The sequence below is a fragment of the Macaca thibetana genome, chromosome 8, assembly GCF_024542745.1.
Source record: "Macaca thibetana thibetana isolate TM-01 chromosome 8, ASM2454274v1, whole genome shotgun sequence".
In the NCBI taxonomy this organism is placed as follows: domain Eukaryota; kingdom Metazoa; phylum Chordata; class Mammalia; order Primates; family Cercopithecidae; genus Macaca; species Macaca thibetana.
Genome location: NC_065585.1, coordinates 117,117,940 through 117,694,655, shown reverse-complemented (window position 1 = coordinate 117,694,655; position 576,716 = coordinate 117,117,940). Strand labels below are relative to the sequence as shown.

Here is a 576,716-nt window from a genome sequence, read left to right as displayed (position 1 = left end):
AGCGGATTAGGTAAGCAGAAAGCACCACGTGGTATCCCATGGGGTGACTGGGCATTTTCTGAGAGGTAGCAGAATGGCCCTGTGGACAGCATAGGGCTGGGAAGTCCAGACACTCCTCAATTGTATGTATGGCTCTACCATGGTTAATTCCATTGCCTGCAGAGTTTGCTGATGTCTGTTTTCCCCGATCTTGCTTTTTAAAAAACTTTTATTATTTTTTGAGATGGAGTGAGTTTTGCTCTTGTTGCCCAGGCTGGAGTGCAATGGCGTGATCTCGGCTCACTGCAACCTCCACCTCCCCGGTTCAAGTGATTCTCCTGCCTCAGCCTCTCAAGTAGCTAGGATTACAGGCACCCACAACCACACCCAGCTAATTTTTGTATTTTAAGTAGACACAGGGTTTTACCATGTTGGCCAGGCTGGTCTCAAATTCCTGACCTCCAAGTGATCCGCCTGCTTTAGCCTCCCAAAGTGCTGGGATTACAGGCATGAGCCACCATGCTTGGCTCCATCTTGCTTTTAGATGGAGTGCTTGCCTGACTGTATAAGCCATTTATATCCCATGATGAGAACAGCAAAGCATCTCTTTGCAGGTAAACAGCTGAGCTATACAACGATGTCCTGTTTGCTCTTACTTTGCCAACCCTATGGTACATTGTGTCATGTATAACCCCAAAATAGAACCCTCGCTTACCTCTGAATCCATTTCCATTGCCGCTGGAGCAGGCAGGTGAAGGGGAGCCTTGGGGCCTGATGACAGGGGCAAAGGCACTCTTCTGTTTGACAGCAGGAAAAACTGAAGAGGAAAATGGGAGGATGGAGGATGTGCTGGAAGACCCGACGGTGGGACTCGATGACATGACTGGAAAGCAAATGCACAATCCTCGTTTAGAAATTAAGATCTTCCTTCAGTTCACATATTTGGCACACCTTTATTGAGAAATTGTTAGTTTCCTGGCATTGTTCCAGATTGCAGGGATTGAAAAAAAAAAAAAAAAGTTGAATGTGACAACATTGCCACCCTGTCCAGTGGGAGGAACAGACACATAAAACAACTAATATGGTAATGATGCTATTAGAGGAAGGTACCCAATGCTTGGGAGAGTCGGGAAGGCAGCTTCAGGAAGTGATGTTGGAACAGGTCTTCATTCACAAGCAGCAGCTTGGCAAGAGAGAAGACTGAGGCCAAACATGCCTGAAAAATCATCAAATCTACCCAGCAATGGAAATCACTTTTACACCCTACAAAAAAAGTCCTATTTGGGAGCTATGTGCTTCCCCGGTAACTCCTAAGGCTCCAGAGGTTTGGTCTGTAGAGTTAACATCTTCTCTGAGAGTGCCATCTCTATGGGCCACGTGCTCATTAAATGTAAAAGTTTATTAACATTCAGAAAATTGTCTCCCTCTCCCGTACTTTCAGTGCTCTTGGGAAATATAGCTGCAAGTTGGCCTCCCCTGACATAATGTTTAGGAAAAAACACCATTATTAGTGGTATTAACATTAAAATGACTTAAGGGAAGACTAAAGCCAAGTGTTGTAATTTCTAAGAAAAATAAAAGCAATTTACACGATGAAGTACCCCACCTCTTCATGTCAGATACTCCACCAAGTTACATCATGCAAGATGATAATTTTACCTTCTATGTTCAACTTAAGAAAGGGGTAAACTAGAGCACACAAGGGCAAAACTCTTAAATATAGCACCTGATAGTTTTAGGCACTTGTGTTAGTATAATTCCCAGATTCTGAACTGTCCGAGTCACATGACTTGATAAAAGTATTGTTGGAGCCTAATGACCAAGCCCAGCAGTGCTATTTCTTGCTTTGTGTTTTCAATGTACCAATTGTCCTTCAAAGTAAATTTGAAAGTGAGGACATGGGCGAGACTTATGACTGAACAACTAAGTACAAGGTGAATTGAAGGTCAAATGTTCTGATGTCCATGGACGACTCCACCCTCATTTCCCCTCCCTCCCTATAAAAATATATTTTGGGCCGAGTCCACCCAATTGCCTGTATAAACACTTAAATAGCACAAGTCCCATATGATGTCTTTTATCGCTGAACTGAAATCCAAAGACTTCAAAAGGAGAGCTTTCCCTAAAAACTTCTTATCCTTAAAGTAGTCTTGATTTAAGGAGCTATGCCTCTGAGTACATCTGTCTTTCCTCAAATATGAATTAAAAGAAAAAAAAATTGGAAAGGAAAACAAAGTTCTGGAAGAATCTCATGTAATACTTGAATATGTAAATGAATAAAAACACTGTTGGGTTAATTCACATAAGAAGATAGGACACAGGGTTAAGCATGAGGAGTGGGTCTTATTCGTGGTTCTGAGCAAAATCTCTTCTAGCCTTGGGTTTGGCATTAGTGAAATAGAAAAACAAAAGACAAAAAAGTCCACAAGCAAAAAATCCCCAACTTTTCATTTTCTCTAAGGTACAGAATTAGGGGCCAAAGAAAAGCTGGGACTTAGGGGGCCCGTATTCTACCACGGTCCCCCAAATGGTGTCTACAGCAGCAGAACCTCCTCTCAGACATCATCATTGAAGAGGTTTGTATAATGTGAATTAGGCATTCACACATACTCCATTCCATTTATATTCAGCAAGTGACTCACTAGTACAGATAATTATTTTCTAATAACAGATTTCAATGGAAAGTAGAGCCCATTAGATCAAAAATGGTTCCCTTGCAGTGGCAGCGGAAACACCTCAAGCTTTACTAAGTGACGTGGAGGAATTGTTGCAGAGTTGAGTAAGCACATGTCCGTTTTAAATAGTTCTTACAATTTTGTAAAAATGCCAAAATGCATTCAAATGAATTTAAAATTCAGTGCAACTATAATAAAAATACTGAAAGGAATTTTAATTTGTGCATTTCAGCAAACACAATTACTATGTTTATCTGTTTCAAAAAACAATAACGCTGTAAAAGACAGGAAGTTTTGTTTAAAAATTTTTTTTAAGTAGTAAGAGGCACTTATCTTCATCAGTGAAATCAGCATTGTACTAGCACAGAAATAGGCAGACAAATCTTTACAGCAAAACAGAGTTCAGAAACAGACCTGGGTATAGACGGGAATTAATAAAGGTGACATTTCATATTAGTAGGAAAATAAATGCATAGAAAAATACACTAACCATTTGAACACTAAGTTTAGAGTACTTTCTCCTGTTGAACACCAAAATAAATCTAAGTAGATTAAAGAGTTATTTTTAAAAGCAAAATTGTAACAGTGCTAGTGAAGCTATTAGGATGGTTAGAAGTTTACAAGATAGATTTGCCGCATAATGAAAAACTTCTGCAACAAACACAAGAAGGCAAATGACGGATTAGGAAAAATATTTGCAATACTTATTTAGATATGCTTATATCCTCAATAGCTCATAAGTTTTCCTAATTGGAAAAAGAAAAACGCCCCAAGAGAAAAATAAGCAAGGGACACAAAAAAAGAAAATCAGGAATAAAAATGACCAAGAGAGACTCATATAGAAACAATCAAACTGATTCGTAATAAAATGCTAATTAAAACGGTAACAAGATCTTATTTTCCACTTACTAAATAGAAAAAGAAAAAATTAACAGGGCGGGGAAACATATAATATTCTTTCTTTTCTGAGGGAAGAATTAACCTCTCTGGAGGGTCTTTGGCAATATATATCAAAGTATTTTAAAATGTGCACATCCTTTGACCCACTAATTTAATCTCTAGAAATTAATCCCAAGGAGATAGTCATGACTGTGCCAAAAATAATAGGTCCAAGGGCATTTTTATAATAATGAAAAATTGGAAAATAACTTAAGTGTCCTGCAGTAGGGTACATTGTATTTAGTATACAATAGAATGCTATGCCAATATTAAAACTAGTGCTGTAGAATATTTAATCCCATGGAAATATACACCCCTTCAGATGAAAAAAATTGCATAACACATATTAAGCCCCCTTTAATTTTTAGAAATGCAAATAGCAGCAACAGTCTAGAAGGACGTGATATACACCCAAAATTTTAGCAATGGTATCTCTGGCTGATGGGATTATGAATATCCTTAAATGTAGTGCTTTCACTTGTCCATATCGTCAAAATTTTCTACAACAAACTTGTGTTACTTTTAATACATGGTAGGAGAAACCAGTAAAGGTTATTACATTTTAAAAAGGGAAAATCTCGATTTCTTTGGGAAGAAATAAATAATACAATCCTTAGCAATAGACATATTAGCATTTACAAATAATTTTAACTTTTCTCTTTCATTTAAGGCTGTACTGCCTATAAACAAAGTTGTCTGTTACTCTAATAACAACCCCACCTATTAAAAAAAAAAAAAAAGCAAGAGATGAATAAATCCTCACATTCCTGGGAAACACCTGATGATTGTAGTCAACTTTTAAAAGCAAACACCACTCCTCATATCTCTGTTCCCTATTCTTACGATCTGGGTCTGCATCACTGAAGGATTTTATGGTGCCCAGCTTCATATCTGTGACTTTGGTAATTTTACTGCTTTCCTTCCACCCTCTCTTTCATTGATCTTATGGCAGAATCTCATTAGTTGTGCATCAGAGCAGACACTGCAATTTTCAAAATGTATCTATCCATGACTGGAAGACTATCCTTTAAAAATTAACAATGGTTCCCTCCGCGTAGACACAGAATGTGCCATTTTTCTTTCCTCCTTTTTACCTATACGTGCTTTTCAAGTTGTCTGTAATGAGAATACTATTATTTTAATAGGCTTTTGTTTTTCTTTTCTGAAGAAGTAGAAATATATCAGAATTCAAAGAGGTTGTTCTTATGGTGGGAGTATGCGTTCTTTTAAAAACTATTTTTATACGTTCTACATTTTCTGTAGTAATCATTTAATATTTTACAATAGAGAATGTCTTAATATTTGTTTTTGAAACTATAAAACAATTGAACCCCGGAGCATGGTCTAAGGCTCTGAACATAATGTAGGAATCTATGAGGACAGGTTGGATTCCTGCCTGTAGGGATTCTGTCCCAAACTCTGCATAGGCTTGGTGGCTATTCTGCTTTGGAAGAAGTGGTCCCTATGGGTGTTACAGGCTTGTTAAATAGACAATCTTTTGGGACTGCAGAGAGAACCATTTTAGGAAAGTTGATTGCATGTACTTCCAATTGAGAATTTCTCTGGACATCTATCTCTCTATGGATAGGGGCCAAAGTAAAGACAAGTACGTCTGGCCCAGAAATCTCTGTGAACATGGGGAGTTAAGGAAAAACCACTTTTCTTTGTTAAAGGATTGATTGGCTTGCATAGTCTCAGCTGGAACTCACCGGGCACATATCCTCCTTTGCATTGAGCCATTGCATTTTTTGGAGCTAAGGGGTCTGTCAGCATTTCATTATAACCCCCTATTGTCAGGGGTTTAGAATTCAGCCATAAAAACTTGCACTGAGCTGGAACTTGGCACACTGCTACTGCCAGGAAGTGAAGTTTGTATGTAAAATTGAAAAAACATCTGTTTGGCCATTTTTGAAGTAGTGTGAGAGCAAAAACAGTAAAGATGCAGGTTTCTGATACTCTGCATTGGCTGTCATGCAAGTTAAATGTGACCAAGAAGCTTGGCTCTATTTCTATCTTAGAGTCTCTGGCAAATATTTGCTCCATGGCATGGCCCAGCCACATCAGATGCATTTTTAAAAAATCATAGAATTGTGTTTTCAGACACAAGCAACTGAATTGACAAAATGTTTTCCCCGGGGCTTTTCTTTTTTTTGTATTTCCCAGAGAAGTAAAGACTTGGCTGGCTAGAAATACAGGTCAGGTGCTATTGTAATGAACTCCACTGGGTAGTCAGTCTTTGTGGAGTAGGGGAATTTGATTGTAATGAATGCACTGTTTGGAATTTCATTCCTAGCCTGCAACTCATTCAGACCCTCCCTCCAAAAGTGAAGGTGCAAACCATCACACCAGATTCAATAGGTACAGGGAGGAGGTCTTCTCCAGTCTCTCCTTCTCTCTCCCAGTTGGGCACGTTGCCTTCCTCTTTTCCCTGATCTGTGTCTACCATCTCATTTTAATGGGTACTTTGAAGATTTGGGGTGTTACTAGTTTTCTGGTGGCAGTGGGTTTGGGTGATCATGAAAGAACAGAAGGAAATCGTTCTGGTGGGAGTGGGAAGGGTTTCTCTCTACCAAATGAATTATTTAGGAAAAAATATTAAGCAATTAACACCTAACTGTGCATTTTCATTCCTCTTTTTTTTCTCTTTCTTCTCCATCCTCTTCACTACCACACTACATACTGTATTATAAAACTGATCATTTTTTATGTACAAAAACAAGTATGAGTCAACCTTATTCATACCTACATAAATTATGACTGAATGATGTGAAATTGCCACTTCTATAAATCAAAAATGGTCAAATAGAGGGAATTTCATATGATTTAACCTAATATTACACTATAAATACATTAAATAATTCTTACATTATTAATTTTAAAATGTGGTATTCTGAGTGTGATGATATATTCTAGTCCCCTTTTTACTACTTACTATGAACTTTCAAGTCATTTAATAATTCTTCATCTCTTACAAGGGATAATGATAAAAATTATAGTATCCATGTCACAAGGTTGTTGTAAGGCTCTGACTGGACTCTAGATGTCAACATGCTTTTTAAGCGGTAAAGCGGAATGTAATTGTTAATTCATCTTATTATTGTCACTGTTATAACATTGTTTACACAATGGATCGCTTGCCACTGCATTATTTGTAGGGGTTGTTAAAGATGTGATCTCTTTACCACACCAGACACCTTCTCCAGGAGAAAGCAAGGGAGAGACCTCTCCAACATCTCAGGAACAGAAATTGCCACCTTTCTTCTGAGCTACTTTAAAAAATAACGTGTGGACATAAAATCTTACAACAAATAGTGTTTCTCTCTTTGCTTTAGCCTCTTGTAAACTCAGAACGAAGTAAACAGACCAAATGGTATTCATGCTGGCCCTGGCATTTTCTAATTTGCTGAACCATATTTGTTTATTTTAGCTCGGTTTCTTGTTAGAGCCTGTTTTATACTTTCATACTACCTATTTGACTGCAATAATTCCCCCAAACACTTTTTGGACCAAGATAAGGTAGAAACAAATCAAGCAATCATTTATTTCTCCAGACTAACTGTTATCTAATGAACTTGGGCCACCTGACAAGACACAACATAGAACTCGTGTCTTTGCAGCAACAAGATTTTCATCATACTAGGAGAACTGACCTCTACTACCGTTAGCTGCTTGGTACTATGTCTTTGTCTTGCCGTGTAGTGTAGAGTGTATGCATCGAACTGATAATCCAGAAATAGCTCATAGGTGTGTCTCCCCAGGGAACCAAAAGTCCAAAGACTGTGAAAGGCAGTTTCTGTGACATGTCAATGTGACGTGGCTATGTGCTGCCCTTGACATGTCCTTGCTCTTGGCACAAGGGAACCACATGGGGTAAAAAGAGGGCAAGGTGCAGAGAATTGCAACAAGACCCAGCATTTCAAGAACACTCTACTCAATCACTTCAGCCTCTCCATGTCATCTTGTCCCCTGGCCTAAAGTATTCCCTAGGTAGGTTTGAAAAATGCACTCCCTCAGGCTCCTGGGACCATTGTGTAACTTCCCGGCATACCTCCCAAAGCAACCCAAATGGGGTTTTCACAACTTCCCAGAGCAGGGACTTTGCTGCTAGACCACAGATTAAGACGAAGAAGTTCTGTCTCAATATATCACATGATTGCACGCAGTCAACTTCCACCTCTCTGGAGGTACTGAAGGGAGGGGAAAACCAGGTTGCAAAGTCAAAAAGAAGCATGGTGCGATATACAAAATAACTCAAAGTCATCAGGACTATGCCTAAATTATTACCCTGCTCTATTCTAGCTATGTGATCTTGATTAAGTCAGAAAACTGCAGCAAAGCCAACTTCCTTGTCTATAACATGAAGATAAAAGTTCTTATCAGGAAGTTCTTATGGGGATTAAATATTACATCTGAAAGTGCCTAAGAGTACACATATTGTTAACAGAAATGGAATCTTAATTCCTTGCTCCCACTTAACACAGGCCACACATGCTCTTTCTCTATAAAAAGGGAATTGTTTCAATCCTTTTCTTTCCCCAAAAGGCCTTGAGTAACCACGTGAGCCAAAGTCCAGCTAAGGGAAAAGAACCAAAGACAGGAAGGACGCTTAATCAGGAAACTAGGCTGCTCCCCGACGACTTAGGAAGATTTACAAATGCAACTTTCTCCCAAAAGGCTGAATAGTAAAACCCAGAGACCAAAAAGCACGGAGAGCCGGAGGTATAGAGAGGTCACTTACTTCCATAAGGAGAGCCGGTGGGTGAGCCATTTAGAAATCCTGGTGATCCTGGAACACCCAGGTTGGCCATGGGGACGTTGCTGTAACCATTCATACTGTTGCTGGAGGTACTGTAATTAGACTGTTGAGGCGTGGAGCTGGAAGAGTATCCCCGTGGAGAGATGCTGCTTGTGTTGCGGATGTACCCTTGGCAACAAAGAAAAATTCCAGGTAAATCAACAGGCGTGCACGGTCAGGCCACATGTGGCTAGCACAGGTCTGCGTTGGCCCCAGGCTATAGAATGCCACCAGGTGCCCTGGGCAGTTGTGGGAAGTGTACAGTCCATCTTCAGTTTTTGTTTGTTTGGTTGGGGTTTTTTTTGTTTGTTTGTTTTTGAGATAGAGTCTTACTCTGTCACCCAGACTGGAGTACAGTAGCGCGATCTCAGCTCACTGCAACCTCTACTGCCCAGATTCAAGTGATTCTCCTGCCTCAGCCTCCTGAGTAGCTGGGATTACAGGCAACCTCCCATCGCGCCCAGCTAATTTTTGTATTTTTAGTAGAGACAGGGTTTCACCATGTTGGCCAAGCTGCTCTTGAACTCCTGACCTCATGATCCACCTGCCTTGGCCTCCCAAAGTGCTGGGATTACAGGTGTGAGCCAGTGTGCCCGGCCCATCTTCAGCCTTTTATACCTTCCTCTCTCTTCCCCATCTATGCAAGGCCATGCCCTTGCTACTCCCCTTCATTCAAACCTGCACTCAGCACCTCCAGCTCACACCAAGGAGCAAATGGCTAATGGCAGTGTGGAGTTCCCTCTCCCAAATCATACTTCGTATGACACTGGAGTCCAATGAGATATGATTGGTGTCACTGAGAAAAGCATTCTGTGGTCAAGTTAGGCTGGGTAGATGTTATGCACTGTAGCCATTTCTTGATGATTCATATACAGAAGGCCTAGAGAATAAACAAACTGGTTTAACTTTGCTAGCTTAAGTGTTTACCAAATTTAACATGCCATAGCATCTTTTGGTGAGGCCTGGAGGGGAAAGGTATCTTAACCTGTCTGGGGCCACTTGTATTGTATGGAACACAGTTTTAGAAATGTTAGTTCAAAGTTGTTGCCATGCCCTAGGTGCAAGTGGGGGTCAATTTCATTCAAAAAGTGTTGATGAGTTCCCCTAAAATGTGCTATTCTTTGACCTAGGACTTTGGGGCATCAGCAGTGAGTGTGGGGGACCCAGCCTATGCCTGGAACAGGGGAAGGAGTGAGAAACCACAGCTCAGAAACGTCTCATGTGTCCTGGAATAAACCACTTTGGATTACTGTCTCTCAAACTATTTAGGAAACAATCCAAATTTGTTACCAAATGAAAAACAATTTGACATTTGGTCTATGGGCCTCATGTCTACAAAAACAAAAGTAATAATATGCCCTGTCTTTTTTTTTTTTTTTTGAGACAGGCTCTCACTCTGTTGCCCTGGGTGGAGTGCAGTGGCAGTCATGGCTCACCACAGCTTCAACTTCCTGGACTCAATCTATCCTCCCACCTCAGCCTCCCAAATAGCAGGGACTACAGGTGAGCACTACCACACCTGCCTAATTTTTGTATTTTTTGTAGACACAGGGTTTCACCATGCTGCCCAGGCTAGTCTCAAACTCCTGAGCTCAAGCAATCTGCCCATCTCAGCCTCCTAAACTGCTGGGATTAGAAGTGTGAGCCACCACGCCCAGCTCACCTACTCTTTTGTAAGAACTCACCCTGGGCAAAAAAATGAGGAATTCTCTTCCAATAAATAAAATTAGAAAAAAAAACTCTCCCAATGTTAAGGACCTCATTAGGAATGTTTACTCCTTTTAAAAATGATTTGTGACAGATTCCGACTTAGCACTTTAATAATCAATCTCAATGCAAAGATCTTTGCATGGTCTGCTTTACATGTAAAAGCACAGTTGTCTTTATATTTGTTTGTTGTTATATATAGGAGATCATACAAAATAGAAGTTACCAAATAAAACCAAGCCATTCACTCTTGGCTACCAGGAAGAGAAATTTGGGTATCATAAATGATAATGGCAATAATCAGCTTCTTTCCAGTATTCAATCTGATCATCACAATAACAGAAGCATAAATTTCTTTTCAATTAATACCTGTAAACCTATTTTCTACAAGCCCAAACCTTTCCAAATTGGTAATACTCAATCCTTTTTTTTTTTTTTTTTTTTTTTTTTTTTTGAGACAGGGTCTCGCTCTGTTGCCCAGGCTGGAGTGCACTGTCACACTGCACATGTACTCACATGCAGCCTCGGCTCATGTGCAGTGTGCCAGCTCACCCCACTACTCACTGCAGCCTCAACTTCCCAGGCTCACGTGATCCTCCCACATAGCTGGGACTACATCTGCCCAGCACACCTGACTATTTTTTATAGAGATGGGTTTTCATTATGTTGCCCAGGCTGGTCTCAAACTCCAGGGCTCAAGCAATCTACCTGCCTCAGCCTCCCAAAGTGCAGGGATTACAGATGTGAGCCACTACACCCAGTAGTAATACTCAATCTTCTCCTTAAATATTTCCAGACATTCTACCTGGTACCTAAGAAGCTCAAACTCTAATAATGTACCATCTATAATCTTGAAATAACGCAATCTATGATTGTATTGCCTATCTGTGGACACACTCTGTTGGACCATTATGACTCAACCTCTACCTCCATCTACTCCAGTAGAACTTTTAAAATTAGACATATTTGGATTTTGACTCTAAGAAAGGTGGTACCTTGATTATTTCCTTGTGTCGACTCTGAGATGCTGACCCCAAGCTGGCTGCCATAGGAGTTGATTCCCATCATGCCACTGTGTGCTGGGGAGCTGGAGAGGGCTGGAAGCTGGCTGGGATTCCTGGGGACGCTGTAGAGGGCTTCAGCAATGTCTGCGGCTCGCTTCAAAATGATGTCCTACAAAACGGCAGGTTAATGTGAGCATTCTATCCAGCATAAAGTGCAAAACTCACGAAAAGGTAGGATGTGAGTATCTCACCTGGTTATTGTGTGGTGTGCCATAAAGAGCTTCCACTAGATCTGCAGCTCTTTTCAACAGCATTTCCTGGAAAACAAGTGAGGGTGGGGTATTGTCAAAGGCAAAATCCAAAATGGCAAACAAAAGAAAATTATAGGCAAAAATGAGAAATCCACACATCCCTCCCAAAATGTAAGTAATTAGTCAAGAGGTCCTATATTTGGTTTGACAAGTAAAATACAATTATACATATAAATCTCTCTATAAATACCTATCTATCTGAAATTTGCCTCTATAAAATGGCTCTATAAATGATTGTGTTACCAAAACAAAAACCAACCCAATTGAGAGTGAAGTTGATTAAAATTAATAACGTCGTGGAAGTTCTACTAAAGGCTACTTTCAGCCCATTCTGTTTTAAAAATCTGGGTCTCCAATTAACCAAATATTCTTAAAATGAATGATGGATTTGAGTTTAGCTCGTTGCCAAGGAGTTGTCCAGAGTACTGAAATGATCTTGGCAATGCCTTCTGCAAAATTTTATTCTAATAAAGATGAATTCTTTCAATAATATTTCCCCCTGTACATTTTAACCAGAGAGAATTGGTAATCACAAATCCCTTTCCTCTCATTTTGCCTTTTCCACCTCCTGTTTTTTACAGCCTTTTAAATTGCTATTAACCTACTTTCCAGATATCATCTAATTTAATGGTGGGGCTAGGGATTTTTCCAGGAGGAAAATAAAGGTGTGATGTAGAAGCAACTGTGGTGCTTAAATTTTATTCACAGTATGGAAAAGAGAACACGGCATTTTATAATTTGTATGTTTAAAGTGCAAATATAAATGTGAAAATTTAATAGTTTCTCATCAGCTAAATGACAATAAATTGATGTACTTTTTAAATAAAGCCAACAACATGGGCCAAATTCATAAAGTAATTTTCATAAGGAAGTTCACTTGAAGGTGATGTATTTCATAGTAATTTTATACAGAAGCAATTTTCTCCTTATTAGATACCTACGTACATAGTAGGCCCTCAATGATTAATACTGATTGGGGATTAATGGGTCCCTGAAATTATGGGTAAATAGAAACATTTAAATACAAAGGAGTGGAAGCTAATACTTTTTTTTTTTTTTTTTTTAATGAGGCGGAGTCTCACTCTGTCGCCCAGGCTGGAGTGCAGTGGCTCCATCTCGGCTCAGTGCAAGCTCCGCCTCCCGGGTTCACGCCATTCTCCTGCCTCAGCCTCCCGAGTAGCTGGAACTACAGGCGCCCACCACCAAGCCCGGCTAGTTTTTTTGTATTTTTAGTAGAGATGGGGTTTCACCGTGTTAGCCAGGATGGTCTCGATATCCTGACCTCGTGATCCGCCCGCCTCAGCCTCCCAAAGTGCTGGGATTACAGGCGTGAGCCACCGCGCCCGGCCGCCAAAGCTTATATTTTTAACCAATTATGCAGATATTTATTTTCAGAAAGTTGGCAATGTTTTTAAAACTGAATACTCCTGTTGTGTATCTATTTTATCGGCCCAAATGTTCAGATTCATATTTCCTCAGAGATAAATACGACCGTAATATATTTCAGAGTTAGCAGATATTTTATGTGCATCTTGTATCTAAAGCTTAGCTAAATTTCAAGGCCTAATTAATTTTAATGGGATGTAAATGCCTGCATTTGTCTAAGTTTGCTGAAATTCTACACAAATGGCTTCACATGTCCATTTCCAAAGCACATTACCTTAGCTAATCTCTCAGGATCTCCAGGGTGCCTAGGGATGACCTTCTGCAGTCTCTGGAAGCCATAGTCTATGGTGGGTTCATTTAATGCTGAAAGAGAAAAAATCCTCTCTCTGAGTTTGTATCCTGGCCATGAAGCAAACCTTCTAATTAATTCTTCCACAGGTAATAAGAAGGTTCTGGATGCATAATGGATGTAATCAGGGTTTTTGCTATCAACATTGGTTAATTCACATGTAAATTTGGAATTTATAGTACTTTTATATTTTTCTATTAGAATAACATTTCAAAATTTCAGATTACAATGATCATTTCTGCTTTAAGTGTACGTAAACTTCTCTGCTCCCTATAAAATTAAAAATGGCACAAGCAACCATATCTCAATTTCTTATGAAGATAATAAACTACTTTTATATTATTTTCCTTTCTTTCCTTTGTCTCTTTCCTAAGTAGGACTGTATTGACTATTCTTCCAAATATCTTCTAAATATTCTTCTAAATATTTTTCTTAACCAGTCTCTTATTTACATTTATACATATATAAACCTTCTATGAGCTTATTCTCATAAAACCTGTTTTATGCATAATATGCTTCCACAGTTTTCAATTCTATTTAATTACACCCACATCTGGTAAATGTCAGCCACTCCACGCCACCCCACCCCACCCCATGAATACTGCAAATTTTATTTCACCACTATGTTCCCATTAAGACAGGGCCTGGCACACAGTAGGCACTTAGTGTCAGTAATTATAAAACGAGTGAATGAATTAATGAATGGCATACTTTAGCATTTCCACTACTCTAGAGTTTTCACGTGCTGCTTTTATTCTTTCTCCTTCTTCTTCCCTTTCATTTATTTTTAAAAAGTTTCTTGTTTAAATGTCATGGTTTTAAAATTAATGCATGATTAAAGAAAAAGATACAAAGAATAACATAATAATCACCTGCATTGCTGTTATCATCAATAAACACAGTAATGTGTATTTCCTCTTTAATCTTGTTTTTTCATATATATTTTATATATATGTTGCTATTATTCTATGAAAACAATGCCTTTTTTAAAAAAAAACTATTAAAACATTAAATATAGAAGTAAAAAATTACCGTAAACCCACTTAAGAGATGAGCTGGATTAACATTTTTTGCTTACATAACCTACTTTTCATCCACTTAACAATATATCGTAAACTTTCCCCGGGACGATTAACTATTCTTTTATAACATTATTTTAAATTCCTGCATATTTTTCTATGACATGCTCTATAATTTATTTAAATGGCTTCCTAATATTGGGCAATTAATGTGATCCTAATTTCTCACTATTATAAATATCAGAGCAATAATTATCCTTTGTGCATAACTTTCATTATTTCAATTGGAAAATTTCCAAGAATTAGAATTACTGGACCAAAAATTATGATTTATATTTCAGGCCTTTCAGACATTCAGTCAAATCACTCCTCACAAGAGTGCATGAGTTTATTCTCCCTCCAGCAATGCGTGTGCTCATTTTAACTTACATTTTTTTACTCACCAGTGAGGCTGAAGAATTTTTTCATATATTTGCTGATGTTAATTTCTTCTTTTATAAACTGCATGTTAATACTTTCTGCACTCTTCTTTCACTTGTAAAAATACTTTATATGTTGAGATTTTTCATACTGTGGCATCATGTTGCAATATCACATCCCAATTTGTCCTTAAGTATTTTATGTATAGAAAGACCACCTCTACTCCAAGAACTGGTAGGTACACACAAACGCGCACACACACACACAAATGTATATGTACACACATATGTATACATATATGAATGCTTAAATTGTTTAACTTATCTGGATTTTACTTTGTCATGTAATGTTAAGAATTTACCTTTGCCACAACTTAACTATTTCACAATTTATTGAACGGTTTCTATACATATATTCTGTTTTATTGATCTATTCTGGGTAAAAAAATCACACTATTGTGGTTGTAATACATATTTAATATTTGATAGTGTAAGTGTCCTTCCACAAATACACAGTCTTTAAAAACTACATTTTCTCAACTATTCTGTTTTGTTTGTTTGTTTGTTTGTTTTGAGACAGAGTCTCACTCTGTCACCCAGGCTGGAGTGCAATGGTGCAATCTCGGCTCACAGCAACCTCTGCCTGCTGAGTTCAAGCGATTCTCCTGCCTCAGCCTCTTGAAGAGCTGGGATTACAGGCATGTGCCACCATGCCCAGCTAATTTTTTTTTTTTTTTTTTTTTTTTTTGCATTTTTAGTAGAGGCAGGGTTTCACCATGTTGATCAGGCTGGTCCTGAACTCCTGACCTCGTGATGCGCCTGCCTCAGCCTCACAAAATGCTGGGATTGCAGATGTGAGCCACCACACCTGGCCTTCTCAATTATTCTTATCCATTTATTCTTTCCAGATTAACCTTAGGGAAATTTCCAAAACAATTTCAGTTGCATTAAACCTACAGCTAGAGAGAAAACAGATGGCTTTGCAATAGCAACACTCCACCTTCTTTAGATCCCTCAGTAAACTGTGTACTGCTCATCGTGTAGGTGCTAAGTTTTTTCTTTACCATTTTAATTTTTTTGCTATGTATTCCATTTTGTTTTTACTGTGAATATGGCTGTTCATTAATCATACTGTCCAAGAGTTTTATTAGAGTCTAGAAACACTTTTATGTTTTATACATTTGTGCAGGAAGTCCATGGCATAGAGATGAAGACAATCAGCTTTAGAGTTGAGTAGATCTAGCATCTGAATTCCAGCTCCACAATGTATGTGAGCAGGTTAAAATCCATATTATGGGTTGGCTGTCAAAATCAAAACCATTTCTATAATGTCCCCAGCGTGGTGCTTGGCATATAAAATATCTTTTTTTTTTTCTTTTGAGACAGGTTTTCACCCTGTTGCCCAGGCTGGTCTCGAACTCCTGGGCTCAAGCAATAGTCAGCCTTGGCCTCCCAAAGTGCTGGGATTACAGACGTGAGCCACTGCGCCTGGCCTATAAAAGATCTTAACCAAAGATAACTGTTGTTTTGTAGCCCAAACCTCTGACAGATATCACTTTTTTTTCTATTGCTTCTCTTAGGCCTGTACATTCATATCATCTACTTACAGTGATCATTTTGTCTCCTTTTGATAGATGTATTAATCCCATTTAGTTCTCTTAATCCTGTTCTTGTGTTGGCTAAAACTTCCCAAACAATGCCCCAAAATGAGGATAAAGTTGGATATTCTTGTTTTTCTCTGAATGGGAGTGACATATTTTACTAGCAAATGCGGTGTTGGCTATTTGAGATAGATATTATTTATCATGGTTCAATAAGGGTTATCAGGACTTCTTGGAGTTTTAGAAAATCACAATCACATGAATTTTCTCCTTTGGCCAAATTTATATATATATAAGAGATATATATATAAAATATATAAGACATATATAATATATGACACATATATATGACATATATAATATATATATAAGACATACAGATATAGAATTTTTTTTTTCTGAGATGAAATCTTGCTCTGTTGCCCAGGCTGGAGTGCAATGGCATGATCTCAGCTCACTGCAACCTCCGCCTCCCAGGTTCAAGCTATTCTTCTGTCTCAGCCTTTCTAGTAGCTAGGATTACAGGCACGCAGCACCATGCCTGGCTAATTTTTGTATTTTTAGTAGAGATGGGGTTTCACCATATTGGCCAGGCTTGTCACGAACCCCTGACCTCAAGTGATCCACCCATCATGGCCTCCCAAAGTGCTAGGATTACAGACATGAGCTACCATGCCTGGCCTATATTTTATATTTTCTAATATTTCAAAATTAAACATTAATTCATGGATGTAATGTATCATTTTCTTGGTATATATCTAAATTCAGATATAACCATTAATACCAGATTCAGCCATTAATACCAGATTAATATTTCCTTAACACAACTGGCACAAGGATTAAATCAATTAAGTTAATAAGAACAGTGCCTGGCACTTGGTGAGCAAGCAGGTGTCAGTTATTGTCCATATTAATAACTAGGATTGTGTGTATGGCTCTGTCCAACTTATGATTTTTATTTTATACCGGTCTTGAAAACTATATTGAGAAGTTTTCTATATTTTATCCTATGTTCTATAAATCTTACATAGCATGGATAGCAGCTCTTTGCTAAACACTTGAAAGAACCATAGTAACATTGCTCATTACTAAGGTCACCAATAGCATTTTAGCCAAACCAACAGGAACTTTTCCATTCTTATCTTAACCTCGAGTTAACATTTGACATCACTCATATTCTCTACTTCTAGAAACCCTCCCACCCACTGGCTTCCTGAACTCACACTGCCCAGCTTCCTTCCTACCTCTTTGGCCATGTCAGACTACTTTGCGGACTGTTCTTTCTCTGCCTGTCTTGTAAATGATGCTCCTCAAGATGGTTGCCAGGCAGCCTTCAGCTTAGCTGCACGTTCTCCTGGGCAACTTCATCAGTTCCCCATGATTTCCACATGCAGTTACATGCTAATCGTCATAAATCTTGATCTCTAGACTAGATACCTGGCCTGAGATGCAGCTTTAAATATCCTGCTGTTGGCTAGAAAATTCCACTCAGATGTTCCATAGATTCCTTTCACCCAAGATACCCAAGCTCATGAGATTCTCTGAATTGCACCATCATCCAAATGACTGACTGCCAATCAGAAACCTCGAATTCATTGTTTCTCAATATCATTGTATTTTTTCTGGAAAAAAATCATCCATTTCATCAAGATTGTAAATGTTTTAGCATAGAATCTATATTGTATTTGTTTAAAATTTCTAACCTATCTAGAGTTCCCCTCCCCCTCCGCCCACTGAAATGTATACAAATATATGTAGACGTTTAAATTATTTAACCTATCTGGATTTTATTTCATTGTGTAACATTAGGTACTTACCTTTGCCACAACTTACTGTATTTCACAATTTTGTTGTAATTTTCTGATTAGTCCCATTTATAATTTTGACTTCGTTTAGTTCCAGGAAGAGTATCTTAAAATTTCTAGGTAATTGAGTACTAAACTGTTAAATGCTTATTGTAGTCAACTGCCCTGGATTAAAAAAGGTATCCTGCACAGTATCTGCCTTTTGGAATTTATTGAGTTTTGAATTAATACATATTAGTTTTGTCTGCATTTCATGGGCAATGCTTTAATGTCTTATTTCATCTATCTTTTTGATCACATTATTTAACATGTCCATTTTTGCTACTATAAATTTGTCTTCCCACATTCTCATTTCTAATAGTTATATATATACACACACACATATACACACATACACTTTTCTAGTGATTTGAGAGATAGACACACTTTGTTGTTGTTGTTGTTGTTTTTGAGACAGGGACACAAAGTCCAGCCACTCAGGCTGGAGTGCAGTGGCATGATCATGGCTCACAGCAACCTCCACCTCCTGGGCTCTAGCAATCCTCCTGCCTCAGCCTCCTGACTAACTAGGGCTACAGACATGCACCACATGCTTAATTTTTGTATTTTTGGTAGAGATGGGTTTTCACCATGTTGCCCAGGCTGATCCTGAACTCCTGAGCTCAAGCAATCTGCCCACCTTAGCCTCCCAAATTGCTGAGACTATAGGCGTGAGCCACTGCTCCTGGTCTGTACATGCTATTTTAATTTACAGAAGTATCTTTAGACTTCTCTGAAAATATTTTATTTTTCCTAATTATTTGAGGTGTTGAGTCGCTCCATATATAAGGAGTTTTGCTTGCCTTCAATCTTCCCACCTCTTTCTATCCACTTATACATTTTTGTTGGCAGTTTATCATTTCAAGCTGATTTACTATTCTTAGATTTTCTATGATCTATATTTTTAGAAACTAATTTTCATGTTTCCACTAAGTCTCATCACCATATTAACAATAATTTTTTAGACACTCTATATTTAACTGCTTTCTCGGCCAACCACCAATACTGCCATAGCACAACTTTTCCCATCTTGATTCTTCATTGATTCAATTCTCCTGCAGTCAGGTGCTATCAATAAGAATAAGAGTTAAATGCTGTCTGGGCCATTGAAATAAGGGAGTATCTTTTTTTTTTTTCACACATAAATGGCAGCTGCTCTGGATATAGAATAGTTAAGTATACTCTCCCATTCAAGATCAACTTTCTGCTTATGCCACTGGTTCTCGCTCCTCAAGGTGGAGACAGGAGAGCCTCAGGGTGATTGTTGGAGTCTTCCATCACTTCCTTGCCCTGCTGCCCTTTCCCAAGGGGGAATGAGGAGGCCAGCTGGAGTTCACATGTCCACCAGTACGATCCTGTGTGCACATACCAGCACAACAGTGCAAAATTTCTGGCATATTAATGACTTTAGCCTAGCTTCATGCATTATTACCAGATTTCCTTTATTTTTATGTTTTCCTGAAAGTATCTCTGATATATTCTGGGAGTGGGGACCGATTAAACACTTGCACTCACAAGGTCATCTTACCTAGAAACACATGTAAGAATAGCCGTATGTTTAAGTAGAATCATTCCATAAATGTTTTGCTTCCACTTAGCATTATGTCAGCAATTTGGGCAGACTTTTTCTTTAATGTGATTTTTAGTGGTGGTAATATGCAATAGTGAAAATCATTATTACCACCATTGGGATGTACTGAAGCCTTTCTATGTTAAGGGTACTCTGCTAAGCCTTTTAGGCACATCAGCTCATTCGATTCTGATTGCAATCCTATGATGTGGGTTTTATCCCCATTTTCAATGCAGTACCAAGTGGTAAAGGTGGGATCTGTATCTTGCTTCTCTAACTCCAAAGCCTGTGCTCTTAACTTTTCCTGCTGCAGAACCAGAGACGATGATCCTTGCATCCCGCTCTGGGCATCCTCCTCAGCTTCAAGAGCTACAGATTCAAGAGCATGAATGAAGCCCAGCCTGTGTTGCCTGACTTCGTCACTGAGACCAGAAGGAGACCCCATGCGGTATCGACCAGCAAACACAAACAGCTGCCCGGTGCTGCAGGACAAACAGACTTGATGATGAAATTCTCAAAATTCATTGTTGCCTAATTTTTTTTTTTTTTTAGAAATATGCACCATTTTGCTAGCCAAAGTGCAGATTTTCTTAGAGAAAATAGGAAAAGTATTGATATGGGTACACTCACAACGTGCTGAATGCAAACTAAACAGATATCCCATAAGGCAGAAAATCTAACCCCTCCCTGTCTCCATTTCTGTCTTTGTCCCTTTCCATCTGCGTGGCTGTCCCCCGCCCTGGCAAGTGCCCTGCCTCTCCCAAGAGCACTGTGGGGGTCCAGCCAGGGACCCCCAACACCACTGTCCTTATCCCTTGGTCCTCCCTACTGCTCGCAGATGAATTTTCTGGAGCTGGGCTCTAATCAGTGCACAGAGGTGGGACAGAGATGAATTTTTTTAAAAATATAATTTATCACACATTTGCACCCATTGTTCTCCCAACCAGATTGCAGACCACCAGGATACAGGGTCATGTCTGATTTCTTTTGCCTGCCCTCCCTTCCCCAGCTCCCAAATTAGACACGGCAGAGTATCTTGACCACACTGGGTTGGCAATTCATGTTTTACACTGAATAAGTAGATAAGGCATGATTGTCTATTTTTATGTTGTTTTTTGGCAGGTCCCTGCCAGACTTCATAGGCACAAGCTATGGGATACATCTCGTGTGCATCAAAATGAGAGAGAGGACAGTAAAGCACAGTTGTCTACACAGACAGGGAAAATCACACTCACACATACACACACACAGAATTTCATTTAACCAAGTGCACATTGGAAGTAGAAAGCATGAAGCTGAAAGTACTCCAGCTCTGTTTAGCCAACAGTAAACCATAAGAGGGATCTCAGCCTTTAACACATGGCCGGGTTTGACAACTCTTTGGTTCCAGACTGACTTTCCCAACTGACCAGTTGCTTTTGCGTCTTTTAGGTTCAGCTTCACCTTGAATCCCAACTTCCTCCCTCCCCCTTGCTACTTCCCTGGGCGTTCTCTGGCTTTTCAGCCCTGGTGTGAGCCAAGCAAAGCTCAATTAACTAATGAGGTGCCCAAGACCAGCACCAAGACAGTCTCCAAGGGCCAACCAGGCCATTAACTGCCATCATCAGTGTAAATTTACAACCTCGCCTACCACATGGAGTGCGGGGATGCTGTGAAGTTCTGCCAACCCTTTGGCTGACAGGGATACAGAGAAGTGCTGGCAAGGCAAAAACAGAGTAAATTAAAAATATGCTTCAATCTATAGGCTCTATTTATCTATGTCTTTCTTTGGTAATATAACATTAAGGTAAAAGGTCATAGCCCCACTGAAATATAATTTATATTTACCTTTTATTAAATAATTATGGCATGGCATGAAGTTAAATATTACAGAAGCTAATCAAGAGGGAATTCAAGAGAGAAAACTCAGACATGAGAATTTCGTCTTTGCTATACATAGAATGTCTTAATCCTCCACTGGGAGTCATTCGGGTTTGCTTAAGGAGTTTAATAATACACATTTCAACTGCCACAGAATCTAAATCCCATTTGGATCAGCCTTAAAAAACTTTCATCAATACCTTGAGATTTCATAATATTTCTCTTGAGAGCCTGGATCTCATGTGCCATTTCTCATTTTGATTGCAGGTATAATATATCAGATTACTTACATATATCTTGGACCCAATAAATAGATATAAACTATAAGCAATGTGTGAATGGTTTCTTTTTTTTAAGTAAATAGTATTTAACTAAAAATATCTACTGGGAACCACTCTTTTTAAAAAAAAAAAAAAAAAAAAAAAAGCTGGCTGGTGCTCAATATTAATTTTCCCAAAGGATTAGTGAGATATAAAATTCTACATGGTTTTAATTTTCTTTCCTTAAGAGGAGGCACAGGGAGCAGATAATGCTTACCCCATCTTATACTTCTACTTCTGTTTCACAAAAATGAAGGGGACCCTTGGTTAGAACCCTGTTCAGCCCTTAACAATTATGGCCTTGACACTGCAGGCTGGAGGTCATTTATGCTCTTGACCAGCAAGGGTACTGATCGCAAAGATGGCAACATCAAGGCCTGGTCGCTTTTCTTTGCAAAAATGTGAGACAGGATGACGATGGGTGAGGGAAGATCTGAGTTCTCAACTGGGCTGCCACTCTAGGGATGTTGGCGGATCACACCGCTGGCCTCAGTTGCAGCTTTACTCACCAGTGAGTCTTCCCTTGGATCCTAGCATTACCATGGAGTCTGCAGATGGTCATCAGGAGGCCAATAAAAGTAGAAATTCTAAGCCTAGCCATGTGTTTCTGCATCTGTGCATTATCTGCAGAAAGGGAGCTTCATTTCATCAGATGTTCACAGAGCCCATGGTCTCCTAACGGTGACAGCCCACAGAACTGGAGAATCCCTACAGTCCTAACTCTAAATTCCAACTTTCTTCAAGAATAAGGAAAACCACTGAAAGGTTTTCTTTGCACGGTAAGAAACAAAGCAAAAAATCCCAAAAATCAAAAAACCTTAAATCTATATAATGTGACTGCCATATAAACACAAGACCAAAAGACAGACATTGACTGGCAATGGAAGAGAAAACATGCTTTAACAATACCTGCCATGTGGCTTTGGCCAAGGAGAATTACTCTCTGTTGACAGCATAGGAAGGCATGAAATGATCTGGCTTTGGGAGGAATTTAGATAAACACAGACGAGCTCCTGCCCTCATGCCACTTTAGGACGTCTCTGTCCTCTTTCCTTACATAGTACTTTGTTCCCACATGTTCATTCCCATAAAGTCTGTCTTCCATGTGCTAGGATTTGGGTTCCCTTCTCTCTCCCTCATCCTTCTTCCAATTTCCTTGTCCAATCATCTCCCTTCTGCCCTATTCCTCATGCAAAGGCTACATTAAACTTGCACTTAAATGCTCCTAAGTTTTTCATTGCATATGATGATGTGATGGGATAAAGCTCATCCTAGCTTGGGAGCTGCCTTAGTTCCTGACACTAACAAATGACGCCACCTTTATTGGGTCACTTGGCCAGGTGAGGCTTTGGTTTATTTATCTGTGAAGACAAACGATTGGGGTAAATGGCATCTAAGACCCCTTTCAAGCTCTTACATTTTATGATTCTAAGGCTATCACTGATTTGGAGCAGCAGTTTTCTTCTCTGAGGAGTGCAGGGTAGAGCTGAAGTCAAGAGTTGTTGAATTAAGTTGTCTTTAACCTTGGCTACATTGAACTCTCTTCCCACATCCATTTGTTTCAATGTAGCAAAAGTTCAGTGTCACCAATTTAAAAACAAAAAGGAACAGAGATAATATAGGAACACATTATTAAGAGGTGGTACCTGCCTTTGTGGACACAGGAACAAGAATACGAGGAGAGAACCAACAGTGCACAAGCGAAAGATTAGACTGAAGCCTCTGATATTTAATTTTAAATGAAATATTAATTTAATATTTAATTACACTTTGGTTTCCAGAAAAACTGCAGCAGCAAGACAGATTATTTGAAGAAGGGAATAATATACATGGTTAAGGAGACAACTGTAAAAATTAAAGATAAATTTCAAGGGTAAATCTAAATGCCACAACGGAGCAGTTATAAATACGTTCTTGCTCTCTGTAATGTGTATTTAGAATATTACAGCCGAGTGCACCAGTCCATTAAGGGGCTGGGATGTCTCTAGTGAAACAACAGCCCCCTATTCTGGGGCTAACAACAGAGACACCATTCCTCAGACTCAGCTGAATGATGTATCTGAATTTCACAAGAGGTGGGAGTGGAGACAACTTCAGTAAAAGTGTAGGCTACCAGGGGGGCTATTGACTCAACCTGTCTCCAGCTTGAACAGGGAATAGTTGTACTCGGGCCAGTTTCTGATGTCTGAATTGGGTATTTTTAACTAAAAATCAGATTCATTTCTTCAATGGGATTTTTTTTTCCAGGATAATGCTATACGGGGAAAAAAAATGCGAAGTGGATGAGCTATTAACATTTGAAATCCAGTTTGCACATCTGTGCAGCACAGCTTTATGAAGGCAGGCGCCACAATTCGCACAGAGCCTCCGGGAGGAGGCTGTTTGGGGTATGATTTGGGGGTGTGTGGAAAAACCTCGGTCTCTCATTTTTCCTCCCAGCTGCTGCCTGTTCTTGCCTTAATCCTGTTGAACACTTTCCCCCAAATAACGAACAGGAAAAAAAAATTGTTTTTTGCTAAAGTAGAAGATAAGTAGTATTCTGGGAGAGGGGGTTAGTTAGCATGAATTCTCTGGTTTCTTGGTGCATTTCAATTAGCAGGTCGTCTATGTAGACCTCTAAGTTCTCCTGCACACCTCTTATCAAGCACCTACTCTGCATGTACCTGGGCCAGCTGGGGCATGGTCAATCTCTTCTGCTCCTTTTGTCCACCTTTTACTATTTATTTATTTATTTATTTATTTATTTATTTCTTACAAGAACTCCTGGGTTCTTTTTAAAAAATTATTTATTTATTTATTTAAGAAACAAGATTTCCCTCTGTTGCCCAGGCTGGAGTACAGTGATGCAGTCATAGCTCACTGCAGCCTCGATCTCCTGGCCTCACGCATTTCTCCCACCTTAGGCTCCCAAGAGCTGGGACTATAGGCCCCACACCCCACCAGCCTGGCTATTTTTTTTTTTTTTTTTTTTTTTTTTTTTTTTTTCTAGAGATGGGATCTTCCCTGGGTTTGTCTCAAACTCCTGGCCTCAAGTGATCCTCTGGCCTCAGCCTCCCAAAGTACTGGAATTTCAGGTATTGAAAGGCTTCCACCCTTTAATACCTGCTTCCTTGTGACCCCCTGCCTCTCACCTGCAAAATCCATGTTCTTGGGCTGCCTTGGCCTTCTCTGTCTCCTGCAAAAACCTGATTTCTAATCTAGATCAAGATATTCAAGGCACGATGTGGTAGGTCTTTCAAGAAGAATCCACATTTTCTGAAAGACACACAAAGAAGCCCAGCACTGGTGCAACAACAATGAGGGAGGACGCTGCCCAGAGCTTCCCAGAGCTGCATGTATCCTCCCACCAGATGCTTACAACAGTGAATTGTGCTTGTGCTTCTACATTTATATACATAGATACCTTTACATATGTATATAATTTTATCTTTCTAATGGGGTAAGTATATCCCCATTTTTAGGTTAGAAAAATGGCACAAAGAATAGTTGTTTTTCCTGAAAGTTGGAATGCAAATTCCTGCCTCTTCACTCTGTCATCGGCTCTCTTCTATACAACAGCCTGCCCCGGCGCCAAGTTCTCTCAAGCTTAATAAAAATGTGGAGTTCATATTTCTTGGCCTCCTGCAACTTCAGTTATTTGTAGAGAGAATAATTTCTATGACTTCTAAAGAATTCAAGGCACTTCACAGTCTCTGAGTCTAGCACATCATACTGACTGGAGCCTCCCCTTCATGACTCCTGCTTTTTGAGTTTTCTAGAAAGTTCCACCTAAGAGCAGGCATTACTATTGTGTTTACGGTGAAAGGACCCAGTCTCATAAGAACGTTCCCATGGGCAGAGTGCTTATAAGCCAAAACGTCTCTGCAACAGCCTCATAAGCAGAACTTAGGTCTCACAAACTCATTTCTTTAAAATACACATTCCCTAAATTAGTTCAACCACCATGGAAGACAGGTCCTCAATCCTCAAGGATCGAGAACCAGAACTGCCATTTGACTTGGCAATCCCATTACTAGGTATATACCCAAAGGAATATAAATCATTCTATTATAAAGAAACATGCACACATATGTTTGTTGAAGCACTATTCACAAAAGCAAAGACTTGGAACCAACCCAAATACCCATCAATGATAGACTGGATAACGAAAATGTGGTATATATACACTGTGGAATACTATACAGCCATAAAAAGGAATGAGAGCATGTCATTTGCAGGGACATGGATGAAGCTGGAAGCCATCATCCTCAGCAAACTAACACAGGAACAGAAAACCAAACACTGCATGTTCTCACTCATAAGTGGGAGCTGAACAATGAGAACACATGGACACAGGGAGGGGAACAGCATGCACTGTTGGCAGGTGGGGTTGGGCAGGGAGAGGAACAGCATCAGGACAAGTAGCTAATGCATGCAGGGTGCATTATAATAGCTAATAGCTAGGTGATGGATCGATCTGTGCAGAAAACCACCATGGCACATGTATACCTATGTAACAAATCCTGCACATGTATCCCAGAACTTAAAGTAAAATAAAACTTAAAATATAACAATAAAAAATAAAATAAAATACAGATTCTCAGACACTCTCAGGAGAGTAGCAAAAATATTCCCATATTGCAATCTGAAAACCAGGGCCCAGGTAAGGCGTCTTCTGAGACCCCCTTCGTGCTCAACAGCCACAGCCTATTTCCTGTGCACCTCTCCAGAGTCACAGCCCGAGAGCCAAGGCATCATCTGCCAAGTAAAACAAGACAAGACCAAACAGATGGCCTTGGTATCATTTTTTCTAACAAACTGTACCGTATTGAGAAGTAGTACAGGTTAGGTGTTAAGAGCAGAACTTTGGAATAAGACATCTAGGTTTCATCATAGCTTGGTGACATTAGGCAAGTGACTTAATTTCTCTAAGTAGCAGGATCTCAACTATGAAGTTGAGATACTCATTGAACTGTCATCACAGACAAAGGTGGTGATACTCGAGCCTGTAGGACAGAGCCTTGCCTTACGTACTTAATAGATGACAGATGTGATTATTGAACCACTGTCATTTTTGCTTATTATTCTGTCTTATGATAGAACTTACAAAAGACTTCTTAACCAGCTGTCTAATGTGTAGCCCAGGTTCTGCAAAGAACCACAGGAACAATAGTGAAAAGCTATGCTTGTTTACCCCCATGTCCTCACACATTGTGTTTTGCCCTGGATTCTGTGGTTGGTGCAGATTTGACAGTTAGAGACAATGACCTTTCCACCCCCAAATACCATGCTCTGATATCCTCTCCCTGCATACTCGCTGCCACCTGAAGTCAAGACAGCCAAGAGGTCTCTGCACAACCAGTCACTGTGGTTCTATTGGGTGCCCCTACTAGGATTATTTTTCTGCATTGCCAGTTCTCTATGGAAAAGTCTGCGAGGAAAACAGAGGATCTCTTCTCCTCTTCTCTCTGCCTAGCCTGGCATACTTCCTCCAGGTCTCAAACCAGTTAAGAGGCAACTGGACTTTCCCTAATGAGCCCTGTTCTCATGTGGCTCTCTCAATTGTGCAGCAGCAAGTTGCACATTAGCAAACCGTGGTTAGTGGAAAATAGACCTGCAAAGTCACATGTGCAAAGAAAATGTGTTGTTTTTCAGAGCCCTGAGGTTGTTTGTGCTGTGGTTGGCAGTGGCAACCATGGGGGTGTGGCTAATTAACCAGGTACACCTAATAATGGGCTTGGCTCTGTCATGGTGGTGTATCCTTGGATACAGAAAATGTCAACCGTTGGACTATAGACCACAGAGTGTGTGCAGTGGGGCACGGGTGGAAGGAGGAAGGGTTTTCTGGAGTCTCCTGCAGGACTCTCCCTCTAGAAAGTTCTACATAAGAGTAAACACTAACATTGTGTTCCTGGTGAACGGGCCCAGTCTCATAAGAACCCTCCCATGGGTGGAGCGCTTTATAGGCCAGAAAGCCTCTCCAACAGCCTCAGGAGCAGAACTCAGGTTTCTCAAACTCATTTCTTTGTTTAAAATACAGATTCCCAGACTCTGTCAGAAGAGTATGATTTGGTATTGTCTGGAATGGTGCCAAGCATAATTCTTATGATCGGCCAAATTAGGGAAACACCTTTGGGTAACAGCATAATTGGCACCAGAGCTTTACAGATAATGGAAATGAGGCTCAGAGAGGTCAGTGATCGGGTGAAAGTAGACACAAGCAGTGGACCACAAGGCCAGCCCCTGAAGGCAGCGCTTCCGGCTGGTCCAATGCATCTCCTCTCAGATCCTGTCCTGCTCACAGCACTCACTCTGCACATTTTAAAACCCTCTAGGTTTCAAGTTTTGCCTTTTCCTCCAGAACCTGAATGACTTTTTGTCCACCTTGCCATTGGAGCTGAGTGGTTCGTCTAGGCCTAAGGCAGCCTAGGAGCACCGTCCTGCAGTGAAGCGGCCCAGGCGCCCAGGGTGCGTGGGTCAGTGCTTCAGGGTGGCTGGAAAGACGGGAGGGCCTTGTCCTTCTCCTCCTAGGGAAGAGGCCATGGCTCTCCAGGTGACCAGAGTGAAGACTCAGCTCTGAGGTGGAACAGCCCATCAGCAGGTTCCTGTGGAAGCACTGATGGTGGATTAAGACGCAATTGGCTTTTCATGTCAGTAGCTGCCAGTTCACTGGGAAAGACGGGAGGCCACCAAAGCATTTCCTGTGGGGTCTAGAACCCTCCATGGATGATATCAGCTTCCTGTTTCCGCCAACCCAGGCGGTACTTCGCTCAGTAGCCTCGGGGTGGAAGTTTTCCGAGAGAGTGGCCAGACTCCTGAGCCATCCCTGATAGCATCTGTAGTTTTGATTTCTTCTTTATTCGTGAACGAACAAACTCCTGAGTCCCTCCCCGCCTCACCCCAACTGCCCCTGAAGGCCCTTCCTTCTCAAAGGCTGTTTCTGGAAGAAGTACCACCAGCTATCAGGCTAGAAATACTTTGTACCTGAAAAATCAAGTTTACTAATGTTCATTGTTTCAGTATTTAAACGTGTGACACTATATTGTGCCATACTTTATTCTTCTAATTTTTTATTTTATTTTATTTTATTTTTTTTGAGACGGAGTCTCGCTCTGTCGCCCAGGCTGGAGTGCAGAGGCCGGATCTCAGCTCACTGCAAACTCCGCCTCCCGGGTTTACGCCATTCTCCCGCCTCAGCCTCGCCCGCCACCACGCCCGGCTGGTTCTAATTTTTAAATTATTTAATTTTTCTAGAAAATAGATACAAGTAAGCAACATGAAAAAAATTTGAATAACAACAACACTGAGAAACCACCATTGTTAACACCTCGGCATGCAGAATTCTGTACCCTACTAGGGTTGCTTGTAAAACTACTCATTTTTCATATATCTAAACATTGGGTCATATCATGCAGACTATTTTAAAGCTCCTTTAAAACCCGTATCACAGATGCCTTTCATGTAAATAAATATCCATCCATGGCATTATTTTTAATGTCTCTAAAAAGGTGTAGAAGATGTTCTCTTATTTGTTTAATGAATCCCCTAATGTACAATGAGGATATTTTCTTTTTTTCTTTTTTAATGTAGTATGAAAGGACAAGCCTTGAGTATTTATTACCTTTGTTTTTAACATAATGTTCAATTTGCTTACATAATTTAACAGCAAAATTGCTGAAACTTTGCCAGTTCTTGTGAGCCTGTGTGAGCTGACTCCAGCATGTCAAGGCCTCTGTTCCTCCTAGTCGCCAGAACTGTACACTTCCCCGTATTAGTCTAGATGTGTTTCCTCGGTTGCAGGATTATTGCAGAAATTCCCTACTACAACTTGTTTGGTTTTAAGATTCACACTGAGGATACTTTCAATTTTTCATTACAATAAACTCCCATGAACAGTCTTCCAGCAAACTCAATTATTTCCTAGGTAGACATTTCTAGAAGTAGAATTGCTGAGTCAAAGGGCACATACATCTTCAGGTGTTCTCTTATCAAATTTACACTCCTGCAGTAGTATCTTAGATAGTTATGATGCCTACCCATCTCCTTAGAGCTCTATCACCCACGTCAAGGTGTGTCTTTGAAACACTAGAGATACCAGAGCTCTACATGCAGAAAGTGTCCTGGAACAAGACCCACTCTCCAGCTGACTTCAGAGACAGCCCTGGTTTCCTCCTACCCTGACCACGTCTTTTCAGGCTCCTTCCCAGGTTCCTTCTATCATCTTTAATCCTGTATGTTGGTGTTCCCAAGGTGCCATATTTGGACTTCTCTACTCTTCCATGGTGATCTCATCTGGTCCTATGGCTTTAAATCCTGTCTAGAGTATCCTTCAGTAGTATCTTGCAGTAGTATCTTAGAAAGTCCCCATTGTCTTTGAATTTTGTCAACCTGAGTATTTTCATTTGTTTAAAAGAAAATCTTTGCCAACTTGATAGGGAAAAAAAGGTGGTCTTGTTGCCTTAATTTGCATTTATTTATTAATGTGGTTGGGATTTTTTATTATAAAAGGTTTATTTGTTTACTTGTCTTCCTTCCTGAATTTAACTCTTGATGTTCATTGCTAGCTTTCTAGTTGGGTATTTGTCTTTTCCTCTTTAATTTCTAAGATACCTAACGTTCTCCTCTTTTTCCACAATGTATAACATAGCAGTTAACAAACTATAGGCACAAAATAAATTTTTTTCTGAATAAAGGAAAAAATCTTTTTATAATTAAGATAATAGGCCACATAGAGCAAATATGTTCTTAGGTTGTCCTTTTCCCTTTAATGCCTGGCATATTGACACAAACATTTTCCTTTTATGTAATCATATCTTTTGCTTGATGGTGCCTGTCTTTAGCCTCAATGTACACAAGTCTGAAAATGATAATTACTCTTTAAATCTGTAATATTCTGAAATGTCTACATTTTTAATAAAAATATTTAATTTGAATACATTTTAGTTTATATGCTATGAAATTTAAAATCTAACTTTCTCTTTTAATGCTTAACTAGTTGGCCCAGCACATTTGTTAAGCATTCCATCTTTTCTGCGTTGACCTGACCTGGCTTCCCTTACCTACTAATACCTAAGTATTTATACCCTTAATGTGTGCAAAGTGTTTATTTTTTAAATGTTCTCTTCTGTTGCATGACATTTCTGTATGTTCCTACAAAGCCCCATATTCTTTTAATTATTGAAACTTAAAATAGGTTTTAATGTCTGGCAGGGCAAGGGCCTCTCATTTTTCAAAATCCTCTTTTAGCACCTTTCCTTCCCAGGTGAAATTTTGTAAAGTTTCCCCAAACATTTTGTTGGTATTTTGATTGGCACTGTGTTAAATGTATTCATTAATCGACATCTTTACAATATTAAATCTTCCCACCTCTCCACCAGCTGGAAGTATTTTGTCCTTCCTCTGAACTCCCTTAGCACATTATACCTTTAAAAAAAATCACTTTCTAAACTATACCCACCCAATTTTTCAACTCTGAAACCTGAGCGTCGTCCCCTCCCTCCCCTCCCCAACCTTCACCCCATCCAATCAATCAAGTTGTGTCAATGCTACCTCCTAAATTGTATCCACTTCTGCCTGTCCCCACCGCCAGCACTCTGCTCCAAGCTACCATCATTTCTGGCCTGGGCCACCCCCCTGGCCTCCAAGTGACCTCCCTGCGTCCAACCTGGCTTCCAAGCTATCCTCTGCACTGTAGCCAAAATGATCTTTTAAAAGGCAAATCTGATGGTGGCAATATTCCCAAAGCTTCCCACCACGCTTGAAGAAGAGCTGAAAAAAACAAGCCTTGATGTGACCTGGCCCCTGCCCTCCCTTGCAGCTTGAATGCAGCCTCTCTTAAACTTATTCTTTCTGCTCTGTTCACAAAATATATCCAATGTTCTTGCCTACCCCAGGGCCTTTGCACATACTGTTTCCTCTCGTCTATTCTAAATCCCCCCCATCAACTCAGTTTAAGGAGGTTCAATTCCCCTGGCATATGTTCCCAGCATCCTACACAACTCCTTTTAGTCCTCATCAGGTTTGCAATTCCTTGTTTAAGTCAGTCTCCATACTGATAAGGCTAATGGTAATGATACAGAAGTGCTGGCAAAGGAAGGGTGTGGTACCTTTAAATGATACGGAAGTGGGGAACGGAAGTGCTGGGGAGGGGAAGGCATGGTCCCTGGCTAGGTCTCCACCCCTGGGCCTGTGCCCATGGACCTAAGTGAGGACAGGCATTTTTGCTTTCCTGCCCAAATGTTGCATTTCCCAAGACCATCCTGGCCTGCCATGCCCCCATCCTGTGCCTATAAATACCCCAAGACCCTAGAAGGCAGACATACATCAGCGGAGGAACACCTGGCCAGCTGGACATCCAGAGGAACGCACCGACAGGCACCGGCAGGCCACCGACCGGCAGAACAACACAGAATGTGGCTGGGGCAGTCAGAGGAGAACCTGGGCTGCCAAGAGGCCAGGCGAAAACCATCTATCTCCCTTGTGGCTCCCCCATCTGCTGAGAGCTACCTTCCCTCGATAAAACCTTGCACTCATTCTCCAAGCCCAGGTGTGATCCCATTCTTCCGCTACACCAAAGCAAGAACCCTGGAATATGAAAGCCCTCTGTCCTTGTGATAAGACAGGGGTCTAATTGAGCTGAGTAACACAAGCCGCCTATGGAAAGCTAAATTAAAAGAACACCTGTAACACACCTCCACTGGGGCTTCAGCTGTAAACATTCACCCCAGACACTGCCATGGGGTCAGAGCCCCACAGCCTGCCCGTGTGCATGCTCCCCTAGAGGTTTGAGCAGTGGGGCACTGAAGAAGCGAGCCACAGCCCCATCACACACCCTGCAAGGGGGACAAGGGGACTTTTCCCATTTCAGTAATAATAAGAATAATATAAATAGTAAACCACTTTTTGACTAATAAGATATGGGCCATTCTATCCACTCTCTATCCCAGGTACTTTCCATGAAGAGACCTGGCTGCACCAGCTTGTGAAGGCAGGTGGTAAAGTTTTCAGGAACGTTGTGAGTTATTTGAGTGGTAGCTTGCAATCTGCCATGGTGAGAGTATTTGACCATGGAAATCAGTAAATGGTATAAACCCATGCTTTAAAAAAGAAAATCACCTTCTTCCTGAAGAGCCCGTTGTTAAACCTTTGCCAGCCCACCACAGTTGCCATGCCCTGTATCCTTTAGTCCTCAGCTCTGTAGGTAGCCCATTTTACAGACGGGGGAAAAAGAGGTTAAGTCACTTCCCCAAGATTCAAGAACAATTCAGGAGGCAAGCCACGCTATGAGTCCAGGTATCGAATTCCAGAGCATGAGCAGTTCACCTTTACGTCAGCGCGTAAGGAAGGTGGGAGACACTGGTTTGACTTCTCTCCGATAGCCCCAGCATAGAGCTCAATGTTGAGCACAGCGAGCATTGCTCAATAAATATACACTTCACGCAAAAGTTGTTCATGTCTCAGCACATGAAAAAAACAGAGATATTTTCTGATACGACTTGCTAAAGTAGCATCAGAAAGATACCAGGCACGATGGCCAGAGGCCTGAATCTTGGTTCTAACGCCATCTTTAATTCAACAGGCAATTGCTAGCAAATCACTTCTGCTTAGGTTTCAGTTTTCTCGTCTGCAAAAGAAGGACTTTGACTAGATGATCTTCATAGTCCCTTAATCTCTCAAATTATTTGAATTTACATGTAACATAACATCTGTTATTTTCACAGGTGTATGGGTTCCTCTTTTGCTAGGTACTGTGTTTCCAAGATCTGTCGACCACAGCCTCCTCATTCTGTCTGGCAAATTCCTACTTTGCTTCAAAAATGTCATCTATTATTACCTCCTCTGGGAAGCCTTCCCTGATTGCCCAAAGCTAGTCACTCCCTGCATAGTGCCCCTATAACCCTGTTTTTATTTTAGGGGCTGAATCTAATTATTATAATGTAACAGTAGCCATCTCCCTTTTTTTTTTTTTTTTTTTTTTACCTTTTGTCATCTCCCATTCTAGAACTGTAAGCTGATAGAGGTGTACTGATATTATTGATTTTGTGTGTTCAGAGCATGTTTGTTGAGTAAATAAATGGGTGACACTTCTACCTGGGTCCTACCTTCAGAAATTCATATCTAATTGGTCTGGGGTTTGACCTAGGCACTGATCATTTAAAGTGTGGCCAAGGGTGAGGATCTCTTCTACACACGCACACACACACGTACACAACACCTGGTTCCAAACATCTACATCAATGGCCCTACTTATTATTGAGATTGTTCTTTACTTCAATAGAGAGTTGAGGATTGGCTGCAATGTGCCTGTTATGATACCTACCCATCTCCTTATAGGCCAGCTCCATCACCCACATCTACGAGTGTCTTTGAAACACTAGAGATACCAGAAGCTCTACATGCAAAAAGTGTCCTGGAACAAGACCCACTCTCCAACTGACTTCAGGGACAGCCTACGCTCCTGGTTTCCTCCTACTCTGACCACTCTTTCTCAGGCTCCTTCCCAAGTTCCTCCTGTCATCTTTAATCCTGCATGCTGGTGTTCCCAAGCACCATATTTGGACTTCTCCACCCTATCATGGTAATCTCATCCGGTCCTGTGGCTTTAAATCCTGTCTAGATGCTGGTTGCTCGTCTACTCAACACCTTCCATGTCTTCTCATCCAAAGTCCTTGCCCTGCCTGACTTTCCAACCTCATCTCCCATCACTCTCTTCCCCACTGACTCCACTCCAGCCACACGGGCATTCTTGCTCTTCCCCATCAACACCAGGCTCCCTCCCACTTGTAATCTTGCTGTACCCTCTACCTGTGACAACCCCCTCCCCCAGATTCATGGACTTCCAGGCACTTCTCCAGTGAATACCAGTGGACCAAATGGAAAACCCAGCCCCAGGGAGCTCCTGCAATGGAGGAGGGAATGTGGATGGAGAGGAGGACGGAGGAAAGAGAGAAGGGGGGATGGATTTCCACAGCTGGCCCCATCCTGGGATTCAGGTCTCTGCTCCATGTCCCCTCCTCAGAGAGGCCTCCTTAACCAGCCTGCACAACCCTCCCTCACTCTCCTTCCCTTACTTCTCACTATCTGAAATTATGTCACTTATTTTCTTTCTTGTCTGTCTTCCCCTCTATAATATAAGCTTTATGAAGATGGGGGCTTTACCTTCCTCCCTTCTATACCCCAGGGCTTAGAGCTGTGCCAGCCCATGGCAGGCAGGTCATAAATACTAGTTTGAATGAATGAACTACATCCCTTTGGAGCTGGACCAGTAATTTTTTTTATTGTGACTGCAATAGAATCTCCCATAGATCCACAGAAAATAACACCTGAGATGTGCTTATCTCAGGACAGAAAATTCAAAGGCTGAATTTTAAATAAATAGACCTAAACATTACCTCTTTCCATCTACTCCTAATTGGTAGCTAGCCAGACATTGACATTTTAACAAGAGTAGGAATCAGAGCGCAAATGAGAGACTATACTATCTATAAAATAATATTATTAAAAATTTATAATATGCCTGCTATAATTTTTGGTTTATGTATTTCTTTCTCTATACTCTTTATTTTCTCTGTCAAAGTATAATACCTCATTGATCTTCCTGCCTCTGGTTGTTCCCCAATTAACTCAGTCTTTATATCAACACCATTTCTTTTTTTGAAGACAATATCTTTGAGTTACTCTTCCTTGCACAGAAACCCTCAATGCCTTCTTATTTCCTGGCAAGTCAAGTCTAAATTCCCTTACAAGGCTTCTTTTGTTTTTAACTTTTAAAAAATGTGGTAAAATACACATAACATAGAATTTACCATCTTAATCATTTTTAAGTGTACAGCTCAATTGGGCTAAGTAGTTCACATTGCTGTACAACCATCATCACCATCCATATCCAGAACTCTTTTTGTCTTGCAAAACTGAATCTCTGGACCCATTAAACAAATCCCCAATTTCCCCTCCCTTAACCCTTGGTACCCACCATTTGACTTTCCATCTCTAGGAATTTGACTACACTAGGTACTACATAAGGTTTTTAAGCTGTTTTATGCTTTGTTTCCCTCCCATGCTGATATGGTTTGACTCCCCCGAAATCTCACCTTGAATTTTAGCTCCCATAATTCCCATGTGTTGGGTGAGGTACCCGGTGGGAGAGAGTTGAATCATGGGGGCAGTTTCCCCCATACTGTTCTTATGGTAGTGAATAAGTCTCACGAGATCTGATGATTTTACAGGGGGGTTCCCCTTTCACTTGGTTCTCATTCTCTCATCTGTCACCATGTAAGATGTGCCTTTCGCCTTCTGCCATGATTGTGAGGCCTCCCCAGCCATGTGGAACTATGAGTCCATTGAACCTCTTTTTCTTTACAAATCACCCAGTCTCAGGTATGTCTTTATCAGCAGCATGAAAACGGACTCCACATGCCCAGCACATGTAGGATAAGTTCCAGTGTAAGTACAAAATGCATTGCCACAGCTGTCAGACGAGCTTTTGGTCCTGTAGGAATGTGCTCACCTCACCCTGTGGCCTTTGCCTATGTGATTACCATAGTGAGAACATTCTCCCTTTCTCTCTTTGCCCATCCAAATTCTCCCTGTCCTTAAATATGGTCTTCAATTTTCATATCTTCCTTGGCACCTCACCCCATTACTCTTGCCCATACTAGACTCTCTCTTTCTGAAACTCATATTCCATTCATTGGAAATACCAAACATTTCAAATTTATGAATTCACCAGCTGTTCTTCGCAATATACCGTTGTCTCCTTCAAAAGTTTCTAAACTTCCAAATGGGGAAGGGATCATGTCTTACATGTCATCCATACCCTTCTCTTAGAAAAAGCAATTGATACAGAGTAGAAATTCAACAAATATTGACTAATATATGATTTTTACCTTCTTGAAGTTTTAAAATACTTCAAATTGCTCTCCAACATCACTGGGCAACTCTCTTGAATCTTTTCAAGAAAATGTAGTTACAGCCAATAACTGTCCATTGTTTAATCTGACCACGTGGATAAAAGATGGTTCTAGCATGGTTCCAACAGAGTTAAATTTGTAGAGGTGTGTTCCTGAAATGAGCTGCTGTGATCTCCCAGATCATGCAGAAGTTGCTTAAGTAAAATACTAATTGAGAAGTGAACCTTCACATCACCATTCAACATCTATCACTCAGCTCACTCTTTCCACACCAGTAAAAAGACCTAGAAACATCAGGATGATTATAAAGTGCAGATACTGGGAATTAGCACAAAGGCAAACCAGAAGCCGGCCTCTCTTGGCATCATTTTCTCACCTACCTGTGTAAATGAACCTTCCTGGGGCTCCTTTGCAGAACTGTTTAGATTTATAAGATAATGTCACCTCCACCACGCCTGGGATGTGCCGGGGAGGAGTCTGTACTCTGATGGCATGAGGGGTTATTAGCTGAGGAATGAATAGGCAGGGAAATAAAATACCCATTAGACAAGCCATCACCAAGGACATAAGGTGTACAGCATCTCCCACTATTGCTCCCCAGGGGCTTCTTTCTCTCTGCTCTACTCTAACTGTAGTACTTCTAGCTCCAAATGCACTCTGCACATCCCTGTCCTGTCTCTGTCTGTGTGTGTGTGTCTCTGTCTGTCCCTCTGTGTGTGTGTGTCTCTCTCTCTCCACGCCCCACCCCCTGCCCCACAACCTTGGAATTTCCTCTCAACTCAACCAATCTAGGTCCTTTATTTCTACAAGCCCAGCCCCAGTCCCTCTCACCTCCTGCTACCAACCCCACCCTCATCCCTGGAATCCTTTCCTCTGCTGAACTCCTATCCTGCTTATGACTTCAAATATTGATCTGGAAAGTTCCAACTCCAACTTAGCACTGTCACTGATCTTTTTGTAATGTTTTATATTATGATGAAAGTCAAACACATCCAATTTAGAACATTTGGAAATTATAGAAAAATATTTTTAAAAAATTAACATCATAGAGATGATCAATATCAACATTTGTTTTGTTTCCAGTACCCTTCTATAAATGTGTGCTATATAACTAGATTTTACATCCATAGGCACTGTTATCCTTATTTTTTTTTCCTGCTTAGTATTACAGTGTGAGCATATCCTTTCTCCTGTATCATTCGAAGTTTTTCAAAACATTTTTTAACGGTGGAGTGACATTCCATCACTTTACAATTCTAGATTTCTAAGTTTTCACCATTTTAAATAATACTTCAGTGGATACTTATCTTCTTAAGAAACTCATGCCCGATTTGCTATGACTTCTATGCTTTTTTACCCTTGGTGTTTGTGCTGCTGATGCTCTAGGAATGACTAGTTTCCCAGATCAAAACAATCTTTGGGCGAAAGGAAATCAGAGTAAGCCTGATGCCTCTGCCTACCTCGCTCCATACAAGCATGGTCCCAAACACCACTTGGAGACCATCAAAGAAGTTGTCCCCAATGATGATGACCATGGCTCCTCCTGTGGTCCAGCCTTCACTCGGGCTAATGGCTTTGATGCAGGGGGTAGCTAAGAAGACAGGAAAGAAAAAGTCAGGTTTGTTCTTTCATGGGTGTCCAACTTTTTGGCTTCCCAGGCCCACGTTGGAAGAAGAATAATTGTCTTGGGCCACATATAAAATACACTAATGCTAACGATAACTGATGAGCTAAAAGCAAACAAACAAAAAAGGTTCATGTATAATTTTTATGATATCCCCCACCACAGATAAGAAAAAGAATCCTTGCCTTCAAAGGATTGGACAACCACAAATAAACAAAAAAGTCCTTGCATTCAAAGGGCTGGACACCATATATGGTTGAAGCTTAGAGTGTTGGGGATGGGCTGCTTTTGAAAGCTGTTGGTCATTCCAAGAAGTTCAAGCTGAGATTTGTTGACTTGCCATCATTCCCTAATTGGCTGTTGGTTTTCACCGAGTCATTAAAGCCTAATGAGTTGACCATTATGTATGAAAAAGTAAAACACTTAGGTAATTGTGCAAAGGGTGTTTGAAAAACCCTGTTGTTTTTGCCCATATTTTTATAAGTTGATCACACTGGAAATGTGTAAATCCCCTTTCTCTCCCCACCTCCTCTGCCCTAAGATGTTAAGATTTACAAGGCCTGTTAATGGGCCAGAGAGAGAAGGAGAAAGCAAAATCTATCATAGTTGAAGGCTTTTTTCAGCTCTATCAAGAGACAATTTCTAATCACTCTACTAACTTTGTAGGAAGGATTTTCCCCACTTCTTCCATATGCTCCAGGCCTCTGGACTTTATATCCCAACAGGAACCCAATATGGTTTTCAGGCCATAACTAAAGTCAATCCATCACTCCATTTCCAAAGTTGACAGGGTCAAAGGTAGAGGAGAACTTTGGCAGGACTCCAAAAACATGAGCCCCCTTTGAACAGCCAGTCAATCACATCCAATCAGTCAAAAGAAACTGGATGGGTTCCTAGTCCTGAACTCTGGGATTTTCTTCTCCCCTTTCAGTGCTCACTGTGGGAGAATTAACACCACTCCAAATTCTTTACTGATTCAATCATTTTCTTTCAGTTCATTAATTCCTGTTTACAATGATACAAGATACATTTTCAGGCTGAGTTAGCGTGGGAGGTGGGGGTTGGGTGGTAATATATAACAAAACATCACACTAGAATAGTAGCCTAATTTGACCATACATTCTGTCTTATAAGGTCTTTCTATACCACTGAGTTGGGGCGTGCAGAAGGAAGGGGAATAACTAAAATGGAATTTACTTAGATTTGTCAGTTATCTTCATCGATATACTTTAATTTTTTGGACAACTTGAAGTTTAACAGTTACCAGTATTTCTAATTACTTTAATGCACTTGGAAAACTACCCAGAACAGACCGTGAATTCTTCTTGTCCAAGCAAACAAAAATCAATTAGCGTCAGTTTCTTTCCAAACATTGTTTTGTTTTGCCTACAATCTGTTTAAGGGCACATCTGACACTTATTCATACATGTCTGGCACTGCAGTGTTCCTGTTTAACTAAGATGTCATAGGTCTACGTTTGCCTGAAATGCCCGTCTCGCAAAAAGGAAAACACAGAACAGAATGGAAAAGAGTGGGAGGCATGAGGACTTGGCACGGGCTGGTAGACGTGTGGGGCTTACAGTGGAGCAGGCTGGAGTCCGTGTTTACAACTTCGTTAAGAAAAAAACCCACATGGTCCTGTGTACTTTCTCTTCTCTGACTGCGAGACATAAATTTGAAGTTCGAACAAGGAAATTCGTGGAGAATTTCATGTGTCTACTATGCTGAGCGCAGGCAGCCCTACCTTCTGATGGGTCAAGTCTTCTTGCTCTCCGTCCATGTTTGGAGTTGTTATGAACAAACATGTTGTCAGAAACAGCTAGGACGTGTCCATCCACGTTCACTGTTGTTGACAACACAACCTGCATATTGAAAGTAAAAAGGAAAAAGCGGGTGCAGTGGAATTAGTTTCACATAAAGTAGCAAATGCACCAAAATTCTTTTTTGCCACAATTCCATATAGCAAAGGGGAGATGGGACAGAACTTGGGACTCAACAGAGTTTTCTCCTTCTGTAATTATGTCAGAACTTTACAGAAAAAGTGGCTGCCCTTCATCCATGCATTGTCAAGAATCTTTGCTCAAAGCACACCCATGTAATGAAGTGGAGAAAATGGCTATCTGCCTGCTGCTTCCAGAAACCTGGTTCTCTATCAAAAGACCTGGACCACCACTGCCAGTAGAGCCTCCACCACAGAAAACTGGTTGTGTGCCACGTGGAAGCTGAGATCTACACACCAGCTGGAAAGTCACTTCTCCAAGCTCCGGAATGGGTTCTTGCACTTCAGACGGGTCCTGACATCATGCCCAGCACTGAGATGCTGGCTGGTGGATTGTCTGTGGTGTTGCTGCACAGTAGAGAGTGGTGGCAGTGATGCCTCGACTTTTGCTGAGAAGATAAGGTTGCCATAATTCAGTGTTGAAAACACAGGAAGTGTAGCATCTAATGAGGGTGAGGGGAGAGGTGGTGTGGAGCAGTGGGAGAACATGGGTTTGGAGTCAGGAAGAACTGAATTCAAATCCCAGGCCTGCTGTCGCCTAACTTGCAACCATGAAAAACTTACTTAATCTTGTCTAATCTCAGTTTTTCTTATCTGTAAGATATAAATACCAATGTGTATCTCACAGTGCTCAAATGAGGTATAATGAGATACAGGCACACATCCCTAGTCCAAGAATCTGAAATCCAAGATTCTCCAAAATCTAAACCTTTTTGAGCACTGACGTGATGCTCAAAGGAAATGTTCATTGGAGCATTTTGGATTTTGGATTTTCCAGAGTAGGGATGCTCAACCAGTAAATACAGGATGCAAATATTTGAAAACCCCAAATCAGAAGCACTTCTAGTTCCAAGCATTTTGGATAAGGAATACTCGACCTGCAATACATATAAAGGCTTCAGCACAGTGCTTTGTGTGTGCCACACTGGGATGCATTCGTGTCCTAACTGCCTTGCCCATGCTGGGCTTGACCAGACCATAAGACAGATGACATTACTCACACACAGAGGTTATCCCATGGCCTAACCTCTGGGGGAAGTCCTAGAAAGAGGCAGATAGGAAATAGGTACCAACAGTTACAAGGCATGGTCCCTAACCTCAAAGAGTTCATTTTCTGGCTGGAGAATCATAGTTAACACAGGAAACAAGTAGCACAAAGATTGATATCGAATCAAGTTCCAGCTTGTGTACTGCAGATCCGGGTCGGGTAGAAGCTCAAAGAAGTGGCTATCAGCAAAGGCTGACCAAGCATAGCAGAAGGGAGAAGACCTGGGTGGTGTTCCCACTGAATCACTTGACCCAGAACACGAGCCACCCTAGACATGGGTCTACTTCTCAGTTCACATCAGTTATGCTTGGCCATTATTATTATTATTTTTGAGAAAAGAACAATAACTTGTTATATACATACTCACACACGTATGGACCTTTTGAGAAAGGGCACTAAATAGGTACAAAATGAAGAGTTGTGTTTAAAAATGACTCTTCCTGTCTACTCCCAAATTAAAACGGTTGATATTCTACATGTATTTGTCCTTTCTTATTTATTAAATGGAGGGCAGGGGGCTTGATCCTGCCATATCTTTTTTTTTTTTTTTTGAGATAGAGTCTAACTTTGTTGCCCAGGCTGGAGTGCAGTGGCACCATCTTAGCTCACTGCAACCTCTGCCTCCTGGATTCAAGCAATTCTCCTGTCTCAGTTTCCCAAGTAGCTGGGATTACAGATGACTGCAACCATGCCCAGCTACTTTTTGTATTTTTAGTAGAGACAGGGTTTCACCGTATTGGCCAGGCTGGTCTTGAACTCCTGACCTCAAGTGATCCACCGGCCTCGGCCGCCCAAAGTGCTGGGATTACAGAAGTGAGTCACAGTGCCCAGCCCTACTTTACCTCTGAATATGAAGGAATGAGGCAGCATTTCAAAAACCTTTTATTATGAATAATTTCAAGCAAACAAAAGAAACAGGATAGCATAATGAATCCCCAGTACTTATCATTCAGCTTCAAGAATTGTCAAAATATTGCCATTCTCATCTCAGCTACAGTAGACCCCTTATCCAAGAGGTCTATGCTCTAAGACCCCAGTGGATGTCTGAAACCTCAGAGAATATCAAACCCTATAATATGCTTTTTCCTATACATACCTATGATAAAGTATAATTTATAAATTAGGCGCAGTAAGACATTAATGACAATAACTAATATTTGAAATATAACAATTGTAAAAAGATATTGAAATAAAAGTATGTAAAGGTGGTTTCTCTCTTTTTCTCTCCAAATGTCTTATTGTACTGTACCTTGGGTAACTGAAACCACAGAAAGTGAAACCTCAAAAGTGGGCGGGGGGACTACTGTTTACCACCACCCACTCCCAACCCTCTACTCAACAATGATAATAATCACAGGTTTGGGTTTTTTTGTAGGTAAAATTTACATGCATTGAAATGCACAAATCTTAGCTGTCCAATTTACACTGAAATCAGGAAGTAAGACTATTTCCATCTCCCCAAAAAGTTATCCTGTGTTCCCTCCCAGTCCATCCTACCTCCATCACCAGCAAAGCAATACTTTCCTGATTTTTTTCTTTGCCCTAAAGAGTTTTTCAATGACATCTTTTTAAGTTATTACATATTTTTAGCGTAATAGGTTTGGGAAAATCCCTAAAACCCATGAGTCCACAAATCATCTCATATAGTCTCACACCTTGAACATGGTGGTAACTTATGCAAAATTTTACATGAATAAGTGAGTGTCAGTCATCCAACCCAACAGATAATTGACTGAGCTTCTACTATGTGACAGGCCCCAGAGATTCAAAGAATAAACTTAAAGGAACTTCAGTTGTCATTCAGAAAATTATCAGTATAATTGCTCACAATTCAGGAGTACATCCTGTCTAGTGCTGGGTCTGTTTTCAATTGTGTCCATGTTAACATGTTACAATCTGGGGAAATTCCTTCCAGAAAGTTCCTATCACACAGTGGCAAACATTAAGATGGCGGCATCCATCATTCCCCGCAAGTTCTCATGTTCTTATCAAAGTGATCTCAGCAAAACACAAGGTCATGTCACAGCCGAAGGGAGAGGTAGAGCCTCATGGCCACGAGGTTAAGATGAACATGAAGATAGTATTGCCTACCATCCGAAAATAATAGGAGAAGAGAGAGAAGAAAGAAGAATCAAACCACTCTTACAAATTGTGTGTGTGAATGCATTTACAAAGATATAACTGTCATCTCTGGAAAAAAAAAAAAAAAAAAAAGAGAGAGAAAACAAGGAGAGGGTGCTTTGGGCTTTAATTCTTCCTTTTTTTCTTTTCCCTTTTTTTTTTTTTTTTTTTTTTTTTTTTTTTTTTGAGACAGAGTCTTGCTCTATCACCCAGGCTGAAGTGCAGTGCAATGGCCTGATCTCAGCTCACCACAACCTCTGCCTCCCATGTTCAAGCGATTCTCCTGCCTCAGCCTCCTGAGTGGCTGAGATTACAGGCACCCACCACCACACTAGGCTAATTTTTGTATTTTGTGGGTTTCGCCATGTTGGGCAGGCTGGTCTAGAACTCCTGACCTCAAGTGATCCTCCCGCCTCAGCCTCCCAAAGTGCTGGGATTACAGGCATGAGCCACCGTGCCCAGCCGTGGGCATTAAGTCTTAATGAGCTTTCCTAGGCACACTAAGGGGAACCTGGGCCCTCTCTGAGGATTGCGTGGAGGTAAACAGCCTTCTCTCTGAGGTTGCTTTAATTCACTCCACAAGCTCCTTGTCATACCATCCATTAATACTCCCTATGCGTTCCTGCCACAAATTTGGGGCTTTCACGAGCCAGCTGATTTCATCATTGTCCATTTGGGTGGAGTGAGACTTAGTTCCAAAGTGAACATTTCCCGAATGACATACCCTGATGGTTCAGATGCACTTCATTATTTTCTATTAACAATAGAAATAAATTTTAATCTCTTGCTGGCTCACGCTGGCCTCTCATGACAGCTAGGGAATTAACCTGAATTATGTCAGTGTCTGCAAAATTTATTACAAGATTTTAAATTATGTCCAAATGTATGTGCGTGTGCATCTGTACATATAGATGTGAGGCAAGTTCCAGGTTTTAATATTCCAAATATCTTAGATGGTGAGGTAGCTGGAAGAGCCTGCCAATTCAACTGAATTTGCAAAATGCGATGGATTTAATTCATAAACTCCGCAACAGGAAACCAGACCTGTTTGGTGGTTGTTTCTATACATAGAGACATGCACTTAAATACTGACTTTTACATACATTTGCTTTACTTCTGGAAGAATGAACTACATTATACAGGTGAAGATATATTTGGTACAGTCAAAACTTCAAATTTAAATTCCTTCACTGTTTACTGATGAACAATGACAACGCTGATATTCGTCTATTTGGAGAAGTTAAGATTTCTGAATGTTTTAGGACCAAAGGAAGTGGAATGCGCATTCCAACATCATCTTACTCCCAGGCCTTCCCCTTCCACAAGCCAACTTCTTTCCCCTAGTGAGTATTTCCTGGGTCACGAAGGCTGACCCTTCCCATCTGGAATCAATCAGTCAACCCCTGACAACTTCCTGAAACACCTCACTCCATTTCCTGTTCTCTCCCCCTTCTCGTTTTCCCCCTGGTTTGCTTCACTCTTCAAAACTGCAGGCCACAGCAGCTTAATGTTAGAGGGTCAGGCACAGTTAGACTCCAAAACACTACACAAGGACACCTTTGACCTTCAAAAATCTTTACATCTTAGCTAAACAAATCAAGGTCAACATTTCTTACCATTACCTTGTTAACTATTTGTATGCATCTCTGCCAAGGGTCTTCTGATCATATAACCATCAATACCACTTATTCACCTAAGATCAACTGATCTGATTTAAAAGAAGCAAATGTGTATGGATAAAAGGTGCCATTTGGAGGTGCCTGAAACTGAAAATCACCAGCATTATATTAGCAAACATACGGAGAGTATTCCATACAAAGGAACTTCTATGCCTCATCGTCTCCTGTCACCTAGACCTGATAACGCGTCTTTTCTAAGGCTGTCAGACTCTATTGGCACTGCCATTCTGCTGGCATGGCCCTAAAGAATGCCAATTAGGAATACAGATGTCCATAATTTGCGTGGGATGGACCCCCAGTTTCTGCTGCTGACACTGGTGACAGTTTTCATTTATTTCTTAGAGTTGATATATCTGTATTACAGCTCAAAGCCTGCAGATCTGAAAACTAAGTCACGGTAAATGATAGCTCTCCTCAACTGATACATTTCAATGCAAAAGCAACAACCAATTTATTTAGGACGAAGTACCTTCAACCCAAGGTTCCAAGAGAGAGAAATCAGGATCAATTGAAATTGCTTGCATTTTTTTCTAAATAAAAGTGGTTTTCGCTTTCTGCCATTCCCTATTTTGTTTTGATGTGATCTCTCATTTTTAGTAACACCAACTCAATAAACAGACCAATTGGAGAGTGACGGTGGTAGGTTCCATTTTAAATCATTTAATTATATGGCAGTGTTAGTTGGTTATACAGAAATAGAAACATGAATAAAAAGTCTGTATCTTCCCTTGAAAAATACAAGAAAGTTTTAAGAATGGAATCTACAAATACGTTAGCAGTCTTCTACCAGTACTCAAGAAAACTGATCGGCTTTCTCAAATTCTATTTTTCTTCTCATTACCCAAAAGTTCTCCCATGTCCCTCACTCCAATAATTTATACAAAGCAGGAGGTGAGTTGTAAAGGAGCCCTTTCCTGCTCATAAAAGGCCACAGTGGGAGTCACCCTTCAGGTGGACACATCCGTTAATCTGCCTGAACAGCTAATTTTCCAATAGAGGAGTTATTTCTTTAGTTATCAGAATGATAGCATGTGCCATGGAGACTTTTACCAAACTGACTTATTCCCACCCTTGGGTTATTTTTATGCCTTTCTCTAAAATGTCCTTGGCTTTTTGCAACACCAAGCGCGCGCGTGCGCGCGCGCGCTTGTGTGTGTGTGTGTGTTTTAAGTACTTATCCTTCTCAAAGCTCTAACTTTATGATTTAGTTGAATTACATAAGTCTGAGGAATGGCCAGTTGGGCCCTACTCCCAGCTAGGCTTTTTCAGCTCCTACCCAGGTGTTTCTACAAAGACCCTAAGTCTCATACAAAGAGGCTAAAAGAAAAAGAGAAGTCAAAATGAAAAATGTGTGGAATGACCAAATGATCTGCTCTTTGAAACAGACGACAATTCCAATGTCTGCAGTCACTAGAGAATAATTACACTGGTTAGAAACCTCCCCATATGGGCCAGAGTCCTTGCTTTGAAAACACACCAAGTTCTACCATTAGTCAGACACAGTTCCCCACCCTTTCAATGAGGGTCATGCACCTCCTAGCTGAATGTGGGGCCTTTGGTAGTTTAATCTCAGTAAAGCTATAACACATCGCATTTATAGCACACTCCACGTTGAAGACTCTGATACCCTACTTATGAATGTGCATACACTCAGCTAAATAAAATGGTCTCGAAAATTCCTGTTATTTTGCCAAGAATGGAAAAAAAATTCTTTATGACATTTTACATCTGGAAATGGAATTAAATTCATGATGTGCTTTTCCCTTATAACTGTTCAGTTGCCATATATGTTATTTCAGCTTTCCCAAAGCATAACTGTTATGTGGGATTTTATTTTCCACCTGTGGAAGGAGGAAAGGGACACAGAAACCATTAAAGGGACAGAGAAAATCAAGACAGACTTCTGGCTATGGCGGGCAACCAAGCTGCAAGTCCATATTGCAAGGAGAAATACACATCGGGTTTTTACACAATCCCAAATTCTCATCGTGGACAAGGTGAATCTAATGACACAGTTTTGTCTAAGCCTCCATTAATTCAATCCAGGCTAACAACAAACAAATGGGCTACTGCAGTTTGTTCCGCCCTACCACTTTATTCTTGGCACACATATTTTCAAGCCAGATTTAAGGCCCAGATTCTTCTTTGTTACAGGACTCCAGAGTCTCCAAAATTACCTTTAAACACCTACCCCACAAGCATGGATTTTGTCATTTTCTTTAAAAGGAATTCCCAGAATTCTCAGCAATGGTTGTTGTTTCATATTCCCAAAGGCTAAATTTTCTGTTCAGTGAAGGATCAAGTCCCAGACAGGAGAACACAGAGTTGACTGCCATAGAGACAGATGTGAGAGGTTCTGGACTACTCCAGCAGAGAGGGGACTGGGCATCAATGGTATTACTCCTGAGAAGATGTGTTCTTTTCCTTTTTTAAAAAACATACATATTTTTAATTCTGTCAAGTTTAAACTGATACACTTGATGGCAAGAATATAAACACTGGTCAATGTACTCAGTTTTTAAAATAATTTAACTATTTTACTTTGTGTGTGTGTGTGTGTGTGTATTTTCAACTTTTATTTTAGATTCAGGGAGTACCTGTGCAGGTTTATTACATGAATATGTTGTGTGACACTGTGGTTTGAGATACAAATGATCCTGTCATCCAGTTAGTGAGAATAATCCCTAATAGGCAGTTTTTCAGTCCTCTCCATCCCTTTCTCTCCCTGCTGGTAATCCCTAGTGTCTATTACTCCCATCTTTATGTCCATTGGTACCCAAGGGACATCCTCTTACAAGTGAGAACACACAGTATTTGGTTTTCTGTTCCTATGTTAAGTTGTTCAGGATCACGGCCTCCAGCTGTGTCCATGTTGCTGCAAAGGACATGATTTCATTCTTTTTTGTGGCTGTGTAGTATTCCATGGTGTCTACATACCACATTTTCTTTATCTGATCCACCATTGATGAGCATCTAGGTTGATTCCATGTCTTTGTTGTTGTGAATAATGTAGCAATGAACATACAAATGTGTGTGTCTTTTGGGTAAAACAATTTCCTTTCCTTTGAGTATACATCCAGCAATGGGATTGCTGGGTTGAATGATAGTTCGATTTTATTTTTTTCATTTTAACTAGAGAAGATACTTTCTGAAGGAACCAACCAGCACTGTGTTTCTGTCAGTCATTGGGTACTTTTTGGGACCCCTAGGTGCTCTGCTACATGCAATGGAAGCTTATAGAAAATATTGTCACAGCCTCAAGGAGCTCACCCTGCAGTGGACAAAGCATAGCAAACACTAGACATAATCAGAAAATATTATTGCATGGTAATCTGTCATTGAGGATTGAGCTGTGTTGCCACTGTGTACTGTAGGGGCCCAATGGTGGGAAGAATCAGCGTGAATTGAAGGCGATCACAGCCATTTTCATCAAGAAAGTGAGATTTAAGAACAGGCCTTGAAGAATTGGGGGAGTTACACAACTCGAGGTTACTAAGATGATTATTCTGGCACCTAAAAAAATTCTAATTGGCATAAAGGAAGTAGTATGCCCAAGAGCTCTCTGCTGGTGTATTTTGGCCAATTTGGCTTTAGAGTAAACACCTTTTAGAGCTTGCTTTTTAAAACCCAGTTGAGAATTCCAGTGGCAATTAAAAAAAAAATCACCTTTTCATGTCAGTGAGGAGTGTGAAGATCATTCATTTGCTTTGCAATACTGAATGTCCCTTCATTTTAATGGTCACAGATACTTGCTACTCCCTCCCTACCTCATTTTATTCCATTTAACCCATTGCTTTTCCCATCTAAAATTTGTGCCAAGTGGGATGGTTATGGTCAAGGGCAATATTTTACTAGCGAAAGTTTTGAGAGCCACAGGGGAGCCATAACATAGTTGATGCAGTTCTTTGTTTGGCTTGGGCATTCTTGCCTACGAAGCTCTAGCCCCAGGGACAGCCTGAATCACCTGTGGCCTATCAAAAATCAGGAGCACACAGGCCCTGGAAGCAGCTGAGGAACTATGCACTCTTATTGCAGGACTAAGAACACTTTGCTTTCCAGGAAGCTCTGCATTCGATAGCCCTGGAATGGGTTCAGGGGCAGGTTGTGTCCAAATTAGAGTCCCTTAAAATATTTGAGCATTTAGACTGTGTTTCCAGCTCACTGAAGTCTGACATATCCTCTCCCAAAAGTTCTCCAGGCAACTACTGCTTTTCATTTCTCACCTTGCCCTTTTACAAAGAACTCAAAACTCATTTCCTGGGTGAGTCAGTCAAGATTTCTGTCACCCTGATTCTTGTTCCCATTCAAGGCATCAAAATTTAGGGGTGGAGGCGGCAGAAGGTTCTAACATCAGAGAAAAGCTTGAAGTCACTCCAGAGAGCCTTCCCCAAGCTTACAGCATTGGACTGAGAGAAAGATCCTCCGACCCTCCAAGGTTTTGTTTTGTTTTGTTTTGTTTTGTTTTGTTTTTTTCTGACTCCAAATAGATAATTATGATTTCTTAACTCAGACTATCTGGTTTGTTTTATCATCAGATAATAGACTCACCTGCTGATCAGAGAGGCCATAAGTCAAGTGATTTCCATTATGTGCTTTAAAACTGCTGCTCAGTAGCACTGCAGATTTCAAATGGTAGATGAGATCACAGAGCAGCTGGAGCAGCTCTCACACTGAAAGATGTGAACTGAAGAAACCTGCAGGCAGCTGGAGCTGTATTAAATTTTTACTATTTGGAGTTAATTTAAACTCTCGTTTCCCTCTCCAACGGGTGTGAGAGAAACATTCAACATTTTTTATTTAAGGAAAATAGATGGTGGTGCCATTAAAAAGTTTTATATAAGAGCTGGGGGTTTAAAAATCATAAGGGGTTGCTGGATGGAGCTTGGCTCTTTTCCAAGACATGAGTAGCCGTGCCCTTTGCTCTCGCGTCGTTTAGTAAACCCGACTAATGGCTCGTGCCCAGCTGTGTGTACGAGGTGTCTTTGTCAGAGCCATTCATTTCCCCCATCGTTCTTCTGCAGTCGTTGCATCCAGCATGTTGCAGCAACAGGCATGAGGCCTCTCACATGATCCAACCACCCTGTGGATGCCAGTCAATCCCAACGGGACCTCACTTCCTTTCTCCATTCCCATCCGGCAGATCTTTCTGCCCTTGGTTCCCTTCTCTGCCCCACCGTGCGCTTCTTCTTGCTTTCCCACAGGCCCAGAAGATGTGCCAGGTGTGTTTTCACAGAGCTCCAACCCCTTCCCTCGAACCCTTCAAATCCCCATCAAGATGCCCTTCCAGCAGGCCCATCCTGGGATTGTGTGCAACCCAGAACCAACTCAGCACTGAAGCCTTCCCCAGCCTGACTCCTGGAATGATTTTTCTTTCATTAGAAATGTGTCTGTCTGGTCAGGTGTGGTGGCTCACACCTGTAATCCCAACAATTTGGGAAGCCAAGGTGGGTGAATCACTTGAGCACAGGGGTTCGAGGCCAGCCTGGGCAACATAGCAAAACCCTGTCTCAACAAAAAACACAAAAATTCGCTGGGTATGGTTGCATGCACCTGTAGTCCCAGCTACTTGGGAGATTGAAGCAGGAGGAGCACTTGTGCCCAAAAGACCAAGGCTGCAGTGAGCCAATATTGTACCACCGCACTCCAGCCTCAGTGACAGAGTGAGACCCTGTCTGTAAGAAAAGAAAGAAAAAGAAATATGTCTGTCCTTCGATATCTACTGACATATCTCTTGAGGCCAAGGATGGCACGACCTGCACATATATCTCAGTCCTCTCCCTAGCATGACTCTGTAAATTAAAAACAATTATTCTGGTGGACCAATCTAAAAAGGGAGTAATTTAGGGGGTAAATTTGAGACACCCAAGGGTCTCTCAGGGAAGTTCAGCAAATGGAAGCAAGCACCTTTATCTTAACTACAAGTAAGCTCTCAGTTAGAGTGAAGTTCATTAAAAATGATTTGGCAGGATGGAGAGAGGTTGGTTAATGGGTACAAACGGTTAGAAGATGTAAGTTCTAATATTTGATAGAGTGGGGTAACTACAGTTAACAACAATGTATTGTACATATCAAACTAGCTAAAAGAGAGAACTTGCAATATTCCCAACACAGAGAAATGATCAATTCTCATGATGATGGATAATGACTATGGACACCCTAACTACCCTGACTTGATTATTACACATTCAATGCATGTAACAAAATATCACATGTACCCCATAAAGATTACAAACAGTATGTATCAATAAAACAATTTAGGCTGGGTGTGGTGGCTCACATTTGTAATCTCAGCATTTTGAGAGGCCAAGATGGGTGAATGACTTGATCGCAGGAGTTCAAGACCAGCCTGGGCAATGTGGCAAAACCCTGTCTCCATAAAAAAATACAAAAATTAGCCAGGCCTGATGGCACACACCTGTAGTCCTAGCTACTTAAGGGGCTGAGGTGGGGAGATGGCTTGAGCTGGAGAGGCAGAGGTTGCAGTGAGCCAAGATTGCACCACTGTACTCCAGCTTGAGCAAAAAAGTGACATCTGCTCTCAAAAAAAAAAAAAAATTAATGATTTTAAGGTTGGATATGTGTCAAGGTTATCAATTCCAGAATGCTACTAAGCTGGTGCCGCCCTTAGGATGGAGAACAATCCAGTGATCATGTCTTTTTAAAATGAAGTCCTTCTGAAGCAGAGGGTAGAAACTGGGCATTCAGGCCTCTAAGCCTCCCAATCTCAAGTAGATCTGATGACATTTGTGTCCTATAATAGGTGATGCGGTGGAAGGCTCAGAAAACTGTTCAGAAGAGCCTCAGCACCTGCTGTCACTATAATGGTGGGTATCATTTAGCTCCACAAACATCTACACTTGACCAAGCCGCTGAGTTCCAACAAGCACCAAGAACACAGCTGGCACTGTGCAGAAGCCCGCTGCTTCCAGGAAAGTCACCTGAACATCACAGAGAAGCAGACTTGAGCTATGCAAACCACTCATTTATTTTTTATATCCTTCCACTAGGATGCAAGCCCTTCGAGGGCAGGAATTTTATGATTTGTTCTCTGCTGTATCTCCAGCACCTAGGATAGTGCCTGGCACACAGAATTTCATTGGTAATATTGGCTGCGTCCATGAATAAATGAATGCGTACCTCTATGTTTTCACTATGACTTGGAACAGACCCAGCCAGTCCATCTATGACAGTGAATTAGCAACAAAAAGCTCTAAATTATTGTCAAATCCTAGTGATTTTTAGGATTTGAATGTGGGAAATGACCGTGTGCCTGACTTTCTCTTCCTAGCTTGATTTTCTTTTGGATTTTAAGACTGCCTGCTCTCCGCCCACACAAGCAGAAAGAAATAAAGAATGGGATTCATTATGTCGTAACAGGCCTGTCAGCTTAAACTAGACATACATTTCTTTTCCTTTCCTTCATTGAGCTGTTAATCTGGGTGTTTCACCTAATTGTTCCATTTCAAGGAGGGCAGAAGTGATTTTCCGCATGCATGACCCATGGATTTAGATACTTGGAGAGCCCTGGAAATCTTGTTTCTTTTCTCTTTTTTCCTTTTCTCTTTTGTGCTCTTAAAAATGTATTTAATAGTAATCTATTGAGCCCTACAGAATGCCTGCCATTGTGCTAGACATTGGCGATACCTACAAAAATAAATAAAACATACCGATTGCCCTCAAGCAGCACACAGTCTATTGGAGAGACAAACAACAACTGCAAGATGATGTGATAACTGGCAGGGTAGGGGCCTGAAGGGAAGGGTGCGTCGGCACGAACCCAGGAACCAACAACTCCACTTGGAAGAGTCAGAAAATGCACCACTAAGGCGGTGACATTCAGCTGTAGCCTTAAAGCATGAAAAGGAGTCACAAGTTGGAGAGGGGTGAAGGGTTCCCAGGCAGAGGGGTGAACATATGGAAAGCTTCCCAGATGGAACAGAAATCAGAGATGGGTATGTGGTGAGCAGTGGGCAGATGAGAACTTCTGGGACAGGCATGGCAGGTTTTCCAGGTAGGCAGAGGCTGAGCAGCCTTCTCAGCCATGCCTTTTTAAATCCAAGCTTTGTGTCCATGGACAGTCAATATCCATGACGCATTTTAATAGGTGTATATATTTAATTTTTATGGATACTTAGCAGGTGTATATATTTATGGGGTTCATGAGATATTCTGATCCAGGCATACAATGTATAGTAATCACATCAGGGTAAATGGGGCATCCTCATGACATTTTGTCTGTTTTTTTGTTTTGTTTTGTTTTGTTTTGTTTTGTTTTGTGAAGAACAGGGTCTCACTACATTCCTCAAGCAGGTCTCAAACTCCTGGGCTCAAGCTATCTTCCTGCCTCTCCATTCCTAACAGCTGGGATTACAAGCATGAGCCACTTTCCCCAGCATCATGACATATTTTAAGAGGTAACTCTGGCATTCATGCTGAGGACAGGTTAGACAGGGGAGGAATAAAGACGGGCTATGGCAGCTTTTCAGGAAAGAGGTGGATTTAGTAGATACTTAGGAGGAGGAAGCGGCACTTTGACAATGAAAGAGGACGGAATGAATCAGGGAACAAGCACTGAGTTCTGTTTTGAACACGTGCTCGCTAGTCATCCAGGGAAGATGCCCAGGAGGCAGCTAGCGTTATATGCCTGCAGCTCTGGTGAAGTCTGAGAATATGGATACAGAAATCATCCAGGAACAGAGGGCATTTGAAGTCAAGAGAGTGGATGAGAGATCACCAGGAAAAGTCCTAAGTGGACAGATCCCCACTGTTAAAGGTTACCTCATATGAAGGATGCCTATTGGATTTTAAATGAATGACATCTCTTTAGATTAGAGGTCCATGGAAGCTTGAGATGTTTCAAGTGGTCTGGAGACCCCTGAAATTTTAATTAAAACTTTAAATGTAATATTTTGATGAGATACAGACTATAGCTTTTACCAGATTCTTAAAGGGGTCTGGCCCTCCCCCCCATAAAAAGGTAAAAAAGGGTTAAAAGGGTCAAAACTCTTTGTGTTTCACTAAGTATTTTTTATGTCCTATAATACTTAGGACTTGAATGGAATTAAAGAGAGGATTGGTTCAAGCTTGAAAATAATCTTGATGTAACAATTTTGGGCTGATTGGATGATTTTTGTAAAAAGAACGCAGGTTCCACCAGTGTTTGGGGGATAAGGGAAGGAGGAGGGAGTTTTATTGAGTTTAGGATGTGATTAGAAATGTTTCATATTTCTATTCCATTCAGATCAAATCCTCAAGAAAGAATCCTTCATATTAAATTTATGTTTGACCATATCATAAAAGTAGAGAATTGAAGGAATGTGTATATGGCTTTAAATGACCATCTTTGTCCTTCTGAGTGAGATACATATTCTAGGAATTTCTGAAAGTCATCATCCATTCAGATGACTGTTCCACCACCATGAGTATGCACTCTCTCTGGTTTTGTTTCATATTTGGAACCTGAACTAAGTTTCTTACTTGACTATGATAGCATATTGCTAATCCTTTCTTAATAATAACCTTCTCTATATTAGAGAGCTTTCATTGAAGGTTATATTCTTAGTAGAATCTAAGTACATTATAAAAATTGCCAATTCTTTTGTGCACCAAAGTACACCACTATCAAGAAAGTGAATGACAACTCATGGGACAGGAGAAAATATTTTCAAATACATGTCTGAGAAGGAGCCAGTACCCTGAATATATAAAGAACTCTGACAGCTCAACAATAAAATGACAAATAATACAACTAAAAAATGGGTAAAAGATTTAAATAGATATTTCTCCAAAGAATACATACAAATGAGCAATAAGCACATGAAAAGGTGCTCAAAATCACTAACCATTAAGGAAATGCAAATCAAAACCACAATGAGATACCTCTTCACACCCATAGGATGACTAGAATTTTTTTAAAACAGAAAATCACAAGTGTTGGCGAGGAATTGATACCTTCACACATTACTAGTGGAAGTGTAAAATGGTGCAACCACTATGGAAAACAGTTTGGCAGTTCCTTGAAAACTTAAAGAAACAGTTACCATATGACCCAGAAATTCTGTTCTTAGTTGTGTACCCAAGAGAATTAAAAACATATGTTCACACAGCAAAACTGTACACAAATATTAACAGTGTCATTGTCTGTAATAGCCAAAAAATAGAGACAATCCAAATGTCCACTAACTGACTAATGAATTTTAAAATGTGATATATCCATACAATGGAATATTCAGCTGTGAAAAGGAATGAAATATTGATACATGCTATCACATAGATGAACTTTGAAAACATTATGCTAAGAGAAAAAAAAACAGACACAAAAAGCCACATATTGTATGATTCTATTTATATTAAATTTCCAGAATAGACAAACCCATAGAGACAGAAGGTGGATTGGTGGTTGTCAGCAAATGGGGAGAAACAGGAACTGGGAGACATGAGTTTTCTTCTTGCGGTGATAGAAATATTCTGGAATTAGACAGCGGTGCTGGTTGCACAACACTGTGAATGTACTAAAAACCACTGGACTCTACACTTTTAAATGGTTAAAATGGCGAATTGTATGTTATATTAATTTTATCTCAATAAAAAATGAAAACAAATTACCAGTTGACTTTAGCTCTATCCTAGAAATAAGAGAATCACAGAATCCATAAAGTCTAAACAATTCTTTTTGCCCTTGTTTTTGCAAAAGTCAAACACTTTCACATAGGATGACAATTCTATATCTTTTGGAGATCAACAATATTTATTCTATGCCAGTGAAAAACTCAGGCACCATGAAAACCCCACTTAAATAAACAACTAAGGAAGCAGAGGAAATATTAGCATGCATTTGCTTTCTGAATATATTTCTAAACTTTGGGAGAAAGAAAATGAGCAGACATTCTCCTACAATAGAAGCCTCTTCACATTTATATGAGTATCCTCACATTCTCAAATTTAAAACTCTTTGAAAGTGCTGGTAGAAAATAGGATGGAACAAATATCCAAACTGTCAAACTCTTTTCTCTGCCTCTGTATCTTCCAGAAATGAAGCTAAGCTTTGGTCAGGGAGGCACTTTGGAATTCTTTTAAATTTCACTCTTCTTTGGACTGCAATTATTTACATTTTTATTTGGAATACTGAGCATAGTGAACTTCCACCATGCACGAGGCTCCTGTTTGATCCCCCAAGAAGGCTGATTTTATTTCTGTTTGTCTTCATACAAGAAAGTAGGGCCAGGAGCGATGACTCACACATATAATCCCAGCACTTTAGAAGGCTGAGGTGGGTGGATCACTTGAGGTCTGGAGTTTGAGACCAGCCTGACCAATGCGGCAAAACCTTGTCTCTACTAAACATACAAAAATTAGCTGGGCAAGGTGTCATGTGCCTGTAGTCCCAGCTACTCAGGAGGGTGAGGCAGGAGAATTGCTTGAACCCAGCAGGCGGAGGTTGCAGGGAGCCAAGATCACACCACTGCACTCCAGGCTGGGTGACAGAGTGAGACTCCATCTCAAAAAAAAAAAAAAAAAAAAAAAGGCAGGGAAAGAGCCTACCCAAGAGAGAAGAAGTCTCCAACTTTTTAAAGGGAGACTGTTAGTAGTGTTAAGTGTTGTAACGAAAAATGCTCCTGTCACAGCAAGATTGAGAGCCATGATGGGGTTAAAAAATAATAATACTAGAATGTTTTTCAAAGTAACTCTCAGTAGCCTTGTGTTTGGCCATCTTCCCTGTTAACTCTTGAATGGCTCTGCTCCTAAACATCTGTCTGATTGTGGCCTAACCACAGAAACTCTCCAGCAGGACCAGCTACATCATATGTAGGGTTCAATAAAAAATGAATGTCACATTCCTTGTTCAAAATTTATTCAGGATCGGATGCGGTAGCTCACACCTGTAACCCCAGCACTTTGAGAGGTCAGGAGTTCAAGACCAACCTGGGCAACATGGCAAAACCCCGTCTCTACCAAAAAGTACAAAAATTAGCAGGGCATGATGGTGCACACCTGTAGTCCTAGCTACTCAGGAGCGTGAGGCATGAGAATCCCTTGAGCCCAGGAGGCGGAGTTTGCAGTGAGCCAAGACCACACCACTGCTCTCCAGCCTGGGTGACAGAGTGAGACCCTGTCTCAAAATATATATATTATATATGTATATATTATATATAAATATATATAATGTATATATTATATGTTATATAATATATATTTATATATAAAATATATACACATATTTTGAGTATATATAATATATACATATATAATATGTATATATTTTGTATATTTTATATATATATATAAAATTCAGAATTTCAAGAAGACAACAGCAAAGCATAAACCTAGCAGCTGCAACGTGTCGCACGCCCATAGTGTGCTGGAAAGAGTTTGATCAAACAAACCCCCGCCAGCTCCTGGCTCCGGGCTTTCCCACCTACTTACTGTGATTAGGGGCAAGTTATTCAACCTTCCGGAAACTCACGTGCCTCACCCGAAACGTGAGGCTAAGGTTCCCCATCTCTCTCATTGCTGCGAGGATTTCTTTTTTGAAGTCTCAAGCTTGTATACTATCGTTTAACCTGTTTTTAATTTTTCTATGGAGGAGGAGGTGCCACATATCTAGCACGGGGTGTGAGTGGCAGGAAAGCCATTTGGTGAATTAAATACGGGTCCTTCAAGGCTCAAGGAAGGGGGCCGAGAGGAGCTGCTCTTGCTTTCGTCTCCAGCCTGATACACTTTGCCTCGCTCTGTTTTTATTAGCTCGTCTCTTCAGTACATCAGTGGCAAGGGTGATGAAACCGGTGGCAGATTTAACTGCTAGGCAGCTGGGTCACCGTCCCGTGGGTCTTGTTGTCACGCTGCGATCTTAAAGTGACCACGCTGCTTGGGCTGCTGCCTTCCAGAAGGCTCAGAGAGAGACCACTGAATAGTTAATCGGTGGAAAAGGGAAGACAGGGGCTGTTGCTTGCAGAAAATACAGAGAAGCTGCTTTGAAAAATCCCAAGGTGGCTGAATATCAAGAACACGGTTCCTGCTGTGGGCAGCTGTGTGTGCAGTGGGCAGCCCGAGGGCTGAAAATCAAGTCTCCAGCACGGGTTGGTGCCTCTCCCCGTAGGGCTTTGGCAATGGGGGCAGAAAGCTTAAACACTACAAGATGAAGAAACTCTTGGCGCTAGTGGCTGAGGGTCATCGTTTACCATTATCTTTTGTATTGTTAGCAGTAGCAGTGAATAATAATTTTTAAAGAAAAAGAAAATAAAAAGAGTGAGAAGGAGAGAGAAAACAGGATGACTTATTTAACAGGAAAGATCTGCAGGGCCCCTTACCTGAAACCGTCTCATGTCCCTTGGGTTTCCTGCTGTTTTCAAACAATTCTGATTGCACTTGAGGAAAAATTTTAAAAAGAATCTGTGAAGAGAAAGCAATGTGTTACATTTTTCAGTAAACATTTTTTAAGGGAGAATATAGCTGCATTCCATTAGATTTGATTTGAAAGCGATTATATTTCAGATCTGGGGAATTTCAACCTGCCCTGCCTGTGAAGGAACATTGCTGACCCTCTGCAATTTGCAAATTTGGATGTTTTCAATCTGAAGCCCAGCACCCGCTTCCCCATCACTGTGGGGGATTGTTAAGCAGCTCACAAAGTGGGCTTTGGTTTGTACACTGGCCCCCGGAGTTTCTAGAGCACTCATTTTGGAAAAAAATTTTTTAAAGGCTTCAAATGCAGCAGTGACCCCTGCTGTACAGAAAGTCTTGCTCCAGAGTTAAAAATGGCAGGACCTGACCCCAGAATCCCAGGGCGAGAGTCTCGTCTGTGTGGCTCTCCACTGGCCCCAGACACCTTCGTGCTCATACGTGAAGATGGCCTGATATATTCAACCAATGTTTACAAAATCAGAAAATGGTATGTTATCCTCCAAAGAGAAAGTCCATCGGTGCAGGTATCTGCCAGAGTTTTTATGATTAATAAGAAGTGTGAATGTCCCTCTCAGATCATGTATAGATTATTCAGAGAAACACGAAAGCACAGAATCATGGTCTGAGGTTAGCATTTGTCAGACATATTTCTTGAAGCCAATATTCTCTCTTAAATGGCCTATCTGTACAATTTGAAAATTGGGCATCTTTCATCCGGCAACTACGTTAACCAAGAAAAGTGGCAGAAGTGGCCTTTCCAGCAATTCACCTAGTTAATGTTTGAAAATTTGTTTCAAAATACAGTAAGTTTTTCATTTATTTCACTTGCAGAGTCCTTTTCCTTAAAAAAAAAAAAAAAAAAAAATCCAGCTTTTGCAGTGTTCAAGTCCCAGGTGAGCTAGGCCTATTTCCCTTTCTGTTACTATGACAACGAAATTTTACCGCAGTCCCAAAGTCCCTTCAGAACTCTCACATCCATGCCTTGAATTAGAACTTTAAAGGAAAAGATATACATTTTCCTCAGGATTTACAAACAAAAATAAGTAGAAATCAACACTGCTTCCAAAAATTCTATTCTAAAGCAATGGTTGGTGAAGTGTTCTCATTGCAACGTTCTGATTTTTATTTTTTGTTTAACAATCACACAAAAGAATTAGATAACTCTCCAATTAAATGTATTTATCACTTTAAAAAACTGATGAGGAGATAAACAGTAAACGACAAAGGAGGGGAGAAGGGGAATTGGCTTTTCAGAGTATTTTCTGTATTTGAGGCTCTTTTACTCTGTTTGCTAGAAATATTTGGCCACATGCTCCCATGAATAAGGTTGAGTGTGAATTTGGAAGCAACAGCTAAATATTTTTTTCCTGATTTTATAACATCTGCTTTTCACTTCTCTCTTTCAATCTTTTATAGGGTGGGTGGGAGGTTGGGCTTTGCTTCCTGTGCCCCGGAGGTGTTGGGGTCTTTATGGAAGAGATCTGTGGAAGGATAAGGCAGAGAAAATGTTGTGCATGGCTGTCTGACCACAGTGCTCAAATTCACAACCTGCCGCTGCTTTCTGAAAGGCAGTGGCATCTCTGCCCGGGTCACCAGAGTGCGTTAGAAAGGAGAGCTGCTTTTATCTCAGTAAAGATTGATCAGAATTCAAACATTTTATTTCTTGAAGGGTAAAGATCCCCTCCATTTGTACACTCGTTCAGAGCCAGGCACGGACACTCACAATGCACGCAAATATTGCCTTTTCCCACTCGTGTGTGTTTCTGAACAATAGCCCCCACTGCACCCCACACTGGCCCTCAACCACTCCCAGAGGCAATTTACAATTTACATTTTTCCCCTACTAAACCCAAATGGAGTGCTTTTTCTCATTTAGCCCTTCTGGAAAGTTTTGCCACAACTGGGCTCCTTGTAATGCGTTCTGTGTGTGTTAGACTACCCCCACTCCCCGCTCCAAAATGTATCTGGTGAAAACATTAATGTTCATGAAGGCATTATTATATGAATGGTGTGGTAGGTGGAAAAGTGCAAAAGAGATAAATGTTTACATAAAATCAAATTGATTTAGGGAACCGTGGAGCCTGCTGAAAGGCTTTATTCATTTTAAATTAGGACCCTTAACAGTGATTTGGATGGAAAACACCTAGTTTGACTTTTTGCTTGTCTGGGGGGTTGAGTTTGTAACCTACACAGCCCCGTGCACTCTAAGGACTTAGCACTGGGTTCACGAAGGAGAAGGGGAGGTTAAGTGGAAGGAGGACGAGGGAGGTGAGTGAGAGAAGACAGAAGAGGCAGAAAGTTCTCTTGCATTATATAATATCTTCTAAAAGAAGGTATTGCTACTTCTAAATGGCTTGCACCAGAAATTAGGGCCTGGATGTTTAAATATATGGATCTAGATATTAATTAAAAGAAATTCTGGGGCTTACTGGCATCTCCATTTTTTTTTTCTCTTCCTTTAACTGGTGTCTTCTGGTTCTCTGCCCTCCACCCTCTCCATCCACCATGCTCAGCGTCTTGATACAAAACCTTCACTAATCATACCATCCATTTAGCCACGGGGTAACTTACAGGGAACAAATTCTCTCCAAATCCCCTGGGTCTAGATCCCTCCGAAGCCAGAGCTGCCTGGAAAATGTCAGTGCTCTCCACTAAGAAACGGGAAACCCAAATAAATTATGAGATTCAGACCAAATGTGCAAATTCTCATCAGGATGAAGTCTATTTCCACTTTCTCCAAACAATGTTGACGACGTAAATATCATAACTACGGAGCATGCTGCACACGACAAAGCTTCTGATCCATTCCTTAAGAGCGAACACTAACAACCACAGGTTTATCCTTGTGTTAGGGACGAAGAGGATCGAAAGAGGAGTCAACACATCAACTCAAAACTTCAGATAGCAATCTGGTCCCTAGGTCAGTGGGGCAGGAGAATGGACCAGAGCATTCCTTTACTCCACAGATCGTTGGAAATACCCCAAGGGTTAGCCTTGGCCTGTGGCTACGAACTGATCCCGGGACCAAGTTACCTCACATTCGTTCTCTCTTAACAAAGGAGTTGAACGGGATCTCTAGGGTTCTTTCTAACCGTAATATTTTATGACTGCAAAGAAAAATGTACAGAGTTGAGAACCTTCCAAAAAGGGTTAGAGTGGGGAAAGAAACCACTGAAAACAAGAGACCACGACTTATTGAAATCTGAGTGGGTGTGGCAGAGGTGGGAGTGAGGGTTTCTGAGAGGTAGATCAAACCCACCGAGATAAAACTGTGAAAAATAAGTAAGTGGGGACAGCTGACAGGTTGCAAATAGACATCCAGGGTGACGCCAGAGTGGGCGGTGCCCTGAGGCTGATGGGCAGATTGTTGGGTGAGTTGCACTGTCCCTTTAGGACTCTTTCTGCTTCTGAGGCAGGGAGGGTGCTTCAGGAATATCACAGATCAGAGCCACCTACGTCCCCTCTAGCCATCCTGCACGGTCCAGCAGCTGAAGGATACAGGGGTCGCAGAGTGGAGGGAAACACAGTCTGCTGAGTAGCCACTCTCTGCCCAATACACAATACCGTATTTCATTCTCACAACAACCCCATGAGTGACGGATCATCCTACAGCTGGGAAAAATGAAGGCCTCAAGAATTTAAGAAACCTGCCAAAGATCACAAGCTTGTAAGTGGTGAACACAAGGACTGAAGCCTGGATCTTTGTGGCAACAAGCTCCATGTGGTGTTGCATGTTTCCTGCACCAATGACACTGTGAAGATGGCTGCACAGCTCGGTGAATGCACTAGAAAACATCGCGTTACACCCTTTGAATGGGTGCCCTTTGTAATGTGTAAGTTATATCTCAATAAACCTGTTAAAAACAAATACTTCAAAATGGTCTAAAAATGGCACACACACACACACACACACGTAACAGGAAGAATAAATCAGGAGAAAACAAAAAAGTGAAATATCCTGGCTTCTTGAAGAGACTGCGGTGTCCCAAGTCAAAATCGGTAGGTCAAAGATAGACATATGGAAACATGGAACTAAATGCTTAATGTTGAAAATTTCTGCTGCATTTATTTACTTACTCATTTGATCAATATGTATTGTGCTCTGTATGCCAGAAAGTTCAGGCACAGTGGCAAACAAAGTCCTTGGCCCCAAGGATCCCCCAACCAAACTATTCAAATATGTTTCCCCAGATTCTGAAATGAGTCTGAAGACCCCTGAATCTATTACTGAATACCCTCCTCTCCAATCTCTAAAATACTGGAATATCCTGTACTATTCAGGAATACAGTAAAAGTGTGTAGGTGGCTTCCACACGTCTTCCGTCATCCCACCCATCTCAAAGTAGATGCACAAATACTGTGCAGAGTTAAGGTTCCGTGGTGGGGACAGGAGGCTCGAAATCACAGGAAAGGTAACTACTTAATATTCTTGACAGACTTGGAATTCTTACCAATGGTCTATCACAAAACCCAGCACAATATTTCTCTGGGATTTATGGAAGAAGTCATTCAATTTACCTCCAAATTGGAATACAAGATCTAGTCCCTCCTTAAAAATTTTAATATTAAAAAAGTCCATAAGGCCAGGCGCGGTGGCTCACTCCTGTAATTCCAGCACTTTGGGAGGCTGAGGTGGGGGTATCACGAGGTCAAGAGATCCAGACCATCCTGACCAACGTGGTGAAGCCCCGTCTCTACTAAAAATACAAAAATCAGCTGGGCGTGGTGGCGGGCACGTGTAGTCCCAGCTACTCAGGAAGCTGAGGCAGGAGAATCGCTTGAACCCAGGAGGTGGAGGGTGCAGTGAGCCAAGATCATGCCACTGCACTCCAGCCTGGTGACAAAGTGAGACCCTATCAGGAAAAAAAAAAAAAAAAAGGTAATTCACATCGAAGGAATGTGAACTTAGTAGTCAACAGCTACCATTATACAGAGTTTCACTGTATACAAAATAATATGCAAAATGCCTTTCACTTTGAAAACTTAGTTCATTACTCCCTTAAAAAAGAATCTAATTCTGCCTACCCTGGAAACAACTTCTGCTATGATATGGCCACATTTTATACACCACAGAGATGAGAACACCCCAGACTCTCCAAAGACCAAGAGAGGGGATGCTGTATCTAGTTCTCTTTCTCTGCCATGATGGTCACATAAGCAGGCTAGGTCACTAAAGACTGAGTCAAACACACAGTTGATATGGCCTCACAAACCACATAGGGACTTAACCACGTGTGTTCATTTATTTTGCAGAAGACACTTTCTGTCTGGATTAGCTGTTAAACCTCCTTGTTTTCAACCCAATAAGTTAAAATACAATTGAGTTTCACTGTTTGTGCATGTTTCTGAAAAGGAGACAGCCCATTTCCCTTAAAACACTCTCATACCATTTCTGAGAACTATGCAATATAGGGATAGCTGGGTCATAGAATCACATTTGAAAGGAATGGGCAGTTGCCTCTCTTCTTCTAGGATCCTCTCCACAAGTTTACGTCCTTTGGGGGATTAGGCAATCCAAGCTCTCACACCAGACTGAGAAGCCTACTGGGTATCCACACCCATGAGTTCATTTTCTCACTCTAAGAACAGCCCTCATAGTAGCTCACTCAGCTTTGTATGGTAGGAAAACTCGCAAGTGATTGCTTTCCATCTGAGACTAGAGAAAATCTCAACAATGATGTTCTAGTTGTAATCTAGATCTTCACTGTAATATCTTCTTTGATCCTTCCAACAACAGAGAACATCCTTTCCTCCTTCAAGATCCCCCAGCAGAGTCTACACCCAGGCAGCCCTAGGGAAGGTGAAGGTTAGCAGTGGGACCCAGCCTTGGCCTGGAGATAAGTACGTTGGATACATCTATTGGTTGTTGAGGTGTCAGCCCAGGCTACAAAGGGCCCTGAAGCTTTAAAGATCTTGTGAAGACTCTGACTAAAGTCCACAAGAATGAAAAGACTCCAGGAGGTCAAGCTCCCAGTGGGCTCTTGTTACACCCTACAGTAACTTGGTGATGACGCATCTGAGAACACTTGGCTTAGTATTTGAGATCTGCTTGGCAAGATGGCCGGTGGCTGGCACAAAAGCCCAAGAAGATTCATGGAAAGGAAAGATGACTTAATAGTTTTGACTTACTGGCTTCTTTAGGCTTAAACGAAATGAAGTTTAAACTCATTTTTGTAAGCTGATGTTCTATCGAATCCATTTAGTTAAACAACCCCAAAACTGTAAAAATAAACACATGAACAGAAGAGGTATAGAATCTTTAATCTCCACAGACATTCCTAAGGCAGGGACTTATTACCATTAATGCTTGTTCACCCAGATTATTTCAATAAAAGGCCATTTCAGATCTGAAAAATTTAACTTTACAGAAACGTTTTAAGCAATAAATTTTCTTATTTCCAACTACACTCAACTTCTCAAATTCCTCTTGCCTAAAAGACTATGATGAAATAATAATTATAATTAATAATAGCCTATATTCATTGAACTTATATTATTTACCAGGCATGATTTCATGTAATCTTCTCAACTTTGGGAGTAGGAAAATTCATCCCCACCTTACAGTGGAGATAAACAAGATTCAGAAAGGTTAAATGACTTACCCAAGGCAAAACAGTTAGTAAGCAGAAAAAATAAGAGTGGAAGTCAGTCTGTCTGACTCTTAGCAAAATGCTGGTCTGGTGAAAGCTTGGCCAAGCTTTGGGGGGGAAAAAAAAGGCTGAACATGTTGCCACATGACACTGTTTCACGGGACAACTGCCTTACTGATCCACACGGGGGAATCCTGTCATTTTCTTCCCTTTCCGCTGGAATGAGAGTGCAGCCCTTCATGTTGCTAAACAAAATAAGCAAACGAACAAAAATATCTACCATTCCTATTGGGGAGTGCACTCTCTAGAAGTTCTGTGACTATTTTGGAAGACACAAAGGAAAAGATAAGTAAATCTATCAGATATTCAGAAAACAAAACTTCTCAAGAACCCAAATTGTCCAAAGATGGCATAACCCAAATAGCTTTAGCCTTTTCAGGAAAAAAAAAAAAAAAAAAAAAAAAAAAAAGATTATTCAAGCGCATGAGGAAGATTCAGGCCATTTGTCTATCAAGACAATGGGAGAGAAAAAGCTGAAAATCGAACGTGGAACAAAAGAAGTTGAATTAAAACTTGGAAAACATTTTTTGGAAATCAAGTCACCAAGGCTAAATTTTGGAAGCACTTACCCAAGGGACAGAGCAGGATCTCCATGATGGAGATTTTTAAATAGACCAACATGCCTTTGGTAGCAGATAATTTCAGTCTTATATGCGGCAACTAATTGGGGTGTCCATACCAAGCCCATGTGATTTCATGGCTTCTACAATGGTGATGATGATGATTTAATTTTTACTGTAAAAATTAGGGACTTTCAGTAACAATTAAAGACCTTATGGCCAGAGGCAGTGGCTCACATCTGTAATCCTAGCACTTTGGGGGCCAAGGCAGGCTGATCACCTGAGATCAGGAGCTTGAGACCAGCCTAGCCAACATGGTAAAACCCAGTCTCTACTAAATATACAAAAATGAGCCAGGTGTGGTAGTGCACACCACTTGTAATGCTAGTGATTTGGGAGGCTGAGACATGAGAATCACTTGAACCTGGGAGGCGGAGCTTGTAGTAAGCCAAAATGGTGCCACTGCACTCCAGCCTACAGAGTGAGACTCTTATCTCAAAACAAAACAAAACAAAACAAAAAACACCTTTCAAGGCCAATAGGGAGGACTAGTTATTCATGCAAAGTGTTTGGGTAAATGCCTGGTACAAAGTAAGTCTGCTTCTTCATCTTTTTCTACACATCCTTATGATCCCTTCCCATGTATTGCCCCTTTCTCTCCCACCACATTTTAAAACAGACAATTTTCCAAACAAAATTATTCCAGAAGGAGTTGCCACAAATTTAAATCTGGTCCTCTCTACCCTGCTTATCTCTCCAATATTAATATGTACTCCACTGGAAGAACTTCCCTTAATTTTTAAGAAACAGATAGTAAAAGAAAAAAAAAAAAACACACATGAAATTAATCCGCTCTCACAGATAGTAGGGGAAAAAAGAACCACAAAAACACAAAAAGTGGTGGATGGGAGTCCTCATTCCTGCTTTCAGTAAACTCTGGCCAGCAAAAGAATTCAGAGCTACCCACACAATATGCTGGCTTCTGACTGGCAACAGGCCCCATCGAGTCACTTTCTATTCCGTGCTCAAGTCCCTGGAAGTAGCGTTTCAGTTTGGCAAGAGCTCCTTCATTACTGAACACACTGCCTCCCGAGTAGAATCTGCTGCATTCATTTAGATATCAGGAAGGAGCTACTTCCCCCACTATGTAAATCTGACTCCCTGACTCCATACCCATAGACTTCATTTCAAAGGAATTTCACGATTTCCTCTGAAGGGAACGTCTCCCATATCCCAAATGGCAAGCAGTTGACTGTAAAAGGCTGCTGAAGTGCAAAAACAAGGGGCCACTTTGATTCTCCACTTATTTCTGATTGGTAACACACTACAGTTTCTGAGAACCTGGGGTTAGATGTTGGGAGGTTTTTGTGTGTTTGTGGTTTTGGTTTTTCCCCCCCCACTTCTATATTCAGACGCATCTTCATTCTCCTGATTTCTATTCCTCGACACCATGAGGCTCACAGGGAAAAAAATCTCTAAGGAAAAGTCCTTGTTTTTGTACTCAGATAAAAATCTGACACCATTAATGAAAATAATAATCGAACTCTTTGGGCTTGAATTGGAATGAAACACACACTAAGAGCATGTTTGTAATTCTAATTGTTCTCATAAAATGTCTTTGGAGGGCTCTTTGCAATGCACAAGGTTCCATCTTTTCCTTTTTTAAAAAAGAAACAACCCATGTCCTCTTCTTTGCCCTTATCCTTTCCTCTGTCTTCTCATCCAGAGAAGAAAAAAGAACTCAGCAAAACTGAATCATACTACGGACTGAGAAAAAAAATCTTTCCGTGAGACTTCAGAATCAGAATACAAATCTATTTCCCTTTCCAGTACCATGACTCTCGGGTGAAGGAGAGAAATGAAGTTATTAGTCAGCCATCAGCTTAATGGGTCCTCACCGTCCCATTTTCTCAGCACCCCTTCCCCATCCTGCCTTCCCCATCCTTCCCCTCCCCCTCCCATTCTCTGCCCTCCCGGCAGAGCTCATCTATGCTAGGCTGAGCAGTGAACACCAATTACACCCAGAGCCCTTTGCTGCTGCCTGGTCCGCTGGTTTTACTGTTTTGCCAGATGGTTGAGGCCAATGTGTAAAACTCTCTACCCTACCATTAATTCATAACTCGGTAATAACTTTCCCACGACTCCAGGAAATTGAAATGGAGTGCAAATGTGGAGATTTGGAAAGGGAATCAAGGTTGGACAACTATTTCACACCTGCCAGAACAGATACCAGCGAGACAAAAAGATACCCCTATTTACTCAGGCTGGAGCATTACTTTCCCTGAACTAAGGCGGAATGACGCAACATGCAATGTTGGAGAAAGTGGCGGACAAAGTTCAGAGTGTGGGCTTCTCCTGGCATCATTTTCTCTCTGCAGTTTTCACCTTTATACCTATTGCACCTATGGGTTCACTCTCCAATGACCTTGAGATTGTGCCTCTATGTAACGTTATATTCTTATGACAGATTCATAGATTAGCAGATATGAGTGCATTCTCTTGCTAAGACAGGACACCATCCAATGTTTGTTAGCATCATTAAACTAAAACTGACTTTTCACCTGCTCCCATACCATATGCAGCTGCAAATTTTTAAATTAAACTATGAAGCCATGCATAAATTTACATATATTACAGACTAGCCTCTCCATTTAACATGCAAATGTACTCCAATGTTTCAGAACACCTTCTGTCGCTAATTAATTTGCTGAATTATAATTAGACTAATCCTGCATAATTAATAAGCACAGATTTTTTTTTAATTTGTAAGCAGCTTGAGGAGATCATTCACTTCCTTCTATAAACTGCTAAGTAAGTGTTAAAAAAAATCTGGAAAGAACATGTGTGAAAAGGTATGTTTGATGTCACATACAAACTCAAACTAGCGTGGAAGATACAGAAGTCAGTACTGATAAAGGTACACATTTGAAGCCAACATTCAAACAATCAAAAAAAAAGTCATATCCAGAGGATGGGGACTAATTCTCCCTTTGTCTCCTTGTATATAATGTTTTATTCTTTGCCTTCTATCCGTTGGATCTTCCAAGATCACAGAGGCGGGAAAGGATTAAAGTAACCGTATGTTGTATTAGGAGAGATAATGATATTAACACTACACTGTATATCAAAACACTCTGTGCATGCTGGGTGCTTATAAGCTCCTTTGATGGTATTTGGAATCATTTTCATTTTGGCTGCCAAAAACACCCGAGATCCATCTAGTGGAAACAATTAAGTTCCATTAGGACTGTATCCATTCGGTAATTATTACAATGAAGGGTCTCTCTTTAATGCTGGAGAGTGGAGTCTCAAAGAAAAGTATGCATCTGTGCACTGTGAAAACTATAGAGTTTTCCAACCAAGCATCAAGCTTCATTTTGACTCCCAAAAATAAACCAGGATCAGGAGAGCCCAAGGCTTGGGTAGGTGACTCGTTAGAAAATTCAGAGCAGGATGGAAATCTGGAAGGGCAAGGGAAGCTTAGTGGTCATGCAAGTTGAGGAAGACTCCAGGAAGAAAGTGGGAAATGCATGTTCTGGCAAGGAGAAGTCAGTCAACCTTCAAAGAGAGGAGAAATATAATTTTAGGGCAAAGAGAGAGCTCCCTAGCCCTTCCACTCAGCTAAATCACTGTGCTATCAGTGGCCAAAAGATTGTTAAGTCAAAAAGATGAAGCCACTTGAAATGTGCCTAGCCTTCTATTAATTCAGTTTTTTATAGTGAGTCTATAAATAGAAACTTCTGGAGAATGGAAACCATTTTCCCAGGCTCATTACCATACTAAACACACCTTCTCAATACCAGGCAGCCAAAAAAAAAAGAATTTTTTAAAAATAAACAAAGCTACAAGATAAGCTAGCTTGGGAGTTAAGAAAGCTGAAAAGTACACCAGCACCTCGGAGGCTGTTGGCCAAAGCTGGGAGCAGATGCCAAGGGCACTGTTTCTGCTTCTTCCCCGAAAGACGTTTGTGTGAGCTGCCTTCTCTTCTCCTTATCTGGAAGGAGAACCCAGGACAGCTACCTCCTGGGGCTATCTATTGCAACAACTAACTCAAGTGCAAAAAATATTTTGAAAGCACCTGGAAAAGGCTGTCACAGGTTTTCAGAGTTAAGCAATGTTATTACTTGGGTAGTTTGGAAACGTAACACTTTCAGAGAGTTTTTGTAAGCCAAACCATAGCTTTTGCATCAGTACCCATCTAAAGAGATTAAATGGTTCAGGAATTTTTTTAAAGCCTCAACGAAAAAGAGCTTTCTGTGTTTCTAGTAGTTTCTCGGAAGGAACATGACAACAGCTGGAATAATAAGACTAATAAGAGGCCAAAATTATTTTCTCTCAAAAGAATACACAAAGGGTCATGGAAATCTTTAATAATGCCCTCACCTTTCAAGAAAGTCATTTGAAACTATTGTGCTTTTCTTTCAGATTCCTCATATCCCGTTTTGAGTGGTTATAATAGGAGGCCTGGTTTCCCTGTAGTCAGGAACACGTGCGCGTCTGTTTTTATAAAGCAAGAAAGTGCTTAATGGTTAAACTCACAGGGCGAAATGGTGACTTTCGCCACTTCCTCCATAAAGCACTGGCCTGAGACTGGAGCAGAATTGAGTCAGAAAGAGCTAGGCAGGTCCTTCAAGCAAGTCCCACCTACTGACAGACAAGAGGTTTTGTGTTTGGGGTTGTGTTTCGTTTGGCTATTTTCTTCAGCTTTGCCTACCCAATTTCAAACTATGTACCAGGGAGAGCAGGTGGAGAGAAAGCGATTGTGACCCATGCAGAGTTAGTCAGCTTTTGAGTAATTCCTAATCAGCTGTGAGGGAGAAAGAGAAATTTGGTGGCATTTAAGCAATAAGGTATAAAGCAGTTAGTTAACAAAGCTGCACTTTAGCTAATGGATTTTTTTTTTCACCTAATATACACATTCTGGAAAATTTCCCTAATTTTTATTTTGTCAGGAGGATTTTCCTCCATTCACCTCACTTCTAGTTTATTCTTGTGATTCAGTCTCTCTGCCTCCTTCTTTCTCGCCTATCTTTGCTCTCTCCCCAGTTTGCAAATTCTGAGTGATGTATTGTGCTTTTTATGTGCTACCTAAAAGTTGGTCGGCAGGGCGGGGGGGCAGTAAGTTGGGAAAAAGGGATGACTGAAATAGAGAAACTAAGACAGTAATTACAGCTAGGCTCAATTTTATCTGAAAACTATGGCGGCTTGCTGCCACTTCAGCCATGAAGATCCACATTCACAGTGCATACACCTTTGTGCCAAAAAAAGGAAAAAAGAAAGCACCTGTAGGCTAACAGGTAGCAGTTGGTACATATGGAATTATCATTGGCTACTAACACTGGGTCAGGTATCATATTAGCCACTTTCAGACCACATTTGCCAAACCCACATAAAAATATAAAACCAGGTATTTCAATATTCTGTCGTTCCCTAAGCAAAACAGATTTTCTTATATTACTCATAGTAGAGTCAGCCGGCTTTCATTAGAACTTTTTTAACTTTTTTTTTTCCTTAAAGAAGAACTAAACCTAGATGATATAAAAGAGAAACTGGGACAAAAATCAGGTCAAGAATTTGATACAAAAGGCATTCAGATAAGGCTAATAATATTCCAGAGTATAGTCAATAGAGTAGACAATGATCACATCGGTCTAAGCTCTATCCAACCCCTATATCTATACAACGTTCCAGGAATCAGTAATCAGTTATTTGTTCTCTTTGTGATTCGAACTTTATTGATCCTAAAGCCTCTATTAACTCTATGGGAATTATCAACTTTTTGGAGGTTTCCACATCTTAGTACCAAAAATGTAATCTTTTTTTTTTTAAATATACCACAAGAGAATGCTATCTGTTTCACATTTCTTTATTCTCTGTAATACCATTGCATTTTGTGCTGATTCTGGTCATCTTGCAGAGGACATTACCTAATTAGTTTTCACTTTGCTCCTAAGTAGATGTCCAGAATCTCTTCTTTCATTTTCTCTTTAAAAAATTGCTGCTCAAACGAAAAGTCTCATGGGAGAACCAGAACCTACGCCAGACCCCAGGATGCGCCCAGTGAGAACAGGCGCAGCCCCTGGGCACTGCTTCTGTGTACCTGGAATTTCTCATCTTTCCTTCCATGCCATATTACACTGTTGCTCAGAAATATGCTGGATTCTTAGAACAAGGTGAAACTGAGCCATCTTATTTCAAAAATGGAGGCTAGGCATGAAATCTCCCATCCCATTTGGAGTCACGAGGATTTCTCACTCAGGTTCAAAGAAAGGCTCAATGTAAATGGGGCAGATTCATGGGACTCCCAAATATCAGCCCCACTTCGCTGAAAACCAGAACCTGAATTTATATTGAAGTTTCAAAAGTGCTTGACTGAGCCCAGCCCAAACTTTAGCTTCCAAATAACTTCCAAATTGATGAGGCTGTTTTTTGCTTTTTTTCTTTAAAAACAAAACACAAAAACCTGGTTTTATGTTACACCATGTTTTATAAATCTGGATAATTTCTAAAAATTAGCATTTATTTTAGGTACTTATTCCTACCCTTCATCAAATGAGATTGGTTCTCAAAGCCTGGTGTGGTAGAAATGTGTTTCTACACAGTACGTTCACTTAAGATCACATAATAAGGATGAGTCAAATAAGAAAACCTTTCTTGAGGAAAAGAATGTGGGGCTTTTAGATATCTACATAGATCCTAAACTTTAAAATAGTTCAGCCACCCATTTCCTCTGCCAGAACAGATATCATTATTAAGTCAACACACTCACATCCATGTATATCATAAAAGGCAGGGTAACACAAAAAATATAAAAGTTGCATCTAGTCCCCAAAAGTTGGAACTTTCAGTGTCATTGGCTCTCTCATCTTCTACTGCCTTTGAAAGGAGTGCTGATAAACCAAATGAACTTTCTCAAGCTCTTTTTGGAATGAGGCAGAGAATTAAATAAATGACAAATGTTTTCACATCAGTGGTGGGGAAAGGCCTAATTGACATGCTCAGTATCCAATAATCTGCAAAAGCCAGAGACCATTTTACTGACATGATTCTTCCTGACGCTGGAGTTTAGAGTTGGGTTTGTGGTTTCTCCCTACACAGTGAATAATGGAATACAACTACTAAAGGGAAAAAAAAAAAATGCATCCCTTGGAGAATCAGCAGCTGACCTGGAAGTAAAACATCTCAGCCCTTTACTCAGAGGCCACAGAGCCTGTTCTGCTTTCTCAGGGAGTTGCCAGGACTCAAGTGAGCAGCAGGACGCGGTCCGGAAGCATGGGAAAGAGACAGCCACAGGTCCCTCGGGAAGGCGCACAGTGGAGTCGCTCCAGCGGCGCTGGGAGAAAGGCCAGTCTGTGCAGGGATCTGACATCAGGCTCTCCCTGGCAAGCCTATAGGCAGGATAAGCACTCCCAGAAATGGCCCAGAGAGGCCTGTGGCCCAACACCATGACAGGGAAATCATCTAGTTTCATACATGAGTCAGAATTTATGAGCTTCTCATTCAACCCAAATTGAAGCTACAATTCCACCATTCCTCCTGATAGACCGTGCCTTGAATTAAGACAGAACCTGAAAAATCAGGTTGTTTTGTTTTCTTTACCATCTCTCAGCTTGCCAGGATGATCACATCAAAATCATGCTGAACACACAACCAGGCAACGATTCTATTTGTAAACATACACACACATATATATCTACGTAAAAAGCAGATTTCATCACTCCTAGTGATAAGCCTGCTTCAAGTTTTATTTTGTGTTCTTCGTTTTGCAATACAAGTTCTAAACTGATCAAAAGCTGTTCCCATCTCCCTGCTTTGTTAACCAAAGTCGTGGGCACAGGAGCACTTTTTTATTCAAGTTTGATATAATTCAACCAACAGGCCTAGTGAAGGCCAGCTCATGGTTTTTCACAATTTGTCCTCATTTGGAAGCTTATTATTCTGTTAGGAAAATTTTCTAACCCAATACAATAATAACAAAGCCTTTTTTGGTAGATAAAGGCTGACTGACTTTGATTTTTTTTTAATAATAAAGCAGTTAGCGGATTAATTTTGTTCTTAACTCTTTTAACCTGGGCTGAATGTTTATGCTTCTCCTAATGAGATGATGCATTGAAAAGTGAAGATAAATGTCATCTGCTTTTCATGTGATCTATAAAATTAATCTCCCATGGTTATGTTAATACCGATTATGTAATGTAGGAGGCAGTGTGACCTAGAGGATAAAACTTAAGAGGCAGGCACACATGTTCAATTACAGTTTATATTACTGACAATATTTTCACCTCTCTGTGTCTCACTTGCCTACTGTCATCCCTCGTACAAGTTCCCTCACATATCTTCCCTGTAAAATTGGGTAATGCCTCTGAGAGATGATGGGAGAATTACCTAGGTGCTTTGGGAAACAACTTAGAACACCTTTTAGAACTTCCTTGCGAAATAGCAGATATCGTTAATGTTCCTACCGTAGATTCAGCCTCTGGTAAGTAACCACGACACACTTAGCAATTGTCTTCCTACTCAGTAAAAGTGATCCTCCCCAGAGCTTAGGCAAGTGACCCTCCACCCACAGGGTTCTGTTTATTTCCAGAAAATAAATTACACGGAAGGAGGGCGCGATGGTTGGTAATTAAGCCACCAAGTTAAGGAGGGATCAATGCTTACACTTTAGGGGTTAAACGAAAAGCTGATTACATCAGGAAGGAATTCATGTTCTGTATTCAGCTGTAAAATAAACTGGGAGTTTTGTGTTGGGTGTCTAAAACATCTTTGGAAACACTAAATCAATTTAATATCAATAATTGCCAGATATAAGCTAGATTAAATGAACCAACACAGATAGCTTTGTTCGCAGAGAAAACAGGGCCAAATGGCTTTCATTAGCATGACTAATCCTTAAGTTCTGTGGTTTGGAAATCAGACGTCTAAACCTGAATTTTGATTCTTGCAAATACATGATTTGGCACAAGACATTGCAAGTCCAGCTATTTCTGCACCTTTAACACCCATGCTGGATATCAGAGCAGCAAGTTGCCCCTGGAAGTGCCTATATAGCTACAATTGTACCCACTGGTGCCCGAAAACACACCAGATGCACAGAAAATAAGGAATTCACTCTTCAACAGAGGACTGAGCCTTTTCCCAGACCTGTTTTTGGGTGCTTTGGAAACACCTACTTTGGCCCTGGGGAGACAATCTTAACAGGGGTTTCAAAAGCCAGTCCTGTTCTCACAGCCCCCAGCAGCTCTGTGACCCTAGTCATTTTCCTATTGTTGGGATTACACAACTGAGCGGGGCACTACACTCAGGGGCCTGGTGGTATTTTCACCTCAGTCCTGAGAATATTCTTCTCCTTTTTTTGGAAATTCTGACATATCTTTTCCCTTGTAACTCCTGCAATTTTGAAGAGTTATATTTGTGATGTATTTTATCCCTAAATAGTCCTGAGAACTTCAGAAAACCTGGGGTGCACAGAAGGAGCTGAGAGGAGTCATCAGTGTGACTTGTGAGGACAAAAATGGGGCGATGGTCAAGAATCTTGGGTTCCACCAAGAACCTGAGATGCCTTACAGTGAGTGTATCATGCAGACATACGGCAAAATGTCAACAGAGCACCTGAAACCTTGCAGAGGGGGCTCCGAGGAAGTTATCATTTGTCAGCCTTCGTTTCTCTAATTCCTGAGTGTATACTGTCACCCCCCAACCCACCATCACATCACTTCAGCCAAGCCTCGTGAATGCACTTCACCTGCTTTTGTGCAGTGCTTGCATGCATGTGTGCCTGCGCATGTGTGTGTGCCTGCGCATGTGTGTGCATCAATTGCCAGGAACACAGAATCACTCTTTGGGGCCTAATCACTGGGCAGCCGAGCCTCTGGACGGTCTTCTTTGGAGGTCTGTGCAAACTTCAGGTCAGAGCAGCTGCCTGTGAGTCACGATGGGCTGTGGGGCCTCAAATCCCTTCACAGTCGATCTGGGGCAAAGGAGAAAGCGTGCAGCTTTTCGTTTTCATGATAGAAAGGAAGATTTTTTTGCAGAACCCTTATAGCCCCTGTGGGGAATGCTTTTTAAAGGTCAAATGTGACTATCACTATATTTGGGTTTGGAAATTCACAGATTCTGGTTATAAATCTTGCTGAAGTGCAACTGATATGTGCAGGTACCAGCCAATTCCTTGATATGTTCCCTTTGTCTATTTCTTTGCTATCCCTCAGTCCCCCAATCCCAATAGGTGTTCTAAACAGTCTTGCCTCAAACACGTGGTCAGCTCAAAGGGCTTAAGAGAACTAGAGAACTATAAGTCCTTCTACCATGAAGCAAGACCACCACGTGAGGGCTCTGTGTCCCCAGGTACCGGTGGACCACAATACAACATGGGAGGGGGATCTCATTGCTCTCGCCATATGGTGGCCTGGATGAGAAGTCGAGGGTTTCTGTGTATTCTCTGGCCCTGAATCCAAGGCAGGCTGGCTCCCTGACTTTCACTGGGAAAAGAGGGTATTTTGGAGACATTGTGTCGGGCCTGGGATGTGTCTCCCCTCACCCCCACCTTTCTAATAATCTTCCCAAGCTGGCTAAGAAATAATAAACTATTGCTTAGATGAGATGATGATCCAGTCTCTTAGGAAATGGCTCAGAAAGGTGAAGACTCTTGCCTCTGTGAGCTGGACATGGGTTTTACACTTTCACAATGTGGATGTATCTTTGTCTCTATGCTTCACCTTCTCTGACTCAGAGTGTGCCGTATTGAGGGTGTCCATTTAGTCAGAAAGTCTGCATATTGATCCCATCTCTATGACACTCATTGATTCCTCCATATGTTCCACTTTGTCAAAGTCCAGGCATAAAAACTCCCAGAAGCATGAGTCCTCTCCACATTCCCGGGCTCTTTCCTAAGAGATTTTACTACCATTCAACACAAACAGGAGTTGATTTATTTCTCAGCAAGACTTTGAAAGTACATTCGAGAGTTCTATTCATCACCTTTGAGGCAATTTAAATGACCAAACTGCCCTGAAGGTCTCAGCAAAGGACCTCCAACAGATCAGATTATCCCCCTGGAATGAAGGAGGAAGTCCACATGATCTTTTCTGGGCCAGCAAGAAGATTCAGAAGTCCAAGGATTCCGTAGATGAAAGAGAGTTTCAGGATTGTGATCGTTAGTTCTTGTCAACATGGCTGGGTTCTAGCACCCAGTTACTTAGTCCAACACTAATCTAGGTGTTACACTGAAGGTACATCTACAAATTGGTTGACTCTAAGTAGAGGGATTACCCTTGATAATGTGGGTGGGTCTCATCCAATCAGTTGAAGGCCTCAAGAGCAAAAACTGAGGTTTCCTGGGGAAAAAAAAAAAATTCTGCCTCAAAACTGGAGCATTGACTTCTGCCAGGGTTTCTAGCCTGCTGGCCTGTCTTATGAATTTCAGACTTGCCAGCTCCCACCCCACCCCACCTCACAATAAGCCAATTCCTTATCTCATATATATCTAGATATTGTGTATTATATATATCTAGATATCATATATATTTATATATGTATAAATATATACCTATCATATGTATATTATATATTATATACCTATCATATGTATATTATATATTATATATACATCATGTATACTATATATCATATATATGATGTATATACATTTCCTATTGGTCCTTTCTCTCTGGAGAATCCTGGCTCATACAAGGACCAACAGGAAATGTCCTCTCTAGAGAGAACTTCTGTCACTATAGAAACTTGAAAACACAAAAGAAGCTAAAACCACCAAATAATGTGGTCCTTTCTGGTAGGGTAGGCAACTCCTGCTGGAGTTCCTGGTGCACATTAAACCTCATAGGACTTTTTCTCTGAGTGTTAGAAGGCGGCGGGGAACAAGGGAGAGGATAGCAGAAGAGTCCTGTGATTGGCTTGGCTATGGCCTCTTATTTGTACATATCAGGCTAAAATGTACTCAACTGGAACTGAAGTCCTAAACAGTGTGTGTTTATATGATATTGTTATTATAGTGCAGAAATAATTAGAGTGTGTCAAGTATTGCATTTTTTAAAAAATCTTCTCTGAGAAATCCTCTACTCTTCTACAAGGATTACATAACTCTACTAAGAAAGCCCTGTCATGAATAAAAGCTGGCCTACATTGCCTCAGGAAAAGCCCAGAATGTATTTACTCCACTTGATGAAAATAGAAATACATATATTAAAAAAAAAAAAGTCCATCAAATAAGGAACAAGGCTTGTCTCCTATCCTATCCTCCACACAAAGGTAGCCAAAAGTTCCAGAATCTGTTAGAAATGGGTTTCCCCTAATTAAAAGAGAAAAGGAATAAATTAAAATCTTGCAAGAGTAAAAGTTTTTCTTTAGGTTTTTCTTAGTTTTCTTCAGGAACAGGGCATCCTGGCTCTGCATTTTGCTGTTTAAAACATACTGTCCTAATCCAACTCCTGTTAGAGAGAGAAGGAATCAGCGCAATTTTTTTCCTTCCGAAATTCATACTGAAAAAATTAAAAGTACAGCTAGTGTGGATTCCTGAGACATGCACCCACTCTCTTTAGACCGTTAGCATCTAAGGTGCACATGCTAGATTTCCACATACTGCAGGAAGAGCAGAACCTCTTAGAAACCTGGTCTTCATAAACTTAAGACTTATCTGGGTTAGCTACAAGAGACAGCAAGAGAACCCATGCAGATCTTTCGTCTGAGCCCATCTGACTCATTCCCTGTCCTCTTCTCCCCACCACCATTCCTGCCCCACCTTGGCCCAGAAACCAAACGTGAATTTTCTGCTTCCCACCTCAGCACTAGCTCATGCCAGGACACCGGCTGACACTTTCTTGGTTTTATTGTCAAGAGCTGTACCATGTGATCAATTACTGACCTTAGAACAAAGCCTGAGCCCAAGAATATTTATATTTTACCAATACGTGCCTGTTACAAGAGAAGGAAATATGAGTTATTAAGTTCAGCTTTTTATGTGAATTCAGAGTTTATTTAACAATGGAAATGTGCACAAAGAAGCTTCAAATGGAGTATTTACCGACATTCCTTATACATGACAGGCACTAGGCTACATGGGATAATGATATTAATAATAAAATGATTTTTAAATGGAAAAAAAAAAAAAAAAAAACAGGGAGACGGAGAGGAGAAAGGAACTAGAGGACATCCCTTTCCACCAGGAAGTGGACCAGGTTTGGCCAAACTACAAACAGACTAGGAAAGAGTCCCTCCTTGCTATGCAGGAGGGCCCTACCATGCAGAATGCTTTCAAGGATTAAACAAAATCTCATGTATTAACTGCTGACATAGTGAGGTGCCTCTATCTCCACACTCAATAGCCAGGAGTTGTATTATATTATTATAATCAGTTCAAAAAGAACTACGCAGACAGATTTCAATGGAAAGTAATATTACAACTAATAATAGTGAAGAATACAACTAATGCTTCTTGAGTGTTGAGCAGCCATCTGCTCATGTTGATTCATTTAAATATTCGCGACTGTCCTGTGAGATATTATCACATCAATGTCCCTATTTTACACAGACGAGGAAACCCAAATTAAGGAACTTGCACAAGGTCACGCAGCTACCAGTTGGTGGAGATGGGATGTGAACAGGGCATCCTGGCTCTGCATTTTGCTGTTTAAAACACACTCTCCTGGCCGGGCGTGGTGGCTCAAGCCTGTAATCCCAGCACTTTGGGAGGCCGAGACGGGTGGATCACAAGGTCAGGAGATCGAGACCATCCTGGCTAACACGGTGAAACCCCGTCTCTACTAAAAAAAATACAAAAAACTAGCCGGGCGAGGTGGCGGGCGCCTGTAGTCCCAGCTACTCGGGAGACTGAGGCAGGAGAATGGCGTGAACCTGGGAGGCGGAGCTTGCAGTGAGCTGAGATCCGGACACTGCACTCTAGCCTGGGCGACAGAGTGAGACTCCGTCTCAAAAAAAAAAACACAAAAACAAAAAAACAAAAAAACACACTGTCCTAATCCAACTCCTGTTAGAGAGAGAAGTAATCAGCGCAAATTTTTCCCTTCCGAAAATATTTTATCAGGGTCTATGGTGACTTACAGCACTTAGTACGATGTTTATTGAGAGCAGACACTCGACGAGGCTTTTTATTGTGGGCTTTTTCTGTTTTTAAGGCAAGGAGCTTCTCTATTTCAAGATTTTTTCACTATGTGCCTTCATTTCTTCCTATTGGGTAGTTTTTTTTTTTTTTCTTCTCCACTTTTGAAATCTTCCTTAATAAGCATGTGTGCTTTAAAAAGTCTTCTAAGTTCTATTCCTCTTTCAGAGCACACACAAATGCCATCTGCCTTGTAAGTCAGGATCCTTTGGTCCACAATGACTCCCTCCTTGGGACGTCTAAACACACACGAGGAAGGCAATGTTGATCCTGATTGAGTCTTCACAGTCTTATTCTCCACACACCCACTTCCCCACCACTGAGCTCGCAGGCCTGGCTCAGATCAGGATATCAGTGGGAAAATGGTGGAATTGTGGTAGAAAGGGCTAAGGTTTACACACGAGAGACGGGAAAAAACAGAAGCGAAAAAGTAAGGGTGAGAACTGGGGAAGAACAATGGAGAACGAGGGTTATAGACTTTACGGTGGCTAATGCTAGAGCCGAATGGAGAACAAAATAATGAGGCAATATCCTATGAAGTGAATTTTCTATAATTACTTCAATGTTCTATGAACAATACAGAGAAAAACTAGAACCGCTTTCAATTACTTTCAGCTGCTGAAATGTTTGGGCGTGACATCATGTTGTGGCAGGGACACATGGACTTCCGGTTTTATTCAGGTTACATCTCCAAGGCTCATCCAGGATCAGGTATACTTCTTGACCGTACTACTCATTTGGAACTTAGCTATCTCCTTCACAACTAAATGAGGACACTTTTAAAGAAGCTGGCTGGTCATCTTATGGTCACCTGCACTGTCTCAAGTAGTGTACAAAAAACAGTTCTGGAAGATCTGAAGTAGACCTCGTTACTTCATAGTTGTGTGACTTTAGGGAAGTCACTGAACCTCTTTAAGCCTCACTCGTATCTACCTATAAGAATATCTATCTATAAGACCATACGTGGGAAAGTGCGTTGGCAACCATAAAGTGCTACATAAATGTCACCACTGCTTAGTGCCTTGCAGGGACTCATTAAAATCTTGTTGATTGATCGACTGATTAATTAACTCCAGCCAGCTTCCTTAAAAGTGTCCTCATTTAGTTGAGAAAGAGATAGCTATGGAAGTCAATGACATCCAAGAAAATCCACTCAGCCTGACAGCAGCCTCATCCAAGGGATTTTTAGGTTTATAAATGTTCTTGCAAACAAACTTCTTTCTGATGCTCAATGACTGACTTTGGTTGGGATGACGAGATCTGTCAGAAGTAAAGAGACTGTCATTTTGGCTACCTGCACATTTGAGGATGAAAGAGGCTTGATTCCAGAAATCCAAATGAAGAAGTTAGGGATGCCAACCTCCCGGCCAGCTCTGGACACACAGTAGGCATATAGAACAACACTGAGGACTGGATTGAGTCTTAAATCCAGCAGTCCCCCTCTATCACTGAGTACGATGGACTGCCTGGTAAGATTTTCATGAAACATCTCAGAGATTATATGGCCTCACAAAAACAAAAATGACTTGAAGTCGAACAGAGTTGAAGCGAACGAAACTTCAAACTAAATTTTTATTGAAATTCTCCCCATTGTCAGCCGACATTTTCAATTTTCATTTCCCTGCCTCAGCCCATTTTGCCATAGAAACTTGGATGTTTTCATTGAATAGCAGCCAGTGAACACTGGACTGAAGGGGCACACTATAAATTTGGAAAAATAAATAAATGCTTCAGAACTTCCACTTGAAAACCACAGCTAAAAATGAAATCAAATCTGACCCACCCCTTTTCTTTTAAATTGTGGGAACAGACTCAGTCTGCCTCAATCTTTAAGCACATATAAAATTTAATAATAATATAAGCACCTTGAAGATCAATGCGTGGCCTGGTCTAAAGCAATTGTGGAGCCTTTGACTCATGCAGCAAGGCTTGGACGACTTAAACCAGAAGATAGCATCCTTCCTATGCCATGTTCCTTAATAAACATGTGTGCTTAAAAAAATAAAAAGGGAAGAAAAATTGGTTTATGGGCATGGAGAGAATAATTCACTCCAAATTGCTCCTTTGATGAATGTGGACAAAAGAATAAAATTTGTCACCTAGCTAATATTACCATCAATATTTTGTCCAGCTACATTCCTTCCAATTTAAAAACAGTTCAATATCCCTTTTACCTTCAAGTAGCAGCACTTAATAAACAGTGATGGATGGTTTTTATTTTTGTTCGCATTTCAGCCTTCCCTGCTTTGGTACAAGGGGACTATTTTGCTTGGGGGAAATGTAGATCTTCCGTCTTTCGTGCATTGACATGAACCCCTCAAGGAAAGACGGCCATATTTAATTCATAACGCCCATCGGCTACACAAACATACAACTTCCCATCAATTAGGCAACACAGATATGTTGTTAAAAATCAATGAGCTTATTATTAAATATATTTTTTTCATGTAGCAATAATAGTTATTGCTGCACTATTGTTATTACTGCAATGTCAGCTGTTTAGGCGGCTTTCAGAGAGTTTCATTGGCTTTGATCTTGCTAGCAAGGCATTCTATGAAACAAGGGATCTGGGTGAGGCTTCCCTGTTCTGTCTTCTGCCATATTTAGAAGCCACCAGGAGAAGGGGGAATATGTATGCTTTAGTGGAACAAACCTTGGACTGGAGGCAGAAGACCTGGGTTCTAGTCCCAGATCTGCACGTAAGTAGCTGTGTGACCTTAGGTAAGTCCTTCCTCCATTCTAAGCCTTAGTTTCCTCATTTATAAAAATGAGAGGTTTATGATAAATGATCGTTAGGACCCCTCCATTCTAAATTGTCAGACTCTGTAATTTTTTTTTTAACTAGGAAAGGAAATGGGTTGAAATTGATACAATTCAGCAATTCTCAATTGTTCCTTATCAAAAGTCTCTTGATTAAAAAAAAAAAAAAAGGGGGCAGAGTGGGGGATGCTACTGAATCTGGAGCAGACATTAAATTGATCCAAAACCCAAATATGCTCCTATTTGTGTTTTCATAGTCGTTGTGTGTTTATTAAAAATAATTTTGATATTTTGACACATGCCACTACGGCAGAAGCCTCCTGCCTATAAACAGAGATGTTAAAACTGTGCCAGCACATGCAAAGGTTAAAAACAACATTGCACAGATTTTGGCAACTACATCATATGCTGTCTGGCCACAGCTGATCTGAACTGAGTCCTCAGTAATTACAGGAGAAGGTGGAACAGGTTTGCTGCTAATTGGAAAATTCTGCAAATGGCGGCACTGAAGTAAATTGACAGTCGTTAGAATATTAGCAAAATGAGAGTACTGATTAGTAAAAAGCTCAGAAGCAGACTTTTTTTTTCACTGCCGGAATCTACTGGCAAAATTGATAATAAAAGCTGAACTTAATAATAACAGCTGTTATTTGACCTGGTAATATTTTTTTTAATCTGTTGCTGTTCCCAGACCAATAACACATAAAGAAGGTCTGTATCCACTGTTGCAAAATTATTTTGAATCCCAAAAGGTATATTCAAACTCAGTGAAGGCAAACTGTGCTTAAAGGGGCAGCCCATCAATAGCACGTTCTGATGGAAGTGCATTCACTGGAAACGTTGTGAGTTGCTTTGTTTTCTCCCCCTTCCAACAGGTCTTGTAGGCACGCTGGAGCGTTCGCGTGTCCTTTTTAGAACTGGGCCTGCATTCTATTTCCAGTTTGTTTTAAATCTGCGACTGCTAAAAATGTCAAAGTTAACTTATTTTTCACTCTAAAGTGGACAGGAAGGAAAGTAGGACATTGCTGGACTCTGAACCATCTATCAGCACTTAGCTGTTGATGGTATTTTTCAATCACTGCATGCAGAGAAATACAGATGGGAAAGCATTAAGAATGGACACATTAATTAGAGATGCTGCCATGCATCTATGGGAAAGGGACTGTAGCTTCACCACACAGACTTCCACCTTATGGGGACACACAGGAATATGCCCTGAAGACTTCCATTTGAGGAACTCTGATCCACTGCTGGTGGGAGTATAAATTAGTACAATCTTTCTGGCTATATGGTGATATAGATCAAAAGTCTTAAAAATTCATACAGCCTTTGACCTTGGAATTCTATTTTAAGAATTTGTCAAAAAAAAAAAAAAAAAAAAAAAAAGAGCCATGGATATACCCAAAGCTTTATCTACAAAAGATGTTCCTTGCAGCATTGTTTATAACAAATACAATGGTGGAAAACAAATTTGTCCCAAAATGGATAATTGACTATGATATACTAAGAAATACTACATAATTATTTAAATTATGTTGTAGAATAACATCTAATAATACCAAGAGATAGTCTAGTAAAAAAAAAAAAGTGCGAAACAGTAAACATAAGATAATCACGTTTTTGTTTAAATACAGACAGAGAGAGAAGAGACAAACCTGGAATAATTACCAATTATTTCTGAGCGGTAAGTTAATGGGCCATTTTCATTTTATTTTATTTGTCCATATTTTTAAAAATGACCATACATCGTTTGGGTCAGAAGAAAATACATAAATTCATTTTAAAGATAAAATCTCTCTAGAGGGTTTTGGTTGTTTTAAGTAAAAATTCAATCTGTGGCAATGGGAAGGAAAGGCTGCATTCCTGAGCGATGTGCTGGCTTCTTAAAGCTTCACTGCCTTATACAATGGAAGTGCACCTCCCTTTGAGGGGAAAAGAATGGCCAGCTAAAAGCAAATCTTAGGACTCCAGGTAAAGGAGCAGGCTGCTGCTTATTGTTGACTTTAATCTGCATGCACGCGCGCGCACACACACACACCCCAATCTTGCTTTTGATATCTGTTCTCTGAAAACATAGGTCAGCAATACTTCAGGCCTTTAGAAAGACGGATTTCCCTTTATGACTTTTGACTTCATCCTCCGATAATTCTATTTTATTTTGCCCTTATGATGGTAACCCACAACCTCATTTATTCTGAAACAGTGCGGGAGGACATCATTGCCGCTTTCAAATTTTGTCTCTCCACCAGTCATTTGGAAGGGAAGAGAGTTGGAACCACACGAATCCAAATTCAGCCCACGGCCTCACAAAATAGACCCGGTCCATGTCGTATCACAAGTCAAGTGCACTGCTAATAGAGGTGGTCCTGCTGCACAGGGCCCTATTCACCGATCTCTGCATGCTCAACCGAAGTGACACAATGTGCGTGGCTGGAGCTCGCACGACACTCCCTGTACTTGAACATTGGCCAGGAAGTAGAGTGAGAGTGTGACACTTCAGAGGTGCCTTAGAGCACATGTATGTTTGCCGGGGCAATGACGGATGCATCGCGTATCCCATCAGGTCTGCTTTAAAAAAAAAAAAAATCCTTCTTAATATCCTTCGGCATCACTGCCAAAAACACAAAATCCCAAAGGCAAATCCCCTACGTTCTAGCACTGCCAGAACTAGTACCACCAGACTTTGCTCAGGGACTGCAAACTGCCACAGTTGCTTCTAGCAAGGAGCACAAAGCCCACCCCATTAGCTTCAGCCACAGGACCAAGCGACTTGCAAGCTGTTTCTCTCCAGGAGTGTGGGTGGGCAGCGGGCAGGATCCCAACGCAACAACTAGACTCAATTGACTGTAACCCAGAAATTTTTTTTAAGTGGCTTTTTTGGACGGTGGTACCCAAGGCCCCCCATCCTTCATTCTTCCTAACAGTTATGCATCAGGAAAACAAAGCGATGGAGGGGGCTGTGGGGGTGTTGCTGCAGCCAGTTGGTGCCAAATACAGTTAAGGGTGGAGAGGGAGGTGGGATTGGAAAGGGGGGAAAAAGCAAGTCACTTTCAATCAAGTGTCACACCTTTAAATAGTGGTTAAATCTTTGCATTATGCAGCTCATCCCTTTACAACATGGGGTTCCCTTAGAGAATTCCCTGTTTACACTGGGAATTCCTCCAGGGCCGCATCAATAAAGCTGAACAGATGTCAGGGTGGAATGCCAGCGGCAGTGGCTGTTGTCAGGGGTACTGGGGAGGGAGGCACAGAACAATGAGAAACGGCATCTGCTACACAAAGCCCTTACGCGTGGGTCAGGTTCTGCCAGTGTGTAGAGATTCCACCCTACCCTTTGTCTGGGCACATTGCCTTTCTTGTTTCTCAATGACAAGGGTTGACACATGTCACCCGGCCCTATCAGGAGTGTTATTTGTTTGCCACTTGCATATGCACCAGTGTTCCTGACCTGCCCCGCATCTCTGCTGAATGCACCCAGCAAAGCTGAAACTCTCCAGCCCTGCCCCAATCTACGATTTCATTATGCACTTTGAGTCGAAAGTGGGATGTAGATGTCCTTCTTTTTAATTAAAAACATGATTGATGAGATTTAACTGACAGTAGGAAATGCAATTTAAATATTCCTTAAAGAGGCACTAACCCTGTTTGTGTGGCGAGGCTTGCGTGGCTTTCCAAAGTTGTGACCGGCGGGAGAAAGGAAATTAAAATAAAAGCCTGTTCAAGTCCGCTCGGCTGTGGAAGGGTGGTAACGTTAGACAGTAACTGCAGCCGTGTAACCAGAAACTTCTCCGCATTAGGAGCCGATGTGAAGTGTTGCTCAGGAATGGCAGTGTTCAGTGTGGTTAAAGGCAGCAGAGGAGTAGAGAAGAGTATGCTGTGAAATCATGTGGAAGCAAAACTGGCTCATTCACCACATTTTTAAAGCAACAATCTGATCCCAAAAGACCTTATACCAAAACTCTCCCTGCTCTGCAAAAGTGGTTTTGCTCCTCACTGCTGTGTTGCTGAATTTCTCCATCTTTGGCTCCTCTACTGAGCTTTCCTTAAACTGTCCTTTTAAATTTCCCATTATAAGAAAAGTCTTTAGCACCCCCAATGCTCCAGGACGTGGGCTGCAGTTCTAAGGCAAACAGGAACGCGGGTACCGCTTTTTATAAAGGCCTTCTCAGATTTGTTCCCTTAGTGACTGCTAAGTTATTAAGGGAAATTATGTGAGCCACAGGATATAGCAATATCCAAACCACGGGAACCCCAAATTGTAATAATCAGAGGCAGGAGTTAAGTTTTCCTAATGACCAGGACTTTGCACTGGTATTTTCAATCTAGAAATATTGGATGAAGTTGAATATTAGTCTGTACCAAAACAGTATAACTTAAATGTCAACAACAATAGCTGTTTGAATTTTGTTTTAAAACTAGATCTCTGTTCTCTCTCTCAGTATCATTTACAAGAGGGTTTTGTTGCTGTTGTTGTTTTGTTTTGGGATGTTTTGTCTTCCATGGAAGTAATTATTTTCTGAGAAATGGTAACTTTGAATTTTAAAAAGGTTAATACCTTCCTAAACGTATATATAAGAATACCCTTGTCTACACTCTGGAGGCTCACTAAAAGTATCATCTTCATCTGTGTTTCATGCCTAAAGATTTTATTTTAGAATTTCAAAATCCCTTAAAAAGCAACAGATACCACACACAGTATAGTTCTTCTCCACTTAATTCCTACTGAAGACCGATAGAAAGAAAAGCTTTTACTGAAATGCTTGGGTTAGAGGAAACGGGATGACAATTGGAGCTGATTTTTGGCAAGTATTTAACCAGCAAAGGTTAATTAGAATTGTAACAATGAGATGTAAGAGAACAGATTCTGATCAATTGATTAATGAGATGTCAGAAGATATAAGCATCCGCCTTTGGGGGAAATATTAAAAATGAAATGCATTTGCAAAGCCATGATATCTTTTCTCTTAGTTTATTAACACAAGCAGCAGCCATGGCTGTTTGTCCATGGGTAACAAAGTACAGAAAGTTACAATCTCCAAGATGGCCAAAAGCAGCACCAACATGTTCCCCAAGTCTCTGCCATCCGAAAATGTCCCCTCTACCCATACAAGGGAACAAAGTTTCTAGAAGAGGCCAAACTCTCGGCAGCCCTCCCTCTAGTGACTTTCTACCTCCCTTCTATTCCCTCTGCGTTATATATTCAGATTAATTTAATGAATGACTCATTTCAAAATCCTGGACTTAAAAGTATTACAGTAGGACATTATAAAATGCCCATTCTGGATGTATTGTTTCATCAATCCAGTATCAATTTCACTATTGACATGGGTGAGGGGCAGGGGAGAGGGTACTGTACATGTTTTTCCTTCCTCATTTGGACTACACTGGTAAGCAAACAGATCTTCCTATTTGTGGCATAGATGTTCTTTGTCACAATAAACCACAGTATATTATGTTTATATACGTCCTTCAGGCATGTCACAACAGTTTGGCATTCTGAGTGGCTCTACCACTGTGTACATTAAATAGTCATGTAGTTACATTAAACAGTGGGGAGTTCACACTTCACAAGCACTCAGTGTTTTAAAACAGATGTGGGCTGTCTGTTGTCAGACTCCAGTGAAAAAGCTTAGAAGAGACTTGGGAACATAATCTTCAATAGCTGAGGGTTCCCCAAATTTTCCAACCCAAGTTCCCTTTACCCCCATACTAGAGAGTGTGGGGGTGAAAGAGATGTTGGGAAAAGGAAGAGAAAAAGGGAAGAAAAAAAGCAGCAACTTTTATGTCTTATAGTACAGAAATCTGAAAAAAAAGGATTCAGAATTCGGAATAGTTTGTGGCATGGAATATTTTGAGCGGGGTGGGCTTGCTGGGGTATCGTGGGATTTACTGACAGGAGAATTTTTGACAGTTGATGGACAGATGAATTCCGTCATGGAAGCGTTAGTGGAAAGCAGCAAGGCCAGATGGAAACTCACAGCTTGTCTTTAATATTAATTTTCTTTTTTTTTTCAAGAGATCAGAATTCCCTAATTCCCTAAAATGTTTCAATGCATCTTGAGGTATTATTTTTCAGATGCCTTTCTCCACCTACTCTTAGTAAGAATGTTCCTTTGTGTTAATGTTATTTTTCCTCTCTTACTTTGAAAAAAAAGCCTAGTTTTTTTTTTTTTTTTTTTTTTTCTTGCTCTAGTTGGACAGCTGTTAAAATTCTTCCTTCATTTACAGCAAATATAGAAGACAAATACCTTAACCATGTAAGATACTAAGTCTAAATATGAGAAATAGATCTGAAACCATTGTGACTTTGAGCTATGATCATTGACAGAAATCATGATATGATTTTCTTTGTGCCTGAATGAAAGGCATAATTCTTCATGCTTTCAGAAGAATGGAAGGGACCACTGTTTTTAGGGTTTCCGTCTTCCGGGCAGTAAGAAGGAAGTCAAATACTCTGCTCACGGATGCAGTAAAAAGAGCCCTGGACTAAGACTCCAGGGCTGAATTCTAGTCTTGGCGCTGCTGAATGGTGGGTCACAAGTCCCTGTGATTTTGGGGGCCTCAATTTCATTACTTGGACAATATGGTTGGTATTGGGAGAAGGACAGGGGTTCCTAAGTCACCCACATAGCTCTCTCTCTAGGATGCCACAGAATCTTCCAAAGCGCAAAGCTCACCCTTCACATCAAGGAGTCAAGGACTGTTGTTCTTCTTCCTCTTACAGCTGAGCTTCCCAGAGACCTGGGAACCCCTCCATGGACAGTTAGGAAATGGGACAGCCTCTCTCTTTTCCCCGTTGTCCTACACAAACTTCACTACTGTGCATTTTTCTATGTGGTGACCTCATGCTCAAGACAAAAATCAAAAACTAAAAAATCAGCAACCAAGGATGATATTCCATGTCTTATCCAAACAAATCTCAAATTCTACAAACTTTTCCGCTCTGTGATCTTCTTTTCTTAGTTCCTTTCTTTTACATCACTGGATTTACTTGAGTTGAGAACATTGTTTTAAAACTTAGAGATATTTCTTCTATGTTTACATATAATGTATTTTCCTGATATTGTTTGAAGCTTAATGGAAAAAACTTAACATATGACAGCTTTTCCTAGAGTTTCCTGACACAGCACTCTGGTTACATGTCGGGGGGGTGTGTGTGTGTGTTTTGCATGTGTGTGTGTGCACTTGTGTGATAGTGAGTCAGTCTGGGTCAGCCCGAAAAACCTTTTACAATTAATGTAATGAAAACATTTGGCTAAACAGAAGACTCCAAAACAAAGCAACGAATTGTGGTTTATTGGCAAAATGGAACAGGGGCTTCTCTGCAGAAGTTCAAAAACTGTTTCTGTGTGGCTGAGGAGGGTTAAGAAACAACCTCAAACCCCTAGAGCTCCAAGTTCCCGTCATACTCTAATGTGTCCCTCTCTATGACCAGAAACCAATCACTTAACTTTGGTTCTTTCTCCATATCTGTGAATCAGGGAAAGAATAATTAACAAATAGAGGAGTTTGAGATAAAACTGACTACTGATTGCTTAGAGTGTTCACAGTTCCAGAGAACAGAAATGAGGGGCAGTAGGTAGGATTTACCAGGGAGCAGATCTGGCTCAATTTGAGAAAAACCTGTGAAAGTATGATGCTGCTCAAAATCAAAATAGATTGCCTTGTTAGGCATGATTTCTCCATCATGATAAAGAACCCATTGTCAAGGATGCCATAAAGATAATTTTTGCATAACTTAGTAGGCTGGAGCAAATGATATCTAAGCCCCTTCCAATATATTATACACTTCTTGATTATAAACGTATAGCAAGCCAATAGGGTATTTCACAAAAACACTTGGAAATATCATGATGAAAGAATAGACTATTAGAACTGGAAGAGACCTTAGGGGAGAAAAGATCTGGGCAGCCCCTACATTCTACTAAAGCTAGTGGCAGAACCAGGGTTGCCATGACTTATGTTTGAAGAATATTTTACACAGAAGTTTTTCATGTACCTTTTCTGAGCCTCACAGTAGTCTTCTGAGGTAGGAATTACTAGCTGCACATTTTACTGATGCAAAAACCAAGGACAGGGAGTTTATATGACTTGCCTACATCCCCCCAGTTAGCAAGTGGAAGAGTCAAGGCTGTAACTCAGGGCAGACCCCATGCAGGAGACTTGTTCCTTTGACGCTTTTCTTTCAGGATCTCTGAATCGTTCGCACTTAGTCTTAGTTATTTCCTGCCACATCCCAGAGATATGTAACATTATTAGCCATAGAGGTTCATCAATTACCAGAGATAGAAAGGAACCTCTGTGATTATTTCTTTCCATCCTCATTTTACAAAAAGAAAAAAAAGAAGGGAAACCAAGGCTTGGAGCAGTCATCTTTTTAGTGGGCCATCTGAAATGAAAACTTTGATTTCTGCTTGATTCCTCAAAGATCTTAAAATAGGCAACCCGCCCACTTGAACTGGCAAGTAATGATTTAAACCAGGTGAATGCAAGAATGATTTCATTCATTACATTTTCCATGTGCCTCTTGAGGGAAGGCATGTGGAATATGTATATACGGAGAGAGACCCCCAGCCACCAGTGCCTCCCTCTCCCCGCAAAACACGGTAGACTAGTAAATGTTTGCTAGCTATTTGCAAGGCTGACGGCAGGGATTATTTTTCCCATGTGCCAAACAACTTCATCCTAGAGGAAATATTTCACTCTGGCAAGATTTAATAACAATTATAAGGATCCTTTTTATTGATAGGGCACTCTATGTCTAAAACATATTTTCGTGCATTATTTCCAAGGTTCGTTGATGGAGTATGACATCACACCTCATGGGTGTGGAGAGTGGAAGGCAACTAATGGCAGCAGTAGTAGCCGTTCCTCTGCAGTCCCTGGGGCCTCCCCACCCCCAAACCCCAAAGCAATTGCTGCTCCCCAACCTTTTTTTTCTTTTTTTTTTTTTGAGACAGGGTCTCGCTCTGTTGCCCAGGCTGTAGTGCAGTGGAGCAATGTTGGACTCACTCCAACCTCTGCCTCCCGGGTTCAAGTGATTCTCCTGCCTCAGCCTCCTGAGAAGCTGGGATTACAGGCGCCTGCCACCACACCCGGCTAATTTTTGTATTTTTAGTAGAGACAGGGTTTTGCCATGTTGCCCAGGCTGGTCTCAAACTCCTGGCCTCAAGTCATCCTCCCGCCTCAGCCTCCCAAAGTGCTGGGATTACAGGCGTGAGCCACTGTGCCCAGCTGTGCTTCCCCTCCTTTCTGCTCATCTTTCCCATCCGACTCTTTTTGGGGAATGGAATGATAGTACCACAGAGTAGCAAAGGAGTCCAGAAAAGAAGGGGCAATGGGAACCATGACTCCTCCTCCATCTGAGCCCCTAGTCTGTGTCTTAAGCCACTGAGGAGTGTGAAAGACACGCAGACTGACTAGAAGGGTTCCTCAGCGGTCCTGGACCACTGGCTGCGTCAGAGAGCCCGGCCCAGACCCACACCTGCCCCTACAGGTGCTTCTCCTCCTCCTCCCCTGCTTTATAAAACCTCCTGCTCTCACCAAATCATTATTTATGACACCCTGATAAACACGTGGAAATGCAGTGTGGATATTCAAAAGGAACCATTCCCATTCCTAAGATGGCCCAGGGTTCTCATCCATTTTAGTCCATGCTGTGGATCACTTCTTCAGTCAACAAACATTTACTTGAGTATCTATTACCTGAAGCACTGTGCTAGAGGCTGGAAATAGAAAGCCTGGTTCCTGTCCTCAGGGAACTCCCTGTCCAGTGAAGATAAACACTGGAGGAAAATTGTAAGAGGATGATGTACTGAGTCCCTAGACAGAGGTGAGCATAGAGGGCACCAGAAACACGCAGGGGGAACCACAAGCCCCATCTGGGAACACGTAATGGTTCTCGCATGCCTTCCCGTTGGAAAACTAGACATTTTAAATCTACCTCCAGCAACCTGTATTCTTTAAGTTTTTTTTTTTATTGGTACAAATGTATGGAGTACATGTGCAATTCTGTCAGATGTATATAATGCACAGTGATCAAGTCAGTGTATTTAGGGTACTTCGAGTGTCCACATTGCTCCTCCCAGCAAAGAGAAAGTCTTCAGGCTGCAATGTCCTGGAACTACATTGTTTTCCTTCTCCCTTTGCTGTGAGCAGCATTCCTCCAGTACTTGGGATTTTCACAGCCTTTTACAGTCATTAGTAAATGGACGCAACGTCCCCGTGGGGCCTATCCCCCTTATGGAGAGGCTCCGTGGAGATTAACTGCTATCTTAGGTCACCGGGGCAGAGTCTAACTCCAGCCCCCTCCTCAGGCGGCTTTAGAGTGACATATATGGCAAAGTCATTCTGGCAACGAAAACTGAAAGGCTTGTCTAACTAGACTTCAGCCTAAATTGGAGATCCTGCACGTATCTCCTTTTCTTGACAGTAAAGTGAGGAGTTTGGGGTGGCCAAGGTGCAGAGCAGCTGTGAAAACCGGAACACCCTTCGCTCCTGTGGGCTCGCCCACCTCCCCACCTAGGGCCTGCTCCCTCCTGGGCACCATAGAGCTTAATGAGCATTTTCCACGCTCTTCTGCTGTTCGCGGGCCTCTTTGCAGATTTTTGCATGGAATGAACTATAGGACCTGTCACTGATGAGTACGTGGTGCATGGTCTACCTCAGTGCAGTGGTAACCTCCTGGAGCTCAGGATTTCTCTCCGTGAAAACTAGAGCTTTCCCTAATGAGGAAGTTCCCAGGGCTCTTCTCCCTTCAAGGCTGAGCACATTGTCGCAACTCTGCAGGGTCTGAATTGAGTGAATAAATACTTGTTTCTCCTATGGAACAAAATTGTTAAACTAGAAGAAACTTCACAGGTCACCTAGTTGAAACATCTTATTTAAAACAAGGCCAGGCGGGATGGCTCATGCTTATAATCTCAGTGTTTTGGGAGGCCAAGGTGGGAGGATCACTTGAGGCCAAGAGTTCAAGACCAGCCTGGGCAACATAGCAAGATCCTTGTCTCTACAAAAAAAAAAAAAATACAAGAAATTTAGCCCGGCATGCTGATGCATACCTGTAGTTCCAGCTACTTCAGAGGCTGAGATAGGAGAATCCCTTGAGCCCAGGAGTTTGAGGCTGCAGTGCGTTATGATCATGCCACTGCACCTCAGCCTGGACAACAGAGCTAGACCCTGTCTCTCCAAAAAAATTTTTTTAAAATAAATGTTTAAAACCTGAGGGTTCCTGCCTCCTAGTTCTATGTCCTTTTCTCTATATCACCCTGCTAGCACAGAATCTTGTACCTGGTTCACCCTCAGAAAACATGGTGACTGCTTCAGTTACAGGGACCTTCCTCATGGGTGAGGTAAAACTCCTCATCCCTTAAAACAGCAACTGTGGAGGTTAGCTGGGGAGCCTTTACAACCCCAGAAAAATATAGTTCTTTCCAGTATAATTCTCAGCTGAAACACCAAAACACTATCAGACGGGCTTATTTTGATTTGGAACATCCTTTTCCTCCCTCCCATTTTTTGCTGGAAATACATAGAGCCGAATAAGATACCCGATAATCCCCAAGACTGCCCTGATAGCTTGAGGCCTCACAAATGTCTGTCAGCTTTCAGCCAGAGGGAGAAAACCTAGGTGAGAACAGGGTCCCAGTTGTGTCCCAGACTCTTGGTCTCCAACCATCCCCGGAAATGGGCTCTTATCTGAACAGATGAGCTTTATGAAAGAGGAAATCTCTATTTTAAAAAGTCAACTCCTTATAGTTTTCTATTTAAGTTATGCTAAGCACTTGTGTATGGCTCATATTTGGTACTCTATGGAGATAAGAGAAAAAGCAAAGGGCAGGGTTCCAGCTCTGGAAGGAGCTACGAGCTAACGGAAGGAAAAGACGTAGATGATAGCAAGCTAGAATGAACTCATATCCTAAAGTTTATAAACATCTCTTTATAACCTAGCATTCCACCAAAGTGATCTCCCTCATCTCTGCACTCGTAAGAGCATTTCTTACCTACATCTCCCTTTAGACGGCCATTGTCTTGCCTGGTGGAGGCAGCTCATCCCTCGTGGGCCTCAGTCTTCACTCCCCTGATAAGACTAGAAGTTTTTGCAGGCAGAGGTCAATGTATATGGTTTGAAATCCCTATGGCATCTAGCACAGGGCTTTCTACATGGTAGGCGTTCAAATAAATACATATTTGAAAATTATATAGTATATAATATTATAGAATATATACGATTTATATATTGAATATTATATTACAATATTAGTCTATAAATTATATTATGTATAATTATATATACATATGATTATATGTATGTAATAACAATTATATTGTGTATATTATATTGTATATATAAGTATATATGTATATATGGTGTTTAAATTATTTTTATTTATTTTTATTATTTATTATTTATTTATTATTATAATTATTAATTATTATTTAGTCACACATATGGTGATTTAATTATTACATGCAGTTGTATACCCAGGTATGGAGTCAGTGGTATCTGATAAGTGGCCTCTGGTAGGACAGGACACCAGTGTTCAGGCCTGCTCTTGACAAAGTTGTTTAACCCTCTAGGCTTTAGATTTCTCCAAAGTAAAACAAAGCAATGGAGTAGATTTTAAAGCCGAAGGGTTTGATGCCTGCTCTTATTCCATGGGACAATTATTCAAGCGTGAAAAGATTGTTCTGTTGCCCCCCTCCTCCCCCCGCTTCCCACCCCAGACTCCTATGTTCCAAGCTTCTTCAGGCCTTGTGAGCAGAGCTACGGTTCCTGTCACCTGACTTCATGATTCCAGCTGCTCCCCCAGTTTTTCAGTATTCTTCTGCTATATCTCCCAAGCTGAACTCAATACCTGTATTTTATTTCACATGAGTTTCTATTAAGCTATATCTCCCCCATTCTATATTTATGTAGTACTATAGTTCAGACCAGAACATTTCTAACATTTCTTCCCTCTGCAACTCTGTGGGTAGCTGGGCTAAGGGAACCCAGGAAAAGATGCCTCCTTCGTCTGCATTTTTTCTATTTTTTTTCTCTGGCTCTTGGCCTGAATGAAGCATCTTGTATCAACTGGTTAGGGAAGTAAAAAGAGCCTCCCTAGGTTCACTCAATACTGAGGGTGTCTCTTGTCCCAAGTACCAATACATGGGAGGAATGGCATCATTCACATAGAACCAACTATTTCTTTCTTCCTCTCTATCTGTAGGTCTCTTCTGCTTGGTCTGTTTGGTTTCGGGGTTACAATGAGAACCTGTGGAATTTGTTTCTGATGATGCAATCCTTTGAAGGCGCCTGAATAATAGGTCTGTCACTGAAATTATGAAAAGAAAATGCAGAGTTGGAGGGAAGGTGGTTCTGATTCCAGCTCTGTTAAATTTTTACTGCTGCTGGAGGGTGGCTAAATTGATCAGGGGAGAGAGAGTTTATATTTGGGGAGGTTTAGAAGCACTCAGGACTCCTAAACCTACTGAAATGGTCTTTCTTTCATTCTAAAGGTGGGAGAGCCTTTTACTATTAATAGAGAATGCTGAAGTCTGGTTTCAGAATGAGCAAGGGGTTGGAACTGGAAGGACTCTCCAAGGTGGCAGAGTAGCTACCACCTAGGCAGTCTGCCTGTCAGAGCAACAGGAAGTTATCCCAGACTACAGCCACTTCTCTCACTGCCTGGTGTGATGGGGAAATGCCACTGTCAGAAGTAATCATTTCTGATAATGAGTTCTTCAACTTCTAGAATCTCCTGTTAAAGCTCTAAACTCACTTAGAACAGCCAAATCTTCTATGCCTTTCTCATCAATCACTGTATGTGGAATGAGGCAATAACTAAGAAGAAAATCACTTTGGGAGTGGGGCATGGGACTGTGCACACAGATGAGCAGGCCAAGGAGTGTGCACGGGAAAGAGACCACCATGCAAACACCATGGGGGCAAGACCTGTACCTTCTTCATAACTGTATCTCTAATGCCTAGCATGGTGTCTTACCCCAGACCTAGATACGCTTGCTGAGAGTGAAGTGACTGAAAAGAAAATGGAAAAGTACCACAGACCTCCCAGTTTTCCCAGCAGTCATCTGGGATGGCAGGTGAGAGGCAATTGTCACTAATGGTAAAGATGTATTCTTTTGGACTCTGCAGAGATGGCATCACGTTTATCCTTCTCTTCCCTCCATGCACCTTATCTCCATTACCCAAACCAGCTCCTGCTCCTAAACTATCCTCACTGAATGACAACACCCTCTTTGACCACCTGTGCATCACAGGAGAAACCTAGACAGCAGCCCAGACAAGTCCCTCTGCCTCCTTTTCATATCCAGTCAAATCCTACTGATTCAACTTCAAAATCTCTTTTGAACTCCTTCCCTAGTCTCAACCCCTGCTGCTACTGTCTTTGTTCAGGTCTCCATCATTTCTTTTTGTTTTTCAATAAATGTTATTCCATCCATTTGAGGCTTACAACATACTATGGGACACACAGAGATGGTAAAATTTTTACTGTAGTAGAGAGGATTAGCTAGTCTATCATCTCACAGGGTTACTTTTTTTGTGACTAGCACAGCTAAATTCTACTTATTTAACAAACATCCCTAATACAATAATGTGATCGGATTCACTTTAGTCCTCACACAGCTTTTCTTGCCTGGATTACTGACGATGGTCCCCTACTTGTTTGTCCTGCCTCCAGGCTGTCTCCTCCATGCTAAATCCATGACCCACTGATATGGTTTAGCTGTGTCTCCACCCAAATCTCATCTTGAATTGTAGCTCCCATAATCCTCATGTGTCATGGAAGGGACCTGGTAGGAGATAATCCAGTCATGGGGGTGGGTTCTTCCCATGCTGTTCTTATGATAGTGAATATCTGATGGTTTTGTAAAGTTGAGTTCCCACACACATGCTCTCTTGCCTGCTGCCATGTAAGATGTGACTTTGCTCCTCCTTCATCTTCCACCATGATTGTGAGGCCTCCCTAGCCATGTGCAATGGTGAGTCAATTAAACCTTTTTCCTTTACAAATTACTCAGTCTTGGGCATATCTTTATTAGCAGTGTGAGAACAGACTAATACACCCATGCTGTAGCCCTAGTCATAGGGAAGTTCAATCAGATCACATCTCCATGTACAGACTTTCAGTTCTTGACCACTCACATCCAACACAACTGCATTCAGACCAGCATCCATACACCTTTGCTTGGCCTAGGAGTCCCTTGATGGTCTGGTCCCTGCCACCCTCTGCAGCCTCAGTGTTCTGCATACCCCTGAGTGCACCCTATTGGAAGTGTTGCAACATGACACACTCCCCTTCTTTCTTGCACATGCACAAGGAGAATATGTTCCTTTCCCTGGGCTGCTGTTCTCTTCTTCCCTGCCCAGGTAACCCTTTTTCATCTTCATCCAGTCTGGCATCAACCACTCTGGAAAATTACCCAGGATTCTACTTTTTACCCAGGCAGAAATAGAAGCCCTTCTTACAAATTCAGTGCAGACCTTGATAAACACTGACCTTCTCTTTTGTCATTTTCGGTTCCTTGTCTGTTTCCCCAGCTGCAGAGCAGAAGACAATGACACACAACTTTATCCCTGGATCAGGGTTTGATACATGGAAGATGCATAATAAATGTGTCCTAAGGCCATGCACATTGCCAGAAGATTCCTCCAAAAGGCTTGGGTGGCCAAGCATTCATTCATTCATTCCTTCATAGAGTTATCCTATAGGCCTCCTGTACATTGGACATAGGATCTCATCAGGGGCTAATCCTAAGGAACAAGTTTCTAAATGACTTGGTTGTTCCTTGGCCTGTCTTGAAGAAACCAAAAATGACAAGGTGCACTGTCTTTCCTGCCGCATACCTCCACCCCAGCGCAAGGGCTCTGTGGATGAATGAAAACTGTAACTTGTTATTTCTCTGGAGAGCAGGCCTCATTGCTCTGGGGAAGCAAACCAGCTCTATGGCTTTGAGCTTAGATGATGCCTCTCCTTTTCCAGATGCCCCTCGGATCCAAAGGAAGCAGAATCGCTCCTTGCTTCCTCTTCCCCAGTTACAGTGCCTGGTGAGGGATGGGCCCAGAGTCCCACTCTAATTATACCCTATTTGACTAGGAAATGGAATTCCTGATCGGATTTCTAAATCTCCAAGTGACGCGACATTTATAACTACATTAAAAAGGAAATGCACTTTGCTGTGTGCCTTCACTCAAGATAATTGCACAGTGGTGACACTGTTGAGGGGCCTGAGGCCCTTCCCAAAATGACAGAACAGAACCATGACTCATAAAGTAAAGGAAACAGTGGTTCCCTCCTTGAGCCCCTGAACACAAGGGAAATAAATGGAGCCTTAACTGAGAGATGAATATATCTCTCAGAACTCCCAGGTTGGGGAACTCTGGGAGCTCCAAAGTCTAATCCTACACTGATGCTGGCTGCCTCAGCTTTTCCTTATCTCTGCAAAATGAGGCCAGCAAGGGTGTGGCTTTAATCCAAACTCTAACTATGGTTGCAGACCCCTAGGCGGCTGTGTGTTACTGTGTGTGAGTCATCCAGGAATCCAAATACATGCCAAAAATCATGGGCTGAAAAAATAACAGGTCTTGCACAGATATACTCTTCTACTGTTCAAATGTTTGCAGTCAGCATCATCACCACCATCATCATCAATACCGTTTATTAAATGCCTACCATATGCCAAGCACTTCTCAAATACTATCTACACATTAACTTGTTTAATCCTCATAACCACCCCATGAGGTTCATAACCATTATTGTTTCTATTTTACAGATGAGAAAACTGAGGTGCAGAGAGGTCAGGTAACTTGCCCAAGGTTACACAGCTAGAAAGAAGTGGAGCTACAATTTGAGCCAGGCAATCTGACTCCAGCACGTTCTGTAACTACTACATCCTGCTGTCTTCCCCTTTTCAGCGAATGGTTGCTAAGAGGACCCCCATAATCACATTGGAAGTTTGATCATTTTTTTTAAATTTTGTTATATTTAACATAGGTCCTCTTTTGGTTTGCAAAAAACCAAACCACTCAAAGATTAACAATTCATTAACTACTACTTGGGCTAGATAAAAAGTTTACAAGAGGTGCGCCCTGACAAAACATCCTTTCTACCAATGCTCAAAAGTTGCCCACCAAAAATCCCTTCCATGGGTTTGAACGTGGTCCTCTCCATGAGGTCCTTTTAAAATGCAAGTATCCCTAAGAAGGGCAATATAAGAAGACACTAGTACCTTAGTATGAATGAGGTTTCCAAATAATTCCTTCGTTATCAGGAAAAAACACAAAGTAAGGACGTGAGAAAAATAGTATTGAAAGTTGAGGGAGGGAACTCATGGGAGTGAGGGAAAAGAAGGAGAGACAGGTGGCCTGAAAAGAATGGAAGGTGACCACTTGGGGAGGCAGTCAGGAAAGTCGAAAATAAACTTGGCCTACTTCACAGTTTTGCCTCGAGCTGACCTGCGGGCATTCATCAGTACCACACAGGATGACAGTTTTGGTGAAATGTTTTAAATCAGGTAAGGGCTAAATCATTATTTCTAGCAATATTAACCTCATCACCTTTAGAAATGAAAACCGTACCAGCAAGCACGAGGCCAAGATCTGGGATTCTACTTGAGGAAGACAACACTGGCAGAGATTGTCAGTCTCAGTCTAGAACCATATTAATGATCATCATCCAAAGACCAGCTTCGATAAACCATGGCCCCCTTAATCAGAGCATCTGAAACGAGGTGCCCCACTGAGCTGTTTCCTCCCTTGATCACTCACTGATAAATAACAGAATGTTTGCTAGATTACATTACTTTTGCCAAGACCTCTCTTCTTTTAAGCTCTTGCAGCAGGCTCTCAAATTCCGTATTTTCCTAAAACAAGATGGCTGCCATTCCTGATGCCTACTTCATATTAGATTTACACACTTTTTAAAAAAGTAATGGAAATGTACAATGAAATTGGACTTGTCTCTCAATTCCGGTAAAAGGCTGGAAAGCACAAGTGGAATCTTTGCTTAAAGAATGCATCTGCAATGCAGAGATCCTCAGAATCTAAATGCTTCCAGGCTCCTGAAAGTTCCTGGCTGCTGAGGCAGATACCCAGGCCGCCATTGGCTACTGCCTTGAGAATCTCATCTAGTTGCATCAAAGAGGTGACAAAGGCAACCACTGATGCACCTAAGTGTAGTTGCACAGGGGTAAGATTTACTGGAGCCTGACTAAAAACAAAAGGATTGGGTCTCCTTCAAGGAGGAATGGGTTAAAGTCTGTTAAACCACTGACCGAGGGTCCAAGGTTTCTCCCAGTTGTTCTGCCTCAGTCATGGAACCATGATCTTGGGGTTTGGGCAAACTTTGGACCATCTTTTCATCCCTTGGTACTTCAAATTGTACCATAAATGCATAATTCACAGGCCAGTAAAGCTGTTAACCAATGAGGCAAATCCTCTACAGTTTTAACACAAATTGATTTAAAAAAAAAAAAAAGGAAGCAGAATTTTAAAAATAAGTACAGTTCAAAATAAAATGAAGATAAAAGGTTTTCTTCTCCTCCTTTTTCATGAGCTGATACCCCGGCCCAGGACAAAGTAATGTTTATAGATTTTAAAGGATAAAAAGTAAAATCTCTGTATAGCTTTCTCCCCAAATGAAAATCAAAAATAGATGCTGCTTCCCTAATCCTTCTGATTTGAAAATTATTTGGCATTTTTAGAAATTAATTTTTTCTAGGCAATTAAATTAGCCAGTAATTTGATATCACCATCTTATTTCATTATATAGAACACATGCTGAAATGACACACAACCTCATTTTCATATATTATTTTTGCAAATTTAGTACTCATAAATAGGTGTTGGATCGACAGTGCCAGCAACTAGAATCTTCCCTGCTGGCTGGACAGGAGCCTGAGGAGTGATTACATGAGCTGGAGCCCAGGCCTGTCCCAGCTGAGATTACCAGCTGGGAGAGCAAAACCAAGTCCCACAACGTGCAGTCCTTTATTCTCTGCTCCAGAATGCTAGTTGGCCCACCCAATTGAACATGATAAATGGTGGCACCACTGGATAGAATCCACCCCCTCACTTCCCAATGGCCACCTGGTATTTTCATGATGGCTCTGTCCAAATAATTTTTAAATACTTTCCAAGTCATCCAACTCAGTGCTCCAACCATTTTAGACAAAGAGGACTCTCTGAGAACCTGGAAATTCACTTGGGAAGGGAGAGAATACACACACTTAGCTAGGGCAAAGATCAGAGAGTTTTTAGTTCTCTGTAGCTAAGGGTAGATTGTTAAATTTAGCAAGGAAAGAATGAGGTTGAAGATGTCTTTTGGCTCCATATGTTCCCAGGAAGAAGGGAAAGCACCAAGCATTCCCCCCATTTTACAGACAGGTAAGGAAAAGCACAGAAAGGAAAAGCAGTGACTTCAAGAATGTACTCTAAGAGAAACAGGCAAGGTCAAGATGAACATTCAGAATTCGTCAGAAATCATTTTTCATTAATCATGTATTGATTCATATTTCATTAATCATTTTCAATCATATTAATCATTTTTAAATATGAACATGTTGAAAAGTGTTCAAAGGGGACTCTGTTAAAAATTACAAAAAGGACCAGGTATACTGGCTCACGCCTCTAATCCCAACCCTATGGGAGGCCAAGGCAGGAGGATTGCTTGAGGCCAGGAGTTCCAGGCCAGCCTGGGCGACATAGTGAGGCCCTGTGTCTACAAAAAAAAAAATTATTTAATTAGCCGTGCATGGTGGCTTGTGACTGCAGCCCCAACTACTCAGGAGACTGAGGCAAGAGGATCGCTTAAGCTCACAAGTTGGAGGCTAGAGTGATCCATAATTGGCCACTGCACTCCACTCTGGGTAACAGAGCAAGACTCTGGTATGTTCACATGCCTGTTGGCCTACTGTAATTATTTATTTATACATTTTTATTTATTTTTTGTTGGCCTAATGTAATTATTTTATTATTTTATCTATTTATAAATTATTTATTCATTTATAAATTATTTATTTTAAATAAATTTTAAATTATAATAAATAGTTTATAAAGAAAATAATTACAGTAGGCCAACAGAAATGTGAACCAGGACTGTCCAGGGTGAACAGGAACACGTACTCACCCTGTCTACATGGGGATTTTGCAAAGTGGCCGGGTAGTCATTAGGTTAGGAGCTATTACAAATCATTTCACCTTCTGGCTCATGCCCAACCTGCCCTGCTCACTCCTTTTCGCAGGCTTTGCTAATCTCCTCTGCTCACTCTTCATGTCTAGATATCCTCCCCCATCAGCCCTTCATCTATGCAAGTTTTATGTTCTATTTCAAACCCAAGTGAATGTCCATCTCTCCCACATGGCTCTTTCTGCCAACTCCAACTCATTCTACTTTCCCCACTTTCTGAATTTTCTTAGTATCTATTGTACATATCAAATAACATAGCTTTGAACTACAGAATGAGGCTTTGGGTTTTTTTTTTTTCCTACTTATTCTATAAGTATTGGGTTCTTTTCCTAATTAGGCTTTAAACTTATGGAAGCCTGAGATATTTCCTGTACTTCTTTCCCATCCTCTTCTTTCCCATCACACCTTATTCAAGATGTTAGAACAGAAAAACAAACAAACTTCACAGAGACCATTTGGTCCAGTTTGGAGATCAAGAAGCTTATCTCCAAAAGAAAGGGGCTTTCCCTAAGACCCATAGCTCTAACACAGCCTGGAGTAGGGGCCCCTGTTCTGTGCCTCCACAAGACCATGTGTGCTTCACAGCTCTGCACACACCGCTGTGGCATTTCTTGACCATGGTGAGTGGACCATAACGCCTTGTTTACTTAGCTATTCATTCACCATATTGGAAAGCCCTGGAGGACAGGAGCTCTCTTGGATTGATCACCATGTCCTCAATGTCTGGCACACAACAGACACTCAGTCAATATTAGTTGAATGAATGATTAAAGGAATGAATGGAAACATGGTTTTCCTTAAGGTGGTAATATAGGCTTTTATTGGATTTCATTTCATTTCTAAACATCAATCAGGAAAGAAAAGAGATAAACTCCTCCCCAGAGAAGTCACAGGAAATGGATGGAGTGGTTGATTCCTGGCTTCTGCTTGCCTCCCAGACTGGGTGGTGGAAACCATTTCCATGGATCTTCCAGTCCCACACCGCAGAGGGAAAAGACACTGAATGCAGTCAAGGAGCTGATTCGGGATCTGACCCTTCACTGAGTCTCTGTGTCACCATCGGCAAGACACTGTGCTTGGGGCTTCAGATTCTCCATCAGCAATAAGAGAAGGCTGCCCCAAGGGCTGTGGAGGCTCCTCCTGGCTCCAGTCCTATTGGATCCAAAGCCCACTCACTGAGCACTCCTCCAGGTGAATGACAGTGCCTAGTTAGGGCAACATCCCACAGAGCTGGACACTCAAAGGCTCTCCACCGTCAGAGATCAGCGGCTTAGTAGACAGAGCCTCTGGTTCTCCCTTCGGCTGCCAGGAAACTGAGCCTCGCAGCAGCACATTAGGTTGCATATTAAACAGATGGGATGCAGATTTGAGACCTGTTAAAGGTTGGGGCTTTCCTTTTTTTTTTATAGGCTGCTGTCAAGGTGTGTTAGTATCTCTTTATTTAAATAAGCTCCTTAGTCTTGGTTACACAGTACAGGGACTCAGGAAAAAAAAAAAAAGTGAGTAGAATAAATAATCTATCATGCTAGCAACATAATTATAAGAACATATGCTAGCTCGAACTAGCTATATTCTAGTCATATTAAGGGTATGTGTGGGAGAGAGAAGGATGGCAGGAATGTCTCAAAATAGTTCAGGCGGAGGAAGAGTGATATCGGGCTACGTGGGAACCCAAACTGCTTTCCTGGAGCTTCCATTCTGGCATCCACAGCATCCCAGAGGGCTGCCCGTTGGTGGCTTCCTGCTGCTAAATGCACCACCTGAGTCTGGAGAGCCACAGGGCACCTTGCCGCTCCGCTCAGCGCCCCCAGCTTCGCGTGCAGGCAGATAAGCCCATTCCTACTTCTTTGGGTACATCTCTGCCAGGTGCAGAGAACACAGGTCCAAAGAGAAAGACAGAAGCCAAGGGCAATGGGTCTTGGCTTTCAGAAATGCCTTAAGCTCTGAGGCACTAAGAAAAAAAATTTACATATTTTGAGGGCCTTCAGTGAAGGGAATCAATGCGGAGGAAACGTCGTGTTTCACCACCATTTCCCACATGCTTATCTGGATCGTACTGACAGTTCAAGGTTCTTCTCAAGGAAAGTGCCCCCACTCACCTCCAGCACCGCCCCCGCCCCTTCCCCCAGGGAGCCTTCAGGACGCTCATCCACATCCCTCCCTTGGCACAGAAAGCCCTCATGGCTCCGCAAGCCTGTCTGGGTCCCCTGGTTATTTGCTGCCATGGCACCCCGCAGTGCTGGAGGACATGGATACTCATTGCACTTTTAATTATACCACGGCTGCCTTCCCCGAATGGATTGCTGCCTCTGCGAAGGTAGGAGCCGTGCCTAATTTGTTCACCACAGTGACTGCGGCTGGCTAGGGACCCGGGGTCTGTGCTGCAAGGACTCAAACGCAGCGCGCCAGGTTGTGCAGCTGCTGTAAACAAGGCGCCCCGGGGCCGTCGGCGCTGGGAGGATCAGAGAGGGTTGGAGGAGGGCACAGAGCGCATCCCCAGAACAGCGTGGACTACAGCAGACACAAGAAGCCAGGGCTGATCACAGCGACAAGAGCATACCACGCTAGCACCACACTTCCCGGAGCCTGGCTGGGCCCACAGACCAGGACCCGTGGGGACAGGGCTTCCCTCCAAAGGTGCTGAGAGCTGCTGCCAGGCATTAAGCAGAGGGTCAAGTTTGTGCTCTAGGAAGTTAATTCTGCGGGTGTAAGAAGGGCCTAGAGGCAAGAAACCAGCTTGGAAGTCATTCTATTCACCAAGGTGAGAGGAAGGCCCTAAATTCAGGCGGGGGCCTTGAGAATTAGAGGAGAGGGAGAAGCTCCAGAGGTATTTTGTGGGTAGCATTATGTATTTTGTGAGACTCTAAGCATTTTAGAGGGGCCTAAAAATGAATAACCTAATAGAGATTTTACCAGTATATAAATGTAAATATTCCTGTGTCCAGGCACATATATAAAAAAAAAAGAAGATGGATTTTTCTAAAGATAGTCTTAAAAGATTGTTATTTTAACACATTTTCTATACTTTTATATAGCTTATTGATATTTTTAAAAGGAGAAAAAATAAAGGATTTGAAAGAAGGAAAAAGGAGAGAGCTTGGGGAGTCACCTGTTTATGCTCCCAACAGCTTGAGCCACAAGACATGTTTAGGGGCACTTCTCCCTAACTACAGTTGTGCCTAGATTTGCCCCTTGAAACTCTCATTCTTGCTTACGTTTAAGTGCTACCTTCTGTGTTTGGTGAATATAAGTTAATATTTTGGATGAGACTACCTTCTGTGTTTGGGAATATAGCTTGTCCCCAAGGAAATGCTGCTCTCCCAAGAATTGAGGTATTAGCCAGGTGCAGTGGCTCACACCTGTAAGCCCAGCTTGAGGACAAGAGTTCAAAACCAGCGTGGGCAATGGAGCAAGACCCCATCTTAATTTTTTTAAAAAAGGAATTGGAGTATGAATGTACATTTTGTCCCCCCTAATAGGTGTGGTACCAAATGGGCAGGTGTGTAGGTCTGCACAGGGATGGGGAGGGAGAGCATTATCCCTTTAAAAAAAAAATGCTGGCCGGGTGCAGTGGCTTATGCCTGTAATCCCAGCACCTTGGGAGGCTAAGGTGGGCAGATCACCTGAGGTTGGGAGTTCGAGACCAGCCTGACCAACATGGAGAAACCTTGTCTCTACTAAAAATACAGTATTAGCTGGGTGTGGTGGCACATGCCTCTAATCCCAGCTACTCTAGAGAATCTCTTGAACCTGGGAGGCAGAGGTTGCAGTGAGCTGAGATCGCACCATTGCACTCCAACCTGGGCAACAAGAGCAAAACTCCTTCTCAAAATAATAAAAATAATAATTATAATAATAATAAAGTATAAATTTAAGGTGTACAAGTACTCTTGTTACATGGATATATTGCAGAGTGGGAAGTCTGGGCTTTTAGTGCAGCCATCATCTCAATAGTGTACATTGTATCATTGTATGCATTAGGTAATTTCTCATCCCTCACCCTCTCCTGCCCTCCCAAATCTCCAACGACTATTATTATATACTCTATGTCCATGTGTACAAGTTATTTAGCTCCCATTTATAAGGGAGAACATGCTGTATTTCTGACCCAGAATCAGCAGAGAAAGTAGACGGACAGGGACAGGGCCTTACAGGGCAGGTGGGGCCACTGTGATGGCGACATTTTAATATTCACCCTCCACTCCTCACCTAATTTTCATTATTCAACACTAACATTTAAACAGTATCCTCTCCCAAGATGACACACAATCAGAACTGAAGGTAATCCAGACTATTATATCAACAGCATTGATATAGAAAACATGACATTTGTGCTTGTCCCCAAGGAAATACCGCTCATCTAGGGAAGGAAGCCAGATTGACGCATTACCCACCATTGTGCATCTACCAATATCCACACTGACAGATTGAGAATATTTGGCAAGGGCCACATGTATTGCTGTGCCTTACATTGCTTTTAAAACCCCGGGACAGAGGGGTCAGAAGCGTACATCCAAAAGCACCCTCTTTTACGGTTTGAAAGAAGGAAGGCTCTGAAAATTGTATATCCAGACTGCCTTCCAGTCTCAAGACACCTCACCTCTTTGCTAAAACTGCCATTTCTCCTCCAAGAGCAAATCTTGCTTTCCCACAGATAACGAAGATGATGATGCTTTGCATAAGATAATACAGAGTATTCTACGAAGTACTTTCATACACATGTCTTCACAAGAGTTTCACCAAACAAAGGCTCTAAAATACATTGGGTAGGCATTAGTCTTATTGGGAAAATGAGAAATTGACATCTAAGGATGGTAGAGTGACTTGGACCAGCATCCCATCTGCTAGTTCAGGGTTAGAGACCTTTCCCCCTCCGCCACAGGCCACCTCTTCACCACTTCCACTGCCTCCCATCCCCACTGCCTATGGAACAACTCGTGCTTGGAATGGGTCCCTTGAGTTATTTAACTACATCCAAGGCTGCACAAGAAATAGAGGGGACCAGCTAGGTACAGTGCTCGTGCCTGTAATCACAGCAAGCTGGGAGCCCAAGGTAAGAGGATTGCTTGAGCCCAGGAGTTCAAGACCAGCCTAAGCAACATAACACGACCCTATCTCTACAAAAATAAAAATAAAAATTAGCCGGGTGTGGTGGCACGCGCCTGTAGTCCCAGCTACTCGGGAGGTGAGATGAAAGGATCACTTGAGTCCAGGAGTTCAAGATTGTAGTGAGCCATGATTTCATGACCAAAGTACAACTGGAGAGGCCAATTTCAGCCTGTTAGTTACCAAATAAGATGATGTTTAAACACAGGATTGCCCTGTGATGCACAGACTATCTTTAGCCAAAGAGAAGTGTAACTGAGCCCTGCCAGATGGGAGTGAGGAAGGCAGGCAGGACACAAAAGACCAGACTTCCTTGCACAGCCAAGGGAAAGGGCGCATGTGTGCAAGGGGTCAGATCTCTTTGCTGCATGTCTTCTCATGAGCCTCCCAGACAGGTAACAAACCCGCACAATGATTCAAGCTCTCCAGAGACATCCCAGTTATTTCTATCTAAAGAGGAACTGATGGCCGCAGTTCCTGAGCAGACTCCAAACAGAGACTCACACCTGGATTCTGCCTGCCCAGAGCCTCCCAGCACAAACAGCCCAGTCTGCCCAGAGCAGGAAAAGGTAAAAGTAAATAAACGTGGCCTTAATCTCTCCAGTAGATTGGAACAATCTGAACCAACCTGTAATTTCATCCAGACATGCAGGGAGAATAATTTTTAAAGTTTTGCTAAACAGAATTGCACCTCCACTCATTATGATTTCCCCGGCATTTTTTTTTCTTCCTGCCTCTTTCTCCATCTGCACTTTATTCAATGAACACATCTGCATTCCTTCTCTCTCTTTTTTTGGCCAGAAACTTTATACAACCTTATCACTGACACCTCTCTGCAGTTTCAAATTCCAGCTTTGTGCCAAATCCCCATTTCCTGCTGCTTAATTTCCATTCATTTACTCTTGTTTTTGCTTCTTCTGCCATTCCCAGCATGGACCAACTCCAGCCCAGCTTCTTCTAATTTTTTAAGGAAGGCTCCCTGTTGAGTGCTATTGGAATCTGAGCCTCCACTCCATGCCAGTGACGGGCCATTGTTTATACTACCTAACGACAGTTGCCAGTAGAACGGCGGCTTTCCCTTTCTTTATTTCCCTCCCCGAGTGTGTACACTAAGGCCCAGGAGAACTTTTCCCCACATATGGTGACCCAGTGGGTCTAGTTTTATTATGACTTCAGTAGAATCTGAAGTAGCCTCTTTCCATTTCTTTTTGACAGGAAAAATAAAATCGAGTCTGGAAGCTTTGTTTACCTGGCTCTAAGTGCCACCATCAGCCTCAGTCAAAGCTGAACGGCTGCTGTCAGGACTAGGGCTTTGGGAACCTCATCAGGTTAGGCTGAGCCAAAGGACAATGACACAGACCCTGAAGGGAGGATGAGCTGAGGCTGGACTTTTTGTAAAGGTGGAGGAATGGCTATTCCATTTTTCTGGTGCTCAGGAATTTCTTCAATATGTTGGGTTGTTCTACAAAGCCAGGAGCAATATAAGCTTGCTTTTCTGGCTTCTAAGGAGAGACAATGCTTGCTTAAAGTTTTTTTGACATGGACTCTCTCTGTGTTGCCCAGGCTGGCGTGCAGTGGCGTGATCTCGGCTCACTGTAACTTCTGCCTCCCAGGATCAAGCGATTCTCCTGCCTCAGCCTCCCAAGTAGCTGGGATTACAGGTGCCTGCCACCATGCCTGGCTAATTTTTGTATTTTTAGTAGAGACAGGATTTCACCATGTTGGTCAGGTTGGTCTTGAACTCCTGACCTCAGGCGATCCACCCGCCTCAGCCTCCCAAAGTGCTGGGATTACAGGCATGAGCCACAAGGCCCAGCCTAAGGTATCTTTTTATAGGCAAATGAATTGTGGTGTGAAACGGTAACCGCCATTTTTCTTCCCATAGTAGGACTGATTCTCATTGTTATTTGGGGGAGGGTTTGATCTGGGTTTTCTTTTTCCTAAATCCATAGCTCAGCAGCTAGCTGTGTCAGCACTATAGCCATTTTGCCACAAATATCTTTGCCCCAGGTCCTGATGTGTCTGCCCCCAAGTTCTGTTCCTTACCCTTTCCGTCTGGGTTTCCTTGCCTAGAATTACATCTCCAGAGTCTCGTCCAAAACATGGCATCCGAAATGGAAGGGCATACAGTCAGGAATGGGGAGGTCTCAGAAGCAAATGTCATCCAGGGGCAAGAAAAGAAAATCATCCCAAGTGTTTAAAGGATTAGGTAGTACGGTCCCATTCTATGGATGAGACACCAACAGCTCAGGGGCATATCCAAGGGTAAATCTAGAGCAGAATAAACACAAATAATCCAATTCCCAGCCTATTCACCTTTCCTGGGTTCTGGTGGGGCTACCTTTGAATGCGTCTATTTCCCTAAAGCAGTGATCTTCATGTATCTAAGGAGGGGAGGAGCAGGGAGAACTTCACTGGCCACACAGAGAAAATGAACACCCACTCTTTGTTACTCCAGCTTTGGGGGTCTCTGAGTCAGGATAGGCAGACTCCACCCTTGCTCAAAGATGCAAGAGTCCTCAACATCATGACCTTACTTGAGTGCCTGAGTGAAGGAAAGTCTATTGTCAGATGGGCAGTCTATTTCTAAAGAAATGGGATTCCTACTGAAGTACCAATTATGCCCTAAGGGCCAGCTGTCTTCACAGAACTGGAGAGCCCCTAAAAGCAAGTTTGTAAAACATGTACTGCCCATCATCCCAACCATGGGAGGCAGAGCAAAACCACTGCTTTGGAAAACAATCTTTATGTACACATGAACAAATAGCCAGAATAAATATCTATCAGATCTCCTCAAGATATTGAATGAGGGATTAAAGTTGTAGAGGTGCCACTGGTTACATCAACAATCAATATGGGCCCCAGTGAAAACGTTCAAGTTACTGTACATTTCCTGCTTTGCTGGGGGCACCTGTAGATGCACCTCACACTAGATGAATTAATGAAAGATGAAATGGCCCACCGACACTGTTTTGCATATTCAAGAGCCCTTGGTCTTTGATGCTGTTTCATCTCTAGAGCATTATCAAAAAGTCTCAAGAGATGGAGCTGTTGGGGTGGTCAGAATTATTTCTCACCGTGACAAATCACTGCTAAATTCTTTAGAAAACCAGATTATAATATGTAATTAAATAAGTCCACTTAAAGGTATCTTCCTCATCTCTTTCAATTCCCCTGTGTTAGACTGTTAAACCTGTGGGTGAGAATAATGCTACTGATATAAATGCACACACATAAATATAAAAATGTGTTTATCCATATGTGTATAAAAGTGTTAAGTATGTGTGTATTCATAAGTACCTATACTGATCAACATAAAAACACACCCCAAGGCTCTGCTTTCATTATATGTATGGCACATGGTGGGGAAGAGCTGTGTCTTGTACCTTATATTGCATTGCACATATGCATGAAGAAGAAAAATAGCAGAAAATAACAAGTAAAAACCAAAAAGTGTGTGAAACGAGCTAGAATTATATGGTACATATCATTTATATTATTCTCCCTACTTTCATGTGTCTTAAAATTTTCTATAACAGAAGGCTTAAATTTTAAATGTAAAAGATAGGAATTCCATTTCCCTGGTGTAATTAAAATAAATTTTATAATTTGCTATTTATGGGATATTTCAAACAATCTCACTTCAAATATGAGGTTTTTTGTTTTTTGTTTTGAGACGGAGTCCTACTCTGTCACCCAGGCTGGAGTGCAGTGGCACGATCTTGGCTCACTGCAACCTCCCAAGTTCAAGCAATTCTCTGCCTCCGCCTCCTGAGTAGCTGGGACTACAGGCACCTACCACCATGCCTGGCTAATTTTTGTATTTTTAGTAGAGACAGGGTTTCACCATCTTGGCCAGGCTGGTCTTGACCTCTTGACTTCATGATCCACCTGCCTTGGCCTCCCAAAATGCTAGGATTACAGGTGTGAACCATGGCGCCCAGCCCTAATATGAGGTTTTAAGAAAAAAATCAAATAATCACCAACTTGGAGATGACTCCTCATAATGCTGGTTTTCCTAAACTGTGAATTTTTCTTTAACAGAAATGAATGATGAGAACTTTTGGAAGGGGCTCATACACCAGGGGCACCCACAGTTGGAAATGAACCAAATGGAGGTATCTAATTCCCCTTCAGGTGGAAAATTCATTTGCCATTATTCTTATCAAGTTAGAAGCTCAATGTTAATAAAATTCTCTTTCTGGAGATTACAGCTTCTCCAAACTGTCCTTTAAAAATATATAAGCCAAGCCATATTTTCCACAGTTGTAGAACGCCCTTCTACCCATTGCCCAACTGACCTGGGCATAACGAATATAAATTTATTAGAGTAGCCTAATTTAAACACAAATAACAAGGAGGGGGCTGGGAAGAAACATGCATTCTGAATGCCACGTACAAGTCTTGCTTGTTTTCTTCTCCATTCAAACACGTATTTTGAGGTCATGTGTTTCTGTGCATGAAGAGTAAAATAAAAAAGCAAAAAAGGAGTCGAAATTTTGATTCCAAATCCTATCCAAGATCCATTTCCTTGAAGATTGTAAGCAATATGAGTGCAGGGTGTTGGTAGTGGTGGCTCTCTGACACACCTGGTTTTTTGTGGACCTCAGTTGCAAAAAGGGCTATCTCGGATAACAAGTTCATCCCAGAATAACAAGCCCCTCCAGAAGCAAGAAGTATCAGCCCTAATGTAAATATGCCAGGTCCCAAGAGATGGCTTCCAACTTCCAACTATTATCCAGGGATATCTGAATCTAGCCTCTGAACCTAAAGCCATCCATCTATTACAGGTAACACCACACACTTTCTTGGATCCACACAGCCTGACCAAAATTTAAAAAAAAAAAAAAAAAAAAAAAATCCTGCAAGTGTGTGACATCAACATGTTTTCCTCAGCTAACAAGCTTCTCTATTCACCAGCAGCCAAAAATTTTAAGTGGCTGTTAAACAAAGACAGTCCAAGCGAAGAATAATGATGTCGAACCCAAGCAGTACGTGTGGTGTGAACACAAAATCTACAGGACCCAAGTTAAAAGTGATTTACAGACAGTTTGATCAGAGTCAGATGTAACATGGTGTCTTACTGGAGACAAGCCAGTGGCTATCAATCCAAATCCCCTACAACAAGTTATGTCATTAGTCAGAATCAATACATTATGGAGACAATTTTCTCTTTTGTCTCTTGGCCCAGGGAATTTTCCAAGTTGAGTTTCATCACCAGATTGCAAGGTACTCGCATTACAAAGTGGCTGACAGGAATCACAACCACTAACTCCCTCGTGTGCTCTTCTGGAGGGGCAGGGGAAAAGTTTGAGGAATAAATCCAATTAGACATAGGAGTCTCCGAATAACAAGTCCAAGGCCTTTGTTGGCAGGTTTATATTGAACTTGTGCATCCCATTCCTGTTGATATCAGTTTCAAGGGCATCAGTTTGGACTCTCAGGTATGAAAGCAACACAGTGAGGAGGTCCTTAGTGCCAGGTCCACCCCAGGAATTACTTGGTTACCTTGGCTTAGCCAAGGCATAGGGAAAATGACTCATGATAATGGCCAACTTCTTTCTAGCCTTTGGCCTCTGCATTTCATTTTTCTCCTCCCTGACACCAGACAGCCCTATTTAGCTGTAAGATCTTCATGTACCTGCCACCCTCTTCTTTAATCCCTAAAGAATGGCCATGGTGTTTTTAATATGAGGGCAGTTCTGTAAAATTCTCCCCAAGTGCCAGCAGGTGCACAGTACTTTTTTCCATCATTAATGCTCTCAAGGATATTTTTGCAACAAAGCCCCAATGCTGTCCTTGCAGGACCTTCCAAAGCCCTCTTACAGGGTGTGATAGAGAACAGGAATGAGAACATTCAAAAATTAAACAAAATGAGGGTCTCATTTTCTTACTGCCATCAAGCCCTTCCAAAAGAAAAATTCTCTATTCACTCCCATGTGCGACTACAACACAGGATATTTTTCCAGCTCACTGGTATTTCATAAACACCATTTGTTGTCATGTGGTTAAATTAAAACTGAGGATATCAAACATCAAACAGTATGTTAATGTCAAGTATGCTTGAATAAATAGTAAGAGTTCAATTGAATGGAATATGTGGATTGCTAGCTAATTAAGCAAGAAGCAGGTGTGAAAAAAATCTAATTTAGGCAATTTTTTATAATTAATAATGTTTACTTGTAGTACCCTTCTAATGGGGCTCTAGTTTAGCCTCTTGTGAATTGCTAGGAGTTTACTCCAGTATTTTAAAATTATAATTGAATGGAGAATTTTATGGGATATCAGGTTTCCTTGCTTCTGATGAAGTGCTGTCTATATAGAAGGTTTTGTACTTTGTATCAATAGGATCAATTAGCAAATGATCCCAGCAATTACAACTTAAAACACACACAGGCATACCTCGCACCTAAAGGTTCTCTTGCATACCCCAGTACAAGGGGAGGGAGAAGTGAATTTGGATGAACCAATTTGAATAAGAATATCATACTCAAACAATCATTGGACAGGAATGACGAGAGCTTTGGTGAGTGTCTGAAAGAGCAGCAACAGAGAACATTCTGTTGGGATTAGAAACAAAAAATTAAGATCATATCTAAACTGTCCTGGCAAATTGCACACAACCAATCAATTAATCCAAGTATACATTAGGGTTGGTTTTCTTTCCAAAAAGCCAAATGGAAGGAGAGGAGGAGAAAATGACCACAGATGTGAAAACAGACCTGGAGTATTTCATGGACGTGACATGTCCACTGCATTTAATTAAAAAAAGAATGTATGAGAACAATGTATCCTTCTCAATCTGGGTCGAGGGAACAAAACAGGACTGGATTAGATAGGACAACTGTAATCTCTAGAGACAGTTCCATGTTTAATGGGAGCGCCACATGTTTGATATGTAGGGAAGTAAGTGGGTGTCCTGGACACGGTCCACTATTCATAATACCACAGCCCTGTTCATTCCCAGAGAGGAGAGTTAAAACCATGAAACCATATGTAGAATATTAAAAACCATTTAACGTTAAAATGCACATTATGAAGGCATGCACTTTGGACAAGGCTACAGTTCGAGAGCTCTGAGAAATCTGCAGTTCAGTAGATAATTGTTGTAAAGGTAAACTGAGTTATCTATATGTACATACACATGCAGATGTTTGCACACAGGCGCATGCGTGCACACACAGAGGGACTGTCATAGAAACTTAGTCTTCATCTCTTCAATGCTGCCTTTCATCACTCTGTTTTCCTTACTGATTTCTGTAGTGAGGTCAACATCAATAATTGATGGAGCTATGATATCTAGAGCATCAGCACATTAATTTATAATTAAAGATGAGAAATACCAGTTCTTCTCCCACCACCCATCATTTGGTATTAAAACATATATACACACATATATATTTAATACATAGCAGATATTAAATTGTTTCTCAAGCAGAGCTAGTAACCTTACTATATTTTCATGGACTTTTCATTGCCACTGAATTAATCACAGCCCTGCCCCTAACCACATAGAACTTTATTTCCCATAAGAGCAATGTTTACTTTGCTTTACTTTGTTGGAACTCAAAGTACCTATTCAGTCTATAAAGATTTTGTGTAACATATTTTGTTAAGCAACATTAAAAGCACTCGCTGACAGATCTTGGTTAGACTGCTTTGCTTATATGCAGATTTGGGGTGCTTTTGATCTCCTCTAGCTCACCAACGAGGGCAAGGCTGAGTCTAAATCCAGTGTGCATGGAAATGCTAACGACTTTGGAGATTGAAAGTCCTCTATATTTTCTCACTTGCCAAAAATAATATATGAAGTGAAAAGTGAATGTAACAAACGTAAGCATGCACTCAGGGAGAAATCCTATCTGTCAGCTTTCAGCAGGAGATGACAGACACCAGAGATGGTACAAACTCAAACTGACTGTGGGTAGTCTGATCCCTGCCATTCCAACTAAAGACACAAGGGCGGACCATTGCTATGAGGGCCACCAGAGGACATTAGGGTCCCTTGCTGAAGGAGACATGCCTCACCCATGAACTCATTGTAGGGCCCCTAGAGTCACCTCTTGAGGCAGTCACCATAGCCCTCCCAGAGTGAAAGATGGGGAGGGCATTTACTAGAATGGCAAACAGCAGATCAAGTAGAGCAGAGTGAACCCCAACAATCCGTACCTGGCCAAGGGCAGCAAAGCTGCAATTTCCTCTGCTAGAGCATCAGCAAAGCGCGTCCTGCCCTCAGTTATCCTGATTGCAGTTGGCCCCTGCACTCTATGAACAAGGAGCCTGTCACCCAGGAATGACTAAATGTGGAGGACTGTCACCTCCCCAACTGATCATTTGGGGCATAGGTTGCAACAGTGCAAGGTGGGAGAAGTTGAAGGAAAAAAAGGACAGGTAACGTTCAGTCATCCAACCAGAGGTACCCATTCAACCCAACTCCGGGCCAGGCTGGCTCCTTCTCAAAGGGCAAGAGGGCTTTTGCTCAAGGCCTGAGGCTTTAGAGACAAAGCATTTAAAGGCTTAGAGACAATCCATGGTTTTCCAAGTCAGGGATGAGGCTGCCTAGGCTTTTGGAGATTTTGATTCATCACCTGGCAATTTAAGAACAGGTGTACATGGTATAAGTCACTCAACCCTGCTCCGGAAGGAAGGAGGGGTGTGGTTGCAACGTATTGCAGGGCACTGCTTTTCTTCCCTACTCTTCCCACACCATCCCAAGCCTTTTCCTAGAAGCTCCTGGGACTCAGAGGAAATCACTTCCTGGACTCTACCTTCATCCACACCCTTGCAAACAATAGCATACCTACTTAGGCAGAAAGAAAGGGAACCATAGATGCAAGAAGGTAAATGCAACCTGAGAGATTTGCTGTTAACTCTGAGGGAGCTTTATTCTATTACATAAAGCATAGGACAGAGGTTTCTGAACAGTCTTTATGAACAAGCCCAAGTTCTTTCTCAAAATCCTAATGAGACAGCGCCTTGGCCCCTCTCCTCTCTGAGTTCCTCAGAAAAGACTGAGCCTGATCTTCCTGCCTTCTCCTGTTGCAAACCTTCTTGCCATTTGGGTAGTAAGAGAGTCAGTAAAGCCAGGCAGCCCACATACCTTTCTCTCCAAATCCAGATAGCTAGCATGCTGGGGTGTATGAGAAGGCAAGGAGAAATTCTCCAGACCAAGGCAACAAAGCTACAGCCACAACAAGCTGTGGTGCCCTTCCCGTCACATGGTTGGCCAGAGATCCTCTTCTATAGACTGTCACTAGAGGGTCTGCCCAGACACCATCCCTGAACATATATAAATCCTAGAGCCAATGTCAACAATGCATAGAAGTAACCATAGAAAAGCTGCCATGCATGCCGCTACAATAAATGGAGAGAAGGAGGCTAATGAACAAATTCATCATCAGAGATGATGCAATGAAATGCAGATGGGTCTATGTATTTGGGAAATCAAACCTCCAACTAATGGTGCACACGGCATGTTGCTAGAGAGGAACTGACATTGGGAGAGGCAGGAAAGGAAAAGATGAATGTTTATTAAACCATTGCTAAGAACAGAGGCTAAGGCAAGAGCTTCAAAATCTGTAGCTAAGTTTTAGAAGATACAAAGAAAAACGGAGCTCTTTTTTGGGTAGAGAATTGGATTCATGTACAGATGCTCAACATACAATGGAGTTATATCCCAATAAGTTCAATATAAATTGAAAATATCACAAATCAAAAATGCATTTAATACATCCAACCTACTAAGCATCATAGCTTATTACTCTAAACTACCTTGAATGTGTACAGAACATTTACATTAGCCTATAGTTGGGCTAAATCATCTAACACAAAGCCTATGTTATAATAAAATTTGACTAGCTCACGTCATTTATTGAATACTGTACTGAAAGTGAAAAACAGCATGGTTGTATGGGAATTTGTACAGCTTCTACTGAATGCATATCACTTTCACACCATTGTAAAATCAAAAAATCATAAATCTATATGTGTTGGGGGCAAGAGTGAGGATGCATTGAAGGACTAGTTTCCTTACTCTGTCTCCATGAATGCAGCAAAGAGTAGCAACTCAGACTGCAGCTCTGAAGTCAGAATGCCTAGGTTTGAGTTTATGTTCCTCCAGTTAAAACTGGGGCAAATTTCTTAATCTCTCAGCCTCAGGAAACTCACATGTAAAACAAGGGTAAGGATAGAACCTGCCAAATAGGAGTGTCATTCAGAAGATGAAATGAGGTTTCCAGTAGCCAGATAAAGCACTTACTACAGTGCCTGGTGCACACAGCATATATACACACAGTATATACTCAAGAGTTTGTACATGCATACAATATGCACTTACAGTATGCAGCTTAACTGAAAGAATCAGCATAAAAACTTTTTAAATGTCCCCGAAGTATAGGCTGTAGTCAGTATATTTTTCTGCACACGGGTAGGCTATATAATGAAGGACAGGACACTTCACAGCTACTTAATCTCGGTGAATCATGATCTAGCAATTCCATTTGTGGGTCTCTATCTCCCCAGAACTGGAAGCAGGGTTTGAAGAGTCATTTGTATAATGTTCAAAGCAGTGTGATTCACCATTGCCAAGTGGGGGAAGCAACCCAAAGTGTCCATCAACAGATGAAAGGATAGAAAAATACGGTATAACCATATAGTGGAATAGTCTTCAGCCTTAAAAATGAAGGAAATTCTGACATACGCGACAACATGGATAAGCCTCGAGGACATTACGCTAAGTGAAACAAACTAGTTATAAACAAATATTGTATAATCCCACGTACATGAGGTTCATAGAACAGTCAAATTCATAGACACAGAAAGCAGAATGGTGGTTACCAGTGGCTGGGGGGAGGGGAAAATGGGAGTTGCTGTTTAATGGGTAGATTGTGAGGTGATTTTGTTTGTTTGTTGTTTGCTTGTTTGAGACGGATTCTCACTCTGTCGCCCAGGCTGGAGTGCTGTGGCATGATCTCAGCTCACCGCAACCTCCACCCCTCTGGGTTCAAGTGATTCTCTTGCCTCAGCCTCCCCAGTAGCTGGGATTACAGGCATGCACCACCACACCTAATTTTTGTATTTTTTTTGTAGAGACGGAGTTTCACTGTGTTGGCCAGGCTGGTCTTGAACTCCTGACCTCAAGTGATAGGCCTCCCTGAGTGCTGGGATGACAGGCACAAGCCACCACGCCCAGCAGAGTGTCAGTTTTATAAGATGAAATTTCTGAGGCTGGATGATGGTGATGGCTGCACAATAATGTACTTAGCACTACTGAACTGCACATTTAAAGATGGTTAAGGCGGTAAGTATATTTTACCACAAATAATTTTTTAAAAAACTTAAAATGATCAAAAGGTTTTGATTTTTTAAAAAAAGAATCTCAGTGAATCACACAACCAAAAAGTCCCCTTCAAATGGAGATTAATGGTCATTGATCTCTGGATTCTCTCCCCCAGATTGGAGACACCTTTTCCTTTCGGCCGGAACCGCCATCTTCCAGTAATTTGCCAAAATGACGAACACAAAGGGAAAGAGGAGAGGCACCCGATATATGTTCTCTAGGCCTTTTAGAAAACATGGAGTTGTTCCTTTGGCCACGTATATGCGAATCTATAAGAAAGGTGATATCGTAGACATCAAGGGAATGGGTACCGTTCAAAAAGGAATGCCCCACAAGTGTTACCATGGCAAAACTGGGAGAGTCTACAACGTTACCCAGCATGCTGTTGGCATTGTTGTAAACAAAGAAGGGCAAGATTCTTGCCAAGAGAATTAATGTACATATTGAGCACATTAAGCACTCTAAGAGCTGAGATAGCTTCCTGAAACGCGTGAAGGAAAATGATCAGAAAAAGAAAGAAGCCAAAGAGAAAGGTACCTGGGTTCAACTGAAGCGCCAGCCTGCTCCACCCAGAGAAGCACACTTTGTGAGAACCAATGGGAAGGAGCCTGAGCTGCTGGAACCTATTCCCTATGAATTCATGGCATAATGAGTGTTAAAAAAAAATAAAATAAAAGACCTCTGGGCTGAAAAAAAAAAAAAAAAAAAAAGACATCTCAAAGTGAAACCCCGAAGGAGGAATTGTCTAAAAAGATTTAGGTTCAGGTCTGTGTAATGACAAACTCCATCAATGAGAGCTAGCAAATTCCTCTCTGTCCCATTCGTGAATTCCTTCCTTGGTGTCTAAAACTGGCTCCATTTCTTGTGAAAAGCCTAGGAATCCGGAATAAAAGAATTCATCAAGCCCTGAGAGCTAGAAAGCGAGGCTCTGAGATCAATCACCTGTTTCAGAAAATAGAAGATAATGGAGACTCTTGTCTCCAGAGTTCCCCTGTGCTTTTGAGAGCAGGGGTGAAGGCCCGCTGACCCTTCCGAATTCTTCCAGGTCTGGACTCCCTTCCGGGAGACAGAAAGTGCAGTACCCACATCCATTGGGCATCCATCCTGGGAGGACACTTTCTAAACTGAGATGGCAACAGGGCAAAGAGCATATTCAATGAGAGCATGTTTGCTTCACTAGAGCCCATCTTAGGGCAAGTAACTTTATCGTTGTATTATTTGGAATTTCTTTCTCACTCATGAGTCTCCTTTGAGGCAGGGTGGCTCAAAGGTCAGGTTTGGGGTCAGATGGATCCAGGCAAAATCTCTCCTCGCACCAGTTTCCTTATCACCCAGGCTGGAGGGCAGTGGCACGATCACAGCTCACTGCAGCTTTGAACTCCTGGGATCAAGTGACCCTCCCACTTCAGCCTCCTGAGTAACTGAGACTACAGGCACATGCCACCATGCCTGACAGCAATACCTGTTTCTTGGGGTTGCAGTGAAAAGTCAACGGGATGATGTGTAAGGCAGGCTTAGCACAGTGTGTGATGCATGGTGAATGTTAGCCATTATTAGTTTTTATCCTCACCACGAAGCTCTGGAACAGATTTTATGACCTTCCTAGTATCAAGAGGAAAGGGCCACCCAGAGATGCAAGTGACTTGGTTAAGGTAATACAGTCTCTTTATGTCGTTCCCTCTGCTGGATCTATTCTTTCCGGTCTGCTTAGAAAGAGAAGCATCCTCCTGACCCAGAGAGGCAGTTGCAGAGGACTGCAGCCAGGCAGGGCTGACCACAGGCTCTGGTTTCCAGATGAACCAGGACGCTGCCTCCCGGTTGCTTGCTGGCATCCCCATCCTAGGCTGGTACCAAAGCATGAGTGAAAGTCTGTCCCCTGCTCTTCCATTTGCCTCGACAGGAGCCTTCATCTGCTCCACCTTCTGGGAGCATGTGTCGGTCTCAGAGCCTGACGCTGAAGCAGGTGCGGGCATATTTTAAGCTCCAGCAAATAACTTTAATTGAGCTCTCCTTAGACATATGAACCCACAGAGCGATTTTTTTTTCTCTTCTAATAAAAAAAGACCCACAACAAACCAGATGGGTCTCAGTCCCTCCCCGACACCCCCTCCCCACTCTTCAGGCTCCCCTAATAAATCTCTTAACTCTAAAGAAATTACCTTCCTTGAAGTGGGTATGTTATTTGGTTGCATGACTGTACCCAAGTTGCCTCTGCGAGCCAGAATGTGGGTCAGAAGGATGCAGCCTGCAGAAATGAGGCCTGCTGGTTCTGGCCAGGTTGGTGCTTGCATTACGCCTTGTCCAGAACTTTCCATCACCTCTTACTTCCCTGTGCCTGCTTCCCTCATGCTGGGTCACTCACTGCTGCTGTTCTTCTCCGTCTCTTCTTGTTCTTGTATCTGCAACCTCCACTTAATTTACTTATTTTTTTATTTAGAGACAGCATCTTGCTCTGTCACCCAGGCCAGAGTACAGTGACATGATCACAGCTCACTGCAGCTTTGAACCCCTGGGCTCAAGCAACCCTCCCATTTCAGCCTCCTGAGTAACTGAGACTACAGGCACATGCCACCATGCCTGGCTAATATTTTTTATGTTTTCTGTAGGAAAGAGTCTAACTATGTTGCCCAGGCTGGTCTTGAACTCCTGGGCTCAAGCAATCCTCCTGCCTCAGCCTCCTAAAGTGCTGGGATTACAGGCATGAGCCACCGCACCCGGCAACCTCCACTCTTAGCAGTTTCACCTCAACAAAAATTCCCATCTTGGAGTGGACCTTCCAACACACCTGGCTAATGTGGAAAAATCTAGATGGAATTCCCTCCAACAAAAGCCAGCTTAGCTCCTTGGCAGTGTGTCCAGAAAGAGTGATGAAAAAAGAAGCCAGTACCTCCTGTCACCAGAATAAAGTTCGGAGGCATCCTGGGCAACAGAGTTCAGTCTCATTTCGCAGACCCATGTTCTCTTCAATGCCCTGTTTGAAGGTGGCAGCAGAGACAAGAGGGAAACACTACAATGTGAATGGATTCCAGACCCCACCCCCCAAAAAAAGACCTCGAGAATCGCCCAGGGCAAGAGCCAAGCACCGCGTTCTGGGTTCTGATTTATGAGCGCTGAATTACTGGTAGGAGGGCCCAGAAGGAGTCGTTTACAACAGAAATTATTGCAGGCAAATGTTGGTTGGTATTTTAAATCACTCACTAATATTGATAGGTTAATGCCTGTCACACTTGCTTAAGGGTCATGGGGAAGAAAAAAAAAAAACCACAAAACTTTACCTTTGGCTTGTTACTGGCTAAGTATAATGATAGATACACCTTTGTGTGTGTGTGTGTGTGTGTGTGTGTGTGTGTGGTTTTTTTTTTTTTCCTTGAGCTAAGGCTGCTGTATTATTTATGGTTTTCTGAGTCACTGGCTATAGCCTGCATCTGGATTTTAAAAGGTTGATTTGCAAAAAAACAAAAATAGGGCACCCGTCTAGGGAGGCTGGTGGGAATCTCTACAGCTCACAGCGGCCCCTCCAAGAACCCTGGGCTGCAAGGCTGGGTGCCTCGGGCGGCCAAGGCCAGATGGCCAGGGTGCATTGTTCCCCTTTCGGTGATAGTCCTGCTGTGGCAAATAAGTTAAATCAAAAGGTTAGTGCTCTGCAAGAGGGTGGCAGAGCTGGCTCCAGCTGACAGACAAGGATCCTGAACAGAGAGTGGGGACTGCGTGGCTGTTCCCCGGAATGCAAAGCGGAGAGCTAGGCTGCAGAAATCAAGAGAGAGGAGCATGCTGACCAGGAGAGAGGCTTTCCAGGCCTCACGTCAGACAGGCTCTCCCTGATGACAGCAATCACGGATCACAAGGTCCCCTCCTTTGCAGAACCCGAGGGAGCCGAAAATTACAAACTTGGTTCACCTATGACCAGGGATTGAGGGAGGCACCGTCCCTCGCCTTGGGTCTGAGATGGGAAGAGCTGCCTCTGACTTCCGCCAGCAAACAGCACTTTCCTCTGGGGGTGGCTTTGGGGTGGTATATTTTGGATGGGGATGGTGTGGTTTGGGAGGATTGAATGAACCGCCTCTGTCATCAGTGGAAGTAAAGTTTAGAATCTGGGTGGGCAGCGTGAGATTACCTCTAATGGACACATAACGACTTTTAAGCCTGACGCAAAATCCCTGGATTATTTCATAGACTGTTGGAGCAAAAAAAGGATTTAAGAGACTATGGAAACCCCTGCCTCATTTTGCAGACCAACAAAAAGGAGGCCAGAGAGGAAACGTGGTTTGCTGAGGGTCACACAGGAAGATGAGGAAGCCGGGACCCAGGCCCAATGTTCCCAGGCACTGTGCCTCATGCTCAAAGTATACGTGGGGACGATGGGGGCCGAGTGGGCCACAATGTGTAAAATCACAGGCAATACAAGCTGTATTTCAAAGACTAGGGGAGATGATATTTCATATGAAAACAAGCAGGTACAATATGCAATACAATGTAGTTTGGCTTTTTTTATTTTTTGAAAATAACCTTTTTCATAAATCATGTTTGAGCTTGCCTTACATTTCAAAGTAAGTCCCTCTCTCCCCAACTCCCACCCAACCTTGTCCCACTCCAAGAGTGGGAGCTTTGGTTTCCTCTGCAGGCTCTGTCCTGGGCTCTAGTTGGATGCACATTTGTGTGTTCCTTTTTCATTGAGTTTCCAAAGCACAGCATTTACCCGGGAGGCCTGCAGTCTCCAGGGTATGGAACACAATTAGGCGGCCTGCAAAGTGTTTGTTATTTACCTGAGAGAACCAGGCTGTCCTTAGGTGCCAACTGGTCTCTCAGGTAAATATGAACTTGGGCAGATTTCAAAAAATAAAAATAAAAAGTTAACATTAAGATATGTATTTGGGGATTTTTAAATGCTGATTCCATCCTTTTAGCTAATTACCTTTCTTTCCCCTGCCCGGCCTCCGTCCCCTAAACAGAATATTACTGAAGCCGTTTCAGTGCCTTTGATCCTGTTCTACTCCGGATCATATTTACAGGGCAGATCTTCTGTTTCCTACCACACTGGACTGGCTTCAATGCACAGTTAAGCAATATTTTGGACTTCCCTTTGAAAATTTAGGAGGAGGTGGAATTTCCAAAGGTGGGCAAAGTCAGCGAAGGAACAAATTTAACTTTTTAAAAATGCAAACTACATGCTAATAAAAGTTAACTTAAAAGAAAATAACAACTCTCAAATCATATTTCCATCCTCAAATCTGTCTGCTTTGTTAGACTGTTTTTCCCCCTTGAAGCTAGTCTGTTTTTCTTTTTATTTTTTTGAGACACGGTCACGCTCTGTAGCCCAGGTGGAATGCAGTGATGTGATCACGGCCCACGGCAGCCTCCACCTCCTGGGCTCAAGCGATCTTCCCACCTCAGCCTCCCTAGTAGCTGGGACAACAGGTATGCGCCACCACAAATGGCTAATTTTTGTACTTTTTATAAAGACAGGGTCTCACTATGTTGCCCAGGCTGGTCTCAAGCTCCTGGGAGCAAGCAATTCACCCACCTCAGCCTCTCGAAGTGCTGGGATTACAGGTGTGAGCCACTACATCCAGCCTAAGCTTTTCATTTCTATTAGAAAACTTATAGGGCTCTCTGCTCATTTCCAGAAAATGTGAGATCTGAGTACCACATCTCTGTCTATGAGAATTCCAAATGGAAACAATGCAAAAGATTTTACAGTTCTTACCAAACACACAAATTTTAGAGTAGGAAGAGGCAGGTGAGATCATGTTGTCTGACTCTGATTTTACGAATGAGCTCACTAAGCACCAAGGGGAAGTGGCACAGGTCACAGATGGAGTGGACAAAACCAGACCAGGCTCCAGGACCCAAGACTCCTCACCTAGTGCTCTTGCCAGCATCTCCCACTGACTTCCGGTCATCCCACTGCTGATGTGAGCAACCAGTGGCTTCATCCTGCAGGCCTGACCATCCCCAGAAAGTAAGAGTAAATGAAAGATTTCATCCAAGTACACTGTATCTCCTTACACTGACTATAGCTGAAACAATTGCTGGAGACGTATCCCAGTGATCAAAGTGAAAACTTCTATCCTTTTACCTGACTGGGAAAAGCTGATTTAGATATCAATTAGTGCCTAGAGCCAGAAAACTTGGTAAAATCTTAGTTTGAACTTTTAATGTGGTGTGGACTAAACAAACAACTGAGTTAGAATTTGACTCTTCAATTAAGTGATTTAGAACATATTTTAGTTAGTATTTTAAAAAATATTTCTGATGATATACAAATATAGTAACAATAAAGACACTGGAACTTGGACAGCAAAATAATTATGAGTCCCTGCTTTCCTTCCTGCCAAACTCCCCCTGCCCCCCATCCTACTCTAGCCAAAAAAATACAGTTTTCCAAGAACTGCATTTTTCTGACATCCTGTACATTTTGAGATCCGAGGAGACTTCCCATTTTCCACACTCAGCACTTTGAGGGCCATCAGGGTCAAAACACCAGTATTCCCAGCAGATCCCTGATAGCTCATCCAGAACAATCAAGCTACCGGCTGCCCCGCCCCTCTTGTTACTAAGCTGACATCAATTTCTCAAATAAGCGTTACCTTCGGTGGTGGTGGTGTTTCTACCAGAAACACAAAGCAAAGAGATTAATCAGAGACCACAAAGTTAAAGCCGTTGCAGCCTCGGCTCGAAATCCCACTCCTAAAACACCATACACCCAAGTCAGAAAAAATAAAATGAAACTTCACATCCTGGCCTCAGAAGCTCCTGTTAACACAGGAACTACTGCGCTGAAAATCACATCCTCTGCTCAGCCCGGGGAGCAGGGACTACAGGGGAAAATAAAAGAAACGATACATGTTTCAAATTTTACAGCAGTTTACATCATGCAAAGCTGAAAGGCCTTGGAGGTTTCATTCTCGATGAAGTTTAGTTTGTACAGAATCAACGGGCTCAGTAAAACACACCACAGGCACATAATGTAATGTAGACAGACACTGAAAGCAGTATCAGATTCCTTTCTTATCACTTCTCTAGGATAAAATTCAGATGCACATTTTTCCAGGTTAAATAGTGCGATAGGGTTAAGTACACATCTAAGCCTTTATAAGTTGAATAATATGCTTTGCAGGTTCTTAATATGCGATCATATGCACTGGCTTTATTAAATGAAATATTTGAAATGTACAGAGCCTGATTTCATTTTCAGTTTTAAAAACTGTGCTATAGGAAATATTTTTGTATAAACAAGATTCTAAGAGTCTTTCATCTTTTGCTTGCCTAACCCAGACCTGCAGGATTATGTTAAATGAGTATTTATGTTCCCAAGCAACATTCTAAAAAGTTTTATTTTCATTTCTACAGTAACTCTACAGTATCCCGAGTGGTAAAAATTGACCCAGTGCACACGATTACCAAGGAGGGTTAATATGCAGAAAATTATCCCAGAATCTGAAAATTCTGTTTCAGCAAAGTTGATAACTGGTGATTTCAGATTTGAACTTGAGCAGCTGCCAAAGAAAAGTTAAAAACTACATCTAAAGGATGAACAGCTGTGGTCAAAACTATGCTGCAATCTTAATCTTCATGAACTTCTTCGATAGGATTCAAACCAATGCCAGAAATGTCCACAGAGATCCCTTCTGTAGAGTCACATTTACCCAAGTTCTTAGTTTGGGGTCTTCTTTAAAATGAAATAATAATAAATTCAATTACTATGAAAACCCTCCTCCAATGAAAATTAAAAATTCGGCCGGGCACGGTGGCTCAAGCCTGTAATCCCAGCACTTTGGGAGGCCGAGACGGGCGGATCACGACGTCAGGAGTTCGAGACCATCCTGGCTAACACGGTGAAACCCCGTCTCTACTAAAAAATACAAAAAACTAGCCGGGCGAGGTGGTGGGCGCCTGTAGTCCCAGCTACTTGGGAGGCTGAGGCAGGAGAATGGCGTAAAAACCCGGGAGGCGGAGCTTGCAATGAGCTGAGATCCGGCCACTGCACTCCAGCCTGGGCGACACAGCAAGACTCCGTCTCAAAAAAAAAAAAAAAAGAAAAGAAAATTAAAAATTCAACTCTCTTGCATCATCCTTTTTATGAAGATAAATTAAAACGTCTTCATTGCTTTTCATGATGTGGTTAAAATTATGAAATTATTATTGAATCTAGGTCTTGAAACCACTTGCAGTCTTTTTCCATGTTCTTCCACATGCTGTAATGCAGATCTATATAATTTTGCCGATTTGGAAACAGGTCCAAGAGATGGTTATTAAGCACTGTTCGACTGTTAAGCTTTCTAACTTCCATAATATTTTGTAGTCCCCAATAGAACCCAAACTACCATTCACCATCTTTAGAGTCACTCATAACATTCTGGGCAAATCCTTAGGAAAATGACACAGAGTTGCGGTGAGCTGCCAAGATACAATCTATTTCGACTGAGGACTAATAATATTTGGAAACCATTTCCTGTATTTCTTCTTTACTTATTTGTTAATCTGATATAGTTTCCAGAGTTTGCAGTGCTCATGCCTTTTGTGTTCTAAAGAGATGAGGGGCTTTCTTAAAAATAAATAAATAAATAAAAATAACTTTTTTCTTTAGCCTGATTCTCACTTAATGCTGAAGGTCTTTTAAACCTTCTAAGTAAACATAAATGTGTACACATTAGGGTTGCTTGTGTTGGAAGAAGACAAAAATAAAGATTGGCCTTTTCCCGGTAAACACGGACTCTTAAGCCTCTAAATGATTTGCCAAACAGAATCGGATAATAAAGGGTTTAAACTTTGCCACTTTGGGGTTAATGTGAAAGGCTTGTCAACATCAGACTGTTTAGACATTAAAAGGAACGCGCTGTGCACCTCCTTTTAAACTCCATGTTCTCTTGAGTTGCAGCTCCCAGTGAATTTACCCAGCTGTAAGTGATTCCAGATGTGCAGCAGTGACAAGCTTCAGTCTCAGGGTACTTATTCATTTCACATTAAAATCTCATGTTCCCAGGTCTGAGCTGTTATCTGACTGAGATCTGATTAGGGAATACAGCAGAGGCATTTCCAAACCCAGAGCCTGCCCTCATTCCCTGGCATGAATCTCTGACTATCAGGCACCTCTGTGCAAGGGAGAGGTGGCTCGGGGGTGCAGCGAAGGGCAGGGCGGGGTCTCAGAGCTATCCCCTTAATACGTGCACATCGCATGCCCCCAGTGGATCAGGTACTTCCCCATAGTTTATCTCATTTAATCCTGGACAGAGCAGTAGACACTTCAGCCCGGCTGAACCCAATTCCTCTATCAAACACAAGCTTCCTTCCCCCAGTTAAAGCGGGTAAGGCCTGTGATTTTGCACATTTTCTACACAGCACCCCACATGAAGAGGGGTGCTTGATAAATGCATGAGGAGTGATCATTGATTTGCCAAGCCACAAAACCCTGAATTTTCTCTCTTGCCCCCAGCTGTGTTCTGACCACGACAGAAGAAGGTAAGTAGAAGAGCAAGAGGAGGAGGAAGAAGAGAAAGAAAGGAGGTCAGGAGCACGAAGAAAGCACCTTCTTCAAACAAGCTAGTTATGCCTTTGTTCCCGGGCGAGGAAGCGGTGGTCCTCTCTGATCTGACCCCTGGCATGAACAGGGTTCATTCCAAGTCAGCTTTGACTTCCTTGCCTGAAGTGCAGATGTACAAATACTATTGGCTGACAGTTTCTTCTGTGACACGTGTCAAAGACACATTTTCCTAGCTACAGAAATATAAGGTGAGTTGGGGACTGTAGACAGAGACTAAGACAACATGAGTACCTGAGGGAAGAAAGCAACCTCTGTGATGCCCATAGAAGGGGAAAAAGTTAGGGATCATTATTATTTCATTATGTTCCCCTCTAGCCTGACTTTTGGTTTGATTTGAGCTTTACTGTAATTTTTTTTTCTTGGCCCTATCCTGTTGTCACTTTGAAGAGGGAGAGAGCACCATAAACCCCCAGCTGATCAACTGTGGTCACAGGCTGCTGGGCAGCCCCAGAGGCCGTCAGAAGCTCCTGTCACCGAACCCTCGTCACACTGGAAGCCCCAGAAAGCATGCATTGAATACTGCAGCCCCCTCCCCATGTGCTTGGTCTACCCCCAAAGGAACAAGAAAGAATCAAGGCAAACCCCAGATTCAAAATGGAGAGGATTAAAAAGCCAGGGAAGCCCCAGGCCCCCCTCCAGGGGCCTCCGGTGGGGAGTAAGGTGGCCACCACATGGAAGGAGAGCAGCGGCATTTGGTTTGGTGGTGGGCAGATTTTCTTTTACGACTGCTAAATGCCTGCCTTTCTCCCCAAGCAATTATAGTGCTGTTTCCCATCAAGATGGCTGTTAGCAGGGATCTCCAAGTTGCTCCAAATAAACCAGGAATGCTATTGGCAGCTGGCTAGAAGAGCGGCCGAGATGGTCATCCTGGTTATCCCATGATGGCGATGAGGGGCATCGCAGCAATGGTCGAAACCAAGCTGTCTCTGGGAACTAAAGAAAACAAGGTGCAGCCCTCCTGAGCCCCACATGAATGAAAGAGGAAAGGTGCGCTTAGCCCTGTGGCTGCAGGTTCAGAGTCTGAGCGCACCCAGGAAATGGGACCCCCACACTCAACCCCGCCATGGCATGTGCTTTGCCCAAGGAAACATAACCAAGGCGCCTTCCTCCGTGTGCCGTATCAAATGCAGTGGTATCAAATGCTGTCGTTGCAGTTAATCGGAAGCAACACAAAGGGGCGCTTCAGTGCACAGTGGACACAATCCATGCAGTAATGAAAGGTTGTAAAAGACGATGCCAAAGATGCGCATTAAGACGTGGAAGGTAAATAACGGGTCTGACATTGGCGAGCCGGGGAGGAGGGGTAGGGTTCATTCTGAAGCTTGCAGTGGCTTCAGGCTGGAAAACGGGCTGCTCAAACCACGCAGCACCCTTCCTTATATTGTGACACGGAGGGTTCGCCGAATACCGTAGCTCATCTGAAAACACACCCGTGTGAAGGATCCACATAGAAAACGATGGTGAGATTCCCGTGTGACTGCACGAATCTTTTTGCTGACTCTGTCACTGTCACACCCAAAGCGCACAAGACCATCACAAGTTGCTGTGTGTCCCGCAGATGCAAAAAGCATTTCCTCCACGACAGTGTTTGGGTTTGAAAGGAGAGAAAGTGATTTGGGCAGGCTGCCAGGGTATGTGGAGGCCAGGTGGGCCGTGGCCTCCGAGGGAACTGCACGCTGGGCTAAGAAATGGTCCCTGCACCGGACGGGCTCCGCGTGGCAGCTGCAAACCCTCGCCCTGCCCCCGGCCCTCGAGTCACATTGTGTCATGCCACACGGCATTTGGATCAGGAGATGGCTGTGGCGTGCTGCGTAATATTTTTAAAAGCCCATTTCCCTGTTTAAGGGGGAAGCAGGTGGAACACAGGACCCCTGAAGGGCAGATACTCTGAAAGGCCCCACAGGCAATTCTCCAATAAAAGAGCGAGCAGGGCTGGCATATCTCCCAAACTTACAAATTGACCTTCTCCCTTGATCTGGGACTTAATGCCTCCAAACCAAACTAATTCCAAAAGTCACCTTCTCAACTTCTGTGCACATTTTTTTTTTAAACAAATGAAAGCTCAGGTACAGCCTCCCCTTGCAGCCCTTCTGACGTCCTTAGCCGCTCAAATTAAATCTGAATGGTTCGTCTCTTTTTATTATACGATGGGCCATATGTCACCAAAATAAAAACCCAGCTGAAATCCCGGTACAGAAAAAGGGCATGAAAGGCTGTTCCGGCCACAAAATAGAGACCCTGTTTAAATCGTATTAAACAATAACACCCACCCAACTATCCCCTCCCCCCTTTTAGAAAAAAAATTCAGGAAGGAAATTGTGGTTAAATCATCTCATAGTTTGGCAAAAACTTCTACCTCTGAAAAATGAAAAAAAAAAAAAAAAGCTTCATTCTGTGCTGGACTCACACAGGCTAATAAAAAGCAGGACTGTATTGCTTTGCACTGTAGCTGTCAAATTCTCAGCAATGAAATACAGATCCTGACTCTCTCAGTCCCTTGAGTGCTACCCCCTCAGACCACCAAAAAACGGAACAGCGGGGGTGGGAGGGGCATCCTCTATCCTCTCCCATTCCAGAGTGGACCTTATTTGTTGCTCTGTTTTATTTTGAATTTTTGTTTCTTGACCTGAACATCTCTCTTCCTGAATAAAGTTTCCACTGTTGTTGTAAACACAGTTAAATGTGTAAGGAGGTGTTGAGGCTGCTGCTTTAAAGAACTATGATACTTCCTTCTTTTAAAGAGAGTACACACTGACATTCAGAGAAGTCCAGACAGTGCAACAACGGTAAGCGTGCTGGAAAGAAGGAAGGAAACAAAAGAAAGATCAAAAAGAAAAAACATTTCCATTTCACAAGGTTCCCCAGTGGCCTCCAATGCTCCTCCTCCACCATCAAAAATTCATAAAGGGGATCAGCATTCTTTACCGAATGGATCCCAGTGGCATCATAGACCTTGTTGGGGAGAGAGGCAATAAATATCGAATTATACACCTCATGGGAAGAAAGCACTGAAGACTCGGCTTCAAGCCCTTCACATGGTCCCAGGGGGAGCTGCTCCAGACTCCAGGTCCAGCGCAGAAAGGAAATGGGTCAAGTGTGTCAATTTCTAGACCGATGACCTTTGACTTGCCTAATGACACTGGGAGGCCACCACCACAAAAAAAAAAAAAAAAAAAAAAAGATGCTAAATGCCTTAGAGGAAAGCAGTTGGGGAGGGGTGTCATTGGGAACCCATGAGAAAACTGCAACCCCAGCACTGTGGTGGGGGGTGGCCCCCTCACCCCTGGAGTAACTGCGACCTGTCCTGGGGAAGGTGTAACCAGCTCAGTGGTAGAAAGTCCATGAGCAGAGAACTTCAACTACCACACAGTTTTGGTTCCCAGCTCCTGAAACTTGAAGAACATCTCTTGTTTGTTCTTCTCTAAGCCTTGCTCCTCCCTGCTGTGCCCCAGAAGCCTCCTTTCTCACCCTCCCTGATGATCCCTGCTTTGGCTGCCACCACTTTGTGCCAACCACGCAGTGAGGTCTCAATGCTCTGCTGTCTTGCATCACTCTCTTTGCACGTGCATTTTTTTCATCTCCTTGCTTCTAACTTCTAGCCAGCAGGAGTGGCCTAGACCTTGGCCAGATTCCTGCCCCCATCCCATCTTCCCTCACCTAGCACTGTATCAAGAGTATGAAGTTGATGCTCTGTGATTCGTGTCAATTGTTGCAAGGCAAAATGGAGCATCTGGGTTCCAAAATGAAATGGATAGGGCAATAGAAGTGGGAGGGAAATGCGTGAACCAATGCAGTCAGACAACATGCATCTGCATTTTCCAGTGTAAAAACCTGTGCAAGGCCCAATGTGGTGGTTCATGCCTATAATCCCAGCACTTTGGGAAACCGAGGTGGATCACCTGAGGTCAGGAGTTTGAGATCAGCCTGGTCCAAAGTGGCAAAACCCCGTCTCTACCAAAAATACAAAAATTGGCCAGAAGTGGTAGCAGGTGCCTGTAATCCCAGCTACTAGGGAGGCTGAGGCAGGAGAATCACTTGAACCTGGGAGGCAGAGGTTGCAGTGAGCTGAGATGGCACCACTACACTCCAGCCTGGGTGACAGAGTGAGACTCCATCTTAAAAAAAAAAAAAAATCTGTGCAGTTATTCATCCAGCAAAACAGTATATGGAATAGACGCCCAGTTCTCCTTTCCTTAAATGGAAAGATCTAGATGTAAATTTTCCAAATAATCTGACAGTTAAATGCAAATTAAGTTTTTCATGACTGGATAATAGGATAAAATTTTCTGTGAACCAAAGGCTGTCTGGTAGAGTCTAACATAGCTCATGAACTAAACTTTACAAAAGGTACCTCGCTGCATTTGTCACGGAGAGAGGTTTCCTGTGATTTAAGCCCCTCATAATATATATAAAGTTGACCCAAATAGAGTTTGGATTAGGATGGGCATTTTTAGTTCTCTGCTCTCAGACACCTGGGCTTCAGTTCCCATTTACGCTTCAAAAACAGTTGAAGTTCTTCTTTCCCATACTCCAATGTTCTGAACTCCACTGCCAATTCTGTGAGCTATTCCTTCAGACATTTGCTAAATGGGAAGTGGTGAGAAAACTGCCTAGAACACCCACACTGAACTGCTGATTCTCCCAGTTCCCAGAACGCTGGCTGGGTGGGACTGAGCCTGAACACTATGTCAGCTGGAGTCCACAGCACAGGCCCCAGCCAGAGAACTGTGGCCCCGCCCCCTCATCCCTTCACCCTCCTCCTCACTCCTTGCCCCTTGAACCTCCACCAAAAAGTGGTCATGGGGAGTGAAAGGTGAAAATCAGATCATTCCCAGGGGAAGAGTTTTAATGTAAGACTCCATGGGCAGGACACTGAAGGAAATTTCTATCTAAAAGGAGGTTGGAGAACTGTATGCCGATTTCATTGATCTGCGTTTATACCACCTTCCAAGACCATTGAAGCTACTCTGTGGCCCCTAAGCTTTTAAGAATGGTAACACAGCAGTGCTGCCCGATTTTCCCAGCACCTTCTCTCTGCTCTACCTCTGGGAGGTGGTGGGGGAAAGTGTTATATTCTTTTTTTAAAGTTCAGGGTGATTTAAATTATTTTGGTTTTCAGATTATAGAACCCACCATGTAATTAAACAGAAACATACAAGAGTGGCCTATGCAAAAATCTGTGCGCTGTTATTTTATAACATATGTAAACATAGTATATACAAATGTATAATTATATATCAACATATTTTTATAAATTATGTTAAATTTATAAATTTCTATGGATAAGGCTTATATTTGTTGATAAAATAGGTATAATAATCTCAATTATCTGGTAAAAAATAAGATTCAAAGTGGTCCAATGGCTTTCTACAAATCACTTAGCCAACCTCCAGTGGAACCAGGAATCACAAACGCATCCTCTCCGCATGCACGAGCACATTCAAATCACAGCATTTTTACAAGCCAAAGACGGAACTCCCATATATCAAAAACAGTGTAGAAATGGTCATGTACATTATGTCATATCTACCCACCCAATGGAATAGTATTTCCCATTTTAAAAAGATGAAGAGTCTATGAGAGCATGGAAAATGTGCATCATTCAGTGTGAAAGTTAAAATAACACCACAAAATCGTGCGGACTCAAACATGTTAAAATGCGCCTGTGAAAAAGACAGAAGGGGACACACAAAAGCGAAAATAATGATGCTAAAGGGCTGAAAGTTACAGCGACTTTTTCTTCTTCTATGCTTCAGACTTTTTTGTTTTGTTATTTCATTTTATAATTTAAAAGAAAACCTTAAACACAAGTTCTCTGACTCCAGGCTCAGCACTGCCTCCAATGAGAAAGTGTCATTCACTCTCCTGCCCTCATCCCCAGCCGTCTACCGGGAACTAATTTGGTACTAGGTTGTGGGTTCCTAACACTACCGGGGAAGATGGAATGACAGGGAAAGCCAGGACTCCCTAGTTCCAATCCCCAGCATTTACCCCAGCCGGCCCCAGCTTCCTCCGCACAACCCCGGGCTCTAGCTGTGTATAGCCGCTGCTCATCAGGGGCCTCTCTGCTTATGAATTATGAAAACTCGCTGGGTGTGCCCACCGGTGCATATGGATCAGCTGACACCCGAGTGCTGAAGACATAACAAAGGACTTCCCTGCTTGGTATCAATGTCGATTTAAAAATCAAAAGCTTTGCTTTGCGAACTTTATCCTTCCATGTCAGTGGGGTGCTATTTAAAAGATACCCCAAAATAACTGTTCAATTTCTGCTTCCCAAAAAATTACAACTAAGCATTTCTTTAGTAGTGGATAGCGGCATTCCCTCAACACTGGCCACCCTGCCACATGCGGGGCTTTCTCCTGTAACAGCACATGGTTGTGGGTACCAAGGTCAAAGAGAGGAAAGAGTAAACCAAAATGTGTGTACCTTTGTGTGATTCCATGTGTACTTGTGTGTAAACTAGAATCTAAATAAATTATTTCTGGAATGTGAAACCGAGAAGGGCCTGGGTCTCCCAAATTTAGGAAGATTGTAACAACTCAGGCATTTCACAGAGCGCTGTGAACCACTGTTTTACTGAAACAATATTGGCTGACTTAATGAGAATGTCAGATTAGCACACAGTTACATTAACTATATAATTAAAAGCATATGTAAACATACCGCAAAATCCAGGTTTTCCAACATTTACAAGGCACAGAGCTTGAAAAAAATCCATAAGACCCATTTGCCTGATTGCACCCCAGAAACCCCCAGCTTCCAGGTAATGAAATTTGCCCAGTGTTCTTTGATATCTACATTTTGGGAACAGCCTAAGGTTTTTCCTTCCAATGGAGGCCTTGAGATTTTTATAGAGTGAGATCTGCACAGCTCAGATCCGCAGCTACCCTTCCTGGGTGTTCTCAAAGATTTTTATCCACCCACCTCCTGAAACTGAGAAACTTCTTTAAAAACTTAGCTTCTGAAAAAAAAAAAAAAAATCATGGCTCTACAATAAGCAAAGGAAAAGGTATCTTTCTTCTGTCTCCAGACGATCTTAGGGACCGTAAACTCTGCTCTTAAGGGAGATGGGATTACTGTATATTTGAAAAGTGGTAAAACAGAACTGAGCAAGGCATGGGCTGCAACCAGGAAGAACCTTACCAAATTGGAAATTAACCAGGATAACTCAAGCCTCCAACAAGGTCTCAAAGCCCTCCAGGGTTCCATGCATGTAAGCCTCCCCTCACTTCTCTGCCAACACCAAGTGTAAGAGTGCCCTTTAGAATTGGCTGGGAATTTAGCTGCAGCCGTCTCTGAAATACCCAGTAGCTATATATAAAATATACAGTGCCACAGGTTTACTTGCATATGATATCCACATAAAATTTCCCCATCAGTAAACCCAGGTGGGAGGCCTCCAGACAGCAATGTAGAACCAACGTTCTGGGGAAGTAGAGAGGTTTCCAGAGTCAACCTGGCCCTAATGACAATGCCAGGCACATACTTGAGAAGTCAGACTTCTGAACAGAAAAAAAAAAAAAACCACTATAGTGCTGCCACTAAATGGCTGTGTGGCCTTGGGTAAGTCACTTAACCTCTCTGGGTTTCAGTTTCCTCCTCCGCAAAACAAAGTGTTGGACCAGATATATAGTAAAGGTCATTCTCATATCCCTGACATTCACTGAAAGATTATTCATGGCTCAGCCAGGAGAGGAGAAATTGAGGCAGACAAGAAGTGTGAGAATCTTGCTATTTAAACAAGTAAGTGAGGCCAGACACGGTCGCTTATGCCTGTAATCACAGCACTTTTGGAGGCTGAGGCAGGCCGATCACTTGAGCCCAGGAGTTTGAGACCAGCCTTGACAACACAGGGAGACACCCATCTCTACAAAAAATACAAAAATTAGCTGGGCATGGTAGCATGCACCTGTAGTCCCAGCTACTGGGGAGGCTGATGTGAGAGGATCACCTGATCCTAGAAAGCTGAGGCTGCAGTAAGCCATGATCACACCACTGCACTCCAGCCTGGGTGACAGAGTGAAACCCTGTCTCAAAAAAAAAAAAAAAAAAGACAAAAAAAAGTACACGAGGTGTTGGGAAGGTTTCATGAGCTTAATGATTACATGTGACATAGCCTTAGATATGCATTCATTTCTACAACTCATATTTGTTGAGCAACTACTATATGCTGGGCATATGCCATGGTTCTTGCCTTCTTGAAGCTTATGTTTCAGATAACAGTTGTCTCTGACTCTATCAAGTCTCTTGTTGGATGCTTATATTTATCAGGCTGGGTCTACCTTCCTTGCCTTTGTTCATGCAATAGCCCTCACCTAAAATGCCCCTCACCTACTTTAATTCTACCCATATTCAACTCCCAGCTCCTTCATGAAGCTTTCTTCTACTACTAACGCGGTCTACTCTAACTTCTCTCTCACTGGGCTGTAGTATTTACAGAAGCATTGTTGAAGGTGAAATCACATGTCTTTTGAATTGCTGTTAAGTGCCCCCAAACTGTCACCCTCCCTAGATTATAAACTCGCAAAGACAGGGGCAGTTCTGTCATGTCCACCATGGCACCAAACTCACCAGTTTCTCAATATATACACCTTACTTGATGTTTGGCTGTGTGAAAATCTTGGTTAAATTCAGTGGGCTGCTTACTGTTCATTTGAGAGTTCATTTTTATGTCAACCTTTATTTTATAAATCTTTTTCAATTGGATTATTCTACTTTCCTCATATGATACACCAATAATAACAACTTTTTTAAAAACTGACTTTTTAGGGGGATGGCACAATACTCTGTGGTTCAACAATATCACTAACAATACTCTGTCAGTTGTAATAGACTTGGGTGGAGACGGTTCCTAAGATAAAAGCTGAATTGATAAGAATAGAGTTGATCGTAAGCCAGCAGATTCCAAGTTTTTTAAGCAACTGAACTCTCTTGTTAAATAAAATCATGTAAAGAAGCCCAATGTGGACAAAGGCTCTGCCAAAGGCAAAATGGGGAGCCCAGGCCTCTACCTGGCCATCACACCACCCCCACCAGCTCTGTGACACTTTTCTGTAACCCATGAGGCTCTGCTGAGCACAATCCCAAAACCACTGGTCTATATTTTACCCTGGAATTAAAAAAACAAAAATGATAATTTGCATTTTTCTCATAAAAGTAGAAGAGGAAGATAAGGCTAAAGAAGCAGAGGTGAGGGTAAGGACAGAGAAAGCAACGATGTTAGAATCTGACTTACCAAAGAGTCATATTTATTGGATAATAATCTTAGTTATATATGATATGGATAATATGATACGTATATGAACATCACAGATATAGAAATGTTTTTATATTAAATAAAATTAAACATTTTATGTTGTTTTATATCATATGATACACCAATAATAACATTTATAATATGTTTTATTTGAAAGTCAGTTTTTTTAAGTTGTTATTATTGGTGTATCATATGATATAAATATTATATATTGAGACCTTAACTGTGTGCTCAAACACTGGTTGGTACTATTATTTCCCCCCATTTTGCAGATGAGGAAACTGAAGCACAGAGAGAGGCTCAGTAGTTTGCTCAAGGTCACACAGTTGTAAGTAGTATGGGAGATGACCCCAAGCAGTCTCAAGAGTCCTTCTCTTCCTCACTCTATGGCTGGCTCTCCAAGTCATTTACGCCTTCAAAACACAACCATCATATCACCTTGTATATGCTCAACACTTTACAGATTTCTAAGCACGTCTGTGAATGGTATCATATCCATGCCTTTCAACAGTCATGAGTGAAGATTACTGCCTTGGCTTTTCAGCTGAGGAAACCGAGGCACGCAAAGGTTAAGTTTTAACAAGAATAATACAATCAAACCAGAACCCAGGTCTCCTAACTTCCAGGTTGAATGCTTCTGTATCGTGCTACTCTGCTCTAACACAAACTGTGTAAGAACCCACCCCCATTCCAATGCCCTCCAAAAGGCTTTCAATGTGTTCCCTAGAAGCCCCTGCCCTCAGGGGCTTCAAGAATTCATGTGGGATCCAGGTAGTAGCTGTATGTCTGCAGACACACAACCACACAGGTATATACTACAGTAATATACAAAACTCATAATCATCTTCATTGTCATGTCTTGAGGAGATCTACTAATTTGCTAGGTTTTTTATAGAGACTCTCATAATTCACTGAATTTTTTCATAACATAGGTACATTCCAAGGACAGCTTAGTGGTGTCCAGCGGTTTTTCAAAAGACCTAATCCCTCAGGATTGCTGGTCCCTCCCAGCCTAGCACTTCTTGTCCATGGATCCATTTGGCCACTCACTGGATAGCAGGTTGGGGAGTGTAGATAGAAGGGAAATAAAGAGGGGAGAGCACACACTCCCACCCTGGGGCTCTTAACACAGTTCTGAGAGCCCTGGGCTCATCAAAGAGCTGCCCACAGAGCCACGATGACCAGAGACTAGCAGACAAGCTTTGATCTTCCCAAGGCTCCATTATTCCCTATGGTCCAGCCATTAGTGGGCCCCTACTAATGGAGAATTCCCCATGAACATGCAGAAATATTCTAGGTGGTCACACATGCACATGTTTAAATTAGTTTTATAAGTCCATGTACACAAATATGAATGTTGATACATGTATTAAGGAACATATTTTAATCTGCCAAAACTTATCTCTGGGGTGTTACCACGTTATGCGCTGGGGATGAGAAACAAGGCAACTAGGAGGCATGATCTCAGCTTCGATCAATGAATAAATCATCTGCTCATATTTATTGAATAATTTCCATGTAGCTGCCATTATGCTAAGTATAGAAATAGAAAAGCAGTGTGATCTAATTCAGCCAGGAATCTAGAATCTAGTTGGAGAGATAATTATAAGAGCAACATTTTACATTTTGCATAATATTTTCTATTTTACGAATGCTTTATCAGATACCATCCTGCAGCATTCACAAGACATTTGCTACTAGCCCCATTTTGCAGATGAGGAAAACCGAGGCTCAGAATTGATTTGCCCCAAGTCGCATAACTAAATAGTGGAAGAGCAAGAACTCCTACTCAGTTCTTTAGACTCCAAATCCACAGCTCTTTCCAAAAAACCACGTTGGTTCTGCAAAACAAGACTAATACATGAAAACGAAACTAGTAACATTGTATCATCCTATTATACTAAATTAATTATATGATATCCAAATACAAGGGATGGTTGTGGTGTAGAGGAAAGCACATTGGACTTAGAGTCAGGCAACCTAGGCTCTGTCACTTGCTGACAAAATATTTGGCTTCGCACAAACGTCTTAGCCTCTTTGGGCCTCAGTGTTCCATAAAATAAGGCTAATGGTAGCTTCCCTAGAAGGTTATTACAGGCATAAATGCATGTGAGAATGCTTTAGAAACGGAAAAGGATGAATTAAATGTGACTCATTAGGAATGGGTGGTGAAGTAGTAGGAAGAGGCCCTTCTCTGCTGGGTGTTGACAGATAACAAACTCATAGGATGGGCCAATGCCACATCACAGCAGCTTTCACCATCTCCCATGTGACATCAAGGCAAGCTTTTGGCTTACAATACATTCAAATCTGGGTTATAAAGATCTGTGTTGTAGCAAACTTGTAAAAGGGCAAGACCTCATCTAATCCACTCTAAAGATGAAAAAAGACATGATTTATAAAGCATGTTATTTGGCATAGGAAGCTCTGATTCTTTAAATAAATATCCACTTAAACAGGCGGTTTCAGCGACTATAGACATTTTACCATTTGGCCTCATATGCCGGAGGCACTTGGGAATCAACATGATTCAGATACATGACAATGCAAATGGCTTGCAGACAACTCTCCCACATTTACAAGTAGTTTAAATTTCTGAGCCTGTCTCTTTCCAGTATGCCTGCAATAGAAAGACATTGTGTATTCCATGTAAATAACGGGAAGATGGGCACACGAGGTTCCCGTTCCGTAAGCTAAGTGGATTTGGCTTTCTGGCTAAGAGAGCCATGGGTGGCCTTGCTCCTAAACTCACCAGTGAGTAAACATCAGAAGCAACAGCAGCAGCAAGGCAGCCTCACCAGGAAGCCTTCCACTGAGAGCTAATGGCTTTCCTCTCTACCAGTTCACTTGGCCTAGGGGTCAACTTCTAGAGCCTAAAGCTGCATTAGGATTGGCTTGGGGATTCCGTCCCTAGTGGCTCTCTCCTGTCATCTCCTCTTCCCAGCCTTGAAGGTTGTGGTAGAAAAGGAAACCTGAGATCAGGAAGCAAGATCTAATTTACCTGCACGCAGTAGGTGTACAATGACATCTTACTGAAACTCCAGCTTTACACAGCCAATCATGTTACATAAATAAATGTCCTTATATACCTGCATGTATATAATACAGAGCTATGGGTTATACACACACACACACACACACACACAATCAATAGACCCATTTCTATATCAGCACATCCTTCCTCTGAGTTGAAAATACCCTTTTATATGTGGATTGTTATATAATAATAAGAAAGGTCTGTTAAGTCAAAACTTTACAAGATCATATGTAATGTTGTTTTAAACAGAAAGCTTAAAATGAGCAATGTTCAGTATACTCTAAGAACCCTCTTCAATGTCAATCTGGGAAGAAAAATTAAAAGCCAGATTTAGCCAGCTTGGGGCCAAGCACTCATGTTCAGATTCTAAGACTGTGCTGTAAGAAAACAGCCTGCCTCTCTTATCCCAACAAAATCTACTAGCTATAGCACAGAATCCAAGTCCTCTGAGCTTTCAAGCCAAGAAAAGGGGCCGTCCTTACCACCACAACGGACCAGCCTGGAAATATTAAATTGACTCAGCCCATGTCTTCTTAGATACAACTTAACAACTCTGAGTTTACAAAACTCAGCCAAACAGCATCAGGCTTCAGCATAAACTTTTGCTAACTAGCCCACATAGTTCCCATATGCTATGCGATGTTGTTTGAGCCAACACGGTACCTTATAATTATAAACACACGTCTTTCAGCTCTTCTGTGTATTCTTCCCAGGCAGAACGGAAATATGTCACTTAAATTAGCACTTGGAGTACAGAGTGGATGCCAAATTTGGGTTAGCACAAACAGGGTAAATAAAGCAGCACCAAATTAAAATGGTAAAATAAACTTCTTTATGCTCCAGTGGAAACTGCTAAGTCCTAGCTGAATGGCAGCTAATGGGTCTGGGAAAAGGATATCCCTCAAAATGTAGCTCTTGGCTTTTGAATACAGTTTTCTCATCCAAGGATCTCGAAGCAATTTCTTGCAAAACTCAAGTAGTGTGAATATAAAAAAAAAAAAAAAAAAAAAAAAAAAAAAAAAAAGGAGATGCTATTTCTTTTGCAAACTCTTCTGCCATTATTTTTCCTCAGCATTCTCTTCCAATAATACTGGGAAAGTTTATATTTTTATCCTTATTTAATTCATGAGGAAAGGGTGAGATTTTAGGGGAATAAATGAAAGCACATAGGTGGGGGTTCACTTGGCAAAAGCCAGGGAGCAAGAATATATCGCAGAAATCCAATCACAATAAGCCTCGCAGAGAGAAGCCTTTGTGTCTATTCTGTCTAATCAGAACCACCACCTATTGAAGGCCCATTGTGTGCCAGGAACTGAACTGGAAGACTTTTATAGATGGTCTCACTTTCTTCCCACTGCAATCCTGTGAGTTGGAAATTATCACCTCCATTTTACTCGTGCATTCTGAAGGTATTCTGGAAACAAAGAGGGGAGGGGTCTGGAAACAGGGGCAGAAAATAGAGGACTGCCGGGTGCAGTGGCTCATGCCTGTAACCTCAGCACTTCGGGAGGCCGAGGCGGGCAGATCACTTGAGGTCAGGAGTTCCAGACCAGCCTGGCAACATGGTGAAACCCCATCTCTACTAAAAATAGAAAAATTAGCCATGCATGGTTGGTGGGCGCCTGTAATCTCAGCTACTTGGGAAGCTGAGGAAGGAGAATCGCTTGAACCCAGGAGGCCGAGGTTGCAGTGAGCCGAGATCGCACAACTGCACTCCAATCTGAGCAACAAAGTGAGACTCTGTCTCAAAAAAAATAAATAAGGGGCAGCAAAAACAAAAGGGAGAGTTCACAGCCACTTAATTCATGATGACAGACACTGAGCAGCAATAGACTAGCTAAGCAAACTGTGGCAGAGTCATTCAACAGAATACCACTTGGCAATGAAAAAGGAACAACTGCGGATGCAGGTATCAATATGATGAATCTTTTTTTTTTTTTTGACAGAGTCATACTCTGTCACTCAGGCTAGAGTGCAATGGTGCAATTTAGGCTCACTGCGACCTCCACCTTCTGATTTCAAGCGATTCTCCTACCTCGGCCTGACAGGTGAAACCCTGTCTCTACTAAAAATACAGAAAATTAGCTGGGCATGGTGGCTGGTGCCTGTAATCCCAGCTGAAACTGAGGCAGGAAAATTGCTTGAATCCGGGAGGCAGAGGTTACAATGAGCCAAGATCGCGCCATTGCACTCCAACCTGGGCAACAGAGTGAGACTCTGTCTCAAAAAAAAAAGCAAAAGGCAGTGTATAGGCCAAGGACAGATGCAAGCCAGGAGTGGAGAAAGTCTTTTCCAAACACCAGCTCAGTGGAGCTGAACTAGGAACTGCACAACGCGTCTCATGGTTGTCATGCCACTTCCATTTGGTGGTGTGCTTGGTCAGAATCTAGATTAAGAGAGTGGAGAGCATTCAAGTGCTTTTTGTATTAAAGCCATAGACCCATCAAACCCAAAGGCAACAGAATTTCTTTAAATCAAAAATTTCATACTTAAGGCCAGGCACGGCTGCTCATGCCAGTAATCCTAGCACTTTCGGAGGCCAAGGGAGGCAAATTGCTTGAGTTCAGGAGTTCAAGACCAGCCTGGGCAACATGGTGAGACCTCATCGCTACAAAAAAATACAGAAATTAGCAGGGCTTGGTGGCACATGCCTGTGTTCCCAGCTACTCAGGAGGCTGAGGTGGGAGGATGGCTTGAGCCCATGGGGCAGAGGTTGCAGTGAGCTATCGCCCCACTGCACTCCAGCCTAGGCAACAAGAATGAGACCTTGTCTCAAAAAAAAATCATATTTGGAAATTTAAAAAACATCACAGGCAAAAGCAGAGCTGTGCTGGTCAATGTGTGGGGAAAAGGGGCCCAGCTTTGTGTGCTGAGTTGATCCACCACCTTTCTCTGCCTCCACCTCCTTCAATGACATAATAATTCCAAAGTCCCTGTGGACACCAAAGGCTCTCAATACACTGGGAAAGTGGAAAATCTACTCCCCTGAAGAACAGAAGATGAGGTCATTATTTTTCTACTAACTAGTGGCCTCAAGCAAGTCAATGAACTGCCCAGAACCTTAGTTTTCTTAGCTCTGTCTGCACTGTCAACCACCTTTGAATAAGAGGTGCAAATGAGACATCACTGTATAAATTTTTAAGCACTTTGCAAATGCTCAGCTATTAGGATTCCTCTTCCCTATAAATTTGTCACATCAGTTAGCAGACTTCCAGTTAAAAATGACCTTCTGCTAACAGCCCCTATGCAGTCTCCCCTGCCTCTTACTACAAGACCTAGAGAGGCAACATAAAGGAAACATGTTTATAGCAACACTGAAAATTACTTCTAAAATGCATCTCAATTTCATTCACTTCTTTCCATCTATACTGCCACCCTCCTGGTCTGAGCCATGCTCATTTCCTTTTTATGTCTGTGTAAGAGCCACCGTAACTGCTCTCCCAGTTGCATTTCTGCTACACTCTGTCTCAAGCTACTTTCCAGTCCATTCTTCACGCAGCAACCGGGGGGAAACTGCAACCACTGTGTGGAGTGCAAGCTTGAGATTCTCCCTAGAACACAGAGGTGAGAGACAAAGGAATATAATAGAAGAAGCATTAAAAAATGTAATACAGGAACATTTTTCTGAGCTGAAGAAATGTATGCAAATTTTATATGTCCATTATGTATTTTGGGGGGGTCGGGGAAGCTTATGATGTTCCAGGAATAATCGATGAAAATATAGGTGTGCCCAAACTTTTCTATCTCAACATTAAATGCTAGAATATACTGAGCAATGTCTAAATAGTTAGAAAATGGTATGGCCTAAGAGTTTGATAGCCACTATTTTGTAAAGGAAGACCTCAGAGAAAGACTCTAAGGTATTCAAAGTGTCAGAAAACATAGGACGTATATACCCTTCTTGACAAGATTATTAAAAATGCAATCCAACACCAGAAAAATAAAGCAAAATTAAAAACTTAAAATGCAGATATCATAATATAAAGGGGACTAGTGAGGAACACTAAAACCAATCAAAATAGAGGTAAGCCTGATAATCAATATGACTATAAAACTTAAATATTAAAAATAATGATCAAAATGGAAGATATATGAAAAATTGATACAATTATATTAGTCTGGATATAGTAGCTAAATTTATTATTTAAAAAGACTAAGAAATGGCAACAGAACAAAGAAAAGTAAAGGAATGATGTAAGGCAAAATTTTATAAAACTATTGTGTCAAACAGAAATAGGGCTTCCACTTATGACTGATGCTAATAGAAATATAGGCTAAAAAAACTTTTTGAAGAAAATTTAATAATAATATTAAAGAAGATATACATTCTATTCTACCATAAAGACACATGGACATGTATGTTCATCGCAACACTATTCACAATAGTAAAGACATCAAACCAACTATTTAGATGCCCCAAAATGGTGAACTGGATAAGGAAAATGTGGTACCTACACACCATGGAATACTATGCAGCCATGAAAAAAGAACAAAATCATGTCTTTTGCAACAATGTGGATACAGCTGGAGGCCATTATTCTAAGTGAATTAGCACAGGAGCAGAAAACCAAATACTGCATGTTCTCACTTATAAGTGGGAGCTAAACATTGAGTACACATGGACACAAAGAAGGGAACAACAGACACTGGAACTACTTGAGGGTGGAGGGTAGGGAAAAAAAACTACCTATGCGTACTATGTTCACTACCTAGATGACAGAATAATTTATACACCAAACCCCAGGAATATGCAATTTACCCATCTAATGAATGTGCACATGTACCCTCTGAACTTAAAAGTTAGAAGGAAAAAAAAGTTAAGTAAATAAATACCTGGAATAAAATTTCAATTCCTTGAAAAAAAAATTTTTTTAAAGAAGATATATACACCGGGCGTGGTGGCTCATGCCTGTAATCCCAGCACTTTGGGAGGTTGAGGTGGGCGGATTACCTGAGGTCAGGAGTTCAAGACCAGCCTGATCAACATGGAGAAACCCCATCTCTACTAAAAATACAAAAATTAGCCGGGCATGGTGGTGCATGCCTGTAATCCCAGCTACTCGGGAGGCTGAGCCAGGAGAATCACTTGAATCTGGGAGGCGGAGGTTGCAGTGAGCTGAGATCGTGCCACTGCACTTGAGCCTGGGCAACAAGAGCGAAACTCTGCCTCGAAAAAAAAAAAAAAGAAGAAGATACATACATTCCAACGTATTTTGAAAGATTTAAAGCAAACATCTTTATACAAAAATACAACAGATAAAAGAAATTAAAAACAATAAAAAAATGGAACAAGATGACAGATCCATGACCAAAAATATCTGCTATAACAATAAATGTAAATAAGTTAAGCTCTCCCATTAAAAGGGAATTGGATAAAATATTCATGTTAGATTGAAAATATGTATGTTAGTTAAAAGAACACTCAGATGTCCATAACTCCATGAATTTATGAAAAATCACTGAAGTGCACACCGAAAATGGATGGATTTTATGGTATGTAAACTACACCTCAATAAACAGTTTTTAAAAAAACACCCAAATAAAAAATTATAAGCAAAAAGATGTATAAGGGATTATGAGAAAAACACCAAAATTAGGCAGAGGTCACAAAACTAATAGTAGGCAAAGTAAAGTTAAAAGTAAAAAAATGCATGAACTGGGTAAAAAAGCTAATTTTATAATAATAAAAAGAGCTAACATTTATATTAATAATACATAGTAATCATAAATATAAATACATCAAAAATATAAATTTTAAAGTATTAGAATTCCAAAGAAAAATTGGCAGAAAAATAATTATAGCTAGAGATTTTAACGTATCGTTCTTGCTCTTTGGCAAATAAAATAGACTAAAAAATAAACAAGGTAGGGCCAGGTACAATGGATCATGCCTGTGATCCCAATACTTTGGGAAGCCAAAGCCTGAGGCTGGCAGATCATTTGAGCTGAGGAGTTTGAGACCAGCCTGGGCAACATGGCAAAACACCATCTCTACAAAAAAGTAAAAAAAATTGGTCTGGCGTGGTGCCACACCTATCATCCCAGCTACTGGGAAGGCTGCACTGGGAGGATGGCTTGAGCCCAGGAGGTAAAGGTTGCAGTGAGCCAAGATCGTGCCACTGCACTCTAAGCCTGAGCAACAGAGTGAGACCCTGTCTCAAAAAAAAAAAAAAACAAAAAAAAAAAAAACAAAAAAAAAATGAGAAAGTTTGAAGAAGATGTGAAAAACATTAATGAAATTCTTTTCCAGCATCCCAAAAGGCAAAAATTGTTCAAATCACTTTTTCTAACCAAACTCAATAATTTAAGGTAATCTCTTAAATTTTAACAAATTAACAAATCAATCACTTAAAAATCAGAACTGCAAATTGAGTACTTACAAAAAAATGACAACCAGAAAAATAATTACTGAAACTCATGAAAAATCATGGCCAAAACTGCACACAGAGGAAAATGCATAGCCCAAAGTATTTTGTTTTTTTTTTTTTGTTTGTTTTGTTTTGTTTTGTTTTGTTTTGTTTTGTTTTGAGACGGAGTCTCGCTCTGTCACCCAGGCTGGAGTGCAGTGGCCGGATCTCAGCTCACTGCAAGCTCCGCCTCCCGGGTTCACGCCATTCTCCTGCCTCAGCCTCCCTAGTAGCTGGGACTACAGGCGCCTGCCACCTCGCCCGGCTAAGTTTTTGTATTTTTAGTAGAGACGGGGTTTCACTGTGTTACCCAGGATTGTCTCGATCTCCTGACCTCGTGATCCACCCGTCTCGGCCTCCCAAAGTGCTGGGATTACAGGCTTGAGCCACCGCGCCCGGCCTGTTTTTTAAAAAAAGAAAAGAAAAGAAAAACTAAAAAATAAACTAAGAATTCAATCAAAGAAACTTAAAAATGAAATAAACCCACAGAAAGCAGAATAATGAAATTAACAAAGATGAAAGTAGACCATAATTAAGCAGAATTGACAATAAAATTAAATAATTTAAATATAAACTGGAAAAACTTCTGCCAAGGATAAGAGGAAGGAGGGTAAGAGAGTGAGATAAAAAGAGAACACAAAGGCAAGTACCTCATTAGGAATAAAAAACATTCAGAATTTATAGTTAAAGGGGGAGATGTTTTTAAATTGTGAAGAATGCTACATATAATCATGTGCTAATAAGTATAAAAATGTTGACTAAATCCACTATTTTTAGGAAAATACTAAATTTCAGAATAAAACTTTCAAGATGTTGCAATAACTTTCATAAAACTGCAAGTTTTATTAGGCAGCCTTTGAGCAAAGATTTTGTGTTGCAAGCAAACAGAAAAAAACAAAAAGCATAGGAGGTCATGGAGATGGGTCACCACGAAATCCTGGAGACCGCACAGCTGGAGCCGAACTCACAGGTGGTATGGTATGGTGCGACCCACTCCCTCCCAACCACTCTGTGCTAAAATCCACTCTATTTCATGCTATGGTTTCATTCCACTGAGGTTGGTAAGTCCTAAAGACACGTTCTCTCAGATTATCACCATTGTTCATGCAATATTTAAGAAAAAAAATGAGGCCAGGCACTGTGGCTCACACTTGTAATCCTAGCACTTTGAAAGGCTAAGGCAGGCAGATGGTTTGAGCTCAAGAATTTGAGACAAGCCTGGGCAACACAGCAAGACCCCATCTCTATAAAAAATACAAAAATTAACCAAGCATGATGGTGTGCACCTGTAGTCCCAGATACTCAGGAGGCTGAAGTGAGAGGATCACTTGAGCCCAGGTGGTTGAGACTGCAGTGAGCCAATATTGTACCACTGCACTCCGGCTCTGAGCAACAGAGCCAGATCCTCTCTCAAAAAAAAAATAATAATAATAATTAATCAAACAGACCCATTCTAACCATCTCCATTTGACATGGAGTATAACAGAAAGAACATTCAAATTGGGGACTGGAAGCTAGAGTTCTAGACCTGTTCTACTGTTAACTATAGTTTCAATGCTATCTTGAGAAGGCAGTTTCTCTCTCTGGCCATTAGTGGATATACAAGGCTCAGTTAGACTATGCTGCAATCCCATAGAACCAGTTTTCAAACAAATCTGAGAAAAAGAACAGCAATATTGGTTCAAATAGCAGTTTCCTCTGCATGAAACTGGGTAAAAACACTCATTTTATAATAAAAAGAGCTAACATTAATAATAATACACAGTAATCATAAATAAAAATATACATCAAAATACATAGAATTCCAAGGATAAATTGGCAGAAAAATAATTATAACTAGAGACTTTTATCCCTCTTGCTCTTTGGCAAACAAAATAGACTAAAAAATAAAGTTGGAGAAGATGTGAATAACATTAATGAAATTGTGTTTTTAGGTCTTCTTAGACCTTCTTCCCCATCCCTCCTAGCTGCTATCACCATCCCTGGGTCGTGGCACACTTACTCTACAAAACAAGAGCAAGACATAATTCTACTCGCAAGCTCACAGTGTCGTGAAGGAGAGATGACTTACAATGTCAGGCAGTGGGAGGGAAAACAAGAGAAGTGACCAGATGGGTGGTTCAAGCAATAGGTGTGAAGGAAACAGACAAGGATATCAGTGTCAGGAGAAGAGAGAAACTGATGGCACAGGAGAAGCAAACTCAATCTTTCTCGTGCTATTTCAAGCCATAGAAGAAGAAGGAATGTCCGACTCTGAAAGGGACACCAGCCGTAGGAAGAAAGATGAAGAAAGTGCATTTTGGGCGGTTTTGTTAGGGCGAAACTGCTGTCATTTGAATTACCTCCACATGGTGATTCAGATGGATCCTTCCATGTAAACTCCGGTGGTGACGTTCTACTTTCTTCCCATTTATTTGTAGTACTTTCTGGGTTGTGTTTCAGAGTGTCATTTAATGTCATTTTATGACTCCCCGGTTGTAAGTGTCTGAGTATTACCAGGGCTTAGAGATTTACAGCCTATTTTAAACTCAGATAATGATGTTTAATTTGTTATTGGCTGTGTAAAGGTTAACAAAGAAATAACTCAAATTATCATCTCAGGGATAACACATTACAAGAGGGCAATTAAGCACACTACCTGGCATTACACAAAAGATTGATATCTTGTTACAAGAGCACAGATGAGTTCAGATTTCACAATACAGGAAATACACTCGTCACCACCGTCTCTCTTTGAATAAACAAATACCGGGTCCCACTTGCCAGCGCCACTGAGTAACTAGTAGGGAAAGAAAAAACTTTTCAAGAAAAGGAAAAGACTGACATGTGGCCAATTTCTTGTAGAAGGGCTGGAGAAGAAAGAGAGAAACTCAGGATCCTAGAGAAAATTAGGTTGATGTTACTGAAGTAAAAGATTAGGTTCCCTCTTAGTTATAAACAAGCTTAGAGAAAAACAGACATGTACCCAATAGGCCCTTGAGAAGAGAAAGCAAAATAAATAAAACCATCAGAGCCAAATTGTTATTAAATTGTCTCTGAAATGGAAAATGAAAAACAATCTATTGCCACCATCATTTTTGTCTATTTTCTTCTCCTCAAGACACACATTCATGATGATTTGGTTCGCATTCTGTGGAGTTGGGGGCCAATGAAAATATAAATAAATATTATTTTTAAAAACTCATCAGATAAAGATGTATTTGAATTTTCCAGCCTTCTCTTTCTGGAGTCATTTGTTAATGCAGCATGTCTCATGAAAACTCTCATCTGATGAATGCCCTATTTACCTCCCTCAAAGAGAACTTGCGATTTTTTTTTTTCCTGTACTCATTTTCCATTCCTTTTCTTTTCTTCCCTCTGCAGTCTTGGTCTCTCTACATCTGGGTTTTTAATTTCCTCCTGCATTTCCCTATTTCCCTACATGTCTTCTGCTTTCTTTCACATTTTTACTCTGGATCTTGTCTTTCGGTCTTTTTTTTTTTTTTTTTGCCTTTGCCTCCCATCTTCCCAAACCTTCCGCCATATCCACACACACCCTCTCCTGTGAAAGTTCCTCCCCTCCATTCTCTCTTTCTATCATCGTGTTCGGTCTGTCCACTCAGCTCTTCTCTGTTAGTTTTTCTACCATCACATTTCAGCAGTTCTCTATTTCCTCATCGTTTTCTTTGCTGCTCACCTCCCACTAAATTTCTCTAGTACCAGCTGTGTGGCTCAAAACCCTTCTCCACTTGGACCAAGACATCAAAAGTCTCTGAAATGGATCTTGCCACAGTCCACGGGACCTCAGAACTCAAGGCAGTAGCACCAGCAACTCAAAAACAAGGGACCTGACTACCCCGGCAGAAAACTCCTGAGCAGCTAGAAACTCGTAACAGTGGGCCATGAAAATTGTAGAAATCACAATTTTATTGTCCCAGGGTATTTCCGGAGTCCTAGAACTTCCTAAGTCACAGTCAAATGAGAATCTGGCATTTGAGTCCTTACTCCCAAATCCTCCTCACACAGGGGAATTGGGAGAGGCCCAACCTTCTGTTTGGCTTTGTGTTGTCAAGGGGAGATACAGAGTGATGTGTATATTTGTTACTGGGCACCACAGTTTGGCTTGCTCAATTACAAAGCGATGCAAATGCTAGCTACACCATCATCATCAATATCACTAAGTGGCCTTTATGAAGCTCAAACATATTTTGGGTCCAGTGGTGAGTCTTGGGGAAGATGGGGAAGACATGGTCCCTGTTGTCTCTGCACTTACAGCCCTGAAACCACCAGCAACAGCCATGATCACCAGTACTGAGGCCATATTGTATGAGAAAAATAAGACAAATTCAGTAACTAGCCCCTGTTGACGCATAAATAAACTCACTATTCATTTGTTGCTTTAATCAGCTGGCTATATGTTGGTTCTGTAACCCCTAAGAAATGGAATTGTTAGTATTTCATAAGGATGTGTGCATCCTCGCAAGTCCTGAATGTCACACAAGGGAGCCAAGCCTAGACAACACTGTCATATGGAAACACCTGGGATCAAGGGATAACGCATTAGTTAAGCAAACTAACCTTGAGCCTTTGGAACTGAAATATCAACAAAAGGATAAAATAAATTTGCAAATTGTTCTTCCCTGTGGACATTAGCCAGGCGTTTGTTCTTTAGCCAACAACAATCAACAGGCACAACATAACTGTAAAAATGCCAGCCGAGGAGCTAACCCAATAAATAAAGGAAAATCCTTGTATTATGGATAGACTGCCAATGGTCATACTGCAGGAAGCGAGCAAGGAACTGAAATTAGAAAGTAGAGGTCGGCGCAAAAATCAAACCTACCTCAACAAGGGGCCATAACTGTTAACAAAAGCTTGAGATATAATGCAGTCTTTAGCAAATGACTCCTAGCATGGGAAGCAATCTTATGGCCTTTGGGGTACCTAAAAAGATGTGCTAAAATGTAACCCAATGAGCACCAAGTGCATGCTAAGTGCCAGGCACTGTGCTTGGCAACAGCTCACTGGGCCCTCAAAGGGCATCATCCTGCCAAGACATTTATCCAGCACTGGAATGGGAAAGGAAAGGACATATAGTCTGTGTCTTATAAGACCAGCTCCCACCTTTGAAAAAAGTTAAGAGAGGTGAAGGAGGAGGAAGGATGAGACAGAGGAAGAAAAAGAGGTTGATGGAAAGAGATTTAACTAAATGGATACTTGGAAGACACCTATGAAGACATCTATCAATATCTAGCTGAACAGATATCTACATATTTGCCAAATATTATTCAGTTAGTCTTAGCAGATGTGCTTTCTTTTCTTTTACAATATCTATAATTCTAAATAATCTCTCCATTAAACATGGCATACATATAAAGGAAAATAAGTTTATTTGCTTTTTTTTTTTTTTTTTGAGATGGAGTTCTGCTCTTGTCCCATAGGCTAGAGTGCAGTGGTGTGATCTTGGCTCACTGCAACCTCCACCTCCAGGTTCAAGCGATTCTCCTGCCTCAGCCTCCCGAGTATCTGGGATTACAGGGACATGCCATCACGCCCAGCTAATTTTTGTATTTTTAGTAGAGACAGGGTTTCACCGTGTTGGCCAGGCTGGTCTGGAACTCCTGACCTCAAGTGATCTGCCCACCTCGGCCTCCCAAACTACTAGGATTACAAGTGTGAGCCACCACACCCAGTCCTGCATTTTTAAAAAGAACTGCTCTACCTAAGTTTCCTCCCCCATGCCCACTCCCACACAGCCTCTGGATCCTAACAATCCCGCTCACATAGGAACCCCAAAATGGGGATGACACATAAAAATGAACTGAAATGCACTAAACTCACTAGGATCGTGATGAAAACTAAGAGAGCTTCCTTTTCTGAGGCACAATAGCCAGAAAGGCCTCCGTACCACCTGACTTTAGCACAGACAAAGGCAACAGAGAGTTCAGGCAAAGGAACATGAGGATCCCAGGCCCCTTGCTTGCCTGAAAGTGGAATCAAAGGTGCCAGCCCAGGGCCAGGATCCCACTTCTGGGACTGAGCTTGTGGCCATGTTGCCTAAGGCAACATGAAATCTGCTGGTGGGGTGAGGGATGGGTAGGACCACGCAGAGGGGAGGGCTGGATGGGAGACGAATTTTATTTTGTTGCTCCATTCTTAGATAAGGGTGTAAGGCAAAAAAATTATTGATGAACTACTTTGTCATCGTTAAGAGTATTGCTGACACATTCCCAGCAGGCTCACTGCGAGGCAGCCAGCGCTGAGCCTACCCAACGCCTTTTGTAGCCCAGACATGTGCTGTGCATTAGACAAGGTGTGTAAATTATGACAGCGCCAATTCTTCGGCGAGGGCCCGGGGCTGAGCACTTCTCTGCCTCCTTTTCCCTTTGTGTTCTATTTCCCTACGGCCCTTCCCTCAAAGCAAGTAGAGTTCCTCAGAGAGAACATTAACAGGCAGAGGCTCAGGCTTGGAGTAAATATTGCAGGATGGAAATGCGGAGGGAATTAGCCTTCTTTTCCTTGCAGGCTTTGGAGTGCTGGGTGAGAAATAAATAATGAGGGTAGTAATGGCCCGATTCTTCCCGGCTGCGTCTCTCCCCCTGGGTGTGGAACCTCTTCTAAAGTCTGAATGTGGCTGCTTGTGGTTGCAGATTTGATCTTGAAGCCAACGGGATAGGCAGGCAGGCAGGCAGGCACGTGGCCTGGACAGCTCCCAGACAGCTTTCATCTTGGGAAGGTCTCATCCCTGTCCTCAGCCTCATTTTGCAGACAAGGATCCCAAGGAACACAGGAAGTTCCTGACTGGTCATGTGGACAGCAGAATGGGTCACTTGTCCTCCGAGAGGCAATCCAGAGTTGCTCCTCCGCTTCCACCCTGGGAGTCTCTGGGAGCTTTGGGTAACATCGGACTGGGAGGGTTCCATGGATACCTAAGTATGTATTGGGCCCTGGGCCTCTGGGAAAACTTGCAAAAAAAGTGGCCAAAACTTCTAGGCCCTTTTAGAAAGGAGCTGAATGCCCCCTGAGAGCTGCTGTGTCTTCCCCATCCGTGTTCCATCACTGCTACTAGATTATTTTCTGTGAGAAACAGTTTGCAAAATGTTTCTTACAGCTTCAACTTTTCTTGTTACTCCCAACCATGTCCCCAAAAGAAGGAGATGAAAGTTGTTTACAATGACTTTTACGTGGGTAAGGCAGCAGGGAAGTAGATTCCTGCACTGGAACTTCTGGAATCAGATCCCGCTTCAGGAGAATGGAGCTTGCACTGTGGTTCCTATGGGAGCACTGGTGGGGTGGCGGGCTCCTCTCCCTGGCCTGAGGCAAGCTCAGGTTGAAATCTGATGCCCTAAGAGGTAATCTCCACCTGGAAGGTGTTCAGGAAAACTGACTGAGGAGCTGCGAGGTCATTATGCTTAGAACATTGGGCCATCATTCATCCACGGGGAAGAGGCGATGGCTAGGATTGCTGAGAACCCAGAGGGCAATCGTTACTGACCCCACCCACCCCACCAAATTCATACATTCTCTGAGCTGAACCGTTATAGCCTTCTGAAAAATCACCTCTCTGGCAAAGCACCAGGAGGACAATTAGGGATTAACCAAAGTGCTCTCTCCTGCCAGCAAGAGTTTGGGCTCCTGGGGGACCAGGGGTAGTTTGTAGCAAAGCTCTTTGTCTCTGAAACTCTCTCATCTTTGTTTTCTGTCTCATTAGGAGAGGCGTTTTCCTTCCACTCTGTGGAGGACTTTAACTTCTAGGTGTCGTTTGATTATTGAATTTGTATATTCCCCATGTCCAAAGACCTTAGGACAAGACTGACATGAAAAAAAAAAAAAAAAAAAAAAAGGATTAAAACTACTCAAAATAAGATCTATATGTGGAGTTTGTTACCATTGGTTCCAATATTATAAATCTTTTAAACAATGGCCTTTCTTTTTTTTTCTTCATTTATTTATTTATTTATTTATTTATTATTATTATACTTTAGGTTCTAGGGTACATGTGCACAATGTGCAGGTTTGTTACATATGTATACTTGTGCCATGTTGATGTGCTGCACCCATCAACTCGTCAGCACCCATCAACTCGTCATTTACATCAGGTATAACTCCCAATGCAATCCCTCCCCCCTCCCCCCTCCCCATGATAGGCCCCGGTATGTGATGTTCCCCTTCCCGAGTCCAAGTGATCTCATTGTTCAGTTCCCACCTATGAGTGAGAACATGCGGTGTTTGGTTTTCTGTTCTTGTGATAGTTTGCTAAGAATGATGGTTTCCAGCTGCATCCATGTCCCTACAAAGGACACAAACTCATCCTTTTTTATGGCTGCATAGTATTCCATGGTGTATATGTGCCACATTTTCTTAATCCAGTCTGTCACTGATGGACATTTGGGTTGATTCCAAGTCTTTGCTATTGTGAATAGTGCCGCAATAAACATACGTGTGCATGTGTCTTTATAGCAGCATGATTTATAACCCTTTGGGTATATACCCAGTAATGGGATGGCCGGGTCATATGGTACATCTAGTTCTAGATCCTTCAGGAATCGCCGTACTGTTTTCCATAATGGTTGAACTAGTTTACAGTCCCACCAACAGTGTAAAAGTGTTCCTATTTCTCCACATCCTCTCCAGCACCTGTTGTTTCCTGACTTTTTTGTACCATAATTCCAAGCCCAGTGAATGATCTGTCTCTAAACCGGCTACATTTGGTAAAATTGTTGCAAGAAAGATGAGCAGAGTACAATGTATCATGGTTTACATTGATGCCCAACTTCCAACTTGTACTGGAAGTATAATTTACTTTGACTATTAAGATAGGGCTAAAATAAGTCTGGCGCAGCAGTTCATGCCTGTAATTCCAACATTTTGGGAGGCCAAGGCAGGTGGATTACATGAGGTCAGGAGTTCAAGACCAGCCTGGCCAATATGGTAAAACCCCGTCTCTACTAAAAATACAAAAATTAGCTGGGCGTGGTGGCGTACGCCTGTAGTCCCCGTTTCTTGAGAGGCTGAAGCACGTGAATTGCTGGAACCAGGCAGGCAGAGGTTGCAGTGAGCTAAGATCGCCCCACTGCACTCCAGCCTGGGTGACACAGCAAGACTGTCTCAAAAAAAAAAAAAAAAAAACACAAGGCTAAAATCAAAGTGGTCCCTTTTATAATGCTGTCTATAAAATCAATTCCATGACCAAAATTAATCACATCATTTAAAAAAATATAACAGTCCCCTAAAAGGCACCTAAACCCTTCAACTTCCAAGTAGTAACTTCGTAACCAGGGCTGACAGATGGGTGCCATAGCTCAAACTGAGCCCCAACTCATTCCATAAAATAGAGTCTATTCCTAAAGAATACAACAGAATTATCTTTAATTTCATTTATCTAGAACAATGGGATCCATATACAACAGTCCCATGGTGGCTAGTCTTCCTTTGAGGTGGACAAGAAATAGAAAGAGGATCATTGAGGCACAAAGGGAAGAACCACTTGCCCAGAAACACAAGTTCAATGGCAAAAAAATCCAATTAAAGTACAGGATTTTCTCTTGTCTATTGTGCTTCCTACCAGTCATGGGAAAACCTACGGAACACTGCTAAGAAGTTACTTAGATATTAAAGAAGAGCTGGGATATATCTATATCTACATCTATATCCAGGATATAGCTATATGTGAGAGCTATATATATATGATATAGCTGTATATGAGATATAGATCAGATATATATATATATATATATAGAGAGAGAGAGAGAGAGAGAGGTATTTTCTATCTTGATGTCCACAGGTCGGGGACCTTGACTCACATCTGTAATTCCAGCATTTTGGGAGCTAAGGCAGGAGGCTCACTTGAGCCCTGGAGTTCAAGACCAGCCTGGGCAACACAGTGAGACTCCATCTCTACAAAATGTTAAAAATAAGCTGGGCATGGTGGTGTGTGCATGTACTCCCAGCTGTATGGGAAGCTGAGGTAGGAGGATCACTTGAGCCTGGGAGGTAGGGGGCTGCAGTGAGCCAAGATTGCACCACTGCACTCCAGCGTGAGCAACAGAGCAAGACCGAGTCTCAAAAAAAAAAAAAAAAAAAAAAAAAATTAAGATGATAGAAAGAAAGACTCATGCTTTGAAGCATCCATGTAGCATGTCTCCATTGGCACTCTGCTCCCTCCCCGCAGAACAAACATTCATTTTCACAAGGAGCCAAACATCCTTGGACAGAGACAAATGCAGAGTGGGAATAAAAAGTTAAAACATACTCTAAGGCAGGTCCTCAAAAAGCTGATCCAGGTGATCTTTCTTTGAAATATTGCTTATAATTACATTAGGGATAGAAAATAAAAACAGAAAGTAACAAACAGATCCAGGGCCATCATCAAACCACCCTCACCACTGACTCTGATTTTCTTTGCTTCCTGCAGGCACGTATGTAGGCACATTGCACAGAGTCGTATCTACAATAGAGATCAACATGTGTTCTAGTTTTTCACCAAACATTTATTTTTCCACATTGCTAGACAGCCTCTATAATTCTTTTCAATGACTCTGTAAAACAGTGCATCAAATCTCTGTGCCATCATTTGCTTAGTCATTCTTCTCTTATGAAGCAGTTAGGTTGCTCAGGTCTTTGCTATTCTAGATAATAAGCAATGGAATGAACATCTTCATGGATGTGGGGTTGCAATTTTCTGTTGTATTATTCCTTATGAGTCTATATTTAAATAAACAACCTTCTATAGTCTTCCTGATAAGAAAACTACGTTGTTCAGTTAATTCCATTTCCATCACACTGTCTCCTTGCCAGTGCCCAGCAGGGATTTTTTCAAAGCAAAAATCAGAAGCCCACTAGCTAGGCTGATGCTGGCTATAGTGAGACAAGACACACTGCCAAGTCCCCATCCCTCCTTTTTAAGAGACTGGAAATAGGATTTTAACTTCTGTGTTGTGAATCTTCAGAACCACAGTAATTTCTTTTCCCTTTAAAGTCCGTGGGACTGAGTAATCTGAACACAGCAGGACCCACTTGGTTCATACTTTTTGATCAATAATCCAATATAGCTACTATCAAAAACACTCCTCTGGCCATATTTACATTTTCAACTTTTGTCAGATGACAGCATAGTCTACCTCAACAGAAGGGATAAATAAGTTGTTCGGTTACTGAAGGAGCAGACCCTTCTAGACAGCCACAGAAGCAAATAAATTGATGGAGGTAATACACACAATCCTTAAGAAATATTCTCACTGAGAGATGAAGTGTGACTTAAAGAGAACTGTTGCTTCTCCTGGCTCTTTGGAGCCACGTTGCTTCCGTGAAGTTTTTTTCTGCGATCTGATCATTTCCAACCCTGATGTTTTAAATTATTGGATTAACAGGGAGAGAGCCTGGCCTCTTGGTGAGTGGACAGGACGCCAGGCCGTGTGTCCTGCCTTGGGCACTGACTCACTCCACAGCCTTGAGGGAGCCCCTGAACACCCCCTGTGGCCTCTGACATTCTTCATTCACGAAACGTGAATCACTTTGGTATCGAGTCCCATTGGGAAACTAGAGATGCAATTTGCTTCATCATGTTTTCCTGCCAATACTGTCATTTACTGCTTGTTCTCCTCTATTTCATTTGAGTTTTTTTTTTTTTTAAATCATCTAATCCACGGTCCATTTGTAAAACAAACAAACAGCTAAAGAAATGGATGGAAACTAAAACAGTCTCATTTAGAAAACAAAAGCACGAGTCAAGGCTGCTGGGGAAGGGTTTCACTGAGAATATGGAGAAGTCTAAAAGACAATAACACTCATTACCCCTGCAAGAAGCTCCTAGGCTCACACCAAGCCTTCAAACCACAGAGTGGGAGCCAGGCTGCAATATTGCAATCATCCTGGATTCCCGGATCAGACACAGATTTTGACCCCTAAAGAACCATCGCTTTCCCATACACTTGCACTTTTTGCACATGTGTGCACACACACATACACACACACACACTACAGAGAAAGCAGCTCCCAATTACAGATATAAACTAGCCTAATATAACTTGAAAAGTACAGCAGGTTTCCCTAAAAAAAATAATAATAATTTTATCTCAGCATTTTTCCCGGAAAAAAAGAAGACATCACTGCATAGTTTCCAAGTGAAATAGTTTTAAATGTCCTACATTTGGGCTGTTCACAGAGGCTAATATTTGAATCCACTTGGGAGACACTGTCCCCAATTCCAATGCAATCATCATGACCGGCAGGGCCTGGGAGATCTTCCAGGTCAATATTAGTTTTCACCAATTGCATACAAGATGGACTTCAGTGATACACGGGTATGGGTCTATTTTTCCCAAGCAGTATTTACAGCACACAACCTCTCCTCGGCTGTAAGTACAAGGCCAGTCTTCAAGAAGTCTATGGAAAAATCATAATCTGCATCATACCTGCATTCCCATATTTTCTCCTTCTTTTCCTGCGGTTCCCTTCACATTTGTTCTATTCTGCATTTGACCAACAATACTGCAAAACACGTCCTGCCTTGATCACCGTGAGAAGCCTCAGCTGGGAAGGACCTGGGAAGGTCATGTTCCGCGCCCATTAAATAAATGTTTAAGTGACTGTTTAAAAGCAAAACGTCAGCCTGGTGGTGCCACAGAGACACACAGTGTTGGAACCCAAGGACTCCAAGACAGGTATTCAGCCCATCAACCTACTACATTAACCAACAAAGTACTCACTGAGATCACTGTAATTAACAGAGAAAAATTCTCTATTGCAAAGTGCTAAGTGCAGTTAGGAGAATTAAGGCTTCCCATTTGATTTTTTCCTTTTGCCTGAAATTTAACTGCCAATATTAAATTAGCAGCATTTTATCATGTTTGCTTTTTTATATCCCAGGCCTTTGTTTCCTTAGAAACTAAACAGAAAGGAGGAAAAAAGTTACTCTGCATAGAAATACATAGTTAACTGTCCATGCCTAGAATAACCCAACTACTCTTACCCCTGTTTATCAACCTCTCAAAAAAAACAAAAATAAAGCAGAAATAAAAACAACAACACACACTATGTGTGTGTAAAATTGTAGGAAAAGTTGTTAAGCCAAAAAGTTTCTGATGTTTTATACAGCGTGCTCACAAACTGAAAACAAAATTTTGATTGCTTATATATTCTGAAGTGTTTCCTGCCTACATATCCTCAGAAGTCCCAGGAGCTTTCGTGGACACATGGAAAATCTCAAGTTGAGCCATTTTTAAGTTATCCATGAGTAAAAGCAAAAAAAAAAAAAAAAAAAAAAGAAAGAAAAAAAGAAAATAACCACCACGGAGTGGGTGTTTGAGTTTGTCATAAAAGAGGAAAAAAGTTATTTTGCTCTTTCTTTCCTTTTCCTTGAATTACTTCACAATGGCTGAACATACTTTGCCTGAGTTTTCCTTTTTTTTTTTTCCCAGAAAGAAGAGAATCACCTTTGTGCTAAAGCCAAGTATAAACATATTCAGCATGTTCTATCCAAGTGAGCACCAGGGAATTCTTAAGGCAGATCTATGTGTAACCGTAAAACTAGCATTACCAGACACAAATCAGATCACACATCATAATGACAAATAACTGCAAGAATAAGAAAGCAAGCATGTGCTTAGTACTCATCAGCCAAAAAGAATTTGATTTTTAAAATTATTTTGAATAATTATGCAAAAGGTAGATAGCCTTTACTGAAATGCAAACACTGCAAAACATGGGCAACTTGGGTAGTGACTCTATTTTGCTTCTTCCAGCTATGATTCTCTAAGAAATACTGCCCGCAAATTAAAAGTATCCGAGATTCTTGGCATATGGCATCTGTGTGGTATCTACTACATTATAGTAATCGCATGCCAATAACAGCTGGGCAGAGAAATTCTGGAATGTTTAAAGTAGAAGAGCTGAACAAGTTAAATAGAGGGTAGAAGGCAAAACTGTTTTGCAGGGAAACACCCCAGTTAGAAATTCAGTGACTGGCTTCATTTCATGAATCTCACATAAATATCTGAAGAGACTGCTGACATCCTAAGCCAAGAGGAAAAACATGCATTTAAAGAACAAGGAGAGAAGCCAGGACATGGAATAATCATTTCACTGGACGCCCTCCACTTCAGATACCATTGGCTCGAACTCCTATTAAGAAGGAATGGAGAAAATGGATGAGAGATACTGCCTACCCAGGAAGGGAAGAAACTTTGCTTTTATAAATAAACTTGTCACGGAGATAGGCCACACATCAGAACGGAAAGTCGGGGGGAACAGAAAGAAAAGGAGCCTGAGGTCATGGAGTCCTCCTGTCTCCTCTCTGGGCTGGTACAAAAGGGAAGGGGAAACCCAATATTAGCATTGTCTGGCCTTGGCATTTTTTCCCCCTTCTCATAATATAACTTTGTGAATATGTTTAAGAGAGTGTCTGCTGTTATTGGTCTAATGAGCTAACTCTGAAATCTGAGCTAAAGACAGCTCCCTAGTGGCTGCTCACTGCTCCACAGACCGAAAGGAAACTCCTTTCAGGGGCCCATCAGGGCGAACCACTGCTGACAGCTTGGAACGGCACAACACACAGATTTATTTCACAGACAGCCACAGACAGGAATTTAGCACCCTGTGCTGGCCTCCTGCTTAGTGGAGAAGGTGTTAAAATGCAACCATGCAGAGCTCTCCGTTGAACAAAACCCAGTAGCGGCTAATCAAGCGGTCACCCGTTCCCGGCAGAAAATACCCAGCGACGCGCAGCTGAGCACCGAGAGGAGCACAATCGTGACAGCTGCTGCTGGGCCGCCGTGCTGCAGCTTGAGAGCTGCCTCGGAAAGCTCTAAATATTTTGCATGACCTTTCAACTTACAAATTAATTGATTTATAAACAACGGCAAATGTTATTTATTTATTTATGACATCTTGGAATGCCTTCCCTCGATACGAGGGCACCGTGCTGAGGGGAACATTCCCTGATGCCTGCAGATACATCAGACCCAAAGAGCGGCTCTTTCTGTCCTTCATCACGGAGCGTTCCATGAATGGATATTTAAAAGATATTGACAAACATGGGCACCGATGTGTAGCTATTTACCTGCCTGCCCTAAAAATGTCCATAAACATTATTATTTAAAGTAAGTGCTTAAACTTTTGTTTTATATGCGTGCGTATGTGTGCCTATACGTGCACCAGCACACACACACACACACACACATACACCCATATCTCTAAGGTAGTCTTACCTTCATATTTGCAGCAAAAGTTAATAACTCCACTGCTTTGGACTCTAAGCAACAGCTCAGCAGTTGATCAGCTTAGCATTTTATGGATAAAGGCAAACCACATTTATCAAAGCAATTGAAATTGCATCCCGGTAACTTGGGGTTGTTCCCAAGGAAATTGCATACAGTTGGAAATATTGTTTATATTGATTATGTTGCTAATCTTGCTCTCACTCATACACGATACGATTTCTTATTTTTAGGTTGTGTTTATGAAACAACTAACTTGTTCTAGTAAAAGAAAGCGATAGCAGCGACCAAGGAAGAGAAGGAGAAGGAGGAGGAAGACAAGAATCATTTTCCTTTCATATTTTCTGCGTGGGGAACATGCCTCTAGTTCCCTGGTTTTAAATTTCATTTTAAATAGCTTTAAATGCTCTCCTCACCTATTGGATTCTCAATAAACATTTCTCTTCAGGTGGCTTTCTTTTTTTTTTTCTCCCTGCCTCAACTTTTCAAGTTTGCCAATAATAAATACTAATGACCAGGTATTCCTTCGGTCTGATGCTGTAACCAGGACCATGCCACAATCTCAAAGCCAGAGACATCAGCTAACATGCGGATCTGCTTCCCAGGAGGTCTTTAGTAAACTGACACATAAGTAAACATGGGATGGTACCATTGACTAAAAGGACCCTGAGCAAGACCTGGAAATGTGTCTTTGCAGAATCAAGTCCTCATTCACTGCTACTGCTCTGTGGTACCCCTCCCTGGTATGATTCTCCAACTGTCAGCAGTCTTAAGGGAGAATAGCATCTATTTGGACTTTTTTTTTTTTTTTTAAAGCATCACATTATCATATTTCTGGGACACATGCACAGCCAGGAGCATGGTGACATCAATCATAAATGGATGCCCGGGCAAGCGTCCCCTCCTGGAATGCCTCCTCCTGAGTGGGTTAACCTTTTCCCACCTCACTGCAGTAACTTAACAAAGAGAGCCTTGAAAGACCCCGAAGTCTGAGAAAACTGAAGCGGGGAGAGGAACTTCATCACCTTAGGAAGCCAATCCATTCGTTCCTATTCTAAGACAGCAAAGAAAAATTCATGCCCTGTTGATTTTTTCACTTCTTTGCAAGCATATCATTTCCCTAGAGTTCTTGTGTCACAGATTTTGGTTAAAGGAATGAGATTTTATTTTTGTCCTTAAAGTCCAAAGGTGGGTTGGGGGAGAGAAAGCCACAGGTAAAACATATGAGAGAGATTTTCTGTGGAAGGTTGCCTTTGCTTAGTGCATATAAATATGCATATTAAGGTTCATATTATACTTACTAGTATAGGGAACATCGAAATAAGTGTACTTTATATGAAAACAGGGATTTATAGGAATATTACACAAGGAAAAATGCAATCAAAAATAACTAACTTGAAATAGCTGGAGAAATATGCCTTAACCCTAAATTAAAAATCATTTCAGTAATTCCTGACGCATACTAAGTTTATTTCTCTCATTCTTATTCTTGCCTTCTTCTTACAGTGAGTATCTCCTATATAAAACAGGCCCTTGCATTTATAACAAGAGCATTAAGCATTTGCATTCCAAGACGAAATCTATGAAGACAAAGATGAAGTGTGAGCAGAGATGGGCAGATAAGGTTCTTAGCTTTTCCGCTAATGGACAGAGTTACCATTTTATGCATGTATGCATGCTCTGCCTCTGAGACATTTTCCGTATTTGCGGTGTTTGCCAGATTTCAAACAGGTGATCCTAGCGAGGCACACAGATGAAGAAAATGCTGTCCCTGTCTCCTCGCTCACAGCATGTGCCATGTACACTCAGCGGCCCCGTACCGCTGACCTTTTCTGTGAAGCATCAAACAAAGTCTTCCACGGTGCAGGCCGTCTGTTATCCATTCATTAAACAAATATTCATCGATACCTACTCGGTGTTAGGCATTATTCTAGATGCCAAGGATAAACAAAGACAAAAATCCCTGCCCGCCTGTAGCAGAGTAGTGGGAGTTGGTGGGGGGAGTTGGAAATATAGACAATCAACAAGTAAATGAGTCAAATATATGGCATTCTAGTCGACGAAGAGTGTTAGGAGGAAAATTAAGTCAGGAAGGGGGTTAAGAAGTGCTGGTTTTGGGAGGAGTGTCTCACTAAAGGGACATTAAGATACAAAGGACATCTGACCCCAAACTTCACACTGAAATATATAGTCCCAGTTAATAGATGTGAATTAACTGATGACAATGACTTCCCCATTAGTTTTTGTCACTTCCATCACAGCCAGGGGCAAAACAGCTCTATTTCTTCCCATATTTCTTCAAGAGACCAGATCACACCTTGCCACACTGTTTCCTGCTGCTTCTCCCACTGACCCTGCCCTCACGAGTTCCTGTGGTCTTCCCAGTGGCTCTCTCATTCCTTTAAATAGTATTTGCTGGGTGCCTGCTCTAAGTGGAGTGCATTGAAGAAGGAATATCAAGGCAGTGTGGAAGCGCTTCTGCTATATCAGGCGGTTCTAATCTGTCTTTTCCCTCCATCCTGCACCTCTCTCTCCTCTCCTTAATTAAGGCAGAAACATTCAGAGCATCCCAATTCTGTACTTGGAATTTTTCATTTCAGGCACCCTCAAATAGCAAATCGAGGTACTCCAGTTATAAAAATGTGGATTCCCTGGTTTTCTGATTCACACTACCCTAAAATCACATTTTCACCCACTATTAAAAAAAAAAAAAATCAAGGCAAGACACAACAAGATGACTCCATGCAATCTTGTATCACAGGTAAAAGAAAACCTTGTCGATATGAAATCAGACAGTGTAAAATTCTCTCCCCGAGGAATCTGGCATTATTACATCCCCCATCAATCATGGCATTGTTTCTCCAACAACTGTATCAGAGGCAGCATCCGGATATTGCTATAACACCTTCCCAAACCATCAAGCGCTTTCCTTCAAACCATGGAAAGTCAGACACCACTACAGACAATACTGGGCCCACCAAAACCTAAGCTCTTCCAAAAGAGTTCAAAGCCCTCGTCTGCTTCCAACAATTATCAACTCTCAAAATTCCAGGACTTTCGTATTAGGTGAAATGAAATTTGACTTCTACTTTTATGAATAACCTATACCTACATGAGAAAACTCTATAAATTTGATAAGGCATATGTGGAGAAATAATAGATACACATTATAATATATAATATTCATGAATGGCATATATTTTAAATCTTAACTTATCAAAGATTCACTTCTGGACACTCCATTTAATAACAGGTAACAATTCCCTCCTGCTTATATTATAAATATAGGCATTGTTCCAAGTTCCGAGATATGATAAGGAGATATACCAATGGATCTCGCAAAGCTTCTGCCCTCTGACTTTATACTTATTAGTATTATTTTTGTGGAGACTTTTTGGTTTTGTTTCTTCAGGTACTCCCTAGGTGGGTAAAAATTACAAAATCAAAGTTAAGTTTAAATACAAATACTGGCTGAATGTGAATTTGCCTTTCCTTTATTCCTTTGCACTATTAGAAAGAAAGCATTTCTTTCTCTCAGAAACACAAGAATACTGAAAAGTTGACTTTGAGGGTTTCGATTTCCCTTAACATTTTCTCTTTGTCCTTGCCACTGATCGCCCAAAGCAAGCAATGAGAGGACCTTGTCATGGCCCCAGCATAGAAAACGCCTGCAGTACATTCACCTTGTACACCTTATTTATAATCCTCTGTAAATTCGCCCAAAAGTCATGAACTACATAATACTAATTCTTATAGGTTGACATATTTCCCTGATCTTTCATGAGCCACATGGGGAAACAGTTTTCTCCTCATCTGAATGAAGAAGAAAAACAGTGATCCTAATCAACCATTTGCCCTTAGTGGCTTCCCTAAACAAATCTGGGAAAGCGCTTAAAGGCTTGGGAATAACCATGACCCTGCTTGATGCACTGTAATAACCCTACCTAATTATACTGATATAAAAACTAATTGGAAAGATAGCAAATGTCAGGGTAAGATGCAAATCGTAGGGTGTTAATTGCTGAACAGGTGCTGGAATAGAATTAAATGAGCATTCTGATTAAAAGAGTGGAGAAAACAAATGTGGACCCCCGATACAAACTTGGCCATGTGACTTCTAAAGCAGTCCATTCCACCAGGAAAAGGTCATGGTGCTGTGACCTCTGTTTTGTGATGGGTAAGCCAAGAAAATAATAGTGACCACAGAAGAAAAAACAATCCAGCAACATTATCAACATGACTTCCAGAACTGACTGCTAAGTTTGAGCCCCAGAGACATGCAATGTGTCTTAAGAGTTCATAGGCACACAAATAAACCTGGATAGAATCAAGAATGCATAAATCCTCACCTCTTCCCTGCCACAAGGGCATGCCCTTTCATCTTTAACCGGCAGTTTTCACATCCTCTCACCACCCCCACATTACTACCACAGTGCTGAGTGCAACTAGGTGCTCGCTATGCATTTGTGGGTTGACCAAGTAGTTGATTGATTAACTGAATCAACAGCCTTGTTTGCCTTCAATATCTTGGGAGGATATGAGAGTAAGAACATTGGGATAGGGCGACATGGAGATTAAAGCTGAGGCTCCAAGCTATAAGCCAGTCACTCTTGTTGCAAATGGTATAAATGGTATTTATTAATGCTCTAGCAATCCAGACTTTAATCTACATATGTGAAGGAGATTTCTTTTTTAGCCTGGTCTATAATGAAGGCTGCTTCTGCACAAACTCCTGGTGACTTGGTCAATCCTTTGTCCAACCATCACTGCATTTCCTGACACGTGGCAAAGCCTAGGCCAATGAAGCCTACATTCCCAAGAGAGAAGAGACCCTGAGGGCAGCAGCTTTAAGCAGATAGCTGCAGCAGCTCCTTAGCCCTGACCTGATGTGGTCCCTCCCCAACATCACAATGCCCTCACCCCCGCTGCCACCTAAAGAAGCCCCACTCAAAAAAAAAAAAAAAAAAAAATGCTCCAGATCAAGACCCTAATGTTTTTCCCAACACATCACCTCAAATAACCTAGAAAGGTTAAAATTATTTCATTCCCAGGTAGGATGTTAAAGCTTAAGTGTTCTTGTCTCCCAATAGTTCACAGGTCTTTGAGATTTATGATGCCAGAAACCTAAACCAGCTCTTTAGTACAGGGAGAAGGGGGTAACACAGTCTTACTCTATTCTACTGATTTTTCTCACTCCACCCCATCTGAGCATAGAACAGCGATTCATTCATTGTGCTCATTCCACTTGGGGCCTCTTTACCCAGAGTCTACCAATTGCACACCACTGTGCCTCATCATATTTGCTTTTAGTGATATAGACCAGCAGGAGGCAGATATCAGCAAAGTTAATTCCTCTAACTCACACCTATGTCTACTAAAATTGGATTGCAGAACTACTCAACCCAGTTGCATTCATTCATTTGCACATTCATTCGTTTTTCAAAATCTAACTAATCTGGCCTCTACTTATTGGGCCAAAGAAAATAATACAATGGTTACATTAGACAATACTCCAACTCAGCAATCCAATTTCAAAGTGCAGAGGAGGGCCTGAATGCTTTAAGAGGGAAATGTGGCTACAGGAGGCATGGGTGAGATTTCACCTTGTTTATTTATGCTTTTATAAGGACACTGAGAATAATAATAAAACAGGATGGGAAAGAGAAAAATGTTGCTCCAGTAGAGAGATGGGTGGGTAGAACCTCCTCACTCTTTCCCTCCTTTTGATCTCAAGAAAAGCTCACTTTCTCTTGCTCACTCTCTCTTTAAGGAACAAAAATAAACTGTCTCCTGAGTAATAAAGTCAAGACACTTGCCAGTAAAAATTGGTTAAGGTCATCACTTTTGAAGGTCAAATGAGTTTTAGACAAGATGTCACGTGGAATCACTATTCAGCACATTTAGTTAAATGGTTAAAAATAATAAAAAATAATGACAATAGTGGAGTTATATTTTTTAAAAGGCAGAAGTCAGAAAATGAGAGAACCAGATGTCTAGAAGGAATGCTGGGAAATGCTGAAGAGAAGGATTTCTCCCGCCACCCCAAACATAACCTTCCCCTAGGATCTTTCCAGACTCATTGTCAGTATCTAATGCCTATACAACATTGTACATCTTTTACACGTGTGTTTTGCCATGCAGTTCGCTTATTTATTTTAATAAAAGAGACCCAATAGGGAAAACTTTTTTTTAAGGATCACAATTCATGTTGACCTGAAAGTGAAGATGTTCCAGGTCCCTCGTGTGGCCACCCTGTCTAAACACCCAAAAGACCCCAGGAGTTGTGTTGCTCTGTGACTAGATGGCAAGAGAAAGAAAGCAGCCTGACAGTCGGTTTGCCTGAAAATGATACCATTGATTTAAGTGAGATACCACAATCTAACGTTTCCAGAGGAACATCCCTGTTTTTGATAAAATAGACTATGAACAAGTCAGAGCAAAGGGGCTGTTCCTAGATGCAAATGAGCTCTCATAGGACATCTCTGGGATCCCAAAACAAATGCAGAACCGTGCTGACAGTTGGGTCTGAGTTCCAGGGCATGTTCTGTCCTCTCACACGGCCACGTGGGCAGCGAGGCCTCATCCTTTTTATAATCTGCTTGCTTTTACCAGACACAGCATACCCTTACAACCAAAAAATCTCCTGTGCCAAAGGATGCTTGGAAACTCCAGCAAGGCCACTGCAAGACTCAAGTTCCAAGTATTGCTCACTGCCAGTGACAATTAGAACAATCCGAAAATGTTCCTCCCAGAAAAATACACTCTTTTTTGTTGTAATAGTGGTGTAAACGCCAGCCAATCTCTTTTGGCACCTAGAGCTATAAGTGGTTTCACTGTGCCACCTCTCTACAAAAACGCCCTCAATGAGCATCCTCCAAGGACTGGCTTTGAAAGGGGGTTTCGCGTATCACGTTAATGCATGCACTTGGCACAGCCCAACTTTCGCACCAAGGCTCTGGGGTATGGGGTGATAAGAGCCAGGTTCTGTTTGTTAACGATAAGGCAATTATTTCTTTGGTACTTCGTAGAAGGAAAAAAGAAAATCTTACAGCAAAGATTCAAACAAGGATCCCTAGGGAGACAACAGACCTCATAGGTTGGAAAAGTTTTTTGTTTTTTTTTTTTAATCCCCCCTTCGCGGGAGCAAACAAATGGCCCATTGAGAGCCACAGAACAGCCAAGGCTAAGTTACTGACAAACACGCTGTCAGTTGGCTCCCCTAGAAGCTCTGGATAACTTAGGGAGGGGAAGATGGGAGCCAGAGGGAGGAGAGACAGAAAAAAAGACAGACATAAAATGAGAGGAAAGGAAGGAGAGAAAAGCCTGTAAGTGGAAGGGAGTAGAGAGACTGTAAAGAAGTGAGAGAGAAACGAAGGGCTGGGAATGGAATAGGAAGGAAAAGAGCACCGTGTGCTGATGTATGGTTGGTAGCACTTCCCAGGCATTTGGAGTGTGAAGAGGTCCATGTACTTGGTTAAACATTACATCTTATCTTCACTGACCCCCAACCAACATTTACCGTTTCCTTCCATTTTAAATGTAGACAAGCCACATTAGTATTATGGGTCCATAGGAGTCACTGGACCATCAATGGGATCCATGGCAATTAAAAAAAAAAAAAGGCAAAGAACCTCCAAACACTGGGAAGGTATTAGGCATCCTCTCACTTTGCAGACAACATACTTCAGAGGATAAGTATGCATGATTTTCAGTTTGGAAAGGAGAGGCTTTCATTTACTCCCTGGGTCAGGCTTTCTGCCTTCAGGCCAAGGTTTCTTAACTTTCCCTGGAATTCTCTAATGTGCAACAAGTTTAGGCATCAAATGCCAAGAAGCTTTTAGGAAGTATTTCTCAGGGTCATCCCATTTGATTAACAGCTAAGAGTTAGTTCCACAGCTTTAAGGGCCAGATCCAGCATGATAATTTTGCTCAGCTGGTTCCCACTGAGCCTGTAAAACTCAAAAAAAAAAAAAAAAAAAAGGTTGGCTGTGGCGTCCCAAAGAAGCAGGTCTCTGAAGCCTCAATGTTAGTTTTCTACTAGGGAAAACGCTCTGAAGAGACCAAGATATTCTACAGACAGAATAGATCTCAATCCAAGCAACTGGGCTTCTGCTTCTTCCTCCTTGTCCTTGGAATTACATCATAGAATCTTGGTTCCAATGGCACTACAAATCCCACAGTCAGGGTAGGCCAGCAGCCAGAATCCAATAGATCATTGGCCCTAGGACCTATAGGGTCATCTGCTGGTTATGGCCCTGTACAGATGTGGGTAGACAGCAGCTGAGCCCATGCCTTCAGAAATTCCCACCTCTTGTTCTGGCATCAGGGTCAGCCTGGTCAACTGATGGTGACCATGCAAACTCACCAACAGCTCTTTCTGTCCTCGTCTCTGGGTGCTTGGTTTCTGAGAGCAACTGATCTGTCTCTGTTTCAGAAGTTTCTAAGCCAAAGCCATCTCCCACCCCAAGAGGCAGGGAGACCTTACACTGCAACTTGGAGCTACCTTTAAGCTGGATTAAGTTGAAAATCTTCAGAATGGACATCACGTTCAAAACTGCCTACTTTCCCAGGGGTTAAGAAGTGGGGAGGCACAGCTCCACCTTCTCTGCAGAGAAGGAATGTTTCTACCTGACAGGAAGAGTTCAGGGGGCTCGAAAGATAAGGTGGGCCCATGTGTAGGCAGGTGCCGGCCATCGGGGTGGAGCAGGTCAGGCACAGGATGGAGAAAGATAAGAAAGATGTGCCCCAACCCAAACCACCGTCACTCAGGCTTTCCTCACTGTCTAATTTGCTTCTCGTCTCAGTGATGGGAATTAGACAATTGCTTTAAAAACTCAGAAGCTACCATAAAAATAGAAAATTACTGCTTCCTGTCATGACCAAATATTAAACACAGTGCACACCTAATGACTCTATCCCTCCCCAGGGAAGAAGCTTTATGAACAATAAAATCCCAGCAGACTTTCAGTGTTTGGGTTTGGAGGTCTCATTATGGGTTCACTGATCCAGTACAATTTACAAGCTCAATGGACGCCACTTGAAGTGAAAACCGCCAGCCCAGAGTTATAAACGGGACACCTACAGTGAAACTAGCATTTTATTCTTCATCAGGGAGTGGAAAGAAGAAAGGGAGGTCTTTAGGAGAAAGGCATTGGGGTGCAAGTCACTAAGGTAAATGTTTCTGATTGCCTGAGTAGGAATCAAGGTCAGACACCACTAGAAATGCAAGGCAATGGATAGAAAGCAAGGGAGGCCCAAAAACTGAAGGCAGGAAGAGGAAAGGTAAACAAAAGAAAAAAAAGGGGATGGAGACAAGGGTGGTGGATTAAAGGCAAGTAAAGGAAGCAGAGGTAGGGTTAACTGTGCCATCCTTTTCTACATAGGTTGAATCTACATGACATCATATTTTCAAAGTCAGATTTTTTTTTTCTTCAGTTCACTACATTATCCAGAAACAGGTCTAAAGGGTGGTTACTCTTCATCCTGTGCCTTGCCAGCTGGAGGATAAAATGCATTAGCCACTCTCTATTTGCTTGGGCAAGCATCAAGCAGACTGTTAGCGTTAAATCGAAGTAAAGTCTGGCTCTTGTTCAAGCGTCAGCCACAACCAAGAAGGGAGAGTGGAGCTTCTCCTTCACCTTTAACTCTGTGCAATTTATCACTCGAGCCTAAACAATCCCACATGTTTAAAGCGCTGGAGAAGGAGACTTGGGGAATGCTAAACAAAGGCTTTTAGGGAAGTCAGAATTAAAGTGCACAGGGGCTGGACAGTGGACACTAAGCAAAAGCAATCCAGGGGAGGTGACAAGTCCATAAAGCAGGGTCTAGACAGGCCATGAGACCAAGGCATTGAGAGGTGACAAAAAAGGAGGGAAGAGACTGAACATGAGGAGTGAGTCTGTGAGGAGAAACTGACAAAGAGAGGGAAATGCTGATGGATCCCAATAATGCTTTCTGCTCACCTGTCTGCCTTTTAAATGAATCTCCTATGTGTGAATCAGCTTCTGCATAGATCAGAAGGCAAAGGTTATGAGCCCCAGATAAAGATTTAAAAATCACTAAAATAAAGGAACCATAGCATATGCTGATTGGCCGAGGTCAGTTATGGCCACACAACACCTCTCCCCTTCCACACATTGAGAAAGGACCATTACTTTCCAACTCCTCACATAAGAAACTAGGATTCAGATAGGTCTGCCAGATAAAATACAAGATGCTCAGTTCATTTTAAATTTCAAATAAACAACGAATTATTTTTTGTATTAGTATATCACAAATATTACATGGGACAGACTTATACTGAAAAATGATTCATTGTTTATCTGAAATGCAAATTTAACTTGGATATACATACCAAAAAAATCATTCATGTTTATCTGATATTTATATTTAAATATCATCCTAGTTTTTACTTGCTAAATATGGCAACTCTAGATTCAATGAAAGGGAAGAAATGAATGAATGAATGAATGAATGACAGAGGAGTAAGCAAACCAGTGCTGATGTCAAATTTTACTGTGGTTATTATCTACTATGAGAACAACAGCCACTTTGAGTCCTCAGCTCACATGTAAGAAATCTATTTCCTGTGTGTATCTTCTGAAGTGAGAAAATACTTTTTGCATGTAAGAAATGGGATCCACACAAAATCACTGATTGTAGTAAAGTGAAATGCCATCAGTTTGCCCCAAGCCATGTGCTTGAAAGGTAATGAATCCTCAAACCTTCAGTAAATCCTCCAAGCCTTCAGTCCAGTTAGAAGCCTTGTAATTCAGCCACAATCTATTCTATGTGAAACCCGCTGTTTCTCTTGTCCCTTTCCTTGCAGAGACCACCCCAGTTTTGTTCTGGGAGCTGGAGACCTTGTCTCTTATCCTAGCTGAGTCTTTGACCAGCTACACAGCTCCTGAAATTGTTGATCTTCAATTGGTTTTTCTACTATGTAATGTGGGATAGCATTTCCAGTCTCTAGCTAAAATGAATTGTGCACATCGCTTTCAATTAATTAGAAGAACGTCCTGTACAATTGTGCATAAAGCACCAAAACAGCTCACCATTTATCTCCATAGAGACCCACTGTGGGGCTTTTTTGGAGGGGCTACATAGAAGTAGCAGCATTCAGAGACAAATAGCCCCAGCCCTCATCTCATTGCCATCTTGAGAGTTCTCTGTTTTAAAAGTCCTGGCTACTTAGCGGCTTTTTAAGATACTAGTCCCAAAGTGTTGGTTCCATCTCTGCAAATTCCTCCATTTCTGTCATCACATCAGTGGAGTTAGGAATTTCTCCCCTTATTTCCCTCTCAAAGGCTCTTGTTAAAAGGGGGCAGCGGCTGCATTTCTCACCAGGTCCTGCTCCTTGGTGGTCTCGAGAGGACCAGGAAAGTTTGCCGTCAGTGGAAATTTTGAGTTTAGAACAAAACTTCTTGGAGGACAACGATTTCATCAGTGACCCAGTCCAGAATGATGAAATGCTGACTCCTTATAAGCTTTGGTCTAGGTTGGCTGACAAGCTTGGAGCCTCTCATCACTCAGCTACTTCTCTTTCTGATCAAATGTCCCCTCCGATTGCAACTCTAGGTCAATGTGTAGAAGACAGCAACAAAGAACAATTCTGACAAGATTCTAATTTGCAAACAAATCATCTAGTCAATCCCTAGTGGGTAGAATCCTAAATCTGTGAATCATCTGTGGATAACTTCCTTCTCTCCTTGGTATACAGGTCTCATTTCCCAACCATTTGACATGCCAGTCTCTTAGCTGGGTCAAAAATAGACCCAAAGAACTTATCCAGCCCTGTTCACTCCAATAGAAGAAGAAAGATAATAACCAGCAGTTTGGGGAAGTCCTCTTTGGGTAAATATATAGTCTTATCTTAATCTTTCCCAGGCTCCAGGACCTTTGTTCCTCCTAAAGCCAACTGGATAAGTTTGCAAAGAGATGCCTTTTCTAAAAAGAAATACCTACTTCTTATTTCCAGCATAGCACAATTTTAGAGTACTGTTCTTCTGCTCCTTGACTCATCCACTTCCTAGCAAATCTGCTATTTAATCACAACACACAATTTTATAAGGAAGAAGCTGGAAGTTGAAGCATGGCATCATCTGTTCTAATAATGATGTACATCCAATTGGTCCTCGGATTTTCACTGGGAATTGATCCAGAGGTCTTGGGCAAGCGCTTTGAATGAGAGAATGCCAGTCATGGTGAGTTGGTTTTCATCTTTCTGCCTCTTTTCTAAAGAATTACTTATAAATGGTTTGGATTCTGGCCTGAGTTTCTGCTTTCTCACAAACATCCAGGCTACTAAAAAATTCACAGATTGCCAGATGGTATAACAGCAGTTCCCTGCAACGAATCTGAGCTTCCCAGTGAACAAAGAAGACGCGTACTCATGGGGACAAGTGGCAACATCAGCAAAAGCTTTGGAGTGGTGAGTGTACGCGGGGGGGTGGGAAGCAGGGTGTAAAGAGGTGAGAAAAAGGACCTTTTCCCTCCAGTGACTGATACCAGAGTATCTGGCAGGGAAAAAACTTTCTAGCAGGTTCCCCTACTTCATTCTCCATTTTCCAATCCATCTTCAGAGTTCTCTCTCTCCAAAATACCAGCCTGATCATGAAATGGCACAACTCAAAATCCTTCTGCATCTTCCATCACCAACAAAGTAATGTAAAAATACTTTTGTATGGGCATATAAAGTCCTCCAAAATCTGGGCCCAAATACTCTCTCCAAAATCTCTTACTATCTCCCTTCACATGTACCCATGTACCTCTAAAACTATGTGCAGGTTTAGGAAATTCTTTCCTTTCCAGGTGTCTTTTCCAACACACTTTCTTCCTAGAAGGCCATTCTGCCCCAATTTGTAAATATTTAAGGTATAGCCATCACCCCACCTATCTCTGCCACGATGGAAATTATCTCCGCACTTCAGATCTTCCAGAGTGCTTATCCTTTTATCTCTTTTATGGTACTTTTTGCATTTTGCATAGCATCATATTCATATCTGCACCTCCTTTGTTTTTCCATATAAACCCCAAGCTCTTAATGGGAAAGGTTTCTGTTTACTCAATCTTATTATCCCTAAGACCTCCTGCAAGGTCCATGACACAATAGGCCTTTAATAAATATTTACTAAATATAAGTAAGAATTTCACTCTGCTTCACAACCCTAGATACCTGTTCTTGGGCCTGTTCTATACCTATCTGCCACTGGACATAAGACCACTAAGAGGTTGTAGAATGCAGGAAGTCACAGGAATGGTCCTATATGAACTGGCAGTAGACTCAATCACCCAAACTCTTCAATGCTTGGCAGTCAGAGATTAATCTGTGAATTAATATCTATGGAGTGTCTGTAGCATCCAAGCCACTGCAAAGATGCCACGTGAGATACAGGATAATTGCACTGACTTTTTTTTAAAGCATCTGTTGTATCATGCACTATGTGGGCACCTTACATTAATGTATGTAGCACAACTCCTCAAGGAGAGAGGTATTATTAACACCATCACAAAGCTAATAAATATTGGCGTCAAGATTTAAATGGCATGTGATGTCTGATATCTAAGACTTATAATACAATTGGAAATGTAAAGCAAGCACAAAATAGGTAAAATAAATAAATAATGCCCATAGCCCTGAACAAGAGTAAGTATTTGTGATAAAGGTCAAGGAAAAAGATTTTCACTACAAGAATTAATATCTTTGAAGAAGTAGAATCTGAACTAGGTCTTGAAAAAGGGATAGGATTTATATTGGCAGAGTGCTTGGGGTGGGTATTCCAGGTGGAGATAGTGTATACAATGGGAGAAAAGAGGAAAAATTCAAGATCTGTGTTCTGGACAGGGGGATTCACAGAGAAAGAATGTTGGGACCCAACTACCTTCCATTGACCTGGTCTTCGGAGCACTTTTTGTATTTTGTGAATGTGTATTTATTGGGTGCTTATTTACGCTGTATGCTCCATGTATTTATTTGGGTGCTTATTATGCTGTATGCTCCGTAAGAGCGGGAACCATGCCTCTTGTATTCCCTGATCTCTCACTGCCATTCACAAATATTTTTTGCCTGATGACTGAACAACACAAGGACTTAGCAAGTGAATAAATGAGGCAACGAGCCCATTTATACACGACTAAGCTAGTTTGCATCAAATCCTAAAGCTCCAGTATCAGGATGCTGGCCAGGCAAGCAGAATAAGTGTAATTCTTAAACACTAACCCAATTACTTGAGTGAACTTTGCAGCACCACCTCTGCAATCATGAGGAGGAGAGTCATTTTCTCGAACAAAATTTTGTTTCTTTTTTACCACTTGGCTGCAGTGTCCTCCAGTGAAGAGCTTCAATCCATAGGGACACTCTTTCCCAGCTACAGAGTCCTTTACCTTACCTGTAATTCCCTGAAATGGCCAAGAAACTAACGATGGTTTTGCTAGGAAACAACGGAATGAGATCATGGAAGAATGATGCATTCATATTGGATAAATAATCTGTGGTTTTTATTGAGAAAATCTAAACCCTCCCTGAGAGAATGAAATTTTCACTTAAAAAAAAAAAAATACATTGCGTGCAGTGGCCCACACCAGTAATCCCAACACTTTGGAAGGCTGAGGTAGTAGGATCATTTGAGGCCAGGAATTCCTGAGACCAGATTGGGCACAGAGTAAAACCCTATCTCCATAAAAAAAAATAAAATTTAAAAGATAGCCAGGCATCGTGGCACATCTGTAGTCCCAGCTACTTTGGAGGATGAGGCGGGAGGATTACATAAGCCCAGGAGTTTGAGATTGAAGTGAGCTATGATTGCACCACTGCATTCCAGCCTGGGCAACAGAGCAAAACCCTGTCTCAAAAAAAAAAAATTTTAATAGCCTGGGGCCAGGTTTCTGTGGGCTCTTCACAGTACTGGGTTCTCCCATACTGGAGATGAAGAGTCTGGACAGAGAAGACATATACATTAATAACTCCAGTAAATTACTGAGGAGCAGGGATGAATTAGCGCACCTGACCCCCAAACTTGAGGCTTCAGCAAGAATCAGAGAAAGTAGAACTGGAAGGTAATGTATTAGTCGCCCATGAACCCAAGGCACTTCATTTTACAAATAGGGAAACTGAGGCACAGAGTGGCAACTCTTGACCTCTGTAACATTAGACAGCTAACTAGTGAATGTTCTGGGGCCCAACACAGGTCTCCAGGTCCTAATCCAAGGCCCTTTTTGCTGCACTGCACTACCCACTCCTCAGTCACGCCGAGAACTGACATTCTGTCAAATCTGTCACATCATTGAATGTGACTCACACAATCTCAAGTTAAATGCTACTTCAGGGGCCAACAGGGCCCACTCCTTCTACAATAACAGATTCTCCCTCCAGTGTTCCTATCAGTTCTTCCAGATCACACCCACCAGGCCCTACCATCTTCATTGCTCTTAACTCTGCAGTTTTTCTTCCTATTATACCAAAATCTTTCTCTCTGTAATTTCTACCTATTGAATAAATTCCACTTTCACAGGCAAACTGACTATGTGACCTTGGCTGAGTGACATAACTCCTTAAGGCTGATCTTTCCTTCAAAGTTGAGACTTTCATCAACCTTGAGAATTCAGATTATTTTACTAGCACAAATGTCATAGCACAATGCCCAACATAAAATAAGTGCCAATTAACTGTTAGATCAATGTTATTATTGGTTTTATCTATCCTTCTCAGAGCCAGAAGTCTTCACTCAGGAGATAACACTACTGATATATCTGGTTTGCCCATTTCGGAGGAAAGGGAGGTAATGGTCACCTTGCAGACGTAGGTCACCTTGTAGATATAAATCTCACCTGCAGCTCACCTCCAACTACTACCAAAATTCCATCTCTGCAGTGATTCTCTAAAAGTTTCCATCCCACAAATCGCACTTCATTTGAGAGAGAGGAAGAACAAGTACGCCCCAGGGGAAAGTAGATCCAAGCGTATGCTTCAGTAGAACAAGGTACTCCGTGAAGCAGAGAGAGGCAGGAAGAGACTGTGTTAGACAGCAGGAGAAGGGCCAGTGACAAGCCTGGAGCAAAGATGAGACCAGCAGATGACAATGCCCACACCAAGATGGTGGAAGAGGAAAACATCATTAAAAACAAGAGTCATACCCGTCAGGATGACTACTCTCAAAAAAATTTTTTTTAAATTTTTTAAAAAGCAAGTATTGGTAAGGATGTGGAGAATTTGGAAGCCTTGCTTGTGCTTATGCACAATATGGAAGAACAATAAGGAACTTCCATATTGTTTTCTACAGCAACTGTACTATTTTACATTGGCAGCAATGTAAAATAGCAGTGGTATTTTACACCGGTGGCAACGTAAAATAGTACAGCTGCTGTAGAAAACAATATGGAAGTTCTTTTTGAAAATGAAAATGTAATTACCATAGTCCAGCAATTCCACTTCTGCATATATTCTCCAAAGAATTGAAAGCAGAGACTCAAACAGATACTCATGTCCACAGCAACATTATTTCCAGTAGCCAAAAGGTCAAAGCAACCCATTGCCAGATGAATAGACAAAATGTGGTTCATCCATACAATGGACTATCATTCAGCCTTTAAAAGGAAGGATATTCTGACACATGCTACAACATGGAGAGCCCTTGAGGTGATGCTAAGTGAAATAAGCCAGAAACCAAAAGATAAATACTACCTGGTTCCATTTACGTGAGGTGTCTAGAGTAGTCATCTTCACAGAGACATTAAATACAATGGTGGTTTCCATGTGCTTTTGGGGGGATTAGCAGAGGGGTAGTGGGGAATTGCTCAGTGGGTACAGAGTTTCAGTTTTGCAAGATGAAAAGAATTATATAAATGAATGGTGGTGATAGTTGCACAACAATGTGAATGTATTTAATGCCACTGAACTATACACTTAAAATGACTGATGGTAAATTTTATATGTATTTTACCATAATTAATTCAAAAGAAAAAGAAAATGGTGTCAGGAAATCCCTTCATGGGCAGCTAACCCTCAGTTTATTCAGATCTTTTTGAATAAACCTTTTGAATGAAGGTCATTCTGTTGTTTGGTTGATTTCTCAAGAAAGAAAATAAACAAAAACACATCAACGCTTAAAATGGTCCTCCTGGGAACAGAGCTCAGAAATATATGAGACCAATGTCCAGGGACAAAAGACTGGGATATTTAGTGTGTGAGAAATAGGTTGGACCTCCTTTTTATTTATTTACTAGAAAATATCCTACCAGTACACACATGGGTAGCCTACAAAGATTCAAAATAAATTCTTGCCCTCTCTATCCATCTGACTTTTTATGGGGTTGACAAGGACAGGAACAATAGGGACTCATCTTCCTTCTCCCACATTAGTCAGAGTATCCCTAAAGCCCTCTTCTCACAGATCACCAGATTATCCTGAGCCCCCCAGAGGCTCACCGGATCATCAGAGAACCTTCCAGATAGAGAAGAGAGTCTGAAGAGAACACAGTCCATAACAACCAAGTTTGAATTAGAGCTTCCCTCCAAAACACAAATGCAAATCCATTTAAGCCTTTTATTTTTATTTACCACACAGGCCTTTACAGACAAGAGCTCAGCTGAAGGCCACAGTAAGGATGATGTTTCATTATTGTTTCTGTTTTGTTCTGTTCTGTTTTGGGGATTTATTTCTACACTAAAAATTAATCAGGAGACCCTTGATTCAGCAGCAAGTCCTGCTGCACTGTGTTTTGGCCCAGCCTTTTGGAGAGGGGCATAGTTGCCCAAGAATTCACACAAGCATACTGAAAAAAAAAAAACTGAAAATAGAAAATAAATTGATGTTTCTAGAGAGAGATTAAGGCAGGAAATAAATTTAGTATTGGGGAAAAAACTCCAAGTCTGGGGCTAAGTCTTGAGAAATGGAGAACTAAGTCCTTAATGGGGGATCTCCTATTGTAAACTCCAATGGTTTTCAATTAAAGGGCCACAAAGTAGTCAAAGTGATTTTTCATATTTCAAACAGCCTATTGGAAACAGAAGATCTGCCGGGATACGGTCACATGGCCTCACCAGAAAGTCAAGTTGTTTTGTGTTTGAGCTGGAAGCCTCCCAAGTCAGTGTGGTTACACTGGTTATCTCACCCCAATCAAAAACCCTTAATTGGCCACTGACGGTATCAAGGGCATTTCTGAGAGGAGATGTTTTTCCTTCCCATTTTGTTATATGTTTTTGACTAATAAAAATGGAATTATAGCTGCATTATTACTTGTCCATAGTAGTTTGGAAGGCAAAGTCCTGCAAAACCCTGTGTTCACCAAGGAGGAAGCTTAAGGGGTCCTTGGTGGTGAAAAGTTGGGGAACCATCCTCTCCCTCTCCCCAGAACATGCACATTTCAAGGGAATAAACAGACTTCTTCTGAGCCAGAGTAGAGCGTGCCTGTTGTGTGAGAAAATGCAAAGACAAACAGTGTAAATTAACTGCATCTGGTGAGGTTAGGTGAGAAGGGGGAGGAGATAATTAGTTGGCATTATAGGAACAAGGGCAAAGAACAGAATTCTATATTTATGCAGAGGAAATCCAAAATAGACTACTTTGCACCCATTTGGGGCTTGTGAGGGAACTCACTGAGTTGGCAGATGGACGCAGAGACCAGATGCAAGGCTGATCCAAACCAGTGGATACTATGAGCACGATTCCCACCTTCAACAAATGGAAACCTGACTTCATGCCATTTACCTCTTTTTTAAAATTTATTTATTTATTTATTTATTTATTTATTGAGACAGGTCTCGCTCTGTCATCCAGGCTGGAGTGCAGTGGCATGATCACAGTTCTCTGCAGCCTCCACCTCCTGGGCCTCAGTGATCCTCCTACCTCAGCCTCCCGAGTAGCTAGGGCCACAGGTGTGCACTACCACACCTAGCTAACCTTTTTAGTTTCTGTAAAGATGGGATCCCACTATGGTGCTCAGGTTGCTTCATGCCATTTTACTTCTGAAAATGAAGGCAAGAAGGCTAAGGTAAACCCAAAAGACATTCAGGAGCGATAAGACAAGGTTTCAGTGAGAGAACAGTTATCTTCAAACAAAAGCCCTACCATAAGCAAGCTAAACAAATGCATCTGTTTGTAGTAAAGTGGGCTTCCTTAAAACCTGATACTGGACAATTTATAGTACCCTTTGGTATGTATGTTTCCATGTGTAGACATGCAACATTTAGGAAGTAACGCATATATCGAGTGATGCAGAGACATCACTGGGCTATTTTGTTGTGCATAGGATAGTAAAAATAAAGGCCACAGTCACATAAAACTCGTAATCTGCAGCCAAGATACAATTTCTACTTTCTCAGAAGAATTTAAAGCACGCTAGCACAAACTATGAAGGCGCCTAATACGAAAATCTTTTCTTTCTATTGATGCAAAGATACTTTCTTTTGTTCATGTGGTGTGTGTGTTACATAGGAAGAAAACATGAGCATATTCAACTTTATCGGTGAATGCAGTTAGATGTAGTTCTTTAAAGTAGGAGCTCCTGCTTAGTGCAGAGCCATTAAGGTGTGTACTTACGAGAAGCAAGGTTCAGATGAGTATTTACAGGTTTGCAAACATTTCTAAAGCTGGTTTATAGGGTGTTTATTGCGAAAAAGGATGTAACAGTCATGAGATTAGAGTACTTTCTTAAAAGAGAAGCTAAAGATAGCAGAAAAGACTAGATGAAGATTAGTGAGCTCAGTCGACAGGCCGGAAAGGACAGGGTCTAGGCTGCTCTCATATGCCTCCAGTCTCCCAGAGAATCCCTGGGAAACAGAAATGAACAGATCCAACTCATCAGGACAGAAAAACTGCTGGGAGAACAAGGTTGTGGCCATGGAGAGAGCACAGTCTGGAAGTAAGGACAGCTTAGCTGTGTTCTTTTTTTTTTTTTTTTTTTTTTTTTTTGAGACAGAGTCTCACTGTCTCTCTCTGTCACCCAGGCTGGAGTGCAGTGGTATGATCTTGGCTCACTGCAATCTCTGCCTCCTGGGTCCAAGCGATTCTCCTGCCTCAGCCTCCCAAATAACTGGGATTACAGGCATGTGCCACCATGCCTGGCTAAGTTTTGTATTTTTAGTAAAGACAGGGTTCCATTGTGTTGACCAGGCTTGTCGCAAGCCTCCAACCTCAAGTGATCTGCCCACCTCGGTCTCCCAAAGTGCTGGGATTACAGGCATGAGCCATGGCACCCAGCCTGGAAGTAAGGACAGCTGTGTTCTAATGCCAGTTCTGCCCAACCAGCTGCGCAACCACGGGCAAGTCATGCCACCACTCAGGGTTCAGACTTTTCATCTATAAGATGAGGAAGATGACTGACTCCAAATAGTCCTTGCGACTCTCTATATTTAAGCCTCTCTGTACTTTCAAAAAGACCAGAGCGACCCCAATAGCTCCCTAAAATGCAGCTCATTGGAAACTTCTAAAATGGCAAAGACACTATACATATCCAACAAACATTTTATATCTGCCTATCATCCTCTTCAAGCATGTCAGAGAACACTGGAAAGCTGCCATTGATATTTCAGTAGCCTCTTGAAGCCTACAGCAGTGACAGCACTCCCTAACCCATCATTACATTATTGAAGAACAGAGATGCTGAGTGCTTTGTCCAAGGTCAGAAGCTAGGACAAGATCAGAGTTCCAGCCTCCTCAGTTCCTAGGCTATGCTATACTTTCCACTAAGAAAGCAAGCAGGCTTTCTGGGAAGAATGCCAGAGGTTCCATTCTCCCAACTGAGAATTCGTTGGAATATTGGAATAACAACTTTGGAGACTGTGGTCTCTCCAATCCATTTCAGGACCTGGCTAGAAATGTGAAAACCCAAAGAAAGAAGCAATAGGGAATTATTCCGTTTTTTAACGAAAGAGAAAAAAATTAGGGGTGGGAATATGAGGTTTCTTAAAAATTACATGATTGCTGGAAGTTAATTTGGTATTTCTTCGTTGGTTTGTAAGTTCTGTTTCCAATCACAAAAACAGACAGCTGAGGATGCCTAAATCACATTTCAGTGAATTAGTGTCTTGTCCCAAAGAATCTTTCCCATTCTGAATATAACATAGAACCCAGAATGCAATCCTCCGTAGTAGAAAGGAATCTCCCTCAACGCAACAGAGAGCTTATCATATCCCCTAAACCATAATCTAAATTGATAATCTTCCAGCCAAACAGCAATCATGGAGAATAATGAAGCGGGTGCCACTTAACTTGGGGCACACTGCCTCTTCTAGAAAACTGATTGAGACCATACCCTGCCCGAGAGGAGAGGCGCCATTGCTTATATCCTGCACCACACATACTACTTCTGAGGCTGAAGCTGGTGCACCTGGAAAAGACTCCGCCACAGATTTACAGAAACGTGTTCCAAAGGAAGATTCTAGCTTCTTGCAAGAAAGGCCAGCATGAGGAGGCCCTTGTTGGACGAGTTTAGTGTCTTGAAATAACATGAAACCAACCTGACAGCAAAGCTCCGTGGATCAGTACTCAAAAGGTTCATGAAAAAAAGGAACCGCAAATGATTGAAAAATCACTTTTTCCCCCTACCTGTCAATTATGACCGGGTCCGATGGAGTCTCATTTCGGTTTCCACAGCTTTTCTTTTCGCAGCATCGACTGTAGATTGGGAAGGAACCAAAAGAATGAAAGAAATTTATTAAATCAAGAAAATGCAATGAGCACATGACAAGAACATTCTGGATTTTTGTTGTTGTTGTTGTTGTTGTTTTCCAGACAGTGTCTGGCTCTGTCACCAGGCTGGAGTGCAGTGGCTTGATGGCTCTGTCTTGACTCCCTGCAACCTCCGCCTCCTGGGTTCAAGTGATTCTCCTGCCTCAGCCTCCTGACTAACTGGGACTACAGGTGTGCACCACCGCGCCTGGCTAACTTTTTTTATTTTTAGTAGAGATGGGTTTTTAGCATGTTGGCCAGGCTGGTCTCGAACTCCTGTCCTCAGGTGATCTGCCCACCTCGGCCTCCCAAAGTGCAGGGATTACTGGCATAAGCTGTAGCACCTGGCCACAAGCACATTCACAAAGATAAATCTGTCTTGGGGGGAAGCAACACACACTGGGGCCTGTCAGAGGGGTGGTGCCAGGAGGGAGAGCCTCAGGAAGAATAGCTAATGGATGCTGGGCTTAATACCTGGGTGATGGGTTGATCTGTGCAGCAAACCACCATGGCACACGTTTACCTATGTAACAAACCTGTACATCCTGCACATGGGCCCCTGAACTTAAAGTAAAAGTTGAAGGAAAAACAAAATGAATCTAAGGTAGCTTCCCAACTATAAGCTGCTTGAGGGCAGGATTTGTGACCATGTTTTATAAGATAAAAAATTAAAAACACTGAACCCGAAGCCAAAATATACTCAAATTCTCACTCTATGACTTAGAAGCTAATTCTCAACTTTCCTATGACCCATATTTGTAATCAGAACCACAGAAGGTTGGATTTAAAGGTCAATAAGGTCACTTCCAGATTGCTATTCAATGATTTTATGATTATTTTAGGTCTTTGTGGCTCAATAAATATTTGAAGAAAGGAGAAGAAGGAAAATATATAAAATAGACTGTAAATAGCTGCCTGGATTACTGTAAACCTTATTTACATAACTTCTTTCTCCAGAGATCTTGGTATACTTTATAAACATTTATTCATTCACTTATTTCCATCATTTTTCAAAGATTAAAGAGGAAGACCAGAACTATGGTATACATTTTAAAATAGGAGGAAAATGAGGCAAGGAGCTGTAGGATGATAGCTCCAATAATTTTCACCAAGTCGGAAACAGAAATGGTATCCCACTGTTTGTAAGTCCCAGTTCTGAAAACTCCACTTCCCAAGATGTCCCCCTTTGTGCTGAGTACCTGGTAGAAAGACCTCAATAAATGCTGATAGGATTAGCTGAGAGGAAGATAAAGAAGATCCCCTGGGGCAATGACAACAAACAGAAAGTACCTCCTAGGACCTGAGAGGGGAGCAAACCACTGCAATCCAAAGGTATCTATCTATTCGAAAATACCTAGACCAATGTGAGAAGGGCAAAGAAAGCTTGCTGGTAAGAAGCACTGGGAATTCACTTCCTTACAACCAGGTAGCCCATCTGCTGCTTATCAGAGGTACAGACTTCTGAATACCTCTCAGCTCATCTCAGGCACATGGTCCACTATCAACTATAGTTGGCTAAGGATGTAGCCTTGACATGGCTTTTTAAAAAAATCCTTATCATCCATACTGGTTGGAGCATAGGCCTAAGAAGTAAGCACGCTAACAATAACCAAACTATATGTGAGCATTGCCCTTTCCATGGTAGTTTTTCTGTAGCCTAAGTTTGACACGATACCTTAGGAAGACTGCTGAACTCAGAATCAGCGTTCTGATATCCAAGCTGTCACCAACCAGCTTCACAAATTTAGTCATATGTCTTTAACCCCTCTGGGCTTTTTCTTTCTTATGAATAAAGTGAAAGTGTTGGATTTGATTCTCTCTCGAGTCTCTTCTAGGTTTAAGTTCATGACGCTAGGGGATTCCATGAGCACCCTTTGAAAGTGGTGATAACATAAGGAAAAAAGGGAAGTCATGTGACAGCAGGAACCCAAAGGCCTAACACCAACCCAGTCTTAGATTTTTTTTTTTTTTTTTTTTAACAGGGTTTCCCTTTGTTACTCTGGCTGGAATGCAGTGACATAATCATGACTCACTGCAGTCTCAACCTCCCAGGCTTAAATGATCCTCCTTTCTCAGACTCCCATATGTAGCTGAGACCACAGGTGCACACCACCACACTCGGCTAATTTTTGATTTTTTATTTTGGTAGGGACAGGGTCTTGCTGTGTTGCCCAGGCTGGTCTTGAGCTCCTGGGATCAAGCTATCTGCTCACCTCGGCCCCCTAAAGTGCTAGGATTATAGGCGTATGCCACCATGCCCAGCCCCAGTCCTAGCTCTGTGGCTCTCTGCAGCTCATTTGCCCTCTCTGGTTCTCCAAGAATTAAACATAAATATCTTAAAACGTTTTAAACCCATCTCTTTCATGGGTGTGGATTCGCCAGTGAATAAGTCTACCATCCTCAGAAAGTGAAATATACTTGAGAGATGCTTAAACATTTGCAGCAAATGGGCACAATGAGGTTTTAAGAAATTTAATCAAATTAGTAGGAAGGAAAAGAAAAATGGTCTCAACTTTCTTAAATACTAGAGTTTGCCACTGGGACTTTCTGAAATAATATTTGGCCTTTGAAATTATATTAGGTCTTAACTTTTAAAATTTCAATCCATCCCAAGATTAACACCAATAAAAATGCAGGCCAGCTGCTCTCCCACCTCCTAAAGCCCTTGTCTCTCTTTCCAAATCCCTACGCCCCCACCCATTTCTCCCACCTTTCCTGTTTCTAGAATATTGCTTATGTCAACATAATACCTTTGCAGTTAAGGCAAACCATTTTTCTTAGCAACACAGTTTCAAAAGACCCATACATGCTAGCTACCTACAGACCTTCAAGCAAGACTCTCCCCTTTGACATCACCAGCATGTCAACCTAACCCCAAATATGTGTGCAATGCCGGGTACAATTTAATTACAAGAGCACACACTGTCAGAATGTGCCAATCTGTTTAGTTTGGGTAGGAATGATTCTGAGGGGGCTGAGTAAGTTTGCAAAATTGTTCAGCTCAATTCAGCTGCCTTCCGTGGGGATTTCCTCTGGAGGAAAAGAAAAACAGATAAAAATGTAAGCCTGGTGCCAGTGTAGTATAACGTAGAGAATGAACTTGGGAGGAAATGATATTCAAAGAAAAATGCAGATAAACTTTAGGATCCAATCCTCCATTTTCCAACAGCAACATATTTAAATATCATCTCTAATGTTGATATTCAGCACAAAACATACATAGAAGACACTCACTTGGCCATTGAACTATAATAGTAAAGTTCAATTAATAATAGAACTTGGTTGAGTTAGCCCCATTTGAGCGCATCTTAACATTTTTCTAGGTCTGTGAGTTGGCCAAAGCAAATTATTATATTTTTTTTTAGAGAAAAGTTCTCATTAATATGTTCTAGTCATTCTTTGTTTTTAACGGCATTCAGTCCTCCCGCCAGCAATATTAGCACAAGCAATGGGAAGTGGAGAACCTGAGATGTTTGTGAACCTACACTCCCCAAACAGTGTGGAACAGCTAACAAACCAAGTCCCTGAATTACTCAGATAAATTTAATTCTGCCTTCCCTTTGCTGTGTAGACAAAGCCTGAGTGACCAACTTTAGGTTCATCTACTTTAGTTAAAAGGCTAGGATTATTCTCCAACAAGCAAGTCTGACGTTCTCAATAAGTGTTTTCTAAAACTGACTCTAAGATAAAAAATAATAAAACAAAGAGAAGAGGAAACTGAGCTTGGCAATAGGTTAAGATTGTGTTCATAACAACCCCAGAGAGACTCAGAGGTGCTCTTTTTTCTTAATGAATGAAAATGGAAGCTGTTCCACTGTTTCTCTCTGGCGTGGTTTGGTTTATTTTATTCTAGTACTTATTTGGAAAACGTTCTACTTGAAACACTCAATTTATTCTCCCCATCTCCACCCGGAGTCTTTGAAGGAGAGAGAAAAAAATAAAACAAGTTATAAGTGGGAGGTGGGGAAACATGAGAACTCTTATCACAATCCTGAATCATACCTGCATTTTTCAGAAAGGGAAAGAGAAAAGATGGCTGAGGAAGGGGAAAAAGCCCCAGCGTTGGACGGAGGGTGTCCACTCAGCCAAACTCCAGCTCACGGCAAGTGAGTGTGTCTCTTATCCCCTCCAAAATAGTTTTTAAAATTCAACCTTCAACTTTCAAAAATCTGTCTCTAATTTCAAACTCAAATAAGCGCACAGCATGGTGGCTTTTGTTTTGTTTTCTTCTCCCCAACTCCTCCCTGCGATTGCATAACAAAAGTGTCTAAATTCACACCATCTGGCCAATAAAGACACTGGCCCCACTGCCCGGCTGGCCCATCTGATTAGGGCCCTGTCTAGCCTGCGCCTTGTGGCGAAAAGTCACAGCTGTGGGGTTTGCTCGAGCTCAATACAACTCTGTTATTAGCCAGCTGTAGGCCTTGAGACGACTTCTGTTCAAATTATAATATCTTTTAACCCTCTGAGCATTGAGGGCTCGGGGGTGGCAGGCAGCGCCATAACAACTAGATTTCTCCTTGCTAATAATTGGTAAAATGAACCAAAGCAGGAAAGAGAGGAGCAGAGACCATTGGGGAAGGGAGAAAAAGTTATTCCTAAAGAGATTTATTTTGTCTCTGCTTTGTTCCCCATTCAAAGCTAAACAAATTTATGAGCCTTTTACTAAAGATTACGGAACATAAAACCATCCGGTGAAGTGCCCAGGTATGCCAAATAACACTATGCAAATGAAACTAAGTATATGCAGTAACCCTCAAGAAACAGGGCACCTGATTCATCTCTCAATCATTGACTGCTACAACTGGCTCTTAAAATGTAAGAGAAGGAACTTTTCACCCTTCCTGAAGTATCAACCAGCTCTAACTGACAGATGGAATGAGAACTTCCCTTTTGGATGCATCTAATATTTGCCATCACCCATCTCGTCTGCACACGTGTACACACACACGCATATGCTGCAGACAGTATCCATTCAATGGATCATTTATTTACACATAATTAATATTTATTTTAAATTCTAGTTTGGGAAGAAAACAGCAGAGCATCTTCCCAGGTCTCCAACACAGAGAAGTTACAGTACATTAAATTTTTATATTGTGTTACTAATGCAGACTAAACTAGAGGCTTTAAAAATTGATGCTGCTACTTAAACAGCATGAAATGAGGAGGATTTGATTGGGCTTAAAAATAAAAATGTCAGTCTTAACTACAGCTGGATGGGGCATGCAAGTGTTATTTAAAATGATAGGTATAATTCATTAGACAATGGATCAGTTTTTGGTTTTGTTTTCTTTCCTTTTCAGAAAGTAATCTCTCCAAAGGCATAAAAAGAAAAACCTCCCTTCAACTAACCAACCTAATCAAAGCGTTCTATTTAAATCTAGGTATTATATAAAGTACATCTCAGAATTCTGTTTTCTTTCTGAACAAATCTATCAAAGGTCCCTGAGATAGTAGAGTATCTATCTTCTTACTCCTCCCAATGTCTTCCCCCAGCTACTTCAGCAAGGAAGCCTCCATTGCTTTCAGCTGAAGCCACTGGCATTTGGAAAGCTTGTTTTTTTAATACTTGGTCAAAACCAAAACAAACATGTCTGATTGTTATGGTTTCTTCCTGACTAGGTTGGGGAGGGAGACAGGGCTTCAGGGAGCTGCCCATAAAACAGTACACACTAAATCAGATAACCTGCAATTACCCAAAACTATTAAGTCTGGAGTTGGGAGACATTCACTAAAGCAATAGCCAAGTAAGGAAGAATTGAGGCTTTCCCTCCAAGCAGAGATTTTTGGAGGAAGAAAAGCATGTATGGAATAGACATTTAAATTTTCAGAATAAAATAGCCACACTCTTTCCAGAGTTTCCTATTTATATCTTGTTTGCGGTGGGATCCCCAGCACCCAGCCGATACCGGGTACATACTAGGCACTCAATAAACATTTGTTGAAATAATAAGGGTGGATGCAATTCTTCTGATTTTTTAAATTTTCTTCCAGGCAGTCAGAAAAAAAAAAGGGAGTAATGCACAGGACTCAAGGTGGAATGGATTGGTCTCTGAAAGGAAGATGGGAAAGGTGCAGGAAGGCCAGTAGACTGAATCTTTCACGACGTGAACATCAGAATCCAGCTGTTGCTCCACACTCCAGATCTCTCAGCGGGTCCTCTCCCTGCACCTCCTAAGGCACTGGTGGGAACTGGACAGATTTTTCTTCCCGGTAGTTCCTTCTGACCTGAGAAACTCCCCTAACACGTGAACTCCGAAGAGAGCAACCTCCCCGGAGGAAGAAACGCCCCCGCATCACCGCAGGTGCCAGGGTGCCAGGAAGCACCCCAGAAATGAGCCGCTGGACCCTCTGGTGGTCCCTCGCCCAGACGAGGAGTCGTTCCAGGGCTTTGACTCATTAACTCCACAAGTGACCCTCCTGGAAATCTACCACTAGAGGCCGGGCGGGAACTCCAGCTGATCCCAAACCGGGCCCGGGGTTGCCCAGCCCGCTTCCACCACTACCACTGACCAGGGCACAGTGGAGACCTTCCACGTGGCCGAAGGAAACTCCTGCGACATCAGAGAGGTGGAGTCCCGAGTCGTTCTGAGTCCTAACGGCTATGCTTCAAGACACTTGCATGAAAGGGTTTCCGTGGATCTACGCTCTGCGCCTGTCTGCCCGCGAGGCCTCTCAGCTGGGAGCCCTCACTCCTGAAAGTTGGTCCCGGGAACGGGGCGCACCAAGGCCGGGCTGGAGCACCTGCGGGCTCTCCAGGAAGGCCTGGGAAAAGGCGGCTCTTACCTACACATCACTTCGTGAGTCAGGAGAACTCGGCACATTTCCGGATTCTTATTCTGTCCCTCGTACGCGATGGGCTGTGAAGGAGGTAGTAGCAGGAAAGGAAGATGTGGAAAGGGGTTGGGGGCAAGGAAAGAAGGGACTTCAGAACAAGCACAACATCGCTTTCCCTCCCACTGCCTCCCACTGCATTAGGAATTCCCGCCCGCGGCACAACCTGAGCGGTTGCCGAGTTTGGACTCGACTGAAAGCATACAGAAGTTTGCCCCAGTGAGAACATCATTCTTAGCAAAATGGAATGTTTGGGGGAACTGAATCTCCCAATAATTGTTTCCTTTCCATCCTTTTTCTTCGCCTCTTACTGCCCCCAGGGTTTCCCTGAGTCAGACAGAACAGGTCACTTGGTGAGACAGAAAAAAAAAAAAATTTCCCGAGTGGACAAGGTGCTGGGAGGGGGACGTGGAGGGGGGCTGTGGAGTCTGACCCAGGAAATAGTGGAGGAGGGGCAGGTCAGAAACAAACTGGGGGGATTGGGGGGACGGGTAAGAGACAGGTGAAGAGAAGCCAAGAGGCCTTGGGCTCACCTGCTTGGTGACCGAGTCGATGAGCCTGACATAGAGGTCCTGTTCCGTGCGGACACCTGCGAGGACCGGACAGGCACCAGTCAAGGGTCGTGGAGCCCCTTCCGGACACCCCAAACCCGTCTCTGCTATGAGTCTGAGGCCCAAGCAGCCTCTCCAGGCTGAGCCGCCCTGGAGACGGTGACCTCCCAATCCCCTGTCCCAGGCAAGCCTCCCGCCGCCCTGGGCTCCATGCGATTCCTGAGAGTGATCATGGCAAGATCAACGCGTGCGGCCCAGAAGCCGGCTGCTAGGCGCCGGCTCACCGTTGCTGTAGAGGAGCTCACCGTTGCTGTAGAGGAGCTGTAACTTGTAGTGAGTGCCATTGTTGGTCTTCTCGTTGCCTTGTTCCTGAAAAGACAGGCAGCGTTCGATTCCCTTGCCTTCCAGTCCCCCAAAATAAGGGAAAGAGGAGACAGTGAATCCCCACCCCACATCCCTTCTCCCCATCAAAAGGCAGCTTCGAACAACCCCTATTCAGCCCTAGGTCAAAGGGCACGAGCATCTGCCTGTCTTTGGCCGCCCTTGGAAACTTGCCAAGACTCGAAGCCACTTGACCCTTTCCAGCCCTGTTTCCCTTAAAGATGTCCTCAGAAGTGTGACCCTTGAGCCTGCGACAACAGGACAACTCGCCAAAGCTGCCTGTAAACAGGCACCACCCAACCCTTCGGGCTCTGTCTGTCCTTAGGAAGCCCCAGGGCTTCCTTTGGCAGAAAAGGGAAGGGACCTGTCATTTGGAAAGGCAGCATTCGGGCCTATCCCGCAAGGACTGCGCCCGCAGGGCCACGAGCTCAGGGACTGAGTTCCAGGTTCAGGAGGGACTTTGGGAAGGCCTGCTCTAAAGCTCACATTGTACAGCTGGGGACACGGAGACCCGGAAAGGGCAAGGGATTTTCCTTTGGTCACACATGAGTTTCAGCGAACTGTCCTTCATTTGAGATCGAATCCAGACCCAGTTCCAGGCTTGAGTTTGGAGGAGGCGCTGCCTTGGAGAACAGAAACGGAGAGAAGGCACAGCCCGAATGCGGGCCAAGGCTGGGCTCCCGGTTTCCGCTTAGTACTGCAACTCAGCCCACCTGGCTCTCGCAGGTGCAAAATAATTCAAATTAACCCAGAGAAGGGGAGCGGCGCCCTTGGGTGTACTTTTTAACTAGTTCGAAGGGCGTTTGCTCCTCCGTCAGTCCACAGCCAGGCGCTACTAAGGGCGCCGGGCTCGGTGCGCAGAGCCGGGAGCGCTCCTCCAGCACCGGGTGGGGGGAGTGGGGGTGGGAGGAGGTTCGGGAAATCGACTGATTTAGAGGCTGGGGGTGAGAAGCCTCGATTTATCATCCCTGATGATGCGAGTGAAAAAGTGTCGCGAGAGTGACAGATGGAATCTTTAGTGCTTCGCAAAGAGGGAGTTATTAGACCGCGGGGTTTGGGGGGTACGTTCCGCTTACTTTGTCATTCTCCACAAAGTCCACGAAAGCAGTCCGCTCGATCTCCACCGGCTGGCCCTGCCTGTCATAGAGCGCCAGGACGAAGTGAAAGAAGTTGGATTTCCTCAAGTTGGAGGGAGGCTGCTTCTCAAAGTGGGCCCGGGACAGGGCGACCCCGCTGCACAGGGAGACAAACGGGGGACACAAGACACGGGGAAGGACAAAAAGGCAATGTTACTAACCGCCCACAACATGCAGAGGGGTAAGGCGTCCACTTACCAGGTCCAGAGTTCTGAACCCTTCGGGCCTTTTTTCCAATTCGGATAAGGAAGAGGAGACTCCTTAAAGGAGTCACCGTGGCCACGGGGGTTGGGTGGCAGGGTTGGTGCCTGGGGTCTCTGACACCACCCAGTGGTCCGGCATCCCACCGCTGGGCCACTCACCATCCCGTCTTTAGTGGAAACTGAAAGACCCGGGCTGCCGACAGAAGCCCAGAGTGGTCCCCTAAGGAGGTGGCTCGCGTCCTATACCGTGGGGCTGTCTCCATCCATTCCCTCAGGTGGTACTGCTGGGTATATAAGGATGCAGAGCTGGGGCCCAGGGTTAGGGGAATAAGTGCTTCCTTTGCTTTGGAAGAAGCGACCCTTTTATTTCGTATTAATTCGAGTTACCCGTCCTGGACCCACTGCCCACAACGCCCAAATGCTAACTGGGAAAAGTAGTGGGTAAGAACCCCAAGGGGCAGGAGGGAGAGCAACACAGAGTCCAAGTCTGGGTCCTTGGGCTGCTTGCCTCGCTCTTCCGAAAAGTTGTGCCTGGGACAGAGACAGGGCGGAATCCTCCGTGACCAGCCCCGGGGATCGCTGGCCACCGCAAATGAGATGACCAACATAGGGGACCCTCGCTCCCAGAGGTGCTAGGTGGGGAAAAACCAAACCGTTAAAGGGCGAGAACCTCCTTTCCTGGGGCCAACGCGATCCCCACTCAAGCTGCGTTTTCCGGCGGCGCCAGTCGAACCCAGTGACTGTGAAACCCAAGTTGGGGGGCCCGGAAGGCGCCCTCGAGTGTGTCAAGTGTGTGCACACACTTTCCAGCCAACCGGTCGCAGTCACAGCCGACTTGGCCTTCAGATCCCATTTCACCGAAGACTTGGGGCTCAGGCGAGCACACAGATTGCGGGAGCTGCCCTGCGGCGCTGGGGTCTCCCAGCGTTGAACGCCGGTGCGCAAGCGCCTTCATTCACTCTTTTGAAAGGGGTGATGTTTTAGCTAAGATCTCCCCCACTCTGCCTGTTTCAGCTTCAGCAAACTTTTCGATGCCGGGAAGGAAGGAAAGCGAGGGAGGCTTCTTTAAGGAGTCAGCCCAAGGAAATGCGCGGCGCAGCGGACTCTGCGGTGCTGCCTTATTTCCCTCAGCTCGCGGGCGGGCCAGTCCCGGAGCGCTGCGGAAAGCTGCGGCCACCGCCGCGCTAAGCTGCGGCCACCGCCGCGCTGTGCGGTCTGCCAGAGGGAAATCCGCGCGCCCCGGGCCACGGGAGGGAGGGAGCGGCCGCCGGCCCAAGTCCCGGAGCGATGAGACTTCTGCTTCCTCTCCTCCAAGGATGGAGGCCGGTTCGCTCTACCCGGGACACCTGGCCAGTTTGGGAAAGGGCTCATTTCTCCGTGTGATGTTGGCACTTAAAGGTGGGTGGCCAGGAGGGCAGCCGGGGAAGCGAGGGTCCTGGAAGAAGTTCATGGGCTCTTTGGGGTAGAAGGGCTGCCTTCTCGCAGACAAGGACCTGGAGGCCACAAATTCCAACTCAGTAGTGGTAATGAGAGAATGGGACCGTAATGTCTTCGTAGGGTGGCACCCCGGACATGGTATTTACTATCCCAGCACGCAGACGCCTAGACACAAAGTCACCTTCAGGGATCCGCAAAACCAGAGGCTGGCGATCCCTGAGCCTGTCTGGCTGCCGGTCGCCTTTTCTCGCCTCTTTCTTCTTCCGCAACTCTTTCTACTGTGACTCCGTCTTTTCTCTTCTTTTAAATCTCTTCTTTTCTCCAGCTCCCCAGCTCCGTTCGTCTGGCTCACTGTTTCATCTTTGAGCCGGGACCCTCCAGCCTGTCCCCCCTCCCAGAGCTCCCGGCCGCCTCGCCTTCCCCGGCAGCCGCTCCGGCTTCTCCCGCTCCTCTCCCCGCCGCCACCCTCTGGCCGCCGGCCTCCAGGAATCGCCCAGCAAGATGCGGGAGGCAGGCGCTTGCAGGCGGCGTGGCGAAGCCGGGAGCAGCCAGGAAGCCAGCTTTTCTCCCGCGCCGCCACTGCCAGCTCCGGTATTCACGCTCTGCTCGGGGCCAGGCCGGCTCCGCTTGCAAGACTAGCGGTTGAACTGGGAGATGTTGGGTACTACTTTGTTATTTTTCCTTGCAAAGAGTGGACTGCGGTAAAGGAGTAGGAGAGAAACGCCTACGACCCAGGCAGTTCAGAAACTCGAGTGCTGGCTGCCGGGTGAGCGTTCCCCTGACTGCAGCGATCTGCTTGCCCGAGGGCGAGCCCCAGAGCGCAGGGCCTGGGCGACAGATGGGGAGACAGGGAGAGAGAAAGGCACGGGGAGCAGGGGTGGGGGTGCACAGGGAGAGACAGACCGTAAGAGCGAGAGACTGAGAGCATAATAATTGCGCGGCCGTGTCGTTACCTCTGCGCTGCGACATTAGCGTCCACCACTCCGACATTCCGGACCCAGGACCTGACCGAATCCATCTCGGCGCCCAGCGATTTCTCTTTCAGAGCTGGTCCTCTTCCTAAAGTATCTTGAATCCCAAACATTTAAAAAGTCTGATCCTCTACTGTCGCTTTAAAAGTAAGAGTTACAGCAACACAGTCCTGACTGTTCCCAACGTTGCCAGCAAATCGTCTCCTCCAAAGCAATCCAAGAAAAGGGATCAAGTGCCCAAGTTTGAGTCTTAGGGGAAAAAAAAAAAAAAAAAGATAACCCGTCCTTTGCTTCACTGGAGAGGTGCGGACTGATGTAGCCAAAGTTCGGGTTCTTATCCTCCGTAAGTTCAGATCTGCCGCCTCAGCCCCTCCACCCTAGGTCGCTCGCATCCTTCCAGCTGCAGCGCTGCCTCCTGAAAGTGATCACAATTTAGAAGCATCACCTGTTCTGGGAGAAACTGGAAGAAATTGATGGCTGCCTAATCTCTGCCCTTCCTCCAGATCCCCCCTCCCTGCTCCTCCCCACCGTTCCAATTTGGAAAAAAAAAAAAAAAAAAAATCCCCAACAGGATCAGTTGTAAAAGGAAGGGGAAGACCCGGAGCCGAGAGGAGGCGGTGGCTGCGAGCGCCACGGAGCCCGGCTGCAGCCGCGCGCGGGCCCCATGAATGGGTTACTACGGCCCTGGCCGCTGGAGGCGGAGCCGCGGCCCGATAAGGAGCCTCATTTGCATGGACGAGCGGGATTGGCCGGCGCCGGGCAAGCCGGGCCGACGTCCTCAGGCGGCGCGCGCCACGCTCTGCGTTGCCGGGACTCCGGGAGGTGAAAGGGGACAGAAAGCTGCGGGCGTCGCGTCCTTGCACGAACCCCGTGTGCGTGCGCAGGATTGGGGGTCCCCCACACCCTGCACTGACTTAGGGTAGCGGGGCTGTGCGGGCTGGGGACGCAGGGGTTCGGCCTGGCTGAGGGAAGCCTCCCTGAATCTTGCCTCTATATGTAGGTTTTTGTAGCCTGCCAGGAGACACGTTCGTTCCCGGGGTTCGGATCTGTGTGCAAGCTTGTGAGCGTGGCCACATATGCTTATGTTTTGTGCAAACGTCCCCCAGAACACCCAGCTCCCTGAACGGCTCCCGCAGGTCTCCTGGAGTTCCATGGTGATATCAGATGTTGTGTGCGGCTTGCACGTTGCTGAGAGTGGAGAACATATGAATGAAGGCGGGAGGTGGAGTGGGGTGGACAAGCGAGGCGCAAGTGCTGCTCAAATACAATGCGGGGGAAAACGGTCCAGGAGCTAAGGAAAACACTCGCGGGCGATCGGGCGCGAGCAGCAGTCGCACCCGTGTGGAGGAGAGGTTGCTGACAGATCGAGGCGGGCTGAGTGCGCAAGCGGCCGGGCGTAGTCCTGAGGGTCCTCCAGTTCCCTCCCCACCTCTCCGTTCCCGAAGCTACCGGGAGTGGGTGAGGAGGGACGGGGGACTCGCGGAAACTTCGCCCACCGCGCTCGGTCGCTACGGTGCTGGCCGCGGGCTGGTGGCCGGGAGGCGGTGGCAGCAGCCTCACCGAACAGCTGAAACCCTAGACGGCTTTTTAGCTGCGCGGGGCTGCTCGAGGTGCCTATTAAACATCCTCCTGGCTGGGTGTCATTTTCTTGCTTCTCCTTTTGTATTCTGATCTGTGCATAGATCTGCTGCTGAAATCTAGAACACCAGCGCGAAAACAGATTTGAAGACAATGAATGCAAATCTGTGCTCAAAGACCATCTGCTGTGGAGGAGACAATCAGCTGTTCGTAGTTCGAGCGATTGCGCCCGAGTCTCCCGGCCTCATTACGGGGAGGGCATTTGCGAGCGCCTGGGCTACGTTCAGGGCACTTTCTCCCCTCTTAGGTCTCAGATTTGAGAGACCAGATCCCTTAGGTGTAGGTGAGCGCTCGCAAATGAACTGCTAGAGTTTGCCGCTAGAGGACACAGCACCATGCAACTGGTTTGCCTGGGCTGACAGGAAGCTTGCACTTCAAGAAAACTCGGCTCTCTTGAGAAAGGGACTGGTGCGCGCCTCCACCTCCGGGTTTGAGACTAGGAAGCGCTGGTCCGAACTGCGGAGATTTGCTTGAAACCCGATAGGGGGTTAGGGAGTTTGGGGGGCGGATGCACGGACCGTCTCCGCATAGGCCCCGGGATCCAGGGGCTGGGGTCATTGATTTGGGGGAAGGTAGAGAAGATAAAACCCCCGCCTCTGGGTTGTGTTGACTATGGTACCTGGACCCCAGAGCTCTGGCTCTGTCCTCCCTGTTGGACTAGAAGGGGCGGGAGAGCCATACAGGGCGATTGGGAAATGGATCGGGTGGCTCGTAAAAAGCCAAGTAAGACAGGAGTGTCCAAAGGAAGAAAGGGGCGGGGAGGAAAATTTGTAGGGATGAGATTCACTGCCCTGTTTCAACTCGGCAATTCTCTGTTACATGCAGGTTTTAAGGAGAATTTCGGTCCCAGCAAAAACTGACCACCCGGAGTCTTCCACCGTCTCTCTTTATAAATCTCTTCGAACCTCAAGCAACTCCCCGCCTCCTTCGTCTGGGGTCTGCGCCCAGCGGGGTCAAAGCCTTGAGTTCCTTGGCAGAGAGTGTGGAACAGCCGTGAGCCCTTCAAGACACGCCAGTGAGCCCGGTGATTTTTTTTTTTCAAGGGGCCTTGGATGGTCTGCACCTTCACGTTGCCCCGGAAAGGTGCGCAGGGCACCCAGAGAGGCCTCTGGTCAGCAGTGGGACTGGGTCGAGCCCCAACAGTTTACCCCTCAGGCTCAGGTTGGCTGGGGTTAAAGGGCAAAGTCAGGGTCGAGGGCGCCAGCTTTTCTCGGCGGTAACAGCTGCCACCCAAATTATGCCCCCTCAGGAAGCGAATGAATTGTTCCTTTCTCCCAGCTCCCTGCTGCCCGCCCCAAAACAGACGGGCCGCGCTTGGCGGTCGCCCCTCCTCCCAGCCAACCGCTCCTCCCAGACATTCAGGGGCCACGGTGCTCCTCCCCTGGGAGGCAATCTGGGGGAGCCGTGGTCCCGAACTTTGACAGAGTGGGACCTCCCCACTACTCGCCGGCTGCGCTCAGGGCGCCCCCCGCGACAATGTTGATGGGAGCTCCAGGGATGGCTCCCTGTGTGGCTCTCTGAAGGAGTTGAAGTTCATTGTTGGCCAGGCTGGAGTTCCTGCGCCAGCGTGAGGGGACAAGAATTGCCTTGGGCCCAGCGTGGTAGCATTTTGGCCAGTCCAGTTGGGCTTAATTGTGTCTGTGTAGGTTTTGGGGAGGAATGGGCGCAGAGCCCGTCACTCGCGCGAAACATGCGTTGGTTCGGGAAGTGAGCAGCGGCGGCTGCGCCTGGAGGGTCGCTCCCATCTCTCTCGCCCCCAGCTACACGCAAACAAACCTCCTTTTCGATCGTGCAACACAAAACCCGCCCCGAGCCGCGCGGGGGCCCGGCAGGCGCAGCTGCGGCCCCGGGAAGCGCAGTCCCGCGGGGCTGTGGAGCCCACGCGCTTCTCAGGCTCCGACCAAAGAGCTCGGTTCTGCCTCTAGCCCTGGTCAAGAAAAATCCAAAAAGAACACTATGATTAAAATTATTCACAATCTATTTATACAAAACTGGGGGTGTCTTTTACCCTGTCCTCTTCTTCATTTACCCTTCCCAAATGACCCCCACCCCCGTTTTTTCTTTTCATGTTCCTGTTTCAACCTGTCTGTAACCCAGTGTGATATGTTCGATTTCCTCGTAATTGGTTTTAAACCCCTTTGCCCAGTCTCATCCTGTCCAGTCATCTGGGCGCCAAGTCTCTCCTCCCGATCAGAGGTTCGGAAATTTTACTTAGCAACTGCTCTCCTGGCTGTGTTCCTGTCTGGCGGGACGCAGGGGTGAATTCAGAGATGTCAGAACACACCCCTAAATACGACCTTCACCCCCACTTCCAGACACACACCCCCTGCGCCGAAGCACAGAGCCAGACCTGTAGCCGGGGAATTCGATTCACAGGGAGAGCCAGTCTGGGTTTTATAAATGGAAAAAGTGGCTGTCCCCGTGGCCTCTCTTCGAACGTGAATTTTACAATTTTGGGTTTTTTATTTTTTAAACTGGAACCTTTACTCTTTGTCCGACTACAAAGAAATAGCTTTACTTGACATATCAGAGACCTGCCGAATATTTAACTCACAATTCTTTATGAAATGATTTTTTAAAAAATATCTAACTTCATTAACTCTCACACCAAATTGCAACTTTGGCATTTTCTTCCGGTAACTAGATTTGTATGTTCTATAAATGTGAATTCCCTAGAGAGGGTGGGAGAAAAGAAACTATTCATAAATGCACGACAAATATCTCAGGGGGACTCCGCCGTCAATACCGAACAGCTCCCTTATAGGACAATTTGCGTAAGAAGTGGATTCGCTTCTTTTGTTTTCACATAGTGAAGGAGATTCGGGCGGGAACAGCTGCAGAAATGCTGAGTCGTACTGAGTCGTACTGAGTCGTGGAGGAACGTTTTAGAGACACTTGATGTCGGTTGTATCGTATCGAGGCCAGCCGGGGCACTGCAGTGAGTTTACCCAAAATAGACTGGAGGAACCAGATTCAACTCTACCCTAACACTTGGCAACTCCAGAAAGTCTTCCTCCTCCTCTTCCTCTCCTCTGCTCCTCCTCCCCCTAGTATTCTCCTTCGGAAATATCCCTTTCCCATCCCCTTATTCCGCGTGCAGAAGGAGCGAGGAAGCAAAGCGGAAAGGTCAAGAGAACAAATTCTCGCAGCGGCAGCTTGGGGAGCGCGGGTGTCCACGCGTAAATAGAGGCCTGGGAGGTGTGTGTGCTGCGGTGCAGGCTGTCTGGAGAGAGAAGTGATTGATAGCTTCCATGGGAATCTGGGGACCCGATTTCCCAGGTGGGAGGGGTGATTTTCACGTGAAACCCCTGCTGGGGGCCGTGCTGGGGTAAATCGGCCGGTTGCAGCCCCTTTCAAGGAACTGTGCACGAAGGCGGTGGCATCTGTCATCACTACTTAAGGTGCAGTGATGGGGGCAAGTTGACCCGCATTAAAAGGCCTGATCACGCTGGTCTCCGTGAACGGGAAGACCGAGAGGAAGGTACTAACGATCAGAGGCAGGACTTGCCCAAGCCCTTTCTGAACGACCTTAAACTTCACAGCAACACTTCAAGTGGAAGTTATTGATTTGTTTGCCCCTAACATGTTACAGATGAGCAAAATGAGGGTGGGAGATGACAAGTGGCATCCCAACTGCTGAATGGGGAACAAGGATCCTCCCCATCTTCCATTTCTAATAACAATAGGGTGCAACAGAAGGCCTTCAGAAAGAAAAAGTTAAATGTGACTGGTTTTCTTCCCCCCCCCCCCCCCCGCCGGTTTCTTAGCTCAGTGATAACCGAAGAGCTACTCTGAAATGCACCCCTTTTCCTGGCGGTGCCCGCCAGCCGGCAGGGGAAAGCCCGAGGGACCTCCCAGCTCCTTCCCGGCTCGACTCGCCGCGGAGGTGTGAGCGATGTGTTGATTATTCATATTTTTACCAAGCGCACACTCTGCTGCGGCCGGCGCCGCCACATTTCACACGTACACTGACGTACCCACATGCACAAGCGCTCACCCGGCCCGCACACACGCAGCGCCCCACGCGCCAGGGGCCCTCCTCAGATAAGGGAGGGGTGACAAAAGGCTCCCACTCACTGCCGTCCCCGCCAACGCGGCTGCCTTTTCCTCCAAGCCCCCACAAACACATCCTTGGCTTTCAGATCCAACTTTCTTTTCCATAATATACTAGTCTCCGCGACTCCCGCCTCCTGAATCTGAGGAGGGGGGAGACTTTGGGGGCGGGAGCCAGCTGCAAATACGGCACCATCTAGAATTTCATTCCATTTAGCACTAGGCAACCTCCTCCTCCAACACACACGTACTCGCACACCACCACGATCACCTCCACCCACACTGGCACACCTCACTCAGGTGGCAAGAGAGAAAATCCAGGAAAGTCATTTGCATAGAGTGCACGGGTTTCAAGACGTCTTTGAGGGTGCAAACTGGACTTCTAATCATGGGATCTCCCCAAACACAGCCCAAGGCCTAGAAATTCCATTTCTGACTCACGGAACCCTCCATCCCCACCCCCTCACCTGCCGGGAGCCGGGCAATCATCTCTGGGCGAGTGGGTCCAGGGCGCACGAGACATGGCACCCGCGGAAACCCTCAGAGCCAGCTGGGAAAAACAGAGATCACTCTCCTGGCCAGGCAGCTCCGTACCGCCCTCGAAGGGGCAACACAACTTGCACTTACTCTTTTCTCCGAAAGGAGAGCAGACGGGTCACCGCGTTCAGACAGTCCCTCCGCGCGGGAAGTGCTTAGAGCAACGCTTATAGGGCAATGCTGGCCTCGCTGCGTAGGGGTCGCTGGACTAAACGCCCAGAAACCCTCACAACCCGTGAGGTCCACTTTTCCGCAGACCCAGGTTAGAGGCTGGTATTTACTGATAAGGTCTCTGGCATTTGATCTTACTCCTCTGAACCTCAGTTTCCTAGCCAGTTAAATGGGAATGTTATTCCTCTGAATTTCAGCTCCCTTACTGGTAAAATGGGGATATTTATTCCCCAGAGCTTTGCTTGCCTTACGGATAAGACAGCTTAGGCGAAAGTATCTGGCACGCAGTAAGTGTTCAATAAACGCTTGCTTTCCTTCAGCATCTACAGGTGTAAGATGAGGATGATCACATCTGCTTATGGAATTCACTGGGTCCTGAGTCTCCTATGGGGATGAGTTTCCTCTCCCACGACCTATGCGCTTCTGAGGCAGGGATTCTGACTCGCTTGTCTTTGCAGCTCCTTTGCCTGCCACAGGGACTGGATCGCACAGTGGGTGCTCAGCTTTTTTTTTTTTTTTTTTTTTTTTTTTTTTTTTTTGCTTTGGAAGCTGTTTGGTGCACACAGGCGTCAGAAGGCACCGTAGGTCACCGAGCAGGGTCTTATCCAGGGAGGGAATGCGACTTCATTCGTAGGAGGCTGCCCTGGGGGCTCCGCGCTGTGCGTGGCACTGGGTAGGGTGCACCCCGAACACAAGTGCGGTTCGCTGCGCGGCCGCATGCTGGGATGGATCGCGGAACTCACTAGATAATTGAAGAAGATGGCGAGGAGCTCTGGAATGGGTCTTCTGTTTCTACGACAAACCCCCATCGATGAGTAGTTCACAGAGAGCTCGGGGAGCCCCTCCCCGCCCTGCGCCCTCCTTAGGAAGAGACACGGCTCGCCTGACACTACCGGTCTCTGTCTCCCGAGAGCCGAGCTCCCTGAGCGGCGCTTTCCTGAGCCCGCATTAAACGAAGCTGGGAGGTAGGAAAGCTGACGGGTGGAAGAACCGAGACACTGTCAGCGAGGAGGTGGCTGACTGGAGGCTGCGGCGCGCGGCAGAGGGGGGATGGTGTTAAGGGGTGGGTTCCAAACTTTTATATTCCGCAGAACTAGAACCCCCTTTAAAACTTGCACCATCTTTTATGCAAAGGCAATGCATGTTTATTGCAGAAAAATATATACAAATAAAAACAAAAGAAATTCATAACCGACTCCAATGGCATCAACATAAACAACTATTGCTAATATTTGGATGGGTTTTCTCCCAGCCTTTCTTTTAAACAGATTTCTATATACAGTTCTCTAAACGGGAGCATAGACTATATGGTGATTTGTAACCTGTTGGCTCACTTAATATAGCATATTTCCCTATGCCATTAAATATTTTTCTACAGTAACATTTAATATTTGCATAGTATTTCACTATCCATACCACAAATTGTTTGACCAGTCTATTGGATTCGACATTTAAGTTGCTCCTAATTCTTCACTGTTATAAACAACACTATGATGAACATCCTTGTAGCTTAGTTTTTCAATAACTATGATTCTTTCCTTCAGATAAAGTCCTAGAAGTAAAATTGCAAAATCAAACACTTTGCATGTTTTTACACCTTGATACAGATTGACAATTTGGCCTCTTGAAAGACTAAATGTACACTTTTGCCAGCGATACCTGAGGTTACCCCTTCTGCCTTCACCCCTCAACCTTCCTGAATCTTTGAAGTTATAGTCTTATTTTAAAAATTTCCCAGTTTGATAGATTGGAAATGTCCTTTGGTATTTGTATTTTGTTTATATTTAGTGAATTTCCAGTAAGGGGAAATTGTTTTTCGTACACTTTTTGGCCAGTGTACATCTTTGGGGAGTTAAACATTATTTTATTAAGGACGTTGAATTTTAATTTATCATGTATGTTGAAAATATTTTTTTCCATCTTTGCTTGTTGGTAATTTTATTTATAATTTTTTGGTGGCAGAAATATAGATGTACTTTAGTTACAATGTTTTCGTCTGCAAGTACCAAAATAAGTGACTAACAGCAATTTAAGCAATAAAATCATTTAATTGTCTCACATACCAAGAAGCCTGGAGGTAGATGGCCCCAAGTTAGGTTGCCACAAACAAACCTGGTTCATTTGCTTTGCATGTTGAATTTCAATCTCACCGTCACTGCCTCCTAGCGGAGGATACAGCAGCAATAGTGGCGCACATTCAAGGCAGGAAGCAAGAGGAACAGAGCCACCAGCAAGTTTGTCCCAGTGGATTGCAAAGTAGAAGCTTTTCCAGAAGCAGTCCTTATGCCTCCTTTGCCATAACTGAGTCATGTGGCCATCCATAGTCAGACGTTTATCTGGGAAAGCAAGTGCCTCCTTTGTGAGGCACTTCAGGGTGGATTGAGAATGGCAGTTGGATTAGGCAAATAGACAAGCTCCCCACCCCCCAATTTTTTTTTTTTTTTTTTTTTTTTTTTTTTTGACAGAATCTTGCTCTGTCACCCAGACTGGAGTGCAGTGGTGCCATCTCAGCTCACTGCAACCTCCACCTCCGGGGTTCAAGCGATTCTCCTGCCTCAGCCTCCTGAGTAGCTGGGATTATAGTCGTGTGCCACCATGCCTGGCTAATTTTTGCATTTTTTTTTAGTAGAGATGAGGTTTCACCATGTTGGCCAGGCTGGTCTCGAACTCCTGACCTCAAGTGATCCGCTCGCCTCAGCCTCCCAAAGTACTGGAATTACAGGCATGAGTCACCGTGCCTGCCTTAGACAAGCCCATTTTATGTCCTGCAGTAGGTCTTTAACTTGTATGTAGTCAACTCCACCCATGTTTTTCTTTATAATATCTTTTGTGTGTAAAAATAAAAAATTTAGCACCTGTTATGTACCCATAATTAAAAATAAAAAATTTTAAAGCATAATGTGTTCCTTTTGTGTTGTTCACAGGTAATCCTTCCCCATTCCAAGATAAATTAAATATTGATGTATATTTTCTTATTTCTCTATTTTCATTAAAATTTTTGCCCTAAGTAAATAGATTTGTTCATTACGGTCTTGGTTGGTTCCCTTTTCAACAATAAAGACTAAGTTTTAGAAGGCTAATTTAAATAGATTAGCTGTAGATACTGAAAAATCAAAATCTTTTATTTTATTTTATTTTATTTTTTTGAGACAGATTCTTGTTCTGTTGCCAAGGCTCACTGCGGCCTCCACCTCCTAGGTTTAAGTGATTCTCATGCTTCAGCCTCCTGAATGGCTGGGATTACAGGCATGCGCCACCACCCAGTTAAATTTTTTATTTTTAGTAGAAACACTGGGTTTCACCATGTTGGCCAGGCTGGTCTTGAACTCCTGGCCTCAAGTGATCCGCTTGCCTCCCAAAGTGCTGGGATTACAGGCATGAGCCACCACCCCCGGCCCCTTTTTATTCAAAATATTTTATGTTTGTTTATCAACTATAGTTCATCTGAAATTTATTTCCATTTACATTAAGAGGTGGAAATCAAACTTCTGTCACTAAACTCTTAGTTGTACCAATAGCATTTATTAAATAATCCTTAATTTCTCTCTCTATATGTATATATATATGTGTGTGTATATATATACACACACACATACACACACACGTGTGTGTGTGTATATATATATAGAGAGAGAGAGAGAGATTTTTAAATTAGAACAGGAAATTTATGACTCAGTTAGAAACTGGAAAAACCACATGCTTTTTAGTTTATACATTTTATTTTATGTCCTGCAGTAAAACTTGAAGTATTGGCTAGTCTTGGTGGCTGATGTCTGTAATCCTAGCACTTTGGGAGGCCAAATGCAAGAGGATTGCTTGAGCCCAGGAGTTCAAAACCAGCCAGGACAACATCGTGAAAGCGTGTCTCACATAAAAAATAAAAATAATAAAAATAATAAATAAACCCTGTAGTTTATTCATATAGGTCCACCACAAATTTTGTTTGAGTTATTCTTAGGTAGTTTGTGAGTATTTTTTTCTATTATAGTTCCTGATTATTGCTGAAATATGGAGAATTTGTTCATTTATTACACACACAGACATTTTTCTTAGCTCTTATTAGTTGTCCTAGTTTCTTAATTGATTCAGTTAGACTTTCCAAGTAGACAATTATATCACCTACTTAATGATAGTTTGGTCTTTTTGTTTCTAGTAAAGTAAACCTGATTTATTTTACCTGTTTAGTTTCATTGGCTAGGATCTCTAATACAATGGCGAAGAGTAGAAGTATCAGAGATACACTTTATTTTGTGTCTGCATATTGTGGATATTTTTATAATGTGTTGTTAAGTTGATGATTGGTGTCTGATATTATAAAGTACAGATTTATCTCAGGTTACTGAGAACTTTGATTACAAATAGATGTTGAATTGTATCAAATATATTCTTAGCACTTATTAGGGTGATTATAGACTTTTCCTCATCTTTCTTTTATTGTTATTAACGATATTAATATACTTAATATTGACATATTTTTGAATTTCTATAATAAGCCCAACATGGTCATTTAACCATTTATGCATTCATTACAAATTTATCAGACACTCACCTTACCAGGGACACCGTGGTAAACAACACCAAGTCCACACCCCTGAGAAATTTATATTCCAGGGAAAAATGATGATTGATCTGCAGTTTTCTCATGTTAATTCTGTCTTTGCAGGTGTGTTGTGTATTTACTCACCTGACATCCGTCATTTATTCTTATCTCCTCTTCTGTGCCTTTCTGTCCTGGAGATTTACTTCTTTGGTGTTCTGTGGATCATTTTCGAAGGCCCTGCTTGAAGCTTGCCTCTCCAACTCTTCCAACAATTTTACAAACTCCAGACCCCCTTTTTAAAATCTCTTCTTCTACGATGTTTGGAAGAGTTTCTACTTCTTATGCCAAACTCGAACTAGCGCATCAGATTTAGGTATCGGGGTTATACAAGCTCTGTAAAAATAATTTCTATGATTTTTTTAATATACAAGTTTAGTTTAAATAGCATAGGATCTATATTTTCTTTAAATTAACAGAACTTGGCCAGGCACAGTGGCTCACACCTGTAATCCTAGCACTTTGGGAAGCCGAGATGGGAGGATAGCTTGAGACCAAGAGTTCAAGACCAGCCTGGTCAACATAGAAAGATCACCCCCAGTCTCTATTAAAAAAAAAAAAATTAACAGAACTTTCCCATAGAGCCTTTGATAAATTATCTAATTTATTTGATGGTTAATGATTTATTCAGGCTTTCTATCGCTTACTGAGTATATTTAGATAATTTTTTTTTTTTTTTTTTTTTTTTTTTGAGACGGAGTCTCATGCTGTTGCCCAGGCTGGAGTGCAGTGGCGCGATCTCGGCTCACTGCAAGCTCCGCCTCCCGGGTTCCCGCCATTCTCCTGCCTCAGCCTCCTGAGTAGCTGGGACTACAGGCGCCCGCCACCGCGCCCGGCTAATTTTTTGTATTTTTAGTAGAGACGGGGTTTCACTGTGGTCTCGATCTCCTGACCTTGTGATCCGCCCGCCTCGGCCTCCCAAAGTGCTGGGATTACAGGCTTGAGCCACCGCGCCCGGCCGTATATTTAGATAATTTTTATTCTTATATAAAACAATCTATATCATTAATATTTTTAAATGCATTACCTAGAGCTGTACCTTGTATTCTGCTGTAATTTTAATTTTCTGTATCTGAAACAATTTCTCCCATTGCCAGAGTTGAATATTTTCATTTTGCATCCTGTTTTATTTATTTATTTTTAATACTTTAAGTTCTGGGTTATATGTGCAGAATGCGCAGTTTTGTTACATAGGTATACATGTGCCATGGTGGTTTGCTGCACCCATCAACCTGTCACCTACATTAGGTATTTCTCCTAATGTTATCCCTCCCCTAGCCCTCCACCCCCCAATGGACTTGGAACCAACTTAAATGTCCTGTTTTATTTTTATTCCTCCAGACTTATCTAATTTATACTCCTATCAACAGTGCACCAGAAACTTTGGTATTATCTGACTTTCTAATTTTGGCAAATCTGATGGGAATAAAGATATATCTTGCTGTTCTTTTAATATGCACTTCTTTGATTGCTGGTGAAGTTGAGCATCTCTTCAGACACTTTTTAACCATTTTGCACTCCCTCCAATTAACCACTTATTGATAGCATTTTTCCACTGGATTTTCAGCCTTGGAGATGGTTGTTGCTGCTGCTTCTGCTGCTGTTGATGTTGATGATTGGCAGAAGGATTTTATATGTTTAGATGTTAATTGTCAGTTTTAGATGTTACAGATATTATCTCTCAATCTGTTATTTGTCTGTAACTTGGTCAGTGTTGTTCTCTGCTGATTAGCAATGCTTTATTTTTATCTGGTCAATTCCGTCCACTGTTGTGCTTTGGAATCTTAAGAAGTTTTTCTACACCTCAAAATTACACAAAAAAATCCTACACTTTTAATTTCATCTTTTACATCCACATGTTTAATTTCATGCACATGAGATTAACTTGCAACAGTGTCTAAAATAGTGGTCCAGATTCTGTTTTTTCCATTAAATGAGCTATAATTGAACTATTATACCACCAAATGCTTTATAGCATGGCAGGAAAGAAAATTGTCTCAAATATGGTCTGGGACAGAATTTTCTTTATGTATGGGATATAATTTATAATTCCTTCTGGGAAATAATTAGCATTCTTGTGTGATTTTTTGGTAGACTATTGAACTCAAGAGCATATTCTGCGAAACTGTCAGTCTTGAGAAGGGTCTGATAATATTAACTGGCACTGCCTTGTATTTTTCTACAAACTCCTCTTCCAAGAAAAAAATCTGCAATGGATGGCTCAGGACCTTCTTTCCCCAGGGCAAATCTGAAATAAAGCTTTGACATGAGCTTGTGATAATTTTTTCAGAAAGGGTGCTTTAACAACAGCCTACATAGTCTTCAGCTCTTCTTCTAGATAGAACTGAAGACTATATGGATGAACCCTCCCCTCCATCCACTCATGTCTGTAATACGTCTTAGAGAAATTCCTTGAAGTTTATTATATGAGAATAGCACCTCTGTCTAGTTTCCAGCAATAATGCGCTTTTAAAAATTATATTTCTCAGTATTTGAGAAGTTTCTTGGAAATGACATGTGGATATTATCATTTTTTACAACAGTATCACTGCCTCCATTATAGTTCTGTTTGGTAAAAATTCCCAAGAATTGTCTAGAATCTTTAAGTGTTAATTACCAGTATTTTTGCTCTCATTGAAAAGACAATTTAAGTTGTTTCAAGTGTTATTTTCCAGTAGTTCTACAATGGTTCGTAAAATTGATCTCTTTCTTTAAACTGCCAATTCTCTTTCTACATCTAAGGACTTTGCATATTCAGTGCTCTTCCTACAGAGGGGAGTGAATTTGAATATTAGGGGTGAGCTACTTAACATCTGCATGCTTCACTGTTTTCATCTATAAAACATGATGATGATATATTTTAGCAATTTTTTTATTGTTTTTCAGGTAACGGGAGTTGAGATTGAGTCCCGGATGGATTTTTATTCAGATCTTCCAGGCTTTAATGAAAAAAGAAAAGGAAGCTTTAGGTTATTATGCATTTTACTTTTCTAGATTTAAGCTCCAATGGCCTATGGAGACCTGGAAGGCAGCTACAACTACAAGCAGCCGTACCAAGGAGCTTCATCTTCATGTCTGAGGGTTTTGGGGTTTTTTTTGTTGTTGTTGTTTGTTTGTTTGTTTTGAGATGGAGTCTCACTCTGTCACCCAGAGTGAAGTGCAGTGGCTCAATCTCTACTCACTGCAACCTCCGCCTCCCAGGTTCAAGTGATTCTCATGCCTTAGCCTCCCAAGTAACTGGGACTACAGGTGTGCACCACCATGCCAGACTAATTTTTGTATTTTTAGTAGAGACGGGGTTTCACCATGTTAGCCAGGCTGGTCTAGGACTCTAGACTTCAGGTGATCCACCTGCCTCAGCGTCCCAAAATGCTGGGATTACAGGCATGAGCCACCATGCCCAGCCCATGTCTGAGAGTTTTATCTTTATGTTTCTTAGGGCAACCTAATGTTAACTGGAACAGTGATGTTTTATTTAGGGTTCCTCTGCCCTCCTTAGGGCCAATCTCTGTAACGCCCATACCGTGTTTAGGATACATCCCCAAACAGATGAATATTATGCATGTCAGGGTAAGCCCTCACCCTGAGCTTCTCCCTGTGCCCAGTGCACAGCTGGGAGGCACAGGTAGAACTCAGCTCCCCATGCCATCTCCAGGTCCGTCTGCTCTGAGTTAGGGCATGCTGGTGGAGTGACTCCCACTGGTCCCTGGGTAGCTTCTCATCTGTAGAAAATGCGTGAAATGAAGCAAAGGAAACACCTGTCTAGGCAGACCCTCTCCTTCATTCATTCATGCCTATAATATGTCTTGGAGAAATTGCTTGAAGTTTATGATTTGAGAATGGCACCTTTCTCTAGTTTCCAGCAATAATAGCTTTTAAAAATTACATTCTTTTGGCAATTTCAACAGGAATTTCGAGCATGGGCTCAGAGGATTGGAATCTCATATTCAACTCTGTATTCCCAGCACCTAATAAAATGTAGTAAGTATAAAGAAAACATCTGTGATGAAGAGATGAATTAGTAGGATGGTCACATAATTTATAGTCAAAATCAGGACCCTTTTGAGAATGAAAGGGGCTACTGGCCAGGTGGGTCAACAGATTAACAGGAGTAAAACAGGACAGTCCAGAAAACCGGGATATATGATCACCCTATGCATAGGGAAACGGAGAAGAAAGAGAAGTGATAGGGCGAAAGAATGATAGAGAAAAAATATGCCTCAGCCAGGTGCAGTGGCTCACGTCTGTAACCCCAGCATTTTGGGAGGCCGAGGTGGGTGGATAACTTGAGGTCAGGAGTTCGAGACCATCCTGGCCCATATAGTGAAACCCTGTCTCTACTAAAAATACAAAAATTAGCTGGGTGTGGTGGCGTGCACCTGTAATCCCAGCTACTTGGGAGGCTGAGGCAGGAGAATTGCATGACCCTGGGAGGCGGAGGTTGCAGTGATCCAAGATCATGCTACTGCACCCCAGCCTGGACAACAGAGCAAGACTCTGTCTCAAAATAATAATAACAATAATACTATGCCTGGATTCCCTGGGAAACCAACTCAGAGCCAGAGACTGACATGCAGGAAGTTTACTGTGGACTGCTCTTGTCAACAGTAAATAAGAGAGAGTGAGAGAAGTCAGGTTGGGCACAGGGAGAAGTTAACTGTGATGGGCCAAAGAAAACTGAAATGGGGATGGCTCTGCAATGAAATTCCAAATCAAGGCAAAAAGCCTAGACCTTTGTACTCCTGCATCAACCGGTCACAGGATGTGAGCTGACCAGGAGAAGGCAGCTTAACCCTGGGTGAGGCAGCCTCCCTCCACGGAGGTCAGTTCCCTCATAGGGAGGCAGCTGCAGACCTTCAACAGCCAACACACCCAGCACCTGGAACAATGAGTGCTCGGGTCCCAAAGGAGCATTGGGAGGGCCTACTAAAGTGTCCACTACAGTCCACTCCTTGTGCCGTTCGATTACCTCTCTCATGGAGCAAGATCCCCCCCATTCTGGGATTTGGAATGGTCTCCTTTTCAAGGGAAACACAGAAAGAAGAGGAATGAGTCAAACGATAGGTCTGCTGCTACGGCTGGTCTCAAGGCAACAACTGACACACATCATCTCCCTCCATTCTATGCTCCCTCCACCCTCAAATAACATTTCTAATCCCAGTACTTTGGGAGGCCAAGGTGGGTGTATCACTTGAGGTCAGGAGTTCGAGACTAGCCTGACCATGGTGAATGAAATCCCATTTCTACTAAAAATACAAAATTAGCCAGACATGGTGGCACATGCCTGTAATCCCAGCTTCTTGGGAGACTGAGGCAGGAGAATCACTTGGATCTGGGAGGCGGAGATTGCAATGAGCTGAGATCGCACCATTGCATTCTAGCCTGGGCAACAAGAACAAAACTCCATCTCAAAAAAAAAAAAAGAGATAAAAACATTTCTGCCGGTCAGGGGGATGGCAGGGACACCTGTAATCATATATCACACCTATAATCCTATAATAGCAGCACTTTGGGAGGCCCAGGCAGGAAGATTGCTTGAGGTCAGGCGTTCAAGATGAGCCTGGGCAACATAGCCGGACCACATCTCTACAAAAATACTTTAAAATTAGCCAAGGTACGGTGGTGCATGCCTGTAGTCCCAGCTACTAGAGAGGTGAAGGCTAGAGCAAGCTTGTGTAACCAGTGGCCCATAGGCCACATGCAGCCCAGGATGGGTTTGAATGCAGCCCAACACAAATTCGTAAACTTTCTTAAAACATTATGATTTTTTTCTTTTTTGCAATTTTTTTTTAGCTTATTAGCTATCATTGGTGTTAGTGTATGTTATGTGTGGCCCAAGACAATTCTTCCAATGTGGCCCAGGGAAGCTAAAAGATTGCACACCCCTGGGCTAGAGGATCTCTTGAGCCCAGGGGTTCTAGACTGCAGTGAGCTATGAGCCACTGGACTTTAGCCTGGGTGACAGGGCAAGGCCCTATCTGGGGAAAAAAAAAAAAAGAGCCCTAACCCTGCCCTTGGGTAGTTATCCTGTTTGTATCTCTTTCTTCCAATTTCCTTTGGCTATACCACTTCTCTTCCACATATTCCTCAGCCTTATTCCTCATCTCTTCCCTTTTTTTTTTTTTAACCCTCTCACACCCTTGCTCCTAATAAACATTATTTGGTTAAAGACAAGTGTTATGGGTTGCATTTGACTCCCCTGCCCCACTCCACAACATGGTGAATGTCTAAATCCCTAGTATCTCAGAATGTGGCCTTATTTCAAAATAAGGCCTTTGCAGATGTAATTAAAGTAAGATCACTGGGGTAGGCCCCAATCCAATATGGCTGATGTCCTTACAAATAAAGAAATGTAGACACCGAGATGCACACAAACACAGGGAGAACGCCATGTGAAGATGAGGGCAAGAGCAGAGTGGTGCTTCTGCAAGCCAAGAAACACCAAGGACTGCCAGCAACTGCCAGAAGCCAGGCGGGAGGCACTGAACAGATTCTCCCCAGACCTCAGAAGGAACCAGCCCTGCCGATTCCTCGATCTTAGACTTCCAGCCAATACATTCTAGACAGTACATTTCTGCTGTATGAGCCAGCAACGTGGTACTTTTTTTACGGCACCCACAGGAAATGAGTACAGCAAGATTGCAGCAAGGAAATAAAGTTAATGTAGAGAGTGAGGTGGGGAACAGATTGGGATGTTCCCCCAGTGAGTGGCTCTATCAAAACCAGAGGAAGAAGCACAACGTCCTCAATTGTATTTGTCTGGTTTGAAATGCAGAGTAATAGGTAACTGTGCCCAGGGTGTGTTTGATAGAGTAGGCTCCCGAGTGAGCCTGTGGGGCATCACTCTGGGATATTCTCATGCTCCTTAGTGCTGTGTGAGCTGTGGGACCCTCAAGAATGCAAAGATTTATGCAAAAGAGAGAGAAGGAAGGGCAGGGCAGGGCCTTCACACTCATCCAACTCTCTCTCTCTCTCTCTCTTATTTTTTTGAGGAGGAGTCTTGCACTGTTGCCCAGGCTAGAGTGCAGTGATGCAATCTCGGCTCACTGCAACCTCCACCTCCCAGGTTCAAGCAAGTCTCCTGCCTCAGCCTCCTGAGTAGCTGGGATTACAGGTCCATGCCACCACACCCGGCTAATTTTTGTATTTTTAGTAGAGATGAGGTTTCACTACATTGGCCAGGCTGGTCTTGAACTCCTGACCTCAAGTGATCCACCCACCCTAGCCTCCCAAAGTGCTGGGATTACAGGCACGAGCCACCTCACCCAGCCATTTTTTTTTTTTTTTTTTTTTTTAAGTAAAGACAAGATCTCACTATGTGGCCCAGGCTGGTCTTGAATTCCTGGGCTCAAGTGATCCTCCTGCCTCAGCCTCCCAAAGTGCTTGGATTACAGGCATGGGCCATTGCACACAACTCCCTCTTATCAAGACATCTGTTGCCAGCATGTTACTACCTTGGAGAACTGAGTCCTCAGACAGCAATAAGTGCGGAGTTTGTCTGCCCACCAAGTTCCTCAACTCTCTCCACCATTAAGTGGGTGGCATTGGGGGCAGGGGTTCTATGAAGTCGAGAACCAGCACGAGCTCTTCACTGTGGGAATGAGAGGGCACTGGCATCACCTCAGCTACTGTCCTTTCCACCCTCTCCAGCTTCTCAAAGTAAAACACAAAGCCACATTCCAGTGACAGAAAGAACCACTTCTTAGATCCCTATTTATTAAGTAACCAAGAAGAATGGGTGATATTGCAAAGCACAGAAAATTGAGAACAAACTTCAGCTGTATGTGGGTTGCGGGTTGTAATGTTGGCAGAGCACTTCACTTTTTCATCTATTATCCCATCTTGACTTCACAATAGCCACAAAGCTTACAGAAGGAAGAATGATTTCCATTTAGCAAATGAAACACTGGATCGTAAAGAAATTAAAAGGGTATGTCAAACCTAAACAACTAGCAGAAGTACGCTGAAAGAGTTGAACTGTCTTTTAGACCAGCAATTCTACACCCCAACAATGGGTCACAACACATTGTATTATGAAATAATGGCATCCGGGATTCATGTTAAAATGTTTGTGCTTTCTGGGCCGGGCGTGGTGGCTCACGCCTGTAATCCCAGCAGCTTGGGAGGCCGAGGCAGACGGATCATGAGCTCAGGAGATCAAGACCATCCTGGCTAACACAGTGAAATTCTGTCTCTACTAAAAATACAAAAAATTAGCTCGGCGTGGTGGTGCGCACCTGTAGTCCCAGCTACCCAGAAGGTTGAGACCAGGAGAATCGCTTGAACCTAGGAGGCAGAGGTTTCAGTGAGCCGAGATCACACCACTGCACTCCAGCCTGGGCAACAGAGCAATACTCCGTCTCAAAAACAAAACAAACAAACAAACAAACAAAAAGTTTGTGCTTTCTGTCAACGTAATAGATGTCAGTTAGAAAGGTAAGAAGAGAATTGCTAATTTTCCTAAATCTATGATTTCCTAAAACATATATCCAAGCCAGTTTTTATTTCTAAAAGTTACTGAGCTTTTTTTTTTTTTTTTTTGAGACAGAGTTTCACTCTTGCCACCCAGGCTGGAGTGCAGTGGCAAGATCTCCGCTCACTGCAACCTCGGCCTCCTGGGTTCAAGCGATTCTCCTGCCTCAGCCTCCCAAGTAGGTGGAATTATAGGCATGCACCACCATGCCCAGGTAATTTTGTATTTTCAGTAGAGGTGGGGTTTCACCATACTGACCAGGCTTTTTTTTTTTTTTTTTTTTTTTGAGACGGAGTCTTGCTCTGTCGCCCAGGCTGGAGTGCAGTGACCAGATCTCAGCTCACTGCAAGCTCCGCCTCTCGGGTTCACGCCATTCTCCTGCCTCAGCCTCCCGAGTAGCTGGGACTACAGGCGCCCGCCACCTCGCCCGGCTAGTTTTTTGTATTTTTTAGTAGAGACGGGGTTTCACCGTGTTAGCCAGGATGGTCTCGATCTCCTGACCTCGTGATCCGCCCGTCTCGGCCTCCCAAAGTGCTGGGATTACAGGCTTGAGCCACCGCGCCCGGCCTGACCAGGCTTTTAAAAGGCTTATGTGTCAAATTTTTGTCTGTGGCAAAAGGTATACCAAAAGGTATGTTTGATGTTTAAACAATACTATCCAAGTCAGCTTTTATTTCTAAACATTACTAAACTTTAAAAAAGCTTATGTGTCAAATTTTTGTCTGTAGCAAATATTGCTAACCCATGATTTTTAAAAAGCAGCAAGAGAACTTTCAGTTATGTAGTTACCTGCAGTGTGTCACTTCTGTCTTTGCAACTGCTGTCTGTATGTAAAAGAAAATGTGGTCATTGGGAGTTCATGGAGTCTATGATTCTATTTTGAGGCTTTTCCAAAGGTAATGAGGAAAGTCAGCATTTCTTCAAACTGCCCCAGCAGATTTGACTGACTAATAACTGACAGCCAAAAGAAACACAATTTTCTTCCAGAATGGATCAGGGAAAAGATTCCCCTCAAGACAGTCATGCAAATACACCCTGGCCCACAATGATATGTCCTAGAGGAAATAGGGAAGTGACACAAATATATTTTACCCACAGTTGAAGGCACTACACAGTGTTTGTCCCATATTTCTTCTCCACTGGGTCCTTGTAGCAACAGTCATGACTCTAGCAGACTCCAAAAATCGATGGGTTAGCCACATTATGTTCCAAAACTTCAGCAAAGTAGTTCTCACACATAGTTTGGGTAACAGATGCCCAATTCTAGGTGTGGGTAGGGGGATGAATGGTAATCATTTTGAACTACCATCATTTGGTATGTATTTAACCAGTGTGAAAAAATCAGAGTCCTTGAGAGTTATTTAAATAAAAAGTTTGACGGTGACATTTAGTCATGGGAAAGATCAGATGGCAGTCAGGATGGTTAAAACATCACAAGCAAGGAGGCCACAGTCCTGGATTTAACCCTTGCTGTACCTTTGTCTTTTCCACAAATATTGCTGATAACTGTCCAGCCCTTCTGCCACCTGAAAATGCCAAGTATCTGCGTAAGAGGTGCCAGGGAATTCAAAACAAACCCATCAAGGTGCACATCCTGCTAGCAATGGCATCTTCCCATACCACAGGAAGCAGAGATTAGAATTTTTTAACTTTTAGGTACATGTGCTGATTTGTTACACAGGTAAATGTGTGTGTCTTGAGAGTTTGCTGTACAGATTACTCCATCACCCAGGTAATAAGCATAGTTATTTTTGTTTTCGGTTTTGTTGTTGTTGTTGTTTTTCTTTTCTTTTCTTTTTTTTTTTTTTTTTTTTTGAGACAGGGTCTGACTCTGTCACCCAGGCTGGAGTACAGTGGCGTGATCTAGGCTCACTGCAACCTCCACCTCCTAGGCTCAAGAGATCCTCCCACTGCAGCCTCCCAAGGAGCTGGGACTACAGGTGCATGCCATCATACCTAGCTAATTTTTGTATGTTTTTGTAGAGATGGGTTTTCACCATGTTGGCCAGGTGGGTCTTGAACTCCTGAGCTCAAGCGATCTGCCCACCTCGACCTCCCAAAGTGCTGGGATTACAAGTGTAAGCCACCATGTCCAGCCTATAGTTAGTTTTTCAGTCCTCCCCCTCCTCCTAATCCTCCACTCTCAAGTAGACCCCAGTGTCTGTTGTTCTCTTCTTTGTGTTCATGAGTTCTCATCACGTAACTCCCACTTATAAGTGAGAACATGCAGTGTTTGGGTTTCTGTTCCTCCATTAATTTGCTTAGGATAATGGCCTCCAGCTCCACCCATGTTCCTGCAAAAGATAGGATCTCATCCTTTTTTATGGCTGTTTAGTATTCCATGGTGTATATGTACCACATTTCCTTTATGCAGTCTACAGTTGATAGGCATTTAGGTTGATTCCATGTCTATGCAATTGTGAATAGACGATTGCATGACTGTGCATGACATGTGCTGTGACAGAGGTCAGGATCTTTAATACTTTATACCTATTGTAGGTTGAGACTATATAAGAACTTAAATCTTTCCTATCTGATTCACAAGATGGGCAGGAAGTAGAAACATAGGGGTGACCACTGTGCATTAAGGGGCAATGAGTAGTTAAGCCACATTGTCCAACATAGTAGCCATCAGCTACATGTGGCTTTGAGCATTTGGCATGTGGCTCACACAACTGAGAAACTGAATTTCAGTCTTATTTCATTTTCATCAATTTAAATTTAAATAGACATCTGTGATGGGATAGCACTGAGTTTGAAAAAGAGAAATAACAGAACCAGCAAAACAGTTCATATTTCTCAGAGATTTTTGATGTAGAGTTTCTCATTTGAGTCTCATAACATCACAAGTTGGGCAGGATGAGCAGGCAATATTATCTGCATTTTAAGCAGACATAAAGAAGATAAACGGACTCATTTATAGTCATTAGGTAGTTTATGAGAAAAGCATGCCTCCAACTCACAATTTCTGACAACCCGCTCAGAGCTTTATCCATGCTATCTGTATAATAATGATGACAATAATGCATTAACGGCATAATTAATATTATGGACTGCTTGCTATACAGGAGGAAGCTCGTTACATCTGTGGTTCTGTGCTTCCCAGCCGTTTCCACATTGTGGCACTCAAAGAAAATGAAACCAGAGATACAGCACACCAGGGTAAGCTGGGGTAAACTATTCCCCTCCAGTGTGCCATCTGAAACAATCCATTACACTCAATTTACATTTTATAATTAAGACAAAAATAAAATGCAGAGTAACAGGTAGATATTCAATGTTGACGTTGTATAAAACTTCCAAATGTTTCAAACTGGAGCTTGCTTCTTTGACCGTATCTTTTTAATTTTACATTTTACGCTGGAAATGGCTATGCATGGCCAGGCACGGTGGCTCACGCCTGTAATCCCAGCAGTTTGGGAGGCCAAGGTAGGTGGATCACTTGAGGTCAGAAGTTTGAGACCAGCCTGGCCAACATGTTGAAACCTCATCTCTACTAAAAATACAAAAATTGGCCAGGCCTGGTGCCAGGTGCCTGTAATCCCAGCTACACAGGAGGGTGAGGCATAAGAATCACTCGAACCTGGGAGGCGGAGGTTGCAGTAAGCTGAGATCGTGCCACTGCACTCCAGTCTAGGTGACAGACAGAGGCTCTGTCTCAAAAAAAAGAAAAAGAAAAAGAAAGAAAAAAGAATTGGCTATGCACAATCCCTGACCCAATTGTTCTTTAAGGATGATCACTTGAATTCTTGATGTTCACCTTTGGGGAGAAATTTTGTTCACTCAAATAGGTAACAAGTTTTATGCCATTTTTACAACCATTCAGAAATGTACACGTTGAAATAATAATCTAAATAAAGTATAGCTAAAGAATCCATAAAGTCTTTAACTGACAAATATAACACTGGATTTTTTTTTTTTTTTTTTTTTTTTTTTTTTTTTTTTTTTTTTTTTTGAGACGGCATCTTACTCTGTTGCCCAGGCTGGAGTGCAGTGATGTGATCTCGCCTCACTGCAAGCTCCACCTCCCAGGTTCATGCCATTCTCCTGTCTCAGCCTCCCGAGTAGCGGGGACTTTTTGTATTTTTTAGTAGAGACGGGGTTTCACCGTGTTAACCAGGATGATCTCGATCTTCTGACCTTGTGATCCACCCACCTCGGCCTCCCAAAGTGCTGGGATTACAGGCGTGAGCCACCGCGCCTGGCCTTAACACTGGAATTTTTGTAATAATGTTGGCTGTGTTCGTTTGCGTTGCTATAAAGGAATACCCAAGGCTGGGTGATTTACAGAGAAAAGAGTTTTATTTGGCTCACAGTTCTGCAAGCTGTACAAGAAGCACAGTGCCTGCATCTGCTCCTAGTGAGGACCTCAGGCTGCTTCCACTCATGGCAGAAAGTGAAGGGAGGTAGTGTGTGCAGACCACATGGCAAGAGAGGAGGCAAAGAGTCAGGGGGAGATGCCAGGCTCCTTTCAACAATGAAGAGTGAGAACTCACTCATTCCCTGACCTATGCCATAGCACTATTCACAATAGCAAAGACATGGAATCAACATAAATGCCTATCAATGGTAGATTGGATAAACGAAATATGTACGTATACACCATGGAATACTAAACAGTCATAAAAAAGAATGAGATCATGTCCTTGCAGGAACATGAATGGAGCTGGGGGCCATTATCCTAAGCAAATTAATGCAGGAACAGAAAACCAAATACCACATGTTCTCACTTATAAGTGGGAGCTAAATGATGAGAACTTATGAGAATGGCATTGAGCAGTTCATGAGGGATCTGCCCTCATGACCCAAACACCTCCCCGTTGACTCCACTTCCAACACTGGGGATCAAATTTCCACATGAGACTTGGTGAGGCCGAACAAACCATATACAAATGACAGGTCTATACACGCAACATATTTATCAGCTGGAAATGTAAGAAAAGATTCAACGAGCTACTCTGAAATACATATTTTGAAAAACCTATCTTGGTAAGATGAAACTCAAAAGACTTTCCTAGTTTTCATAAATATAAGGTACCAACTAAAACATGTTCTGGCACATTTGTGGCATCTATAAAATATAAAGCATGAAAAGGCGACCAGCATTGGTGATTTTTGGCTTATGAGCAGCAGAACTCCATCAAACTTTTCTCAAAGAAAAACTTCATGATGAAACTCTAATTTGTAGAATGTATGTGCATTTGCGGGGTGGTTACCCTGCAGCTTGCTTAGATGACATTTTAAAAGGGCACAAAGACCACAGACAGACAAGCATCTGATTTGCAAAGGCAGAGGTTTTGTTTGTTTGTTTTGTTTTGTTTTTGCAGTCAAGGTCTCGCTGTGTCACCCAGGCTGGAGTACAGTGGAGCAATCATAGCTCGCTACAGCGTCCAGCTCCTGGGCTCAAGCAAACTGCCTGCCTCAGCCTTCTGAGAAGCTGGGACTACAAATGTATGTCATCATTGCCCAGCCAAGGCAGAAATTTATGACTCTCACCTAGAACTGGGCATACCAGGGATACCTGTGTCCCCTGCCAGGCTACCTGCAGGACACCTGCGTCCCCTACCTGTACCTTGGGCACCTAGAGCACAAACACCATGTGGCCCCTGGGCCCCTTGGCTAGGAGGGGCAGAGGAGCATTCAGCACCAGCTGTTGTCATTGATTTCAGGACTTCAGCCTGCAGGACTACCCTCAGCACATTGCAGCGAAGCCAGTGCCTGCGTCACTCGTCACGCTCAGTACCTGCAGGCGGGGCTGGCTTCGTGGGCTTGCAACCGATGTGACCGCAGAGGGCCATGTGCTCAGAAGGGCCTTGCAGTTATTTAATGCTCTGTTGTCACTGACTTGAAATTCCTAACGATTTTTTAACAAGAGACCCTGCATTTACTTTTCACACTTGGCCCCATAGGTTATGTAGCCAGCCCTCCCAGCACTGCTCACCACCTAAAACTGGTAGCTGGGGCCTTGTAGCAGACCCTGTCCCCTTGGAGGGGGTGCATATTTCACAGTAAACTGCACATCAGCACATAGGCTGGGAAGCTCTGCAACAACTCATTTAATCCTCATGACAATCCTATGAGGCACCCCCATTCTACAGATGAGAAAATGAAGACTTAGAACGGCCAAGTAACCTCCCCACGGCCAAACAGAGTCAGCAACGTTTGCTGGGCACGCGTCGTGGGAGCTTTTACTGACTTGGACACAACCCTGCGAAGGGCTGAGATAAGGCATGCAGATACGCACGCACCCTGTTAGATTCAAACACAGCTGTCTGGCTCAGGGACCGCATTCCGAAGCCCGCCAACTTTTAGTCCTGGGCTTCATCCACTGAATTTCAATTAATAATACTAGAAAAAGTAGCAAGGAAGACAACATGTCTATTAGCTGGAAATGTGAGAAAAGATTCAAAAGGCTACTCTGAAATATGTATTTTGAAAAACTATCTTGATAAGATGCAACTCAAAAGATTTTCCTAGTTTTCATAAATATAAAACACTAAGATGTGTTCTGGAACATTTGTGGCATGTCTAAAATCTTAAGCATCAAAAGGTGACCAGCATGGGCAACTTTTGGCTTATGAGCATGGAATGGCTTGTCCTTCCCCCTCCAGGGAAGGGACCGCAGGGCTCTGACTCACGAGTGACAACCTCTCTCCACACCATCCCAACACACACACCCCTGTACCCACTGCCCGCATCTCAGAGTCAGCAATGTTTGCTGGGGAAGAGTCGTGGGAGCTTTTACTGACTTCGACACAACCCTGAGAAGGCCTGAGATAAGGTATACAGACATTTATGCTCCCTCTAGCCATCCCCGTGCACACACAAACACACATGTAGATATACATGCATACACATGCACACACACAGACATGCACACACATACATACACACATACATACAAACCACATGCAGACATGTACACAAAACACCTACACACATACATGCACATGCATACGTATGTACACACTCGCACACATGCACACACACACAATTCTGATGCAGGTCAGCCTTCTGTAGGGAGCTGTGGTCAGCTCAGTCGCTCACCGCAGAGCTCAGCATTCTCTGACCATTGTTCTCTGTACAAAAACAAACGCCCGGCCAAGTTTGGCCTTTCTTTCATGCACGTAACTTCCAGCTGAATGTTGTTGGACAGACTCTTGGACTTGACAGACAGCAAGTGTGAGAAGCTCATATCACCTCCCCTGTGAGTGCTACAGAGGTACCAAGTGTGGGTCATTGGCACCGGCCACTGTCAGAGGCCAGAGCCACCCTGTCCCTCTCTGTGCAGCCCTAAGGGAGGAGCGCTTGGTGCAGGCTGTGTGGCGGTGGAGGACTTGATTCCCTGCTCTGTGGCTCACAGAGTGAACCTCTGCTCTCCAAGCAGCCCCCTCTCCCCTGGGCTGCCGTTCAAGCCTCCAGGCTCCTTCTCAAACTGCTGAGCCTTGGGGGAACAAAGGCTTTTATGACAAGTTTTATTAGTGATGCCTCCTGTGCTAACTCTCTGAGATGGGTCAATGCTATTAACCCCATTTTACAGAGAGAGGAAGAGCCCCAGAGAGGTCAAATGCTTCCCTCAAGGTCATGCAGCATGTGTGGGGCAGAGGTAATTAGCCCCAGCCTGTCTGTTGAGCCAAGGGACAAGCAGGGTGTGTGATGCAGGGGTCTAGGGAGGCCACTCTTAACAGTCCTGGAACTTGGACTTCAGGAAACCAGAGATGGGCATGGGGGCGGCATCCAGCACCTTTGCTGCTGTGTGACACGCTGCCCCCTGCTCTGCGACAGCCCCCACTATCCTCACTGCTGTGTGACACCCTGCCCCCTGCTCTGTCCCGCCTCCTGCCACCAGCCCCCATTTTCCTTTTGCTCTGGAGAATGTCTCAATGCAACAATGCAAAACTACAAAAGACAAATAGAGCTACTTTGGAGTGAGGGTAGTAGATCAACTGTTCAAAAGTAGCTAGGTTGTGGCTTAACAAAAACTTCAGTAGTTTGGCCAGGACTGGTGGCTCGTGCATGTACTTTCAGCACTTTGGGAGGCCTGGGTAGGAGGATCACTTGAGGCCAGGAGTTTGAGACCAGCCTAGGCAACATAGTGAGAGCCTGTCTCTACAAAAAAATTTAAAAATTAGCCAGGTGTAATGGCCCACACCTGTAGTCCCAGCTACTCAGGAGGCTGAAACAGGAGGATTGCTGGAGCTCAAGTTTGAGGCTGCAGTGAATCATGATGATGCCACTACACTCCAGCCTGGGCAACAGAGCAAGAACATAACTCCAAAAATAAAATTTAAATTAAAAAAAAAAAACTGGTTCAGTCGCTATAAGAGCTTCTGGAACCATCAGCCAGAGTCCAAAGACAGTACAGTAAGAAACTGGATTATTTGTATCTTGATTTTCTTCCAGCCGACACCAGAACAGACAAGTCTCCCCAGCGGAATCGCTTGCCCGGAGAGGGAGGGGTGAGGGATGCTGCACTGCCCACTCTAGGCTCCTCTCTGCCAGTTCCCAGCACTTTGCATGTGGCTGGACACGCAGGAGAGGCTTGTACTTACTTGTGGAAAGGAAATGAAAGAAGAAGGCCAGGCTAAGACTACAGACATGCAAACTGGGAAAACACAAAAACCAAAGGCCACAAACCTCAGCTCAGAAAGCAGGTCCCCTCAGCCAAAGCCTGTGTTTATGCCTGGTTCTCCTGGGGAGACTGACAACTGGCAAGGCTGCGAGCGTGTGCCGGTAACGGGGCATCCTGGGAGGAAGCCCGGCCCTGGGTCAGCGCCACTGAGCTTGTGATTTTCTGCTGCCAGAGGCACGCGCCTTTGCCAAATGCAGCTGGCCCCTGCCAGTTCTGGAGGTTCCCAGGAATAGACAGGCCCTAGATTCATAGGCTTATGGATGTTCACATAAAGGATTCAATGGGAGAGCCATCTATGGGGGTGGCGTTGGTGTCTTCCTTCCGCCCTTCCTCATCCTCCTGGTTTTTCTGCCCGAGGATCCCACTCTTCAGCAAGTCTTTGCCCTGCAAGCCGGAATAAAGCTTTATTTTCCAACTGACTTGAGTGAGGTTTCTGTTACTTGCAACCAAAGAACCCCAGTGATTCATGTCCCAGGATTGCCGGGAGGTACAATTGCACACGCAGAGCGCTTAGCACAGTATCTGATACGTGGGAAGCACTGGGTACCTGCCCATCATCATTGTCTTCAGTATTATTATGATTATTGCTGTTAAATACACATTGATGCATCAAAACAAACTGCATGTTGACCAGTTCCAATCCTCTGGCTGTGCACACACACCATCATTTGCTTTAGCTAAGTTCCACCTTCCTCTTACAGGGCCCACCTCAGATCAAACCACCCCAGAAGCCCTTGAGAATTACTGTGCCCTCGCCAACCTCTCTCTGCTGAACTCTCGTCCTCCCCTGTGTCCTAGTGTTACCTGGTGTGGCATATAACTGTGATATAACCACGCTGACTGGGGCTGTTGCTCACGGATGTAGAGCTGGACACAGCAAAGCCTTCTCTGCCTCGTGGGATCGTCCTGCGTGTTCCACATGGGCTTTCTCTTCACAGCTAGAATGTGAGCATCTGATGAAAGCAGAGCCCACTTGTTCCTTTATTTTTAAAAACCAATTGATTACTTTTTTTTAGAGACAGAGTTTCACTCTGTTGGCTGGCTGCAGTGGTGCCATCATAGCTCACTGCAGCCTCAAACTCCTGGGCTCAAGTGATCCTCCCACCTCAGCCTCCCAAGCAGCTAAGACCACAGATGTGCACTAGTAGGCCCAGCTGTTTTCAAAATGTTTTGTAGAGACCAAGTCTTGCTATCTTGCCCAAGCTGGTCTCCAACCCCGCCTCAAGCAATCCTCCTGCCTTGGCTTCCCAAAGTGCTGGGACTACAGGTGTGAGCCACTGCACCAGCTGTATTCTTTCTTTTGTTTCTCTATGAGATCTATTGTGATGCTGACCACATGGTAGAAAGAAAACTGATATCTACAGAGCATCCACCATGAGTCCGACACCGGGTGAATGCTTTACCCATGTTCTCATATTAACTGTCATGGCAGTTCCTCGGCAAGGTCATTGTTTTCTATATCCTCCAGGCCACACCAGTGAGGCAATAAAAATAGTCACAATTAAACTCTTAGAAGATTGTCATCCCTGACTTCAGCCTCACTGTGAATCCCAGATACCACCTTCCCCAAATAGTTCAGAGATCCCCTCAAAATGTGCCTTACCTGTACCCTGCAGACCATCCTCTTGGCATCTACCATCTTCCCTGTCACCACCCAAGTCCTAGTGTCCATCCACTGCTGAGCGTGCTGGGGAGTCCCCAGGCTGGGATGGAGAGCGCTGGCCTGTGTGGCTGCATCGCCCCAGACTCGGTGCTGCAGGTGCCACTCCACGGCCATGCCCTTTCCTGCTTTCCACCCTGTGAGTGTACTGTCTTCCTCCTTGCAGATTCCAATCCCTCCTGAACTCACTTGTCTCCTGAACTCACTCATGTCTCTACCTCACCCTTCCTTTTTGATGACTCCCAACCCAGGGAAAGCCTCCGGAGACTTATTTCATCTCCTTCCCTGGCTGCCTCTCACTGTCAAGGAAATGCCACAAAACCCTGCTGCCGCGTCCACTCCCAGGCCATGCTCACTTCAGCCAAGCTCTCAGTGATGCTCGGTAGTTCTTTCATTCATTTCTTGCTGACTATTAAACTCTTCCAGACCCTGTCCCCTCCTCCAGAGGCAACTGGCCTCACCCTTAGGAATAATTTCCTCTTCTATTTCATTGAGATAGATGAGTCTTGCCTTCCTCCCTCTTCCCTCCAGTCCCCGAATCTTTACCCTCCAATTCCTGCATCCTCTTCTAGCCTTGCAGAGGTGGCCAAGATGCCAGCATCCCCTTTGCCAAAACCAACCCTCATCCAGCACTTCCCCTCCTCTGGGACGTCGCGAGCTGTTAACTCTCTGCCCTGCCTCCTGTGCCTCCCCTCGCCTGATTCCACCTGCTTCACTGCGTATCTACACAGGAGCAGACTTCCTCTTTCCTTTCCTGTGCTTCTTCCAGCTTCTGCTCTTTCCCATTCGGCTTCTAGAAATGAATCACCCTCCCTGCCCCCTCCCTTCCTTATTGCCTTCAATCTGGTCTCTCACCTATAGCTCTCCTGAGACTGCTTTCAGAAAGGTACGTCGTCTCATTGCAACCCACCTGCCTGTTCCCCAGGACCTGACCCCTAGGAATGACATCCCTTGGTGAGCAGCTCTCCCTGCTGCCCGTGTGGCCACGGTTCTCTGCGCCCCCCCGAACATGCCTCCGTTCTCCCAGCCTGCTCCTCTCTTTCCTCCGCAGGTGTCTTCAGGGAAGCACCTCCTCTTCCCACCCTCAACCCTCTTCCCCTCTCCATGGAATCCACAGGTTCCACTCTCTTCTCCCTAGGAAGATGGTGCCCTGCTCATACCTCCGGTCTGACCTCCATCCCCGGCCCCAAATATGGAGCCTAGCACCTTCCTTCCCAAAGCCACCGCACTGGTGCCTCCCTGCAGCTGAGTTTCATCACATTCCCCTCGTGCTCAGTGACCTGCAGCTCCTCCTGTCGACCCACAGAACAGAATGGGATTGCGGAGTCTGGGAACCTGAAGTTGGAAGGAGACTTTAGGATTCTTATCTTGTTGAAACTCTGATCCAATGTAGCAATGCCCATCACAATATTTTTGGACAGCTTGTCATCAAGTCTTTGCTTACATGTCTGTGCTGATGGGAAGCTCACTGTTTCATGAGGTGTTGTGTTCCATTTTAAAATAGCTATTAATTGGGCCGAGTCTGGTGGCTCACGCCTGTAATTCCAGCACCTTGGGAGGCTGAGGTGGGAGGATCACTTGAGCTCAGGAGCTTGAGACCACCCTGGGCAACATAGTGAGACCTCATCTCTATTAAAAAATTTTAAATTATTTTTTAAATTAACATAGTTATTAACTGGTTATTATGTTCATCTCCCATCGGTCCTGTAAACCAGGCTCCCTTGGCGTAATGTGGTCTGGTTTTCCTCTTCTCCTTCACATCTTTCCTGGACTTCAGCCTCAATGGTTCCTCACTGTTGCCTGAAACCGTCCCTCCCCCCCTGCTTCCGCACTCACACTCGTGCTGATTCTCATCAGCAGTATCTTGGATCCTCAACTCAGCCTTTTCTTCCCTCCAGACAGTGCAGACACCAGCTCCACCTGGGATTTTCCCATTCTCTCCAACTAAATGCCCTTCCTTCTCTTTTGAAACCTCCAAGAACCACTTCGTTTATACTCCTTATCCACATATCCCTCAGTCTATTTACCCATTCATTCACTCACTCATTCATTCGGTCAGTCAGTCCACAATATTTCTTGAAGGCACACACTGGCCCAGGGTCCCCGCTGGGCACCAGAGACACCACAGAGAACAAGGCATGGAGCCCCTGCCAGGAGGAGGGAGCTTGGAGACACCCAGGGAGTGTAGGCACTCAATGCCGGGCACCATAAAAATGGGTTGAGAGTTAGCAAAGGAGAACTCCAGGAAGCTCTGAGAGGATGTGCAGGAGGGGTCTAACCTGGCCCAGGTCCAGGAGCAGCTCCCTGAAGAAGCGTCACTACCCTGAGACCCAGATGACACGTGATAAGGTGGGTCGTCGTTCAAGGGTCTGAAGAAGGTTCTCCACGGCTGGTACACAATAGATGAGAGGGACCAGGCTGGACTCAGTGGCTAATACCTATAATCCTAGCACTTTGGGAGGCCGAAGTGGGTGGATCACCTGAGGTCAGGAGTTCGAGACCAGCCTGGCCAACACGGTGAAACCCCGTCTCTACTAAAAATACAAAAAAATATCCAGTCGTGGTGGCGCACACCTGTAATCCCAGCTACTCGGGAGGCTGAGGCAGGAGAATTGCTTGAACTCAGAGGAGGCAGAGGTTGCAGTGAGCTGAGATCATGCCACTGCACTCCAGCCTGGGTGACAGAGTGAGACTCTGCCTCCAAAAAGAAGAAGAAGAAAGAAGAAAGAAGAAAGAAGAAGAAGAAGAAGAAGAAGAGAGGGACCACAATAAGAAAACTCAGAGCTTGAAGGACTTTGGAAAGCATGCTAAGGACGTTATTTTAATCTTGACAGTAATTGGAAGTCACTAAAGGACTTTACTGAAAAGTGGCAGGGTCAGTTTATCATTCTTGAAACATCCCTCCTATTTGGTTTTAACTTGCTTGTACATGGGTCTATGCCTTTTTTTAAGCCCCTATAATGTTTGACCTAATGTGGCAGGTACAGCAGATGCAGTAATTAATAAATGTTAGTAGTACTGAATTTGGGAAATAAAATATTTTTAATCACTGTATTCTGAAAAATGAAAGCTAATAACTGTATGATTATAGACTATAAAGCCAAAAAGGGCAACAACAACTTAAAGGAACATATTTGTGGCCATGTGCAGTGGCTCACAACTGTAATCCCAGACTTTAGGAGGCCAAGGCAGGTGGATCACAAGGTCAGGAGATCCAGACCATCCTGGCCAACACGGCAAAACCTCATCTCTACTAAAAATACAAAAAATTAGCTGGGCGTGGTGGTAAGTGCCTGTAGTCCCAGTTACTCAGGAGGTTGAGGCAGAAGAATGGCATGAACCCGGGAATCGGAGCTTGCAGTGAGCTGAGATCGCGCCACTGCACTCCAGCCTGGGTGACACAGTGAGACTCCATCCAAAATATATGTGTGTGTGTGTGTGTGTGTGTGTGTGTGTGTGTGTGTATATAATATATTCATTAAAATATTAAAAATTAGAAAAGGAAGCAGTGTCAGGATCTTAGAGAATGGAAATCTGTCCTGGATTAAAGATAAATGTTATCCAAGAATGCAGATATCTATTAAGAGGGTCGATGTTTTGAAGCATCTAAATTCTTAAAATCAATTTTTCCTCATTGAAAAAAGTATTACAGTAGGAAGCACTTCCTTAAACCTAAAGAGTATCTGGGGCACAATCATTAGCCCCGTGTGATGGGTGTCTCTTGGGACCAGCTCCTGTCTGAACATGAAACTTGTTGGGGTACTCACGTAGGGCCCATCCTTTGGGCGTCTGTATCTCTTGCTTCTTAGTTTTCACAAATATGCAGAATAATGTAAGATGACAGCAATGGGAGACACTGGCATCATGGGAGGAATACAATGGAACTCACTACTTTCTTTGCAACTTTTCCATAAATCTAAAATTAACCCCCTACAAAATTTAACTTAAGAGAATCAGAAAGGAGGGCAGATTGGGGACCCCCAGTGAGGGCAGGGTAGCATTAAATCACATCACAGGATATAAGATCAGCTGGGCCAGGATGTGTAGCAAAGGGGGCCACTGAGAGCTCAGCCCCAAGACCCCAGGAGCAGAGTGCAGAGGACCGCCCTGCTGAGGCCTAGAACCCACTGGGACAGCCAGACTGGTCCTGCTCTCACCTTAAGAAGCATTTCAGCTAATGCTTAGTTCTTAACCACTTAGTAAATCGGCATCTGTTTACATATGGATAGGATCGTGCCAATGGTTTAAAATAGTTCTTTTTTACATAAGCTTGTACTGATATAAATAAATGATTCAATAAAGAAGTACATGAGAAAGAAAAAATTCTCCTTACAGAAGAATTCCAAATAACACACGTGGATGCCACCACCTCTAGGAAGTAGAGCTTAACTCTCCATGATTTTGAGGATGGGCTGGAATTAGTGACTAACTTCTGAAGAAAAGGAGGAAAGAGTAACATGATGGGAGAGAAACTTGCAAATGTGACTTTAATCAAATGGTCCTATTAGCATCACCTGTGATGTCGTGTGGCCATCACACACCCCCGATATACTCTGAGAACGGTGCTTCACCTCAGCAGTATCCTTTCCAAAATCTCATAACCCCAGCTGAATAATGACAAAAGCCTCCAACAACGCAGATACGGGAACATTCTACAAAACGCCTGACCAGTACGCCTCAAGAACATCAAGGTCAAGAAAAACAAGGAAAGATTGAGAAGCTGTCACATCCCAACGGAGACCAAGGAGACGTAATGAATAAATGCAAGATGGTCTCCTGGACTGGATCATGGAACAGAAAGAGGACACAAATGGAAAAACTGGTGAAGTCCAAAGTCTGAAGTTCAGTTAATGGTGATGCATCAATGTTGGTTTCTTAGTTTTGGCAAAGGTATCATGGCCACGTAAGATGATAACATTAGTGAAAATGGGCAAAGGGTACGTGGGAACTCTCTGCTGTCATTGTAGCTTTTCTGTAAATCTTGGGTTAATCCAACACAAAAACTTTATTTAAAAAAAAAAAACAAGATAACTGGACATGGTGGTTCACTCTTGTAATCCCAGCTACTCAGGAGGCTGAGGCGGGAGGATGGCTTGAGATCAGGAGTTCAAGACTAGCCTGGGAAACACAGTGAGATCCTATTTTCAAAAAAATAAAAATAGACCAGGCATGATGCCTCATGTCTGTAATCCCAGCACTTTGGGAGGCCAAGGTGGGCGGATCACCTGAATTCAGCCTGGCCAACATGTTGAAACCCCATCTCTACAAAAAGAAAATTCGCTGGGCGCAGTGCTGTGCACCTGTAGTCCCAGCTACTCGGGAGGCTGAGGCAGGAGAATTGCTTGAGCCTGGGAGGCAGAGGTTGCAGTGAGCTGAGATCATGTCATTGCACTCCAGCCTAGGCGATGGAGCAAAATCTTATCTCAAAAAATACATAAAATAGGCCAGGCGCAGTGACTCACACCTGTAATCCCAGCAATTTGGGAAGCCAAGGCAGGTGGATCACCTGAGGTCAGGAGTTCGAGATCAACCTAGCCAACATGGCAAAACCCCCGAAATAAAAATAAAAACCAAGATGTAGAAGAAAACATAAACAAAATGTGATGGTAAGCAGTTTCGTTTTGGTTTTTAATTCTGAAAATGGCAACTGTAATTAATGTTTTTGTTTTGTTTTGTTTTGTTTCCAGAGGACGCCATTCTGGGGTCCTAGGGAACTCTCCTCTAACACCCTGACAGCACTGTGAACAGTATTGTCCTGGTTTTGAATGGTTTCACTTTTAGCTTCAGATAATGTAAATTCTTGATGAAAGTATCTAGTAGGTTATAACAAACAGGACAGAGCTCAGCCTTGCTAGAGTGTGTATTTGCAGCCTGGCATCGTCCCCTGAGAAGAATATCCTGGTTTTTTTTTTTTTTTTTTTTTTGAGACGGAGTCTCGCTCTGTCGCCCAGGCTGGAGTGCAGTGGCCGGATCTCGGCTCACTGCAAGCTCCGCCTCCCGGGTTTACGCCGTTCTCCCACCTCAGCCTCCCGAGTAGCTGGGACTACAGGTGCCCGCCACCTCGCCCGGCTAGTTTTTTGTACTTCTTTTTAGTAGAGACGGGGTTTCACCGTGTTAGCCAGGATGGTCTCGATCTCCTGACCTCGTGATCCGCCCGTCTCGGCCTCCCAAAGTGCTGGGATTACAGGCGTGAGCCACCGCGCCCGGCCTATCCTGGTTTCTAAAGCAGAGCTGAGCTGTTTAAATGACTCAAGGTGCCTCTCGTGAGGAGAGGCCGATAAGTAGGATGGTTGGGGACTGTCTGTAGTGGCACTGTCCCCTCCCGCATATATGCCTTCTGACCTAAGACTCTCTACTTAGCATTTATAAAATTCACTGTTCAAGGAGGATCATTCGAACTGGCAAAAGGACTTTTCTTTGCAAAATAAATACGTGTAGAATGAGTGCTTGTAATGCATTCGAAAGGTCATTCATGTATGCATTTAGCATATGTGCATTGGCACTCTACCATGTGCCAGGCATTGACACACAGCCTCTACATTCTGGTTGGGGAGATGGATTTAAAAGAAATAAACAAGGAAGATAATTTCTGGTTATATTAGTCTGCTAGGGCCACCAGAACAACATACCACAGACTACGCAGCTTCAACCACACAAATTTATTTTCTCACAGTCTGGAGGCTGAAGTCCAAGACCAAGATGTCAGCAGGGTTGGCTTCTTTCAAGGCATCTTTCCTTCGCTAGCAGATGGTCACCTTCTTGCTGTGTCCTCCCATGGTCCTCCCTCTGTGTGTGTATCCCTGGTATTTCTCCCTCTTTTTAGAACGGTGCTGGTCTTACAAGATTAGGGCCATACCATTACAATCTCATGTACCCTTAATTACTTCCTTAAAGACGCTATTTCTGGACAGGCATGGTAGCTCATGCCTGTAATCCCAGCACTTTGGGAGGCTGAGGCAGGCAGATCACTTGAGGTCAGGAGTTCCCAGCCTGGCCAATGCAATGAAACCCCATCTCTACTAAAAATACAAAAAGTAGCCAGGCATGGTGGTGCACACCTGTAATCACAGCTACTCTGGAGGCTGAGGCAGGAGAATTGCTTGAACCTGGGAGGCAGAGGTTGCAGTGAGCTGAGATGGCGCCACTGTACTCCACCAGCCCAGACGGCAGAGCAAGACTCCACCTAAAAAAAAAAAAAAAAAAAAAAAAAAAAAAAAAAAAAACCCTACTTCCAATGCAAGTCACATTGAGGGTTAGGGCTTCAACAGATGACGTGAGGTTGGAGGGGGAAAGTGCATGACACAGTTCGGTCCATAACGCTGATAGTGATAAACATTATGATAAAATAAATACAAGATCAACAGTGAGGTCATGGGACAAGGGTTTAGACAGGGTGGTCAAACGAGCCCTCTCCAAGAACAGCTGAGGCCTGACCCGGAGGATCTGTATTGGCTGGTGCATCCCTTACAAGACAGGCTGAGAGTAGAAATTCACAGGAATTACACGGCCAAAGGGTAGTACAGTTCACTTAGTCCAAACCCCTCATTTTGCAGACTACTGAAGTCAGAGAAGATGAACAGTAACTTATACTTGTTTAATACTTAAAACAACAAGCTTACAGTAGAAGTATTTAACTTTTTATTACAGACTCTTTTAAACATACACAAAAGTAGTCTCCATAAGATAATAAACCTTTACTCATCTTCAAAACTTTGCTAATTTTTCTTCCATCTCCTTTTTTTCCTGGAATTTTAAATCATAAATTCCACATCTTGTTTCACTAGTCATTATTTCAGCCTATGTCACTAGCTAATGACAGTTCTTTGTTTGCATGATTTTTTTTTAAAGCTATTGAGGTACTGTTACTATTAACTTCAGTGAAGAAACCGAGACCACCTTCCCTGAACCTTCCCAAGACCTGGCTAATGTCAGAGTATGGGAAGAACCAAGTCCCCAAACAGCTTTTCTGAACCCTAACTCAGGGCTGTTTCTACTCCACAGCTAACATGCTAGGAATCACTGCCAATAATTTTTAAAATAATGTAAAAATAATTTCCCTAAATGTGCTGTAATTAATTTAAATGACTTTATACACATCTTTTTAGGAACACAGTTAAACGTGAAATAAATGAGGGAATGTAGGTGTTTCTTTTTCGCTGCCCGTTTGAAGGGGGGAAAAAGCTAAGTAGAGGGTGTCAGAGAGACGGGAATTATTCTAGTAGAAACTGAAATATCTAGGTGAAGAATCAATAGGCCTTGTGTTAATTTGCCTCCGGGATATTGGCATTAATACCAAAATCTGTCCCTTTGCCAAGATTGGAGATAATTTGCCTGGATTGGGGCGCCATCTAGTGGCCATTTCCACATCCTCGGTCGCGCCGCAGAGCCCAGCCCGACCCTGAACGCAAGATGGCCTGCTCAGTCTCTGTTTTTCCAGGAGGTGCTTTTGCGGTAAAAACTGATTTTCATAGGAAAGCCCATTCTAGTATTTCTTTTCATAACTTTGAAGATGTAGCTGCATAACCTAGACCGTTTGGACTTGCTGTCCTTAAAACTTCAGTTATGAGCTCTAACTCCTGAGTTTTTATGTGTTTTTTTGCAAGAAGTGCCCATTGTTCCTAGTACAGCAGTTGCCAAGCAGCTCCGGGCGTGCATGTGCACAGATGGCAGCGTGACCAGGAGGCTACGGCGCCCAGAGCAGCTCGTGCAAACCGGACCACCCTAAGACAGCCCACCCAGGATGGCGGCTGTCCCACCCGAGCGTGGGGGCTGGGATGCTGGGATGTGTTTCATTTTCTCAAGCCAGTGCTGACATGGTCCTAGTTGGATCTTTCCAGAGGCTCATGTATCCCCTGCAGTGGTTGTGGCACTGCCAGGGACTGTTTTCACAGAGGTATGTCACCTCAGAGAGAAGTTTCCAGACATTTCTAGACTACGATGGCAGCGAATACAGTGTACTGTGAATTACAGTGTGAACATTCAGAACACTGGGGAATAGGCGATACTTCTGGCTGGTTAATCAATGTGGTGAATTTTATTAGCACAGATTCTCCATCTGGGGTACTTTTCATACCAATAACCTCTGAAGCACTTGGGAAGGGAGTAAGCACTTTTGTGAACTTCTGAAAAGAACCAGGTGATATTTCTCTGAAAAATATACCCTCTTGGCTTCCTGAATCTATGTCTTCAGGAGTAATTCAGTGAATAAAATGCGGGGTTGTTTTTTGCAAAATCCTATTCACAGGAGTACATTTGAGTAAAGGCAGTGTTTCTTCATTAGGAAGAGTGCAGGTTTGAGAATCTTCTGAGAGTCTAATACAAAATATGGATCTTCTCTCTAGAAAAATATGCTCAAATATACAACATTTTGGTTCACTGTCTCCCCCAAAAAGCTTAAAAACTCTATCACTGGAGAAAGGGTGTAGGTAATGCTGAGGGTCATAGCCTTTTCATCATGCAGAATTTCTTTTCAATTCAATTTTATTCCTTAAATCACTGGAATGCTTGCCAGGTGCCAGGCACTGAGTTAGGTGCTGAGTGCACAAAAATAAATAGACATAATGAGAGAGAAGAAAGTAAGAAACCAGTCAGGCAGGCAACTAAGGTGGGTCCTTGACAAAATTCCTTCAACAAAGAAGAGCCTGACAATCAAACTGCAGGCCCCAGATAAGAAAGGGCCCACTGGCCAGGTACAGTGGCTCACACCTGCAATCCCAGCACTTTGGGAGGCTGAGGCGGGTGGATCACCTGAGGTCAGGAGTTCAAGACCAGCCTGACCAACATGGTGGAACCCCATCTTTACTAAAAATACAAAAATTAGCTAGGTGTGGTAGTAGGTGCCTGTAATCCCAGCTACTCAGGGGGCTGAGGCAGGAGAATGGCTTAAACCTGGGAGGTGGAAGTTACAGTGAGTCAACATCGTGCCATTGCACTCTAGCCTGGGCAACAAGAGCAAAACTCCATCTCAAAAAAAAAAGAAAGAAAGAGCCCACATCCATCCTTGAATGGAAATGCTTACTCTGTGAACCCAGATGAACAAATTCCATCCCTTTTTGGACACATTTCTCTCTCCTCGGCACATCTTAGTCTCTTACTTTTCACCTACTGTTCTCTTACTTTTCACCTATTTTACATATGCCTACCTTTTTGTAACTGTCTGGGGCTAAGTTTTCATTTACATAGGGTGAATCATCACTTCAGCCCGATTGGTCCTGGGCCAAGGTCCTGGGCCAAGACTTCACCTCTGCCTCCAGTTGGTTCTTCACACTATCATACCTCTTTCTGAGTGGTGCTTTCTCCAAGATGGCCTGCAGACCAGTCAGCACACTCCTTCCCTTCCAGTCCATAAAAATCCCAGACTCAGCCTCATAGCTGACAACCCTCTCAGGCCCCCTGTCCACTGCAGAGATCTTTCCTTTTTTGTTTATTAAAATTTCACTCCAACCTCACTCTTGGTGTCCATGCTCCTTAATTTTCTTGGTCATGAGACAAAGAGCTCAGTTAACACCTCAGACAAGGAGACTGCTTCATTGACCCTACACTGCTTCAATAGTCCATGATTTCAAGAAACCTCATAATATTCTCTCATTTTATTACTTTTCCTCCATAGAGCTTGTGTCTTGAAAGAAGTTACTCATAAAACTTCAATTGTTGCTTATTCTCTATTTTTCAAGAGCTAACCAATGTTACTGCCATGAAGAATCCAGGATTTTGCATAGAACATGTTACATAGCAGGTGTTCAATAAATATTTGATTACATGGAATTGCGTTGATCGAATTCTAATCAAAAGCAAAAAAAGGTAGTTATTCCTTTGAGTTTTATCATGAATAAACTTTTTTAATGGATGCACTGTTTTCTGATAGGTCTTTTGAAAAATTGAAACTAATCTTTGAACACTCTGTTTAACCTGAGAATACCAGTTGTCAAGAGCCATGAACCAGAAACTCAGAATCTGCTCTTTGAAAAAAGTTCATCTTTTAAGGATTTTAGTTATTCAATAAAAGTTGCTAAGATATTGTTTGGTTAACAAAAATAAAAACTCATATAACCCTTTCTCTTATAGCATAAACCAGAATCAATTCTGGAAAGATTAAAGAGTTAAATGTTTTGGAAGGAAAGAGAAAGAAAGAGAGAAAGAAAGTGAGCTGAAGACTCCGTCTCAATAAATAAATAAATAAATCCAGATATTCCATGTATATGAATAGGAAGACTCGATATTGTCAAGGTATCAGTTCTTCCCAACTTGATCTATAGATTCAATGTATTCCCAATCTAAAACCAAGTAAGTTATTTTGTGGCTATCAACAAACTGATTGTAAGGTTTATATGGAGAGGCAAAAATCCCAGAACAGCCAACACAATATTGAAGGAGAAAACAAAGTCAGACAACTGACAAACACTACCCAACTTCAAGACTTAGTATAAAGCTATGGTAACCAAGATAGTGTGGTATTGGTGAGAAAACAGACAAACAGGTCTAAGGAACAGAAGAGAAAGCTCAGAAATAGACCCACATAAATAGTAGTCAACTGATTTTTGACAAAGCAGCAAAGGCAACGTAACGGAGCAAAGATAGTGTCTTCAACAAACAGGGCTAGAATGACTAGACATCAATAGACACACATACACACACACATGCAAAAAGTTAATCTAGACACAGACCTTACACCCCTCACAAAAAATAACTCAAAGTGGATCGTAGACCTAAATGTAAAATGCAAAACTATAAGACTCCTAGAAAATAACATAGGAGAAAACTTAGATGACCTTCCCCCAACCTCAACTCCAAAAAGTATGGCAATGACTTTTTAGATACAATACTAAAGGCATCATTTATGAAAGAAAAAAATTGAGAAGCTGGACTTCATTAAAATTAAAAACATCTGCTCTATGAAAAACAATGTGTAGAGAATGAGAAGACAAGCCACAGACTGAGAGAAATATTTACAAAAGACACATCTGATCAAGGACTTACCCAAAATGTACAAAGAACTCTCAAGACCCAAAAATAAGAAAATAAATAACCTGATTTAAAAATGAGCAAATGACTTGAACAGACACCTCATCAAAGAAGATCTACAGAGGCAAGTAAGCATATACAAAGATGTGCAACACTATGTGTGTGAACCCCAAATATCTGAGACAGGTCTCAGTTAACTTTGAAGGTCTATTTTGCCAAGGTTGAGGATGCATACCCGTGACACAACATCAGGAGGTCCTGACGACTTGTGCCCAAGGTGGTCAGCGCACAGTTTGATTTTTTTTTTTTTTTTTTTTTTTTTTTTTTTAGAAAAAAACACAGAGCTTTATTATTCTCAACACCAAAGGCAACGGTCTTCATAGGACAGGAGAGTGAGTTCTGTTGATCGATAGGCAGCCCCTACTTGCCGGCGATGAGCGGGTTCCGCAGGACCACGATGACCGAGTCCCCGCGCAGGAACATCTTGGAGATGTAGTGGTCTTTGTTGACTGGCTTGGATTTCTTCTTGCCCTTGCCGCTCTTAGGGACCTCAGTCCACATCTCCTTCACGTTCTCCAGCACCATGTTGCAGTGCCTATCGAAGGCCTTCAGGCGGCCCAGGAGTTTCTTATTGTTGCGACAGTTGATGAGCACTTGAGTGTTGTTCTTGACTGACTGCGTGAGCACAGAGAGTGGACTCGTGTTAAATTCCTCCTCCTCTGGCTTCTGCAGCTCCTCTGGGATCATCTCACCCTTGGGCTTGTTGAGGAGGCTCATGATGGTCACTAAGCTCTCTGTTCACTCCCGTTTCCTCCGCGTTGCTGCTGCTCCACAGTTTGATTTTATACATTTCAGGGAGACATGACACATCAGTCAACACTTGTAAGATGAACATTGGTTTGGTCCAGAAAAGCAAGACAACTCAGAGTAAAGATGGGACAACTTGAAGCAGGGAGAGGGCTTCCAGGTCATAGATAAATAAGAGATAAACAGTTGCATTCTTTTGAGTTTCTGATTAGCCTCTCCAAAGGAGGCAATCAGAAATGCATTTATCTCAGTGAGCAGAGGGATGACTGAATAGAATGGGAGGCAGGTTTGCTCTAAGCAGTTCCCAGCTTGACTTTTCCCTTGAACTAAGCGATTTGGGGGCCCCAAGATTTATTTTCCTTTTACATGTGTCATTAGAAAATGCAAATTAAAACAATAGTGAGTCACCACTACACACCTACACCTACACCACTACAATGACCAAAATCCCAAACACTGACACCACCAAATGCTGACAAGGATGTAGAGCAACCAGAACTCTCATCTATTGCTAGTGAGAATGCAAAATGCTACAGCCACTTTGGAAAACAGTTTGGCAGTTTCTTAAAAAACTAGACATACTCTTACCATATGATCCAGCAATTGCGCACCTTGACTTTTACCAAAATTACTTGAAACCATATGTTCACATAAAACCTCACACATGTATGTTTATTTGTAATTGCAGATCCTATAAGCAACCAAGATGTCCTTCAGTAGGTAAATGGAAAAACATGGAGGAAACTTAAATGCATATCACTAAGCAGCAGAAGCCAATGTGAAAAGGCTACACGCTGTATGATCCCAACTATATGACGTTCTGAAAAAGGCAAAATTAAGGAGACAGTAAAAAGATTAGCAGTTGCCAGGAGTTACAGGGAAGGGAGGGATGAACAGGTAGAGCACAGAGGAATTTAAGGGCACTGAAATTACTCTGTATGCTGCTATAATGGTGAATGTAAGTCATTATACATTTTCCTCAATCTATAGAATGTACAACACCAAGAGTGAACCCTAATGTAAGCTATGGACTTTGGGTAACAATGATGTGTCAATTAATTGTTCATTCATTATAACAAATGTATTACTCTGGTGGGAGATATTGACAGTAGGGGAGGCTGTACCCATGTGGGGGTAGAGGAGTATATGAAAAAGTCTGTACCCTCCACTTAATTTTGCTATGAACCTAAAAATCCTCTAAAAACTAAAGAGAGACAGAGAGAGATAGACATATATATATATGGAAAGAGACAGAGAGAGAATATCTTATTTCTGAATGAGGAAGAACTTTCTAAGCATAAAAGCAAGTAAAAAGAAATCCCAATTTCATTTTGTCAAATGGCGAAAAAAAAATTCATCATTTGACTTTTCAAAACTCTAAAAGGCGAGTTGCAAACTGGGAAATATATTTACAACAATTACGACAAAGGTAGAATGACCATAATCAAAGGATCAAAGCCTTCCATGCCTAGAACAGATAATCAGGCAAAGGAGATGTACAGGGGTGGAAACACTGAGGTTTAACTGCCCAGCATGGTCTCCCACCTCCCACTGTGCCTCCTGTAGACCAGAGATTAGAATGTTGGAAACTACATTTTCCTGACTCCCTTGGCAGAGGGTGTTCATCTAAGCAATATATATAAATCCAAAATAAGCAAACAAAAGCAAACTACTTAAATGCTCATTATTAATGGATGAATTAAGTAAATTCTAGTGCATCTATAGATATTCTATATGGTCACTTCAAATAATGTTTAAGAAAGGATTTTGATAACCTGGAATTGGGGAGGCCCTCAGGAAAATTACCTCCACGTAGAGTATGATCTTCCCCCAACCTCAACTCCAAAACAGAAGCATCTTTTCTTCTCATGAGAATCAAACAAAATTGATATAAGACTTTGAATGTTGTCTTTTGTTCACCATATCTCTATTTATTGTTTCACATTCTTTATTTAAAGGAGCATAATTGTTTTCAAGAAACCAACTCACTTTGTTAACAGTGATGCAGAAGTATATTTATGGTGATGTGATGCGAAGTGGGAAATAATAAGAAAGCCAGGTCCATGTTCTCCGGGGCATTTGGACTGAGATCTTGAAACCCAAATTCTTGGGGGAGAAGGAAGGAAGATAAGGCAATCAGTCACTAAGTTATTACGCTCATTCTTAAACCAGAAAGCCAAGATGGCCTTGGGCCCTTTCCAGATAGATAGATAGATAGATAGATAGATAGATAGATAGATAGAAGGAAAGAAAGAGAGAGAGAGAGAAAAAGAGAAAGAAAAGAAAGAGAAAGAGAGAGAAAGAAAGAGACAGAAGGAAGGAAGGAAGGCAAGAAAGCAGAAAGAGAGAAAGAGAAAGGAAAGAAAGAGAAAGAGAGAAAGGAAAAGAAGGAAGGAAGGAGAGAAGGAAAGAAGGAGGGAAAGAAGGAGGGAACGAAGGAAGGAAGGAGAGAGGGAGGGAAGGAAGGAAGGAAACAGAAAAGAAAAGAGAAAAAAGAAAGAAGGAAAAGAAGGAAGAAAGGAAGGAAGGAAGGAAAGAAGGAAGGAAGTGTGATAGAATGAATAAAACATTACTGGGTATATACATATAGTTATATATGAGAGATTGGAAGAAAAGTTTTTATCAGCATTTCAAATAAGATTAAAGGAGATCATAATTAGGTTAATAAATAGGCCCTTAATTTTTGCCATAAGTGAAATGAAAAAAAATTTCAAGCTCTCTCCTGATCTCAGAACAGTCACCTGTCATACATATAAAGGTCAAGATTTGGGATAAAACCCTTCACCCGCTTTCCCAATCACAAAATCAATGTTTCCTACCTGTTGTAGGGCTCAGAAACTATTTGAATGAGGGTAGACTACTACTCACAAACAAAGAACCAGAAGAAATGTAGCTCGTATCTGGCACAGTATACAACAGGAATAAAAGGCAAATCTCCAGTGTCTAGTACCTTCTGTTTCATTGCCATCAAAAGGATTTTTAAATGGTCTTCTCCAAAAAAGAAGATCCTAATTTAGATCCCCAAACACCTAGTAAGAGTCTGATTTTTTTTTCAAATTGTTTGCTGTTGACACACAGAAATGCTACTGATTTTTATATGTTGATGTTGTATTCTTTACTGCATTTGTTTATCAGTTCCAATAGTATTTTGTTGGAGTCTTTAGGTTTTTCCAAATATAAGGTTATATCATCTGCAAACAAGGATAATTTGACTTCTTCCTTTCCAATTTGGATGCTCTTTATTTCTTCCTCTTGTCTGGTTGCTCTAGCTAGACTTCTGATAATTGACTCTTTAAAGCAAAAATAATAGCATAGTACTGTGTGAGGTTTATAATATATGTAGATGTAAAATACTCAACAACAATAGCAAAAAGGATAGGTATAACAGATTGTACTTCCTTCAAAAGTTGGAGTCTAATTATGATGAAATCCTTGTGATTTGCCCTTTATGATTTCCTCAATGAGTAAAATGTGGCAAAAAGACTTGCTGCAAACCAGTCAAAGCTAGATCATAAAGTGCAATAGAAATTTCACCTGGTTCTCTCTTGCTGTCTCTTCAGGATGCTTATTCTTAAGCCCTTGAAACCATGCTGTAAAGAAAGCCAGGCCACTTGGAGAGCACACATGTAAAGACTCCAGCTAACAGCCTCAGTTAACATTTTAGCCAAAAGCCAGCATGTACTGCAAGACATTTGAATGAACAATCTTTTGGATGTTTCCAGGCCCCAGGTTTGAAGTCTTTCAGCTGAGTCCCTAATACCAAAAGCAAGAACAAGCTATCTCTACTGTGTTCTGTCCAAGTTCCTGACCCACAGAATTTAGGAGCATAATGAATGGTTGCTTAGGCTACTACATGTTGGGTTAATTTGTTATGTATGCAACCATACAGGCTGGAACAGAGAGTGGGGTTCTTTGTGACAACAAAAGCAAAAACAACAACAACAACAAAAAAAACCTAAAACATGTGGGAATGACTTTGGAACCAGGAAGTGGGTAGAGAAGTTGGAATAACCTTTTAAAGAGTGTTAATCCCACTACTTTGGGAGGCCAAGTTGGGAAGATCGCTTGAGGCCAAGAGTTTGAAACCAGCCCAGGCAAAACAGTGAGACACCATGTCTATAAAAAATTAAAACAAAAAAATTAACTGGGTGTGGTGGTGCATGCTTGTAGTCCTAGGTGCTTGGGAGGTTAAGGTTGGAAGATTGCTTGAGCCCAGGGGTTGGAGGTTGCAGTGAGCTATGGACATGCCACTGCACTCTAGACTGGGCAACACAGTGAGACCCTGTCTCAAAAAAAGTGTTAACAATGAAGGTGTGAAAGGCTTTAAAACAACTGTTAGCACAAGCCAAATTACTTGAGGAATTGTCAGTATGAGCTTAAGGAAAAGTGAAGGAAATATTATTGAAAATTGAAGAAAGGAAGCTTTGTTACATATTGGTAGAATATTTTGCAAAATGTTGTCTGTGATAATGTGTAAAATTATAAATTGTACCTAGTGATCTGGCTGATTTATCTAAGAATTCCAGATAAGAGTTTTGAAGGTACTGCCTGGATTCTCTAGCTCCCGATAGCAAAGTGGAAAAGAAGAAACATGAGCCAAAAAATAAATTATTCCATTTAAAAGTTTATAGAAAATATCAAGTAGCTGGAAATTCTTGGGTTAAAAATATCTGTTTCTTATTCCCAATCTTTCCAAATTTCTCAAATCTAAAAATGCCCTCAGAGCAAAGACCAAATCTACTGTGGGATTATACGGCCATTTCTGAGGTCTGTTTAGAACTGTTCAGTTGGACCAAAAGCTCTTTAAGGATTTTAGCATGTCACAGACAGCCTCTTCTCTGACAACAGAGGTTCTAAGAATTGTAAGGGTTTTGACCCTCAATGGCCTTCCAAAAATCTCATGATAGAGAAGGGCTTATCTTGGCTCAGCACAGCGGCTCACAACTATAATCCCAGCACCTTGCGGGGCCAAGGTAAGAAGATCACTCGAAGCCAGGAGTTTGAAACTAGCCTGGGAAATATAGCAAGATCCCTCTCTACGAAAGAGAGGAGGGGGATCTTATCTTGAGGAAATTTGGGATTATCACTTTCGTATAACAATGTGATCCCTAGTAAATTCATAGCAAGCCCACAGAGTTTTAAAGAGAATTATAGTAGCTCTAAGTAGACTGCAATAAATAATGATGCATGGTTTAATCCTCAGAGTAAACACTAAAAAAAATACAAAGAAATACAACAAAACCTATTCAAGTAAGTAAAATGGAATGCTAAACAAAATTTGATTCACCTAAAGCAGACAGAAAGGGAAGAATAAAAGAAGCAATAATAGATTGAAAAAAAAAAAAAAAGAAATAGCAAGTTGGTAAACTTCAATCCAACCATATCAATAATTCTATTAACTGTAAACAAACAATGTAATTAAAAGGCAGAGATTGCCAGACAAAATTTTTTTAAATCAAAACTCAACTATAAACTCTTTACAAGAGACAAGTTTTAAATATAACGCTTAGATCCTGCAATAAACTGTCTTTACTCCGTGTGTGTGTGTGTGTTTGGAGACATGGTCTCACTCTCTCACCCAGGCTAGAGTGCAGTGGCATGGTCACATACGTCTCACTGCAGCCTCGACCTCCTGGGCTCAATCAATCCTCCCACCTCAGCCTCCTGAGTAGCTGGGACTACAGGCGCACACCACCATGCCTGGCTAATTTTTGTATTTTTTTCTAGAGATGGAGTTTCGCCATGTTGCCCAGACTGGTCTCAAAATCCTTGGCTCAACTTATCTGCCAATCTCAGCCTCTCAAAGTGCTGGGGTTACAGGTGTGAGCCACCACACTCAGCCTTGACTGCATTCTTGATGTTTAACTGCCCGACAGCTTACAAGCCCCACCCTTGCCCCTTTTGTCCCACATACAGGCAAACCAGTAAGAAAGCCCACAGGCTCTCCTCTGTCCCCTTGATACTGAAAGTTCAAACCACACAAGTCTTCTACACTGGCCCATCCCCAGCCACAACATAAACCAAATTCGCTTGTCCCATTCACCCTCTTGGCTCAAGCCATTCTTGACCCCCTTGTACCTACCCTGCTCTCCTGAAAAAGTCCCATTATGCGAGTAATAAATTTTTTCATGCCCTCTTGTTATGAATGGCAGCATCAGTCTTGACATCCAAACCTATTTTGAGGGGCGAAGTTAATCCTGCCCTCCATGAGGTCACTATACAGCAAATTAAAAGTAAAAAGATAGAGAAAAAGGAACATGTACCCAGAAAGCAAAAGATGATGAGGCTATATTGTTACAAAATAAAGTAGGCTTTAAGACAAGGAATATTGTCAGGGATAGGGAGGTCATTTCGTAATGATGAAAGGTTCTGTTCATCAAGACCACAAACAATCCTAAATATGTATGTATCTATATCAGATCTTAAAATTAAAATAAGCTACATCTAACAGAACCAAAGGAAGAAACAGACAAATCTATAATCATAGTTGGAGTTTTGTTTTTTGCTGTTTTTTTTTTTTTTTTTTTTTTTTTTTTTTTTTGAGATGGAGTCTTGCTCTGTCACCTGGGCTGGAGTGCAGTGGCCGGATCTCAGCTCACTGCAAGCTCCGCCTCCGGGGTTTACGCCATTCTCCTGCCTCAGCCTCCGGAGTAGCTGGGAATACAGGCGCCGCCACCACGCCCGGCTAGTTTTTTGTATTTTTTAGTAGAGACGGGGTTTCACCGTGTTAGCCAGGATGGTCTCGATTTCCTAACCTCGTCATCCGCCCGTCTCGGCCTCCCAAAGTGCTGGGATTACAGGCTTGAGCCACCGCACCCGGCCCATAGTTGGAGATTTTAATACCAATCTCTTAGTAACAGACAGAAGCAGCAGACAAAAGTTTAGTAAGGATTTAGATTTGAACAGCACTATCAACCAATTGGACTTAACTGACATTTATAGAAGCGTATACCTTATAACCACTTGATGTATATATATATTTGTCAAGTGCATGTGGAATGTTAAGGTACAACACTTACTGGGCCATAAAATAAGTGTCAATAGTTTCAAAAGATTGAAATACAGAACATGTTCTATGACCACAATGAAATTAAAATTAGGAATAAATAACAATGAGATATCTAGAAAATTCCTAAGTGTTGGAAATTAAACAGCATAGTCTCAATGACCAAATAAGATAATGAAATAAGTTTTAAAAACTTTTAACTAAATGATAATGAAAATACAACATATAAAAACTTGTGAGATATAGCTAAAGCACTGATTCCTAGGAAATTTAAATACTTACATTAGAAAACAAGAAAAGTTAAAATTAATGAGCTATGTTTCCATCCTCAGAAGCTAGAAGAGCAAATTAAATGCAAAACAAGTGATATGGTTGGGCTGTGTTCCCATCCAAATCTCATCTTGAATTGTAGCTCCCATAATCCCGATGTGTGGTAGGGACCTGATGGGAGGTAACTGAATCATCAGGGTGGGTCTTTCCTATGCTGTTCTCAAACTAAATAAGTCTCATGAGATTTAATGGTTTTATAAAGTTCAGTTTGCTTGCACACACTCATTTGCCTGCCACCATGTGAGACGTGACTTTGCTCCTCCTTTGCCTTCCACCATGATTGTGAGGCCTCCCTAAACATGTGGAACTGTGAATCTATTGAACCTCTTTTTCTTTATAAATCAGTCAGTCTCAGGTATGTCTTTATTAGCAGCATGAGAACAGACGAATACAACAAGTATAAATCCGGAAATAATAAAGAGCAGAAATTAATGAAATGAAAAAAAGGAAGCCAAAATTTGGCTATTTGAAACATCAATAAGATTAATAAATCTCTATCAAGATTGATTAAGAAAATCAGAAAAAAAACACAAGTTACTACCAGCAATGAAAAAAGAGAGGACACTATAAGATTTCAGAGATAATAAAGTGATAATAAGAAAATATTATTAATGGCTAAATGACAACAAATTTGACAAGTTATATAAAATGGCCAAATTCCTTGAAAAATATGACTCGCCAAAACAGACACAAGAAGATATAGAAAGAATGGCCTGGTATCACTGAAATTGAAATTGTGATGAAAATTATTTCTACAAAGAAAACTCTAGGCCCAGATAATTTGGTAAACTCAAGCAATTAATACTAGTTTTAATACCTTTTCCAGCCAGAGGGAACACTTCACAATACATTTGGTGAAACCAGCATAGCACTGATACTAAAACCTAAAAAAAAGTCATTGAAAGCAAAGAAAACCATAGGCTAATATCCAACATACATTCCAAGAAAATAAAATTACAGACCAGGATTTTTTAGACACTAGCAAATAGAAGACAGAAATATAAGAAAAGGATAATACCTCATGACCAAGTAGGGTTTATCCCAGGAACATAAAGAAGTTTAACATTTGAAAATTAATATACTCCTCCACATAAGGATAAAGGAGATATCATACAAACATGAAACAAAAGAAACTTGGAATGGCTACAGTAAAATAATGGTAGATTTCAGAACAAGGACTATTACTAGAAGGAAAAAGAGAAAATTCATATTAAATAAAGAGAACTATTTATCAATCAGTTGTAAAAAAAAAAAAACTTAAATGTGTTTGCACTAAAGAGATATTTCAAAATAAATGAAGCAAAAAAAAAAAAAAAAGATTGAAAGAAGAAATCCACAATTAGAGAAAAAGAGTTGATTATTTCTTCTTCAGTCATTAATAGAGCAACTTCATGGAAAAATTAGTGAGGAAATAAAAGACTTGAACAACACTATGAAGCAATTTCATCAATCTACCTTTATACAACATTTCACCCAACCACAAAAGAACATACATTTTTGTTTAAGTGCACCTGAAGCATTCACCAAGATAGAACATATGTGGGCTATAATATAAGTCTCGACAAATTTTAAAGATTAAAACCATACTGAATACATTTTCTAACCATGACAGAAAAGAAAATGAAAATTAGTAACAGGAAGATACCTTCTAAATTTCAAATGCACAGTAAATAAACTAAATGAAAATGAAATCACAAGACACAAAACTTGTGGGATGCATCTAAAGCAGTGCTCCAAGGGAGTTTTGAAACTTTAAATGCTAATTTAGAAGGCAAAAAAAGTAGTATGATCAATGGTCTAAGCTTCCATCTTAAAAAGCTAGAAAAAGAAGAACAAATTCAACCCAAAATAAGTATAAGGAATAGAATATAAAAAAGCAGAAATCAATGAAATAGAAACAGAAGAATAATACAGAAAAAAAATCAATAAAAGCAAAACTGATTCTCTTTTATAAGCTCAATAAAGTTGATAAATCACATACAAAAATTAAAAGTATAGAAAGGATAATAACAATAAATTCAACTTAGAAAAATGGAACAAATTTCTTAAAAGACAAAAATTATCAAAACTCTTTCAAATGGAAATAGAGTATCTGTATAGCACTATATATAAAAGAAATTGAATTCAAAATTTTAAAATTACAAAGAAAACCTCAGGCTTGCATAGCTTCCTTGGTGAATTATGTTAAACATTTACAGAAGAAATAATGCCAATCTTTCATAGGCTTTTCTAGGCAATAGAAGAGAAGCAGATATATCCTAATCATTCAATAAGGATAGTATCACCATATACCAAAATCTGACAAAGATTTCATAACACTAGGAAACTACAGCTTATCCCTCATTAACTTAGATGCAAAATCATCAATAAAATATGCAAAAAAAAATCCAAGAAAACAAGGCCAGCAATATATTACAAGAATATGTTATGAGTAAATAACATTTATTTCATGAATGCAAGGTTGGTTTAATGATTTAAAAGAGTCAATTTACAAGAAGTCTCAAATAGCCAAAACAATCCTAAAAAAGGATAGAGTTGGAAAGCTCACACATTCTGTTCAAAAATTATTACAAAGCTACAGTAATTAAAACTACATAACAGTGGCATAAGGACAGACATATGGACCAACAGAACAAAACAGCCCAGAAATAAGCCCTCACATATATGTTCATTGATGTTCAACAAGGACATCCAAACCATTTAATGGGGTAGGACAGTCTTTTGAACAAGGGGTGTTGGGAAAACTAGATATCCATATGCAAAATAAGGAAATTGGATTCTTACTTGACACCACACATAAAAAACAATCCAGAATGAATCACAGACCTAAAATTAAGAGTTAAAACTATAAGACTCTTAGAAGAAAACACAGAGTAAATCATCATGACCTTGAATTTCGCAGTAGATTCTTAGATATGACACCAAAAGCACAGGCAACAAAAGAAAAAATAGATAAACTGGACTTCACTTAAGTTAAAAAGTTTTGTGCATCAAAAGATACTATCAAGAAAGCAAAAAAGACAATCTACTGAATGGGAGGAAATGTTTTATCAGATATAGTATTAATTTCCAGACTATATAAACAACTCAACAAAAATCACAATAACCCAATTCAAAAATGGGCAAAAGACTCATATAGACATTTCTCCAAAGAAGATATGCAAATGACCAATAAGCACATGAACTGATACTCAACATCATTGGGCATTAGAGAAATGCAAATCAAAACCTCAATGAGATAACATTTCACAGCTACTAGAGTGGCTATAATTTTTAAATTTTAAGAAAAAAACAGAAAATAGTAAGTGTTGGTGAAGGTGTAGATAATATTGGAAACCTCACATGTTTCTGGTAGGACTGAAAAATGGTGCAGCCACTGTGGAAAACAGCTGGGCAGTTTCTCAAAAGGTTAAACATGAAACTATCATATGACCCAGGAATTCTACTCCTAGGTATATATCCAAAGAATTGAAAGCAGAGACCTGAACAGATATATAGATATAGATATATAGATAGATGAGATACAGATAGAGATAGAAATGATATACATATAGGATTCTTTTTGAGATGAAGTCTTGTTCTGTTGCCCAGGCTGGAGTGCAGTGGTGCAATCTTGGCTCACTACAACCTCCATCTCCCTGCTTCAAGTGATTCTCCCACATCAGCTTCCTGAGTAACTGGGATTACAGGTGCCTGCAATCATGCCCGGCTACTTTTTGTATTTTTAGTAGAGATGGGGTTTCACTGTGTAGGCCAGGCTGGTCTCGAACTCCTAACCTCAAGTGATCCTCTTGCCTTAGCCTCCCAAAGTGCTGGGATTACAGGCATTAGCCACTGCATCTGGCCTGAACAGATATTTACACAGCAATGTTCACAGCAGCATTAATCACAATAGACAAAAGGTGGAAACAGTGTTAAGTATCCATCAACAGATGAATGGATAAACAAAATACAGTATTCATTACAGTATGTTTTATACAGTGGCATATATTTAACTATAAAAAGACAAAATTTTAATATTTTAATATATGCTATAACATGGACGGATTGGACCTCAAAAACTATGCTTACTGAATTAAGCCAAACATAAAAGGACAAATACTGTATTACTCCACTTGGAATAGGAATCTAGAATAGCAAATTCATAGATAAAAGTTTGAGGTATAGATAGTGGTGATGGTTACACAACATTGTGAATATATTTAATGCCACTAAATTGTACACTTCAAAAACCATGAAATACTTGAAGATAAATAGTACAAAATATGTATAAAACCTACAAAATGAAAATCTTAAAACATTGCTGAGATAAATTAAGGACCTAATAATTGGAGGGTTATGTCATATCATAAACTTTAAAACTAAATATTGCTACGATGTAAATTATCCCCAAGATAATCTACATGATGTAATGCAAATCCAATAAAAATGTCAGCAGACTTTTTTGTAAAAATTGACAAGTTGATTCCAAAGTTTATGTGGAAATGGAAAAGACTAGACTAGCCAAAACTATTTTGAAAAACAAGAATAAAATTTGAAGGTTTACAATACCTGACTTTATATATTGCCATAAGCTTCGGTAATCAAGACAATGTGCTATGAGCATAAGGATAGACACAGAGGCTGGGCACGGTGGCTCACGCCTGTAATCCCAGCACTTTGGGAGGCCAAGGAGGGTGGATCACTTGAGGTCAGGAGTTCGAGACCAACCTGGCCAACATGGCAAAACCCTGTCTCTAATAAAAATACAAAAATTAGCCAGGCATGGTGGCACATGCCTGTTGTCCCAGCTACTCAGGTAGCTGAGGCACAAGAATTGCTTGAACCCAGGAGGCAGAGGTTGCAGTGAGCTGAGATCGTACCACTGTACTCCAGCCTGGGCAACAGAGCAAGACCCTGACTTAAAAAAAAACAAAACAAAGAATAGACATAAAGACCAATGGACAGACTAAGAGAACAGAAATAGACCTACACACATATAGTCAATTGATTTTCTACAGGTGTCTCAAGATAATTCAATGCAGGAGAAATAGTCTTTGAAACCAATTGTGCTGGAACATCTAAACAGCCGTATGAGAAAAATAAAAGAATCTTGACCGATGCTTTACCTCATGTACAAAACCTGAGCTGGAACATAGCGCTAAACACAAAAAGTAAAACTATAAATCTTTTAGAAGAAAACATGATCTGGTAGTTGGCAAAGATTTTACACAGGACACAAGAAATCCACACAGCAAGTCCTCAGATAATGTTGTTTCATTCAACATCACTTTGTTATAACATTGATGAGAAAAAAAAAAAAAAAACTCATTCCTGGCCAAGGCCACTGCCTATGTGGAGTTTGCACATTCTTCCCCTGTCTGTGTGGGTTTTCTCTGGAAACGCTGGTTTTCTCCCACATCCCAGAGAAGTGCACTCGGGTTCACTGCTGTGCCTAGATTGTCCCAGTCCAAGTGAGTGACAGTGAGTGTAGGAGGGTGGGTGGGAGTGTGTGAGTGCACCCTGCGATGGAATGCTATCCTGTCTGTCCACCCTGAGCTGCCGGGATAGACTCCAGCCACCTACGACCCTGAGCTGGAATAAGTGGGTTGGAAAATAAATAAAGGAATGAATACAAATTATTGTGAAACAAAAATTCAGGCCGCGCGCAGTGGTTCACGCCTGTAATTCCGGCACTTTGGGAGACCGACGCAGGCGGATCAGTTGAGGTCAGGAGTTTGTGACCAGCCTGACCAACACGGGGAAACCCCTTCTCATAAGAACTTACATACTTTAAAAGGAAAAAACTGATTGAATCAGATTTTTTCAAATTGAATGTCTTATTCTTTGAAGGGAACTATTAAGAAAGTGTAAAGACAAGCCACAAACTGAGAGATATTTATAATTTTTTTTAAATTTTATGTTCAGAATATACTCTAACAGCTCAATAAAAAAACTCATTTTTTTAAAGGACAAAAGATTTTAACAGGCACTTAACAAAAGACAAAGTATAAAGATGAATATGCACATGAAAGATGCTCAACATCATTAAATCATAGTGAGCTCCCGTTACACAAAATTAGAATGATTAAAACCAAAAGTCTGACAATTCCAAGTGTTTGCAAGGATGTGATACAAGTGGAATTGCTATGTATCAGTGGTAGAAATGTAAAAGGGTCAAATACTGTGGAAAACAGCTTGGTAGTTTCTTTTTTTGTTGTTTTGGGGTTTTTTTGTTTTGTTTGTTTGGTATTTTGCTTTTTTTTTTTTTTTTTTTTTTTTTGGACAGAGCTTCACTCCTGTGGCCCAAGCTGGAGTGCAATGGTGCCATCTCAGCTCACTGCAAGCTCTGCCTCCTGGGTTCAAACAACTCTCGTGCCTCAGCCTCCCAAGTAGCTGGGATTACAGATGCCCGCCACCAAACCCAGCTAATTTTTGTATTTTTAGTAGAGATGGGGTTTTGCCATGTTGACCAGGCTGGTCTCGAACTCCTGACCTCAGATGATCCACCCATCTCGGCCTCCCAAAATGCTGGGATTACAGGCATGAGCCCAGCCTGGTAGTTTCTTGTAAAAGTAAATGCACAATTTACACACAAGCCAGCAATTCTACTCTTAGGTATTTTCCCAAGAGAAATGAAAACATATGTACACACAGAGTTGTACACAAATGTTCACAGCAGATTCATTCATAATAGGCAAAAAAAGGGGGGGGAGCGATCCAAATTTGCATCAACTGGTGAACGAATAAAAAATGTAATATATCTCTACAATGTAGTACTATTTACCAGTGAAAAGGAATGAATGATACACACAACAATATTTATGAGTTAAAGAAGCCAGACACAAGACAATACGTGCTATATGATGCTATTAATATGAAACTCTAAAAAGGCAAATCTGTGATGTAATGATATAAATCAGATTAGCCTTTTCCTGGAAACAGGACTGGGGGATCGACTGGAAAGAGCATAAGGGGAGTTTTTGGGTGATGAAAATTTTCTAGATCTTGATTGTGGTAGTGGCTCTATAGGTGTTTAAATTTGTCAAAACTCATTAAAATATAAATAGGTAAATTTTATTTCTGTTAACTATACCTTAATAAAGTTGATTTTTAAAAATTATAATGATATACATGTTATACCCACTATAATGACTCTAACTGGAAAAACTGACAGCACCAACTGGCAGTGATACGATGCATCTTGAACTCCCGTACAATTTTGGTGGGAGTAGAAAATGGAAAACCACTTTGAAAAAGTCTGGCAGTTTCTTTTTCTTTTTCTCTCTCTTTTTTTTTTTTTTTTTTTTTTTTGAAATGGAGTCTCACTCTGTCGCCCAGGCTGGAGTGCAATGGCGCCATCTTGCTCATTGCAACCTCTGCCTCCCAGGTTTAAGCGATTCTCCTGCCTCAGCCTCCTGAGTAACTGAGACTACAGGCACCCACCACCATGCCCGGCTAATTTTTGTATTTTTCAGTAGAGACGGGATTTCACCATGTTGGCCAGGCTGCTCTTGAACTCCTGACCTCAGGTGATTCGCCCTCCTCAGCCTCCCACAGTGCTGGCAGACGTGAGCCACCACGCCCCACTGGCAGTTTCTTATAAAATGAAACACATTTACTCTATGATAGAACAATTCCACTACTAGGTATTTACTCAAGAGAAATGAAAACATATGTCCATTTAAAGATTTATAAAAGAATATAGCAGCTTTAATCATAGTATCCTCCAAATGTAGACTATCCAAGTATCTATCAATAAAGAAAAGGATAAAAAATTGTGGCATATTAATACAGTGAATTACTATTCAGGAAAAAATATATATAAGTGATATACTTGATGATATAGATACATCTCAAATACATTACACTGAGTGAAAAAAAGCCAGCTATAGGGCCGGGCGTGGTGGCTCATGCCTATTAGCTGGGCATGTTGGCGTGCACCTGTAGCCCCAGCTACTCGGGAGGCTGAGGCAGAACTGCTTGAACCCAGGAGGCAGAGGTTGCAGTGAGTTGAGATTGTGCCACTGCACTCCAGCCTGATGACAGAGCGAGACTCTATATCAAAAAAGAAAAAGAAAAAAAATTTTCAGATATGTAAGATATATATCCAAGAGAGTATATATAGCCAAGAGTATATCCTATGTAGAGAGAAGGTAGAAGATGGGGAAGGGAAGAGACTAGTAGCCATCAGCCTGAGGTTGAAAGACCTGTTTGTTTTAATTACAGTAATTTTTGTGATACTCAGAGTTCACCAGTTCTTTGACCTAAGCAGACAGAACACCTGCTGAAGATTAATTTTGTGTTGTTTAGTTTCTGTTCTAGAAAGAAGCTGATGGGAATGCCCGTGGTACAGTGGGAGAATGAAATGTGGTCTTTTGTGATTAAGGGCCCACAGGGAGAAGCAGGCTGGTAAGCAGGGCTGACCCTTGGTGCATTGAAGGTGCAGACCCCATCTCTTGAGACAGTCATGCTCTACCTTCTGAGATAAAGGGAGGTCAGCCTCATGTTTGAGAGGACCTCAGAAGACAAGCAGCAATGTCCTGGGTCCCAACCAGGAGAAGGGGTGTGGAGAAACAGAGCTCTGGCCCTTAAGCCCCATCCTGAAACCCCCAACTCTGATCTCTTTCTGCTTCCCAGGAGGTGCCAGAGCTTTTGAACAGTGTAATGGACAGTTAGAAAGAGGCATCACCAGGTGATTGAGGCTCAGGATCTCCACGGACATTTGCAGGTTGTGCACTGCTCACCTTTAGAAGATGAGATTCCCACTGAAGTCTGTAGAGACACTGCTCCCTGGAGGTGTACAGTGCTAGAACTGCATGGTCATTTGCAACTACCTAGCCAAGGCAATGGCAAGGGCAAGTGCCAGATTAGAAGGTTCCCTTTCTGAGAGATGACTTGCCCAAACAGATGGCCATTCTGCAGTAGGACATTGGCCTGCCTCTTTCTGACATCTAGAAACCCTATTTGCTAACCTGTTACTCATTGAAATATTATACACCCCAGCATCAGCTCTTTTTACTTATAAAATATTGGGACCACTATAAACACCAGCAACATAGAAAGGCACAACTGGATAGCTGGGGCATTTTACCTGGACTGAGTTAAATTACATATATGGAAGCAGAAATGAAACATGACCAGATAATGTGGCAGGAAGGTCCAAAGAAACCATGGCAAGCTCAGCTGTGATTAAGAAAAACATTAATATTAGGAGGGTGGGACGTGGGCACAAGAGCCTTGGGGAATACTGGAGACACAGGCAGAGCAGTGTGGCCATTCTTGGGATTAGTCAAGAAGCTCCAGGTGACTAGCAAGTGACCAGGACTCTAAGAAGAGCAGCGGATCCAGCCTTTTTTTTATCCCACCTACCTTAGAGCAAGAAACTCGCAAGAACTACACAGGACAATTACGAAGTATCTTTTGCTTCTAGAATAAACTAGCATCTTCAGGGAGCTTGAAGCAGTAGATAGAGAAATTGAAAAAACCATGAAAAATGAACGAATACAGGATCCCAACAGTGTGAATTGGGTCAACACTAGAAGAAAGGAGTTCTGTGAAATGCAGCACGGGTAACACCCTGGGCTTGTTCCCCATAGAGTGAATTGGATGTTAGGAATGAAGTTGTGAATATAATTCTTGAGTTAGGCCCAGACCTAAGAGGGGAAACCATCAGTCAATCTAATAGCCAGGTGCTGGGAAAGAGAGAGACTAGGGAAATGAGGAAGAAAAAAATGACACCACTCATCATTTGGGTAAACACACAAATAATGGACTCAAGGATAATCCTCAAGAGAAGGAAAATGTCATTCCAGAAGGAGGCACAAGAGTAAAAGGGAAGTAGGCCAGGTGAGGTGGTTCACACCAGTAATCCCAGCACTTTGAGAGGCCAAGATGGGAAGATCACTTGAGGAGGAGTTCAAGACCAGCCTGGTCAACCTAGCAAGACCCTGTCCCTACTAAAAATAAAAATTTTTAAAAATTAGCTGGGTGTGGGGTGTAAAGCTGTAGTTTCAGCTATTCAGAAGTCTTAGGTGGGAGGATTGCTTGAGCCGAGGAGTTTGAGGCTGCAGTGAACTATGATCATACTATGGCACTCCAGCCTCGGGGACAGAGTGAGACCCTGTGATATGGTTTGGCTGTGCGTCCACCAAATCTCGTCTTGAATTGTAGCTCCTGCAATTCCCATGTCTCGTGGGAGGGACCCAGTGGGGAATAATTGAATCTGATGGTTTTTTGGGATGGAGTCTTGCTCTGTCACCAGGCTGGAATGCAGTGGTGCGATCTCAGCTCACTGCAACCTCCACCTCCGGGTTCAAGCAATTCTCCTGCCTCAGCCTCCCAACTAGCTGGGACTACAGGTGCCTGCCACCACACCCAGCTAATTTTTGTATTTTAGTTGAGACAGGGTTTCATCATGTTGGCCAGGATGGTCTTGCTCTCTTGACATTGTGATCAACCCACCTCAGCCTCCCAAAGTGCTGGGATTACAGGCATGAGCCACTGTGCCCGGCCAGTCTGATGGTTTTATAAGGGGAAACCCCTTTCACTAGGCTCTCATTCTCTCTTGTCTGCTGCCATGTAAGACACACCTTTCACCGTGATTGTGAGGCCTCCCCAGCTACGTGGAACCGTGAGTCCATTAAACCTCTTTTTCATTATAAATTACCCACTCTCAGATATGTCTTTATCAGCAGCATGAAAACGGACTAATACACCCTGTCTCAAAAACAAACAAACAAACAAAAAGAGAAGTAGGAATATCCATGAGAAGAAAACGCTCCCTGTGAGTGTTCATTGTCCTAGAGGGGTGAGTAATGAGGGGAATCACAGCATCCTAAAAGAGGAATCTGACTAGAGAGTTATCCCAGCAATTTTAACTGAAAAAGAGGAGAGGACACAGAGGAGAAGGGAAAGAGAAAGGTGAGAAGGAAAAGGAAAGAAAAGAGGAGGAGATGATGGAGAAGAAGAAAAGATGGAGGAAGAGGAAGAGGAAAGGAAGAGAGAAATGATGGGAGAAGAGAAAGAAATGGAGAATACACATCAAAAGAGACCAAGGTGCTCTCTTACACATTAAAAATCTCCCTCTCTTGAAGCCACAGTTGGTTCAGGCACAATTCAGTGTGGTGCTTTGAAATACTGTGTATCCCATATTTTTTTAGAATTAAAAAAGAAGAAAAAAAAAAGAAATATCGTGAAGCCTTGATTGGTTGATACTCTTTTCTTTTCAAATCTCTGAAGCATGGATGAATACTACTTACAAGAAGTCTACCCATCCATTGAATGCAATGAATCTCCAGGGTTTTTGGTAGGAGTTCCAGTCCAGCAAAGTATGACAGTAGATGCTATGACTTACCACAGTCCCGGAACATGATGTCTGCTTGGCCCATTTGCTTGGGCTTTGGACTTAATTCCCATTTCCTGTGACTTTCACCCCATTCACCCTCAAGGTCTGTGTCCTGCGCTGAACATCGCCTGCTTGGCCATGTTCCCAATGCCTTTGTCAGCCCCCATCATTCCCCCAGGTGCCAAAGCTCACTGCCTATTTCCTGCCATCACCAGCCTTGGATGGGATACAGTCATGAATGTATGTGTATTCCAGAATCATGGCACAGCTCTAGCCAATGGCATGGTGTTGCCTGCTGTCTGAAACCTCCAGCTGCCATACACCACCCTCTGGATTAGATATCTGAGTTTTTGGTTCTTAGCAGAATCAAGCCAGAGCATGCCAAGCATCTGGAACCCGGCATCTTAACCTCCATGTCTATGTTTGGTGGAATGGCCTCTACAGCTGGGCAGGTGCTCCTGCTGACCTATAAGCTATACCTGAGGAAATGGGGCACCTTCCGCTCTAGCTCACCCTCTCCTCTGTGGTCTTGCCACACTGTTCCAGTTTTGTTCTAGATCTCCCTCAAATTATGATAGCACAAGGGTTACATCTAAATTAAATGGTTTTGGCCAGGTGCAGTGGCCCACATCTATAATCCCAGCACTTTGGGAGGCAGAGGTGGGCGGATCACCTGAAGCCAGGAGTTTGAGACCATCCTGGCCAACATGACAAAACCCTGTCTCTACTAAAAATACAAAAATTAGCCAAGCATGGTGGTGGGCACTTGTAATCCCAGCTACTCAGGAGGCTGGGGCAGGAGAATTGCTTGAACCTGGGAGGTGGAGGTTGCAGTGAGCTGAGATTGTGCCACTGCACTCCAGCCTGGGCGACAGAGCGAGACTCTGTCTCGAAAAAAATAAATAAATAAATATAAATAAATTTTAAAAATAAATGACTTTTTAAAAACAATCTGAAAAGTCCAGTTTATTTCCAACTTAGTAGTCATTTCTGAGGATTAAAAAAAAATCCTCAGAAAAATAAACAAGTGCAACTGATAGTGCTATATTTTTTTTCTGATGGGTAACACTTAATTTCAATTTGGCCAAGTGCATTGGCAAGAGAGCACCAGCTGGCAGAAAATGAGTTGCCCACCATGGAGGTGCAGAAAAATAAAATGCAGAGAGGATGGAATGACATCCATTACTGTTATTAGAGATGTTTGAGATTTCACAAGAACAAATTACTCTCAAAAAAAAAAAAAAAAAAAAAAAAAAAAAAAAAAAAACCAGGAAACAAGGTGAAGATACAAAATCATTTGGGAAAAACAATGTTAGTACCTTTTTGGAACAAATATATGAATACATTTTCAGGTGGACACCAATGCACTTGTTAGGACAGTATATAATTGAACTTTATACCCCCTATTTTACAGGCAAATGTGCAAATTGTAAGTTAAAAGCTCATAATAGTTCTTCTATAATTGTTCACAGGGATGAATCATAGTGGTTCTCAACTAGTGCACTTAAGGCCACATTTTAAAATATGGGAGTTTGTTTTAAAATCCAAATTCCTTGTCTCTGATGCAGGAATCTGAATTCAATCATCTGGAGTAGGGCCCCAAAATATACATTTTTAACAAGCACACTAAGTGATCCCAATGAGTGTGGTTTCTTTACAGGCTGAGAGAGATGCTTTAAGGCACTGTAAGGTGCCACAGTTCCTTCTGAATCATTAAGGAAGAATGAAATTATCTTCAGATGACTTTTAAAGTTTGCAAAGCTAGTAAACCCTTTACGAGTCACATATAAGAGTTCTTAGCAATCAGTGTACTTTATGAGAAAACAATTCAATCCCCAAGCATGTAGGGTGATTCTGCTGCACTACCAGAGTCACCTGTTACTAGACACAGGTGTGGGGAGACCTGCTGTTGCCTAATGTCTACCTGCTGACTATCCAGAGCAAGTCTCAGAACATGTGTGTTGTGGTTTCTCCTCCCACACGGAAACCACTAACCTCATCTGCTGGTTCCCTCCCCAACCAGACTCCAGACACCCTCAAAGGAGTCCCCCAGCTCTAGCTGTCAGAGGAATGAGCCCTCCTGATAACTTTAAATGTCTCCTTAAGGCTTTCAGGAGCAAACTTGATTCTCTCCAAAGGAAACTGGTAACTCAGAGAGCACCAACTCTTGCCTTTCAGCCCAATTCCATCACGCCTTCTTCAGATAGGTATCTATAGCTAACCTCCAGCCCCTCCTTCTCAGCCATTTGCAGCAGTGATTCTCAACCTTGGCTTCCGTTAGAATCATTACAGAAGATCTACCTGGCTTGCTGCTACCGAAGGCCGTGCTTCCGTAAATCCCCCAATAAATATCTCTCTACCAACAACCATAACAACAACAAAAAGAATCATTGCAGACGCTTTTAAAAATCCCAGTGCCTAACTCCCGACATAAACAAAAATTAACTCGAAATATCAAAGACCTAAATGTAAGAGTGAAAATTTCTTCTCTTAGAAGAAAACAAGGGTGTATGTTGAACTTAGCAATGGATTCTTAGATAGGAGACCAAAAGCACAGTCGACAAAATTAAAAATACATAAATCAGACTTCATCAAAATTAAGAACTTTTGTGTATCAAAGAATACTAGCAAGAAAGCAAAAAGATAATCTACAGAATGCAAGAAAATATTTGCAACTTATACATCTGGGTGTACAAAGGCATTGTATCCAGAATATATAAAAGAACTCTTACAACTCCCTAAAAATGACAAGCAACTCATTTTTAAAATGGGCAAAGGACTTGAATAGACAGTTCCCCCAAAGATATAGGAATAGCCAAGAAGCAGATGAAAAGATGTTCAGCACTAGGCATTAAGAAAAATGCAAATCGCCATGCATGGTGGCTCACATCTGTAATCCCAGTACTTTGGGAGGCCAAGGTGGGCAGATCACCTGAGGTCAAGAGTTCGAGACCAGCCTGGCCAACATGGTGAAACTCTGTCTCTACTAAAAACACAAAAACTAGCTAGGCATGGTGGCACACACCTGTAGTCCCAGCTGTAGGCACGAGAATCACTTGAACCTGGGAGGCAGAGGTTGCAGTGAGCCAAGATCGAGCCACTGCACTCCAGCCTAGGTGACAAAGAAAGACCCTGTTTCAAAAAAAAAAAAAAAAAAAAAAGCAAATCAAAATCACAATGAAATACCAATTTAAATCCACTAGAATGCCATATAAAAAACAAAAGGAAAATAACAACTGTTGGCAAGGAGGTGGAGAAATAGGAACATTGCTGGTAGGATTGTAAAATGGTGCAGCCACTATAGAAAATAGCTTGGCTGTGCCACAAAAAGTTAAAAATAGAGTTACCATATGACCCAGCAACTGTACTCCTATGTATACAATCAAAGTAATTGAAACCAGGCATTAAAACAAAAATTTGTACATGAGGCCGGGCACGGTGGCTCACATCTGTAATTCTAGCACTGTGGTAGGTGGAAGCAGGCAGATCACCTGAGGTCAGGAGTTCAAGACCAGCCTGGCCAACAAGATGAAAACCCGTCTCTACTACAAAATACAAATACTAGGCTAGGAGCAGTGGCTCACACCTGTAATCCCAGCACTTTGGGAGGGCGAGGCGGTTGAATCGCTTGAGGTCAGTAGTTTGAGACCAGCCTGGATAACATGGTGAAACTCCGTCTCTACTAAAAATGCAAAAAAAAATAAGCCAGGTGTGGTTGTGGGCACCTGTAATCCCAGCTACTCAGGAGGCTGAGGCAGGAGAATTGCTTGAACCTGGGAGGCAAAGGTTGCAGTGAGCCAAAATCGCACCACTGCACTCCAGCCTGGGCAACAAAGTGAGACTCTATCTCGATAAAATAAAGCAAAAATAACAATACAAATATTACCTAGGTGAGGTGGCACACACCTGTAATCCCAGCTACTTGGGAGGGTGAGGTCAGGGGATCACCTAAGCCCAGAAAAGTCGAGGCTGCAGTGAGCAGAGATCACGACACTGCACTCCAACCTGGGTCACAGAGTGAGACTCTGCCTCAAAAAAAAAAAAAAAAAGGTACATGAATGTTCATAGCAGCATTCTGCATAGTAGCCAAAAAGTGGATACAATCCAAATGTCCATCAGCTAATGAATGGATAAGCAAAATGTGGCATATCCGTACAGTGGAGTATTATTCAGCCAGGGAAAGGAATGAAGTACTGATAGATGTTACAACATGGATGAACCTTGAAAACATGCTATGAGAAAGACGGCAGACACCAAGTCACATTTTGTGTATGATTCCATTTATATGAAATATCCAGAAGAGGTGAATTCATAGAAACAGAAAGCAGAACTGTTGTTGCTAGAAGCTCTGGGGTAGAGATGGAGAGTGGCTGCTTAAGGGGTACAGAATACCAATCCCATAACTACAGAACTAGAAAGAGGTGATTGTTGCTCAACACTGTGACTGTATTAAATACTACTGAATTGTTCATTTTAAAATGGTTCATTTTGTTATGTGAATTTTACCATAATAATATTAATATAGTATATTAATATATTAATATATTACTTCAAAATGTACAAATATATACTTTAAAATGGTTCATTTTGTTACGTGAATTTTACCATAATAATAATAATAAAAAATCCCAGGCCAGACGTGGCAGCTCACGTCTGGAATCCCAGGACTTTGGGAGGCTGAGGAGGAAGGATTGCTTGAGCCCAGGAGTTTAAGACCAGCCTGAGCAGCATAGAGAGACCCTGTCCCTACAAAAAATGCAAAAATTAGCCTGGTGTGTTGACGTGTGCCTGTAGTCTTAGCTACTCAGAAGGCTGAGATGGGAGGATCGCTTGAGCCCGGGAAGTGGAGGTTGCAATGAGCAGTGATTGTGTTACTACACTCCAGTGTGGGTGACAGAGTGAGACCCTGTCTCAAAAAAAAAAATCCCAGTGCGGCACCCCAGACCCGTTAAATCTGAATTTCTGGAGTGGAGCCCAGGCATCAGTACATCTTAAAGCTGTCTGGGTGGTTTCAATATGCAGGCTAGGTTAAGAACCACAGATAGAGTCGCTGGCTAGTATACGTCCTGCCCTTCTGAGAGTCCAGTGGGATTTGAAATTGGTAACATTCTTTTTGTGTGTATACAACAGGCCTTTTGTCTTGGCTTCCTGGCTTCTCCAGGCCTTGCCAATCCTCCCTCAAGGAGTTGATGTCATTGCAGAAATGTGCCTACCCCTCCCCAGTCAGCTGCAGCCTGCTTTGTCCTATCAGATCACCTCTTCCACCAGTCCTGAAGCCAGCACACAGTTGAGTGACTATGGTCCTGATAGGCTTCTCTGTATTCTGCGCTGAAGGAATTCTAGTGACCAGGCTCTGCAGTCACTTCTCACATGGTCTCTGCCATTTGGCATGTATGTGGTTGCACAGAATCTAAGCCTTTTCCTTTCAGGAACTCCATTCTTGTGAATCCTGAAAACGTCAGGACTGAAATGCTGGTAGCTGAAAATGCCAGGCACTCCCTTGCTGCTAGGGTAAGATTGTATCATTTGACTTGGCCAGTAATAGGAGACCATTCCAGACTTTGAAAAGAGCTAGTGATGCAGAAGTGCAAGGACAGCGGAAGGCCTCCCTGGCGGAAGTTGCTGGGTCTCAAGGATTGGGGTTCAGTGCCAGCAAGGTCAATGGTCCAAGCTCTGGGATCCTGTGGTCAGTAAGATGGCATTGATGTCCGCCAGTTCAGTGTGTGATTGTAGGCTGAGATCTGACCACATAACCTCTGGTATTTTAATATATTCATTTGATTCTGAAATTAGTCAGTGATATGGTTTGGTTCTGTGTTCCCACCCAAATCTTATGTGGAATTATAATCCCCAGTGTTGGAGGAGGGGCCTGGTGGGAGGTGATTGAATCATGAGGGCAGACGTTCCCCTTGCTGTTCTCACGATAGTGAGGTCTCACAAGATCTGGTTGTTTAAAAGTGTGTAGCAGCCAGGCGTGGTGGCTCACACCTGTAATCCTAGCACTTTCAGAGGCTGAGGTGGGCGGATCACCTGAGGTCAGGAGCTTGAGACCAGCCTGGCCAGCATGCCAAAACCCTGTCTCTACTAAAAATACAAAAATTAGTCGGGCATGGTGGCATGCACCTATAATCCCCAGCTACTCAAAAGGCTGAGACAGGAGAATCACTTGAACCTAGGAGGTGGAGGTTGCAGTGAGCCAAGTTCGTACCACTGCACTCCAGCCTGGGCGACAGAGCAAGACTCCATCTCAAATGAATGAATGAATGAATGAATAAAAATGTGTAGCACCTCCCCCTTCTCACTATTCCTCCTGCTCTGGCCATGTTGGATGTGCCTGCTTCCCCGTCCCCTTCCCTGTGATTGTAAGTTTCCTGAGGCCTCCCCAGCCATGCTTCCTGTACAGCCTTTGGAACTGTGAGTTGATTAAACCTCATTTCTTCTTAAATTACCCAATCTCAGGTAGTTCCCTATAGCAATGTGAGAACGAACTAATACAGTAAGTGCTGTATGTATTCAGACCTTCCTCTGTTCGTCTCCCAGACGTCCCCCCACTTCTCCACCTAACTTTGGCCTAGACTGTTTGGACGAGACCTTGGTGGGACAGGACACAGAGAAATGCCCTAATACTCTCTTGTATCTCAGTTTCTGCCAGCTCTGAGTCTCATCAGATGTGACTTCCCCCTTGCTCTCAGCATGCCACCTGTTCCTCCCTAGCGGACACTTGGGGAACAAGAATAATAGCCTGAATGCCAGAGCCTTGGAGCTCTTTGTGAAAACAGTGCTACTGGCCAAACATCCTAATCCACCCAGCCCTCTGCTCAGTTCTGTAATCCTTTGTTCATTCAGTAGATGTTGTTGAGGACCTACTGCGTGTCACAGACTGTTCTAGGCCGTTGGGTGAAACAGTGAAGACAATGTCCCTGCTCATATGCCAGTTAGATTTTAGGCAGGAAAGACAAGTAGCCAAATTCATTCCAAATGTTGGTGAGAGCTCTGAAGATAATCAAAGAGGATAAACGGCGGCACATATGAGCAGGTAGAGGGGGCAGGCAGCACCCCGCCTACATACGATGGGCAGGGGTGCCATGTGAGCTGAGGCCTGGAGCATGAAGAAGCCAGGCAAGTGGAGACTGGGAGAAGAGCATTTCAGAAGACAGCTAACGGAAGGGGGCCACATGTTCTTTACTTTTTATTTTTTTACGTTTTGAGTCAGGGTCTCGCTCTGTCACTGAAGGACTAGGCTTCAGTGCAGTAGTGCGATCTCAGCTCACCACAGCCTCAGACTCCTGGGTTCAAGCGATCCTCCCACCTCAGCCCACTGAGTAGCTGAGACCACAGGTACACACCGCCACACCCAGGTCATTTTTTTTTCTTGTAGGCACAGGATCTCACTACGCTGTCCAGGCCGGTCTCAAACTCCTGGACTGAAGCAATCCTCCTACCAAATGTCAAGATTTCAGGATTACAGGCATAAGCCCCTGTGCCTGGACTGCCACACATGCTTTGTCTCTTCCCATAGGGAGGTGGGTCTATGGTCAACCTCTTGAATCTAGCTGGGCTCAACTGCCTTGACCAATAGAATACAGCAGGATTGACTCTGGGACAGTTTCTGGGCTGTAAGAGACCAGCAGCTGCCACCTCCTGTCTCTGGGGACCCTACATCTGGGAGCCCTGAGCCACCAGATGAGAAGTCTGACTCCCCTGCTGGAGAGAACACAGAGTCCCCCAGAGTGCCTGGAGAAGGCAAGAGGTCCAAACTTCCAGAACCTTCAGGACATCCCTGCCAAGAGACTGGGATGTGAGTGGAACTGTCTTAGAACCTGCAGACAAAACCCACCCCTTGCTCAGTACTAGTCGCGACTCACGTCCATGCCACATGGAATAGAAGCATTGCCTAGCTGATCCTTGCCCAAATTCCTGACCCTCAAAATCATCATGATAAATAATAAACTAGTTGTCGTTTTAAGCCACTATATTATGGGGTGATCTGTTCTGCATCGACAGAAAACTGGGACACAGTGCAGGGGAACCACTATGCAAAAGTCCCAAAGCAGAAATGAGTGTCACCTTATTCAAGGGATCAAAGTAAGACCAGTGTGGCTGAGACTAATAAAAGGATAGAGAGGAGCAGCAGGTGAACCGGGTGGGCTGAGCGGGACGGAGGTCCGCAGCCTGGCAGTCATGGATTGGAGGGATTTTAGGAAATGTGTGCTGTCGTCTATGGGGGTGCAAAAGTGAACAGGAGCAACCAATAAGGTTGTTGCAACTGGTGAATTTTCCGGGTTGGGAATTTGGCCCGGTATTGGGAAACTTACCTTACAACACTCATTGACTTCCTGACCTTTGTTGCAGCTCAAGAAGCGGGTCCTCTGCCTTGTCTCTGTAACTTTTCCTCTGCTTTGCATCTCAGTTCTGCCAGCGGTGCCTCTGTCTGGCTCCGTTCCCCAGCCTTCTTCTTTGGGGCCAGCCTGTCTGCAGACAGCACAAGCCCTGCTTCCCTTTCTTCCCTGTGATGAAATAGACCTGATGCCCATGGAGGAGGCCCAGCGTGGCCCACTGTTGCCGTAAATGGGGATAGGTTCACCTGATTTTGGGGTTCACTATTAGGAAGCTCCCTCACCTCCAGACACCAGCCAAATCCTTCAATAGGAGCATTATCAATAAGAAAGATGATGTTTTGGCCTCTGCTGCCTGATTCCTGTTTCTCAATTGAATTCAAACTTAGGCGGCAAAGAAGGGCACTGTTTATTAGGACCCTGAATCCCTAACACCTGAGATCCTGCAGTAATAATCAGCCTGGAAGCCACGGTGTTCCCAGAATTGCTTAAATCACTGATTATTACCTGCCCCATGCCTCTCTGATGGTGACCACCTGCTCACCAACAGCATCCCAACTGGATTGTCACATCTTCCCTGTGTCTAGGCTTTTCCTTTTCCATGTGACATCCACTTGTCCTGATGCCTGCCCCGTCACCTCTGGTTGGATTTCCTAACAGTGTTGCTGGCCTCACAGCCCAGCAGAGATCACTTAAGCCTAAAAGTGTGTACTAGACTTCCTTCAATTAACACCAACTGTGCCAGCTCCTTTAGCTCTGTCTCCAGGTGGACTGCAGTGATTGTGTCATTCACGTGCCTGAGCCCCTCCCATTGGCCAAACCCATAGCCTGTTGATCTATGAGCTCCCAACTTCGCAACACAGGCAGGAGAGCGCAGCACAGAGTTCTTGAGTTCTACCAGGTCCCGACTCTGTTCTTTGGCTGGTTTATTATCCTCTCTGTGCCTCAGTTTCCTTGTCTGTAAAATAGGAATAGTGACCATAGCATCTACCTCATGTTTCTGTGAGAACTGAAATAAGACCTCTAAAACACTCAGCATCGTGCCTGGCACACACTAGGAACACCATAGACATCAGCTGATACGAGGCAAGCTCTCTCTGCCTGCACTTTCAGGGTTGGCTTGGAATATGGATGGAAGGAGGAGATAGAACAAGGAGGTCAACAGCCACTCAGAAAGAACACAGATTTCACATTAGGAGCAGAGACAAGCTCATGGAGAGCAGAGGCTGTGACCTTTCATTTATTCTATCTCCAACACATAGCTTGATGCCTAGCACATAGTAGGTGCTCAATAAATGGTTGCTGAATCATCAGACAATTGGGCATGACTGCAGAGAGGCACCTCACAAAAACGCCAGGAATGGGACATTGACCTGAGATGAGGGCTTTAATCCCCGGTCTCTTCCCATTTCCCTTCTAAGGGCAGCTAGGGCAGAGCTTCCAGGTCAGTGGGGCCCTGTATTTCCACAAGTGGCTGGAGCCCCGCCAAGCTCTCCAGGATGTCAGCCCCAGGCTATGCACCCTCGAAGGCAGTAGGCAGTGCGGTTTTCCTGGAGGGTTGGGATGGGCATTGTAATGAGAAATAGAAACCTGCAAAAAAAAGAAAAAAAATGAAGGTATGCCAGGCCTCCTTGTTTGGGGAGCTGGTGCCATTTCCAATGAGCAGTGTGGCAATGGGAGATAAGGCAGAAATATGAATTGCTATTGTTCTTCACTCCACAAGCAACTAGAGGGTTTTTCTGCGGGGTGCTTTGTAATACCAGGTGGCAACAATTATCATGAACTCAGAATGGGTGAACAATTAAGTTCTTCCTTTCTTGCTGGTTCCTGTTTTACTTAAACTTTCCTTCCATCCAACAATGCCCACCACTTGCTATCAACAAATCAACAAAAGCCTGCATGTATGAATGGAGAACACTGAGGACAGAGTCTCGGGCTGTGGGTTCTTAGCTCTACTGCCAGTCACTACTCTGGGCTCTGACCAAGCCATTCTCCCTGCCTCTGCCTCAGTTTCTCTCTTGGTGACCTTGTGAGTGGTCTCCGAGGAAGGGAGAGGCAAGGAGGGGTCTGTCCTGGGATGTGGCAAGGATCAGTTAATGTTAATACTTTTTTTTTGAGATGGAGTTTCACTCTTGTTGGCCAGGCTGGAGTGCAGTGGTATGATCTCGGCTCACTGCAACCTCTGCCCCCCCGGGTTCAAGCGAGTCTCCTGCCTCAGCCTCCCGAGTAGCTGGGACTACAGGTGCCTGCCACCAAGCCCACTAATTTTTTTTATTTTTAGTAGAGATGGGGTTTTGCCATGTTGGCCAGGCTGGCCTCAAACTCCTGACAGATGATTCACCCACCTCAGCCTCCCAAAGTGCTGGGATTACAGGAGTGAGCCATTGTACCTGGCCTGATATTAATATGTTTTAAAACCCTGGATCTTCATGTCTCCTCCTGTTCCTGTATGCTCTAACACTCTGCCTTCACCTCCTTACATCTCGAGGTCCTGGTAGAATGTTCCACACACAGGATGTGCTAATTACACATTTGTGGCTCATTAAGATGATAAGATTGCTCTCCTCCAAGAAACTTGCACTCCCAGTTTCAGACCGGCTTCGCAGTCTCCAAGCTGTTCACCAGTGTCTTCTCCAGTTCCTGGTCTGAGCATGTTTCTTGTTGATTCTTCTCAAACACCCCCTACCTCCATGCCTCTTACTCTCACCTCAGGAAGTTCCACGAGTGACAGAGGCAGGAAAACAGCTCCTGTCCAAAGCTGGGGCAGTGCAGGAACTTCCCCTTCCAATGCTGTCAGCCAGGGGAGTAGGTGCAGAGTCACCCATAGCAAGTCGCATGTGGGAATTAGGGTGCAGTGTCAGGTGCTGGCCATGCACAGAATCTGGGGCTCTGCTTGTCCTGGAGTGGCTGATAGAAGCGCAGGAAGTTGTGGCTGCAATGAGAAAGTCAGCTTTTCTCCCACTGGTCAAGGACAGAAACCAAACCCACCAGTGAAAACTCTGCAGCCTCCATTCAAATGAACACAGATGTGGCAGCTTTTCTTCCCTGGAGTCCCACAGGCGACTTGACAGGCTTCCCTCGGGCTGTGTCTGCTGAAGTCAGCTTGGGTGATACTAGAACTGCTGATCCACCTCTGTAAAGACTGCTGCTTCTGTGGGTAACTAAGATCCCTCAAAAGTAAGCTCCTATCTAAAATGTTTAAATAACTTTTTTTTCATTATAAACGTTGAAAAAATACAAAAAGGCAGAAGGAAGAAAAAAGTATCCAGAATCTCATCACCTGGAAACAGCTTCCTAGTAGATTTCTGTCTTTTTCTTCTTTCTGGTGGGTGCATTTCAATGCCATTAAGATTGTGCAGAAGCTGGACATGGTGGCACATGCCTCTGTAGTCCCAGCCACTCAGGAGGCTGAGGTGGGATGATCGCGTGATCCTGGGAGTTTGAGGGCAGGGCAACATAGTGAGACCCCGTTTCTACAAAAAATAAAAAATAAAAAATTACCTGGGTGTGGTGGTGCGTACCTGTAGTCCCAGCTACTCAGGAGGCTGAGGCAGAAGGATCACTTGAGCCCAGGAGTTCAAGGCTGCAGTAAGCTATGATTGTGCCACTGCCCTCCAGCCCTGGCTACAGAAAAAGAAAAAAAAAATTAAAATTTAAAAAAGATTATGCAGTATATAAAATTATACATCTTACATTTTAAACACCATTTTTCTAAATGTAAAAGTAATATACATTTACTATTTTAAAAGTTTGAAAAGTTTTAAAACGCAAAGAAAACTCACGTGAGTTCTGCCCCTCTCCAGAGTTAATCACTGTTAACATTTTGGTTTATTGCCTTAAACTCTATTTTAATAATACAATGTTTACTTGTTTTTAAGTGAATGACATGGAAAGATTCACAAGTCCTAAGGGGACAATCATATAAATAGGGAGTTCGTTGTGCAGGAAAATACATATGTGAGTTGGTAAACTAAAATATGAACAGCAGCTGTCTCTCGGTGGTAGGATTATCTAGTGATTTTTACTTTCTTCTTTTGGCTTGTCAAAAGTTTCCAAATCTTTCACAATGAATATGAATTTAGTAGTAAGAAAAAAAAAACACCACAAAATTATTTAAGGGACAGATATCCAAATTCACAAGTGTGTTTCTGAGCTGGGTCTTCCTTGCCCCAAAATCTCATCTCTTCTCTTCTTACTCGTGTCTGGAAGCCAGCCTTAGGTGGAGAGTTTGGCAAGGCTGATGCTGTCAGGGAGAGGAGGGCGGGACAGGCAGGGCAAAATCCCTTGGCTTCAGGACACTTCACCCTACAGAATCTGAAGGGCTCCATGTCCCTCCAGCACACACAAGACCTGAGGGGCTGAAGCTGTCTCCACAGCCACCGTAGGATGCAGCGAGGATGCCAGAAAGACAGGCATAGGGGATGGGGTCACTGCGGAGACAATGGAGGGAAGGGCACGTAGGGAGAATGAGCATTTCGATGCCTGGGAGGAACGAACTCTGTAGGGACCTATGGCTGAGTAGATGAGGAAAGTAAATTCATATCTTATATCTCTGCACGCCAGCTATTTGTATAAAATAATAGCATGGTGGCTGGGTGCAGTGTCTCACACATGTAATCCAAGCACTTTGGGAGGCGAAGGCAGGCAGATCACCTGAGGTCAGGAGTTCGAGAGCAGCCTGGCTAACACAGTGAAATCCTGTCTCTACTAAAAATGCAAAAATTAGCCTGGCATGAAGCTCACACCTGTAGTCTCAGCTACTCAGGAGGTTACGGCAAGAGAATTGCTTGAACCTGGGAAGCGGAGGTTGCAGTGAGTCAAGATCATGCCACTGTACCCCAGCCTGGGCAACAGAGTGAGACTCCATCTCAAAAAATAAAATAAAATAAAATAATACTATGGTCACTAAATGTATTAACAATATTAAGAAAAAGAGGGACATGATGATTACTGGGAGGTATATTTGTCAATGGTTTATTCATTTACTTTCCATGTCATTCTCTTGGCCTTGTTCTTAGAAACTCCAATTTCAGGCATTAGGTTGATTGTCAACACTAGTTTACACTGATTGGCAAGCTTTTGTCTCGTTCTGTGTCTACATACATACAGGTGTCATTATCTATACTTGTGCTACTCAGAAAATATGCTGCTTTTTGCAAAAATATTCACCCAGAATTCACTGTTCGCATCTGAAATCTGTGATTAGCCATGTGCATGCCTGAACCCTGAGCATATTAAGTGGCTCTGAGCCCAGGTTGCAGGACGGAGCATGCTAGACTGATTCTACTCACTCCTAGAGATTAAGCCCTTCAGAGTTTCCATGTTACAGTCCCCTGGGCACCTGGGGACACTAATAATCTGGGTCCCAGGACAGACAGAATCTTGAATACTTGTAACCTATTATTTTAGTATTGACTCGTCGCTGTACATGTTCACTGCCTGCTATCAAGAGAAAATGTAATTTGTGACGGATATCTCTCAGTAATGTTGTGTACTTCCTACAAAGAGACCCACTGATGACTTCATTAACTGTTATGTAACTGATGTTTTTTACATTGCTTTATTTTATTGAGAAGTTCTTAGTGGGCTTTTATATGGGTGTTTTAAAGTATTTTAGTGGGTTTTTTTTTTAATTTTCAGAATAAAAATAGAAAGCACTATTATTTTTCCCACTTAAAAAGAAAAGGTTCCAGGCTCCAAAAGATTGTTATTCAGCACAATCTCAGGAAAGAATTGGATTGAGATATCAAGGGATGGCTGTATTTTAGTGAGAAATTGGAAACTGCATTAAGGCTTCCTGGTCAAATGGCATTTTCCCAACCCTTCTTGAGCTGTTTTTCTCTCTTCTCACTTCCTGGCTATTGCAGGAGGGTCCTCCCAGTTTTTATCTCTGTAATTTCTTGTGACTCTTGGGCTATATTACTGTCTACCTTGTTCCTTAATGGCTGATCCCTGCAAGTCCATTTGACTTCTACTGGAGGAGTCTACAGGCTAGACAGGAGTAATAAATGGTGGTGGTTTGTAGGTTGCACAATGAAGAACTGAGTGAGTGCCTGTGGGAAAGGAAAGACAGCCTGTCTACTCTCCCACAGCCACCTTCTCCTCTCATAAACACACGTGCATACGTGCACTCTTTTCTTTGTGCTACAAACAGCAGCATACGGAGTTAAATAGCATTAAAGAAACCAGTCGGCCAGGCGCGGTGGCTCGTGCCTGTAATCCCAGCGGTTTGGGAGGCCAAGGTGGTAGATCACCTGAGGTCAGGAGTTCGAGACCAGCCTGACCAATATGGTGAAAACCTGTCTCTACTAAATACAAAAAATTATCCAGGTGTGGTGGCACATGCCTGTAATCCCAGCTACTCGGGAGGCTGAGGCAGGAGAATCAGTTGAACCTGGGAGGTGGAGGCTGCAGTGAGCCGATATTGTGCCATTCATTGCACTCCAGCCTGGGCAACAGAGCGAAACTCCGTCTCAAGAAAAGAAAAGAAACCAGTCAATCCTCCTGGCCACTGGTAAAGGTTGTTATCACAGGCATCATGTGTCAGTGATAACTGCAATGATCTCACTATTTTCTCATCAAAATAGAATGTTCTAACAACAACATGGGCAGAAATAGCCTTTAAAAAAAACACACACTAATCCAACAACATCTGATTTAGTTTTTAATCAAATATTCATGTTTAGACCAAAACTGATAGGATTTTTATATCCCCTTTCCCCTGAAAAATCTCACCTTTCATTTTATTTTTGAAATATTATGTGTGTAATAAAGTGCATTCATTTCTATATAAAATGTTTGCCTGTTATATGTTACTCCAGGCAATGGCAAACTATAGCCTGTGGACCAAATTCGTTCCACTGACTGTTTTGGTACAGCCTTCAAGTTAAAAATAGTTTTTACATTTTTAAATGGCTGGGGGAAAAAATCAAAACAGGATTTTGTGACATATGCAAAATTATATAAAATTCAAATTTCAATGTCCATAAATAAAATTTGGTTGGAACACAGCTATGCCCATACATTTACATATTGTCTATGGCTGCTTTTGCACTACAATGCCACAATGGAATAGCTGCAACAAAGACTATGCGGCCCACAAACCTGAAATATATTTACTATCTGGTTCTTTCCAGGAAACGTTTGCTAACTCTTATGTTAGTCCATTGAAATAAGCAAAAACAAAAATCAAAATGTTGTTTGCATAATATTAATAGAATACATGTGATCGAGGTAACCATGCCCCAGAGCATAAACAATCTGAAATCAAGAATCTGAGTGGCTAGGCACAGTGGCTCATGCCCATAATCCCAGCACTTGGGGAGGCTGAGGCAGGTGGATTGCTTGAGCCCATGAGTTCAAGACCAGCCTGGGCAACATAGTAATACCCTGTCTCTAAAAAATATATATATTTTTAAATTAGCTGAGTGTGGTGGCACATGCCTGTGGTCCCAGCTACTCAGGAGGCTGGGGTGGGAAGATCCCTTGAGCCCAGAGGTCAAACCTGCAGTAAGCCATGTTCGGGTCACTGCACTCTAGCCTGGGAAGAAAAAAAATAATCTGAGAAATAATTACCCTCTCTCTTGATTTTGTTTACCTGCAAAGAAGCTTTCCTGTGGCAAAAGTTGGGGGCGAAGCCTTACAGAACTCAGAATTCACACACACGTCATCGTGTTTTGAAAACTATATCCAATGCATTGAGGTACCAGAAAAGGTTACTTCTTTGTTACCTATAACTTTTACTTTACTGTTGCTTGAAGGAGAAAAGGGAAGAGGTTGGAGAGGAAGAGCGTACAAGCTTGCCAGCTGAATATAATTCAGTCTCTTCCAGTTTACCACTGCCTTAATTGAGTTAGTTTGGTCTCTTTTTGGTAAAATCATCTTTCAAGATTTCTGTCTCCCTCCCATCCTCACCTGCCCTTCCATTCATGTAGGGGAAAGCTTCTTTTAGCCATAGGAGAGGAGGTCTCGGATGCACGGGCAGGTCTCTTACCCAGGAGTCAAAGTTCCTTGTCCCACCTGGTCTGGTTGTGCCCTCCTCCCAACTCTGCCATCTTGGCTCTGTCCGACTCCCACTGGTGTTGCAAATGCTCTGAATCTTGGCAATGTCCTTCCTCCTCCCCTGACCTGACCTCTAACCACAGCCTCTGCCACAGGGTCACAGGTGGTCTGAGTGGTGCCCCGGGTGGCCCCATAGCAAGTGTCCTGGCTCTCACTCAGCTCCTTTATGCATTCTCCACTAGGAGCCCAGCAATACCTACAGGACAGTGGCATCTCCATTCTCTCTGTCTTCGCCCTTCATTCCACCCTTTCTAGCCCACCACCTGGGTAGCACGTGCTGGATGCAGCAGTTCTCTAGGACTTGACATTTCCCCAGCCTATACCTGAAAAAGCAAGGAACAAAGCCGCTGCTCTGGGATTCCTCCAAACTGAAACAAAACAGAGACTAGATGAGTGCCTGTAGGAAACGAAAGACAGCCCCTCCAGTGTCCCAAAGCCGGCTTCTCCTCTCTCTCACACACACACATGTGCACACATGCACTCTTGTCTTTGTGCTACAAACAGCACAACAAGCACACCATGTACACTACAAACCAGGTACCCGGTTATTTTACCTTTTGCCTCCTCTTCCCATCCTGTCAGCTCCTCCCTTATGAAATAACCTGCATAGTCTCTACCAAAGGCTTATATGTCTAAACTCCAGCCCTAACTTTCCACCTATTAAGGGAGCTTTTAAAATTCAGAAAATAAACATTATCTCTCCCCATAAAGTCTGCATTTCAAAACGGTTATTTCTGTATGGAATCAACGAAGTCAGCTTTGCAAGCCAAAGCCATCAATGACCTTTTTATTCCAGGCACTGCCCATCCTCACCCACCCTGCAGTTATGGCTTAGCCCTAATGGTGGAAGACTGTGGGAGAACAGGATTTATGGGGGTATGAAAAACGCATCTATTCAATATTTCAAAATATTATTCCTGTTACCCTTGCTAAGTGAAAATCCTTTGTAACTTTTTCATTCTTTAAAAAAAATTATATTTTGCCTCAGCATAACTCTTTGGTCTCAGCTGTTATCTTAGTCATCTAGGGCTTCCGTAGCAAAATACCAGACAGGGCAGCTTAAACAACAGGAATGTGTTTTCTTGCAGTTCTGGAAGCTGGAAGTCCAAGATCAAGGTGCCTGCAGGGCTGGTTTCCTGTAAGGCCTCGCTCCCTGGTTTGCAGATGGCTGCCCTCTTTCTGTGTCCTCCCATGGTCCTTTCTCTGTGCCTGCATCCCTGGTGTTTCTCTGTGTTTCTAAATTTCCTCTTGTTGTAAGCACAGTCAGATTGGATTAGGGCGCATCCTGGTGGCTCAATTTACCTCCATCACATCTCTAAAGGCCCCATCTCCAAATACAATCACATGCTGAGGTAATGGGAGTTAGACTTTAGTACATGAATTTGGGATGAGGGGAGCAGGAGTGGGGCACAATTCAGACCAAAACACAGGTTACCTCTCATTTGGGTTGTTGCCCGTTTTCACATTTAAATAGTGCTCTCCCCGTGTGCCTGCCTGTGTCCAAACTTTCTTATAAAGACATATCAGACCACAGCCCCACCAAATTACCACATTTTAACTTGATTACCACTATAAAGACCCTACAAGGTTACATTCTGAGGAGGTTGGGACTCCACATACTTTTTTTTTTTTTTTTTTTTTGAGGAGGAAGGGACGCAATTTGGCCCAACAATGAGCCAAAAAGTACACAGTGTCTAATATTCCAGACAAAGTTGTTTGTGTTCTGGACATAAACTTCTATTTCCTCAGAATAAAAGCAAAAACAAATAAGCCCAAAACATTTTTCAACATACCCAGGCTTTTCTATGTTGCAGGGAAGGGGGTTTAGAGGCCTGGCAGCCAAAAGGGTCCTGCCCATGTCCACCCTCCACTGCCTGAAGGTGAGAGACGGTAAATAGAAACAAAGCAAAGCTCCCACAGAGTGGCCAAGAGCCACCAGGACACAGCTGTGGCCGGGAACCCAGGAGGCCAGATAATCTCAGAAAGAACAGAGATTATCATCAGGCCATGCACAGTGGTACACACCTGTAATCCCAGCTACACGGGAGGCTGAGGCACAAGAATCACTTGAACCCAGGAAACAGTGAGATGGTGCCACTGCACTCCAGCGTGGGTGACAGAGAGAGACTGTTTCAAAAGAAAGAAAGAAGAAAGCAAGAAAGCAAGAGAGAGAAAGAAAGAAAGAAAGAAAGAAAGAAAGAAAGAAAGAAAGAAAGAAAGAAAGAAAGAAAGAAAGAAAGAAAGAAAGAAAGAAAGAAAGAAAGAAAGAAAGAGAAGAGGAGGAGGAGGAGGAAAAGGAGGAGAAGGAGAAGGAGGAGGGAAGAAGAAGAATGAAAAAAGGAAGGAAGAAAGGAAGGAGGGAAGGAAGGAAGGAAGAAAGGAAGGAGGGAAGGAAGGAAGGAAGGAAGGAAGGAAGGAAGGAAGGAAGGAAGGAAGGAAGGAAGGAAGGAAGGAAAGAAGGGAGATTATCAGCCTAGGTGACAGAGAGAGACTATTTCAAAAAACAAAAAAAAAAGAAGAAGAAGAAGAAGAAGGGAGATTATCATCAGAGCTCAGACTGAAAGACAGTCTGGCCCCATTAGACCTGCAGAATCAAAATGTCTCAGGAATCCAAGAGTTTCAAACCCCCAAGGAGATGCCGATGCTGCATTTTAGGACTGCTCCATCACCTAAAGCGGAAAAAGGCATAGGTCACATCTGCTTCCTCTGTAATTGTTCCGCCCTAATCTCATTTAAATTGTTTCCCCATGTTACTTCCAAGATAGAGAACTTCCCAGAATACACTAACAATATAGTTGACCCCATTTTCAAAATGCAGAATTGTGGCTATCTCTCCAACTTTATGAATGAACTGTTTGGGGGAGGGGGGTGTCCCCTCTACACACTTTTTGACATCTATACCAGTTTTTTTCTGATTGGATGGTTTCTCGTAATCTAAAATTTTGCGAGATTTAAGTATGTTTTCAATACAACTCTCCCACAAGTGATCATTTTCGCAACATTTCCTGTGACCAAGAAATAACCGAGATGGGCCTCGCACTTGTGTTGCATTCACTGATTTTTATTTATTTATTTATTTTTATAACAAGGTAGTACTTGAAATAGACAAACCAATCTTTCTTTTTTTTTTTCTTGTCTGAGATGGAGTCTTGCTGTGTCACCTAGGCTGGAGTGTGGTGGCATGATCGCAGCTCATTGCTGCAACCACTGCCTCCCAGGTTCAAATGATTCTCCTGTCTCAGCCTCCCAAGTAGCTGGAATTGCAGGCACATGCCACCACGCCCAACTAATTTTTTGTACTTTTAGTAGAAACGAGGTTTCACCATGTTGGCCAGACTGGTCTCGAACTCCTGATCTCAAGTGATCTGCCTGCCTCAGCCTCCTAAAGTGCTGGGATTAGAGGTGAGAGCCACTGTGCCCAGCCCAAACAATCTTTCCATATATTCATCCCTGTAAACCTGCTCAAAGCCTACATTCACCAACATCTCACAGGCACGACTTTTTTTTTCAACAGATCCAATTGACAGATGAGTTTCAAAGGGTAACAGGACTCTGTCTTAACTTCTTCAGTGATTTTAAATGTGCATCTAAAGAAGAAGACACAGCCAGTTGGATGAGCTGTGTGCATGTCCATAGTCTAGCAAATGCAAATACAAACAGAGGTGCTTAGCCTCACTGATTATGTAAGTTTAGCACTATGAACCCCAGAAGTAGCATCAAAAACTTACTTTGCTCCCCAAGCCAGAGAATTGGCTTGATTACCATAATTACAGCATGAGATAAAAATCAGTATTGTCTACCATATGATTCCGTGTATATAATATTCTCAAAATGACAAAACTGTAGAACTAGAAAACAGATTACTGGTTGTCCAAGGGTAGGGATGGTGAGGGGAGTGTGAGCAGGACCTTGAGGGCAAGGCTTCCAGGGAGGCACCCTTGGGACCTCCACTGCCCTGCACCGCCTCAAGCATCTGCTCTTGCATTCCTGCATTCTAGCATGGTGCTCCTTGGAGATCCCAGCTATAGGTTAAGCAGGACCAGGCGCATCTTGGGCTGCCACTCCAGAGAGCACAGGGCATCCACATGGTGCTAATCCTGTAGGCTCACAGGTTTAGAACTATGGGGCTATGGCAGCCACTTTCTAGATTTCAAAGGGTGCTATACACAGCTGGGGGTTCCAGGCAGAAACTTGCTGCAGGAGAGTAGCAGCCATGTAGAGTCCCCACTAGGGCAACGCCTAGCAGAGCTATGGAGTGAGATGGCCACTGAGGCCCAGAATTGTAGAGCTCTCAGTGGACAATGCCAGCCTGAGAGAGCTATTGGGTGGACTGAATCCAGTAAAGCCATTGGGGTGGGGCTGCCTCAGGCCTCAGAGGCCCAACTACTCCCCAAAATGTGCCCAAAAGGTGGGTCATGGAGTCCAAAGAGATTATTCTGGCATTTCAAAATATAATGTTTTCCCTCTTGGGTCTTGGACAAACTGGGGAGTGGTTAGCCTTTTCTTCTTGTCTATTTCTCCCTTTTGGAATGGGAACATCTATCCTATGCCTGTCCCGCCATTGTATTTTGAGAGTAGATAACTCATTTGAAGTCACAGGCTCACAGCTGGAGGACAGTTTGCCTCAGGATGAGTTGTGCCTTGAGTCTCACCCACATGTGATTTAGATGAGACCGTGAACTTTGGACCTGAGTTGATGCTGGAGCACATTCACATGTTGGAAACTTAATCCCCAGTGCAACAGTGTTGAGAGGCGGGACCCTCAAGAGACGATGAAGTCATGAGGTCTCTGCCCTCATAAATGGACAATGTCCATGTGGCAAGAATGAGCTCATTATTTTAGGAGTGGCATCCTGTGAAGAATGAGTTAGGCCTTCCTCCTGAGCATGTTGTCTCTGCCTCTCTCTCTCTCTCTCTCTGTCTCTCTCTCTCTCTCTCTCTCTCTCTCACCATGTAATGCCTTCTACCATGTCATGACACAGCAAGAAGGCCCTCACCAGATGCAGACCCTCAATCTTGGACTTCCCAACCTCCAGAACTGTGAGCCAAATAAACTTTTCTTATCTGTAAATTACCCAGTCTGTGGTATTCTACTATAGCAGCACAAAATGGACTAAGAATGACATGACACTGAGCTTTCACAGGGGTTTCTACTGGTCCTTGTTCAAGAACTTGAGTAGATTGACAGGGATGTGTGTGTATGTGTATGTTGTGTATGTGTGTGTTGTGTATGTATGTGTGTAGTATATGTTTGTGTCGTGTGTGTGCATGGTGTGTGTTTGTGTGCTCCTTTCTTGAGTCAGTGTAATTATTCCTGCCCCGCTGTGGTCCACAGCTCTGAGAAAATATCCCTCACACAGCATCTCCATGTTTTGTTTTTGCTAGTCCTTCTCTCATACAAGACTTCAATCTTCTTGGGGCCAATTATTGTGTTCATCTATGTGGGTCAGCTCTAAGCACAGAGCTAGAAAGCATTTGAGTGAAGGAATATTGACAGAGGGAGGAAGTGAAAAAGACTGCATTATCCAAGCGTGACATTACATCCTTCGCACAGTGCAACAAACATACAAACTTCAGGGCTCCATGTTAAACACACACACACCCCACACACAATTGGTTTTAGCAACAAAATTTCAGCCCATTTAAAACCTTTGGTGTTATGTTCTCACTCATAAGTGGGAGTTGAACAATGAGAACACACGGACACAGGGAGGGGAATATCACACACTGGGGCCTGTTGGGAGGTGAGGGGCAAGGGGAAGGAGAGCATTAGGATGAATACCTAATGCATGTGGGGCTTAAAAACCTAGATGACAGGTTGATAGATGCAGCAAACCACCATGGCACACATATACCTATGTAACCAACCTGCATATTCAGCACATGTATCCCAGAACTTAAAGTTAAAAAAAAAAAAAAAAAAAAAAAAAATTCTTGTGGTGTTATATGTTCTCAAGAAAGACTTCAGTGCTGATCTAAGGAAGTGTGAATATTAAACAGGCAGTTGGTTAGGAAACAATATCTGTAATACTTCCTGCCTTTTTATCCAGAAGAAATCAATATGTGAGTGCTCCCAGCCAGATTCAGGTCAGTCTGAAGCAAGAATGTGAAGTAAATACAGTGTAGTCCCACATTCCCATTTATATGATGCTTAGGATTTGTGCTGGAATCAATCGTTTCCTTGAATGCTGAAAATATACCTTCAATTGTAAGTGATTGCCTAGAAACAATCTGATCTCAATTTGTTAGTTATGCCCGTGCCCATCATGGAAGCTAGAAAAAAAAATAGTATTAGAAAGAATTGCAGACAGGTGCAAACATCCCTGCACTGACCAGACTTAACAGGCAGGTGGTGGCCAAAGAGTCAATAGGTTCAGAGATTTGAGGATTCTTGTTTGAGGGAGGTGGGGATGGCCGTATAACATTACAAAGGCAAAGCAATATTCACAGTTAGTCAACAGCACCTCACTTCCAAGGATATTCCCTCATGGCTGGTTATTTGTCTGTGACTATAGCAGATAAATGGCTCTCGGCTCCACTAAGCCCAATGCCCCTTTTTAATAATAAATGTTTTACATTACTCCCTTTCCTAATCTGAAATAAAATTAATAGCTTATTTATGCTACCTGCATATAATTTTTTTTTAAGACAGAATCTCACTCTCACCCAGGCTGGAGTGCAGTGGCACGATCTCAGCTTACTGCAACCTCCGCCTCCTGGGTTCAAGCAATTCTCCTGCCTCAGCCTCCTGAGTAGCTGGGATTATAGGCACCCGCCACCATGCCCAGCTAATTTTTGTATTATTAGTAGAGACGGGGTTTCACCATATTGGCCAGGCTGGTCTCGAACTCCTGACCTCAGGATCTGCCTGCCTCTGCCTCCCAAAGTGCTGGGATTACAGGCGTGAGCCACGGCGCCCAGCCCCTGCATATAATTGTTTAATCATAATGTCTTAACTTGGGAATAAAAAGCAATGTAAAACATAAAAACACATAAACTCTTACAATATGTAAAGATTTGAACACTCGTTAGAAAACATTAAAGTGTCAAGTGCTTATGGTCATGCTGAATGTGGCAGTTGTAGGTGCAGACCCATACATGCAAATGTCATTGATGATTCGAACACCTCACATGTGGCCTTGTCACTGGTGATGGTAATTTTCAATATGATGAACAATTCTTGGTAAAGTTTTTGACGAAACAAAGGGCAAATACTCTGTGATTCCACTTATATGAGGTACCTGGAATAGGCAAGTCTGAAGAGACACAAGGTAGATTAGAAGTTAGTGGTGGCTGGGAGGGAGAGAATGCATGGTTATTGCTTAATGGGTACAGAATTTCTGCTTAGGGTAATGAAAAAGTTTTGGAATAGATAATGGTGATGAACATTGCAAATGTAATTAATGCCACTGAATTGAAGTGGTTGAAATAGTAAATTTTAGGTTATACAGATCTTACCATATTTTTGAAATACTTATAAAAACCTTGGGAAAATGTGTGTTAATACATAAGATGGAGTTAGTTCTAGCTCAGAGAATGAATAAGAAATGGTCTTTCACCTACTTGAATATCCAGCGGGACGTCTGAAAGCATGCAAGACAGTTCTTTGTGGTAGCGAGCTGCCCTGCACTTCACCAGATATCTAGCATCGCTGGCCAACCCCGCTAAATGTCAGTAGGGCTCCCGCTTATTTATTGAAAAAAGTGCCCTACCAACTTCCACCCGTCCCCAGGAGGGTAATATTGCCCATCTTGAGAACCACTGAGACACAGAAAGTGAGAGCCAGGTAGGTGTCTGGGTTCTGGCCAAGCGAATGCCTGCAGTCCTCATGGGAATTAGCGTGCTCTGCAAGGAACCAGCAGAAATCTAGTTCTTTGAGGGATCAACTTGGAGGATGAGGAAATGGGGAGAAAGGATACAGCACTGTTGCATGAAAGCGGCTTCCAGTTCCCATCCCTGGCCCCTGGTTTCTTGGGCAGCAAGACTCATTGCAGTCCCCTGCCAGAGGGTGAAGCTAGAGAGCCTCACACGTTTGCCACTCCTGTCAGTTGGCTCAGGATTGAGGCAGGACTGACTCAGCCCTTAGAGATGATACAGCAGTGCAGCTGACTATGACAATGACAATGACAGCTACCATTTATTAAATAATTGGCAAAGGCTTTACTTTTTTTTTTTCATTTAATTTTAGCAACCAATTATAGGTGTGAAAACAGGTTCACACAGTTGCAAGGAGCCTGGTCAATCAAAAATCACTGACACCTGGCAGGGCACCACTGTCACAGAGATTCCCAACCAAATTCCCAATGCAAATCTCCCGCTGGTGCAGAAGTCTCACTTGGCAGCTTTCCCAGTCGGGCGGACACAGAGCTCCTTCTCCCCTCTGTGTGGCTTGCGGGGATTTCAGCTGGGGAGCTGAGTGCAGTCACCAGGCAGTAGGTTTACCACTTCCCCATCAGCCACTGCCCTCCCTGCACCCTCTCCTCTTTCCTCCCACCACAAGGCTGAGATTGATAGAGACCCAACCCACCCCATGATACCACCTCAAGGGTTTAAAGCCTGACCTAAGAAGTAGGGACTTCTCACGAGATGCCTGGCAATCCCAGCTTCAGGGCCTGGGATCTCACACTGTGCCTGCCAGAATGAATGTGCTGACAGAGCTCCCCGTCCACTGCATATAGGGCTTACTTCTTTTTGTTTTTGTTTCTTGAGACGGGGTCTTACCCTGTCGCTGAGGCTGGAGTGCAACGGCACAAGTTCAGCTCACTGCAAACTCAGCTGCCTGAATTCAAGCGATTCTCCTGCCTCAGTCTCCTGAGTAGCTGGGATTGCAGGCACGTGCCACCATGCCTGGCTTATTTTTGTGTATATGTGTGTGTGTGTGTGTGTGTGTGTGTGTGTGTGTGTGTGTGTGTATTTTTTTTTTTTTTCAGTAGAGATGGGTTTTCACCATGTTGGTCAGGCTGGTCTTGGACTCCTGATCTCAGGTGATCTGCCTGCCTCAATCTCCCAAAGTGCTGGGATTACAGGCATAAGCCACTGAGCCCAGCCTGGCTTACTTCTTTTTGTATTCCTGAGACTTTTTGCTGATAGCTGGCTTGGGATCTCAGGCACAGAAGCAGGACTCAATGTCCCTACTGTTACTCTTTCTACCCCTTTACAGGGTCCCTAAGTGCCCACCTGATGCCAGTTTCTTCACCTCGCCACCACCCCAGAGGACCCTTTGATGTTGTCCCATACCTTTAACCCTTTTTCTGCCACACACTCAACTCCTAGCCCTTATAGAACTCTACTGCCAGTGGCACCAGCTGGTACCTCAGTTATTTTCTTTCTGTGCATGAAATCTTGGTGAGCAGAACCAAGTCTTCTGTGTTCTTTAAGCCCTTGCCCATTCTCCACTGTAATTAATGCAATGATGGGTACATGACACTAATAATTAGGGCAACTGCCTTTTGTTCACACTTTCACGGCATCTCCTTTGATCCTCACCACAACCTCGTCAGGCAGGTATTATTATTGTTCCCATTCCACAGGGGAGGAAATGTGAGACCTGAGTCACACACCCGGAATGCAGCAGAACCAGGTCTTGACTTTGGTCCTCTCACCCCAAGCTGCAGTGCCCTCAGCAAGGGACCGAAGCACCTGCTGGGGAAGCCTCTGAGTGAGTCTCCTAACAAATCAACATATTGAAAAGCACGGTGTCCAAAGTACTTTAGCAGTTCCTTTAAAAAGCAGCAAGATTTTTACTTTCTCTCAAAGTATTGAAATAACTTCACATCCATGAACAGTTGGAGGTACAGGATTTCAGTAAGACTCACAGAACAGGTGTTATGTTTCCTATTTCACCCAGGGAGCAACAGAGAAGATCATTGTTCTCCAAGGGTCCCATCTGGGTCTCTGGACAGGAGAGAATGAGAGAGGCCCTGCTAGGGGTGGCCCAGACCCCTGCATGACCCTGTATAGTAGTTGGAGCCAAGGAACAATTATAAAAGGTACAAGAGGCGGGGTGTGGTGGTGCACACCTGCAATCCCAGCACTTTGGGAGGCTGAGGTGGGAGGATCGCTTGAGCCCAGGAAATCGAGATCAGCCTGGGCAACATAAGGAGACCCCATCTCTACATGAAATTTAAAACTTAGCCAGCCATGGTGGCGCTAGCCTCTGGTCCTGGCTGCCAATCGCTTGAGCCCAGGAGATTGAGGCTGCACAACCTCCTGGGCTCAAGTGATCACACCACTGCATTCCAACCCTGGCAACAGAGTGAGGCCCTATCTCAAAACAAATAATAAAATAGAAAAAGATACAAGATACAGTGTTCTGAGGCAGATACACAGATCTAAATAAACAAAGTGGAATCAAAATAAAACAATGTACACAATTATAGCTACAGGAATTCCTGGATTCAGCAGCCAGGAGTTTGGGAGTCTGGTTCCTGGGGGATGAGATTCCGTGTTCTTCAGGTCCAGGCCAGCATGGCTGTCCACACTGCTACCAGGGGCTTTCTGTGCCAAAATGGAGAGGCTGAACCACCAGATCATCACAGAGAGCAATGCATAGAACCAAGTGGAAAGTCCAAAGCAAATCATGAGTCGAAACGGGCCCAGAGAACAGGAAAATCCGGATGTGGATTTGGCAAACCAGTGGAGCAAGCAGAGCCCTAGCAGGTGGAAGAGAAGCAGGGCTTGGAGTCATCACCAACGCCCAGCTCCTGGGCAACATTGCATCTCATTTCTCTTCCTGAACATAGGATAAGGCTTTGTTAGCCAGGATTCAGGGGCCAGCACTGTGGATGAGAAGTTTTAGTAGCTGACTCCAAGGAGAAAGACACCAAGTTCACACAACAAACAGGTGACGGCACCTGTAAAAGAGCACTAGCTTCAAACATCAGTCAGATTCCTTTCTCTTCTAGACCCCCTCAAGCTGCAGGAAATCAGCCAGTTTTGAAGAGGGCAATTATCAAATGTCAACATTCTAATTGGTCTCCAACACTCCTGCTATGGTCTGAATGTTGGTGTCCCAAAAAAATTCCTATATTGGGACCTAACCCCCAGTGTGAAGGTATAAATAGGTGGGGCTGTCTACAGCTATACCAACCTGAATGCATCTGATCTCATCTGGTCTTGGAAGCTAAGCAAGGTAAAGCCTGCTTAGTTCTTACATGGGAAACTGTCTGGGAATACCAGGTGCTGTAGGCTTAAAAAGAAAAAAAGAAGTGAGGCCTTTGGGGTTTTTAGGTCATAAGAGCTCTGCTCTAATAACTGGGATTAGTGACCTTATAAAAGGGGCTAAAGGGCGTGTTTTTGACCCTTTCACCATGTGAGGATGGAACACGAAGACACCATCTTGAAGTAGAGGCGCTGAGTCTGCTGGCACGTGGATCTTGGACTTCCCAGCCTCCAGAACCATGAGCAATAAATTTCTGTTATTAGGCTAGTCATGGTGGCCACACCTGTAATCCCAGCACTTTGAGAGGCCAAGAAAGGAGGATCACTTGAGGCCGGGAGTTTGAGACCAGCCTGGGCAACATGGTGAAACCCTAGCTCTACAAAAAATGCCAAAAAAATCAGCTAGGTGTTGTGATGCCTGTAGTCCCAGCTACTCAGGAGCCTGAGGTGGGAGGATTGTTTGAGCCCAGGAGGTGAAGGTTGCAATGAGCCAAGATCCTACCATTGCACTCCAGTCTGGGCAACAGAGTGAGACTCTGTCTCAAAAAAAATAATAATAAAATAAAAATACATTTTGGTTGTTTATAAATTATCTAGTCTAAGGGCTTTTTTGTTATAGCAGCCCAAATGGACTAAAGGCAACTCCACAGTGAGGCATGATTACTCTTCCTTCCTGAAGCCTTGGGATTACACGTTGCCACTGTAGAAAAGAAGCACCTTTATACAGCTTCTAGAAATTCAAGCTGAAAATGCTTCCAGAGAGAACACTATGGTCAACCTCATAACCCTGGTCAGGCTGACCCCCATCCCCCTCCCAGCTCAAATACAACCTGAGTTATGTTCAAAGGAGATCTCAAAGCAGGATCAAGCCTTGTATTACTTTCTTCCAATAATTTTTTATTCTTATTAAATACATGATATTATAAATAAACTAATAGGACTCCAAAGGAAAGGAAAAATTTGTCCCACACTATCAACACTCCAAGTTGAACTGCTTTTTGTTGGTTCAAGTTCATTTTCGTTTCATTTCATTGGCATGTATCATTTTTATGTAGCTGAAGTCATCACCATGTACAGTAAAATTTATTCTCTTTATCACTTACAATTAAATCCTAAGCACTTTTTTATGTTATATGGGGTCCTCGCAATTATTATTGGCTCTGTATATCTCACAAAAGGTTATACTGCATAATTCACCCAATCTCTTCTTGAACAGTGTCCTTCTAGATTACTTTCTGTTTTTCACTGTTGGACCTAATGTTACAATGAACAGTTTAGTGCATTACTCAGATCACCACTCTGGAACAGAGCCTTGGAGCCTAAGAGAATTTTTCAGGCACCTCTTTCCACAAGATGATATGCAATGAGGTGGGCTGGTTCCGGCCTAATGGGAAGAGAGATGGGGGCAGCAAGAAAAATGGAAGATGCTGGGTTTGTTCTACAGTTGACCTGAGACAGTGGTCCTCATCATTTTTAGAGAGAAGTGAATGGGCAGGAGTAGTTGTCGTTTTGAGGAAAGGTCCTACGAGGCCTGGGGGAAAAGATGGGTCACTTCCTGGTCCAGACGTGAAAACCACAGTGGCCAGGGGTCAGGGAAATACAAAAATGGCCCAGAAGCAGCATTTTCATGCAAGTGGGGCAGCAGAGGCAGAGTGAGGGGCAACTCTCCAATGGGTTATGGGCTGAGGACCCCACAAGCAGGCTGGAGCAGGGCAGAAGGAAACTTGGTCCTTCCCACATGCAAGACACTGGCAGAGACCTCCAAGAACTGATGGAGTGACTCTGAGGCAGGGACTTGAGTTCCTCCAGTTATGTAGTTGACCCAGTGAGTGTGTGGTCTACAGGCATCAATGTTAATGGGTTCTCATCTGTACCTGCAAACCAGACAGGCTGGAAAGAGTCAAGGCTTTAGATAGCTTTCCTTTTGAGCTATTTTCCTAGGATAGCTTCCCAGAAGCAGGATCACTGGGTTAAAGGGCACCAAAGCTTTTTTTTTCCTGTGGAATTCCCATAGTCAGTTCTCAGGCCCAGCTTCCATGTTCTTCTTGTCTTCTCTGCCCTAGTCCCAGGAACTCAACCACATTTTGGGTTTTATTTTGTTTTTGTTTATTTGTTTGTTTGCTTTTGAGATAGAGTCTCACTCTGTCGCCCAGGTTGGAGTGCAGTGGTGCTATCTTGGCTCAGTACAACCTCCACCTCCTGGGTTCGAACGATTCTCGTACCTCAGCCTCCCAAGTAGCTTGGATTACAAGCATGCACCACCACGCCCAGCTAATTTTTTTGAATTTTTAGCAGAGACGGTGTTTCACCATGTTGGCCAGGCTGGTCTCGAACTCCTGACCTCAGGTGATCATCCTGCTTCAGCTTCCCAAAGTGCTGGGATTACGGGCATGAGCCACCATGTCTGACCTCAAACACTTTTCTTTTCTCTTTAGTGTTGCCCCCTCCCTCTTCCCCATAGGGAGCCTCTCCATCCAAGACCATCTCTGCCCCTCATCCTTGAAATATCTGCAGCAACTCTGTGTTATGAAAGCATTAGTAACGGAGTTGCATGTACTGCTAATACTACCGTGATTTTCTTTATTTTTAGCCTATATGCATAAGGAAAGGAAATACTAGATCTCTGAGAGGTTCATAAAAAGGAAGATGTTGCTCTCCACCCCACTCCCCTTGTTGGTTATTAAGCCAGTTCCCCATTTTCTCACTTCTCCTAAAGGCAAACTCTGAGTCCATTTCATTTTAAGCATCACTGCAAGGGCACAATACAGTGGTAACTGAGATATTTAAAACAAGGGAAAAGGCACACAAACGTGAAAGTCTTAGTAAGTTTTGAGGGGCTCACTTCTGTCTTTGTTTTTGAGATGAGATCTTGCTTTGTCACCAAGGCTGGATTGCAGTGGTACAATCACAGCCCACTGTGGCCTCAAACCCCCCAGGCTCAAGTGAAGCTTCTACCTCAGCCTCCTGAGTAGTTGGGACTACAGGTGTTGTATTAGTCCGTTCTCATGCTGCTAATAAAAACCTATCTGAGACGGGGTAAGGAAAGAGGTTTAATTGACTCACAGTTTCACACAGCTGGGGAGGACTCACAATCACAGCAGGAGGCATGGAGCAAAATCATATCTTACATGGTGGCAGGCAAGAAAAGCACCAAGCAAAAGGGGAAAAAGCCCCTTATAAACCATCAGATCTCATGAGAACTCACTCACTATCAAAAGAACAGCAACATGGGGGTAACTACCCCCATGATTCAATTACCTCCCACCAGGTCCCTCCCACAACACGTGGGGATTAAGGGAACTAAAATTCAAGATGAGATTTGGGTGGGGAAATAGCCATACTATTTCAGGCACACACCACAACACCTGACTAATTTTTAAAATTTTTTGTAGAGACAAGATCCCACTATGCTGCCCAGGCCAATCTCGAACTCCTGGGCTCAAGCAATCCTTCCTCCCCAGCGTCCCAAAGTGCTAGGATTACAGGTGCAAGCCACTGTGCCTGGCAATCTTATTAAGTTTTGATAGTCACAAACCCTTGCTTATGATCCCTGATTCTTTCTCAAGATAGGTACTAGCTAACCATCTGAGACATCAGATGCTCTTAACCGAGGGTCCATGTTGAAGATTCAAAAAGTCTATGTTGGCCAGGACCTGGCTTGGAAAACTAAACACCACCAGTTATGTTAACAGAAAGAATAAAGGAATGGGTTAATTGGGAATTGGAGGACTGAAAGACCAATGAGAGATACCACATCTATCAGAAATCATAACTGCAGTTTGGGCGTGGTGGTTCACACCTGTGATCCCAGCACTTTGGGAAGCCTAAGTGGGTGGATCACCTGAGGTCAGGAGTTTGAGACCAGCTTGTCCAACATGGTGAAATCCTGTCTCTGCTTAAAAAAAAAAAAAAAATACAAAAATTAGCTAGGTGTGGTGGCACATGCCTCTAATCCCAGCTACTCGGGAGGCTGAGGCTTGAGAATCACTTGAATCTAGGAGGCAGAGGTTGCAGTGAGCTGAGATCACACCACTGCACTCCAGCCTGTGTGACAGACTGAGAATCTGTCTCCAAAAAAAAAAAAAAAAAAAAAAAAAAAAAAAAAAAAAAAAAAAGAGAGAGAGAGTTTGAAAACTGCAGCTCTTACATTTAGCATCTATATGCAGACACAGGAAGTGCACTCAGCAGGCATTCCTACCAGACTGACTATGCCCAGCTTTTGTATTAGTCAGAAGGAAACAGGTAATACCCACTCAGGTGAGTTTTTAGAGAAGAGTGTTATCAATGGGGCTATTGGTGTAGGAAGGGTTTAGGGAACCCAGGGAGAGATACTATGGCCCCTGGGGCCATTACCACCCATAGACTTGTATATAGTTTGGATATTTGTCCCCATAAATCTCACATTGAAATGTAATCCCCAGTGTAGGAGATGGGGCTTGGTGCGAGATATTTGTGTTATGGGGCAGATCCCTTATGGTTTGGTATTGTCCTCTCAATAGTGAGATTCATAATATCTGGTTGTTTAAAAGTGTGGCACCTCCAGCCACCCCTTGCTCCCGCTCTGGCCATGTGAGATGCCTACTTCCCTTTACCTTCAGTGATGATTGGAAGCTTCCTGAGGCCTCCCCAGAAGCTGAGAAGATGCCAGCACCATGCTTTCTGTAACAGCCTACAGAACTGTGAGCCTCTTCTTTATTAATTACTCAGCCTCAGGTGTTTCTTCATAGCAATGCAAGAATGGCCTAATACAGATGTCAAGAAGGAAAGGGAAGGAGTATCTAGAATCCAGAAAGGATGGGTTTATGGAGTGGGTGCTTGACCACAGCTGAAGCCTTTGGAGAGGGATTCAGCTTAATCTGAGAATGTGTCAGGGAGGCCAGGAGAGTGGATACTCTTACCATGCTCTCTTCAATTCCTTGCAAGTACCACCCAGTGACCAAACCCAAGCAGAAGCCAGAGGCAAGGAATATACTCATGTTGCCCCAGTGGTCGGCTGGTAAATAAATATTTAACAACAAGTTCTGAGACATGTATGTGTGCATGCAAGCTTACTTGTAGTATTTGCCAATGTCCATGGTGTAAATATTCCTACCACAGTCACCAAACACGGGGTTAGGAGGAGATGCATACAATCAGTTCTTGCAGGCTCTAGTGCTCCACTGAAGTAGACAGATGGGGTCAGCCTCCCACAGCACAGACAGAGTAGAGAAGGATGGAGAGTGGATCTGGAAGGGCAAACAAAACAACCAGTGCCACTGCAGCTGCCGACATCAGGCCAAGGGTTCTGGCATCTGGAGCAAGGACATCAGGGCCTCCATCTTCACTATCAACGTGTCTGTCATTTCCAAGGCTAATAAAGGATGGTTAAGGAAAATAAGGACTCAGCAGGTTAGTAATGTCAGAGAGAGAGGAGATGAGACAGGGAGAGAAAGAGAGACAGATGTCAATTCCATTCTAAGCTAAGGCTGGGAAATACCTGCGTTCTTCACAGATACCATGTTACCATTCTTCACAGATACCATGCTGTAAGCACAGAGAGGTTAAGGGTAAGGAGTTGTGTTTCTCCACCTTCAATTAACTGGTAGCTCAACAGTGTCTTTCAGACAGCTAGGGGTGGATCCCATGGTGAAAGGAAGAGTGGCATGTTAGAAATGGTGTTCCAGGCAGGGCCAGGACATAATATATCATTTGGCACTGAGCCCCACATCTCAGGAAGAGTGGCACACTAGAAATGGTGTCCCAGGGTGGGGCCAGGATATAATATGCCATCTGGTATTGAGCTCCAGGTCTCAGAGGTCATAATATCCTCCTGTTACCTGCTGGCCTACAAGTGGCCACAGAGCCATTAAACCAACAGTTCATGACCTTGTGGGGGCCCATGTTGGCTAAGCCATTGCTGAAGAGACTGGGATTCTGTGATGCTTAGGACCAGATCTATGGGTCCTAGTGCTCTTCCTCTGTATGCAGAAGCACACCCAAGTTTCTGGGTAAAAAGCAGTGTTACATAAGAGCCGCGCAGCCACCCCCTGCCCATCAGCACAATCACCACTGATCTGCCTGCCATCACCATGCTCCATGTCAAAGTCCCAAGTTCTCCTGGAAGGAGACTAGAAAAACTGGCTCTGTAAATTCTTCTTATCCTATGGCAGCCTCCTCATCCTAGGCTCAAGGCACAAGTTCATAGAGACTGGAGCACAGATAATCTAAGTGAGAAGCACTGAGCTATCCTCCAGATAACCTCTGCTTCCTAGGTCCCACCCCCAGCTTCCATGTGGTAATTAGGACAACAGGTACCTGGATGGGATGACAGGGGTTTGGGCTTGATGTCCCAGGCAGCAGCACCATGATCTTGCCAGGTAAAACAGAAGGTGTAGAAACTGGCCCAAACAGAGCCAGGTGCAAAAGACGACCCCTTAGCCATTAAAATTTTACTTTTAATGGACAAAAGTTAAATTTCCCTCCCTCTCTTCCACCTACCCTAGCTTTACCAGTCTCCATTTTCCTCTCAGAATTATGCACTGCTGAATTGGTAATGGGTATTTGTATTGACAACTTCACCTCCTTAAGATCTGAGGAGGTTTCTAAAGCATCTATCCCTACTGTTTATAGGAAACCAAGGACGCTGGGCTGACCTCCCATCAGAAGATTGTTAAAGAGAATACAAGTGTCATAGTACCTATGAAAATACTCTGGGCTGGGCGCGGTGGCTCATGTCCGTAATCCCAGCACTGTGGGAGGCCAAAATGGGTGGGTCATTTGAGGCCAGGAGTTCGAGATCAGCCTAGGCAACATGGCAAAACCCAATCTCTACTAAAAATACAAAAATTAGCTGGGCATGGTGGCGTGCACCTGTAATCCCAAAGTGCTGGAATTACAGGTGTGAGCCACCGCACCCAGCCTATGGTAGTTATGTTGTATAAAGCCACTACAAATATGACTCTGAAAATACTGAGCCATTGCTCCTCGATGGAAAAAAGCAAAACAAAACAACAACAACAACAACAACAAAAAACAGCATTACCTGCTTATAAGCCTCTCTCTGGTCATAGTGAGAGACAGGACTAGCTGGATTTCCTAGGCCAACTAAGAATCCCTAAGCCTAGCTGGGAAGGTGATCGCTTCCACCTTTAAACACAGGGCTTGCAACTTAGCTCACACCCGACCAATCAGTTAGTAAAGAGAGCTCACTAAAATGCTAATTAGGCAAAAACAGGAGGTAAGGAAATAGCCAATCATCTATTGCCTGAGAGCACAGCAGAAGAGACAGTGATCGAGGTATAATCCCAGGCATTCGAGCCAGCAATGGCTAACCTCTTTGGGTCCCCTCCCTTTGTGTGGGAGTTCTGTTTTCACTCTATTAAATCTTGCAACTGCAATCTCTTCTGGTCCGTGTTTGTTATAGCTGGAGCTGAGCTGAGTTCGCAGTCCACCACTGCTGTTTGCCACATTGCAGACCCGCCGCTGACTTCCATCCCTCCAGATCCAGCAGGGTGTCGGCTGTGCTCCTGATTCAGTGAGGCGCCCATTGAGGCTCCCGATCAGGCTAAAGGCCTGCCTTTGTTCCTGCATGGCTAAGTGCCTGGGTTCATCCTAATCAAGCTGAACACTAGTCATTGGGTTCCACAGTTCTCTTCCGTGACCCACGGCTTCTAATAGAGCTATAACACTCACTGCATGGCCCAAGATTCCATTCCTTGGAATCCATGAGGCCAATAACCCCAGGTCAGAGGACATGAGGCTTGCCCCCATCTTGGAAGCGGCCCGCCACCATCTTGGGAGCTCTGGGAACAAGGACCCCCCAGTAACAATACGTTCATCAACTGATCAGTACATAACCTTGCTTTATGTGTGTTTCTGTTTGGAGACACCTTATTTAATATATGTTGCTGATTCGTTAACCTTGAACTCCTGGCTAACAGCACTATAATTTATGCCTGAGTGAAGCTTATCTGACACATGTATTTTCTCAATAAGGTACAGCACAGCCTTCTTGTGCTTAGCACACTAGACATCTCTTCAGTGCTATGCTTGGGACCATCTGAAACAGTGAAATCACCAACAAAAGGCACAAAAATGCAAAAAAAAAAAATATATGGAACTAAATAGACTACAAAAAGCATCCTTGTTTACAGTGTGAGAGCTGAAACAAGAAGGCAGATTGTTGTCTTGGTCCACCACAGCTGGGAACATGAGCATCAGGTTACCCGAATGTTTCACCGCTCTGCACATATCTCCGTATGACCATGGAAGCACCATGAGTGTTGATTTATTTTGAAGTTACAAATACATGTTAGTAGGTGAATTTGCAAGTACAGAATCCACAAATAATGAGGACCAACTGAACATACAATAAAAGACACAAAGTAAATAAAGCATTTAAGCAGAAAAGAATAATAAAATACACATTTAAGGTATTCAGTGTTTTCAAAGGCAAATGCAAATTACTGTGATAGCATTAATCACCTATCATCAGAACAGATTAGAATGTTGGTAAGCATGCAAATATCCGCTAACTCTCTTGAGAGAAAAGTCATAGTGAATAATCAAAAGCCTTAAAAATGTTCAGATTCCTTGACCTACCATTGGAAATCTACGAATTCTAACCTAAATTAATAGGCAGAGATGTACCCCAATATTTAATTACAAGAATATTTATCTCAATACAATTTATAATAGCTAAAGAGAAATTATAAATAGCCTAAAAGTCCTGTAATAGAGAATTTGTTAACTAAATTATGATACCTCTAAAATGAAATATTATGCCATCTTTAGGCAGGGCACAGTGGCTCACGCCTATTATCCCAGCACTTTGGGTGGCTGAGGCAGGTGGATCACTTGAGGCCAGGAGTTCGAGACCAGCTTGGCCAACATGGTGAAATACTGACTCTACAAAAATTACAAAAATTAGCTAGATGTGGTGGCACGTGCCTGTAGTCCCAGCTACTTGGGAGACTAAGGCACAAGAATCACTTGAACCCAGGAGGCAGAGGTTGCAGTGAGCCAAGACTGCACCACTGCACTCCAGCCTGGACAACAGAGCGAGACTCTGTCCAAAACAGAAAGAAAAGAGAAAGAAATATTATGCAGTCTTCAATCATGATGTTGTAGAATGATATTAAACACTTGGCAAGTTGCTCACTCTAAAAGGCTAAGTTCACTTTTAAAAATTAGAACATAATTTATAGATTTGATTCTATTTTTATACGTAAAAAGGGGAAAAAGTAAGAATCATAATTATTTAAATAACTGTGAAAAAAGACGCATAACTACTTTGAAGGTAAACTTCTTAACAAAATCATAGCAAACTAGAATGGAATACAAGTCTATTTAAAGAATTAATACTATATTGCCAATATCTTCTTTTGATACTAAATCGACTATGTTAGTCAGCGAAAAGACAGATACCACTATTATTTAAGTTCTCACCCATGAAATTGGATAAAGAAAAAGGAACCAAGACATGATTATTCAAAGGAAATAAATATCATTACTTATATATTATTTATTTGTATACCTACAAAATCCAATTGAATCAATAAAAGTCTTGTAGAAATAATTAGAAAGTTAGATTTCTGACAAAACTAAATGCAATAAGCACACAGTATGAGAGCTGAAACAAGAAGGCAGATTGGAAATCTAGGAATTTTAGTCTAAATAGTCAACGATGTAACTCAAAGATTTAATTATACAAATATTTATCTCAACAAAATTTATAGTAGCCAAAGAGAAATCATAAGCAGCCTAAAAGTCCTATTCTAAAGAATCAGTTAACTAAATTGTGATACCTCTAAAATGAAACACTATGCAGTCTTCAATCATAATGTTGCAGAATGATATTAAATGCCAGAAGAATAAAAAGATGTGCAGCATCACTGGTCATTAAGGAAATGCAAATTAAATCTGCAATGGTATATGTGATGGTTAATACTGAGTGTCAACTTGATTGGATTGAAGCGTGCAAAGTATTGATCCTGGGTGTGTCTGTGAGGGTGTTGCCAAAGGAGAGAAACATTTGAGTCAGTGGTCTGGGAACGGCAGACCCACCTTTAATCTGGGTGGGCACCACCTAATCAGCTGCCAGAATGGCCAGAATATGAAGCAGGCAGAAAAAACGTGGAAAGCCTACACTGGCCTAGCCTCCCAGCCTACATGTTTCTCCCATGCTGGATGCTTCCTGCCCTCAAACATTGGACTCCAAGTTCTTCATTTTGGGCCTCAGACTGGCTTTCTTGCTCCTCAGTTTGCAGATGGCCTATTGAGAGACTTTGTAATCAAGTGAATTAATACTCTTTCAGAGGACTGTATGTGCACCAATCAGCACTCTGTGTCTAGCTCAAGGTTTGTAAATGCACCAATCAGCACTCTGTGTCTAGCTGAGGGTTTGTGAATACACCAATTGGTACTCTGTATCTAGCTAACCTAGTGGAGACTTGGAGGACTAGCACTCTGTGACTCTGTGTCTAGCTCAAGGATTGTAAATGCACCAATCAGCACTCTGTGTCTAGCTCAGGGTTTGTAAATACACCAATCAGTACTCTGTGTCTAGTTCAAGGTTTGTAAATACACCAATTCGTACTCTGTATCTAGCTAATTCTGTATCTAGCTAACTAGCACTCTCTGACTCTGTGTCTAGCTCAAGGTGTAAATGCACCAATCAGCACTCTGTCAAAACAGACCAATCAGCTCTCTGTAAAGTGGACCAATCAGCTCTCTGTAAAATGGACCAATCAGCAGGATGTGGGTGGGGCTAGATAAGGCAATAAAAGCAGGCTGCCCAAACCAGCAGTGGCAACCTGCTGGGGTTCCCTTCCACACGGTGGAAGCTTTATTCTTTCACTCTTTGCAATAAATCTTGCTGCTATTCACTCTTTGGGTTCACGCTGCCTTTATGAGCTGTAACACTCACCGCGAAGGTCTGCAGCTTCACTCCTGAAGCCAGCGAGACCACAAACCCACCGGGAAGAACCAACAACTCCAGAGGCGCTGCCTTTAAGAGCTGTAACACTCACCACGGAGGTCTACAGCTTCACTCCTGACAGCGAGACCACGAACCCACCAGAAGGAAGAAGCTCCAGACACATCTGAACATCCGAAGGAACAAACTCCAGACACATCATCTTTAAGAACTTTAATACTCACCGCGAGGGTCTGCGGCTTCATTCTTGAAGTCAGAGAGACCAAGAACCCACCAATTCCGGACAAACTATTAGTTCTGTCCCTCTAGAGAACCCTGACTAATACAGTAGGCTAAACTATGATGTTTGGAAGGTAGGTGTGTTAAATGTATTTTCAACTTATCATATTTTCAACTTACAGTGGGTTTGTTGGGGTGTAACCCGTTGTACCTTAAGGAGTATCTGTGTATACATTTTTTTCTACAGTTATCATAGAGCAATACAATTGTTTTATATTTAAGGTTAGCAGTGTATTAGATTCCTCTTATTTTTCTACATAACTTTTATAAAAATAGGTGTTATAGCCATAGAAAAATGCCTTTAAAGATGAGCCTTGGCCAGGTGCAGTGACTCACACCTGTAATCCCAGCACTTTGGGAAGCCAAGGCAGGCGGAACACTTGGGTCCAGGAGTTCAAGACCAACCTGGACAACCTGGCAAAATCTCATCTCTACAAAAAAAAAGAAAAGAAAAAATTATTCTGATATGGTGGCAAGTACCTGCACTTCTAGCTACTCAGGAGACCAAGGTGGGAGGATCACTTGAGTCCAGAGTCCAGGAAGTCAAGTCTACAGTGAGCCATGATTGCACCATTACACTCCAGCCTGGGTAACAGAATGAGACCCTGTCTCCAAAAAAAATAAATAAATAAATAAAAGATGAGTCTTAATTTACTCTTAGCTACTTCTGTTGTTTCCAACTATTCCCAAATAGATAATGCTGGCAGAAACCTTTTCATGACTATAGCTTTTCTGGTCTGCTAGATTGCTTTTTGGATGATGCCTAGGAGAAGGATTTTGAGGCTGTAGGATATGAATGCTCTTATGCCTCTTGGCTACATGCACAAACACTTACCAGAGGTTCTAGCACCTAGTAGGTGCTCAATAAATGCTTGTTGAATCCGAATAGGCATGCTGGTTTCCAAATGACCATGCTGACAGCAGTATTTGAGGTGTGTTTGTTTTTTTCTTCAACAATTGGATTGATCTGGGCAGGTGGTTTAACATTTTTAAGCCTCAGTTTCCTCAGCTGTAAAAATAGTAATCACAGTCTAGTTTTATTGTGAACTTCCCATCCCTTCTCTCTGGGACATTAGGGAAATTCCTTAGAAGACAGGAAGTTCCCTGTCTTCTTAGTCCCACTCAGACCCTGTCCGGTGCCCCTGGTTTTGCATTGCCCACACAGCGTCTCCTTTGTCCTTCACCTTCATTTCCTGGCATCATTGCTCTAAATCCTAATGGTAAAGTTCTCACAACACAGTCACTGCCTGCTTTGTCTCCATGCAGCCAGAGTTAACATGGACTCATCTCTCTGTTCTGCTCTGTGGTGGATGAGGAGGGCTGGATGTTGCTCGGGATGGGTGGGATGGAATGGAAGCATATTCCAGTTCAGGGAGAACCTAATTGGATTGAGGGACCAGGACCTTCAAAGGACATCTTCACCATGTAGAAGCCAGGACTCTATACCACTTGCTGTACTGCATTATCAAACATCTTCCTCTGCATTTACTAGCCTGAGAGTTTGTTCATGTGAATGATGCTCTTTTAATGGTTCCCATAAACCTTTTTTATTTTATTAGAAAAATATATTTTTTATTTTATTAATAAAAATATATATATGAGATAAAAAGTCATCTAGTACTACCAGGTTTTTTGTTTCTTTTTTGTTTTGTTTTGTTTCTTTGAGACAGAGTCTCACTCTGTTGCCCAGGCTGGAATGCATTGGTGTGACCTTGGCTCTCTACAACCTCCACCTCCCAGGTTCAACCAATTCTCCTACCTCAGCATCCCAAGTAGCTGGGATTACAGGCGCGTGCCACCATGCCTGGCTAAGTTTTGTAGTCTTTGTAGAGATGGGGTTTCGCCATGGTGGCTAAGCTGGTCTCGAACTCCTGACCTCAGGTGATCCACCTGTCTCAGCGTCTGAAAGTGCTGGAATTACAGGCATGAGCCACCGCACCCAGCCGTACTACCAGGTTTTTAACAAAAAATGTCAACTATGTCCATCCTTCCTTATTCTTGACTGCTGCTTCTCTGAAGCAGCCACTCTGAACTCTTTTAACCACTGTTTCCCTAACAGTTGCCTCTATATTTCTAAATAAGCTTTTAAGAAATATACAATATCTTGGCTTTGGTTCTCAGCAAGGCCAATGTTATTTGTTAGGAAGAAAACAAATTTATTAGAGGATTTTAGGTACCTTACAGTATTTTGGACATTCTTAAAATAAAGAAGATTTGAAGCTGAACTTCCAGAAATAATGCCCCAAGTCATGCCACATATTAGCCTGGTAGGGAAACTGCAGCTATTGATATCAAACCCACAACACCAGGTCCATCCTTAGACGGAGCCCAGAGGTATCTCAATCAACGTCTATGTGGGAGCCCTATCAAGGTATATGTCTATGTAATACACAGGTAAACTCAAAGTCATATGGCACACTGCCCTATAGCATCCCTTCAAATTACTTCTGCCTCCTCCTGTGCCAGCCTCCCACCCAGTGCATTTCCTTTTCTTTCTTTCTTTTTTCTTTTCTTAAGGCAGGGTTTTGCTTTGTCACCCAGGCTGGAGTGCATTGGCACACTCACAGTTCACTGCAGCCTTGACCTCCCAGGCTCATGTGATCCTCCCACCTCAGCTTCCCATGTAGCAGGGATTATAGGCATGTGCCACCATGCCCAGCTAATTAAATTTTTTTTTGTACAGACAGGGATCTCACTATTTTGCCCAGGCTGGACTCGAACTCCTGGGCTCAAGAAATCTTCCTGCCTCAGCCTCCCAAAGTGCTGGGATTATAGGCGTGAGCCACCACACCCAGCCACATTTTCTTTCCTTGCTTACTTTTCCCAAGTGTGTATGTATATTGGTATTACCTAGCTATAAGCTAAAATGTGACATGCAAAGCATTATTACCTTCTCACAAAGAGCTTTACATGCCAGGGTGTGGCTTACGTACTGTCTACTTTTAATATATTAATCATTATTATTTTAAATTGCTGGTCAGATAATGCCAACCTTGTTATACCTAAGTCTGGTTCTGATGCTTATTCTGTATACTCAAACTGTGGGGAGGGGTTTTTTGTTGGTTTTTTGTTTTGTTTTTGCCTTTTCATATGCCTTGCAATTTTTTGTTGAAAGTGGATGTGCTATACTGGGTTAAAAAAAAAAAAAAGCTGCTGTAAATCGACCTTTAGTGATATGGTGGTAAGATGTGGAGGGAGGGGAAGCGCTCTATAGTCCCATGAACAGGTCTCAGTCTTTTAGTAAGCTTGTGTCTCTGGACTGTGCACTTTAAGTGTGCTTCTCACTTTTCCCTCCTTAGGAGGAACAGGATGGCTAGAGGGAGCTAGAATTGGGTATTTCCCTTTCCGGGGTCATAGGCTCTGGTGCAAGAGGTTCTCCTGAGGTCAGACCTTGTGAAGAACAGAGTGCTCTGACATATTTCACCATGGTTTCTTTTCTCTTCCCCCTTCTGGAAGCACGAGGGGATTTTTTTTCCTTTGAGCTTCACTCTGAGAACCCCTTAGAGCCACTGGAGGTAAAACTCACAAAAGTGGGAGTGCTCCCTTCTAAGACTGGGCACCCCCCTGAAGCCTTTTACTCTCGACTTGTCCACTCTGAGTCTCCAGCAATTCGTTACTTACACTTCAGGTTTCTCTACTTGTTTCTGCAGAAGTTTCTGCTCATGGGTTTCCCCTGGAGTAAGCTGTGGTTCTCTGTACCTGCATGTCTGTTTCTCCAAGCAGTTTGAGCTGTGACCTTAATCCTCTGATGGACCCAAGAAGAGCTGTTGAGCTGTAGTTTGTTCAGCTTTTTACTTGTTAGGAGTGATGACTTCCAAGCTCCTTACACGCTGGAGTCTTCTCCTAATGGTTTTGAATGTTCTAAAATATTTATCTGCCAGATGATGATGAATAAAGCTAAATAAACCCTAGTCAACCTGGTGTATTCATTTTATATGTGTTTACTATGCTTTCTTTGAGACCACCTGAAAGACTAGAAATGACATGGGGTTTGGACTTGGACAGACCTGGTTTGGAACCTTGATGTGACTGATGTCTCCCTGTGTGACTTTGGATATGTTATTTAATAATCTCTCTGAGCCTCAGTTTTCTAGTATGTCAAATGGAAATTGGATTATACTCCCTATGGAATTGCTATAATTACTGATGAGTCTCTCCTACCCTTTTGTTTCCTTAAATTTCTTTTGTGCTTTACTATTCTAGGTCACTTCTAGTTACTGTCTTTCTTGCTTCTTCTTTCTTCCATGTTAAGCCTTTAGTGTCATTCTTGTCTGCATGTAAGGATATAATCTACAGGTTGATGCTTTAAATCATGTTCTTAGGCAAAATAAGCATCCAGGAAACTGGCATAAGCTTAGATCTGGTTGAAATTTACAAATTGGCGATTTCTCTGTATCCAACCCATTTTCTTTTCTGAATCACTGGAATAATGTGAAACTCCCTTTATGTTCCATTGGTACAAATTAAATGATGTTAAGTAGTGTCTGGATTTCAATGCCCACATCAGTGTTGAGTGTATTTTTGAGGATAGAGTTGGTTTTGGTTATAGAAATTCCACAGCTTCTTTCCCCCCAAGGCTTGCTAAGTGAAGTGCTTAGACTCTTGGAGGTTCTTCATTAGGGAGACTCTAGGACACACCCAGATGAGTACATTTAGTTTGTTTCTAGCAACCTTTCCTTGTTAGATGAGCTAAAAGGTCAACTATTTATTAAGGTGGAGCAACAATGAGGTGAGCCCTGGCTGAGTCACAGGCTGGGAGTTACAATACTTTGAAGCTGGTAATGGTTAGGCTCAAAGTCAGTTTTATTTCTTCCTGTTGCTGTTCCAAACACATGAGGAGAAGATGAGAACCAACAGGAAAAACAGCAAATGATGGGCAGGGGAAGAAGACAAGGTAAGGAGGAAAGAAAGACAAGAAGGAAACCTGAAAGTTACAGAGGACTCATTGTATATCAGGAACTATCTTATGCATTTCACATTGTTCTCTCGTTTTCTCCTTAAAGTCACCCTGTAGAATAGCTATTACTATGTCTATTTCCAGGTGGAAGTAAATATGTATCAGAAAGATTGGTCAGGTGGGGTGGTTCATGCCTGTTCATGGTTCCCCAGCACTTTGGAAGGCCAAGGCGGGTGGATCCCTTGAGGTCAGGAGTTTGAGATCAACCTGGCCAACATGGTGAAACCCTGTCTCTACTAAAAATGCAAAAAAAAATTAGCCAGGCATTGTGGCACATGCATGTAATCCGAGCTACTCAAGAGGCTGAGGCAGGAGAATCACTTGAACCCAGGAGTTGGAAGTTGCAGTGAGCTGAAATTGTACCACTGTCCTCCAGCCTGGGCAACAGAGTGAAACTCCATCTCAAAAAAAAAAAAAAAAGAAAGAAAGACAGATGAAGAAAATCACCACCTTCAGTCACTTAACAGGTAAGTAATGGAGCTAGGACTGGGATTCAGGTTGTTGGAATCCAAGCCCAAAGCCTTCTTCCTTGCATTCTTCCTCGGTTTCAGCCAAGCTGTTTGCCTAATATATGCCTTGTGTCACATACTGTGTGATAGGTGCAGTGATGTAATTTCGAAGATGCCACTCTTGACTCCCTGAACGTGACATGTTAACAGTCTGGTAGGCAACTCTAACACTGAAATAGTTTCCACACAGAGCGTCGAGTGCCTTAGATACGTATGAGCGACAATGGAGATTTTCAGGGAGGAGTAATCAGTGCTGGCTGGGGAAGCAGGTCTGCAAAGAGGTAAGATGAGTGTGGGGAGGTCTCCCAGGTGGAGGTGCAGGACATTGCAACTCATGAGGGGATAAACCATTATGCGTGTCATCGTGATGGGAACACAGGAGTGAGAAGAGGAGAAGTCAGAGGGGAAGTCTGGAGTCTGACCATGGCGAGCCTTGTGTGCCAGACCAGTGAGTTTAGGCTTCATGATGAGGGTGATAAGGAAATGCCTTAACAGATGAATAACTTGATGAAAACCATCATTTAGACAGGCTCCTCTGGCAGCATTGCAGAGCATGGACTGGAAGGAATTGAGAGTAGAGTCTATGAGTCGAGGCGATACCAGGGTAGGCCCCCAAACGCTGGTGGGACTTCAACCCCAGCCAGTGTCCAGGCTCTTGACACCATCATGAGAAGCAAGTCAAAGAAAAGTCAGAAAATAGTGGAAGTATGGAAATTTATTGCAAAGTGAAAAGTACATCCTCAAGAAAGAGGAGTACAGGCATACTCAAAAGAGAGTCACACATAATGGAGTTTGGGACTGCTACTTTTATGGGTTTCTTTAACCAAGGTATGGAATAGTCATGAAAATTCCTGGAAAAAGATGGAGATTTCTTGGAACTGTGGTGCCATGCATTTTTACACCAAATATGGGTGTTCCCAAAACTATCCTGGCACTGGTGGGTGTGTAATTGAGTATGTTAATGAGCATATAATGAGGATCCAAGTGAAACCTAGGTTGAATCCAGCACCATGTTGGGTCCAGTTGGTCTTAGCCTGCTTGGGCCACACGGGTGTTTCAGGGTCTTAAGCCCATAGCCTCTAGTCATGTGAAACTGCTATCTGGAGTCTTTATTCTCCTGTGACGATGCTGTGTCATTCCTGTCTGATAACGGGAGTTCTGAAGCTGGGATGAAACTTCATAGTTGTCCCAAATAGATAGGGATCAGGCCTTTGTAAACCACATGGGTTCAAGTTCAAAAGGAAAGAAAGAAACTTCAGGTAGGCTTGAGAGACCCCAATTAAATGCAAGGTTCAACACATGACAGATAACAGGCCCTGAAGGAATCAAAGTATTTTACCTCAAAATATATTTCTTTGACATATTCTGAAATGGCCCCACAAAGCTGTCTCTTGTGAGGGAAATTTGTATTCTGTAGAGAATCTCCTCTTAATAGGTCTTTTCCCAGAGAGTCTACATTTTTTAGGGTCTGATAATAAACATTCACCATTCATTCTCTCTGAAGCCTGCTACCTGGATGCTTCATGTACATGACAAGAACCTTGGCTTCCACAACCCCCTTATCTAAACTCAAGCATTTCTGGCCAGGCACAGTGGCTCAAGTCCGTTATCCCAGAAGTTTGGGATGTCGAAGTGGGTGATTCACTTGAGGCCAGGAGTTCGAGACTGGCCTGGCCAACATGGTGAAACTCCATCTTTACTAAAAATACAAAAATTAGCCAGGCGTGGTGGCACATGCCTATAATCCCAGCTACTTGGGAGGATGAGGCATGAGAATTGCTTGAACCCGGGAGGTGGAGGTTGCAGTGAGCCAAGATCGTGCCACTGCACTCCAGCCTGGGTGACACAGCAAGACTCCGTCTCAAAAAATAAATAAATAAACACAAGCATTTCTTGATGCTGAACTCAACTTTTCAGGCAGAGCTTAACTCTTTCATCCATTTGCCAATTAGGAAATCTTTGAATCTACCTATGACTTGGAAGCCCACATTCCCCTCCATTTTGAGATGTTCCAAACCAATGTATACCTTGCAAGTATTGATTTGTATCTTGCATTGGAATTTCTGTCTCATTTAAAAGTATAAAACCAAGCTGTAACCCAACAACCTTGGGCACATGTTCTTGGGACCTCCTCAAACTTGACAAAATAAACCTCTAAATTGATTGAGACCTGCTCAGATACTTTTTGGTATACACTTAAAAGAAGAAAAGTTGTGGAAAAAGAGGAAGGAAGGAGACTGTGGTCATGGATGTGTTGGAGTTTAAGGTTTTAGAAACAGAGCCATTCCTCATGATGAAGGGGCCACTATGACCATGGGCATAGGTTTCAGGGAGAAGAAAGTTGGAGTTCATTGCCATTGAGCTAAAGCATTAACAGGTTAGGGTATTTGTTGTGTTGTCTATGCAGATATTAAATTTACTTAAGATTGTAGCAGATGCTAAGGTGGGAAGAAAGACTCAACCAGGTGTTAAAGTGCTCAATGGATGTAAAAGTACAATGCTCACTTTGGTAGAATATTAATGAGAAACCTAAAAGGAGGAGTAATAAAATAGCTGGAACCTACAAAAAAAAAGTGATTTAGTATCAGGAGGTAAAAATAATGTCCTGATAAAATTATTAGGGAGTTGGGGGAATGCAAATACCACCACTGGTGTCCATATGAGGGAATGAGTAGCTTCCATTAAAAATAGTTCTAAGGAGGCCAGGTATGGTGACTCTGCCTGTAATTCTAGCACTTTGGGAGGCCAAGGTGGGAGGATTACTTGAGCCCAGGGGTTTGAGACCAGCCTGGTTAACACAGTGAAATCCTATCTCTACAAAAAATAGAAAAATCAGCCAGGTATGGTGGCGTAAGCCTGTAGTTCCAGCTACTTGGGAGGCTGAGGTGGGAAAAACATTTGAGCCTGGGAGACAGAGGTTGCAGTAAGCTGAGACTGCACCACTGCATTCCAGCCTGAATGTCAGAGTGAGACCCAGTCTCAAAAGAAAAATAAATAAATAAAAATAAAACAGTTCCAAGGAATCGATATCCTTAGGGAAGAGACAGGATTCAAAGAGTCATGGGAGTAGAGAGAAAATTCCAGAAAGATAATGTCCTCTTGGAGGTTATTTATAGTGAATATAGTGTTTTCTCTTCTGTTTCATTGACTGTTTTTCTATTATCGTACCATTAATGTGCTGTTTAAATTACCATAGCTTCATAACAAAATTCAATTTCTGGTCTTTGAAGTACAATTTTGTTTTTCTTATCCTGCCCCTACCCTCAATTTCTTAGCTATTTTCACTTAATAAAATTATTTCACTGTTTTTCTGATGAGAATTTGCATTAAATTGACTTGGGTATAATTGACACCCTTATCCTTTGTTGTAGCTCAAGTTCTCTGGGAAGCCTACTCAGAAGGAGATTTGTATAAGTAGATTTATTAGGAAGAACCGTTGGGAGTAAGGAGGTGGGATCAGGCAGAGGAAGCATTGAAGTGTAATGAAGTCACAACAAAGCAGTTGATCCCATGGAGATAGCGTTCTGGTGCTAAAATGGAACTTCACAGTAGTCCCAAACTGAGGCAAGGGGACCAGACCTTTGTAAAACTTCCTTCCCCCCATTGACCAGTCTCACTAGAGGTGAACTACCCAGCAAGAAGAGGCCTTAAGCTTAAAAGAGGTGGCTTTCATTGAGGGAGATTCCTGGAGAACAACTGAGCTATGAGCCATTGGCAGCCAACACTCTCAGCAGCAAAGGGAATGAGTGCCTTGGTCTCGTTCCAAGTGGGGAATCTCAGTGGCACATCACAGCATCCACTACACCCTCTTCATGAGTATAATCATGAGTATATTGTGTCTTCTTATTTATTCAAATCTGTTTTTTTTCTGAAGATTTTCAAAAATTCAAATTGTTACAAATGCAATCCCCTGATGGGTTCCTCTTTCCCACTGAACAGACAAAACCAATTCGCTAAGACTGTGGTATTGCAGTACAGAAGAAGTATAATTAAAGCAAGGCCAGCCAAGTGGAAGGACAGGAATTTTACGATTACTCAAATCAGCCTCCCAGAGAACTCAGAGGCTAGGATATTTATGGATAATTTGGTGGGCAGGGGGCTAGGGAATGAGTGCCACTAACTGGCTGGGGATGAAATCATAGGGGTGCTGAAAAGGGTCCTTGTGCACTGATTGTGCCTCTGTATGGAGGCCTTGGGACCGGTTGAGTCATGATTCACAGGTCCAGGTGGGACCAGTTGGTTACCAGAAACCAAAAGTCTGAAAAACATCTCAAAAGACCAATATTAGGTTCTACAATACTGATGTTATAAGAACTGACACTACAAGAACACTTTGGGAAGTCACAAATCTTGTGACCTCTAGCCACTTAACTCCTTAGCAGTAAGGGATTATAAAAACTATGCCTACATTTTAACAGAATTCATCTCCCCAGTAATCCTAATCTTGTGGTCTTTCATTAGTTTTATAAAGGCAGCTTCAGTCCCTGAGCAAGGAGGGGGTTAGTTTTAGGGAGAAACTATTATCATCGTTGCTTTCAAGTTAAACTGTAAACTAAATTCCTCCCACGGTTAACTTGGCTTATGCCCAGGAATGACCAGGGAGAGCCAGCCTGTGCAGCCAGAAGCAAGATGGAGTCAGTCATGCTAGGCTTCTCTCACTGCCATAGTTTTTGCAAAAGTGGTTTCACAAAGACTTGCATGGGCTTTTCCAGGCAATCTCTACCACACTGATTATTACATTTATTATAAATCGTTTTGCATTTTGTATAGGCATGGTGAATAAGACAGTTTTTCCTTTATGTTTTCTAACTGGTTATTCCTAGTGTGTAAAAACAGTATATAGTGTGTAAAAACAGTATATAGGTTACTATGTTCATTTATTTGTTTATTTACTTTGTTAGCTTTAGTGAGGTACAATTGATACACAATCAGCTGCACATATTTAAAGCATGTTCTTGGATGAGTTTTGACATATATATATATATATATATATATACACATACACACACACACACATTTATAAGAATATCACCACAATCAAAATAATCAACATATTCATCATCCCCAAAACTTTCTTATGTCTCTTTGTCATCCATCCCTCTCTGGCACCAGCCCCTGACCCAAGGTAACCATTAATTTGCCTTCTGACCAATTAGTTTGCATTTTCTAGGACTTTTTTAGTGATGGAATCATACAGTATGTATAATTTTTTTTGTCTGTCTTTTTACCTGTCTTCTCAGCATAATTATTTTGAGATTCATCCATGTTGCTTCATGTAGCAGTACTTCATTCCTTTTTATTGCTGTGTAGTATCATGTGTGTATCATAGCATATCCACTTACCTGCTGATGGACATTTGCTTGTTGTTTCCAGTTTTAGGCAATTACAAATAAAGATGACATTAATATTCATGTACAAGTCTTTGTGTGGACATATGATTTCTTTTTTTCTTGGGGAAATACCTACAAGTGGAATGTCTAGGTCATATGAGAGGAATGTGTTTAATGTTTCAAATGTTTTCAAAACAATTGCATCATTTTACATTCCTATCAGCAGTACAGAGTTCCAGTTCTTCCATATCCTTTGCCAACATTCAGTGTGGTCAAACTATTACATTTTAGCCATTCTAGTGAATATTGCATTAGTATACTGTATCAGTCCATTTTCACACTGCTGATAAAGACATACCCAAGACTGGAAAGAAAAAGAGTTTAACAGAGTTACAGTTCCACAAGGCTGGGGAGGCCTCATGATCATGGCAAAAGGCAAGAAGGAGCAAATCACATCTTACATGGATGGTGGCAGGCAAAGAGAGAGCTTGTGCAAGGCAACTCCTGTTTTAAAACCATCAGTTCTCATGAGACTCATTCACTATCATACGAGCAGCACAGGAAAGACCTGCCCCCATAATTCAATCACCTCCCACTGGGCTCCTCCCATGACATGTGGAAATTGTGGGAGTTACAATTCAGGATGATATTTGGGTGGGGACACAGCCAAACCATATCATTCTACCCATGGCCCCTCCCAAATCTCATGTCCTCACATTTCAAAACTAATCATGCCTTCCAAACAGTCCCCCAAAGTCACAACTCATTTTAGCATTAACTCAAAAGTCCACAATTCAACACCTCATCTGAGACAAAGTAAGTCCCTTCCACTTATGAGCCTGTGTACTAGTCCGTTTTCATGCTGCTGATAAAGACATACCTGAGACTGGGAAGAAAAAGAGGTTTAATTGGACTTACAGTTCCACATGGCTGGGGAGGCCTCAGAATCATGGAGGGTGGCAAAAGGCACTTCTTTTTTTTTTTTTTTTTTTTTTTTGAGACGGAGTCTCACTCTGTCGCCCAGAGTGCAGTGGCCGGATCTCAGCCCACTGCGAGCTTGGCCTCCTGGGTTTACGCCATTCTCCTGCCTCAGCCTCCTGAGTAGCTGGGACTACAGGCGCCTGCCACCTCGCCCGGCTAGTTTTTTGTATTTTTTAGTAGAGACGGGGTTTCACCATGTTTGCCAGGATGGTCTCGGTCTTCTGACCTCGTGATCCACCTGTCTCAGCCTCCCAAAGTGCTGGGATTACAGGCTTGAGCCATGGCACCCGGCAAAAGGCACTTCTTACATGGTGGCAACAAGAGAAAATGAGGAAGATGCAAAAGCAGAAACCCCTAATAAAACCATCAGATCTCATGAAAATTCTTCACTACCATGAGAACAGTATGGAGGAAACCACTCCCATGATTCAAATTATCTCCCACCACGTCCCTCCCACTACATGTGGAAATTACGGAAGTACAATTGAAGATGAGATTTGAGTGGGGACACAACCAAGCGATAATCAGCCTGTAAAAATCAAAAGCAAGTTAGTTACTTCCTAGATACAATGGGGTTACAGGCATGTTCCAGAGGGGAGAAATTGGTCAAAACAAAGGGACTACAGGCCCCAAGCAAGTCTGAAATCCAGCAGGGCAGTCAAATCTTAAAGCTCCAAAATTACTTCCTTTGACTCCAGGTCTTGCATCCAAGTCACATAGATGCAAGAGGTGGGTTCCCATGGTCTTGGGCAGCTTGGCCCCTGTAGCTTTGCAGAGTACAGCCTCCCTCTCATCTGCTTTCATGAGCTGGTGTTGAGTGTCTGCAGTTTTTCCTGCAGCTGCAGCTTTTCCTGGCACACAGTGCAAGCTGTCAGTGGATCTATCATTCTGGAGACTGGAGGACTATGGCCTTCTTCTCATAGCTCCACTAGGCAGTGCCCCATTAGGGACTCTGTGTGGGCGCTCCAACCCCACATTTCCCTTCAGCACAACCCTAGCAGAGGTTCTCCATAAGAGCCCCACCCCTGCAACAGACTTCTGCCTGGACATCCAGGCATTTCCATACATCCTCTGAAATCTAGGCAGAGGTTCCCAAACCTCAATTATTGACTTCTGTGAACCCACAGGCTCAACATAACGTGGAAGCTGCCAAGGCTTGAGGCTTGTACCCTCTGAAGCTGTGGCCTGAGCTGCACCTCGGCCATTTTTAGTAACAGCTGGAGTGACTGGGATGCAGAGCACCAAGTCCCTAGACTGCACATAGCACGGGGACCCTGAGCCTGACCCACAAAACCATATTTTCCTCCTAGGCCTCTGGGCCTGTGATGGGAGGGGCTGCCATGAAGACCTCTGACATTGGAGACATTTTCCCCATTGTCTTGGCTTAACATTCAGCTCCTCATTATTTATGCAAATTTATGCAGCCAGCTTGAATTTCTCCTCAGAAAATGGGATTTTCTTTTCTATCACATTGTAGAGCTGCAAATTTTCCAAACTTTTATGCTCTGTTTCTCTTTTAAAACTGAATGCTCTTAGCAGCACCCAAGTCACCTTTTGAATGCTTTGCTGCTTAGAAATTTCTTCTGCCAGATACCCTAAATCATCTTTCTCAAATTTAAAGTTTCACAAATCTCTAGGGCAGGGGCAAAATGCTGCCAGTCTCTTGGTTAAAACATAAGAGTCACCTTTGCTCCAGTTCTCAACAAGTTCCTCATCTCCACCTGAGACCACCTCAACCTGGACCTTATCATTCATATCATTATCAGTATTTTTGTCAAAGCCATTCAACAAGTCTCTTGGAAATTCCAAACTTTCCCACATTTTCCTGTCTTCTTCTGAGCCCTCTAAACCCTCTAAACTGTTCCAACCTCTGCCTGTTACCCAGTTCCAAAGTCACTTCCACATTTTTGGGTATCTTTCAGCAGCGCCCTACTCATCTGGTACCAATTTACTGTATTAGTCTGTTTTCATGCTGCTGATAAAGACATACTCTAGACTGGAAAGAAAAAGAGGTTTAACGGACTTACACTACACATGGCTGTGGAGGTCTCACAATAATGGCAGAAGGCAAGGAGAAGGAAGTCACATATTACATGGATGGTGGCAGGCAAAGAGAGAGCTTGAGCTTGTGCAGCGAAACTCCCATTTTTAAAACCATGAGATCTCGTGAGACTCGTTCACTATCATGAGAACAATGCAGGAAAGACCCGCTCCCATAATTAAATCACCTCCCACTGGGTTGCTCCCACAGCACATGGGAATTGTGGGAGTCACAATTCAAGATGAGATTTGCATGGTGACACAGTCAAGCCATATCACCTACCCTACTTAAACATGCTCAGAACACTTTAAGTACAGTATCCAATAAATTACATGAGATAGTCAACACTTTATTAAAAAATAGACTTTGTGTCAGATGATTTGGCTCAGCATCACAAGAGAGTATCATTCCGTATATCACTTGCCTGGGAAAAGACCAAAATTCAAAAAGTGCGGTTTCTACTGAATGTGCCTCATTTTTGCACCATTGTACAGTAAAAAAAAAAAAAAAAGTAAGTTGAACCATTGTAAGTTGGGGACTGTCTGTATATATGCTAGGTCAAGACTGGCAGTGAACTAAAATGAAAGTAGTTGCTTTAGGTGATTGAGTTTATAAGTGATTTTTTTCTCTTCTTCCTTTTTCCCTTTCTCTTCCTATCCTGAAACAATTTAGTCCTAAAGCCATTAGTGGGGGCAGAGTAAGGTAGGTGGGACAAAGTGGGTGTGGGGATGGGGGCACCAGAGCAGAATTCAGAGCCCAGCAGGCAAGAAGTGCATGCATGTTTAGCATAGGGTGCCTAAAAGGAAAGAAAAAGCAATTCCATTTTTCTCTATCCTCAACACTTCTGACAACAAATAGATAGGTCTTTTCCCACACCAAGCAATTCTCCAATTTTCAGCAGAGACACCAACTGGGTGTCCTTCAATTTGGACACTAATTTTCTGGGTTAATATTTGCTGTGGTTTATCCGTCCCCACCAAAACTCATGTTGAAATTTGATCCCAAATATGGTGGTGATTGGTATATTAGGAGATGTTCAGTTCGTCCTCATAAATAGATCACAGCCTTTCCTGGGGGTGGGGAGTGGGTGAGTTTTTACTCTGTTAGTTCTGTGAGAGCTGGTTGTTAAAGAGAGCCGGGCACCTTCTGCCTCTCTCCTGCTTCCTCTCTCACCATGTGATCTCTGCATACGCCGGCTCCCCTTCACCTTCTCTGTGAGTGGAAGCAGCCAAAGGCCCTCACCAGATGCAGATGCCCAACCTCGAAAAAAGACTGAGGCAAGTCTCAATCAATTTAGAGGTTTATTTTGCCAAAGTTGAGGATGTATCTGGGTTGTAGGGTGCAGGGGCAGTGACCACGAATCACAGGAGCGTCTGTGATCTGTGACTTTTCTGAGAGATTTGAGGACTTCAATATTTAAAGGGGAATGAGCAACAAGAGGTGAAGGAGGAAAGAAATAAAGGAGGGAAGGTAAGCAATGAGGCAGGTAGTTACATTCTGGGGAGGCATTGATTAGTGCTCACTGAATCTACATTTTACATGTGAAAAGAGGAGGTAGAGGAACCGTCAATTATGCATTCACCTCATGCTCAATAAATCTACATTTTACATAAGATAGAGTAGAGGAACAGTCAATTATGCATTCATCTCATGCTCAGTAAATCTACATTTTACATAAGATAAACATAAAGTAGAGGAAGCAGTCAATTATGCATTTGTCATGGGGTGGGTGGAGGGATGGCTCCAGTCTTGTCCTTGTCCTATACCTGTGAATATAAGCTATTAATTTATATTGTCAGGATGAGATTCAACAGAACTCTGTTTTAGGATTAGTTAACTGAAAGATTTGAGGGCCCACAAGGAATTTCCTTGTAAGTAATTTGTGAAAGCACTACCTGGGGAGCTATGTGGCCTTTCATCATCGCAGCTAGATAGATAGTTTAGGAACAAACAGAAAGGCAAGTTTTTTTGTTGTTTTCTGTTTGTTTGTTGTTTGTTTGTTGCATAATTCAGTTTTCAAGCTTAACTGACCCTTTGGCATAGTGAGCTGGGGTTCCAAGATCCTGTTTTTCTTTCACAATGGCAACACAAAATAGACTAAGACAGCATCAAACCCTGCAAGTTGCAGGGCTCAGTCCCACAAGACTGCTCCCACTTCAGATGCTAGTCACAAGTCCGAGGTTAACACCTGCACTTCTGGCAGAGTTGGTTACATAATGGGAGTTCCCATGATCCCCTCCTTTGGTTTGATAATTTGCTATAAAAGTGCACAGAATTCAAGGAAACATTTTGCTAACTATTACCAGTTTATTATAAAGGTTATGATTCAGGAACAGCCAAATAATTATTGAAGGCAATGTCCTTGTTTGTAGGAAATGTCCACTTAGATACAGTAGTCCCCCTTTACCTTGGTTTCACTTTCCATGGTTTCAGTTACCCATGGTCAACAGCGGTCAGAAAATATTAAATGGAAAATTCCAGAAATAAACAATTTATAAGTTTTAAATAGCACACCATCATGAGTAGCATGATGAAATCGTGCGCCATGCAGTTCCATCTTCCTCAGGATGTGAATCTCCCCTTTGTCCAGCAAATCCACGCTACAGATGAGCCCCATCCATGAGTCTCTTAGGAGCCACCTTGGTTATCAACTGTCACAGTATCCCATTGCTTGGGTTCAAGTCACCTTTGTACTTAATAATGTCCCCAAAGCACAAGAGTAGTGATGCAGGCAATTTGGATATGCGAAAGAGAAGCCACAAAACTGCTTCTTTTCCATGAAAGAGTAAAAGTTCTTGACTTATAAGGAAATAAAAAATAATATGCTGAAGTTGCTAAGATCTATGGTAAAAACATATCTTCTATCCATGAGATTGGGAAGAAGGAAAAAGAAATTCATGCATAGTATACATAGGGTTTAGTACTATCTGTGATTTCAGGCATCCACTGGGGGTCTTGGAACACCTCTCCTGCAGATAAAGAGGGAATACTGTACTGTACTCTATTGTATTAGTTAGCTTGGGCTGCTGTAACGAAATATCACAGACTGGGTCACTTAAACAACAGAAATGTATCTTCTTAAGTTATGAAGGCTAGAAATCCAAGATCAAGGTTCTGGCAGGGTTGGTTTCTCCTAAGGCCTTTCTTCTTGGCTTGCAGATGGCTGTCTTCTCCCTGTGTCTTCTCATCATCTTTCTTCTGTATGTGTCTATATTCTAATCTCCTCTTCTTACAAGGATACCAGCACATTGGATTAGGGCCCACCCAAATGGCCTCATTTTAACTTAATTGTCTTTTTAAAGACCCAATCTACAAATACAGTCATATTCTGAAATACTGAGGGTTAGGGCTTCAACATATGAATTTTGGAGGGACATAGTTGAGCCTACAAGTATCAAAAGGCTGATGAAGCATTATGTCAGCTATTCACTCTCAAATGGTTGAGGAAAAATAAATTATTTGTACTTTATTTTCAACTTTTCTGTAAGCTTGCTTTGGATTAAAACAAAGAAAAAAAAATGTGCTTAAAGGTTGTTCCTGTATTCTTTCCATAATACTCTAAGACAAAATGAAGGCAAGAGAGTAATCATGTTTTATAAAAATGCAAATGGAAAAGTGTTAATTCTATCTGAAACACGATAAAGCTCTGTTATTTTAAAAATGCTCTTCAGTAGCATACTTCATGCCTTGGAGATACCGGATGTATGACATATGGTGTAATAGATCTGCTTTAATGCCAAATAACACAATCACAATGGACTCATCTATTTCAGGTCTCTGCTGGATTTCCCTCACACAGTTGATTTGAGCTCAGGCATTTTGCAGGATCAATGTGTTTATTTCTAAAGTGGCATCTTCCATCATTTTACAGCTCCTTCAACAGGCTACCAGCTGTGTGAGCCTCCCACATAACCATGAAGTATATTAACTAGCAACAGAAGGAAGAGGATAGGAAAAGGAGGTAGAAGGGAGAGTTCAATTTCACGTCACTGGTTTTTGCCAAATTATAACATTATGCCATATGGTGTATGTATGATAGTGTTGGATCTGGAAAAAGCAGGTGGAGTTAAAAGCAGAGGAAGATGGGAGAGGATGGAAATCAAAGAGTAGCACATGCATAAAGGGACCACAGCAAAATGAAACTCACCGGTGAATAGCAAGATTAGATGCAAAACCTTCAACCCCTTTTCACGCCTTTTCAATAGCCTCCTTTCCTATGTCCCCAAATGTACCCCCTTCCCAGTCAGAGTCCCTGATGCTCACTTACCCACTGTGACCTCATGCGCTCCAGCAACATTCCCTGGTCAAAAGTATTTTCCTTAAAGACCTCTTGCTCAAAGTATAAAATTCCACTGTAAAAGAGATAATGACTGAGTAAATCACTGTGTTGGCCAGGCGTTGTGGCTCATGCCTGTAATCCCAGCACTTCAGGAGGCCAAGGCAGGAGGATTGCTTGAGGCCAGGAGTTAGAGACCAGCCTGGGCAACATGGCGAGACCCTGTCTCTACCAAAAAAATTGTTTTAAATTAACTGGGTTTGGTGGTGCATGCCTGCAGTCCCAGCTAATCAGGGGCTGAAGTGGAAGGATTGCTTAAGACTAGGAGGTCAAGGCTGCGGTGAGCCATAATTGCACTGCACTCCAGCCTAGGCATCACAATAAATAAATAATTTAAAATGATGTAAATATAATAAGAAAAAGTAGGGAATTAAAACTTCCATGGGTACAAAAATACAATTAGATGGAAGAAATAAGATCTAGTGTTCAGTAGCAAAATGGGGTTATTGCAGCTTAAAAAATTTATTATATTTTTCAAAATAACCAGAAAAGTGGAATTGGAATGTTTGTCACACACACACACACACACACACACACACACACACACACATACACAGAGTGATAAATGCTTGAGGTGATGGGCATCCCAATTACCCAAATTTGCTCATTACATATTGTATGCTTACATCGAAATCTCACATGCATTCCCATAAATATGTACAACTATTATTTACTCATAAATATTTTTAAAAAAATTTTACAGAGACTTCTGCTGCAAAGTCATCTTACTGTGAATAAGTTTATGAGCACAATCTCTGCAGGACAGCTGCCTGAAATCAGGTCTGAGAGAAGATCAAATCACATTTAGTAAGAGCCGAGACTAGTTCCAGCGTCCACTCTGGACAAATGCCTCTACTCTCCTGAAAATGGAGAAGAGTAATGCTTCTCCTCTCTTGCACCCACCAGTGATCAGGGAGGCTGCATCAGGCAACATTCTGCCAGCATCATCTGCCTTTTCCAAGTCTTCATTTATTCTCTTTTATGCTTCATCATGACCCATCCCACTCCAATTCCTAACTCAATTAAGAGTTCACCTGTCCTTTAAGATTCAACTAAAATGTCACTTGTTCTATGAATTCTTTTCCCATCCTCCCCCCTGCTTTCCTACCTTTTTTAAAAAAAAAAAAAAAAAGGTTTTAGCATCTGATTTCAGCATTTAGTTGCATACTTGTCAATTGTCTCATCAGACGGTAAACTGCTTTAGGGCATGAACGCTGTCCTACTCCTCATCCCATACCCAGTTCCCGCTGCACTGCCTGGAACATGCAAGCATTTAATAAATGTTTGCCGAATTAAATACAGTCAGAATTAATGAGACTTTTGATTTTCCAGGGCTTTATTTACACATTCTTTTCCCACTGCAGTGTAGGAAGGCATTGAACCAAACATGCATGGGAACAAGTCTCTTCATGCAGTTAAACAAGTTTCAAGAACATTAATTAAAAAACGTTTTCCCATTAACAGGAAAGAAGAGATCCAAAGGCAGTAACTCCATCCTCACATCCCTAGTTCGTTAAAATGCATATGCGTTTGTGCCATGGATTTGAACATAAACCTGAAAATCAGTTCCCTTTAGCTTTGTGAGCTTTGAATTACATTTCCTTTCCCATTTGCTTAACATCAATGACATTCAGAACAATGCCGGGAAAGGGCTCTGGATGTTATCAGCAGCTGCAGGGGAGCCAACCCAGGAGCCTGAACTGGGGGCCTGGCCAGAACAGAAAGTACATTTTAAAGGACTGAATCTATCACTCTTATTTGTTGTTTGAACCAGGCTCTGAAAGGTATGATTCTAGATTACGGAGATTTTTTTTCAAACCAATGCACTAGAATTTACAATAGAATGTTCTCCCTCTGAAGTCCACATGCTTATTCTATGTTGCTCACATGGTTTGAAATTTCTCTGTGGGTTTGCTTCCTATTTGTGTCACACAAAACTTTTCTTTTAAATCTGAAAGAGGACTGACATGGTGGCTCACCCCTGTAATCCCATCACTTTGAGAGTCAAAGGCAGGCAGATCGCTTGAGTCTAGGAGTTCAAGACCAGCCTGGGCAACATGGTGAAACCCTGTCTCTACAGAAAATACAAAAATTAGCCAGGCATGGTGGTGCGTGCCTGTAGCCCCAGCTACTTGGGAAGCTGAAGCAGGTGGAGTGTTTGTGCCTGGGATGCAGAGGTTGCAGTGAGCTGAGATCATGCCATTGTACTCCAGCCTGCCTAACAGAGTGAGACTCTGTCTGGAAAACAAAACAAAACAAAACAAAACAAAACAAAACAAAACTGAAATAGCATCTTCCATTTTTGGTTATTCACATCCTTTCATCAGCCTTCACTCCAAATGATGTGGAGCTGATTTCAAAAGTGAAATCTACTCTAAAATTACAGAGTATGACCACTGAGAATAGGTGAGAGAATGTACCTCTGACAATGCCATCTACAGCATGTTGTAAAGGGGGACAGTACTCATTTAGATATTCCAAATTATGGTATTTTATTTATCAGTCAGGCTCCTCCCCTTCATCTGTAAAATGATCTGCAAATGATGATCCCATCTCTGAAAGAAAAATAATGCTCTATAGGGATTCAATAAGAAGAAGATGTAAAAAGGTTTTGTCCCTGAAGAGCAGAGCATCATTTGTTCATCATTCATGTATTCACTCAACTCCCATTTACAAAGCATTGACTCTAAGCAAGGGTTGCTCTGGGAGCTGAAGATATGCAGAAGCATGAGGCTGAGTTCCTGCTCTCTCTAAATGTTCGTAGGCTGGGAAGACGAATTTCCACACTCTTTCACTGTTTGAGTGCTTTCAAGGACACATGCACACAGGAGCCTGGAAGCAGAAAGGTAGGGAGCTGAGCCTGAATGGGAGTCTGTTGAAGGTGGTGGGGAGAAGAGGGTGGACTTTTGGGAGTAGAGAAAACACTATGCAAATATCAGCTCTAATTGCCTTTAAGGCAGATCACACTCCAACGTCCTCATCTCAGGCTAAAATCTCCACTCCAGAATGGTTACATATAGGTTTTCCAAAGTCTAATAGAGTGAAACCTGATGATACATGCAAACAGCTACATAATTAACAAAATGTAAGTCATCATTCTATGTCCTCAGCAATAATGTAAGTCAACATTCTATTTTCTCTGCAACAATGTAAGACATCCTTGCAACGCGCCCGGAAAGAAAAACTAAAAACTAAAAATAAATAAAGAATAAAGACATCCCAAGTTTCCACCAACATAGAAGTCAAGATGAACAATGTTTGCCTCTCCCTGGGCCAGACTATCTGCTGAGTCAGACTCTCCTCTACTAGCCCAGGTGCTTTGCTTGTAATGTGGGGAAGAAGGGGGTGGAGGCAGGGCATTGTTTCTGCCTTCCAATCACACTTCCTAATGGGGAACTGCCAATTAGCCTGGTTCTCAGCCTTGGCCCACCTCCTTCTCCTTCTGAAGTAGCAGCACTCACTGCCCCAGGTCTTAGTCTAGAGTCAATCCCACAAGTAACCCAGGCCCACATCTATGAGATCTCAGTCATTTCACAGTTAGCCCAGCACCTACATTGTCCTTGTTCAACGGATGCCTGCACTTGCAAATGATTCTCTCAAGCTAACCACCAACTCGTAACGAACTTACCATATAACCACACCAAGACACAGGGATTATATTGCTCATTTTACAAATATGAAAATTGAGGTTCAGCAAAAAATAACTATCCAAGATCCCATAGTCAGAAAACCACGGAGTCAGGATTTGAATCCAGGTCTATCTCACTGCAAAGGCTCTGCTTCCTGTTCTACTTCTTTGTGGCCTCCCAGTAACTCACTCTGTGACTCCCAAATAAGTTACTTCACCTCCCTGAGCCCCATTTTCCTCGTCTGCAAAAGAAAATATCCACACCAACATCTGTAAAATTATTCATTCATTGTGTGCTTATGTCTACAAGTTCATAGGTATGGACCAAAAAAGTGGGGACGGGGAGACTTTACCGTCAAGTACATTCGAGGAAACTGATTTCAACAAAGGTCAGTATATTTGTTTCCTTCAAGACTTCTCAGAGCCTTTAACATAATGATATGTTTTATAAACTTTTGAGAAGGGATATATATATATATATATATATGAGACAGGGTCTCATTCTCTCACCCAGGCTGGAGTGCAGTGCACAATCATAGCTCACTGCAGCCTTGAACTCCCGGGCTCAGGCGATCCTCCCACCTCAGCCACCCAAGTAGCTGAGACCACAGGCGTGCACCACCACGCCTGGATAATTTTTTGGGGGTTTTTGTGTGTGTGTGTGTGTAGATATGAGGTCTTACTATGTTGCCCAGGCTGGTCTTGAACTCCTGAGCTCAAGTGATCCTCCTGTCTCAGCCTTCCAAAGTGCTGAGATTACAGGTGTGAGCCAGCACACCCAGTCTGGCTAATTTTTTATTTTATTTTTTGTAGAGACAAGATCCTACTATGTTGCCTAGGCTGGTCTCAAACTCCTGGGCTCAAGCAGCCCTCCCGCCTGAGCCTCCCAAAGTGCTGACCAAGAAGGGCTATATTCTTATTTCCCTTATTCACCGTGGAATACCGTTACCGGTGGAACACTTGTTTGGGAAACACTGCCCAGGATGATACATAAAGGGTTTCCAATTCCTGCATTCACTGACCAGACCGCAGAGCCTCTAATTCTTGCCCTAATCCTACATGGATTTAAAGACCTCTAGGGAAGCTAAATCTATGATGTTTCTTCATGGCCACCATTGAAGGTGCAGTATCTGTTAAGCCAATTAATAGTTAATAGCTAGCTAATTCTGTAGCTAGCACAAACAGGCTGCCTTTCCATTTCTTCAGTGGTGGACACAGTGAAATCCAAGGCAGAGCTGCTTGCACAGGCCCTTTTCCTACCTAGACAACTGTCGCTGGCTTCATGCCACTGTTTACACACGGTCATTTCTTTCTCTCTAAGCACTTAGACTTGGATTCGTTTTCATAAACTTAAAGCTGCTATTTGGGGATTTGTTTTTGTAACTCTAATTTGACTTAGTTCACTGTGGAATACTCTTCACTGCATCTTTCTAAATGGAGAACTGCCCATTTCTTTGGATTCAGCCCAAGTACAGTGCTGTCTAGATGGAGGGGGTTGGGATGAAACTTTTTAAAAGGGCTCTTCGAAGCCCAGGATTCTGTAATTCCCAGTTTTTCATCCCCCTCTTCATGTTTTTCCAGCTCCTTCAGAAACTTAGAAAATTTAAAAGGGAGAGTTAGAAAAAGAGGAAAATGAAAAGGAAAAGAAAGAAAGAAAGTTCTGGTGTTCCTTCCTTCCTATTGCTTGAAGCTTTCTAGCCCCTTTATTAAAAAGTAATAATAAGTGAAGCTGTGAAATCCAGGGTACCCCTAGCAACACGATGAGAACCACTGTTTTCATTGTTAGGAAGCTAGATTCTATTCAACTTGCCCTTAGCTTTTTAAAACATAATGGATAAGCCACAATAATTTTACCTGTTTCCCCAACTATAAAACGGGATAATAATCTCTCTAACCTTCTTCTTCCATCCTGGAATTGTCCCCAAGATGAAATCTGATCCTGTAAACTTGCTTCAGTGAAAGGCACTATACAAACAAAAGTGGTAATTACAGAGTTGCTTGGTAAAGCAGCTTTGCGTTGTAAGCCTGTGAACCCACCCTAAATATCATATTGGATTTTGCTCCTTTGTTTAACACCATATAATAGATGAAGTTCCCCCTTTCCCACTGAGAGGATGCAGGGCTCCTTGGAAAAAAGGCTGATATCAGGTCTGGAGCACCCTCTCATAAGAAATTGGCAAGGAAATTAACAAAGACTATGAGAGTTGTTTCAAAAAAATCAAGAGAGGGCCCGGCATGGTGGCTCACGCCTGTAATCCCAGCACTTTGGGAGGCCAAGATGGGCATATCACTTGAGGTCAAGTAGTCTGAGACCAGCCTGGGCAACATGGCAAAATCCCATCTCTACTAAAAATACAAAAAAAATAGCTGGGCCTGGTGGTGCACTCTTGTAATCCCAGTCACTCAGGATACTCGGGAGGCTGAGCTACACTCGTTTGAACCCAGCAGGTGGAGGTTGCAGGTTGCAGTGAGCCAAGATCACGCCACTGCACTCCAGCTTGGGTGACACCTCAAAAAAAAAAAAGACTAAAGGAGGTCAGGCACAGTGGCTTATGCCTGTAATCCCAGAATTTCGGGAAGCCAAGGCAGATGGATCCCTTGACTCCAGAAGTTTGAGGCCAGCCTGGGCAACATGGCAAAACCCCATCTCTGCAAAAAAAAATTGAAAATTAGCCAAGTGTCATGTCATGTGCCTGTAGTTCCAGCTACTCAGAAGGCTGAGGTGGGAGGATCACTTGAGCCCAGGAGGTTGAAGCTGCAGTAAGCCATAATTACGCCACTGCACTCCAGCCTGAGGTGATAGAACCAAGAGCCTGTCTCAAAAAGTTAAAATAAAAAATAAATAAAAATAAAGGGTAACTCCAATAAGCTCCCATTGTTCAAAATTGGAAAAATTCAAGCTTCAAAAAGAATAATAACTAAAATGGTGGAAAATATACACGTTTAAATTTGCCAGTTTGGCCGAGCGCAGTGGCTTATGCCTGTTATCCCAGCATTTTGGGAGGCCAAGGCGGTCAGATCACTTGAGGTCAGTTCAAGACTAGCCTGGCCAACATAGTGAAACCCCATCTCTACTAAAAATACAAAAAAAATTAGCTGGGCATGGTGGTGTGTGCCTGCAATCCCAGCTGCTCGGGAGGCTGAGGCAGGAGAATTGCTTGAACCCAGAAGGCAAGATGCAATGTGCCAGCCTGGGTGACAGAGCAAGACTCCGTCTAACAAAATAAAAATAAATCAATCAATAAATAAATCTACCAGTTTATAATAATACTTTCAAAACCTAATTTGTGAGTCATATATTCATTTTCATGATTGTAATGACGGTTTCACAGGCATATGGATTTGCCAAAACTCATCAGTTTACACACAGTTTATGTCAGTGAGACCTCAATAAAGCTATATTAAATAGTTTAATTGGTAACTGTTAGCTAACTAATTTATTACTGATACTACTAAATCAACTCATTATTTTGAAAATTAATAAATAAAGGAAGAGAACTAAGCATTTTTCTTTCCAATTCAAAATGTACTTCAGAACAACCAAATGCTAAAGAAAAGTTTCTCTTTATAGATATAATTCCATTAATAAGAAATGAAGTAACCTCTAATAAATTCATGTCTCTGAGTATAGATCATGAACAACTGCTAACAGCACCAAAAAAAAGGCAATCAGACATTATCTGCCCCCAGTTAGAAGAAAACACCACCACCTATAAAGGTGTCTTGCCAAAAAAAATCAAACTCCATTCTGATCAAGCCTCCAGATCTAGCTACCAATTTACATAAAATGCAGAGATGAGAGGAATCTGTTAAATTATACATGAGGATTCGATCAGAAAAACTCAGTGTGAGAGCTCCCCAGAACAAAAGACCCGACTCCACCAAATAACGTGCAAGAGAGAGAGAGAGAACCTATAAGTTTAAAGAGATGTAAAGGATGTATCAACCAAGCACAATATGTGAGCTATATTTAGATATTGATTCAGAAACACCAAAATTTTAAATCTATGATATGTATAGAACAATTGGAAATTTGAGAATGGATTCACTACTTGCCATTAGGAAATTATTGTTTATTGTTTATGGTGTGTTACTGCTATCATGTTTTTTTAAAAGATTCCTTATATTTTGGATATATTGAAATATTTATGGATGAAAATGTATGATATGCAATATTTGCATCAAAATCATATGGGAGGGTAGAAGTGGGTAAAACAAGGTAGGCAACAAGTTGACAGGTGGATGGTAGGTACACTGATGTTCCTCATGCTGTTCTCCCTACTTTTATGTGTTTAAAATATTCCATAATAAAAACTGTCTTTAAAAAATAATAATCCACCCTCTTGGCAAGTTAGCTAACTCTCTTATACTTTTATCCAGCAGAGAAATGGATCCAGTAGCAGCAAACCCCTGGGGCTCTTCATGTCTATTAGTCTATTAGTAGTTAGAAAATGCTTTGAGGTTTAAAGATGAAAGATATCACATAATTGTAAGGGATTATTTCTTTATTAAACTCAGTAAATTACACAGTAAATTTGGAAATCCAGATCTGATCACCACCTAACTCAAAATTTGGGTCATGTGAAGAATGAGCTTCCTGAGAAACGTCCACAAAGGGCCAGCGATCAAAGGGTGATTCAATGACATTCTTTCCTATATAAATATGACACCCCCTTAGACAGAGCAAATCAGAGGCAAAATTATAGAGAAAATTAAGTTCACCTTGGTGCCCCACTCCATCTTCATTTTCAAGACACTTATTCTGCCTCTCCTATTCCCTCCTCTAGGCTCCTGATAAACCCATGCTAGGCCTGAACAACCAAAATTGCTCTTCCACTCAAGACTTCATTCATTCATTCATTCATTCATTCATCCATGTTACTCAACAAACATTAATTGAGTGCCTACTCTGTGCTGGTGATATGGTTTGGATTTGTGTCCCCACCCAAATCTCATGTTGAATTGTAATCCCCAATGCTGGAGGAAGCACCTGGTGGGAGGTGACTGGATCATGGGCATGGTTTTTCCCCTCACTGTTCTCATGATAGTAAGTGAGTTCTCACAAGATCTGGTTGTTTAAAAGTGTGTAGCACCTCCCCACTCTCTTGCATCCTCCTGCTTCAGCCATGTGAGATGTGCCTGCTTCTCCTTCACCTTCCACCATGATTGTAAGTTTCCTGAGGCCTCCCCAGCCATACTTCCTGTGCAGCCTGTGGAACTGTGGGCCAATTAAACCTCTTTTCTTTATAAAGTACCCAGTCTCAGGTATTTCTTTATAGCAGTGATAGCCATGCAAAAATGGACTAGTATAGCTGGGAATAAGGCTACAAATAAAGTCCATCCCAGAAGAGCTTGTAAGCTGTCAGGGCATCAAGACATTTAAATGAATAATTACAGCACAACCACATGAGCTACAGAAAGCATGCAGTGGGACCAGAACAGAGTGGTTACTAACTCTTTCTGGGAGGATCTAGGAAGGTCTTACAAGGGCAGTGCCATTTAACCTGTCTGCAGAAAGGTGAATGGGTATAGTCAGAGGAAAAGGACAATCAGGGCAAGGAGGTAGCACAACCAAAGTCATGAGAGAGCCTGGACACAACTTACTCGTTGATGGAGAAGGTGAGTTTGCAGCAGGGGGAGCCAGATCTTAAAGAGCCCTGTACACTGCACAGTGACCTTGAACTTGATGCTGGGAACCCCAGGATGTTTTCTAAGGAGAGAAATGCCTCCTTCAGAGCTGTGCCCATGTACTTGTTTGTGGATCATGTTAGACTATAAACTCTTTGCATGGACCTGTTCTGTCTTGTAAACCCAGTTCCCAGAACAGATTTAGACCTTTTGCAAGGGTCAAACTTAAAGTCTGTAATTTCCTTTTTCTTTTTTTTAAGACGCAACTATAAACAATGCTTTGGAAAGAAGCCCAAGGAAGAAAAAAAAATAAAAGAGGACTCTTTCCTTTAAGATAAGTCTAGCTTGGCAACATGAGTTAGTCTAACCTTTATTCTCACTCAAAATTCTGGGATGCCCCCCTTCATAAGTATCCTTTGAGAAAACTGAAAAAGGAGTTACAGGTCAGGGGTCACATCCTGGAAACAGAAATTAAGATTCTTGTACAAAGGAGAGGAGGAAAATCTAAGCTCCAAGTCCTCCAAAAAGAGGGTAAATAGAGCTCACCTTAACAGCAGAAGGATCTGCATCCTCCTTACGGGATTCGATGAGGGGAGGAGAGTCACTGGTGCTGTGCAGACAGTACTTCCCCAAGAAGCCTCCTTTCCGACTCTTGGGAATTTGTTCTAAGTCGCTAACAAAGGTGGCTGTACATCTGAAAGATCAAGACTACCCCTGGGAGTTTGAAAAGAACCATGCACCCTCAGAGAGCTGAGGGGCTAGACTGCCCACAGCTGGCAGGAAGGAAGTCCCAGGTGGAGGGGAGCTTCCGTTGCTTGGGTAGAAAGAGTGCTGACCCTCAGGAAGTGGGTTTTCAGGGTCCAAAAAGCAGCCATGACTTGGGGTGTATCAGGCCTCAAGGGAAGGCCAGAGACATCCAGCCTTCTATGCGGACCTTTGTGGGTCTCCCCTGGACTTGGAGAGATATGGCTATGGAGTCTCCTGTGGAGAAGAGGCCATTTCTGGGGTCCAGGAGGTAGATGCAAAACTTGTGAAGTCCCAGCAAAATCAGCTGGGAATTCCACCCCAGGGACTGGATTTCCTGCCTCTGAATCACAGCTTCCCAGTAGAAGTTTTCTTAGATGTCTCTAATGCTAATTCTCAGCTGGAGTTTGGACACATTAATGCCAGCTCAGACCTGTTGGACTACTGATGTTTTTTAGCCCTCTGATAATACAGTCCTGTCTTGCCCACTCTTCCTCCAACAGACTGTTCTACCCCGGATTCATCGCCACTGTCCAGCCTTAGCATTTGAAGCTGCTTTAAACAGAGATAACATGATCTTGGGTACAAGCCATACATGTGACAATTTCTGTTTCTCTAAAATTACCTGCTTAGGTCCTTTGGCACAACTTGACTTCTATTTCCTGCCTTTATTATTCTCCTTCCTAATTCACAGACATTTTGGAAATGTGTGTGACTGTATTACTTTATTAGCAGTTACTGGCCATGGATAATTAATTGTTTTCTATTGTTCCATCATTGATAGCCATCATCTACTACCACTACAGCTTACTTACCAATTGCTGGGGTAGACACCAATGTGTGTGTGACCAACTTGTACATTTTTATTGGTTGAATCCACTTCTGGTCCAACTACTCTAAATACCGATCAGTGATGTATTGACAATTGGGCATGATAATAACTCATAAGCTTAAAGTTGCGATGCACAAAGTTTACATTTTACATTGCATCTAACAGCATCTTTAAAATTTTTTTATACTCTCTGATCTTCAACAAACTGACAAAAACAAGCAATGGGGAAAGAACACCCTATTCAATAAATGGTGCTAGGAAAACTCTCTAGCCATATGCAGAAGATTGAAGCTGGACTCCTTCTTTACACCATATACAAAAATTAATTCGAGATGGATTAAAGACTGAAATATAAAACCCCAAACTATAAAAACTCTGGGAGACAAGCTAGGTATAAAAACTCTGGGAGACAAGCTAGGCAATACCATTCTGGACATGGGAACAGGCAAGGATTTCATAACGAAAATGCCAAAAGCAATTGCACCAAAAGCAAAAATTGACAAACAGGATCTGATTAAACTAAAGAGCTTCTTCACAGCAAAAGAAACTATCTACAGAGTAAACAGACAACCTACAGAATGGGAGAAAAATTTTGCAAACTATGCATCTGACAAAGGTTTAATATCCAGCATCTACAAGGGACGTACACAAATTTACAAGAAAAAAAAACCTCATTAAAAAGTGGACAAAGGACATGAACAGGCACTTTTCAAAAGAAGACATGCATGCAGCCAAGAAGCATATGAAAAAAAAGCTCAATATCACTGATCATTAGAGAAATGCAAATCAAAACCCCAATGAGATACCATCTCATACCAGTTAGAATGGCTACTCTTAAAAGGTCAAAAAATAACAGGTGTTAGGTTGCAGAAAAAAAGGAACACTTATATATTGTTGGTGGGAGAGTAGTTTAGTTCAACCATTGTGGAAAAGTGTGACAATTCCTCAGAGATCTAAAAACAGAAACACCATTTGACCCAGCAATCCCACTACTGGGTATATACCCAAAGGAATATCAATAGTTCTATCATAAAGACATACACATGCGTACGTTCACTGCAGTGCAATAGCAAAGACATGGAATCAACCTAAATGACCATCAATAGTAGATTGGATAAAGAAAATGTGGTACATATACAACATGGAATATTATGCAGCCATAAAAAGCAAGATCATGTCTTTTGCAGGAACACGGATGGAGCTGGAGGCCATTATCCTTAGCAAACTAATGCAGGAGCAGAAAACCACATACCGCATGTTCTCACTTACAAGCAGGAGCTAAATGATGAGAACACATGGACACATAGAGGGGAACAACAGACAATGGGGCCTATGAGAGGGTGAAGGATGGGAGGAGGGAGAGGATTAGGAAAAATAACTAATAGGTACTAGGCTTAATACCTGAAAATCTGTACAGTAAACCCCCATGACACGAGTTTACCTGTATAACAAACCCACACGTGTACCCTGAACTTAAAATAAAAGTTAAAGAAGAAAATGTACAATAAATGATAGTTAACCATAAAAAAGCTGGCTCTCATTAAAGGTTTCATCAAGAAAAAATTTTTAAAATTCTTCAAAATAATATCTGTTGTAAACACATTGGAATGTCATATTTCTAAGATTTTTTAAAGTTGTGATAAAACAAACTCAAAAGTTTCTTTTTAATGGATGGGAACCGAACAAATATCTCATGTTTGCAAGCAAATGTTTTCATTTTTTTCTGTGATTGGTCTACATTAGAAATACATAGGACTCAGGGATCTGGAATGAAGTGTTTAGGTTGCTACAGTGCACAGCAACCTTTGAAAAGTGTTCTTGAAGGGCCGGGTGCAGTGGCTCACACTTTGGTAGGCTGAGGTGGGTGGATCATGAGGTCGGGAATTCGAGACCAACCTGGCCAACATAGGGAAACCCCATCTCTGCTAAAAATACAAAAGCTAGCTGGGCGTGGTGGCACACGCCTGTAGTCCCAGCTACTCAGTGGGTGTTGTAGCTTGGGTTTTCTTTTTTTTTTCTTTTTGAGACCGAATCTCGTTCTGTTGCCCAGGCTGGAGTACAATGGTGTGATCCTGGCTCACTGCAACCTCAACCTCCCAGGTTCAAACGATTCTCCTATCTCAGCCTCCCGAGCAGCTGGGATTACAGCCTCATGCCACCACGCCTGGCTGATTTTTTTGTATTTTAATAGAAACGGGGGTTCGCCATGTTGCCTAGGCTGGTCTCGAACTCCTGAGCCCAGGCGATCCACCTGCCTTGGCCTCCCAAAGTGTTAGGATTACAGGCGTGAGCCACTGTGCCCAGCCTGTAGTTTGGGTTTTCTACGAGTTAGATCCTGAGACAGAGTTTAATGACCAGGATGTCTGTTAAAGAGGGCCCTTGGGATCAAGGGTATAGGAGAAAAGAGGCTGAGCCTGGTTGCAGGCACCACAACCTCAGGAGACCCTATGGAGCCATCTAGGGCTGAAACGGCCTGTCAGAGTTGTCCCCACTTAGGCTGAAATGGCTGGGCCTTCATATGTCCTCCTTTATCAGTCACTCGACATGAGCCACCTCAGGTGATGACCTTGGGTGTGACGCTGGGTGAAGTGGTCCTGCAGCTGAGGCAGACCATGGAGGGGATGACAGCTGGAGGTTGTCTACTCAAAGCTTTCTCAGCAGCGGGGACAATAGGTCCTTTCTTTAAGGTGATCTGGGCTGTGCGTCATTGGGTCCAATGTGGGGCACTGGGGCTTTGAAACTAGAGACTGACTAGGAGGGTGCTTAGTCCATTCGGGCTGCCATAACAAAACACTTTAGACTGGGCAACTTGTGAACAGCAGAAATTTATTAGTCACAGTTCTGGGGCTTGGAAAGTCCAAAATCAAGGTGCCATCATATTCAGTGTCTGGTGAGGGCTTATTCCTCATCGGTGGTGCCTTCTTGCTGTGTCCTGACATGGTGGAAGGGCAAAAGGGACAAGGCAACTCTAATATCCAGGGATAAGGGCACCATCTCAATCACAAAGGCTCCACCCTCATGACCTACTCACTTCCCAAAGGCCCCACCTCCTAATACTGTCACCTTGTGCGTTAGGTTTCAATATGTGAATTTTGAGGTGGACAAACATTCAGACCATAGCAGAGGGTTGCACGGGACAGTTCCTCAGTAGTAGGAATGTCTAAGAAAGCATTAAGAACTGAAGAGATTAGTCCCAGCTACTTGGTGGGAGGGATCACTTGAGCTTAGGAGTTGCAGGCTGCAGTGAGCTACGATCAGACTCCTGCACTCCAGCTTGGGCAACAGAGAGAGACCCTGCCTCAAAACAATAGAAAAGAACTGAAGAGATTAATGTTCAATTTTAGACTATTTGTGGCGTCCCATAAAACATTGAGCCCACCATACTTCACGTTCCTCTGGCATGTCCTTCACACAACCATGAGTTGGTGGTACCTTGAGGACTGACGGCATGGAGGCAGTGATGAGTTGGATGAGATGGTGCAGAATAGGACAGCACAGAGAAGGCAAAATGCAAAGCAGAGCTCCTGCTTCTAAGCCCTGTAAGCCACAAGTGACTAGGAGAAACTTCAGGCCACTGCATCACCTCTCATTCCCACTCCAAGAATCCCTGCAGATGTTGGGATGGACACTTGGTTTTATAATATATGCCTTAGTCAGTCAGGCTATTATAACAAAATGCCATAAACTGGGCACCTTATAAACAACAGAAATTTATTTCTCACAGTTTTGGAGGCTGGAAGTCTAAGATCAAGGTGCCAGCAGGGCCTCCTTTCTGGTCTTCCTGTGTCCCCTTCTGTGTCCTCACCTGGTGGAAGGGCCAAGGCAGCTCTCTGGGGCCTCTTTTATAAGGCCACTAATCTCATTAATGAAGGCTCTGTCCTAATGACCTAGTCACCTCTCCAAGGCCTCCCCTCCTAACACCATCACATTGATGACTAGGTTTCAATATACGAATTTGGAGGGAACACAAACACCCAGACCATGATATTCTACCCTCAGCTCTCCAAAATGTGTGTCCTTTTTGCATACAAAATGCATTCATTCCACCGCAATAACTCCCAAAGTCTTAACTTGTTCGGCTTCAACTTTAAAGTCTAAGACCAAAGACTCATCTAAATATTATCTGAATCAGATATGGTGAGACTCAAGGTATGAGTCATTCTGAGGTAAATTGCCCTATAGTTGTGAACCTGTGAAATCAAGCAAGTTATGTGTTTCAAAATACAATGGTGGAACTGTCTCAAAAAAAAAAAAAAGTGGGGACTTTGGGACCACGCACAGTGGCTCACACCTGTAATCCAGGCACTTTGGGAGGCTGAGACAGGTGGATCACATAAGGTCGGGAGTTCAAGACCAGCCTGGCCAACATGGTGAAACCCCGTTGCTACTAAAAATACAAAAATTAGTTGGGCATGGTGGTGTGCACCTGTAGTCCCAGCTACTCGGGAGGCTGAGGCACGAGAATCACTTGAACCCAGGAGGTGGAGGTTCCAGTGAGCCGAGATCGCAACTTTGGGAGGTGACTGGATCATAAAGGCAGAGTCCTCATGCATGGGATCAGTACTTTTATAAGAGAGATCCCTCTTCCCCGTCCACCATGTGAGGGCACAACAAGAAGGTGCTGCCTATGAATCAGGACAAGATCCTCCCCAGACACTGATCTTGGACTTCCCAGCCTCCAGAACTGCAAGCAATAAATGTCCGTGTTTATAAGCTACCCAGTTTATGGCATTTTTGTTATAGCTGCCTGAACAGACTAAGACATCCTCTTTTCCCTTGAGCCCGTCCAGAGTTTTCTCACTCCCCAAACCCAAAACTTCTGTTCATTTCCTTGCAGAGCCAATTAAGGGAGTCTGACTCACACCTTGCCCTGGCCACACAGGCCCTCAGTTCTATTTTTTCAGATTCAAGCTGGTCCCTCGAGGTCTTTGTTAAGCAGATCATTCTGTACCCTAGGAACTCTAAGCTTGGATGTTAAAGCAGTGATATTTTGGCCCTCCTAACTTGAGGAGGAGGAAAGTGAAATAGGAGTGTCTCCATGTGACTTTCAGGCCTCCCACACCCTGTCTGAACATCAGCTTCTATTTCATCTCAGTTCCTGATTATACCCAGTCCTTGCCTTCTCAGTCAGCCAGCCCTCTCTTCTCACCCTACTCCCCACACACCTTGTTTACTCCCTGTTTGCATATGAACCTTGACACCTGCTCCTCTCCCTCAGCATCTGCCTTTCCCCGCCTCCCCACTCCAGAGCTGAGCTGACCACTCTGCCTTCTTTTAGCCTCAGCCTTGCCCAAGCTCCAGAGCACATCCCAACTGAGAAAAAAAGGGCAAAAAGGACTTTCATGGCTGCAGCCCCTTAGCATGAAGAATTCTTCCTATTGCATGGATGTGTGATGTTTCAGGGTGAAGTTAGCCCCAGCTCACAGCTTTTGGGGCTGGTTTTTATCATACGTCTGAGTCCTGCAGATGAAGCTTTGCTCCTGATCCCTGTTTCCAGTTCTGCCTCTGCCCCAGCCCTGCTAGACTGGGCCAAGCCTTGTTTTTCCAGTCCCTCAGCCAGGGTGTGGGCTCCTGCTCTGCTTCCTGTAGGTAGAACTGATAGATCCCCCTTCGCTGCCTGCCTGCTGAATTCTCAAGCAGGGGTTAGTTCCTGCATCCCCCATGGAAGCAGCCTTGGAGACAGCAAGCTCCCCTGGTAGCTTGCTTCAGACCTTTGTCACATCTAATCCACGTTGCATACAGCTGTCCCTAGGCTGATGTCTTCAGACTCCTTAGCTAACCCTGTGCCTCCCCTTCCAAAGTGGGCCTCCAAGAAAGAATCACAAGTGAAGGTGCTTCATCCCCTTGCACACTATTGGTGGGAATGAAAACGGATGCAGCCATTATGGGAAGCAATATGAAAGTTTCTCAAAAAATTAAAAACAGAACACCATACGATCCAGCAATCCCAATAATGAGTATCTACCCAAACGAAATGAAATCAGTATGTCAAAGAGATACATGCACTCTCATGTTGGCTGCAGCACTGTTCACAGTAGCCAAGATATGAAAGCTACCTAAGTGTCCATCAATGGATGGATGGGTAAAGAAAATGTGGTATATACACATAATGGAAAACCGTTCAGCTTTAAAAAAGGAAGAAATCCTGTTATTTGTGACAATGTGGATGAACCTAGAGGGACATTATGCTAAGTGAAATAAGCCAGGCACAGAAAGGCAAGTACTGCATGATCTCACTTAAATGGGGAGTGTAAAAAAAAATTAAATTCACAAAAGCAGAGAATAGAGGGATGGTTACCAGGGACTGGGGACAGGGAAAATGGGGAGATGGGGAGATTTGGTCAAGGGGTGCAAAGTTTCAGTTATACAGGAAGAACAGGTTCTGGAGAACTAGGGTACTGAGAGTAACTATAGTTGACAATATGGTAATGGATATTTGAAATTGGCTAGATCTTAAGTGTTCTCAAGACAAAAAAAGACAGAAAGTGGTAGCTATGTGTGATAGTAGATATATTAATTAGCTTGAATGTGGTGATTATTTCACAATGTGTACATATATCAAATCATCATGTTGTATACCTCAAATATACACAATTTTTAATTTGTCAATTATGCTTCAATAGTCCTAGGAGAGAAGAGGAAGGAAACTCTTGACTCTTCCTAAACTGCCTTCCTTCATTCTATTCAAAACCCACCCATTTTTCCTTGACTATTCCCATCCACAAAAATTTCTACTTCTCTGAATTCCTCTTATGCTTAAAAACTGAACCACAGTTTAGGGTTTAGTACATAATTATATCCTTCTCATATTTACTCACTGCCTTGTGTGGGTCACGTCTCACCGACTAATTTGTAAACTCATTAAGTGCAGAGGCGGCCTCTATACAATGCTGTGTTCATATTAGGCTGACTCATTCATTCATTCATTCATTAGGTATTTCAGGAACTACCATGTCTGAGGCATCACTCTAGATACTGAGATACAGGAGCTAAGGCTGCAAAAATAAACAGAGTCCCTGCACTCATGGTAGGAAGACAGACAATCAAATAATTACATAAATCAATGGACAATTACCTTACTCCAGAGGGCTGCCATGGGAAACACGATGGCAGTTCCTCAAAAAAATAAAAATAGAATTTCTATATGATCCAGCAATCCCACTTTACGGTAGACACCTAAAAGAATTGAGAACAGGGTCTCAAAGAGACATTTGCACACCCATGTTGACAGCAGCATTATTTCCAACAGCCGAAAGGTGAAAGCAATCCAAGTGTCCATTGATGGATGAATGGGTAAGCAAAGTCTGGTATATCATGGAATATTTAGCTTTAAAAAGAAGGAAAATTCTGACCCATGCTACAATGTGGATGGAACTTGAGGACATTATGTTTAGTAAAATAAGCCACTCACAAAACCCTAAATACTGCAAGATTCCACTTACATGAGGTCCCTAGAGGAGTCAAATTCATAGAGACAGAAAGTGGAATGGGGTTGCCAGAGGCTGGAGGAAAGGGGAAATGGGAGTTGGTGTTTAACGGGTGCAGAGTGCCAATTCTGCAGTAAGCAAGGAGGTCTGGAAATAGATGATGGTGATCGTTGTACAACAATGTGAATGTACTGAGGACTGCTGAATTGTATACTTAAAAAAATGGTTAAGATTGTAAATTCTATGCTAAGTATATTTTACCACAATGAAAAATAATTTCAGAATAATAAACAAAATTAAACCAGAGCAACAAAGGTCAAGAAAGCCTGTCCAGAGGAAGCAACAGCTGGGTTGAGTTCTGAGGACAGAGTGAGGGCTGATGAGGTTAGTAGGAGCTCTGCCCTTCCCCACCCCTGAGTGTATCAGCTTACACAAATCACTGAGCTGGCAACCCACCCTGAACCACCTGGCCCAGGCCAGTGCTTACAGGCAGATGTTCCTCCCCAGGGATGGAGCTCATTCTGTAGCCCTCTGCACTGGGGCTAAAGAACCATGTTTGGGAGTAGAAGCCTTCCACTACTATATCCTGTACTGAATGCCCTTGATACATGAATGACGCTTCAGGTTTCATGCTATTTTGTTTTCCAAGGGCTAAACCAGCCTATCTAAAACCCTAGTATTCATCCCAAGATTCATCGGAGGAGATTGTCATAGGCAGATTTCTAGGTCCTGAGCCTACATCCCATTCCGATCCAATAGGCTTGGCATGAGGCCTGGACATAGATACCGTAAGTAAGTTACCTCCTCCAAGTGATTTTAAAGCCAACCTTTCAGAGACTACACATTTGTGAGATTCTGAAATGGGTCTTCATTGATTTGGTAAGCTTTAAACTTCTGGCTTAGAGCACTGCTATTATTTTGATTAATTTGCCACTTGTTTGTAGGGTTGGGAACTGAAGAATTCATTTCAGAATGACCTCACCATCTGAAGAAAAAAAACAGTACAGGTAAAGACACCTATCTGCATGATGCCTATATCTCAAACTACTTTACAGACAAAATTACCTCTACAACTTTCTGGGAAACAAGGAAGCAGAGTTGCCTTTCAGTATCCACGTGGGACCATTCCAGGAATCCCTGCAGATACCAAAATTTGAGGATGCTCAAATCCCTGATATCAGGTGGCATAGTATTTGCATATAATCTACACACATCCTCCTGTATACTTTAAATCATCTCTAGATTTTTCATAATACATAATACAACATAAATGCCATGTGTATACTTGTTGTGCTATGTTGTTTAGGGAATAATAATTAATAACTCTGTACATGTTCAGTACAGACACAATTTTTTTTTCCAAAGAGTTTTGATCTGTGGTTGGTCAAGTCCAGAAATGCAGAATCCACAGAGGGCTGGCTCTAATGCCCCATTCTATAAATAGATGAGTGAAGGCAGGCACAGGCAGTAATACAAGTTATCTAAAAGACAGGACTGTGGCCAGGGGTGGTGGCTCACGCCTGTAATCCCAACACTTTGGGAGGCTGAGGCGGGCGGATCACTTGAAGCCAGGAGTTCAAGACCAGCCTGGCCATCATGATGAAACCCCATCTCTACTAAAAATACAAAAATTAACCAGGCAGGGTGGCACACATCTGTAATCCCAGCTATTTGGGAGGCTGAGGCAGAGAATCGCTTCAACCCGGGAGGCAGAGGCTTGCAGTGAGCCAAGAATGCAGTGCACCACTGCACTCCAGCCTAGGTGACAGAGTGAGACTCTGTCTCAAAAAAATAAAAAAATTAAAAATTAATAAATAAATAAAAGACAGGACTGTGACACGAACTCTGCCTCTCAACCTGCCTTTCTATGTATCAGAGTTGTTTCAGCCCACCAGCTCTGCGGGGCCTTAATTCTCTAGAAGCAAGGCTGTCAAAGCCACTTGGTTCAAGCGTGCACAGGATCTGTTTACTGGCTTGTTAGCCCGAGCTATTAAAATGTGTTCCTGGAAACCATTATTAAGTGAAAGAGGGTGTATTTCACACTCCATCACCCTGAAATCATTATATTCCATACCACCCTGCAATGACGATCACAGCTGGCCCGTGACCCCGCACGGTTCTAAGGGGGAAATCTTGCTGAGTCAGCTAAGGAAGATTACTCACTGTTCTGTGTGGTTGCACCGCGAGCTAAACTTAACAGAATCGTATCTCTTTGAAAACAGGTAACATGTATACAGTAATCATGTATTATTAAATAGCATGTTTGTTTTATAAACCCATGCACACCAATCATGGCAGGTAGCGGTCCAATTGCCCCTCTCTGCTACTGTATGACACTGTCCATTTCACTAGGGCTCTAGATGGGACTGGATATGGGTGTAACGAGCATCTGTGCAGACTTTGGAACAAAGAGCATTCTGTTCCTAAGCAGGGGCTATTGCTTCTTTTGTTCTTTGGGTTTTTTTCTAGATCTTTTACCTTTGCAGAAAACCGATTGTCCAGACTTGTTTAATTTCTACGATTTCTAACACTTTCTAAAACATTCACTGGCTTGACCGCTCAATCCTTACTGTTTCATTCATTGGTGTCTTATCTCTCCCACATGTAAAAATCACCCCACGCCTGAGGAACTTGTGGCTTTTTAATAATTTTATGATACAAGATAGGATGATGGTCTGGAAAACATGTCTAATCGCTCTTGAAGTCTGATTAACTTGTGTTGGAATCCCAGTTCTGTCAGCTGGGCTGCTTCCATCCACAAATAACAGAAACAGTAAATCAAATCCTTAAAAATAACAAGTATGTTTGCCTGTTCTCAGGACAAGAAATCCAGAGGTAGGCTGGCTCCAGGTAGTTCATTAGTGCAGCGCCTCAATGATATCATCAATAGTTCAAGTTCTTTCCATCTTTCTATCCAACCCGAGGCACGCATCCAGACTCAACATCCAACAGAAGAAAAGACTAGTAACATCTTGAGCCTAGTTTTCTTTATCTGCAAAATCGTTTTAACATGTGTGTGTACTTGACGCAGCTGTTGTAGGAATTCAGCAAGCCCTAAGCAGAGCACATGGCCTGGAGCAGATGCTCAGTATGTGAGGATTGAATGAGATCCGACAGAGCCTTGCAGAAGATGTTATCTGAGTAAGTGTCTGGGCCCTGGAATTCTCCCACTTGGATTTAAAACCTGACACCAGGCCAGCGGTGGCTCAAGCCAGTAATCCCAGCACTTTGAGAGGCCGAGGCGGGTGGATCCCTTCAGGTCAGGAGTTCGAGACCAGCCTGGCCAACATGATGAAACCCCGTCTCTACTAAAAATACAAAAATTAGCCGGGCATGGTGGCAGGCCCCTGTAATCCCAGCCATTTGGGAGGCTGAGGAAAGAGAATCGCTTGAATCCAGGAGGCGAAGGTTGCAGTGAGCCGAGATGGCACCACTGCACTTCGTCCTGGGTGACAGAGCAAAATTCCAGCTAAAAACATAAAAAATAAAAATCTGATATGGCCACTTACCAGCTGAGTGAGTTGGATAGATACATTTACATATATTTCTAGGCCTGTTTCTTCATCTACAGCATGAAGACAATAACAGCACCTAACTTAAAGGGTTTGGAGGAAGTTAAACACAGTGATGTCTGCAAAATGATCTGTGACACTGAGCCTGCTACCTGGGGGACTGCTCAGTAAAGAGGAGCAATTATTTTGATTATGACGATAAGCAGGAGAGCAAAGGGGGGCCATAGCTTGGTGATATAAGTCGAATTTACTGGGTCCTAAAGATGCACTTGGAGAGGGAGTCTCACTCGCCTACCAAAGTGAAGGTCTCTAAACCAGGCACCCGGGTTCATGCACCTGGCTCACCAATAGTCTGGCTTACCCAGCAACTCGGGAGGCTGAGATGGGAGGATGGTTTGAGCCCAGGAGCTCAAGGCCAGCCTAAGCAACATAGCAAGACGACAACAACAACAACAACTCTGCTGGTGGGATAAGCAGGTAAAGTGAGACCAGGGCTTTAGTAAAGCCTTCAGTTACCCAGGGGAAGATGAAGCCTGAGCTGCGGTAATGAATCCGGGAGGCCTCTGCTGGAATCTTGTCAGGGCGTTACAGCTGCCTTTGCTCCAAGGCAAGGCGCCGGCAGCAGGGCAGGCCAGGGCAGGCCAGGGCAGGCCAGGGCCGGGCCCCCGGAGCACCGTAGGTAGCAGTGTGCGAGCAGCAGCGACAGCGGGAGCCTGGCGTGGCGCCCCCACGTCCAGACCAGACCCTGGAGCAGTTCCACGCCAAAGGCTCCGGGCACTTGGGAAGCAGGTCCTGCGGCCAACCAGGAAGCCTCCCCTTCTCCCGCCGCTCTACCCGCCATGCAGGAAGCGAAGCGCGGGTTTCTACAGGCTCCTTTCCCATGAAAAGGCTGCGTGAAAAGCCTCAGCTGAGTCCAACGACCTCGTGACCTGAATGGTAACCCCGCTCAGAATGGATTCTAGAATTTGCTATTACTCTAACTGATTCCATGGTCAGCCTCCCATTCCACCAGTGAGGCGCTTAAAGGAAGGGTCAAATGGCTTCAGGGACTCACAGGCTGACTTTGTTATTCACAGAGAAGTAAATGTTTTGCTCACCCAGAAGACGATGATTCTAGGCTTGGGTGGGTCTGTGTTCCCACTCGAGGAGGGCACTCCACCGATTCTCTCCTCTGGCACCTCCGAAAAGCAGTTATTTTCAGAGGCAAAAGTGCGGGCTGCCTGGAACACACATTAACAAATAGTTTGAGGAAGGCATAGTGCTAAAGATGTCGGCACCACAAAACCAGGCCTGTGGCTACAGTTTTATAAGGGCACAATGGAGTCGAAAGTCCCAGGTTCAAATCCTGGGTCTCCACTTAGGCTAGAGTAACTTCCCCAGCTCGTTGGACGTGCAATCATTTTGTCTACAAAATGCCATTCCACATCCTACCCCAAGAGTATAATTTTAAAAAATGACCAGCCATTGAGGAGCTGAGGCAAAAGAAACAAAAAGTCATCAATAGTGATACCTCGTCTTTATTTAAAATTTTGAGGGGGCTGGATGTTGATAAATTACTTAACAGGTACAACGTACATTATTTGGGTGATGCATACCCTAAAAGCCCTGACTTGACCACTACACAATCTATTCATGTAACAAAATTGCACTTCTACCCCATAACTTTATACGAATAAAAATGAAATAAGATGTTGGTAATTTTCTCATCATTAACTTTTTGCATTTTTTATTATCTTAAATATTGGATTGAATATTATTCATCTTGATTACTGAGTAAGGGTGTTTTGGGGGAGGCACCCCCTTAAATTTTGCACAAGAGGCGAGTGCCTCCATCCATCTCACCCTAATCCAGGGCCCGAGGATTAGATAAAGTAATGTATGCAAACATGCCAGGAACTCTATAGACTTTCCACAATATTTGCCAAAGGAATGCATAGAGAATTGAGGGCTGAAGTTGGGTCGGGGGGCCACATGAACACACTCTCTAGGTTGTTCGTGTATTTGACCCTTTGACACAAGCTCGTTTCATACCCCGACGGCTTTAAGTGTTCATTTCTCCATCTTTTTCCAAGGCTACATAATGAAATGTAGAAAAATGATGTTCCCTGGTTCTCCGCAGGCTGCAGTTTGCAGGCGCAGTAGCAAGGATGCTTCTGCTCTGAGTTGTTTGAATTCTTTCTCCTGCTGCCCCTTTCCCACACACCTGCATGTGGGGCAGCAGGCAGACTTGATGAAACAGCTGTAGGCAGAGGGGCACAGCATGTTTTCCTGGGTGAGCACCTTGGGGCAGCTGGGGAATCCCTGAGTGTCCTGGCCTCAGGGGACCAAGGTTGGAGGGGTTCACAGAAGCTCATGGCAGACCTATGCTGGCATCTTAGTAATCCAGATATTATTATTATTATTATTATATTATTATTATTATTATTTTTGAGACAAGGTCTCAGTCTGTTGCCCAGGCTGGAGTGCAGTAGTGCAACCTCTGCCTGCCAAGTTCAAGTGATTCTCCTGCCTCAGACTCCTGAGTAGCTGGGACTCCAGGCACGTGCCACCATGCCCAGCTAATTTTTTTGTATTTTTTGTAGAGACGGGGTTTCTTCACATTGGCCAGGCTGGTCTTGAACTCCTGACCTCAAATGATCTGCCCACCTCGGCCTCTCAAATTGCTGAGATTACAGGCATGAGCCACCACGCCCAGCCCTGTAATTTAGATACTTCTGAAGCTTGGTCACCATCTTTCAGGGTAGGGAGAGAAAGTGGAATGACAGAGGAAAGGAAACTGATTAGCAGTGTAAAATAGACACTGAAATTCTTTACATGTCGGTTTCCTTTTTGGAAAATGAAATGCCGTTCGGAAGATTTCATTTTTTTTAAAAAAATGACTCCAATCTTATGTTTAACCTAGAAAAAGTATTTAGAGCTTAGCAGTTTAAAAAAATAACTCCTTGATATGTAACGTTTTATAAATGAGCTGTCTGTTGAACAGAATTGGTCTTAGAGTACGACGACATAAAGTAGAATGGATGGCGTGTTTGCTTATTTCTGAGAGTTTAATTGAATTCGACTACTGGGTTGGTAAGGACCTGCTTAAAACAGCTCCCACTTCAACTCCTCAAGTCATCTCTTCCTTCTATTCTTGTCCCTTTATTCTCTACACTTCCCCTCTAGGAAAAAGGAACAAATCAATCACTGAGTCCTTGCTATGTGCCAAGTCCTCTGTTAGGGTTTCCCGTGTGTTACCTAATTCTATGCTCAAAGGATGCTATGAAGTAGACAGTCTCATCGTCATTTGAAGGATGAAGGCACAGCCCACTTCACCCGGAATCTAATGGCTGCACCAGGGCTTAGCCAGGCCTTCTGGTCTTTCCCCAGCCCAGTCCCTCACCCCAACCACCATTTCAAATGCTGGTTTCAATTCTGCCATGGTAAATAATTAGATTAGTAGCTAATAGGCATCCTAGAAAATGTTATGACACCCAAATGCTTCTTATGTTATTAATCTCCATCTATTTTGTTTGAAAAGTAAGAGGTTTCATATTTTGTATGAAAGGTAACATTAATTCCCTGTGCTCCAAATGAGAGAACAGAAGTGTCTTGAGATGAGCACTGTCTGTAATCATTAACTGGATGAATACAGGTCCCAATCCTGACAAGAACCCTGTTCCTCATCCAGCAGACCCCGCTGCATAGAGGGCTCCCCCTTTCTTTGGGGCTGCTACCCCTTTCTTTGGGGCTGCTTCCCTTGAACAAGGTGAAATGCTCTGCATCCATGGCAAGCAGAGAATATCAAAGGACCGAGCACACAATGTTCGGTGATCAATTTCAGGGATAGCAAGCATCTGTTTGCAGTTCAGAGGGCAGATTTAACAGAAGCTCTGTGCATGTGTCAGAAAAGGCACAGAGAGAGGGAGGGAGAGGTGTGAGAAGGGAACAGAACATTTGAGAAAAAGAGCATGAGTGTGTAGGTGGAAGAATGACACCATTTCTTCTTTCGTTTTGGCCTGGGATGAAAAACACGGCGTCATCACTTCTGTTTCCCTCAATGTAAGATGTGAAGACACTAATGACAGTTCCTGCGTAGGGTAGGAGAAACACAGAAGGGAAAAACAGCTATGTGCCTTCTCCAGAATGGAAGGTGTGAGAGACCCTGCAATTTGCCTGCCTTAAACATCCATCTGCCCTTCCTTCTTTGTATCAGAACCCCAATTTTTAGCTGAGTAAGTTCCTGCCTAGCTGAAACACTTCCTTTCACAGACTTCCTTGTATAAGGTGTGGACATATGTTCAATTTCTCACCAAAGAGATGTCAGTAGGAAGATCTGGGACTTAGGAAAGTCTATTTAAAAGGGAAGGGAAGCTCATCTCATCTCCCCATTCCTCTATTTGCTGTCTTGAACACAGATGTGATGGCTGGAGCACTAGCAGTCACCATGGGCCATGAGGCCATCCCAGAGGTAGAGTTGGGAGGACCCTCTAATGTCTTTGTGAAACTGTCACACCAGCCCTACAATGCCTAACTTTAATCTTTTACATGACAAATAGAATTTTCTCTTATCTAAGAAATATAGAGGGCTAAGGGGAGAAATGTTTCCACTATATGCAAATGAATGTAATCCTAAATGATAGAGAATTTATTTACTTATTTAGAGACAGAGTCTCTCTCTGTTGCCCAGGCTGGAATGCAGTGGTGCAATCTTGGCTCACTGCAACCTCCGCCTCCCAGGTGCAAGCGATTCTCCTGCCTCAGCCTTCCAAGTAGCTGGGACTACAGGTGTGCACCACCATGCCCAGCTAATTATTGTATTTTTAGTAGAGACGGGGTTTCACCATGTTGGCCAGGCTGGTCTCAAACTCCTAGCCTCAAGCGATCCACCTGCCTTGGCCTCCCAAAGTGCTGGGATTATAGGTGTGAGCCACCACGCCTGGCTGCTAACTGATAGAGAATTTCTGCTGAAACAACATAATCCCATTTGGCTAGGAAACTTTCTTTTCCCAATGCATAGAAAGATGGCCAGAAGAAGAAAAGGTTGCATTTCACCTTTCTCGCATTATTAAAATGCCCCTTCCATTTCAGAGGCCAGAGTAACTGTATTGACTGACTATATATTTCCTATGCATTATTCATGTGCCAGGCACAGGAAGGACTCTGCCCAGAGAAGTCCCTCCCCGCTTGTTTCACAATAACTTAATAAACTAAGTCAAGGCATCAACAGCTTTTCAGAAGGCACCCAGTGCCTCCCCAGCACCGCAAAAGAGAACTGAATTCTAGAGACAACTGATTATTGATTCAAGAGACAACTGATTATAGTTGTCACTGACCCTGGTGGGAGGGTTAAGTGATATTAATATACCCCAAGATGTCATGTACTTTCCTCTTTTAAACTTAAGGCTAACCTGGCAATCGATGTTATTGTCCTCAATTTATGCATGTATGAACTGGAACACAGAGAGATAGACCTGCTTGCATTTAGACAGCCAGCCAGTGAATCTCTAGGATACAGTAGATGTTTGCTAAATATATGTTGAATAAATGAATAAAAAAACGCGGTGTTTCCACTGCCTTGCCGAGCATAAATGTAAAAGACTAAAACATATGTTTAAAAAAAATAAAAAAATAAGCTGACACATGGAACATTCCTCTTCCCAAGTATCTTTGGCATGAATGAATGAGAATGGCTGTAGGTGTTGTTGCCCTGGAAGGATGAGGATGGTTTATCTGCTCTGGACTTCACGCAAACAGCTTTATCAATCAACCCACTAACCAGTCTTTTAGATCATACCACATTGCTCAGGTTCTTCCTGTGATCCATGAACTGCAGCCTAGCCATGGTACCAGAGAGAAAGAATAAGACACACTTCTGCTTTCAAGGGTTTGCCAGCAAGAACAGAGGCTCCACTGTGGATACTCTGGGTTTTAGATATGACTCTGCTACCAGGCATGTGACCTTAAGTAAGTCACTCAATCACTCAGCCTCAAATGCTTTAACTGTAAGTTAGGGTTTTATGCAACAAATAGAAGCCAGCACAGTGGCATGTGCCCATAGCCCCAACTATTCAGGAGGCCAAGGCAGGAGGATTGCTTGAGCCCAAGAGCTTGAGGCTGCAGTGAGCTATGATTGTGCTGCTGCACTCCAGCCTCTGCAACAGAGTGCAACCTTGTCTCTTAAAAATAACAATAAATAAGAATAAATAAATAAATAGAGACTACGGATTATGCTAACCATGGAGGATGCAGAGAGAAAAGACATAATACTTGTCCTTAAGGATCTGAGTCCAGTGAGGTAGTCTATAGATGAACAAGATATAATGGTGTGGTTATCTGGTAACATGCTGTTCTGCCTCTGAAATCCCTAATTTGGGATGCATAAAAAGTACTCCAACATGGCTCAGAGGAAGAGGTGCAGGAGCTTCTCTCCATCCTACCTGCACCCCTGTCTGCTGGATATCCAGTCCTCCAGCCCCCCGCTTTTTTTTTATTTTTTGAGACAGAGTCTCATTCTGTCGCCCAGGCTGGAGTGCAGTGGTACAGTCGCAGCTCACTGCAACCTCCGCCTCCCGGGTTCAAGCGATTCTCGTGCCTCAGCCTCCCAAGTAGCTGGGATTACAGGCGCCCACCACCACACCTGGCTAATTTTTGTACTTTTTGTAGAGACAGGGTTTCACCATGTTGACCAGGCTGGCCTCAAACTCCTAGCCTCAAGGGATCCACCTGCCTCGGCCTCCCAGAGCGCTGGGGTGACAGGTGTGAGTCACTGTACCCAGCCAGGAACGTCTGACTCTCCTGGCATCGCAAGGCAGTGTCCCCTCCAGAGGCCCTAAGGCTCTTGGCTCTTAGCGGTGGCCCCAGCATGGTCCCACTTCCCACCCACCCTCCCCCGCCCCATCTCCAGCACTTCCTAGGCCACGAGTGCTCAGGAACAGAAACCAGATCCCTGTCAGAGCCAGTGTCCCCTCCCCTGCTCCCGTTCCCGTAAACCCTCATGAGTCCTCCCATAGCATCGTCAGTCCTCCCTCCCCAGAGGCCTAATTTTACTTCTTTTTTCAAATGGTAGGTTTCCAAGGCCTACAGCAAAAGACATTAGGACAAAATCCAAGACTTCAGTAATACAAAATGGAGAATCCAGATTTTAAAGACAGATGGTCTTCCTTCCCAACAAGGGAAAGAGAACAATTTTACTTGGATTGGCAGAGTACCAGTCAAGACGCGCCACGGTAGGTAACATTCCAGCTAAACTCTGAGGATGACGAGCTATCCTCAGACAATAAACGATATTTTGAGCATTTCCAGCACTACGTGCCAGGCAGGCACAGCACTAAACACTTTACAGCTCAGCTCGTTAATCCCCCTCAGACAATGCCACAATAGAATCTAGAATCCACTGCATTTTACAGATGAAAAACATAGAGGTACCGAGAGTGATGTGACTTTCCGTAGGTTTAGTTGATTTGAGTCCAGCCCATTGGCCTCCAGGGCCCACAATTCTAACTGCTCTTCTCTGAGCCTTATTCGTGGCTTTGAGGATCACACCAGATGTTCTTTCCTTGGCTTACAATGCCCCTTAGTCTAAGCAGCTCCTACTCACTCCTGGGTTTCCACTTGTATTAGTCAGCTGGGGCTGCCGATGCAAAATGCCACAGACTGCAGGCCTTAAACACCAGAAATGTATTTTCTCATAATTCTGGAGTCTGGAAGTCCAAGATCCAGGTGTCAGCAGAATTGGTTTCTCCTGAGCCTCTCTCCTTGGCTTGTTGACAGCTGTTTTGCCACATATCCTCACATGGTCGTCCTTCTGTGCGTGTGCCTTGCTGGTGCTCTCTTGTGTGGCCAAATTTCTTGTTCTTCTAAGGACACCAGTCAGATTCCACTAGGGCCCACCTAACGGCCTCCTTTTACCTTCGTCAGCTTTGTAAAGTCTCTATCTTCAAGTACGATCACATTCCGAGATACTGGGGATTAGGATTTCGACACACATTTTAGGAGGGAGGACCTGCCCAAAACACAGGTTAAATCTCATTTCTCAAGATAAACATGACCTCCTGGATGAGGTTAGGTTTTTTTTTTTTTTTTTTTTTTTCCCTTAGCACCAGTGTGTCTCTCTGTTGCCCAGGCTGGAGTATAGTAGTGAGATCATAGTTCACTGCAGCCTCAAACTCCTGGGCTCAAACAATTCTCCCACCTCAGCCTCCCAAGTAGCTGACATTACAGGTGGGCACCACCACACCCAGCTAATTTTTAAATTGTTTTAAATGTGGGGTCTCACTATGTTGCCCAGGCTGGTTGCAAACTCCTGGGCTCAAATGATCCTCCTGCCTTGGCATCTCAAAGTGCTGGGATTACAGGCATGAGCCACCACACCCAGCTGCTTCCTCTTATTAAATGCCCCCATAGTGCCCCATACATGTTCCTCTAGCATTTAGAACTACTATGATTAGTATTTAAATAACTATTTGTTTGATGTCATCTCACCTGAGAGATGTAAGTGCCATGGGGGAGGGATCATGTCTGTCTTGTTCTCTTGATGCCCCCTGTTTCCCGGCACAGAGCTTGGCAGCTGATGGGCACTGTCTTAGCTCAGGCTGCTATAGCAAAAATGCCATAGACCGGGTGGTTTTAACAAAAAACATTTATCTCTCATGGTTCTGGAGGCTGGGAAGTCCAAAATCTAGATGCTGGCAGATTCAACATCTGGTGAGGGCCTGCTTCTTGGTTTTCAGAACGCTGACTTCTTGCTGGTGTGCTCATGGTAGAGAGCAGAGAGAAAGGAAGCAAGCTCTCATATGTCTCTCCTCCTCCTCCTGCTCCTCCTGCTCCTCCTCTCCTTCTTCTCCCTCCTCCTCCTCCTTCTTCTTCCTCCTACTCCTCCTCTTCTCCCTCCTCCTCTCCTTCTTCTTCTTCTTTTTCTTTTTAGGGACAGGGTCTCACCCTGTCTGTCACCCAGACTGGAGTGCAGTGCAACGATCATAGCTCACTGCAACCTCAAACTCCTGGGCTCCAGAGATCCTCCCACCTCAGCCTCTCAAGTTGCAGGGACCACAGGCATGCACCACCACTCTGGGCTAATTTTTAAAATTTCTTACAGAGACAGAAACCTCACTATGTTTCCCAGGCTGGTCATGAACTTCTGGGTTTAAGCAATCCTCTTGCCTCAGCCTCCCAAACTGCTGGGATTATAGGTGCAAGTCACTGCATCCAGCTTTGTGACTCTCCTTTTTTTTTTTTAATGTTTATTTTAGGTTTGGGAGTTCATGTGAAGGTTACATAGGTTAACTCATGTCATGAGGTTTGTTGTACAGATTATTTCTTCACCCAGTTATTAAGCCCAGTACCCTATAGTTATCTTTTCTGTTCTTCTCCCTCCACCCTCCCTCCACCCTCCCTCCACCCTCGAATAGACCCCAGTGTCTGTTGTTTCTTTGTGTTCATAAATTCTCATCATTTAGCTCTAAGTGTCTCTTCTTATAAGGGTGGTAATATGATGAGTGCTCCACCCTGATGACATAATCACCCCAAAGTCCCCCCTTCTAATACCATCACATGGAAGATTCAACATATGAATTTGGGAGGGACACAGCCCAGATCAGGTACTCAATTTTTAAATAGAGTGTGGAATAAGTTAAAATACTTTTTTCAATTGCAAAGCATCATGAAACCACTAGTTATTATTAGGATCTTTTTTTTTCTTTTTTTTTTTTTTGTTTTTATTTTTATTTTTTTTTTAGATGGAAGCTTGCTCTGTCACCCAGGCTAGAGTGCAGTGGTGTGATCTCAGCTCACTGCAACCTCCACCTCCCAATTCAAGCGATTCTCCTGCCTCAGCCTCCTGAGCAGCTGAGACTACAGGTGTGCACCACCACACCTGGCTAATTTTTGCACCCAGCTAATTTTAGTAGAGATGGGGTTTCACCATGTTGGCCAGGCTGGTCTCAAACTCCTGACCTAAGGTGATCCTCCTGCCTTGGCCTCCCAAAGTATTGGGATTACAGGTGTGAGCCACCATGTCTGGCCAGGGTCTTTTTTAAAATGAAAGAGTATTACCACCGGAGTCAGCTTAGGGATTATTTCATTTTCTCACGATAATGAGGAGATTGTTGCCAGCAAAGAAACCTTAAGAAAATTGACACCCTGCCACACAGCACTTTGTATTTCAGGGTGGGTAATAACCAAATAAAAGTATAAGCTTTTATTTTCTTTTAAAGCAGTGCTGGAATCATCTCATACCAGCTCATGAGAGCCTATGTTTAAATATTCAGTTATTTTTTTAAGTCAACTGTTAAACATAGACATTATTAAAACTTAAATACTATACATTTATAATTAAATATATGTTGAGAAACAAAGGAAATACTTAAAGTTGATTGCTTCCTAATTTTTTTACCACATTTGTTATGGGCTGTGTTGTGTCCCCCTCCCCTCAATTCCTATGCTGAAGCTCTGACCCCCAGTGCCTCAGAATGTGATTGTATTTGCAGAGGGGTCCATCAAGAGTTGATGAAGGTAAAATGAGGTCATTAGGGTGTAGGCCCTAATCCAATAGGATAGTATCTTCATAAGCAGAGGGAATTTGGTCACACAGAGAGACCCCCAGAGGTCCATGTGCACAGAGGGAAAAGCATGTGAAGAGACAAGAAGACAGTGGCCCGGCTGGGCACGGTGGGTCAAGCCTGTAATCCCAGCACTTTGGGAGGCCAAGGCAGGCAGATCACGAGGGCAGGAGTTCAAGACCTGCCTGGCCAAGATGTTGAAACCCTGTCTCTACTAAAAATACAAAAATTAGCAGGGCATGGCGGTGCGTGCCTGTAATCCCAGCTACTGGGGAGGCTGAGGCAGGAAAATGGCTTGAACCCAGGAGGTGGAGGTTGCAATGAGCCGAGGTCATGCCACTGCACTCCAGCCTGGGAGACAGAGCAAGACTCCGTCTCAAAAAAAAAAAAAACAAACAAACAAGAAGACAGCGGCCATCTGCAAGCCACAGAGGCCTCAGGAGAAACCAACCCTGCTGATATCTTGATTGTCAACTTCTGGCCTCCAGAACTGTAAGCAAATAAGTTTCTGCTGTTTAAGCCAGGGGGTCCCCAGCCCCTGGCCACACACCGGTACCAGTTCATGGCCTGTTAGGAACCAGGCTGCACAGCAGGAGGTGAGCAGAGGGTGGACGAGCCTTATGGCCTGAGCTCCCCACCCCCGCCTCCTATCAGACCAGCGGTGGCATTAGATTCTCATAGGAGCGCCAACCCTGTTGTGAACTGTGTGCGCGAGGGATCTAGGTTGTGTGCTCCTTATGAGAATCTAACTAATGCCTGATGATCTGTCACTGTCTCCTATCACCCCCAGATGGGACCATCTAGTTGCAGGAAAGAAAGCTCAGGGTTCCCACTGATTCTACATTATGGTGAGTTGTGTAATTATTTCATTATATACTACAACATAATAAGAATAGAAATAAAGTGTACAATAAGTGTAATGTGACTCAATCATCCCGAAATCATTCTCCCAACCTTTGGTTTATGGAAAAATTGTCTTCCATTAAACCAGTCCCTGGTGCCAACAGGTTGGGGACTGCTGGTTTAAGCAACCCAGTCTGTGGTACTTTATTATGGCAGCCCTGGCAGAGTAATAAAACATTTTACTATTAGGTATACACTTGAGGCTGTGAGTCCTGCTGGATGTGTCTGGCAGAAAAACCGTGTGATGGTGAGCCGCTGGGCATCTCTTCCCAAGGCTCTGCTCAGTGGCGTCACGCAGGTAGCTTGAAACTCACCATGGTAGACACATTTACACCATGGAAATTGACAAACACCATAAACCAGAGCTCTTTCTCTCAGAGAGCCCAATGGGTAACATATATCAGCACAACACTACCTCTAAAGAGCCAAGGAGAGAACAGTGGGAAGGAGGGACTAATCAGAGAGAAATGTAAGAAAGGTTTTGACTTTTCTTTCACCCATTCAGTTTAGCTGACTCTGCTAGTTTCCTACCATGTATCCATCTCCCCTCCTGCTGAACAGCAACACCCAGGCTTTGTTTAGGACAGTACTGCTGTCAACTAAAAACACTTGCCTTCCCAAACTCCCTGGGAGCTGGGCATTGGGTTCTCTGTGGCTTGCAGCAGCCTAAGTGCATTTCTGAGTGCTTTATCTACACACTCCATGAAATATGAAACTGAAAACTACTGTCTCTGACAGTAGGTAATATGTAAGAGCTAGGGACAGAAAGCATTCAAAAAGAACGAGTGAGCAATGCTCTCTGGGTGTCCACAAATTGTCTTAGCCAAGTGTCCAAGACCCAGTTCTCCAGGACTGAAAAAAGGGAAAATCATAAACTTTCAAATGAATGATGAGGTAGAAGCTGGAATTTGCAGTCTGGCCTAGTGGCGTGTGCCTGTAATCCTAGCTACATGAGAGGCTGAGGCAGGAGGATCCCTCGAGCCCAGGAGTCAGAATACAATCTGTGCAACACAGTGAGACCCCATCTCTAACCAAAAAAAAAAAAAGAAAGAAAGAAAGAAAAAAAAAAAAGAACGTTGCAATATTAATTTAAAGAAAAGAAATTCCTTAAGCCTCTTACACAACCGTAAAACCAAGGCAACATACATGTTAAGTCCTAACCAAAACATAAACCCAATAATATTTCAAACTAACACAGTAGATCCTGTTTTGCTAAACTAACACATACAAAAATAGCCTGTAGCCTGAAGTCCAGCTCTTTAATTGGCCTATATATTTTGACTTCCGTTGGGCAGAGAACCTCTGTTTACATAGTTTAGTAAACATAAAGGCATTAATAATTTCAAGACTTTGTTTGCTAGTTCAAGATAACCCAACCCCATGGCTTAGCCAAAACTCTGCCAACAGGCACTCTTCAGTGTCAATTTAATGTGGTGTCATTTGATCTCTGCAAAACAGTCTTGTTCATTTGAACATGAAGTTAACATTGCAGCTTTATTGAAATATGCACTAAATAAGTATCTAATCTAATTATTGCTGGAATTAGTTACAGAAAATTTCTTCATGGTGCAATTACTACTGCACTATAGGTAATGAACTGCTGCCAAGCTGGTGCGCTCAGCGATGGATTCCACGTAGAACATCTGATTGTTCTGCAAAGACAAGACAGATGCCCTGACCCAGGGCTTTTTGAGGGCACATGCCCGTTCTATTTTAGGACGAGTAATGGTTTCAGCCAAGCTCATCCAACCTGCAGCCCACTGGCCTCTTGCAGCCTAGGACAGCTTTGAATGCAGCTCAACACAAATCCTAAACTTTCTTAAAACATTATGAGATTTTTTTGCAATTTTTTTGGCTTATCAGCGGTCATTAGTGTTCGTGTATTTTATGTGTGGCCCAAGACAATTCTTCTTTGAATGTGGCCCATGGAAGCCAAAAGATTGGACACTCCTGATTTAAGCCATGTCCCCTGCAGCCCCATCCCACTTTCCCTATTTGAACAACTGGAAAACTTTCATTTGTAGCTGTGACATTATTTGAGGCAGTATGTTGTGGATGGTTGAAATTGTGGCCCTAGTATCACAGTGCCTGAGTTCAAATCTTGGCACCACGTTTTACTAGCTCTGTGGTCTTTGGCAAGTTACTTACCCTCCCTGTGCCTCAATTTTCTCATCTGAAATAGGAGTATAAAACAGTATAATCTTTGAGAGTCACTGTCAGGATTGCACAACATAATAGAGGAATTTAGCGTGGCACACAGAACACACTCAGCACAAGCCTGCTGCTGCCACAGCTGCTGTCATTGTTTGTCCATTACTTGGTATGAATTCAAACACGGACACTTCTGATGTTGCAGCTCAAGCACCAGCACCTTCTGGAAGCTTTTCCTTACATATTTATTTCTGAACGGGTGGAAGTCATCGCTGTCCTCTGAGTCCAGTTGTGCCCTGTACAGTCTTCTATCACAGAATATGTAAACATTATTATTATTATTATTATTTGAGATAGGGTCTCGCTCTGCCACCCACGCTGGAGTGCAGTGGCGCGATCTCAGATCGCTGCAACCTCTGCCTCCTGGGCTCAAGTGATCCTGCCACCTCTTCCTCCCTAGTAGCTGGGACTAGAGGCGCCCACCACCACACCCGGCTAATTTTTGTGTGTTTTTGTAGAAACAAGGTTTCACCATGTTGCCAAGGCTGGTCTTGAACTACTGAGCTCAAGCAATCCACCCACCTTGGGCTCCCAAAGTGCTGGGATTATAGGTGTGAGCCACCGCACCCGGCCTATAAACATCAATGACATTTGTATGTTCGTCTCCACCACCTGGACCACAGGTTCCCACTGCCAGAGATGAGTTCTGACCAGTCTTTGTATCCCAGTTCGTGGAACACTGTCTAGCACATTAACTTTCATCAGTAAATTCTGACAGAAGAAGAGAGACAGGGAAGAAAAGAGAAAGGAAGGAAGGAAGGAAGGAAGGGAGGGAGGGAGGGAGGGAGGAAGGGAGGGAGGGAGGGAGGGAGGGAAGGAAGGAAGGAAGGAAGGAAGGAAGGAAGGAAGGAAGGAAGGAAGGAAGGAAGGATGGATGGATGGAGGGAGGGAGGGAGGGAGGGAGGGAGGAGGAAGGAAGGAAGGAAGGAAGGAAGGAAGGAAGGAAGGAAGGAAGGAAGGAAGGAAGGAAGGAAGGAAGGAAATGGGGGGAGGGAGGGAGGGAAGGAGGGAAGGAATAGAGGGCCTCCAGCCTTTCCCAGGAGATTTGTATTTCAAGGGAATCTGAACCTTATAAATCAAGCTTGCAGACTAGCAGGCTGCCTCTAACACGAAGGGACCATTTGTGGTGAAGTAGGAGCAGTATCCGCCTGCTGGAGTCTGCTCCCACTGGCTCCCAAGAGCTGATTATGCACGACTCTTCCCAAGCCCACATTCAGAGCCAGGGTTGGGAAGTCTGAAATTGACGGTGGTCAGGGGACATTTACACCACGGAAACATTTCCGAGAGCCAGCTGTTCAGCACTTCCCAGCACACCACGGGCAACAAGGCTTCTCTGTGACTCTGAAAGCAGTGAAATTTTGCATACTGAGTGGTAGAAAACTGTGGGGCACAGAGGGGATCTGAAAGCAGAGGCCCCATCTGCCCACAGCAGAGGCCAGTCTGGGTGGGCGCCAGGCCTCTGTGCATATGCGACATCCTGGCCCTGGTCACGTCTCTTGGGCCGCACCTTTATCATCCTCATCGAAGTCATCACGGAAGCATCCATGGAGATGTTTATCTTGTGATTGCCAATTGTTTCTAATCTATTAAAAGTCAACTAAATAAAACTCATGATGTTAATGACTTAATAGTCATAAACTCAAACAATGGAACGAACTATTTGCTTAATATTTTTATGAGAGAATGTGCACGTGACCTTGCAGCTTGGTGCCAGTTACATTTCTATTTACATAGAGACTGGGGACAATTAGAACATTTATCTCACTTAGTCACTGGTCACTCCTGTCCCCTACTTTCCCCTCCCTCTTCCCAAAAGAAATGAAAAAACGTTTTCATTATAAACTGATATCTGTTGGTGAAAGCAGCTATTTTTAAAAAATGATGTCATAGAGCCTAGAATGCTACATTGTTCTGAGTTCAGAAAACACTCAATGGACGCTTTAGTTGTTGCTGTTGGTGGAGGGTAAGTGAACGCAGTGAACGCTGAGTAACCCCCCTACCCCACACACACCCCTCATCTTTTCTACTCATTTTCAGAACTGTTATTTGACTCCTCAGGAAACTTGTTTATATTTCTCATAAATAATATATGTTTTTATATAGTGCATATACACATAAGTATCGTTTTCATTCTTTAAAGACATTCACAATTCCTTATTTAGTTTTTGAAACAGGGTCTTGCTCTGACACCCAGGCTGGAGTGCAGTGGTGCCCGATCACGCCCGATCACGCCCGATCATGGCTCACTGCAGCCTCCACCTCCCAGCTCAAGCAATCCACCTCAGCCTCCTAAGTAGCTGAAACTACAGGCTTGTACCACCGTGCTGGGCTAATTTTTAAATTTTTTTGTAGAGATGGAGACTCCCAATGTTGCGCAGGCTGGTCTTGAAATCCTGGAGTCAAATGATCCTCCCACCTCAGCCTCCCAAAGCGCTAGAACTACAGGTTTGAGCCACTATCCCCAGCCCAGATTTCCAGTTTTTGTAAACTCCAATTCAGAATATTCCTGTTATGTAAGCCTTTTTTTTTTTTTTTTTTTTTTGAGACAGGGTCTCACTTTGTCTCCCAGGCTGGAGCGCAATGACACGATCACAGCTCACTGCAGCTTTAGCCTTCCAGGCTGAAGCAATCCTTCCACCTCAGCCCTGGTACTGCAGGTGTATACCACCACACCCAGCTAATTTTTGTATTTTTTGTAATTTTTGTGTTTTTTGCCCAGGCTGGTCTCAAACTCCTGAGTTCAAGCAATCCACCTGGCTCAGCCTCCCAAAGTGCTGAGATTACAGGAATGAGCCACCGTGCCCAGCTATGTAAGCATTAATCTGTACACTTAAGAAACGTTTACTTATTCTACAAACCCTGAATAAATCCCAAACACTGAGTTATTTTTTATAGGATACTCTCAGATGTAGAGAATGTGGTTTGTGTGTGTGTTTGTTTGTTTGTTTGTTTGTTTTGAGACAGGGTGTTGCTCTGTCACCCAGGCTGGAACGCAGTGATGCAATCATGGCTTATGGCAGCCTCAATCTCCCAGGCTCAAGGAATTCTCCCACCTCAGCCTCCCAAGTAGCTGCGACTGCAACATGTCACCACACTCAGCTAAGGTTTCATTTTTAACAAAAAGAAATGAAACGAACCTCCCCAACAATAACCAAAAAAAAGACATCAACCATGTAGCAACAAATATTTACTATCTCCCTGTACTAGATTAGAAAGTTGCCTTTAGAAGCCTGTTATCTAACTATATCCTTTCAAACAATATGAAGAATTAATCAGACTTCTGCAAGAATAATATTTTATAAGAGAAAAATCTCAGTATGTTGAATGCCTGTGACCCAGATCCCATGTTTAACATGCAGGGCTGCTGTGTTTGTGTGACTCCAGTAATGTGTGCATTATAGGCATGAACGGCTGAGAAATTGAATTAGTGTTTGTGACAGCGACTGGAGGGATATCCCAGAAACCTCAGAAGCCGTCAGTTAGCCTTGCCTGAATCCTCTTCAGTGTGCCTCAGGTTTAATTTCACACACACACATACCCTCCTCCACTCCCTTTCTTCCAAAACCTTTGCCATATCTTGCGGCATCCCCACTCCACGGTAACTGTACTTTCCTATATTTGCATTTTCAGCCTCCTGCTTGAGTGGATTCGCAGCTCATGGCTTTAGGTTAAACCTCACTGTCTCCTGAGTCTCTCAAGTGTGGCCACTCATCCTGCCACACCACAAAGCCCTGGAATCTGGAGAGGGACAGAAGCCCCTTCGTGAGCTTGTGTTGCTTTCAAATTAATAGGGGCAGGAGGCAAAGAAATCCTAGGAAGATAGGGGTGGGTCCCCAGTGAAACTCCACCTTCAAGCCAAAAACAGCCTAAAACCCACAGACCAGAGTGAGAACTTCTATTCTTGCTTGCCTGCTCTCTCCTGATTGGTTCTTTCTGAATAATGCCTTTTAACCAATTAAATGACCCCACCTCCACCTTACAGTTCCTATAAAAATCCCAGACTCAGTCAGTAGAGGGGAGACAGGGAGACGGCCTGACTTCAGGGAAGAGACCTCCTGACTTCGGGGAAAGATGACCTGCCCTTCCCATCCCCTCTCCAGTTCCCCTCTCTACTGAGAGCTGTTCCGTTGCTCAATAAAATTCTCCGCCCTCACCATCCTTTAATTGCCAAGCATGACCTCATTCTTCTTGGATGCTAGAAAAGAGCTCAGGACCCACTGAGTGTGGGCACCCAGAAAGACTGTCACACTGGCCCTTTGCCCTCGCTGGCAGAGGGCAGCTGCCTCACACAATGGGGCCAGGGACTGACTGAGCTGCTAACACACCACCGTCCATCTGGCCATGGATGACAGAACTAAGAGAGCTAATTAGCACACTAACACTCCCTCTGGGGCTTTCAGGTGGCAGGTACCCCTGCCTGGGCACTGCCACGTTCCTCTTGAGGTAACACGCCTGGTCTGGCCACGGGCCCTGCATGGAGCTTGCTCCTATGGTGGGCTGGATCCCACACTCGCTCACTGACGTGTTCCCTCCTGCAAGGGCCTGAGCATAGCGGGCCGAGTAGGTGGGGTGCCCCTGCTGGGAGTCTGGTAGAGAATAATCCTGCATCAAAACCATTACTCCCTCACTTTTATGTGAAGGCTCCTACTCATGCCATCTGACCCTACTCAGTGATGCCATCCACCTGCATGCCTGTCACTCCTCCTCATCAAAGACCTTGTCCATGGCTCATGGTCTCTCTTTGAGCTGAGTTCTGCTTTGGTTTGGGTAACTTTACTCTAATTCCGACAAGCTGCCCAATATTTCAACTTCCTGAATTTTGCAGCTCCAGCATCCTCTCTTCCGAGCCACTTCTGACATTCATTGTTGTATGCCCACATCTGTTGAACCTCTGGTGTCTGGGATTCAAACATTCTACCATCCATGCTCATTCTCTCATTTTTCAGTGCCTCTGTTGTTTTCTGTGGTGGCAATACTGATTGCCCCAAACCTCAGCAGCTTAAAACAACAATTTATGAACTCACACCGTTTCTGAGTCAGGACTCCAGGAGCGGCTTAGCTGAGTGGTTCTGGTTCAAGGCCTCTGGGGACGTTGCAGCCAAGATGCTTACCTATTTCCTCCATGGCGCACTTACACCCCTGGCAACGTAGAGTTGGTTGTTGGCAGGAGGCCTCAGTTCCTCACCACGTGGGCCTCTCCAGAGGGATTCTTGAGTGTCTTCAAGACATGGCAGCTAAGTCCCCCCAGAGCAAGTGATCCAAGAGACACCACACTGAAGCCAGAGTGCCTTTATAACCTGGTTCCTTCTGTTTTTTTCTCCATGTTAGAATGGAAGCACCAAGTCCAGCCCATGCTCAAGGAGAGGGAACTAGGCTCCATCTTTTGAAGGGAGTGCCAAAGAATTTGTGAACATAATTGAAGCTATCACAATCTAGAACCCATCTGGTCCATCAGTTCAACTACTCTTCCTTTCTTAGTCCCACTACACCTGTTCTCTGATTCACTGAGATTTTTGGATCCTCAAATTTTCTTATTTATTTATTTAAGATAGAATCTCACTCTGTCACCCACGCTGGAGTGCTGTGGCACGATCTTAGCTCACTGCAACCTCAGCCTCCTGGGTTCAAGTGACCCTCGTGCCTCAGTCTCCCAAGTAGCTGGGATTACAGAAAAGTGCCACCATGCCTGGCTAGTTTTTGTATTTTTACTAGAGATGGGATTTCACTATGTTGCGCAGGCTGGTCTCGAACTCCTGGCCTCAAGTGATTCGCCTGCCTCGGCCTCCCAAAGTGCTGGGATTACAGGCATAAGCCACTGCGCCCAATCAAAATTTCTAATTTCTATGGGTAGCTGGGTGCAGTGCCTCACATCTGTAACCCTAGCACTTTGGGAGGCCAAGGCGGGTAGATAACCTGAGGTCAGGAGTTCGAGACCAGCCTGGCCAACATGGCAAAACCCCGTCTCTACTAAAAATACAAATATTAGCTGGGCGTGGTGGTGGGTGCCTGTAATCCCAGCTACTCAGGAGGTTAAGGGAAGAGAATCACTTAAACCCAGAAGGCGGAGGTTGCAGTGAGCCAAGATCATGCCACTTCACTCCAGCCTGGATGAAAGAGTGAAACTCCACCTCAAAAATAATAATAATAATTTCTATGGGCGCTTTCCATTTTTATTTCCCTTCTGCATACAATTGAGACCTCATCTGGTCATCAGTTCAGCTACTCTCTTGCCAGTATCCTCACTCTTTTACTCACTCTTTTGTCATCCTTGTATAGCCTCCATTGTTGGGGGTGGGCTTGGGTTCCATCCAACTGTCCATCCGGCCTCCATCACCCAGACAGGGAGTGCTGATGAAGAGGATCACACCCAGGGTCTGCTGAACAGTGTCCACAGCCTCCAGTTCAGTGGGCCCTCAACACAGCACAGCCTCCTTCTATTTCCAAATCAGCAGTCTCCGCCATGATCGTTTTGAGCATTGCCCATTTTCCCCCAGTCTCCTTCAACACCGTGACCGCATTCACCCTCGGTTCCTTACTTCTCAGACCTCAGACAGTACCCCTCATCCTGCTAAGCCTGCATCTAAAACTTTCGCAAGCGTCCTACTCCTCACTCTTCCTCTTCGCTCACAGAGGAAGCAATGAAGAGGTGCTGTGGCAGGCCAGGTCTCACGAACGCAGGCCTCCATAACAACTGTTTCAGCACTGACTGACTGGGTAAGTTAAATATTAAAAGCTGAGAGAGCCAGTGCCCTCATGCAAAGGCTGGGATGTAACAAAATCCACCAAGAGCTTTGCCTAGGCTTTTCCTGGGCCTTGAAGCATGATAAGATAATGAAGGAATTCCTAACAGGACCCGTTTAGGATTTAAAACGTTTTATTGGGGATCTGAAGAAACTCCCCAGGCCTCCACAAACAAGTTTATTTGGGTTCTGAAAGAACTCCCCTAACCTCCATAATTTAGCAGGAGACAAGATAAGGGTAATCACCCCAGCACGTGGACCCATTTAGAGTAAGTAAATTTACTGAGGTTCCAGAGGAAGGTCTTCAGGACTCAGACCTTAGTTATAGATGAATTAATCGCTTATGTCTTTAGATGAATGCACGCTTACATGTAGACATATAGCTTAGACGGGATATAACCTCTGGGAAACTTTGTAATTTTGAATTGGTCTGGCGATAATTTCCAGACCTTCTCCCTGTCACTGGCTACAGAAAGAAACTCCGTTATCTCCCAGTTCATCTGTATCTCATTATTGGGCCGTGAGAATAAGCAGCTCAACCCTCAGTTTGGTCAGGGAACAGTGCTTGGTGAAGACCCAAGCTCCTTGCGGCAGACACTTGAGGAATATGTGTTAACAAAAGAAAGAGCAATGAACCTGAACTCCAGGTCCTATCACTTTCCGACTCCCTCCGCCCACCACCTCAGAGACCTCACTGCATCTCTGGTCCTCTCTCTGCCATGTGGCTTCCCTCCTTACACTCGCTCTTTCCCACCAGCATTTAGACATGCTCAGGCCTCGTCCCTCTTAAAGAAAAAGCTTCTCCTTTGGTCCACATCCTCCTTAGGTTCACAGGCTGTTGTTTCTCTTTATACTTGATATTTTTGAGAGCGTGGCAGGGAGGGCTACATTCACTCTCTCTGTTCCTTACCTAATTTTCTTTCTGGAACCCACTCAGCACTCCACCAAAATGGCTCTTGCCAGGGTCACTGCCATGGTGCCAAAGCCATCTTCTTGCTTCGTCATCTTCAAGGTCCTTGCAGCATTGACACAGGAGGCCACACTGCCTGCACAGGTTCCTCCCCGGCAGTTTCCCTATCTTCACATTTTCCAACCGCTGCTCCTGGCAGGCTCCTTCCCCCTGGCCTGTGAATGCTGGGGTTTCCCTGGGTTTTGTCTGTTCCCCTCCTTCTTTTTTTTTTTATTTTTTATTTTATTTTTTTGAGATGGAGTTTCGCTCTTGTTGTCCAGGCTGGAGTGCAATTGGCGCCATCTCAGCTCATCGCAACCTCTGCCTCCCGGGTTCAAGCGATTCTCCTGTCTCAGCTTCCCGGGTAGCTCAGATTACAGGCATATGCCACCACACCAGCTAATTTTGTATTTTTAGTAGAGACGGGGTTTCTCCGTGTTGGTCAGGCTGGTCTCCAACTCCCGACCTCAGGTGATCTGCCTACCTCGGCCTCCCAAAGTGCTGGGATTACAGGCGTGAGCCACCACGCCAGGCCCAGTTCCCCTCCTTCTTAACTTGCACAGTTCATTGACTCCCATGGCTTGTTGATAAATCACAAATCTATATTCCTAGTTTGTATTTCTTTCTTACTACCCACTAGACATGTTGTCCTGGAGATCCCACAGGCCCCAAATACTCAATGAAGAGGCAATATAGTAAGTGATTAAAAGTAAGGGTTCTAGGCCAAATGGTTTGGTTCAAGTTTTTTGTTTGTTTGTTTTTAATAGTCTTACTCTGTTGCCCAGGCTTGTGTGCAGTGGCCTCATTCTGGCTCACTGCAACCTCTGCCTTCTGGGTTCAAGCAATTCTCCTGCCTCAGCCTTCCGAGTAGCTAGGATTGCAGCTGCCCACCACCATGCCCAGCTAATTTTTGTATTTTTAGTAGCGATCCGGTTCCTCCATATTGGTCAGGCTGGTCTTGAACTCCTGACCTCAGGTAATCCACCTGCCTTGGCCTCCCAAAGTGCTGGGATTATGCACATGAGCCACCACACCCAGTCCCTGGTTCATGTCTTGGCTTATTATTAGTGATGGAGCTGAGATAAATTACTTAATCTCTGTGAACCTCCACCTCTTCATCTGTAAAATGAGGGATAATAAGAGATCCCATCTCATTAATTAACTGGGTAAATAAGTCAATTCATATAAAGTTATTGGCATGGCCTGTTACCGGCCTGCGATACTAGGGCTCAGTAAATGTGAGTTATTATTGTGAGAATGAAAGGAGACAATGAGTGAACAGCACGTGGCCCATAGTGAGTGTCGAGAAAATATTGTTTGGTATCATTACATCCCAACTTGAGCTTATTTCTCTGGACCTCTTTGTCTCACTCTGAAAAGCCTGCTCCACTCCAGTGTTCCTCCCCTCAGCAGATGGGGCCTTTATGCTCCCATTTTCCTACACACACACCTCCCCACTGATATCCAAGCAATCACCAGGTTCTAGCTGCTGGGCCATATTAATCCCTTGCCAAACAATCTATTTCTTTCCATCCCTGGTTCCAGCCTATAAGTGTCTTGTTAGGGACTGAATGTTTGTGTTAACACCTCAATTCACGTGTTAAAATCCTAACCCCCAATGTGATGGTATTCGTAGGTGGGGCTTTCGGATGGTAATTAAGTTATAGGAGTGGCCCCTTGATAATGGCATTAGTGAGTGCCCTTAAAAAAAGAGACCCCAGAGAGCTCCGCAGCTCTTTCAGCCACCTGAGGACACAGTAAGAAGACGGTGGTCTCTGAACCAGGAAGTGGGCCCTCACCAGATACCAAATCTGCTGGTGCCTTGATTTGGAGTTTCTCAGCCTCCAAAACTGCGAGAAACAGGAAGCTGGAGATGATTGCAACACCTCTTCCTTGCATTAGGGTAAAGCTTCCTCCTAGTCTCTCAGCCTCTAGTCTTGTCCCTGGCCAATCCATTCTTCACACTGCAGCAAGAATGACTGTCCAAAATGCATATCGAATCCAGTGATTTCCCTGAGGGCTTTGCTTTGCCCTCGGGCTGAAGTCCAATGATCTAATTGGATTGCAAAGCTTGTTAACGTATGAACTTTGCTTTCCTCTCCAGAGCCAACTCCCAACCTCATTTCACTTTGTTTCTAGATACTGCTTTCTCGAGCCTCTGTATCCAGTGTTTTCTCCTAGAACCTCCTCACCTCACCTCACCACCCGTGTCCTCCAGCTCGCTGCTTGGATGACACTGGCACTAGGAAGTTTATCTGATTGCCACCAAACTAGATTAGGTGGTTGCCTCCAATTTACTCTCCTAGAAACATGTGACTCTGCTGACAGTTATCACACTGTTTATAATTGCCTGTTTATTTTCCACCTTTAGACAATAAAAGTCACCAAGTAATGATTAAATGCATATATGGGCCACAAACGAACAGCTGCTCTTTATCCTAAGTGGCCTGTGACACAGTTAGTGACTCTTGCAACAACGTGGGTGGCCCTTTTCCAACCTCTCCCTAACAACATATGTGCAATGCCCCACCAGGCGTACAGGCAGGAAATCAGGAGAGCTGAGGTCAAGTTCTGTCTTTGCCATTTACTAGCTATGTGATCTTGGTAAAGCCACTTACACATTTTGAATATCAGTTTTCTCATCTAAAAAATGGGGAAAATATGGCTGGGCACAGTGGCTCATGCCTGTAATCCCAGTACTTTGGGAGCCCGAGGCGGTGGATTACTTGACATCAGGAGTTCACGACCAGCCTGGCTAACATGGTGAAACCCTGTGTCTACTAAAAATACAAAATATATATATGTATCAGGTGTGGTGGTGTGTACCTGTAATCCCAGCTACTCAGGCGGCTGAGGCAGGAGAATCACTTGAACCCAGGAGACAGAGGTTGCAGTGAGCCGAGATCGTACCACTTCACTCCAGCCTGGGTGACAGAGCAAGACTCTGTCTAAAAAAAAAAAAAAAAAAAAAAAAAAAAAAAAAAAGAAGGAGGGAGCGGGGTGTGGAATAAGCTCCAATGTCTATGTAGCTTTGTAAACTGCAGATCACCACATGGTGCCAATTCCAACTCTTTCCTTTTTTGGTTTCTTGGTTTGTCCTCTTTTCTGCCTCAGACTCTCTCTTGCTTTCCTTTTTTTCCCCTCCCTCCTCGTCCTGCAGGGGACCCTAAGGCTTGGCTGATGGCCTCTCTCTCATGGTTCTCAGAACACCCAGGGACAGAGGGTTACCATTCATTGAGGAGGAGCCCAGAAGAGTCTAGAACCGGTCAGCCGGGACACAGAGTCTGAGCTAACACTGACTCCTGGAGTGCTGCTTTATAATTTATTCACTGGAGGCCTGCTTACCCCATCCTTGAGATGCTCTGTGATTTCCACGTAGAATTCCCAGAGTGGCACCTTGCTTCTCAACCTAAACACTCAACATCATTATCATTCAGAGACCCCCTGCAGGAACTTTCCCCTATCTGAGTCAAATTTTTCTAATGTAGCATTTAAAATGAGAAAGGTAGAAATTTGAGGATTCCTCTTAAGGCAAACACAACAGGTGGAGAGAGAAGAAACAAAGTGGTTTTAAACATTTCATGTGTGCTGGGAGTCTTACATGTATTTATTTCATTTATTTTTGACAACTGTATAGGTGCGTATTATTTTCTTCTTTTTATAGATGGGGAAACTAAGTTTAAATATATTATTTGCGTGAGAATACATAGCCGGTAAACGATGAACTCAAATCCAGTTTAGACTCCATACCTGAGGCTTTCCATAATAGAAAAAATGTTTTTAATTCATTTACTGTCAAATTTCCCCTTACCAGCAATTCAGAAATTACTTTCTCCCTCTTTCATTGCATATCCTAAGCCCATGTCAATTCTAAATAATCTGCCTATGCTATAGAAATATTCAACCTAAACTGTGGGTTAACTTAAGGCCATAGGGGACTCATGCCAAGAAGCTGGAAACTTGAGAATGGTATAAGCAGGTCACTAGCTCTCTGTGGTCACAGCTACTTCCTATAACTTCACTATTCTTAGAAATAACAATATAAGGCTAAGACGCATGCTAGTGGCCAGGAGGGAGATGATGGGGTTAGAGAAGAAGGAAGAAGGGGAAAGGCTTTCCAGTGTGGTCCAAAGCTGAGATGGTGGTCAGCAACTCATTCATCAATTACTGCATAACATACAACGCAGTTAACTAAATGGGGTGTCAAAGACCATAATGCATTAGAAATTCAGAAAAGGAGGGTCCAGTAGAAGACAGGATAACTGCAAAAGCCCTCAGCTGGCCAAGCACTATGGCATTTTTTGGTGGGTTCTTCACTCCTCTCTGGAGTAAAGTGCCTCGTTACGTACCTTTGCAGCCACTCTCACTGAGAGATGGAATTTATTTCCCCACCTCTTAAATCTTGTGACCTCCTTGACCAAGAGAAGGAAGCAGTTGTGGTTATGTGCCAGTGCTGAGCCTACACTTCAAGAGATCCATTCTTTTGGAGTCGTGCTGCTACCACGTGAATGAGCCAGGGCTAGCCTGCTGGATGAGGAAGAACACACAGCCCAGTTGCCCCCATTAACCCAGCCAATGGTGAGAATACTCTGCAGCTGATTGAAGGTGCATAAGAGAGACCAATGAGGAACAGAAGAACCAACGAGGCATAGTGGCTCACACCTGTAATCCCTACTACTCTGTAATCCCTACCTACTCTGCTCAAAAGTACTATTCAAAGGATTTGGGGTACATCGTTAAACAAAACAGAAAACAAATCCCCGCCCTCTTGAACTTTTGTTCCATTTGGAGACACAGGGAAAAAAGTAATAAATCTAATGAATAAATAAATGATATGGGTCAGGCGCAATGGCTCACACCTGTAATCCCAGCACTTTGGAACATCAAGGCAGGTGGATCACCTGAGGTCAGGAGCTTGAGAGCAACCTGGCCAACATGACGAAACCCCATCCCTACTGAAAAGACAAAAATTAGCCAGGTGTGGTGGCACACACCTGTAAGCCCAACTACTCGGGAGGTCAAGGCAGGAGAATTGCTTGAACCTGGGAGATGGAGGGTGCAGTGAGCTGAGATCGTGCCACTGCACTCCAGCCTGGGCAACAGAACAAGACTCTGTCTCAAATAAATAAATAAATAATACTGTGTGTTAGAAAGTTTCAAGTGCTGTGGAATAACTAGAACTGAGTGAGGGAGTAAGAAACATGGAATGGACTATGAATATCAGTTTTAAATAGGGTACTCAAGGTAGGCACTTTGAGAGGCCAAGGCGGGAAGACTGCTTGAGCCCAGGAGCTTAAGGCCAGCCTGGGCAACATAATGAGACCGATCTCATCTCATATATATATGAAAATATATATATTATTATGTATGAGATAATATATAATATATATAAGATAATATATATTATCTTATACACAATATATATCTTATACTATATATAAGATATATTTTATATAATATATTAAATATATATTATATATTATAGATATATATAATATATATTATAGATATATTTTATATATTAAAAAAACAGAAGAACCATTCACTGGGCCCAGCATAAATTTCTGATAAGCCAATTGAGAAATGAATAAATGGCGGTAATTTTAAGCCTCTAACTTTTGGTGTGGTTATTACACAGCAACAGCTAATAGATATAAGCACTTTAGAGCCTCAATATGAGCCTGTTTCCTCACGTGTAAAACTGAGGTAATAATTTTTTCCCCACAGGCATTTGGGGCCACTAAGCTAATAGGAGACCTGCAATAAATGTTGCATCAGAATAAGCACAAAACCCTACAAACAAAAATTACTAATTCATTCTGAGAATATCCCTCATTTTCCCCACTTCTCATCTAAGGAAAGCACAGCTCTCCTGCTTTCCAGCCAGGTGAGTCCTCGGATATTCTACTGGGGTTGTGTGAAGTAAATTCAGTATTCCCAATCACCAGATCTAGTCAGTTCAGTAGCAGGCAGATTCTGTAGGATTGAACAGTTCGATGTGCATGCCCAAGTGAGTTTTAAGGATGACAGGTTGATTTTTGCTTCCTGAGCACGATTTAAATTGATGAGATCTCAGTGAATTCTTTCTCCCAATCCTGGTGCAGGGGGGTGGCGGGGGGAGGGAGGGTGTTCAGATAATGCTTTAATCACATTGTGAATAAAAACTGTTTGCCAAGCTCTCTGATACTGAGAAGGCACTGGATTTTCCCAGCTGAAGAATCGTGGGCTTGTTCAGTGAGAGCCCTTTCAGAAACTAAGGAAACTGTCTGTTCCCACTTTAGTTGTCAACAGCTCCTCTCTAACCTCTCAAAAGCAATCAATCAACAAATATTTGTTTAGATCTGAACTATCTGCACCATCCTAGGTGCTTGGTAAAAAGTGAGAAAGTAGAAGCCATAGTATCTCATTCACTCATTCATTCATTCATTCATTCATTCATTCAACAAATACTCATTGAGCACCTATTCTATTCAAAAATACTGTTCAGGCTGGGCATGGTGGCTCATGCCTGTAATCCCAGCACTTTGGGAGGTGGAGGTGGGTGGATCACCTGAGCTCAGGAGTTCGAGACCAGCCTGGGTCATAGGGTAAAACCTGTCTTTACTAAAAACACAAAAAATGAGCCAGGCATGGTGTCGTGCACCTGTAGTCCCAGCTACTCAGGAGGCTGAGGCAGGAGAATCACTTGAACCCGGGAGGCAGAGGTTGCAGTTAGCTGAGATCACGCCACTGCACTCCAGCCTGGGCAACAGAGCCAGACTCCATCTCAAAGAAAAAGCACTGTTCAAAGCATTTGTGGTACATCATTAAACAAAACAAAAAACAAATCCCTGTCCTCTTGAACTTTCATTCCATTTGGAGATGCAGATAAAAAAAAGTAATAAATGTAATGAATAAATAAATGATACCATATGGTAGAAAGTTTTAAGTGGTGTGAAATAACTAGAACTGAGTGAAGGAATAAGGAATGTGGAGTGGATGATGAATATCAGTTTTAAATAGGGTACTCAGGATAGGAATTTTGCCAACCTCAGCTGGGAAGACCATACAGCTCACAAGGAGTCAATGGTAGCAACTGGGGTGGAGAGAGCAGCTGTGAGTTCAGAAGATGAAGAAAGCCAAGAGAATCTGTGAGGCACACAATATGTATCTTTAAGACACCACTGGGGCACTGGGGACAGCTCGTACAGGTTCACTAGAGCCAATTAGGCACAATCCTTCTAAACTCGGGGTTCAGTATTGTTGTATTGGTAGCTTGCAACCAATCATGTTAGTTGCTTGTTGGGAGGATTTACACCATGAAAATTGGAAAACCCTACAAATCAGGGCTTCCTTTTTTTTTTTTTTTTTTAAATAAGAGTTCACTGTTTAAACATTTCATAGCATACCACTAATTTGACCCCACCTCCAACTATACCCTAGGAGGGTGATATGGTTTGGCTGTGTCCCCACCTAAATCTCAGCTTGAATTTTATCTCCCAGAATTCCCACATGTTGTGGGAGGGTCCCAGGGGAAGGTAATTGAATCATAGGGTCTGGTCTTTCCTGTGCCATTATTGTGATAACGAATAAGTCTCATGAGATCTGATGGGTTTATCAGGGGTTTCTGCTTATGTTTCTTCCTCATTTTTCTCTTGCCACCACCAGTTAAGAAGTGCCTTTCACCTCTGGCCATGATTCTGAGGCCTCCTCAACCATGTGGAACTGTAAGTCCAGTTAAACCTATTTTTCTTCCCAGTCTTGGATATGTCTTTACCAGCAGCATGAAAATGGACTAATACAGAGGTCTACAAATTTATGTCCTTTAGTAAAATGCATAGAGGGCACACAAAAAGGGAGACCACCAGGGCTAAGTTTCAGGGGAAGGTTTTTGGGAAGAGGGTCTCTCAAAGAAGCAGCCAGGCTAATCTGTATAATGGAAGAGAAAGATAAAACAGAATGGGTAGAAAGGGATGATTCCACGGGAAAGGCACGGAGGTTGGGCTGACATGGTGTGATAGAGAATCTCCACCAAGAGAACACCCAACTGCTGTGGGTTCCAAGATGGCCAAATAGGAACAGCTCCAGTCTACAGCTCCCAGTGCGAGCAATGCAGAAGATGGGTGATGTCTGCATTTCCAACTGAGGTACCAGGTTGATCTCACTGGGGCTTGTCGGACAGTGGGTGCAGGACAGCAGGTGCAGCCCACAGACCATGAGCCGAAGAGGGTGAGGCATTGCCTCACCTGGGAAGTGCAAGGAGTCAGAGAATTCCCTTTCCTAGCCAAGGGAAGCCATGACAGACGGCACCTGGAAAATTGGGTCACTCCCACCCTAATACTGTGTTTTTCCAGTGGTCTTAGCAAATGGCACCCCAGGAGATTATATCCCGCACCTGGCTCAGAGGGTCCCACACCCACAGAGCCTTACTCACTGCTAGCACAGCAGTCTGAGATCAAACTGCAAGGTGGCAGCAAGGCTGGGGGAGGGGCACCCGCCATTGCTGAGGCTTGAGTAGGTAAACAAAGCAGCCTGGAAGCTCGAACTGGGTGGAACCCACAACAGGTCAAGGAGGCCTGCCTACCTCTGTAGGCTCCACCTCTGGGGGCAGGGCATAGCTGAACAAAAGGCAGCAGAAACTTCTGCAGACTTAAACGTCCCTGTCTGACAGCTTTGAAGAGAGTAGTGGTTCTCCCAGCACAGAGTTTGAGATCTGAGAATGGACAGACTGCCTCCTCAGGTAGGTCCCTGACCCCCGAGTAGCCTAACTGGGAGGCACTTCCCAGTAGGGGCCAACTGACACCTCATACAGCCAGGTGCCCCTCTGAGATGAAGCTTCCAGAGGAATGATCACACAGCAACATTTGCCATTCTGCAATATTTGTGGTTCTGCAGCCTCAGCTGTTGATATCCAGGCAAACAGGATCTGGAGTGGACCTCCAGCAAACTCCAACAGACCTGCAGCTGAGGGTCCTGACTGTTAGAAGGAAAACTAAAAAACAGAAAGGACATCTACACCAAAACCCCATCTGTATGTCACCATTATCAAAGACCAAAGGTAGATAAAACCACAAAGATGGGGAGAAACCAGAGCAGAAAAGCTGAAAATTCTAAAAATCGGAACGCCTCTTCTCCTCCAAAGGAACGCAGCTCCTTGCCAGCAACGGAAAAAAGCTGGACAGAGAAAGACTTTGACAAGTTGAGAGAAGAAGGCTTCAGAAGATCAGTAATAACAAACTTCTCCGAGCTAAAGGAGGATTTTCAAACCAATCACAAAGAAGCTAAAAACCTTAAAAAAAAAGATTGGACAAACGGCTAACTAGAATAAACAGCATAGATAAGACCTTGAATGACCTGATGGAGCTGAAAACCATGGCAAGAGAACTACATGATGCATGCACAAGGTTCAGTAGCCAATTCGACCAACTGGAAGAAAGGGTATCAGTGATTGAAGATCAAATGAATGAAATGAAGTGAGAAGAGAGGTTTAGAGAAAAAAGAGTAAAAAGAAATGAACAAAGCCTCCAAAAAATATGGGACTATGTGAAAAGACCACATCTACATCTGATTGGTGTACCTGAAAGTGACAGGGAGAATGGAACCAAGTTGGAAAACACTCTTCAGGATATAATCCAAGAGAACTTCTCCAACCTAGCAAGGCAGGCCAACATTCAAATTCAGGAAATACAGAGAATGCCACAAAGATACTCCTCAAGAAGAGCAGCTCCAAGACACATAATTGTCAGATTCACCAAAGTTGAAATAAAGGAAAAAATGTTAAGGGCAGCCAGAGAGAAAGGTCGGGTTACCCACAAAGGGAAGCCCATCAGACTAACAGCAGATCTCTCGGCAGAAACTCTACAAGCCAGAAGAGAGTGGGGGCCAATATTCAACATTCTTAAAGAAAAGAATTTTCAACCCAGAATTTCATATCCAGCCAAACTAATCTTCATACGTGAAGGAGAAATAAAATCCTTTACAGACAAGCAAATGCTGAGAGATTTTGTCACCACCAGGCTTGCCTTACAAGAGCTCCTGAAGGAAGCACTAAACATGGAAAGGAACAACCAGTACCAGCCACTGCAAAAACATGCCAAATTGTAACGACCATCAATGCTAGGAAGAAACTAATGAGCAAAATAACCAGCTAACATCATAATGACAGGATCAAATTCACACATAACAATATTAACCTTAAGTGTAAGTGGGCTAAATGCTCCAATTAAAAGACACTGACTGGATAAAGAGTCAAGACCCATCAGTGTGCTGTATTCAGGAGACTCATCTCATGTGCAGAGACACACATAGAATCAAAATTAAGGGAGGGAGGAAGATCTACCAAGCAAATGGAGAATAAAAAAAAAGCAGGGGCTGCAATCCTAGTCTCTGATAAAACAGACTTTAAACCAACAAAGATCAGAAGAGACAAAGAAGGCCATTATATAATGGTAAAGGGATCAATTCAACAAGAAGAGCTAACTATCCTAAATACATATGCACCCAATACAGGAGCACCCAGATTCATAAAGCAAGTCCTTAGAGACCTACAAAGAGACTTAGACTCCCACACAATAATAATGGGAGATTTTAACACCCTACTGTCAACATTAGACAGATCCATGAGACAGAAAGTTAACAAAGATATCCAGGAACTGAACTCAGCTCTGCACCAAGTGGACCTAATAGACATCTACAGAACTCTCTACCCCAAATCAACAGAAGATACATTCTTCTCAGCACCACATCACACTTATTCCAAAATTGACCACATAGTTGGAAGTAAAGCACTCCTCAGCAAATGTAAAAGAACAGAAATTGTAACAAACCGTCTCTCAGACCACAGTGCTATCAAACTAGAACTCAGGATTAAGAAACTCACTCAACTGCTCAACTACATGGAAGTTTCCTGCTGGAACTACATGTTGTTCCTACATGGAACAACCTGCTTCTGAATGACTACTGGGTACATAATGAAATGAAGGCAGAAATAAAGATGTTCTTTGAAACCAATAAGAACAAAGATACAACATACCAGAATCTCTGGGACACATTTAAAGCAGCGTGTAGAGGGAAATTTATAGCACTAAATAAATGCCCACAAGAGAAAGCAGGAAAGATCTAAAATTGACACCCTAACATCACAATTAAAAGAACTAGAGAAGCAAGAGCGAACACATTCAAAAGCTAGCAGAAGGCAAGAAATAACTAAGATCAGAGCAGAACTGAAGGAGATAGAGACACAAAAAACCCTTCAAAAAAATCAATGGATCCAGGAGGTGGTTTTTTGAAAAGATCAGCAAAATTGATAGACTGCTAGCAGGACTAATAAAGAAGAAAAGAGAGAAGAATAAAATAGACACAATAAAAAAATGATAAAGGGGATATCACCACTGATCCCACAGAGGTACAAACTACCATCAGAGAATACTATAAACACCTTTACACAAATAAACTAGAAAATCTAGAAGAAATGGATAAATTCCTGGACACATACACCTTCCCAAGACTAAACCAGGAAGAAGCTGAATCCCTGAATAGACCAATATCAGGTTCTGAAATTGAGGCAATAATTAATAGCCTACCAACCAACCAAAGTCCAGGACCAGACAGATTCACAGCTGAATTCTACCAGAGGTACAAAGAGAAGCTGGTACCATTCCTTCTGAAACTATTCCAATCAATAGAAAAAGAGGGAATCCTCCCTAATTCATTTTATGAGGACAGCATCATCCTGATACCAAAGCCTGGAAGAGACACAACAAAAAAAGAGAATTTTAGACCAATATCCCTGATGAACATCAGTACAAAAATCCTCAGTAAAATACTGGCAAACCGAATCCAGCAGCACATCAAAAAGCTTATCCACCATGATCAAGTTGGCTTCATTCCTGGGATGCAAGGCTGGTTCAACATATGCAAATCAATAAATGTAATACATCATATAAACAGAACTAAAGACAAAAACCACAATTATCTCAATAGATGCAGAAAAGGCCTTCAACAAAATTCAACAGCCTTCATGCTAAAAACTCTCAATAAATTAAGTACTGATGGGACGTATCTCAAAATAATAAGAGCTATTTATGACAAACCCACAGCCAGTATCATACTTAATGGGCAAAAACTGGAAGCATTCCTTTTGAAAACTGGCACAAGACAAGGATGCCCTCTCTCACCACTCCTATTCAACATAGTGTTATAAGTTCTGGCCAGGGCAATCAGGGAGGAGAAAGAAATAAATGGTATTCAATTAGGAAAAGAGGAAGTCAAATTGTCCCTGTTTGCATATGACATGATTGTATATTTAGAAAACTCCATCATCTCAGCCCAAAATCTCCTTAAGCTGATAAGAAACTTCAGCAAAGTCTCAGGATACAAAATCAATGTGCAAAAATCACAAGCATTCCCATACTCCAACAACAGACAAACAGAGAGCCAAATTATGAGTGAACTCCCATTCACAATTGCTTTAAAGAGAATAAAATATCTAGGAATCCAATTTACAAGGGATATGAAGGACCTCTTCAAGGAGAACTACAAACCACTGCTCAACGAAATAAAATATGACACAAACAAATGGAAGAACAGTCCATGCTCATGGATAGGAAGAATCAATATTGTGAAAATGGCCATACTGCCCAAGGTAATTTATAGATTCAATGTCATCCCCATCAAGTTACCAATGACTTTCTTCACAGAATTGGAAAAAACTACTTTAAAGTTCATATGGAACCAAAAAAAGCCTGCATTGCCAAAACAATCCTAAGCCAAAAGAACAAAAGTGGAAGCATCACACTACCTGACTTCCAACTATACTACAAGGGTACAGTAACCAAAACAGCATGGTACAGGTACCAAATCAGAGATATAGACCAATGGAACAGAACAGAGTCCTCAGAAATAATACAACACATCTACAACCATCTGATCTTTGAGAAACCTGGCAAAAACAAGAAATGGGGAAAGGATTCCCTATTTAATAAATGGTGCTGGGAAAACTGGCTAGACATCTGTAGAAAGCTGAAACTGGATCCCTTCCTTACACCTTATACAAAAATTAATTCAAGATGGATTAAAGACTTAAATGTCAGACCTAAAAACATAAAAACCCTAGAAGAAAACCTAGGCAATATCATTCAGGACATAGGCATGGGCAAGGACTTCATGTCTAAAACACCAAAAGCAATGGCAACCAAAGCCAAAATTGACAAATGGGATCTGATTAAACTAAAGAGCTTCCGCACAGCAAAAGAAACTACCATCAGAGTGAACAGGCAACCTACAGAATGGGAGAAGATGTTTGCAATCTACCCATCTGACAAGGGGCTAATATCCAGAATCTACAAAGAACTTAAACAAATTTACAAGAAAAAAAATTGAACAACCCCATCAAAAAGTGGGTGAGGGATATGAACAGACACTTCTCAAAAGGAGACATTTATGCAGCCAACAGACACGTGAAAAAATGCTCATCATCACTGGCCATCAGAGAAATGCAAATCAAAACCACAAGGAGATACCATCGCATGTCAGTTAGAATGACAATCATTAAAAAGTCAGGAAACAGATGCTGGAGAGGATGTGGAGAAATAGGAACACTTTTACACTGCTGTTGGGACTGTAAACTAGTTCAACCATTGTGGAAGACAGTGTGGTGATTCCTCAAGGATCTAGAACTAGGAATACCATTTGACCCAGCCATCCCATTACTGGGTATAAATCCAAAGGATTATAAAGCATGCTGCTATAAAGACATGCACATGTATGTTTATTGCAGCACTATTCACAATAGCAAAGACTTGGAACCAACCCAAATGTCCATCAATGATAGACTGGATTAAGAAAATGTGGCACATATACACCATGGAATACTATGCAGTCATAAAAAGGGATGAGTTCATGTCCTTTGTAGGGACATGGATGAAGCTGGAAACCATCATTCTGAGCAAACTATTGCAAGGACAGAAAACCAAACACTGAATGTTCTCACTCATAGGTGGGAATTGAACAATGAGAACACTTGGATATAGGGTGGGGAACACCACACACCAGGGCCTGTCGTGGGGTGGGGGGAGGGGAGAGATATAGCATTAGGAGATATACCTAATGTAAATGATGAGTTAATGGGTGCAGCACAACAACAAGGCACATGTATACGTATGTAACAAACCTGCACATTGTACCCATGTACCCTAGAACTTAAAGTATAATAATAATAAAAAAAGAAACTCAAAAAAAAAAAATAGAAAAAAGGAAACACCCAACTGACACTGAATTCAGCTTCTCACCAAGTGGGATGGGATGCTTTCCAAAATTGAACTAAAAATTACCTCGTCTTTCACGCCCCCACCAAAGTCATTCCTAGCTCTCTGAAAGCTTTGCAAACCTTGATGAACACAGTCCACATGTATCTTCAGGAATAGAATGTGGGCTCAGCATCTGTTTGGAGTTCTCTGAATTTTTCTCCATGGAAACATGAGCTGGTAAATAGACACTAAAACGCTGAATGTCTGGGTTCTTTCCCCCTCTCTGGAACTGTTTTGCTCGGTAACATCGGGCAAGTTGTCTCAATGCTGAATTTCCCCACTTGAAAATGATCAATTTACACTCTTCGCTCCTTGTTAAAGATGAACAATATCATCTTTGGGAAATATTTTAAGCTCTTCAAAGAAAGACATAAACACTTATATGTGTATGAGAAATAGAATAACATTATTGTTATTACAAATAAAAATACAGATAACCTCCAAAGGCTGAAAAAGGAGAGCGAGTTCTGTTAACTCCTTCTGTTGTCAGGGAAGCCTCCTCCTCCAGATCATAAATTTACCAAAGCAATTCCCTTCCCTGGCTGTGGTATACCAGCCTCCAATCACTGGTTCAGAGTATCAGGCTAACCAGTCATAGGAATGTGGGCGTGAAGGCAATACCCTGCTCAGATGCCATGGTTGGGCGTGCCATTTATCCTCTCTCCTCCGAAGCACTGCTCTTCCTCTGTGGCACTCCAGCCCTGATGAGGCCACCAATTTGCTTTCTCTCGCTTGTACCATGCCTCCAGCACAACTTGGCATACGTGTAGCTCTTTAAATTATTATTATTATTATTTTAGAGATGGGGTCTTGCTGTCTCACCCAGGCTGGAGTGTAGTGGCACAATCAGCTCACTGCAGCCTCAAACACCTGGGTTCCAGCAATCCTCCCACCTCACCCTCCTGAGTATCTTGGACTATAAACACACTATAACACCTGGCTAATTTTTTTTTTAATGTTGAATAGATGGGATCTCATTATGTTGCTCAGGCTGGTCTCAAAACTCCTAACCTCACGTGATCCTCCCTTCTCGGCCTCCCAAAGTGTTGGGATTACAGGCATGAGCTACCATGCCTGGCACTAAATTCTTGATCACCAACATCAAATGGGCATCAAGACCACTTAACACGGTGTCTGTGCTTTTCTAATGGAACTTTTATTCTCTTCACCACAAAAGTGGTCTCTTACCTTCTCTAAATCTCCCTCTACCCTCAGATAATAATCTTACCTTACTCCTATTTTATAACGTAGAGCCCACCGGACCAAAATGGCCTCACTTTCCTACCACTAAATCCATAGACCTACCTGCCACTATACCCATCTCTTTCCACTCCTCTTGCAAGGAAGAAAGAGTCCCTTCTCCTTCCAGAACCCCGTTCCAAGTGAGTCTTCAATTTCATCTCTCATTTCTTCTAAGACTCCAGACCATTGTTGATTACCTCTCTCTCCTTAGTCTTCAGTCTCTTCTCTTGATTATGCCTGTGAAGATTCTAAGATGTGCCAGTAACTACTATCTTTCACATTTAACTTTTTATTTACTTTTAAGGTAATGTGTGTGTACACACATGCACACCGTATGTGTTTGTGTGTGCATGGAGTGGGCCAGGGGAAGGGAAACAAAAATGGAAAAATGTTACAAGTTGTTGAATCTAGGAAGATATACTGAGGTTTGGGCAGGTCTTGTAACTTTTCTCTAGGTGTGAGATTACTTCAAATGTCTCTTTCTCAGAGGTCTTCCCTAACTACCAAATATAAAATAGTAACTTAGTATTGTTTTCTCTCCAAGTAACTGTTCCTTTTAGGCATAGATCTTACTATACTGTGGAGTTCTAGGCACATAGCAGCTGTCTCAGCCATGTTCAACCTGTGACTCAGATGTGACCACACACACCTGAGAGACAGTAGGAGTAGACCCAGGGCCTGGATGACCGAGCGACATGGGAGACTCTCGCCTTGGACACCAAATGTACAGGGCCACCAAAAACTCAAAAATCAAGACAAGTAATATAAAATTTTAATTTAATAAAATTTAATAAAAATGTAAAAAGACAATATACAATTTTAACATAATAATTTAAAAAGACAAAACAGGCTGGGCGCAGTGGCTCACGCCTTTCATCCCAGCACTTTGGGGAGCCGAAGCGGGCAGATCACTTGAGGTCAGGAGTTTGAGACCAGCCTGGCCAATATGGTAAAATCCTATGTCTACTAAAAATAAAAAAATTAGCCAAGCATGGTGGTGCGTGCCTGTAATCCCAGCTACTCGGGATGCTGAGGCAGGAGAATAGTTTGAAACCAGGAGGTGGAGGTTGCAGTGAGCGGAGACCATGCTACTGCACTCCAGCCTGGGCGACAGAGCAAGACTCCATCTCAGAAAAATAAATAAATAAAATGACAAAATACAAAAACAAAAACAAAAAAAAAACCATGGTGATCCAAATATCGCAATTATAAATAAAGACAAAATCTGAACTTGTACTTTCATGACCCTCTCCCACTCACCCCACCCCCCACCCTAATCCTGATGTTGGTTCCAATAAAACTTTATTTATAAAACCAGGCAGCTGGTGAATAGTCCATGGCTTGCCATATATATGCATATATACATATACATATATTTAAACATATATATTTATACATATATATGTGTGTATACACACACACACACTATTACAAGATTAATTTTGATGACTGAGGTTTTGGAGCCCCCTTAAAATTTGCCTCCCCACAGTCTTAGCCCTGGGTGGATCCCTCTATGATGAGGGTCTAAGGAACCTCCAGGAAATGAGTATAGGTGCATACATTTGTTCAAAGGCAGTGGGACACCTTCGGAGAGAAAGGCAGTTCTGAGCTCCCACAGTGCCTGTCACTCACTGCTGCTCGGCCTAGTGGATTCAAGCACCCCTCCTTTGTGGCTGTCTGCACCCTATTTACACTTTTCAAGCTGCATATTCAAATATTTCACTTCCCTGAAACTATTAATTTATAGGCTGTGCGCTTCTTAAAGGTCAGATTGCGTCTTTTCTCTTTAGCTCTAGAGCCTGGACATAATAGAAAGGGGGTACCTGGGGATTCAAAACCTGACCTTTTCATATGATGGGAGGTCAACCAATGGACTTCATTCATAGAGTTACCTTCACTAAGGGCCCCTCGGTCTGCAGAGCTGTTTGTTTGATTGTTGTTGTTGCTGTTGTTGGTGGTGTTTGGAGGAAGTTAAGAAGACAGGAAATAAACACATCTGCAAGCTTTCAAAGGCCCTTGTGAGAGTCAGCAAATGAATTGAGACCTCAATTCTTTCCTTTTTAAAGTTCAACATTATTAGGAACTCTGATAAAGTAGATACTTGTAGAAAAATCCTCAGAGGAGGCTGGGCATGGTGATTCACACCTGTAATCCCAGCACTTTGGGAGGTGGAGGCAGGAGGATTGCTTGAGGCCAGGAGTAACATAGCAAGCCTGAGAGATCAGCCTGGGCAACATAGCAAGACCCCACCTCTACAAAAATAAAAAAATTAGTCAGGGGTGGTGGCACATGCCTGTAGTCTCAACTATTTGGGAGGCTGAAATAAAGGGATCAATTGATCCTAGGAGTTGGAAGCTGTGTTGAGTTATGATCGGGCCACTGTGCTACAGCCTGGGCAACAGTGAGACCCTGCCAAAAAAAAAAAAGGAAGGAAAGAAAGAAGGGAAAGGAAGGGAAAGGGAAGAGAAAGGGAAGGGAAAGGAAAGGGAAAAGAAAGGCAAGGAAAGGCAAGGAAAGGCAAGGATCTCCAGAGTTGTGCTGCCACAAGGAGAAGAGTTCTGAACCGTGGTCTGAACCCGTGCTCTTGGGGGCTTGCTGCCTCCTAAGAGCATGTCTAATGTCCTGAAATACCTCCAGATCCAAGATTCTCAGCAGTAGTGTCTCGCTTTGGAATAATGCCTGAGTGTCTAAGTGTGAATTAAAAGAGCTCTAAATTAGAGTCCAAAGTTAAGGCACCAGTGCCATTGGTGAGAGATCCGGACAAGCAGCGCATCATCACCATCATGGATGAGCACCCACGGGAGTGAGAGGGACCAGTTTTCATCACCACTAGTGAGTCTGTGAAGAAGCAGTGTCAGTGGTACACTGACTCGGCTACTGTTCTCGCTGCCTGGCAGAAGCAGGACTAGTCTAGCATTTGGGGTTGAGCAGGTGTCTGATGCTCTAAGACAAATCAGAGATACCTCAAGAGGGAGATGTACTTCCCGCTAAGTTGGGCATGTGGGATCTTGAACGATTCATTGGAACAATGAAGAGATGTGATCACATTTGCACACCCAGCCTGCTGATACAGATTATGCTGGCTTTAGTAGATATTCGATAAAAGTTGGATGCATAAATGCATGCTGTAATTTCTTCTGCCTCATTCATTGTCTAGATCTACTTTTTACCCCAGAGGATACTAGTTAACTAGAGGAGAAAGGGCTATACAATGAGAAGGGAGAAGAAGGTAGCTTAGAACTATGATTATATCCACTGGCTACGAGCTTCCTTTAGATTAAAAATGTTCTTATTGATTTCAGCAGGGACTATATATTTACATACCGTTGTTTCTCAAATCAGCAAATATTTATTGTACGCTTGTACAAAGTGAAACTTTGCTCCAAAAAGCTTGCCTATTATAGTGTTTAGAATTCACTGTCAGCCATGCTTCATTACTATGCAGGATGAATCATAGGCCAGGCTCTCTGAGGTATCAAGAAAAGAAGTTACAGTAAAATAGAGCCCACATATTTAAATATCTAGATTTTCTTGCCTGTTCAGACACAAAAAGGTTGTGAACAACCAGTGATATTCCCAGTCCCAGTTATCCTCAATTATGCGATAAATATGCAGTGATCTAAGAGGGGCAGATCCCGGTCTGATGGGGTCTGAAGCTTATACAATTGGGGGGGTGGGGTCCACTTTCAGATTAAAAAAAATGAGAAAACTAAAATTTAAATTGGGTATGAAAATGAATGTGTACTCAAAATGAGAAAATAAGTCACAACGAATAGTAATTTGTTAAAGCTGATTAATCCAGAAAAGCTGATCAAAAAATCCAGAAGGGGGCTGGGCACAGTGGCTCACACCTGTAATCCCAGCACTTTGGAAGGCCAAGGTGGGCAGATCAATTGAGGACAGAAGTTCAAGACAAGCCTGGCCAATGTAGTAAAGCCCTGTCTCTACTAAAAACACAAAAATTAGCTGGGCATGATGGCATGCACCTATAATCCCAGCTACTCGGGAGGCTGAGGCAGAAGAATCGCTTGAACCTGGGAGGCAGAGGTCGCAATGAGCCGAGATTGCTCCACTGCACACCAGCCTGGGAGACAGAGCAACACTCTGTCTCAAAAAAAAAAAAAATCCAGAAAAGGTAAGACAATATTTTTAGCAATTTGCTGCCTAATATCCCTGTACAATACATTTTTCCCACAGTTTTTTACCGCACTATCTTTAATCACTTCTTTGTAGGACAATGATTTTTTTATAATGTATGGAGAGCATAGAAGGATAAACTATTTTCTCTAACATGGTTCCTTGAAATTTGCTTTTTATTATTAATAATTCTAAGTTCTAGAGCTGTTGTTACATTTTTAAAGTCCTTAGCAAATATCGCTGATTTTCCACAGACTGCACGTTGATGCTACATTGCAAGACCTGTTTCTCCTCCACTCTCCCCAGGCTCCTGGGGCTAGGTGTTGTGCTACATTGCAAGACCTGTTTCTCCTCCACTCTCCCCAGGCTCCTGGGGCTAGGTGTTGTGGGACATTCATATCACGATATCCTCTAGCCCCACACCTTTATGTCACTGTGCCTGAATGGTTAGAACAATGTGAGCAGATATGGAAGGGACTATAAACACAGAAACATATCTCACTAAAACCAGATTAAATACACTCACAAATCAACTTCCGCTGAGCTGTATCCCCCAAATGCTTATGGCCATTCTACTGCCACCAACACGAGGAGAAAGGTGACAGAGGGCAAGAAAAATGGGATGCACGGCAATGCTGACCGATGACAGCTAAAATATCTTTTTTTTTTTTTTTTTTAAGTGAGACAGAGTCTGGCTCTGTTGCCCAGGCTGGAGTACAGTGGTGCAATCACGGCTCACTGCAGCCTTGAACTCCTGGACTCAAATGATCCTCCCGCCTCAGCCTCCCAAGTAGCTGGCACTACAGGCATGTACCACCATGCCTGGCTAATTTTATTTTTATTTTTCATAGAGACAGGGTCTTGCTATGTTGCCCAGGCTGCTCTTGCCTTAAGCAATCCTCCTGCCTGTGTCTCCCAAAGTGCTGGAACTACAGGCATGAGCCACTGCACCTGGCTCAAATAATATCTTAACTTTTAGTATTTTACTAAAGTGTGTGACCATGTGAACACATCGCCCTGAGGCGTAGTCTTCTTACCTTGACTGTACATCTCCCTCTGTGGTGGTATTTCATCAGCTCCTACCCTTGTTCCCTTACCACATCACCTTTTCCACCTCAGCTCCCAGGGCTGGGTGCTCTTTTGTGTCCTCGTGTACTTAGAGATTCTTTTGTTGCCAACTAGAACCAAAGTTAATATCTCCACTGATCTCCTCTTCCATATCGTTGTCCCCAGTTTATGGCATGGCCACCTGCTTTGTCCCTGCTTTCATACTCTTTTTTTTTTTTAATAATAGTGATGGGGTTTTGCTATGTTGCCCAGGCTGGTGTCGATCTCCTGGGCTCAAGCAATCCTGCCTGAGCCTCCCGAGTAGCTGGGATTACAAATAATATGATGTGAGCCACTGTGCCTGGCTTACGTTACTCTTCTTACTCTTTTTTTGTTTGTTTGTTTCTGAAACAGAGTCTCACTCTGTCACCCAGGCTGCAGTGCAGTGGTGTGATCTCAGCTCACTGCTACCTCCGCCTCCTGCGTTCAAGCGATTCTCCTAGCTCAGCCTCCCGAGTAGCTGGGATTATGGGCACCCGCCACCACACCTGGCTAATTTTGTGTTTTTAGTAGTGATGGCGTTTCTCCATGTGAGCCAGGCTGGTCTCAAACTCCTGACCTCAAGTGATCCACCCTCCTCAGCCTCCCAGAGTGCTGGGATTACAGGAGTGAGCCACCACGCCCAGCCTCTTACTCTTGAGAGTTGTTTCTTCCGGAGCCTGGAGTTCTGACCATTAACCCTAGCATGGTGGTGGGTCCACTTTCTCACAGAAAGGCTCTTACCAAGGGTCATCACTGCCACTGCTGGACTCTGAAGTTCAGCTGCCCCAGACACTCCCCACACTTTTACTCGGCTTGATTATGCTCTTGGTAGATGATGCCAGCTGCTCCCTCTTCGAAGTGCTAGGAACTGCCGGGTGCGGTCTCACACCTGTAATCCCAGTACTTTGAGAGGCCCAGGTGGGTGGATCACAAGGTCAAGAGTTGGAGACCGGCCTGGCCAACATGGTGAAACCCCGTCTCTACTAAGAATACAAAAATTAGCCGGGCATGGTGGTGCGTGCCTGTAATCTCAAGTACTTGGGAGGCTGAGGCAGGAGAATCGCTTGAACCCAGGAGGCAGAGGCTGCAGTGAGCTGAGATTGCGCCAATGCACTCCAGCCTGGGCAACAGAGCAAGACTGTCTCAGAAAAGAAGGTGGAGGAGGAGGAGGAGGAGGAGGAGGAGGAGGAGGAGGAGGAGGAGGAGGAGGAGGAGAGGAGGAGGAGAAGGAGAAGAGAAGGAGAAGGAGAAGAAGAAGAAGAAGAAGAAGAAGAAGAAGAAGAAGAAGAAGAAGAAGAAGAAGAAGAAGAAGAAGAAGAAGAAGAAGAGGAGGAAGAAGAAGGGTGGTGGTGGTGGTGGTGGTGGTGGTGGTGGTGGTGGTGGTGGTAGTGGTGGTGGTGGCGGTGGTGGTGGTGGTGCTAGGAACTACTGTTTGAACAGCAGTGGAGCACATTATGCCCTTTGGACCCTGAACTTTGGACTCAGTTCCTTGTAGCAGGATCCTCAGATGTCCCCAACCATAAGCTCTGTCCTGGCCCAATTTCTGAGCCAGCTGAGACGCTGGGAATGCTTTAGATAACCTCAAACCTACTTCACTTCCCATCCTCCCTCAGGAAAGAGAGGGCGCTGACTAGTCACCTCTCATTCTCTCTTCCAGCCACTTACATCCTGGCTGTTAGCATAGTGCACCGTTCCACTACAGGAAACCCATTACTTCAAAGGTTTCTAGAGGTGGCACTCAGTGGCCTCTTCAATCCTCGTCCTCTCAAATTTTCTGCAATGCCCAAACTATTGACCACTACTTCTTCAAACTCATTCCCTTGGTTTCCATACTATCTGCATTCTCATCTGTTTCTCTGTGTCTCCATTTTCTTCCTTAGGTTCCTTCCCGAAGCATCCCTTAAAATCAGGCCTTCTCTGCGATCTGCTTCTCCATACACTCTTCCTTCCAAATGATCTCCCTTGCTTCAGTGACTGCCTCCTGAATCTACATGTCGAACTCTGGCCTCTGTCCCAGACTCCAGCCTGTATTTCCCAACTGTTTTTTATACATGCCACATGCATGCCCCACTTGAATTCAAACTCCCCGAACCGATGCTGAACTCCTAATCTTCACTCAGCAAACGCTCTTCTTCCTGCGGCACCCCCCAACCTCGTCTCCATGAATGGCATTATCACTTATCCTGGGCTAGCAATCTCTATTTTTCTCCTTCCTTCCTGCAGTGAACCTGCCAGATCAAGTCATGTCAAGTCTAACTCCACAACCCCTCTCAAGCCCATCCTGTCTATTCCATTTCCACGGCCATCTTTCCAGCCCATCCACCAGTTCTTTGCACGGAGACTCTCACAGTGGGCCCCCTCATTGATTTCACTGCCTCCACGTTATCCTCAGTCCAATTTCTCCTGCATACTGTTGACTTCCGTCTTTCTGCAACACAGATTAGTTCATATACGTTTCCTATTCAAAAAAATGGTCATACTTTAAAAAATATTCCAGACTTCTAGAGGTGGCCCTGAACATCTTTGTGTGCCTCCAACTTAACTTCCCTGCCTCATCTTCCCCATGATCCCCATGTACAGTGTGACAGCCTGGCCCCACACACGCCCCTCCCATGCAATCCTCTCATCCTTTAAATCCGACATTCTTCTTCTTTTTTCCTTTTTAGAGAGGGGGTCTCGCGTGTTGGCCAGCTTGGTCTTGAATTCCTAGCATCAAGAATCCTCCTGCCTCAGCCTCCCAATGTGATAGGATTACGGGCGTGAGCCAAGGCACCCAGGCTTAAACCAGCCAATCTTCTTAATCCAGGGAACCATCCTGTCCTCAGAGACACGGCGTTGGTCTACAATGATGTAAGTTTAGGGGATTATTTTATAGTTCGCATTTATTTATTTATTTATTTATTTATTTTATTTTTATTTTGTGATGGAGTCTGGCTCTGTTGCCCAGGCCAGTGTGCAGTAGCACAATCTCAGCTCACTGTGACCTCTGCCTCCCAGGTCCAAGTGATTCTGCCACCTCAGCTTCCCAAGTAGCTGGGACTACAGGTGCATGCCATCACATCCGGCTAATTTTTGTATTTTTGGTAGAGATAAGCCATGCTAGCCAGGCTGGTCTCAAATCCCTGACCTCAAGTGATCCGCCCACCTCAGCCTCCCAAAGTGCTGGGATTACAGGTATGAGCCTCACACATATTTAGATGGTGATGTCGCTCACCTATTAATTAGCAAGTTTTCCCGGGGCAAGCAGTAGGTCTTACTGCCACTGTTTTTCTGTGTCCTGGGTGCAGTTCTGCTGCTCTCAGCAGTTGTGCCTCTGCTTATCAGCTCATGATGGTTACTGTGAAGGCTGAACTCAAGTGGCATGGCTGGGCTGCTTGGGAGAAAGGGCCTGGGCCTGCCACCAAAGAGACCCAGCTTCTCAACCGAACTACATCTCTTATTAATGGTACAACTTAGAGTACATTTCTTACCCGCTCCTAACCTCAATTTCCTCATCAATAAATCAAAATAATGGTAACCTGACAAAGAGTAAGTGACATGATATATACAAGAGTGTCTGGACATAGTGTCTGGACATAGCTCTCAGCTATGGATTGGATTCGTTAGCCCTCCCTGCCAAGCCCTCCTCTGTTTGTGTTTGTTTTTTAACCTGAAAAAAAATCACAATCTAAAAAATAATGATTTGAAATTTTAAAACTAAAAAAAATCAAGGGGATAAAACTAGTAGCTAATATAGAAAGGTGGTAAGTGCCATAAAATATGTATTATAGTGCTTACCATGTCATATTACAATAATTTACAGGCTGTGTGTCTCTTCTGTGAGCTTTACAAGGAAAAGGACTATGACCCTTTATCCTTAACACCCAGCACAGGTCTTGGCATGGAGGAAGCATTCAGGATATGCTTATTGTCTACTTGAAGAGCAATTTCACAATATCTTTCACGAATTACATTGCGCCTACCCTTTGCCCTAAATATTCCACTTCTAGGTATTTATCTTACAGATAAACTTGTACAAGTGTGCAAAGAGATAAGGGCCCCAAAAAATGTGCATTGTGACATTGTACATAATAACAAACCAAACCAACCAACCAACCAACAAAAAATACTTTAAATGTCCATAATTAAGGTCCAGTTTTAAAAAGAAAGAAAGACATACCAAGGAATACTATGTAATGTTAAAAAAACTGTGCAATAGTTATCCAGATACTGGTATGAAGAGGTATCTCATAACATATTGCTAAATGAAGAAAAGCCAGCTGTATAGTGCAAATACACACACACACACACACAACTTGCCTCTATTTGCAAGAACAAATTCTTGAAGTATATGTGGGAAACTGTTTCCAGCAGTTACTTCTATAGACTGAGACTAAGAAATCAGGAGTGGGAGGAAGGATTTTCACACTCACTGTATGTCCTGTGTACAATTTGAACTTTTTACCATGAGCAGGAACTCATTTTGAAAAATAAAATTTAAATTTAAATAATGAAATAAGCAAAAAATGTCTGTTGAATAATTCAACTTTGGGTTTGTCTGGGTAGCCTTTGTGTGTTTGATTATTAATTTCCATCAGCAGGATAAAGAAAGTGATAGATGTGCAGGCTCCTTTCTTTTCCCTTGATGTAAGTTCAAAGACCGTAAGGAACAATTTAGGGAACACTCGGTTACATAGTGGGAGTCCCTTGTGGTTTATCAATGTCACTAAGAGCACCAGATGCATTTATAATCCCATCCGTAAGTGTCGATTGTGGCTTGTTCTCCATGATCAATTACCAGCCCCGTCTTACACTCTGTTTGCAGAAAGCACATCCTCACCAGGACAAAAGGGGGTGTGGAGAAAATCAGCTTTGCTGATTGTCTCTGCAGACTTCACTGCTCTTTCCCTGGGAGCCATGTGGCTGCTTTAACAGTTGGCCCAGAGCTGGCACTGCATAAAGGAGAGGAATCTATAGCAGCAAGAGGTGGTGATTAATTTTAAGCTGTCATAGAAAATGTTTTTGCACTTTAATGTCAGAGAACTGTATTATTATTATAGGTCTAATGTTTTCTTGCCAAAGCTGTGTGTTTGCTCTCAGGATGCAAAATGAATACAGAAAGCTTTCTGATTGGCTCTCAGTAGCATCTTTTGGAGAAGGGAGAAAAGGAAGGCTGCCAAACCAGCCAGGTTCCACAGGAGCCCTCATGGGGCAGGTCCTTCCCCACCTGCCCCCTCTCCCTGCCCCAGGCTGGAGGAAGCCCTGGCCACTTCCCTCTGCCCTAAATGTTGTCCAACTGAATACAGTTTTGCTCTCTCCACCATCAGACCCACAAGGTCTATTGGAAATCTCAGATAAGGGCAGACACTCTGGAGAAGCAAAGGATAGAGAAAGTCAAGATTCGATAGAGAAGAAAGAAGAAAAGACTGTAGCTGCCAGTAGGGGAAAAAAATGGGGCCGAGAGCAACAAGTCCACAGAGGTCTTTAAGATCCATGCCATCTGGGTCTGAGTCAGAAACAACTACAGCAAACATGTGTGCCCTACCACCACTCTCCCTCCCTGCTATACACACAGAGGGAGAAAGAGAGAAGGAGGAAGAGGGAGAGAGGCAAGAACTGACTAGCTTTTGGACTTCAATACAATATTTATTTCTTGCATAATCTGCCAGCAAATTAGATCAAAGAGCTGTCAGTTTTTTAAATCATGCAATTCATTAAGGGAACAAACTTTAAATATACTTAGTCTAAAATAACATTTACCAGGACGCAGGATTGATTTATCTAGCTAGAGCAGATCTAGGAACTGGAAGAGAGTACAAAAAAAAAAAAAGAGAGAGAGAGAGAATCAGAATACTGACTTTATAGAATACTGCTTTTAAAAAACTTAAGATAATCATGTTAATAAAAATGGCTATTTATTGAGATCTACCCTGTGCCAGACCAGGCACTTTACAAAGTGTTTATCTGTAATCCTATCACATAGTAAATATAGTTATTCTCATTTTTCAGATGAGAAATCTGAGATTTGGAGAACTTGCAAAGGGCGCCTCACAAGTAAGTGGTGAGTACTGCCCACCTGTCTGCCTGTCTGCTTGTCTGTCCACTGGACCAGGCTGCTCTGTGGTATGCGCTATCAAGAGGGATACATGTAGTGACCAGTCTACATAAAAAAAATTTTTTGGCCAGGTGCGGTGGTTCATGCCTGTAATCTCAGCACTTTGGAAAGCTGAGACAGGCAGATTGCTTCAGCTCAGAAGTTCAAGACCAGCCTGGGCAACATGGTAAAATCCTGTCTCTACAAAAAAATGCAAAAATTAGCCAGGTGTGGTGGCGTATACCTGTAGTCCCAGCTTCTTGGGGGTGCTGAGGTAGGAGGATCGCTTGAACCCAGGAGTTTGAGGTTGCGGTGAGCTGAGACAGCACTACTATACTCCAGCCTGGGTGATAGAGGGGACTCTGTCTCAAAAAAATTTTTTAATTGATTCATAATACTTGTATATGAATATTTGAATATGTATATATGTAGGAGGTGCATGTAATGTATTATATGCACAGAATGTCATAATCAAGTCAGGTATTTGGGATATCCATTACCTCAGGTATTTATCTTTTTTTTGTTTGTTTGTTTTGAGACGGAGTCTTGCTCTGTCACCCAGGCTGAAGTGCAGTGGAGCGATCTCGGCTCACTGCAACCTCCACCTCTATGGTTCAAGTAATTCTCGTGCCTTGGCCTCCTGAGTAGCTAGGATTACAGGCATGTGCCACCACACCCGGCTAATTTTTGTATATTTAGTAGAGACAGTTTCACCACGTTGGCCAGGCTGGTCTCAAACTCCTGACCTCAGGTAATCCACCCACTTCAGCCTCCCAAAGTGCTGGGATTACAGGAGTGAGCCACCATGCCCAGCTGGTATTTATCATTTCTGTGTTTTGGGAACATTTGAAATCTCTGCTAGCTGTTTTGAAATGCACAATTTATTGTTGCTAACTATGGTCACCCCACTCTGCTATTGAACATTAAAATATATTCCTCCTATTTAACTGTACGTTTGTACCCATAAAACAACTTCCCTTCATCCGCCCAATACCACACACACACACACACACACATATACACACACACATACCATTTCTGGCATCTGCTTTCTATCATTCTGTTCTCTACCTCAATGAAATCAACTTTTAAGTCTCACATATGAGTGAGAAGATGTGAAGATTGTCTTTCTATGCCTGGCTTATTTCACTTAAGATAATGACCTCCAGTACCATCCATGTTGCTGCAAACGACATGATTTCATTCTTTTTTGTGGCTGAATTGTATTCCACTGCGTATATGTACCACATTTTCTTCTGTTTGTCCATTGATGGACACTTAGGTTGATTCCATATCTTTGCTATTGTGAATAGAGCTATAATAAACATGCAAGAGCAGGTATCCCTTTGATGTACTGATTTCTTTTCTTTTGGATAAATGCCCAGTAGTGGGATTACTGAATCATGTGGTAGTTCTATTTTTAGTTTTTTGAGAAATCTCTGTACTTTTTTCCATAATGGTTGTAGTAATTTACGTTCCTGCCAATGGCATATAAGCATTCCCTTTCCTCTGCATCCTTGAGAGCATATTATTTTTTGTCTTTTTAATAACAGCCATTCTAACTGGAATAAGATGATGTCTCATTGTGGTTTGATGTTGAGCATTTTCTCATATACCTGTTGGCCATTTGTACAGTCTACATTTTTTTTTTTTTTTTTTTGAGATGTAGTCTCACCCTGTTGCCAGGCTGGAATGCAGTGGTGCAATCTCAGCTCACTGCAACCTCCCCTTCCCGGGTTCCAGCAATTCTTCTGCCTCAGCCTCCCGAGTAGCTGGAACTACAGGTGCACGCCACCATGCCTGGCTAATTTGTGTATTTTTAGTAGAGATGGGGTTTCACCGTGTTGGCCAGGATAGTCTCAATCTCTTGACTTCATGATCCACCTGCCTCGGACTCCCAAAGTGCTGGGATTACAGACATGAGCCACTGCACCCAGCCCAGTCTACATTTTTAAGCCAGTCTTAGATTTAAATGTTTATTTTTATGGCTCCCTTATTCAACCATTGATAGAATCCAGGTCCTAACTTAAGCTTTAAAAATTTATATATGGTTGGCCAGGTGTGATGGCTCATGCCTGTAATACCAGCACTTTGGGTGATCAAAGTGGGCGGATCACTTGAGGCCAGGAGTTCAAGACCAGCCTGGCCAAAATGGAGAAACTCCATCTCTACTAAAAATACAAAAATTAGCCCAGCGTGGTGGCTTGCACCTATAATCCCAGCTACTCAGAAGGCTGAGGCATGAGAATTGCTGGAACCTGGGAGGCAGAGGTTGCAGTGCCATGATCACACAACCACATTCCAACCTAAGCAATAGGGCAAGACTCCATCTCAACAACAACAAGAAAAGGTTATTGCAGCTATACCAATACTGGCTACAATAAGTCAATAGCAGAAGCTGACCCTGTACCCACGAAGCATTGCTGTGTTTCATGGAAATGTTTGGGTTTGATGGAAGCAGATTGAAAGCCAACTCTTGTACATATTACATGATACAGTGTCTACAGCTATATCTCTGTCTGATGGAGTCACAGCTACCTCAAGGTAGTAGCAGAATAAAATGACATATTGTATACCACCACTTCTGGATCTCTTTTCTGGGCTCCAGAATCACGTAACTGATGCCGCTTGGATACCCTACATATGTCTTCAACTCATCATGTCCAGGACTGAACTTAGCATTTTCCTCCAAACTAATTCCTCCTGGGTTTACTGGATGAGATCCCTAAATTCCCATCTCCCACATCCAACAGTCACCAAATAGTCACATCAATTTTACTCTTAATGCCTACGATGCACCCACTGCTCTCTCTGTATCACTACAGTCTTTTTTTTTTTTTTTTTTTTTTTGAGATGGAGTCTCACTCTATCACCCAGCCTGGAGTGCAGTGGCACCATCTCAGCTCAGTGCAAGATCCGCCTCCTGGGTACACACCATTCTCCTGCCTCAGCCTCCCGAGTAGCTGGGACTACAGGCGCCCGCCACCTCACCCGGCTAATTTTTTGTATTTTTAGTAGAGACTGGGTTTCACCGTGTTAGTCAGGGTGGTCTCAATCTCCTGTCCTCGTGATCCACCCGTCTCGGGCTCCCAAAGTGCTGAGATTAAAGGTGTAAGCCCCCGCGCCCGACCCACTACAGTCTAAATTTTGGGTGTCATATGTCACCCCACTCCTGCACCTGCCCCTCCTCACTGGCCTCCCTCTTTTGAACCTTGCCCTCTCCAAACCATTCTCCACATCGATTTCAGAGTGTGTTCTAAAGAGCATATCTAATGATGGCATTTCCTGCTTAAAATCTAGTGACCTCCCTATTGCCTCCAGATATATTTGTTGTTGTTGTTGTTGTTGAGACAGGGTCTAGCTCTGCCACCCAGGCTGGAGCGCAGTGACACAATCATGACTCATTGCAGCCTCAAACTCTTGGACTCAAGCAATTCTCCCATCTCAGCCTCCAGGGTAGCTGAAACCACAGGCATGCACCACCATGTCCACCTAATTCTTTTGCAGAGGCTGGATCTGACTATGTTGCCCAGACTGAGCAGTAACACTTGAGCTCCATCTCAGACTCTCGAACACTCAAGCAATCCTCCCACCTTGGTGGGAATTGCTGGGACTACAGGTGTTGTCACCATGCTCAGCTAATTTATACATTTTTTGTAGAGACAGGGTTTCACCATGTTGCCCAGGCTGGTCTCGAACTCCTGGGCTCAAGCAATCCTCCCTCTTCAGCTTCCCAAAGTAGTAGGATTATAGGTGTGAGCCACCTCACCCAGAGTAGATGTATTTGTTTAATAGCTTCAGTAATTCATACATCATACAATTTATTTTTTTTTCTTTTTTGAGACAGGGTCTTGTTGTGTCACCTAGGCTGGAATGCAGTGGCACAGTCACAGCTCACTGCAGCCTCAAGCTCCTGGGCTCAAACATTTCTCCCATCTCAGTCTCCTGGGTAGCTGAGAACACAGGCACACACCACCGTGACTTTCTTTTTTTTTTTGAGATGGAGTCTCACTCTGTCACCCAGGCTGGAGTGCAGTGGCGCGACCTTGGCTCACTGCAACCTCCGCCTCCCGGGTTCAAGCGATTCTCCTGCCTCAGCCTCCTGAGTAGCTGGGATTACAGGCACCGGCCACCACAGCCGGCTAATTTTTGTATTTTTAGTAGAGACAGGGTTTTGCCATGTTGGCCAGGCTTGTCTGGAACTCCTGATCTCAGGTGACCCACCCATCTCAGCCTCCCAAAGTGCTGGGATTACAAGCGTGAGCCACTGTGCCCAGCCTAACTGTTTTTTTAGAGGTGGGATCTCATTATGTTGTCCAGGCTGGTCTTGAATTCCTAGGCTCACGCAATCCTCCTGCCTTGGCCTCACAAAATGCTGGGATTACAGGCGTGAGCCACCTCACCAGAGTACCCATTTAAAGCCCATAGTTTAGTGGTTTTTAGTATATTAACAGACTTCAATAACCATCACCACAATCAATTTAGGTATAATCGATGTTTATTGTCATCACCTAAAAGAAAACCTCATTCCCATTATCAGTCGCTCTGTTCTTCTCCCCAATACCCTTATCCCCTGACAATGAATTACCTACTGTTCTGTCTCTATGGATTTGCCTATTCTGGACATTGCATATAGAGAGAGTCATACAGTATGTGATCCTTTGTGACTACTTTCACTTGGCACAATGTTCTCAAGTTTCATCTATGCTGTATCATAGATGAAAAAGGAAAGTTTCATTCCTTTTGATGGCTGAATAATATTATATTGTTTGCATAGACCACATTTTGCTACTCCAGTCATCATCAGCCAGTGGGCATTTGTGTTGTTTTCACTCTTTGGATATTATGAGTAACACTGCTACGAACATCCACTTACAAGTCTTTGTTTTTATTTCTCTTAGCTAGAGAGAAGTAGAATTGCCGGGTCATAGGGTAAGTTGATGTTTAACTTTTTAAGAAGCTGCCAAATGTTTTCTAAAGAGGCCGCACTCCCCCCACCCCACTCCACCAACACAAGTCACTCAACATGGTTACAAGGCCCTTCCTAATCTAGTTGCCGCTTGTTGTACCACCTTCATCTCTACCAATGCCCCAACTCAAACTGGACACTTCAAGTAGGCCCAACTTCACCAGCCCTCAAAAATAAATACTCCATCTCACTTGGTCTTCTATAACCATGGTTCCCTGTGCCAGGACTACTCCTCCCCACTGTAATCTCCAGGCTCATGCCCACGCGTCCTCAGACTCAGTTTCCTTAGCATGTCTTCCCAGGTCCCCCACAAGACTAGCGAGGCCTCCACACTCCCTCAAGTGCCCTGAGCTTCTGTGCTCCAGTGGCTCTTCTCATATGACAGGGTCATCACCTATGTGCTAGTCTTTACCGGACAGTGCTTGAATTTGTGTCCCCACCGAAATCTCATGTCCACCTGTAATCCCCAGTTTTGGAGGTGGGGCCTAGTGGGAGGTGATTGGATCATGGGGGCGGATTTCCCCCTTGCTGTTCTCATGATATCTGGCCATTTAAAAGTGTGTGGCACCTTCCCCCTCTCTCTTCCTCCTACTCCAGCCATATGAGACATGCCTGCTTCCCCTTCAAGTTCCACCATGATTGAAAGTTTTCTGAGGCCTCCCCAGCCATGCTATCTATACAGCCTCCAGAACTGTGAGCCAATTAAACTCTTCTTTATAAATTACCCAGTCTCAGGTATGTCTTTATAGCAGTGCAAAAACGGACTAATACATTATTCTTCACCAAACTGTAATCTCCCTAAGGATAAGAATTACACCATTTTCCTCAGCCAAGAACAGTTCCTGATATGTTGGTGGCTCTCCATAAATATCTGATACATGAATAAAGCCCCCAGCATATAGTAGGCCGTCACCCTCTTCCCTACTATATTGAAAGTGTGATGCAAGAATCCAAAACTCCATTCTCTCCAAAGAAAATCGTTCCCAAACCATCTTGGAAATGCACAGTCTGATTTTAAAAATAAAACATTTGTAGTTCCTTCCTGATTCTGTTTTGTACGGGCTAATAATAAAATGAGTTGGCATTCCTTGGGTATATATCAACTAACAGTAGAGGGAGCCAAGCCAAGAATGTGCTAGGTGGTGGGTAGGAATCTGCGTGCGATTAAAAATAGGCCATGTGTAATAATGGAGGAAAACTACTCAAATGGTCAGCAATTAGGAAATAGTTCAATAAATTCTGGTATTAGATAGATAGATTATATTGCCATTAAAATCATAAATATGGAAAGGTTTATTCAAAATAATCCTAAAACTGAAACTAGAACATGAATTAGAATATGCACTTTGATTACAAGTATGCAACATTGTGTATGTATAATCTCATAAAATCCTATTCGTTCCAGGTATTTTATAGTAAAATTTAAAACTGGGGATTTTTTCTCAGTTTTTTTTTTAAGTTTTTGTTGTAAAACCCTGTGACAAATAATTGTCGTGCATTGTTTCCAAAGTCTATATCATAAATTGGACATAGCTTTTTGACCTAAGGCTCCTAAAGGTACTGTTTATAATTTGTTGGATGTATACAACACATTGCATTCCTTAATTTAAAAATATATATGTATAGGCTGGGCATGGTGGTTCACACCTGAAATCCCAGCACTTTGGGAGGCCGAGGTGGGTGGATCACCTGAGGTCAGGAGTTCACGACAAGCCTGTCCAACATGGTGAAGCCCTGTCTTTACTAAAAATACAACAATTAGCCAGGCATGCGGGCAGACAGCTGTAATCCCAGCTATTCGGGAGGCTGAGGCAGGAGAATCACTAGAGCACAGGAGGCAGAGTTTGCAGTGAGCCGAGATCATAGCACTGCACTCTAGCCTGGGCAACAGAGCAAGAGCCCCTCTCAAACAAACAAAAAAATATATATATATACACAAACACATACATATTTATATATTAATGTACACATGCATGCATGTATGCTTACATGTATTTATTTCATAGTGCTCTTACAGAAGGCAAAATGTTTTCACATTTTTGTTGCACTTTGCCTCCAGTACTTCTGGGAGTCAGACAGAACAGGAGCTATTGTATTATCCTCTCTTTATCCATTTTACTTTACACACAAACTGAAACTGACTTGCTCAAAGTTACATAGGGTATTAGTTTGTTCTCACACTGCTAATAAAGACATACCTGAGACTGGGTAATTTATAAACGAAAGAGTTTTAATGGATTCACAGTTCCATATGGATGGGGAGGCCTCACAATCATGGCAGAAGGCAAAGGAGGAGCAAAGTCACATCTTACATGGTGGCAGGCAAGACAGCATGTGCAGGGGAACTCCCCTTTATAAACCCGTTAGATCTCATGAGACTTATTCACTACCATGAGAACAGCACAGGAAAGACCTGCCCCCATGATTCAATTACCTCCCACTGGGTCCCTCTCATGACACGTGGGAACCATAGGAGCTACAATTTGAAATGAGATTTGGGTGGGGACACAGCCAAACTATATCACATAGTTAGCAAGGATCAGAACCAAGATCAGAGCCCACTCCACACTAATACAACCTCCTTCACTCTGCCCAGAAACCTGAGCAGGAAAGACTCCATGAACTCAGGATCAGCAAAGTTCCTTGCTAAAGAAGTTTGCACAGCATCCTGCCCTAGGAGATGCTCAAGGAGCATTTGTTCAAAGGATTGATACATCAATAACTTGATGAGTCCATCAATGGACAGGAATTTAACAGATCACAACTAATCAGCTAAAATTCTTTGGTACTCTCTGGTGTCAGTCTTCACCAAACTCATATCATTGCCACTTTAAATGTTTTCTCTAGAAATATTTCATTTGTTCATTCAGCAATCAAATATTAGACAGCCACTAAGTGTAAGAAGCTGTGTTCACAGCTTTAGGAGTTAAAGAAATAAAATATCATTCTTGCCTGCAACATACTTACAATCCACTAGGAGAATAAGACTTTCATTTTGTTTATTTATTTATTTATTTTTTTTATTTTTTTGAGACAGAGTCTCGCTCTGTCTCCCAGGCTGGAGTGCAGTGGCCCAATCTTGGCTCACTGCAAACTCCACCTCCCAGATTCAAGCAATTCTGCTGCCTCAGCCTCCTGAGCAAACTGGGACTACAGGTGTGTGTCACCACACCCAGCTAATTTTTTGTATTTTTAGTAGAGACAGGGTTTCACCATGCTGGCCAGGCTGGTCTCAAATTCCTGACCTCAGGTGATGCACCTACCTTGGCCTCCCAAAGTGCTGGGATTATAGGCATGAGCTACCGTGCCCAGTCAAGACTTTCATTTTTAGAAATGCTATAAAACCTGGCAGAATATGAGGCAATGAGAGGCATAAACAAAGTATTCAGAGGAAAGAGAAATGGTATTTAGTTAATAGAAGCAAATTTCATGGAAATGTGGCATTTCAGCAGCACCTTGAGTGACAGGTACAATTTCACAAGAGGCAATGGGGGAGGATATTTCAGGGAGAAACAAAGTGATGGGGTTTTTTTGTTTTGTTTTGTTTTGTTTTTGTTTTGTTTTGTTTGTTTGTTTGTTTTGAGACAGTGTCTTACTCTGTAGCCCAGGCTGGAGTGCAATGGTGTGGTCTCAGCTTACTGCAACCTCCGCCTCCCGGGTTCAAGCAATTCTCCTGCCTCAGCCTCCCAAGTAACTGGAATTACAGGTGCCCACCATTATGCCTGGCTAATTTTTGTGTTTTTAGTAGAGACAGGGTTTCACCATAATGGCCAGGCTGGTCTCAAACTCCTGACCTCAGGTGATCCTCCTACCTCGGCCTCCCAAAGTGCTGGGATTACAAGTGTGAGCCACCACGCCCAACGTGTTTTAGCCAAGGCACGAGATTAAAAATACTTTGCAAAAGTGAGGATCTTAGGAACTCTCCATGTCCTTAGAGAAACACATTTCAGCTAAAACATATTCTCTTTTTTCCACCATCGCTTTTTCTAGTCTCTTTGTCTAATATAAGACAGACAGTTCCTTAGTCATCTCATCTGACTCGCGCAGGTGCTAAGAGATAGAGTCACAGATACACAGGAATATACTGGAAGGCTGTGTCTGTTAATTTGCTCCCTTTGAGGAACACAGTAGAAAGTATTATATTATTAGCCATGTTTTGCAGCAGCATGTGAAACAAAGGTACAGAGAGACTGGGAACTTTTCAAGGTCACAGAAGGAGCCAGCTGGAAGGAAACCCTAGAACCACAGCTGCACCTCTCCAGAGGAGGCTGTGTGGCACATCTTTGTGAGGGGACAGTGTGTTCCCACCCAATACCCTCTGCACCCTTTTGCCAGGGAGCTCGGCATGCTATGCAGACATTATTTAATGAGTTCTCTCAGCCCCACTGTGGTTGAAGTCGGGTGAAGGCATGTTTGTATTCTTTTCCCAAATTAACAAACTAAAATCCACAGGGTATCCTAGCAGTTCATCTGAGAGCAAGGAATCTGTGTGAGAGTTAAGCCAACAATTGACCCATGAGCAATGTTATGTTTGGCTCTTGTGTGAGGACTGAAAGTTGGCTAGAGAGGTTGGAACGTGGGCCAGGCATTTTTAGACCCAAATTCTGATCCCAGCTCCACTATATGCCTACTGTTTGAGCATGGTCACTGGCTCAACCTCTCTAAGCGTCGGTTTCTGCATCTGTAAAATGGATACACATCTGTAGCTGTCACATATATATTTTGAATGGTAAGAAAAAGATACAAGAGTGTCCCCTCAAAACCATGAAAAATGTTTACTTTAGGGGAAAGAGTAGAACTGGTAGGCTTCTATTTGGCTTGATGTACTTCTTTTTCATTTGGAATTGCTTACAAGAACCTGGACAGCAAATAAAAGATAAGAATAATAACAATGTTATAAATTACCATATAGGCTGGGCATGGTGGCACACGCTTGTGATTCCAGCACTTTGGGGGCTGAAATGGAAGGATTGCCTGAGCCTAGGAGTTAGAAACCAGCCTGGGCAACATGATGAAATCCCTGACTCTACAAAAATTACAAAAATTAGCCGGGCGTGGTGTCACACACCTGTAGTCCCAGGTACCTGGGAGGGAGACTGAGGTGGGAGGATCACCTGAGCCCAGGAGTTCAAGGCTGCAGTGAGCCAAGATCTCACCACTGCACTACAGCCTGGGCAAACAGACCATGACCCTGTCTCAAAAAATAGTAATAATAAAAATAATTTTTAAAAATTATCATACAAAAAGTATCTACACAGTAATTGCCAAATACTACCTTCCCAATAAAAGTTAATTTTAGGCTAGGCACAGTGGCTCACACCTGTAATCCCAGCACTTTGGGAGGCCGAGGTGGGTGGATCACAAGGGCAGGAGTTCAAGACCAGCCTGGCCATTATGGTGAAACCCCGTCTCTACTAAAAATACAAAAATTAGCCGGGCATAGTGGTGCACACGTGTAATCCCAGCTACTGGGAAGGCTGAGGCAGGAGAATCACTTGAACCCGGGAGGCAGAGCCTGCAGTGAGCCAAGATTGGGCCGCTGCACTCCAACCTGGGCAACAGAGTGAGACTCCATCTCAAAAAAAAAAAAGTTAATTTTATATGTAAAAATTAATCATTATGTCCTGTGGCAAAAGGAGGTAGAATATAAGACAGGACATCAAGGAACTATAAGAGCATAACAGTTTCTAATTGAGATTCAAATTCTTTGGGAGGTAATTGATGGTATAGAAAGAACACCGAGGCACCTAGCTTTAAATCCCATCACTGCCACATCCTTGCTCTGTGACATTGGAGAAGTCACTGAGCCTCTCTGGGATTCAGTTTCTTTATCTGTAAACGGAGATTTTAAAAATTTACCTTGGCCGGGTGCAGTGGCTCACAGCTGTAATCCCAGCACTTTGGGAGGCCAAGGTAGGTAGATCACCTGAGGTCAGGAGTTCGAGACCAGCCCGGCCAACATAGTGAAACCCCATCCCTACTAAAAATACAAAAATTAACTGGGCACAGTGGTGTGTGCCTGTAATTCCAGCTAATCAGGAGGCTGAGGCAGAAGATTCGCTTGAACCCAGGAGGTGGAGGTTGCAGTGAGCCAAGATCATGCCACTGCACTCCAGCCTGGGCAACAGAGCAAGACCCTGTCTAAATAAATAAATATATATATCACCTCATAGGTTGTCTAGAAGATGAAATGAGACAAACATTTAAGTGTAATAGAAGGCATTGATGATTACATTTAGTGAGGGCCACAGAAATGAAAAAAGACACTGTGTATACCTACAAAGCTTCTATTCCACCTGCTTTCTGCAGGTAGATTGCTCTGTAGAGTGTCTACCAGATTTTATCAGGGGAATCACATCAATTGTTTAAGCTGTACACAATTCTTTTAAAAATATCTTAACAGCAGCTGGGCACAGTGGCTCATGCCTCTAATCCTAGCACTTTGGGTGGCTGAGGTGGGCAGATCACTTGAGGACAGGTGTTTGAGGCCAGCCTGGGCAACGTAGTGAAACCCTGTCTCTACTGAAAAAAAAAAAAAAAAAAAAAAAAAAAAGCTCAGCCTGGTGGCATGCTCCTGTAATCCCCGCTACTTGGGAGGCTGAGGTATGAGAATCACTTGTACCCGGGAGGCAGAGGTTGCAGTGAGCCAAGATTACACCACTGCACTCCAGGCTGGGTGACAGAGCAAGACTCCATCTCAAAAAAAAAAAAAAAAAAAAAAAAGAAAAGAAAAAATTAACAGCAATCAATGAAAGCCAAGAAAGCAAATTGAAAACCAGCCAAAGTGGATCCACCTTTAGATCTTTCTGAGCAAGACAGGGTTTTCAAGCCCACATACTTGTGGTTAAGTGCTGGCCTGTGCTTTCCTGGTGCTTCCCGGATGCATGTTTCTCCACTGCACCTCTCGGTAGCAGATGTGTGTAAAGAGCCATAAACTCAGCAACCATAGGTGGGAACATGCTTGTTTTCCTCTGGCCTTCCTTGTTCTGATTAAAGGGTCCTTTATAGGATCTGGCAAGCGTGCTCTGTTTGGTGTACCAAGCAGACACCTATTTCTATAGGAAGTTCTATACACTGAGATGACCTTTCCTCCAAATCAGAGCAGGTGGCGACGCCCTACTCCCCAGTTGCTAGAGCCTTTCTGAGTCTATTTCCTCCCCCCTGAGATGAAGCAGGCTCATCATCATGAGGGCATAACATCATGGTTTGTTGAGAGATTTAAACCAGACAGTGTCTATAGCCAAGAGTTTGCAAACTGGAGACAGTAAACCATCTAGAAGAACATGCACAAGTTGTGAGGCTGAGGTGGGAAGATGGCTTGAGGCCAGCAATGTGAGACCAATCTGGGAAACATAGCAAGACCCTGTCTCTACAAAAAAAAAAAATTAACTGCGCATGGTGGTGCCTGCCTGTAGTCACAGCTACGTGAGAGGTTGAAGCAGGAAGATTGCTTGAGACCAGAAGTTCAAGGCTGCAGTGATCTATAACTGCACCACTGCAGCCTGGGCACCAGAGCAAGACTCTGTCTCTGAAACAAAACGAATTATACACACACACACACACACACACGCGAAGCTGAGATCCTAAACAATAGAACTAACTGCAACTACAGGATAAATTTCTTTGCCTAAAGAGAACCTTCATGAAAATGTTTCTAAAACTCAAAGAAAAAGAAGTATTTTGCTTTCAAACTTTATAGATGGTTTCTTTTCAAAAAAAGTCTCTTACTTCTTTTGTCCTGAATCTCAATTTTACATTTTCTTGCCTGCTTTTTTTTTTTTTTTTTTTTTTTTTTTTTTAAAGAAACATGATCTCACTATGTTGCCCAGGCTGGCCTTGAACTCCTGGGCTCAAGGGATACCTCCAGCCTCAGCCTCCTGAGTAGCTGAGGTTACAGGCCCATACCACAGCAACCAGTTTCACCCGTATGCTTTGATGTTGATTCATTGCTGCAGTCTGTGTTTCTGTGTTTTATTCATCCCTCTCACATCTCCTCCTCTTTTCTTTCCTACTGCTTCACCATACCATGAACATTTCTAGGCAGTAAGTGGACGTTCTGCTTCTGAGATGGGGGAGTTATACTGCTTAGGTGAAGCAGAGAGGGAAGGTAGTGGCTGCTTGCTATGTTAATAGCAGCCTCTCTTGCTAGTTCTCTCTCTTAATGAAACCATGCAGGAAGACAACAGCTTTTTTTTTTTTTTTTTTTTTTTGAGATGGAGTCTTGCTCTGTTACCAGGCTGGAGTGCAATGGCGTGATCTTGGCTCACTGCAACCCCCGCCTCCTGGATCCAAGCAATTCTACTGCCTCAGCCTCCCGAGTAGCTGGGACTACAGGCACATGCCACCAAGCCCGGCTAATTTTTTGTATTTTTAGTAGAGACGGGGTTTCACCATGTTAGCCAGGATGGCCTCGATCTCCTGACCTCGTGATCCACCTGCCTCAGCCTCCCAAAGTTCTGGGGTTACAGGTGTGAGCCACCGTGCCCGGCCAACAACAGCTTTCTAATAAGTCTTCTCTTCTTTCATTTATTGAGTGCTTCTGGTTTTGTCAGATACTATGCGAAGCATCTTTCATTTCGTGTTGCTTACAATCCTCACAGCACCTGTGAGACAGGATTTTATCTTTCTAACTGATAAGGAAAAAGAGTCTAAGAGCTTACGTGAATTGTTCAAGGCTAGGCAGCTCATCAATGACAGAGTTGGAATTCAAATTCAGGTGCCTTCGTCTTGCCAGGTGTCTTGAGAGGTAGAAGTGAGGGAGCAGTGTCAAGTCGAGAAGAGAGGCTCCAGGAGACTTGCTAGAAGACAAATACATGAGGGTCCCTTGAGCCATGGGGATCCTTTCTCTGCTCCTGGACAATACAAAATTTGATTGGTGTTCCTAGCCATATCCAAGGTTCCCATGCTGTAATTAATTTTTAAGAAATAGCTGGCTAGGTGTGGTGGCTCACATCTGTAATCCTAGCACTTTGGGAGGCCAAGGCAGGAGGACTGCTTGAGCTCAGGAGCTTGAGACCAGTCTGGGTAACATGGTAAAACCCCGTATGTACAAAAAGAAAAAATGAAAATTAGCTGGGTGTGGTGGCACGCACCTGTAGTCCAGCTACTCAGGAGGCTGAAGTGGGAGGCTCACCTGAACCCAGGAGGTTGAGGCTGCAGTGAGCTGTGATCTCAACACTGCACTCCAGCCTGGGTAACAGAGCAAGACACTGTCTCAAAACAATAAAAAAAAAAATTTAAAAAGAGAGCGAGTGAGAAAGAAAGGAAGAAAAGAAGTAAATAACACAACTGTTATATTTTAACAGGTACTTTTGAAAATTTTATTGTTGTAATTAATTTATTCCTCACATAAACTCTGTAAGTTAAATACAATCATTCTCCTCATTTTATTATATTTTAGAGACAGGGTCTCACTCTGTCACTGAGAACTGGAGTTCAGTGGCGCGATCATAACTCATTGTAACCTCAAACTCCTGGGTTCAGGCAATTCTTCCTAGTCAGCTGGGATTACAGTCACCACCGCAACTGGCTAATTTTTAAAAATTTTTTGTAGAGTCAAGGTCTTGCTATGTTGCCCAGATTGGGTCTCAAACTCCTAGCCTCAAGCAATCCTCCTGCCTTGGCATCCCGAAGTGCTGGAATTACATGCACGAGCCACCACACCGGCCTCTCTCCATTTCATAGATTAAGAAACTGAGGCTCACAATTTAGGGGGATTTGGCTTCTGTGCTCATTTTTCTTTTCTTTCTTTTTTTTTTTTTTGTTTTTTTTTTTGAGACAGAGCCTTGCTCTGTCACCCAGGCTAGAGTGCAGTGGTGCAATCTCGGCTCATTGCAACCTCCGCCTCCCGGGTTCAAGTGATTCTCCTGCCTCAGCCTCCCAAGTAGCTGGGATTACAGGCGCCGGCCACCATGCCCGGCTAATTGTGTGTGTGTGTGTGTGTGTGTGTGTGTGTGTGTGTGTGTGTGTGTGTTTGGTTTTTTGTTGTTGTTGTTGTTTTTATAGAGACCAGGGTTTCACTATGTTGGCCAGGCTGGTCTCGAACTCCTGACCTCATGATCCACCCGCCTTGGACTCCCAAAGTGCTGGGATTACAGGCGTGAGCCACTGCGCCTGGCCTCCCGTGCTCATTTTTCTAACCATTTTTCCGATAATTCTGTACTTCTGGGCCTGAAGGAGCCTATAGATATGTGATTCTGTGTGTTAGCAAAAACGATCTATGCGGGCATGCCCCAACGTGTTGAGGCTGTGGAGGATCCCAGAACCTTGCAGTAACTGGGCAAGGGGTCATGCCAAGGACAATTGAGGCTAATTTCTTGTCTGTAGAGCTGGATAGATGCTCAGTGTTAAGTTAAAATGATTTAAAGAAAATAAATTTGTGTGTGAAAAACAAATTCAGATATACGTTTAGCCACTGGCTACACCACCTGCTATTCTACGAGAACTTTTATTTGACCTGGTGCAATCTGACCCTTACTGTCCACCCCTCCTCCTTCCTGAAATGTATAGGGCTGTCTTTATTTTTTTTTTGAAACAGGGTCTCACTCTGTCTCTTAGGCTGGAGTGCACTGGCACAATCACAGCTCACTGTGGCTTTGGCCCCCCTGGCTCAAGGGATCTTCCTACCTCAGCTAGGACTGCAAGTTTGCACCACCATGCCCGGCCAATTTAAAAAAAATTTCTTTTGCAGAGATGGGGTTTTGCCATGTTGCTCAGGCTGGTCTTGAATTTCTGGCCTCAAGTGATTCACTTGCCTCAGGCTTCCAAAGTGCTGGAACGACAGGCATGAACCACTATGCTTGACCTAAGGCTGTCTTTCAAAAGCCAGGCACTGTCTCTCTCTCACCAACCTGCCCTTCGTGACTCAGTTCAGGAGATGCCTTTGCTGAGAAGCTCTCGCTGACATTCCCCAGCTGACTCCAAGGCCCCCTCCCAGTTCACACAGCGCACTATTTAGTTTTCTTTTATTTATTTATTTACTTACTTACTTTTATTTATTTATTTATTCATTTATTTATTTATTTATTTATTTATTTATTTTTTGAGACGGAATTTTGCCCTGTCACCCAGGCTGGAGTGCAGTGGCACAATCTTGGCTTACTGCAATCTCCACCTCCCAGGTTCAAGCGATTCTACTGCCTCAGCTTCCCAAGTAGCTGGCATTACAGGCGTGCACCACCACACCTGGCTAATTTTTGTATTTTTAGTAGAGACGGGGTTTCACCATGTTGGCCAGGCTGGTCTCAAACTCCTGACCTCAGGTGATCCACCCTCCTTGGCCTCGCAAAGTCCTGAGATGACAAGAATGAGCCACCACACCCGGTCTGTTTATTTTTCTATTTCAATGCTTGGCTTGCTTGTGCATCTGTGTCCCAACATGGTAAGCAATTTGAGAACAGTGCCTGCATTTTTTTGTGCATTACCAGTGCTTAACCAGTGTGTAGGCTTGACACAAAATTGGCCCTCAGTGCTTGTTTGTTGAAAGAATAAATGGATGAATATATAATGAATACACAAGCAGCAACAACAGCTACAACAAATAATTCAATCCTGCTCCTTACATCTCATACCTCATCCATATCAGCCAGGTGGCCAAGTAACACCACATCGATTCAACACAGTTTTATTTTTTGAGGCAGAATTTTGCTCTGTCACCCAGGTTGGAGTGCAGTGGGACAATCAGCTCACTGAAGCCTCCACCTCCTAGGTTCAAGCGATTCTCCTGCCTCAGCCTCCTGAGTAGCTGGGAAAGCAGGCGTGCAACACCATGCATGTTGTGTGTTTAGTAGAGATGAGGTTTCATCATGTTGGCCAGGTTGGTCTCAAACTCCTGACCTCAAGTGATCTGCCTGCCTTGGCCTCCCAAAGTGCTGAGATTATAGGCAAGAGCTCCCTGCACCTGGCTGATACAAAGATTTGTTGATCTGTAGAATGGAGGAGCAGAGTACTGGCATTTTGCATCAGAATATCTTAGTGGGCAGACACTTCTTGTCTGTAAAAAAAAAAAAAAAAAAAAAAAAAAGTATAATAGGCCAGGCACAGTGGATCAAGCCTGCAATCCCAGGATTTTGGAAGGCCGCAGCAGGCAGATCCCCTGAGGTCAGGAGTTCAAGACCAGCCTGGCCAACATGGTGAAACCCCATCTCTACTAAAAATACAAAATTAGCTGGGTGTGATGGCATGTCCCTGTAATCCCAGCTACAGAAGGCTGAGGCAGGAAAATCACTTGAACCCAGGAGGCAGAGGTTGCAGTGAGCCCAGATCGCAACACTGCACTCCAGCCTGGGCAGCAAAGTGAGACTCTGTCGCAAAAAAAGAAAAAAAAGAAAAGTTTTATAATCATCCTTTTATCACAGGATTGCTGTGAAGTCAAATGGCAAATGCATGTGAAAGCACTTTAGAAACTACGAAGTGATATGCAAATGTTAGTAGCTGTTATTTTATTGCTATTATTATGTGCAAGGCACCATGTCAGGCCCCAAAGGAGGACTTGATGAGTAATCCACTGCCCACAAGATACCCACAACATGATGAGGTATTCAAAGGACTATGAAATAAGGCAGAAAATAAGAGAAATAAGAGATGGTCAAAGACCTATAGGGGCTCAAAGGAGAGAAAAATCATGGGTCAGGAGTCAGGACAGCCCATTCATCCAAAGCCTTGTGGGGGTGTTGTGGGGGTTTAATGGCAAGGTCCCTACTCTCAAGCCCTTGATGGTCATATATGGTGCTGCATGAGACTGAAATATGTGGTATTTGAGCATAGAGAGCTTTTCCAGTGAAGGCATCTGAAAGATCCAGTCTAGATCTAAAAGAGTGGGTGGGACTCAGTTTAGGGGAGGAGGAAAAGATGGTCTCTGAAGGGAGGAGGATGCAGACAAAGGCAGGATTGAGCTTGGAGAGACTGGCAGACTCCTCCTAGGAGAGCAGAGCAGAGGGTTCCTGTGGCTGGGCTGCTCGTGACCCAGGGCAAGCCATCAAAATCCAAGCAAGTGCCATGCTAGGTTGGATCAATAGTCCATTCAGTACTCTATATTTGGACAGTGGCCCTGGGGGATACTTTGGGAGAGCCTCTGGTTGTGCCATTAGGATGATTCTTTAGCTATTAGGAAGGTAAATTATATAATAACCCATTATGGAGCCATCATTCATACATTTTTATTAACCCTGTCTGCATCTATAGGCAAATATCTCAAAAAAGACCCTCTTAAAGGAATATTCTACAATACAAAGCTGCTTCTGTGGGCTCCCAGAAAGCTGATAGGAAAAAACAATTATATAAAAAGCAACCCTAAAGAAAAAAAAAAAAAACTATAGAAACAAAAAGCAGACCAGCAGTTGTCTAGAGCTTGGGGGAAGGGTGGGGAATGGGAACTGACTGCACAGAGGCCCAAAGGAGCATTGAGGGGGATGGAAGTGTTTGAAACTCACCTTCCAGTGGCTGAATTTTATGATATGCATAGTACGTCTCATAAAGCTGTTATTTCTGAAAACCCTACATAACTGCTTTTTCCAGTCCTTACCCAGAAAACATTATTCGTTATAAAGAAAGCCAGTACAAGGTCAGAGGTGGGAATGGAAGGAGACTCAAAATCATGTCACGTGAGAAATGTTGCAAGGACCCTGGAAAATAGAGCCAATAAAAGAGGAGAGAAAACCGGGGGCGGGGGCAAGGGGGGGTCGTAGATGGAGACCAGGCACAGTGGCTCACGTCTGTAATCCCAGCACTTTGGGAGGCTGAGACAGGAGGATCCCTTGAGTCCAGGAGTTTGAGACCAGCCTGGGCAACATAGGGAGACCCTGTCTCTAAAAAAAGTTTAAAAAGAAAAAAAGAAAACCAGAGGGAGCTGGCAGTTTGTGGGAAAGGGATTACAGGCACTCTGTGTAATGCCAAGAACGCTGAACTAGAAAAAATGGATGAAGGTCAGCTTGCTCCTAGAGGCAGAGAGCTGCCCAACACTGGAAGTATTCAAGCAGTGGCTCAATGCCCCAGTATAGAGTGCTGCAGAAGGTTCTTAAGTCATGGATGAGGGCACAGAGTACAAAGAACTTCAAGGTTCTTTTCCACCCTAAGAGTCTTTGATTATATACACTTCTATAATAAGTTTTATGTAGGTTTGCTCTTTGCATCAAAAAAACTGAGTTAGGCCAGGTGCAGTGGTTCACGTCTATAATCCCAGTACTTTGGGAAGCCAAGGTGGACTGGTCACGAGGTCAGGAGATCGAGACCATCCTGGCCAACATGGTGAGACCCCATCTCTACTAAAAGTACAAAAATTAGCTGGGCATGGTGGCATGTGCCTGTAATCCCAGCTACTTGGGAGGCTGAGTTAGGAGAATCCCTTGAACCTGGGAGGCAGAGGTTGCAGTGAGCTGAGATCACGCCACTGTACTCTGGCCTGGGCAACAAGAGCAAAACTCCATCTTAAAAAAAAAAAAAAAAACCGAGTTAAAGCACCAGACTGTTGCTCCTTTCCTTCCTAAATAACCTGTCTTAGTCTGCTCAGCCTCCTATGACAAACTACCATAAACAGGGTGGTTTATAAACAACAGAAATATGTTCCTCATCATCCTGGGCTGGGAAGTTCGAGATCAAAGGGCTGGCAGACTTGGTGTCTGGTGAGGGTGCATTTCCCAGTTTGTAGATGGCCTTCTTGCTGTGTGCTCACATGGCAGAAGGAGTCAATGATCTCCCTTGGGTCTCTTTTATGAGGGTACTAATCCCATTCACAAGGGCTTCACCCTCATGACCTCATCACCCACAAAGGCGTCACCTCCTGATATCCTTACCTTACAGTTAGAGTTTCACATGTAAATTTGGGAGGTTCACACAACCTTCAATCTATAGGAGAGCCAGACTTTAAAATTGTATAGAAAGATCAAGGAGCTAGGAAGGGGACATTGATGTCCTTGGTTGATGCTTTCTTCCTTCCCCTAGAGGTTGAGGCTCAGTTCTTTAGTATCTTTGGGTCTTCAAGGCTTTGTGTACAGTCCCTTGGCCTGACATTAGAAGCTCTCCATTCTCTAGGAGCCTGAGCTCTCTTTCCAGCCTTACTTCAGTGCTCCCCACTACAGGCCACGCACAGTGGCTCATACCTGTAATCCCGGTACTTTGGGAGATCAAGCCAGAAGAATCACTTGAGTTCAGGAGTTCAAGACCAGCCTAGGCAACATAGTGAAGTGCCTTCCCTACAAAAAAAATTTAAAAATTAGCCAGGCATGTTGGCATGCACCTGTAGTCCCAGCTACTTGGGGTGGCTGAGGTGGGGGGATCACTTGAGCCCAGGAGGACAAGGACCTAGCCACTGTACTCTAGCCTGGGGGACAGAGTAAGACTCTATCTCAAAACAAAACTAAACAACAACAACAACAAAAAAAACCACTGCCCAATGCAAACCATCTGTTCCAGGCAAAGTGGTAACACAGGGCCCCTAAATGCCCTCCACATTTTCCATTCTGCATCCTTCCTCAGATCATACCTCCTGCAGGAAAGACCCTCCTCTAACCCTCACAGTGGTCTAAGTCCTATGCCACCCACAAGTACTTCTGCCACTGTGTCACAGGTGAGACTTGTCCTGGAGGATCACTGGGAGTTGTTCACCAGCAAAGGCCAAATCTGGTCAGTGGGAGGCTGAGGCTACAACAGGCCTAGAGGTAAACACAGAAATGGAGACCAGGGGCCAGGTTTGGGGGCTCATGCCTATAATCTCAGCATTCTGGGAAGCTGAGGCGGGAGGATTGCTTCAGCCCAGGTGTTCAAGGCTGCAATGAACTATGATCAGACCACTGTACTCCAGCCTGAGTGACAGAGCAAGACCCTGTCTCCACAAAAAATTTAGAAATTAGCCAGGTGTGGAGGCTTATGCCTATAGTATCAGCTACTCAGGAAGCTGAGGCAAAAGGATTGCATGAGCCCAGAGGTTTGAGGCTACAATGAGCTATGATTCCACCACTGCATCCAATCTAGGTGACAAAGTGAGACTCTGTCTCAAAAAAAAAAGAAAAAAGAAATGAAGACCAGGAATTCAAATAGGCCAAAGTTGGGCTGGGCACGGTGGCTCACACCTGTAATCCCAGCACTTTGGGAGACCAAGGTGGGCGGATCACCTGAGGTCGGAAGTTCGAGACCAGCCTGACCAACATGGAGAAACCCCATCTCTACTAAAAATACAAAAATAGCTGGGCATGGTGGCACATGCCTGTAGTCCCAGCTACTTGGGAGGCTGAAGCAGGAGAATCACTTGAACCCGGGGTGGGGGCGGAGGTTGTGGTGAGCCATGATCACATCATTGCACTCCAGCCTGCTCAACAAGGCAAAATTCCATCTCAAAAAAAAAAAAAAAAAAAAAGGTCAAAGTCAAGAAGGGGATGTTTGCTACTCAAGTTGGTCTTTTTTCTTTTGAAGTTTTAATATATGTACATATAAATATTACATATATATGTAATATAAAGAAAGTTAACCCTGAAACAATGAAATGATATTATCACTATTTACATAGTTTACTTACATAATCATCATTTTTCTTTAAGTTCTAGAGTATATTCTATTTTAATTAAGAGTAAAATTAGGCCAGGAATGGTGGCTCATGCCTGTAATCCCAGCACTTTGGGAGGCTGAGGCAGGCAGATCACCTGAGGTCAGGAGTGATCCTCCTCTAACCCCCACAGTTGTCTAAGTCCTATGCCACCCACAAGTACTTACTGCCACCGTGTCACAGGTGAGACTGGTCCTGGAGGACCACTGAGAGTCGTTCACCAGCAAAGGCCAAATCTGGTCAGTGGGAGGCTGAGGTCAGTGGGAGGCTGGATAACATGGTGAAACCTTTTCTCCACTAAAAATACAAAAATTAACCGGGCATGGTAGCACACGCCTGTAATCTCAGCTACTTGGGAGGCTGAGGCAAGAGAATCATTTGAACCCAGGAGGCTGAGGTTGCAGTGAGCGGAGATTGCACCATTGCACTTTAGCCTGGGTGACAAGAGCAAAACTCGCTCTAAAAAAGAAAAAAAAAAAGAGTAAAGTTACAGTACCTTTTGCTGAAAAATTTAACGGTGATCAAAACTATTCGTTTCTTAGTTTTAGGCAGGCCCAGAGAAGGTAATTATAATTTCTCAGCCCAAGGATTTTAGAAATCAATTTATAAAGCATTCTTCAAAAGAGATTCTCTTGGTGTTTGAGAGTTTTTTGTTTTAAACTTTACCCAAGAGCCAAGTAAAAGTTGAAAATGAAAAGACTCTACCCTGGGTGTTTTCAAAATCGGAAAGGTTTGTGAAAAATTTAGTTTACATCTTTCTTAATCACTAATCTATGGTCTCCATATAAATTTTACTTCTTTATTTAAAGACACATCACTATACAATGGCTGTTGGGTGCAAAGAATATATGCCATAAATACTTGACAAACTGAAGTGAATCCATGTACCCCATCGGAACTTGTTAACTCTTTCCAGCCTTGTGGTGACACAATTGGTTAGTATGTCATATTCAACTTGATTACAACCTTAGAAGACACAGTAGTATTCTTTAGAGTAGAAGACTACATCAATTTGGGGTCTAATTCCCAGAAATTTCTTGGTAACTAGTACAGGATAATCAGGGTTCATGAATGGCCTTTTCTCATCTCACCTCCAATATTGTTTATGCACAAAGAAGTAGGTCTTGTAGTTAAGTGAATTAAAAATGGCACCATCACGTCTTTTCACAGAGACAGGGAAGCTCAGAGAATATATCCTCTTGTGATCGTCTGGTTTTAAACGACTGATTAACGAGTACTTTCATCTTTAAAAAGAAGAATTTGACTCCTGGATCCAATTTTATAAGCAGCTTGAATGCCAGATGACAAGATCAGCCGTAAGGAAGAAATTAAACTAACACTGCTCTTTGATAGTTCAGGAAGCTTCCACCAAAAAAACCTGTCTTTAAAGAAAAAGATTTTTCCTTCAATTGTAGTGACAGCATCAAAGCTTAACTTGGAGTCACAGGTAGCAGGTTTTAGAGTGTAAGGGTGTGACAGGGGTTGATGCTTTTATGGGCTTCCACAGAGAAACTGAATGTCATAGATGTCATCAGTAGAGAGGCAAAATCTGGTTGGATCAACATAACTGTAGAGAGAGAAAAAATAGCTTTTGGATCTTTGGAGTGGCCAAGACCCAAGGAATGGCCCTATGAACAGCATCAAGAAGCAAGTTTATGCCTTCAAAGTGTTGAATTCAGATTTTAGCTTCCTTAAAATGCAAGTATCCATCAACACCAGCTCCCAGACTGTAAGCACAGGCTATAGGTTCCACCTCTGCCATCAAAAGGATTCCTGTCTTCATGAGCTCCTTGTGCAAATATATCTTAATGTGGCTGGGTGCAGTGGCTCACACCTGTAGTCCCAACAGTTTGGGAGGCTGAGATAGGCAGATCGCCTGAGGTCAGGAGTTCAAGACCAGGCTGGCCAACATGGTGAAATTCTGTCTCTACTAAAAATACAAAAAATTAGGCAGGCATGGTGGTGGGTACCTGTGATCCCAGCTACTCAGGAGGCTGAGACAGGAGAATCACTTGAACCCGGGAGATGGTGATTGTAGCGAGCCAAGATCATGCCACTGCACTTCAGCCTGGGCGACGGAGTGAGACTCCATCCTATATACGTATATATATGCCTTAATGTCAGCTTCACCTGGGTCAATCTGTTTGAATTTCGGGGGTGGCAGGTGTCATATTACTCCACACATGAAAGTCTTCTGGATGGCATAGTCAAAATCTTTCTACACCATGTCGGTAGTGTAATTCTTGATTGTGTGGGCGATATGACATTTCATCCATACTGGTTTCCCCATCACTGTGTGAACCTGATGAACATTAAGTACTGCTCATCAGGGTGCATGCATTATTGCCAGAGGAGATGCATCCAATTGCCCAGTCACATTTGACCCCAAGAACTGCTATATTTCCTGGATTTTGTGTGCCTTGAAGTCTCTGTTGGCACTCATGTGATCATTGGAATTCTTTCCTTCAGGAGACGGAAAAAGATGCCCACGTACTTTTGTGCAAACACATCATTGGCTTCTGGACTTGTACTGTTAGCCACAGGAATAGCTCAGAAGGCAGCAGCTTGAAGGACCAGAATTAATAGAAGAAACTTCATCCTCAAATTCTCTTGAATAGTTTAACCCAATTTGCTCTGTTCCTTTGCAGTCTCCAGCTGGCTTTTATTCCTGCCTTATACATATGCAGGTATTCCCACCCCCGGCCTAACTGAATGCCTCTGACAACAGCTCTCAGAATGCACTCCTACCTCTAAATTCTTTATTATTTGTACCTCCCAGTTTAATATACCTTATATAATTACGTAACTTTTCATAAAATGATGGGCTTTATCAGCTATAAGTAAGACCCTTGAGGCTATACAGGCCCACCTGAGTTTTCAGATTCATTATTGTTGTTGTTTGTTACTTTTTTTTATTTCATAGACTGACATCTCCCTTCTACCTCCCACTCTCTTTTGCCCTGAAACATCAACTTTAAACCAAAAAAAAAAGCTTGCTTTATTTATTTATTTATTTATTTATTTATTTATTTATTTTTGAGATGGAGTTTCACTCTTGTTACCCAGACTCAAGCGCAATGGCACGATCTCAGCTTAGTGCAACCTCTGCCTCCCGGGTTCAAGCGATTCTCCTGCCTCAGCCTCCCAAGTAGCTGGGATTACAGGTGTCTGCCACCACACCCAGCTAATTTTTCTTTCTTTCTTTCTTTTTCTTTTTTTTTTTTTTTTTTTTTTTTTTTTGTATTTTTAGTAGAGACGGGGTTTCATCCTGATGTTGGCCAGTCTGGTCTTGAACTCTTGACCTCAGGTGATCCACCTGCCTCAACCTCCCAAAGTACTTGGACTATAGGCATGAGCCACCATGCCTAGCCCCAAAAAGCATTATCTTGTGCATTCAGATGAAAATGAAGTGATGAACATGGAGCTCCTGCTTAGATGGAAGGAAAAGGAAGCCCCAGTGTATGGGATGTACGTCCACCAACGATGTCATCAGAAGTATCTCAGATAAGATGTGATTTTTAAAGTGGATACACTCTGTGTATTTACATATGCAGATCTAACATTTTTAGGCTTTTCTGAACTGTTGCTATTGCTAAGACAAAGAAGTGCTATTGTGAGGGGTCAGTACCAAGTGCCTTGAGTCTGTCCAACAAAATTCTGTCTCATTCTATAGCTTTTCAATATCAAAGCCACTTGATAATTAAGGAGAAAAGGATAATACTCACATCAGGTGCTCAGGTGTCTATATTTCTAGCTTGTTTTTGTCTTTCTTAGGATTTGGTAATAAGAAGTACACACCCTTCGCCAGGAGGGAAAATAACATCATTTTAAACAATACTACAGTTATACTTTCATTTTATACTGAACCTGCCTATACCGGAAATGGCCCAGCTGTAAAACAGGACCAAAACAGGCTGTCTCATTGTTCTGTTAGAAGGCAGCTGTCCTGGTGAGTTACCCACCACCCCAACACTCCACAGAACAATCGACTTATCACAGAAGGAAAACTTTGCCTATCCCAGACTTCCTTTCTTGCTGCTTGTTTTGTTTTGTTTTGCTTTGCTCTTTAAGTACAGATTGGTCAAAACCTTGTATAATTGATATATTTAGTATACTGTAAAAGCCATGGAGGTCTTTGAAATGCACACAAGCGTATATTATCCTTGTTGGGAAAGGCAATAGTTTGATTATTGATCGTTCTCTTTTGCAAAAAGATTTTCTTTTTTTTTTTTTTTGAGATGGAGTCTTGCTCTGTCGCCCAGGCTGGAGTGCAATGGCACAATCTCAGCTCACTGCAACCTCCGCCTCCTGGGTTCAAGTGATTCTCCTGCCTTAGCCTCCCAAGTAGCTGGGATTACAGGCACGTGCCACCACACCCAGCTAATTTTGTATTTTTAGTAGAGATGGGGTTTCACCATGTTGACCAGGCTGGTCTCGAACTCCTGACCTCAGATGATCCACCGGCCTCGGCCTTCCAAAATGCTGGGATTACTGGTGTGAGCCACTGCCCTTCCAGCCGAGATTTTTTTTAATAGAGAATTTTCCTGTCCTCCTTACCAAAATATTCCTGATGTCACAAAAGTTACCTGAGGCTGTGACAAGCAGTCGTCTATAGACACTAATTCTGGGTCGATGACTAATCTCTCAGATTCTGCTGCTCTTCCCTACCCAACCTCCAGCTCCTAAGTGTTACCCTAAGAAGAAAAACAAAATTTTATTTCTCTGGGAAGATAAATTTTTAAAACTGTTCCCCTGGAATTTATCCCTATCCAGAACATGCTGACATAGAAGTGATAATAGTTAAATTTAGAAAGTTCTTTCTCAAATCAAAGAATACTCAAGCAGAGAGGAAAAACAAAGCTCATTCTAGCTTGTGACTTCATTTTGCAAAGAAGGAAACAGAAGTCTAGGGAGGTCGAGTGTTTGGCTGAAGTCACGTGGAAAATACATTTGTTTTTCCTAACAAATAGTTATTGAGCATCTTCTGTGAGTCCAGCACTGGGGTTCAGCAGCAAGTGGGTTCCTGGCAGGGATGTGGGTGGCAGAGCCAAGACTAGAAATCAAGCTCCACCCTCTCCCACTGTCCCTGTCCCAGGCCTCTCCCACTGCAGGACCTCTGGCCTTACCTCCTCAAGGGATTAGCATTCTGAGTGATAAAAATAAGACAATTTTCTGGAAGATGGAGCCTCATTTGTTTCCAGTTCCTTCTGGCAAGAATCGAGGGGCATTTGGGAGGAAGCCAGGGACGTGAATGTGTTCTTATTCACAGAGATGATGCCACTGTCTCAGAGCTCACAGAATGTGGGCCTTGAGTAATTTTATGGAGACCTCTCCCGTGATCAAGAGGGTGGTGGAGGTAGATATAAACACAGGAGCCACAGGTCATACTCACAAGAGAGGTGACCACACTTGGAGGATTCCTAAATCTGCTTGGAAAATTCCTTATATAATAAAAATGAGCCTTGTTCCAAATACTTGCAGTGAGGTAGTAAAGCACGTAGAATTCTTTTTTTTTTTTTTTTTTTTTTTTGAGACGGAGTTTCGCTCTTGTTGCCCAGGCTGAAGTGCAATGGCGTGATCTCAGCTCACCACAACCTCCACCTCTGGGTTCAAGTGATTCTCCTGCCTCAGCCTCTTGAGTAACTGGGATTACAGGCATGCACCACCACAGTTGGATAATTTTGTATTTTTAGTAGAGACGGGGTTTCTCCATGTTGGTCAGGCTGGTCTCGAACTACCGACCTCAGGTGATCTGCCCGCCTCGGCCTCCCAAAGTGCTGGGATTACAGGCATGAGCCACCACACCCGGCCCAGCATGTAGAATTCTAAGAATCAAAGCAGTATTCAAAACTGCTCTTAATAGACAGACATCTGGCTAGGTGCAGTGGCTCACACCTGCAATCCCAGCATTTTGGGAGGCCGAGGCAGGTGGATCACTTGAGTTCAGGAGTTCAAGACCAGCCTGGCCAACATGGCAAAACCCCGGTCTCTACTAAAAATACAAAAAAATTATCTGGGCATGGTGGTGGGCCTATAATTCCAGCTAGTCGGGAGGCTAAGGCAGGAGAAGCACTTGAATCTGGGAGGCAGAGGCTGCAGTGAGCCAAGATCGCACCACTGCACTCCAGCCTGGGCAACAAAGTGAGACTCCATCTCAAAAAAAAAAAAAAAAAAAAAAAAAAGATAGACATCCCTCCTTCAAGCAATTCAGGCCTGCATCCTTCTGGTCCTGAGAAACCTCCAGGGAAAGCATGTCCTTGTCATTTCATTTCTTCTGGGCTCTAGAATCCAAAGACAAACTAAAATCCTCAGTGCCACCCATCTGGTGCCTCCCAGGTGTAAAATCACATTTTCATACCAACATTCAGTCCCCAGTTTTGGGGGGATTACACTCAGGGATTACAACCAAGCCTTTACCTGCCCCCAGAACTGTGCTGAAACCAATAGAGCAACAAACAGAACAGCTCTGCAATGTGACTTGCAACCAGTAACTCACTTGTTTCTGAAATATCTGTATTTATTTTAGCTTCATGATTTAACAGGAATAGTGTGAGGTAAAATGACATGAGTCACTTAAAGCCTTTTAGAAGGAGAAGTACCAGCCTTGATGCGGGGAAAAAACTGGGCACAGTGGCTCACGCCTATAATACTAGCACTTTGGGAGGCCAAGGCGGGCGAATCATAAGGTCAAGAGTTCGAGACAAGTCTGACGAACATGATGAAAGCCTATCTCTACTAAAAATACAAAAAAATAGCTGGGCGTGGTGGCGGGCACCTGTAATCCCAGCTACTCAGGAGGCTGAGGCAGGAGAATCGCTTGAACCTGGGAGGTGGAAGTTGCAGTGAGCCAAGATCGAGCCGCTGCACTCCAGCCTGGGTGACAGAGTGAGACTCTGTCTCAAAAACAAACAAACAAACAAACAAATATACAAACAGGCACAAGACACGCATGCGCTCGCACGTGCACACACACACACACACACACACACACACAATTATTCTTACTAAAATCTTCTCAACTAAAATAAAATCTGACAATAGGAACCTCCATGGAACACTGACTCAGAATATTTCAGTGAATGAGTATTCATTTTGTTAAACAATTCAGACTGGCCAGGCGTGGTGGCTCATTCCTGTAATCCCAGCACTTTTGGAGGCGAAGGTGAGTGGATCACTTGAGATCAGGAGTTCGTGACCAGCCTGGTCAACTTGATGAAACCCTGTCTCTACTAAAAATACAAAAATTAGCCAGGTGGGGTGGGTGTCTGTAATCCCCACTACTCAGGAGGCTGAGGCAGGAGAATCACTGGAACCCAGGAGGCAGAGGTTGCAGTGAGCCAAGATTGCACCACTGGACTCCAGCCTGGGGGACAGAGCAAGACTCTATCTAAAAAAAAAAAAAAAATCAGGCAATAAAGAACTAATGAGCGCTCTCCATCAAGAGCTTTTTTCTATTAAATGTGAGCTATTATAATAGGCACTCTTCCAAATATTGATGAAGATGCTTTTTCTATTTCCCAAAACTTTAATTAATATGTATGCCAAATAAGCCTCTTCCTTCCCTAAAAGGAGCTCCAAAATTCTATATAGAAATATACATTTGTGAGAACCCAGCCTGTGAGTTCACTGCTGGCCCACAAAAGACTGAAGCGAAAAGCTCCAAAGATCTTTTGAGATCAATTGTTACAGGAAAACGGCAATAAAATGAAAAACTTGGGGGCTGTATGTGGGTATGAAAATGTGATTTTTATACCTGAGAGGTACCAGCTGGGTGACACAGAGGATTTTATTTTGGCTCTGGATTCTAGAGCCCAGAAGAAATAAAATGACAGAGACATATTCTCCCTGGAGGAGATGCTCCTAAGTTCTCAGGGCCAGAGGGATGCAGGCCTGGATTGCTTTCAGGGAGGTTATCTGTCTACTTAAAAGCATGTAAAAATACTGCTTTCTTAGAATTCTATGTGCTTTACTCTCTTACTAAAAGTATTTAGAATGAGGCTCTTTTTTCTGTTTTGGCGGGGAGGGGATTTGTCTGTTTTATTTTTTTACAGATGGTTCTCGCTCTGTCGCCCAGGCTGGAGTGCAGCGGTGCAATCAGAGCTCACTACAGCCTCAGACTCCTGGGCTCGAAGGATTCTCCCATCTCAGCTTCTCAAGTAGCTGGCCCCGCTTAACCTTCTTTTAATTTTATGTATTTATTTATTTTCTTTCTGAGATGGGGTCTCACTCTGTCACCCAGCCTGGAGTGCAGTGGTGTGATCACAATTCACTGCAGCCTTAACCTCCTAGGCTCAAGCAGTCCTCCCACTTCAACGTCTTGAGTAGCTGGGACTACAGATGTGTGCCACCATGTCTGGCTAATTTTCAAACATTTGGTAGAGACGAGTTCTTCCTATGTTGCCAGGGCTAGTCTCAAAGCCCTGGGATCAAGCAATCCTCCCGCCTCAGCCTCCCATAGTGCTAGGATTACAGGTGTGAGCCACCTCACCTGGCCAGCTTCGTTTTTATAAGTTTTCGGGGCAGTTAAAAATCCTCACAGTGTGGTCCTTGATCAGGAGCATCCACATCACGTGGGAGCTGGTTACAAATGCAGACTCTCAGGCCACTCCCCAGACCTGCCGAGTCAGAATCCACATCTCAGTGGGATCCCTAGGAGGCTCCTCTGCCCCCGGAGGGCTGGTTAGGAATGTGCGCTTCTAAGTCCCACCTCAGTGAATCTTTCCTACAGTTTGAGACCCCTGGACCCAAAAGTTTTAAGTTACTTTAAACATTTCATATGAAAATATGATATTTCATGGCTTTTCTTTCCTCTTTTTTTTTTTTTTTTTGAGATGGAGCTTCACTCTCGCCCAGGCTGGAGCTCAGTGGCGCAATCTCGGCTCACTGAAACCTCCACCTCCTGTGTTCAAGCCATTGTTGTGCCTCAGCCTCCCAAGTAGCTGGGACTACAGGCATGTCGCCACCACGCCCAGCTAATTTTTGTAGTTTTTGGTAGAGAAGCGTTTTTGCCATGTTGCCCAGGTTGGTCTTGACCTCCAGAGCTAAAGCAATCCACCCACCTCAGCCTCTCAAAGTGCTGGGATTACAGGAGTGAGCCACCGTGCCAGGCCATTTCAGGGTTTTTCTAATTTAATAGGTAAAAAAATATATATATATGATATTTCATATCCATGGAATTTCTATAACAGTGATTGTGTCTGGAGGAGAGTACTGGGGGAGGGAAATATTCATGTGTTAAGTAAAATTTATGGGACTGTCATTGGCTTGGACTGAGCTTTTGCCTGCACTAGGCCCAACAGACCAGACAAAATCACAATGGAGTCGCTCATGCCAGGGGCCATGCAATAAAACTGGAGTTCATGCCACTGCACTCTAGCCCGGGCTACAGAGCAAGACTTTGTCTCAAAAAAAAAAAAAAAAAAAATCTTTACCATAGCAATCATGAGCCTTTTCTAACTACCACACTTCAAGAGGACATTATAATTTGGTTTCACACATACTCTAAATATCCTTTTTTGTTGAGACAGAGTCTTATTCTTTCACCCAGGCTGGACTGCAATGGTGCGATCTTGGCTCGCTGCAACCTCTGCCTCCTAGATTCAAGCAATCCTTATGCCTCAGCCTCCCTAGTAGCTGGGACTACAGGAGTGCGCCACCACAGCCGGCTAATTTTTTTGTATTTTTAGTAGAAACAGGGTTTCACCATATTGGCCAGGCTGGTTTCAAACTCCTGACTTCAGGTGATCTGCCCGCCTTGACCTCCCAAAGTGCTGGGATTACAGGCACTGTGCCTGGCCTAAACATCATTGAGTCAAAAAGTGATACATCCAGATGCCCCATATTACAGATAAAGATGCTAAGCACAGAAATAAAGATCATAAAGAAACATTGAAGCGGTGGCTCATGCCTGTAATCCCAGTACTTTGGGAGGCTGAGGCAGGAGGATCGCAAGGTCAGGAGATTGAGACCATCCTGGCTAACACAGTAAAATCCCGTCTCCACTAAAAATACAAAAAAATTAGCCGGGCGTGGTAGTGGGCGCCGGTAGTCCCAGCTACTCGAGAGGCTGAGGAGGCAGAATGGCATGAACTCGGGAGGTGGAGCTTGCAGTGAGCCAAGATCGCACCGCCGCACTCTAGCCTGGGCGACAGAATGAGACTCTGTCTCAAAAAAAAAAAAAAAGAAGAAGAAACATTGAAAATTAGAAGCCTGGGCAACCTAGGAGACCCTGTCTCTACAAAATAAAATATTTAACCTAGCTGAGTGTGGTAGTGCACACCTGTAGTCCCTACTGGGAAGGTTGAGGTAGAAGGATCTCTTGAGCCTGGGAGGTTAAGGCCACAGTGAGCCATGATCACCCCACCACATTCCAGCCTGGGTAACAGACAAGACTGTGTCTAAAAAAAAAAAAAAAAAAAAAAAAAAAAAAAGGAAGAGAAAGAAAGGAATAAAGGGAGGGAAGGAGGGAGGGAAAGAAATTAGAGCCAAAAATGGGATCCAAGATTTTTTTCTTGTCGTTGTTTTTGTTTTGTTTGTTTGTTTGTTTGTTTTGGAGACAGAGTCTCGCTCTGCCACCCAGGCTGGAGTGCAATGGCACAATCTCGGCTCACTGCAAACTTCACCTCCAGTGTTCAAGCGATTCTCCTGTCTCAGCTTCCTGAGCAGCTGGGATTACAAGCGTGCACCACCATGCCCAGCTAATCTTTGTATTTTTAGTAGAAATGGAGTTTCACCATGTTGACCAGGCTTGTCTCGAACTTCTGACCTCAAGGGATCCACCTGCCTCCACCTTCCAAAGTGCTGGGATTATAGGCATAAGCCATCAAACCTGGCCAGGATCCAAGTTTTAAAAATATTTTTATTATGAAAAATTATAAATATTTATAAAGTAAATACAATATTATAATGGAGACTCATGTACCTACCTATCACTCCCTACACCTCACTTGATTATTTTACATACATATTTTTCAAGGTAAAAATTTATATACATTAGCCTGATGTGGTGGCTCACGCCTGTAATCCCAACACTTTGGGAAGCTGAGGTGGGCAGATTGCTTGAGCCCAGGAGTTCAAGGCTAGCCTAGGCAACATGCCAAGACCCCATCTCTATTAAAAAAAAAAAAAATTATATGCAATAACATGCACAAATCTTATCAGGATCCTTTTTTTAAAAAAATTCCCATCTTGTTTAGGAAAAATCTGGATCTATTGCCTCCCAAGTGTAAATGCTATTGTCGGATTTCCTGCTGTTTGCTACCCTGAGTTGAATCATCCTTCCCCTGCTTTAGGTTTAGCTGGGAGAGGAGGAATGCTTTTGTTCTCAGTCAGAAAGCATTTGGGATGTCAAGTCTGGCTGCCACATTGTTATGCACTCACAGTGAGATCCAGATCCAGGTATGCCTCCTTCAAACCATCTCTGTGGGCAACAGTCAAGAGCCTCCTTCCAAAAGGGAAGCTCAGAACCCCTTAGCCATGTCCCACTCCCCAGATGACCTGGCAACCCCCACCTGAATGCTCACTACTCTTGAGTCGGCTGATTGGGCCATTGTTAGTATATCCAGCTCTCATTTACTTAGTACCAATACGTGCCAGGGAGTTGCCGAGACTTGATCTCATCTCAGAGAGATCCGAACTTATAAGACTCTCATTTCCCTTTACAAGCTGGAAAACAAAATATAAACTTGTCTTCCATCTCATGGCAGGAGATGAGTCAGCAGAACAGGAAATTCTCCTTGCACAAGCCCTTCTGATCCCGTGGGTTGGGTGTGTGTGGTATCGAGCAGGGGCTGGGAAGGGAGCCGGCTCCTCTCCTGGAACCACTCTGAAAGGTGAACAATGCGAGTTGGCCGGTGAGTTCAGAACTGTTGACACACAACTTGTCAATTAAAATTGTCCCAACACGTTTTGGGGAAAGCTCAGTTGCTTCCAAATAAGGAACAGGGCAAATAAGGAAACTGGTTGTTGCCAATATCTAGGTGGCTTCAGAATGCAAGAGGTTAGAGGAGTTACTGCCCATGAAACTCAAGATGCACTTGAGCGGCAAGCCCAGTTTTGGCAGATGCTTAATGAAAGATGCAACTTAAGGTGGGTTTCAAGGAAGGCCTTTAATGCCACAAAAGCCCTGGTAATACAAGTATGCACATGCAGCGAATTGCAGAAGGAAGAGCGCTCTGGGGTCTGGAAATGTCTACAGATGTCTACCACTTCTGGCCCAACCTCTAACAACCCTGCAGTCCCCCGAAGAGACTAGTCTGGTGTTACTCCTAAGGAGGTGAAACTTGGGATAAGTCGTTTAATTTCCGTAGACCCTCATTTCCTCATCTGCAAAAAGAAAGCATTAAACACGATGAGCTCTTCCATTGCTGAATCCTGTAGCTGCATTGCAAACTCGAATCAGTTTATCATGACCCCACTTTTTCTTTTCTTCCATGACTTTGCCAATGAGATGATGAGGGAGAAATAGCTGAGGCTGGCTGTTAGATCAAGCAGGACTCTTTAAAATAACTAGTCTGTGGGAATCAGGCATTGGAGAGAGAGAGAGAGAGAGAGAGTGTGTGTGTGTGTGTGTGTACACATTTCCATTAGGTGGGGCAAGGAAGCGGTTTTTGCAGTGTAGAAGGGGAAGCATTCAGTCAGCTCTAAATGTTTCAGCTTTGCAGAAAATTGCACGCAGCCAAGAGAAAGGATTCAGATTTTTGCACAGGAGAAGGAGGTGGGGGAGGAGTGCATGAGCTGAGATTCCAGCTCTGAATTCAAAAAAGGATAAGAATGCAGTTAGAAGAGTAGGCTGAGAATGAGGCAAGAGGTAAAAATATGCCAGGGCTTTTAAATAGGGTGTAGCCAGAGCTGGTTCCATCCTACTCTTCCACTCTGACTGGCTTTTTACATTCAACTGGCCTTCCCCTCACCCCACCCGGACCCATTCTAAATTCTTTCAAGGCTCCGATCCCCCTCCCACCTCCCCCACAGAGAAATTATATAGGAGCCAGGGAGGAAGTGACACATTTTCCTGCCTGAATGGAGCAGGCCCCTGAAGCAGTGTCTCGGCCTTTCTGCAGTCTTATCTCACCCTGGCCATCGCAGCTGCCTGGTTCCTCATACAATGCTTTCCTCTGGCTGAACCCCACTGATGACTAGAACAGGGAGCCTAGGGAGGCTCCCTGCTAGAGGTTTGGGGCATCCATACAGGGCTCCAGTTCCTCTCACATGCAACTTCCAGTCAAATATCAACGCATAGAGCTTTGTTAGACCAACGAACCACTCAGAGCCCTGCCCCTGCCCCTCGGCGTGTGCTGGATTCTTGGAAGGTGAAGTAGGAGAATCCCCAAGTTGGCAATCCTCGATGCGGAATTTCCATGCCAGATCTCTCACTTCTTAGCTATGTGACCTTGGGCAAGTTACCCAGCCCCTCTGAACCCCTGTATCTTCATCTGAAAGGAGAGATTGGTAATAACAACTGCTTTGCAGATTCTAAGGAGGATTTAATAAAGGAGTGGATAAGATGTGCCAGAAGCATCGGAAGTAGTGGAGAAGTTTTGCTCTGTCACCAAGGCTGGAGTACAACGGCACAATCATGGCTCACTGCAGCCTCGAACTCCCAGGCTCAATCAATCCTCAGTCTCCCGAGTAGCTGGGAGTACAGGTGCATGTCACCACACCCAGCTAATTTTTGTGTTTTTTGTAGAGACGGTGTTTTGCCATGTTGTCCAGGCTGGTCTCGAACTCCTGGCCTCAAGTGGTCTGCCTGCCAAGCCTCCCAAAGTACTGGAATTACAGGTGTGAACCATCATGCCCAGCCCTTTATGGCAGTTTTTATCAGGACCTTCACACTTAATTTTATGCCACTGTATCGTAGTTCTCCCAGTGGCACCAAAAACTTAAACCAGCATTCCAGTCTAACACCTCATTGGTAGCTCCCAAAATGAACAACTAAATGAGAGTAACAGAGTAACAAAACTACCTAAAAATGAAGACTGAAGTTAAAAACATCATGGGCAACAAGAGCTTCTAGTTCTCTCCAGTACTGAACTGTTTTGCTTGGTTTTTTTGAGACAAGGTCTCTTTTGTTGCCCAGGCTGGTCTCTAACTCCTGGTCTCAAACAATCCTCCTGTCTCAGCCTCCCAAATAGCTGGGACTATAGGTGCATGCCACAGCACCCAGTGTTTTTGCCCTGCCTAGTATCTCTACTACATAAAATTTATCTTATTGGGCTGGAATTAAATGTTTCCATACCGTCTCTTACAAGACTAGAGTCTATCCTGTTCAAAACATGGTTTATTTCATAGTTCGAAAATGCATATCTTTCTTCATTTTCTCTCAGAATATTAAAATATCATTCCTCCACCCCACCCCCACCTCTAGCACTTTCCCTACCCCCTTTTGAGGGAGCATGGTCCTGCTAACACCTTGATTTCAGACTTCGGGCCTCCAGAACTGCAGCAGAATGCTTCTAGAAGGCAGGCACATGCCTCCTTTATCTTTGTATCTCCAGAATTTAGCCTAACAGAATACCTAGGGGGTAGGTCAACACTGGCCTCTTCTGTTCACTGGTGTAGTCCGTGCATGTGACATGGTGCTGGCACGTGTGCTGCCTGAGCACTGTGGGATTTCAGGGCCTCAAGCTCCTCATCCGTGTCAGAGTGTTTCACTGGGGTTGGTGGACTGAGTGCTCTAATCCTGGCTCTCCAATGGGTCACAGCAGAATTGGGCAGATTTGAAAAGATAGATTCCAGGCCGTGCGCGGTGGCTCACGCGGTGGGTAGATCACCTGAGGTCAGGAGTTTGAGACCAGCCTGGCCAGCGTGGTGTAACCCCGTCTCTACTAAGAATACAAAAAATTAGACGGGTGTGGTGGCACACTCCTGTAATCCCAGCTACTCAGGAGGCTGAGGCAGGAGAATCGCTTGAACCCGGGAGGCGGAGGTGGCAGTGAGTCGAGATTGTGCCATTGCACTCCAGCCTGGCAAGAAGAGCGAAACTCTGTCTCAAAAAAAAAAAAAAAAATAGATTCCTGAACTCCATTCCTGAATAATTCAATAGGTCTGGGGTAGGGCCTAGACTTTTGTACTTAAGGAAAAAAAGAAAAAAAGGAAGGCTGGGCGCGGTGGCTCAAGCCTGTAATCCCAGCACTTTGGGAGGCCGAGGTGGGCGGATCACAAGGTCAGAAGATCAAGACCATCCCGGCTAACACGGTGAAACCCCGTTTCTACTAAAAAATACAAAAAACTAGCCGGGCGAGGTGGCGGGCGCCTGTAGTCCCAGCTACTGGGGAGGCTGAGGCAGGAGAATGGCGTGAACCCAGGAGGCGGAGCTTGCAGTGAGCTGAGATCCGGCCACTGCACTCCAGCCTGGGCGACAGAACGAGACTCCGTCTCAAAAAAAAAAAAGAAAAAAAAGAAAAAAAGAAAAGCTTTCCAGATGATTCTGGAACAGGACAAAACTTAGACCTCACTGTACAAGATGTTTCCAACAATTTTGCAAGTAACATGATTATATATGTCATTTTGACTGATTTCAAAAGACTCCAGGCCATCAGAGTGTTTTTCTAGGCTGATATGTGAGTATATAGAGCTTAATTTAAACAAATGGTGCCTCGGGAGGATTAGTGATCACGCACCCTTTAAACCGATGTAGTTTTTAAATCTTGTACTTAGCAGGGTTACAGAAAAACTGATTTTTTTTTTTTTTTTAATCAGAAGTTCAGGAGAACTGATTTTTTAAATTTTTATTTATTTATTTTTTTGAGACAGAGTCTCACTGTACCACCCAGGTTGGAGTGCAATGGTACTATCTTGGCTCACTGCAACCTCTACCTCCCAGGCTCAAGCAATCCTCCCGCTTCAGCCTCCTGAGTAGCTGGAATTACAGGCAGGCACCACCATGCGTGGCTAATTTTTTTATTTTTTGTAGAGATGGGGTTTCTCCACATTGCCCAGACTGGTCTCAAACTCCTGAGCTCAAAGGATCCACCCACCTCTACCTCCCAAAGTGCTGGGATTACAGGGGCGAGCCACTGCTCCCAACCCAAGAACTGATTTTTTAAATAAATAAATATTCATACATATTATATACCTCTTTATGTTCAAAATAAAGAATGTATTTTTTATTTATATTTTAATTTTTTTTGAGATAGAGTCTCATTCTGTTGCCCGGGCTAGAGTGCAGTGGTGCCACCTTAGCTCCCTGCAAACTCTGCCTTCCAGGTTCAAGCAATTCTTGTGCCTCAGCCCCTCCGACTAGCTGGGATTACAGGCACCTGCCACCACGCCCAGCTAATTTTTGTATTTTTAAGTAGAGTGGAGGTTTCAACCATGTTGGCCAGGCTGGTCTCAAACTCCTGACCTTGAGTGATCCACCTGCCTTGGCCTCCCAAAGTGCTGGGATTACAGGCGTGAGCCACCACACCTGGCCCAAAATAAGAAATTTATTACATATTTTTTTCTGAATTGCTGAACCAGACTTCTCAGAAGAAAACATAATTTAAAACAAATTTTTTTTGTAATTGGGCAGCCTCCCAAACCAGAATCAATTTAGAGAGACTCCTTTGTAATTTCAAATTAAATAAAAGTAAATTGTTCCAAATAAAGAACACGGTGTCATCCATTATTCAGGTAACTGTCAGCTAGCTGCCTTCAAGGCAGGACCTGAATGAAGCTGCACCTGGATCCTACATACATGTGTCACAAAATGCTAAAGGGCAGGGGGGTGGGGGTGGGGGATGCCGGGAGACGCACCCCCCCCTACAGGGTTTTGTTTTTATTCAAGGGTAATCTCTACTTTGGTGATAATAGGACCAATTTAGATTCACAAATTAGGTAAGAAACCTGAATTAACTCCCTGGGGTTGTTTGACTTTATTCCAGTGCTGGTTTTGTTTGTTTGAAGACAGGGTCTCACTCTGTCGCCCAGGCTGGAGTGCAGTGGCACGATCACAGCTCACTACAACCTCGACCTCCTAGGCTCAATAGAGTCTCCCACCTCAGCCTCCTGAGTAGCTGGGACTACAGACATGCTCCACCACGCCCAGCTAACTTTTATATTTTTTGTAGGGTTTCACCATGTTGGCCAGGCTGGTCTGCAACTCCTGGGCTCAAGCGATCCTCCTGCCTCAATCCCTCCCAGGCTGGGATTACAAGTGTGAGCCACTGCATTCAGCTCCAGCAATGGCTTAACACATCTTTTAGATTGATGTCCCAGGTGGCCACTGGCCTGCCTCTTTGCACCTCAAGTGCTAACTAGATAACAAAAGGTCACTTCTGCACCCTCATAAATATATTTTCTCACTCTCCCAGGTCAGTGTTTTAGACTTGATTGTACAACTGTGCAGGCTGGGGAAGAGGTCAGGGATGGAGGAGGGAAGTGGGTTTATTTTGAACTGCATCAAATTCCCCCCCAAGTGACTGGGGGAGGAGCCCAATGGAAAGCTCTAGAGAGTCTGCTTCTCTTAGTGGGGAGGGTGGGGGCCAAGGGAGAGTCCGAAATATGTGCACAAAGGACGACAAAGCCTGCAGGCGGACGCACCGCCAAAGACGTGGATGACAGCCAGGCACAACACCGGCCAAGTCGGAACGGGACAAAGGAGGCGTTGTGCTCATCTGTTGAATTATCCCAGCGTGTTCATAGCTATTCTTTGTTTTTCTTTTCTATTTTGATGAAAAATGTTGCAGTTTTTTACCTTGTCACTGAACAATAACAAACTTGTGACATTTTATAACACACAGGCGATTTAGTAAATTTGTGACCATTCTAGGGTGTTTCTGACACTTACAGAAACATGTTTTGGTCTTGTGGGGCAGCAGGGTGTTGCTTGTCTGCCTTTCCGTGTCCCCATGCTTTGTTTATGTCACTGTGTGGCTTCCGGTGCCAACATGGCCAGATAAGATCAGTTACATGGCTGCAAGATCCCCAAGGATGGTCTCTTTGATGGCAGTGGAGGGCATAGACTTCAATACTGCTGCCCACAGGGCTTCCCGAGAGCAGCTTCCTAGCAAGTCACTGGCAGAGCAATTGCCTGCCACCCAGTTGCAGGAGAAAGATCAGGATTTAACAGTGCACTAAGTTACAAAACTTTGGCTGAGGGAAACAATGAGACAGGCACAGATACCATGCTTTCCGTCCCTTTTTAGATGCTGGAGTGATAGGATGGAGATCACAGATATTTTGAATGTGTCCACAGAGTTTATTTCTCTGGAACGGCCAGACGTTTGCCCTGAAGGACATCCAAGTGCCTTCCACTTTGAGATCCAAAGCTGCAAAGCGCATTTCCACACGTGGCCTAGAGGAGATGGCTCCTTCTGTAACAAGGAGGACTCAAATTTAGACGGAACTATTTCTGCAGGGCCCACGGATGGGGATGGTATAAAAGGACACAGGTTTCATGATGGTACTTGCAGACTTTCTTCAGAGGGATTCAGTCCAATCACAAGAAGACTGGGGGTGAGACTGGGCATGGTGGCTCACATCTGTATTCCCAACACTTTAGGAGACCAAGGCAGGTGGATCACTTGAGGTCAAGAGTTCAAGACAAGCCTGGCCAACATGATGAAACACCATCTCTACTAAAAATACAAAAATTAGCTGGGTGTGGTGGTGGGCACCTATAGTCCCAGTTTCTCAGGAGGCTGAGACAGGAGAATCTCTTGAACCCAGGAGGTAGAGGCTGCAGTGAGCCAAGATCACACCACTGCACTCCAGCCTGTGTGACAAAATGAGACTCTGTCTCAAAAAAAAAAAAAAAAAAAAAAAAAAAAAAGACTGGAGGTGAGTTAGTCTTCCAGGTAAAACAAAAGCTGATTGCTTGTCATCATCAACGTGTAAACCAAAAATAAAATTCTAAGCGGCTCAACTAACAGACTCCTCTCGGCCAATGGCATTCGAAAGTTAACCTGAAACACTGGTTCAGGCCATAACGGGATAGGCCGGGGTGTCGAAGTTGCCTCATACCCTGTTCCCTTTTGGAATTCAGGCACAGTTGACCAGCATTAATATTAACACAGAGACCTTAAGACTGACAAGACACACTCTTTATAGCACTAAGATACCCCCAACATGAAAGAGAGCGGGCCCTGAAATAAATCGAAGCATTTTACCTCAAAATATATTTATTTAATACATTTAGAAATGACCCTGCCAAGCTGTCTCATGGGGAAAACCTGCATTCTGTAGAGAATTCCTTTCCCTTTCTGGGTCATTTTCCTGGTCCAGGAGAAAATTAACTGAGTCTGGCACCTTCTAAAGTCTGATTAGAGACATTTACTGGCCGGGCGCGGTGGCTCAAGCCTGTAATCCCAGCACTTTGGGAGGCCGAGACGGGAGGATCATGAGGTCAGGAGATCGAGTCCATCGGCTAACATGGTGAAACCCCGTCTCTACTAAAAAATACAAAAAAAACTAGCTGGGCGATGTGGCGGGCGCCTGTAGTCCCAGCTACTCGGGCGGCTGAGGCAGGAGAATGGCGTAAACCCAGGAGGGGGAGCTTACAGTGAGCTGAGATCCGGCCACTGCACTCCAGCCTGGGCGACAGAGCGAGACTCCGTCTCACCAAAAAAAAAAAAAAAAAAAAGAGACATTTACTATCGGTTCCCTCTGAAGCCTGCTACCTCGAGGCTTCATCTGCATAATAAGATGCATAATAAGAACCTTGGTCTCTAAATCCTTTATCTTTTTTTTTTTTTTTGAAACAGAGTTTCCTCTTGTTGCCCAGGCTGAAGTGCAATGGCACGATGTCGGCTCACTGCAACCTCCCCCTCCTGGGTTCAAGTGATTCTCCTGCCTCAGCCTCCCGAGTAACTGGGATTACAGGCATGCACCACCATGCTTGGCTAATTTTGTATTTTTAGTAGAGATGGGGTTTCTCCATGTTGGTCAGGCTGGTCTCGAACTCCTGAACCTCAGCTGATCTGCCCACCTCGGCCTCCCAAAGTGCTGGGATTACAGGTGTGAGCCACCTCGCCCAGGCTTACAACCCCTAATCTTAACCCAGGCACTCCCTTGTATTGATTCCAAGGTCTTTAGGTAATAACTTAACCCTTTCAACTAACTGTCAATCAGAAAATCTTTGAATCCACCTATGATCTGGAAGCCCCCCTCCTCCCACCACCCCTTCTTCCTACTTCAAGTTGTCCCACCTCTCCGGACTGAACTGCGAACCAATGTACTTCTTACGTGTATTGGTTGATATCTTACATCTCCCCAAAATGTATAAAACCAAAAGCTGTAGCCTGACCACCTCGACCATGTTCTCAGGATCTCCTGGGGCTATGTCACAGGCTACGGTCACTCATATTTGGCTCAGAATAAATCTCTTGAAACATTTTACAGTTTGACTCTTTTCATCAACAAAGGTTTGGAGTAACAGTATCACTTTTCTTCAAAATCATGTCATCCTTGGCCACTTAGGAAATTGTTCATGTTCTCAGCAGCAGCTTTGCAGTGGTGTGATCATGGCTCACTGCAGCCTCAAACTCCTGGGCATAAATGAGCCTCCTGCCCCAGCCTCCTGAGCAGCTAGGACTACAGGTGCACACCGTCATGCCAAGCTAATTTTTTGAATTTTTTTTTTTTTTAATAGTAATGAGGTCTTGCTATGTGGCAGAGGTTGGTCTTGAACTCCTGGACTCAGCGATTTCTACCACCTCAGCCTCCCAAAGTGCTGGGATGACAAGCATGGGCCACCACATCTGGCCTGGCAGTAACTTTTAAGTGAGGGGAAAGAAGCCCTTTGTAAATAAACAGAACACATTTCATTGCATCTTATTCCAGTTCTCTCAGCTGGAGTGTTGTCACCTTAATTTATCCAATTGTATTGTCATCCTAAATTTCTAGCCCAGTAATAATGGTAAGGAGGATGAAAGGTGGCACTTCCTCTGCAGCAGTGACATTTTTTCAAAACATTCATTACCCTTTGGCCAGCCTGTCATCTCACTTTTGTGATGTTTAGTTAAGGATGGACCCTGGAGTCAGACTATCCAGGTTTGTATCTGATGTATCTGGATTTGTATTTGATGTCTATTACTTGAGGGACCTTGTAGAGTGCCTTACACTCTCTGTGCTGGTTTCATATTCTTCCCAGGAAAATGAGGGTGATAGTACCTACCTCATAGGGTTGTTTTGAGGCACAAGTGAGAATATGCGCGAAGGGTTAGATGTGCTAGCACCGTTAGAAAATGCAAGGGAGTTTTTTGCTGCTTGTGTTGCTGCTGCTGTGATTCCCAATCCACCTAGTGAGCACCAGGAGCAAAAACTGGCCATGCTGGGCCAGTCACGGTGGCTCATACCTGTAATCCCAATACTTTGGGAGGCCGAGGCGGGTGGGTCCCTTGAGGCCAGGAGTTCGAGACCTGCCTGGCCAACGTGGTGAAACCCCGTCTCTACTAAAAATACAAAAATTAGCCAGGTGTGATGGTACGTGCCTGTAATCCCAGCTACTTGGGAGGTTGAGGAACGAGAATCTCTTGAACCTGGGAGGCAGAGTTTGCAGTGAGCCGAGATTGCACCACTGCCCTCCAGCCTGAACAACCGAGCAAGACTGTCTAAAAAAAAAAAAAAGAAAAAACTGGCCATGCTGATGCTTTACATAGCCCACCTGTGGGATAGGATGGACATATTAATCCTATTTAATTAGGGAACAAAGTCTAAGAAAAATGCAACACTTTACTGCAAGTGAACTTTTAACAAGGAGGACTGATTCACAGGGACTAACCTTAAAGGGCCAGTATTCTACCAATACAAGGGTATTTGCCATCCCAAATACATTATCTTATATGATTTTTCTCTTTCCAGTAAATCAGTGGTTCCTAATATTTTAGGTCATAGACTCCTTTAAAAAAATCTGATGAAGCCAGGCATGGTGGCTTATACCTCTAGTCCTAGCTACTTGGAAGGCTGAGGTGGGAGGATTGCTTGTGCCCAGGAGTTCAAGACCAGCCTGGGCAACACAGTGAGAAGTGAGACTCTCATCTATTACCCACCCCCCCTCAAAAAAAAGTTGATGAAAACTATGAACTATGTGCCCTCTGCTCAGAACAGTGCATATTCACATATGCACAGATTATTTTGCATGCAATAGCATGAGGTTCACTGACCTCAAGTTAAGATCCCACCGCTATGGACATGGGAGAAGTAGAAAAAGAAAGTTCAGGAATGGACCTTCTTTCCAAAATTCTTTGAGGCACATCTCCATGGTGGTTGTTTCAAATGTCAAGTTCTAGGGCCACACTTTCATAAGATGAACCTTGGGATTCAATTATTTTTTCCATTACTTTTAACTTACTCTCTTGCAGTGGTTCTCAGCCTTAGTTCTATGTTAGAATCACACATAGAGATTTTTTTTAAAAACCCCAATACCCAAGCCACACCCTAGATCAATTAAGTCAGAATATCTGGAGGATGGGACCAAGGCATCAGTAATGTTTAAAGCTCCTCAGATGATTTGAGTGTTCAGACAAGGTTGAGAAACACAGCTCTACTGCCTCTCCTTAATTAAGAGAATAATTCAGTGGATCTGGGCCTTCCAGCCCCCTACAAATCCCCGTTTTTCTTTCCAAATCTTTTCTGTGTGGGGTATGCCATATTTCTCTTTAAGCTAATAACTGGCTTTCATCTCCTGTTATTTAGTATGTCACAAAGACGTGTATTGTTCAACTACCACTTAAGAAAGACTTCGTTTAACTCCGAGCTTATGATGGGGAGAAAAAGAAGCAAAAGGAAAAGCACATGCTGCTCAGGATTGTTAAACCCCATCCAATCTCATAAGTATGCTTTACCAAAAGAGCCGAAGACAGAGAGGAGGTGGTGGCAAAAACAAATAAATAAATAAAGATGATTTTGAAGAGGTAGATGACCCAATGAAAGCTGCATGAGTGGAGAAGTCCAGAGAGACGAGGCAGAAATATCTAAGGAGTGATGTTCCTTTCATCATAGGAGGTGAAGATTGAATAGGTGGGATTTGAGTAGCCCCCAAATCAATTCTTTTTTCTGGTAGAGTCATAATTCTAGAGGCAGAAGAGACCACTGAGATACACTAGTCCTGTTTCTTTCAGTCCTCTTTATCCCTGCCCTAACCAGCTGAGGCCTCAGACAAAGACATCACCAACCTGAGAAAGCAATCCAGGTTGGTGATATCTCTGAGGTCTCGGCTGATTGGGGCAGGGATAGCGGCAGGCATAGTTAGGTCTCCTGAATTTAGAGTGTTCTCCCACCTTCCACAGTGATAGGCTGACAGAGGCTCCTATGGCTAAGAGACACTAGGTGAGCAGAGAAAGCTAATAGAACATATTAATAAGTTGACCATAATTTTTTGTGTCTAAACCTAGACACTTTTAAAGGTAAAGGAGATGTGTTAGTTCATTGGGATGCTATAACAAAATACCATAAGCTGGCCAGCTTATATGCAATAGAAATTTATTTCTCACAGTTCTAGATGCTGGGAAGTCCAAGATCAAGCACTGGCCAATGTGCCATCTGGTGAGGGCCTACTTTCAGGCTTATAGATGGCACCTTCTGTGTCCTCATATGTAGGAAGGGGCTAGCTAGCTCTCGGGGGTTTCTTTCATAAGGGCATTAATCCCCTACATGAGAGCTCCACCCTCATGACCTAGTCATCTCCCAAAGGCCTCACCTCATCATACCATCATTTTGAAGGTTAGGATTTCTGCATATGAAGTTGGTTCTGGGTTGGGGTGCAGAGAAGGGACACAAACATTTGGACCATAGCAGGAGACAACAGGTAAACCTGGACTTATTTCTCTCTAAAATCCATTTGCTGTCTTTCTTCATTTTTACATAATCGGTCACCTCACTGATACTTCTACCATCAATACTACTTCTATGAAAGAGTGACTCTTAGTAGCTGTACAGTGACCTTGAACTCACCTGTGGGTTCTTCCAGGGGAGAATTCTGAGCTGTCAATCAAAATAAAAGTGTCCTGGTTCTGACTCCCGTTACTTTCCTCTCCATTTCCTTGCTTCCATCTGGATCCAAGCATTCTTATACGGTAGCAATATGGACTCTTGGGAGAAGGGCTTCACAAACATACTTGCAGTGGTATTAAGGTCTCAGATGTGTGTGTTCTGCCCCCTCTCCACTTTCTTCCTTGTGGAAGCTTTCTGCTTGTGAACCTCCATTCTGCCTGGGGCCTCTCTGAGCTGACTTCCCTCTTTCCCAGACAAGCGGTGTTGCTTCCCAGGTGAGCACAATATTTCTCCTTTCCGCAATAGATTTTTCCTTGTTGAAAAGGCAGTGCTTTGATTTCTGTGACTTTTTTGCTTGTTAAAAGACAGGTCTGTCCTCTTTTCACACAGGGTCCAGTTTAGCTCTGACTGGATTTAGTATCCACCAAACGTTGATCACCAGCAACAATGGCACCTCTAGTCAGTTTTCTGTAGGTGCTGTTCTTAAGTTCTTGTGTTAACAATGTACTCTTCTGGAACCTTCTAAGAACAGAGTATCATTTCTTTTTCTTTTTCTTTTTCTTTTTTCCTTTTTGAGGCAGGGTCTTGCTCTGTCACCCAGACTGGAGTGCAGTGGTGCAATCATGGCTCACTTGACCTCTGGGCTCAAGCAGTTGTCCCACCTCAGCCTCTCAAGTAGCTGGAACTATAGATGCACACTACCATGCCCAGTTAATGTTTACATTTTTTGTGTAGAGGGGGGTCTCACTTTGTTGCCTAGGTTGTTCTCAAACTCCAGGGCTCAAGTGATCTGCCCGCCTCTGCCTCCCAGAGTGCTAGCATTACGGCTATAAGCCACCGCACCTGGCCTGAGTAGCATTTTCTTAAATGAAAGGAATGCTGTTTCCAAATGGGCTAGTTAAACATCTCTCCTGTAGCACCTGTTTTTTTCCCCAAGGAGTGCAAGGTAGTTACCAGACTCCAAGATACTTGGTAAGCCCTTTTATGATTCTTCTGATATGAAGTGAATTCCTGCTATAAAACTCTTGAGATAGTGGTTTTGGCGACTCCATTTCCAAATCAAAATAGGGACCAATCAGGAACAGGATTCAATTAAGGTTACACAATCGCTATGACATGTATATATTTCAGTTATCAATACTTTCCTATTCACTTAAGCGATGGCTACTTCATCTTCAGCTCTCCTAACATGGCAGCTAACTAACTCAATCATCTGAGTTATTTGTGGCTTACTCACCATTGGCACTCCTCGGTCTGCTGTCACTGTAGGCTCTTGTGATGTGGAAGTACCTTATGCCCATTTATTCTTGGACGTGTCTGTACCTGAGCTACAGTACTGTCTCCCCACTTCAGTGGAAATGTTACTGCCTTATCATGTGGTCTTGATGTTTATTAGTCTCCCGTCCCTTACACAAAGCAGTATTTTCCCCTGGATAACTTTCTTGAGGCCACGAAACCTGTTGTGATAAAAGAGGTTACATTATGGAAGTGGGTACCCGTGTCAGAGGGAAATCTTAGCTTTGGAAAGAACTCTGGCAGGAACATAGATGGGACACTCTAGAGAATCCTCATATGACCTTCAAAAAGAAATCGTACATTTTTCCCTCTGCAACTTGGTAGGGACTGAGAACTTTGCTGTGGTGGAGGAGGTTAGATTGTGGAGGTGGGTGCTTCAAATAGCATTTGCAAGGTGGTGTCTCATCTAATTTCCCTTGCTGAAAGCAACTTGAAGTCTAACTTTTGTTATAGCTTTATTGTCTTCCAAATTAAGAGGTTATTACATTTAAATTTTTATTGCAAAGCTACCATGTCAGAGAGGTTTCTGCAGATCTGTTAGGCGTAAGCTGGATTTGATTCATTAAGCTTTCAATTTTCTCTAAGGCCGTGTTCAAGTGTTTCTGGAAGCATTCATAACCTTTTTTTCGGGGAGGGTGGGGGAGTCTGTTCTAAAGATGAGGGTACAGTAAAGTCATACTAAGACATTTGGGGTCCTCATGGGTGAGTTTACATATTTCACCCCCAAGGAATTTTTACTTTGCCAGTTATGGTTTATTTTTAAAATGTGTTTGAAGACACGTCTTCTGGATCAGAGTACAGAACAAAGATAAACGGTATGGAATAAGCAGCTTGGTGGGATAATGTAAGAAGCATTAGATTGAGTGGATTGAGAGCCAAAGACTGGCTCCCAGCTCCCAGCCTCTCCTCCATTTAGCTGAATGAACTGCATGCAAGCTACCAGCCTTTAATAACAAATGCCTTAATCTCTTAAAACCCCCATTTCCTCGTTTCTCTTATGAAGGTCTTTGAGATCATGCACATGACAAACAAAGTTAATATACTGGCCAAATGCAGATTATTATTGTTGATTTTGTTGTAATAATATAATATTTGAAACCTGAATTATGGTAGAAATGGAAGTGGGCAGGGCTTTGGCTCACTCCAGAATTTGGAAGACGAACTGAGGAAGCTCTGCATTGACATCCCTTTTCTCCATATGTCCAGGGGCTTCCAGTGCTCAAGGCAGCCTCAGTCAACGTTGGACCAGGCTTGGTATTCACAAGTGCTGTGATTGAGATAGGCCTTTGTGAAGTGTATGCCAACATCAAAGGCTAATTCCCAGACGGTTAAGTGGCCATTGAATTTTTGTTGCTCTGAGGGGTCTAGAAGCAACATGGGCTGAACTTGGATATGATGGAACAAGATGCAGTAATCCATATTAGAGAACTCATAGGTTCTTGAGTTTATCAGATCCAATAGCTAGTGCAAAACTGATTTAGAAGGTCAGCAGAAGCACATCATAGAATCTAGTATTTAGGATTGAATGCCCCATAGCTAAGACTGTGTGTACATAAGGTATTGGGGGTCATGGAAGTATTGTTTCATCAGTGTTGTCAATGAGTCCAGTGGAATAATGAAGGACAGTGCAGAATCTCCAGTCATGGGGCACTGAGGAATTGCCCATGACTTGCCACAGAATGCCCTGAGCTAGACATAAGTGAATAATGGCAAGATACAATAAACCTAATGTAATGGATGTCCAAAATGAGGTCAAAGCACAGAAACAATAGTTTAAGTAAGTCCCAAAGTGCATTATCAAGCATTGGGGCAGAGCTGTGGGCCAACTTCTAGGGGAAATATGGGAGCAAATACTAGCTGGCAGTACAGTTAGAAATGCAAGGAACAGTCTGTAGCATGTCCAAATAGATCTTCATTGCAGCTCAAAAGCAACCTTTATTTGAAATCATAGATTTGTTTTGATGTCGGTTGGTTGGTCTTCATTCATGACTACACATATTCTAACATCACTATTTCAACATCTCAATAGGAAAAAGGTTCACAACCAATATACAAGCATATTTCAGGGAACATCCTAAAATTGAAATTTTAAAATAAAATGGTTAGAGTTATCATGGAAAGGAAGGTCATTGTACATGGAACATGTCAATGAGAGGAAATGCTTTAGGGTAAAAATACACTAATTAGAGAGGAAGGCTGATATAACTGTGGGCAGAGATTTATGTATGTGGAAGTCAGTGAATCCACAGGTGGTAGTGTGCTGGTAAATGTTTGATAACCAGCTTTCTGGGAGTGTGGGGGACCCCCAATTTCTAGCATTTGTTGATTTCTGAGATATAAATGTTCCCTTTGTAACCAATTTCCATCATACAGATATAATAGATGTGAATAACCCAAGAGCATAGATAACAGTAAAATATAGTAAAATAATTAGTGATGAGTTTTGAATATTACCTTTGTTTATAATATAATTTAATTATAAGTTTATATAATTTAATCTGTATTAATGTCTTTTTTTTTCTCTTTTTTTTTTTTGAGACAGAGTCTCGCTCTGTCGCCCAGGCTGGAGTGCAGTGGCCGGATCTCAGCTCACTGCAAGCTCCACCTCCTGGGTTCACGCCATTCTCCTGCCTCAGCCGCCCGAGTAGCTGGGACTACAGGCGCCTGCCACCATGCCCGGCTAATTTTTTGCATTTTTAGTAGAGACGGGGTTTCACCATGTTAGCCAGGATGGTCTCGATCTTCTGACCTCGTGATCCACCCACCTTGGCCTCCCAAAGTGCTGGAATTACAGGCGTGAGCCACCGCGCCCAGCCTAATGTCTGTTTTTAACAACAAACTCACAAAATTCCTAAAAATTTCACAACCATCTCTTTTGAGCTAGTATGAACTAGCTCCAGCACACCACTGCCTGTGAGTGAAAGGACATCGGAGCATCTTTAGGGAAAGATGGAAAGGGAAAGGGACCAGGTGTGGTGGCTCACGCCTATAATCCCAACACTTTAGGAGGCCAAGGTGGGTGGATCACTTGGGTTCAGGAGTTCAAGACCTTCCTGGGCAACATGGTGAAAACCTAGCTCTATCAAAAATATTAAAAAAATTAGCCAGGCATGGTGGTGCTGGCCTGTGGTCCCAGCTACTCAGGAGGCTGAGGTGGGAGGAGAAGTTGAGCCTGGGAGGCAGAGGTGGCAGTGAGCTGATATCGCAGCACTGCACTCCAGCCTGGGTGACAGAGTGAGATTCTGTCTCAAAAAGAAAGAAAAAAAAGACAGAGAGAAAGGAATAGCCATGAAATATTTTGTTACTTACAAGGAAGAGACAGAGAAAGGTGGGTTCAGATTCTTCTTCATATAAGTTAATGCATAACTGTAGAATGATTTTACTTAAATAATGCTCATTAATGATCAATGTCTTTTGTCCCACAGGCATGGGAAATGCTTCATATTATAGCTCATCTGCCGCAGATTTACCATGTACATTAAAAAATCACATAGTGAAGAATCTGTTACGCCTAGTGTTGCCCAACTTTTTTGACTGTAAAACCCTTTATTCCCCACAGAATACTTAATATCTCATGGCAGATCAGTCAAGAAACTGCTCAGTAGGTTGGTTGTAAGTATCCTGTCCTTCAACCTTTGTTATTAATGACTTCAGACAAGTTATAGTGTGTGGATCAAATCTTTCGTACCATAGGAGATAGGCTAAGTCAGTGATTCTCAAATGTGACCACACATTAGATTCCCCTGGAGGCTTCTTAAAAGACTTAATGAATCAGAATCTTCAGAGTTGGGGCCCAAAAAGATCTCTCTTTAAAAAGTTCTTCCCATTATTCAGCTGTGAATATAAAATAAAATATGTTAAAAAAAATTCTTCCCATCAGACAAGGGTGCTACTACCCATAACATTTTTGGCAATACTTTTTTCTAATAATTTGTCAATGTGTTCTGAAAGAGTGCAAATTGATTGATTGATCGATTGAGACAGTCTTGCTCTGTAGTCCAGGCTGGAGTGCAGTAATGCAATCACAGCTTACTACAGCCTTTACCTCCCTGGCTCAAACTATCCACCCACCCCAGCATCCCAAGTAGCTGGGACTACAGGCACATGCCACCATACTAATTTTTAAAAATTTTTTGTAGAGATGCGGTCTCCCTATGTTTTCCTGGTTGGTCTTGAATTCCTGGGCTCAAGAGATCCTCCTGCCTCTGCTTCCCAAGTTGCTGAGATTACAGGCATGTGCCACCGCACCTGGCTGCCTATAAATTTTTGAGCATGTAGTGTGACTGATATTAAATTGGGAATTCAGGAAACTTTAAATATAAGAACTTATCAATATTTTAAGATTACATATTTGAAATCCTCTTTTTTTTAATAATTTTTTTTTTTTTTTTTTGAGACGGAGATGGAGTCTCACTCTGTCGCCCAGGCTGGAATGCAGTGGAGCGATCTCGGCTCACTGCAAGCTCTGCCTTCCGAGTTCATGTCATTCCCCTGCCTCAGCCTCTCCAGTAGCTGGGACTACAGGGGCCTGCCACCACGCCCAGCTGATTTTTTTATTTTTAGTAGAGACGGGGTTTTACCGTGTAGGCCAGGATGGTCTTGACCTCCTGACTTTGTGATCTGCCTACCTCAGCCTCCCAAAGTGCTGGGACTACAGGCATGAGCCATCACACCCGGACTTAAATAATAGTTTTTAAAATTTTATCATAAAGACAGGGGTCTCACTATATTGTCCAAACTGGTCTTGAACTCCTGGGCTCGAGTGATCCTCCTGCCGTGGCCTCCTAAAATGCTACAATTACAGGCATGAGCCACCACGCCCGGCCAGAAATTCTCTCTCAAAAAACATTTTGCCACTAAATTTTAAACTGAAGTCATTAATTCTCTAGAAAGAATTACAACTACATGGCTTTTTAGATATTCTGTACAAATTGTTTATATTGAATAATAAAATCTCAGTGATGAAGGAAATAATACAGAATAACATAAAACTTTATCTGTGTTTGTTCAAGTATTTACCAAGTTCCTACTATGTTCTGGGGACTATGTATCCATAAAAAAAAAAAATATGACCTATTGGGAAAAAGATTAGAGAGATGTGTGTTAACAGATGTGCATGGGAAAATACTCGATCGAAATATAGGGAGGTGCAGTCTGTGTGATTGTCAAATCCAAGGAAGTCTGGTTTGTAGAAGAGAACAGGTATAATCATCAGGCCTGCATCATTATATTTAGTTCTGGGTATCACTATTTGAGGCATTTGGAACAAGTACACTATATGTAGAGGGTATGAGATACAGATGAGATACAGAGATTAAAGATGGGCTGATAAACAAGCTTGGAAAAAGCTCATTGATTATTGTAAAGAAGAGAAAACTTGGGAGATGTAGTTATATTCCAAGATCTAAATGACCTTCATGTTTACACTGAAGAGGGCTCAGATGGGAGAGCCAGGGTCTGCTGTTTAAAGTTGCAATGAACATTCATACCATGATATTCAAGGTATTCATTTCTGTACAATGTACAATGTAAGGCAGAATTACTCTGTGATTATAGCTCTCTAAGAACAGAATGTGTCTTAGTTCTCAGTTACTTGCAAGTTTTAAGCCTAGGCTGAATGAGCACTGAAGGACATGTTAAATAAGGAATTTAAGTATCCATTATGACAATTGGGTTAGTTAACGCCTGAACTACCTCCCAACCTTAAGCCTGTGTGTTTCTGTTATACATGCATAAAACACACACTTGTGTCATGGCTAATAAACTCAAATGCCACCTAAAAAATCTGCAGCATGGGCCTAGTGTGGTGGCTCATACCTGTAATTCCAGCACTTGGGGAGGCCGAGGCAGGTGGATCACATGAGCTCAGGAATTTGAGGCCAGTCTGGGCAACATGGCAAAACCCAACATTTATGAAAAATACAAAAATTAGCTGGGTGTGGTAGTGCACACCTTTGGCCCCAGCTACTTGGAAGGCTCAGATAGAAGGATCTCTTGAGCCTGGAAGGTCAAGGCTGCAGTGAGCCATGATTGTGTCACTGCACTCCAGCCTGGGGGACACAGTGAGATCCTATCTCAACAACGACAAAAAATCTGCAGCATGGACATACACTCATTCTTCAAACAAATAGGCTATTTCGATAATAGTTTAAAATTATAGGACATTTATGATCATTCAGTAAGCAACACTGAAAATACATTTCAGAGATAATGTTTACTTTCACAAAGTTTGCATTTTATACCAAAGACATATTCAGGTTATATATTTACAGGATGTACCTGCCACAAAAGTATAATACAACATTTTTGGTTGCAATTTGCAAACAGAAGGTAATTGCATGAACTTACTAACGTTTCCTTCGTTAAAAGACACTGTTGCAATGTACATTGCAATGTAATCATGAAGTAATTCTGCCTTACATTGTACACTGCACAGAAATGAATACCTTGAATATCATGGTATGAATGTTCATTGCAACACTGCACACTGTTAAAAGACAAAGACAAAATGTTTCTCTATTTTATACTAAAACCATGGATTAAGTCACATCTGTGCATACAGTTATAATGGACTACAACTTTCACTTTAAGGTAGAAAATCGGTAGCATAGATGTTATCAAGCTCTAATACCAGCATTAGAATGAATTTTCATAATTAAGTTTATTCTTTCCCTTTAATATATATTAATTATAGAATATTTAGAGAAACGCAAGTGTCAAAGGAGAAAAAATTACCCATTGTGTCACTTTACTGAGAACACCTTGGTGTATTTCCTTCCTGTCGCTTTCAGCTGTGCATATTTTGTGTTTGTTTGTTGTACATACTTGTGATCATATTGTATCTATATTTTGTAGCCTGCTTCTAAGGCACAAGCAATGTCCTCTGTTTTTACAAACACTTACTACATGGTAATCCACCTGGTAGATTCTTCGTTATTTTATAATGAGTTCTATACCTTGAATATCATGGTATGGATTGTCTTTATTGTCTATTGGGAAACTGACTTCCAGGCCAAATGTGTAGCTATTAAAAAAGTAGGCCAAGAACGGTGGCTCACGCCTGTAATTCCAGCACTTTGGGAGGCTGAGGCTGGTGGATCACTTGAGGCCAGAAGTTCGAGACCGGCTTGGCCAACATGGTGAAATCTGTCTCTACTAAAAATACAAAAATTAGCCAGGCGTGGTGGCACATGCCTGTAATCCCAGCTACGCAGGAGGCTGAGGCAGGCAAATCGCTTGAACCCCAGAGGCAGAGGTTGCAGTGAGTCAAGATTGCGCCACTGCACTGGGCAACAGAGCAAAAACTTCATCTCAAAAAAAAAAAAAAGTATATAAAAAACTGACAAGTGCTTATAACTTTCCCTGTAAAGCCCTTGCAATTGCTTCAGGTGAGAAGGCATAGCTATGGTGGGTTTGTCAAAATTCGAAACTGCAACCATTTTTAATCAGGGACCTCTCCTCTTTCTCTTGAATTCATGGACTTTCCTGGATACCCCTCGGTCTAACTACCTAGAGGAGAAAAGCAGCTGAAAAGTGCCACTTCTCATTTAGTGTGTGTGGGGGTGGGATGGGGGCGTGGGTTGCGTTCCTCTCAACTCCAAACATGCTTCATCGAGGAAAAGAGTAACTTTCAAATGTTTCTTCTTTGGTCATCTACTATACTTTAAAAAGCTGTCTTGCAGTAACCCATGGCTAAGTCCTGCTGGCTCCATCCTGCTGGTGAGATTGTGAGGGTCTTTAGTACCTTTCAGCTCAGACCCAAAGCAGAGCACTTCCAAGACAAACAGTCTGTCTAGAACCTCACCAGGAAATTCCAGAGGGAGTTTTCCACCTGTTTGTGCCTAACCTGAACTCAGTTCTGCAGGAAACTTGAGTTTGTGCATCTTCTATGTGGCCAGGTGTTGAAGTTCTGGCTAGAGGCTCACATGAAAGAAAACTGGGATAATAGCACGTGGATGAGGGAATGGTGTCCTATGGGATCCTCTTGGATAATATGTATTCAGGAGACAAAGGACCAGGTGGAAGTAGTTGGGATGAATCTATCGGTAAGCAACTTACATATTTGAACAACTGTTGCCTGACAAATGTAGATCGGGATGACTGAGATCACTGTAAAACATCTTTCTTCCAGAGTTGAGGGTGAGTGACAACATTTATGATATGGCAAGCATCGAGGAGTCAACATTTCAGTGCTTTTCTTTAAGCCAGAGAGATTTATTCATTCATGCATTAATCCCACAAATTATGTGGCTGGTGATATAGGAATGAATGGCATACTTCCTACGCTCAAAGAACTCAGTGTAGCAACAGACAAATATTTAGATAATTTGAGTGTGGTCCAGAAAGACAGAAGTGCATTGGATTTTATAAGAATATTGAGTAAGGGTGCCCAGCCCAGCTTAAGGTGGGTAGGAAATGGAGAACAATGTCAGAGAAGCCTTCCTGGAGGAAGTTACATTGGAATGTTTTTTAAAGAACAGTAGTTTTACTGGCTGAGAAAGGAAGAAAGATGGCTGCGTGGGAGTGTTGGGGCGGGGGTGGCGGGATGTGTGGGAGTGTTGGGGTGGAGGTGGTGGGGTGAGTGGATAATGGTGCCCAGGAAAGGGACAGCATCAACCATGGTATGGAGGGGATATGGAATCAAGACTTGTGCCTGGCAGCACTATGTTTGAAACGCTAAATGGACATCTAGAAATGTCACATAGGCATGTAGAGGTGTGTGTCTGCAGTTCTGGGGTGAAGGCGCAGCTGGAGATCTAAATTTAGCAGTCCCTGGTATATACATGGTATTACATGGTATTTACGTAAGACTAAATGAGGTTGCTCAAAGAATGCGTAGTTACACAAGGGACCCCAGTTTGGAGGCTGAGGAGACAGATCACCCTAATATTTATTTATTTATTTATTTATTTAGAGACAGGGTCTTGCTGGGCTGCCCAGGCTGCAGTACAGTGGTGCGATGATGGCTCACTGCAGCCTCGACCTCCTGGGCTCAGGTAATCCAGGTAGCTGGGACTACAGTCACGTGCTACCACACCTGACTAATTTTTTGTACTTTTTTTTTTGTAGAGATAGGGTCTCCTTTTGTTGCCCTGGTTAGTCTCAAAATCCTGGGCTCAAGTGGTCCTCCCACCTCAGATTCCCAAAGTGTTGAGGTTACAGGTGTGAGCTACTACTCCTGGCCACTACTCTAATATTTAGAGGGTAGTCTAGGAGGAGGAGCCAGCAAAAGAAACTACAAGGAATGACTAGACAGGTGGATGGGTTGGGGGGGTGACAACAAAGTGTCAAGGGGAAAAAAGAGTCTCAAGAAGGAGGGATTGATGGATGGTTTCAAATGCTGCTGGGAAATAGAGAAAAATTAAAACAGAGAAGTGACTATTGTAGTAACGTAGAGATCATTAATGACCTTGACAGAGGCTATTTAAGTGCAGTGGTAAGGTCAGAGGACAGAGTGGAAGGTAGAGCTGCGTGTGGTGGCACATGACTATAGTCCCAGCTACTAGGGAGGCAGAGGCAGGAGGATCACTTGAGCCCAGGATTTTGAGGCTGCAGTGAGATATGATCATGCCACTGCACTCCAGACTGGGCGACAGAGCTAGACTGTCTTTAAAAAAAAAATTTTTTTTTTTTTTTTTTTTTTTTGAGAGGGAGTTTTGCTTTTTGTTGCCCAGGCTGGAGTGCAATGGCTTGATATCAGCTCACCACAATCTCTGCCTCCCTGGTTCAAGTGATTCTCCTGCCTTAGCCTCCCAAGTAGCTGGGATTACAGGCATGCACCACCACACCCGGCTAATTTTTTTATATTTTTAGTAGAGACGGGGTTTCTCCGTGTTGGTCAGGCTGGTCTTGAACTCCCAACTTCAGGTGATCCACCTGCCTTGGTCTCCCAAAGTGTTCGGATTACAGGCGTGAGCCACCGTGCCCAGAAAAAAAATGTTTTTTTAAGTGGAAGACAGATAAGGAAGTGAGAGGGACAAGAGCAACCCTTGACTCTGGGCTAGCGGGTGTTCTGGCCCCTCCTCCTAAGGGTCATTCTGATGAAAGGGAGGTGGCTTATGGTCCTCTGAAAGGGCTGGCCAGGGCCCAAAAAGAGCCAGGTCACTTATACCAGGGTGCCAGGGTGCACTGGCACTTGATTATCAGACTCATGTCAGCCCATTCCACAGGCATGCAGTACCCTCAAGGCTCCACATAATGTTCTTAAAACAGCACCTGGCACATAGTTGGTGCTATATAAATTTCTGTTATAATTATACCAGTTTCTAGGCAAGCTTTATCGGCTTCTAAGAACAAATCATTTATGTAAACCAAATCATTTTCAGGGTATGTAAAGTCTATATTCTCTTTTTCTGTCTTCCTTTCTCTCTCTCTCCTTTCTGGGTTCTGGTTAAGATGGAGAGCTCTCCCTGGAGAGTCTGGGATTGAACCACCAAAGAAGGGTAGAGCAAACAAAAAGGGAAATAAATGAAGGCATATCCAGAGAAATACATTTATGGAAAACACCAGCATTGAAGAAAATACAGCATGCAGTGCATTGAAGTTTTGTACCTGTTGTACAGGTAGCAAAAGATAACAGATAGAGGGTGGATTTTTAGTTTTGGTTAATTCATTGGTAAAGTGGGAAATATTCATGCAGAAATGGAGGAATGATCATGCAGTACTGCAGTGGTTCCTTTGGAGGAATTTTGAACGTTGCATTACAGTTCAACTGTCCTGGAAATAAAAAATATGGTAGAAAGCAGAGATGGTGGGGAGGATGTGTAAATATCTTTAACTCCCCCTTCTTGGTCTCCAAACACCTTTATCATTCCATTCAGCCTTAGGCTTTTACAGGTGTTTTTCATGTGTAAAACGTGCATATCTATCTCCTAGGAGCATCGTGGAGATGGAATGAGATATGTAAATTATGCTGTATATAGCAACTGCATCATTAGAGCATCTTTCAACAGAAGTGCACATCCCCTCATAGCTGATGACTGGCATTTCCTGTTCATTTTTTTCCTTCTACCTCTTAACCTTACTGACGATGCTTTCAATACAAATCTAATAACAACGGCAGCTAACATTTATCATGTGCTCAAATTAAGTCATTTCATCTCCCCAACAATCCTATCAGGTAGGACTGTCATCTTCATCTCCTGAGCTTTGGAATCACATTAGGCAGCCTGGCTTCAGAGTACAGCACTTTTTGTGTTTTTTTGTTTGGACAGGATCGCATTCTGTCTCCCAAGCTGGAGTGCAGTGGTGTGATCACACAGCCCACTGCAGCCTTGACCTACTGGGCTCAAGCAATCCTCCAGCTGCAGCCTCCTAGTAGCTGGGACTATAGGCACGCCATCATACCTGGCTAATTTTAAAAAACTTTTTTTTTTGTAGAGATGGGTCTCCCTATGTTCTCTAGGCTTAACTCGGAACTCCTGGCCTCAAGCGATCCTCCCACCCCGGCTTCCCAAACTGCTGGGACTGCAGACGTGAGCCACTGCTCTTAAACGCCCAGCTCTTAAGCACGCAGTACACCACGTTTAGCTGGAGAGACGCCAGGTCACTTCTTGGGCCATACCCTTCTCATCACAAACTCAGGTTTCTCTTACAAACCACCCTTAGTGCCTGCAGTGCCCAGGACTCCTGCCTTGGTTCCTGGGGCCCACGCGAAGGTGACTTAACTTACCTAGATGGAACCAGCCCAATGGTGTCCCTCTGAACACCGTGAACTTTCACCCCGGCTGAGCAGTAAGTCTGCACCGCTCTCCCTTTCTTTGCGGCCTCAGGGCTGACCCAAAGTGACAGCCCTTTTTACTTACTCTTCCTTTTTTTTTTTTTTTTTTTTTTTTTTTTTTTTTGAGACGGAGTCTCATGCTGTTGCCCAGGCTGGAGTGCAGTGGCGCGATCTCGGCTCACTGCAAGCTCCGCCTCCCGGGTTCCCGCCATTCTCCTGCCTCAGCCTCCTAAGTAGCTGGGACTACAGGCGCCCGCCACCGCGCCCGGCTAATTTTTTGTATTTTTAGTAGAGACGGGGTTTCACTGTGGTCTCGATCTCCTGACCTTGTGATCCGCCCGCCTCGGCCTCCCAAAGTGCTGGGATTACAGGCTTGAGCCACCGCGCCCGGCCTACTCTTCCTTTTTACTTACTTTCCTAAATAGTAGTGCGAGTATTTTTTTTTTTTTTGACGCGGAGTCTTGCTCTGTTGCCCAGGCTGGAGTGCAGTGGCGCGATCTCGGCTTACTGCGACCTCCGCCTCCCGGGTTCAAGCAATTCTCACACCTCAGCCTCCCTCGTGGCTGGGATTACAGGCGCACACCACCACACCTGGCTAATTTTTGTATGTTTTTTTAGTAGAGATGGGGAGTCACCATGTTGGCCAGGCTGGTCTCGAACTCCTGACCTTGTGATCCGCCCGCCTCAGCCTTCCAAAGTGCTGGGATTACAGGCGTGACCCACGGTCCCCGGCCCTGGTATTCCTAAAAGACGTAGGACCCCACGAATCCCTGCAGGCGAGGACGTAAACTGGACTGCTGAGCCCGCCCCAGAGCTCCCGCGCTAGTGCGAGAGGCTGGGACACTGCCAGGTGCATACAGCCGCGGCCTGGCGCAGGCGGAGCGGGCAGATGGGGTGCCGTGGCCAGACGCGGGAGCGGCGCAGGCCCCGCCGGTCCGGACGCGGAGGGCGGGGCACGAGCGCAGCAGGAAGGGGGCGTGGCCAGGAGCAGGCCCGGCCGCTCCCCCGCCCCTCCCCCTCCGCTCTCCGCCCCAGCCTGGCAGCTCCGCCCTCTGCGTGACGTCACTGGCCAGGCCAGCCGGCGCCATTTTGAAAGTGGAGTCGCCTACCCCTGCCGCTGCCGCCGCCGCCGTCGCTGTCGTAGCCGCCGCTGCCGCTGCCGGAGAAAGAGCACGAGCGGGGAAGCCCCAGAGTGAAATCTAGCATCCTGCCGGCTGGTCTGCCCGCCCCTCCTTCCTTTTCCCCCGGCCCCCGTCCCCTCCCCCCGCAGGTGCCATCCGCCGCCATCCGCCCTCTCTACCCCCCCATCCCCAGGTGAGGGGGGTGAGTTCAGGAAGCGGAGACCCCGAGGAACCCAGCAGGGTCACCATTTGCAGCGCAACATGGCAGGTAAAGGAGAAATCCCCCTCGCCCCCTGACAAGGCACCGCTTCCTTCTTTCTCCCTCCATCACCCCCTAGCGACCGCCCGCGCCTCGCGCGGAGCCATAGGACGCCCCTCGGGTTTGAGGGAGTAGGGTCCAGAGGGGTGGGGTGGGGGCGGGGAGGGCTCCCAGGAGGCAAGTGGTCACAGTGAGAGTCACTGGGCTTGGAGAACGGGGCTGGCGCCGTGGCGGGGGTGGGGGTGGGGTGTGCCGGCGAGCTTGGGGTGAGGCGTGGGTGGGGCGGGGTGGGGGCGCGTGCAGATTTGTCCCTCCCGCTCGGGAGCCTGGTGGATCCTCTCCCACCTCCCCACCTCGCCCCTCGCCTTTATTTTTTTTTTCCTGCAGGTCTTCATTTAATTTGTATTTTTTCCCCTGCTGCAAGTCTTCTTGGGTGTATATACACATTTATTTTGCACCGAGAAGGAAGAGCGCTTTACAAGTTAAAATACAATGGGGGCATATGTGTATTTTTCCCCCCACTGTGGATGCCAGTATTTTTGAGACTGGAAGCCTAAATTTTTTGTTTCGAACCATTTCGTTTCCGTTTCTTCCCTCTTACCGCCGAAGAGTGCAAGGCCTTTCATGTACAGCAAGTTGCATGAAAATAATTTAAACTTTCCGTTTAGTATGTTAGCTTTTTTGCAGATGTCCTTTTCCCAAAAGGGTTTGGTAGAGTTAGTTAAAATAGTTGCGGAGTTCAGAGATATAAATAGCAAGGAGGAGAGAGATTTAGGTAGAAGCTTTGAAAGGGAGGGGAAAGGATGTAGAGAGAAAATCAGTTTAGGAATAAATTTAGCAAGGAATAGGGGTGATAGGGGAGAGAGAAGTAATGTAATTGCTTTGAGAATTCTTTTTGTACATGTTGGTGTTGCTAAATCTTTTCCTTCATGTAGTAGAATCAATTCCCGATTTAGATTCAGTTTCTTTCTCCCTAGAGCCCCAGGACATTTTCACGATTTCGACCTCAGTACTTGCACGTGAAATAGAAACATTCCGCGATGAGACCAGTTTTCCGTGCTATTATATTCATTATTTAGATAATTAAACCTTTTGAAAAAGTTAACGTGTCGGATTGACTTGTTTGCTATAAATAAGTTGCTTGTTGGCCTTGTTGAATAATGAAATGAGATTAAAATTGTTTTGCACGAGATGACATGTTAGCGAAATGAATTCTTTGCCAGGTCCTTTGGAGTCGAGGGATGAGGTGAAGGGAGGCAGAACAAGCTTCCTTTGACAGTCTCTTTAGCAGCATTCATTTCGGTTTCTTTTCCTCTCTGTCTGGAGCCAGTGATTTGCTGGTAATGAATGCAAAGAAATGGGTGTAGTGTTTGCTGTGTGTGCACTTTGGTGATAGGGTTCATATGAATCATTACTTCTTACCCAGGCAGTAATGTTCCCGAAGTTTTCTCTTCGTTCTATGTTTCATGGTAGTTAACCTTATTAATTCTTCTGCAGGCTTTTTGTACACTTAAAAAGAAAACTCTTTAACTCTTGGTATTTCCTTTTTTTCTGGTAGGTCTTGCCTGAATGTAAGGCTTTTACTGTATTTGAGAGGAGGTTTGTGAACAGATGTATAATGACCGTAGATCATGTGCCTTTAAATAATTTCATACCTGGAATGTTTGTTTTTTTCTTTTTAATACAGTACCAACTATTGGGGTCTCATCTTTTTCCAAACTGGTGCTCTTGGTGGTAGTTGTATGTGTGGGCAGAACTAGGCTGTTAGTATCATGCCAACCATGGATACCATCTCTGTGTTTACGAGAGTCAACATAAGCAGAACTCGGTTTTAATTGGTATGTTTTCTTTTTCCAGGAGCTGGAGGAGGGAATGATATTCAGTGGTGTTTTTCTCAGGTGAAAGGAGCAGTAGATGATGATGTAGCAGAAGGTAAGAAAGCGTTTAATAATGCAAATTTTGGATATATAATTTTTTCAGAAATGTTTCCTACTGAGGGATTTCCTTGAAGCCGAAACTACTATAAATTCAAGATGATTTTGTGTTTATTGTCCAAGAAATGTAAGAACAGTTTTAAAAGTTACCTTTCTGAGAAACAGCCTTAAATTTCATTTATTTATGCCTTGTTTTTATTATTTTTTCCTCTGAATTTATATGAAAGGTGATGAGACATACAAAATCCTCACGTGAAAGCTGTGAGCTGCATTTAAGGGTTTCTTTGTTATGTAAATTCCACATACAAATAAATGGCGATGCGTTTTTATGTTTGTACATTGTTTTAGATAAGTAAATTGAAATAGGTGCCATCAACATTTGGTTCAGAAACATTCTTAACAGCGTCTTTGATTTTTATGGGAAGATTTTTAACTACTTTTGAATTTGTCCACTTTGGGAGTGTGATGCTGATTGGCATATTCTGTGAAGAAATGATAGCTCAGGTTATTCGTTTTGTTGTCTTTCTGGTATTTAGGTGGATAAGACAGTAACAATGCTATGCATATATCGCTTGTCTTCTAGGAAGCGTTATTCTTGTGCAGGTAGAAACTGTGTTTGATCAGTTGAAGTGCTTACGTCTAATTTTCTCCCCATATTTGTTTACTAATGTGTTTCAGAAGTTTAAGTTTTGGAACTTCAAGGTTTTGCATTCATTTGAGATGGTCTTAGGCAGCAGAGGCATTTCCCACAAAGTTGTTGCATTGTTTCATTCCTCAGAAACGTTGACGTTTTTTAATGGTATTGTGTCTCTTGAATTACAGTAGGAATTTTCCAAACAAAACTCATAAATTTAAACATGTACTTTTGAATTTTAAAAATTTGGTGAAAATTCATAAACCTTTTTTCCCTAGATTGTGTTGTCCTCATATTTCTGACCTGTCTGTAGGGTACTCTTTTGGAGGTTTTTTTTCAGATGGTGGGTGGTAGCCGAATGCTTTTATTTGCTTGTGTCAGTGTCATTCTTAATGAAGTGTCTGTTTTAGAGTGTGGTGAATCCTATGGGAAGCCAACTGGCACAGGTTATACTTGTCATATTTTACAGAGCTCGCTCACGTTCCTTTTCTTTTGAATCCTTATCTGTTTCTTAGATGAGAAACCAGAGACAAAGGAGACTGACTGATGGTCATGCAAATAGTGTAAATCAAGGTTTTCTGATGAAGTCAGTAGTGTTTGACTTGTTTAGTCCTAACTTCAAGGGAGGAGTTGTGTATTACTCATGTTGTAACTATATTACCTGTTGAATAGTAGACACTCCAGTATTGGATCATTAGTTCTGTGCAGTTGTGTAACACTCACCAAGTTATGAAAGTGCTGTATACTTGGAAAATATTCTTTGGTTGAATTCCATTTATTCCCTTAGGAAAGTTCCCCTAAATGCTGAGCGCTGAGGGTGCTTGGTGTCTAGAACATAAACTCTGCCCACAAGGAGCTCATAGTCTGCTTGTTAAACATTAGGCAGAAAGACCACATGGCTTTATTTAATGAGAAGAAATTGATATTTCAAACTGAAGATCATTTACCTAACTAAACCAAATAGCTTGTGATATACATTAAGTCCTCCCTTAATGTTCTGTGACTTTAAGCAAAGAAAGCAAGTTCTATAACAAAAGATGCTGAGCAGAAAAAAAAGTCAAAGTTTTCAAGAACATATTGAGGTGAAGTTAGGAGATAAATCAGTTATAGTTCCCCTTTGCTGATACTTAGTAGGTGCATTTTTCTACTGATTCATTAAATAATTTTCTTTAGAGGTTAAATATTTTAACGTAAGCATATTCTTAGCATCCTAAAACGCTGATACTTGGTATATATATTTTAGTAAAATAACATATAGTAAAAATATGACTTGTTCTAATAGGTATCATTATACAAATGTATTAAGTATAAAAATCCAATTTTCAAGTGACACCACTTTAATTTGGGTTTTTCTGCATACTAGAGTTTGAATATTATAGTCTTGTTTGTTTTACTAAGGGAAGATTTGCTTTTCTGAAGTAAAATAAGATTATTAACACATTCCCTACCACCCTACGTTTAGACTGATTTCTTAAACAGGTTACATGTAGCTCAACTTTTACTTGCCTGTTTTCTGTTAATGATACATCTTGATTGTCTCCATATTGCCTACCTTTCTCCCGTCTACATGCGGTCAGCTGCCAGGGCATACCATTTTTACTCTGTAATGCCTTAATATTCTTTGCATACCTGCTTTCACCTCTGTTTAGGTTTCCACTCTCCCTCATCCGAGTTGCAGTAAGTTCCTAAATTATTCCCTGCTTCTTCATCCTATGTTTTGCTTGAGAGTTAATCTTAAATGCAGTCCTAGTTTTGTCGTTTTCCTCATAAGTCCACGGTGGATCACTGTATCCACTGGATTAGGAATTAAGTTCAAACATCTCAGTCTAGAATGTGTGACCTTTGTCCAATATGGCCTCTCCTTCTCTCAGTTTATTTGCTGCTATGGCTGATGACCCAGCTAAACAGATACTGTTCTTCAAAGGCGTTCTATGCTGTCTTACTTTAGGGTCTTTGTTTTTGCTGCTTCCACCTTGGAATGCCTGACAGTCCTCCCACAGTTCTCTTACCAGGATCCTGTTCATCCCTCAAATCATGCCTTTAACCTTTTTGCTAATTCTGTCTTTTGGAAATACCTGTTTTTAAAATCTTCCTTTATGGCACTTTATTACATAGATATCATATAGTACCCCACATCTCTACTGTTACGTACTACAAAGTTTAGTGCAGGACTGATTTATCTTCGTACCTTATGCAGGCATGAAACTGCTCTGTCTAGAACAATGCCTGGCACACAGTAGTTGAATATTTGTTTGAATGAAGGAACATAAATATTACTGTTCTTAGGTTTTGAAAGGGGATGAGAAGTGGTAAGAGGATGATTGAGATGTACTTCTAGCAGTCATGGATTTAGTTATTTGGTAGGCTTTTTAAAATAAAAATTTAAAACGCTGTCTGCAGAATCATTGGTAGGCTTTTTATAACCAGATTGATGATATACAACCGTATAATACAAAGAAATCAGGAGACCTTGGGTTTTTACCCTAGCTCCAGCACAAACTAGTGTGTGTCACTGGGGATAAGTACTCCCCTGGGTTTCTGTGTGTTTAGTAATGGAATAATAAGAATGGATTAGGTGATTTCTGCTCTTCCTTGTACTTTAATCTTGTTAATTTCCAAAAGCATCTAAAAACAGCCCAAATTCTTTTTTTTTTTTTTTTTTTTTTTGGTGAGACAGAGTCTCACTCTGTTAGGCTGGATAGCAGTGGCGCAATCTCGACTCACGCATCCTCCGCCTCCCGGGTTCAAGTGATTCTCCTGCCTCAGCCTCTTGAGAAGCTGGGACTACAGGCGCACGCCACCATGTCCAGCTCATTTTTGTATTTTTATTAGAGATAATTTTGCCATGTTGGCCAGGCTTGTTTTGAACTCCTGACCTCAAGTGATCCACCTGCCTCAGCCTCCCAAAGTGCTGAGATTACAGGTGTGAACCACCAGCCACAGAATTATTACTACTGATAATTAATACTACTGGTATTATTTGAGATGCTGGACTCTCTAGAGGCCTTAAAAATAAATTATTGCTAGTAATGTATTTTATATTTTTAATTTTTCTTTTATTGAAAACTTTCTGTCATGAGACAGTAGGTAAGAGCACAGACTCAGGTGCTAGGCTACATGGTTTGAATCTTGCTCAGTCATTTATCAGTTGTGTGGTCCTCTCTTCGTGCCTGGCTGCCCTCTGTAAAATGAGGATAACAATGAAACCTGTCTTTTTTACAGTGTTGTTTTGATGATTAAATGAGTTTATACACATAAAACAGAACAGTACCCAGCACAAAAGAGCCTTATGAGGATTTAGATATTATTACTTGAACCTTCATATTATTGTTACTTTGGAGGAAGAGTCTTTGGAGTATGAGTAAATTGGGGATTTGTCTTTAAAGCCTACTAAAAATTTCTCAAAGTGAAGGAAATAGCATGTATGTGTGTTTTATACATACTCTTTGATTCCACTAATAAATTACCAAATACATTCAAAACTAACCTATAGATTTAGAGACACATATGAAGCTGGTAAAACTATGAAGAAAAGCTATGAAGTAAAAGGAAAAAAAGTACTGTAAAAAGTACTATGAAAGTCAGTATAGTGGCTACCTTTAAGCTGTTGGAAGGGAGTTGTGATTGGGAAGGGTAGGGGAGGCCCTTGGGTGCCATCTTGACTGGAATGGTGGTTGTACAGATGTTTGTAAAGACTAACGTGGGCATTTTTGTTTCAATTTTTGTTTTTCTTTATCTGTTAAATTTTACAATAAGAGGATTTTAGAAATCTAATACAGTACTAAAGGGTTTAGGATGAAAAATGGCAGTCCCCTACCTCCCCACTCCCTAATCCCTAGTCCATCTCCTAAGAGCAGTTGTTCAGCTCATCTGCTGGATTCTTTGGTGCATCATTTCCTTTTTGGGTATAAAATGGTATTTCTGTATCTTGTCAATTTTAGCATTTCCAGCTGACTTGCTCATCTAGTAGGTGATAACTAAGCTGTTCACATTATCACCCCCATTTCTGTCCCTATTGTGCCCCAATGTTACATCACACACTATGATTAAATTGGACGTCAGTGCTTAAGTTGTTATGACCGTGCGCACGTTCTCTACTGAACCAGTAGTGCTCTGCAATGTTTATTTCATCCTGAAGGTAATACAGTAATTGCTTGTTTGTTAAGTTGGCTACTATTTGTTTTTTTAAAAAACTTAATCTGGAAAGTATGTGGAATAGTATAATGAACTCCTGTCACGCATCATTGTCAACGGCCAGTGCTGCCCCATTTATGCTTCCATCACTTGACCCTTTCCCATCCTTTTGTTATTTAATAATGTAATATTTGTTTTTAAAATCTGGATTTAACAAAATAGAAAGCAAGTTCATTTTTTAAAGTCAAGCAGTAAGAAATTTTTTCTAATGATTTTGATAATGTGTTTAAATTTTGCTTGTGGAAATATTAAAGATTCAGATACATGTGGATAATCTGAAGTGTGTAATATTTGGTCAAAATAATGGAACAGGCCAGGTGCAGTGGATCACGCCTGGAATCCCAGCACTTTGGGAGGCCAGGCAAGAGGATCTCTTGAATCCAGGAGTTTGATACCAGTCTAGACAACGTAGTGAGACCTTGTCTCTACAAAAAGTAAAATATTAGCAGGGTATGGCGGCGTGCAACTGTAGTCCCAGCTACTCAGGAGACTGAGGCTTGAGCCTGAGAGGTGCGCTATAGTTAGGCTCTGATTGTGCCACTAGACTCCAGCCTGGACAATAGAGTAAGACTCTGTTTCAAAAAAAAAAAAAAAAGGAACAACTTAACCATTCAAGATAGTTATTTTAATTATTTTAATATACATTTTGATTGTTTAGTAATCTTAAAATATCAGATGTTATTAAATATTTAATAATGAACCTCATCTCCATATTTGATAGTCTTACACTTTCATAGGAAATTATTTTAGGATATTATCTTATAAAGTCTGATTTTATGAAACTTGGATCCAAGTGCATTGTGTGTTTTCAACTGTTTGCTTTCTGTTTACTGTTGGTAGGATTTAGCCTTGTGGACTGGGTCTTGAAAAATATTTTTTAAATGGTAGAGGCTAAAATATGCCCAAATAAGGACATAAGTAAAAATTTGAGAAATAGTCCATATTTTGATATCACACACAATTTAATGGTTTTAGTCCATACCATATGTTTAATGCTATAATATGAACAGAATTTAAAATCATGTCTCTTCTGCATCTTTTTTTTGTTAAAGACAAAGTCTTGCTATGTTGCCCAGGCCGTCTTCTGTGTTTCTTAGAGTAGTATGCATGTTAGATTTAGGCAGTAAGGTAAGTTAGTAGAAAAAAATAGTAGAACCCTGTTGTTTTGTGGATTTAAAAATAGTGGCACATTAGCTGTATTCCGAAACCTAATGACCTATGGTGAAGGTCTTAGTTAATATCCTTACCTTGTATGACATGTGACACTTCTTTTTCTTAACACTAGCATTACTACTGACTGAAGTCTAGTAGACCTCACTCAGTACAGTCACTTAAAGTAGTAGTGTCAATTTACCCATTAAATACCATGAATGATAGTATCTGTTTAGCATAAAATAGTTTTCTTGCTTTATTTTAAAATACTAAGTTTTTTCACATTCATTTGACAAAAGATTATGAGAGATAAAGGCCATTGAAAACATACTGCTGAAATTTTGTCTTGTTATTAAAATAAACCAAAAATTAGTCTTGGATGTTTCTTAGTACTCTGTAATAGTGAATGACATATTAAAGTCAAGTTATTGAAAATTGTAGAATAAGCAGAATGATGAGAGGTTGAAGCAAAAATTCATAAAATCAGTGAAGAGGTTACAATATGTTACATATTTACATATAAATGTTTGCCTAGTTTATCTTAAAGTTGAGTTGTAGGAAGAAAGGTAAGTTTCTTAATGCTGTTAAATAGGAAAACTGAAGGACTGGAAATAGCTAAAAAATTTTAGCTAATATCCTCAACTATAATCTTGTTGCCCTTTAAGGCGATGATGGAAATTATAATTAAGTAATCAAGTATCCATAAGGTGCTTCCTCAGCAGACGGAAAGAAAAGTAAAAGCTGGCCGGCCGTGGTTGCTCACGCCTGTAATCCCAGCATTTTGGGAGATGGAGGCAGGTGAATCACAAGGTCAGGAGTTTGAGACCAGCCTGGCCAATATAGTGAAACCTAAAAATACAAAAATTAGCCAGGTGTGATGTCGTGTGCCTGTAGTCCCAGCTACTCAGGCTGAGGCAGAAGAATGGCTTGAATCTGGGAGGTGGAGGTTGCAGTGAGCCGAGATCGTGCCACTTGCGCTCTAGCTTGGGCAACAGAGCAAGACTCCATCTCAGAAAAGAAAAAGCCTGGGTGCAAATTAGATTTTCTATAAATACACTGCTGTATAGTCATTGTAAGGAAGGCATGGCATGGCCATCTTGAGTAACCTAAATCTTTTGAGTGCTTAACTATGTACCAGGCATTGTTTTAGGTGCTTTACATCTATTAATTTACTGTTCTTCACAAAAACCTTGTGAAATAAGTAGACTGGTGGGAAAGTTAATTAACAGTATAATCTTGAGCAGGTGATGAAGCTGGGATTCTTACCTCAGACCTTTCACTTTTCCTAATATAATTTTATTTCAAAACTTGATCTCCTTTTAGTTCAGGTGAAAGTGTTTGATGTTGTTGAACTGCAGCTCTTGTTTATAACAAGGTTTATTTGTAATGCCTAGTAGATAATTTTTATTTTGAAGTAATCAAATATAATTTGGAGATTTATTGAATTTTCTGCTAATGGCATTCTTTTGAGACAGGGCCTTGCTGTGTCACCCTGGCTGGAGTGCAATGGCATGATCACGGCTCACTGCAGCCTCAACCTCCCAGTATCAAGTGATCCTCCTGCCCCAGCCTCCTGAGTAGCTGGGACTACAGGCACAGGCCACAGCGCCTGGCTAGTGTTTAAAAATTTTTTGGTAGAGACAGGTCTCAACATGTTGCCCAGGCTGGTCTGCTAATGGCATTTGTTAGCTGAGATGTGCTGTCTATAGATCGGTTATAAGGGCTTTGTTAACCCTCTGATGTGTGTGAAATTGTATAATTGTACATATGTGCATTTCTCTGGTCAGAGTCCATAGCTGCCATCAAAATTGATATCATGTAGTCCAGTGGTTCTCTAAGTGTGGTCTGGCAACCCCTGAACTCATTCAAACTGTCTGTGAAGTCAAAACTATTTTCACAGTAGTACTCAGATGATACTTGCCTTTTTCAGTACACTTTGCAGCAGTGGTACAGAAGCCATCTTAGCATGAGATCAAGACAGTGGCACAAAAGGGTGCTTGTAGAGGTAATCATCATCACCATGTACTAGCAGTTTAAAAAACTGTCAGTTTTAAGAATGTCCTTGAAGCAGTAAAAACTTAATTTTATTAAATTCTTCTTGAACACATATCTGTTCAACGTTCTGCATGACAGAATGGGAGGTATACCTAGAGCACTTCTGCAAGGGGGCAAAGTACAGTGGTTGTCTGGAGGAACAGCATTGGTGCAGCTGTTTGAGTTTCAACTGCTGTTTTCATGGAACATCATTTTTATTTGAAATAACTGGTAAACTATGGTTATTCGGACTTGGATATTTGGTGGACGTTTTCTCAAAAGAACAGTGAAACTGTTGCTTCAGTAGACAGTGTTTGTTGCCCATGATGAAATTTGAGCTTTCAAGCAAAAATTAGAATTTTGGAAAACACGTATCTGTAATTGTGAGCTCGACAGCCTCCCAGTAATTAAAAGATTTTTTCAAGTAAAATCAGTAGTCATATTAATGAATGTGATTTTTTGATAAATATGTCAACATTTGGAAGATCTGTGGAACTCAGTGAATCAGTCTTTTACGAGTGACCAATGCATGTGATGTTAAACAGTCATATATCAGTAAAAGTGCATGCTAGAGCATTGAATTTTAATGTGACAGACTACCGATATGTTTTCACATTCCACAAACCTTTAAGAATCTACCACTGAGGAGTTTTGGTGTCGTATCAAAGGTATATCCATAACTACCTGAAAAACCTATTAAAATGTTCCTCCCTTTGTAACTACATTGTCTGAGTGAGGCTGGATTTTCTTCACATATTTAATCGACAAAGCATATTGTGGTACAGTATATTGAATACAGAAACAGTTAAGAGAATCTTCATTCTGTTAGGCCAGATATTAAAGAGATTTGCAGCAGTGTACAGCAGTGTCATTAATTTTGTTGGTGGGGAGATGGGGGGTATAGTCATTTTTCATAAAATTTTTGTTAATGTGTGAGGTTTATTGCTATTTTACAATGAAGAAATATTTTAAAGTTTAATAGCTCTTTGTTCTAAGATTGTAAGAGTTAAGGGGATCTATCATTCAGAAAATTTGACAGTTGGTTTAGTCTGTTCATAGATTTCATTTTAGTAATAATGCTTTACAAGTCTCATGAACCACAAGATAAGTGATCAGAACAGTGTACTGCTTTTGTGCATGAATGTCTTAAAAAATTGCATATGAAAGTAGTTTCTGTGACTTGAAATTGTTTCAGTCCCCTCCCTCCCTGTTCTTTTAGATACCAAATTAGATCTGCCTTAAGCTCTTTCAGCTGGTGATCTTGGTGAAGGAAGAATACCTTCAGGACGTTAAAGTATCTATTTTTAAACTTACTCTCCCTTACAGAGATTAAATACCAGTAACAAATTTGCCAGAATAAAATAATTTTTTACGGTTTTCCTCACAGTGTCTGCTCAGGTTCAACTATCAGGAACACTGAAATTCTCACAGCCTAATTTAGTGCCATCCTGGGTTGCCTGCCTCGTCATTAGAAGTGAGTTGGTGACCTTGACATTGTGTTTATTTTGAGCCCAACATGTAGCAGTTTGGTGATGTGTGGTCTGTTCTAGGAAAGAAGGCATAAAATGGGCTTGGTAACTGTTTCCCAACTTAACATTAAAGGGAAGTGAGAGAGGGAACAATGTTTTTCTGAAAATCCTAAAGTGAACAACATAATTCCATTTTAAATAGTTAAATTTCCCATTCTAAAGATGTAATATCAACTATTGCTTAATATTTTCAGTATTTTTGTGGCTGTTTTCTATGCTTGAATGCCAGAGCTTGTAGACTTTAACAGTTTTCTGTCCAGTTTTAAACACAGAATGTAATTTTAAAAAACTCAGCAAATTTTTAAAAATTAATGTGAATGTTTTTAGTTAATGTTGGCAGTAGTTGATTACAATATCATCTAGATCTTTGCTCTTGGCAAATGTGGAATCCTTGGCAAGTCGTTGAATACTTCTATATAGCACATTGCCGGGAGTTACACACTTGCAGCTTTTAGTTTCTATTGGTTAAATCCTCTCTGTATGTTCAAATACCAGATGGAGTTTTCTCTTCTGGAATCTTTGAATGATCTCTTTTTATCCAGTTCACAGGGTCTGTGGACCAGTGATCTGGTTTAAGAACTTCTGCTCTAATCTTATAGTTATGCCTATGTTTACACACTTACTGAAACTTATTTATTGGACTCTAAATTTGGAAGAATCAAGGATATTTGTATGGTAATAATGGTGTTTAGACTATTCAGAAGGGTATTTTTTCTTATCAATCCTCTTATTACTTTTTCCTGAGATGATATGGGAGGGATTAATCTCTAAAATACTGGACTTGACAGATTTAGTGCATTCTCATCTTTTTTTTTTCCCACCCTTTATTAAAAACTGTCTCTCATTGGTAAAAACATTAGAGGGATATATTGGATTTTGAACCAGTTGCTTATTTTATACTTTAATCAGAAGGAAATTTAAGTTCTTCAGTAGCTTGTGTTAAGAGAGAAATCAAAGTAGGTAAAAAGGATTGGGGGCAAAATTTTAAAAATTTTCTAAAGATCCAGAAGAACATGGTTAGATCTGAAACAGTGTTACTTTTCATAACCTGCCATTGCAGGCTCGTCGTAGGTCTGCTCTGCATGAAAGTAGAAATAGTACCTTTTTTTGGTGTTACCCTGTGTGTCTGTTTTTTCCTGCTTACCGCAAGGTAAGATTCTTAAGGGTAGATGACTTTCTAAGGTAACATAAGAGGAATCTTTCCTTTTGGCTAATAGAGTGGGAAGACTCTAATTCAAGAGAAACAGGCTATTGTAGGCAATAAATAGTTCTGAACAAATTTCTTATCAAGGCATGCAACATGCAAAAATGGTTGTTAAAGGAATTGGTAGTAGCAAAGGCATTGCTTGTTCTGTCTTTTTTCTCCTTGACATAAAGTGAGCATTATTTTTTTTTTCTAGCAACAGAACCAATTTTTAGTGAAAATTTTTAGCTACCTAATGTTTTTATGCATATTATAGAAAACACATAACATAATAAAATTTACCATTTTAACTGTTTTCAAATACACCATTCAGTAGTGTTAACTCTAGCCATACTGTGAAACAGATCCTCAGAACTTTTTCATCTTGCAAAACTGAAACTCTATACCCATTAAACAACTCCCTTCTTCCCCTCCCCTCAGCTCTTGGCAGCTATCATTCTACTTTCTGTTTCTGCAAATTTGACTACTTTAGATTCCTCCTCCAAGTGGAATTATACAGTCTTTTTGTGACTGGCTTATTTCATAATGTCTTTAGGGTTCATCCCTGTTGTAGTATGTGACAGGATTTCCTTCCTTTTTAAGGCTGAATAATAGACCATTGTGTGTATATATCCCTTTTGTTTATTCATTCATCCTTTGATGGACATGTTGGTTGCTTTCATGCTTTAGCTCTTGCTTAAAGCGAGCTCCTGGTCTTTTTATATATATCGGGTTCTGTGGGAAGGAACAAAGTAGGTACTTTCTGTAATTAATTTGAGTAGTCTAGGTAGAACATTGAAAGTGTCAGTTTAAAGGATTTAGACATTAGTGTAGTTTTATTTTTAAAACTCCTGTTTGATTGAGTCTGCATCTCTGATTTTTATGGGGAGGGGATAGAGCTAAGGTGAGACTTTGTTCAGCCGCAAGTCAACAGGTATCTGTTGAGTTCCCAGTGCTGTGGAGAATGTGAAGGAGATAGAAGATATTGTTCCTTCTAGGTACACTGGAGGTCCATTTTATTGAAATAAACATTTCCCATAGCACTTGGCTTTTGGTATTACTCCTATTTATGGTACTGTGAAAACCTCTAATCCCGTGTAAAAATTTTATGGATAATACTAGAGTCTGAGTAGTAAATTACTCTCCCTTTTCTAAGTTGATTTTATGCTGCTTGATATTGAGATGGGGATGTAGTACAAATATTTACTTGTTTCTTGGAGTTAAATTTTTAAAAGTCCCATATTGCAGGTCTAAGACCATAAATTTGTCTTTTACTGCTTTCGAATAGACATGAGTTGGAGTTTTCTAATTAATATTTTTAGAGACTTCTTTAGGTGAATGTTTATGGTAGCCTCCAAGCTACCATACTGTGATTTTTACTGTTCTATTAGTACCTTAAACACTGAATTACTTTGCGACCCAGCAGTTCTACTCCCAGGTGTGTATCTAAGAGAATTGAAAACATATCCACCCAAAACCTGGTATATGAATGTTGCTAGGACCCTTCCTCACTCATGATAGCCAAAAAGTGGAAACAGTGCCAAGTCTCCATCAACTGATGAATGGATAAAGGTGGTGTATCCATACAATGGTATGTTACTCAGACACTAAAAGGAATGAAGTGCTGATGATATGTTTCAACATGGATAGATTTTAAAAACATCCTAAGTAAAGGAGCCAGTTACAAAAGACCATAGAGTTTATGATTCCATTTACATGAAATGTCCAGAATAGGCAAACCTGTAGAGACAGAAAGTAGATTAGTGTTTGCCAGGAGCGGTGTGAGGGAAAGGGAGTTGAGAATAAGGGCAGTGATTGCCATTGGATGCAGTTTCTCTAAGGGGTGATGGAAATGTTCTGGAATTAAATAGTAGTGATGAATATATTAAAAAGCCACTGAATCGTGCACTGATTTTGGAAAAAATACTAGTAAAACAAAAATTAAATGGGAGAAAAGTGGTAGGATTTACTCTTTTCTTAAAAATGAATTTCTAGGCTGGGCACGGTGGCTCACGCCTGTAATCCCAGCACTTTGGGAGGCCGAAGTAGGTGGATCACCTGAGGTCAGGAGTTCGAAACCAGCCTGGCCAACATGGAGAAACGCTGTCTCTAGAAAAAATACAAAAATTAGCTGGGCATGGTGGCACGCGCCTGTAATCCCAGCCACTCAGGAGGCTGAGACAGGAGAATTTCTTGAACCCAGAAGGTGGAGGTTGCAGTGAGCCGAGATCATGTTACTGCCCTCCAGCCTGGGCAACAGAGCAAGACTCTGTCTCAGAAAAAAAAAAAAAGAGTTTCTAGCCTGGGCATGGTGATTCACATCTGTAATCCCAACACTTTGGGAGGCCAAGGTGGGTGGATCGCTTGAGGTCAGGTGTTGGAGACTAGCCTGGCCAGCATGGTGAAGCGCCATCTCTACTAAAAATACAAAAATTAGCTGGGCTTTGTGGCGCTTGCCTGTAATCCCAGCTGCTCAGAAAGTTGAGGCACAAGAATTGCTTGAACCCAGGAGGCGAAGGTTGCAGTGAGCCAAGATCGCACCACTGTACTCCAGCCAGCCTGGGTGACAGAGCTAGACTCTGTCTCAAAAAAAAAAAAGGTTTTCTACAGCCAATAAACTGCATTTACAAAAGAAAAACATTCATTTTGCAGCACTATACTTCTAAGTCACACACAGACTACATTTACATCTAACTTTCCCCACTGTATTAATCAAATCTAGTTTGTACATCTGTTTTACAAACCAAATATAGGTAAAGGTTTTTGTTTTAATAACTAGGTTAAAAAAATCTAATAAAGGATGGACATGATGATGCACGCCTATAGTCCCATCTACTCAGGAGGCCAAGGCAGAAGGATTGCTTGAACCCAGGAGTTCGAGGTTACAGTAAGCCATGATCGTGCCACTACACGCTAGCCTGGGTGACAGGAAAAAAAAATTAATACATATATAGAATGGTAAATCAAGAGGAATACAGCAAATGTATGCTTCCCTCTTCTTTGTCCCAGTTTCTTTGTCCTCTCACCAGAGATGCCATCACAGATTTCTTATATATCATCCAGAAGTGTTTTATTTTGTATTTGCATATGTTTTTAACAGCACATCTTTATCATTTTGGACTTGAAAGTAGGAAAATGTATTCTAGGAATCCATGAATTATTAGGCAAGGTCTATAGGCCCCACCTTAAAGAGGATCTGATGAGTTGCCTGAGAAATTAGCATTTTCTTTTAACCAGTAGATTAAAACCATACAGATTTCTATGTGGAGAGTTACTGAGAAGGTTGTACACATTTGAAATTTACATCTAGATGTGCAATTACTGGACTCTAAACAAAGCTAAGTAAAATCTATAATGTCTAAGATATCCAAGTCTTTAAAAATAACAGTTTGGGTTCATAGATAACAGTTCATAGATAACTTTAAAAATAACAGTTTGGAGTCTTTGGGTTGTAGACCTCAAGTCTTTCTTCTTTCTCCACTTGAATCTGATTGTTCCTGGCAGTATGTAAAGTGACCGGTTCATTTTGGTGATTTATTTGATTAAGACTATACTACACATGATAGAATAGGCTAGATCCTAAAAATATAATGTGTGTTCTTAACTGTTCAGTTAACACGTAGGCCTTTTTGGTCACTTGTCCACCATGTCTAATTCTCAACCTAATTTCTTGGGAGTTTTGTTAATATTCCTTAAAATGCCAAAACATCATGATTTGTATACTGCTCAGATTGTATACTGCTCAGATTGATTAGAATAAAGCTTTGTTAAATTTTTGCTCTGCAAAAGTTTTTTAATCTTTAAGAATTTTTATTTGTTAAAGGAAAAATAACTGATTATAAATGAGAAATTTAAAAAATAAGTGCTCAAGAAACTGAGCTGCCTATGTGTATAAGTGCTTTATATGTATTATCTCATTTAATCTTCTCACTGTAAGGATAAATTATTACTTTCATTTTATAGATGAGGAAATCAAGGCTTAGATAATGTAACTTGCCCAAGGTCACTAGTTGGAAAGTGGGGGAGTGAGGTGTTGAACGTTGTTGGTTCTTCTCACAGCCCATGTACTATATGTAAATGAAAAAATCAAATCAAATACAGGCGTACCTCAGAGATATTGCTGCTTTGGTTCCAGATCACTGTAATAAAGCAAATATTGCAGTAAGATGAGTCACAAATTTTTGGTTTCCCACAGCACATAAAAGTTATGCTTACACTATCCTGTAGTCTGTTAAGTGTACAGTAGCATTATGTCTGAAACAGTGTACATGACAATTAAAAAGTACATTATTGCTAAAAAATGTTAATAGTTGTCTGAGCCTTCAGCAAGTTGTACATTTTTTGCCCCTGGAGGATCTTGTCTTAATGTTGATGGCTGTTGACTGATCAGGGTGGTGTCTGCCGAAGGTTGGAGTGACTGTGGCACTTCTTAATGAGTGCCAAATGAAGTTTGCTGCATCAGTTGACAAAATATTTCTCTGTAGCATGCAATGCTCTTTAATAGCATTTTACCTGCAGTACAAGGTCTTCTAAAATTGGAGACAATTCTTTAACCCTACTGCTGCTTTATCGACTAAGTTTATATAATATTCTAAATTTTGTTTGTTTCATTTCAACAGTGTTCACAGCGTCATCACCAGCAGTAGATTCCATCTCAAGAAACCATTTTGTTTAATTAAAAAGAAACTGGTCATCTATTGATGGTATCATGAAATTGGAACAATATATCTTTAGGCTCCATTTCTAATTCTAGTTCTCTTGCTATTTCCATTACATCTGCAGTTAACTTCCTACGTGGAAGTCTTGAGCCCCTCAGAGTTATCCATGAGGACTGGAATCAGCTCCTTTCAACTCCTGTTTGTGTTGATATTTTGACATCCTGACATGAATCATGGATGTTCTTAATGGCATCTAGAATGTTGAATTCTTTCCAGGAGGTTTTCAGTTGGCTTTGCCCAGATTTAAGAGGAATCACTGTCTATGGCAGTTATAGCCTTACAAAAATATATTTCTTTTTGTTTGTTTGTTTGTTTTGGAGACAGTGTCTCACTCTGTTGCCCAGGCTGGAGTACAGTGGTGTGATCATGGCTCACTGCAGTCTTGACCTCCTGGGCTTGGGTGATTCTCCCGCCTCAGCCTTCCAGGTAGTTGGGGCTTTAGGTGTGCACCACTGGCTCATTTTTTAATTTTTTGTAGAGTCGGGGTTTCAACATGTTGCCCAGGCTGGGCTTGAGCTCCTGAGCTCAAACGATCCACTCACCTTGGCCTCCCAAAGTGCTGGGATTACAGGAGTGAGCCACTACGTGCAGCCTGTATTTCTTTAATAATGCTCACAATTGTCTTGTAAGTCAGAATCACACCTTGATCCGTGGGCTGCGGAATGGATATTGTGTTAGCAAGCATGTAAACAACACCTCCTTGTCCCTCTCTATCAGAGTCCTTGGGTGAGCAGCAATATTTGGAAATAAGTCGTCTTTCTGAGCAGTAGGTCTCAACAGTGGGCTTAAAATGTTTAGTAAACAGTGCTGTAAACAGATGTGCTCTCAACTAGGCTTTTTTCTAGAGTGCAGGCAGAGTAGATTTGGGCCCTAGAATTCAGAATGGTCAATGAGCATTGGCCTCAACTTAAAGTCACCCAGTTGCATTAGCCCCTGACAGAAGAGTCAGCCTGTTCTTTGAAGCTTTGCAGCCAGGCATCAGCTTCTCCTTTCCAGCTATGAGAGTCCTAGGTGGTATCTTCTTCGAATATAGGACTGTTTAGTCTACTTTGAAAATCCATTGTTTAGGGTAGTCACCTTTATCAATTAAATTATCTTCCTTTCACTTGAACACTTAGAGGCCGGTAGGGTAATTGGCCTGATTTCAATATTGTATCTCCAGGAGGCCGGAGGAGGGGGAGAGATAGGGATAGGGGAACTGCCAGTAGGTGGAGCAGTCAGAACATACAGCATTTTTAAGAATTACATTTGCTGTCTTATGGAGGTGCTTCATGGCATTCCAAAACAATTACAATAGTAATATCAAAGATCATTGATCACAGATGACCATAACCAGTATAGTAATGATGGAAAATTTGAAGTTTTGCAAGAATTACGAAAGTGTGGCACAGAGACGCAAAGTGAGCACTTACTGGAAAAATGGTGCATTTCCGCTGGGCGCAGTGACTCACGCCTGTAATCCCACCTCTTTGGGAGGCTGAGGCGGGTGGATCACGAGATCAAGAGATCTAGACCATCCTGGCCATCATGATGAAACCCCACCTCTACTAAAAGTACAAAAATTAGCTGGGCATGGTGACACGTGCCTGTAGTCCCAGCTACTCAGGAGGCTGAGGCAGGAAAATCATTTGAACCCGGGAGGGGGAGGTTGCAGTGAGCCGAGATTGCGCCACTGTACTCCAAGCCTGTGTAACAGGGCAAGACTCTGTCTCAAAACAAAACAAAAAAAAGTTCCTTTCTAGCAAGGTTGCCTCAAACTGTCTTCTTTTTTTTTTTTTTTTTTTTTTTTTTTTTTTGAGACATAGTCCCACTGTGTTGCCCAGGCTGTAGTGCTGTGGCGCGATCTCGCCTCACTGCAGCCTCTGCCTCCGACGTTCAAGTGATTCTTCTGCCTCAGCCTCCTGAGTAGCTGGGATTTCAGGTGCCGACCACCACGCCTGGCTAATTTTTTTATATGTTTAGTGGAGACGGGGCTTCATCATGTTGGCCAGGTTGGTCTGGAACTCCTGATCTCAGGTTATCCACCCACCTCAGCCTCCCAAAGTGCTAGGATTACAGGCGTGAGCCCCTGTGCCTGACAACAAACTTTCAGTTTATAAGAAACAGTGTCGGCTGGGTGCGGTGGCTCGCGCCTGTAATCCCAGCACTTGGGGAGGCCGAGGAGGGTGGCTCACGAGGTCAGATTGAGACCATTCTGGCTAACATGATGAAACCCTGTCTCTACTAAAAATACAAAAAAAATTAGCCGGGTGTTGTGGCAGGCACCTGTAGTCCCAGCTACTCGGGAGACTGAGGCAGGAGAATGGCGTGAAGCCGGGAGACGGAGCTTGCAGTGAGCCGAGATCGCGCCACTGCACTCCAGCCTGGGCGACAGAGCGAGACTCCACCTCAAAGAAAAAAAAACACAGTGTTTCTGAAGCACAATAAAAGTATGCCTTTATAATCTCACCATTTTTATGTCACATCTGTTAATATTTGGGTATAGATCTTTCCAGCATATAGTTCTTTTTCCACTGCAAATATATATTTTCAAAATTGTTATCAGACATACAGTTTTGTATTATGTTTTTTTGCAGTTAACATATGTGAGAAGAAGATAAATGGCTGTATATTTAATTGGATCTCTAGTGTATTTCATTTAGACATTTTGGTTGTTTATAATGTTTGCTATTATAAAGATCATGATGAACATCCCTGTGAGAATCTTACTGCTTTAGGATACATTTCTGGAAATGGGATTGCTGGGTCGAAAGGTGTGATTTTTTTTTTCTTTTTTTTTTTAAATGGCTTATGGTATTTATTGCCAAATCACCATAGAAAGTTGGTGTTGATTTTTCACTTCCTCCAATAGTGAATGGGAGTGGCCATTTCCTGACCTCTTGACAATACCTGGCACAATATTCACCATTCAGAAAAATCTTTTCCAGTTATTTGTTTGAGCAAATAACTGTGTTGGAGCCTTTTTGTGTTCTTTGTCTGGTTTTCTTTGGTGATGCTTTTTAAAATTTATTTATTTGTAGTATCACAGCCCTTTTCCCCTTTTGAATCATACATCGTAGTGGAGGAACGTTGGAGGGAAGCTCAAAGAAGAAATAATTTGGATCTGCATTACATGGGAAAGACTTCCTAAATGAAGTGGATTTTTTTTTCCTTTTTCTTTTTTAGACAAGCAAAGGAAACCAGAGAGTAAGGAAACAAACATTTGAGAATTGCTGTGTTTTAGTTTTCTTATCTGTAAATGGGAATAATAGTACTTGCCTTTTTGTTTAGAGGATTAAATGTACATGAATGCTTAGTTTTGGCACATAGTAAGCCTCAGAAAATTTAATCGATATAGTTATTTTGCTGTCTGATGCCCGATTAACAGAATTAACAGTTTGACAGCAGAAGAATAAAAGCCTGTTCCAGTCCACAAATTGAGATCAACTAGTTTTTGAGGTTTTGGGCACATTTTAGGCACTTCCAATAAATATACGTTACATTAATGACTAACAGTTCAGCTTGGTTGGGTTAGGCATTTGGCAAAAGCTAGGGAGAGTTTAGTTTCCCAGCTTCGTCAGAATTGGGATTAGTTTAGGGTCTGGCACTTTGACTATTAATTTGACTAATTTAAAATTATTGTGCTGAGCCGGGCACGGTGGTGCGAGCATGTAATCCCAGTTAATTGGGAGGCTGAGGTGGGAGGAGCGCTTGAAACCAAGAGTTCAAAGCTATTGTGCACAGTGATGCCTGTGAACAGCCACTGCACTCCAGTCTGGGCAGCGTAGCATGACCCTGTCTCTGAAACAATGAACGAAAATTAATGTGTGGCAACAGAAGTTCAAGCTTCTTTTTTTTTTTTTTTTGTCTTATTTTCCCTTTTTTCTCAAGTTCCTCCAGTGTTTTATTCTTCCCTATAGTTATATATTCTGCATCTTCTCCCAAGAGTAATATAATTGGGTGGGGTGGGGTGCACCTAGAACATGCAGGAGGGTCCAAAGCACCCTTCCCTGTTGGTGTCTGTTTCTCATAGCAGGAGGGATGGAGTTTGAGAACATCTGAAGGGATGGTGTCAGGCACACTGAAGGCTCTAAAGCATCCTGTTATTGGCTACCCTTGCTACCTAGGGCCACGTTGTAAACAGTATATTCTTTATGTTATAAATATTTTCTCTTTCTCCTCGTTCTTTTACTCAGTTGTTTGTATCATGATCTGAGTCTTTTATCAGAGTCTCAGGTAGGCTGACAAATATATTTAGAGCCCTTGGAAAATTCTACAGAAGTCTGAATAGAAATAGAAAGCAAATGTTATTGTACCAGTGAACACGCTTAATTCCCCTCAATTCCTTATTCAGAAGTATGCTGTTTTGTTAAAGAAGAGTTGTATTGGCCTGATATCAGCACTTATCTAGCTTTATGTGCATATGAATGTCCTGGGCGTCTGGTTAAAATACAGATGATGATGGTGCATTTGGGTCTTGTGGGGGAGCCTGTGATTTTTGCATTTCTGATAAGCTCCCAGTGATGCTGATGTTGCTGCTGCTGGTCCCCAGACTACACTTTGAGCGGCAAGGCAGCTTATAGCCTCTTTTTAAGGGTAAGAGAGACCTAGTATCTTGATTTTTTTACTCAGCATTTTTGACAGAATAGATAGATCTATTGTGCTGTTCTCACATCAGTTAACGTTTGTTCTGTAAATGAATTAAAACACCTCCTTGGGAGTTTTGCACTAGCTCTTAAAAGAGCAGTTTGCGTCATACTGCTACATGTTAGCCCTCTCTAGTTGTTATTTTAAATTTGTATTTGAATTTCAAGTTTGGCTCAGGCTAAGACCTTACCATACTTAGCAAAGGTGTGCTTTTTGCTAGTAATTTGCCTTTAAATTTTTATCTTTGTCATTTTTCTGTTTGGTTCCTTAGCCTTGAGGCACCTGTTCATCTCAGATCAGGATTTCTCTCCCTTACCAGCTATCTAAGTTTAACGTTGTTTTAGGTTGATTTTTATTTTATCCATGTAGCTCATGTATATAGTTTTTTAAAAGTCCGTATTTCAAAATACTTGTAAGGAAAATGAATTTTCTGTTTCTGTCACCTGTCCTCATCTTGAATCCACTTTAGCTATTTCTTCTGGTATTTTTTCATATTTCTTTTTTGAGACGAAGTCTTGCTCTGTCCCCCAGGCTGGAATGCAGTGGCACCATCTCGGCTCACTGCACCTCCTGGGTTCAAGTGATTCTCCTGCCTCAGCCTCCCAAGTAGCTGGGACTACAGCTGTGCGCCACCATGCCTGGCTAATTTTATGTATTTTTAGTAGAGATGTAGTCTCATTATGTTGGCCAGGCTGATCTCGAACTCCTGACCTCAGGCGGCTTGCCCGCCTTGGCCTCCCACAGTGCTGGGATTACAGGGATGAGCCACCATGCCCGGCCTATTTTCATATTTCTAAACTAAGTGCTCATACAGCTCTTTTTAAAAGCAATCCACACATGGAAATGGTAGCTAAGAACTAACATCCCCTAGGCTCTTCCTACTGCTCCTCCCAGCGTTCTCAGTATTGTTACACTGTGTTGATTGTTTAAGCCAGTGTTCAGAGTTGTAGTAGACTGGATTATGGCCCCAAAAGAAATCCGCGTCCTAATCTCTGGAACCTGTGACTGTTACCTTATATGGCAAAAGGACTTGCAGATGTGAGTAAATTAAGGATTTTGAGATAGGGCGATCATCCTAGGTTATCCTGGTAGGCTGTAAATCTGTAAGCACAAGGATGCTATAAAAGGGAGGCAAGAAAATCAAAGGGAGGAAACAAGAGATAGGAGTGATTGCAAGGAAAGGGTCACAAGCCAAGAAGTGCAGGTGGCCTCCAGAAGCGAGGAAAGGCAAGAAAATGGATTCTTCCCTTAAAGCTTCTAGAAGGAACCATCCCAGCTGACAACTTCACCTTAGCCCAGTGAAACTGATTTTTGACTCCTGGCATCCAGAACTGTAAGAAAAAAAAATTAATGATGTTTTAAGCCACCACATGTGCACTAGTTTGTTACAACAGCGATAGGAAATGAACGCAGGAGTGGACATTGTGCATATGGCTGCTGTATAATAAATTCTGATTTTTTTTCTATTATAACATTGTTTTCTTTAGGGTTAATAATTGCTTTATTCATTTGACTTTTAATCTCCCATCACTGTTTTCTTTCTGCACCTTTCAAAAGCCTTCTAATGTAGTTTTCCGCATGATCAGGAAGAATCAGATTATGTTCTTCATGGAGTTCTCCATCATGTTTCAGTCTGGAGTACTTCGTTTCGTTTTCTGTGAATCTATCACTAAATCATCCTCAAATCCTCTTCGGAGAGTAAATCCCCTCTTAATATATTGAAGCACATCAGATGTTCTATCAGTTTTACTTTTGCCTTAAGCTATATCCCTCCAGCCTCTTGCTTCAGTCTGGGCAGTCTGTAAGTCTGGTGCACAGCTGTTGTCCTGGGATTTTCCTTCATCATCATCATCGTGATCATCATCATTGTGGGAATTCCTTTTGCCTCTCCTATGTTGGAGCTCCTTGTTCTTGGATCCCACATCTTTTTCTTTCTTGTTTCATGCTGTTATTTTGGGATGGTACACAGTGTCCTGTGCTTTATGGGAAAGATTTCATAGGAGGTAAAATTTTTGAGATCTTACCTGCCTGGAAAAGATGTCTTTATTCTACTTCACACTTTCAGGTTTGGCTGGTTAACATTTTCCCTTAGAATTTGGGAGGTGTTTCTTTTGTCTGTTAGCTTCCGGTGTTGCATTTGAGAACACTAATGCCCTTCTGTTAACTGATTTTTCCTTTCTGGATGATGTGCTTTGGTGTGGGTCTTTTTTATTAATTGGACTTGTACTCATTGGACCCTTGCAGCTTGTAGATTCATTTCCTTCCGTTTTTTTCCTTCTCTGTTTTATTTGTTCTTTCTGGAACTTATCTGGATCTTGAACTTTTTGTGCTGGTCCTCTTCCCCGCCCACCCCTCCCCCACTATTTTCCATTTCCTTTTTGTTTTACTTTCTGGGGGAGTTCCTCAGTTTTGTTCTCAACTCTTTCATTTATTTTTACTATTGTATTTTTAAGAGCTCTTTTGCCCTTTGGAAATAGTGTGGATGGTGGTAGTTTTAAGCAGCCCTGGTTTTATAAATGGAGTATCTTGTCTTTGAGAAGATTAATAGGTTTTTGGGTTTGTTTTCCTTTTCTAATCTGAGCATCTATTTCCTTTGAGTTTCTTTTTTCTTATTCATATTGGTAGACTTTGGTATCTGGTGATCCTTGGTTGTCTGTCTTAGTTCTTAAGAATGAGGTACTAAAAGTAAATTAGAAGCTTTGTGTCCACTGGCAGAGATATTCAGCTTCTCTGTAGGGTGATGAGCCAGGAACCCACAGGTCAATATCTCAAGATGAGAAGGAACTTCTAGTGTCTTATCTCAGGGGGAGGTGGGGAGGTGGGATGGGTCACATCTTAAGCCTGGCTGCTGACATTCTGGGAGCCAGTAAGATCACCGAGCAACTCATGGATTAATATGCAGCCTTTCACTTAATCTTATTTTTAATTTGACCCCTCACCACCAGCTTCCTCTCAAATTGATACCTTTCCTAGGTCAGGTTCAGTTTCTCCAGGAGGTAGTCTTGTTCTCTATTTTAGAGTCTAGCTTCTCTGCATCTTGCATAGATATTTCACCCAATAGCTGTTTTGAATTTCATGCCTCACTGCAGCCCTCCAAGGTGCCTGGTGCTTCTGTGTCCTGACTTGGCAACCACTTTTGCATGCTCAGAGGTTTCACTTTATTTTGCTGAGTTTTTTGTTTTTCAGCACATTGTTGTTACCTTCCTTCTGCTGTTCCCTTGCATTTTCTTTGTTCTTATTTTAGACTGTTTTTATTAGTTTAGTGTCATTTTAGTGCAATTTAGAAGATAAATGCATGTTTTACATCTACATGTTTAACAAGTGTATCAATAAAATGTTTATAGTTTCTTTTCATTCATGTCTAGAACACTCGGTAATCACTTTCTATACAATAGAAAAGGGGAATTCACAGAATTTATATAAAAGTAGATTTGTTTTCTTAAATCTAAATTCTGATATTGTGTACTTTTCTTTTTTTTTTTTGAGACTGAGTCTGGCTGTTGTTGTCCAGGCTGGAGTACAGTGGTATGACCTCAGTTCACTGCAACCTCCGCCTCCTGGGTTAAAGCAGTTCTCCTGCCTCAGCCTCCTGAGTAGCTAGGATTGCAGATGGCTGCCACCATGCCTGGCTAATTTTTTTTTGTATATCTAGTAGAGACGGGGTTTCACCATGTTGGCCAAGGTGGTCTTGAACTCGTGACCTCAGGTGATCGACCCGCCTCAGCCTCTGCGCTGGGATTACAGGCTTGAACCACTGTGCCCAGCTTGTGGACTGTTTTTAATGGCCTTTCCTTTCTTCAATTAATAGCAAAAAATGATAAAAATTAAAATAGCTTTTGTCTAAGATACTAACCTGCATTTTTAGACCTAAATTTCAGGAAGGAAGCAGTCAGCCAAAAGCAGTGAGGTTTTAAACAACTTAATATATCAGAGAAAACTTTAGCTTTCTTAGATAAAAATCTGTTTATATTTTTTTACTCCTGAAATAATTTTAATTAATACATACGTTTGTCTTAGAATGAAGACATTTGTCATAGACCTTTTGGGCTGCTGTTAACAGAATACCACAGACTGGGTGGCTTACAAACAAACAACAGACATTTGTTTCTCACAGTTCTGGAGGCTGGGAAGTCCTAGATCAAGCTACCTGCAGATCTGGTGAGGACCTGCTTTCTGGTTCAGAGACAGCTGTGTCTTGACATGGCAGAAGGGACAAGGACTTTCTCTTAGGTCTCTTTTATAGGGACACACTTATCCCATTCATGAGGGCTCTACCCTTATTACCGGATCACTTGCCAAAGACCTCCCCTCCAAATACATCATATTAGGTATTAACGTGTGAATTTTGTGGGGGACGAACATTTAGTCCATAGCAACATAAGGTAGAACATAAGATTATAGTCAGTTACTGATTGCAGGGCAACTAAAATATCAATTTTCTGTTGGGAAGATCATTTGTCTTGAAACTAAAACACAGGATTAAGGAAGTAAGGGCTTTCTTTGTTTTTCATCAGGAATACTCAGACCCTGTTACTAGTAATATAACATTTGTATTGTAGATTTAGTACTATGCTCCCTCTGCCTACCCCGCAGGTCCTTCCTGTCATTCTCCCCTTGCTCGCTGGTAGGTCTAGCCACAGGAGCTTTCTTGAGGGCTTTGAACTTGCCCCTTTTATTCTGAAATAGACCTTCCTTCGTAATCTTGACTACCCTGTGTAAATTAACTCATTTCCATTCCAACCCCAAAAGAGATGTACATTTAATGTTACCTGTTTTTAAAATATCTTTACTATTATTTGAAATGATCTTATTTATTGTTTGCTTGCTTATTGTATGTAGGCTTCTTTCTCTCCAGTTTGTGAGTTTCACATATGAGGAAATCCTGATTTTTTGTTCTGAGATTTTCATTCTTAGCATCTGTAACATTTTTAGGCACATGACAGTATCTGGCATTTAGTGGGCATTTGTTGAATGGATAAATTCTGCAGTGTGTCATTTCATTTTAAAATATATGATAACTTAGTTTTTTATTTCACTAAATGTACACTTTGTTGTTTAAAATAGGGAAATGGATTAAGCTAACAATTAGTAGCGCTTCCCAGTTTTTTGAACCAGTAAAAGGAGATCCAGACAAATCCCCACAGTCACACAAGCTAGTATATGTATTATAGACCAAACTACTTTAAAGACCCACATACATAGTGGTTCAAAAAATTAGCTTGTTTCTTTCTCATGTGACCATCAGTGGTAGAGAGGGGTCTGAAGTGGATAAGCTGCTTTTGCCAGAGATCACCCAGGATTGCAGGTTTGTTCTGCTCAGGGTCTGGGTGTATTGCTCTTGTGTGCGTGGTCAGATCTGGCTCAAATCTGTGTTCTAGCCCATGGGGCAGAAAAAAGAGAGAAGGGCAAGTAGCTACTTTTTAAGGATGTGACAGAAATTTTATTCACAACCCATTGTTTAGAACTTGGTATTAAAGAACCATGCAGCCTCTAATTTCCTGTTAAAACTCTGTGTGTGTGTGGTTTTTTGGGTTCTGAGGGTGAAGGTGCCAGGATGTACCATTACTAAAGGAGACAGGGGGAAATGGCCACTCTTAGGGACGATTAGTCTCTGCTACAGCTAATAATTCTTAGAACTTATACTCAGGACTTTGTTCGATCCTCTTTCCTTCCTCCTCCCAATGTTATTATAAAAGCCTTATAGGATCCTAATTCAAATAGTTTAATGTTTTTTATGACATGAGACAATTGGAAATTTGAACAGTTACTGGATATTTCATATTAAGGGAGTGCTTTTGAATTTTTCAAGGTATGGTAAGGGTGTTTGGTTATATTGAAAATGGTGGTCTTTTAGAAATCTTTCCTGAAATATTTATGGGTGAAATAATTTGATGTCTGGATGTACATGAAATAATGTGGCATGGGTTTATAGATGAAACAAGACTGGCTGTGAATGTATAATTGTGGAAGCTGCATGATAGGTACACAGGAATTCCTATGATGCTCTTCTACCTACTTTTGTATATGACTGAAATACTCTGTAGTGAAACTTTTAAAATATCAATTTATGCTGATACCTCCAATTTAAATTGATACCGCAGGGTTATTCCTTACTTCCCTCATTCTGTATTTGTGCCTTTTGGCTCTCACGGTGAGAACCTTAGTTCCCAGCCCTGTAACTATTTTTTGTCAGAATATTAAGATGGACAGAACCTGGATATTTGATAACATTAAGCCAGTGAATTAACTAACCCTGGGTTTATTTGCCATACCTTGGGACTTTTTATGTGAGATGGCAGTTTTTTTTATTGTGGTAAAATACATATAAGGTTTACCATTTTGAAGTGTATAGTTCTGTGTCATTAAGTGCATACAAATATGTTGTGCAGCCATCACCACCATCTATCTCCAGGACTCTCTTCATCTTCCTGTACTAAAACTGTATACCCACCAAAACATTAACTCCTCATTCCTGTCTCCCCAGCACCTAGCAACCCCCATTCTACTTTGTGTCTCTATGAATTTGACTCCTAAATATTTTATATCAGGAGAATCCTATGGTATTTGTCTTTTGTGGCTGTTACAGCATATGTCAGAATTTTTTTCCTTAAGGCTGCATAATCTTATGTATGTACCACATTTTGTTCACTCATCTGTTGATGGACTTTTGGATTGCCTTCACCTTTTGGCTGTTTGAATAGTGCTGCTATGAACACTGATCCTCAAGTATCTGTTCAAGTCCCCGCTTTGAATTATTTTTGGTATATACCTAAGAAGTGCAGTTAGTGTAGCATATAGTATTTCTATGTTTAACTTTTTGGGAACAATCATACTGCTTTGCATAGTGGCGGCACCATTTTACATTTTCACTAGCAATACACAAGGGTTTTAATTTCTCATTAACACTTTCTACTTTTTTGTAAGAATTTTATGCTTCTAGGTCTTTAGCTCTTTGATCCACTTTGAGCTAATTTTTAGTATGATGTAAGACAAGGGTCCATTTTTTTTTTTCTTTTGTGTGTGGATAACCAGTTTTCCTAACACCCATGTTTTGAAAAGACTGCTTTCCCCATTTGTTGGTCTTGGCAGCCTTGTCCAAAATCATTTGACCATATGTGCAGGGGTTTACTGAGCTCTCTATTCCTTTGATAGAACCCATTAGGGGGGATTTTTTTTATTTATACAAAAAGTGCTTTAGGGATTTTGTTACGAATTAAGTCTTCCAATCCATGAACATGGAATGTCTTTTCATTTATTTATGTCTTTATTTTAGCTGTGTTTTATAGTTTTAAGTGTAGAAGTCTTTTGTCTCCTTGGATTAATTTATTCCTTAGTATTTTATTCATTTGAATGCTACTGTAGATGGAATTGTTCTCTTAATTTCCTTTTTGGATTGTTCATTGTTAGTGTATAGAAACAACCGATTTTTGTGTGTTGATTTTATATCCTGTATCTTTGCCAAGCTAAGTGATTTTATTAAATAAGTGCAGTGCTAAAATGTTTTGAAAATCGCCTTTCTTTCAACACCTCACCTGGAAATCTGGTGAGATCAGGTTTGACCCTTAGGCACTGTGTCTTACATGTGCTGTACAGGATAGCTGTTTGTGTTGGTTATATCCTGTACAGTCATATGTGGTAGACGTATGTGTGTGTCAACTCTCTTGTTCTCTTGAGTATTCGTCAGCAGAAGACAAAAAAACAGAATCCTGATTATTTGGCAGAGTCTACACTTTGTACTCCAGGGTATCAGATCAGAAAATATGTTGCTGCCTGATTCAGTTTTGGTTGATTCTTCCACTCCAATATCATCATTATATGTTCTCAGGAGATAGAGTGAATAAGCTATTGGGAGACGGTAAAAGAGATACATGATGTAGGGTAAGTTTTTTTAATTGTTAAACCAGAAGTGGGTATATTTTGGTTTGTGAGTTAAAATACTGCTGGTATTCTAACTTATGATTAGTCTTTAAGTATTATGTATGTTCCACAGTGCCAGGTGCCCACTGCTGGGCATGCAGTTGTAGGTACTTCTTTATAACTCTTGTTAGTTTATCCTCTCTGTGCGATTAGTTCCTACTGCTGAGCAGCTGTGTCTCCCTGCCTTTTGAGATTGTAGGTATATTGTTAGTGTTGCTGTGCTTACTAAGTTTTCTAATGTTTTAAACGGTACCAAGTTTGGTGGCATTATTACTTTTTTTTTTTTTTTTAAAGAAAGCAGCAGTTACTTAAATTAACATGGTAGAAAATATCCTGGGGATTGATGGTGTAGATTAAAATATCTTTGTTTTACCCAACAATAGAATTGAATTATATGGCTAGAATGCCAACAAGCACTTCCTGTCACGTTTATCAAAACAGTCTTTTAAAGAATGTGTAGAGGGCCTTACTTAAACAAATAGCTTGTATTGACTTTGGGAGGAGGATGGTTACCTAAGCCCATGTGTTAAAACAGACAGATGACACACTGAAATGACCAACGAGCATAATAAGGAGAATTCAGTATCCTTGGAAACCCTGGAAGGGTGCCATAACTAAACTAAAAAAATTTAGCAGGAAACAGTACAAACAAGAAACATTGTGAGGGAGGTCCTTAGTGTTCATTTCTGTGGTTGCGAAGCACGGGTAGGAGTAAGTGACAGGACCTACTTTGAATAGCCAGAGTTAGAATTGAAGGGGGAGCCACTGGACAGTTTTTTCATGTATTCTGTACTTCGAAACTGGGATTAAAAACTAAATGACTCTTACCAAGAGAAGTATGACCAGCATAGAAGGAAGAGACTGGACCATGAAGCACAAAGTTGAAACTGCCCCCAAGCTGCCTTCTTTGTCAGGCAGCCTCTTAAGGTGGCCCCAGTGATCCCTGGCTTCTGGTGTTTATGTCTCTGTGTAACCTCCTCTCTCTGAGTGTTTCTGGACCTCTCGTGACTTGCTTCCACAAGTGGGGCAAGATGCTGGGATGCTGCTTCAGAGGTTAGGTTACAGAAAGGTTTTGGCATCCATGTTGGGCTGCCCTGTTCACTTGCTGAGGGAAGCCAGCTACCATGTTTGTGTGGTTCCCTGTGGAGCTCACGTGTCGAGGATCTGTTGTCTCTGGCCAACAGCTAGTGACCTGACATCTGTCAGCAGCCAGGTGCATGAGCTTGGAAGTAGATTCTCCTCCTCCAGTCAGGCTTTAGGATACCTGCAACTTTGTGAGAGACCTTGAACTCAAGGCCCCCTGGCTGAGTCACACCCAGATTCCCAACCTGTTGTGAGATAATAAGTGTTTGTTGTTTTAAGCTGCTAACTTTGGGACAATTTTTAAGGCAGCAGTAGAGAACTTATATAGAAAGTAACAATGTCAACATTTCCCCTCCTAGGTCTGAGATTTGAACTTGGTTCTAAATGTGTTTTCTGGTTGAACTCAACACAGTTCCCAACATTACATAAACAGGCCTTTTTCTTTAAAGATGCATACAGAAAATGATAGACACATACAGACTCAGTAGGTACTGTAAAAGAAGTTGACCAGTGTGAGCAATAACTTCCCATGAAATAGACTTAGTGCAGGAAACAAGAGAAACTGTTGAAGTTTAAAGAGCAACTAATTAGTTGCTCTGGGAAACTGATGAGCATTTGAAAGAATCAGAGAGCAGGAAGGAGTTCTTAAGTGAAATCTGTGACTCTTTGGAGTGAAGTAGCAGCAGGGTTTTAGAAATATTCCCTCAATGCAATGGGGAAAAGAAGTTGAAAATTGTAACAAAAATACAAGGAACACAGCATTTGTTTTCATTCATTTTCTCAGTTGCATTGTGCACATTTCAGGTGCTCAGTAGCTGTGTGTGACTAGTGGCTACTGCACTAGACAGTGCAGAATGGAACATTTCTATCATAGGAAGTTTTGATGGACAGTGCTGTGGTAGAGTGTCTTCCAGAGAACTCTGAGGAAAAAACTATGATAAACTAAGAATCCTAAATGGATGAAGTTATCCTTTACATAGGCAGTGAAACAAGATGACTTTTTATAGGTGTGCAGGAACTCAAAGTATATCACTCTGACTACTTGAGGGGGGAAAAAAAAGACTTAAACACACCTAGCTGAGTAGTTAGCATCTCAAAAGCATGATAAGTCAACTTCAGCATTGTGTAACTCTGTATCCTATTTCCCAGAATAACCCAACAGTTACGTATAAAAGTAGGGGAACATCTTCATCTTTGGTATCTGTTGAGAGGATGCCCTTCATAAGCCAAACTTCACACTGTCAGAACGGTGGTTTCAACTTAGTTCAACTCCAGAGCTTCTCCTCTCCTTTTGACAACGATAAAGCCACAGGAAGCAGCAGTTTTTAAAGACATTAATCCATTGAAACCACTTTTGCTGAAATCACTAAAAAGTCTCCAAGTCACCAAAACCAAGTTTCATTCTCAGCCCTCACTTTACTTGATCTTTAAGTACCTTTGGATGCAATTCATCACTGCCTCCTTTTAAAAACACAGTCTTTGCCTAGCTTCCAGAAAACTTCTTCCTACTCACCAGTAGTTCCTGTGCAATCTCCTTTTTTACCTGGTCTCAAGGCTTAATCCTTAGCCCAGACCTCCGGCTTTCTTTATCTATACTTATTCACTAGGAAATCACATTTAAGTGTCATGTGACTTTAAATGTCTTCTCTGAGCTGATGATACCCTAATTATATCTCCTTTTCCCTAATCTGCTGTCAGATCAATCTAGCTGACTATGTAGAAAACACACACAGTTTCTTGCACAACACACTTCTGACAACATATATTAATACGTAAGTTTTTCTCTGTACATCGAGCAAGCAATCAGTTTTGCAGCAGACACTGGCTGGATGTCCTCCAATTCAGTTCCAACACTGTCTACCTGGAAATAGCATCATATTCCCCAGGTTGAGGGGGTTCAGTCCCACAAGACTGCCCCCACTTTTTCCAGTGCCAGTTGGAAGCCCCAGGTTGTTTACCTGTGCTTCTGACCAAGTGGCCATACATAGAGGTTACCAAGACCTCCTTCTTGGGTTCGATTAATTTGCTAGAGTGGCTCACAGAACTCAGGGCAAACATTTACCACTTTATTATGAAGGGCGTTTTAAAGGATGCAAATGAACAGCTACATGAAGAGATATGTAAGACAAGGTCTGGAAGGGTCCTGAGTGCAGGAGCTTCCATCCCCGTGGAGTTGGGGTGCACCACCTACCCAGCTCCTGGATGTGTTCTAGTTTACCTTCCTGGAAGCCCTCCAAACTCCGTGGAGACTTCATTATGATTAAGTCATTGGCCATTTGTGATCTGCTCTGTCTTCAGCCCCACTCCCTTCCGCTTCTCTATGGCTGCCACCTGAGTTTTGACTCTACTTTTTCTTAGGCTACTGCAGTAACATAGGAACCATTTCTTCTTTCTTCCAGTTTTCATACAACAGATGTAGAACCTCTCCAGTGACTTCTTATCACATGTTAGGACAAGTCCACTGCCCTTCTACCGTGGCCTACGAGGCCAGTGCCACCATTTTTCTTACAGATTCTACATTAATCTTACTGACTTTCTTGTTTGCATCAAGTTTGCTAGCCTCTTTTCTCATTAGACCAGGCCCTCTGGGATGCTTTCCTTCAACAAGTTTGGATGGCTTATTCCTATATCTTCATTTTGGTTTCTGCCTGAGTCACCACCTCAGAGAGGCTTCTTTGACCACCCTACCTGAAATAGTATTCGCCACTCCATTACTTTTTATTCTCTTTTAGGGCTTCATATTTTTAGACCACTGAGCACCACCAGATATATATATATATATATATATATATATTTTTTTTTTTTTTTTTTTTTTTTTTTTTTTTTTTGAGACGGAGTCTCGCTCTGTCGCCCAGGCTGGAGTGCAGTGGCCAGATCTCAGCTCACTGCAAGCTCCGCCTCCCGGGTTCACGCCATTCTCCTGCCTCAGCCTCCCGAGTAGCTGGGACTACAGGCGCCCGCCACCTCGCCCGGCTAGTTTTTTGTACTTTTTTTAGTAGAGACGGGGTTTCACCATGTTAACCAGGATGGTCTCGATCTCCTGACCTCGTGATCCGCCGGCCTCGGCCTCCCAAAGTGCTGGGATTACAGGCTTGAGCCACCGCGCCCGGCCCACCAGATATATTTTATTTATTTGTTTATAGTATATGTTCATCATAAGAATGTAACATCCATGGGGGCAGGGATTTTTGTTTGTCTTACTCTTCTTGTACCTAGAAATAGTGTCTAATACAGCTTCCACATGGTGTTGAGCCTGTGGGTGCACAGAAGTCAAGAATTGAAGTTTGGGAACCTCTGCCTAGATGTCTGATGTGTGGAAATGCCTGGATGCCCAGAGAGAAGTTCGCTGCAGGGGCAGGGCCCTCATGGAGAACCTCTGCTAGGACAATGCCGAAGGGAAATGTGGGGTCGGAGTCCCCACACAGAGTCCCTACTGGGGCACTGCCTCACCGAGCTGTGAGAAGAGGGCTACCGTCCTCCAGACTCCAGAATGGTAGATCCACCAACAGCTTGCACCATGCACCTGGAAAAGCTGCAGACAGTCAACGCCAGCCTGTGAACGCAGCCAGGAGGGAGGCTGTACCCTGCAAAGCCACAGGAGCAGAGCTGCCCAAGACCATGGGAGCCCACCTCTTGGATCAGCATGACCTGAATGTGAGATCTGGAGCCAAAGGAGATCATTTCGGAGCTTTAAAATTTGACCGCGCTGCTGGATTTCAGACTTGCATGGGCCCTATAACCCCTTTGTTTTGGCCATTTTATCCCACTTGGAATAGCTATATTTACTCAATACCTGTACCCCCACTGTATCTAGGAAGTAACTAGCTTGCTTTTGATTTTACAGGCGTGTCATAGGCAAGAGAGACTTGCTTTGTCTCAGATGAAACTTTGTACTGTGGACTTTTGAGTGAATGCTGAAATGAGTTAAGACGTTGGGGGACTGTTGGGAAGGCATGATTGGTTTTAAAATGTGAGGACATGAGATTTGGAGGAGTTGGGGCAGAATGATAAATGGTTTCGCTGTGTCCCCATTCAAATCTCAACTCGAATTGTATCTCCCAGAATTCCCACATGTTGGGGGGTACCCATGGGGAGGTAATTGAATCATGGAGGCTGGTCTTTGCTGTGCTATTCTCGTGATAGTGAATAAGTCTCATGAGATTTGATGGGTTTATCAGGTGTTTCCACTTTTGCTTCTTCCTCATTTTTCTCTTGCCGCCACCATATAAGAAGTAACTTTCACTTCCCACCACGATTCTGAGGCCTTCCCAGCCATGTGGAACTGTAAGTTCAAGTAAACCTCTTTTTCTTCCCAATCTTGGGTCTGTCTTTAACAGCGGCGTGAAAACGGGCTAATACAGTTGTATTCCCTGTTTAGATGCTGTTCAATAATATTTCATGTAAGATAAATATCTGCCTATTAATGATATTATGTGCATTCAGCTGCGTAAGTACCTGGACATTATTCTTGGCTATCGTCTGTAGCTGTCCACACTTTATCAATCATCAAGCCTTGTTTTATGTACTTTGGAAATGTATCTTAAAGTTTGTTCATGTATGACCCTCTTTGGCCTTGGCACTTTTCTTTATTTATTACATGGGTATATTGATACAGCCAACTTAATAGGTTTGTTGTGATGATTAAATAACTTACATATAGTATGTAAATTTTACTAATTTTTATTTTTATTATTATTTTTTGAGACAGGGCCTCACCTTGTCACCCAGGCTGGAGTGTGGTGGCATGGTCTTGGCTCACTGCAGTCTCAGTTTTCTGGGCTCAAGCCATCGTCTCATCTCAGCCCCACAAGTAGCTGAGACTACAGGTGTGCACCACCAGTGCCTGGCTAATAATTTGTATTTTTTGTAGAGATGGGGTTTCGCCATGTTGCCCAGGCTGGTCTTGAACTTCTGAGCTCAAGTGATCCTCCCGCCTTGGCCCCCCAAAATGCTGGGATTACAGGTGTGAGCCACCATGTTGGCTTGTTATGTAAATGTTACATGTTGCTGTCTAATAATAACCATATTTTACTATTACTGGCTCGGGTCACTATCGTTGCTAAATCGGGATTTCTGGAGTAACTCCAGATTGGTCTCCAGTTTTCCCTTTGCTTAGGTTCCTCCCAGTTCTCAGTCTCCTTCACTTCAGTTTGAGCCGTCTAAGGTGTATGTCTGACTGGATTGCTTTTACTTAAAATTCCCAAGTGGACTCCTTTTTGACATTGGAATAAAATCTGTAAAATGTTTTGTAACATACCTTGAAGACTCCAACCATTTTCTCTAAATATTCTGCCTCTTTGTTTTCAGTTTGTGGGTGCACTGGAACAGTTCTGGTAGGAAATAAACTGTATTGGATGTGACTCTACCAAGACAGATGGACAGTGAAGTGCTTTCTGATTCTTATAGCATGGCCATAATAATCATACTTTGTAATGATTTTAGGGAGATACTAATAGCCAGATACCCATTCTAATTATAAAAATACCTTAATCAGGCATACATAGATGCAAGAGTTTCATGCTGTACTACATGTTTGTATAATCTCCTTGAGAAACTATTTACTTTATACTTAATAAGACCACTGAATGAGGTGGTTTGCTTTTGTGAAGTTAGTTAGCCAGTTGGGGAACATCTAATGAAGATGATAACTAATTTGAAGTCCAGAATGCTCAATTTAGAGCTCTTCTTTCTAACATATATAACAGTTATATACCAAGGCTTATTGTCTGTTTAAAAAACCACAATTCTAGACTAAATGTATTAGCAACTGTTTATCTTTCTGTTCTTGGTTACAGTAGGATATGGTTCCCTTCCATTTTATGCAAACAGGATATCAGATTATCCAGGAACAAGTTACAAAGAAGGGAAAATGGTTCCAGTACACGTCTTTGGAAGTTACCTTGTGGACCCTGAGAATATGTTACAGGTGTGCCAAGATCCCTCAGCCCTTGTTAGCTGGTGCCTGAGTGGGGTCTTAGGTGACTAGAGTGCCTGGGCAGACAAGAGCAGCTCCGTCTTCTTTTAGAGTGTGTTACGTAAACATGAAATCGAGGGTGTGCCGTGACGTGAGGAAAGTAGAAGCTCACCTGCCTACTGCACTCACGTAATAAGCGAGAGGGAGCATTTGCTACTCCGTGTCTACTGCCTCCCTGCCCTTCAGCCTCAGGTTACAGAAATAAATAAGTTAATTAATCCCAAGTGGGGAGAGAGCGTTTGAAGAGTATTGAAGGGAGAGGAAGGAATGGTTGGAACCTGTTCAGTCAGGAACAGATGAGTAGGTCAAGCCTTATTCACTTTTAAAGGAGGAAGGGATTCCTAAAGGACAAACTGCACTTGCTCTTCAGGGCGTTACAGTGAAATGTTCTTAAATCCTGAATATCACACATTGCTGGGAGGAGTGTCCTGCCCTTTGGGAAAAATAGCAAGAACTTCAAGCTCCCTCTAGAGGCCAGCGGTGATAAAAGAGCGTCATAGTGGTCTGTAGGGAAATGATTGTACCTAAAGCTAAGCTGCCTTTCAGCAAGAAACTATCATTTTATAGATGTATTATCCAGTAAAATGTTTTCTTGTATTGGGAAGAAATTGGTACCTTTGCAAAGAAATTTGGGTTAATCATATTCTAATTAGCTGTGGGGGACCAATTGTAAAGTTCATTTACTGTGTAGAAATACAGCTGAGAAGATCATGAAGATGGGTCATGTAACCTAACAAAATAGTATATTCTAACCATTGAAACAAACCAGATCAAGATGAGAACCTGATTGCTGTGCTGTTTTGGGCCAGAATGTTTTACAGTAGACCCTTGAATTGAACAGAGGTAAAGGTGATCTGTAGTACCAGCTGTGTTCTCACCTACTCCTCCCCTTCATCTGAACAAAACCAGTGAGTACCAGAAGATTAATATTAGGAAATGCAAGATGCAGGCATATGTTAAAACCTCTGAGTAAGCTGACATATACAGTTTCTTAACTTTTTTAGAGCCTCAGTTTACCAAATGATTCATCTATTATTGCAGGATAGACATTTTAGTCATAACCATGTATGTCAAGGAGTTAGTTATGGGTTTAACCCTTTGTTGTATTTAGTCCTTTTGTTCTCAATATATTTATACTTCTTTATAGAACTCACTGAGAGAGTTCAATTCTAAAAACTTAGTATGAACTATAGAATGACAGAGAAGTGATTTTGTGGTAATATTAATATGTAAGAGTTGCATTCCCAGCAGAAATATGTGAAAGTAATTGCCTAATACCTGCACTAAGTATTGCCTCTTTCTAAAAAATCTTAATCATTGCAGTGGTGTGTAGTGGCATATCATTTTTCCACCTCGTAGAAATCCATCTATTATCAAAGTTTCCATGGTTACTTTTATGCATATGGCTATCACATATCTGTTACCTGGTTTCTCTTTCCAAGTTCTGGTAACTATTCCGTAATTCATTGATTGTTTTATTTAATTTATACAAACGGGATCAAACGTGCTTTGTAACTTTTTAAAAACTCGGTGATACATCGTGGACTGTGTTCTTAGAGATCTGTTATTTTTTTTGTACTAGACATGTGCAAGCACACATGGCCGGACAGCAGAGGAATATTTACTAAAATAATAGTGGTTCCCTCAGAAGTGGGGCTAAGAGTGATGATTATCCTTTTTCTACAAAGTAGTTTGTGAGATTAAAAAATGAAGTTAATTTTAATTAAAAACCTATGTTACGATAATCTCATTACAACAAGTGATCTTTAAAAATCATATTGTGTATAAACACATCTGATACATAATTTGCAGTTTGCATGAGTCTGCTAAATGACTCTTCCAGTGGTGGGATTTCAGGGTTTCTTGCACTTTATTTTTTGTGAGTTGGTTAGTTTATAGTGATCATCGTATCATTTTTTATGAACGTAATGCTATCTTATTTACATATTTAGATTCCTATAAAACTTTTTAAAGTACCTTTATAGCAGTACTAATTTTAAGGTTACTAAGTAGTTGATTTAATCATTGGCTGTTAATCTTTAGCTATTTTATTGTGGTTAGACAGTATGGTGTTTATAATTTGATTTCTTAGAGTTTCTCTGTGACTCGGTGTATGTATTTAATTGCATACCTTTTTAGAAGAAGTATATACTTTTAATTTGGTATAATTTTCCTGTGTGTGTATTTGTCAGTTATATTTTTTAGGTGTTTATCCCTTCTCCCTCCCAGCTCCCATCCCTGTTCCTATCCTGTCTTCTCTACATTTTTATCAGCTCCTTATTCCTAGTAACCCTGAAATTGTTAAAATCTGCATTGGGCATAAAAATTTATGACTGTTACATTTTCACCATACCTTTTATCTACCTACCTACATAATGTAAAACCCCTTTTCCTGTTTAATTCTTTTTTAAAAAATTGGACCAGACACTAGGGACATCATCTGTATCTATTAGGCATGGGCCAAGTATGCTAGCTATTTGGCAGTTTGCAGGACAGTTTTGAACAAGAAAAATTGTTCCATGGTCTGCATAGCTTAGAATATACTGCCAAATATTCATGATGCTGGAAAAAAGCTTGGTTTTTTTCGGGGGATAGAGGCCACAACTTTTTGTACCAAGGGTTACTATGTAAATCAAGGGAAAGTTATACTTCGAAGTTTTGGGATTTTTTAAAAGAATTCTTCAAATTTTGCAAAGTCACATCACTACTGCAATGCTGCTAATGGATTTTGAGTTGTGGGTACTATATAACCGAGTAAGTCTACATTTATCACTGAACCCTTCGTGTTGAGTACTCTGCATACAGTGTCATCATGTCTTGAGTATTTACATTTAGTCATCATGTTTTCAAGTAGTCCCGCCCTGCCCCTTCCCAGGACTGCAGTGATAGTTACGTTAGAACACTTGATGTTATCCCACAAGTTAGGTCCTGGTTACTTTTTTCCTCCCTCTCTTTGCTTTATTTTGTTTTGATTATAGGGTAGTTCTTCAACTTCTTGATACTTTCCACTACAGTATTTAATCTGTTAGTCCTAGCCAATGTATCTTTCACTTCAAATAATGTTTTTTATTTTTAGTCACATTTTTGTCTTTCGTTTTTTATTTCTCATCATGTTGATTTATTCTTTTTTCTTTTTTTGAGACATAGTCTGGTTCTGTCGCCCAGGCTGGAGTGCAGTGGCACAATCTTGGCTTACTGCAACTTCCTCCTCCCGGGTTCAAGCGACCCTCCCACGTTCAGGCAATCCTCCCACCTCAGCCTCCTGAGTAGCTGGGACTACAGGAGCACACTACTGCGTCTGGCTAATTTTTTTTTTTTTTTTTTAGTAGAGACAGGGTTTCACCACGTTGGCCAGGCTGCTGGTCTCAAACTCTTGACTTCAAGTGATCCACTCACCTCAATGCTGGGACTGCTGGCGTGAGCCACCATGCCTGGCCGATGATTTATTCTTGATTATACGGAGCATATTTACAAAAGCTGTTTTTGGTCCGTGTCTGCTAGGAGCTTAATTCTTTCATTTTTGTCACTTCTGGCTCTGTTTCCATTGGTTTTTCTTCTGATTATGGGTTGTATTTTCCTGCTTGTTTATATTCCTGGTAATTTCAGATTGGAAACCAGACAGTGTGAATTTACATTGTAGAGTGTTGGATTTTGTTCTAGCACATAGTTAAGATACTTGGGGTAGATTTGATCCTTTCTAAGGATCAAATGTTTGTTTTTAAATGTTGTTAGGACAAGTTTAGTCTTTAGTGCTGATTTAGCCTGATTACTAAGGTGTGACACTCCTGAGAACTCTGCCTGCTGGTGGGGATTTCTCTTCTATGGCTGGTGGGGACCCTAATTTTTCAGAGCCCTCGTATGTCACTTCATAGATGCCCAGATCAGTATTCAGCCAAAGATTCTAAGTGAGCTGCCTGTGGATGCCTTTTTGGGGGTACTCTGCCTTTACCTTTTAGCTGCTTTAACTTTCTGGCCTCTGGATTCCTCATAACTCTCACTATGCTGTCTTGGTCTTTCCAGTCAGTAAGCAAGAGCTATACAGGGATCACTTTCTTTTCCTTTTCTAAGAGTTAACAGTTCTCCACCCCACACATCATCATTGTCCGTTGTCTGAAAACCAGTTTCATATACTCTTTTCAGTTTTCTAGTCTTTCAGAGCAGGACAATAAATTCAGGTTATCTTAACTCCTTCGTGGCCAGAAACAAGACCAGTTACCAGATTTTTAATTTTGATTTTTGTCTTTAACCTCTTGAAAGTAGTAGTAGTAAAAATTACGCTTTTTTATTGGGTACTTTTTCTGTGTACCTTTGTTTATATAGTCTTAGTGTTCTTTGTTAATTTTTGTCTTTTTACTGAAATATAACAAAAAGTAGAGGAGACTGATTACCTCGTAGAGCTTTTTGGGAAGTCAGATGTTATTTGTGGAAAGATAAGATACATTATAGCCAACTTGATAAGAGCATTTCCTTCCAGGTATGAACATTTAATTTCTTCTTAGAATACTACATTGGCAGCCCCGTTTGTTTGCAGATACTTGCTCTTTACACAAATGCAGCACTTTGTGACTGTATTTGGAATACAGAATTTTAAGAGATAGTGGTTACTCATAGAATTTTCGCGAACCTCATGGTTATCTTAAGATTTATGCTATTTTGTGTTGCATGAAACAGATGTTTCTGGATTTTCAGTGTTCTTTATTTGCTACAGCAATGTTTAGAGTGTTTTATGAGTTTTAACCTTTTAAATTGTTACTGTTTCACTGTAAAGCCTAATCATATTGAGGGAAATAACAGAATAGGGTTTGTCAGCATCTTAAGGAATGGAGCCTAGATCAGCTGTTTCAAATGGCGCTTTCGGGAATCTGTAAATCTATAAATCTATAAATCAGATGGTTAAAAATACTTAAAACAGGTCAGACGCAGTGGCTCATGCCTGTAGTCCCAATACTTTGGAAGGCTGAGGCGGGAGGATCACTTGAGGCCAGGAGTTCAAGAGCAAGCTGGCCAACATAGTGAAACCCTGTCTCTACTGAAAATACAAAAAAATTAGCTGGGTGTGGTGGTGCACACCTATAATCCCAACTACTCAAGAGACTGAGGCAGGGAGAATTGTTTCAACCCGGGAGGCAGAGGTTGCAGTGAGCTGAGATCCTGCCACTGCATTCCAGCCTGGGTGACAGAACAAGACTGTCTCAAAAAAAAAAAAAAAGGTACAAATTGATATCAAAGTATCTTTTGAAAAAAGAAAAAAATACTTAAGCAATTCCTCTCAGTTGTTTCCTCCCCTCCTTTATTTTTATTTTTTAAAAACAGGCACTTACATATTGACTTGGTCTTTATGTCTTGTAATTCATGCTGTAATTGTTTATTTTGCCTTAGGATACTCTTTGGTTTTCTTAAACATTTACTCAATCCTTTATTGGTTAATGCTTCATCTGTAGGGCTTACAATGTTTTCTCTTAGCCACATTAGGGGTGGAATTTAGAATGTGTATCACCCAGTGCCTTGAATGTAGCAGGTGCTGAATAAATATTTAAAAGTTTGGTTATAGGGACAAGCAGTAACTGTAATGTGGTCATTAATAAGTAGTATAAAGTTGATGTTGTTTGGCTCTAAATATTTTACTTGACACAGACATTTTGACAATGAAAAAGAGGCAATAAACTGAATACTTACACATTATCCCTTTTATTCATCATCCAGAGATTTATAGAATTCTGTGCTTCCACCTTATCCCTATGGTGCTAAATTTGAACCCCGAGTCTGACAGTTGATCACTGTGTGATTTTTCTTAGGCAGGTTAATCACTCTAATTTGTTCTTCTATACATTCAAAATGATATGCATATTACAGTGATGTTATAAGGATTAAGAGAATAAATGCCCACTTAGCACCGTGTTCGGCACATTTTGGTTGTAACCTCTGTATATGCTTTGGCATTAGTTTGATATGACTTTGTGTTATTTTAATGCCGGTATCCAGTTAATATAAAGCAGAGTTTGGCAAACATTTTCTGCAAAGGGCCAGATAGTAAATATTTTCAGTCTGTGCCGTCTATTCAACTTATGGGCATGGCTGAGTTCCAATAAAGCATTATTTACAAAAACAGGTGGTGGGCCATAGTTTTCCAACCTGTGACTAGAGGTTACTTTTGTATTTCTTTGTCTTTTTTGTGTGTTTTTGTTGCTGTTTTCATTTGGCAGCTTTGGTACAATGTATTTCTTAACTACAGTATTTCAAATACCTTCAGCTGTATTAAAAAAATATAGGTAATGCAGTTATAACCCTCTTTGCACTAACTTTAATTTCTTTCAAATCACTTGAGACATAGTCCTCAAGCGGAATTATGAAATCAAAGAGAGACTCCATAAAGTACCTCACAACACAAGAGCTGAGGTATTTAGAGAATGCCAAGGCTACTAAAATTATTAATTACATCCATTTATATATACTATTTGAATTTCCCCTTGCTAATTTTTATCCTGAGAGTTACATTTTTGAACCTTTGGCTGTATGTGTTCTGTTCTGTTTATTATAGTACATAAGAAACAGAAGAGAGGTGACAATAAGGAAACGGCCTTATGAAGTGAAAACCGACCAGTGACACTGTTGTCATTCCCACTACCAATTGCTCTTCCACTCACAAAAGAAAGCAATTATTTCACCTTCTGAGAGTGAAACCTGCCTGGTTGCTGACAGTTTAGAAAGAGGAGGTGGAAAAAGTCAGAATTTCATGCTGTATAATTACCAATCCCTTGATTTGCATTAGTAGTGTATAAATAAAATTTAAGAACATTACAGTACTTTTTTTTTTAACAAAAAATATTCTTATGCGTTTTAAATACTGCCTTTATGTTGTACAATTTGGAAATCAATGTGTGTCTAAAATTGCTGGGTTGACTTAATGCATAGTAGGGCAGTGGACTAATATTCCGAAAGGTCCTTCTTTTTATTAACTATCAGAATTTCTTTTGTAAGATTAATACAGGCATTTTTCATTGTAAAATAACATTGTAATTGGTTATAGGACAGATTCTTTTCCTTTTAAAGAAGTGGTTTGTTCTTTCGCATTTTTGTGGTGGTGGTTTGTGAGAATATAACTCAACTGAGGTACTATATACTAAGCCATGTACAAATTCAGTATGATAGCTCTGACAATGATGTCAGTTTTTACTTTTAAAAAACATGATAGAGTGCATTGTTTAAAGGTGCAGAATTCTCTTAGTTCCAGCATTCTTGGGGTTGCAATAAAAGTCAGTATCCAGCTGGGCGCGGTGGCTCACGCCTGTAATCCCAGCACTTTGGGAGGCCGAGGCAGGCGGATCACGAGGTCAGGAGATGGAGACCATCCTGGCGAACACTGTGAAACCCCGTCTCTACTAAAAATACAAAAAAATTAGCTGGGCATGGTGGCGGGTGCCTGTAGTCCCAGCTACTCAGGAGGCTGAGGCAGGAGAATGGCATGAACCCGGGAGGTAGAGATTGCAGTGAGCCGAGATCGTGCCACTGCACTCCAGCCTAAGCAGCAGAGCGAGACTCCATCTCAAAAAAAAAAAAAAAGGCAGTATCCACTCTGTAATGTTTTAGACTTGTGCTGTCCAGTCTGGTAGCCGCTAGCTACATATGGGTATCAGAACATGAGAAGAATATTTTCTAAGAGTAGATTATTTTCTAAAACCTGGATACCAGTATTTAGCCAGCCCTGTTTGGGTATAGCATGAAATGGTACCCCTGTTTGCAGGACTGTGCTTCCTCACTTTTTGCATGTCATGGCATTCCTAAAAAGCAGTGATGTTTGTGTGGCACACTGGGATACACAGCGGAGGGTGCTTATAACTAGGGCTTACAGATCTGGGTGCTCTGCAGCACCAGGTAAGACCGTACCTCATTCTTGGCACGCCAGTATGCAGTGGCACATATGGTACAAAGCTGCTTCAGAGTGCTCCCTGTAACTCATTCCTGGATGTTTTTCTTGGTCTATGAGCGGAATTTGAATGCATTCTCCCTTCTTATTTCATCATTTTTATATGTCATATTCCCAGTGAGACTGTGAGACAATGGCATTTCACAACTTAGAAAACCTTTCAAAGCATCATCCATAAACTTAGAGATTTAGTGAGTAGCTGTATATATGATCTTTCTTTTCTTCTCTTTTGTTTAAGGGAGAAAGGAGGAAGGAACACCATGATGTGGTGACATATTTAAATTCTGTTTTACAAACCAGGAAAATACTTTTCCTACCAGAAATATGGTTACATTAAATATATGCAATATAAAAATCTCAGCAAGGAGACCATGAATCTGTCCATCTACCCCTCCCCGAAATAAAATTACACTATTCAGATAAAAAGTGACTTGGTTGGCTGTTTCTAAAACTTTCTGTTTATTGGCTTTTGGCAAGATAAATAGTAACAAACACCAGTGTCTTAAGAAAATCTAAAAATTGGTAATCCATTCACCCAGTATTTATTTCCCTCAAGGATTTTATAGTGAGTTGACTTTTATTGTGTAAATCTTTGGTTCTTGTCCCTTTCCTGATGTCCAGCCACTTGCTGTTTGGGCCAGTTGTTTCTAGGATTCCTCACCCTTACACAAGGGCCCCTCTTAAAATTCTTTACCCTTGCTACAAAACTAGTTCGCTGCTAAACACATACCACATCACTTTACGCTAAAAATGTCATCATAAAATAATTGTTCCTGCCATAAGAAGTGATACATTATTGGAGCAAATGTCTTGTTTCTGTTGCATCTTGCAATCAAGTCTTTTTCTTCTCCCCATACACCCTTCACCTTTCTCTTCCATTCGCATGTTCAGTGATTACATTATAACTGGTTGTGTGAGTCCTGTCTTCAGTTTGGAATATTGTACCTACTGCTTTATTACTTGATTCTTGTTCTGTCTTATAATAAAATTGTTAAGGGCAGGGTGTTGTGTTTTGTGGTTCATACCTGTAATCCCAGCACTTTGGGAGGTCAAGGCAGGAGGATCGCTTGACGCCAAGAGTTCAAAACCAGCCTGGGCAACGTGGCAACACCCTGTCTATAAAAAATTAAAAAAATTAGACTGGCATGGTGGTCCACACCTGTAGTCCCACCTACTTGGGGAGCTGATATGGGAAGATTGCTTGAACCCGGGAGGTCAAGGCTGCAGTGAGATATGATTGAACCACTGCATTCCAGCCAGGGCAACAAAGCAAAACCCCATCTAAAAAAATAATAAATTGGCGTGGGATGTGCCTTCCCACCCCACCCTTCAGTCTGAAATCTCAGTTGTTTTACTGTAATGCTGTCCTTACTGACTTAATCATCTCTAGGTTTTCTGTATTCAGTTCACTTAAGGAATATTAAGATTTCTTCCTTAGTAGAAATTGAGCCCAGCTAGGTATGGTGGCTCTTACAAACTTCCCGCAGTTTGGAAGGCTGAGGTGGGAGGATCACTGGAAGCCATAAACTGAGACTACCCTGAGCAACATAGCAAGACCCTGTCTCTACAAAAAAATTTTTTTAATTAGCCAGGCATGGTGGTACAGGCCTGTAGTACCAGCTATTCAAGAGACTGAGGTGGGAGGATCACTTGAGCCCAGGAGTTCGACTTGATTGCGCCACTGCACTCCAGCCTGGTAAACAGGCCTTTTTTTTTTTTTTTTTTTTTAAATCCTGCACCAAACCTACCCATCTAACTTTACTGCTTAGCAGAGAGCATAGTCAGGCTAGTCATGCCATGGTCATTGACATTTCCCTTACTAAGTGATAGTTGTAACAGCTCATCAGCCTGATGAGGAGTTGAGGTTAATTTAAGTGGATGCAACAACTTGGACCTGGGAAAGAGATAAAATAAGTAATGGGCAACTCGGCCCATTATTCCACTGAGTTGAACAGGAGAATGAGTCTGGTATTGGTTTCAGATGTGAGCATTTCACCAAGCTGAGAGCATATTCTAGAGATCAAAGATAGGTATTTTTGGTACAGCATGGTTTTATATTCAAATTAACTAGTTCATTTGATGGTTAGGCTGAAAAACAGCAAATTATCAATGCTGTAGGGAAAATTGTCTGAGCTGTACTTACGGGAAAGAATTTGTGTCTTCAGAGTGTCTGTGTGAGGGATTTGAATTTAAAGATAATCTTGACTCTGTATGTTTGTATTCTTTGATTTTTTTTTTAATTTATTTATTATTATTATACTTTAAGTTGTAGGGTACATGTGCATAACGTGCAGGTTTGTTACATATGTATACTTGTGCCATGTTGGTGTGCTGCACCCATCAACTCGTCATTTACATCAGGTATAACTCCCAATGCAATCCCTCCCCCCTCCCCCCTCCCCATGATAGGCCCCGGTGTGTGATGTTCCCCTTCCTGAGTCCAAGTGATCTCATTGTTCAGTTCCCATCTATGACTGAGAACATGCGGTGTTTGGTTTTCTGTTCTTGTGATAGTTTGCTAAGAATGATGGTTTCCAGCTGCATCCATGTCACCTAACACTCAAATAAAATTTGATTCAGTATTTTTTGTCTGCTACTCTTTGCTCCTACTTATCTCCCCAAGTTGTACTCTAATGTGCTTTAAGTGCAGGGAGTTTGTATATTTTTAATCCTTTATTTGCTGTAGAAGTCAGTAGTACAGTACAGAACTCCTAATCAAACGACTTCTCAGTACTTACTGGTGTTTGCTTTACTTACTAGCCTGGTATATTCAGTTTTACGCCTTGTGCGTTAGGTAAGCAGTGAACACATTAAGTTTATTCTTTCCTGGTAACCACTGTGATGTAGCCAGGGGTTTTTTAACCTGGTGGTGAGGTATTGTCCAAACAGTCTGAGATAATATGCACATTTTTATGAGCACTTAAATATGTGCAGTTTCGTGGGAGAGCATTTGTAACTTTTGGTAGATTCTGAAAGAGTTCAAAAAGATTAAATGCCTTGGACCTAAACAATGGAGGAAGCAAAGAAACCTTTTCAAAATCTGAACTTTAAAAAATTGCTAAAAGAAAATTATGAAATGCAGTGCTGGATAGGTTATTGGTAAAATACATGTCAGTAAATTTAAAATTTTAAAGTATATATATCGTCAGATTCTTAAATTCTTAACAGTAAGCTACTGTAGACCAAAGGATGGCTGTTCTCTTATAAAACTGACTTATTTTAAATGTATATGATAGGAGCTTTTCTAATTCAGCTTAAAGCTTTGTAGTGAAGAACTTGTTAATAACACAGTGATGAGTTGTACCGTGTTATTGCTTTATCTTATGCCCATTTCTGTAATTTAGACTTTTTTTCCTTAGGAAAAGGGCTCTAGTGTGAAAAAGCAAGAAAAAAAACCTGACAGTTTTATTTGATTGTGACTGTGAAGTCAGCACCGAGTTGGTAGAATCCATGTGACATGCCTGATCCTAGTGGCCCTGTAGTGTGGTGGAGCTGGAGGAGCCGTGCATATTGCAGGCACATAGCACGAAGCATTTCTGCTATCAAAAAGCGGGATCCATTTGCAAACATTTGTTTGAAGCCACGATTTTGAATTTATGACTTAAAATTCCATCTGAAAGTATTTATACATTTAAAATTCCTTCCCCTTGTTAGTAATATGTGCCTTTATTATAGATGATTATTTGCATTTGCATAAACAAGCTTATCAAAAGTATTTAAGAAAATTAGGATGATGTTTAAGGGTGCTATCAGAATGTTTCACAAATTGTTGATTTCTTTGCATTCACAAATTTAGTGAAATATTAATAAGCTATTATTATTTGTTGTATTCTCTGCTAAAATAGTTTCATACTGGTTTATTCTGAGGAGAATTTTTTTAGTGGATCAAAATATGAAAGAACTTTAGATTCATGTTATTTCTGATGGGTGGTTGATGTACTTCAAAGATACACTTCATAGACTTGGAATGTTTGGAAAACATGCTAAGTTCTGAAACTAGTGAGTCAGGAAAAAAACTAATATCTTTTTTGTTTTGTCTCAATTATACAGCAGATATAATTTCCACAGTAGAATTTAATCATTCTGGAGAATTACTAGCAACAGGAGATAAAGGTGGTAGAGTCGTCATCTTTCAACAGGAGCAGGAGGTAAGTGTTTAAAGTTTATTGTCTAAATTTTGGTTTGATTGTGGGACTAGAGCTTGGGTTGCACTGGAGAATCTCATCAGAGGATGTTGGAATTTTTAAAGAAGTGTGTGTTTATTGAATACAATGTCCAATATATAGACAGCTCTGGTTCTCTTAGCTTTGTATGTGTGCATGTGTGTACATGAGCGTATGTTGTTTTGGTTTAAAAACATAACACTAATTGTAAAAATACTTGATTAGAGAAGGGGGTGGAAAGTGATGGAATAATCCAAGATTTTAACGGTTTTGAAGTCTTGGCCCTTCATTATAATTTTTCCTTTAAAACTCCGTAAAGCAAAGTTGCTTTGACTTCTTCTCAATGCTTGGTTTACTTTGTACAATTGAGGGGTGAGAGGCTAGTTTAAAGAAAAAGCAGCTCAATTTTTTTGATGTCAGTTCATACTAATACTGTTACAATGATTTAAATGTAAAGGTTTAAGTGACAGTTGCATGTACATGCATGTAAAGTAACTTAAAAATGCAGTGTTATCTTTTTGAAGAAAGAGAAAATTGCAGAATCTGTAATTAAAGTGGGCTTTTGTTTTGTTTTTCTTACAACTTAGGCACACTTCTAAATTTAATTGACCAGATTTCTCACTAAAAATTTTTTGCTAAACAAAATTTGTCACACTTGGTTTTTTCTTATTCATTCTCTCCTTCCATTTGTAGATCAGAGTTTAACCATTAAAATCAGTTGTTTTGAAACATTCTGCCCCTATTTATAATATATTTTAAAAGTTTAAAGTAATGTGGATAAATTGCAGGGTTTTACAAATACATGTCTAAATCATAACACGGAGTTAGGTTTTAAAGGATTGTGAAATTCCTTAAATAAGCAAAGAATCTAGTAATAATACTACTACTTTGCACTTCTATAGCGCCTTTGACCTGAGGATCTCAAAGTGCTTTACAAACACTAATGAATTAATCCTCACAACACCCCAGTGAGGTAGGTAATTTAATTTTAAAAGAAATGGTTAATAGTGTCTGATTAGAAGATGCACAAACACTAAATATGTCTTTTATTATTTTTTATTTTTATTTTTTGGTTGGAAGAAAATATGAAAATAAGACTCAAGCTTTGCTTGACAAAGAATGGTCTCGTGGGAAGGGGGGGCTAAATCAGTTTTCTGTTTTTAAGTAGCCAAAAACTTGACCATAAGAATCTTGACATACTTAGAGTTGACATGGAAGCTTACATTAGAATTTCATTATAATTTCCCTTTATTTACTAACGGGAAAGCCAAGATATAAATAGATTATTACTTAGTGGCAGAACTAACAAGCAGCACCCAGAACTTTTGACATGTCGTTTTTCAGTGTTCTTTGCTGTTTTTCATGCTGGATAACCAAAATGTGAATGTTTTTATCTGGAGTTTAGCACAGACCTTCCCATAGGTGTTCTCTGCCCTTGAATGTATTTTTTCCTGAAAGTTAATGACTCTCCACACTTTACTTTTATTTTAAAGAAAAGTATTTGAGAAAAACTTGTAAAAATTGATTTTGCCCTAGGCATAACATTCTGAGGCTTTCAGAAAGTCTTCATTTTTAATGAGGGCATTGTATCATTGTCACAAATACAAGTGTGTCAACTAAAAGCTAATTTGGAAGTATTTTACCTGAGAATGAAGTCATTTTCTTTTTTTTTTTTTGAGACGGAGTCTCGCTCTGTCGCCCAGGCTGGAGTGCAGTGGCGCGATCTCGGCTCACTGCAAGCTCCGCCTCCTGGGTTCACGCCATTCTCCTGCCTCAGCCTCCCGAGTAGCTGGGACTACAGGCGCCCACAACCGCGCCCGGCTAATTTTTTGTATTTTTAGTAGAGACGGGGTTTCACCGTGGTCTCGATCTCCTGACCTTGTGATCCGCCCGCCTCGGCCTCCCAAAGTGCTGGGATTACAGGCGTGAGCCACCGCGCCCGGCCATGAAGTCATTTTCATCTCCTGTGGTCGTTGTTGTCCAAGTCAAAATCAAGTGTGGGAAAAAATGGCTGAAAATTTTTTTAATTGAGGGAAATGTTTGCTTTAATATGGGTTTGGTAATGTAGTCAGAGTATTAGTATTTAGTATTTTCCTAAAGGCTGTTAGTAATACATTAATTTGGAATTAAAGATCTAACATATAGTTACTGAAATTGCTCATTTTACTTGTATTAGAAAATAAGACAAAATTATTTTAAAGATAATCATTTCCCATGATTCTTTTCTGAAATCCCACTGAAGATTCTAAAGTGCTAGTATTTTAAATACATATTCTTGTAAGGAGAAATGAGCAGAATAACTGTTTGAGAAGGGCCATTGGTAGGAAAAAACAGGACCTCCTTTTCATGTGTCATTCTTCTTAACCATATTTAAGAATTCAAAACGGAGAATTTTGTAAAAACTCAGTAACATGTCTTTTGAGAATTACTTAGTGGTGTAAATATCAGTATGTTTTTAAGTGATAAAGTAAGAATGATGGTGGTGATTGACTTTTCACTCCTGAAACCTGATCTTGACTATGAATTTGGTGTGTTTTGCCTATTTAATTTTCTACATTTTAAAGCCCTGTCTTACATTAGAGCTTCTGATATAGTGTTGTCTTCAGGATCTATGTCACTGGTCATAAATATGTATACTTTACACTTAGAGGCACCTTTATTTCAATACCTAATGTAATTGGATGAGATTTTATGAATTCACATCTATGTATCTATAAGATAGTGTTACAGTTTGAAAAGTGAAAAATAGTCTTTTCCTAATTTGTAGATAAAATCTCAGAAAAAATTATTTAACAAAGTTATATTACTTCATTTAGTAGCAAAAATCAGATTAGGATTTGGGTCTCTGATTTTCAATCCAACTATTATATGTTCATTCCAGAGTACACTGGTGCCTAATGTTTCTTAGACTCTGATAATGGTGCTAGCCTTGTTTGCAGAACACACTGGCATTTGATCTATTGTAGCTTTATTCTCTTACATAGTGGCAGGGTTTCTTCTTAAACTTGACTTTACTGGGGACCAAAATATCTCCACCCACTCGTTTTTATTGTCTTTACTTGGAAGAAGAAAAGATCATATAACAGCAGGAGAGAACTTGGTACGTCAGACTTTGACATCTGTAAACCCTCATGTCTGCTTCATTTATTTTACCCTTCAGAAGTAGCTAGTCTCCTTGCTGGGATCCAGGCGGGTATCTGTGTCCTCTTGCTGCCTGTCCATTTATTCCCCAATCATAACATGAAGAAACTGAGTAGTCATTCAGAGGCTCTTCATTTGGTTTGAGTATATTTGAGACTGATAATTGTTGAATATTTTTAGCATCATTTAATAGCATTTTTTATAACTAATATATTTGTATAGGTATTCTGCTACACAGAATCTCTGTTGTAGAATCAGGGCACCTAAAGAACTTGAGGCACAAAAGTAAAGTGATTTTCCTGATGTAATCACAGCTATCATGTGGTCAGTAAGACTCTAAAATTCTGATAACAAATCCAGTGTTCTTTATAGCATGACCTGCTATAAGTGACCCATGTTATTTTTACAGCTTCTAATAGCTTTCGACAGCAAAGTGAATGATAGGGTATATTCTTTTTGTTAATGAAAATATTAATACAGGGTTTTGAGGGGAAGTCCGAACAGCTATTAAAGAGGATAATGATGTTCTCTAGGTTTTAGGGTCTTTTGTTGTTTCCATGGGTGCTCAAATCAGGTGATTAGTGGTTGTCAAAGTAGCTGGTTTCCTACTGACTTTGGGTTGTTCAGACCTTCAGTTTCTCTGAGACTTTGTGATGTACCCTGTAAGGTAGTGTGGGGGCATGGGTGCTCCGTTAAAGGGACAGCTAAAGCGTAAGGTGAGGAGGGAGGTTGTACCTCTTTCCACTTCTTCTTATAATCTTTCTAGATTGGTATGGGGCCTTTGATTTTTGTTTTCTAGGGCTGCTGGTAAGTTTCTTGGATTTCAAACCCTCGGGCTTTTTTTATTCTTAATGTGGTATTCCCAAAACTCCTTAACAGGATACAGAAGAAACCTTAAAAAACATGCTTTTCACAAAAGAATGGATAGTATTGCTAATATGATGGTATTCTCTTTCTAAATTATATAGGGTTCAAAATGTTTGCATGTATTTAAAATGCAGATTCTGGGTTGGGGGCCACAGCTGATGCCTGTAATCCCAACACTTTGGGAGGCTGAGGCGGGTAGATCACTTGAGGGCAGGCTGGCCAACATGGTGAAACCCTGTATCTAATAAAAATACAAAAATTATCTGAGCCTGGTGACACATGCCTGTAATCCCAGCTGCATGACTGAAGTATGAGGATCACTTGAACCCGGGAGGCAGAGGTTGCAGTGAGCCGAGATGGTGCCTTTGCACTCCAGCCTGGGAGACAGAGTGAGATTCTGTCTCAAAAAATAATAAAAATAAATAAAATGCAGATTTCTATCCTGCTCCTCAAGAATGTGTATGTATATGGTGCATTCATAGAATGTAAGAGCTAAAATTTATAGGGCTTTCTAGGGATTCTTAACTTTATTTGTTGTTGTTGTCCCACGAATTCCTTTGATAGCCTGGCAAATCCTGTAGACTTCTCTGAATGTTTTTTGTTTTGTTTTGTTTTGTTTTTGAGATGGAGTCTTGCTCTGTCGCCCAGGCTGGAGTGCAGTGGTGCCATCTCAGCTCACTGCAACCTCCGCCGCCAGGGTTCAAGCAGTTCTCCTGCCTCAGCCTCCTAAGTAGCTGGGACTACAGGTGCACACCACCACACCTGGCTAATTTTTGTATTTTTAGTAGAAATGGGTTTTCACCATGTTGGCCAGGATGGTGTCGATCTCCTGACCTCATGATCCACCCACCTCAGCCTCCCAAAGTGCTGGGATTACAGGCATGAGCCACCGTGCCCTGCCAGAATGTTTTAATTGCATAAAATATTTGAGATCATAAAGGTTGAAATAATTTACCAAAATATTCATAATTGAGTAATGTATGTTTTAAGCGGATAACAGCTGGATTATGATATTAAAATGTCATTTATGTGTGACAAAGTCACAAGAATTGCTAATACTGTATGCAGTTTGTTACCTGTGCCCATAATCAAAAGAAATGCTGAAATTTAACTGGAAGTTAGTGAAAATACATGTGTACATTCTCTGCCCTCCCCCATCCCCCACCTCCATCCAGGCTTACAACATCCCTGGGTTCTGTCGTTGGACCCTTGTGTCCATGAGCCCCCAAGTTATAACCCCTGGCAGTGCAGTTTCCTTTTGCCAGCTGGGGGCCCAGGTACCAGATTACCCATCCAAAGTCATACAGTTAGTAGGGAAGTGATCCCCTACTGCAGAAGCCACATATCCTGATATCCACCCCATGGCTTTGCGCACTCTGACCTGGATATAGTAGCAGCAATTTTATGTGCTAGACCCTCTGCCAAAATCCCTCAATCTTACTTGTCACAGCAAAATAACAAAGATGTTTGTATGTTTACTATATCCTGATGTATTACAAATTTATAAATAAAATGAGACTTAGAGAGGATACATAACATTTCCAAGATCACCCTGCTAGGTAAGTGGGTAAAAGCTAATTTTGTATAAATTGAGATGAGTATCACAGTGCTGGCTATTGATTTTAAAATGAAAAAATCTTTAATCCTGTTTGGTGTAATGAGTCTAATTGTTAAAAATCACCCAGGAAAATCAGTCTCATTACTTTATACCTAATGAGGAAAGTACATGATCTTTAGACTTTTTAACATGAGCTATTAATGAGTGATCTGTTTTCTGTCATAGGCATTAGAGGGGGAAATGGACTGAGAGTTGAACGAACCGCCTTGGTTCTAGTCTTGGTATTCATTCATGCATTTGCCCAGCCATCTCTTCTTGTTCAGCCTAATTTTAGTGTCCAGATTTCTGTCCAGACTGCCATCAGATTCTTGTCAGCTACCTGTTAATCTTTTGGGGCTCCTTAGGGTATTACATTTTCCAAAAGCAAAATGTCATGTATTTTAAATATTTAAAATACCTGCTCAGTGGGTACCTTTTACCCGTTGAGCAGAAATCCGAATTAACCGTGTTTCTTGTACAGGTTGAGTATCCCTTATCTGAAATGCTTGGAACCAGAAGTGTTTCAAATTTCAGTTGTTTTTGGATTTTGGAATTTGCGCATGTACATAATGAGATATATTTGGGGTGGGAACCAAGTCCTGAACACAAAATTCATTTGTTTCATATACACCTTATACACATGACCTGCAGGTAATTATACAACATTTTAAATAATTTGTGCATGAAACAGTTTGGACTGTGACCTATCACATGAGGCCAGGTGTGAAATTTTCCACTTTTGGTGTCATGTTGACAGTAAAAAGTTTCGAATTGTGGAGCATTTTGGGTTTCAGATTTTCAGATTAGGTATGCTCAACCTGTCCCCAAGAAATTCTCCACCAAAAACAACTCCAAATCTATGAAATTAATAATGGCCAGTGATTTTGGAATTAATTATTAAATTAATTAATAAATTTGGAATTTATTTACCTTTCCTCCTTCTTCCCCTGCTCTCCCTAGCCTCACCCATATAAAACATTTCATTGTATTCTTCTTCTTAATAATTTTTCCCTCTTAATTATAAATTCATTATGCTTGATGTGGATAAATTAGTAAATATGGATAAGTGGCAAAGAATGCATGTATAACTCTGCCAAACAAAAATAAGAACTTTTGATATATATCAAAGGCGTATCTTTCTAAATATCTGATTATAAATTTAGGGTTGTATGATTTTTTTCTCACATACTGTATAGTGAATACCTTTTCATGTCATTAAATTTTCTGTATCATCATCTGTGCAATGAAATGACATGACATAGTTGTTTATTTGATCTCATCTCTGTTGTTAGATTCCTAGATTGTTTATTTCTGCTTTTTTCAGGGTCGGGAGGTGAGAGACTGCCCCTTTGCGGTTACTGTGTTTTTCCCTCTTTCTAAAGAAATAAAAGTAGCAACTTGGTGATTGAAAATACATTATTTCATTGGATTTTGGTTTTACTTTACCCTTTAATACTCCCAATAATTAAAGCATCTTGTTCTATTCCCTTTTTTTCTAGTGGTATATTTATTGAATTTGGATGGGCCACATGTTGTGAGAGAGAGCGTCAGCTCTTCTTCTCAGGCATTATGTTTTTCAGCTTTTTTGATTGGCTGCCTTTAAATTTTATTTTACTTTTTGTTTTTCTGCCCACAGGTTATTTAAACATTCTTTTGTTCCCTTTTAAATTTATTATTTAGTTAGACTTTATTACCCTAAGTCATGTGATGAAGTGATTTTCTTCTCTTCCACCTTCCCCACCCATTCTCAGATTGCCAGGCAGGTTATTGTTAGTAGTAGTAGTAGTAGTAGTAGTAGTAGTAGTTATTGTTAGTAGTAGTAGTAGTAGTAGTAGTAGTAGTAGTAGTAGTAGTAGTAGTTGTTGTTGTTTATTTTTAGAGAGTCTCGCTCTGTCACCCTGTCTGGAGTGCAGTGGCACGATCTCAGCTCACTGCAACCTCCGCCACCCCGGTTCAAGTCATCCTTATGCCTCAGCCTCCCGAGTAGCTGGGATTACAGATGTGCACCACCATGCCTGGTTAATTTTTGTGTTTTTAGTAGAGGCAGGGTTTTGCCATGTTGACCGGACTGGTCTCAAACTTCTGGCCTAAAATTATCTGCCCACCTTGACCTCCCAAAGTGCTGGGATTATAGGCTTGAGCCACTGCACCCAGCTGGTTATTACATTATTTATTTAAATTTTTTCACACAGATTTAAAATGCTCATTAGATCAGTCTCTGCAGAGTTGTGTCTAGACTTCACTGTGTTTTAGCTTTTCAAAGTCTTATTCAAGGATAATGAACTCTACTAGTCTTTCTACTTTATTTGTCCCTTCTTACAGTTGAGTTGTGTAGATAAGTTTTGAAATGTATTGAAATTGGGTTCTTTCTCAAATATGTCTCTATACCCGTTCAAAGTAAATACTTGATCAGAGTAGAGGTTGTTGCAGGTTTCTTAGTATCTAGTTATCAAGGATTTGACTTGTGCCTTTGCAAAGGGGAATTTTCTAGCGAACTTCATCTGTAGTCAATTTATCGGGGGTAGGAAGGCCTTTCTTATTAGAATGTTAACCAGTGGAAAGGACATTGAAGACCATCTGGTCCAATCTTATTTGTTATTTCTCCAATTTGAGGCACAGAAAAGAGTCTGAAATCGGGCGCCTCAAATGCCAGGGCGTCATGCATTTACCTGCATCATGTTGTTTCTAAATGATAGAATGTGCACTGATTGGGCTTGATCCTTGTCTGAAAGAGAAATTAATATTTGAACTTGACTTGCTTTTGCATTAAATTCCCAAAACTATCCTGTCCTGAGAGAATAAATTGTATTTAACGCATGAAGAAAACAGGATCCAGGGGATTGTTATATTTTATGAACTTCAAAAGGAAAGAGACACAAGTAGTAAAAAGACTTTTTGTTGTTGTTGTTGTTACATCTAATACCATTTGGGGTTCATCTGAATCTTCTGTCAGAGAGAAACCAACTCCTTAAGGGTCCAAGTTACATTGAAATTCCATTTTGAGAGAAACAAGGTTGGAGAGCCTTGAGATCTGCCTCCATTCCTTGGTTGCTGATAGAACTGGGAAGAGCACCAGCATCTGAGCAAGGCAGTTTTCGTGTGGGGTGTTTGTGTGTGTTCACGCACATGTGCATGGAGGGTTTGTTTTTTTTTCCATTCCTTTCAGTAATGTGTAAAATGTAGAATAAGCATTCCTCCTATGTAACTTTATCACTTAATCTGTAGCATTGTCTGAAACAGACATTCTAGCTAGTTTGATAATCTGAGTGAAAGCACATTAACAACTTTAGGTTTTAAAACATTATATTAGTTGTATTTTATGCATTTCCTTTAAATTTTATTTGACTGTCTTGTAGACAAATAATAATGCTGTTGATTTGATTCAACCAGGTATCCTTCATTCAGATTTCTCTCCCACTATATTGTTTTTTTGATAGGGTATTGTGACTGATATGCTTCCAAATTGCACTTAGTATATAATACATAGTAGGCACTCAGTGAATGAGTATTAGCTTACTGAATATAATTTATAATAAGGCCTTGCAAAATCTTGAAGTGCTCCATGACTATCATTAGTTTAGAGAAAGTTTTGAGATTTCTTTTCCGTTTATTTCATCGAATGACTTGTGTTTTGCTTTATTCTAGAAAGTTCCCCATATTTTCTGAATGTGTTGAGAGTAGTTATCAGCTATCATTTAATTTTGTTTTGTACCATTTCTGCCACTATCCCTGAATGGCCATTTCACAAAACACTGACTCTTTTAAAATACTTTTATACTGCTGTAAAATATAAAACAAATGACTGCTTACACTACATAGAAGATGAACATTAATAAACAGTAAGTTTTAGTAGGGTTCTATTTGGAGGCTTAAAAATATTCATTTATTTTCTGTTATATGAGATCAAAGTAAAATACATTTAATATTCTTAAATTTTTAAATTTTTTTCATGGAGCAAAGTAAATATGTCCTACATTTTTGCAGAGTTTCATTTAAGGAAGGAGAAAGTTAGGACAGGTTGAACATTCCTAACCCCAAATCCAAAGTATTCCAAAATTGGAGACTTACTGAGTGCTGACGTGATACCACGAGTGGAAAATTCCCCTGGCCTCATGTGATGGGTCACAGTCAAAACTTTGTTTCATGCACAAAATTAATTAAAATGCTGTATAAAATTACCTTCAGGCTATAATGTATAAGGTGTATACAAAACAACTGAATTTCATATTTAGACTTGGGTCCCCTCCCTAAGATAATATCATGTATATGTAAATATTCTAAAATATGGAAGAAAATGTGAAATCTGAAACACTTCTGGTCCCAAGCCTGTAAAAGCACAGTGGAGTTACTTACATTTAGAAGTAGCTGTTGCAAAATGTTAAGTGAAATTTTTTCAGAAGTTGCCTTTAACTCTTGACTATTCTTAGTATGTTTAATGTAGAAAATATGAAAAATGTGTATCATTTTCCACAAAGAATAAAATCAAAATCATCCCATAACAGGAATGAAGAATGAACACCTGTGTGTGTGTGTGTGTGTGTGTGTGTGTGTGTGTGTGTGTGGTTTTCTCAGGGATTTTTGTTTTGTTTTACAGAATGAGACTCATGTTGTACATATCACTTTGTAATGTTTAGTTTTATGTACTGTCCATGTTTTCTCAGGTTGAAATATTGCCTCCCAGTCAGGGAGATGAAGAGACTATTGGAACCACTGAGTAGAAAGGGTTACTTGAATAGTTGGGAAGAACATATTCCATCTTATAACTTAGGTGACAAGGTTCAGTAAACTTTTGGCTTGTGGGAATAGCTTATACTTCTACCAGTAGTATGTGACTTTGTCTTTTTGTCACTAAAACAGTGGTCATTATCACATTTTTAATTTTTTGTTCATTTAAGAGGAAATATTATTGCTTAGTTTTGGTGGTGGGGGGGGGAATGTATGTATGTGTGTGTGTGTGGTTTTCTCAGGGATTTTTGTTTTACAGAAGGAGACTCATGTTGTACATACCACTTTGTAATGTTTAGTTTTATGTATTGTCAGTGTTTTCTCAGGTTGAAATACTACCTCCCAGTTAGGGAGATGAAGAGACTGTTGGAACCATTGATTGGGTTACTTCCACCTTTTGGCTCTTGAGAATAAAGCTGTTATGGACGTTGCTGTACAGACACCTCTCTGAGGTCCCATTTTTCAGTTCTTTGGGATAAAATCTGGAAGTGGGATTGCTGGATTATATGGTAGTTCTATTTTTAGCTTTTTTGAGCAATCTCCACATTGTTTTCCGTAGGGGCTGCAACATATGTGTGGTATATAGTTTTAAATCTTTATTTAAATATACACTGAATAGTACATAAAACACTAGCAGATTATTACATAGCACACATTTATTTAGGTCAAGAAATAGAACTTCCCACGCTTCCACAAACCCTTCTCTTTTCCCTTCCTCTCCTTTATGAGCCTGTCTTCTTAAAATTATTTTGGCCTGTAGTTTTAGAACTTTGAATAAATGGAATCCACAGTTTATCCATTATGAATAATGCTGCTGTGAACATTCTTACTCATGTTTTTTGCTGTACAGTCATGAGTAGAATTATTGTGCCATAGGATAGGCATTCACTGTTAGCAGACATCACAGTAAAAAGTTCTGCTAATTTTATTCTTGTGAACAGTATATAAATTTTATGGCTGTTCTACATCTTTGCCGGTGCTTTGTGTTGTATTATCGGTCTTTTAAAATTTAACACTTTGTGGGTGTGAATTAAGTTTGTATTTACTGTTTCTTTTTTTGAGACTAAGTCTTTTTACTTTGTCACCCAGGCTGGAATGCAGTTGGTGCAATCTTCGCTCACTGCAACCTCCTCCTGCCATCAAGCGATTCTCCTGACTCAGCCTCCCTAGTAGCTGGGATTACAGGCATGCACCACCATGCCCAGCTAAATTTTTGTATTTTTAGTAGAGACAGAGTTTCACTATGTTAGCCAGGCTGGTCTCGAACTCCTCACCTCAGGTGATCTGCCCGCTTCGGCCTCCCAAAGTGCTGGGATCACAGGTGTGAGACACCACATCCGGCCTTATGCTTACTTTCATGATTCACATTGAGATTGAGTTGTTGTTGTGTTGTTTTGAGACAGGGTGTTTCCGTGTTGCCCAGGTTGGAGTGTGCAGTGGTACGCTTACAGCTCACGGCAGCCTCAAACTACTGGACTCAAGTGGTCCTTCCCACTTCAGCCTCCCCAGTAGCTGAGACTACAAGCATGCACTGCCACACTTTGACTAATTTTTTTTTTCTCTTTTTTTGGTAGAGATGGTCTCACTGTGTTGCTGATCTTGAACTCCTGGCCTCAAGCAATCCTCTGTCTTGGCCTCCCAAAGTGTTGGGTTACAGGCACTCGTGGCCAGAGCTGCTTTTTATATTGGCTATTTGGATATTGTCTTTTGGAAGTGACTGTCGAAATCTCTTATAATTTTCTGCTGTGTTGTGTGTCATTTTTCTTACTGATTTGTAGACTTTCTTCACACTTTTTGCAGATGAACTCTTTTTTAGTTACATTTGTTGGAGGAGCCAGGGGCAGTGGCTCACTGTAATCCTAGCACTTTTGGAGGCTGAGTTGGGCGGATCACTTGAGCCCAGGAAGTCGAGACCAGGCTGGGCAATAGAGCAAGACCCCATTTTTTTTTTAAAAAAACACACACGCATTTTTTTAGAAGTATTTTTCATTCTGTGACTTGCCTTCTCATTTTTTTGAATAGTATATTTTTATAAATAGAGATTATTAATATAATACAGTTGATCAGTATTTTTCTTAGGGTTACTGGTTTTTCTGTCCTGTATAAGAAATACTTTTCAACTCCAAGGTCCGGGAAATTATTCCCATTACGTTTTAGAACTGGATGATTTGTACTGTAGCCACTAGATCCATGTGGCTATTTAAATTAATGGGGAATCGAGTCTGTTCTCTCTCCCCCGCTGCAAGACCCTGTTGCAGTGGTCCCTGTCTCCATGGCCCTCTTTAAATAAAGTCAGCCTTACCACCTTATAAATAAATAAATACATTTAAATTGTTAAAAATAAATTGTAGAATTAACTTCCTTAGTTGCAGTAGCCACATTTTCAGTGCTCAGTGTGTGCCTAGTGCTCAACTTGACTAGTGGCAAAACCATACTGGACAACACAGATACAGACGATTTCTATCATTGCAGAAAAGTTCTCTTGGGTTGTGTTATCCTAGGACTTGATTATTGTACCTTCACATTTATATCTCTTATTCATCTGTAATCACTTTACGTGAGTGGTTTAGGGAAGGGGTCGAGCTTCATTTTATTTCCTATGAATAGTCAACCTATTCACTAGTCAACACCATTTAGTGAAAAGACCATCCTTTCCCCATTGCCCAGCAAGGCAACCTTTGTCATCATTTAGGCCTGTTTCTGGGCCATCTGTTCTGTTTCATTGGCACATTGGTCTATCCTCGTGCCAGTACAGTCTTTATGACTTTGCTTTAAAACTTGGTTATGATGTCCTTTAGTGAATTCTCTTTGCATCTGTGTTGAAAATGTGTGATACTGGTTTTGTGTCCTGTGTTTGTAATGTATGTAAAGTATGTGACATACCTCATTCTAAGTCCTGCTTTGAAAATCTTTATTGAATGCCTGTTACATGTGCCAGGTACTGTTACAGGTGCTGGGGAATAAAGCACATCTAAACTTACCGTAGAAACTTTCATGCAAATAGATTGTATGTTTAGGAAGATGATTCTCATAGTGATCATAAAGGCAAGCAAGAAAAGAGAGGGAGGTGAAAATGCTGTGCAGGTAAAGCCAGTATAAATTGTTGAAGGATGTGTCACAATTCTGTATGACTGTAGGAGAGGTTTTTAAAACAAAAACGTTGTTTGATTTTGATGCATTCTCATTTGAGTGGCTCAGTGTTGAGTATCTGGTTATGTTTCTTTTATTTCAGGCTTGCTCACTGTCCTTTGTTCATGCGGGGAACAATGCTATCATGGTCATTATAATCTAAACATCCCCTCCCAAAGTGTTAGGGAAAATCTGTTGCAGCTTTCTGCAGTCTACTGTCAGTTACCACTTGTACCCATGTTTTATAGCCTCTTCTGTTTTGTTACTGCTGCTGTCATTTCTGCCATTACTCTTTGTCCTGTGGACTTGTTTTTAAAAGTTCTGTTATGATAATTTTAGTAAAGTTTCAGAGGAGAGGGGAGGCTAGTGCATGTGCTTAGCCTGGCATCTTGAGCTTTTTAGACAGAATTTTCTCCTTTTATGATACATATATTTATTTCCTGTTGCAAAGAGATGGAACTTCTTGCAGTCTATTGAAACTGCCATATATCTCTATGATTTTGTTTTTGGATTCTGTAAGAGATCATGTTTAGTAGACTCATGTTGTTGTCCATGAGTCTACAGGAAGATGTTCATGTTCTGTTTCAGAAAATATTTCTGTAGTTTTGTGCTTTTCTTAACTCATCAAATACAATGTGTGGCTTGCCCTTGGCCCTTCATACTGCTTACCTTAATTGTGTAGACCGTAACCAGTTTCCACTTTGACTGAAGTTTGACGTACACAGGTCACTTGAATGTGGGGATTCTGTCTATCCCTCTACGCCCTAGTGTACAAGGTGCTATATACTATAGTCTCTTTAAGTGTTAGATGAAAAACCAGTCTAAAACGCAGGGTTTATATTAAAAATCGAGTTGCCTGCTTAATGGTATTGTGTTTTCCTTGTAGAGTGTAATGATAAACTTTGTGAGACTGGGTGAGTCATTTTAGGTAGAAGATATGTGGAGCTTTCAGGTGACACTGGAGTATTTATATATGTTAATGGAATAGGCTGTCTAATTTGGTGTGTGGGTATGGTGATGAGACCAAGGCTCTGAGTCTGATTTTTACCCCTTGTGTGTCCCCAGTATGTGGATCGTTTTGTGGGACACTGCATTCTTAACACTGGCAGACTTGCCCTCTAATAACTGATACTGCTGTCCAAAGGTTTAAATACAACCATCCATGAATGAACAACCCAGATCGTCAGGCTGCTGGAAAAAACAACCCAAAACGTAGACTTTCAAGATGATTCGGTGAAGTTTCCTTTTGATATGGAGAATAGTAATAGGCTAAGAAGTCGTAAACATTTCACTGGATAACTCACTTTTACTTAAAATAGTTGACAATAATAATCTCATTCTTTTATTTAAACTTTTTCCATAGGTGGTTCTCTGAACTAGTTTTAAATTTTTTTATGAAAATGTTTTTAATCGTGTGATAAAAGATGAAATTCTGAATATTATAATTCTCACTTTTGCTGAGATATTAATGCTAACCAAAGTAGTTCATAAGTAGTCCCTTTACGAGATAGCTTAAATTATGTTCTTTCAAAGTAATACTAAATGAAATTAATCATCAGTGTGTGCCAGGTTCATAAGATGAGAAAGCAAATTAAAGGCGAGTAAGTAGTAGTTGATGGGGTGCATGGGGCTATTGCTGGGTGGTGCTGAATATGGACTTGATTGGTGACAAAGCTGTCTGGAACAGCAGTCTTGGGGTGGGAGGCAGGGGTCAAATGGGATCCCTTCATTTATAAGAGCCCTTTTTTTAAGCTTTCAGCAGCGAAATAACCAAAAGGCAGGCATCAGAAAGGAAAAGGAGACAGTACATCATATTAAGTAACAGATTGGGGAGTTGACCCTAAAGTGGGCAGAGAAAGAAGGTGTGCCTCATCTAGCTCTTTCTGGGCAAGCCTTTCTTTAGTCATTACTCTTTAGATGAACTCCCTTATTATGGGTGCTCAGTTTTTTTCATCGGTATGCCTCTATACCATCAAAGCAATCAGATTGATCCATATTTAACATCATTATTTCCCTAATGAATCGAGCTTATTTATTCAGTGTTATTTAGCCTTTTTTCCCCTTTAAGTTTTCTCATTTAATCCTTGAAGGCCTTTAGAAATATAAAAAATAGAATATAATTGTATAAAGACACAGCTAATGGGCTATCGAGAATTTGCAGGGTCCTTTGGAATTGATTACATATTTGATTATTTTGAAATATTTTTCAACAATGGTCCATATATTTTTGTTTTCATTTTAGAACAAAATCCAGTCTCATAGCAGAGGAGAATATAATGTTTACAGCACCTTCCAGAGCCATGAACCAGAGTTTGACTACTTGAAAAGTTTAGAAATAGAAGAAAAGATCAACAAAATTAGGTGGTTACCCCAGAAAAATGCTGCTCAGTTTTTATTGTCTACCAATGGTAAGTATATGTATTTTCTTTCCATGTGCCCACTGTGTGTACTTGTTGCACATAATCCTGTAGACTAGGAGAGGAATCATTTAACAGAGATAATTTTAAAAAGGACTTTTTTTCTATACAGAATATAAACTCTACTTTTTTACTGTTCACTTGCAGTTTTTAGATTCTCTGAAAGATTCTCAGATAGCAATTTTTTGTTTACTACACCCCCAATTTGTAGCGAAAAGAATGGGCTGCTATACCATTGGATTTAGGTCAGGTACTATTTCTGCTATTTCTCAGTCTCCTAATCTTGGGCAGGTTACTAACACTGAATTGAATTTTCCTCAGCAGCGAAGTAGAGATAGTAATTTTTTATTATAGTATTATGAATATTAAGTAACTCTTCACATATGTCATGAGTGCAAGTGCTCAATAAATGTTAATTTATTCCTCCTTTTTAAGTGTTCCTGAACTCTACACAGAGTATTTCTAACTGCAGATACAAAATAATACTCAAAGGATGGTCTCCATTCAGAGCACTCTTCTTACTTGACTACCTATTAGCATATTGCCTTCTTCCCAGCAATCCACATCGCTGGAAGGAGATTCCTCTCCTACTGTTTTACTTGCCCAGGGAGAGGTTTTTGTTGTTTTTTGAGACAATGTCTGTCGCCTAGGCTGGAGTGCAGTGGTGTAATCACAGCTCACTGCAACCTCGATCTCCCCACCTCAGTCTCCTGAGTAGCTGGGACCCACAGGTGCATGCCACCACACCAGGCTAATTTTTTTAAAACATTTTTTGTAGAGATTGGGTCTCCCGATGTTGCCCAGGCTGGTCTTGAACTCCTGGGCTCAAGCAGTCTGTCCCCCTCCTCAGTCTCCCAAAGTACTGGGATTACAGGTGTGAGCCACCATGCCTGGCCCAAGAAAAGTTAAGTGAGGATTAAAAGTTAGTAATGACTCTACCAGAATTTGAAATCCTTTATGATAAGTTGGGTTCTTTTTCTTTGTTCTTATAAAAAACTTTTCCCATGAATTGTTTGGACTTCGTTGGAGTCTTGAGTCTGAAGGGAATCATTAGAGTGACTGAGGAGATACTTTAGTTTCTTGGTAGCTGTAGTCTATAAAAATGTGTGATTAAAACTTTTTTGAGGTTGGTGCTAGGGTGAGGGGAAACCTCCTCCTATTTTCTCATTCCCTCACTATTAATTTAAAAAGCAAATTTTAACACCTAGACCATAACCATTTGCAGAATATAAACTTAAATGACTTTGGGGATGAAATAGGGGAAGAAATTCAGCACTTCCTCCATCTAATTGATGCCCTTGGTCCACAGTATGAGTTCTTAAAAATGCTGTTCACAAATGTCTGATGCCATCAGTGTTGGCCGCCTCTTGGATGCCCAGTTTTCTGATCATGAAAGCTCTCCCCAGCCAGTCCATTGGGATTCGTACCCTCTGCCTTCTCTCTTTCCACAATAAACTGCATTCCCATCTCTTGTCCTTATTAGAAGAACAATAAACAGAAGTAACTATTTAAAGCCTGTAACTCAGCAGCATGGGTGGAGGGAACAGTTTACTCCTATCATGTGCTAGCTTCTAGTCTGGGGTCAGTTTTAATTTATATGGTAAACTAAGTTACTTCAAATAGCTTCAAATATTTTGTTCTTTGACATCAGATGATACATAACTAAACCATTTATATAATTTCTACTTATAGAATAAATGTTCCTAGGGAAGTGTGTTGTTAACATTTTATATATTGGAATGTTTCATGGCAGTTTATTTCTTACTGGGCTATGTCAGCTTTTTTATAAAGAGGACTTTTTAAATGTAGGCTGAGGTCAAGAGAATAGTATAGTGAAGCCCTGCATGCTCATCATCCACTTCCGATGCTCCTCAGTTCACGGTCAATTTGTGTCTCAAATCCTTCTCCTTCTTCTTCTCCTCAGTGTTATTTGGAAGCAAATCCCATTTCAACTTGTGTGGATTAAATCTTATTTAAAGACATTAGAGAATGCATTGTAGATTTTTGTCTTTTGTTTCTTAACACTAAGTAAAATACAACTAACTGGGGGCTGCATTTTTTAATGCTAAAAATAGTGCTTAATAATAGGGTCCAATGTGGAAGGATAGAGCAGATTATGACAATCGTAGGAACTGTTGTGTCTGGGTATGATGGGAAAAGGATGGGAGGAGTAGGACTTTAACTATATTTGAAAAACTAGAAGGAAATTTAGAGAAAAATGTCAACATCTGTTGATTCTGAGTGATATCTTTTATATTTTGTGTATTTTTCTCTGTGAGTTTTTTCTTTTCTTTTCTTTTTTTTTTTTTTTTTTGAGACGGAGTCTCGCTCTGTTGCCCAGGCTGGAGTGCAGTGGCGCGATCTCGGCTCACTGCAAGCTCTGCCTCCCGGGTTCACGCCATTCTCCTGCCTCAGCCTCCCGAGTAGCTGGGACTACAGGCGCCCACAACCGCGCCCGGCTAATTTTTTTTTTTGTATTTTTAGTAGAGACGGGGTTTCACCGTGGTCTCGATCTCCTGACCTTGTGATCCGCCCGCCTCGGCCTCCCAAAGTGCTGGGATTACAGGCGTGAGCCACCGCGCCCGGCCTCTGTGAGTTTTTTCTGTAAGCATAGTACCAGCACCACCCTCCGCTCTGCGTCCCGCACCTCCCCCCTCCACCAGTGTAATGGGGTCTATATAAAAACTACGACTACCAAACTTTCCAGGTTTGATTAACCAAAATTAATCTTATAAAAATCTTTGCATTGGCAATATAAAGTACACTCATAAATAGGATGTGTCTTAACAGCTTGATAAGAAGTTTTCAGGGTCTTACATAAAGCTGCATTCCCACAAAGGAAACGGCAGCATGGTTTTCCCTGCTCATACCCTCTGCTTGTGGTGAGAGGAACTCTCTTCTGCAGCTTCTCCAATGCCTTTAGTTATTATTGTTGATAATTCAGGGGAACACCACAGAGTGGTCGTTTTGGAAGGAACAGATCTTGAGAATCTAATAACCCCTCCACTGAAAACTGTGTTTTTACATAATCTTACATACAGTTTTATGGAGTTTGATTGTTCTCACATACGTTGTCTTACGAGCCAGTAAAACATCACTGCTATAGAACATAAGGATTCAGATTTTTTTTTTTTTTTTTTTTTTTTTGAGACGGAGTCTTGCTCTGTCGCCCAGGCTGGAGTGCAGTGGCGCTATCTCAGCTCACTGCAAGCTCCGCCTCCCGGGTTCACGCCATTCCCCTGCCTCAGTCTCCCGAGTAGCTGGGACTACAGGCGCCCACCACCACGTCCGGCTAATTTTTTGTATTTTTAGTAGAGACAGGGTTTCACCGTGGTAACCAGGATGGTCTTGATCTCCTGACCTCGTAATCCGCCCGCCTCGGCCTCCCAAAGTGCTGGAAATACAGGCATGAGCCACTGCGCCCAGCCTTAGGATTCTGATTTAAAATTTATGTCATATTTGTTAACATACTAATTTATTTCCTGCCTGCTTTGTCCCCCCTGTACTGAAAAATGTATCCTAATTCGTTATGTGTCCTGTGTTTGTGTTAATGGAAAAAATATTTTTTAAAGAGCTTTCTTCCTGTAAACAATATTAGGTACCACAAACCAATTTCATCTCATCTGAAAGTTTCATAAGTACATTGTGGTTTCTTTATTTGGATCTTTAATAAGGAGGATGGATTTAAACAGGCCACAAGACAACTGGACGAGGGGGTGGGGGTGTTGTCATCCTCATCACAAATACTTTGCAAGTATTTAGAACAAATACTTCTCAAAATACAGATTTAGGCTAGACTCATATCTATCTATAAATTGTATACATATATAAACTAACACATAGAACATGTATGACTGAAGTACAAGAAAATTATAAGCAAGATCACATAGGGCTTAGAAGAAATAGTAGATTACAGATTATTAAAGTTAGCAGCTTTTCTCTGTTTACATTTCAACATTGGGAAGGGCATCCTTAGGGGCAACTATCATTCTTCTCTACGATACAGAGACTACCAGGCTAGAGTCACTGGCATCTCTCTGAGTTGTTTTTAACTGTTTTTATAAAATGGCTTTATATACTGTTTTAAACAATTTTGTTATACCATTTTGCTTATGAAAGATCATTAGGAATATGATACTTTTCTATAAGAATGTTATTTTACGATTATAACAGTTTTAAATCAACGTGCATGAGCTTATAGTGATACAAATAAACAATTGAATGGATAAATGGAGAGAAGGGATGCTTCCTGCAGGAGAATTCTAAATAAGACGTGGATACATACTCTTCCCTACAGGGAGTATAACTTACTTCTCCCTTTAAGTACAGGATGGATTTAGTGACTTACTTCTAAAGAATAGAATATGGCAAGGGTGAAAGAGTCATTGTATAGTGGAGAAGCCTGGCAAACATTGTCTTAACCAAATGACCAAAGTTAACACCACCAGCTGTAAGTCATGTTGATACTGCTCTATCCCCTTGAACAGTGCTGTGAGAAGTCACTTCACCTCTGTGTTCTTTTCCTGAAAACCCATGGTCTCAATCTGATCATGAGGAAACAGCAGGCAAATCCAGTTGAGGGATATGCTTTCTAGAAAGTACCTCACCGCCAATACTCAAAACTGTCAAGATCAAGAAAAACAAGGAGAGCCTGAGAAACGTAAAGGCAGAGAGACTGAGGAAACTTGATGACTAAATGCGGTGTTGTTTCAGTTCTGGAACAGAAAAGGAATGTTAGTGGAAAACCTGGTTAAATCTCCAAATGAAGTCTGTAGTTGAGTTAATAGTAATATACAAAGTTGATGTCTTTGTTTTGACACACGTACCACGGTTGCGTAAGATGTTGACAGAAGAAACTGGGTAAAGGATATATGGAACACTACAAATGTAACTTTTCTGTAAATCTAAACTTAATTGTAAAACAAAAGTTTGTTTTTAAACAGATGCCATTTTATATATCCTTGATACCTAGGAATTTGGTTTCTTCTTGAAGGACTTGGGGATATATGCTTTTAATCAATTTTCTTCAGGCCCTGTTTCCTACTTCTGAACCCTGATACGAAATTCAATACTGAGCGTATATGGAGTGTATGTGTACATGTATCTACAGACATACATGTGTTTGCATACACCACACATGCATATCAAGTTTTTCCTTCTAGCTTTAATTACTTTTAAGGGATAGGGATAGAGACCTGTGACTTGATTTGACTATCACATGGAATTTATATGAGTGCCACTAATGTATAAATTTGTGATCTTTGTACTTTATGTGTGTGTGGTATTCAGCTGTTAATAGGAAATTTTTTAGTAAGTCAGCTTAGGGTTTTTTTGTTTTTTTTTTCCATGGAATCCTTTTAGATGAAATGTGAAATAGCATATTTTAAATGCCTTAAAATGTTTTTCTTCTTCAGTACTACCCTTTTATTTTAAGGGCTTGCTTTATTTTCTTCCCAGATAAAACAATAAAATTATGGAAAATCAGTGAAAGGGACAAAAGACCAGAAGGGTATAACCTGAAAGAGGAAGATGGAAGGTATAGAGATCCTACTACAGTTACTACACTACGAGTAAGTACATAAGAATAAAATGTCACAGATAGTGTTTGTATTCATATTATATAGCCCAAATCCTGAGCAGAGCTTGAATAGGAATAATTATAGTCTGTCTCCCCTTTCCCAATAATTCTGTAATCAGGTAGAATATTGAGTAACTCATTTAAACATAGAAACTGACTTACATAGAGGTCTCACTTTGGCCAGGGGCAGAAGCAGGACTCAAACACAAGACAGTGTTTCATGCCATCAGACTTCATCTCTGGTTTGTCATGTTAGCTACTACAAGGTCAAGTTTCAAGATAAATTTTCTTTGGAAATCAAAAAAGTAGATATAGATCAAATCTTCTAGTTGTAGCTAAAAAATACCCAAAGTTAGATGTTATGGGTTATTTTTTTTTTAGCCTCTTTAATTTGAACCATAAACATTTATTAACTTGGCATGTCTTTCAAGCAAAATATTGGAACTAAGAACTGCAAATTGTAATAGTATTGCTACCAGTAAAAGAAGATATATTATCCACATTGTTCATTTTTCTTCAGCATTTTGAAAGGATCAACATCAGTTCCTTTTTAAAACTAAATCTATGTAATATTGTTCTATTTTATGTTCTCAAAAACTAAAATAATGAAGTTTTGTGAATCTTAATTGCTATTTGAAACTGAACCTTTTGTAACTTCTTTTTTTCATGTGTCTTATTGACAGGTGCCAGTCTTTAGGCCTATGGATCTAATGGTTGAGGCCAGTCCACGAAGAATATTTGCCAATGCTCATACATATCACATCAACTCAATTTCTATTAATAGTGATTATGAAACATATTTATCTGCAGATGATTTGCGGATTAATCTTTGGCATCTGGAAATTACAGACAGGAGTTTTAGTATCCATTTGGTTTTCTTTGGTGTTTGGTGAAGAGGCATGTTGTGCCCATATTGGATTTATTTCATCTCTCCTTAATGAATGTGATTCCTTCTTTTTATAGTCTGTATACATATATGTATGGCAACTTACTTTTTCTTTGTATATGAGTAGTGAAATACTGGAAAGAGTTATTTGCTAAACATAAAGGGCATAATGTATTATTTTAAAATTGGATTCATGGAATTTTAAGGAATTTGTCTTGTATCTATGGAAATAGGAATTTTTAAAAATCAAATTTGTGAGGTCTGTGCATGGTAGCTCATGCCTGTAATCCCAGCGGTTTGGGAGGCTGAGGTGGGAAGATCACTTGAGGCCAGGAGTTCAAGGTTACAGTGAGCTTGATCTTGCTTCTACACTCCAGCTTGGATGACAGAGTAACACCCTGTCTCTAAAAAAATTTTTTTTTCTTGTAATCAAATTTATGGAGTATTGTGTTTGAATTTTTTATTGTAAAAATAGTCTCGGCCAACCGCGGTGACTCAGCCTGTAATCCCAGCACTTTGGGAGGTCAAGGCAGGTGGATCACCTAAGGTCAGTAGTTCAAAACCAGCCTGGCCAACATGGTGAAACCCCATCTCTACTAAAAATACAAAACATTAGCTGGGCGTGGTGGCGCATGCCTATAATCTCAGTTGAGTTAGGAGAATTGCTTCAACCTGGGAGACAGAGGTTGCAGTGAGCTGAGATTGTGTCATTACACTCCAGCCTGGGCAACAAGAGTGAAACTCTGTCTCAAAAAAAAAAATATATATATATATATATAGTCTCATTAAGATTAGAAAAAGAAATTCACTCAAGTCATGATGCATGATTGGGTCAATAAAAATACTCTATTGAGGCCGGGCACAGTGACTTTGGGAGGCCGAGGCGAGGCTGGTGGATCATGAGGTCAGCAGTTCGAGACCAGCCTGGTCAATATAGTGAAACACCGTCTCTACCAAAAATAGAAAAAAAAATTAAAAATTAGCTGGGTGTGGTGGTGTGCGCCTGTAATCCCAGTTTCTCAGGAGGCTGATGCAGGAGAGTCGCTTGAACCTGGGAGTCGGAGGCTACAGTGACCCGAGATTGTGCCACTGTACTCCACCCTGGGTGACAGAGTGAGACTCCGTCTAAAAAAAAGGTTTTAATCCCTTTGGAATTTATACTCATAAAAACAGTGGAGTACAATTCAGAATTAATACTTTTGCTTAGGTCCGTGAATGGGTTTTAGGTTTGAGAAATGTAGAATTATATTTGCCCTTTTTTCTAAGTGGAAATTCCTTAATAAAATGTTATCTAGACATTGTGGATATCAAGCCTGCCAATATGGAAGAGCTGACAGAGGTGATTACAGCAGCAGAATTTCATCCAAACAGCTGTAACACATTTGTATACAGCAGCAGTAAAGGAACTATTCGGCTATGTGACATGAGGGCATCTGCCCTCTGTGATAGACATTCTAAATGTAAGTTTATTGTATCTTTCCTTAAAATGATTACATATTCTGTTTGTCTGAAATAAGCCTCAGATGTGATAAGTACAATTACAGAGGTTTACAAGTCTTAAACCTGTGTGTCCAGAGCCACTTGTACCCTTGGTAATCTGCCTACCTCCTCATGAGGCCTTCCAGGTTATTCCCTGGAAGCACGTATAGTCAAGCTCTCTTGGGGGGCATGTCTGTTGATAATATAGACAAGGAATGTATTTCTCGTGGAATGCTGCTGTTCTTTGGTAACTTGTGGTTGGGCTCTCTAACCTTGTGTTCAAGTAGAGCTGCTCCTTTCTTTCCCATTCTCCCTTCCTATTTTGAGCTTCCTAGGAAGATTTCTTCTGAGAAGAGGTTTCCTTGGCTTAAAAGAACAAAAACAACTTTGGTTTAAAAACTTCAGGATACAGTATTCTTGTCTTGTTGAATATTAACTCATGAAAATTGATACATGCCTGTTAGCAAAATAATTTTACCTTGCTACTAGAAAATAAAATCCTGGTATGAATTTGGGATGGGCAAGGATGGTGTGTTTCTCATGGTGAATATAGGCAGTGAGTGAGGCATATTGCAGGAATATACCAATAAACCTGGTGCACTGAAGTCATAAGTCCCAGGTGAGTCTGGTTCTAAATTAGTCATGAGTGGAAGTATACTGAATACTTATACATCTTCAACTTCAATATTCAATTATCCTAAGAAGCTTTCAGGAGAAAACTAGCCAGACAGATGTTTTTCAGTTCTTTATTAGCCTGGTATTTTACCTCACTTGTAGGGAGTTTGTGAATGGTTGTTTAGGAAATGCTTTGTCCAAGCCAGAATATTGTACACCTTGCCCTTTTTGTGTTGTTTTGTTTTGTTTTTAGTGTTTGAAGAACCTGAAGATCCCAGTAACAGGTCATTTTTTTCCGAAATCATCTCCTCTATTTCGGATGTAAAATTCAGCCATAGTGGTCGATATATGATGACTAGAGACTATTTGTCAGTCAAAATTTGGGACTTAAATATGGAAAACAGGCCTGTGGAAACATACCAGGTATTTGCAGTTTTTTCTTTCAATGAGCATATACCCTGTTTACTTTGAAGTGTTTATAGAGAAGGATTTTGTTACTAGGTTTTAATCCCTGTATGGTGTTGGTTCACCATTAGGCCTTTTCCCTCAGAGATCTATGAGTATGTTGCTTTTCCTTATGTTAAATGTATGTATACTTACATAGGTTGTGTCTTCTCTTGAGTTTGCAGTTAAAGTGTGATTTACCCATTTGGTTCAGTATTGACATTTTTTTTTTCCTGCCGCTATGTACATTTAAAGTGAGAAAGGAAGAGCACCCCTCATTAAGGTCTGGGCAGGAAGAGGATTGGGGAAAATGACCAGTCCTAGTAGAGGTGCATCTGCTCAGGTTGTGGGAGTAGTTCAACTAGAGATTAAACTTGGTGTGCCAAGTCAAATGGACTGGTGTTCTGCCTTTTGGCAGATAACTGTTGTCTTCAGCTAAAGGAGAAGGGCTTGAAAGCCTTAGCAGGTGGCTTTAGGAGTTGCCTATCCGTTGTTGGGTATCAGTTCTTGATTCTCTTATCAGCCAGCCACTACTATTTATCTGTGTCCACTACATCAAACAAAAGAGAATGAAGTACACAGTCTGGAACAGGGTGAGGGCCAGCACAAACCTGTACTAGGCCCTAGACTGCAGTGTTGAAATCACTTAACTCTATTTTATACATACACTTTCTTTATGTTATATATTCTCAATAGACTTGGAAGTATGTTTCTCAAACTTTTAAATCCTCTGACAAACATAAACCAAGATTGTTTTTGATATGTGAAATTTCAAAATAAATACTGCACTGAAACAAAAGCCAAAAAGACAAAATCCTGCTTTGCTTTTCAAAATACAGTTCACTATTGAGCAACACGGATTTGAACTGCATGGGTTCACTCGAACAGATTTTTTTGTTTTTTTCAACCAATGCACATTTGAAAATACAGTATTTGAGGGATGCAGACCCCTCAAATATATGGAGAGCCAAAACTTCATGTGTGGATTCCGCAGGGCTAGCTGCAGATTTGGGCATCCCTGGGGTTCCTGGAACCAATCCCTCATGTATACTGAAAAAAGACTTATGTTTGTGTAACTGCCAAGATTGATACATCTCCTAGTTACCCTCACCACCATTTCATTCCCATTGAGAATTGATTTGAACCTTAGCTTCATACTGATGTATAGGGAGAAACCCTGTAACATGCATTCTAAAATGTTGCTAAATTATGATCTACCTAATTTTACCTGATTTGCTACTTTTCTACCTATAATCAATTTGAGTGATTAAAAGTAGTCACATTATAGGCAAACGTATCTTATATAGATAAAACTATTTTTATTGAATTTGTACCAGCGTCTTCCCAAGTTTTGTGTGATTGAAGGGTATTTTTTTCTTACTGATTTTTTTGTGTTACATGCTCAGTTTTGGTCCTGACCCCACATGAGTTGCTATTCCTCTGTATTACAGATTTTCACTTGATGTCACAGAGACATGGCCTGAATCATTCCTCTATATTTAAAGTTAAAATGGACACTGAAATAAGTTTAGATTGTTTCATATAGAATAGAGAATTTTAAGCATTTAGAAAGTACCTACTCATTTCTGTCATTTCTCGTTAAGTAGCTCCTTAAAAAAAGAGGGTGAAATATAGACATTTCTTTTTTCCTTTGAGTTACAACAAATACTTGGGAACTTTTCTTTGTAATTAATATTAATGTTTAAATATGTCATATTTCTCAGGCTACTTTTTAAATATGAGATTTATTTCTAGTTTATCCTTTTTTGACATTAGTAAATACAGAATTGTATAATTCAAAAAACAGAGGCACAGCTTTGTTTGCTTTTGACATTGTATAAGTAATATATGATACTATCAAATTTTTAATAATATATGCCCAGGATAACCATATAATTTATCATCAAACCAAGGCATGGTTACACTATGCATACATGTGCATTTATAATTGGAAATAGAGGCTTCAGTCAAATTTATGCCCAGAAAATGGTATTTAAGAAAGAAATAGGCACAGTTTCAGTGTTGTTATCAGTAGTTAATGGACTGAAAGCCAAGAATAGTGATATTGAGATATTGCTGTAATGTTCTTTTATTAGTCTCTTAACTGTGCCATTTTCAAGTGTTTTTGGCCTGAATGTTTTACTCAGGCTTATAAAGGTTATGTGTGCCGTGCCCAGGATGGAGTTTTCCTTTGTCATACCAGTAGGAAAATGTGCCTCCCTGAAGGGCTTGTGTGTTTTGTAAAAGGACAAAATGCCTTTATTGTTACTGAGAAGATTGAGATTAATAGGTTTAAAAGGTGTGTTTGTGTGTCTGTATATGCCCATTTTTTCTTTTTAAAAAGACGGACTTGTTAAATCATTTTCCTAATTTCAGTGTAGTATATTTGTATTTTTTCCCCAGGTGCATGAATACCTCAGAAGTAAACTCTGTTCACTGTATGAAAATGACTGCATATTTGACAAATTTGAATGTTGTTGGAATGGATCTGACAGGTAATTGATTTTAAGTCAAACCTCTCAAATATGAATTTTATAAAGAAAAGAAAATTATTTCATTCCAGGTCCTAACTTCATTTGTCTCTAGGGATTCCTTGAAATACATTTACTAATCTTAGATATAGCACGGCAGTACTGGCAGATAAAAATTAAGCATTGTATTTCACTATTAAATATAAAAGTACACAAATTCTAGGTAATCTAAATTATTTAAACGTCTAGAATTTTTTTTCTTACATGAACCAGATCACATTTCTGACATGCTAACCATTAAAACCGTGAAGCTTCAGCTTGGTTGTTATTCTACCATTAAACTGTTTTAGAAACATTCGGGCGGCAGATAATTCATTTGAATTGTTAGAGACACCAGGTTTTCCAGATGCTACATTAACACCTCATAGAAGTGGTCTTTCATATGTATGTTATGTATGATGTTAACCATAATATATATGGTTAAAATATTAGGAGTAGTTTTCCTTTGCTTTTTGTAATTTCCAGTTTTGCTGTAGTGTAATTCCTTTTTAGTATACATTTTTAGTAAAATGTTACCGTTATTTAAAGATAAAGTAAGTCTTTGAGTCTTTTAGTTGTCTATTTGCCACTATGTTCCAGTAGAACATAAAGTAGTAAAACATAATTTTTGGAATTAAACTGACCTTTAAAGTAATTAGAGATGCTTTAACAACAGTTTTATCACAGAGCTTAATATGATTCCGATTTCATGGTGTTACGTGTTACAAAGGATAATAGAACTTACAGAATGTCTTCTTTCGTCTGGCTTTTAAAATTACCTGATTTTTGACATGATGAGAGGACTAGTAAACTATTACTACTAGTAAACTAGTAGAGCTCTATTGGTAGCAAACATTGCCTTTGAGTGCCACTACTAAACCTGAGGCATCAAGAAAGAAGGAAAGGGAAGAAGAAAGAAGGAAAAGGAAGAAGAAAAAAAAAAACATTAACAAATTTGAAGAGTAAAGAGATACTGAACTAGGGTGTGGCACACAGCTACAACTAGTTCTTCCTTGTATTGTTTAAGCAGATTATTAGCAGTTGTATGTTCTATTATCAGAAAGAAACTATTTGTTTTCCTTAATATTAAAAAATTTTTTTAAATTATTTCAAACTTGGAGAAAATTTGTTAGAATAACACAAAGAACTCTTGGCCAGCCTTGACCCAAGTTCCCCTGTTGCTGTTTGCTGTATCACGTGGTCTATCCTCTGTTTGTTTATAGCTATATTTGTCCACATAGGTACATGCGCACGTGCTCACACACACAACTTGTCTGCTACATGGGAAAATACCCCGTTTACTCTAGATGTGATGCCCATAACCCTAAATTCTTGAATGAGTATTTCCTGACAAAAACACTTCCCAACATAGTGCAGCATCCAAAGCAACATTCACAGCGATGCAGTACTGCCCTCTAATCCGCAGACCCACTAAAACTCACCAGTTACTGTAACTGTGTCTTTTATGGCACAGAACAAAGTCAGTCTGGTTCAGTATCCAACATTTAGTTGTCATCTCTTGTTAGGCTCCTTTATTCTGAAACAGTTCCTCAGTCTCTCCTTGTCTTTTGTGATCTTGGCATTTTGAAGAACACAGGCCAATTATTTTACAGAATGTTTCCTCGTTATTAGATTCAGGCTATACATTTTTGGCAGGAATACCACAGAAATGCTGACCTAATGATACCTTTTTAAAGTTTCAAATAGCCACAGACTAAATGTCCTAACCCATTAAAACACACAGATGATATGGGGATGTCAGTCTAAATTACATGAGCCATTTTTAAAGAAATACAGTTTTGTCATGTTCAGGGGCATGCATTACCTTGAGTTTGATTAAAGTTGTCGTCAAGTGTTCTTTGGGAATTGACGTTACTAAATAGATAATCATTTGTACTCAGTAGGTGGCCTTTGTATGTAAGTATTACTTTGAACAATTCCCCAGTATCCTGTAATCCTTATTTACAATAATAATTTGAACCATGTGATAAGCAGTGGTAGCAGACCCTTTCCAAATTATTAAGAGCTTCAAACTTAGGAAGTTTTGTTTGTGAGGATACTTAATAAATGTCGAGCAGTAATGGCTGGCAAATAGAACTGACAGGGAAGTGTCTTGGGCAGCTTAAAAATTTTGCCACCCCTTTAAACTGATACTTCTACAAATATTTGCTTAAAATGTTTTTAGTGGTGAAAGTAAAATGATGTTCTGTTAATAAAATATTACAGCCTGGGCAATGTAGCAAGACCCTATCTCTACAAATTATTTAAAAATTATCTGGACATGGCAGCGTATGCCTGTAGTCACAGCTACTCAGGAGACTGAAGTGCAAGGACTGCTTAGCCCAGGAGGTCTAGGTTGTGGTTGCGGTGAGCTGTGATTGTGCCACCACATTCCAAACTGGGTGACAGAGTGAAACCCTGTCTCAAAAAATATATATATATATACACACACACACACACATATTATGTACCACTTCTCAGGAGCAGATTATAAGCCTTTATTAAATGTGATTATCTGAACCAGACAACACCCTGAGAAGATAATTGTTTATTTATTTATTTACTTATTTATTTATGAGACAGTGTCTCACTCTCACCCAGGCTGGAGTGCAGTGGTGCGATCTTGGCTCACTGCATCTCCGCCTCCCAGGTTCAAACGATTCTCCGGCCTCAGCCTCCTGAGTAGCTGGGACTACAGGCACGTGCCACCACGCCTGGCTAATTTTTGTATTTTTTTGTCGTCGTCGTTTTGTTTTGAGATGGAGTCTTACTCTGTCGCCCAGGCTGGAGTGCAGTGGTGAGATCTCGGCTCACTGCAAGCTCTGCCTCCCGGGTTCATGCCATTCTCCTGCCTCAGCCTCCCGAGTAGTTGGGACTACAGGCACCCGCCACCACGCCCAGCTACTTTTTTTGTATTTTTAGTAGAGGCAGGGTTTCACTGTGTTAGCCAGGATGGTCTCAATCTCCTGACCTCGTGATCCGCCGGCCTCGGCCTCCCAAAGTGCTGGGATTACAGGCATGAGCCACCGTGCCTGACCCAAAAAATGTAAATCATAAGATAAAGCATTGGTTTCTTGTGAACAGCTACAGCTACTTCATGCGGGGTTCTTTCATTTTAGAACCTGTGAGTTCCACGGATAGTTGCTCCTTTGAGAAGCTGCCTGACCTGGTTGATCACATAACCTGTAGTTGCTATTCAACAAAGATAATTCTGCACTACTAAGAAGTTTTACTTGAGGATGCTGTCAACTTCGGTGATAGTTTTGGTAGCCATGAAAAGGAATAATAAGCAGAAAACTCAGTTAATTAGTACCATATTTTGGTTTATTCCGGTGATTGAGTTGATGTCAACAGCCCTGTCCCTTACTTTAAATCTGCTTGAAGTAGCTGTTTCCTATGGTTTAATCACTGAATCATTTTACTTAAAAACAATTTCTTGTTCTGCTTGTTTGACTGAGTGTACTGTCTATTTTCACAGCGTTGTCATGACTGGATCTTACAATAATTTCTTCAGAATGTTTGACAGAAACACAAAGCGAGACATAACCCTAGAAGCATCACGGGAAAACAATAAGCCTCGCACGGTTCTGAAGCCTCGCAAAGTCTGTGCAAGTGGCAAGCGAAAGAAAGATGAAATAAGTGTTGACAGCCTAGACTTCAATAAGAAAATCCTTCACACAGCCTGGCACCCCAAGGAAAATATCATTGCCGTAGCTACTACAAACAATCTGTATATATTTCAAGACAAAGTGAATTAGGGTTGGCATTCCTAGCAGAAGAACCCACTTCCTGCTTAGTTGAGATAGTTGAATCTAGCATTCGTTCCTATAAAAGAGAGAGGTCCATTGTGGCGCCCCTTTCCAGTGTTTGACAGTGTGCCATTCGACAACACATTGTTATAGCTACATGGAGAAAGCTCTGTGGATTCATCACTGTGGTGTTCTCCATGTCTGCTAGCCATTTAGGTAAGGGTAGGGCACTTTTAATTTAAATGACTTCTTGCACCATCTTGCCTAATGGACTAGATTGGACTGTATCAACATTGATTTACTCCACTTTTTATGCCTTCCATTGTGATGACGTCAAACACAGTGAAAGCCTTCAGTCATGCTATGGGATTTAATTGTGTATCCTCATTACTGTATCATTTGTGGGGTACACCCCTTCCCCCTTTTTTTAAATTAAATACAGCTCATTCTTACTGTGGCTTGTAGCATTCCTCCTCTTCTGGCCTCCTGGACTCCTCCCCTTCATCTCTCTTACCCTTGCCCCCTCCACCCGGTCTTGGTGGTGGTATATTAAAAAAAGAAAGAATGAAAGCACACAAAATGAGTCAGTTTGGGGTCAGTGGTATAAAGGGGGTATATGTTGCGAACAAATGTTTTAATAACAGTTGGCTGTAATCACTCCTCGCCGTGTCTGGCACTGAAAATAAGGAAAAAAAAAACCTACTACTGAATAAAAGTGACAAAGAATGGAGAATCTGGTTTTCTTTTTCTTTTTAACCTACCTCTTGTAGCCAATATTTTGTGTCATACCTTTGGGCACAGTGAAACAAAATGGGTTTTCATTGTTTTATTGGTATTTTTGTTAATTATTTTTAACAAGTGTTCTTTTACATGCAGGAGGAGAGGTATTGGTTCTCTATGAACATGTTTTGAATATATATTGGTTTTATTAAGGATTTCACAATCTATAAATGCTACTAGTTGTTTTTTTTCTATTTACCGTCATCATGAAGGGTATTGGATACGTTGTATCTCTATTTAACTCATTATCTGTTAATGAAATTGTTGTAAATGGGAACCAAATTTGTAGAACTTAATTTCTACTTTTTACAGTGCTTAATTTCATTTTTGCCTTACTAGTCAAAGACTTATACAACATTTTTAACAAGTTAGAACTTTTTTTGTCATTCAGTCTTATAAAATAGCAGAAAACTAACATCAAGTGACGACAATGCACTAAATACTTTTTTTGTATTTTACTGCTATCAAATCAGAATGAAATATACTTTACCATAGATATTTTTCTTCTATTTTTGGTTTTCCAAAGCTATATTAAAGACAAATTTTTAAAGGTACAGCATTCAAAAAGTGCTTAATGAACTCCAACAGCTGCCTCAAAAATCTGTATATGAGTACATTTTCCCTAAGCAGTGATACATTATCCAAAGATGAAGAGTGCTCCTATTTTTAATAGGTAGAATGTACCTTTGTCAGTCTTGCAGAAGCTTTAATGGAGAAGAAATGGACTTTATTTTTGAAAGGTGAAATGAACAGGCATTTATATTATTAGAGAATGGTAGTTTTATTTTGGTTGAACGTAATGTAACAACCTTGAATTTCAGAGGACTCTGAGTGCTTCTATGTCCACTACCTATTGTTCTATTCTTCAGTAATGAAAAAGAATTCAACGAGCCGACCGTGATTCCCTCTATTACAAATATTATGTCTTGTAAGTTAGCATTTTTAGCACACAGGAGAAATTTTATGTAATAAAATTACTGTATCTCTTGGATTTAACAAATTTGTATTTGAACACATTCTATGTCTGATAATTCTTAATGGCACTTTTACTAATTTATTTGGGGATCTTGGGTACATTCTTAATTTGTGTTATTTATTCTTCACACTTGACTTGGAAGTGGGATATTCCCCTGTCACAAGTGTCCGACAGTGATAGACTTCCTGTGTTGTGACTGGACAGTTTTCCAGATCTTTTTTGGGAGATTTTCCTACAGTTTGGTTGTATGTCTTGAGATAACACCACTAAACAGCTCTCAAATTCTTTTTTGATTGATCAGTAGCTATGATGATTCTCCTCCATGACACTAAGGATTAGTTTATATATTTAAGAGAAATAATTGCTAAAATTAAAATGCCTCTATCAAGGAATGCTATTATAAATTATTGTTAACATTCTCAAGTATTAATTTTTTAATCTCATTGGTGTAGCAAACTCTAAGCCCAGCCACTCATTTTACATGGCCATGGTTAATCTTTTTATTAATAAAAATTATACTTAGAATAAACTTAGTCTTGTCAAGTTGCTTGTATTTCCTATTCTCTTGCCACTAATACATGCACATACTCCATCTCTTAACCTTTTAGAAGAGATTGTGGTAGGAAAAGGACTTTCATTCTATTAACCTCTTTCAATCTTTACTTAGTGGCTGGGCAAGAAGAAGAATTTTATAAACCTATCTAAATACATGTTTATGCAACCATTAACTGCTGGATGGTAAGCTTCTGTGCAGCCATCTGTCTCTTGGGATTTAAGAAAAAAAAAAAAAAAAAATGCGTCCAGTCTGGCGCGGTGGCTCACGCCTGTAATCCCAACACTTTGGGAGGCCAAGGTGGGTGAATCACCTAAGGTCAGGAGTTCGAGACCAGCCTGGCCAACATGGTGAAACCCTGTCTCTACTAAAAATATAAAAAATCAGCCAGATGGTAGCACGTGTCTAATCCCAGCTACTCCGGAAGGTGAGGCAGGAGAATTGGCTTGAACCCGGGAGGCGGAGGTTACAGTGAGCCGGGATTGCGCGACTGCACTCCAGCCTGGGCGACACAACAAGACACCGTCTCAAAAATACATCCATGCACTCTTTTCAAAATGAAGAGAATTTTAAAGCCTTAAATGTGAGTTATGCTGGTTAGAGAAATGTCTACAGAAAGCCAGAGATAGGAAAGCAGCTTCTTTGATTCAGTGTGTGACTATTTTTTGAGTAAGGTGTTAAGAAATTGCACATAGGAAAGCTATGCAGTACTGATAAAGAATTTTTAGTGATACTTAAACCCTTCTAAGGGAATATTGCTTGAGCATCTTTACCACACATAAATTCAAATGTAGATAGTATTGTGCACTTCCAGAAGAACAAACCCATCTCCCCCTGCCCAAAAGATGGAAAAGATAGGCATATGCAGTGTAGTCAAGAATCAAGTCAGTTTACTTGTGCATTTGAGAGCACCTGTATTTTGGTATCTTATCTGTTCAGATGGTGATAGTTTAAGCTCTGCATGTATGTCTTACTGTGGTTAAAAAGGGGGTTTGACGCACCTCCTCTTCCCCCCAAAAAAGCCTTGAAAAATGACCCTGCTTCATTTTGTAATTATGCGTGAGGTCAAAACATTACAACTCTTTTAGTATTAATCAAATGCTTAGTGATTCTGCGGTCTTGAGGTGTTTTCAGATGCCAAAGATACTGTTTGTAACTGAGATTGTCTCAACATTTTATTCCATAGTGGTATTAGACTGGAACCTCTTACCTCTGTATTAGAATGAAGAAACACCCACTTTACAGGCTTAACGTTAATAAGTCTCTTGCTAGCTCAGTGTATCAAAGAGAAGGCACTACAAAGCTTAGTTTCCTCTAAAAGGAATTTGGCAAACAAACTGGCATAAGGGGAAAAGCTAACATTTGTGTTTTTTCAAATGTTCTACTCATGCTCCTTTGTAATCTGAATAGCAACAAGTTCTTCGAGGACTTTCCCACTAGAGGGCAATGGTGGGGAGCATTGGGTCATGCCTGTAATCCCAGCACTTTGGGAGGCTGAGGTGGGAGGATCACTTGAGACCAGCCTGGGCAACAAACCAAGACCCCATCTCTACAAATAAAAGATGTATTTTAAGAAATATATTTTAAGAAACCACTAGGGGGTGATCGTTAAGTTTTGAGCAGCAATGATGGGGTATTTTTAAGAATGTAAAAACGGGAATCTTTCTGTACTGGAAGAGCTTCATTATTAAAAATAAAATCAGGGACCAAATACAGGATATTGTGTGCCCCAAACCACTGTTCACTATGACCCTCGAGTAAATATTTGAGAAATCAATGATGGAGGGTAACACAAATGCCAACTGTGAAGTCATTACTTACATTGTACTACAATAAAGTCATACAATATACAATAAAGTAGTACAACGTAAGTAATGACATCACAGTTGGCATTTGGGTACGCCCAGCTAAGTTTTGCATTTTGCAAGTGTTTTGTTGAGTAGTTTGCATCAATGTTCATGAAGGATACTGATCTACAATTTTTTTATATTTTAATGTCACTGTCTAGTGTAACGCTGATCTCATAAAATGAATTTTCCTCTCCTGTATTATTGAAGAATATGGACAAAATTGGTATAATTTCTTCCTTCAGTGTTTGGTAGAATTCACTAGTGACAAATTATTAAATACCATTCTATCAAAGGTCACATCACTGAGTCACTCTGTAAGGAGAACAACATTTGTCTCTTCAGAATTGAAATGTATTTCTGCTCTATTCACTAAATCGATTGCCTAGCAGTTAACAGAATGAAGCATCGTAATTTGAGTTTGTCAAACACCATTTTGCTTTCTTACAGTATCTTTGAAAATGTTAATTTGTTAGCCCAAATCTGTATCAAACTTTTGTTGCCCAACACTTGACTTATCAATGCCTAAAAAGGTTCACTGCTCAGGTAATACAGTTGTTAAGTAACACAGAGCAAAGTGGTTAGGATGTGCTGGACTGCCACACTAGGAATCCTGTGAGTTTAAGAAAATACAATGATGATAATCGCTTTTTGAGTCAGGGTCTCACTCTGTCACCCAGGCTGTAATGCAGTGGCCTGATCATGGCTCACTGCAGCCTCAACCTCTTGGGCCCAGTCCTCTCATCTCAGCCTCCCAAGTAGCTGGGACTACAGGTACCTGCTACCATGCCCAGCTAACTTTTTAAAAAAGTTTTTGTAGAGATGTTGCCCAAGCTAAGCTTGAATTCCTGGGCTCAAGCGATCCTCGCGTGTCCACCTCCCAAAATGTTGGGATTAGAGGCATGAGCCACCCCTGTGCCCAGCCTAGAAAATAGAAACCTCTCTCCTCGTCTCCCCTTCTTCCCTCCTCTCATCCTTACTTCTTTCTGTCCACTGGCAGCCAAGTGCTGACCTATTGGTAGACAAGTTTATCTGGTCATTGGATGACAATGCCTCTCAACAGTCACTGCACAACTCAACTACACTAACTCCCCTTCCTTCTGTAACCATTTGAGTTTGTGCCTCCTCTTTTGCTTTAAAATTACGACCAAACCAGGCAAAACTACTTGTAATTGGATGTGGTATTATGGAATCAATGCTCAAAAATTTAATATAATTAATAGTAAAACATATTGCAGAACACAGCATCGTTCCTGTTTTTCTTTTTTCTTTTTCTTTTATTTTATTTTTGAGACAGTCTTACTCCATCACCCAGGCTGAAGGGCAGTAGGCAGTGGTGCAATCACAGTTCACTGCCACCTTAATCCCTGAGCTCAGGTGGTCCTCCCACCTCAGCCTCCCGGGTAGCTGGGACTACAGACGTGCACCACCACGCCCTTTTGTATTTTTTGTAGAGATGGTGTTTCACTGTGTTGCCCAGGCTGGTCTCCAATGCCACTGCACTCCAGCCTGGGCGACAGAACAAGACTCTGTCTCTAAATAAATAAATAAATAATTGGTAGGGCAAGTATATTACCTTATTTCTTATCAAAATTAATCATCTTAATAAATCAAGAAATAGTATTTGTATCCAGTAGCTATTGCCACAATCAAGTAAGAGAAGTACAACTATATCTAAAATGAGAAAAGTAAATATTAAGTGGGGATATCAGCTGGGCATGGTGGCTCATGTCTGTAAGCCCAACACTGGGGGAGGCCAAGGTAGGTGGATCACGTGAGGTCGGGAGTTAAGACCAGCCTGGCCAACATGGTGAGACCCTGTCTTTATTATTAAAAATACAAAAAAGCCGGGCATGGTGGTACATACCTGTAATCCCAGCTACTCAGGAGGCTGAGGCACAAGAATCACTTGAACCCAGGAGGTGGAGGTTGCAGTGAGCTGGGATCCTGCCACTGCACTCCAGCCTGCGTGACAGAGTGAGAACCTATAAAAAAAAAAGGATATGATCAACTAAAAAATGGGTAGTAGAGGTAAAGGTGGAAGAAGAGGAATTATACTAATTTCATTACTGTTCCTTGCTGGGCATTAAAAGAAACTAAGGAAGAGAAGGATTAGGAGGATTATATAAATATATAAAGGTAACTAACTGAACAAAAATTAAAATTTCATCAGGCGAATACAACTAAGCAACAATAATAATAGTAAAAACCCAAACCATGATCTTAGTATTGAGATTGAACTGACGACAAAATTATGACCACTTTATAGTGATAAACAGGGATAATTATGAATATCTGTGCATCAACTATAAGGAATGAAGATACAAGAAGAAAGAAACAGGAGTAGCAGATATTAATTTACCTCTTGAAATCCATGACATGTAAAGGGAGGAAAATAATTAACTATATGAAAACTTAAATGACATTAAGGTGGTTCCAGTAGATACATCAAACCTGATTTTGTGAACACAAACTACACCTTCTTTTCAAATACGGAATAGTCACCAAAAGGAATCATAAGTTAGGCCCCAGAGAACACCTTAAAAAAAAAAAAAATCCCAAACTAGAAATGGTACAAAAACCAAATCTGACCAGGGAAAAATTCTTAAATACCCAAATTAATAAAGAATGAAATAAGTATCAAAGATACAAGAAGCTAGGAAAGGATGAGGGTGACTGCAGTGAGTACAGGGTTTCACTGGGGGGGGTGGGGGGCAGTGTGACAAAAGTGTTCCAAAGTTAGACTGTGATGGTTATGTAACTCTGAATATATAAAAAACATTAAATTGAACTTTAAATGGATGAATTGTATAGTATGTGAATTATATTTCAATGGGGCTATTAAAAAATAAGAATTAGGAATAATACAACTAGGAAGCAGGAATTCAATTTAAGAGTCAATAAAATAAATGATTAGGTAATATAATCAAGAAAAAAACAGAGGACAAACAACATAAAATAAGAAATAAAGGTAACATCCTATAGAAATAATCTTCCTAAAAGCACCAGGCCCCAATGTTTCCATAGGGAATTACAACATCTCCTTAAAGAAAGTAATTTCAATGTCATCTACGTAAGACCAGAGAAAAGGAAACCTAACTATTTTCAGTAAAATGAGTATAGTAAGCTGGGCGAGGTGGCTCATGCCTGTAATCCCAGCAGTTTGGGAGGCTGAGGCAGGGGGATCCTGTAAGACCAGGAGTTCGGGACTTGCCTGAGCAACACAGGAAGACTCGGTCTCTACAAAAAATACAAAAAAATAGCTGGACGTGATGGCAGGCACCCGTAGTTCCACCAACTGGGAAAGCTGAGGTGGGACAATCACTTGAGCCTCGGAGGCTAAGGCTGCAGTGAGCTGTGATTGTACCACTGCACTCCAGCCTGGGTGATAGCGTGAGACCTTGTCTCAAAAAAATAAAAATAAAATAAAATAAAATAAAATAAAATAGCATATGATTAATAAAAAACTTTTTTTTGAAAGTTTAAAACCTTTTAAAAGGAGCACCTAAAAGGAAAATAGAACAAAGTGGGATCTCGTAGTCCTGACTGGGAAGACAATTCTATAAATATGTCAATAATCCCCTCAATATTTTTTTATTTGGCGTTAGAAACCTTTTATTGAGACAAGGTAAACAGTGGGCTGAAAATAATACAGGGTGAAGGAAGGTTGAGGAAACCAGTATGAAGTCATCTCAAATGATGAACTAAATACATTCCAAAAAGTGAGGTCTTAACCAAAAAGCTTTTAAATGGCATTCCAAAAAGAAAAAAAAGGGGGGGGGTCATTTAAATCTCTTGAATTGACTAAAAGAGCTAAATTATGTACCCAAATTCTGTACAGCAGGGGCCTGTTTTCAGCAGGTAAGCCTACATACAAGTAAGAACCTCTTACTCTTGTTACAATTGTCCTGTTTTGTTTTGTTTTACAGGAATATATAACCCCCATCCCCACAGTGTTAGTCCATAAGGCCTCAGTGACTGCATAGAAATGTGGACCTACCTCTACTAGAGAACTATTTACACTGCACTGTAAATACATATGTATGTGTTCACCCCCATAACTAAGCTGTCAAGCCTTGAGTGAAGGGGTAGTTACAACTCATTCATTTTGTATCTACAGGGACAACAGGCATTCAATACTTTTGCATGAATAATAGTGACACAAATTAGCATTCTTCTTGGAATGGAAAACTTTCTGGGAAGTTCATTCTTTTTCTCTTTTTCAAAAGTGCATATCGCAGCGCCAACTATTTTTCTCGGAAGGAACGCTTATTGTTTGACCAGACATTCTGGCTATACAGCATCATCATAAAGTTCTTCTGTTTTTTCTTCTCTTTATTTTTTGAACTGGAAAATGGATTCATTTTGGTTTTCTTCCTCACAAATCCTTTTCAGTCTGTCTTTCTAGACATTGCAGTTGCTATTCTTGTCTCTTTGTCAGACTTTGGCTTTGGCTTTTTATGAAGGCGTTCAACGTCCCGAAGAGAAAGTAATTCACCCCTGGGCTCTTCGTCACTGTCGATTTCAATATATTTCCTCTTCTGGGATTTCTCAGGGGCCAGCATCAAGTTCTTTTCTCATTTAGGCAATGCGGATTTTCTGGAAGTCTTCCTGACTTAAAACTCGACTGGTGCTGATGGCTGCTGCTTTGGCTTTCTGCTCTTCCATGGGCATGCTGTTCAGCTTCTTGGAAATTTCTTGCTGTTCTTCATCGGAAGAGTGTTGAACATCAACCCATTCCCCATCGGCATCCTCCTCCTCACTGAGACTGGTACTTCCCCATCCATCTTCATCATTTTCAGCATTCTCCTCTTTCTCAACTTCCAGAACTTCTGCTCCTGGAATGTAATCTTTAGCATCTAATTCCCCATATTACTGTACTCTTGCTTCTACAGAGGCTTCTGTAGGCTTACCCCAGAATTTCTTCTGCAGCATCTGAGGATTCAGTGTTCGGAAGAGCTGAATCAAAGTTCTACCAGACATCATTACATTCTTATTCTTGTGTGGTTTATACTGAGCCAGGCCAGGTCTTGGAGAAGCTCTTCAGTCATGGCCAGAGGACACTGAGCTGTTATCTCTTTTATAGCATTGATTCCTACTGTCATGGCTTCTCCAGAGTTCTTGTCAGTAACAAAATTGTCGGCCACAGTCATAAGCAATGATTGAATAATCGCTGGATGTACTAGGTGATGAGATGCTTGTGCAGCAAACAAGGATCTTTGTTACTTCTCTTTGGTGGGCTGCAGAAACCTTTGCAAAAAGTGACAGAAATTGAAGAGGAAGAGCTCATGAATTCCCATCAATCTGGAGTTGAGGTTCATGAGCATCATCTTCACTACCAACCTCTCCTTACAGCATTCAAGCTGCTTTAGTAGTTTTTCTGCAAAATCTTGGGGATCATGAATCAAGTGAATAGCTAAAAAGTTAAACACCTCTGGTTTTTTCTTCTTCTTTTGTTTCTTGAGCACTTTTATTGCCTTTTCCAATGTTTTCTTGTTTTGGAAACTTTTCTTCCCTATAGCATATTGTGCTAGCAGGTCTCTTGCTGTTGGTCCGTCATCCTCAGATTCGGAGTCACTGTCCTGTATTTCATCTTCATCTTTCCCAAGAAAGAATGTCATAGCAGCAACTAATATCTTGGTGACCTTAGAGAAACAGGCAGTTGTGATAACACTGACAGTTTTGGTATCATTCCAGATGTTCCTTCTGTAGTGTTCAGTCATAACATCTAAAGACATCTTGGCTGTGGTTGCATTGCTATCTCTTAACATGGTGTACATGAAATTTTGCAACACTACATCCACTTTATTCTTGTGTTTTGTGTTTGCATTCTTGATATCAGTCACGATATGTGTGTATAAAGTCTTTTGAAGAAGCTTATCATGGCAACATAGAAGTTCAAAGAAGAGCTCTGGTAGGCTTGATGGATTGATGAGATTCTTATTTCTCAGCAAGATCAAAGCTTTGCAAAACGTCATTCGAAGATCTGGATCCAATACGGTATGATTACAGGACAGAAGATCTTTCACCACTTGAGGAAAATTACTTAGATACCCTGTGTAGCAGAGACTAATCTGTAACAAAGCACAGGCTCTTCTGAAGTTTCTTTCTCTCCTATTATTCAGATGCACATATCTAGGATGTTCTGTGCCATAAACATTACCAGTTCTGCTAGTTCTTTGCTGGGTTTATTTGGTTGCAATTTGAAAATCTCCACACTGGATGTGTAGTGATTATACTGCTGTAGAAACTCCTCGATGTAGGGCGGTGGGTCTCGCTTGATCAGATTCTGTAACTGCGGCAGGTTGCTGGGCAGCTTGTTGTTGTTTCTGCTGGACATTTTGGCTGCAGACTAGCTTCACGGCAAGCAGTTTTTTAAAAACTCAGATGGCCAGCAGCCGCCAATCCCTACCAGCTGAGGCTTGAACTCCTGCTTCCAGGTATGACTGGAAACAGCACTCAATCTATTAATAGAGTTCATTTCTGACCAAAATCTTAAAATAATTTGCAAAGGGATTTGACAAATCAATCCTTAGAAAAAACCTTTTAGCATGGAATTTTTCAAATATATTTAAAAATTAGAATAATGCATTACATAGCTTCAATAATTGCCAATACATGGTCAATCTTGGACAAGTCCATTTTTAAGTTCATCTGAAGAGTAAGACAAACGAAGAGAAACTTTAATAGTTATCTAACAGAGGTATTGTAGATAGCCCTGAAACAGACTCACAATTTTGTGGGCATTCAGAGAGTGACAAAGGTACAATTTCAAATCAGGGTAGAAAGGATGGCTTAAAATTAATATTATTGGGTCAATGGGCTACAAAATTGAGAATTGAATTTAAATCATTTACAGCATATGGAAAATAAATTTCGGATGGATTAGAGCTCTGAATGTAAATTTAAGCCCATAAGAAAATTGGAAAAAGTTATAAGGGAATTATAGATTAATTATTTTGGTGCGAAAGTCTCCCCAAGTCATGTAAGAATGATAAATCTGATTACATGAAAACCTTACGCTTCTACACAGTGAAAAAAAAATTAAAAGACAAGCCAGAGACTGAGAGAAACATATGTGACTCATAAATCAGACCAAGGAGACAGGGCGAAGACATGGAGACGTGAAGTAGGAGGTGTGCTCAGGAAAATAGTTAAATGTCATCCACGTACAGGATAAACGGCTTCCCACGTCATGTCCCAGAAATCGATTAGTCGATGGGATTTGGGTGATTGCTTTCTTCTGTTTTTCCTGAATTTTTCTATTTCTTTCCCTTTCTTCTTTCTCTTTCTTTTTTACAATGATGGTGTGTTTGTAATCGACATTTTAAAAATTCTATAACAATTAAATTTGGGGGCGGTCTTCCCTTGTTTCCCGTATGGAGTGTTGATGTTTCAGCAGCTTTATTTGGAGTTTACAAGTGGAAGCACCTGGGTTTGGGGCTTCCTTTGTGTCCCCAAGACACCTATTGCAGGAGTGAGTCCTAAGCAGTAGAAAACAGATGCATGTGCAGGGCTGGATGAAGCACTATGGAGCCTGTGTGAGAGGAGGCAAGGGCGCTAACACAGGAGCGCACTTCCTCATTCCGCTTCTTCTTATCCTCTCTCTCAGTGCCATTGGCATCACTCATCCCATCCGGTCATCCCAAGTCACACGCAAGAGTTCGTTCCCGGCGCGCGCGTCAGCTTGACTCGCGCGTCTCCACGTCCGGGACCCGCAGGGGAACGCCGCCGCCCCGTCCGGTCGCTTGTTGTGTTGTCATCACGTGGCCTGGGCGGACCCTGACGTCAGTGGCAGGGGAGGGACAGCGCAGGCGCAGAAAAGGGGGCGGGGGACTCGGCTTGTTGTGTTGCTGCCTGAGAGCCTGAGACGGTCCTGCTGCTGCCGGAGCCCTGCCAGCTGTCCGACGATGTCGTCCCACCTAGTCGAGCCGCCGCCGCCCCTGCACAACAACAACAACAACTGCGAGGAAAGTGGCCAGTCTCTGCCGCAGCCGGCCGGCCTCAATAGTGAGTGAGGGGCCGAGGGCTTGGTGAAGGGGATGGGGGAGGAGGAGCCGCCCCGGCCGCCGCCACCGGCGCGGCGCGGGAGGCGGGAGGAGAAGGCAGCTCATTGGCCCAGGCCGGTGATGTCCGGGTGACTGACAGCTCCCGTCACCTGTCAGGAGGATGGGCGCTTGCCTTGCTCCGGGCCTCTCTGTTGCCTCCTGGGGTCATGGGCCGGGGCCGTTTGGGTTCGCGGTCCGGGAGCGGCGCGGGTAGCGCGGATCCCCCTGGTGCTGGGGGTGGTCCCCAGCAGCGGAGCCGGGCGGGGCGGGGGCGGGCCTGGGGGGCGGGGAGGCCAGGTGGGCGGAGCGGGCCGCGGAGGGGACGTGGGCCGGAATGGGGACGTGCGGCGGGGACGCCGGGGGATGGACGCGCGGGAGCGGGGCGGGGCGGGCGGATGCCGCGGGACGTGTCTGGGATCAGGTGTGCGGGGCCCGCGGGCGGGCAGCGTCTGGCGGGCTCGGGAGCCCCCAGCGAGCATTCCTTTGTTGCCACATGTTTGTCAGGAAAATTCATTTGCTGGTCTAGGGGCTTCAGTCACGTGTGGGGTGAGAGGCTGTGCCTTGCTTCTCCTTTTTCCTTTTTTTATTTTTTTTTATTAGCTTTCTCGAAGTTGCCCAAGTGATTTTTTTTAAGCGATGAGGTTGTGCGCCCAGTAAACCTGAGAGCAGCCTCCTGAACCACCCGGGACTGCACACGTCAGGGAGTCTGGGGCCATGCATTTAAAGAAACGGAATTAAAAACGCACTCGGGCAATTGAAAGTTAACGGGCAAGGCTGATGGACAACCCAGGCCAGGGTCTTTTCATAACATTCCACTGCCCAGACATCTTGTCCTCAGATTGTTCCTGGTCGTGAGAACCGGGAGCCTTCTTGGAAGGGTTCTTGCCTAACCTTTCTTTAATTCAACTCTTGGGAAAGAGATAATGGGGGTAGCGAGCATATGGCCAGATGAAGGCTTTTCAAAACCGCTTGGATGCTTAAAGGTCATGCAGTATCTTTCGTAAGAGGGAGATGCTTCCAGCGTGGCCTGAAGATTATTCTAGGGAAGAGAGTTTCAGCCCTCACCAGGTAGCAACGGAGTTTGGAGATTTTAAGACGGATGCTGCTGCTCCAGGTTTTTTGATGGGTTAATACCCAAAACCTTTAAGTGTCCTACATTCCAGAATGTAAGATGGTTATGTTATTTCCCACAGTAAATTAGGATGAATGTCTGAGTCATTAAACGTTACTCGTATCACATATTCCTATGCAATTTTAAGTTATTTGCCCATGTTTAGCATACTGTCTTAGGTTTGAGAATGGGAAAAACTTCAGAGCTAGCTAACTGCCTCCTGTTGTTTACCTGTAGAGAAACAGGTCTAGAGTTAAGAGCCTGGTCCAAGTTCACAACTGGCTGGGAGCAAAGCGGAGGTTGTCATGTTCAGCCTGTCTACTGCTGTTTTCAGGGCTTTTTTTTTTTTTTTTTTTTTGAGATGGAGTCTCGCTCTGTCTACAACCTCCACCTCCCAGGTTCAAGCGATTCTTCTGCCTCGGCCTCCTGAGTAGCTGGGACTACAGATGCTTGCCACCCGCCCAGCTAATTTTTGTATTTTTAGTGGAGACGAAGTTTCGCCATGTAGTTGGGATTACAGGCGCCCGACACCAACCCAGACTAATTTTTGTATTTTCAGTAGTGAGGGGGTTGGTCTCTCACCATGTTGGCCAGGCTGGTCTCAAACTGCTGACCTCACGTGATTAGCCCGCCTGGGCCTCCCAAAGTGCTGGGATTACAGGCTTGAGCCATCGCACCCGGCCTCTTTTCAGGACTTCTTTTCAGTGGTCCAGAACCTCCTGCTGGTCTGTGTGTCTTATTTTGTCAGTGTGTTATTCTACCTAATTCACAAAGGTGGCCCACCTTTCTGTTTCTTTTTAGTATTCTGTTTAATTGTGCAATTTTCTTATGAGTGAAGATACTTGGTAGGTGTACATGGTTTCACTGAAATCTAAGGGATTTTCATCTTCCTTTGACCCTTTAACAACAACAACAACAAGGGCTGAGCCAGGCAGGGCGTGGTGGCTCATACCTGTCATCCCAGCACTTTGGGAGGCCGAAGCGGGTGGATCACTTGAGGTCAGGAATTCGAGACCAGCCTGGCCAACATGGTGAGAGACCAACCCCCTCTCTACTGAAAATACAAAAATTAGCTGGCCTGTCGGGCGCCTGTAATCCCAGCTACTCAGGAGGCTGAGGCAGGAGAATCGCTTGAATCCGGGAGGCAGAGGTTGCAGTGAGCTGAAATCGGGCCACTGCACTCCAGCCTGGGTGACAGAACGAGACTCTGTCTCAAAAAAAAAAAAAAAAAGGGCTGAGCCATATGTCATTGTTTATCTTGGAGTCTGACAGACCTATGAGGAGTTTGATGTCTTTGGCCAGTCGGTTCCTGCTTGGTTGACATCAACTCTTACAGAGGTGGAAGTACTCAGCCTGCATGGGATATCAAAATGTTGCTTTGGGACATCTAGATAGAAAATATTTTACGTGGGATAGGGTGAGCTTTCTGAAAAGCTTTTAGATAATGCCATATTTAATTACTCCCCTCTTTCCTCTTAACTCTGTTCGTTTTTTTAGCTCATTACACAACACTGCACTGAACAAAACAAGAAGCCTCATTGATTCCTTGAAGTGATTTTTGGGCATTGGGCAAAACAACTTATTCAGGCGCCTAGTACTATCCAAATTGCGATAAGTTGAAGGACTTTGTTGGGTAAAGTTGCACAACTGAAAAACAGGAGATGAAATGTACAGATTTTTTTGGGTTTGGGACTTTTTATCTTTGGTTCAGGGAACAAAGCAGAGTTTCAATGGCAAATTATTGAAATATTTGAATAATGAAGTATTTCTGTGATTTGTCTTTTTTTAACTTTACCGCTGTGGAGAGACTGTTCACTTTCATTAAAAATTACAGGGCAAATACCCAAACTCCTTCCAAGTCAAAAGGATGTTGTCCAGTTTGTTTTATTGTTAAGAAAACTGTCAACTTCCTTAAGAATATTTGAATAAGAGTCAATTGGTCGAATAAGGAAAATCAAAGTAGTAGTATAAGTCGTAGTGTAATTCTTGTTATTGAGAAATACAGCCTTTTTTTCTTTTCAAATTTTTTCTTTTTTTTTTTTTTGTTTGTTTTTTTGAGACAGGGTCTTGCTCTGTCACCCAAACTAGAGTGCAGTGGTGCAGTCATAGCTCATGGCAGCTTCGACCTCCTGGGCTTAAGTGATCCTCCTGCCTCAGTCTCCTAAGTAGCTAGGAGTGCAGGTGCACGCCCCCACACCCAGCTAATTATTTTATTTCTTGTAGAGTTGGAGTTTCACCTCGTTGCCCAGGCTGGTCACTAGCTAACTTATTTTTTGTAGAGATGGAGTTTCACTTTGTTGCCCAAGCTGGTCACAAACCTTTTTTTTTTTTTTTTTTTTAAATAGAAACGTCTTCAAGCACGATGTCCTTGCTTTCCGGTTTATGAAGAGTGCTGTTAAGACCTTCATGTATTGTCACTGCCTCATAATGTTTTGAATACCTATGTAATTTGTGTGTAAATACATACTTCTGCAAAAAGACCAACTTTTTTTTTTTTTTTTTTTTTTTTTAAGAAGAATGCCAGTGACTCTTGTTGGCCTGGTCTGGATTCCTTTCAATAATGAATGAAAAGCTTTGAGGAAAGAATGTAAACATAATGAAATTTGAAAAGAGTTACATGTGGGCCTTTAAAAGTTAGGGGGAAAAATGAGGAGAAATACTCTTCATTCTCTCTTCCGCTTGTCCCAAAGCTCCTCTCCTCTTCTTCTTGAGAGAGGATTGAACTAGTGATTATAAAACTGTAAAGATTATGCAACATACAGCAATGAGTATAATCACAATTATTGGACCACCCTTCACGATCTATTATATTAGAGAATGGAGAAGCTTTCACAGAAGTTTCTCTGAATCTCTTAGTCATTCCCAAAAACCCAAACCAGAAAATACCTCATGTCATTGCATATTATGTACAAATTGGTGAAAGGAACGGCTCTTAGTTTGTAAAGTCTTTTAAATAATAGAGAAAGCTTTCCAGCTTTTAGTTTTCAAGCTTGATTATTAGGAAGAGAATTCACTCTGTGGTTGTTTTCTACTTTGTGTTGCTTGGACAGCACAAACCTCTTATCTAGCCTTGTTTCCTTTGCAAGTAAAAAGGGACTTTGTGAGGATTGGTAGAGTTAGAACACTAAGAAATTCTGAGGCTGTAAATCAGGAACGAATCAGGTGATGGGAAACGGATGTGTTTTTCATCTATTGAGGAAGACATTTGTTTTTTTGTATGTTACTCAAAAGATTAATATGTAGCCTCTTAATTAATGCCTATGTACATAACTTTCTCTGCACCCACTATGTATTTCCATAGATGATATTTTTGAAAGAGAATTACTGAGTTAAAGGAAATCTACCCTTTTAAGGCTGTTAATACATATTGTCAAATTATTCTCTAGAATGTTCACTGAAGCCCTGATTGTAATAACAAAGTATTAGAAACAACCATCTGAGTAGTGGTTAACCATTGCCATTTAGATAATGGTTAAAGTATGGTATATCTTTATAAAAGATGAGATGCAATGCAGTTGTTCGAAAGAATGAATGTCAGTATATATTGAGAGGGAAGACATCTGAAAAACGACTTACAGAATATGTCAGTATGTGTGTATGGTACAGTTCTATTTCTTTATAAAAACAAAAGCAAAAACAGACCTATATTTCATTGGAAAAAACTCTGCAAGTCTCCATGTGAAACTGTGAAAAGTGGCTCTTTTGGGAGAAGGAATGGGAGGTTGGGAGAGATGTTAATTTTTAATTTCATGTACTGATCTTTACGTTTTCTAGCAACACATTTTTCCAGTAAGGAATGCTTTTTCTATGATACAGAATATAGTTATAGTAGCTAAAACTTTCTTAGGGACCTTTCTCATTGTTCTGGGTGCTTTATTCATTTAATCCTCCTAAAAAGTCTTCGAGGTAGATACAATTATTATCTCTGTTTTATAGATGAGAAAACTGAGGCACAAAGTGGTTAAGTACCCTGTGCGAGGGTAACAGCTGTAACTGAGAGTGGGAGCCTGGCTTCAGTCTCAGCCCCTGACCAAACTATACCAGTGTATGCCAAGTACAAATTGTCTGCCTTAAGTAGAAGTGCTTTCAGTTATGCTACAGGGTGTGGAGACCACAGCATAGATCACTTTTACTAAGCTCTTCTAGGTATGTCTCTTTCAAGTTCCTAAAGTATATATTAGATTATGATTGCTTATGTGTTTTTAATGAAGAAAATAGGATCCAGACATTGATTTGAAAGTCCTTCAAAAAAGTAAACACCAGGCTGGGAGCAGTGGCTCATACCTGTAAGCCCAGCACTTTGGGAGGCTGAGGTGGGAGGATTGCTGAAACCCAGGAGTTTGAGACCAACCTGGGCAATGTAGGGAGACCCCGTCTCTACAAAATAAATAAATAAATAAGTCGGGCATGGTGGCATGTGCCCTGTAGTCCCAACTACTTGGGAGACTGAGGTGGGAGGATTGCTTGGGCCCAGGAATCAAGGCTGCAGTGAGCTGTGATTTTGCCACTGTACTCCAACCTGGGTGACAATGCAAGACTGTCTCAAAAGAAAGACAAAAGTAAGGAACAGAAAACCTGATACTATTTGTTACACCCTTTTTTCTCTTTGATCAGCTACTTCAAGTGAACATTAATTGTATTTTAGGGAAGACTGGCTTCCACAGAGACCCATCTGGAACTCCTGGTTCCTTAGCTCTGCTTCTGTCAGAGCAGCTCTAGGTTTTGGTTTGTTACTATTGTACGCATTAGGCTTCTATACAAGAAGAACTGGTTCCATTGGTTTAAAAATAAGTTTGAAAATCCTAGAAACAGTGAGAGTCAGAAAAAAACTGTTTTTATATACATATTATCTCCCCCACCCCCTTTCTCTCCAGTTGAAATATTTTGTAGAGCTCTAAATTTAGGGATGCTTTTGGCATATTTCTTATACACTCCAGAGGCACTCTAGATAATTTATCTTCAATGTTAGATCTCTCTTAGCTTTGCTAGTTGTATTTGTTAATCCATTTTGAGTTATCTTTAGTCTACGTCCATTTTATGTGTGTGTAAAATGAGGCCATGGAGATGTACAGCTCTGTCGTTTGGCAGCAGAGTCCTAAGGAATTGGTGGTGATTATGGGATGGTGGTAGCCACTGGGGCTGCCTCAAACGGAAAGAAAAGGGTTCTAAGGACTTATAAATGTAAATTCTAGTGTATAACTGAGCATCTTCCGTTTACCAGCACTTGATACTACTAAATCCTCACAGCACCCCGGTGTTGTTATTATCTCTGTTTACAGATGAGGAAGCTGAAGCTCAGGTCACAAAGGTAGACAGGAAGTGATGGGGTCAGATTCCCGGCTGCATCTGCCTTGGAGCTTTCCTTCTTGTGAGGGTGATGTTGAATTCACTCTGGAACTGGTGTAGCCATTGCCACATTTAGAGTGCATTTTAGAATTTGAGCCAGTTTTGATGATTTTACTTCAACTTACTGACGGAACTCCCTGTTCATCCCTGGAACTCTCGAACACTTCTGCTGGGAGTTTAGAGGGATGACCACACCAAGCCGCTTGGTTACATTTTCTAAAACAAAATTTATTGTAAGGAATGGAAATTATGAACAAAGTATACAACTATCTCTTTTTACTGTGAAGTTAGTTTATTGGCTACTGTTAACAATTTATTTATTTATTTTCTTACTGTTCTTTTGTAGAGACAGGGTCTTACCTTGTTGCTCAGGCTAGTGTCAAACTCCTGGACTCAAGCAATCCTGGTCCCTCAGCCTTCCAAAGTGCTGGGATTACATGTGTGAGCCACTGTACCTGGCCTCAACTCTTATTAAAATTAAAGCACCTTAATATGTTTAGCAAACTCATTGGACCAATAAATATTTTTAAGACCTATGCAGAATTACCAGTGGTACATCCCCTTTTTCTGTGGCTCCACCCCTTCAACTTTGTGTCCAAGAAAACTTTTCATGTTTGCCTGTAGCTGATGTGCCCCCAAATCAACAGGGTTTAGTGAAAACCCTGGAAAGTAGAAACTTGTGGGAGAGAAGAGAAAAAAGACAAGTTCACAAGGTATGCTTAGTGTATAAAAAAGGAGAAAGACTAGAAAGCGAGAGATACAAAGGAAGTGAAGAAACAAATCAGTGAGATAGAGCTAAAGCTTTTTTCTGAATTTTTAGCATTATCACCTGATTTAGTTAACCAGCCGCATTAATTTTATGCTCCTGATTTGTGTACAAATTGAAATTTTTGCTATTGGATTTAGGTTCCCTCTCTAGGAGTTTCTCAGTTGTTTGCACTAAGTAGGATATAGTTGCTAACTTACTTAGATGACCTTTTATGAAATTTGTAAGTGATGTATATATTTCATTTCTGGAGCAGATACAGCTGAGTAGCTTAGGTAGACTATGAAGAAAGTGTGTGTGTATATATACACCAACTAAAATATGAAAGGTAAGTTGACTAAAAGTAGCAATTTTTTTTTTGAAAAGCAACCTCAGAGTTTTCAGTAAAGTGTTATCATAAATTAAACTTTACCCAGAGAGAATATTGACTGGAAAACACATTTTCTGAGTTGTTTTAGAGTTCGAGCTGCTTCTCAGTTGATGGCATGAGCTGTTTCAGGAACAGAACTATATAGATATTTAGACTTTTATTCTTACTTATTTTCTTCAGAATACTTTTGCCTTTGGTTTGAGGACAGTCAGAATTCTTATCTGGATTCACCATGTTCACATCTGTGTGCACATGACAGATTTCAGTTCTGCTGTGGTTAACTTATCTGACTTGTCCAACAGGTTCCTGGGTGGAGCTCCCCATGAGCAACAGCAATGGCAATGATAATGGCAATGGGAAAAATGGGGGGCTGGAACACGTACCGTCCTCATCCTCCATCCACAATGGAGACATGGAGAAGATTCTATTGGATGCACAACATGAATCAGGACAGAGTAGTTCAAGAGGCAGTTCTCACTGTGACAGGTGAGTGAGACGCATGTTTTGGTGGAATTCAGGAAACGAATGGGTTATAGGGCTCATTCTCTCTAGGAAAAATGTATTTGCCTAAATCTTCACTTAGCAAAATATGCCTTCTGATACATTGCAGTGTAATATATATTGCACAGATATATATTGTGTTTATATGAGACAGCTAATTAACAGGTGCTTCAGTGCCCACTGTTTTTCCCCAGATTGTCATTTTTCTTACCCAGATTATATTGTTTTTAGCAGTTTATCAGTTTAAAAATTCAGTGGCGTAAATGCTAATTTATAGAATTAATATAATTTTCCCCCATTTTCTTTTGTATCCCTGTTTTACAGATAACAGACTGCCTTGAATTAGTTACCTCTGTATATATCTGTCTTCCCTTCGAGATCTTGACGTTTCAAAGGGCAATAGCCATGTTTCATTTTTATTAGCTTCATAGTAACGATGCTGGCCCATAGTAGACACTCAGTAAATGTTTGACTCATGGGACCTGCAGGTCGTTGCACGTTATAGCAATATTTGCACAGTTGGAAGCACCAACCAAGGTCTGTGAAGATAGTTTTGAAGGCTCTTCTGCTTTCTCAGAGGATGTTTTGTTTCAGACCTCATTTTTCTGTGTTTGACCTGAAGAAACTAATTCCATGGATTAAGGACTGCTTATGGTGAAAGAGTAAGAATACAACGAGATATGTGTGTGGAATGAAACCAGGTCATTATTTTTTAGTAAAAACTTTTCTGTTTTTTTCCAAAAGGGCTAGATATTAAATGACATTTAAAAAATTCTTGTTTCAGTGACAGCTCCACTGTTAGCGTTATGGGTCACTGGATGACCTTCTGGGTGGTTGTTAACTGATGTTAACCATTTAGAAAATGCAAACGCACAGGAAGCAGATTAAGGAAATGTAAACAGTGACTATCTTTAGGAATGCAGTATGGATATTTTTCTTCTTAACATTTTTGTATTTTCTAAAAATTGTGTATATTGCACATATTATTACTTATCAGAAGAAGTGAAAAAAAGGAGAAATGAGTTAAATCATGTCCAGCTTCCTGAGTGGCTTATGATCCACTCATGTTGCCAAGGCAGCGGGGGGACTGGCTTGTTGGCTCTGTGGCACACTGTGCACCCCCGCCACCCCCGTGTCATCCCTTACTTGTCCCTGTGTTTCTTAGAGCCTGGGATGGCTCTTGTCATAAGCGGAACCAGAACAGATGGCTCTCTTCTGAACAGCTTGCCCTTGCTTCTAGTAGCTACAGCATTAGTCTGCCTTTCCGAATGAAGATTTGTATTTATATTATGGAACTCGCTGATGGGTTTCTCAAGTTTTCTGCTTGTTATGGCCTGTCAACAAGGCTTTCACTCTAAGGTCAAGTGTGTGGGCCTTGATCATTGATACCACGGTGCCCATGAGCCTGTTGTTCACATGGTGCTGTCAATGAGCAGAGAAAAGTCACCTGCTTACCTGTCTGTTCATCTTATTACATGTGACTGAATATGCCTTCACCCTCCCATGATCATGTTTCAGTTTAGGTTGTGAGAAGGAGGCATGGCAAGTGCTTTTGAACACTTTCCTACCCCTCATCTTATGTATCTCCAGGCCCTAGATTAGTGATCATCTTTCAGAGAATGCCTAGAACCTGAGTGTGCAACAGTACTCTTCTGGGATATCCGACTAACACGCTTTACCATTAAGGAATGTCTTCAAAACTCACGTCATTTGAATTGCCATGCGTCTCTGTATTTGAAAAGTCACCGGGAAGTGTTTTTTGTAGGGGGAAAAGTTTTGGGGTTGTTGGGTATCAGTCCTAGAGCTGATTTATGTATATTTTCAACTTAAAAATTATTGCATAGAAATATTTGTGTCGCTGCAGGCATTGTTAGCTGGGAACCCCAGTGTGCTCTGCTTTGCCTCCCATCCTGTCACAGGGGTTTTCACCTTGACGGCACACGAGATTCACCCAGGAGCTTTTAAAAATGCCAGCACACGGACTGCATCTCAAGAACTTCTCATTTTGGTTGACAGGGGCAGGGTAGAGACATCACAATATTTTAAAAGCTCCCTAGCCGATTCTAATATATGCCATGGGTGAAGCGCTAATGCATTCCAAATTGTTAGGAGGAAATAAACAGTTTAGAGAAGAGGTTGGTGCCAGTGTGAAGAAGCATATAGAAGCAGAGTGATGCTTCCATAGGATTCTTGACTTTGTCACCCTGACTGCCTTGACCTGGTCAAGGCTGTGTAAGGCTGACCCTTAACTGGATGTGTAGCTGTGAACCCAACAGTGTTATGAGCACAAAGATAGTAAACTGAGGCCACCAGGAGTGCCCAGTTCTGGTTGACTCCTGTGCTAGTTCAAGACAAAAATTTTCTAAATATATATGACGTTTGTTTGATACAGAACCAGCTTTTCTCTTTTCCTGTCCCCATTTAAGAATCTTCTATGTCAGTTATACCAGTCTAAAAGACTCCTAGGCCTCATCTGTCTGATAAATTTCTGACGATCTTATTTCTGAGTCAGTCTCACCAACATTTCTGTACATTAATTAACATTGTATACATACTCTTGATAACTTTTATAGTTAATATCTATTCCTTTCAGCAAGTTAAGCCTCAAATATTTTTTATTTCTATTTTAGATTTTGGGGGAGGGTTTGTGTATGTAGTGAAGGATCCCCAGTGACTTTCAGTTTTTACACAAGGAATCATTGATAAAGCTGAGAAATTAACTTAACACATTCTGTTCATCTCTTGCATCAAGTGCAGTTTGTGACCATGTTGTTTTTGTCTAAAAACTTATTTGTAAATTTTTACAGTTCTAAGAATGTATTTTGTGCAATTATAAAGGTTTTATATTAATTTATAAGCTTATATAATTCACTCTGAAATATCTCAAAGCAAATATTTCTGAAATAAGTAAAATAGTGGTTCTCAAAGTTTTCGGTCATTATATACCTTTACATTCCTAAAAATCATTAGGGACCCCGAAGGACTTGTTTGTGGGTTCATATATTTTGATATTTACTATATTAGAAATTAAAGCTGAGAAAATACATATTCAAAAATAATACATTTTAACATAAGTAACTTTTTTTAGTGAAAGTACCTATTTTCTATAAACCCTCCAAGTTAATAAGAATAGTGGCATTGTTTTACACGTTTATAAATCTCTAACACCCAGCTTAATACAAAACAGCTGGTTCTCATCCACGCTTGCATTCTAACTGTTGTACTATCACACATCATGTAGCCTTTGGAAAACTCCACTATACACATGGGAGAATGAGAATGAAAAAGGCAAATAAATCCTACTAGTATTAAGAAAGGAACTTTAACCTCAAAGACCGTCTGAAAGTATCTTTGAAAACTACCTTATGCACTTTGAGAACTACTGGTGAATTATGTAATGTTGAGGGAACTTTGAGAAAAAGAACTCTGAACTAAAGTTCCTGAATTTGAAGATTTTTTTACCTTTAATGGACAAAAGAGTAAATATAAGAAAATGTGACAGTTTGTGTCTGTAGGTAGTATTTCCTTTGCAAATTTATCATTTTGAAGGAATTTATTACTACTGAAAAAGTACAGAACATTTTGGGAGTAAGAATGCTCAATTTCATTTAGCCATTTAATATCACATACATTTTTCTTGTATGGGGCTATGATATATTTTCTGATTTGCTTTTTCAAAGCCATACTGCTGTAACTTCTAATTTTCTAATTTCTAGTACAGACTAAGTCATTTGACAAAGTGAGAATTAAAACTGATAGCTAAATTCCTTCTCTTCTAGCCCTTCGCCACAAGAAGATGGGCAGATCATGTTTGATGTGGAAATGCACACAAGCAGGGACCATAGCTCTCAGGTGTGTGGGGGGGATTCTGATTTATAGTAAACAAGAAAGATGGAAATTCTGTAACTATATTTTGCTAAAATAAAGAACATGAAGACTTTTAGGAATAGTTTGAAGCTATTACTGAATTTCTGATTTTGGAATTTATTTAGGACGGTATAGTTCATGTTGCACTCCTTTACAATTAAGGATTTGGGGCCCTGTCTCTGTAAAAGAATTGGAAAATTATTGCCCATAATGAATCATGCCAATACTCCAGGCTAGTTTCTTGAGTTTGTAAGTAGAAAAAACTGAGATAGATGCTTTAAGACCACAGAAAAAATGAAGATGAAGAACTAGACGTGAAGACTTTTTTTTTTTTTTTTTTTTTTTTTTTGCATCTGAAATCAAAGCAGTGACTTTTGAGATAAGTTTCAAGAGGTAGACATAAAATTTATCTAAATTATGCAGGATTCCTTGAAGATAAATATTGTTTACTAGGAGTTGACAATGTTGGAAACAGGGATATAGTATTAAAATCTTACAAATGTTTGTGTTATAAAACTTAAAATATGGTAAGTATGTAATTGTTGCTAATGATTTAGAATACTTATAGCCAGCCTTTAACTTTATTGATATGTAAGATCACCTGAAAGTGTCGTTAGAGTACAAATTCTTGAGGATGGGAACCATTTTCTTTTTCTCCTGTATTTAGGGTGCTTGAAAAATATTGAATGAACCTTTGAATGAGTTGCAACTAAAACCTTGTTTTGTAGGGTTTTCAATATGCTGTGTCCTGAGCACTAGAAATATTTTGTGTATCTTAGACCCACCCAGTATTCTTTCTGTTTCCGAAGGCCACAACGTTCCTCCATACTTTACTATGCTCTATTTTTGCTTTTCTCTGAAATGTTGAAAATCTATGGATTCAGCACAAATTTATTTTATGATGATGAGCTTTATACTGTAGAGAAGCTCATAATAGCAGGCTGTCATGTAGTAAGATGATCTGACTGGAGCATTTGAGTTGCTGGCTTATGTATGTCAGTTTGGCCACATGCAGTAAGTGATAGCTGATGTAGAAGAAAGCATACAAAGTCTCCATAGCAGAAAGCGTACCAAGGAATCCAAGAGAGAAATCAAATTCTTTGCTGTGGTCTTTCCTGAGGAGGATTTCTTCAATCTATATCACCTTTTATACAGAAAGCTTAAAGTTTAGATTAGCATTTCCCAAAATGTGTTTTCAAGAATGTTTGTTCAAAGGGAATTTCCATAAGATAGTCCTGAAGTCAAATAAATGGAAAGTAATGCAGCCCCAGGCTCCCCCACACTCTCACCCTAGTAGTCGCATGAGTAGTTCTGACCAGTTCCTGCAGTAAAGAAATGATTATAGTTTAAGCTGGACATGGTGGCACTCGCCCGAGTCTCAGCTACTTGGGAGGTGGAGGCGGGAGGATCCCTTGAGCCCCAGGAGTTTTGAGTCCAGCCTGGGCAACATAGCAAGACTCTGTCTCTTAAAAAAAAAAAAATGAGTTTAATTAAACCAAATGTTTCCCAAGCTTATTTGACCTTAGACTTTCTTCCTCTTCTCTGCATACATTTTTCCCTTAAGAACTTAATAACTCCGTGGAGCACTTTGGTAAGTGCTTTCCTGGCTCACAGAGTTGCAGACGTGCAATTAGGCTTAACTGAATATTGAATTTACACGGAATTCTAGAGCCGAATGCATCTCTCCTGGAATTCCAAAGGAATTCTTGAAATTCAGGAAAGAAAATGTCAGATTTTTGGCCTTTGGTAGGTTTGCCAGTGTTGATCCCTTTGCAGGACCAAATCCCTAAGAGAGCATAGGCTGTCATCAAGAGGAGGTACTTTATGTTGACAATCAGATCGGTCAGTTTCAACCAAGGGAAGAGTTTAGAAAGACAGTAACTCCTATGAGAGATAATTTAACGGTTGAGTAAGACTTAATAAGGGAGCTGTCAGTAGGTATAGTTTAAACTTTCAAAAACCTTTTACATTGCCTTTTTTTTAATGGAAGAAACAATAATTTAAAAATTAATTTATTTAGGATTTGGGAACATTGATTTTCTTCCTGAATAAGAAGAAAGTTGAGGGTTAAGAAACTTAAAAAAACAGGTTAAGGACTGTTATTATACTTCATCTTATAGAATATTTTTATATGTGTTTATAAGGACTATATATCATTTTCAAGCTTTTCTAAGATGAGGAAGGAAAGTTACTAGCATTAACTAGATATGTTCTAGTTGCTCAATTTCTTTTTTTTTTTTTTTTTTTTTTTTTTTGAGACAGTGTCTCAGGGTCTTGCTTTGTCACCCAGGCTGGAGTGCGGTGGTGCAGTTATAGCTCACCACAGACTCCGATTCCTGGCTCAAGCAGTCTCTCTGCCTCAGCCTCCCTAGTAGCTGGGACTACAGGAACACACTGCCATACCTGGCTAATTTTTTATTTTGTTTGTATAGACAGAGTCTCGCTATATTGCCCAGGCCGGTTTCAAACTCCTGGCCTCAAATGATCCTCCCACGTCAGCCTCCCAAAGTGCTGGAATTACAGACATGAGTTACTACTCCCACCTCTCTTTTAATGTTCTCAATCCAGTGAAAGCAGTGATATTATCCCCATGGACAAATGGAAAAAGTGAGGCTTTGTACTAATTACTTATCTAAGATCACAAAGCAAGTGAGTGTTAGAGCCAGGATTCAAAGCAGGTCTCAGTCTGTGGCCCTTGTTCTTTCTACTGAACTAAGTAAATGAATTCGATTAACAGGAGAGCTCACAAAGCCACGAGAATGAACTGAAAAATGTCTGCTGAGTTATAGTGTGGGGAATTTCCGCCTAAGGCAGTGTGCACTTAGGAAAAAGACCATGAAACTGCTTTTGGGATAATCATCCTCAAGAGTCTCAGTTTTGTATCAGAAAACAGACCATAGATTGTTTTTTCACTTGATCTTAGCCAAAAGTCCGAGAAGCAATATAGATTATTTATTGAAGACACTTTTGCGTTGTGTTTCTGGGACCAAAAAATGCCAGCACAGTGTTGAGTGTTACTGAAAAATGATCCAAACGGAAAGTGTCCTCCTTTTTCTCTCTTGTGAAACTGTGATTTTTATCTGTACGTGAATCATGGTATACAGCTTAATATCCATATTTAGAGGACAGAGTGACCTTGAGGTGGACCAGAGAAGGAAAACATAAGTGATTAGAAAATAAAGAACTCCATGTGAGAGAACAGGCTAGAATGATCGGAATCTTCTTTGTTTTTGTTTCTTGTTTTTGAGACGGACCTCACTCTGTCACCCAGGCTGGAGTGCAGTGGCTTTGGCTCACTGCAGCCTCTGTTTCCAGGCAGTTCTACTGCCTTAGCCGCCCAAGAAGCTGGGATTACAGGTGTGCACTACAACGTCCAGCTAATTTTTGTATTCTTAGTAGAGACGGGGTTTTGCCCTGTTGTCCAGGCTCGTCTCAAACTCCTGGCCTCAAGTGATCCATCCGCCTCAGCCTCCCTAAGTGTTGGGATTACAGGCAGGAGCCACAGTGCCCGGCCAGAATCTTCTTTGAATAGATGTAGGTATAGAGAGAGGATTATTGATTTTAAGAGCACAAATCTTACATAATTAGATTAAGTACATTTTTACCATATTCTGGAATTCTAAGAATTGGAAGTCAGTTTAAAACCTGAAAGTGGCAAATTTAAGACTAATAAAAGGAAGCACAGAGCGGTAGTAAATGGGGAAAGCTTACCACTCTTAAAGTGTTAGAATAAGTTGAGAAACTTATCTGGAGTTCTTTTTTGTTTTGTTTTCTTTTTAAAACACTTGTCCAGAGATAACTTTGCTTCACTCAACTGAGAAAATTCCATCCTCTTGAAAACAAAAATTAGAGCGTAAAATCTTACTGCGTTTTCATTCTGTCAGGAATTATGAAATACTAACTTGTTAAATCTTTGAGCAGGTTTAAAGAGAGACCTGTGAGGCCAAAGCAGGAAACTAAACAGAAACCACCTGCAGTATGTTGAGTGTAGTCAGATATTGTGTGCACAGCAACTGATCTGCAAGTAAATTGTAACCGTTTATTGTTTTTGATTTGGGATGATTTCAGTGTTACTCCAAAGAGCCAACTCATGATTCTGAGTAATCTCAATAGCCAATGGAAAGAGCTTAATCCTAAATGCTACATTGTGTCATTCAGCGGAATTTGCCAAGTTCAGCAGAACTAGATAAGAATGGTACTATCAAGAGCAGTAGACAACGCACAGGGGTTTGACTTTGCCCCGTCTGAAGCTCCTGTCCTGGGGTAGCTATTTCACAGAGAACTAGACCTGTCAAAAAAGAGTCATGTGAATATGTCAGACTCTGCATTTCTTAGCTACCTACTGAAAAGAATGACAGCTTTGGTCAAAGAGTGAATCCTAGTCAAACAAAATAAAATGTCAAAATGCTTCTTAGTTTTGAGGCCCTTGGGTTTGGGGACATTCCTTAAAACTGAATATGGCCGGGCGCAGTGGCTCACGCCTGTAATCCCAGCACTTTGGGAGGCCGAGGTGCGTGTATCACTTGAGGTCAGGAGTTCGAGACCAGCCTGGCCAACATGGTGAACCCCTATCTCTACAAACAATATAAAAATTTGCCAGGTGTGGTGCCAGGTACCTGTAATCCCAGCTACTCTGGAAGCTGAGGCAGGAGAATTGCTAGAACCCAGGAGGCGGAGGTTGCAGTGAGCCAAGCTCACGCCACTGCACTCCAGCCTGGGCGACAGAGCGAGACTCCGTCTCAAAAAGAAAACTGAATAAATAATACTGAATCAATAAAACTGAATAAATAAATATTTTTAGGACTTTTTCCCTCCTTTTGGGTCTATTAACAGGGGAGCTATTGGAAATGTTAATTGTTCTTGGTCTGAAACTTTAGATTATCATTAGCAATTTTTTAAAATCACATTTTTTATTTTATGTGATATGACAGATGTTAAATTCTGACTCAACTTATTATGAATTATTCCAAAAAACTTTTGACTAACATAGTTTCGAAACCTTGGAAAATGTTTGCGTAGCAATTTGTTCTAAAAATATAATCTCCTTCCGGAGCGCATCAACCCTGGTGCTTAACAGTAGGACCTCTCTATACAGTGTTCTTGGGTTTGAATACTGGCCCTGCTATGTACTGATTGTGGAACTTTAGGCAAATTATTTAATCTATGTCTCAGTCTCTTCATCTGTAAAATGGGATTTTAATAATTCCTATTTTTATAGGGTTGTTTTTTGCAAGGTGAAAGTTAATGCATGTGGCTGGGTGCAGAGTGTCTCACACCTGTAATCCTAGCACTTGGGGAGGCTGAGGCGGGGGAGATCCCTTGGGCCTGGGAGTTCAAGACCAGGCTGGGCAACGTAGTGAAACACTGTCTCTTTAAAAAATACAAAAATTAGCTGGGTGTGGTGGCACAGACCTATAGTCCCAGCTACTTGGGAGGCTAAGGTAGAATTAATTGAGCCCAGGAGTTCAAGGTTGCAGTAAGCTATGATTGCACTCTGGCCTGGGTGACATAGGAGACCCTGTCTCCAGGAAAAAAAAAAAAGTTAATGCATGTAACATGCTTGGAATAATATTTGCCCCTTTAAGTGCTCAGTAAATACTATTATTTATTTCCTCTTCATATCTCTCACTTATTTTTGTTTTACTTCTCATCATTTTATTTTTAGCATATCCTTTTATTTCCTTTTATTTTTTTAATTATGAATTTTTTTTTGAGACAGAATCTCACCCTGTTGCCCAGGCTAGAGTGTAGTGGCTGGATCTCAGCTCACTGCAACCTCCACCTCCAAAACTCAAGTGATTCTTCTGCCTCAGCCTCCCAAGTAGCTGGGATTACAGGCACCCGCCACCATGCCCATCTAATTTTTTTTTGTTTTGTATTTTTTTAGTAAAGACGGGGTTTTACCATGTTGGCCAGGCTGATCTCCAGCTTCTGACCTCAAGTGATTCACCCGCCTCAGCCTCCCAAAGTGCTGGGATTACAGGCAGGAGCCACCACACCCGGCCTAATTACAAAAATTTTAAGTGCATACAAAAGAGAATAATATAATGGACCTCCTTACAAGTATCGCCCAGATTTAACTCTTATCAAGGTTTTTCGTACTTCAGTTAGCATTACATCCCAAAATACAGTCTTTTTCCAGTTCCTGTGCTGTGCTTAGATATCTCAACAGTAAAGCTTACTCAGGTTGTTCTGAAGATATTACATACTCTGATCTTAGATTATTTTTCAGCATTTTTTAGAAAAACGGCTTGTTTCTTATCTAAAATTGCTAAGACGCAACCTTATGAGTTTGGTATATTTCCTGTCCAGACTTGTCTTTGTATTAGGAGGAATTGGTCTTCCTTTTTTTCTTAAAGTTTGAATTATTCTTTACAGTCAGAAGAAGAAGTTGTAGAAGGAGAGAAGGAAGTTGAGGCTTTGAAGAAAAGTGCGGACTGGGTGTCAGACTGGTCCAGTAGACCCGAAAACATTCCACCCAAGTGAGTTTTCACATGTTTCTTGTCAGTGGACACAGTTGATCTGTACCCACTTATAGGCAATGGTTGGTAATCCCCGCGATATTTTCAGCAAATGACATCTGCCTCTGAATTTCTTTCTCAGGGAGTTCCACTTCAGACACCCTAAACGTTCTGTGTCTTTAAGCATGAGGAAAAGTGGAGCCATGAAGAAAGGGGGTATTTTCTCCGCAGAATTTCTGAAGGTCTTCATTCCATCTCTCTTCCTTTCTCATGTTTTGGCTTTGGGACTAGGGTAAGTACTGGTCAACTCTTGAAGTTTTTTCCATTCATTTTATCCTATTTTATTTTCAGATTGAAGAAATGTATGTGAAAGCAGTTTTTACTGCTTTACTTTTAATGTTTCAGTGCAAATAAGGCTAACTTAAGAATGATTAAAGTGGGTACACAATTGTTCTACAAATAAGCATTTTTAATAATAGTAGAGGTTTTTTTTCTTACTTGAAAATAAGATGTTTGGCCTGGCGTGGTGGCTAATGCCTGTAATCCCAGCACTTTGGGAGGCCAAGGTGGGTAGATGACCTGAGGCCAGGAGTTCGAGGCCAGCTTGACCAACATGTTGAAACCCGGTTTCTACTAAAAATACAAAAATTAGCTGGCCGTGGTCGTGCACATCTGTAGTCCCAGCTACTTGGGAGGCTGAGGCAGGATAGAATCGCTTGAACATGGGAGGCAGAAGTTGCATTGAGCAGAGATCATGCCACTGCACTCCAGCCTGGTGGATAGAACAAGACTCCATCTCGAAAAAAAAAGAAAAGATGTTCATAATAATCCCCTAAATGATCATTTTTAACTGGACTCTTCTGTGGTTGATTTTTCTTTTTGGGTTTTGTTGTTTAATATTTAATCTTGAGTAATTTATGAACTAAACTAATCTTTAACATGTATATTTTGTGGTCAATGCAAAGACTTTTTTTCATATGGGAAAATACATGATTACATTGAATGGTTTTTTTAAATGAAACTGGTAGGTTGATTGGTGCTCATTTTTTCCTTTTTTAACTTGGTAGTATTTTCATTTATTTTGCTAAAATCGACCTCATATTTACGTATGATTCATTAGTTTTTCAGCCACATCTTTTAAATAAATTGCTTTTTTTCCTTGATTTAAACAATTAAGGAATTACACTTCTGAAAGATTTTAGGAGTTAAACAGTAGCTGTTAATTTTTTTCAAGACATATGTTGTGCTGTAAGCATGCCCAGTGGGTCGTTTTCATATAAGATATGCAGAAGGTGGGTCATCATTTTCTTCCCTTTAAGGAGCTCAGCGTATTGGAGAGAGATTCTCAGTCACGAGCTCAGAAACTTGCATACAGCTTTCCACACGCCCCTCTTGTCTCTCTTGGGTGCTTGATCTGCTTTTGTGAGGGTGAGGACAGTAATCACAAACAGCAACCTAGAAGAGGTTTGTGCAGAAGGGCAGCGTGTGACCGTTGCATGGGGGTTGATGTGGGGCAGGTATAGGAGTTTAATACGTTGCTACCTATACAGCAGTTCATTGCCCTTAAGCGGTTGGTTTCTGTACCTTGCCGTCTCTCTTTCAGTCATCTTCAGATTGTTTGTCTTGGCTGTAAGTGTAACTATTGCTATAGATAAATGTAAAAAGAGGGTTTAAAAAGTTGGTTGCTTTAGTTGCACTGGAGGTGAAGCTTGTTACATATTTTCCTCAACTTCCCTTCTGCTTTTGCTGTTGAAGAGGCCAAATACTTGGTTGGCCTGAAAAAGTATTGTAAGGCCCCTAATCCTTAAGAGTTATTAGTAAGAGCTGTCTTTAAAGCACTGACAGCTTTTAAGGGTTTTGTTTTTTTTTTTTTGTCCTACATAGAGCACCAAAATAATTTCACATATTACTATATTTTTGTGTCAGTAGAACCTTCTGTCCACCAAAGAGGAACATATTGAAGGAGTTGGGCTGCTTTATTTACTCTGTGGAGGGATCTGTTCTCTCTGGCTTTACTTTGTCTAATCACTACCCCTTTGCTGTGGAGCCCCAATTTAAAGAGTAAACAGAATCATATAAAACCAGTTTGGCTGGGCTGGTGACTGGTTTTAAGAAAGTCAGCGATGATTTCATGGTGTTTGGGGAGCGGTGCCCACAAATTTTTAGAGCCTTTTACAAAGACTGAAGAGTTTTAAGTAGAGTTCAGACTATGGACAGGCTGGTATAGAACTGTTGAAACAGGTGAAACATGATACCTCTGCTTCCTTTCAGCATCTATATTGGAAAGCGACTGAGCACACCCTCTGCCAGCACCTACTGAGGGAAAGGAAAAGCCCCTGGAAATGCGTGTGACCTGTGAAGTGGTGTATTGTCACAGTAGCTTATTTGAACTTGAGACCATTGTAAGCATGACCCAACCTACCACCCTGTTTTTACATATCCAATTCCAGTAACTCTCAAATCCAGTATTTTATTCAAACTCTGTTGAGGCATTTTACTAACCTTATACCCTTTTTGGCCTGTAAGACATTTTAGAATTTCCTAACAGAGTTTACTGTTGTTTAGAAATTTGCAAGGGCTTCTTTTCCGCAAATGCCACCAGCAGATTATAATTTTGTCAACAAGGCTATTATCCCTAATTAGTACCACCAGAGTAGACCTGTATCATTCATGTTATAAATTTTACTCTTGCAACATAACTACCATCTCTCTCTTAAAACGAGATCAGGTTAGCAAATGATGTAAAAGAAGCTTATTGTCTAGTTGTTTTTTTCCCCCAAGACAAAGGCAAGCTTTCCTAAGTTTGAGTTGATAGTTATTAAAAAGAAAAAAAAAAAAAAAAAAAGCAAGACATAAGAAAAAAATATCCTGGGCAATAAAAAAATTATTTTAAACCAGCTTTGGAGCCACTTTTTTGTCTAAGCCTCCTAATAGCGCCTTTTAATTTATAGGAGGCAAGCTGTATAATGATAGGTATGAAATAGGATAAGAACTGAAATACATCAGCAGATTTTCATACTAGTCTGTTGTAATGCTGTCTTTTCTATGGTGTAGAATCTTTCTTTCTGATAAGGAACGTCTCAGGCCTAGAAATATATGAAATTGCTTTTCGAGATTTTTGTGTGTGTGTTTGATATTTTTTATGTTAATTAGCTGCATGTGAATTTTTCATGACTTTAAATTTTTTATTTTTTATTCCTTTTTTTTTTTTCTCTAAGAAGAGGCTTTGGAATGAATTCCAATTTGTGATGTTAATACAGGCTTCTTGTTTTAGGAAGCATCACCTATACTCTGAAGCCTTTAAACTCTGAAGAGAATTGTTTCAGAGTTATTCCAAGCAGTTGTGCAACTTGGAAAAACAGACTTGGGTTGTGGGAACAGTTGACAGCGTTCTGAAAAGATGCCATTTGTTTCCTTCTGATCTCTCACTGATTAATGTTTACTGTACAGTCTTCCCAAGGTGATTCCTGCGACTGCAGGCACTGGTCATTTTCTCATGTAGCCGTCTTTTCAGTTATGGTAAAACTCTTGAAGTTCAGAACACTCAACAGATTCCTTCAATGATATACTTGTTCGTTCATTTCTAAAATGTGAAGCTTTAGGACCAAATTGTTAGAAAGCATCAGGATGACCAGTTATCTCTAGTAGATTTTCTTGGATTTCAGAACATCTAGTATGACTCTGAAGGATACCACATGTTTTATATATAAATAATTACTGTTTATGATATAGACATTGATATTGACTATTTAGAGAACCATTGTTAATTTTAAAACTAGCAATCTATAAAGTGCATCAGGTCAACTTGAATAAAAACACTATGACAGCCAGGTTTGCCAGTTTGCAGAAACTATCTAACTCTCTCTGTCACATCAACATTTGTAAAATTGATGTGTTATAGTGGAAAATAACATACAGATTAAACAAGAAAATTTTTATCTTTTTTCAAGAATATAGCTGGCTATCTTTAAGAAAGATGATATATCCTAAATAGTTTTGCAAGTAATTTTCTTTTTTCTTTCTAGCATTTGATGTCTAAATAATTTTGGACATCTTTTTATTAGACTGTGTTTCTGTCTTACTCTTAAACCTGGTAACACTTGATTTGCCTTCTATAACCTATTTATTTCAAGTGTTCATATTTGAATTTCTTTGGGAAGAAAGTAAATCTGATGGCTCACTGATTTTTGAAAAGCCTGAATAAAATTGGAAAGGCCGGAAAGTTAGGAGAACTGACTAGCCAAACTGCTACAGTATGCAATTTCTATTACAATTGGTATTACGGGGGGAAAGTAAAATTATACTTTACCTGAAAGTGACTTCTTACAGCTAGTGCACTGTGCTCTTTCCACGTTCAGCAGCAGTTCTGTCAGTAGTGCCATTGAACCTCGGTATATTTATGATTTCTTTCAATGTTAAAAATAGACATAGTGTTGCCCTTTTTCTTAAAGCCTCAATGAAATTATGGAAAATTGCTTAAAACATGAATACATCATCACAGTAGAATGTATTATGAGAGCATGTAGTATGTATCTATAGCCCTAACACACGGGATGAACGTTTTACTGCTACCCCCAGATTTGTGTTGAACGAAAACATTGTGGATTGGAAAGGAGAATTCAGCAATTAACAGTTGAAGTTGTGAGATTAATGTTTTAAAAGCTTTACACCTGTTTACAATTTGGAGACAAAAAGGCAGGCTTCATTTTTCATATGTTTAATGAAAACTGGCTTAAGATATTTGTAAATAGAATCAAGAGCAAAACTGCACAAACTTGCACATTGGAAAGTGCAACAACTTCCCGTGATTGCAGTAAAAATACTTACTATTCTAAAAAAATGAGAATTGAAGACTTAGCCAGGCAGATAAGTTTTTTCATGAACCCGTGTGGAAATTATTGGAATTAACTGAGCCAAAGTGATTATGCATTCTTCATCTATTTTAGTTAGCACTTTGTACCGTTATATACAGTTTACAATACATGCATAACTTGTAGCTATAAACATTTTGTGCCATTAAAGCTCTCACAAAACTTTCCCTGTCAGTATATCATTTTTCTGTCGTATGTGTTGTCTGGGAGTTTCGGGCGATGAGGCCTCCTCACCTGCACACAGCCTTCCAGTCATCTGGCTCCTCAGCAGTGGAGTTGCTGACAGTGCTCAGGGTGTGAACGGTGTTCTCAGGATGGGGACGGTCACCGCAGTGTGAGCATTTGTGAGTGCCTCGGGACTGTGGCATTCAGAGCGTTTGCCTCCAGGTGGTGGCAGGAAGGTGCTCACGGGGGGAGTGCTCAGGATGTACAGGAGGGATGGGAGTGTGCCCTGATGGGAATGGCGGTGGGGACACCTGCGAAAGTGGATCCAGAAGGAACTGGAAGTTCCATGTGCCTGGAAAACAGGATGGATACAGAGAAAACTGAAAAATGTAGGTTAGTATTGAACCCAATTGAAATGTGTGTGCCCTCCCAGGGGTCACACTTCATCAGGGATACCTTTGGGGGTTTACTTCTTTTAAACAGGGAGGTGATTTAAGATGTATATTTTAGACAGTCAAGCCATCTGGTGAGAGTACCAGAGGAGATCAATCAGTTCTCTAGGTGAGGAGCTAGGGCCTGCCCTGGGCTGTCACCCTGGGGTTGGCAGTGGTGGGCCAGGATACGTATGAGAAACAAAGCAGAAGCAAACTGGTCAGAAGGTGACTTAGAGAGGAAGGCATGTGTATTCCTTTGTGTGTGTGTGTGGCCTGAAAACATGGGTTGATCCCATTAGTTAAAGGAGGACGGGAGAAGAAATGGGGTGGTAGGAGCAAAGAGGGAGGATTTCAGTTTTGAGTGCATTGAACATGAAATGTCTGAGGGACTTCTGATTGGACACTTATTAGATAGAACTATAAGCCAGGAGAAGGGTCTGGAGTGGAAGTAAAACACAGACCCGTGCATTATGTATTTATATGATGTTTAAAGATTGGACAATGGACAAGGAAGAAAGGTTTTCAAATAAAGGGAAAGCCCAACATTTGAAGGCAGAGCAGAAGAGAAGTTCGAGGTGAATGATATTGTTGGTATCACAGAACCCCCAAAGTAGGAGGTGACCATGTTTCGTGGTGAAGTAAGAGGAATCGAGAAGCTTTGGAATAAGGCAGTTGGATCTGTGCTGATCTTTGCAAGAGCGTTTTCTGTAGGAGTGAAAGAGGGATCCTGGATAAGATTGCGTCAGGTCAGTGAATGAATAGCAAGAAGTGTTGGCTTTTCTGGAAAAACTTCATGATTAAGAAAACAAGGGGGGAGTTTCTGAGGAGGAGACAGAACTGTAGGATTGTTGGCTTAGGTTGGGAATAGAGAGGGGTCAATGTGTAGGCTAAGGAGAGAGAGCAGAGGCAAATATTAGAGTTGTGGAGGGAGCAGATCGATAATGGAATAGTGGGACCTACTCCCTCCCAGAGTGAGAGGAAGGAAATGTAATTAAGTACTCAGTGGGGAGTGAGCCTTGGAAAGGTGGAGTTTACACAACCCAGACACTGATGACAGGAAATGAAGATGTGAGAAGGGGTGAGGAGAGATCAGTTAGAAATGAAAAGTGAGGAAACCCGCATCTGGTGGCTCCAGTTTCTCCATGTTTGAAGAGGAGGCAGAGGTCGATGATGAAGGAAGACAGTTGTTTCCCATCAGTATCCCCTTCTCTGGAAGGAGACGGGAACTAATGCTGAAATCCTCAAAGCCTTACAATGGCTTCTGCCTTCATTCCCCAGTGCAGCCAGAAGCACGGGGCAGGTGGACTGGGCTCTGCTGCTTCACAGCCTGGGCGACATGTTTTGAGCTTCAGCTGTCTCATGAGTCAAGCCAACGGGCTTCCCAAGGTGCTCTCTGTGGACCTTTTAATTCTACAGTTGCTGTTAGTAAATTATGGCTCAGGGTAAAAAGCAGGATTAGGAATGGATGAATGATCGCTTGAGCCCAGGAATTTGAGACCAACCTGGGCAATATAGCAAGACCCCATCTCTACTAAAAATTAAAAATATTAACCAGGCATGGTAGCACACACCTGTAGTTCCAGCTATTCGGAAACTGATGGAGGGAGGATTGCTTGAGCCCAGGAGGTCAAGTCTGCAGTGAGCTAGGATTGCACCACTGCGTTCCAGCCTGGGTGACAGAGCGACACCGTGTCTAAAAACAAAAAGGCAGGAGCCAGGTGCAATGGCTCATGCTTGTAATCCCAGCACTTTGGGAGGCCAACGCGGGAGGATTGCTTGAGCTCAGGAGTTTAAGACCAGCCTGGGCAACATGGCAAAACCCCATCTTTACAAAAAAATACAAAAAATTGGTTGGGCATGGTGGCATACAACTGTGGTCCTAGCTACTCAGGAGGCTGAGGTGGGAGGATTGCTTGAACCCAGGAGGTTGAGGCTGCAATGAGCTGTGATTGTGCCATTGCACTCCAGCCTGGGCAACAGCGAAATCCTGTCTCAAAAAAAAAAAAAAAGAATAGGTGAATGAGGAATACACACTATGGACATTTTATAAATATTACTTTGGTAGTGGATCAAAAATGTAAATGGACCAAGATAATGGAACAGAATGCAGAGAAAAAAATGTAAATTCTGGGTTTAGGTGAGCTGAGAGTCCACATCACGAAAGCTTGATCTTCAGGAAGCCAGTGGGCCGCATTATTGATGTTTTTGCTTTTACGTATTTTAGCCCTTGAATTATTTCTTGTACCACTGCTTCATGTGAAGTTCATAGTATTATGTGAAGTTCATAGTGTTACCACATTTATAAACTAATTGTAAAATGTAACGAAATCTTTAGAGGGGGAGGAAAGCGTTTGTAAAGATTACCACAGTCCTTTACTTCATCTATTACTATTTCTGACCTAGTGGTAAAAATACAAACTTTAAGGTCATGAAATTAGCCCATTTATAAATTCAAGTCAAGAGAAAATCAGTCTTGCCAAAGAGCTTGTTTCTTCAGTTGGGACAACAGAGTCATCAGAAGTGAATGGACTATATAGCAAGTCCTATAAATAACTGAAATAACAGTCAAAGGGTTTTGAATAAGCAGTAATTGATTGTTAAGCTGCTGGTCAGTTCTTAGACTTCGAAATGCCAGTTTGAAGTTTGTCCCAACGAAATGGGCTTGGAAACTTGGTATGAGAGAAGAGGGGCTACAAATCCTACCAGAAATTATTTGGTTGCCGCTCAGGAAAAGATACACCTCCTCTGGGGCTTACGTCATTCTTCAAAATGCTCTGCAAAAACAAAAGCTCAATCTCAGTGAACTTGACCTCTACCCCACTTACACAATGTCCTGTCCGCTACTCCCACTCCTAGTAGAAGTAAGGAAAAATCATGGACATACTTGGTAAGGAAAGAAACACAGTTTTTAATAAAAGCTCCAAAAGTGATTGATGCACAGCCAAGACGCAGTTCACTGGTCCTCAGGTGTGGGAGAAATGATGCCCATGACTGTAGTCAACTCTGATCTCTCCTCAACTCCAGACCCATGTGTCCAGCTACCTGTTAGACATGGCCATTCAAACGTCCATGGGCATTTCAAACTGTGCGCCCAGAACTCCCTACCTCTTGCTTCCTCTTTTCTTCCAGGTGCCCATCTTTTTATGGTGTCCGTGAATGGCGCAAGGGTGCCTTCAATTGCTCAAACCAGAAACTTGCCAATTACTCTTTTCCTTTCCTTCTACATCAGCTTAGTCACCATGACCTGTTAATTCCACCTTCAAAACACCACTGAGTGTCACCGACCTTTCCTACCTTGCACTACCTAATCCAGGCCCCAAAGCCCTTGATTGCCTCCTTCCCAGGGCTTCCTAGCTGAGTTCTGTGGCTCTGTACTTTTCTCTCAGCAGCCACAGTCATTGTCCTAAATTACAAATCTGATCATGGTGTCACTTGAAATCCTTACATGGTTCCCCGTTGTCTTGGGGACCAAGTTCAAGTTCCCATAGTGGCTGCCAGACCTGCTGATCTCCAGCTTCATTGGACCGTGGCTGACGTCGACTTCCACCCCACTGAAGTCAGCCTAACTTCATGTTCCTGTAACCCTGTTTCCCCTAAGTGCTGTTTTCCCTGCCAGGGATAGCCCTCCCCACCGCTTCATTTTTTCAGGGCTCAGCTTGGCAGTCACTTCCTCTGAGAAAACTTCCTTGACATCTGCCACACATCCCTCCCCTACCTGGGCTCGGTGCCTGTCCTCTGATCTCCCGGAACACCCGGCACTTCCCCCGTTGCGGCACCAGTCACCCTGAATGAGAATTGTCTTTTGCTCTTCTGTAGTTCCTCTAGATAAGTGCTGTGTCTTGCCCACTGTACCCCAGAATTGGCCCCAGACTTGTGACATAATGCATGCTAAAAATACCTATTGAAAATTAATGGCTGCACACAGTGGCTCACGACCGTAATCCCAGCACTTTGGGAGGCCGAGGCGGGAGGATTGCTTGAGGCCAGGAGTTTGAGACCAGCCTGGGCAACATGGTGAGACCCCATCTCTACAAAAAAACTAGTCTCAGTGGCGCATGCCTGTAGTCCCAGGTACAGGAGGCTGAGGCAGGAGGATCACAGCCTGCCTGGGAAGTCAAAGGTGCAGTGAGCTATGGATTTCGGAGCATTTTGGATTTCAGATTTTCAGATTTGGGATGCTCAAATGGTAAGTATAATGCAAATATTTAAAAATTCAAAAAAATTTTGAAATCCAAAGCACTTCGGGTCCCAAGGGATATACCCAGCCTGTACTACAGGGCTGGCTGGCATGACATCAAACATGGAATGGTGATTAATTTTAGCCATATAACATTGTCTACAGGCTGGGATTGCCTTCAATGACCTGAAATGAGATGGCTGGACATCGGAGGGGTTAGACTAAAATTCAGCCTTCAGAGAAAGGTGTGGAGAGCCTGAGGCTTTTTATCAGTGTTCCTGAGGAGTTATCTCCGCTGCCTGTTGAGAAAAACTGCATCTGTTGAAAACTTTGTGCTGAGCCTCAAAAGTGGCTATTAGTTACTAGCAGTCCTAAAGGATAGTTCCTGATGAAGGAACCTGGGCTCAGTGATATTAAACAATTCACCCCATCACAGCATTAATAAATTCGAGTCAGGATGCCAATTCAAAGCGAAAGCACTTTTCAGGAACCAGCCTTTCTTTTTAAATCAAGCATTTCTTTTTAAATCAAGCATTTCTTTTTAAATTTTAATTCTTAATATTTCCAAAGGAGTACCTTAGAATCAGTTTATATCATGAAAATCACAGCTTCTAACCAAATCATTAACTACTGCAATAATTAGTAGTCTTAAAAATACTGGGCCAGGTGCAGTGGCTCACGCCTGTAATCCCAGCACTTTGGGAGGCCAAAGTGGGTGGATCACTTGAGGTCAAGAGTTCAAAACCAGCCTGGCCAACCTTGCGAAACCCCTTATCTACTAAAAATACAAAAATTAGCCGGGTGTGGTGGTGGCACGCACCTGTAATCCCAGCTACTCGGGAATCTGAGGTAGGGAGAATTGCCTGAATCCGGGAGGCAGACGTTGCAGTGGGCTGAGATCATGCACTGGACTCCAGCCTGGGCAACAGAGTAAGACTCCATCTCAAAAAAAAAAAAAATATCAGTTCTAATGGCAGATTTGAGAAATAAAAGAACTGAATCAAACACTAGATAGTGTTGTCAGTGTGGCCTATTTTGTTCTATGTGTATTTGGCAATTCTAATAATCCTTGTGTGAAGATAGATTTTGAGCTTTAAAGTATCCATTTGGGCATCCCTAGGTTCAGCATTATGAATAAATCTGTAAAAGAAAAATCCATATGCATTTCAACCATTTCCAAAAGTTAATTTTCATATCATCTGTGCTTTTTTATAAGTGCTATAAATGTTCCTGCCAAAGAATCCATATTTTGGGGGCTGTAAGCCAGGGTGAGAATATATTGCGTGGAAAAAACTGTCAGTATCACTGGTTTCTTAAACATTGCTGTGTTCGACATGTGAGTTAATAAACAAATCACTGTTTCAAGTGAGAAGGAGAAGAGGGAGGAAGGAAATACGGAAATGTTCAGGGAGCCCTTACCATGAGGCAGACCTTGAATTTTGAGCTCTTACATTCTTTAATCTCACCACGCCCATTTGCAGTAGGAGCTGTTTCAGTTTTACAGATGAGAAAATTAGTGTTCAATAAAGGAACCAGGTCTCTGTTCTTCATTCTTACAGGGCAGGTTTTGTTTTGTTTTGTTTTTGTTTTGAGACAGAGTCTTGCTCTGTGGCCCAGGCTGGAGTGCAGTGGCGCGGTCTCGGCTCACCATCGGCTCCGCCTCCCGGGTTCATGCCATTCTCCTGCCTCAGCCTCCTGAGTAGCTGGGATTACAGGCGCCCACCACCACGCCCAGCTAATTTTTTGTATTTTTAGTAGAGACAGGGTTTCACGTTAGCCAAGATGGTGTCGATCTCCTGACCTTGTGATCCACCCACCTCAGCCTCCCAAAGTGCTGGGATTACAGGCATGAGCCACCTCGCCTGGCCAGAGCAACTTTTGAATTCCTTTGGGTTTGTGTCTGTAGCGAGGTAGCCCTCCCCTCAAAGTGAACCAGACTTCACATAACGCACTGTCCCTGGTTGCCAGGCCACCTTTTTGTTCTTTGGTGGATGTGGTTTTCTTTTTTATTAGGAAAACAAATCATATATTAATGCAGTGAACACAATCTTAAAGGCATTTCCAACATCAACTAATAGTGTTTTCTTTGGTTTCACATTTGTGATTTTTGTCATTTAAATGGAAGATGGGTGTGAGTTTCAAAAATTAGTGTAAGAATAATGAATCTTCTTCAGTCCACAAAAGCACCTAAGAACCCGTCGTTCAGTGCATTCTTTTAATCAGCAGATATTCATTGTGTACCCACTACATGTCAGGACTCCACTGTGGTTTATAGCCTGCTGTTCTGTTATAGCGTGACCCTGATGCACATAAAGGTCTATTAAAAACTGTATTACAAGCCGATGGAATCATCGAGGGCTGGAGAGCCACTCTACTGAAGGATACAGACCCCCAGACACCAGTTGCTACATTTTCCACTTTCTACTCCCAGGACCTCACTGTGCGGCCACTGCTGCTGCCAGCACCAAAGCACTTCTCCCCAGGAGCTCACCCTTGAAGCACCCCCCTCCTCCTTCCGCCCGAAGGAAGGGAGTTTCCCAACCCTTTCCTCTTGTGTCACTGGTTCTTGAGCCCACATCTCTCTGGATGTGCCTGATTGGGGGCTTGCTGGTGTCCTGCCTGCAAGAGAGGCTGAAAAATGAGTGGAGCTGGGGGTGCTCCTTTGCCCTCCTGCCCTCCACCCCCACCAAGACTCATAAAGTGGTCGATTCTTCCAGCCTAGAAAGAAGTTCATATGCTCGGTTGCCAAAAGGAAAGATAAATGTCATCTGTGGCTGAACCAAACATGGACATGGAACTTTCTGGCTAGCAGGGAAAGTAAACAGATAAATAATTGCATACATTATTAGGGTTAGTGTTAAGGAGAGACAGAATAATGAGAACCTGTGAAATGGGGATTTAGCTGAAGTAGCCTTTAAACCAAGCCCTGAAATCTGAGAAGCTGAGAGCTGCCAGGAGAAAGGGTGGAGAAGAACTTCCCGAGAATAGGGAACAGCAAATGCTCTGAAAGTCAAAAAGAACAGGAGCATCGCTGAAAGACAGTCGGTGATGACACCGAGAGCTGGGAGAACTTGGAGAGACAACATACGGATTAGGAAGGGCCTTGGAGGCCACACTGACAATTATAGACTTTATTCGAAGGGTTTTGGGAAGTCATTGGAGAGTTTTAAATAGGGGAACAACAGGCTTAGGTTTTTAGGTTTGCATTATTAAAAGACCACTCTTTCTTTTTCTTTTTTTTCTTTGAGATATGGTCTTGCTCTGTCATCCAGGCTAGAGTACAGTGGCGTGATCTCGGCTCACTGCAACCTCTGCCTCTTGGGGTTCAAGCGATTCTCCTGCCTCAGCCTCCTGAGTAGCTGGGATTACAGGCACCCGCCACCACATGGGCTAAGTTTTGGTGGAGACGGGGTTTCGCCCTGTTGCCAGGCTGATCTCAAACTCCTGACCTCAGGTGATCTGCCTGCCTCGTTTGGCCTCCGAACGTGCTGGGATTACAGGCGTGAGCCACCGCACCTGGCCACTCTTTTAAACTTAGAGAATGAACTTGAGACAGACAAGCATAGGTATGAGATGGCAAGTTAGGAGGAAGAAATTACAGTGGCTTAAAACTAAATCTGTGGTGGAGATGGGGGGAAAAAGATGGATTTGAGAAATATCCAGGAAGTACAATCAGTAAGATGGGATGAATGACGGGATATGTCACCCTAAAGTGTCAAAGGACACACCTAGCTTGCTTTGGAATTACAGCTGCATTTCTTAAGGGACAGCATCTTGTGGTCCAGAAGGAGTGTGGGAGTGGCGTGTCAGGCAGTCATGCAGAAGCATTGACTGCGCCGTTGGATACAAGAGTCGGGAACTCAGAAGAGAGACCTGGCTGAGACAGAGAACAGAGACTTTGGACTTAATCAGCAACCAGTGGTAGGTGAAGCCACAGAATGGATAACATGACCTGGGGCTGGAGGAGGGGGTGGAGAGAAAAAGGAAGGTCTAGGAAGAGCCCAGAGAACTCCAATATTGAAAGATTTGCAGAGGAGAAGCTAAAAGGAGGTTGAAAAGGCCAGACAGCAAGAGGAAAACCAGGCCCTGAGAAGAGCGTATTTCAAGAGCTGTAAAGCCACGTGTTTCAAGATCAATGGAAAGGAGGGACTGTCTGGCATGTATTGGTTTCATCAACATGGAAATCATTCATTTTAACAGCCACTGTTTTGGAAGCTTGCTGGAGATGGGAGTTAGACTAGGGTGCTCTGAGAGTGTGAAGAGGTAAAATAATAGGAAAACAGCAGCCGTTTCTGCAAAATGTGGCCCTGAAGGGGAAGGAAGAGAGATGATGATAAGCAGAGGGAATAGGGGCTTGAGGAAGGATTTTTTTTAAGGGGGACAGATTTGAGCATATTTAAATACTAGAGGGAAGGCTCTGTATTGGGGTTCTCAAGAAACAGAGCCAATAGGATGTGTGTAAATAGAGAAATGTATTGCAAAGGCTTGGCTCACTGGTTATGGAGGCTGGAGACCCAGGGAAGACGCGACGGTGCAGTTCCAACCCGAAGGGCAACTGCTGCAGATTCCCTCTTGCTCCAGGGACCTTGGGCTTTTATTCCAGTGAGGCCTTCAACAAAATGGATGAGGCCCACTCCACCCATACTATGGAGGGCAAGGGGCTTTACCCAAATTCCACCAATTTAAGTGTTAATCACAATCGCATCCAAAAACACCCTCGCGAAAGTGACCAAATATTGCCACCATGGCCCAGCGAAGTTGACCCATAAATTCATCATCACCGAGAGATGTGGAGGATACAGAAGAGGGAGGGAAGGGGCAGGGTTTGGTTTTGTTTTTGACACAGAGAAGCACCAATCCTCCAGAAGCTCCCTCCGTACCCAGATGGCTCCATAAGGAACAACGAACGTGTCCTGTTTCAATACCATTCAGACCAACAAAGATGGCTCGTAACATGATTTTTAAAGCCATATTCGCGACCACATTTAACACTTGGCAATTACGACCCGGCCTGGTATGTGAGTTTGAGAACACATCGCCAAGGGGGCTAAACTGTTCTTTATAGTCAAGGGAGAGGAATTTGAGGTTGAGTGTCAGATCAGGTTCCTGGGGAACTAGGAAGGAGACAGGGAGAGGAAGCAGGCAACAGACACTCTCTTTCTGAAAAGGCTCTGGAATGGAAATCTCTCCTCCTCTTTCTTCCAAACAAAAAATCCTGTCGCAGAGACGGTGGATTATGTGGGGGGGCCCTCAAAGAAACTTGAGTTTCACACCCGGGTCAGAATTGTAACTTGGAGATAGCACATGAGAAAACTATTATTTTTCTCCAGTTTTTATTTATTTATTGTGTGTGTAGAGGGGGTGGAGGGTAGACACAGGATCTTGCCATGTTTGCCAGGCTGATCTCAAACTTCTGAGCATAGGCAATCCTCCTGCCTTGGCCTCCCGAAGTGCCAGGATTACAGGCGTGAGCCACAGTGCCAGGCCCTCATTTTTTAAAATTTAATTTACATAAGGAAAAACGTACTGTTTTTAGTGGGCCGTTCTGCAGATGTTGACAGGTGGGTACAATTGCATAATCCCTACCACAATCAAGATACAGAACAGTTCCGTGCCCCGAAAATTCTCACATCTTCATTTTATTTTTATTTCTTAATTGACAAATAATAATGATACATATTCATGGGGTACATGGTGATATTTTGAAACATTTAATGTATGGTGATCCTATCAGGGTAATTAGCATATCCACCATCTCAAACATCTGTCATTTCTTTGTGTTGGGAACATTTGATATCCTCCTTCTAGCTACTTGAAACTACATGTTATTGTTAAATATAGTCATCCACAGTGCTACAGAATAGTAGAACTTATTCTTTCATCTAGCTGTAATTCTGCATCCTATCTCCCCTTCTTCTACCCTTCCCATCCTCTAATTATCCTCTGTTCTACTTTCCTCACATCCTCATTTAAAAAACAAAATACTGATTGGAGAACTGAAAACAACCTCGATGGTTGTTTTGGATGCTCACAGCAGTCATCTGACGAACTTGTTTAAAAAGGGGGTGAGGCAGACAAAGAAACTTAACATATATTTACTAATTATACCTGCAGTGTGACATCATAATTGCACATATTGCATAAATGCTGGATGTATGCAGTTGTAAATATGCCTTCAAAATTCATTTTACTGGCTGGGCATGGTGACTCATGTCTGTAATCCCAACACTTTAGGAGGCCAAGGCAGGAGGACTGCTTAAGGCCAGGAGTTAAAGACCAGCCTGAGCAACATAGAAAGACTCTGTCTCTACAAGAAAAAAAAAAAAGCCAGGTATGGTGGGGCGCACCTGTAGTCCCAGCTACTCTGGAGGCTAAGATGGGAAGATCACTTGAGCCCAGAAGTTGGAAGCTGCAGTGAGCTGTGATCGCACCACTGCACTCCAGCCTGAGTGAAAGAGCAAGACCCTGTCTCTTTTTAAAAAACACACACACACACACTTTACAGGCAATATTTATTGGTTGAAACAGTGGTGTAAGAAGCTCTCTCCAACCTGTTCTAAGCAAAAGCAAAAAAATTAAAATTTTTTTTTAGTTTGGGGAAAGTCATAGTCACACTTGGAACAGGATAAACATCTTCATAGAACAGAAGCAACAGGAACCTAGAACCATGGGGTGAGGCGAACGCAATGGCATGCACAGCCTTCTGTGCTCCTATCAGAGAGCCAGTGGTACAGCTGGAGAATCAGGGCTCTCGGTGCCCACATGAGGTGGGCGCGGAGTCAGAGAGTGTTGATTCCACCCTGCCACCTGCCTGGAGCCTCCAGGCCTGGGCGAACACGTGGACCACAAACGGAGTGTCTGGCTTTTTCCATGTGACATTGTGTTTGTGAGGTTCACCCACACTGCAACACGCCGTCAGTTCCAACATGCTCAGTTCTTCATTCCTTTTTATGGCAGTAGAACGCTCCAGCGTATGGATATACACTCCCCAGACTTTTTACAATGAAATATTTTAGACACATAAAAAGATCCACAAAATAATACAACGAATAGCATGCGAGGAGTCCACAGCTTAGGGAGTAAAGCCTATTTGTCAATTACTCTCTGCCTGTGGGAAACACAGGCTTGCTGTCACGTTAAATAAGGAGGCAGCAGAAGTAGATGGGTGGGTTTGAGCTGCCCTCTTCACTCAGAAGTCCTTGTTTGACCTTGTCGTACTGTAGGGATGTAGAACTTTGACAAAAATAACACTAAGTAAAAATAAAATAAGCTCAAATTTAGAAGCAATCAGGATGGTTCCAATTGAAGTGAGCATGAGTTATTACTTGGTACGCATCAGAACGGCAACATTTATTTATTTATTTATTTATTTATTTATTTATTTAGAGATGGTTTTGCTGTGTCACTCTGTGTCACTCAGGCTGGAGTGCAGTGACATGATCTTGGCTCACTGCAACCTCTGCCTCCTGGGGCTCAAGCAATCCTTCCTTCTCAGCCTCCTGAGTGTTTGGGACTACAAGCACATGCCACCATGCCCAGCTACTTTTGGTACACATATAGTTTTTGGTAGAGATGAAATTTCACCATGTTTCCCAGGCTGGTCTCAAATTCCTGGGCTCAAGTGATCCATCTACTTTGGCCTCCCAAAGTGCTGGGATTTACAAGCGTGAATCACTGCACCCAGCCAAAAATGTTTTAAAAATCCTGTCACTACAGGTGGGGGTGACAAGAAAGGCGGACTCCTATAAGTGCTGGTGGAAATGGGGAGCAGAAGCGTCTTTTTGGAGACAGTTTGCAGCATTTGTGAACAGTCGACATATACTCTGGTCTTCGAATCTGACTCTTAGGAATCTATCCCATGGGAAAAAAACATACCACACTACCAAGTTTGTAATCATGAGTGAAAGAATGTTTGCCTGTAAAGGCCTCACATGGAAATGAGCGAAGCCTATGAGGTCTGGTTCCTCCACATCAATGAATAGTGAACAGCTATTTAAGAGAATATGTGAGTCACATTAGATATCTTGCAGTGAATTTCATTTTAAAAAAGCATGATGCAAGGAAGTCTGTAAAATATTATTCATTTATATTAAATAGGGTCTACCCTCATTTATACTTTAATATATGTATGTGCACATAGTTGTGTATGGCATTGTATGACTGTGGAGAGAAATGACTAATGGGAAGTGTGGGGATGGGGCCCTCATATGGTGGTGGTGGTGGGGAGGGTAGTTGAGGTGCCCAAAATAGTACGTACGATATGGTCCCGTTTACGTCAACTTACGTACATGGGTGTGTCTATTTAAAAAGAAAAGGATTTTGTCAGGGTCAGGTGTGCTGGCTCAAGCCTATAGTCCCAGCGCTATGGGAGGTGGAGGCAGGAGGATCACTTGAACCCCGGAGGTTGAGGTACAATGAGCAGTGATTGTGCCACTGCACTCCAGCCTGGGCGACAGAATGAGATCCTGTCTCAAAAAAAAAAAAAAAAAGTCATTAATGAGCTGTGACCTATGTTGAATACCTTTCCTGCATCTGTTGAGATGAGGTGATATTTTTTTCTTGTATATGTTAATGTCATGAATTACATTAAGAGATTTAATGCAAAATCATTCTTGCTTTCCTGGGATGGACAAAACCTATCCAGGGCTTGCACAGTTCGCACAGCCGGACTCAGTGGTACTGAGTGGGGTGCTGGTCTCTGACGTCTGACGACTGACCTGCCTTGCCTGCCCCAAGGCTCGGGGACCCAAGTCTCCCCGGGTCCGGCCACTCCTCCCTACCCACCGAAGGACCAACATCTGCCACCTCATGGACAATCCGCTCTAATTGCAATGTTGGGTTTTCACCATTAAAACGCAGAGTTTCTCAGCGACTTCCGAGACAATTCACTTGCTTATCAAATGAGGCTCTTATCCTGAAATACACTCCGGACACACACACATATACACACGTGCGCGCGCAGACACAGAGCATCAAAGAGAACCAGATCTTTAGAAAAAGCAGAGTTCTGAACACTCATCTCCTCTCCCTCTTGAGACCCTGCCAAAATTATGGTAACGGAACTTAAAAAGAGAATAAACTGATCCTTATAAAGACAATGGGAGAGGAGCAGCAGCAGATTTCAGCGCATCATGCAAGAAGAATGCCAAGAAGTGTAGGATCTCACCATCTCCTCACATTGCAGTGAGAGCTGGAGCCCAGCAGCTGGTCGGCTCACTTTCTCCTGACGGGCTCTGCTTAAAACGAGGCTGCTTTGGGCCAGGCATGGTGGTACATACCTGTAATCCTAGCACTTTGGGAGGCCGAGGCACGCGGATTGCCTGAGTGGAGGAGTTTGAGACTAGCCTGGGCAACATGGAGAAACCCCTTCTCTACTACAATTTAAAAAAAAATTAGCGGGGCGTGGTGGCGGGCGCCTGTAATCCCAGCTACGCGGGAGGCTGAGGCAGGAGAATTTCTGGAACCCGGAAGGTGGAGGTTGCAGTGAGCCGAGATCGCGCCACTGCACTCCACCCTGGGCGACAGAGCGGGACTCCATCTCCAAAACAAACAAACAAACAAACAAAAACAAAACCAAAAAAACCAAGGCTGCTTTGATGTCAACTCTTGCTGCGATCCTCAACACCCCCCCCTCCCCCCGCACAAGAAGCCTCCCTGTATCTTCCTATGCCTGGCAGGAGGTTCGTTTGACTCTGGCTCAGCATGATGGCCAAAGGCGGGCAGGGGCAAAGTGAAGGGTGAGGGCAGGCTGAGGCCCTTCACAGAAAGAGAGACAGACACACAGCAGACAGGACAAATGATCATTTCAAAGCTTAATGTCTCAGGCAAACTGACAAAGCTACTGCATAAAGTCAGTTTTTAAAATTAGGATCTAACTCATCAGGATTTAAATTTATTTTACTCTAATATGTGGTTTTATTGAAATTAATTATATTTGCAAACAAATTCATAAATCTTTTCTCATGAAAGTCAAATTCTGAGTGTCTCAAATTAATGCATTGATTAGTCTGTCTGTGACTGTAGAAGTGTTTTGTTTGTGTTTTTAAAATGGTGGTAAAACAAGCAGAACATGCAATTTGCCATCTTAAGCATTTTTCGTGTACAGATCAGTAGTGTTAACTATAAGCACACTGTTGTAAAGTAGGTCTCTAGCATTTTTTCATCTTGCAAAACTGCACTCATTAAATGACAAATCCCTGTTCCCCTTCCCCAGCCTCTATTCTACGACCACTCTTGTACTTTGTTTGACTATTTTAACATCTCATATAAGTGGAGTCATGCAGTGTTTTTGTCTTTTTGTGACTGGCTTCTTTTACTTTGCATCATGTCTTCAAAGTTTATCCATGTTCTAGCATAGGAGAAGATTTCTGTCTTTTTTTGAAGACTGAATAACATCCCATTGTATGGATAGACCACATTTTATTCATTGGAACAGGGGTGGGCATTTAGGTAGCTTCCACCTCTTGGCTATTGTGAATAATGCTGCTATGAACATGGTGTACAAATATCTCTGAGATCCTGCTTTAAATTTTTTTGGATATATAGTCAGAAGTAGGATGACTACAGAACCATTACAATAATTCTGTTTGATTTTTTAGGAACCTCCAAACTGTTTTCCATAGCAGCTGCGCTATTTTACGTTCCCAGCAATAGGACACAAAGGTTCATTTCTCCACAAAGGTCAATTTACCAACAATTGTCATTTTGTTTTTGTTTATAGGGCCCATCCTAATGGGTGTGAGATGATCAAGATTTAAATTTGTAATTTTGACCTTGAGATGATTTATACCTAGTAAGATAAGCATCATAGTTAAAAGCCACGTGTGTGTGTGCACGCGTGTGTGTGTGCGCATAAGAAGGAGGAGGAGGGAGAGAGGAGAAATGAGGGAGACTGTGCAGGTATAAAGTGCATATTTTTGCTAATTAGTCCTGAGAATATAACTGGAATTCTTTGGGAATGAAGGATTCAGTGCGACATAGTGGCAGACACCCAGGGAGTGGAGACAGACATTTTTTACTTTGCCATTGACTTGGGTTACTCTGGGGAATCATGTAAATTATCTGAGTCTCAGTCTCTTCCTAGTGAGGATTAAAAGAAATATACACATAAAAGAAGGGGGCCTGGCGTGTATCAAACACTTGATTTTAAAATGCCAGCTAGAATAAATAAAGCAAGACAGCAAGCGGGGCGGGGCTAGATCATTGCCAAGTTCAGCAGGTAGCTGAGTTCTTCGCTTTGCAGATATTGCTGAATGGTTTTCTTTATTCTAAAATACAGATAAAGTTCACTTTACACAGTAGATGAGTTGAGATACTGTGCTTGCGGGGAATGCTTGGTAATAAAGCAAATAAAATGTTTTCTGGGAACTCTACATCAAGGAACCCCATGGTGAAGTTAAATGCGATTTTTTAATATAAATAATGTATCTGATTGCTAACTGCACGTTTCGATAGTTAGCTACTTTCTTTCTCTCTCTCTGTCTTTCTCTTCCACCCTTTCTCCATCTTTTTCTTTCCCATCCCCTTTCAAAAAGGACTTCATATTGCCATATCAAAGATAAGATTAAAAGATACAGCAACTCCATTACTGGGTCTATACCCAAAGGAAAATAAATCATTCTACCAAAAAGACACATGCACTTGTATGTTAATCACTGAGATATTCACAATAGCAAACACATGGAATCAACCCAGGTACCCATCAATGGTAGACTGGATAAAGGAAATGTGGCACATATACACCATGGAATACTATGCAGCCGTAAAAAGAATGAGATCATGTCCTTTGCAGCAACATGGATGGCACTGAAGGTCATAATCCTAAGCAAATCAGTGTAGGAACAGAAAACTACATGCTGCATGGTCACGCTTATAAGTGAGAGCTAAACATTGAGCACACATGGACATAAATATGGAAACAACAGACACTGTGGACTACTAAAGGAAGTAGTTGGGTTAAAAAACTACCTATCAGGTACTATGCTCACTCCCTGGGTGATGAGATTCATACTTCAAACCTCAGCATTGTATAATATTCCCATGTAACAAATCTGCACATGTACTCCTGTATCTAAAATAAAGGTTGAATTTTTAAAAAGAGATTAAAAGATAAATTGGAAGGAAAGCAAAAAAAGTATAGAAGAAAAATGTAACGTTTGAGCAAATATTAATTCCCCAAACACAAATGTTATGACAGAGCTTTTGTTAAAGGAAGGGTTAAAAAAAAAACTTTGACCTGAGCATCCTGGTGTCCAGTGCAAAGAGGCAAACATGATTCAATCCATCAAAGCCCAAAAAACAGAAAGAAAACACACACACACACACACACACACACACACACACACACAGAGCCCAAAAAACTAAAAGCAAGCTGACTGCATAGTTTTGATCAGTGATGCCTGAAAAATTTTTTTTTCCTTAAAAGTGTTAAAAAATAAAAAAAAGGGCACATCCTCAATAATATCCCTAAAGTAAATATAACACTGAATTTAAAAAAAAATC

The 576,716-nt window shown here is 42.2% G+C and overlaps 4 protein-coding genes and 2 pseudogenes across 10 annotated transcripts in view; 3 read left to right on the top strand and 3 right to left on the bottom strand.

Annotated features, from left to right (window-relative positions):
- EBF2 (EBF transcription factor 2) overlaps nt 1-196,581 on the bottom strand; it is a 202,555-nt gene extending 5,974 nt beyond the window's left edge. Inside the window, exons 1-15 of one of the 3 annotated variants that reach the window (XM_050800249.1) lie at nt 195,878-196,581; nt 193,225-193,381; nt 192,073-192,136; nt 191,750-191,805; nt 191,169-191,242; nt 184,257-184,325; nt 58,445-58,526; nt 40,035-40,152; nt 38,127-38,257; nt 37,047-37,173; nt 13,071-13,159; nt 11,351-11,416; nt 11,091-11,268; nt 8,332-8,517; nt 695-862 (exon numbers count right to left, since the gene is read on the bottom strand). In XM_050800249.1, the coding sequence (XP_050656206.1) occupies nt 695-862; nt 8,332-8,517; nt 11,091-11,268; nt 11,351-11,416; nt 13,071-13,159; nt 37,047-37,173; nt 38,127-38,257; nt 40,035-40,152; nt 58,445-58,526; nt 184,257-184,325; nt 191,169-191,242; nt 191,750-191,805; nt 192,073-192,136; nt 193,225-193,381; nt 195,878-196,008 (1,696 nt within the window). In that variant the 5' untranslated portion in view covers nt 196,009-196,581. The other 2 variants (XM_050800251.1, XM_050800250.1) reach the window with 2 other exon arrangements.
- Nucleotides 119,438-119,956, top strand: LOC126960575 (60S ribosomal protein L21-like; annotated as a pseudogene).
- A 41,363-nt stretch (nt 196,582-237,944) lies between the features above and the next one.
- On the bottom strand, nt 237,945-238,445 carry LOC126960735 (small nuclear ribonucleoprotein Sm D2-like). Its single transcript, XM_050800344.1, has one exon. It carries the CDS (start codon nt 238,392-238,394, stop codon nt 238,038-238,040), a length of 357 nt encoding a protein of 118 aa, XP_050656301.1. The 5' UTR covers nt 238,395-238,445; the 3' UTR covers nt 237,945-238,037.
- Nucleotides 238,446-264,128: 25,683 nt separating this feature from the next.
- Nucleotides 264,129-559,605, top strand: BNIP3L (BCL2 interacting protein 3 like). Of its 2 annotated transcripts, XM_050802597.1 has the most exons (7): nt 264,129-264,132; nt 535,915-536,108; nt 544,042-544,225; nt 548,020-548,092; nt 554,486-554,589; nt 554,711-554,860; nt 556,840-559,605. In XM_050802597.1, the coding sequence occupies exons 2-7, from the start codon at nt 536,009-536,011 to the stop codon at nt 556,886-556,888; spliced, it is 660 nt and encodes a 219-aa protein (XP_050658554.1). In that variant the 5' UTR covers nt 264,129-264,132; nt 535,915-536,008; the 3' UTR covers nt 556,889-559,605. The 2 variants fall into 2 exon arrangements, with proteins under 2 accessions (XP_050658554.1, XP_050658555.1); XM_050802598.1 differs by lacking the exons at nt 264,129-264,132; nt 535,915-536,108 and adding an exon at nt 543,311-543,316.
- On the top strand, nt 443,417-524,672 carry PPP2R2A (protein phosphatase 2 regulatory subunit Balpha). Of its 3 annotated transcripts, none has more exons than XM_050802594.1 (10): nt 443,417-443,749; nt 445,598-445,672; nt 492,693-492,790; nt 508,507-508,672; nt 514,139-514,251; nt 514,943-515,120; nt 516,441-516,605; nt 517,493-517,662; nt 520,087-520,178; nt 523,672-524,672. In XM_050802594.1, the coding sequence occupies exons 1-10, from the start codon at nt 443,743-443,745 to the stop codon at nt 523,949-523,951; spliced, it is 1,344 nt and encodes a 447-aa protein (XP_050658551.1). In that variant the 5' UTR covers nt 443,417-443,742; the 3' UTR covers nt 523,952-524,672. The 3 variants fall into 3 exon arrangements, with proteins under 3 accessions (XP_050658551.1, XP_050658552.1, XP_050658553.1); XM_050802595.1 differs by having other exon boundaries at nt 443,423-443,749; nt 492,696-492,790; XM_050802596.1 differs by lacking the exons at nt 443,417-443,749; nt 445,598-445,672 and adding an exon at nt 493,708-493,778 and having other exon boundaries at nt 492,701-492,790.
- Nucleotides 531,148-534,438, bottom strand: LOC126961829 (protein SDA1 homolog; annotated as a pseudogene). The gene is made up of 2 exons (XR_007728435.1): nt 534,248-534,438; nt 531,148-534,176 (listed from the first exon to the last, which is right to left on the bottom strand). The product of XR_007728435.1 is annotated as a protein SDA1 homolog (transcript).
- Nucleotides 559,606-576,716: the final 17,111 nt, after the last annotated feature.

Bases quoted from the DNA above. Each gene is read 5' to 3' on its own strand.
- PPP2R2A (XM_050802594.1), top strand. The intron at 492,791-508,506 runs GTAAGTGTTTAA...TTTTCATTTTAG, and splicing joins TCTTTCAACAGGAGCAGGAG to AACAAAATCCAGTCTCATAG. The intron at 515,121-516,440 runs GTATCCATTTGG...AATGTTATCTAG, and splicing joins AATTACAGACAGGAGTTTTA to ACATTGTGGATATCAAGCCT.
- BNIP3L (XM_050802597.1), top strand. From the start codon at position 536,009: ATGTCGTCCCACCTAGTCGAGCCGCCGCCGCCCCTGCACAACAACAAC. The intron at 544,226-548,019 runs GTGAGTGAGACG...CTTCTCTTCTAG, and splicing joins GGCAGTTCTCACTGTGACAG to CCCTTCGCCACAAGAAGATG. The intron at 554,861-556,839 runs GTAAGTACTGGT...GCTTCCTTTCAG, and splicing joins GTTTTGGCTTTGGGACTAGG to CATCTATATTGGAAAGCGAC.
- LOC126960735 (XM_050800344.1), bottom strand. From the start codon at position 238,394: ATGAGCCTCCTCAACAAGCCCAAGGGTGAGATGATCCCAGAGGAGCTG.